The sequence below is a fragment of the Lutra lutra genome, chromosome 16 (genome assembly GCF_902655055.1).
Source record: "Lutra lutra chromosome 16, mLutLut1.2, whole genome shotgun sequence".
Taxonomy (NCBI): Eukaryota; Metazoa; Chordata; class Mammalia; order Carnivora; family Mustelidae; genus Lutra; species Lutra lutra.
In genome coordinates, this window is record NC_062293.1 from 2,622,720 (window position 1) to 3,152,185 (window position 529,466).

The 529,466-nt window shown below is 59.1% G+C and overlaps 5 protein-coding genes and 1 long non-coding RNA gene across 29 annotated transcripts; 3 read left to right on the plus strand and 3 right to left on the minus strand.

Annotated features, from left to right (window-relative positions):
- Positions 1-19,933: 19,933 nt before the first annotated feature.
- LOC125087533 (uncharacterized) lies at positions 19,934-379,938 on the plus strand (the record flags this gene model as incomplete). The annotated part of the gene is given in 11 exon segments (XM_053447808.1): positions 19,934-20,197; positions 20,199-20,282; positions 20,284-20,385; positions 20,388-20,527; positions 20,529-20,617; positions 20,620-20,738; positions 20,741-20,829; positions 118,740-118,879; positions 237,356-237,463; positions 298,379-298,418; positions 379,810-379,938. Coding segments are annotated over 8 exon segments (900 nt in total), but the record flags the coding sequence as incomplete, so codon positions are not given.
- Positions 341,853-420,902, plus strand: RBFOX3 (RNA binding fox-1 homolog 3). Of its 5 annotated transcripts, none has more exons than XM_047707850.1 (12): positions 341,853-342,427; positions 399,036-399,290; positions 405,580-405,714; positions 407,529-407,582; positions 408,439-408,531; positions 409,959-410,019; positions 413,203-413,256; positions 413,472-413,604; positions 414,066-414,243; positions 414,962-415,023; positions 416,413-416,491; positions 418,083-418,666. In XM_047707850.1, exons 1-12 carry the CDS (start codon positions 342,323-342,325, stop codon positions 418,125-418,127), a joined length of 1,254 nt encoding a protein of 417 aa, XP_047563806.1. In that variant the 5' UTR covers positions 341,853-342,322; the 3' UTR covers positions 418,128-418,666. The 5 variants fall into 5 exon arrangements, with proteins under 5 accessions (XP_047563806.1, XP_047563810.1, XP_047563805.1 ...); XM_047707854.1 differs by having other exon boundaries at positions 341,856-342,427; positions 414,204-414,243; XM_047707849.1 differs by having other exon boundaries at positions 341,858-342,427; positions 405,577-405,714.
- ENGASE (endo-beta-N-acetylglucosaminidase) lies at positions 419,434-433,145 on the minus strand. Of its 6 annotated transcripts, none has more exons than XM_047707848.1 (14): positions 432,905-433,145; positions 431,462-431,526; positions 431,096-431,297; positions 430,035-430,183; positions 429,395-429,552; positions 428,335-428,483; positions 427,827-427,992; positions 426,855-426,958; positions 426,414-426,522; positions 426,079-426,269; positions 425,581-425,729; positions 424,985-425,093; positions 424,534-424,648; positions 419,434-419,796 (listed from the first exon to the last, which is right to left on the minus strand). In XM_047707848.1, the coding sequence occupies exons 1-14, from the start codon at positions 433,006-433,008 to the stop codon at positions 419,713-419,715; spliced, it is 1,854 nt and encodes a 617-aa protein (XP_047563804.1). In that variant the 5' UTR covers positions 433,009-433,145; the 3' UTR covers positions 419,434-419,712. The 6 variants fall into 6 exon arrangements, with proteins under 6 accessions (XP_047563804.1, XP_047563802.1, XP_047563801.1 ...); XM_047707846.1 differs by lacking the exon at positions 419,434-419,796 and adding an exon at positions 421,860-424,382 and having other exon boundaries at positions 424,985-425,090; XM_047707845.1 differs by lacking the exon at positions 419,434-419,796 and adding an exon at positions 421,860-424,385 and having other exon boundaries at positions 424,985-425,090.
- Positions 433,146-446,100: 12,955 nt separating this feature from the next.
- C1QTNF1 (C1q and TNF related 1) lies at positions 446,101-464,554 on the minus strand. Of its 12 annotated transcripts, none has more exons than XR_007123264.1 (5): positions 464,196-464,554; positions 451,210-451,375; positions 448,756-448,895; positions 446,854-448,185; positions 446,101-446,820 (listed from the first exon to the last, which is right to left on the minus strand). XR_007123264.1 is itself a non-coding variant. In XM_047706224.1 (5 exons), the coding sequence occupies exons 1-5, from the start codon at positions 464,235-464,237 to the stop codon at positions 447,635-447,637; spliced, it is 996 nt and encodes a 331-aa protein (XP_047562180.1). In that variant the 5' UTR covers positions 464,238-464,552; the 3' UTR covers positions 446,101-447,634. The 12 variants fall into 12 exon arrangements, 11 of the variants coding, with proteins under 11 accessions (XP_047562180.1, XP_047562181.1, XP_047562183.1 ...); XM_047706224.1 differs by adding an exon at positions 458,744-458,840 and having other exon boundaries at positions 446,101-448,185; positions 464,196-464,552; XM_047706225.1 differs by adding an exon at positions 458,744-458,840 and having other exon boundaries at positions 446,101-448,185; positions 451,210-451,372; positions 464,196-464,549.
- Positions 464,555-471,020: 6,466 nt separating this feature from the next.
- On the plus strand, positions 471,021-502,204 carry CANT1 (calcium activated nucleotidase 1). Of its 4 annotated transcripts, XM_047706217.1 has the most exons (7): positions 471,021-471,144; positions 481,041-481,693; positions 495,605-495,685; positions 496,828-497,019; positions 497,481-497,612; positions 498,734-498,992; positions 500,766-502,204. In XM_047706217.1, the coding sequence occupies exons 2-7, from the start codon at positions 481,063-481,065 to the stop codon at positions 501,817-501,819; spliced, it is 2,349 nt and encodes a 782-aa protein (XP_047562173.1). In that variant the 5' UTR covers positions 471,021-471,144; positions 481,041-481,062; the 3' UTR covers positions 501,820-502,204. The 4 variants fall into 4 exon arrangements, with proteins under 4 accessions (XP_047562173.1, XP_047562176.1, XP_047562175.1 ...); XM_047706219.1 differs by lacking the exons at positions 471,021-471,144; positions 481,041-481,693 and adding an exon at positions 494,104-494,235; XM_047706218.1 differs by lacking the exons at positions 471,021-471,144; positions 481,041-481,693 and adding an exon at positions 494,230-494,257 and having other exon boundaries at positions 495,602-495,685.
- On the minus strand, positions 488,731-493,828 carry LOC125086786 (uncharacterized). Its single transcript, XR_007123265.1, has 3 exons — positions 491,668-493,828; positions 490,932-491,049; positions 488,731-490,833 (listed from the first exon to the last, which is right to left on the minus strand). It is a non-coding gene; the product is annotated as an uncharacterized LOC125086786 (long non-coding RNA).
- Positions 502,205-529,466: the final 27,262 nt, after the last annotated feature.

The window sequence follows — 529,466 nt, forward strand, 5'->3', positions numbered from 1 at the left end:
GCGGGGAATGAGGCTTCCCCCGGCCAGGCCCTGGGCCTCCAGGGCTCCTTCCCAGCTTCTGCATCCAGCCTCCAGGAGGACAGAACATCGGGATGCCACAAGGTGCTGTGGAGACATTCCCAGGCCTGTGGGAGGAGGCGAGCCTTCCTGGTGCCCTCCAGCCCTTGACCCTGACCCCCAACTCTGAGCCCAAGCTTGTCTCATCCATACCTCACCGTGTAGACCTGAATTACAGGAGCAGAGAGTTTGAGTCGAGAGAAACCCTCAGGATCCTCTAGGTAGAGTCCAGGAGGGTAGACTGCAGACAGCAGGTAGGCGGCCTGGACGCCAGGGCCCTTTGTGGCCAGCGCTGACCCCTCCTATGGCTCATGTCCTTCCTGAGTCAGTTGCCCTGGCAGCTCCTTGAGGTTGGACCGTGCGTCCTGCCTCTTGTTCCCTGTACTGGCTGGAACACGGTGGGTGCTTTGTGAACCCCTGGGGCTGGATGCTTGGCTTTGCAGGCCAGGCACTGTGTCCACAATTCAGTGAGCCCAGAAGGCCGGCATTGGATGCGGGTTTGAGCCTGACTTGGGGAACAACAGGGCAGAAGGCCATCGGGTCCCTTGGAATGGAACATGGGCATATGGCGTGGGAGTGGCGTTCGCTCTGCTCCTGGCCCTTGAGGTCCTGCAGGGAGGGAGGGGCAGGCACTCCCAGCCTTTCGTGCTTCCGGCGGCTCTGATGGTGCGGGAGCCGGGGCGGACCCACAGGCAAGTGCAGGGGGATCTGTAGTTCTTCACCAAAAGCGGAGCATGAAGGCCACATTACTGGGAGCGTGGGGGAAGCACGGTGCTTCTGGACTCGGGCTCCGGGTGGTTGCTCCTCCCAGCCTCCGACTGCTGCCCAGAGCCAGCCAGCCAGGTATGCCCAGTGCCAGAGGCTGAGCTCCCCGAGACCATCAGAGATAGGTGGGTGAAGACCCACAGAGAGAAGGGATTTGGTCCCACTTCACGGGGTTCTAGGTGCTTGAGTGCGGGCTGCAGACTGGCCTCATCTTTGGTTTGAATAGGGAACCGGGCGGGAGGGGCAGTTAAACTAAAGTCCTCGTTTCAGAGGTGGCCCATCAGGGGACACCAGCTCTGACAAACTCCGGTGTTGAGGTGGAGGGTCAGAAGATGGCAGAAGGAGGCTCAGGGGCGCTCCGAGAGCTGCTTCTGATGGTTCGTGATGGAAAACCTGACTGACCCCCCGGCATTTGGTTTATGGACTTTTAATTACAGTCCCAAAGTGTGCCCAGTCTCCAGCCCCTGGATGTGAAGCAGACAGAATTACTTACCAACAAAACAAAACAAAACAAGACAAAACCCCAAAAAACCCCAGAAATGACTGCTCTAATCTGAGCAACGCCAGGTCGGGCTTGGATCCGACCCAGTGCTGCTTCTGCGCTCCGGGCCTCTTGGCTAGGGGCCCTGCTGCGCCTCCAGGACCAGGAGCCCCTCGTGGGGGCCGCCGTGGCCTCTGGCTGCTCCTGGTCCCCGTGGTCGGCCTCCCTCACTGGCTTCTCCCAGGGGCTGGGGGAGGCTGTCCACTTGTTGATGGGCTGCTTGGCCGAGAGGCTGTGGTCACTCGCACTCAGTGGCCGTGGGCTCTGTCCTCTGCCGCCTGCCCCACGTACTAGGACACTCACGTGCACTAGGAGAGACGAAGTCAACTGGTAGGGAGGACCAAAGAGGGGTGTGTGTGTGTGTGTGTGTGTGTGTGTGAGAGAGAGAGAGAGAGAGAGAGAGAGAGGGAGGGGAGAGAGAGAAGAGGGAAGCGTTAAGTTTCCCAGGCCAGCTCTGTCCCATTCATGAGTTCCCAGGAATGGGTTTTCCAGTTAAGCTGGGTGAGGTGAGTTTCTGTCACTTGCTAGTCACACACTCCACCATATACCTAGGGCCAGGCTGGGCTTCTCATCGCCGTGGCCAGCCCCGCTCCCATCCGGAGCCTGCAGCCCCCACCTCACCGGCCCGTCAGGAAGCGATCTTCCCCTCCTCAATGAGAGGAGAGTTGAATTCGGCTCCCCCCACCCCTCCCCTTCTCCCCCATTCAGGGGCTCTACACTGCTGGCCTTGGCATTGCTGGCGGTGCACCCGGCGTGCCATGCTGCTCCCAGAATGCTGTGACCTCGAACTTGTCTGCTTGTGGTGCCTGAGGCTGACTCTGTGATTCAACCTGGGGTCCTAATGCCTCCAGCGGGCGGCCTGGTGGCCGGGCATCATATGCCACTCAGGGCTGTGGAGGACACGTCCTGGTGGCCTGTGAGTGTGCGGGACGGGGCTCCTGCAGGAACGGTTTCTAAGGGGACCTTGTGGTGGTCTCTGGGCGGTGTCCTAAAGGTTCGGATTCGGTATCTCAGGGACTGGGTGAGGTGCCCGTTCTCCACATCCCCCGTGTTTAGCTCCCGCATTCCAAAGGGACATTGCCTTCGGGACCCTCACCTGGTGTGTAGGTTGGCTGGCAAGGACCCTGTGTTACAGGAGGAGGGCCGCAAGCAGGTAGACGCCAGGGACCCACAGGACCATGGGTGGGACTTCCGTCTCTTCCAGGGTGGCTGTGGGGGTCTGCGGAGGGCCGGAGCGGAGCCGGCAAGTTTACAACGAGGCTGTTGCCCCCTCGGCCCACTCCCAGCTTCTCCCCGTCCCCTTTGGCTTCCAGGAGCACGTCCCCCGTGCAGCTCCATCTCCTCCCGCGGTCCTTTCCCCGGACCCCATGCCGCGCGGGCCCACATGGCCAAGAATCCACCCATGGTAGATCAAGGCGTTCATGCTTTCAAATATTAAATCTGTTCAGAATATTAAATAATTTCCTCTTCAATGAGCCCAGTAAATTTAATTAGTGCTCTTCTCCCGATAGAGTTGTCTCCTGCCTTCTGAAATGTCGCTTCACGAGGAAGGGGCTTGGACTGCTGTGGTGTGCGCAGCAGGACTGGCACCCTGGCTTCTCAGTGACACTCCCTGGATCGGGCCGGGTGACGCAGAGCTCCGTCCGTCCTTCAAGGCCTGTCCGTGAAGCGAGACGGCAAGCCCGTGTGGGGTTCCTGGGGTCCTCAGGGGCTGGGAGGTCCCGGGAAGCCTGTGGCTTCTGTCCGGGGACGCTCCTGCTCCCTCAGCTGGCTCGGTCCTGGAGAAACCACCTGCCCCGTCCCGCGCTGGCCCTGAGAGCGTGGGTTCTTTAGTGTTTCAGAGACTCGGTTTCCTGATCTGTAGGCTGGGGTTGGGCATGTTGACCTCATGGCTTTCTTTTTTGAAGATAAAATGAGAAAAACACACGTGAAGGGCCTAGCTCCTAGCAGGAGTTCAGTAATTGCTGTTTACTTTGTTCTTCTCACGAGTCATGAGCTTTAAAAATAACACGTTTTGTAATGGTGAAACTTCCAGAACTTCAGTTGAAAACGACCGGCCTGGGTGCAGGGCTCCTGAGCAGAGGCTGAGGGCGGGCTGGAGGGTGGCCGCGGCGAGGGGTGAGGAGCACTCCCAGGGCAGCCCCAGTAGAGCCGAGTGAAGCCTGATCCGGAGGGAGCGTCGGGAGGTCGGCCCGTGCGGCTCGTTGCTGGACGTTTCCTCCCAGAACAAGGAAAGCCGCGTCTTGGTCCCTCCTGTGTGGTAGGTTTTGAGTCTGGCTGTGGAGCAACTAGTAAAGCCAACGGCCACAGATGCAGCCCCCCGATTAGCCAGTGGCTGCTTTGCACGATCGGATCCATGCCCGGGCGGCTCACGGGGCGCCCCATCGGCTCCTCGGTCAAAGGCATGAGAACCTCCCACCGCCCACACGCATCGGGGTTGCCTTTGACCCTGCGTCCCTGCTGGCTGTGCCCGAGGGACAGCAAGCTGTCTCTGCAGCGTGTCTAACCAGAACGAAAAAAGCCACTCCGTGTAGTTTTCCAGATTACAGATACGGCTCAGGTCAGACATGGACAATTTAGGACAGATGATAAAATTAAAAAAAAAACAAAACAAATGAAAAACCACCACGTGTGCGTGGACAGAGGGAGTCACTGCCAGCCGTGGAGGGTGTGTCCTTCCAGCCCGCCTGGAGGCCGAGGACACAGAGCTGGCGCTCACCCACATTACGGTTTCCACAGACCCTTTCATGTGACGGCTCACGAACGCTTCGTGGTGGCATTCGCTATTCTTCTACAGTAGGGTTTTTAATGAGCACACAAATTATTTACCAGGGCCCTGCAGCCGGACATTAGCTCGTTCTCAGTCTTTTGATGCCATAAGCTACAAATATTCTAGTACATAAATCTTTGGAGATAAATCTTTGCATTTGTTCCGGAGTTTCTCCTTAGGGTAAATTCCTACAAGTGGAATTGCTGAGCTAAAGGTTAAACACAATTTGAAAGCTTTTGATCCAAGTGCCAGTCTGCCCTCCAGGAGGATTACCGAGCTTCGGATCCCACCAGCAAGCTCGCGAGAGGGTCATTTCCCAGCAGAAGCCCTGGATGCAGTCAGTGGTGGAGGGGAGCGGAAGCGTGTTTTTGTTTAGATTTGCATGGCTTTGGCGACTGGTGCGATTAGACGCTTTCCCACTTCGGGGTCCTTTTAAAGTCTTCTGTGAGTTGCCGACGGTGGTCTCATTTTGCACACATATCCCCGTCTTGGGCTTGTAAAGATGACACCCGAGCCGAAGGTGGCCTGCTGGCGTGGGAGCATGCGTGGAAATGTCCGCGGCGGGGGTGTGGCTGTTCTGTGGGCAGAACGTTTCTTCATGTTGTTCTCAGAGCGCTTACCACGTGGTGTTATTTCGCTGTGGACCCATCTGCGTCTCCAGCTCGGCACCCGGTGCCGGGACGGCAGGATTGGACCCTTTTCACACCTGCGGGTCACTGCCCAACCCAGAGCTGGGCACTGAGAAGGTGCTTGAGGAATCTTTGTTGAATGCATGGACGAAAGAAGACCCTGCATGAGGAATTACTTTCTTTGGGTAGAAGCAGCTTGGAAGGTCCCCGAGTGTTGATGGGGTGAGGGGTCAGGCTGAGGGGACGAGGACAGTGTGACAGGCGTATTCAAAGACTGGTTCTTTGGAGCAAGAATAATGGGAGCAAATTGCATTTTATTCACAACCTCACAAGGTACCCGGGGTGGGGGGACAGGGAGGGGCCACCTAGTCGTGGGTACAAGGTCTCCTCTGGGGACGACGGAAGTGTTTTGGAACTGGGTGGGGGGATGGTTGCACGGCCCCGTGAATGTTCTCGTGCACTTTAAAATGGTTAACTCCGCTTTTATGTGAAAAGAAAGAGCACAAGGCTGTCCTCGCTGCTCCTGCTCACGGCCACTCTGGCCTGATAGGTTGTGTCTGGAGCGCCTGGGGCTCTGCCAGCTTGTGATGGAGCAGGGAACACACGCGCTTCGGGCTTGCTGTGTTCGCCCGGAGGTCACGGATCGGCATGGGTCCTACTGTCCAGGGGGTTCGCAGAGGTGAACGAACTGGGTGTGCAGAAAACTGAGTAGGGGGCACACCTGGGCCAGGAGTCGAGGGGTCCAGAGCGCTCTGCCAGGGCTGACCATCCCTTGTCTTTATCTCTGCAGAGGAGGACCCTCCTAGTGGGTGGGATGGGGCCGGGGACTGTGGCCTGGCCAAGGAGCAGTCAGCGTGTTCTTTACAGAGCTGGGCAGAGGGAGGTAGGTCTGCAGGGACTTCTAAATGCTTAAGCAGCCCTGTTCTTGGGGACTGGGCACAGCAAGGACCCTGGAGCAGGGGCAGACATGAGTTTCTCTCTGTGGCTCCTCCAGCTTGGCGGGGAGAAGTGATCTGAGGGGTAGTGGTGAAACCTAGCCTGGAGGGCAGGGATCTGGGCACCCAGGGCTCCTGGTTTGCCTTTGAGAGCGATGTCCGCCCTCCCCTGTCACCCCCACCCTTGCCACGCAGGACTGGCAGTGGAGCTCCTGGAAGCAGGGAGGAGACATAAACCAGCCATCTGGGGAATGAGGCACAGGAGCTAGTTTGGAAAAGAGTGGACTTCCCATAGGAGGAGTGGAGAGAGGCACGTCACTGGAAACAGTGAGGTGCTCACCTTTCCTCCTGCTGCCCCGAGTGTCCTGCACAGCTGGTCCCTCTAGGGCTGGAATAGTGGCTGGTGTGTCCCTGGGTCTCGTACCTTCAGCAGTAACTGTGGGATCTCGCACTTGGAGGTGGGCTGGGGGGAGCCATGGCATCTGTCCCTAGCTCTTAGCAGAGGAGGAAGTGGAGTCCCAGAGATGTGCATGGCATGTCCCTGTCACACAGGTGTCTATGCTGGGTCAGGCAGCCAGGCCCTCTGTCCCCTAGCCTTGGAGTGTTCCCCCTCTGGGGAGGAGGTCACCTTCTGATTTCTTGGGAGCTGGCCACAAGGGTCAGGAGTTGTGTGGCCAGCTTGGTGAACAGTTGCTGTAAGTTAGCATCTCATTTTCAGTGGCATTTTATCATGGTGGACATCTGTTGTGGATGTCTCTGGGGGCCAGCTGTCTTAAAGATGCACATGGGGGACACTGGAAGGGGGCACTGGCCCAAAGAGCCTGGGAGCTTGGGGTCACTTGCTGCCGCCGCTGGGGACAGCATGAGAGACCCAGTGTGGCAAGGGGAGTGCGCCCCTGTACAGGCCTGGTGTGGGGATCTGCTGGGCCCCAGCTTTGCTGTGCCTCGCCATGCCTTGCCGTGCGGCTGGGCGATCGGATGGCCTGTCCTGGCCTTATATTTTCTGTCTTTGTTTTCTGCGTCGTATGTCAGCCGTGATCTCTGGCCCAGCCCGTTGTGCGGCTCTGTATAGAGGTTTGATGCTGGGATGAGACAGAAACATGGTTCTAGTTAGGATGTGCCCAGGAGTCCAAGCAGAGTCTTTAGGGGGCCAGAGGGACTGTCCAGAGGGAGGTGACTGAGTTCTGGGGGGAGGTCACCCAGAGACCTAGGCTCTTCTTTTGGGGGTCCCCGTCCTCAGGGTGCTGCCTCCACATGCTTGGTTTCCGAGGGTTTGCCTTCGTTCATGTTCCAAACCTCTGGTGGAGGAAATGGGAGGTGGGGGTGGGGTCAGGGGTCTCCCCTCCCCTTAAGGACGTGACCCACAGGCTGTAGGTGCCACTTCTTCTTACGTCCCATTGGCCAAATACAGTCACGTGATCGTACTTGGCTGTAGGGGAGGCTGGGAGTTGTTGGCCTTATCTGGGACGGTGGTCTTCTGGCTAAATATCAGGGTCCAGTTACTGTGCGACGGGAGGAGCTTCTGTCACAGATGGGGAGACGTTTTTTTCAGGTTTTGCTGGAGGAAGATTGCAAGGGACTGTTTTCCTAAGTAGGCCCTGGGGGGAGCCCACTGTGTGGGGGTGGCGGGGGCTGCTTCCCGCTTGCTTGGCTGGTCTGCATCTGGCTCAGTTGTAGAGGGAAGGGGTCCCCGCTTCCCGTGGTTAGTAAGCAACAACGGGATAGGCAGGGTCGCTGAGGTTGGTGGGGCTGCGTGGGGATGCAGCGGGGAGGGGCCGGGTGGAGAGGCTTATTCTAGAGGGTGAATCCAGGGAGGCTTCTGGTCCAGTGGAGCCTTCCACTGAGGCCCCTCCCCCTCTCCTTGTCCCCCACATCCTATCCCCTGTCACGCTCATCTGAACCGAAAGCTGTGGAATGCCACGTGTTCCCCCACGCCACGGTTTAGTGGCCTGGAGGAACCTTTCCTCCGGGAAAGCTCCGCACACCTTTCTTGGTGGCCTGGGTCAAGCCCTTCAGTCGTGCTTCGGCCCAGGGATGACATGACCTGAAGGACAGGCTGACATGTCAGGTGACAGAGGGGGCTGCCCCGTCCACTTCGGCCCACCGTCTCCCACGAACAGTTCGTTCGCTTGCTTTTCGCCTGGAGCAACCACGGAAGTGCAGAAGCCACTCGTAGCCGCCCCGGCACCCTGCACCGCAAAGCTGGGTTTCCTGCTGGTGTCAGGTAAAGGTCTCGGCCGTGCCTGGAGGCCGCGGCTGCCCCCTCTGTGCACTGTGGGTACGTGAGAGCAAGCCCAGCCTGGCTGCCCAGCGCGTGCGTAAAATGAAAGCCTGTGTCCACACGCGTGTGCGTGGCAGCTGTGTCAGCAGGAGGCCCAAACCGGACGTCACTCAGATGTACGTCCATGACGGCGAAGCCGGTGGCGGCGTGTCCACACCCAGGACCACCGCCCAGCAGTGACGAGGAGTGAGGTTTGGATGCACAGGGCCACGGGCTTGCCCCTCTGGGGAATTAGGCTAAGTGGAAGGAGCCAGACCAGGAAAGGAGTCCGGCTGAATAATGTTATTTGTGCAAAATCCCAGCAAACAGGTCAGTGAGTGGCTGGTGGTGGGGTCGGTGGGTGCAGGGAGGGGTGGGAGAGGGCGATCATGAGGTGCAGGGGACGCCTTCCGGGTGGTGGCTGCGTTCACCGCGGACCGTGGCACGTCCGCCGTCAGAACCCAGCAGCTCCGGCCTTGAGACGCGAGCGCGTTGTGGTCCGTCAGCGATAACTCTGTCAGGGTAAGGGAGTTCCTGGGGGCCTCTTTCTCGGGGGCGCTCATCCTGTTCCTGAGGCTCGTGACCGCATCTCCTCCCAAGGGCCCACCACCCGACATGGTCCCTGGGTGGTTAGGGCACCACCTGTACGTTCGGGGCACGCATACTTCCTCCAGCATACTGTGTCTCCACTCAGGGCCGGCGTCTGCGCCCTCCTCCCCGACAAGCCCAGGCGTCTCTTGTGGCCTTGGGCCCTCCCAGAGGGTACCCATGAAGCTGGGCACACATCCTAAGTATGGCCTTGCGCCGGGGACCCGGACGCAGTGAGCTCCCTGGAGACCCACAGCGGGAGGCTGTTTGGGGGACGTACATCCCCTGGCTGGAGGCTCCTGGATCTGGGGCGGCCTGTGGGCATCTGTGTGCTCCCGCCCTTCATCAGTGTGTCCCTCTCCCTGGGCCACATCGTGGTTCTGTGGGACTGAGCCACTGTGTGTTCTGCTCTGACGTCTGCTGTGGGTCATGGAAGTCCAGCGGGATCTGAGCCAGCATCCTGGGCTCCCAGTAGCGATGATGCAGCGGCCCCTCCGCTTGCTGGTGTGTGTAGCTGTGTCCTGGGGCTGCCGTCACGATGCTCCGCAGGCCAGGGCGCTTCCTCAGCAGGAGCTGATACTGGCGCAGGCATGGAGGCCGGAGCGTGAGGTGAGCAGGCCAGGCTCCCTCCTGGAGCTCGGCGAGTGACTTCCCTTCCCTCTGCGGTCTCCTGGGGGTTGCTGGCAGTCTTGGCGCTCCTCGGCGGGGGGCAGCCTCATTCCAGTACCCATCTCGTGTCACATGGCCTCCTCCTCTGTGTGGTGTCCTTGCACGGCCTTCTCCCCATGGTATCTGCCCCCTGCCCCCCCCTTCTTACAACAACACCTGTCATGTTGGCTTAGGGGGCCCCCACTGACCTCCCCTTAACTTGATCATGTCTGTAAAGACCCCTTTTCCAAACAGGGTCACATTCTGGGCTACAGGGGCGTTAGGACTTGGATGGTGTCTTTTGGGGGCCACAGTCAGCCCACAACTCCCATGGTCCTGGGAGTAAAGTTCTGCCCGCCCCCCCCCCCCCCCCCCCCCCCCCCCGAGTGAGAGCTTGGGGGTGATCCCGTCCTGCCAGGTCCCCAGTTCATTCGTCTGTGAGGGGCAGTCAGAGCAGCTGCTCAGAGGGTGTTTGTGGGGGAGCTCATCAGGTGAAATGCTGGGCGCAGGGAAGGGCTTGGAAAGCATTGGAAAATACATATGAGTGGATCGGGAAATGCCACTGAGATGAGGGCGGGACCTGGGAGCATAAGCAGTGTCCTGTTCAGTGAGGAGAGGCCTCGGGGGGTTCTGCCGGGAAGAGCAGGGTGTGAATGGTATTTTAGGGGCACCCCTAGTTTTTTTTCTTTATAGAGAGGGGGGATGGGTAGAGAGAGAGAGGGAGAGAGAGAATCCCAGAAAGACTCCTCGCCCAGTGCAGAGCCTGACACGAGGTTTGATCTCACGACCCCGAGATCATGACCTGAGCCAAAATCAGGAATTGGATGCTTAACCGACCTGGCCATCCAGGCGCCCCTAGGGGCACCCCTGCTCTAGGTGTGCAGGAATGAAGGGGAGCAAGCTGAGGGTTTAGGGTGTGGTGAGGGCACAGAGGTGGAGGAGGGAGGCACGAACCCCAGAGGGGATGGCTGCTGTGGAGGGCAGGGGTGCTGTGGAGGAGGAGAGGGGGCAGGGGTCCTGGGAAAGCTGGCTGTGTCGAGAGAAGCAGGGGGACCCACAAGTGGAGGGAGTTCACACATTGAAACCCTAACGCCGGCACCTCAGGATGTCCCTGAATCTGGAGATGGGCCACGAGAGAGGCCATCAAGTTCGAGGTGGTCACAGGGCTGGGCCCTAATCCAGTCTGCCGGCTTCCTTAGGAGGAGAGGAGTTCAGGGTGCAGACACGCATGGAGGGATGCCTGTGGGTTTGCGGGGGAAGATGGGAGGAAGGGCTCAGAAGAATGGGCCCTGCTGACACCTTCATCCCGGACCTCCAGCTTCCACACAGGAACAGGTGCCTGTTGCTCAGGCCGCCAGCCTGTGGCGCTTTGCTGTGGTGGCCCCAGGACACTAATACGCCAGGCGGGAGTCCCTGCGGACGGGTGCTCCCCAGATGGATGCCTTCTCCAGAGTCCACTGGGGCCTGAGGGAGGCAGACGGAGGCCCCCCACTCTGAGTCTGGCTAGCGAGGGTGACCAGGGGCTGACATGGGTGACACGATCAGGTCGTGTTTGCACAGGAGCCCGGGAACAGCAGGGTGCCTTGGCGGTCTCCAGGAGGAAGTTCCTCAGTGAAGTAACGATGTAAAAAGTGTCTTCTTTTGAAGATCTTAAACCAGGGAGAATGAAATTTGAAGTAAGGATGAATTCCAAGGCAAGAGCAGTTCCGTTTTCTCCTCTCTGTCCCCTTCGGTGGCTCCTGAGCTGTGTCCAGTCTTGTAGGATGAAGGTGCCATGAGTGGCTGCGGGAAGCCATGTGGCAGCAGCGAGCCCCATGGGAGCCCCACGGCGCACAGCCACGCGTCCGTCAGCCCTCCGTGCACACGGGAGCATTGAGCGGCTGGGAGGGCGCGGCTGCACTTGGCCTCGAAAGAGCCCCAGTGAAACTGACCCTGACCTGTCTCGGTCACCCGATGACACCGCCCCAGAGCTGCCGCTGAGAAGTTCTTGTAATCACAAGGAAGTCAAGAATGTGTCACTGTGGGAGGCTCCGGGTGCTGACCTGGCCTATTGTGGCGATCGCTGTATATACACATGCCAAGTCACTGCTCTGTCCGTCCGCAGCTAGTACAGTGTCCTCTGTTGGTTATAGCTCAGTAAAGCTGGAGGAAAAAAAATTTGTCAGAATAGCAAAGGTCTGAATTTTCCACTAAGGAGTTCGGTGTATTCCACACTTGGAGGATTGAAAGCCATCCAAAGTGATTTAGTGAAGCTCTTTCTATGTGAGTTACTATGATTTACTAGCTGTACCCTTAAGAAGGGCACAGCAAGGACTGCCTCCCCTGCTCCGGTGGGCTCCGCACACCTTTCTTGGTGGCCTGGGTCAAGCTCTTCCATTGTACCTTCAGCCCAGGGATGATATGACCTGAAGGACAGGCTGCCATGTCAGGTGACAGAGTCCAGTAGAAGGTGGGCAGTGGGATAAATTTAACAGGGGTCAGGGAAGAAGCCCCCCGACCGTGTATGTTTGGAGGTATATGCACAGAACAGCATGGAAGAAGTGAGCTTGGAACAGAGCAGCCTGTTACACCCGCTGTTACGAGTGTCTTAATGGAAACCCCATGTCTGAGGGAGGGAGTTCTGTCACCTCTTTGCCATTCGACCGCTGTGGGGCTGGAACTGGGTTCTGGATATGTTCTGGGGCCTCCAGGCGCTGTGCAAAATTCTGGGATGGCAGTTAGGGTGGGGAGAGGTTGTTTTAAAAGCAGCTGTGGGACTGCCTGTGTACCTGTGTGTGTACGTGCACCTGTGTGTGTGCCTGTGCACACCTGCGGGCATCTGGGTGCCGTGTGCACCTGTGTGTGTGCCTGTGCACACCTGTGGGCATCTGTGTGTGCGTGCACCTGTGTGTGTGCCTGTGTACACCTGTGGGCATCTGTGTGTGCGTGCGCCTGTGTGTGTGTCTGTGCACACCTGTGGGCATCTGTCTGCACACCTGTGGACATCTGTGTGTGTGCACACCTGTGTGTATGTCTGTGCACACCTGCAGGCATCTGTGTGTGCATGCACCTGTGTGTATGCCTGTGCACACCTGCGGGCATCTGTCTGCACACCTGTGTGTGCGCCTGTGGACATCTGTGTGTGTGTGCACCTGTGTGTGTGTCTGTGCATACCTGTGGGCATCTGTCTGCACACCTGTGTGTGTGCCTGTGCACACCTGTGGACATCTGTGTGTGTGCGCACCTGTGTGTGTGTCTGTGCACACCTGCGGGCATCTGTGGGCTGGACTCATAGGAAGGAGCCATGGTCACTCTTCCTTATCCCTCATGACTCCAGAAGGCAGATGTGAACCCCCAGCTGGATGATGAGCACAGCAGGTCTGGGCCATGTTGGAAGACTGTTTTCCGGCAGTGCAGGGCCTCCCATGGGGGGGGGACGTCTGTTGGGGGGGTGTGGGGAATGCCCTGCCATTGTGGGGCTCAGGCAGAGCTGGGTGGCACCGTGTGGGGTGTTGTAAGGTAAGAGAGGTTCCCGCAGAGGGACAGGCTGGATCAGACGCAGGCCATCAGGTGCTCCTTGGAAACTCGTCTGATTTCATTATTGATCTGCTCATAGCGCATTGAAGAGTACCCCTCAAAGTTCAGGTCCCCCCAGAATCCCAGGATGGAGTCTTACTTGGGAATAGGGTCTTTGAGGATGAGGTCCTGCTGGATTAGTGGGGACCTAAATTCAATGACATGCCCTTATGAGGAGGGAACGCACAGCGGTGGCTGCGTGGAGACAGGCAGAGGTTAAGCGATGCTGCTGTTACCCAAGGAACCAGGATCGCAGCTACCCCCCCCCCCCCCCGAAGCTGGCAGAACGTCCTGGGATGGTTTCTGCCCAGAGCCCTCAGAGGTGGTGTGGCCCTGCTGACACCTCTGTTTGGGACTTCTAGCTTCCAGGACTGTGAGAGAGGACATTTCTGTTGTTGTAAGGCCCCAATTTTGGGTCCCAGGAGCCCCAGGGAATGGAAGCATCTGCTCCCTCGACCCTGGGCGTACCCCATGTGTCACAGAAGGGAAGATGCTCCCTTAGTTGTGCCCTCTCCTGCTCGGAAGACTTCAGAGTCAAATGGAAAATCTTTGTCATTTTCACGACCACCACATTTCCCGCCTTTTTCTTTTAAAAGTATCATACAGGCCTCGTGAATGTTCGAACAGCCTGCGTGTCGTGACGTGGTTACTGTTTGTGCGGTACAGAGAAAGCCTGAGCTTCCGTCCCAGCCTGGGGAGCACGGAGCTGGGCGTGCCTGCGCCCTGGTGTTGCCCAGCTCCGTCTCCCCTTCTCCTCCACGCATCCGTCTTTCATCTCTCCTCTTCCGTCTCCAGCCTCCTGAACTTGCTTGCACTCCCCTCGCGCAGAAGGTGGTGAGGAACGTGGGGGGAAAATCAGTTAACATTCAGGTGTTTGCCTCCACCGTGCCACACACCTGGCTCTTGGGAAGCACGGAGAGATCAGACTGATTTCCAGCGAGCAACCAGGTGTCTCTCATCCCGTGGACACCCTGGCGTCTTCTCTGTCCTCTGGAGAATCTGTCTGTCCGGGCGGATGCGCCTTGCGCTCAGGCAGCCAGCTCCTCCCCTGTGCTCCTGTCTGCTCGGATGCGGCTGAGCACATCCACACAAAAGGGACAAGAGTGCTACTTCCACGGAGCAAGCTTAGCACAGACCTCCTTCCCACAGGATTGCCTGGGGTTGCCTAGCAATCTGACAGCACTCTGCCTCAGCAGACACACGACTTGGATGGATTTTTCCTATTTTTAATTTGTTTTCTGGGAGGGTATTATTGTGCAATCATAGGCTGAGCTCAAAGATATGGCGTGGGTCCCACTCGAAACAAGTAGGTCCAGGGAGATGGGGAAGGACCCACCGGTCCTTGGAGGGGCCTCGGCATCTGTTCCCAGAGGTTCTTGTCTCCAGCCGTCGCCCCAGTTGTAAAAGTTGGGCGGCAGCCGGGGACCCTCTGCCCGCACCCCTCACACGTTCCGCAGGCCGCTGTGGCTCTCCAGAAGCAGCTGCCCCATCTAGCAGAGTGGAGAGAGCAGGGTGCGTGGCACAGACGTGGGACCCTGAGCTGCCTGGATCTCCCCCTGACATTTCCTGGCCACGTGGGAGGGGACACGGCATGATTTGCAAGGGGTTCACCCTCCTCTCGAGAAGATAAATGTCAGGACTGAAAGCAAGTAGGTACTGATATAGAGCTGTACGCTCTTAAATAAAATATCAAGTCTGGAAGTGTGTGTGTGACACTGCAGGCGCACCTGCCTGCTCTCCTGCATGTGAAGTAGGGGGGCAGCAGGCGGGCCAGGGGCGGTCCTGCTCGCAGACTCAGAGGCTGGGGTCAGGGTGTGGGGCTGCCATTCAGGCGCTCCGAGAACCTGGCAGGGCCCCTGGAGACTCTGAGCCTCAGTTTCCTCAACCGAAAGAGGAGGGGACTGTTCCCAATGACCTCTGAGCTTCTTCCTGTCAGAAATGCCATGATGACGTCTGGATCTGGAAGCCAGGGGAGGGGCGAGGCCGTGGAAGGAAATACCGTGGACTGGAGACTGAGTCTTGGGGAAAGAAGGCATTTGGGTGGAAGTGAGGGAAGCAGACGGGAGGGAGGAGGAGAGCTTTCTGTCATGTAGGATCAGGAGGAAGTTTCCAGAAAGGGAGTGGATAGCAGGGCCACCTGCCTTAAGTGGTCCAGTGTACCAATGGTGGAGTGTGGGCTAGTTTGTCAACTCCCATCCCTGGAGACTCCAGGAGAGCCATTCTGTAGGGTGCTGGAAGCAGGTAGGCGCTGTCATGAAGGAAGGGGAGAGGAAGGCAGGGGCCTTGTGGGGAGGGCAGTGTCTAGGGAGGTGCTCACACCATGGGTGAGACCCCAGCTGCTTTCAGGCTGGTGGGCCAAGGGCCCCCAGGGCAGGAGGGATGGGACAGGGAGAGACACCAGAGGGCTGGGCAGAGAAAGCAGGGAGGGGATTTGGAAAGAAAGGGGGAAGCAGGGAGGAAGTCAGAGCTCTCCCTTCCTAGGAAAAAGAAAAGCATGGTGTGGTCGGCGGCCAGGAGTAAGGGGAGACGCGCGGTGGCTCAGGTGTGCAGCTGGATGGCCAGCCCAGCTGGTGTGGCCAGTGCTGAGGCTGTATGTGGGAGGAGGACCTCTGTCGCAGCTGTGAGCAGAGGTGAGGGCTGGTCCGGAGGTCCGTGATTTCACGGGGTAAGTCAGTGGAGTTGGAGCCTCTGATGGCCAGGTCTCATAGTGATCTAGGTTTCATGGGGTCTGAGAGACCCTGCGGAATACACGCTTTTGCTTGTCTGTTCTGCATGCACTGGTGTTAGTGGGTGGTTTCCCCAATATGCTCCCTCAGCCCCTGGGGGTCTCTCTCTACAGGGACATCCTGAACACAGGCAGGCACCTGTCCAGTGTCCTATAGTGTGCTCAGGCTTTGGCCTAATGGGGAACCTGAAGGAGCCAGCAGGGGCCAGCAGGCCTGGGCAGTGGTGGGTGAGGGACGTGCCTATGTATTTATATGGAACATAACCACTGGCAGGGAGAGGGGGAGGGTGGGGGGCCATTCTTAACTAGGAAGTTAGGATTGCATTAAGTAGCTTTCGAATTTACAGTTGGATTAAAAGACGAAACAAGGAAGCCCAATAATGGTGCAAAATGCACTGTCCACTAGCTCACCAGCTGGACGGAGCAAGAGTGTGGGAGACTGACAAGGAAAATGAAGCCCCTTCTATCTTGTTTGCCTTCCACATTTCACCGTGGTACCATCACCTGCTTACATGCGGGGTGATCACTGCAAAGACTGGGCCGCGGCGCCCCTTCTGCCATGGCCGCTGCACACTGCCAGTGTCATAGGAAGGGTCTGGGAGAAAGAAGACAAGCTGAGTCATTCTGGGGTCACAGTGTGGCTGGCCTCAGACCGAGCTTCTAAGAGCCTCTTTTAGGGGGTGAGTGAACCCACTGGCCCCGTATGGTCAATGGCAACTGTGCTAGGAGGCTCTTGGCACGAGGGCTTTCTGAGGGAATGGAGGGCCTGCCCCAGCTGGGATGTCTGGCAGGTTAATGGGGGAATAATAGGTGGATCTGCATTTTCTGTCTCTTCACTCACTGTGGCCACCCTCCCGATTCTAAGAGGACACATCTGAGGGGTGAAATGAGGTGGCCATGCATGGAGGGGAGAGCAGGAGCTCCACCAGGACCTGGCCCAAGCAGGCCAGGAAGTCACAGATTGGAACCTGGGCCAGGTTCATCTGGGGTTAAAGGGGCAGCACGATGACAGAGGCGCCAGCAGGTCTGTGTTTGGACGGTTGGAGGTGTGCCCACCCCGCTCTAATCTGACAGCTTCTTTTCCAAGATCTGCCTTCTCTCCTGTCCTATGGACTCCCAACCTCTGTCCCTCTCTTACTGGATACAGTGTGTCATGTGCTCTCATGATTTATTCCCTTGTTTTGTTGGAACACATCCTCCAGTAGCTTCCTGAGAAATGGCCCATGGGAAGTAAATGTTTTTGAAATCTTGCATATGCAAGTCTTTTAATGTTAATATCACTTTAAAAAAAAGATTTTACTTATTTATTTGACACAGAGAGACACCGAGAGAGGGAATATAAGCAGGGGGAGTGGGAGAGGGAGAAGCAGGCTTCCCTCCAAGCAGGGAGCCTGACACGGGGCTCGATCCCAGGACCCTGGGATCAATGACCTGAGCTGAAGACAGATGGTTAATGACTGAGCCCCCCAGGAGCCCCTGTTAATATCACTTTTGAGCTCACTTTGGCTCGGGCAGGGATTCTAGGGCGGGAAAGGTTTTCCTTCGGCACTTCGAGGGCGCTGCTCCCTTATCTCTTAGCTCCTGCTGTCGCTCTGGGCACCACGAACCCCATTCTCGTTTGGGGTCTTTTTTGATGGGACCTGGAAACCTGTGGGAAGTTTTCTTTGCCCCCCAGTGTTCTGTATATCAGTATGTCTTGCTGTGGGTCAGCTTCCATCCATCGTGCTGAGAACTAGGAAACTCATTTCTCGGGACGTTTGCCTGTTTTTGTTCTGTGTCTTCCTTCAAAGCCTCCTGCTTTTGGAGCATAAATGTGGCATCTTCTCTGCTGTCTCTGCGGATATGGAGGCTGTTGATATCCTCTCCTCTTTGTTTCCTGGAAGCTGCCCCCGCCCACCACCCTGGCCACCCCACCCTGGGTGTCTTGGTGGCTCTTCTCTGAAAGGCTCTTTTCAGATGTCTCTTCAGGGCGTCTACTCACATTTAGGGGCAGGGCAAGCAGAGCCGACGGGAAGCTCTGTGGACTGGGTGGGGTTGTCCACTAGGGTTTTTCCCTAGAGGGAGACTGGTCCGCTCTCTGCTGGGACACAGCAAGGTTATAGCTTACCTGAAGGAGGAGGGAGGGACTCTCCTAGGCCTCGCTTGTCCAATAGGGGTTCTCTGGGGGCTGAGTGGGGATTTCAGCCTTTGGGGGGCAGGATACCTCTCGGCTGCCCATGCGTGAAGTCACTCTGGCCACAGAGCCCCTGCTCCATTCTCCCCAGGGAGCACCCCTCCGGGGCGGCTGGCCATCGGTGGTCTGGAGTAGGCAGCCGACGAGGATCTGTGGGCTTCTTAGACTTCTGCTGCTCTGAGCTGCCTTCCCCATCTCCACAGGCCCCTGACCCCACTGGTTCGGAGCCTCAGAAGTTCTGTTTCTCAGCTTCCCTCTGCTGCGGGGTGAAGAGTCAGCATGGCCTGGCCAGGCGCTGCTGGCCCATTTGCTTTCCTCTGCCCACATCGTTCTTGTGGTCTTTCCCCTTGTTCTCCAGCTCCGTGGTCTTTGCAACTTCCCTGAATCTCTTCTGGTAGTGTTAGTGGGGTCCTTACAGGGAGGGACGTTAGCGTGTTCCCTTGTTGCTTTAGTCTCCGAGGTGACTCTCCTCTTACCTAATTTTTTTTAAATTTATTTTTATTTTTTTTTTAAGATTTTTTTTTATTTATTTGTCAGAGAGAGAGGGAGAGAGAGCAAGCACAGGCAGACAGAATGGCAAGTAGAGGCAGAGGGAGAAGCAGGCTCCCTGCTGAGCAAGGAGCCCGATGCGGGACTCGATCCCAGGACGCTGGGATCATGACCTGAGCCGAAGGCAGCTGCTTAACCAACTGAGCCACCCAGGCGTCCCTCCTCTTACCTAATTTTTATTACAAAGGACCATTCCCAGTCTCCTCCCTGTTCTCACTTAAAACAAAACAAAATAAAAAAAAAACAACAAAGTTTCCAAGACAGGGGTCTGTAAAATCCTTTTCGATGATACCCCAAGATGGACAGCCTCCTGGGCACTCCTGATACGGAGACATACACTTGGTCCTGATGCCCTTGGCTGGCCAGATCCCTTTGACAGCAGCTGCAGCTGGAAGGGCAAATTCCTGGGGCTTGTCATGAGGTCAGCCTTGCGGGGGCCTGTCCCCAAAGGGGGCGGTGCCAGTGTGAAGGTCCTGTGGCTCAACCTGTCTCAGCTGCCGACTTCAGCCACCCGCACAGGATCCTCGTGGGTCTGTGGTGCTGAGTGCTGGCTGGGCCCGGTGGAACTCAGGAACGAGATCTGGTGCTGTCTTCAGAGAGCTTTTCTGGAATGTTCCAGAAGAGCAACCCGTAAAAGAGCTGTTCTTTGTCTGTGAAGCAAGAGGCCTGCCTGTGGGGAGGCAGTTGGGTGATGGGGAATGGGTGGGCCCAGCCATGAGTTGGAGGCCACGGAGGAGAGCCAATTAGGTCTTTTGAGCAGGGATGTGCCATTTTAAATATGGGGGCTGGGGAAAGTTCAGTCAGCCAAGCAGCTGCCTGGCTGGTAGACAAGGCATTTATCTGGTGTTTAGCTGTAGGCCGAGCAGCTTACTCGAAATTGTAGAGCACGATTCCCCTTGGCCAAGACAGATCAATGATCCAGACAGGCTGGAGGGCCAGAAATTAAAAGCATTAAGCTCATAAGTGGACAGTAGCCACTTGTCTTGGACACTGTCTATCCTCCCTCTGCAGGGAAGGCAGCTGGCGGCACGGAGCCCTGGGCATGCAGGATCGCGGAGTCTGCATCCCTCCCTCGACTGCCTCTGAGTCTTCCAGGCCCCTAACAAACCCCAGATTCCATGACATGCTTTTTGCCTCACACAGAAAAGCAGGACAGTCAGGTACAAGGAGGAGTCCTGCGGTTCCAGAAGCATCATCCAGAAGTCAAAAGCAACCTGGGATGGGTTTTTCATTTGTTTTTAGATTGAGAACGTCTTTGAGGTTACAGCTCACCCCCCCACCCACCCACCGCCCTTCCCCCGTGGCATTCTGGGCATAGCATCTGTTTTTTGCTCAGAAAGAGAAGCAGGGCCCTGCCCAGTCCTGTGGTTCGCTGTGGGACAGCCCAGGTCCTCCTGCCTGCCTTTGATGCTGACCTTCCTTCCCTCCATGGGTCCCATCCTGCCAGCCCACAGGGTCCCCACTCCCCTGGCCTTTAGCTTTGGCTTTCCTCCTCCCCTCCCAGCCCCTAAACCAGAGCTGCTTCTGCCAGGTTGGGGGAGGCTGGAGTAGTAGGAGCAGGGACAACCTGCTCTCATAATTTTAGGCAGATCCTAAGCGGACCTCCCACAGTGACAGCCCACATGTCCAGCAGGGCAGGGGTGTTTGCATTGGTGTGGCTGGCCAGTCTGGACACAGGCCCCAGCAGTGATCCTGTGTGGTCCCTTCACTCCCCATCCAGAGGAAGGCAAGGCGCTGAATTCCAGGCCTTAGAAGGAGTGGGGGCCTGTGGGCAAAGTGGAAGAGGAGGCAAGGCAGTGCAGGCCAGTGGCAGAGGAATGTGGGGGTCATTCACTCTCGCTGCCAACTTCCATTTCTGGGGCACCCCAATGTTGTCCTTTCTGGGCCAAGGCCAGGGAGGTGGGAGGTCAGGGGTCCTCATAGGAGAAGCTGTCCCCCAAGATCTCGAGGAGGGAGAGAGGGAGAGGCGGGGCTAGGGCTGGAGGGCGGTGCTCGCGGGACCCGGGCAGCTCCAGGCTCTGGGGACCCCTGTGCCTCGTCCACTTCTCCCTTGCCCGGGCTCCGCGGGGCTGGCAGTGCGGGCCGCCAGGGTGCGTGGGGCCTGTCCGCCCCGCCGCTGTCCCCGGCCGCGCGGCCACGGGAGCCCCCTCCCCCCGGGCGCGCTGCGCGCTCCGCCCGAGCCGCCGCCGCCGCCGCGTGCTCCCGCTGTCTCCTCGCTCCAGCCGAGCGAGCCAGAGGAACCGGGGAGAGGGAGAAAGCGAAAGGGGGAGGAGAGAGAGGCGAGAGGGAGAGAGAGGAGGGAGGGAGGGAGGGGAAGAGAGCGAGCGAGGGAGAGAGAGGAGGCGGTGGCGAGGGAAGAGCGAGTGCGGAGCGCCGAGCGGGGCTGCTCCGGAGCCAGCGGAGCCTTCTCCGATAGCCGCCCCGGCCCCCTGCCCGGGCCCGGCCCCTGCCGCTTGCGTGGTCGGAGGAGACGCCGCCGCCGCCGCCCGAGCCGGGCCCCGCACCGCACGCCCCTCGCCGCTGGCCAGCTGGTGCCCGCGCGGCCCCGGGACGCCGCTGCCCGCTCGGGGGTCGGGATGCAACCGGGGCATGGCCGCCGGGCCCCCGTCACCTGCCGTGGGGAGCGCTGAGCCCGTGAGTAGCCCGACCCTCGCCGCCCGCGCATTGCCCTGCGGCGGTCATTACCTTCGCGTTGCATGAACTGGGGGCCGTGGGGCGGGGGTGGCGCGGCCCGGGGAGGGGCGCTCTAGACCCCGCAGAGGGAGGCGGGGCTGCACCGTGCGGCTGGGGACCATCCCGAGGGTGCTTGGGGTGGGGTGGCGCCCTCGGGGTCAGGGGTCTCTGTGCGGGGTCTTGGCTCCCCGGGTCCCTCCAGGGCTGGGGTCGCGACACGTGGCCCAGCCGGAGGCCGGAGGGACGGTTTTGTGAATGGGAAGGCCCCGGGTTCGGACTCCATGGAGACACAGGGGAGTCCCGCGCGCTGTGTGGCGGCAGTGGTGGCGGTGGCGGCGGCGGCGGCGGCACAATGCCCGGCGCGGGGAACTCCCGAGCGGGGTGGGGGGGGAGGCCGAGGCGCACGGAGATCCCGGCCCGGCGGGGCGCCTCTTGGGAGGCTGCAGGAGCCCGTGCGGATGGGAGCAGGGGTTAGCCACCCTGCGGGGTGCAGTGCTCCTCTCTCCCAACACCCAGGCCCGGAGAGCCCTGCCCGAGTCCTGGGGGAGGAGGCTTTGCCGGAGGAGTTGAGGACCCAAAGGAGTTGTGCGGAGGAAGGGGCTCTCACGGCTCTTAAGAGCAGCCGGGCCTCAGCGCCGCGCTACGCGCTAGGGTAGGCAGCGTGGGCGGGGGGTGGGGGTGGGGGGGTGGTAGTGACAAGCAGCGCGCAGGGCCCTCCAGGGGGCGGGTTGGGGGCGCTCCCGGCGGAGTCTCCAGCCCCAGCGGAGCGGCTTCTCTCCAGCCTGGGTCGTCCCCCGGCGCCAGTGCTGCCGGGCTGGGGAAGCTGGAGCGGGAGGACCGGGCACAACCCTGACCCAAACTTTCTGCCCCGGCGGCCCCGGGAGGCAGTGACGCTCATCCCTTCGGGAGGGCTGTCTCTCTGCGGGTGCGGCTTGAGGCCCGAGGTCACATCCTCTGCCCGGGGTGGAGTCTCCCCGGGGTGCCTCACCTCATGCCCTCGCTGCTGGGGGCCTCACCCTGTCCGGGGAGGGGGAGGGAGTGGCGCCTGGTCTCTGGGACCCTGTCCCACCCAGAGCCGCTCTAGGATCCAGAGTCTCATGTGGGGTGGGGGGTGTTGTTGGGAGTCCGGAACTCCTGCCCCCCGCCAGCAGGTTCGGGGTCCTGCGGGGTGGGGAGAAGCTCCTCCCTATTAGCTTTCCAGCTTTTCCGAGGGACTAGGTTATTTTTTTAATGGTCACTTTTGAAAAGGACTCCCGCCGCGCTGCTTTTCCTGTCATGCAAGAAACACCTGGCGGTGGAGGCAGAGGAGTGGGACTGAGGGCTGCATCCCCCAGGCGAGCCCCCTTCCCCCTGCTAGGGGTGAAGCGAAGTTGGAGCTCTCTACGTGCTGGGTCGCTGTGTTCCTGCTGAAATACCCTCGGCGCTCAGGGCTGCCCTGGGCACGCACCCGGGAGACCAGGACACTCAGCACCGAGTAGGTCCCAGGGTAGTGGAGTCAGGTTGCCCGTAATGAGGTCTTTCAGTTGGAAGGCATCTTTGGTTTTACTGGTCTGCAAAAAATAAATACATAAATAAATAAAAAATAAAAAAGTATAAACATCACAGCAGAACCTGCTCATTAAGTGTGCATAGTGGATTTGGGCGGATGTCTTAATTAGGCTGCGTTGTTAACGGGGATATTACACTAATTAAAACCAGACCCTCTAGGTGAGCAAAAATTGTGGAGGGAGAGGGAGAAAAGTTGCAGTGAAAGCCTCACCCAAAGAAAGCAAGATGCGTCTGGGTGGGGCATGCTCCCCCTGTGGGGGCTTCTTGGGACAGTGTCGGGGGAGAGGGCTTCAGTGCACCGCCTCCCTTCCCAGAGCTGAGGACAGAGGCTGCCACCCCTATCCCTCCCCAGGGACTGGAGGCCTCCGGGGGACTCACAGCCGCCTCACACTCCTGGAAGCAATGGTTAACTCCTTGTTCCCCTGCCGGGAATTTCAGGGAGGGGAATGGTGTGGGTGAGGTGGGAAACCCTGGGGGTTTTGGAGCAGAGGCTGAGTGACATGGGTGCACCAGGCCAGCCAGTCTGGGCCTGGTGAGGCAGCTGTGTGCAAGGGGGACGTTCTGCCAGTGGCGTATAGGCTGTTTGCCTCGGAGCCGCTGGGGTTTTCTGGCATGAGGTGCCCATTTCCAACAATGGTTCCCTCCCCCATAAAAAGAGGACCTAAATGATTTATCTTATCTACCCCCCGGGGCCTGGGGCTTAGAGAGACCTCCCTGTCCATTCCCCCCCCCCCCGGGGCCTTGGGTCTTCTCAGGATGCTGGGAGAAGCTGGGAATTCAGGGAGTCGTCTCCCCGCCCCCCACCCCCCCCCCCCGCCAAGGCCTGGCCTCTCTGGCTGCATCAGGCCTTCTTTGCGAATGCCCCTTGCCCAGTGCCCTTTGACAGGAGCAGAAGCAAAGCTGGATGTATTCACTGCCCTCTGCAGGGGCCAGAGGCCGGGCTGGAGGGAAGGCAGAGGTCTGGGCCACCCCCTGCCACCTAGGAAGCCCCAGGCCTGCAGCCCAGCGGCAGCACCAAGGACAGGGCCAGGGGCCGGCTACTCTCCCTCCCGCCTCTGACATTGTACTGGGCTGCTGGGGGCCACTGGGGGCGCTGCTGGCGCTGCCTGCTAGGGGGAGGGGGAGGGCTCCCGAGGTACATGCAGAGCTAGGGGAGCCGGGGACCAGTGAAGAGGCAGATTTAGGAAGGAGGCAGGTGGGAGGACTCCTGGGTGCCCTTCCAGAGCAGGTCTTCTGTGGTGTTCCTGCCAGTTACTCAACTTTATACGTTGCCAGTGGCTTGTGGGAGACGTGGAGAGAAATTATGGATCCGTCGTGGATCCTTGCCAGCCTGGTGTAGCTCAGGCCTGTCTCTACCTTGCAGACTTCTTCCCAACCACCCCTTCAGCCATTGCCTGAGGCTCCTTCATTCTGTGATGTGTACAAGTTGGAGGCGCCTGGCTCTTACAGGCAGGGAACGGGGCTGGTTTATCCCCGCCTCCTCCTGTCACGCACGCTATTTGGTGCATGCCTGTGGAATCAGCAGTGAGGGAATGTACAAGTGAAGGGAGCTCCTGTCCCACCCAGAAGTGTCCGGGCGGTGTGGGGAGGGGGGCCTTATACTGGGCGTGGAGTTGCCACTCAGGGGGCGATGGCGCCATGCGCCCACCTCCACAAGGGAATGGTGTTTCCAGGGTCACAGTGTGGGCTTCACCTCCTCCAGGCCTTCCTCCAGCCCGGCTGTCCGTGTGTCTGCAGTCTGTGGTCACTTGTCTCTCTCTGCTTATTTATGGCTGCACTCCTCCTCGCTACTCTGTTATAAAGACAAATGGAACCTGACCCGCAGCTGGCATTTGGTGAGGTATTTTTTATTTTTAAACCAGTGAAGGGGAAAAACCGTCATGAAACTTACCCCCTTGAACAGAGATGCTCCTTCTTGGGCACCTGCCTTTCCCTGAATCCCCGCCCGCAGCAGGCCTTCTCTTCCGCACAACGGACGGGCTTTATGAACGTATCCCATTTGCACCTACATCTTTTTGATGAGCTGCAGTGTCTCCCCACGTTCTTTTATAAAAGCAGCACGTTATTTTCACAGGTTCGTGAAACATTCAGGCAACCGAAACATCTTATTTTCTGCCGCCCCTCTGAAGTAGGTTTCTCTCTGAGCCAGCACTGTCTCTTTCATTTATAACATTCTGGTTCCATCTCCCCCACTTCTCACTGTCTGTCTGTCTGCCCCCCCACCCCCGTACTTTCTGGGTGGTGCAGGCACTTTGTATGTGACTTTCTCCTTGCATTGCCTGTGAGAGTTGAGGACAGCTTTCAATTAGCAGTTGGATGGTGGTAATAATTGAGTACACAGTGGGCTCTGTTCTTTGTGGGGGGGCCCTGCAGACAGAAGGATGAGCGTCCTCACTTGAACACCTTGAGATGAGGACTGGTCTGGTGTGTAGAATACGGGTTTTAAAGTCAGTGCTCTAAGTAAATTACTTTGCTGTAGCCATTTCTCCAGGGCCACCAGATCATGCCTTAGGAAGGTGACTTGAGATAACAAAGCACATAAATCTGTTACTTTATTTGAAAGTGTTTCCTTTAATGGGGAGTGGGGGAAGCTCACAGTATACAGACTGCATTTTGGAAAGTGTTGCCGGTCTGGGTAGAGCCAAACTGAATGTTCCAGGAGGGGCCTCAGGGCCTGGGAGAGACTGTCTGCTTTCTTTTAAATCAGGACCCTGAAGACATGCTCAGCTGTGTGATAGGGCTGTCTTCCCTTGGACCAGGCTTCCCTCTCCCGGTGCTGCTCAGGGCTGGTTCCTGCTGGCTCTGCGTGGGAGGCGGGTTCTGACTTACTGGTGTCAGTGTCACGTTGTGGGCTGGGGTCTTCAAAGTCTGTAGTGCTCTCCGAGGATCAGGAGCAAAGCACTTCTCTTGCCAAAAACCACAACGAAACACAACAACAACAACAACAAACCAACAAAAAACGTTTCACATCTAAAGCCAGAGAGTCTCAGCTAAGACAAGGAGGGACGATATGTGTTTTTAGCAGACCTTCACGGGCTTACTGCTATGGTTAGTGGCTGTACTGAGATCTTCCTCCCAAGGTTCTAGAAGAGCAGGGGCACGGGTGAAGCAGCGGCACCGGACCTGGCTGCACCAGGCTGCTCCTGAGAGCCACTCCTGGTCATCGGCGCCGTGTGCGCAGGTGTCTGCCGCACGCTGCGAGGAGCGAGCCAACCCTTCTGGTCTGGCGTAGCTCTGGACAGTGACTGGGAACCAGGAGGAGAGGCAGGTGCTCAGGTATGTCTCTATTAGCCCTTTTAGAAAACAGTCCCACTTGCAGGTGAGCAAACTGCCTGGGGACAGATACCTCCTACCAGCCAGACTCTGCAATTACATCAGGTTCCTTCTGGGGACTTGGACACAATCATAACTTGTATCTTTTGTGCATAAGAGAGGAGAGTCCGTGTGCCTTTATTTTTCTGGGACACCTTGGTTTCACCAAGGTGAAACCAAGAAGAATTCTCCTTCCACCAAAACGACTAAGCAAGAAGTAACACAACCCCCTCCAAAAGATCCTTCTCGTGGGGCCGCCAGTACAGTTGTGTGGGCAGTGTACTGCACAAGCCTGGGGCACATGTGGACCTCTGCCTATGAATAGTGGAACACCGCAGGCCAGCTCATCAGTCTCCTTGTCTGTGACACCAAATGAGACTGAGGGATGATGATGACAGGAAAGGTGTCCCTCTAGGGCCAGGGCCCTTCCCCCATCCCCCTGCGATTTGTGTCTTTGGGCCCTGGGTGATTCCTGGGCTGGGTGTCCTGTCTCAGGATCGTTTCCTTGTAGGCCAGGGCAACGAGAGTGCAGAGAAGCGCGTGTTCTCAGCACCGAAAATATATGGGGTGGGGGAGAAGTCATGTGAAGGTGGGAACCTCTGAAGGCCAAGGGACGTTGTGTTTACTTGTGTTGTTAAGAGTGATGGGTCACCGGAGGAGTGAATGCCCAGGTGCATTTGGAAGTAATTTCTTGCTAACGAATAGTTTGAAAATCCTTACTGAATATAAATCAGAGGTCTCTCTACCGGATTAAATAGAAAATAACTCTGACATCTTGTGGAACTTCTCTTGTAAGGATTGGGTGCAGGGTGATGCTCCCGGGTCTGTACAGAGGACTGCCGGGCACCTTAAAACCCAAGCTTGTGCTGCTGACTTCTCCCCCACCCCATATTTTTTTCTTTCCTGCTGGCAAGAGGGGTTCTGCAGCCTCCTGTTTTCAGCAGGAGGTGTGAAGATGGTTTTCCAGTAGTTCACATGGGCCGGCCGCACACACAGTGTGTCCCTGTGCCCTGTTACGGCGGGACCCAAGGAGAAAAAGGCAAATCAGGAAGGGTTGCTTTCTGGCTCCTGTCCGCCACCAGCTCTTGCTGGCTCAGCCTCACAGCCTTGCCTCTGCTTGGGGGTCCTTATTAGTCTCAGGGGAGTCCCTGAGACTGTGTGGCACTGGTGTCCCTCCCACAGGCTGATGGTGTAAGAGCCACCGTTCACCCCTGGGACACAATTTCGATGCACATTTAACTTCTATGCAACTTCTGAACAAAGCGGTAGGTTCTTTACCTTGCTGGAGACTTCAAGGCCATTGGGGCAGCAGCACTGCTGGTCAGTGCACAGAGGAGGCAAGCACCTGTCCATGTTGGGGTTGGGGCAGGGAGCTGACCACAGCGCGCTATGGGGAGGGAGTGTAGACGTGTCCACCTGTGATTGGGGCGAGCTCACAAATCTGTTTGCTCAGCTGGGCAGTGGGGAGGCAGCGGCCATCAACGGGCTGGCACTTAGTGCGCACATAGCGGCTGGTCGGGAGCGTGGGCCTTTTCTGGGGCCACCTGCCTGCCAGAGGAATGAGCATCTCGTCTGAGTTAAGGACACAGCCTTGCTCTGTCTCCTGTGGCCAGAAGGAGATGACATCGTTTTCAGATGGGTCCAGGTGGTGAGATGGAAGTGGGTCTGGTGTCTCTTTATAGCATTTCTAACTTACTTGGGTGGCCAGGAGGCACCCTCAGGAGCAGCCTGGCAGCTCACGCTCTCAGGGACAGGCCAGGCAGAGGGACGTGAATCAGGTCCTGTCCATGGGGCTGTGGACCCAGAGATCACTGGGAGAGCAGAAGACTCTTGCTTGCTCATGCTGTATTGCCTCAATGGGCCACCTCTCCCTTCTCATGCTTCCGTTTCCTGTGGGGGAGGGTGGTGTGGGACGATCTCAAGAACCAGAGTTGGGGGGTGCTGCAGCTGGTCTCTTTGCTTTTGCTGAAGTAGCCTTGGATTCTAAGGTTTGGGGGCCCTTGGTCACTGCCAGCTGGATTGCCATGAGTGGGGGAAAGGGAAGAAGCATCTTGACCCTGCCCCCATCACCATCCTTCCCAGATTCCCGTGAACCTGTGGATCACCCCCAAAACACACAGTCTCATGTGGAGAGATTCTGTGCCACCTCTGCCTTCAGTGCAGGGATAAGTGATAAACCATTGTTGTAAACATACAGTGTGTGTGTCTTTCTGGAACATTGACTCTTCCTCATTGAAGGGACCACAGTGGTGCCGTTCGGCACACCTGGGACCCCCACTGCAGGGACAGGTGAGGTGGAACCAGGGCCCAAGGGGCTGCTTACACAGGCTCCTTGTAGGCCGGGGATGGGGCTGTGGTTCACCAGCCTCCCCGCTGCGCTCCCCGAGCTGTTGGTAATGGGTTCATAGCGCCCCTGCCTGCCTCGTAGGGGTGCCATCTGCGGGTACATGAGTCAAGTGTTTTGGAATCTTAGCAGAAAAGAGGTGAGCTGGGGAAATCCAGCGTGAAAACTGTTATCTTCAAGGGTGTAGTGTTATAAGCAGTGCTCGTGGACAGCCCACGCCACGTTGAGAGTTAGGCCGCGAGGCTGCCTGCTGGCCGGAAGGGGTCGACCGAAGCTGGGTAATGGCCTTTGATTGCGGGGGACCCCATTCCCTTGTCCTCACCACGAAAGCCTTTTGGGGGTCTGGGACTGCCTTCCAGCATGATGGCCAGCGAGCACATTCCCCACGCCATGCCTGGGGTCTCTCTGCAAGCGTGCCCTGGAGCTGGAAGATGCGTGTGGGACCCCTCCTGTCGCTGGTGACACCGCAGCGGTGAGCATTTGCTTTCCTGACGTGTCTGTGCTAAATGCACAAGTGCCCCCCACCCCCCCGTAGGTTGAAATCTCATCTTAAGAGTAGATGTGTTTGCACAGAGCAGGTGCGTAAAACTGGAACCAGGTCATCGGTAGTGGTGTCTGCGTTTCCGCGTTGGAAATGTAGCCTGTGGTCTCTGACCCCAACCCGGCCGCTGGTCATCACGTTGTTCTTCCTCAGCTGTGTGTCGCCAGAGACCAAGTAAGGAAGAGCCTCTCCTGCCACCGTCATAGACACAATAATATGTTTTGTTCAGATCCAAAGAAGAAAACTCACAAGACCAGACTTGGAAAGTTTTGGCCCCCGAGGGTAATTTTTCAGAAAGTAATGAACGCTAGAAATGCGGGCTATAAAAGAAGTCTTTAGGTAATAATCATAACTGTGATGTGCAGTGTCTCAAAATGCATTAATATCACACCAGCATTACAGAAAAATTAAGTCTGCTGGAAGAGGAAGGAGATGTGCTTTGGGGCCTGAGGCCGGGCCTTCTGTAGCCGCCTCACACCTAGGGCTCTGCACCTGTGGCCTGTCCCCATCTCTTATCGGGAGGCCCCCGTCCCCCTGGCTGGCGATCAGTTGCACACAATGTGGATGGGACAGAGAAATAGGATTTCCTTCCCAGTGGGCTCCTTCTGGGGCTGTGCTGTTTTCCAGCTAGGCAGAGGAATGCTGAGCCTTCCCCAGGGTCTGGCCCCACGTGATTGGAGTCAGGCTGCTCCAGAGCTGGGGCCTGAGGGCGTGGCCCTGGGCACCCCCCCCCCCCACATTGTCCCTCCAGGCTGCAGTGGTGAGTCCTCTGCAGTGTCCCGCCCCCATTAGCAGCCAGAGCATGCAGGCCACACGTGCTCTCCTGCCCTCCCCACTCTCCCCTGCCCTGACCCCATAGCCTCTTTCTCTTTCTCCTGCTCCCCTTCCCCCCACTCCCCACCTTCAAAGCTGGCAGACCTCTCCAGCGGGATGCAGGTGAGGGGCTGGCAATGGCAGGTCAAGCAGCACTGAGCTCAGAGCAGCTGCGAGGAAAGATTTACGGTTCCTCCCTGCCCTGCTGGATGGACAATTAAAGCCCCGCACGGCTGGAGGAGAGCGGTGTCGTTCAGAGTCAGGACGGTCAGAATAAATCCGTTGCCTCCACTTAGATGGCTGAGCTGGACTGCTTCCCGGGGCCTTTCCGGTGGGAGCCCCCTCGCTTGTAGGTCTGAAGGCTCCAGGATGGACTGTTGGAGGAGCCGATGTATTCTGAGTGCCAGAGGAGTTGGGGCCTGAAGACACCAGGGGTCTCCTTGCAGGTGGGGGACATGCTGCCAGCCTTCTGGGCAAATTCTGGATGACGCATTTGCAGGGTGTTTGTCTCAGCACCTGGCACCCGTGAGAGCCGCAGACGAGAATGTTTGTGGGTCTGAAGAGTGGACCCCAATCTGACAGTGGAGTGTATGTGCACACGCATGTGTGCGCGGGTACAGTTGCACGCCGACACACACGTGTGTATGAGTGTGGGTGTGTGGATGCAGGTGTGTGCATGCCAGCACACACATGTGAATGGGTGTGGGGAACATGTGGATGCAGGTGCATGCACGCCGGCACATGCATGTGTATGGGTGTGGAGGTTTTGGGTGCAGGTGTGTGCACACTGGCACACGTGTGTGAATGGGTATGGGGTGTGTGGGTGCAGGTGTGTGCATGCTGGCACACGTGTGTATGTGTGTGTGGGTGCAGGTGTGTGCATGCACACACAAGCACACACACACATGTGTGCTCACCTTTTGGGCACCGGTGGGTCCCCCCTGTGTCTTTACACCCACGCGGGCCCTGGCCAGGCTGCCAGGACTGGGTGTCAGCGCACCGGCCAGCCCTGTGGCTGTCCTTCTTCATGTGTTCCGTGTCTCGTCTCAGTGCCTTCAAGACTCTGGCAGTTTCCTCAAGGAAACTTTGTCTTTGTGGAAGTGAGGTGCCGAGGGCTGCTCGGCCCTCCTACTGGCTAATTGGTGATCTGATCCTGCATGGGAGTCCTGTCATTCCTAGAAACGCTCGTTACTTCCTGCTTCTCCCCACCTCCCCGCCCGCCCCCTCCCACCTCCCCACTGGGGTCTGAGCTCCACGACGGTGCTGGAGCAATCCATGTGTGGCGTGGGCCGTGGCATTAGTGGGTGTCGAACCAGCCAGCATGCCAGGCCTTTCATGAACTTGGATACTACAATTATGTGTGCAGAAATGCTGAAAGGGCCATTTAGGATTTTTCTGCCTTTAAAAAATAATTCTTTTCTTCACAGCCGTGTGCCCAGCCCGTTGGCACCACAGCTGTGACAGGGAGCCTCGCAGTGGCCGTCAAGAGCTCTCCAGCACGCCCGTCTTTCGTGTGTAATAAACGATACGTAAACTGCCACCAGCTCTGCAGACAATCAAGGCAGCGTGCCTGGTGGGGTGCATTGCCTCCTGCCGTGACTTACCGTGCTGGCCCAGCCATGAGAGTGGGCCACTGAACCGTTCGGCCTGTGTGCTTGGGTGTGCGCATACCCCGTCCGCACATGACAGCATCCCTTGGCCTGGAGAATCTGCTTTGCTTCGTGGGGAAGGACCGGTGCCCAGGGCAGGGCTTCCAGCGAGGCATTTCTGAGCGTGGGCAGGGATGGGGTTTTGTGGGGGAATGGAGATCACCCGCAGGCATTCTGGCCGTCTGTGCATGTGTGTGTGCGTGTGTGGGTGATTGTGCGGGGACTGGGCTCTGGCAGGGGATCTCCCCACTGTGGGAGATGCGTGAGAGGTGTCCTGGAACCCGACTGGGACCCCAGGGAGCGGGGTTGCTAGTCTCCAGACATCTGGGGAAGGGGCAGGTACTGAGCGGGGCACCGGGACTCACATGGGAGGCACGCTGGCTCAAGGTCACCCCGTGGAGAGCACCCCGCCCCGAGGACAGAACCCAGACTTGTGACAGTGGTGCTCAGACGTGACACGTGCTTCCCCCTCAGAAGGTAATTAAACGTCTGGAGGCAGCTGCTGCCTTGGACGCTTACCCAAAACACTCAGAAAAGTGTTATTCAGGGACCTTGTTATCTTAAAAAAGAAGGAGAGAACCCAGCCCACCCAAGCACCAAATAACAACCAACAACTCACAAACTTATTTTTTTTAACTTCCCCAGAGTTGCCATGGTTACCGGCATGCGTGGCTCCCGGGTCTCTAAGTAGATCGGCTGGGAGGAGGCAGGAAACCTCTGGGCTGGGCCTCCGCGGTGTGTTCCCCCATCTGAAGAGCCTGTTGGTGCCCCAGTACGCAGGGAAGGGGTTGGGATACTCCGGAGATTTTCCAAGACCACAGAATGTGATATTCTGATGCGGTGCTTCTGAGCTGCTGGAGACAGAGTCTGTCTCCCACGCTGAAATAATTATAGCCGGGAGAGCAGAGAATACATCATTCCAGGCCCTTCACAGCGCAGAGCGTGTGTGCGCGTGTGCGTGCTTCAGCCCCGGCACGGGCTCTGGCTCCTTTGGGGAGCACACACGTGTGCCTGGCCGTGTGTGGAAGGGCAGCCACGGCCTCAGGCACCTGGCTTCTGTGGCCCGCCTAGCACGCGCCCAGACCGTGCCATCGGATGGTGAATTTCGGCAGGGGGTTTTCTTGGAGGACCAGTGGGGAAGGCGGGAGAAGGGTGGATCAGGGTGGGAGAAAGAAGCTGGGCCCAGATTCCGTCCGGCCGGACTCAGGTCTACCCCTGCGAGAACAGGGCTCTCACAAGGGGCAGAGGCACCGTTCTGCCTTCTGCCGGCTCAGCCCACTAACCAAAAAGGGAAGGGGCCGGGCTGGGGGTGAGCTGTGTGTCCTGCTGCTGTGCACTTTGGGGTCTGGATGCTTTTCTCCCATGGGATGGACAGAATGGCCAGCTGCTGCGTGTCGGGGGGCCCTGAGGCCCCGGCGACTTGCGGGGCATCTGCTTCCTGCTGGCGTGTCTCCCACAAGCACGGGAGGCAGCGGGGTGGGGGGGGCACTCAGCAGGCAGTAGTGGATGTAGGCAATGAATTCTGGGTGTTGGGGGACACGGTGACAGATAAGGGCCCTGCTGTCAGACTGCGTGGCTCAGGGTCAGCCCTGGGGACCTCAGGGTCTCTAGTTTCCTTCCTTTCCACCCAGCAGAGAGCAGATGACTCTGTAACTGCACGGCAGGGCCACGCCTCTCTCCCCTTGCACTGCGGTCCTTGCTCGTTGCAGCGGCAGCCTCAGCCCCTCGGGCATGGCTGGGCGGGTGTAGCCCCTCGCAGAAGCCGGTTCCCCAGTTTGTGCCAGGCTCGCTTTTCCACGGACGAGATGCAGTCTGACTCCCGCGACATTTTCTTGGCCAGTTCGTGAGCCCCGGTTTAAGGGGGCTGAGTGAGTCCAGGAGCCCTGGGGTCTCTTTGTGAAGTGCTTGCGTACCCATGGCTGGAAATGGGGCATTGAGGCCGGCAGTGATCCCCATTTCTCCTGGAGAATCCTAGGAGCTGCTTGGCTGGTCAGGTAAATGGTGAAGGCGAGTGGGGAGCTTCTGGATCCTTCCACGAGCCTGGGGCAGACCCGTGTCTGTGGCCATGTCCAGGGTGGGTGGGCATCTGGAATGCTCGCACACTTTCAGAGGACACAAAGAGCCATCCTCAGAGCCGCTGCCCATGGCTCCCTCCGTCCCCGTCTTCATGGCACTTCTCTGGGAGTCGTAATTAGCACTGATGAAGAAGAATGAGAAATGACAGACCCCAGTAGGTGTTGGCACATCTGTCTCCCACATCAGATCGTAAATGCTTCAAAGGCAGGGACCCTGTTTTCTGCAAAACGCATAGGACGGTTCTCTACTCACGGTAGGTTCTCAGTCAGTATTTGTGGGCTCTCTGACAGCTGGCTGGGGTGGCCCCCTGCCCTGTGAGCCCGCATCCTGGTTGGGCCGGCTGGCAAGTGACCCGTGTGCATTTCTGCCTCCCGTTCTTTCTGGCGCCAACGGCCCGGACGGTCTCACTGGTGTGGGAGGGTGTGCAGGAGGCCTGGGCCGCCTCCCTGCTGTGCTGTGGGCACACCCCGTGCCCTGGGACTGGTGCTGGGGGTGGGCACGGAGGCTGCTGCCCAAGGGCCCTGCTGATCTGTAGGAAAGCTACTGGGGTTCCCAGCCTGGAGAGGAAACGGGCCCTGTTCTGGCCCTGGGGTTGGCAGGGGTGAGGCAGTGCCCTAAGGGTTTGGTTGGGCTGTGCATCCAGCTTCCTTCCGCTTCAGCCGGCAGCGAGCCTTGGCCTGTGTTCTGCTGGCTCCCCAGAACCAGGGTCGGCTGCCAAAGAGAGCAGAATGCCTCTAGGAGTGGGGGTCTCAGATATGCCTTCGAGCTGCCCCTCTTTGCTGGGCTTGGAGTGAGGAGTAGGTGTAGGGGAGGGAAAATTCCTAGGAAGGTGCTGGACTGTTCTAGAAGATGGCAGGCTCTTCTGGAAGGCGGCCTGAGACTCCTCTAGGTGTGTGACCCTGGGGCTGGCCGTGTCCTTTGGAGGGCAGCGCCGTCATCCACAGGGGCATCGGCTCGTGATTACTGATGCTAATGGAAAACAGAAGCGACACGGATAGTTCAAGATGGCAGAGGAATCAATATCGTTTATATTTAGCTTGTGAATATGCTGCACACTTCTCTGCTGGCAGGCTGGTCTTCACAATCATATTTTGTGGAATCCAAGAATCTGCTGTCCGCGGGCCAAGGGCTGCCACCTTGCTCCCCCAGGAGGGTTGTTGGAACACAGGAGGACCCCGCGTGACTTGGAGGCCGGCACGGAGGGATGTGCCAGCTCAGCCAGCCCAGTGCCACCCTCCCCCTGCGGCATGGTGGCCGTGCCACCTCTCCGAGACCGCCCGCTGCTAAGATAGCCCTGTGGAAGGCGATGGTCTGAGTGGACGGCGGGTTTTGTGCCTCTGCTTTAGACACGTGGGGAGTGTGTCCATCGTCTGTCACAGCTGTGATGGAGAACAGTTCGTGTAACACCAGTGTGTGCACAAACCCTGTCCTCATCTTGTCCACTCTCTTGCTGGGTGAGGGGCTAGGCACTCCAGGGTGGGAGGCTCACTTAGGGTGGCAGCCCCCGTGTGGGTGGAGGGGCTGCCCTGGGAGCCCATGCGCCTGTGCCCTGGGCCGTGCTGAACAGCCTGCACCGTCCCGTGGGGCCCAGGAGGCCGCACCTCGGCCTAGGCACTGCTGCTCTTCGGCACCAAAGTTTACAAAAAGACCTTTGATTGCTAAGGTGCCTCACATTAGACGTGGCATTGATTTAAATTTTATATTTAAACCATTGGCTGTGCTCCCACTGCCCTCCCAGAAGAGCACTGTGGGGTCACACGGGCTCAGGGACGGGAACAGGGGCTGAGAGGCTTCCCACTGCTCAGGGGTCCCGTGGCCACAGGCCTGGATGGTCTTTGTTTGCTGTGCTCGCCTGGGGTCCTGGGGTGCCCCACAGGAGTGACTGGCTCCCAAAGTTGATGTGTTAGAGGACAGGACTTTGAGATGCACTGGTTGATGACAATGAAAAGAAGCTTCCAGAGAACCTCTTGGGATCTGGAGACAATGGTCTGTTTAGCTCCCTGTCCCTTAGCAGGATTCCACCCCCCCACCCCCCCACCCCCGACCCTGGCATGCAGAACCTTCTAGAAGTAAGGCCTTGTTCCTGGACATACACCATCAGTCTCAGTCTCAGAAAGTCCCTCTCGGGTTTTAGGAGCATTCTGGCACACCTCAGCCTTTCGCTCTTGGATTCCTTCCACTTCCAGCGTTGGGGGAAAAGGGCGCAGCCTCTCCCCTCTCTGGCACATAGTAGGTGCTTCATAAACGTTGCTGTCCTTTTGCCCTGAGAACGCGGCTGGAAATAAGCTTCGTGAGCCTCAGCTGCTTCCCCCTCTGTAGCCCCAACCTTGAAACCTGCTCATTCAGGAGGAAGGAGGGGGAGGCCAGGAGAAGGGACAGTTTGATGGAAGGGTTCCCGGGTGTCCAGACTCGCCCGTGTGCCTCTCCTCTGAGTGGGTTTGGTTTCTGTCCTGGAGCCTGCTGGTGCTAGTTTTCTGTTTCCTCTGCTGGCCCTCAGGACCGGAGCAGCCTGGCGAGAGAACGCGTGCTGGGCCAGAGCAGATGACCGTCTGTCCGGGGCGGAGCCTGGACGCGTGCCTGGCATGACTGGCAGGTCCCCTTGCCGCCCCTTCCTCCTCTTGTCATTTACAAATCGACGCAAAATGGGGACGCACGCTGGTAGGAGACACAGATGTATCATAGAGTTATCTAAAGCGGTCAGGCCACCCTGGTTCCCAGAAATGAGATTATTTTAGAATTCCATCAAATTAAGGGAGGATTCCTCTCCGGTTCTGTCTCCCTGCCCCTTCCTCCTTCTCCCCCCTACCCTGCCCCCACGGCCGATGAAAGATTTTCTGGCAGTGTCAAGGAAATGTGACCTGGTTCTGTAATAAAGAGGAGGCTTATTAGAATTAAGGCCTAACAGCGTTAAAAAGCAATCTTTGCAAGATTGAGGCCACGGGGGAATTGTAAATTCTCAGCAAAGACCTCATTGAAGGATCGGAATAAAAACTTGACATGCATGTGCGGGCGGGCACACATGAAGGGATCCTCAAAAAAAACAAAAGCTTAGTTAAAAAAAAAAAAGCAAAGCAGGAGGGGAAGGAAGTGGGGGCAGCTGGGGAAAGATTGGGGGGGGGACTCTGTCCCTAGTCTGACGTGGGGATCTCCCGGGTAGCCCAAGGGGCCGGCTTCCCTCCTCTCTCTGCCATACTCCGTAGTTAGCTTCCCAGCTGATGCGCCGCTCAGCAGGCTGGGGTTTGTGGGCTGTTTGGGCCGGGTTGGGGATGTGGGAGCAGGGGAGTAGGGCGGTGGGGTGTGCCTGGCTCCTGGGCAGGGAAGCAGGGAGGGTGGAGAACAGGGCCTTGGGATTAAGCCCAAAGTGATGTCATCATTGAGGGGACCCTCCTGGACCTCCACCTCCAGGGTGTGTCTTCCTAGTGCTGTCGTCCTTTAGGGCGGTGGTAACAGCGCACCATGCACGGGGGTTTATGAACAATGCACGTTGACTTCTCCCAGTCACTGGGAGTCCAGGATCACGGTGCCGGCAGACCCGGAGTCTGGTGAGGGCCTCCTAGTTCATAGACGGCTGTGTCCTCCCTGTGTCCTCACATGGCGGAAGGGGTCAGGGGTTCTCTTGGGGATCCCTTTTTTAAGGGCACTAACCCCATCACGGGCTCCTCCGTCGTGACCTACTCACCTCCCCAACGCCCCACCTCCTAACACTGTCACTATGAAGGTTGGGTTTCCACATAGGAATTTGGTGGTAGGGAGACATACACACTTACCTGTTGGCCCTGCAGTGGCCAGTCTCACCGTGGGGTACTTGGCAAGCTGGCCCTCTGGACAGGCTGGGGGCCAGGGTGGGTGGAGGGCACACGGTCTCCTGGAAATAGACAGCTGTCTTTTTTGGGCCTCCTGGGACCACCTCGGGAGAGTGTGTGCCTTGGAGACCTCTGGGCTCGGCTCTCACTGGCCACGGCTGCTCAGCTCCCCTGCGTGGGGTGTCTCCTGCCTCAACCCCTGGGGCTTCTCTGCCCCCCATCAGCTCTGTCTGGAGGGAGAGGGGCTGGCTCAGGCGCTAACGGAGCAGCTGACGTGGGGGGACTTAATGCGGGCAGGCAGCCCTCCACCGTGGGGGACTGGCTGGGGGGAAATGCCACCCCCACCCCAGCCTCTCCACCATCCCAGGGATGGGCTGATCCACATGTTTCCCTGGGGGTCCGATGGATCTGGGTTGAGCCCCCACAGCCCACAGGACGAATGGTCATCAACACTACAAAAATACATGTGCACGCAGCGTTCTTCCCTCCCCATCTCAGGCTCCTGCTCCGGCTGCCGGGATCACTCCCGAACCCTGTTTCAGCCTGTATTTCAGGGGCTCCAAGCTAATACAGCGACCCCACAGCACACCTGCTACTGCTGAGGCCCGAATTCAGGATCGGGACAGAGTACGACGTGGGCTTTCATCATTTGGGGCTGCCCCTGACACACAGTAGGCGCTCATTGAACGTCTGTGGACGGATGAGTTTGGACAGGTGTCCTTGCCTCTCGGATGGGTGGAGCCTGGCTGGGGGCTCTTCCTTTTGGTGCCGGGAGTGGTCATGGGATGATGGGGATGGCATCCCTCCCCCTGCCCTATCCCTAAGAATTCTAGAAGACAAAGTGTTGTGACCAGTACTCAGAGTTGGGAGAAAAACAGAGCCCCTGGAGCAGGTGGGCTCATTCCATCTGGGACTCCCAAAGCCATGGCGCCTGGCTTCCCTGGTCCCATGGTGGACATTCCTTCATGGCCACCGGCCACCGGAACCCTGGGCAGGTGTCTTTTGGGTGCACCCCTCATGGCTGAACTTCATCCCCAGCCCTGGATCCTTGTCCTGGGACAGTGAAGTGGGGAGATGGGGTCAGCCAGGCCTGCGTGATGCCACTGTGTACTGAAAATTCACCTGGCAGAAGGGACAGGGGACAGCTCCCTCCTTCCAGGAACCCAGCAGTACCTTTGGAAGTGGCTTGTCTTCAGAAGCTGGCCAAGGCTTACATTATGCCCCTGGGAGATGGGACCCCTGGGATTTCTGGCAAGTTGTCTCCAGTGTTGAGCGCCTCTGCTTGTAAGAGGGTCATTGGAGAGTTCCATGAGGTTTGGGGTGGGGTCTGTGCTAGTCCTCTTCTGTGACGTGGGTCACGGTGAGAACCTCTCAGGGCTGAGTGGATGTCCCCGTGTCCGCCGTTCCCTTCTGGGGAGCAAGGGGCCATCTGGACGCCAGGGAACGGAGATGGGACATCCAGGAGAGACAGGTGCCAGGGGCTGTTTTCTGCTTCAGTATGAGTGCTGCGTGCCCAAAGTGACCTTTATCAGTATCCTTGACCTTCACCTTTCTCTCCCGGAGGAGCCGGCTCCATCCTCCTGGCTGGGTCAGGTGGCCCACCTTCAGCCAATGTTCTAGCCCCAAGGGCCACCAGCAAAGGCAGTTGCATTTCAGGCCATTACAAAAAATATCCGAGGGGGCTGGGAAGGAAGTAGCAGTCCCAAACTTGGCAACAAATTGATGGCAATTTTTGGAAGCTTATCTGTGTGAAGAACGCTCGGCAGGAATATTCATTTGCCTCTTAAACAAAGGGCAATTATGTGCAATCCTGTGCTTTTGTGGGCTTCCCAAGAAGGACTTACTGGAGTCTCCTTTACAGTCTGCTTGTGTGGCTGTCCCCGCCTGGGCCTGTCCCCTGGGGTCCTTGTCCCGGTCAGGGATCAGAACAGTAAATGAGGGTGTGTGTGCTGGGGGCAGTGCAGGGGGAGAGGAACTAGATGGGGGGACAGGTTGGGGCAAATGGAGGGGAAGAGAAAGCAGCCCCAGATTCAGGGGTTTCTTTCTGGGGGTCCCACAGCGTGGGGGCTGCTGTGCCCCACCCAACTTTCAGGAAATGCACAGGGAAGGGGGCACAGCTAGGGGTCAAAGGCGCTTCCCCTGTAACCCTCCTTCTCCTTCCTTTCTGGTTTTGTTTTCAGTCTGAGGACTTCATTCTCCAAAAGCTGTCATTTTACATAAACCTCTCACCAAGGCGCATCCATTCTCACTGCCAAAATCTCCATGTCAGACACTGCTGCCCACCGTGGAACTGACAGCCTTCCCCACCCAGTGCTGGGGCCTTAGGTCTGGAGAGGTAGACGCCTGCGTGCCGGCGGGGTTATGCAGGGAGAGACTGAGCAGGGCGCCCTGTTGCCAGCAGCCCGTCATATCCCCACTGCCTTCCTTGGGCCCCTTGTGGGGGACCCGCGGCTCTTCCCGCCGGCTCTTAGACCTGGGAGCTGCCCGCATGCCCTCCCCAGGAGGAGCACTGGAGCGTGGGGGCGGCAAGGATCGTGTCCCCTGAAAGAGTGGCGTCCTAACCCCTAGGGCCTCAGAATGTGGCCTTCTTCGGAAATAGGGTCTTTAGAGGGATGACGTTAAAATGAGGTCATTAGGGTGAGCCCTGATCCGGTATGACTGGTGTCCTTATCAAAGGGAGACATCTGGACCAGACACGCACGCAGGGAAGCTGACGTGAGGGCACCGGACAGGAGGGCTGTGTCCGCTAGCCCAGGGACACGGGGGGCGCAGCACGCCAGGCTAGGAGAGGGGCCCAGGACAGCACCTCCCTCAGAGCCTCAGGGGGCACCAGCCCTGCCTGAGCTGCCAGCACGGACCTGCTGCTCCAGACGGCGAGGGATCAGACTCCTGGTGTGTTTAGCCCCATACTGCTGCTGCTTTGTTAGGGCTGCCCCAGGACCCTCACATAGCCAGCGCGCGAGCCACCAAGCTCAGCACGGGGTTTGGCAGGCCCTTCACTTCTGGGGAAATGAACAGCGATGGTGGGAGTGGGGGTGGGGCAGAACCTGCAGATTCCTTCCTAATTCAGGGGACAGTTGATAAACCCATTATTTTCCTGACTGGGAAGGCCTGGTGCTTTTCACCGGGAGCGGCCTGAGGGTTCTACAGCAAGCCTGCCCTCAGGACGTCTTCAGTCCTGGTGGCCGGATGAAGCCCGGGGTCTTTCTGCAGTGAGGGTTCCTGGGAGAGTAAAAGCCCAGGTGCCGAGGGGAAGAGGACAGGCATGAAGAAGCGCCCGGGGGGGCCCGGCCTGCGTTAGGCTCGGAGGGCTCCTGTATGCACGTTACTGTGGGCTCAGGAGCCAGATCGGGACGCCTTCTCCACAACCCTGCCACCTAGAAACTCCTACTGGGGCTTTGAGACTCCGCTCTGATATCCCCTTCTTCCCCGATGCAGTCCTGCCCTGATTGCTCCAGCGGCTCCCCCCTCTGTTCGCCCACAGCCTCTCCCCTGCCTCCGGGAGGGTCCTGTGATTTCCTGGCAGCACAGCCTGTCCTTCCTGTGGGGGCTCAGAACCCCTTCTCTACGGCCGCGTTTCTCAGGGTGTGGTCCCCGGACCCTGCCTCTGAATCACCGTGTGTCTTGAAACATGCATGCTCCCTGGCTGGACTCCGCCGTCGGCCGGCAGAGTCCGAGGTTGCCGGCTGCGCAGGAGGTCCTGAAGCAGAGCTGAGTCTGGAGGGCGGGCTGGGGGGCTCCCGGGAGGGCTTCTGAGCAGTCGCACCGGGCCGGTGCTGCTGGAAGAGGCTGACTTCTGCCGTCCTGGGCCGGGGTGGGGATCTGGCTGGGCGGCCCTGCAGGCTGGTGGATGATGCTGGTATTCTGGTCATGACAGTGCAGGGACGACCCCTCCCCGCTGCAAACAGAAGGACTGGCCCATTACTGTGGACGGTAGGTCAGATGGCTCCCGTTCAAACTAAAAAAGCAGAACCGCAGCCGGTGCCTCTTGAAAAGGCAGGGTAGAGGAGAGGTCTTGGGAGCAGGCTGCCTGGGCTGCGGGGCGCCACGCATTCTCTGGCTCCACCCAGACCCCCGCCCACCACACAGGCCCCGCCCACCACGAGCAAGCCCCGCCCCCTCGCGGAGATGACTGTGCGCGTGTGCCGCACAGAGGCTTGGGATGTTAGCCCTGTGCCTTTCTGCTCCTGCCGCCTCCACGTTCTCAGGCCGTGGGGTGTGAGGTCCTGGGGAACCCGTGCCCCGAAGGGTGGGTGGGTGTTCTGGGTCTCTGTTGTCCGTCTCCCTGCCTACAGGCACCTGCCGCACAGTGTTTGGGGCTGGCCAGGTGTTGAGTCGATTTCAAACGGCCGTGCCAGGACCAGCTTCTTCATCTGCAACAGCACAAGGAATTTTTTTTTTTTTTAAACCTCCAGCATGGAATTTTCCCAGTTATTTTAAATAAGTTTCATTTATCTGTGCTTGGCATTCAGATAGGAATTACCAGCCTCGCACAGATGCAAATTCAGAGTCATAAAAGGAATATTGACACCAATTGCAACCACATCACCATCTCTCATGCGATCAGATGCCCCGGCTGCCGTCAGAGCAAAATGGAGCATTTGAAAAGCTGTAGGAGAACACACTCTCCAACAAAACAAGCCCCTCTGGAGAAACCCAGGACACGGTGCTTCTGGGAGCTCTGCAGGGCCTTCAAGTGGCTCCTTCCGTTTCTGATGGAAAATGCATGCAAAGAAAAATTGAAACCAAAGATCTCACCAAGTAAATCAAACCCCACCAGAGTGGATGTAGCTACACGTCTCCACTGGGTTTCATCCAGACGGAGCAGGGGGATGAAGGCGTGGGGTGTCCTCATGTCTTTAGGGGGAAGCATGTATCAATTAGCTCTTGTTCAGTATGTCCCCAAACTTGGAAGCATGGAACAGAGGTCGTGTCTTCTTGCTCATGACTTTGTGGGTCGGCGGAGTGCTCGTGCTGATCTTGGGGCTCTCGCATGCATCAGTGGTCACATGGTGGGTGGGCTGCAGGATTGGGGACGGGTTTTTAACTTCTTGTGGGTTTTTACCCTCCAGAAGGCTAGGCAGAAAATGGAAGTGGGTTTTTACCCTCCAGAAGGCTAGGCAGAAAATGGAAGTGAGTGTAACCCGTGGAGGCCTAGACTCATAGCTGGCCACCACTGTTTCCCAGTCATCTTTTGGCCCAAGTGTCAGGAGGCCAGTCCTGATTCTGCAGGTGAGGAGATAGACCCCGCCTCCTTGTGGGAGGGGCTAAGAGGTCCCATTGCCAAGGGGGTGTTTACATGGAGGTATGAGGGGTCAGGGGGCACTTTTGCAATCAGTCCACACCTGATGGAACCCTGGCATTGGGAATTAGCCCGTCCTGAAGGCATGGCCTGGCTGATGGCAAGGCTGGTCTGCAGGCTTTTGGATTTGGCCGTGGGGGCTCAGCACCTCAGAGACACACGGACACTCAGGGTGGAGGGTCGTGTCCTGGCTCCTTGCTCAGTCCTCCACTGAACCTGCCCTAACATCTGCGCTCTCTTCTCAGGACCCACTGCCTTTAGTCGTCCACACTGTGTGCACTTCCTGGGCTTGTCCTCTCTACCAGCCCTGTACTGTTGGGGGTTCCTTGTGCCCCGACCCTCTGCCCTGCTGTCCCTGCACTGGGATCTTGACCCGGCCACTGTAGTCCTCTTCTGCATTACATCCAAACTCCTGGGCCTTTTCCTGCATCCTCCTCAGACTCGACAGGTCCAAACAGGCAGGCCTCCCCCAGATCCGGCCCTCTCTATTTCCGAGGATGCCAGCTTTGTCCGCCCTCCCTGTTGGTGTAGGCCAGCGGCCGCGACTTACCCATCCTCTCCGTGCCTCCTGTTCTGTTTGATTCTCCCCTTTCCTGCAGATGCAGCCTTCTCTAGCCGTGACTGTGTCCATCGCCTCCCACCTGCCTCCGACAGGCTTTGCATGTGGAGTGGGAAATGGATTGGGGGTGAGGCGGGCAGAGCATCTTTGAAAAATGCAGATCTGGTCGTACTGAAATGCGGCTGACATGCTTTAATGGCCTCCCACTGCTCTGCTCAGCGGCAGCTCCTGGAGCCGCCCTTCTTCCTGGTCTTGCGGGAGCTCCTCAGAAAGCCTGCACTCTTCAGTGCCTTGGGGCCTTTGCACAGACGGTTCCTTCTGCGGGCAGTGCTCACCTTCCTATCCCCCTTTACCTTGTTGTTAATCCCAACCCAGGCTGGCAAGGTCACTTCCTTAAAGAAGCATTCCTTGACTGCCCCCGCCCAGAGGTCCCCATTAGGTTTCCCCTGCAGCCCTCACAGACCCCCCTTGCCACTCTGGTCACAGCTGCAGTGCAGTCTCTGTGGTGCATTATTGACGTCCATTTGCTCTCTGTAAGGCCAGGTGCCTCACGGTGCCTCTAGAACCCAGTGTGGGGCCTGTTCCCGAAAGGTTCAGCAGTTGGTTGAGATCAGTGAAAGAATGTGTCAGGGACTTCCACACACGCCAGCTCGGGGGGGTCCTCAAAATAAGCCAGTGAGGTAGACATCATTGGTCCCACTTGACAGAGAGGAAATGGAGGCCCAGGAGGCCAGGGTCACAGGGCGGAGAGGGACTGTGGGATCCCTGGTTCCTCCGTCTCGAGCGCATCCCCTCTGCTGGTGGCTGGAGGCTGGGAGTCTGCAGGCACATAGCCCCTCTAGACCGCTGCCTCTTGGTGGGTGTTATAAAGCAGGGCATTGGCAGCCTGTGTGGCCACGGCTGTGCCAACAGCAGCATGGGGGTGATGGTGTGGGCCACAGGTGGAGGTCCGTGTGTTATTTTATCTTTATGGTTATTTTTTAAGCAGTCTCCTTGCCCAGCGTGGAGCCCAGTGTGGGGCTCGAACTCACGACTCTGAAATCCACACCTGGGCTGAGATTGATTGAGGGCTCAACCGACTAAGCCACCCAGGCGCCCCTCAGATTATTATTTGTAAAGCCACCCCAGGGACTTCCTTTCCCATAGATGTTAGCAATTCAGACAATCTCAGTGAACACACTGTTGAGGATGTGGAAAAGGCTGGTTGTTTGCAGGTTTTGTGGCCCAGAGAGGGCTCCTGGAAGGCTGGCAGGTCCTAGCCTTCACCTCGTGCATCTAGGGAAGGGGACAGCCCTGTGTGCACACGGCCCGAGTGAGCCGCCTCCCTGACTGTGGCCACACACAGGAGGAAAGGCAGGTACTTAAAGCCTAGGGGGCCTCAGGCTGGGGAAGCAGGTGCTGTGTTCACACAGTGTGCTGTGTACCTGGCCATCTGCCTGCTTGGCATTCCCGACCAACCAGGAGTTATCTGAGGATAGGACTGGTGCCTGGCACGCCCCAGAGCTGGGATGCTTACAGAGCTTCTGATTTCCCTGGACTTTGTGGTTGCTTTGGTATTGCCAAAACCCCCGGTGGGTGGGGGAGACGAGAGGGAAGCACCGCAAGTGGCCCTTTCTGTTGGCCAGGTTCCCAACCGCCCCCTCCCTACAAAGCCCTCTCCAACCATTCGCCTTCTGCCCGCTGACAAGCCAGCCAGTTCCCAGTCCCAGGAAGTAAGGGTACTCTGGGGCCAGGTGGAGGGGACAGCAGGATCCCGAGCCGAGCGGATGCTTATTTTTAGGAGCTTGTGGGCACTGCCGCCCATGCTGGGTCTACACAGCAGTCCCCACAGATCCGTCCCCTGCGGCAGCCGTCCAGAGCCACCCTTGTGCCAGGGAACCTCTGCTGGCCGCCGGTCAGAGCTTTGACGCAAAGGGTTCTTCAGCCCAGTGCTGCTTTGGTCCAGGGAGCACCGTACTCAGTCTCGGTGAGGCCGGTCTCCCCCTGCCTTTCTCCAGCCTCCGCCTCCCCTTCTCTGGGTTTCCAGGGAGGAGGCGGGTTGGCCAGCTGCTGCAGGAGCCGGAGCCAACTCTGAAGCAGAAAGGATAAGCCACAAGATGTGTGTGCCGGCAAGGGGGACCTTAATTGGCAAACCACGTGCCTGTCGTGTTGAACACTGTGCTTTTGGAAACTTCTGCCTCTTATCACGGGACATTGGCCCTAGAAATACAAGAGGTCTTCCCCCCACCCATGTGATAACATTAAATGGTTTTTAGTTGCGTTCATTTTTGTAAGTTTGATGGTCAGTTTTTAAGACATCAGTTTTTAAGACATCAAAGACCGTCTCAGATGGTGTTCCTTTTCCCTGTAGGGAGTTTTCGTGCCTGGCTGAGCCCACGCGGGGAGGCGATGAGTTCATCACCTTCTTCCGTCTTTGCGGCCCTGCTGCTCCCCGGCTAAGGGGACCCTGTTTGTAGACCTGGTCTCTTTGGCAACCCTCCATGCCACTAGGTTCTCAAATGTGTTTCTCACTCTCTGCGTTTCTGTTCTAGCCTGAATTGTTGGGGAATCTAACATTTGGGGAATTGGAATCCTGGGAGTGGGAAGATGGACGTTTTCTGCACCAGCTCCCTCTGACCTTGGTAAAGCAAGGTCATCTCTCAGGCGTTGGGGTCTCGGGTGGGATGCTCCCCGTCAGAGGGTTCTCACAGCCTGTGAGTTCAGCAGGCTTGGGCTCCCTTCCATCCTTTTTAGGCCTGTGGGGCCTGGATTGGGGATTCCACAAACCCTGTTTTAATGATGGAGAAGCGGATGCTTGGATGGATTACAATGTGGCCAGGCGAGAGGAGATTAGAAGCACCTGAGGCCAGAGCTGTGGGTATCTCTGCTTGTCAGGCTTTTCCAGAGAAACAGGACCAACGAGACAACTCTGTATATCCCCCCCCACCCCCATCCCATCCCCACCCACCCTGTCCCCGCCCCTCCTCCATCCCCACCTCCCTCCTCACCCCAACCCCATCCATATCCATATAATCCATAATTTGTATCATTATCATTATCCATATCAAGAGATATCTTTTAAGGAATTTGCTCACTTACTTTTGGGAGCTGGCAAGTCGGAAACTGCTCAGGCAGCCTTGAGCAGTGGGGCTGGGGCTCATCTCTCTCCCAGAAGATGGAAGTGTCTCTACCCCATGTTGGCGTGAAGAGGAGGCACCCCAGTTCTGTAGGTTTTAGTCTCATTTAGACTAGCCTTTTTTAGAGGGTGAGTGATGGAGACACAGATTGCTCTTTTCTTTTGTTTTCTGGTGCAACCCAACCTATTTCTCTAAGCTGAAGTGACTAATACTTCTCAAACGTAAATCTGATCTTGTTACTCCTGCGTTCGAAACCCCTCCATGGGCTCCCGCAGCTTTGGGAAGGTGGCTGGAGCTCCACAAGGCCCCCCGCCTGGCCCAGCTGCCTCCCCTGCACCTCAAGCTTCCTGCCTGCATCTCTGAGCCCCCATCCTCTCCCTGACCCCACACCTTGCCTTCACAGCCTCAGGATCTCTGCTGACCTGGTCCCCTCAGTCCCCGTTCCTGTCCCTGCATGCCGTCACCCCAACACCTACTCATTCAGAATATGGGCCTTGAAGACCCTTCCTGTTCTCCACGCCCTCCGTTCCTGGTCTCTGCACATCTTCTGCAGCCGCACCCCGATGACTGATGGTTTGGTGAGCTGTTTAAAGAACCCCGTTTCCCATTAGAACATTGGTTCTTGACCTGGGTGCTTTCAGAGTCCCCGTCAAGCAGGGGACCTCAGCCAATAGGTCAGAACCTGAGTGGGTGGGGCCTGGGTCTTCAGAAGCCCTCAGGAGCCAGTGTGCAAAGCCGGGGACAGGTCACGGCATCTGTCCATCTGAGAGCAGGCGGAGAGGCAGAACCCAGGCCCTGCCCCAGGCCGGCAGCCTGGGGATCTGTCCCTTAAGCTCCTGTGTGGTTTGGGGGGGGGCACATTACGGTTTGAGAAGGACTCAGCTGACCAGCCCTGCCATCTTGCTCACCGCTGTTTCCCTAGCTCCCACACAGTAGCTGCTCAGGAAATTCTTGTTCAATGAAAACATGAGTGATTTTAAAGACCTCCCCATTCCTTCTTTTGGACGGCTCTCTTGCTCTGTTCCTGGGAACCCTGTACATAATCTTGGGCAGCAGGTCCCCAGGGGCCCGCACCCTTTCCTCATGAGCTGGAGCAGGTCGCACTGGTATTTCTTTTCTCTGCCCGGTTTCCCACCCCCGCAGTCTTGTTTGTTCCTAGAGAATGTTGTCCTTGGCCCTGGGGGGAGGAGATGCTGCCTCTCTCCAGCTGGTGCACGTTCCCCTTCGTTCCCCTTCGTTCTGCTTTGGCTTCTCCTGCTGGCAGATTCATAAAGAAAACCAGAACCAGGGTGGGGATAGGAGTCAGGTGATGCATGGGGGAGGGGAGAGGGACGGAACATTCCAGAGGAAGATGGGAAGGTGGAAATAATCACTTAGACTCGAGGTGAGGTTTCTGAACACATCCAGGCTGAATCATTGCCTTGGAAAATCCCAGACGTGGTCCTCTCTCTAGTAGCCATTGACATGGGGTGACCACAGCTGTGGGACGGGTAGGAGCCTGGCCTGTTAAAGGGACAGGTGCCTGTTCTCGCCTGCTGGGGGAGGAGTCTTGTCCTCACTGCTCTGCTCCAGGATTAAATGCCTCTCTTCTCTGGCTGGGAGGCATGAGGCCCCTAGAGGCATCCCAGCCTCAGGTCACACCTCAGACCCCACTGGTCCCAGGCAGGTGTGTTGCCAGGATCAGGGTGCCACCAGCCATGCCTCCTCCACATTTATTTATGGCCTTTGTCTCTCTCTTTCTCCTTTTCGTCTGTCTTGGGCACTAGGAGGTACTTGTGGGATTTCTGCTTCCTTAGGACCCTCTGGGAGGGAGGGTGAACTCCAGGGTGGCCTGGCGCGGCTTGCCCTCCAAGATCCTTCAGTGGCCAGACGTCCAAGAGAAGGGGGAAGTGGCCCAGGAGCAGTAGAGGTAGAGGACACATGCCACGGGGTGACCGGTTCCATATAAAATCCAGGATGCCCAGGCAAACTTGAATTTCAGATAAACAATAACTGTTTAGAATAAGTGTATCCCAGGGGCATCTGGGTGGTGCGGTGGGTTAAGCATATGACTCTAGGTTTCGCGTTGGGTCCTGATCTAGCGGTGGTGCGATCACGTGCTCGGGGTGGAGTCTGCTTGAGATTCTCTCTCCCTGTCCCTCTGCCCCTCCCCTCCATGTGCTGTCTCTCTAAAATAAATAAGTAAATCTTCTTAATAGACCGTAAATGTAACCTAAATATTGCTGAATGTCGTATGGGATGTACTTCCTCTAAAGGGGTTTTCTCTCTTTCTTTCTTTTTTTTGGTCTGAAGTGCAAGTTTAGCTGGCATGTTGTATTTTCATGGGCTGTGTTGGCCCCTCTACACAGGGGTGGGCGTGGGGTGGGGTGGGGCATGGAGACAGCACCCTGGGTGACGGATGTGTGCTGTTGGTAAGCTTTCTGCTCTCCCGCATTCCCCTCCTTATCCCAGTTCTTGGAGTTGATGTAGGGAGGGGTGCCAGAAACTCCCATGTCTGAAAACCTTTGCAGGTGATAGAGAAGATAGGCTGATGTCCCTTATCCCTTGTTAATAATTAATGAGCAAACCCCAGAGAGGCGGGCACCCACTAGAGACCACCTCCTGAGGGAAGGGTCCCTGGCTGCCGGGTCTGTGAGCTTGACATAGCCCCACCCCTGGCAGACAGCATCCCAACCTCACTGACGTGGCTCAGTGCCTTTAGGGACCCCAAAAAGGGGTGGTGGGCATGCATGCCCCAGGTCGGAGGGGCCCGTGTGCGGGGCAGTGGGAGGGACACAGGCCTCCATGCTCTGGAGGATATGTGACCCGGTTGATTACATTAAGGACTGAGACAAGTAGCAGACGTGATCAAACTTGCTTTGTCTGAAGAGCCCTCTTGGGAGGGAAGAGCTGGCTGGAGGTGTGGAGGTGCATGTGAGTGTCCTTGTCAATGCCGGGTCTTTTGTTCCCGCTCCTAGTGGTTGTTGAGTAAACGGTATTAGAAGAGCAAGCTGGAGGCACTGGGATGCACTGGGATGCTTGCTGCTGCCCTGGGGGAGCGTGGCCATGCGGGTCTCTGGTCCCCTGGCTGGGGTGCCACTCTCCCGATGCAGGCCTGGGGGCTCATTCTGTCTCCTGGGGGACAAGGCTGTGGGCTTTCCCCACTCCCTGGGCTTCCGTGAGTTTCGGTTCCTCTTGGAGAAGATGGGGCCAGGCAGCCCGGGAAGCGAGGGGATTCTTGGGCCAGACCCCGAGAAGCTGCAGGATCTGTGGACACCTCCATCCTTGGCCATGTTTCCGGAACCCCAATTAACCAATAGCTCTCAGCCGACAACAGGCAGCAGGAGGAGAATGAAGTGCTGATGGACGACTCGGCACAGTAGATGACAGACTGAAGACTCCAGGTGTCACACAACCTGATAGGCTTCCTCTGATACATGTGAGGTTCAGTGGGAGTTTCTGAGATGGAAGACAGACCAGGGAACCCAAGATGAGATTAGAAACACCTGCTGTGTGACATGTGTGGAGGGGTCTGGCCGGGGAGGGAGACCACCTCAGGGACCAGTGGGTGGCCGGGGTGGTGAGGCCGAGCAGGGGGGTTTGGTGGAATCGATTCTTCAGTGAGGACCACAGTTCACCTTTGGTCCCGAGACACGTGCAGACGGTACTGTTTTTCCTGTTCGGGATGTACATTTAGAACCCACAATACCAGCCACTTTAGAGAACTTTGAGATGGCAGGAGACCATGGGATTCCTGAAGGATCTCAGATACCTGATGCCATCAGACCATCATTCCAGAAGGTGAGATTGGAGTAATGAGAAGCAGTGTGTCGTGGGTCTGCGACAGCTGGGCCAGGGCAGGGCTGTGGAGCTGTACTGTACTAACCGCCAGGAGATCAGCTGCATCACAGCCCTCTGGCTCTGCTCCCTCCCTGTGCCTCCACTTACAGAAGGTTCCTCTCCACCCCGCCCATACCCCCAGCGGGGCCCTTCCTGGTCTATCAGCCAGATCTCTTATCTGTGATTTATAGGTTTCTCCATCCTTCCTAAGACATAACAGTGTATTTTTTAAAAACAACCCATGCTCCTGCAAGCCACACAAAGCAGACAAGCCCACAGGCCCACTGGTGGGGAGCTGGGAGGCATATGCCAGGGGTGCCCAGCCCTGGCTGATCCCTCCTCCCACCCCCCACAAGCCATCGGAGAGCCCTGGGCAAGTAAAGACTGTAGGGTGCCATCCCCACCTGTGGGGGCAGGGTCCTGGCTGGGGCATGTAAAGTGTCACTTTGAAAATGCTGTCCTGGTGGTTTTGAGGGGCAGGAGGACTTGGGAGCCAGTAGCAGTCATTGCTGTTGGTGGAAACATCATTCACACAGAAAACTTGAGATGCAGGAAGCCCTGACTACTCAGAAATTCTTAAACTGCCTGTGCCAGTCAATTTGGGGGAAGAGGCATCGAGTGGGATAGTAGTGGTGTCTGTTCATCCATCCATCCATCCATCCATCCATCCATCTATTCATCCTTCCTTCCATCCCTCCACCCGTCTATCTATCCTTCTCTCCATCCATCCACTCTTCCTTCCATCCATCCATCCATCCATCCATTCACCAATCCATCCATCCACCCTTCCCTCCTTCCATCTAGCCTTCTATCCTTCCATCCATCCCTCTCTCCATCCATCCATCTATCCCTCCCTCCCTCCATCCATCCCTCTCTCCATTCATCTATCCATCCATCCACCCATCCACCCCTCTCTCCATCCATCCATCCATTCATCCCTCTGTCCCTCCATTCAGCAATCCATGCTTCTATCCATCCACCCATTGATCCCTCCATCAATTCCTCCATCCATCCATTTACTAATCCATCCATCCACCCTTCCATCCTTTCATCCAGCCTTTTATCCTTCCATCCAGCCCTCTCTCCATCCATCCCTCCAGCCCTCCACCCATCCTTCCATTCACCAATCCATCCTTCTATCCATCCACCTTTCTTCCATCCATCCACCCATTCATCCCTCCCTCCCTCCATCCATCTCTCCATTCATCAATCCATGTTTTTATCCATCTCCTCTCTTCCATCATCCATCCGTCTACCTTCTAGCCATCCTTCTACCCTTGCATCCTTCCATCCACCCTTCCTTCCATCTGTTCATCCCTCCATCCATCCACCCTTCCTTCCGTCCATTCACCCTCCCCCCCCCCCCCCCCCCCCCCCCCCCCCCCGTCTAAACACCCTTAGAAGTTCCCCTTGGCCACCAGAATTTCTGACACCTGGTACGGTGTTTACAGCGGCCACGCCCAGGCAACAGCACAGGGAATAAGTGCGGTAGGTGGATTACAGACAAACCCAGCGGCGCCCCCGGAAGACCAAAGGGGGGTCTCAGAGAGACGTCTGCACACCCACGGCCACGGCAGCACTATCCACAACACCTAAGGTGGAAACAACCCGCGTCTGCCAGCGAACGAATGGAGTGAAATTTTGGCGGCTGTGACAACGTGGATGAACCTTGAAAACGTGGTGCAAAGAGCCAGGTACAAACAAACAAATACTGGATTCTGTTTCTGTGACGTGCCCAGAATCGGAAGATCCACGGACACAAAAAGTAGGTCAGCGGGGGCTGGGGCTGGGCGACGGGCACGGGGAGCTGTTGTCTGATGGGGACGGAGTTTCTGTTTGTAGGAAGGACAGAGTTCTAGAAACAGGTGATAGTGGTGCTGGGACAACCAAGCGTATGAATCTAACTGCGACGGAATCACGTGCCGCAGATTCATGGAAATAGCAGATTGATGTTACATGTATTTTACACAATAAACAGTATTTCAAGAAAAAGAAATATACTGTGATGCAGTGAGCTTTTCTGGCTGTCCCCAGGAGCCAGTGTGTGGCCAGGATGCCAGAAGCCCCTGTCACCCCTAAATGGGCCCCGCCCTGAGGTTCTGGGAGGCAGGACTATGGGCTTCAGGGGCTCAGCCGCCTCTCAGGGAGCAGGATGGGGGGCCTGGCTGGCTTGCTCTTGGGGGTGTTTGAAGAGTGGGATGCAGGGTCCTGGGTTAGGGACCATCGCCTTCAGAAGGATGCTCTGATGGGGCAGAGCCGGGAAGTCAGGCTGCTGTCCCTGCACAGGGTGCACGGGGCTCCTGCCTCTTCCTAGCCTTGATGAGGAGGAGCGGTTTCATGGGACTGTAGTGCGCGTGGTGTGGCAGGCGGCCGTCCGTGTGAGGAGGGACTTAGAGGAAGTGAGGCCTTCACCCTGGCTTTCGCTGCAGTGGGAGGTGTGAAAGACTAGGAAAGGTCTGATTTGGGAGACTGTGGAAAGGAGTAGGTAGGGGTGTGTCATTAGAGTGCACTTGTTCATGTGAAGGGTTAGAATTGGGGTCCCAGTGCCGTTTGACAGGGGCTGTGGTTCCTTGTCTCCAGGATGAGGGGTGGCCTTCGTGCTCCTTGTGTGTGTTGTCTGGATGGGGGCCTAGCAGCTATGGAGGAGAGGTCTGCCGGGGCCTGGGCCTCCCTCCTCATCACGGCACAGCGTGAGAGGGCATGGTGGGACTGTCCTCGGAGGAGGGCTCATGCTATCCCAGGCGCGTTTGGGCTTTTGCGTCATCAATTGGTTCCAAACTGCAGAGGGAAGGATCAGGCAAATTCTTACCTAGGAATTTCCAATTGATTTTCAAATTTCAGATTTGTCAAATTAGAAGAAAAGCGGGATTTCTCTATAGACTCGACCCAGCCAGCCCCGCCTTGGAGTGAGCCCAGAGCCCTGAGCTGGGGTCCCTGGGGAACGCTGCCTGACAGCCCCTTCCTCTGCTGGGACTCAGTGAACCCGTACAGCAGACCATGAGAGGGGCACATGTGGCCTCGTTTTATAAAGAAGGAAACAGGTGCAGATAAGCCAGGAAATTTGACTAAGACGAAGCTAAGCTTTCATGACAGGGTGGGAGCTTAACCCTTTCCACCAGGCTCGAGACACAAGCCCTTAGCCGGTCTGCGAGCTGCCATGGGACCCATCCAGGGCAGCAGGTGCCTGGTGACCCACGGGTGGAGGAGCCACGGGTGCTGCTTCTGAGGCGTGGCACGCAGAACCCTCTGGGCCCGCTGGCGGCTCAGCTCCTTGACTGGGGCGGCCTGGGAGCCTGCAGGCCTTCACTTTTGCCGGCAGATTCTGTCCATCATAGAGACATGCCCCCTCAGCGTGGCAGTTTTCAAGTGGCATCGTGGCCGGAAGTGGGAAATGGAAAGTCTGGACTTCTTGGGCCTGACCCTGGGCTCTGCTGTAGACCTCAGCCTCCTCTCCCATCTGGGCATCTAGCATGCACAGCCCAGCAGTGGATGGGGGCTGGGCCAACTCTGGTCCTTCCCAGGTTTCCTGCACGTGCCCAGGAGTCCCGTTGGCGTGCAGGGTGGCATCCGTGAAGGGGGAGCTATGAGGGTGACTGGCTCCGGCCACCTCTTTTGGTGGACACCTGGGAGATGGGGCGTGGCAAGGCTTAAATACAGAGTATGGCACCTTTTCGCATGTCTTCGTTCAAAACATCCGTAATTGGCTGAGTGACAAATGGGAGCTGATTAACAAGTGGAGGAAACAGGGAGGGAGGTTTCTAGTGACGTGCCAAAGGGCCGTCATCGTCCTCTTCCCCCTCTTCCTGCTTGTCGAGGTGGTTGATGACCCGGATGGGGATGGGGCAGAGTTATCAAGCTAGGAGGTAACATGAAGCTGAGAGCAATGGTGGGTACATTCCACAGACTTGGGATGTACATACATCTCAGCAGTTAGGATGGTAGGTTGAATCTAGCAAGATACAGCTTAGTAGGAATAAATCGAAAGTACTTTATTTGGGTCTGAAGGGTCAAGTTCTCAAAGACTGCGGTGGGCGAGACAGGGTGAGTCAGCAGTGTGATAGGGCTGCTTCAAAAATCAGAGCACTCTTAGGTTGCATTAGTAGAAGTATTGCTTCCAGAAGAAAGGAGGAGATTCTGCTCTTTCCTTTCTGAGATGGAGCCCTGCTGGGGTCTTTTCTTCAGCTCCTTATGGCCCACTTTGAGGAGGACTTTGAAGAGTTGAGTGAGCTTCCAGAATGAATTCCATAGCCAAAAATATGATATGCTAACTCCATCCTTTGCAACTTGAAAGATATTCTTTTCTGTGATTATAGTAAATATTTTCTCTTTGTAAAAAGTAGAGAAAACACAAAAAAGTATACTAACGGGAACAAAAACTAACCATAATCTTTTTTTTTTTAAAATTTTATTTATTTATCTGACAGGCAGAGATCACCAGTAGGCAGAGAGGCAGGCAGAGAGAGAGAGAGGAGGAAGCAGGCTCCCTGTGGCACAGAGAGCCTGACGTGGGGCTCGATCCCAGGACCCTGAGATCATGACCTGAGCTGAAGGCAGAGGCTTTAACCCTCTGAGCCACCCAGGGGCCCCACTAACCATAATCTTCATCTTCCTACCCAGAGATAACCTTCTGAGCATTTTGGTATACTTCTATTAGTCTTTTTAAAAAATATGCATTTTAAAATAAAGTTTGGATGCCATTTATATATAGTCTGTGTCTTGTTTTCATTTGCTGTTACGCAGTGAGCACCGCTGTATGTTTTCAAGCATTTACCAGAGCCACGATCTGCAGTGACTACCGACTAGTCTGTTGCATGGATGGCTTGCAAATTCGTAATTTGTTTCCTCCTTCCCAGACTGTTGGCTGGTTGGGTTGTTTCCAGTTTTTTCCATGTTATAAATAATCCTGTGATTAACTTCCTTGTACATAAATCTTGGTCTGTGCCTCTGATTATTTCTGTGGGATCAATTCCTAGAAGTAGGATTCTGGGTTCAAGGAACACAAGCATTTGCAGGGCTCTTGGAATATTTTGGTAGAGGTCCTGCAGGAAGCTTGTCCCCTCATTAATGTGTGTCCCTGAGCCCGTGCAGGGAGCCCGCAGGCCAGCTTGGCTGTTATCTTTAGAAGCGATCTTCCCCAATTTGGTAGATGGAGATGTTACCCTGCCTGGTCTTCGCTTACATTTCCTTGATGGCTGGACAAGGCTGAGTTACCCTTTTGTGATCCTCGCCTCCCTTTTTTTGTTGAGGCCATGGAGACTGACAGCTCTTGATGTACCAGAGCTCACTCTCCAAATTTCAGCTTGGTGAATGTGACGTGGGGTTTTGTGATAGGGGCACTGTATCCCTTCGTTTGGCCCAGAGTGGGCCTTCCTTGAGAAGGAGAGGTCAGATTGGAGCTGCCCGGCTGGAAGCCAGAGAGCTCTGGGTTGTGGACAGGTCAGGGCAAGAGCCAGATCCAGCCTCCCTGTTTGCCACGCTGGCTGTCTTCTCTTACCTGGGTGACCTGGGCAAGTTATTGACCTCAAGGAAGCGGGCAGTGGGGGATGAGGGGCTCCATCTGCACGGGGGCTGGGGGTCATGGTGGCGCTGTGGAGATGAGGCACGTGGAGTCCCAGGCAGGGGTTGGGCACATGGTGCTCATTTGATCTCAGGTGTTTTCCTCCCGGGTATCATATCCTCTTCCTTTGTCCACACGAAGAATGCTTTTGTGCTCAGAGATCTCACTTCCTCCACCCCTTCTTCTGTTTGGCCCACCCGGTATTTATGAAGTGCCGCCTCTGACGGAGAGCGCGTGCCGGACAAGCAGGCAGAGGAAAGACACACTCTCTGACCTGAATTCCAGGCCAGCGGGGGATTCCGACACGGGATTGAAGAATGTATCGGTTTAAACTCCAAAGGAAAAGAAAGTGTTGAAAAAGAGCACACTTTGCAAAAGAAGACACATTCCATTCGTCTTCTGTGTGGAAAGAAAATTAATTGCAGGGAAGATCAAACCCTTACCCTCCTGGTCTCGTATTAGAAAAGACTAAAAAATGTGAACCTGTAATGCTGGCAGGGGTGTGGTGAGACAGACACTTCTCGTCAGTGACGCCGTGGGATCAGGTGTCCTCTGTGGGTCAGAGAGAGCTGTAGCCCGTCTTCCTTCTGAGATGAGCAGAGAGCTGCAGGCCGGGGACTGCAGGGAGGAGGGCGCCGGCAGGCCCGTGGCCTTGCGTTTCCTGCCTCACTGGCCATGCTTTCTGACGGGGACAGTCTCTGCTTGGCAGATGAGTCAGCCTTCGGCCTGTTCCTTTTCTTCCTTGTCACTGAACGTTTCTTGGAGATTTCGATTTTTTTTTTTTTTCCCAAAGACCCATTGACGACGTTTCCCACATTTTAAAGCATCTTTCTGTTGTGGTGGTGTTTGTGAGCTATTGATCCCTTCAGCTTGTTTTCTGAGATCTGTTTCATTCCCAGTGTCCTTAAAGGGAACTTCAGGACAAGCGAGGGCCTTCTCGCTCCCTCCATCCCCGCCCTGCGCTGCCACATTTGGGCCCCCGCGGAGGCAGTGGGCGTGCGGCGCTTGGCAGAGGGCCCTGTCTTCAGGTTCTAATCTGAGCTGTGATTTCCCCAGGCAGGTGGGGAGGCTGGCATCCAGCAGAGCCAGGCTCCGCAGAGGGGGAAAAAGTGCAGCTCTGTTGAGTCTTTGCTGCCAGAATACTGGGGTGGGGTGAGCCCCTTGCCTGGGCTCCTTCCACCTTGATCTCATCGCGGGGGACCATCTTCCTCTTGCCCAGTGGGTGGGAGGAGGGGAGCTCTGCATGGCTCTGTTGTAGGGTTGTGGCCCCTTCCCCAGCTCTCCTGTCCCGGCCGGCTTGTGGCCCACCGTCGTGGACTTCATCTGGCGCCCCCAGGCACCCAGGCGGCAGCAACGCCGCGTGGTGCTTGTGCTGGATGTGTATTTTCAGAAGCTGCGGGGGACGCCATGTGTATAAAATTAGCATTGCCTTGTTGGCCCCTTTCAGACTAATTCGGAGTGAAATGTTTTAGCAATGGTGGGCTGATTCTATCAGGAGAACAAGAACTAATTAAATTCCCCCTGACCATCAAGCAGTAAATTATTTATGTCCAGACAGATGCCATCTAATCTCCAGCATCCAGCCCAACCCGACACGCATCCTACTTGATTTTTCAAGGGGAGAAGGAGAAGAAAGAAAGGGCTCAAGTAGGCAGGACGGGAGCTAGGCGCTGGGGAGAGCCGCCGAGCTGTGGAGCCCTGGCCTGGAGGCGCCGACCTCCAGGGCTGAGGGGGAGACCCAGTCCTTGGGAGAGGGTCAGGGCGCCCCACCCTGGCTCCCCACAGCTGCGGCCCCACTCTGTTCCAGGCACGTGGGAATGGAAGAAAGGAGTCAACCACCCATTCGACACGTCTTTGTTTAACCTGATCTCAGCTGTTTACGGAGAGTTAATTTCGCTAATGAATCTGCTAATACGTGTCACAAAGACTTACTGATCTGCCCCTCAGTGGCCTTTGGTGGCCGCGAGTGGCTGCCAGCTTGCATTTTGGGATGGAGTGATCAGCTTGGCCCCACGTGGAGGCTGTGCTGCCCTCTGCCCACCTCCTCTGTTGTTTGTTCTCTGACTCTGGGAGGCACCTAGGGGACAACCTGGAATTCATGAACGAGGCACGGACCACCCACCCTCCCCCCACCCCCGACTCCCCAGACCAGAGAGGGCGCTTTGCTGGACACGGGCAGGGATGGGAGACTGGGCCTGCCCTAGCCTGCATGCCGGTGCCTGAGTGCACATCCCCTGATCCCCGGGGAGGAGGTGCGGGCAGCTGCGGGGGCACTGGTTGCTGGTGTGTGACGTGGGTCTGGACGGGGAGAGGATCTTCCTGCAGTGCTCGAGTTGCTGAGTGTGAGGACATCTGTTTCTTGTCCGAGTGGTCCGCACTCACCCAAGACCCTAAGCTGGTGGTGCTGGGCGTGGTCCCGCATGAGGGGCACTTCTCAGCTGTAGGGGTGATGCCAGGCGGGTGAAGAGGTGCTGAGTCAGCGGCCTCGTGTGCGGGGACTGAGCTCGGCCTGTGTCTCCGTGTGCCCTAGCCTCTGTCCTGCCCCACCCCTTCTCTGTCCTCCTTTGGGGGTGTCTCAGGCAGAGGAGGGTTAGGGGTTTGGGAGCCCAGGGAAGGGCTCTTCCTTGAGTTGGGGCGAGGGTGGGCCCCTCTCCCGCAGCCCTAACTCACCCTCTGCCCTGAGCACGGCAGTGGATGTGAGGCCCAGGAAGTACAGTGGTGGCTTTTGGCAGAAAGGCCCTTTGCAAAGCCATCACCGCAGGGGGCTTTCAACGAAGCCCCTGAGGCACATCTTTGGTGCGTTGAATTATGGAGATGGCACCCTTGAAGGACAGAGCTGGCTTGGGGAGCAGCCCAGCACTTCCTGGCTCTGTCTGGTGGGCACCTGGTCTCACCTCTGGTGAGACAGGCCTCGGGCAGGCTACCTCATCTCCGTGAGCTTCAGCTTGCCCATCTGTGAAATGGGGTCACACACCCTTCCCATCTCAGAGGGCAGCTGGGTGGAGAAGATGAGTGGTGTGTGTAGGCCTCGGTACAAGGCCGAACTCAGTAAAGACCCGGTCATGGCCAGTGAGTTGGCCAGGACATTGTGTGCAGGAAAGGGGTGTGTTCTGGCCCTGCAGGGTGACGTTGCCGTGGGCAGCAGTGGCTGGTAGTCCTGGATTTGATGATTGGTGCTACAGCATGAGCTGCTGTGTGTTACGGTCACTCGATGTCCCCAGACACAGTCAGGGGCCGGGTGGTCAGTAGTCTCTTGTTAGCTGCTCACTGTCCCTCGTACACAGCGACGTTCTCACAGTTCCTCAAGTACCTGTTCTGGCCAGGTCCTGGGGCTACAGTGGGAAGAAAGCAAGCGGCTGCCCTCTCAAAGCGCCCCACCGGGGGAGCAGGAGGGGCCGCGGCCTTCACAGGATGTAAAACAAAGCAGGGTACCCTGCGCGCTCCCTGCTGAGCAGTTTGCAAAGCACCTCTGTGTCCAGTGTTTCATTTAAGCCTGAAAAGAGCTGGGCGGGGCTTTCCAGCCTCTTGGGCCTCCTTTAGCACCTCCTGTGCTTTGTTTGGGCCCAGAAACCCTCTAGTGACCCTTTCTGTCCTAGTCCTTTCTTCACTGGGTCTCCTGGGACTGGGATGGGGCGTGATGGTTGGGGGATAGTCCTGGGACTGATTTGAAGATGCAGCAAGGGGGGGCACTGCATCCATCGATCTGTCTAGTTGCCATCCTTCATCCATCTTTAATTCATCCACCCATCCATCCTTCCATTCATCCCTTCCCCATCTATCATCCATCCCTCCCCCATCCATCATCCATCCATCCATCCTCTACCCATTCACCATCCATCATCTGTCCATCATCCAACCATCCATTCAACCATCCATCCATCCTCTCATTCATCATCCATCCATCCTCTATCCAGTCACCATCCATACATCTATAATTCATCCATTCATCCATCATCCTTCCTTCATCCATCCATCCTCTATCCATTCACCATCCATCCATCACCCATCCATCACCCATCCATCCGTCCATCATCCATCCATCATCCACCCATCCATCATCCATCCATCATCCACCCATCCATCTATCCATCCCCGATCCATCACCCATCCATCCTGTATCCATTCACCATCCACCCATCCCCCATCCATCATCCATCCATCCTCTATCCATTCTCCATTCATCCATCCATCACCCATCTGTCATCCATCCATCCATCCATCCATCCTCTCTCCATTCACCATCCATCCACTGTTCATCCATCCTCTCATTCATCATCCATCCATCCACCGTCCATCCATCCTCCATTCACCATCCATCCATCCATCCATCCATCCGTCCACCCTCTTTCCATTCACCATCTACTCATCCATCCATCCTCTATCCACTTACCACCCACCCACCCACCCATTCTTCCCCCATCCATCACCCATCCATCATCCACCCATCCATCCATCATCCATCCATCCATCCATCCATCCATCACCCATCCATCTATCCATCATCCATCCATCCATTCATCACACACATCCATCCATCCATCACCCATCCATCATTCATCCATCATCCATCCATCCTCTCTCCATTCACCATCCATCCACTTTTCATCCATCTGCTCATTAATCCACCCATCCACCCTCCCTCTCTCCATCCATCCTTTACCCATCCTACAAATAATTACTAAGTATCTAATTATATGTAGTATTCAGGCACCAAAGAGACAACAATGAAACAAAACAAAACTAACTCCCTGTCCTCAAGGAGGTCACTTCCAGTAAGAACAGGTGTCATTAGCTAGAGAGCAGAGGTCATCCGAGTGCTGCTACCCATTTGAGACTTGGGTCATCCTGTTGCTTCCCTGGTCTGAGAGCAGCCTCGCAGGCTTCCTGGGGGGTCTCACGGTGAGAGGCTTCCCCCAGCTGCTGTGCTCCCGCCCACCCACCGAGTGAGGCCGGTTACGTCAGGGTTAATGCTCGTGTTGAACCTCGCTCAGCCTCTTGGTCTCAGTGGTCCAGCTCCCAGGAAAGCTGCCCCTTGTGCCCTTCCTGCTGCTGTACACCCGCCCTGTGCCATGGGCTTCTGCTCTCAGTCCACCCTTTGCCCGTGGACTGGCATTCTGTGCAGGGCCTGGCCCCCTGCAGCCTGTGTGCTCTGCCTGTGCCCTGCAGGCCCCTGCGGCCCCCACACGCCCAGTGGCGGCGGGAACGTGTGCTTAACTGGCCGACTAACCCAGGCCCCACAACGCAGCGCCAAATGGTTGCTCCAGTAAACTTCCAAATGTGTTCGGGGCTGACGGCTTGGTTTCCTTCCCGAGCAGTGAGTAGGCCTAGCAGGGAAGCCTTAGCCCTGTTCTCGCGGCCCCAGTCGACCTGCTGCCGCGCTTCCCGCTGCCCAGCCTCACCTCCGCCCCGGCCGGCCCAGGGCCTGGGGGGCCTCGGCCTGATGACCCCTGGGAGGAAGAGTCTGCCCCTGGCTGCCTCAGCCGGGTATCTGCCCTGCTCCCTGTCCTTCCTGATCCTTCCGTCCCCAGTGGGTTGGCAGGGTGCTGGGCATTGGAGGAGTTCTTGGGGGTCCTGGACCTGCTGTCCTTCTGTGAATGCTGTGGCCCCCCGGATGAGGCCTCCAGGGGGGTGCCCAAGCCCACCAGCTCTCCATCTCCCCTGAGAGAACCTCCCCACCCAGCACCCCAGCTTGTCCACTGGGGACGCCCACTGTCACCTCCTGTGGCCGCTGCCCTGGCTCCTGGCTTTTGTCAGCTCAGGAAGGATCTGATTCAGGCTGTTTTTTTGTTTGGTTTTGTTTTTCTTTTCTCTCAGACTGGAGGCTTTGCAGTTATATTCAAGCCAAATCTCCCTTTCCTTGGGATTCCCTTATCCCTGCTCCAGGTCGTTTCTGCCACCTCCCCTATCCCAGCGGGTACCTGTGCCCACCCACTTGCTGCTCTCCCCAGAGACCTTCCTCACAGCCTGTTGTCTTCCAGCTCGGATATTAAACAAAATGGGGCCTGGCGGTGGCTGGAGCGGCTTCCCTTGGGATGCACCCCACCATCCCCGCCCAACGCCTGGTTTGCTGGTGTTTGCCATGAGCCTTTAGTTGTGGTTTTTAAACCTCCCTTCGGTCTGTGACAATGTTGACATCAGAGCCAGTGTGGTCCAGTTTCGCAAAGAGAATCTCTCTGGATCCGTGCTCCAGCAATGGCCTTGAACTTGGCCGTGGCAGTGACAGTGCACTGGTGGACAGCGGCCGCGACCCCTCCCTGTGCCCTCGCCGCCCGCCGGGGCTGCCGCAGTCCCCAAGTGCTGACCCCTAAGGAACGATGTGAGGAGGGGCAAGCCAAGGTCAGATTCTGCTCTCTTCTGCATCTGCAGGGCTGTGCGTCTCGGTTCCCCTGGTCCCTGGGTAGAGGCGCGCCCACTGAGCAGAGGTCTGGAGTCAGGGTGCTGGGGCCACGTGGTCCAGGTCAGAGCTGTGGCGCCAGGGCCCCCTCTCCCGTCTCCACGGAGGGTCCAGATGCGCTCACCGGGCTGGGCACGGAGGGAGCCCCAGGAGCAGAGGCCTGGCTCCTGCTGCCCCCACCGCACTGGCTAACGCCACAGCCATGGAAGGAGATGGATTCGCTGGGACGGCACCTCTGGCCGCTCATTTGTGTGCAGCATGCTTTTCAAATATTTTCTTATTTTGCTTTTTGCCAGTAAATACTTCGCCAGCCCTTTCTTGCTTGCTCTTATGTTTTCATGCTTGCAAAGATGTGTTAAATTAGCGCATGCCCTTTAAGCTGCCATTAATTCCGTATCTTCCCTGATTTGTGCACTGAATTCCCTCTCCCTGGCCCTCAGGACGCCTTTACAACTGCTGCTCCGGTGTCACTCACTGGTGCTAAACAGGCTGGTGCTGCCCCTGCACCCCTGCAGGCCTCCCCCGGGGAACGCACCCCCTCCAGCCCCCTGGCCCAGGGGTCTTGACTCCCCTTCTGCCTCCTCTGCACCCAGTGCAGTTCTGGTCTTCCGTGCCTCAGGTCTCGATGTCCCTCCTGTGTTCATCGCTGTAGGTTCCATATCGGGCCCCACATGGGATGGGAGGGGGACGGGCGAGGGCACCGCAGGGAAGAGTGGGCGGAAATGTGGGAAGAGCCTGCCTGGCCTCTGCAAGGTGCCGGCAGGGGCGAGACCTGGGGCAACCGATTTCCCCTCCGGTCCTCACCTTCCCCATCTGGAAAATACTGTGATTGTGGGATCCTTTCTTGCTCTGAAATTTTATGATTTTTCTAATTCTTCAACTCTGCGGGCATTTTTTTTTTTTTTTTTGTCTTCCTAATTGGGCCTGTTTGCACTGTTAGGATGTTGGGTTTTGGTGACATTGTGATAATTGGAGAGCCGGATGATACAATTATCGTGGCTGTGATCCCACCACCACCGTCCACACCAAGACCACCAGCTCCGAGTTCTTACCAGAGGCCAGGTGATGTGCTGAGTATTTTATGCCTGTCATCCAAGGTGATTTTTACAGCAGCCTGTGGGGGAGGGTATGGATATCCCCTCCCCGTTTTCGAGACCAAACAAATGAGACACAGAGAAAGTCCAAGATCTGCCTTGGGTCCCGCAGCCAGTAGTGGCAGATCTGGGCTCGTCTCCAGTCCTTCTAATACCGAAGCCTGTGCTCTAGGCACTGTGCCATGTGGGCTCTCTCTGTTCCACACAGGCTGGTCTCCTCTGCCCTTCGTGGTCAGTGGTTAGTGAGGGGGGGCGCAGGCTTTGTGTCTGTGAGGGTGAGTTCTGTCAGTCTGCAGTGATGTACCACGGGGACGTTCTTGACTTCTTTAAGCCCTGGTTTCTTGCCCTGAGAGTGATGAAAAGCAAAACCCACTTCCCAGAGTTGACAAAATGGTGCTCATCAGGAGTCTAGTACAGCGCCTGGCACAGATCAATGCTCAGATACAGGCTTTATAATTCTAACTGTTACATACCGCAGTGAAATTATCAGCCACTCTATGCTTTCTGTAAACATTTACTGTTGACCTTTGACACGTCCAACCCTGTGCCGGCTGCGAGGCATCGAGGGCCGAGGAAGGCAGACTCCCGGACTCTGGACAGCCCTCCCCTCAGACTGTCGACCAAGGCAACACGGAAAGGTCAGGCTCTTGCCCACAGGTGAAGGACCCTGGTTGGGGCTGAGGGCAAGTGTGCAGAGAAGATTTGTATCCTTAAGTACATATAGTCAGTAAAAGAGAATTAAAAATCAAAGAATGAAGTATATGACTCAAACAGTTAGGAAAAGGACAAAAAAATAATAAGGCGAAGGAGAGAAGAAAGAAGGCATTAATGAAATTAATAGATAATGAATGAGTCACAGAAGAGGAAATGGGGCTAATAAATAAAAAGCTTTTTTTTTTTTTTTAAGTGAAGACCTGAACCAGTGAGGTTAGAAAGGAAGAAAGCACAAGAAACACAAAATAAGAAATGGGAGAAATATAATTTACTAAAACTGACCAAGCTCCGTGACAGAAGATTTTGAGCTACTCCCACACAGGACGTGCGGGTGGCTTCCCAGGAGAATCCGACCCACACCTTTGAAGAGCAGGTACTTCCAGTGCTAATTAAACTGTTCCACAGAAAATAAAAGGAAGGGAAACATCCATGTAATTTTCACAAAGTGAGAATGACAATGTTTTTCAATCTGAAAAAGATTATACAAAAATAAAACTGCACACCAGTCTCACGAATACCAGTGCAGAATTTGAAGTAAAATATTAGCAAATAGAATCCAAGCATCGTGTGAAAATGATGATGCCTTATGTCCATTTGGAGTCTGTTCCAGAACTCTCAGAACGGCTCCGCATTAAGAAAGCTGCTTACGCAATCCATGTTAGTCAACATGCGGAGAATTATCCCATGACTATCTCTTGGGGGACTGAAAAGCCGTTGGACAAAAGTTAACATCCTTTCTTGGTAAACACTCAACAGGAATTGATAGATGCTTCCTTACCTTAACTATATGCAATCATGTTGCAGACCCATTCTTTTTCTTAAGGTGGAAACAGTAAAGCAAGAACACAGCAGGGACCCTACCGTCACCACGGCTGCAATGTTTCATATCACAGCAGGAGCATCAGCCAATGCAATCAGACAAGAGAGAGAAATCAGAAGACTAAATATTGAGAAGTAGGGAGTAAAAGTATCACTCCTTCCTAGATGGTGTAATTGTACTTGGAAAATCCAAGAGAATTAGTGAAAAAATATATATTATATAATAACAAATATAGAAGTGGTAGAAAAGGCCCCTATTTATAAAAACAAAAATTCACTAAAATACCCAGGAATCAACTTAATAAAAAAATGTTCAAAATACATATATGGAAAACATACAGTGCTCTTGAGGGACATCCAAATGGAGCAGAGATTTGAAGTCGTTCATCCAGCAAATAATTCTTGAAGCCTTTCCACATACCGGGTCCTCCTTGGGTTCTAGGGACACAGCCATGAGCAAAACAGAAATTCTGGCCTGCAGGGAACTTACATTCTAGGGTTGGAAAGAAGCAAAAAATGAAATAAATAGTAAGACTGTATCATATTTTAAAGATTTTATTTATTTATTTGAGAGGGAGAGAGCGAGAGAGAGAGCATGAGAGGGGAGAAGGTCAGAGGGCGAAGCAGACTTCCCGTGTTGCTGGGAGCCCCATGCGGGACTCGATCCCAGGACTCCAGGATCATGACCTGAGCCTAAGGCAGTCACTTGACCCACTGAGCCACCCAAGTGTCCCACGTATTTTAGATAGTAGGAGTTCTTACAGCACAACATGCATCCGGAGGTGCGCGGGGGGTGGGGGAGTTGCGCTGTTAAGTTGGGGGAGGCATGGATGGCTTTGCTTAGACCTGATGCTCGTAACGTGTAAGCTCCTTGCATCCCCCAGAATATACAGGCTTATAGTAAGAACTTGATAAGTTAATCTCTTTAAAATTTCAAATCTTGATGATTTGAATATTTGTTTTAATATTCCAGATTCTCTGTTTGGAATCTTGGCCTTCCAGAGTCTTTCCATTCTGCTGCCCGCAAACCGTTGTTTTCTAGAATGGAAAATCTCCTGAACTCTTTGTTGTTTAGGAACGCGGTCTCTGTACCAGCACCTTCAGCATCACCGAAGGGCTTGTGGAGAGTACAAGTGTTTGAGTCCCCCTAGCTCTTCTGAATTTTAGAGTCTGCATTTTCGCAAGATTTTTGCGTGCTTTGTGTGGACATTAAAGTTGAGAAGCATTTGCCTGCAGTCCCGGTTTTGCTAGTTTCTTTCTTACTCAGGGAAATCAGGAAATAGAACTGTCTCAGCTTCTCACAAAGTCAGGCTTCCTGATTGCGCTTGTGTGGCCCACATTCAGCCATCCGTGGAGGACCAACACATGCAAAGATGTATTGGAAAACTCTAGAACTCTTCTGTCCACTATGGTAGCCAGTAGCCACATGTGACTATATAAATAAAATTAAATATTCAGTTGCTCACGCTGGCCACACTTCAAGTGCTCAACAGCCACTTGTGCTTTGTGGGTATCATATTGGATGGCAGAATAGTCCCTCCATTCCAGAAAGTTCCATTGGGCAGCATGGATCTAGAATCTACGGGGTACTAGATTTTGAGAGCTTTCGAATTGTCAAGTCTTATCCTCAGTGCTCTGGATTCTGAGCGCCATTTGTTTCCTTTGATGTCATTATCCACCTGTCTGTCCACTGGTCCATTTATCCGCCCACTGAGTCATTCCGCCACAGATTGTGGCATGAAGTGCTATTTTAATCAATATTTATTGAATAAATCATGGCGCAAAAGGTCTACCTGTCCTCAGCCCTAAGCAGGGTACCCAACATATAAGTGTTGTGCTTCTTTGCCACGGGCATGTGGACTTGCATTTGGAACTTTCTGCCCTGACCTCTGGGCTCTGGGAGCCCAGTTTCCTGTTTGACTTTCCTGGGACCGAATCCGCTCATCCCACAGTTCCCTCCCCTGTCCAGCTAGTTAATAGACTCACACCCTAGGAAGACATCTGGCTCCAGGAAGCTGCCCCTCCTACGAGAGTTGGCCCTACTATTCAAGTTTTCCTGGGGATGCCCCTGGCCATGGGGTACCCCCTGAGCCTCTTGTCTCCTGGACCCAGCTGATGTGTTGGTTCAGACCTGCCTGGCCTGTTTTTCCGGCATGAAGTTTTCCTAGTGTAGACCCCAGGAGACAGAGGAGAAGGTCAAGTGGATAAGGTGCTGGGGAGGAGGGTACATGAGTGCTCTTGTGGGCACCCAGCGTGGACAGTCTCAGGGCCCACATTCTGCTGTGGGGTTCGTTTTCTACAGTGCGCGCGCGTGGTCTTCTTAGAACACTGGGGCTTTTTAGGCAAACTGCTTTATCCGTTATGTCACCGAGCCTGGAAAATTCTTACTTTTTCTGATGATTCAGCCCCTCTTATTTTAAAGTTAGCTCTGCTCCGGCAGAGGCTGTGCCCGCAGCTGTGCGGCCGCCTCAGCTCTGATATGTGCCGACGCTCAACTCCTCCCTCTCCTCCCAGTACCCCGGCCCCTCCCGAGGGGATGTCACCTTCCCCTTTCCTTTCTCTGTCTCACCCCTTGACTTCTGCCCCCCAGCACAAGGACAGCCTCTGGCCTACCCTGCCGAGGCCCCTGCATGTCCCTGGGGGGCTTCCCAAGCCTCCCTCTGGGTAGGAGGCCAGAGTTACTACCATGGCTCAACATGGACACAGTCACCGTGATCTCCTTCAAGAGTCTCCTGCTTGGGGCGCCTGGGTGGCTCAGTGGGTTAAGCCGCTGCCTTCGGCTCAGGTCATGATCCCAGGTCCTGGGTTCAAGCCCCACATCGGGCTTTCCGCTCAGCGGGGAGCCTGCTTCCTCCTCTCTCTCTGCCTGCCTCTCTGCCTACTTGTGATTTCTCTCTGTCAAATAAATAAATAAAATCTTTAAAAAAAAAAAAAAAGAGTCTCCTGCTTGATCTAATGCTGGTGTCAGATCACTCCCCAGTTTCCATGGAAACCTGAGTTCCACCTGCATCCCTCTCCTGGCTGGGGGATGCCTGGGGGTGCCTGGGGGCTCCCCCAGCCCTGGAGGAGTCTCTGTGTTCCAGCTTCCACCTGACGGCCGGGCCTGTCCACCCTCATGACCTTCTGGGATCTCCCTGAGGACTTCGGAAGTAAGACAAGCTGCGCCTGCTGGAACCCAGAGACGCTCGCGAGCCCCGGGGGCCTTTGGTTTCTGTCGCTCCTGGCCACCTCTTCTCAGCTCTCGTGGAAGGCAGGTGTAGGGTGGTCTGGATGTCACCGGTAGGGAGAAGGGACATCAGACAGTGTGTCACCCTGTCCTGAGCCTCAGTTTCTCCACCTGCATAACAGTGGTAACGGCACCACCTTACGGCCTGGAGGGCAGGAAGAGTCAGGAGAAGGCCAGTGCGCCCGCGGCCGGCCGTATCTGTTCCTGCAACAATGATTATTGCCCCCAGCAGGCTAATGATGGCTCTCGCTAGCTCACAGGGGTTTTATGAGGATAAAATGAAATGCCGTGAGGAAGCAGCCATGTATTCGTTTCGCAAATATTTGTTGAGCACCTACTGGTGCTGGGTCCTGACGTGGGCACTGGGACACCATCAGTCCTTGGGAGAGATGCCCAAAGACCCGTGTCGATGTGAACAGGCTCCTCTCAAGCTTACGGGGGTCCAGGGGGCATTGGGGTGCCGTGCTGGAAGGAGCTGGGTGTTCCCTATGTTACAGAGGAGGAGCTGGGGGCCAGCATCAGAGCCAAGCAGGCCTCTTCCCTGGCACCCCGGCATACCCGTGGCTCTCGCCAGAGTCTGGGGACAGGCTTTGGGGGTGGTGACCGAGCCGTGACACCGGGCCGTGCAGGCCCTTGCAAGAGGGAAGGAAAGCCATTGTCACCGCGGCAGGATGCCCATGTGGACTTGTGAGCTGTGGGAGTCGCAAACACACACCGGCCTTTCTTCTCCGGGAGAGTGTGGGAGAGGCTGGGGCACGGAACGGGAAGGCAGGCGTCAGTGTGTCCCTGGGGCGGGGGGGGGGGGGGGGGCGGCCTCTGGTCCTGGCACTCTGGCCACATTGGTGACCACCTCTGGAACAGCATCTGCTGCCCGTCAGGTGGGTCCTCCCAGGGCCACCGCCAGCCCCGAGCGAGGATCTGCCATGAGAAGCTGGTGTTCTGTAAGATTTGAGGATGCACAAAGGAATGTTCTGTGGGGCTGCAGGCGGTTCAGACCAAGGTGAACAAGGAGGGAAGCTGGTTTTCCTCCAGGGGCAGGAGAGGTGGCCGGCTCCAGTGGGGCTTCTGCCGAATGACCCACAGCCCACAGGCTGGGGCGTGAGCCTGTCTGGGAGCTTCCCTGGAGCTTCCCCAGAGTGTCAGGGGATGCGGGGATGCTCTTGGAGCGGGTTGTGGGGCGGAGGCACCCACTGCCCTGTGAGCCTCCCAAGCCTCCTGCCCCACCTCCCCTCTGCCTTCCTCTGTTGGCCTGGTGCGTCGGGCAGTTGGTTAAACAGAACTTCGTTCTCCCTTCTTCTCCCAGGCTATGTCCTCCGACAGCGAGGCGCCCACATTCCCTGCCTGGGCTTGGGGCACCTGTTTGTTCTGGCAGGTTGACTGAGCCCCAGTTCCTAGGAGAAAGGACCAGAGAACTTGACCTGGGACTTGGCTCATGGAGGTCCTGTCCTGGGTCCTCCCCTCATTCCCTCCCCCAAGCATCAGGTTTTGTTTTGTTTTTGTTTTTTTTTTTAAAGATTTTATTTATTTGAGAGAGATGGAAAGGAGAGAGATGGAGGGAGGAAGGGAGCAGCAGGCTCCCCACTGAGCAGGGAGCCTGACTCGGGCCTCCATCCCAGGACCCTGAGACTGTGACCCAAGCTGAAGGCAGACGCTTCCCCAAGCTAGCCACTCAGATGTCCCAAGCAGCAGACTTTTAATAGAGAGGAGAGTGGGAGGGATGTTGGCTCATGAGGTACTTTTACCTCTGAACTCCTGGGCAGCTGGGCCCTCCTTTCCGTGTTCTGTCGTGGTTGTAACTAGCTGTCCACCGTGGTGGCTGTTGGCCTCCTGGCGTCCCTCGCGGGGAGGGCGGTGCCCAGCATCCACCTTCCCTCTCAGCCTTGAGCAGGATGCCTGCCACACAGAGGGCCCCGGCCACGAGGGTGGGACAGCCAGGCGGCAGGTGGGAGATACGCCCTGCTTTCGGTGACCCTTAGAGGGCATGGCAGGGTTACGGACAAGCCATCAATCATCCCTCTTTAGAAAGTCTTGGAACTCGGCGTCTGGACAGGACCACATCTGGGCGCTTGTGGGATCTCAGGGACACCGTTTCATCTCATAGAGTCTGTCTGACCGCTTCCTCAACAGGGACGGCCATCATGAGGCCAGAAAGGGACTCTGAACGATTCAGTAGGTCCTCGTACGTGCGCCCTTTCTTTGCGGGGCCGCTGTCAAGCTCTCCCACACCTTCCTTGGAAATGTCCACTATGGGTTCATGTGGTGGGCTCCACAGTGGAACAGGTGGGAGCGTAGGTCCCGGAGATAAAAACCTCCCAAAGTCCAGACCACAGCTGAGACTTTCCCAGATCGACCTGCAGCCGCTCGGAGACGAGGCGCTTCGCGTTGGTTATCCTGCACATCTGCAAAGCGTGGATCTATCCTAGTTGTGGCCCCAGAGGTTTGTGTGCAGTACACAAGCATGTGTGCCCACATACACACGTGCAGTCTTTCCACTGAGCTACACGGATAGTCCAAGGGAACCTTCCGTGCCCCACTGGGAGCCTGAAGCGGACCCTTGGCGGTGGCCAGGTGTGGGAGCCAGGACCTGGTGGTGAGGACACAGGGCAGCTGGGAACACAGGAAAGGGACCCACAGTCTGAGCGGTGAGGCTGAACTGGATAATAGGTACAGACAGCTTCTCTTCAGGAACGAATTACAGATTTCCCTCGTTTCCATGATCTCGTCTGGGGGAAGGCGGGTGTCGACGGAGGGCCGGCTGGAGGGACGTGGGGAGCCTCTGGTTGGGAATGCTGGGCTGTCAGGAGTACGGAAAAGCTTAGGGGGCTGGTGCGGAGTCTTGGGGCAGTCCTGCTGGGCGGCTGTGCTCCCCTCACTTCACAAGGAGAGGCTCCTGTGAGCCTCCAAACGGGGCCCCTTCCTCTTCTCTGTTAGCAGGGCCACTCTGAAGGGAGGGGAGAGAGGATGGGGCAGCTCCCGCCCAGCCCTGGACCCCACTTCCTGGTGCTGAATCCCAACACCTGTCCACAGGCACATGTGGGAGCTCCGTGGCCAGGACTCACCACTGTGGGGATGTCTGTCCTTCTTTTCCAAAAATAAGAGATTGCAAAGATGATTTGTGCCATGAAGGTGAAGAACAGCCAGGGCAGCCCCCATCTGCTCCCTCCCTGATTTCCTGCCCTCAGGGTTCGCTACTGTTTTCTAGAACAAGAAGGAAAAGATTTTATTTGTAGGAGCCCCCCCCCCTTTTGCCCTTAATGATGTGGGTGGTAGTGGTAGCATGTTTTTATTTTATGTTATTTTTTATCCTGTGCTGTTCTGGGGGAGGGTGACAGTGTTTGAGTTTGGGGTGCGGCTGTGGGGGAAGGCGTTCTCTGGGAGAGGAACACTGAGCAGACGCTACACCCCCATGTCTAGAAGGTGGGGGGAGTCCGAGGCTGTGCTGCTCGGGGTGAGGGAGGACTGGAGTTATGTAAGAGCGGCGAGGGGGTGGCTGGGGGTGCGGACGGAGCCGGCTGACGCCCTCCTCTGGGCTCTCCAGGAAGCAGCCAGGTGTGTGGCCTGCTGGGAGCCAGGGGGCTGGGTGGTGCCGCGTGTAGGTGGGTGTGGGCACATGGGGTCGTGGGGCTGGCGGGAGGCGTGGAGGGTGGAGGGCTCTGCAGGAGGAACAGACGCCCGGGAAACCCTCGGGAGGACGCCCCCTTTCCCTCCACTCCTCTCCTCTGCATCGCAGCACATCACTGGCCTGCAGCGGCAGTGGAGGAGACAGACCTCCCGATTTCCCCGTCTCCTGCGTGGCTCCCTCCCCCGCCGGCCCTCATCACCCCGTGGCAGCACTCAGTGAGGCCCCAAGCTTCCAGCCCTGGAAGGGCAGACTCAGGCGCCGTCCCCTGGGACAGGAAGGTCTGACCCATGAGGTGGGATAGTAACGTAGGCAGGTGATGTAGAAACAGGGACCAGCTGGCCAGGGGACAGCCTTGTCAACTGCTGGAGCCACAGGGCAGGTGCAGCCAGAGCATCCGTGGGCCTGACCTCCACCTTAGCATGCAGGAAGAAGCCTGAAAATGCTGGGCAGGGGTCAGGGCGCTGCCACAGCCCCTCTGTCCCACGGGGCCGTCCGTCTGCGGGTTTCATCCTCCTGGTGCCCCAGCCGCGCCTTCCGGCCGCGTTCTCAGGCTGCGCCGGCGCCCCTGTCTCTGTGGCTTGCCCTGTGGCCCCTGCTTGCCCCTCCCCGGCCCCCCAGACTCTGCCGGATCTCTCCCCGGCCGACCAATCACTGGGAATTTTCACTGGGCCGTAGCCCAGCCCCATGCTGCGCCGCGGGATCCCAGCCCTGTGTGCACTATGGAGCTAACGGGCTTTGTCCCCGGTGAGGCCGCGGCACCGGCCAGCTCGGCACTGCGATTGCCGCAGCTGGCTTACCTTGCCCCGTCCACCCGTTCACTTCTTCCCTTGGAGGTCCCGGGTGGCAGGAGCTCTTGCTTCTGTTCCGCGTGGGGCGGTCAGAGGAGAAGCCGGGCGGCAGGCTCCTGCTTGGCTGCAGGCAGGCTCTCTCTGTCACAAGGGGAATTCTACCCCTGAGGCTGGTAAACGACGTCTTGGTTTCCCAGTCCTCGCTCACGGGTGACCATGGGGAGCCTGTCCACACCTCCCAGAGCCCTGGCGAGGACACGCAACATGTGAGCCGTGTGTGTAAGGTGCGTCACGCTTGAGACCTGTGGTGCTGGAGCAGCCGTGGCGGTGCCGATTTTCCGTGATGGCCTCATGCTGGCTTTGGAGAGTCCGTCACTGTGAAGGTGGCAAAGAGCTGGTCCTGTTTCCCTGCACCGGCGGGCTGCCACGGGAAGGGTTCCTCGTGGCCGCGTGGTCATCCTTCAGGCTTGCGGGGGGGTCTGTAAACGACACAGCCGTGACACGAAGGAGTTCTGCGCCCACCATGCTGGAGTCCGGAGCCCCTGAGTCGTCAGGCCCTGCGAGTGCACCCGCACATGTGTCCTGCCAAGTATCCTGCCAATGACTTTTGCTGTGGATTACGTATGGACAAGACAGCATTTTGGATATACTGGGTTACACAAAATATGTTATTAAAATCAATTTCACCGCTTTTTTTTTTTTTAACTTTTAAACTGTGGCGTCTAACATTTAAAATGACCCACGTATGGGGCGCCTGGGTGGCTCAGTGGGTTAAGCCGCTGCCTTCGGCTCAGGTCATGATCTCAGGGTCCTGGGATCGAGCCCCGCGTCGGGCTTTCTGCTCAGCAGGGAGCCTGCTTCCTCCTCTCTCTCTGCCTGCCTCTCTGCCTGCTTATGATCTCTCTGTCAAATAAATAAATAAAATCTTAAAATAAATAAATAAATAAATAAATAAAATGACCCACGTGGCTGGCATGGGATTTCTCTTGTGCAGGCTGGTGTGAGCCGGGGTCCCCCCGATCTCTCCCAGCCTTGATTTCCTTCCTCAGGTGCCCCAGACCAATGCTGTCGGAGTTGATGGCCTTCCTCCTGTTCAGCGTTCACAGCGCTAGGGAGCCCCTTTCCAGTGCAGACGGGGCAGCTTAGGAAGTCAGAGCAGCTGCCCTTGTGAGAGGTCCCAAGCTGTCTGTCTCCAAGTTTGTCCCAGCTAGACACTATTGGAGTTTTGGGGGAAACACCCTCCAGCTTTGTAAATATCCATTTAAAAAAAATAAACCCATGATTTTGCCAGCCTTCACAAGGGAGCTTATAAAAGCCTCTCACAGAGAGGTCTTGAGCATTGTATACTAGGAAAAAAAAAAGTGCAGGCACGGAGGGTTTGAAGGCAGCAGAGAACGTATTTTGTTCCTGGAGAAAGAAACGCTAAGGCATGTGGCGGCTCTGGAGGAAACCTGAGGCAGGGCCCACCAGGCAGCGATGGGCAGGACGTGCCACATGCGAGCATCAGGGGGCCCTGACTTGAGGGCAGAAGAGAGAACGCAGGGGAGCCTGGGGAGCAAGCCCGAGTTTCTCCTGCAGAGCTGCCACGGTGGGGGAGCTCTAGGAGCCGAGGATGGCAGGGCCCGGGGCCTTGGGGGCCGGGTTTTCTGCTGACAGGAGTGCAGGGCTGCTGTGGCTTTGCTGCGCACGGGCTCCAGGGTCCAGTGGGAGGACCTGAGTCCCCTGCACGCTTCCTGGTCTCCAGAGGACCTGCAGCGCGGAGAACAGAGCGGCTGCCTCTAGAGGCCGGGCCGACACCCTGCGCCCGGAGCCGAGGCCCAGGAGCCTGGGTGTCTGGCACATGGTGCAGGCTGGGCGCATTGTAAGACCCTCTTATTTTTATTTTGCCATTTTGACACTGTCCTTCACTTCCTCTTCCGCGCTCCCCGTTAAGCTGTTAAATCACTCCGTTTATTTAGTGCGAGTGTTTCTGAGAGCTCATTTTTATCTTGGTGAAAGCCAGGCTTGCTCATGGGCACATAATGAGATTGCATAAATACACCCTTAGCTTAGAATCTAATTTATTTTTCCTGTTCATTATGGGGTAGAAGGCCATTATGAAATGTATAACTTTTTTTTTTTTTTCTCCCAGCGCTGGAATTGAAAGGCTGGGCTTCGGCTCTTTTTATTCTGATGATTTCGTCCTGATTCAATTTGAAGCCGGTTAGAGCTCAAACACGGCAACGTAATTGACAAAGATCGGTGTGGGTTGTAATGCTAATGTCTCGTCTGTGGCTTCGGCAGGCCTCGCAGGCGCACTGGGTTCAACAGCCATTCCACCAGAGCCTACCTGGGCCTGCAGAGTCGCGGGGCCTCGCGCAGAGGGCCCGGAACTTTCCGTGGCCAGTGGTCACATTCTCTGGCAGCAGACAAGGGCTGACGCTCTAAAGTGGGGTCCACGTGGCACATGCTGAGTAGGAGGACAGGGGACACAACTGACCCCAAACCCAGAAAGGCTTAGGAATCCCTTCTAGAGCATTGCCCTGGCCGCTGCTTGTGCAGCAGGGGGCACCCAAGCTCTAGGAGCAGCCTCTGGCCTGGCCAGGGTGGCCCTGGCTCCAGCCTCCTGTCCTTGGCCCTGGTCGCCTCACTGTGACAGCCAAAGAATGATGGGGAATGAGGTCCAAGCGCAGGTAGGCTGCCTCTGGGAGCAGTGGCTTGGGGCGCTCTGTATGAGGTTTGGTGCACTGTGTTCTGTGCTGGGGAAGAGGAAGACAGAGGAGCTCCTGGCAGCTGGAGAAGGTCACAAGATGCTGACCTTGGCTAAGACGTGGGGCGTGACCCTGCATAGCAAACGGGCCAGAAGCTGGATGCCACCCACCTTGAAGAGGGGGTGCCAGCCTCCTTCCACGGTGCACCTGGCGCTCTGCTCGTTGATCTCCCTGAGTTTGCCGACGGCTTTCCATGTGCCCAGCAGCGCCAGGCTCGGGCAGAGTCTGAAAGGCCGGATCCCGCTGTAGGTGCTCACGTCTTCCCAACAGGGCGAGTTTGGAGACATCGTGACTCTCAGACAGGAACTGTACTGAACATCAGCATGTGCGAGTCAAAACGCGGTCCAAGTCAAAGACCGTCCTCTTAGAGGGTGGCCAGTGGTGATCAGAGCGGCACCAGGAGCGAAACACCATCATGGATGTGGCGGGCTCTCGCCGTGGCTAGAGGACAGGGCTTCCGGTTCGGCTTGAGAGGTCTGGGGTGTTGTTCTTCCTTCCCCTCCCTGTAATTATGGTTGCCAGATAAACCCGGGACACCCAGCTAGGTTTGGAATTTCAGATGAACAACAAAGAATTCTCCGTAGGAGTATGGGCCAAATACCGCCCAAGACATGCTCATATTGAAACAAACTGTTCTGAAATTCACACCGAACGGGGCATCCTGTGTTTTCGTTTGCTAAAACAGCCCTACCTGTAACAGCACGGGAGGCAGACGGGCTTTATTTCAGTGTCATTTTTGGAGTCATTTAAAAAATTCAGTCACATCAATTATAAAAGCCTTGACTTATTCATTGTATTAGTTCTTCCAAGACAGAAGCTTCTACAGTGAGATGAACAGTCGGCTTGGCTCGTCCCCAGATCCAGCTCCTGGGGTGACCTCCAGCCTCCGCCAACGGATGGAAGTGCCCCTCCCGACCCTTCCCCTTTGCTCACGCCGGCACGCTCATGCGTGTGCACACATGTTGTTCCCGGTACTTTCTGCCTTTTTGGAGAAATCGCAGGTAGAAGTATCCGGACAAAAGGTGCGTAGATCTTACATTTTAACGACTACAGCTGGGTCACTTTACGAGGTTGGCAGAATTACTGATCTCTCCGTCCTGTGAGGGAGTCCTTCATGCTGCACCCACGCCGATGTTGCTTATTATTATTTCTTAAAAGGTTTGATCATTTGGATTTCGACTCCTGTGGACTGTCTGCTCATCTCCTTTGTGTTGCGGTGGACTCTGTTCTCGCTCATCTCCGGGTGGTTTTGACATGTGGGCCATGCGATAGTTGTGCTCTGACTGTTGAGTACCGTCTTGGGTCTTCAAACATGGTGAAGCTTCTGGGTGGGAGCTGAAGCCTCTTGGCCCAAGCCTTATCCCATGAGTGTCCCCGTGGGGCCATCTCTGGGGACATCACACTTCATCTCTGTTATCGCCGGGACACTAGCAGAAAGCCTCTGCCTCCCAGCAGACCCGGCCCGGCTCCCATCTTGTCATGTTTGAGGGACACGCCTCGTCCTCGGCAGAGCAGACGGGAGTCCGGTGGGATGTTCTTGGCTTCTGGTTCCTCACTCTTCCCACCTCTGTATGCGCCACCTGGGGGTCTCTCCCCCGGAGAACAGTATGACAACGTCCAGATGACTACAGTATAATGTCAGAACTATCTCAGACATCTTCCCTGAGGCCTTAGTCTGCCAGGTGCCACGACAGAAAGTTCTGGAGGCTGGAAGTCTGAGGTCAAGGAGGGAAGCGCCTGTCTGGCTCGCGGACCAGTGTTGGCTGGCTGGGTCCTCGCATGGTGGAGAGAGCCAGCACTCTGGTGTCTCACCTTACAAGGGCATGAATCCCACCTGGGGCAGGGGCCCATCCTCATGACCTCATCTAACCTGATCACCTCCCTAAGTGCAGTCTCCAAGTACCCTCACACTGGGAGTCAGAGCTCTACTACGTGAACCTGGGGTGGGGGGGTAGCGGTCAGCCCTTCAGAGCTTTGACGCTGTTTCCTTCCAAAGACCTCATGAGCCCGGGGAGCTCTCTTTTGAGTGTCATGTCCTGAAATCAGAGGACATTCTCCGTTTTTTTGATATTGCAGAATTTGGATTAAAAAGGAAAAAAAGTTGTTTTTTTAACATCATATTTTTCTGTAATTGTATAGCTAATTTGTTTACAGAGGACGTTTTCCTATTTAGTGCTTAATTGCAGTGTTCCGTGTTGTAAAATTTCCCTCTCCTGTGCTCAGCTGGCTATTCTTTGGCTAATTCAGCTATTAAAAAATGATGCTGTAGAGAGATACTTAGTGATTTGGTAGGAGACACAGTTAAATGGAAAAAAGTTACAAAATGGAATGTACAGTATGATCCCACTTGGTACCAAAAATATATATTCTATGCATAGGAAAGTCTGGGAGGGTATATATGCTGAAAATGTTAACAGGAGTTATTTTGGGTTAGTGGGATTATGGGTTATTTTAAATTTTCTTCTTTTTGCATATGTGTAGTTTCTAAATTTTCTGCAGTAAATATGTATTACTTTTATAATAAGGACAAAATTATAACTACGGATCTTGCCAAGGGCTTCTCAGACTCCCTGACCAGAGGGGGAGTGGAGGGGGGGAAGCCCTCCCTGTGCTGTTTGGGTCCCATGCTCACCCTGGGGTCCCCTGGGGCCATACAGCCAGAGCTGCCGTTCCCCTGGGACCCCGAGCTGGGCAGAGCTGAAGCTGGTTTTCTCTAGTGTGGAAGTGACCCCAGACCCCTTCCTGGCAGGTAGGTTTATGATTCTGTGCCTCTAGTCCTTCCCCGTCCATGCCAATGGGAGAGCTGGGGGCGTGTCTGGAGGGGCATGGCCTCAGTGGTCCAGGGGTGCCTGGGGCGTGGCCTGAGCTGTCCAGGGGCGTGCCCAGGGGCATGGCCTCGGGAAGATGTGGGGAGCTTGGACAAGGTCTGTTTCCAGCTTCTGGGAGGAGGGCTTGGCTCCCACCAGTGGGTGGGGACGGTGGGGAAAATGGAGAGCTCAGCTCGGTCTGCCCCATCCTGAGGTTGTCCTACAAGGGAAACAAAGGGCAGAGGCTGCGCGGTAGAGTAGAAACAGCGTGGCCTGGTGGGACCCCAGCTCCCCCACCGACTGTTTCTTAGCTGCCCCTCTGAGCCTCAGCCTCCATCATCTGGAAAAGGCGGGTGATGCTGTGGAAATAATGATATGAGGAGGGTCAGGTGTCTCTCGTGGGGCATGAAACATGTCACGTGCTGAGCCAACATCCATTCTCTTTGAGGAACGTGTGATCTGGTTGGGGACCCCCAAAATGTACACCCGTGGGGCCCACGGGTAGAACTTCTGCGTGTCAGGTGACATTCAGCTCGAGTGTCCAGAGCTGTTTCAGTAGGAGTCACCCTTTCCCGAGACACGTTTTTGACAGTTACCTGATCGAAGAAAGCTGGAAGCAGGACAGGCTCCTGCAGCCTTGCCGTGTCCCAGGGTTCCAGGTTACCGTGCGGGTGATTTGACAGTAGCCGCCTCTGGAGGGGCAGCAAAGCTGTGACTGTGTACCCTGCTCCCCCTTTCCAGCATCATAAGATGGGGGACAGAGGCCAGGGCCCCAGGGTTATTCCCAGCTGGTCTGTCCTGTAGGGAAGGTCCAGGAGCAGGAGGAGGATCCCTACTGTCCTGAAAGTGTGGGCCTCCGTCCCTGACCTAGGCCACCTTCCTCCCTTCTGACCCCCCAGAGGTAGTCTGCTCCCCAGTCTGCTGGCTTTGGAGTTGGGTCTGCCCACTCCTCTCCACGTGCACAGCGCCAGCACCGTCACCAGCCTCCCTGCCTGAGCTTTGCTCCTGTTTCTGTCCTGCGTCGAAAGGCTGTCTTCCCACACCAAGGCCGCTCATGCTGAGAGAAATCGGGCGCGGTCTGTGGAAGTGCCGAAGCGGGCGCTGTAGCCTTCACCTTGGCTCTGCCCGGCTTCCTGGAGATTCAGGCCCTGATACAGCAAAGCCCGGCCGTGATTGCTCAGAGCACACGAGGACCCGCTTGAACGGGTGTTCGCTCTAGCCCGTCACCGGCGGGGGGAGCTGGGTGGCCGAGCAGCTGGCCAGCGTCTCTGAGAGGAAGGTGAATCGCTGAGAACATGATGGGATTTACAGAAACTGGTTTGACACAAATTTTCAGGAATCCATCTGGGCTCCATGAGAGGTAGAGCTAGTCCCTTTTCTGGATTCCCGGGAAGCTTATGTTCCAGGGAAACTGGGTGTATCAGCTGCCAAAAGGGGCTTTATTTTTAGCCAAATGTGAGAAAGGGAAGGGGGGCCACACGGGTAGGGGCCGAGGTCCTCTTGGTGGGGGTGCTGGTGGAGGGAGTGGTGAAGGGGGTGGCCCTCAGGGCCAGGGTCAGGACTGGCCTCGGGCCTGTTACCTTTTTACTTTTGGGAAAGATGTTCCCTTCTGCGAGCTCCTGTGTGGGCTGGGATGTGATGGTGCGGCCCCCAGTGGGTCTTCCCGACTCCGCCCCCAGCCCGCGCGAGGCTGAGCACCGAAGCAGCCAGCCATCACGCGTTCTAAATTTGCAGGGTGCTTGTCCTTCGCTGGTTGCTCAAAAGTGAAGCTGCCTGTGACGAGCGGAATGCCAAGGCTGGTGTGGGGCATGGTGGCCGCCAGCCCCGCGGCCCCACCTGCTCGCCGGTGCCTCCCTCCTCCGAGCCCGCTGCGGCCTCCTCACCCCCCCTTGCCCTCCCCCGACCCCTTAGCGGGGTGGCTAGTCAGCAGCGTGAAGCCCCTTCCCCTAGATGAAGGCACAGACTGCTGGGGACTGAGAGATAGGGTCTGGGGTCTTGCAAATGACAGTGGTGCTTCTCTGTGCGTCACCTGTGGGGAAGGAGCATGCTGGTTCCTTTTTCCTCTCCGCAAGAGCCTGCTAACCTGCTAAGTCCCGCTCCCCTCCCCACCTCCCTGCCCAGCTCACCACCAAATGCCCTTGCTGCTTGGAGTCTGCCCCAAGAATGGACCCTCTTTTGAAATGCAGATGTCCTTAGGGGAGCTGCTCCCCAAGCTCAGAAAGGCCCCAACCTCTGTGGCCCCCTGACCTTTGCACACACCTCACTAGGGTGTGCTGTGCTGTATCTACCTATCTGGGCATTATACCCTGAGGATTATGTCTGAAGCCCCGGGGCCCACACAGGCCAGCACGGAATGATTACGTGAATGAGTGAGCCCCTGGGACAGACTATCACCCACCCTCGTCTCTCCTGCCCTGGCTTGCAGGAACGACTTGCAGGGCTGGCTTGCCTCTTGGTGCTGAGTTTCATGGGTAGGGTTCCGTCACACCCTCAAAACAAAATATCGTTTTGTGAGTGAGTGAGTGAGTGCTGCGTGCCAGGCTGAGGCATGAAACGGGCTGAGGCAGGGTTGGTTCCTGCCCATAGACGTTTCATAGTCTGCTGTGGGGCTGGACCTGTCCACGGTGCTGGGAGGGTGAGTGTGGGGGGCTGTGTTCACAGCGAGCGGAGGGCTGGGGTGGCGACAGGGTGAGGGATATGGCATGGGGAGCTGCCACGTCCCCTCCTCTGAAGCAGGCACACCACGCGGTGGTTTGTCTCAGTCTCCCACCCCCACCCCACCCCGTGGCAGGAGGGGCCGCTGGCGTCTTGATGCACAAGACCCAAGGGCCGAGGGGCTGCAGCCCCGCACCCCTGCCCTTTGCAGACGGAGGGCCATGGTCAGGAGAACAACAGAGTGGGATTCGGCGAATGGGTGGAGGCCGGCTCTGTGGATGGGACCATGGGGTGCCCAGAGCAATAGCCCATGGGGCAGGGGTCCCCGGCTGGGTGTTGACCAGTCACCCTTGTTGGCTGCTTGGAGAATCGGTTGTACGTGTCGGTTTCCCTAACTTTGGTCTTCATTTAAGGGTGTTCTGGTCACTTGTGCTTTTTTTTTTTAAAGATTCTATTTATTTTAGAAAAAGAGAGAGTTGGGGGAGGGGCAGAGGGAGAAGCTGACTCCTTGCTGAGCAGGGAGCCTGACTCGGGACTCTATCCCAGGACCCTAAGAGCATGACCTGAGCTGAAGGCTGACCCTTAACTGACTGAGCCCCCCAGGCGCCCCGGCCATTTGGACTTTTATCTTTATTCTGGAATTCTCTTCGTTTGGCTTCCCGTCCTGAATCACATCAGGAGCGTCCCGCCGCTGCCTGGTGCGTTCCCTCCCCGGAAACACAGGTGAGTTGGGCGCTCAGTGCTGGCTCCTCCCCGTAGCTTGGCCTCCTGGGCTGGCCAAGTGCCCTGACTTCGTTGCTGAAGTTTCTCTCTGGGGTGGGTGGTAGATGCGGCTGGCCTGTTCCTGCTCTCTGTGGGGTGCGTGCAGTCTTGGGCTCCTGTTACAAAAATCCCCTCCCTGGGCTTTGTTCCAGTTCCGTCTCACTTCTGTACAGTCGGGATGTTCAGAGCAGGGCTTTGCAAACCTCTGTCAAGGGCCAGGTCGTCCGTCTTTGAGGGCTAGAAGGTCTGTGTCATGGCAACGGCCCTCGGACGTGGGCACGGAAGCTGTCACAGATCAGACATAAAGAACGGATACGGCTGAGCTCCAGCAAGACGGTTTGCAGAAACAGGTGGTGAGCTGGGTTTAGCGCCCATCTGTGGCTTGCTGCCCTGTTCCAGAGTTCCCAGGGACGCCGTCTCCCCTCTGTTGGGGCTGAACCGTGTCCTGGCTCTCTGTTTCTTTCTCCCTCTTCCCTGCACCAGGAATGCCCCTGGGTGTCCCCCAGCATCTCCTGCAGGGGTGTCTGGAGGTCTGGTTCACCATCTCTAATGCGAGGTCCCTCTTCTTGCACAGACTTGGGTCCTCCACTGAGTTGGTGGCCACTTGTCTCCCCTGACCTTACACCAAACCCCCACCTCCCTTTCGCGGGCCACCTCGGTACCCACTGCCCTGTGCATTTTTGTGTTCAGCCACCTCCGGCTCAGGGCACCTCGCTGGTGGCCGGCTGGGCCGCCCCTGCTCCCACTGGGCACCTGAGCCTCTCCTGCAAGCAGAGAGCTGGTGTCGTGACTGCTGGAAGGGTAGGTTCGAAGGGACCGCTCTCTGGCTTCTCTTCCCTCTTACGGGGGGTCGGACTTTGCTTCCCGATCTCAGGCTCAGGGCCGCCTGGGGGCCAGGTGATGGGGTAGGAAGGGGACAGGAAGGGGCAGGAAGGGACAGGAAGGGGCAGGAAGGGACAGGAAGGGGACAGGAAGGGGCAGGAAGGGATAGGAAGGGGACAGGAAGGGGCAGGAAGGGGCAGGAAGGGACAGGAAGGGGCAGGAAGGGGACAGGAAGGGACAGGAAGGAGCAGGAAGGGACAGGAAGGGGGCAGGAAGGGACAGGAAGGGACAGGAAGGGGGCAGGAAGGGACAGGAAGGGGGCAGGAAGGGATAGGAAGGGGACAGGAAGGGGCAGGAAGGGACAGGAAGGGGACAGGAAGGAGCAGGAAGGGACAGGAAGGGGGCAGGAAGGGACAGGAAGGGGCAGGAAGGGGCAGGAAGGGGACAGGAAGGGGCAGGAAGGGGACAGGAAGGGGACAGGAAGGGGGCAGGAAGGGGGCAGGAAGGGGGCAGGAAGGGGGCAGGAAGGGGGCAGGAAGGGACAGGAAGGGACAGGAAGGGGGCAGGAAGGGGGCAGGAAGGGGACAGGAAGGGGACAGGAAGGGACAGGAAGGGACAGGAAGGGGCAGGAAGGGGCAGGAAGGGGACAGGAAGGGGCAGGAAGGGGCAGGAAGGGGGCAGGAAGGGGGCAGGAAGGGGGCAGGAAGGGGGCAGGAAGGGGCAGGAAGGGGGCAGGAAGGGGGCAGGAAGGGACAGGAAGGGACAGGAAGGGACAGGAAGGGGACAGGAAGGGCAGACCCCTGTTGGGTTTTGCAGCATCTTGTCAAAATAAAAAGAAAATGGGCTTTTTTTTTTTCCTTTAAGGCTTTTTATTCTGAAATAACTGTAGACTCAGAGGAAACATCTGTGCCTGAAATCCTGGGTGCGCCCTTCACGGGAGTGAGAGTGAGCCTCGTGGGCAGGAGTGTCCGTGGGGTCCCGTGAGGTCTGGGAAGCAGGAGGACGGGGTTGGCCTGAGTGATGTGCTCATGCCCATGTGCACCCGCTCACAGTGCGACCTGAGTCAGCGCACCTGCCTTCATCCTGCCGGGTCCCCCATTGAGCACCTGCCTCGAGGCCCAGGGCACAGTGGGCTATGGAAATAGACCCCCTCCCTGTCCCTGTAAAGGCACAGGTGGGAAGGAGAGGTGCTGGGGACGTCACCCTGTGTGCAGCAGGGGACAGAGCCCACGGTGGGGAGGTGTCAGTAGGACCCCACTCCTTCTGAAATCTCTGGAGGAGAAGCCCTCCTCGCCCCTCTGGTTCCTTGGGGCTGCCCGCAGTCTGTGGGGCTCCGTGGCTCGTGGCCGCCTCACTCCAGTCTCCTCCCTGTGCGTCTGTGTGTCCTCTCCCCTGCTTGTAAGGACACTGTCCTAGTGGATCGGATGCCCACCCTACTCCAACATGACCTCCTTTTAAGTTATATCTAATTTGCAGGGACTCTGTGTTTTTTTTTTTTTTTTTTAAAGATTTTATTTATTTATCTGATAGAGATCACAAGTAGGCAGAGAGGCAGGCAGAGAGAGAGGAAGGGAAGCAGGCTCCCTTCGGAGCAGAGCGCCCGATGCGGGACTTGATCCCAGGATCCTGAGATCATGACCTGAGCCGAAGGCAGAGGCTTTAACCCACTGAGCCACCCACGTACCCCAAGACTCTGTTTTTAAATAAGGTTGGATTCGAAGGTACTGGGAGTTAGGACTTCATCATATGTGGTTTTTTTTTTTTTTTTTTTTTGGTAAGTTGGGGAGAGGACACAATTCAACCTGAAGCAGACACTGAGCAAGCAGAAGGGGGGACAGGATTCTGTGTGTCACTCGGCTGGGACCCCTGCCCCGCACCCCCCCCCAAGCCCCCTGGCCTGGTGGAGCGAGGTGCTGCCTGAGGCAGGCACACTCTCTGTTATCGTGGCTGCCAGCACTCCAGGACCAACTGGGTTTGCAAAAATAAAGTTGTATCATCTGCTGCATGTACCGCTTCCCCTAAAACAGGTTATTAAGGGGAAGTGGGGAACATGGAAGCAGATGGAGGAGTCCTAGATCGCCATAAGGTGCCATTCGCATGGCTCAGAGGCTCTGCGGTGGCAGCAATGTATAGAAATACACATACGTAAGCCCTGGGTTGGGAAACAGAGGCACACTGATCCACCACGAAAATAGATTGAGAGGGACTGGGCTGGAGGGAAGGGGCAGGGGGTGGGGAGAGGACAAAAATGCAGATCTGGTGGCCCGGCAGCCCCACAGGCTCAGGTGTGCGGCCGCCCTCCCCGTGGTGTCCTGCCTCGCCTTCGGACCTCAGGGCTGGCGGGTTCTGTAATACGCGATGGCGGGATGGGTGTTCCCAGAAGACCTGGCTTTTCATCCCTCTCCCAGAAGGGCAGTTGCGTGGAAAGCAGAGAGAAGAAAGAGAAGGTCACGGTTGCCAGCAAGCTGGCTTACTGGTGCCGGCGGGAAGGAGGTGGTGTGAGCCCTCCAGGGCCCCAGGTGCAGATGGGGGCCCGAGAAGAGGGGCTGACCCGGGCACAGAGCTAACCAGGAGTGGGGCTGAGAAGAGACATGGTCCTGCAGGGGGAGGAGAGGGCAGGCTCAGGACGCACAGGGCCGTGGCTGGGGAGGGGAATTCCTGATCTTGGGATGGGCACTGGCGGTGGGGTGGGCAGGCACCCTGTGAGTCTGCCAGTGGTGGGTCCCTTTGTGCCCGGTCCCCCTGCAGCCCGACCTTGCTGTGGCTGCAGTGCTCCAGCAGGAGGGGCTAGGCCGGCATCACAGGGCCCTCTGCGGAGAACAAGGTGTGCTCACTTCCCCAGGACCGTGACCGTTCACATCATACATGCTGGGCGGCAGAGCCCTGGAAGGAGGCGGTGTCTGTTTTGTGTGCAGCCGCCAGGCCCTGGGTTAGCCGGAGCAGAACCACCCCCGGCCTCCTGTCCCTCCTACCTCTGCTGCCTTGCCATTTGCCTCTCCCAGTGGCCCCTGCCACGACCAGCCTACACTCTCTGCAGGTCACACACTTATTTTGTGAGCCAGTTTGGTAGTGGTGCTGGGGGCCGCCTCTCGGCCGGGCATCTAGGCCACTCTCCTGTCATTGTGCGGTCCGTGCCTGGCGATGGTGCCCCTGTAACTCCTGGGGCTTAATCCCCAGGGAAGGTGACAAACTATGGCTGACAGTCCTGGCATCCCCTTCCTTGGGGAAGGCAGTCCCTTGGCTCCATGCCACAGTCCGGTGTCGTGGACAGGACTGGCCTCATCACCAGCCATGTGAGTGCTGCCCAGTCCCCACTGACTGAGGCGGCTGCTCACCACCATGGGGATGCGCTCCCCTTCGTGGCGCCGAGCTGTGGCTGAAGGCACTGCTGGGGGGCTTCACTCCCCTGCTTCCCTGCTCCAAGGGCCACGTGATTGGCTCTTTCTGAGGGACTGTGGGTGGCCGTGATACCTGTCACTTCCAGGGAAGGGGTTGGTTGCCGGGGGTGGGGCGGTGCAGCCCTGTGCCTGGCAGTGGCTGAAGGATGCTGGGAGCCACAAGACGCCAGAGCCCTGGCCTGGAGGCAGCCATGGCCTCAGTTCCTGTGTGGAGGCTGGCCTTCGAGCGTGGCCACCTTGATGGACATGAGGTGCGAAGGCCAGTGTTTCAGCAGCTGCGGTGACCTAATGAGTCCGCCATTCCTTGGGCTTCTCTTCCAGCTGCAGGTCAGCAAAGTCCGTCCTGAGTGGGGAACAGACCCAGTGTTTTACCAGTTATCTCAAGAGATTGTGTCAAAAATCTAAGTAAAAATGAGTCTTTACCTCTTGATTTGAAATCTATACACTCAGGGTGTATACTCAGACAAGAAAAGAGATTCGCATTATAAAAATCCAAGCTTGGAAAATCGATAATGATTGAGATGATAATGCGCTTCCCACAGAAGCGCAGCCAAGTGCCTCTAGACACGAAGCTGCCGGCAGACACGAGAGCTTTTCAGCTGACACACGTGTGACGCGAGGCACGGCAGAGGCATGGGTGGTCGTGTCCTGTCGGTGAGGGAGTGCGGCTGAGCTCCACGGGTCAGGGCCCTCCGGCAAGGTTGGGGTCGCAGTCCTAGAGATGAGGACAGCGGTCTCATTCCCTTTCTGGTCAGCTCATCTGGAACTTGGTGAATCTGAGTCAGCGTGACCTGGGGCCGTGGGGTGTGGTGGTCCCGGTTTCCCAGCTCCCTGGGTAGGCGGCTCCTGCCACGTGACGCCCTGGCCCTCAGCTCTGTGGCTGAGTCATCCACCGAAGGGTGATCTAGTCCCCCCCAGGGACATCTGGCAGTGCCTGGAGACATCTTCAGTGGTTGCGGCTTAGGGGGTGGTGGTGGCACTCTGGCATCTCGAGGGCAGAGGTCAGGGATACTCCCCCTTACGGTGCCCAGGACAGGCCCTGCCTTAGGCAGTGATGGATCCCCAAATGTCCATCATGCCGAGGTTGAGAAACCCTGACTTGCAGGGGCGCCCGGTGAGGTGGCCAAGGCCCTTTCCATGCTTAGCCACCAGGAGACCATTCCTGAGGCCCCGTGGCAAGCCCTTGTATGATGGTAAACAGTGGGCAGGAATCCTGGCCATCCCCGTCTGTGTAGACTCTGAGCACGTGGCGCCTGGGGGTATTATGTGGGGGGCTCTCTGCTCTGAGGCACCAGGCAAACTGGGGCCGCCCTCACACGGCTCCCCCCACAGAGGTGCTCACCTCCAGAAGCACTGCTGCCCCGTGCCCGCTCCGTACCACGCGCGGCCGCCGGCAGTGTTCGGACAGGTGTCCCGCACACTGCTGGGGCTGGGAAGCGCCTTTCTGCAGCAGAAGTGGATGTCTGGGGAGGGGGCTGTGGCTGCACATTTCTGGGATGTCACCCCACGGAAATCCAGGGTAGGCCCCTGTGCTGGCCCTGAGAACGGAGGTGTTTCATTGTCATGTCTGGGAGGCTGGGGCGCCGGGCTCGGGGGAGGGGAGGCTCTATCCGATTTAGGCCGGCCTCATGCCGAGACTGGCTGTAAATCCTGGTTCTAGGGAACTGGGCTCGGAACCCACAGTTTGTCTGCCATGTGTTGACAGACCTGCCCGAACGTCGCTGTACACAGTCCTTTCTGTCACAGTCCCTTTTATCCAGATGGAGAGCAGAACCGTTGTATCAGCCCAGAACTGGGATCCTGAGTCCCCCTCCCTGGAAAAGGGGTGGGAGGCCCCTAATCGCGGAAGGGGGGGTCTGGAGATCATTTAGTCCAGCTCCCCGCTTTAATGGTGGGGAAACTGAGGCCCAGAAGGGAAAAGCATCAAGGGAGTCAGAAGAGCAGGACTCAAGTCCCAGGCTTTTGTCTCCCAGGACAGCACCTCTGTGCCCAAGACGTGCAGCCCTTTGACCCCTCAGGTGTGCCTGGCTGTTTGTTTGGTGGCTGTGAAGCCTGGAGGGGAGTGGAAGGTGGGGCTGCGGAGACCGTGGGAGCCGAGTGGCGCAGATGCTGGCCTTGCGCTGTCCCTTCCCAGATGAAGGGCAGTCAGCAAGCGGCACGGGCTCGGACGGCCTGACTTGGATCACGTGCCTTTCCTCAGTCGTGTTGGATCCGCGTGCCGTCCGGGCCCCACTGGCAGGCCACTGTCTCCTCCCCTGTCATGCTCCCGGCATCTGGGCCTCAGCCCAGGGCTCAGTGTCTCCCGATCGAATGAGTGAGTGCTTTCCTTGGTCACCCCTCTCATCAGCTCTTGGGGACACCGGACTCTGGAGAGACCAAGTCAGTGATGAGAATATCGGCCTCTTGCCAAAATGTAATGGACTGAGTGTGACCAACCCCCAATTCTTACGGTGCGGTCATAACCCCAGGGTGATGGTATTGGGAGGTGAGAGGTCACCTCCCAATGGGGCTAGTGTCCTTATGAAAGGGACCCCAGAGAGCTCCCTCATCCCTCTACCCCCGTGAGGACTCAGCGAGAGCAGGGCTGGCGGTGCACTCTGGCGGAGCCGGTGAACACGCGGGACCCCAGCGGGGTCTGGTAGTGCTTGGTGACACTTCCTGTCATGCTTGAACACCTTTAAACTTACAGAAAATTGGGGCAAAATGCACCTAACATAAAACTGACTCTGTCTGCCGTTGCCAGTGCACAGTTCAGTGGCCTCAAGCACATTTGCGTTGCTGTGCGACCATCACACCCAAAACCTTGTCATCGTTCCAAACTGAGACTCTGTTCCCCATTAAACACCAGCTTCTCATCCCTCCCTCGGCCCCCAGCCCCCCATCCTACTTCCTGCCTCTCTGAATCTGACGACTCTAAGGGTCTCGTATAAGTGGCTTCCTAGAGTGTTTGTCCTTTTGTGCCCAGCTGACATCCCTCAGCATCACGTCCTCGAGGCCCGCCTGTGCTGGAGCGGGTGTCAGAACTCTGTTTAGGGCTGGCACTGTCCGTCGTTGGTGCCTCGTTTCCCCGTCAGTGGACACAGCACTCTTCCTCCTCTCGGCTACTGGGAATAATGCTGCTATGAACACGGTACGTAAACATCTCGAGATCCGACTTCAGTTATTTTGGGTCTGTACCCAGCAGTGGAAGTGCTGGATGAAACGCTTACACTTTCTGTTACGATCTGTTACTTCCATGTCTGGAAATCGGTTACTGCAGGATGTGGGGGACACAAAGATAGGATGCTGCTCTGCCCCCCATTCCCATAGCCCTGGAGGGGTGAAGCTGCTGCCCCTGGGTGTCTCTCCTCGGTCCCCTCCAACATCCGAGTCTGGGTTCCATCTCTGTCCGCAAGATGTGTGCAGCTGGAAGTCTCCGGCGCTGACGTCCCAGCTTCCCCGGGGGGAGGGGTTCGAGGAGCAGTCTCACCGGGAAGGAGGGAGAGGAGGTGGCCATCGGCGGCCTTGCTTCTCCCCGCTCTTCCCGCCCCCATCGCTGGCTCAGACGTTCCCTGAGCGCTTTCTATCAGTCACTTCTGGGGCGGGGCAGGGACGCGGAACTGTGTTAGAGACCGTTCTGGCCTCAAGCAGCTCAGCGTTTAATGAGAGAGAACACGCATGTCCAGGAAGTAATGCCGGGGGATGCTGGCAGCGGCAGGGGTGCACCGAGGGGAGCTGGGGAGCTGCTGTGTGCCGGGGCTTCTGGGAGCAGGTGGGTCCTGGCTGTGTCAGCAGGGCTCGTCCAAGATTCTTCTCAAGACCAAGGGGACGTCACTCAGGAAGCTCGTTACATAACGTGGCCCTCTCTTTGGATAAACTCCAACCGATGGTGCTCCCTTGCCGGTAGCTGGGCTCCAGCATCCCCGAGGCGAACGAACCCCAGAACCTCTTGGGAAGGTGGGGGGTGTGTGTGCGTGTGTCTGGGTGGGAAGACCTGACTTCAAAAGGACAGAAGAGCTCTTAAGGCGCCGAAATGCATCCTGAGAACAGATGGGGGGACAGACGGATAAAAGGTAACTTGCGGGGTGTCTCAGCCCGTGCTGGCCGCTGCAACAGGAGTGCCAGCGACGGGGCAGCTTAGACACCGAGCGCTGATTTCTTGCAGTGCTGGGAAGTCCAAGGTCATGGTGTTTGCAGATTTGGTGTCTGGTGCTGGCTCTCTGCCTGGTGCGCCGGCTTCTTGCTGTGTCCTCCCTAGCAGAGAGACGCCGTCTCTTCCTCTGTGGGTACTGACCCTGTCGTGTGGGTTCCCCCTCAGGACCCAGTCATCCCCCAAGGCCCAGTGGCAGGAACGTGTGAATCTGGGGGGACACACACATTCAGCTCGTAGCCGGTGGCCCCACAGGGCTTCTTGCTCTGATGTCGGCTCACGGAGTCAGGAACTCGTGGCCAGGAGGAGTGGCTGTCGAGGAGGGAGAGACCCTTTACGCTCTCAGTCGCAGGGCCGGGCTGCACGGCGCCTCTGAGGTCAGGACAGTTTCCAGATGGGTATTGGGAGTGTGGACAGGAGCACAGGGCCTCAGACACTTGCCAGCGTCAGGGGCACACACATGTGTTAGGAGTCTTTCACACGTCCACATTCCGTTTCTGGGGCCGGCCTCCCCTGTGTCCGGGGCCGACCCCTCCCTCACCCCTGTGGCTGAGGTCGGGGCTCCGGCAGTGGGGAGAGAAGTGGGAGGGCTTCCGGCCCTGCTCCTGGTGCGGTCACATCCCGCGAACGCTCGGACGTCGACTTCACTGTAAAGGGCATTTGGCTGTACAATTAAAGGTTAAACTATACTGGATTTTTAATGACCGGAAATCATTCACTTATTTATATTAGTGGAGAAGTAAATGGAGGAATCACAGACCTAGAGTCCCGGTAGGGCTGTGTAAAAACACTCACTGCTCTCCAAGGTGTTCTTTGTCTGGTGCGTTCTGTTGGTGTGTGATGAATTATAAAATGAGGGGTGCCCAGGCATCCTGTCATCGCGCTTCAGGAAATAACGGAGCACGGGAGTTGCTAAAAATGCCCCGTCTGAGGGCACTCGTGTCTGCAGGCGGGGTGCAAGTCCTGAGATGGCCTTGGGCCCCGCGCGGGACAGCGGTTAGGCAGCCGCGGGCACGGTGCTGTCGCCGAGAATGACACATACACTGATTATCTGCTTACATGGGGTTGTGTCTCAAAACAGTACCACGTTGCTGCCACATCACGGGACACGGGTTCCCAGCCATCGCAAACGCAGGTCGGCGGCGGGAGGACTGGGGCCCCTCTGCTCGGAGCGGCTGCTGCGGTCGGCATGCCCAGAGCCGAGGAGCCAAGGGTCGTGGGGCAGGTCTGCCCGTAGAGGAAGAGGTATGGAGCAGGACGCCGGCCGCCTGCCGGCCGCCCGCCAGGAGCCTCCGTGCTGCCTCTCCCTGGGGGAGATTGTGGGTGGCAATGCCTGGTCTACTTGGTGGTTTCCCAGCTGCGGGGCCCTGGCCCAGCCTCATGGCCTCTGGTGGCTTTCCCGTTTGCTAATGGAGGGGGCTTAGGGGGTCTCCAGGCATGGTCCGGCTTTGGGAATCTTGGGTTCTAGGCAGGAAGGCTGAGCTGACTTGCTTATCCCCCATTTGGGGAATTGTCCCTTTGACCTCCACCCTGGACAGCCAGCTGCTCTGGGGGGCTGTGCTGTTCCTTCGGCCGGCCCTGGCCCCGGGCTCCCTGCTGTCCACAGGGCACGGGAAGGCCCTGAACATGTGTGTGTATCTGTTTGTGCGCCTGTGCACACATGCCTGCACGTGTGTCTGGACGCGTGTGCACATGTGTGTGCGTACATGGCGTTGGTGTATTACGTGTGCACACGTACACGTGTGAGTGTGTGTGCCTGCACCAACGGGTGTAGAAGAGTCGGGGTGAGCAGTGGGCCCCTGGCTGGACCTGCTGTGAAGGGACAAGCAGAGTGTGAGTGTGATTTGAGCGCCACCCTCTCTGTGGGTCCAGAGACCTTGCCCGCATGAGCACGGAGGCGCTGGCCATCATCAGACGGCCTGGAAGAGGCTGGCTGCTGGCCGGCATCTGGGGCGGTGAGGTCTGCGCAGAGAGGGTTTGAGTTTGTGTTCTTGGTTCCTGCCAGGAGCACTTGGGGTGGGGGGGGTAGTTTCTTTGCTCTGGCCTGAGGCTGCTCCCTATCTCAGCCCAACGCGCTCCTTTTCGCCCGGCTGCTGTCCGGGAGACAGAAGCCCTTGGTGGCTGCTCTACCCCCCCACCCCCCGCCTCTGGCTGGTAGGAACCGGCCACAGTGTCTGCGCTCGCTTGGCCTGCGCAGGGCAGAGCCTACTTGTCCTGCTTTGGACCCATTGCCGGTGAGCCCCTCCCCTGGGGGCAGAAGTGAGAATGAAGCCTGGGGAGGGGCAGGCGCTGACCTGGCTAGGGACACCACCCAAGCCTGCGTCCCACGGCCTGCACGTTCTTGGATCGCTTCCTGACTGTTGGCCTCATTTTCCTCAATTGCGTGGGGGAGTCATTGTCTTTTTAAAAAAATAATTTTATATATTTACCTGAGAGAGAGCACGAGCGGGGGTCAGAGGGAGAGGGAGAAGCAGACTCCCCAGTGAACAGGGAGCCCGACATGGGGCTTATGCCCAGGACCTCGGGATCATGATCTGAGCTGAAGGAAGATGCTTCACCACCCGAGCCACCCAGGTGCCCCACGGGAGGGTCTTCCAATATGCCCTGGGTCCCCCTGCCATTCAGGGCCCCCGGAGACCACCCGCAGGCTCCCTCATTCTCTAGAAGGACTCAGAGCTCAGCAAAGCCCTACACTCCCAGGAGGACAGTCCATTACAGAGGAAGGACACAGGCGGAAATCAGCAGAGGGAGGAGGTGTGTGGGGCCGGGGCCAGGGCCAGAGAGACCAGGGCCAGGAGTCCTCTCCCCGTGGAGCTACATGGACGGGGCTCAGCTGTTCAGAACGACAGCAAAAACGTGCACAGTGTGTTGCTGATCGCGGCCGCGCACCTGAGCCTTGGTGCCCGTCTTTCCTGGGTCTCAGGCAGCATTGAGCACACATGTGGCTGACCTCAGCGTGCAGCCCCTCCAGAGTCGACCGGGGTACCACGCAGCCCACGGCCCCCAGGTCAATGAAGACGCTCTGTGTGGACAGGCCCGCCCTCGGACAGGACCTCCCAGGAGCCATGACCAGACCTTTATTTCTCGGACAAGGTTCGTGCTGTCCTGCACACGCTCCAGTGTGATTCTGACCACGCAGACAGGAGAGGTAAAGGGGAGGCCAATCCAGGGGAGAGACGGCCGCCCCTCTCTCCTGAGCACTGGGTGGAGAGGGTGTGTGCAGGGATGACAGCTGGTGCAGGAGAAGGGGCTGAGCCCCAGAGCACAGGCCCCTCTCTGTCCCTTCCGTTCTGTGAGGGCTGTGTTCCCTGGGCCTGACTCTGGGCTGGCTGGGCTGTGAAGTCAGGCCTACGAGGGAGTAATGTGTAGTTTCAGGAGACTGCTGGACGTGCCTTTTCTTGCCCGTCACCCAGCTCGCCTCTCCTGCTTTGCTTTCCCCTTCCACCGTCTGTCCCTTGGCACCTGCCTGCGAGCATGGCGGGAGGCCTCCGTGCAGTGAGCGAGCCCTGGGGCGGCAGTGGGGTGCCTGGGCTCCCAGGGACAGCCCCATCTGCCCAGGGGGCTCTCTGCCCTTCAGGAAAGGAGTGGAGTAGAAGTGGCCTTGCTCCTTCCTGTTTCATGCCGAGTTCAAAGCTCAGCCTTCCCCCCACTTCCAAGCTGCTTGGTTAGGAAAATCTGTTGTGGGGGTCTGGTGCCTTCAGGGGACCTGCCGTTACTGCGCTTCTCTGGCTCGTCCTGGCCCAGCACCCTGAAACGCCTCTCCCGAGGCCGGCTCCCTCCTCCCCGGCGCGTCTATCCTTTGCCCCGGCTGCCCCGGGCCTCCCTCCATTCCATTTGTGCCGTCTCTAGCCTGCGACGATGGGAAAATGATTTTCCAGATTGTTTCTCTTGAAAGCAGGGAACCAGGAGCGTGACACACCAGGCCTGGTGCCAGCCGTGTGGCTGCTCTGCTCTGTCCTTTCCTCACTGGATTCTCGCCGCGGGCTCGTGGGGGGTGGGGGGGCATGTCGCCATGTCGCCTGCAGCTTCTGCCGTGGGGAGACTGAGGCCTTCCTTGTTCTTCCTTCATTCAGGGAGGGAAGGTCATCCTTCCAGGGCTTGCCCTCTGAGCCCTGCCCTTCCACTGTCAGGGGAGAAAAGGTGAACACCGAGCCAGCTCACCCGCACACCACCAGTCCTGAGCCCTCCCGCACTCCAGGGACCCTTCCACTGCATTTCCCGGCCCCGGGTGTGAACCGCATGGACAGGCCTCTGTCCACAGGAAGGGGGACCTTGGCCCGGCCAGCCTGGGGGCTTCAGGCAGGTGCCCCCTCTTTCCCTGGCCTCCCCCGTCTCACCAACAGCCTCACCTCTAAATTCTCCAGGTGCTGTAAGAGGTTTTATATAGTCCGTTGGTGCCTTTAACGAGTGATAGATCACTTTCATTGCTTTGCCTTGTGATTAATTTCCCATAATAGTCCTCTCTAACGCCAAGGCGAGAAGAGGAGAGAGAGAAAAAACCTACATGATCCACTTTGTGCTCGGAGTATAAATGAATTAGATTTAATTTCTGTTTAATTGTTTCCATAGCTCAACCTCTGCTGACTTCACAGGGTAATTTATTTTGCAGTCTTGGGGAAAAGGAGGCGGGCGGGAGGGGGACACAGAGGCCGCAGCCGAGTGGGCTGCCCGTGGACACTGTTTAATTACACCTGATAGCCTTATCTCCTTGTAATTATTGGAGGCTCCTTGGGTTTCCCGGCGGCCTGCCGTCCGCACCAGGGATCAATTCGTGGCCAGACCTCGGGCCAGCTGCTCCCAGGACGGCCAGGCATCTGCAGGGAGCGTGGCGTCGAGTCCGGAACAGCACAAACAGCTCCTCAAGTGGCCGGTGGGCAGGAAGGCTGGAGCGTTGTACCGTTAGAAGTGGAAATTTCCCGATGTCACCGTTATGCTGAGGAACCCGCCAGGCCCCCCAGTGCACTAATGCAGGAGCTCTTGCTCGCGCTCCCTCCTCGGAGCCGCGGGGGTGTACCGGCAGTGGGGCGGCCTACCCTCTCTGGAAGGTGGTTCTGAGGCTTGTGTAGCCGCTGGCACTTGCTGGGAGTGGCTGCCACAGCCCGGCAGGGCGTCCTGCACCCACCGTTCCCGTCTCTAATGCCATTATTGTGGCAAATGCGTGGGACCTGAAATCGACCGCTTTAGGCGGTTCCAGCAGTCTGCGTCGGGGCACGACGCACATTCGCACTCCTGTGCGGCCGCCGCCACCGTCTGTTTCCAGAACTCCTTCGTCTTCCCAGATGGAGACTCTGTCCCCGTTAACCAGGCCCCCACTGGCCCTCCCCCGGCGCCTGGCGCCCCGACTCTACTTCCTGTCCGTGACGTCGACGACTCTGGGGAACGTCGTACACATGGTGGACCGTGTTTGTCCTTGCGTGGCTGGCTCATCCTGCCAGGCGTCCCGGCCTCCACGTGCACCCACACCGTCGCAGGAGCTGGCACTCTGCTCCCATTGAGGGCGGACTGGTACTCCGCTGGCAGTGCGGGTGCCCACGTTTGGTTTGTCCTGCCGTGGGTGCAGGTGGACCCTGGTGGATGCTGGTTGTTCCAGGGTGTTTCCTGAGAATGCATTTGGAGGGATCTGGGGTCTGTGGCTCTGTGCAGGGAGTCTAAGCCTCCCACCCATGTCTCCTGAGCCTCTCCGTGGATGGCCTCCAACTTCCGGGCTCGCCCAGAGCCGTGGCTGCCCCCGGAGCTCTGAGCCAGCGACCCCGCTTCCTGGGCGAGAGCACTCATGATGCCACTCTTCGGAGTGGGTTTCGTTCTCTAGTCCTCACGGTGGACCCACAGAGACAGGATAGTGTCTCCGTTTACAGGAAACTGAGGTCAGTGGAGATGGGGGATCTGGTCAGCATCCCTCTGGAAGGGTCTGTGCCCTGAGCCCACGTCTTCTGGATCCAAGAGCCTGTTGTGTTTCTCTCATCCAGCACCGCCTGGGTAGAATCAGGAAACCCACTGTGCCCGGAAACCTCTGTGTAGCCCCGGATGCTGTTCTGCGACACTCCACTCACCCAGATCCCGGGGCATCCGGCTGGAGCTGTGGTGCCGTTGGAGGCATGGTGGGTGTCCGTCCCTGCTCCGGGGCTCTCTGTGGGGTCTGGCGGCAATAGCGACCTGGAAAGGGACTGGTCACTCTGGTAATAGGTCACTGCCTCTGTATTTCAGCGTCTATCGTCCTAGACCAAGGTACAGGCTTATGAGGAGCAGAAATGTATCTCATTCGTGCCCCCAGGGATGGACCCAGAGGAGAAGCTTCAGAAGTGCTATGGACCAGAGGAGGGGAGGGCATGGGTCCTGCTGTCTGTGACTCGGTGGCATTACCACGGAATATGGAGGAAGCCGGGCAGGCTTTGGTGTTAGGTCTGGGTCCGCAGGCCCTACTTACAGGGGCATTAGGCAAAGGGGGGCAGAGAGGGGAGGCCATGGGTGGGAGGCAGGCTTAGCTACACTGAGAGGCCTCCCCTCAGTTCCTAACGAGGATGATCACATCCCCTCCCTCATGAACGATTCCTCTCAAAGGCCCCCCGCAGGGGGACTGTCCTCCGGCCATGGCCATATCTCTCTTCCCTGTCGCCCCACTGTGTGTGCCCAGGGAGACGGCTCAAGGAGAGACCTCACAGGCTGCACGTGGGGAGGCAGGACAGAGATACAGAGGGAGAGGGAGAGCTGTGTGCCTCTGTGCCCAGGAGGGGGGCTTCGGGCATACAAGGGAAGGCGGGGGCTGGGGAAGGGGTAGTGTGGCTAGCAGGCCTGCTTTTCCTCAATCCAGTGCCTCTCCCTCCTCGCTTTGTCTCTTAAACCCTGCGGGGATGGCAGTATTCCTGGCAATGGAAATAGTTCATTTTTCTTCATTTGTTGTGTTGAGTGTTGGCCGTGTCCAGGGAACGCTGGCTGGCCAGAGTTCGCTCACTCTGTTGTCCCAGGAAATGTTCTTGGCTGTGGGCACACGGGACTCTGGGCTCATGGCTTGTCCAGGGCAGGAGACCTCGGCTTTGGTCCTGGAATGGGTGCCTCTGTGAAACCTGGGTTTCTGGAAGGAGCCCCTGCAGTGTGTGTGTAGCTGGGTGACGGCTTCCCGGTCTCTGAAGCAGGGCAGTTCTAGAACCTACCTGGGGGGCCAGTGTGAGGTGGGAGGGCGAGTGGTCTCTGAGTGTGCTGTGTGCGGGCTGGTCTGGGGTCTCCTGGGTGCAAGTCTGGATGTCCCCACCTTGGTGGCTTGTGCCCCTGGGAAGGCTGGCCTGAGCTGGCTTCTAGGCTCCTGGATGTGGGGCCTCAGGGTGGTGAGCAGATCCCGACAGCCTCTGAGGGCCTCCTCGGCCTGGTTCAAGTTGGAGGTGGAGGAAGCATGTGCAGGGAGTGGAGGCCCCTCCCCACCACTCTCAGGGAGGACCCCGATTGGTCTGGCTGAGGTCCCAGGCCCACCTGTAGACCAGTCACAGCGGCGTAAGGATTGGAGGGCCGTTTGGGTAGGAAGGAAGAAGCAGGGGGGCGTTGGTACCAGAGGAAGATGGGCAGGCACGGTAGACCAGCCCCAGGGGACCATGGGAGCAGGCACCCTGAAAGACAGCAGAAAGCCCCCCGTAGGAAGGGCAGTGGACGCTGGCCCCGTGAAGGTCTGCTAGGTGGTGGGCTCGTGCGTCGTGTGCCTTCTGTGAGGTGGGAGAGCCTTTCCTTCCCGTGGACAGCGGAGGACACTGAAGTGGAGGAACACTGTGTGGCTCATGTGGCCTGCCTTCGGTCACATGGCTGGTGAGCTGGTGCGATGGTGGGCTGTGAACCAGAGGCCCCAGTCCGGGGACTCCCCTGCTGGTGCGGTCTCACTGTGATGGCAAGGGCATGGCCGTGACAGCTGTGTCCAGTGGTCACGTGTGTCCAGGTGCCGCTCCCTGGACGTGGCCGTGATGCCCGCAGCCATGGCACGTGCTCCCTAGCTGGGGTCACGTCTTCCCTCTCCCGCCCCCATCCCATGTGGGCAGACCTCGGGTCTCACGGGGGCCTCCTGGGGCGGGCCTCACCCCCAGAGCCCTGGCGCTGTTCCCATTCCATGTCTGTCGTCCTCTGCAGGGCCAGGAGCCTCTCCAGCAAGATGTCGCCCCCAAATTGTCCTTGCGTCCCAGCTCCCAACACCGGGTAGCTTGATACCTGAATGGTAGCACACGTCACACTGTGTGTCAGCCCTAGATGTGCGCACTTGCCATCCTGATGGTGGGCGGGGGAGCACCTGTGTGCCTATAGACTCGCGTGCGCCCCCTCCCCGTGTGTGCTCAGGGAAGGACGCACCCCAGCTCCAAGCTCCTCCGCTCCCTCTGCTGCCTGAGCAAGGTCTCTGTTGGACCTCGCACCCTTGTGTGGATGGTGACAGTCCTGGAGGGAGCCTTTGCCAATTAGCAGGGGTGCAAGTGTTTCCCGGGGTGGGGGAGGTGAGAGGCCGCCACCGATTCCACATGCTCTGGCGAAGGGGCTGAGCTGTGGCTCCTCACACACGTGCCCCATCTAGACTTGCCGGCCTCTGCTTCTCCCTGTCCTCAAGGAGCCGCTGCCCAGGGGCCCGCTCTGGCCTGGGGGAGGTAGAGGGAAGCCTGCCCTCCCCTGGGGCTCGCAGGTGCTCTGCCTGAGGTCCTGGCCCCCCTCCCCTCCCCTGCGCCTGGCCAGCCCGGTAACTGCCAAGAGGAAGAAGCTCGGTGACAGATGCCAGGGAAACGTACCCACTGTGGTCCCTTCCATTAATCACTGGCTATCAGGGCACCGGGCCCTGTTTAAGACACACCGGTGGTTCGAGGTGAGCGCCGGCACACCCAGCCTCCCTGTTAATCTGCTCCTCAGAGACAGGCTACCGGCCTGCTAATCACTTGCTGTAATTACAGCCCAACTTCGCACGGGGAATGCTAATTGATGCTTTGATGGAGGGGCTGTGCGCACACGGTGTCCTTCTCCTCTGGCCCCCAAATGCCAAGGTCGTGGGATTTGGCGGGGCTGATGGCGCATAGAAATGAGCATGGAGGGCGGGGTGGCGGGCTGCCAGCTGCGGCCATGTGCCTTACCCCTGCCACGTGTGCTGCATGCACACCAGACCAGGGTGGGCCACAGTCTGGAGTGAGGGCCAGGGCTCGGCAGGCTGGGGCTCCCAGGTTTGGAGCTGAGCCCTCCAGGAGCCGGTGGGGAGGACCTCCTGGCTGCCTATGGGACAGCCGTGGTCCTTCTGCCCATGGGACAGGCTTGGTGGCTTTCCTGTGTACCTCTGTCCACACCAGACAGTTCTGTTCTGTGTACCACTGGAGACTGGGCTGGCTGGTGGCAGGGCCGACTTCTGGCTGTCCCAAGCTGTGCAAGGCCACTGTGGCCACCACTTGGGGACTGCAGGTAATTTTATGGCTGCTCCTTCCATGGACGTCTGCCATCAGCTTTGTTTTTCTCCCACTATAGAAGGAGTATATGCCTGGTGGACATCTGGCCATGCCTCCTCTGCTCAGGCCTTCATGCCCCGTGGTAGGATGGGAAGGATTTTGCTGATTCTGTAGTGCAGTGCTCATCTTGACAGTGGGAACAACAGGCTCAGAGAGGGACGGAGAGGCTAGCTGGGGGTCCCTGGGCTGGTGGAAGTCCTTCTGGGACCAGGCGCCTGCTTCTGCCTGGGACCCTCTCCACACTGCCTGGAGCCGCCCACCCCCTTGAGTGGTCGTGCAGGGCCTAGAGGGATGAGCCAGGTGACAGGGCCGGCCCCCGGGCTCCTGCCAACACCATGGTGTGGATGAGCCCCACCAGGCCTGTTGGTGAGATGCCGCCCTGCCCAGGGCACCCCTTACTGTAAGGGAAGCTAGAAGCTTGTTGGGGCAGGGAGCCGGGTTGCAGTGACAGAAACATCCTCATCATCTGTTTGTGGCCCTTCAGGGTCACAGGGCCTGTGGACAGGCAGGGGAGTGGCAGGAGGGGCTAGAAAGGCCTGCCTCGTCCCTGTCCCCAGCTGACCTCCGCAGGTGCTGTGTGTCCTGTGTGGGCTGCCCATCCTCCCCACACCACCGTGTTGACGTTCTCCGTCCTTGTTCTGTGTCCGGCTTACCCTTTGCCCCCTCCCCAGAGGTGACCTCTGAGACCTGTGGCGCGCAGGTCGGGTGTCACTGGAGACCCAGCCAGGTGCTCTTAAAGTCACTGCCTGCTTCCTGGGGTTCCGGGTAGGTTGGCCTGGGAAAGCCCAGGCAAAGGTGGATTTCGGGGCACCCCGGTGTCTCAGGGACCCTGGGGCTGAGAAGGTGCCTAGAGGCTGCTGCTGAAGGTTGAAATCTGGGGTGCCCAGGGGAAGTTAAGGATTCCAGTGCGCCACTGTCAGGGAGGGAATTGCTAAAAGCCACTACCACTCTCACTGTGTGACCCCGCCCACTGCGGTGGCCCTGCTGCAGTAGGCCTTCTGGGGGACTGGCCAGGCCAGGGCAGGGGTGCCCACCTCCACCCCAGCACCGTCATTAAAACCCTGGTCAGCTTCGGCAGAGCCAGAGTGGTGCCGGGAGGCCTGCAGAGCACTGCTGCGGAGTTACTGCAGAGAGGAGCGGGGAACAGAGGGAAGGAGGGAGCTGAGGAGAATAACAAAAAGTGAGCCGCTGGAGGGCTGGACGGCCGGAGGGCCAGAGCCACCACCCCTCCTAAGCAGAGACAGAACCAGCCCCCTCCCAAGCAGAGACAGAACCAGCCCCCTCCCAACCAGACACGGAGCCAGCCCCCTTCCAACCAGAGACAGAGCCCCCCTCCCAACCAGACACAGAGCCCCCCGCAACCAGACACAGACCCAGACCCCTGCCAACCAGAAGTAGAGCCCCCCCACTGCCAACCAAGGGCAGTGTCAACCACTCCCATCCCAAAGGACCAAAGGGAAGGCAGAGTGGGTTTGGGGCAATGCTGGGCAGCTCAGGACACCCCTGGGCTCCCAGCTTTAGCCCCAAGGTGGGAACTTCATGGACAAATGTGACAGGCCAGTGTCACTGATACAGTGGGGGTGTCCCCATCTGTCCCATCCTGTTGATCAGCCCACCCAGGGCCCCTTTTCACCCTGAATCCATCTTGACGGGGTAGGCGGTGGTAGACTGTACAACCGAGGGCTGACTAGCAGGCCTCTCCCCCTCCACCCCTCTTGCAGGCTGAGGACAGGCTAATGGCAACTCTCCTACCATCTTGTGAGGCCTGATGCACCAGGTCTGCCAGAGCCCCATCGTGGGGGCCCCAAGGAATGGCCAAAAGTCAAGGTCCACCAGTATCAGGAGTATGGAACCCAGGCCACTCAGGCCTGTGTTGTGGGGAGGGGAACCCGAGGTGAGCCTGGGGCAGCTGCCACTTCCTACCTGAACCTCCAGGGCATGGCAGGCAGTGTGGGCGTGTGTCGGGCTCTGATGGGAGGTGGGGGGCGGCTGGGAAGGTGCGGGGCCGGTCCCCCTCCCTGCTTGTGTTCTTTGGGGCAACACCTCGAGAAAGGGGATCTGTGAGGGGTAGAGAGTAGTGGGTGGATCTGGTGGGGCTAGCTGGTCTGAAATAATGAGGTCGTGGAAGCTACAATGTCCGGCTCTAAACAAGAAGGGACAAGAAACAGGCAGATCAGAGAGGTCACCTCCAGAGGCCACTGGCTGCTCCCTGGTCACTCACCTCCCCCTGGCTCTGCGGGCTTGGATATCGGAGCCTGGGCTCTACTGTGGCCCCCTACCCCTGCCAGCTAGGAGCTCAGGGTCTGGTCCCCACCACCCCAGTACCCAGCAGACACCAGTTATCCAGGGAGGGTGAGGTGACTTCCCTAGTTTCTTGGGCAGCTGCTTGCCAGCCAGTGGGATAGCCCAGAATGCCAGTCGGGCTCAGCCTTCACTGCGGGCCTCCTGTGAGGATGTGGCTATGGAAAATCTGGAGACTTCACACCCTGTACCTCCCAGGCCCTCGGGAAGGGGTCAGCCCTAGCTGAGCAGCGTCAGGAATGGTCGTCTTGCGGAATGGCCATCGTGCTTCTCTACCCTCTCCTCCTGGTCCGTTTCTCCTCCCTGACCCCATGATCTCATTCTGCCAAGATTCACCAAGCTGGCAAATGGGACCCCCGTCCCTGCCCCCAGCTGCCTGACCTGTGACAGATAGGACGGGGTGAGGGCCAGGGTCCAGCTCAATGCCTCCGTCCCCAACATGGCCCTTTTCTTACCATCTGGGGCTCAGATCTTTGGTCGCTGGCTGCGACATTCTGTGGACACTGTTGGGACATGAGGCTGACTGGCCCGCAGTTCGGGAAGTTTGGCAACACTTGGAACCCAAGGATGGGTCAGGATGTGGAGGTCACCCAAGCCAGCTTCCTGCTCAGTGGGCACCTGCTTCCCAGCTGTCCACGACAGATGGCCACGCAGCGGCTCCTAGCACGTTGCCGTGATTCATGATGGAGTCGCCACGGGGTGCCAAGTGGCCACGGAGAGTCCTGCGCCTTCCCCACCTCTTCAGACACATCCTGCAGTCCAGCCGGGCAGTCCGCTCGCACCTTGGGTCCTCCCACTGCTCGTGCCACTCCTCCCTCTGCTCCCTCCAGTTCCCACTCGGACGCTTGGGGTCTGGCCTTTGGCCACGGAGGGTCTGCAGGGACTTAGCGTCTGCTCCCTCGATCCTTGCCTCCGTTTCTTTCTTCCTCAAACACATGCTTTCTCCCGGTTACCGTCACGCGTAGTCTGGGAGCGTTAGAACGTCTCCGCGTGTGTTTATGAGCGCGGTGGGGATGAGAGTGGGGGCGGGGAGCTCCGCCTCTCAGGAGGCCTGAGACACGGCAGCCAGGGTCAGGCCAGTGTGCACGGAGACAGGGCAGGGGGACATGTGGGGCGTGGACAGTGCCTTCTGCCTGCCCGCAGCTGCAGTGACGATGACCGTGCCCAAGTGCCCCCCCCACCCCCGCCCCCCGACTGCCCCTCCAGGACACCTTTGGGATGGCTCTTGCCGTGTAGAAAGGAACCTCTCTGTCTGGTCTTCGAAGCCTGGGTTGCAGCGGCTTCACCTTGCTGGGGCTTGGCCCATTCTGTTGGCATCTCCCCAAAAACTCTCTCTGGGGGCACATGGCCAGCCTTGTCACCAGGGAATGAATGTTTCTCATCCAGCACATGGAATCAGATCTCACCGGTCCTCACCCGTGTATGCGTGCCGACGTATATTGCGGGAGTCCATCTGTGGCTGGTTGAGTGGCAGGGCCCCCAGAGATGGCCAGGCCCTAATCCCTAGAGCCTGAGAGCGTGACTGCTGTGGCAGGAACACATGGTGCCCATGTGGCTAAGGGGAGGATCTGGAGGCGGGGAGAGCACCTCGCTATTCGGCGGGGCTGAGATGCAGTCACGAGTGTCCTTCCGAGAGGGGCAGTGGAAGACGAGATGCAGACAGACCAGGAGGCCAGGTGATGGCAGGGGCAGGGCTGGGAGAATGGTGGCCATGAGCCCGGGAGCACTGGAGGAGGCAGGCGGTGGACTCTTCCGGGACCCTCTGGTGGGCACGAGTGTGGCCCCATGAAGCTGTCCTCAGGCTCCTGGCCTCCCTCGTGCTGAGCCACTCGGTCTGTGTTCATGTGTGGTGGCCGCTCATGCCGTGTCCTAGCACAGCGCGCCTTGCACGTGCGGGAATCCTCCCCAACTATAATTGAGTCCATTATGGATGGCTTTCTCTGGTTTCCCTCTCTGCGTGTTGGGAATGTGGCCCTGTCGTACTGTAAAAGCTTAAGTGACCGGGCAGTCACACGTGCAGGTAGCTCCTGGTGGGGTGGCTGCAGGTGTGGTCCAGGGCTGGGGTTGCCTCCCGCAGGCCCCAGTCCTAGGAGCTCTGTCAGGGGAAGGTACTTGGGAGCTCTGGGTGAGGGGCCCGGCCAACCACACACCTCTCCTCCTTCCTCCACAGAAGCCAGGAAGGTGGGGGAGGCTGTGATGGGTCAGGAGAGCAAAGGGGCCTGCTGGATCCCACCTCTGGATGAAGGCTTTTGTGTCCCTGTCCTGCTCTAGGAGCCTCCCACTGAGCCCTGTACCCCTGCTGCATCCCACGAGGTGAGCACCTTCCTTCCAAGGTCCCCCATTCTGGTGGCCGGCCGTGAAGGAGTTTGTGGGAGCAGGCAGAGGACATCCTTCCTGCTGGTCGGCTCCCAGGGCCAGGCGTCCCTGCTCCCTTTCCCCTGGTTTTCCTGGTGGATCCCCGCAGACACAGCAGGTGCCGCATCTCCTTGGTCAGGGGCCTGCAGGACAAGGAGGAAACTCAGAGTGGCACCTTCTGAAGTGGCTGCCACAGCCACACCAGGCTGCTGGGGCTGGACACGTGGAGGGTTTGCGCTGAGAGGCTCTGTGTACACATGGGATCCCGAAGACAGAGTGTGCATGACAAAGAATGTGGACTCTCTCGTCGATCACATTTGTATGGGTTATGTATTGAAGTGATCATATTTGAATATATTGTGTCAAATTTAGGAATTGTAAAAATCACTCCCGCTTGCTCATTTTACATTTTTTAAAAAAAATACGGCGATAAGGAAATGTAAAATTTCATGTGAGGCTCACACGCTGTTTCCACTGGGCCACACAGCTCCGGGTTTGGCAGACGCTCCCACAGGCCGGGGCCAGATCGCAGGCAAAGGGGAACCGGTCTGTTTGCTCTTTCTTGGGAGGGACTTTCTTTTTTTTCTTTTTTTTTTTTTTAAAGATTATTTATTTATTTATTTGACAGACAGAGATCACAAGCAGGCAGAGAGGCAGGCAGAGAGAGAGGGGAAAGCAGGCTCCCCGCTGAGCAGAGAGCCCGATGTGGGGCTCGATCCCAGGACCCTGGGGTCATGACCTGAGCCGAAGGCAGAGGCTTTAACCCACTGAGCCACCCAGGTGCCCCTTGGGAGGGACTTTCAAAGGAGTCTCTCCGCAATGCCGGGCGAGGTGGGCCAGGGCGACAGCGGCAGGTCTCCTCTCTTGAAGGCCTGCCTGGACCCAAGTGGACGGGGAGTTGGGGAGACTGACCTCCTCTCTCAGCCTGCATTCTGCGTGTTGGAGCAGAAATCCATGCTTTTCAGGCATGAGCCCGTCTTGGGGGCAGGAACAGAATCCTATTTTTTCCCAGTTCAGGGGCAAGATTTGAGCTCCTTGGGTAGCAGCAGGCCCCCTCCCCCCACCGTCAGTGCCCAAAGAGGTGATGACTTCGGGCGGGGGAAGCAAGAGATAAAATGGGCATAAGAGAGGACTTTCTTATTGGGGTCACGGGTGAATCATTATAACAGCACCTTGCACTTCTGTGCGGTCAGACATGATCGGGGTAAGATCCACACAACCGAACATTTACTCCCTTAACTGTGTTTCTGTGCGCCGTTCAGTGGCGCCCAGTGTTTGACATGGTTGTGCAGCCGTCGCCCTCTACCTCCGGAACATCGTCTTCCCCGAGCCAAGCTCTGTCACCCAGAAACACCACCTGTCTGCCCTACCCCCCGCCAAGGCATCCACGGTCCTTTCCGTCTGTGAGTGTTTGAGTCCTCTGGGTGCCTCGCGTGAGAGGAATCCCACAGTGTCTGTCCTTCGAGTCTGCTGACCTCACTGCGTGTCTCGTCCTCCAGATCTAGCCGGTGTTGCCAGCAGGTGTCACTGCACAGTGTGACGTTTGCAGAGCCCCTTCGTGTGGCTGATCTCGCGCTCTTCTCCCACGTCCCGTGGACAGGCTTATTGGCCCCGTTTTGCTGATGGAGGACACTGGAGGCTCATCATTCGGGCTCCCTGGGACATCGTTAGAGGTCCCGTGTCCTGCACATGTGGCCAGATTTGGGTTCTCTGACCTTCCCCGGGCTCTGCCCACTTCACCCTGGCTGGGTGATGCTGGCACCATCCACCGCTTTGCCAAAACGATGCACCCACTGTTGTAATCATGCCAGGCAGTAGAAAGTAAAATTAGTTATAGGAGAAAACATTCTTGTTTTAAGTATCTTTCCCTCACCCCGTCTCCCTCACCCCCTCCCTTGAGACGAGGCAGAGGGGTTTGTAAGCATACCTGCAATGGAGGGGACAGGTCGGTTTATAAATACTGGATGACCTAGACGATGGGGCCGGTCTGAGGCCTGTTGACAGAGAGGCTTTGAAGGATGGGTTCCAGGTGGGGTGTGTGCGTGCCCACAGAATGCTAATCAATAATGTATAAGGAGAAGGGCATGTTATGCAAATTCAAGGTATAGGTATTGTGTCTGCCACAGTTAAATGCTGGGAAGCCACTGAGGGAGGGGCTGCACTGGGGGTGATCTGCAACCCCTCAGCTCCCACTGGTCTGGACTCCTGCCTCTCCTCGATCACCGGAAGCCCGCGGCGTGGCAGGGGACAGGAACAAGAGTAGCCTTTCCCGGGGGCTCTGGTCTGCGGGCGCTGACGGGCATCTCTCTTCTTTGGCAGCTGTGAGGGTTCCGCAGGCAGGAAGAACCACCCCGAGCCTTCAGATGCTGGTCTCTGTGGCCGGAGGCTTCTAGAATCAGCACGCTGAGAAGGCCGGCACCTTCCCCCGCAGGGGGAAGCCGTGGCAGCAGTGGCCGAGCCTGTAGCAGAACTGGTAAAGCTGTCTGTGGGCCAGTGGGTACTGCTTCACCAACCTCTTTACTCTGGTGTGTTTAGTAGCTCGGAGGAAGATCATACCTTTCAGGTTTGACCCAGTTTTAGTTTTTGTTGTCGTAACCGTGGCAGATCCACCTTTGAGCCCCTGGCAGCCCGCCCGCAGGGGGAGTGGTTTATGGCGGGCGCGTGCGTGGAGCTCCTGATCCGCAGGCAGCGGAGAACCGGGCCACCCTCTGCCAGTGCTGATCTCCACTCAGCGACAGTTTCCACGACAAACCCTCATCCTTCCCACCATCTGAGAGCCGGTGCCCTGGAGCCCTGAGAACCGCATGACCTTGATTTCAGAAGTGGATGGACAGACAGGGACGGACAGACAGGCGGCCCCGCGCGGCGGCCCCGCACAGCCTTGCTGCACTTCCCTCCGTGGATGACGGACATCTCCTCCCGCACCGCGAGCTGTGATGTCACTTCCTGTTCCCAGGGAGGAAGCAGGGGCTGTGGGTGGGGAATTGAGGCTTCCCCGGGTCCGCCTGCCGAAGCCTCCCCTTTCCTGACTTGTAGGGGACACATGGCAGAGGTCATGTGATGCGTCTTGGTACAGAGGCGGGAGAAGGGGGTGGGGAGACTGAGGGGAAGAGGCGCGTCAGGCAGCCGTGGTGGCGTGGCACGGCTGTGGCATGGCAAATGCTCCAGAATCAGACGCTTACAACACCAGTCACTTCTTATTTTTCCCAAGCCCGTGGGCCCGTTGGGGGCCACCCGATGGACTCAGTGGCTGCACTCGCGGCCGGGTGGAACGGGCAGCGCTGCTTCATGTGCCTTTCACCCCGTCCTGGGACCAGGAGCCCAACTGAGGCGATGGCAGAGGCCTAAGAGAATGAGTGGGAACATGGAAGCCTTCTTCTGGCCCAAGTGTGTAATGGCTCTTTCTTGAGCCTCATTCTTTGACCAAATAAGTCACATGACTGAGCCCACCTTGATATGGGGTGGAAAAGAGACTTCGGCTCTTTGATGGGAAACCTGCAGTCATACACGTGGCACAGGGACTCGCGTCTCATTACCGTGTGCCACCACGGTCGGTGGGGAGGACTGTGAATCTGATGACGACAATGGAGATGATAGCAGCCTTCATCTATTTAGTGCTAACCGTAGAGCAGTCACACAGCTAAGCGTCCTGTGTATGTGATCTTATGAGTTGCTTTTTATCGTAATCCCACAAGAAAGTTGTTGCCCACTTCATAGGTGGGCAAACTGAGGTTGGGAAAGCTTAAGTAACTTGCTCAGGTATAGTGACAGGGCAGCCAGGGTTTCCCTCCAGGTTTATCTGAGCTCTAAGCCTGGACTCGAAGACCTTTCAGTCTTTGTAATGCTGTCCTTCAGCCCCTGCTCCTGTACTGGGCCTTCTTTTGCCCTCGCTGAGTTTACCTTGTGGATGATGGGTGGATGGGTGGGTGGGTGGGTGGGTGGATGGCTGGATGGCTGAATGGTTGAGTTATGGTGGCTGGATGAGTGACCGGGTAGATGGCTGAATGGTTGAATGGGGTATGGGTAGGTGGATCGGTGGATGGATGGATGGACGGACGGATGTATCAGTGGACAGTGGAGGAACAGACAGATGGAGAGATGGCAGATGGACAAGTGGATGGGTAGATGAATAAAGTCTGTCTCCAGTGATCATTGCTGACGTGTACTCCTAGTTTCACCACACCATGCTGCTCCTGGGGAGGTCCTCCTTCATCATGGAGCTCTACATGAGCCACAACTCATCTGCTGGGTAGTAAGGGTGCCAGAGGACCTCTGAAGGAAAATCAGGTCCCGGGAAGGCAGATTTCATGGCCAGGGTCACTCCAGTGGTCACTGGAGGCCACAGCACAGTACGAGTCGGCCTTGGCTTGCGTGGAAAGGCCTCCTCTCTGCCGGCCCTTGGTCTGTGCTTCACTCTCAGAACACGAGGCAGGAGGTGGGCAGAAGAGCCTCTTACCGAGGAAGCGAATTAGGAGCGAGCAAGCTGGTGGTGATGGCCCTTGCTTCCCCATCCTCTTCTCTCCCTCTGCGCCCATCTCTTTCTCAGCATCAACAGCTGTCCCCTCTGCGGGTCTCCTGAGCCCTCCTGCACACGGTCTTCACCCTCTGCTCCTCCCGGGGAGGCCCGTCCGAGACCAGGACCTGGACACTGCTGGAGCGGGAGGACAGTTCTGAAGCAGCCTCCTTGGATCTGGGACAGTTTAAGGCAGACTCTGGGTGTTTGCTTGGTGACTGATATGGTAGCCGTGGTGCCCCAGAGGGGATGGGGAAGAGCTCTGGGCGTGCCCCACCTGTCCTGTTCAAGACCACCGACTCCGTGGCGCATGTTCCTTTTGACCTGATCCTAACTGGAAGAGGCCAGAAGTAGATTCTAGTCCCTGCTCCAGGATGCAGGGTGGCCAGCACAGGGTCCTGGATGAGGACAGGTTCCTGTATCATCACGTTTCCTCTCTTTCTCTTCTTATTGCAAGAGAGTTGACAAGCGAAGGTTGGGACTGAGGCTTTGGGTGGCACGCCGATGGCTCTTGCCTTCCTGCCACTGCTGGTGGCAGCCCCTGGGGCAGGTGTCTCAGTCTGAGCATTGGACACATGCCCTACCACTGCCCCGATTATTGCTTCTTCCCAGACGTATTGATGGGGCTTCTGCCGCTGACTATGGCCAACTGAAAGGCTCTGTAGCCTGTCAGAGCCTTAGGAACTGAGAGTGGCTTTGACTCAAGGTGTATTGTCAGTCCAAAACGTTATTTCTTTCTTCAGTTGAAAAATGGGGAGTCAGTTACAGATTGTGAAATGTATGGGTCTTAGTACAGTAGAAGGAGTTTTTGACAACTGTGTACCCCTGACTGACCATCACCTACATTGAGATAGGGAATATTCCCGCATCTCCAGAAGGTTCCTTGATGTGGCAGGGGTGCTGAAGTCCCCGAGCCAGATGATGGGGTGCAGGCAGCTGGACAGAGGCTGAAGCTCCAGCCTTACTGGGACTGTGGTGGTGGCCTGGACCAGTGCAGACCCATGGGAACCCAGCTCTGTTGAGCTAACAGCCAGGAGAGGGATCCAAGGCAGAGAAAGGGCTGGCAGCATCATCAGCTCACTCCCCTGCCTCCACATGGGACACTCAGGTCATCCAGAAAGATGTCCTGTCCTAGGTGGTAGGCATCATCCTCAAGAGTGCCCAGGCCCATGTGGGGCAGACTGGCCTCAAGTGTTCCCGTGACAGTGCTGTCCAACCTCCGAGACCACGTGTGGGGAGCTCAGAGGTGGGCATCCCTGGGCTCCAGATTGCCAAGAAAAGGGACATGTGACACCTTGCCCTGGGCAGGGGTTCAAGGCCACGTCCTGCCCAGAAAGTCCTTCTGGGCACTGTTTCTGTCGCACTGTCTTCTTGTTTGACTCCTGTGCTCAGGGCAGGTGGGGACAGCCGAGGATCGGTGCCCACACCAGCTCCAGGATGGACTTCTGCTGGCTAGGATTCTCCCAGAGCCGGGCTCCGGGGAGTTCTCTCGGGATGACTGTGCAGTGCAAATGCTGTTACAGCAGCTGGCAGAATGTATTTTTAAACACGTTACTGATGCAAGTTATTCTCCTGTGCTCGGGCTGGAGCCGTGTGTGCCGCGCCCGGGGAGGACGGGGCGGCCCATGGGAGGGAACATTTAAAAAACCTGCCCCAGGGTGGGTGTGCCCTGGGGGGCTCAGCCAGTTAAGCATCTGACTTTGGTTTTAACTCAGGTGGTGATCTCAGGGTTGTGGGATCCAGCCCCATGTCGGGCTCCCCGCTGGCCATGGAGTCTGCTCAGCACTCTCCCCCTCCGCCCCTGCTGCTCCTCCCTGCATGCGCTCTCTTTAAATACCTGCCCAACGGCACAGTCGGGCTGTGGGCAACCCCCTAGGCCTGAGCGTGCAGCTAGATGGGGGTCTGAGGGCCAGTTCTGAGACGTCGGGTCTGAAAGCGGCCTGTTCCTGCAGTGCGGAGCCCAGGAATGAGTCTCCACCAGGCCCCCTGGCTGTCAGGACCCGGGCCGACAAGCTCCCCCCATACCAGCCCCGTGGTCCCCCAGGCCCTGCGTTCTTGGGGAGGGCATCCTGGAGTCTCTATCCCGCCCTCCCCATTTCTGTCTGCTGCCTAAAAGTTAGAATCCTATTAAGGTCGCGGTTCCCTACGTTTGTGACACAAAGCCAGTCTCCGAGAAAACTTCGGCTGTTCAGCATCAAAATCCTATTACCAAATGCTGCATTTCTCATGCACGGACACCTGGCAGCAGGGAGATAAGTGGGAACGAGCTCCTGATTGTGGCCGCTGCGCTATCTGCCCAGCCCAGGCTGCCCCGGAGCCCAGCCCCTCCGCAGACCTGTGCCCCGCCCCCTCTTCCCCACCCCCAAGTCCCACTGTCTGGGCAGCTTCATGGGGCCTCCCTGTGCCAGCAGGGAAAGCCACCTAGGAAGTGCCTGTCCTCAACCCCCACCTTGTTCCTGGGGTGACTTCCTCTCCCTGGCCCTGCCCAGGAGGGTGTCTGTGAGCTGGGGTCCCTGGCCTGCAAGGGTACCGCCAAGGGCAGAAGAAAGGGGATGGGGTGTGTGGGGGAGACGGTTAGACCCTCTCCTGGGCTGGGGGCTGTGCTAAGGCCCAGAGAAGCAAGCGTGGGGATTAACTGTGGGGACCGTGCCCCCCCCCAAGCTCTGTAGACCGACAGCCAGGGCTGAGAGACAAGGCTCCCTCCCTGTGTTCTCCTGTCCTCCTGGTGAAGAACACCGGCCTCCAGCTCCGTGATCCCTTGTGGGTTCCAGGCCCTTCCCTAAGGCTATCTTTTATGAGCACCTACTGGCCTCCTGTCCTCCCCTGTAGGCAGGATGGGGCTGACCCTAAAGCTGGCCTTGTGGGGCCTTCGGGCCTCAGCCACCTTCTCTTCTGCCACCTGTCCTCAGCTGGCCACGCATCGGGGCTGAGCACCCTCCTGTCAGCCTACTGCTGCTTCCTTCTGAAAGCTGGCCATGCCCCAGCGCAGCCCACTCCCACCTTTGCTGTGCCCACGGCACTCTGGACAGCCCTTTGCCGCAGAGTGTATTGTCATTGTCTGTTTCTGTCATGGCAGTGGAGGCCCATGCTCCTGCCCAGGCCTGAGTACGTCGCAGGTGAGGAGCGAAAGGGGGCCTGTCACTGCCAGTACAGGGGAGCGGTCCCCCTCATGGGTGAGCCCAGGGCCTCTCAGGTAGGGGCACAAGGCGGGGAGACAGTCAGTGTCCAGGCCTCACCCCTTAGCCCCATCTGGCTGCCTGCCTCCCCACTGGACTGTGAACCACTGAGGACCACGAGGGAGGCAGCCTCAGTCCCCTCCACCTAGCACAGAGCACACCACAGCCTCCCTCGGGGTATGGAGAAGGGTGCGAAGAGCCTGTCTGGGTCACCCTCAGGGTTTCCTCTCCTCCCTCACCTCTCCCCTTTCCCAGCTGCGCTTTCCTTCATAGCCACAGGACCCTGCCCCCCATCCCCCCGCCCCAGAGAGGTGTGGGGCACGGAGAGGGACATGGAAAGGGGTAGTTTGTCTCCCAGGTAACCTGGGCCTGTAGGCGAGACTGAGGGTTTTGCTTTTTCCATTAGTTTATTCATCCACCCAACAAGTGTTTGAGAACCTTGTCTGTGTTGGCCACTGGGTTTACAGTGGTGAACAAGACAGATAGTCCCCAGCCCTCCAAGACCACGGATGAGTAAGGAAACAAGTTAAAATATAATTACGATTTGCAACAGGCGCCACAAAGGAGAACAGGGACCCAAGAGATGAGATGGGACCGGGTCTCACAAGGAGGCAGAAAGGGAGAGGGTCCCTGCTGGGGGGCAGGGGGCCGCTGGGCCCCTTAGGGATCTGGAGCATCTGACACCCTCTCGTGAGGCATAATAGAGACTGGGGTTCCTGCGGTGTCTGAAAGCCTTGGTTCCCTTCGCGGTGGGGCCCCTGTTCCTTTGCAAAGGATTCTCTCCCACCCCTGCCACCTCCCAGGGATCCTGCGTGTGCCCCTGCTCCCTTGTCCCTCGCGCTCCCCCCATCTTCTCACTGGGTGCTCCTCTCTCTGCCCTTGGCCGCAGCCACCACTTACATCTCTCCTTGCTGTAACCCTCGTATGACGCATCTGCGGGTCTAACGGTTATGCCACAGCTTCGTGGCATCAGACAAGTCATTTCTTAGCCCACACCCTCTGGGCTCAGGAGCCCGGGAGCCCAGGCAGCTGAGGTGTGCAGCTCAGCGGCCCTCACAGGGTTGCGGTCAGCATGCCGGCTGTCAGAGGGGGGCCCTGGTTCCTCCTCCATGGATCTCTCCCTGTGGCCACTTGAGTGTGTCTCCCTGACATGGTGGCCAGCTCCCACCAGCGTGAGAGCGGGTGGTATCGTTTTTGGCCTGATCACAGTACTGTGCATTCCGGGGGTGGCACAGCCCGGCCCTGGCATGAGGAGAGAGGGGACCGTGTCAGGGGACGTGGGTGAGGATCGTGGTGGCCATCCTGGAGGTGGGCGCCACAATCCGCAAAGCAGACCAGACTGTCTCCCAAGCCCTAGATCCTGGCAGCCGACCACCTGCCATACAGCCCCTCCCCCAGACATCCCAGTGCTCTTCCAGCACAACATGTCTGAGTCTGAACCCAACCCCACAAGCCTTGGGGAACCTTGTTCTGTAGCTGTTAACGCATACCAAGGTGTTGAGAATACCATCGGGGGTGCCCGTGACCCGACGACAAACCCCACATCCACCTGGCAGACGCCCCCAAGTCCTGTCCGTGGTCCTGACCAGTCTCTGACCGCCTGGTGTGTCTCAGTGCCTCACAAGAGAGCCCGCGGCTGCCTCCACATTGAGATTCCTGCCTGGGTTTTTAGCCCCTTCTGCCCTGGCCTCACACCAGGGCCAACCTCCTAAGATACGCGTCTGTGTCGTTTCCTGCTCAAATTCACATGGCTGTTGAGGGTCCTTGGCGCCGTGTTCGAGGTGCTCCTGGATCTGGTGCCTGACTTGCACGGCCGGCCTCACCTTCCAGCGCGTCCGGTCCCAGGCCCAGAAGACACCCCACTCCCTGCTAAGGGCCCCACGCACGCTTCCCCCATCCCCAGTACTGGCACTTTGTGCATTCTGCCACTCACACGTCACTACTGAGCCCCTGTCCTGTGCCGGGCACTGTTCTACGCCCCGAGCACAGCTGAGGTCTGCCCTGTGGCACTTGAGGTCCCGTGCAAGCCCTTACGCCCCTCCTCTGCGGGGGTTCTGGTTTGTGCATCCTCCTCCCTCTGCACCGCAGCCCCTCGGGGACAGACCTGTGCGGTGTTCTTATTTGTGTCCCCAGTCTCTAGTGTGGGAGGGGCTGGAGGGATGCTCAGCTCTGGAATGGTGCTTTTGGGAAGGGCCCGCCAGCAGGAAGGAACCAGCTGACCTAAGGTTCCCCGAGGGCCTGGAGCAGGGTCCTTGGTCTGGCTCACGGATTCCAGGACTCAGGGACCCAGGCTGATCCGGAGAGGGAAGCCCAGAAGACACGGAGGAGAGCCCGGGAGCACTTTGGATAGTGCCTCAGATAGCTCCTTTTCACCGAGAGGCTATACGCAAGCCCAGTTCTCTCGCATTTGGGGAATGCTTCTGGGGGCCTGAAGTCCCTGGGGCCCCCGCTTCAAGCCTGGCTGTCACTGGGGTCACACAGCCCCCAGCCTTTCTGCCAGAAACTGCTTTCCCCGACCTTGGGGAAAATTGCTTCCCAAATTACACCCCTCCATTTCCCAAGCTTTAAACACAGCGCAGGGGACACGTAAATTGCATAAGGGCCTTCTCATTCCTGTTGGATGCGTTGAATAATGTAACATTCCAACAATACCTAAAGGTACACTGTATTATTAAAACTCACTGGCATTAAAAAAGGAAGAAGCAGCCGCAGTTCAGCTACAGTAGAAGTGTCACCCACTCCCACTAGATGCCAGAATAATAAAACCCAAATTATTATTATTATTATTTTTTTTTTGTCAAGGACTGGATTCATAAGGCATGAGGGGAGTCAGGGACGGAGCTGGCTTCTGGTTTAAAAATGAAAGGAGGAGACTCATGTATTCAGAATATCACGCACTCCCCTATCATCTTTACTCCCGGAACGCAGCATCCCGTGTTCTCCTTCTCCGGGCTCAAGAGCCGGCAAGGTTTGCTTTCTTAGCGCGTCTCATGTCAAGCTCTGGGTTTGGTCATCGGCTTGTGTGTGGGGAAGCAGAGACCGAGAGCATCAGGGAGGGGAGGAACAGGACAGGCATGCTCCACCACCCTGAACAGTGCTGGAGAAGGGGTGGACAGAAGCCAGGAGAAGGGGCACGAGTGGTAGGGAGGGGAGCGCGTCAGAGGGAAATGCGGACAGGAAGCGAGGCTGAGTGCAGCGTCCCTGATGGGCGACAGCTCCGTGTCCCACCAGACGGTGTGGTTGGTAGGACAAGCAGCTCTGCTTGGTTTGGACTTGTCGGTGGTTTTTAGAAATTGGATACCAATCCTTGTCATTACATTGCATTTGCCAAGTTTTACTGTAGCACAAGGGACAGGCAGCTTTGCCTGAGTTTAAGGTGTGCAACATAATGACTCGTGGTAGGTACCCGCTGTGAAGTGGCCACCACAGCGAGGTGGGGTGACATCTGTCCCCTCACACGTTCACACGTGATTTCCCGGGATGGTGAGTTTTGAGATCTCCTCCCTTGGTGACTTTCATGTTCACAGCATAGCGATCATGCTGTCCCTCCTGACCTCCGCACCCAATTCCCAAGGCCCTATTCCGAGATGGGCGAGCTGAGCCCCTGGGATTTGCAGATGCCACTTCCTGAGGCCCTCAGGGACATCGACTGGGAATGTGGGCAGACGAGGATGGGCGCCAAGGTAAAGTCCTGAGTCTGTGGGGCCGTGCCCGCTCAGATGGGGCCCGAGTGCCCGCCCCAGGCCCAGGGAAGGGGCACAGCACGAGGGTGCTGGTGGGTGTCTCTGCTACTCTGTGTTGCCTCAGCTCTAATCCCTCCTTCCCCCTCCCAGCCCTGTAGTGGGCAGAGGTCAGGGGTCCTCAGAGAGGAATGAAGGGGCCGGCTGCCCAGTCCCTCTGAGGGCTGGAGTTTGAGGGTGACCAGAGGACCTTTCCCTCTGCGCAGGTCTGTTCTCGCAGCAGCCTCTGCTGGGCTAGTACCTGTGTGTGTGTCGGCTTATTTATTTATTTATTTATTTATTCATTCATTCATTCATTCATTCATTTATTTTGCAAAAGACACTTTTTAGAGGTCCCAGTGTTTATTTTCCATCTTCTCTCCCTAATGGCAATAATCCCAACAGGAGGCCTTTTGGGCCATTGCACCAAAGGCAGCCCCAGCTGTCTGCCCCCTTGGGAGCCAAGCTGGGAGCTGGGCTGGCTCTGTAGCCACCATGGGCCCTGGAGATACGGGGAGGAGGAGGAATGCCCTGGGGAGACCTTCCCTGAGACTGAAGCCTCCCCGCCTGCTCCCTGCCCTTGCCCTTGGTAGGACCACACCTGGTACTTTCCAGCAATAGGCTCTTCTCCAGGATCATGTCCGTCTGCTCCCCCCCCCACCTATGTCCAGCCTTCCTGGGGGCCTCTGTCCACCCCCAAATTATTTGGAGCGCTCCCCCATCCAAAGTGAGGGGGTTAGATCCCGAAGAAGTAGGTCGAGGATTTAGGGAAGAGTCCTGGCCATCAGTGAACCCTTGTGCCACTGGCCCTGGGGTTCTGCGGGGTGCGCGGGTGGGCAGCCCCGCAGGAGGCACAAGGACTTGGACATTGATGGTCAGCAGTTGGAGGCTCCTGACTACCTCTGGCCTTGGGCAATGCGCTGGTAGAGGCTGGAACCACGGGCACCTGCCACTGTGCTTGGTGCATGGCGGGACACAGTGAACATGGTTCCAGGTGGGGGGAAGAGGCAGCCCCCTCCTCTGCTGGATTTGGGACAGCAGGCGGTGGTCTTGACCCTGGACCTCAGCTAGGCAGGCCTCACTGTCTTGTGCTGCTGTGAGCCCCATGGGCCTTCTGCTCTCTTTCTTTCTTTCTCTTTTTAAGATTTTACTTATTTATTTTTCAGAGAGCGAGAGAGTGAGAGAGTGAGTACGCACATAAGCAGGGGGAGTGGGAGAGGGAGAAGCAGGCTCCCCTCCAAGAAAGGAGCCCAATGTGGGACTGGATCCCAGGACCTTGGGATCATGACATGGGCTGAAGGCAGATGACCGAGCCACCCAGGGATCCCTTTCCTTTTCCCTTTTCCCAGAGCCAGCCGTGGGGCCTAGAAAGACCTCATGGCTACGTACTTGGCCTTCTGCCTCTTTCTATTATCTGTTCTGAGAAGGCGGAGGTGGGACCTGCCCTTCCTGCTGGCAGCTGGGACTTATGTCCCTGAAAACCCCAGGGCAGAAGCCCCTGGTTCTGCACTGTGGGTGGTGGCTGGTGTTTCCTCCTGCAGAGTGGGGGAGACCGTGCTGTTGCAATCCGAGACAAGCCATGAGATGATCTCTCGTTTAAGGAGACAGAGGGCGGCCGGACACTGGTGAGGCTGGCTCTTGCCCTGGGTCCCCGGGGCCTGGCCAGGGCAGGGCTGCTCACCCTGGTGGGGGTGGGGGGTGGGGAAAGCACCCTGGTCCAGTCCCAGTGACCCCGTGGCCCACACTCTCCCATCTAAGTGAGCACCGCCGGTATTGCACCACCCAGCAGAGTGAATTAACGTCTCCTCTCTGGGCCTGCGTGGCTCCTGAGGGGGGTGCAGAGTCGGGGTACCGGGTGCACAGCTCAACACGCGAGTGGCAGGGGAGTGGCAGGGGGTCCTGGGGGACGTGAAGGCATCATGTTGGAGAAGGTGGCCCAGTTTCAAAAACTGTAGATAACCATCAGTGTGCTGGGGACAGAGGAGTTTAGGGGTCCCTAGATGCCTGTGCGGTCCTGCTTTCCTCCCTGTCTTTGCCCCCTGTCCCTTGTCATCTGTCCTTGGGTTTAGGTCCCCGGGGTGCTGTCTGCCTGCCGCCCTTACTCCTCTTCCGGTGGGTCTGGTGCAGAATGAGTTCCAGCCCTTGCCTTTTGTGCTGGCTGCTGAGGGTCCGGTGTTTGGTTCTAAGAGAAGCCTGCCTACCTGCCCTCTCTGCCCACCTACGTGGTCACACCTGGAGCCCCCTCTGCCCTGCTCCCCTTCCTCCTCCTGGGCCCTACCCCGGCCACCTCGCCCACTGCCTAATTTAGCATGGACCTAGGAGAACAGATCTCACACTTGCTTTTCCCATTGACAGGTGGCCTCCCGGAGCTCAGGGCCATTTTCCATTTTCCATTCTCTCCAATGCCCAGCTCCTGGCGCTGTGCGGGGATGGCATGGATGGCCACTGGGAAGGCACGTGGGGCCCGGGCACTTGTCTGCGGTGGGCAGTGCTCTGTGGGGTTGGCCCTGCCATTTGGGATGTGGGTGGTTCCCCTTTAAGTAACTGGATTTTAGGAAAAGAAACAAACTGGTAGTCTTTTCTTTCCTTTTTTAAAGCTCCGTTGTGGGGTTTCTGGGGATGTGCCAGCAGGAGCCTTTCCATGGAGGCAGGCTGGGGGGACCACTCCTGGGTCAGCCTGACTCAGGACCCTGTCCCAGAGACGGTCTCCGGGGGCTGACCAGAGAGAGGGTCCTGAATGGTGTTTGTGTCTTGTCTGCCTGGAGACACGCTCACTGGGTTGGACTGAATGAAGCGAAGAAAGGACTCCTAAGGCCAAACAGTAGCGAACCAGCCCCCTTGTGTTTCTCTGGCTCCCGGGTGTGATGAAGGACGCCGGTCTAAGAAGCCTAACGGGTGCAGAGGGGAGAATGAAGGGGAGTCTTCATGCCTTCTCTTGACGAGCACTGAGTAAGCTCTGACTGTGTGCCAGGCACGGCCTGCACACAGGGGATCAGAACTGAGTATAAGAGACTCAGGTACTTGCCCTCGGGGCACTTGTTCTGGCGTGAGGCATCTGTGTGGAAGCAGATGTGATCAGTCATGGGGGAGGTCGATGGGGCCAGGGAAGCAGGAATGGGGGATGGCCGCCATGTCTGATAAGGTGTTCTCCTTGGGATTGGCCACTTGGAAGATGCCATAGATCAGAGTCGCCAGGGAGGGAGGGGCAACCATGTGGTTACGTAGGGAAGAGGGTCCTGAGCAGTGCAGGTACGAAGGTGTGGTGCAGGGGGAGGCCTGCTTGTGTTGCGGGGGGACAGCCTGGAGGCCCAGGGCTGCAGCGGGCAGGGACACTGCCTCGGGTCCTGTGGGAAGAGGGAGAATTACCAGGAAGCTGTGAACCCACAGCCCAAGCAAGAGCGTGCGGCTTAGTTTCGCCTCCATCGTCTTAGTCCCGCCACATCATGGAAGCATCGGGCTCCTCAAACCTGGTGGCTCCTGGCTTGCAGGCCACTGTGGCAACTCCGGGTGTTTTCTCCCAGCGACACAGGACGGCATCGGGGGGATATGTCAGGAGGGTGACATCACCCAAAGAGCCTTTTAAAAAGAGAGGGACCAGGGAGTTTCGGCAGTGGTAGCAGTGGGGGCGTACTGGACTCTGTACCGGGAGAGGCAGGAAATGGGGGCATCGCGTGACCAGACCGGCGGGAGCCAGCAGGGCGGGGAGGGGTTAGAGAACATTGCAGGGCACTGCGGGGGGGGGCCGGCCTGCAGCACGGGCGCCCACCTGCCGTTTGGCGATAGGGTCCTAATGCTTTTACCCCTCAGGTTCCTCTTGGTCCCGTGGGGTGTGGTCACTGGGCCGCAGCCGTCTTCTCTAGGGCAATCACCCTGGGTTTGTTTTATATCAAAAAGAGGATGTTTGCTTCAAAAGCATTTACATTTTTTTCTTTTCTTTTCCTTCAGGTTGAGAATCTGAGAACCTGAAGCTTTTCCTGTTGATTCTCACTATTCTCCCAGCAAACTTCCACCCGAGAAAGTTCCAGAAAGAGCCCCACGGGAGGCCTCCCTGCTACAGCGAAGCAGACCTCACCCACCCCTACCAGGTAAGGCTGCCGCTGGCCAGAGCTGTCCTAGGAGTCTGGGTTTGCGACGGAAAAACGTTTCATTGGCATGAGGGGCGGGCAGGGTGGGGATGTTCTGCTGGCTCAGGTGTAAGGCTCGCTGTGGTTTTGAGGGGCTCAGGGGGCGGGATGGGGAGCGTCGGCAGATCCCTGGGAATGTGCTGGCTTGAATTTGTACGGAGTACCTGCCGTCTGTGACCTGAAATCCATCAGCCCGGCTGATGGATGGGGAAGGTGGACGGGGTGTGGTGTCCACCGTCTGGTGTCCATGCGAGAGGCGGAGGCTGAGGCCAGGTCTGACTCTCCCCTGCCCAGATCTCCCTGCAGCCAGTGAGTGGTGCTCAGGGCTCCATGGGGTTCCCGAGGGGACTGCCTGATCCACTCCATCCCACCTCAGCTGTGGCAGCAGCAACCCGGGGTTAGCGGGTGAGCGGCGTACCACTGCTGGCTCGGGGCCCATCCCCCTTCAGGTCACCCCGTGTCAGGCGCCAGCCACAAGTCTTGGGGGCCGCTTGCACTGAGGACGTACCGGCTACAAATTCCCATGACCTTCGGGTTTGATAATTGGCTAGCATGACTCTCAGAACCTAAGAGCCATACCTGTGGCTACATTTTTATAATAAAGGACACACGTGGGGTGAAGTCTGCCCTTCCCCTGCAGGGTTAGGACACGTCCCCATCCTAGCATATCCACATGTTCACCTGTCACCAACCTCCCTGAGCTTTGGGTGTCCAGAGTTCTACTGGAGCCCTATTACTTCATTGGTCACAAGACTGGACCCTGTCTCCTGCCCCTCTCTCCCCTGAGGGGGCCGGGAAGTCTCAACTTTCCAGTCAGTTCCTCTCTGTTGAAGAACCCTGAGCCCTGAGCCACCCAGTTAGCGGGAAGTCAGGTGTGGGAGTAACAGGCGACAGGAATTCCAGAGCCCAGGGACAAAACCAGACGTAGTCTCGACCCCCTCACCAGGAAGCTCCCTGCAGAGACACTGCCCCAAACGAGAGGGTCAGGCTCGTCGGAGGCAGGGCAGGAACAACTCAAGCCCGAGTCCCGCTGTCCCTCTTGTGTGCTGACCCTTTCCTGGGTGGAGCACACGATGCCGACGAGAGATCCGGGCAGGAAGCCAAGGACACAGGCTGGTCCCTCCAGCACCCCTTGAAAGAGCGAGTGCACAGAATCAGATTTTCCTCCAGGCACGGGCACTTCCGGGTGTGCGCTGCTCCTCTCCGCCTCCGGCTGTTTGGGTCTCTCCTTCAGCGGGCTGACGCTCACGGACCGGTCGCATGCTGTCATTCAGCCGTCCTCGAGCACCCCCGACGTGCAGAGCCAGCAGTGCAGGCCGGAGATGGGGGGGGGGAGACAAAGCCAAGCCCTCGCCGTTTGCTTTCTGGTGGGACGAACACATCTATAGAGTAAGGTCAGGTAGTGCTGAGGCTCTGAGGAAAGGTGGTCGGAGGCGATCACGGTGGTGGAGGCTGCTCTCCCCAGGACATTCCCGGGCAGGCCCCAGAGCCTGCTGCTTTGGGCAGAGGCTGTTGGGAGCAAGGGTGGGAACCAGCCGCCGAGGCCTGGGGAGAGCCGTTCAGGCAGAGGGTCTGGCGAGTGCAAAGGCCCCGAGGCATGTTGGAGAAGCAGCAGAAAGGGCTGGTTTGCCAGGGTCTTGTGGGGGAGCAGGGTAGAAGGTGTGGGGCCTAAATCAGAAGCTTTTAGGCCAGGAATAAGGATTTGGGAGTTTGTCTTAAAGACTGCATGAGCCAGGGAAGGGCTCTGAGCAAAGGAGGGGGTCACTGGATTTGAGTTGTATGTAGATAACATTGCCTTCTGTGTAGGGAACAGGCAGGGCAGGAAGTCAGAGCAGAAGCAGGGAGCCTCAAGGAAGCTGCTGCTTGTCGTGGGGTGGGGGCGGCTGTGCGGTGGACCTGGGATGAGAATGGTGGGCCCAGGGACGTGCTGGGTGTGAGAATTTTAAACAACCACCCTTCTACACTGAAATGGCTCTGTCACCCCATTGCTAAACCTTCGGGGGCCCCTGAGAGAGCCTGCAGGGGAAGATCACACTGCCCAGGCTGCCCTGGGACAGAGGAGCCACGGCATGCGCTGGCTGGGGAGATCGCAACCCCACGGGACCTTCAGACTCCTTCAGGGGATCCGTGATGATACCATAAAACCCCCTATAGGGGGCACATGGCTTGGGCCTGGCCTCAGCGGAGGCCAAGCCCCCCAGGATCATGTGCCAGCCCCTAAATCCCAGGATCCTGGGTCTAAGCACGTGCCCGCGATGCCCTGCCCCGGAGGAAGGGCCGAGAGCGCCCACCTCCTCTGGCAGGGACCCCTTGGAAGACGCTGTTCCCTAAAGGAGATCGCAGGGTCCGGCCTCAGGGGAAAAGGTCAATTCTTGGGGTTGTCAAAGCCGGAAGCACCAGACTGGGCGTCCCTGATGGCAGCTCTAGGGAATTCGGGGCCCGGGGGCTGTGCAAGCTGCTGTCCACCGGGAGCTACCCCCCTCTCCCAGCCCCTCGCTGATCCGAAGGCAGGCTCTGACCTGGTGACCGGGCAGTGGGCATGTGCGTCTCCTTCCTCCCCGCGGGTCCAGGCTCCGGGAGAGAAGGCCACAGAGGAGGGCTCTGGGGTCCCCGTCGCGCCGGCAGGTGGAAGCCCGCAGAGGAAGCCCGGCTGTATTTCGCCTTTTCATCCGCTTCAGGCAGGCTGTGGGTCTGGGGCGGCAGAGGCCAAGCACACCGAGCTGTGGTCGGGGGCCTGCCAGCTCCTGAGCCCTGCGGACACCCTCCCACTCTGTGGCGTGGCCCACCCCAGTTGCCGCTCTTCTGGAGGGGACACGCACAGGCTCCAGAGGGAGCCACGCCTGCCCCCAGGTGCCCCAGAGCATGGGGCTCTGATGTCTGGAAAGAAAGTCAGGGAGAGGACCCGACCTGCCATCCATGCCCCCTGTGCAGGCCCCTCCCCGGGGTTTCATTGCTGCTCCCCACCCATGGAGCAAGTCTTGGCCTCCACTGGTAGGTGGCAGGCAGGAGGAGTGCCGGCTGGGGACGGGGGTCTGGGGGATGTGGGGGAGAGAGGGACCGTGAGCTGCTCCTGCATGCCTTCCATGGTGGTAGCGAGTCACCAGGGAGGTGCCTCCCTGAGTGCTTTGGTGTCAGTCTCTGGCAAGGTCAGGGCCAGCGAGAAGATGCTGGAACCTCTGCTCCTCGAGGGGCTGCTCCGTCCCCTTGGGTATGTGGGACCCCTCAGTGTGGCTCCCCACCATGGCAGAATCCTTTCCTGGGGGCCTGGGGGCTCACCTCCTATGCCTTGGAAACGGTCCCATAAATTAGATCCCATTTTAAGGCTTATCCTTTAAATATGGATTCAGTTTGGATTTTACTATAAATTCTGAGTCCCTATTTAACACACAGATGGAAATTGATCTGCTACAAAATGAGATTTGTCTCTTACTTGCAGTGGTGAAGGCCTGGGGCAGACCATGCTCTGGGGCTCTGGGGAGGGAACCCGCTGGCCTGCAGCCTGGAAAGACTCACCGTGGGTGTCTCGGCTTTTCCATCCCAGTCCTCCCCTTACCCTCCCTCCCTCTTGCCATTCTCGCCTGTGCTGTGTGCGTCAGGGTCCCTCTGATGCAGTCAGCTGTTCCTTCTCCAGATGTTTTTGGGGAGGGAGCCACCCGTGTTCTGGAGCTGAGCGATAAGCAAGGTCTTCTGTCCTGACCTCCCGGCCCTCCGAGAATGCTCCTGCAGGGGAGGAGACGGTGGCCTTCTTGCTCAAGGAGACTGGCTTTGGGCCTCGAGCCTCTGTGAAACATGGCCGTGTGCGGGGACACGCGTGTGCCTGAGAGCAGGGGCTGTGGGCTCTGGATTGGGGCAGAGGGTGGACATGTCACAGCTCTGCAGCCGGCGCACATCGGGCTTTGCCCCCTTCAACAGGAGAATCTATCTGTCTACCCCAGCCCCCCACGCCTCCCCCCCCCCCGCAGCGGGGATGGACCCCTGAGCTGCCACACGCGACTTCCCATAAATTATCCCCGAATGAGAACGCTTCCTGCGCCATCCATCACGCCCGTCTCTTGTCTGCTTGTTGTGAAAAGCTGTTGAACTGGACTCCATCACATGACGGCTTCCTCGGGAGGCCGAGCCAAAGCAAAGGCCGCCCGCATCGGCAGTGTTCATGTACACGTAGCTTTGTAGAGTGTCGGGGTGAATGTGGCCTCTTGGCGGGGAGAGGGAGAGCACGGCTTTATCTGGTCACAGCAGCAGCTCACGGGGTATTTTCCAGGCACTTGCAGGTCGTACATCCCTGCCAGGCATGAGGGAGTCCTGGGTGCTGCTGGCGGCGGGGGGGAGGGGTGCTGCCTTCACACAGGGCCATCTCACTTCTTCCCGGACCTGATGGTTTCATTTGAGGACTCTGGCTCAAGCCCATTTTTGGAAATATGGATTCTTCTAGGAACATCCGTGGTTCCTCTTTTCTTGCTAAAAGTTGTTTGGAAGAGAGAACTCGGGAAGGGTGTCAAGATGGGCTTTAACCCGTGCTTCTGAGTGCTTGCTGCTGAAACAGGTTCTGGGGATGTGGCCATGAGGAAGGGAGAGGAGGAGGAGGACATGGAGCCCTCCTGCACTGCCTCCCTCTGTCCCCTGCCCTCCCCCCAGGGGTGCGAGGAAGGCCTGGAACCTCCCTGGCAAACCCTTAGCACCCACCAGGTTGACAGCATGGCTCTGCCTCCAGGAGCCCTTCTGTCTGTCCCAGGCAGGTGTCACCAACCCCGAAGTCAGTGGGGATGTGTGATCCCATCTGCTTTTGGCTTCCCCGCTGTCCTTTACTCTGCCCCATATTCGCTGGTCGAAGAATAAACCTGTCGGCGCTGGTGAGACATTTGTAAAATAGAGAACAGGCCACTGTTTTTTCCTGGTGAGTTTGGAGCTGTGCGAGAGAGCAGCCCTGGGGGCAGGCGGGTCGCGGAGGGCACAGTCACAGCAGCCCCTCCATGGAATGTCCAATTAGAGCCCATTAGTCACTCGCGTTGAAGCATTTAGAACAATTAAAAGTGAGAAGAGTTTCCAGATGCAGCTTTCGGTGCTGGTGCTGGAAGGTGAGCCCTGCCGGCTGCGCCCCAGATGGAAATCGGCTGAGCTGAGTGCGGGAGTCGGCCGCCATCTCGTGGGCGCAGGCCTGGTCCCCAGGCCTCAGCGCTTGGAATTCAGATGCTCCCTGTGTGCGTCCTGGGCCAGTGTCCACGAAGGGCCACGGTGGATTTTCTCAGTTCTGGAGGCCGGATGTCAGAAATGAAGGTGTCAGCGGGCCATGCCCGCTCTTCCAGATCCTGGGGGCTGCCAGCAGTCCTTGGCTGGTAAACCCAGCATCTGTCACCATGTGGCCTCTCCGCTCTGTGTCTCCGTCCCCGTGCCTTCCCTTGTGGGTGTGTGTTCCAAACTTCCCTTGTCCTGTGAGGACACCAGCCATAGGAGTAGAGCCGCCGGTCTCCAGGGTGACCTCGTCTTAATCCCTGATGACATCTGCAAAGACCCAAGTCCAAATAAGGTCACATTCCCGGGTTCTGGGGGTCAGGTCTTCAGCAGATGCCTTTAGGGGACATCATTCTACCCACTGTGTCTCCCGAGACTGCTGGGAGGAAGGTGAGCCCAGGCAGTGACCTCCACATGTCCAACCGCGGGCCCTGCCCCCACAGATTTCATGCGGACGCTCGTCGCTCATCAGTCATTTTTAAAATGATGACGAGAATGTGCCTATAGGCCCCACGGTCACAGGACCTCCATTAAGCGAGAGCAGGAGGCGGGGTGCCTGCAGTCGTTGGCCAAGATCCTTTCCCATATGCTGGATTTGCCCTCTACCCCCTTCTCACCATCCCACTGCTGAGATGGGCCTCGAGAGCAAACTAAGAATTAAAAAGCCAGACTCCAAATCCAGGCCCGAAAACGACAGTTTGTGGGGCAAGTGCAGAGCACACGGTTTTGTTCACGGTGAGGGTGTCCCTGGAGGAGGGAAGGGGTCGGAAGAAGTTGGAGCAGGGGCGGAGGAGGGGAGGGAGGAGAGCCCCGGGGAGGCCCTGGGACCGGCTGTGCAGTCGGGTGGCAGTTCAGGAACAAGCCGGCCCTGAAGGCGAAGGAGGCCAGCAGCGTCCGGGAGGACGACAGTCAAGCTGACGCTGGCAGAAGTGATACTCCGGAGCTGGGGGAGGGGCCCACGAGGACAGTGGAACGAGGAACAAATGGCACCAGGGACAAGGAGGAACACAGGCAGGAAACCGAGCCTGGGGACACGCTGCGCCCATGTTGACGGATGCAAAAGTCTAATGTGGGTGAGGTGGCTTTCTGGGACAACTTTGTTCCTGATCCTCGCTCCTTTGTGAGGCTGAGCATCAGGAGAAGGGCCGTGTCTGGGGAGGGGCGGAACATGGCTGTCGCCATCCTCAGGTGCACGGAGGGGGAGGGACAAGCTTCATACCTCAGGATGTTGGTTGACGTGGGTGTCCACACGGGATTTGAAGGGTTCCTGTCACACAGAGTCGCTGCCTGGACCGTGTGACGTAGAGACGTCCCCGCTGGAGACATGGGCGGGTTCCAGGGGACGTGCCCATTCATGGAGTGTACGCTCAAGCTGGGTTACTCTCTGGGGTGGTGAGGGTTTGAGGCTCAACCTCACCCAGGGTGACGCTGTTCCTGCTGATTCCAGTGCCCGGGGCACCCTGCGGTCCCTTGGGATCCGCCATCACCCTCTGCACCTACACGCGGGCTGGCAGTGGACTTCACTTAAAGGGCAAAAGGGCAAGCAGGGATTTTTATGGACTGGGAGAAAATTCTTTTTTTATCCTATTTGCAAGGACACATTAGGTATTCCCAGGCCGGGTGCTTTCAAAGACATCTGTGTTCTGTGGGGCAAAGAACAGAAAAGGAATGTCAGCAGATGTCAGAGGAGGGAAAATTGATTTGGAACCCGAGGTCGGGATGAGCCCGGCTTCAGTTCTGTGTGTGCGTGTGTGTCGGAGGGAGAACACGGAGGCAGGCCAGAGTCATTTTTCTCTGCTTCTTCGGGGTTGGAGAGGAGGTAGAGCTTAGACAGATGGTGTTTTTGAGTGACCTTGTGTCATCGAGTGGAGTGTTGCTGAGGAACGGCTGGGGCTACAGGAAGCTTGCGGGGTGTGGCCACCCACGGCTACCTGCGGGGTTAATTAGGATGTCAGCATTATGGAAGGACCTGGAAACCATCAGAAGATGAACCCAAGAACCCACTTCAACCACGATCAAATAGCAGCTCCTAGAACACCTTCATATGGGAGGCGTCTGTGGGCCTGGGGTCTCTAACATGGTATCGAAGGTGTGAAGGCAGGACAGGCAGACATCACAGGTGACCCGTACGTGTGGGTTGTCTGTCCAACGTCCCCACTGCTGGGCTGACATGCATCATCCCTGGGAATCTTCATGACAACCGTGTGGGCTGAGTGCCACGAGGAAACTGAGCCCCAGGTATAGGATTAGTGTGGGGCCGTCGAGAGTTGGAACCTGCAGCTGCTCTCGGGAATGGCCCTGGCTCAGGTCTCATGTCTCATACCATCCAAATCAGAGGTACTCAAAGTGAGGGGTGTGGACAGAGCCTGCCCGCAAGCTGGTGCCGCTGGTCCCTGAGAGATGAGTGCAGAGCTGAAGCAAGCCCCGAGGGTTTCCTGTAAGAGAGATTTTATATCTCGTGGACCGATTCATGAGTCTTTGGGCTTTGTATACTGTCCTTTTTATTCCATTTCTCCAGTAATCCCCTGTGGAGCATATATATTCCTTATGGGATGGCTTGTATCTCCAGTGCGTTGGAAATAAAACGCCCCTTCACCACATGTACTTTGGGTGGCCCTGACAGGACAGGGCACAGGTCCCAGCTCCAAACTGGGGAGGCTCCAGCGGGCTGTGCTGAGGGCTGGAGCGCCCAGAGCGGGGTGCAGCTCTGAGATCGTGTGGCGGTGGTGGCGGGCGTGTGTGCTCCGCCTGCCGTCCCTAGGACCCCAGGGTGGGAGGTGAACAGCGGTACCAGCTCGCAGTTCTGGAGGCTGGACATCCACGTTCAAGGTGGCGGTGGGGGTGGTCCCTTCCGAGGTGCCTGTCCTAGTCTTGCCGAGGACCGCCTTCTCCCTGTGTCCTCACGGGGTTATCCTCCAGGCACATCTGTCCACATCTCCTCTTCCACGAGAACACCAGCCATGGGGGGACATTTTAACTTAACGACTTCTGTAAGGACCCTATCTCCAGATACAGTCACATTCTGAGGTGGGGTTAGGGCTTTAACATCCGAATTCCGAGGACACACAATTCAGCCCATAATAGAAGGGATTTTTCTGTACTGTTTTTGCAATTCCTTGTGAGTTGTTAATGATTTAAAAATAAAGTGAAATTTTTTTAATGATGACACTCCTCTCCCCCAAAACAGCACGGCCACTGTGGTTCCTCTCGGCAGGGTCTAGGCAGGCATGCCGACTGTCCCAGGTTTGGGGGAACGGCTCTCTGGGATGGATGCCAAGTTGGCATGGCCCAGATCCCACCCTCTGTTGTCTGTCCTCTGGTGCTGTCCCTCTCAGTCTGCACAGGGACCAGGAAGGCTACCGATCTATGTTCTCCAACTGTGGAGGTTCTCTTGGGTCCCTGTCATCCTCCCTCCACTGGGTCCCCTTCGCTCTCAGGTTTCTTAAGGGCATTGGCTTCTGCTGCTGCCTTGTTCTTCCCATAGCTCTGTGCATAGTAGGTTTCCATGAAAGGCTTACATAGGATGTCTTAGGTACAACGTTCTAGACGGTGCTTTCATTGTCTCTTTCAAAATGCTCTCCCTTAGCTCTAACAACAGTTGAATCATGGGTCACATATGGCTCTAGGTGTGAAGGCAGGATCGTCAGATGGGGCTGTGATAGCCGACCTGTGTCCAGAAGCCCTTCCTCCATGGCAGATCCTGTCCAAGAGGATGGGTGCAGCATTCCTCACTGAACAATGTTTGCAGAGTAATTGTCCATCCTTCTGTCTGTTCATCCATCCATGTATGTGTATATGTATCTGTTCATCCATGTACCCACCCATCCACCCATCCATCTATCCATCCATCCATCATCCATCCATCCACCTATCCATCATTCATCCATTCATGTGCCTATCCCTCCTTCCTTCCCTCCCTCCCTCCATCCATCCATGTATGTGTGTATGTATCTGTCCATCCACCTACCCACCCATCTATCCATCCATCCATCCCTCCACCCACCCATCCACCCATCCATCATCCATCTGTTCATCTGCCTGTCTGTCCATCCATGTATCCATCCATCCATCCATCCATCCATCCATCCCTCCATGTGTGTATTATCCATCCATCTATGTATGTGTGTATGTATCTGTCCATCCACCCATCCATCATCCACCCCTCCCTCCCCCCTTCCTCCCTCCCTCCCTCCATCCATCAATCCATGTATGTGTATATGTATCTGTCCATCCATCCATCCATCTTCTCTTTCTGTCTGGAAGTCATTTTCATTGCTTGTTACTATTATTGTGCGGTTTGTTTTGAAGACTTTACCCTCCCTTGATCTTATTGGTACGGTGAGGACAAATGATCGTGGTTGTATTTCCTTGCTTAACTGAGGTGAGCTGTGAGGCAGGAATGCGATGAGAAGAGGAAGGAGGGAAGCCAGGTGGAAGGTGGAAGGGATGTGGAAATATGCTAGAGGAACTTTTTGGAGTAACAGGACTGATGTGTGTCCTGTGACATCTGACTCTCATTTCCAAGGTCTGGCCCCCTTGAACTGCTCCTGCCCCCCTTCCTGTCTCCTGGCTGTCCTGCCCATACTGTTGCCTCTCTGGTGTTTCCTGTTCCCCCTCCCCAACCCTCCCACAGCTGGTGAACATCCAGCTCCTCCTTCCAGGCCAAGTGCAACTGCCATGTCTCCATGAGGGCTTCCCAGGCCCTCCCCAACCTCCTAGGCAGGATGCATCACCTTCCACTGCGTCCCTGACACTTGGTCACTCCACGAGTGAGCACTGACCACCTGGGGTGTGGTTGTAACCTGTGAGGCTTTCTGGTCAGAGCCCTGGGTCTCAGCTGGTGACTGTGCCCTCCAGTGACATTGGCCGTGTCTGAAACCTCTTCCTATAGCCTCCCACCAGCAGAGAATGACTTGGCCCAAAGGTCCATGGTGTTATGTTGAGGTCAAGAATCCCAGGGCTTCATGAGGCTCCTGAGGGCAGGGCTGGCCCTTAGGTTTGGGGTGTGGTTAGGGTCCTTGGGTCTCCAGGCTCCTACAGGTGCCTGTTCAAGGGGATGTTCTGTGTCTTCAGTGGGAAGGGAAGCAGAACGCCTGGGGTGCTGTGGGGAAGCTTCAGGGCTCAGGAGGGAGGCCCCATGATGCCTGGTCCCTTGTGTTGGAGAAGGATCTATCTAGGTCCCTGAGCCCATGGCTCCTCTGAGGGGAGAAGTCCAAGCCTAGGCTGAAGGAGAAATTGGAGGCTCAGAGAGCACCATGGGAAGGGTCTGGCGAGGGAGGACTGCTTATACACCTGGGAGCACTCACAAGACCTTAGTGGAGTGAAATAGTGGATTCTGAGCAGACAATAATGAGCTTGGTTAAAGCAGAACACGGGGTACAGACGTACCAGGTCACGGAGCCTGGCATGGAGCGGGTCAGCGTGAAGTCCCACTGGGTCCCGACAATGGCTGGCCACAGAGCCTGGGGCAAGAGTGATGTAGGGTCCGTGGATGGCCACCCACTCTCATTATTGGGGAATGGTCAGGAACAGAAGCTGTAGGTTTTGAAGCCTTTCTTTACCAGGCAGGGCATGGAGCAGGGACAGTAGTGCTGGCCACAGTGTCCAGCCAGGACACGTTTCACAGACATCACGTGGCCATGTCCCCAGCACTACACCTGCCTTTTCCAGGCACCGAGCACAGGAGCCTTCTTAAGAACAAATTGGACCAGAATTTGGAGTTAAAACCGTATGAGTTTTTCCACCCTCCCTTTCCCTCTCCTCCCTCCCTGGGCCTGGCTCCTTCCCATCTGCTCATCACTTGACAAAGACACCTTGCTTTGGGGAACTAGAATAGATGGGGAGAGAGGTGATTTGTAGTCTCTCTTAATACATCCCAGACCCGCCATTCATCCTGTAGACACATCTCACGTGGAAGGTAGGCAGCCCTGGCGTGGGGCTCACAGACCATTTCTGCCCCATTAGGATGTGACACATCAGGGTTGTGACACCACCTGCCAGCTCGGAGCCCTTCCCACTTGGTAGTGTCAATCCCCAGGTGAGGGGAGCCTGGCCTCGCCCATCAGCTGTGAGACTCCTGTCTTCATTCAGACAAGTGGACCCCTCAGACCAGTCCTTGGGCCCCATAGCAGCAAGGGCTGGCAACAGTGCCTGCGCCCAGAAGAAAAGGAGCTTTCTTTGGGCAGTGTGTGTGGGGGTGTATGGAAGAACTTTCAGGAAAATCCTCGTTTCTCATTATAAAACAGGCTGATACTTCAGGCCCACCTTCTGGAAGCACCAAGGGCCCTCAGCTTGCTGGCAGAGGATCACCTGTGCTGTGTTGTCCGTGTCCCGAGTCGCTGCAGACCATCCTCTGCGTGTCCCCCAGTCTCCCAGTACTGTTCCAGATCACCGAGGGTTAAGGGGAGTGCGTGATGTGTCGGCCGGATGGTGGTCCAAGGCTCTAGTGGAGCCCGGGGACCTGGAGCTAGGGGCGAGAAGGGCCACCAGGCTGCCATCCCTCCTGACCCTGACATACTACTGTAGCAGTCCCTTCCCTGCACCAGGGGCTGGAACACACCCGGGCCACACAGCATCTTCACACAAGAGCTCAGGGCGGGGAAACTTCTGGACCAGCCTTCAGATGTGGAAATGCAGCAGACCTCTGGGCTGAAGGGTTTGGCCGGGATTGTTTCTGAGCGATAGGGAGACAACCAGAATCTTGGCTCAGAGAGAGGTCGCCGCCCCCTCCAAATGTAGGAGAGCAGAAAGCAGTGTTGGGTGTCTGCAGGCATTCTGCTCGGGTGACCTGACCCTCGCTGTGTAGAGCCAGCAGCTCTGTGTCCCCCTGGGGTGCGCAGATGAGAGGCCTTGGGGAGCTGGAGCCCAGGCCCCCACCGCGGGATCCCCCCACCTCTTCCCTTGCTGTGGGTCCAGGGCGGGTCCTGGGGAGGTCCAGGTTGGAACCTTCCAGATGAGGGCTGGCTCCCGGCTGCTCATCGCCTGGCGAAGGCACAGGCCCGCCTCGTTAAGATGCAGGGAGTGTTGTGCTTGGAGAAATTTAGATGTATTTTTTTTTTCCGTGTGTATGTGCTTTTGCATGTAAATGTGAGTAGGTGCTCTCCTGATTGATGGCAATTAGCATTTTCTAACGGGAACAGATGTTCGGATCGCCAGGAGGCTGGTACCTAACGCCCACGCCGCCATCTGCTCGAGGGGCAGGGCCGGAGGAAGGCCCCGGCCCGCGGCCCTGCAGCCCTCAGCGGTGTGTGCTGAGGATCGAGTGAGATTGTTTCTGGTGGTGGGGGGGAGAAAAATAATAATAAAGATGTTTTCAGGGTTATAAATAGTTCATGCTGTGTAGGACGGGATGGAGCTTTCTCTCCACTTCGCAGCTCAGCATTCTCTGTGAACAATGGGAGTGGGGAAGGGACACACAATGTCAGCCCAGCGACGCGTCAGTGAGGGACGGCCTGGGGAGGCTGTGGTGGACGGTCGCGGTGCCTTGAATCAGTTTGCGCCTCGGGAGACCAGAGGAAGGATGGAGGTAACCGAGGTGACAGGGAAGGGGACAAGGGAGAGGTGGGGGGGCTCCACTCAAGGCTCGCTGGGGAAGGCCAGACAGACAGCAGTGCAGGGGGGGGATGCACCCTGTTCTCCCACGCGCTGGCCGGTGGCCTCACGAGTGGGCTGAGGCTCCAGCCCTTCCCCTGGGAAACTGGGGAAGTGTCCCTGTGCTTCTGGAAGGAGTCGGGTGAGTCACACACTGTGTGGCCTTGGGCCTAGCTCATGGCCGGAGCCGGCTGGCACAGGCCAGCCTGGTGCCCAGCTGTCTGAGGGGCCCCGGAAGGCAGGCCCTGGCCTCAGCGTGCCTGGCTCCTGGCCTTCTCCCCTCGGCCAACCCAGATGGTTCCTGCCGCTCTTCCAGTAGCCAGCAGAGACATATTCTCTTTCTTTCTTTCTTTCTTTTTCCTTTTTGGCTTCTTAAAGCAAAACAGTTTGTTTGTTTGCTTGCTATAAAAAGAGCCGCCTCCCGCCCGCCCTCCCTCCCTCCCCTGGGCGGCAGTCAGCAGCTTGCAGTGGCCTCCCCCACCCCGAGTCTGCCGCCAGCACGCTCCTCCCGAGGCAGATGTCTGCGGGGGAATCTGTTGCCTGTCCCCAGGTCGCCCCGACAGATGTACCAGGCTTTAATTGGGGGCCCGAGCGGCCCAGCGGCCTCCTCTGTGGGCTGAGGTCCGCTGCTTGGCTGGGCTCATTTCCTGCTCTTGTACCCGTTCTCAGCCTTGGCGGGTGTCTTCCCCCAGCCGCGGACCAAGCAGGGTGCCCATCCGCCACCAACAGTCCCTTCTTCTCCAGGCCATCGCTAATGTTTCCCTGGCAAAGCGCCTGCCGCATTGGACGTGCTCCGGGAGGAGAGGAAATATACTCGTCCCCTTGGTGGGGACGTGGGAATGGGGGTTTGCTCTCCCCATCTGGATCTCCTGGTCCAGGTCCAGGAGAGCAGCCACACACTTCCCATAGCTGGAGGCTGCCGGGGCCTCCGCGCTGGAGAGGGGAGGAGTTTATGTCTAAAGGGGTGGCCCTGGGCGGCCGATGGTGCCCTTGGATGGTGGCTGGGTGGTGGCGTGAAGCGGGCGTGGGTAGGGTGCCTCCAGGGGATGTACAGGTCAGATCTCCCCTGCTCCCGGGCTGCAGGAGCTCTGGGGTTTGCAGACGGTGTCAGGTCCTGGGCTTGCCTTAGAGATGCGACCTCCCCATGTTGATTGCTCGGTGTCTGAGTACCTCCGCGTGTCAGTGTGCTGCTGGCTCTGCTCTGTGGACCTGATGCCTGGGCATCTCAGCCTGGCGCCATGGACACTGGGGGCAGGATATATTCTTTGTACTGCGGGCTGTGCTGGCCACCGCCGGAGGCTGAGGAACCTCCCTCACCGCCACGTCCCCCGACGTGACCCCCATGGAGGCATCTCCGCCTCTGTCGGGAACGCACTGTTCATTTATTTTAGAGTGACTCCATTTCTGACACCTAACATTTGAGGGCTTACTGTGTGCCAGGCACACTGTAAGCCTTTACCAGCATTTATGCCTGGTAACAGCACCACGAGGAGTGGCCATTCTTGCTTGTACCCTGCAGAAGAGGATCCTGCGGTTCAGAGAGGTCTGGGGACTTGCCTGAAGTCACAGGACTAGTAGAAGATAGAGCTGGGACTCAGGGCCCAGCGGATTGACCCAGAGCCTGCATGTTATCAGTGTTCATCCATTGTTGTTACTGATCTGTCGCTACGTGGTGGGCGCTGCTCTGGGAGTTTGGGACCTGTCGGTGGATAAAGAGGCAGAGCTGTCTGCCCTCATAAGAACATACAGTCTAGAGAAGGGAGGCGGGTGATGAACATGGTAAATTATCTGGAACGTTAGCACGTGTAGTGGTTTCCTAGGGTTGCCGTAACAAATACCACAGTCTGGCGGGCTGAACACAACCGAAATTTATGACCTCACGGTTTTGGAGCCTGGAAGTCTGAGGTCAAGGTGTTGGCAGGGTTGGCTCCTCCTGGAGGCCCCTTCTGGAGAGTCTGCTCCAGGCCTCTGTCCCAGCGCCTGTGGGCCGCCGGTGGTCCTGGGTGTCCAGCTCCGCCACTCCCATCTCTACCTCCATGTCTTTATGTGGCCTACTCCCCGTGTCTCTGCATCCACATCTCCCCTCCACGGTCTCATAGAGACATGGGCCACTGCATTCAGGGCCTGCCCAAAGCTGGGATGCTTGCATCTTAAGATCCATAGCCAGTTACGTCGGCATAGACCCTATTTCCAAATTGGGCCACATTCTGAGGTTCTGGATGCACATGAGTTTTGGTGGGGGGTTGCCATTCAAGCCCTGGGAGTAAGTGACACTTGTCGTGTGAGTGCACAGGCTGTGTGCTGACGCTGTGAGGCTCAGACGGGCACACATATTCTGTGATTCTTCAGCAGTGAAGCTCCACCTAGAAATGGTACAGGGGTTCAGAGAAGGAGGAACTGTTTGGAGAGGGGGCTCTTCTCTCTGGTGTCCCCTTGCCAGCACAGCTGGATCTCCCCGGGAGGTGGGGAGATGTGCACATTGTGAAGCCGGACAGCACCTGTCCTGCCTGTCCCGTCTCCTCTCTGCAGCCCCCAATTTGTTCTCTGCATCTGTGGGTCTGTTTCTGTTTTTTGTTTGTTTACTTTGTTTTTTAGATTTCATGTATGAGTGGGATCATATGGTGTCTTTCTCCATCTGACTTACCTCACTTAGTGTAATGCTCTCTAGATCCATCCACGCTGTCACAGACCACAAGATCTCATCCTTTGTGATGACTGCATAACAACACTCCATTATACGTAGAGACACCACATCATCTCTTTCCAGTCATTTGTCGGGGGACATGTGGCTGCTTCTACATCTGGGCTGTTGTAAATAATACCGCTATTAACATAAGGTGTATGTATCTTTTTGTATTAGTGCTTTAGGTTCTTGTGGGTAAATACCCAGTGGGGGAGTTACTGGATCCTCCAGTATTTCTATTTTTAAAATTCTGAGAAGCCTCTGCACTGATTTCCTCCTTTATTCATTCTTCACCAAATCCTGGGCAGTATTTGTGGAGTGAAAGGATGTACAAGTCATCATGCAAGGTCCTGGGGACACCAGACGAACAGGATGTTTCTGGCCCTGAGGAACTTGCTCACTCATGGAAGAGACAGTGCCCTCTGCACTGAAGGCAGAACTATGTTGCGGCGGAACAGATGCTTTGGGGGCCCAGGAGAAGGGCTTTTGAATTGGGTCTTGAAGGATGCATAGGAGTTTTCTGGGGAGAAAGAGGTGGACAGAGAACTGCATACAGCGAAAAGGATGGAGATAAGGAAGAACACAGCATTTTAAGAGGGTGAGGAAGGTGGGCTGGAGTGTGGGAGGTAAGGTTGGGGGACGGGGGCCCCAGGACAGTGGTCCTGGTGCCCTACAGGGGAAGGGGCAGCTAGACCTGATGTGGGTGCTTCCTCGGCAGCTGACCATGGTGGTCATGTGGCGGAGGACAGACCAGTGTCCTTTTGGGAACCTGCTGCCAGAGGTGGGACAGAGAAGGTGGAGCTCTGGACTTGGGTGGGAGCAGGAGAGACAGGGGCATCAACATTTCCAAACCGAGGTAAAATTGACATAACATTAGGCATCTGTCATTTCAGAGCTTACAGTTCAGTGGCATTTAGTGCAATGACAGTGTTCATGGAGCGGCTGTCACCTCCACCTGGTTCCAGAAGGCTTTTGTCATCCCATAGTGAGGACCCCCTCCCCACCGCTGCCATCAGCAGCCACTCCTCACCCTTGCCCCTGAGTGGGCAAACATGCGTGTACTCCCTGTCTCGTGGATTTACCTATCCTGGACATTTCACGTCAGCGGGCCACCTCTGCCTGTCGGAGAATGACGGAGTGCGGGTCAGCAACTGTTGTCTCGGTGTAACCGAGCAGTTCGGATGGTTTCCATGGGCGGACATAAGGAGTTTTCGACTTTACGATGGTGTGAAAGTGATACATGCTCAGTAGAAACCCTCCTTGCGATTCTGAACGTGATGTTTTACCGGGCTGGTGTGCATACGTGATCTGATTCTCTTCCGTGATGCTGGGCAACGAGCATAGTCCCCTCGAGCCCGTGATTAGTAGGGTCACCCAGCCCATACGGTGACAGCCATCCTGTCCCCACACGGCCACCGCTTGTCACTCTCTGTACAGCGTTCACTAAGTGACAGGTGGTCAGTGCTCTGTGGGAAGACAGGCTTCGTGCAGCCCGGCCGTAGGCTGCGGGAGTGTCCTGCGCACGTGTCCTGCGCACGTGGGGCTGGGCTCGGCTGGGCTCTGGCCGTGGGTTCGGTGCATTAAGTGCACTTTTGACTTAGGACAGCTTCAGTTCGGGATGGGTTTAGTGAGACGTAGCCCGTTGCAAGTTGAGGAAGAGCTGTATTCCGCCGCATGAACTGACACGTTCTGCGCATCCATTTGTGTGGTGAAAGGCTCTTGGCCGTTGTGAGGAACCACAGTTTTTAGGGCAAGTTCCAGTATTCAAAGCGCATTTGTTGAATGAGGAAATAAAACTCTACCCCTCGATCCCCTAGTCCTCACCCTTAAGCCCCCACCCCACCACCAGAATCTCGACGTCCCGCCTCTAAGGAACAGGCATCCCGGCACCTGCTGAGTGCTAGGGGGTCTTCCTGCCAGACTTCAGGAATGCGGCCATTGTCAGGATGGCCCAGAAATCTTGGCGTCTGTGCGATGCAGAACAGAACCCCCCCAGCATTTCCCTGCCCAGAGCCCCACCTGCTCCTGGCACCCTTCCTCTCAGGCGGGGCACCCCCCCACCATCACCCCCCTCCCAAGCTCTGACTGCACCGGGATCCCCAGGATTCCTGGTTCCTGGAGAGACACTGAGTCTGGCATTAGAAGTGGGTGGAGGGCAGCATCCTAATGCTCAGACGCTCCCTTTCAGCTGTCCCTGTGTCCTTCCTGCGCCAGACAAGATAGGGAAGAATACCAGCCCATCCCCACTTCCACAGCCAGATTCAGAGCTCTGGGACCCTGCACCACTGTCCTCGGGAGCCTCCTGAGTGAGTTGAGAGGGTGGGAGGTGGTGGGAGAGGTCCTGAGGCCCCGAACCCTGGGTGCAGGCCGTGGAGGCACCAAGGGGAGGGTCTGGGGCCTGCAGAGACCATGCGAGTAGGAGACGGGGGAGGGGCAGGGGCCCTCGCTGTGGGGTGGGGGGTAGTGCAGAGCAGGGCCCTGGCGAGGGTGATGTCCCAGGGACTCCATAACCTTCCCCTCCCAATGAGTTCTCTGTGCATTCAGGGATCGGTCCAAGTGGTCACACCTTCTCCTCACCTCCAGACCCTCCTGAGGCCGTCACATTGGGCATCAAGCCGCCCCCATCAGAAATCACGATTTGTTCACTAGTGTCTTGCTGGTCTCCACCCCGGGACTCGGCCACCCGAGGACAGGCCCAGCCACCCCTGTGTGCAGTGACTTGGTTTAGCCCACCTTGTTGGTGGGGATGGTGGGAGGGGAGGGAAGGGGGGCAGAGCCCCGCTGAGCTCCCTGCCGCCCTGTGCCTCTGCCATCCTGGGGTGACAGGATGCTCCAACTCTCCCCAGATACGGGGGCCTGGAGGGTGTCTGCCAAGGCGGGTGCCGGGGACCTGTGGGTACTGCCTCCCTAGGACGAACGGGTGGAAGTATTGGGACAACCAGAAAGGCACCTTGAAGCGGCTGGACGACTCCACGGGTCTCTGGAAGTCGGTGACATCTGTAGAGGTTAGACGGGCTGTCCCCTACTCGCGAGCTGCATGAAGACTCCCCGTCCCCCAGACACCCCCACAGGAGAGGGCATCCAAGGCTAAATCGACACGTATCACCACGCAGCCGAACTGTCCGGTCCCGCCTCAGCCGCTCATCCCCCATCCACTCCGGAGTCGTAATGGGTCCCAGGTGGGAGGGGTGGGTCAGGGGAACGATGAACCCAGGCTTGGGGTGAGTCAGTGTTACCTCCTGGGGCGGGCTGACGCTCCCAGAGCAAGGGTTGGAGGGTCAGAGGGTGCACTGGGACTTAGGGGTGTGAGGTTGGTGTGGGGCACACCTGACAGCTGAGAAATGCCTTCCCGGATGGCTGGCATCCACAGGGCCGGGCGTCCGCTCCCCAGGCGACATGGCCTGCTGTGCACCCCAGGCCTCCAGGATGGTGGACCCCAGCCCCTGGGAGCTGAGTCGGGTCCCTGGTCTCCATCAGCCACAGTCCGAGGCCCTCAGTGCACCCCTCCCCTTCTTACGAAGCTGTTCTGTGTTCTAAGAGCAGGGACAGGCAGAGTGGTGTAATAGGGACGGTAGATCTCGGCCCCTGGGGAGCCCTGGCCCTGGCACTGGGCAGCCCAGGGCTCCAGAGGGACAGTGCCTGTGGCTGTGACAGCTGTTCCCCAAGACCCAGTGTGGAAGGGCACAGCCTCGGGAGGTGGGGGGCTCTGGAGCTTTGCTGCTGCAGGGGTGTGCGTGTGTCCGCACACGTCTGCACACACCGGCCAACTGCACATTTCTGCTTGTGTCCACACACATCTACACGTGTTAGCACATGCCTACACACGTCCACATGCGTCCACATACTCCTGCCAAGTCTGCACACCATCTGTACACGTGCACACGTCTTCGCAACATTCACACACACCCCACACACGTCACGCTTCTGCACCCCTGCACACTCCCGCAGTGCTCCGGGGTCCCAGCCTGTGTCTGTGACCTCAGCACAGCTGCAGGCTCCCCAGCGTCACTGGGCGTAGTGGAAGTCTCTGGCTCTCTTGATCCTCACGCTCTTTTTAATCCCCCTGCCTCCCGCCAGCTGCCCTTAGGCTATCCCAAGAGAGGCAGGAGCCTAAGATGCCCTGGGGGGAGGGGATGAGGGACGAGGGGCGTGGTCCTGCTGAGATGCAAGCCCCACTTCTTCCTGCTGCTGGCCCCACAGCTCCCTGTCCCAGAGGGGCAGAGTGCGCCCGAGACCGCTCCAGTTGTGACTTGTTCTCTGTGTGTCACTCTGACCTGGGCTGTGGCCACCAGGGCCCAGGGCCACGCCACAGCCAGTCCGCCTTCCGGGGCTGGAACCCCCCACGGCCACGGCATTTCACGCTGTGCGGAGCTGTGGTAAGTGACGCCTGCTCCGACTGAGCACGGGGCACTGCAGAAACGCCCTCGGGTCCTCGGCAGCCCCGCGAGGCCGGCCCCGTCGTCACCCCTGCTGTGTAGACCCAGAAGGTAAAGCGACGTGCTCACTGCCGCACACCTCCCAGGGGGCTGGGATGCCCGGGCCCAGCAAGGGGCAGGGGACCATCTCCTCCAAACACACAGGACCTGGTCCAGCCCACGTCCGGTGCCCAGCAACCGTCTGTCATCCAGGCCCCTCGCCTGGTGTGCCGTCCTCCCCTGCAGAGGCCCCAGTGCACACTGTGCCCCCTTCCACCCTGACTGCGCGTGCCCCTCCCACGAAGTCCTCGGCAGAGCATGGGCCCGGCTGCACTGCCTGTGGCCCATCCGTGTGCCATCGGGGTGTTCGGTCCCCACCTCCTGGGATGCACGTCCTCAGGTGTCCCTCCACACCCTGGTGTCCTGTTTCCTCCTGAAAGCCCAGCTTTCAGTCCCGTCTCCCTGCTTCTCTCCCTTCTTCTACCTCATCCTCCTCTGGGGCTCCGACTACACAGCTTCCGCCCCCTCCCCCCAGGAGCCGACCCCATGTACACATTAGCACACGCCTCTACACGTCCACATGCGTCCACACACATCAGCACACGGGGACGTGACAGAAGGCCCTCTTAGCTCTGTGGGACTGAGAGCGGAGCCATAGGGGATCTATGCAGAGGACGAGGGCCCTACCGGATGGGGGTCCTCTGGGCGCAGAGGAAGGTGGCCCCTCCCATTAGCTGCATTTATGAGGCACTTACCTCGGGTCAGGCACTGTAGCCAGGCTTCACACGCCATCTCGTCGTCCCCGTGACACTCAGGTGGTGCAGGTCGTGCTCCACACCGTTTTTCAGATGGTGGAAGGGAAGGTCTGGGGAGTCAGACGGCTTGCCCAGGGTCTCACGGCCAGCAAGCGGCAGAGCAGACACGTGAACTCAGGTGCCCCATGGAGGCCTCCCGAGTCGCGTGTCCCAGAGGATGGTTTCCCTCTGGCCCTTTGTGATCCAAGGGCTTGGCTCACCCCGTGATTCGAGTTAGACGCATGAGTCGCGGTCAAGGTGAGAAGTTCGTCTTTCGGGAGGATTTGAACCCATGCTGCGCCAGCTTCCTCCCCGTTCCCCAGATGACACTGGTGCATTGTTGGCGTGCTTGTCTTCTGGCCTCTGAGCACAACGCAGGTGACAGCTTCTTCCCAGCCTGTCTCTGCCTGCGATTGTTACCCACACTGACAGTCCCCCAGCTTCAGGTTGACTCTAATGGCTGAGCAGAATAAATTAGCATAAAACACTTAAAACCCAATTTCCTAATACCTTTTTTTCTCATTTACTACCCAGGTGTTTAGATTCAATTTCTTGCAAATGACACCTGAACATCATTACGGCCTCTGATAATTGTGCATTTCCACAGCAAGTAGTCCTAGCGGTGCCGGGCAGGCAGCAGGAGGGCTATGGCCTGTCTGTGCGCAGAAACTTCTGTGGGGAAGACAACGGCTGTGGTTTCAGTCGGGGCCCCCCCGCGCTGGGGGCAGGTGGGTGTCCACCCCCAGAGGAGGGTGCTGTCCCAGCTTCTGGCTGACAGCCGCCAGCCCTCAGGCAGCAAAGCCTGGCTGGTGTTTTCCTAAAGGGAGGTTTCGCGGCTCAGATGTGTTTCTTTAGCAAGGGTTTTGCTTTTTCTCCCTTCTTAGGATCTGTCTTTTTGGACCCGGGCCTCGAGCCTGCTCTCGGTCGCACAGGGACGTAGCACCTGGCCAGCAGTGGTTTCCCTGGTGGGGCTCCCCGAGCTCCGTGGCCTTCTGCTCAGACACAGGTCGTGTTCTCTATCAGTGTCGCCCCTGGGTTGTGGCCATGGGTTCGGATGGACTGGCCACTCCTCTGGGAGTTTTGGGGTGGCCCGGGTTTCCTGGACCCGCCATCCCAGCATCCACGTCCCCGTTTGCTCCTGTGGGCGCATCTGCTCTGGCAGCCTGCACCGCCTCTCCCCGTGTGGAGGGAGCTGCTTCTGTGGTCCCCCTTCATCCTCCCGTTCTAGGCCCAGGCCTCCGGTCTCCGCCTGGGAAGCGACCTGGTCAGGATTGAAGTGGGACCAGCCTCTTTGCTAGCCCTGCCCTCAGGGGGACAGCGTGATGCACAGCGTCTGCACACCTCGGTGGGCTTTTGAGCGTCCCCGCACACGTGCCCTCTGCATTCGTGAGAGGGGCACACAGCTTGCACGAACATCCAGCGCGGGTTTCTCTCCTGCCTCCTGAAGACCTGTCACATGCATCTGGGGCCAGTGTCCACCGCGCTAATGTCTCCCCCACAGTGGGAAGCGAGATAGCTGTGATGAGCCTAATGAGTGACTAATTAACAGGTGGGCTGGCTGGGTCACAGGGAGGTGCTGACCCTGCGGAAGCCGCAGGGGTGGAGGGGCCCATCGGGGCTTCAGTGGGCTGAGCCCACCCCTGCCTGGCCACACTGGATTGCCGCTGTGCGCGCGTGCGGGGCACGGGCCATCAGGGGGCTGTGGCCGCTGTCCACCCAGCGTCCTCGGGGTGTCTGCCAAGGGAGATGCGCCATAGGGTCTGTGCTGGCCACATCCAGTGTGTGTGTCCGTGCGTGCGCGTTTCCAGTAAGTACATAGGAATATTCACCCGTAATTGAATGATGAAAATGATCTTAATTGGCAATTATGCAAAATTTTGAAATATCTCTGGGTGGAAAAGGTCGGAGGCTTCAGAATGGTTCTGTGTCATAAATCGGGCTGGAGTGACGGCGTGGGGGAGGTTGCTGAGGGCTCAGGAAGTTCTTGCTGACGTCCTTGAAGGAAGTGATGGGGTACCAGGGCACTGGGAGAGAGGCTGCGGCTGGCCAGGGAGGAGGGCCCAGGGCAGGCTGCTCAGGAGAGGAGCTTCGTGGGTGGGGGGGAGGGAGACAGTGGCGGGTGACACGTTCCCACCGCCTTCTCTGGGAGGTGTTCTTTTCTGCTCCTACTGTAATTAAATGTTAATTTTCTTCATGGAAGCCAAAGGAAGCATGGTGTCAGAACCAGATCCGGCCCCCCACCCCCCTGCCAGCATGGGACCAGAGTGGGGAAGTCTTATTTGCTCTCCCTGCTCTCTGGGAAGTCTGGGAGAGGGACCTGGGCTTCTGAGTGACACCCCCCACCCCGCCGTCCAGCAGAGCAGCCTCCCCCAGTGGCCGGCAGACACGAGAGTGGCCACAGTGGGAGCATGGCTGCCAGCACCATCATGCTGGGCTTCTGTCCGGTCTCAGAGCCTCCATGAGGGCATCTTGGTGGCTGCTCTCCCTTAGGCAAGGAGGTCTGCCAAGCAGCTGGGCGGGGGGTGGGCTTGGCAAGACCGGGTTCATGCACTGACCTTGCTCTGGAGACAGTTTAAGGGGAAGCACTTCACCCCAATCCTCAAATAGATCTATGCAAGTGTCCTGGGGCTGCATGGAGTCTCTCACAGCTCTGGAGGCCGGAAGTCTGAGATTCAAGGTGCCTGAAGGTCTGCGGGAGGATCCTTCCTGCCTCCTTGCTTCTGGAAGCCCAGGTCCCCCTTGGCTTGTGGCCCTGTCACTCCATTGTCACATGACCTTCTCTGTATGTCTTTCTCTTCTGTTTCTTCTAAAGATTCTGGTCATTGGATTTCAGGCCACTCTAGACCCTTATTCCAAAACGAGGCTACAGTCTAAGAGTCCAGGGGTAACACCTGGACTGGACGTAATTCAACCCACTGCAATGTCCGAAGGCTCTTGTCTAGGTCCCTCTGTCCCACTGTGACCCCATCTCCAGCACTCCTGCCCTTCTGCTACTGCAGCTGACCCATGGTAGGGCTCATCCCGCCTGTGCCAAGTGGTGCTCATGTGGGCAGCATAGCACAGAACAGAGGGAAGCCCTCCAGTCGCCTCCCCACTGCCTGTAGGAAAATCCTCGCGCTTCAGAGGCGGGGGAGCAAGGGGGGTGGCTAAGCCAGGCTTGGGGCACCCAGTCCAGGGCTGAATCCCTCTCCCCTCCCTCACGCGGGCAACTTCCCTGCACCTCAGTTGGTCCTTCCGTGCAGTGGAGGTAGGCATCAGCCCCTGCTCTGCCCAGTGGATGGGAGGACGAGCGGTGCCCGTGTGACCTCTGTGAACACAGCCACCGGCAGAGCGGGGGGTAGAGTCTGTGGGATGTTTGTACGACCACGTGGCGGGATGAGGCTGGAAGTTTGATTTCCCTGTGGCTTGGACCTCCAGCCCTGGAATTCACCCAAGGGCCTCTCTGATGTGACCCGAGGCTGGAGCCGCGCCCAATTGGAGAGGCCCTGGGAGACTACGGCACCCCGAAAACAGCTCCCAAAATCGAGCTGGGTTTTAAGTGTTGACTGCTAACAAGCTCACCCTCTTGCCTCACACTTGGGAGGCAGTGACCACACATCAAAGCTGGTTTGGGATAATGTCGAGGGGGAAGGGAGGTGCCTGAAGGGGAGGCTACCGTGTCCCAGTCCTCACAAGGGGAGCTTTGGCCTTGGGTCCTGGGGGTGGGGTGAGATGAGTGGGAGCCCGGGGTGGGACAGCACCTCCGCCTGGCCCCCATGGCTCCTGACCAGGTATCTGCCATTCTGTTGCCTGGAGAGGAAACAGGGAAGCCTGTCCTGGGCATGAAGCTGGGAGAGAAGCTTCTGGAACTTTCTGGGAAGTATGGAATTCTGTGTCCTGAAGGTACTAGGATAGATGAGGCAGTGTTGAGCTGGCCCTTCAGGCTTCTGATGAGTGAGAGTGCTCTCCGCTCGGTTGGCCAGCATTCAGGGACATGTAGGAGCAGTCACTGTGGGACTTCCCTCCAAGGTCAGGGTTTCTCAGTCTGAGCCCTGTTGATGGTCAGAGCAGAGAGGTCTTCGTGTGGGAGCTGTCCTGTTAACGGAGCATGTTCAGCAGCATCCCTGGCATCTACCCGCTGGACGCAGGTGCTGTCCCCCATCACGACCGCCTGAAGTGTCTCCAGGCATCCCCAAGCGTCCCCTGGGGGCAGAGCTGCTCTGGAATGCACTGTGCGTGGACAGCGTCCAGGCTGCCCTCCCAGGACTTTGCTGAGACCCAAGCTGTGCATCCGTGAAGGCAGGATGGGCTGTGCCGGGGGAGCATTCCTTGTGGGCCCCAAGCTGGAGCACATGGGGAGGGAGATTGTGGGGTGGGAGGGTGGGGAAGGGCTGGTCCAGACGGGTGGGCTGTTGGTGATGATGTCGAGCTCTAAGAACCAGTCTGCATGGGCCGTGCGCTGGGGAAGCAGAGGCAGCCCTCCCAGGTCTGGGGGGAGGGGCGGTCAGCAGAGAAGTGAGTCGGCGAGTCTGTACTGAGGCTGACGCAGCTTGGCAGACACATTTGGGATCCTTTGCTCCAGGGTCTGCTCAGCTTCTTCGACTTTCTCTCAGGACACTGGGACCTTTTTACAAGAATATATGCTCCCTCGTAGCCCGAGCTCCGTGGAAATGCAGCCACACAGAACACCCTGTGAACGAACGTTCACAGCGGCGTCACTCACAGTCACCAGAAGGTGACGACCGCCCAGTGTCCGTGCACGGATGAACATATAAACAAAGTGTGGCCTCTCTGTCCAGTGGACTAGTATGCAGCCTTCAAAAGGCTCTGATACCGGGTACAGCACAGCTGAACCTTGGGAGGCTACACGCCGTGAGGGCAGCCAGGCGAGGAAGGCCATGTGTTGTAGGGTTCCGCTGGCATGAAATGTCCAGAAAGGCACGTCTCGGGACAGCAAATGGTGGCTGTCGGCCACTGGTAGGGACAGGGAGTGGGGCAGGACTAGGAACGAGTGCAGGATTTCTTTCTGAGTGATGAAAACATTCTTTACATATTTTGGATATTCCGCAGTTATCTGTAGATACTATTGGTTTGAGAGCAGATACAAGCTACTCAAATACAAACCCAGACATGGGCCTTGTGCAGGGCAGTCTGGGCAGTGCTTGAAGGGAGGAAGGCAGGTCACATGAGGGCACAGTGGGGAGTCCCAGGTAGCCTTGGGCGCCTGTGGGGAGGTAGGACGGGAGCTGGGCACGTGGGCTTTGGTTGTGCTGCTCAGGGGGACAGCACACGTGGGGCCAGTGCTGAGCAGGACATCACGGCAAGGGGTGGGGAGGCAGGGTGTACTCAGCTGGTCAGCTCCGTGAGTGCAGATTCTTGTCACAAGGGAAGTGAATTCAGAGCTGGTGACACATGCCCAGCCACCCTCTGGCCTTGCTGAGCTCAGATCCTGTGAAGAGGTCTGAACTAGACAGAGATGGCTCAGTGGAGCGGGATGACTCACAGACCACTGGGGAGGTGACAGGGTGGGCGTGTCCTGGCTGGCCCCAACCCTGGTCCCTCTGCAAGGACCCAGGAATCCACGAGCCCCTGGCGTTCAGCCTGAACTCCGCTAGGCAAGCCTGAGACAGGGCTGGTGTGCAGCCTGCTGCTCCCCTTCCCCGTGTTCTGTTGTCTCTGTCCATGGTGATGTGCACCTTGGTCCGTGCATGTGACGGCACTGTAGGTGCCAGAATGGGGCCCACCCCCCAGCCCAGACCCCACCACCTTGCCCGGGGCTCCTCCTCTGGGCCGGGGGGGGAGTAAGAGCCCATTATGGGTCAGAGGGAGGCTGTGAAGGCTAGCAGTTAGGGCCTGTGTAGTGCTCACACTCGTCCTAGCCAGTAGTGGGCGAGGGATCTGTGCTTCTGTTCCTGCTGCTGTCATTCTAGGGCTCCTGTCGCCTGCGGTGGGTGGGTCTGCCCCGTGGCCACCGCCCCCGCGGGTCACCCCTGGGCCCGGCCTTGCAGGGCCCATGGGCCTCCTCGATGGTGCTCCGTTCCGTGGCCTTGAACTCAGGGCAGGTGGGGGCCACGGGAGCGCCGCAGACGCGCACCGAGCAGGGTGTCGGCGAGGGGGGCGGGGCTGGTGGTCAGGTATACGGAGCCAGCTTGTGCACCTGCCTGTGATGGCGACACTGAAAGATAAAACCTGTCATTTTACCAGCAGAAATGGGTTTATTCTGCAAGAGCAGAGAATTGTATCCGGACACACGAAAGCCACCGCAGAACCACAGGAGCGGGCTCTTTTATAGAGCAAAGGGGCTGCTGGGAAGGCTGTTGTAAACAGCAAGTCCATTGGAGTACACTGGGGAATGGAAGTATGGGGGCGTCTCATTGGCTGGGCTGTGACAGTCTCTCATTGGCTGGGCTGTGACAGTCTCTCATTGGCTGGGCTGTGACAGTCTCTCATTGGCTGGGCTGTGACTCTCTCATTGGCTGGGCTGCTGCTACGGCAGGAGGAAACCTTCCTCCCTCCTGTGGGTCTATCCACTTGCAAGGTTCTCCATCTCTCCCTCTTGGGTCAGCATTTAACTCCAAGTGATAGGCAGTGAGCTTCCCCTGCCACCTGACTTCATGCCAGCGGAAGTGCCTCTTTATTAACTCTCGCAATGCGCGCGTGAGTATGAGTGAGTGCGGAGAAGTGTGTTGGGCACGCGCACACGCACACCCAGCCTTGGCCTGGCTGCCGAGCCCCAAGGCGGGGGTCTGGCCCAGGGGCTTGTTGGGTCAGCACAGACCGGAGGGCAGCAGAGGCCACGGGAGGCTGGGACCCAGTGGGGTTAGGTGTTAACCCCTCCCCTAGTCAGTGGTTCTCTCCGGAGGGTGTGTGCCCAGGCCTGTGGTCTCTGAGGAGCAGGTCCAGACCCCCAATGCCAGGCTGCCTGTCCCTTCCCTGCTTTGGGGGATCCAGGGGCTGCTGAGATGAGAGATCTTTGGGAAGATCGGTGAGATCTTCCCTTGTGGCTTTCTGGCCCTTCGGCCGCAAGGCAGCACGTGGAGCCCTGCGAATCCTGCTTTTTACTTGGAAAGGAAACCCTTTGGGTCCTGGCCTCCCGGAACCAGGTTTGATGGGACTCAAATCTCCCTTCCCCCCTCTCCTGCATGGCTGCCCTCCCTCCACCCACTGTCCCGCATTAGTTCCCATCCCCCTTCTTGTCAGCCAGCTTGCTGTTCTGTGGCCCTGTCCCCACCTCCCTCTGAGGTCCGAAGGTCCTGCCTTTGGTTTTGTGCTTTAAATCTGCATTTTGCTATGAAATATTAAAAACAGTAGCCAGTGCCATTTGGAGTACGTACCAGATGCTTTTCACTGTTGAACTCTCTCCCTACATCTGCTCTCCTCCGCTCCTTCCTTGCCTGCTCCCCCTGCCCCTCCCCTCCCCCCTGCCAACCCGGGCTGCTGAGCTCTGTATCCACCCCTAAGGCCCATGCTGCTCCAGCCCTCCGTTCTCAGATAAGGACGCTGTGGGTTCTTGGGGCTGCTGTAGGTCAGAAATCACAAGCAATGGAAGCTTACACTCTCCCAGTTCTGCAGGCCCCACGTCTGCATTCAAGGTGTGCACGCTGGCTTGGCTCCTTCTGGAGGCTCCAAGGGAGTGTGCTTCTGTCCCTGTTTCTTGTGGCTGCTGGAGGACCTTGGTGGGTAGAAACATCACTCCCATCTCTGCGGCAGCCTTCACGCAGTCCTCTTCCTATGTTGCTTAGAAGGTAGGCACATGGGGTTTCGGTCCCTGCCCCCAACCCAGGAGAGTTCATCTCCATCCTTATTTTAATTACATATGCAAAGAATGTTTTTCCAGATAAGGTCACATTCTGAGTTTCCAGCGGATGTGAACTTAGGGGGATGCTCCTGACCCATGACGGACTGGAAGGCTCTGAGAGGGAGGCGACCCCCAAGACCACTGGGCTCGTGCCTGAGGCAGGCGCCCCGTCTGAAGCCCCGCTCAGCGCTCCCCACGCCCTGCTCCCATGGGTGCCGCTCTGCCTCCCACCCCTGGAGCTTCTGCCCAGACCATTTCTCTCCCCCCACAGTCCTTCCTCTGACATCCTTTCCTGGCATCCTGGCCCCATCTGCCCCTCTGTGTCCCTGGGGTGTGTGACCTGCCAAGCAGTTGTGCCCCGGGCTGTAGCCGGCTGTGGGGACATTCCCAGCCCGCGACCCAGCTGCGGCCCACCATGGACACTGTGAATCTGGTCTCAGCTCACCTGGCAGGGCCTGGGCCTGAGCAGAGGTTTGAAGGCCCTTCTTGTGGGTGGGGGGAGAGCAGGAGGCTTCGAGGGAGAAGACACTTGGCTGAAGGCAGGTGGTGAACAGAAGGAGGGAGCCGGATGCAGGGAGTGGAGGCCCTGCTGCCGTTGTCCACAGGGACAGGGATCAGGGTGAAGAGGCTCCAACAGTGGGGGTGCTGGGGAGAGCAGAGCATCTGGGCAGAGACCAGGCTCCTGGCCATGCTGTGTCAGTGGATGGGGGCAGGGGGGATGTGGTCCATGGATCACATGTGGGTTAGCTACGGATTCCACGGTCAGAAGTGACGGCCACTGGGGAAGGCCAGTGACCAGAGTATGAGGATAGAGCTGCCCTGATGGGAGTCAAAGGACGGTGACACCGAGCCCCCCCCCCCCCCCCCACTGCTGACCCTGGAGAGCCCAGGAGGAAAGATCTAGGTGTGGCTGACAGGGCCCCAGCTGGCGGGGAGGTCAGGCGGGAAGTAGGGTCTGCCCAGGCCCATGTGCCCTGAGTGAGTCCCCCACCTTGCAGATCCCTTGTTGATGAGATGGAGACCGTGTGGCTCCTCCCTTTCTGGAGCTACAGGGGACAGGACATGGGACACAAAAGGAGGCACCGCTTGTGGAAATGCTTGGGGATCGTCTGCAATGCCCGGCAGCGCGAGGCTTACTTACCCTAGGCTCGCTGGTGTTCCTGCGGACCCATGCTGTGAGCTCGAGGTCACTGGCAAACAGCGCGCCTTGCTCCCACCGTAAACTAGGCAGAGCCTCCGCTTCCTTCCACGATCCCGGGGAGCCCGACGGAGACGCCCTGGGAGGCCTGCTACGGCTGGCGGGTGGTATTGCCCGGTTCTGGGAGAACCTCCGTCTGGGGTGTGCGAGGCTTAGGCTCCTCACGGTGTAACGGGGACACACTCCCCGGTCCCCTCAGCCCTTCCCTTTGTCCTCCTTTGCTGCTGCTCCAGCTTTCCCGCCCCACGTCCATGCCTTTGCCCGCTCCCGGACGCTCCGCCTCATTCATGCCAGGCTCAAGGTCACTGCAGACGGAAGAGCTGGGTTGGAAGGAGAACGCAGGCTTGGTGTGTCCCTCCTTGCTGGCCAGGCAGGCACGCGCGTGCGTGTGTCTGCGTGTACATACCCAACCTGTGTGGGCTCACATACACGTGCACAAAAGCACACACATGTGCATGTGGTGTGCTGAGAGCAATGTGGGTGTGTAGGTGTGTGCTCACACCCGTGTGCTTGTTCACACGGGTACACTGTGTGTTTGAGCGTGCACATCTGTTTAAGAGGGAAGGGAGGGCAGACCTCCCGGACCGCTCACAGAACCGGGCTGGCCCCTGCCCATTGGATGGAGCCCTTGGGGGAAGTTACTGGACATCTGGGCAAAGCAGAGCAGAAATGAAATAACTGTCAGATTTGCAGCACGTTACCCGTTTTTATTAAAAATCAATGACACAATAGAGCGACTCCACTCTATCTTACTTAAACAATATCCACTGCATGGGAGCCAGGAGGGGGCAGGGGCCCAGGGGCGGGGGGGGGGGGCTTGCTGCAGGGGGGTGGGGTGGGGGAGGCTGCCGGCTCAGCCGCGCTCCCCGTCCATAAAATAAGCAGCTCATCTCGGCCCCATCAGAGCCGGGATTTACTGCCGGCCTGCGATTGCCTGCCGCACGCCTCTCTCGGTTTTATTCCTGCTGTTTGTCATGCCGGGCCCTGCCTCAGCGCCAGAGGGACAGTTAATCAAGGCAGACTTTCTACCTTGTCATCTGGGATTCTGCTGGCAGAAAATGTGAACCATAAAATTAAAATCACGGGAAGTCTGGAATTTGCAAGGAAGCCAGTGGTTTGGGGAGGAGGAGAAGAAAGAGATTTCCCCAGCTCCCTGCCCTGCATCTGGACACACCAGAACACTGAGCTGTGGGGACTCAGTCCTGCATTCATTTTCCCTGCAGGCGAGCTCCCAGGTGATGCCTCGCAGCCCTCCCCTGCCCCTGGCCTTCCGTCCCCAGGCCGCTGCTCTGCTCTTGCCCCGGGATAACCCTCCCCTCCAGAGGATGTACACGTGAGAGCCCTGGCTGTCCCAGAGTCAGGAGGAGAGCACCCTGGGGATGAGCGTCTGTTTCTGAGTTTGCAGGGAGATGGCGCTGGTCCCACCAGAAGAACATCCTCTTCGCACCCCAACCTGGATGGCCCTCCAGGCCAGCTAGCCTGCCCGCCCGTTACGGTCCTGGGCCAGGCAGGGGGACATGGGAGGCCCCAGAGAGCAGAGGAGCCCACCTCTGTGGAGCCTGGCTGTGCTGTGGTGTGGGGCAAATTTTCCAGCTGTTTCCAAAGATCCCAGAGAACCAGATTAGCATTACGAGCTGGAGAAAGCAGAGTGCCTCTGCTCTGGGAGGCTCGAGCCATACACAGTGGGGCGTTGGCTCATCGTTTAATCTTGGAGAGCTGGGGAAATGGATTGCTTCCAGATCCTTCCAGACCTTTCTGTGAAAAACGGGGCCGATTTTATTCCGTTTAATTTTATCATGTGGAGGAGCCACTTGGGGCTGGGGAAAGGGAAAGAGGGAAAAAGAACCCGTAAAACCCAGTGTACTTGGGCTGGCTGGGCCTGTGGGTGTAGATCAGTCAGGGGTCGGCAGAGTGGGAGCACCACGGACACGCACCCCGTGCGGGAACGCAGAGCTTCCTTTGAAACGTCAAGTCCCTTCGGCTCCCTGGGAGCCCGGTTGGTGTTGTGGGTGTGTGTGTGTGTGTCTCCCCTGGTCCGCCTATTGCAGAAGGATGGGTGTGGCTGGCGGGCGGGAGCAAATAAATGGTTTTCCAGATCCTCCAAGGGTGATGCAGTCAGGCCAGACGCCTTCTGAGGACGCCCCGTGCCGGGAGACGCGGCGTTTACAGGGCTCACCCCTCTGCCCCCGATTGTGTTTGGGAATGGGGTGTCCCGATTCCAGGCTGCTATCGTGCCCCCAGAGCCCGGTGGCGGGTGATGGAGGGCAACAGCGGGTTGTGGCTTCAGTTCAGAGGTGCCCGGGGCTCTCCTGCGCCGGTGCTCATTATTTATTTAATCTTCTCTTTGCGATTCTGGTGGAGCCAAGGGAGGAAAGGGAAGGGGTGGGGGTTGGGCAGAGCAACCCTGTGGTCCCCCCTCAGCCCCGACGGAGCCGTGAGTGAACGGTTTGCGTGGGCAGCTGTCAGTCAAGGCCATCTGTCTCTGAGGCCTTAGGAACCAGCCATGGTCACAGCAGGCCTCTCGGGAGGTGTGCCGGAGCTGGGTGGGGGTAGCAGTGCAGGGAATCCAGGAGTGGCTGGGGTGGGGGCTACAGGCGTGAAGCCACACACACCACAGGCCGTGACAGAAAACCCAACTTCAGTTCAGACTGGGCTGTTGGGACCCTCCAGTTCTAACCAAGGTGGGCTCCAGCGCAGAAGAGGCTGGGTCCAGCCAGGGTACTGTTGGGCTCCCTGCACCTGCCTCCCCCCAGGAGGCAGAAGCGCCACCGGGGCCCCGGGTGGCAGTAGGGGTGCCGCCAAAGGCTCTCTGAGCTTCAGTGTCACGGGTGGCCCAGAGTCCAGACCTCTGACTGGGACCTCCCCTCTGTGCCCCGTCTGAGCTGCGTTCTCTTCCTCTGCATCCCCTGCCCTGTGTGACCCGAACCTGTGTCTTGTGTCCCCGCTTCTGGCCACATGGAGATGAACTTTGAGGGTCCCCTCTGCCACCAGACCTCAGCCTCTGCCCGGCCCCTCCGTGACCCCATTCTTCTTCAGGCACGCACACAGCCGTCCCCCTCTGCGCAGCTGCACACACTTGTGCACGCACACACACACTCACGCACACGTGCACATTTCAGAACATTTCTCTCCCTCCCTAGCCTGTCAGGAGGACTGCCGCATAGCCTCCCGCAGCTGCTCAGGGATCTGCCTTATCAGGAGCGCTGGCCCCCATGGCACTGCCCTCGCCATGGCACTCCCTGCACCCAGCATGGCCCCCCTGGCACCATCCCCCTCCCCCCACCAAGGCAGTGCCTCCCCCTACATGGGCCCCCCCACAGCACGACCCCACGCGTCTCTGCAGTGTTGGCACGTGGCAGCTGCCCATCAGCTTCCTGCTGAGTGTGTGGTTGCCGGCTTTTCTAGAAGGACCCGTCTGCTGTGTGTACCCGCCCAGCACGGAGAGCTCCATGTGGACCCCGGGAAAGCCAGGAGCCCATTCTGCTCTTGTAGCAGGCTGCAGGGGAGGGTGCGGGGAGCAGGAGACAGCCAGGGGAGAGTACGGCTGTCACTTCTGTGCTACAGAGCTCCCGAGACCCTGACACATCCCCCAGTGACGTCGCCTTGGATCTGGAATGCATTATGTGATTTAGCTGTTGTTCTAGATTTACCTTCCTAATTATGTTTGGCTCAGAACAATATTACAGTTGTTTTGCACTTCCTGGGTACACAGAGCCCGGGTGTGGGAGGAGGTGGCTGGGGGATGCTCAAGGTGGCATGGAGCATCTCCTCGGGGTGCGAGGGCTGTCAGGGAGAAGCCACATGCCAGTGGGAAGGGTTGTCTGCGCGGAGGGAACCTGCAGGCAAGCAGGCATGAGCTCCTGGGGCTGCTGGCTCCCTGCAGAGTGGGTGGGCTCCCGGGAGCGGGTTTCTGGGGCCCAGGACCTGAGCCGGGATGGCCAGTGGACATGTGTGCTGACTCTGCACTGGGCACGGCTTGGAGGACTGCCTCTGAATGGACTCATTTAACCCCAGATGCCCCTGATGAGGTGGAGGGTGCAGTGAGCCCCAGAGAGGGGAACCCAGTGGCCTGAGGTCCCGAAGCTGCCATGTGGCCACGCCAGGCTTGAACCCCCGTTAGGCCTTGTCTCGTGAGATGGAGGCTCTGGACAGAGACTTCCCACAGGTGCCAGAGAAAGTCAGAGGCACAGGGCACATCTCACGTCTTCCTGCTTCCTTCCCTCCCGGGCCTGGGAAGTAGGGAATGTCACCTTTGCAGGAGTTGGTTGTTTTAGGGGTGCGCTGTGGCCCTTGCTGGTATGCGTGGAGCCAGGGGCACACGTTCAGGGTTGAAACCTGGGGAGCCTTTGGGACTGTGCAGCGCACGCCCTTTTGTTTTCCGAGAAGAGCCTTACGTACACAGAGGTGTTCCCTTCGTTCGTAGTTTGTCTGTAGATAGGCGTGTGCGCCGTTTGACTTGGGACTTGCATTCTCAAGTGCTCGGAGCAGCAGACACCCGTTGAGGGTTCCACCGCTTCCGCCAGGGCTCCAGGGTGCTCCGTCCTTCCTAACCCCTGGGGCTCCAGAGCCCATCTCGAAACGGTTCTCTCCCCGTCAGTGCTCCTGAGCAAGGGGAGAGCTCCCTAAAGTTCAGATTAATATGGATTTGAAGCAACACGACTTTAATCCTCTCTTTCCTAAGGAAGATATGGAACATATCTGGGCCCCTTTGCCCTCCTGGCTAATCCCCTGTCTAAAGTCCCACGGCCAGAACCCTGAGTGCCAAGGACAGCCGAGGGCCCCACGCTATTCCTGTAATTTTCATGTAATTCCTGGATGCTCCCGAGAGCATCATATGGGAGCAGAGCTCATAAAGATGGAGATGAGCTATTAATCTTTCGTGGGCTCGCCGGTGCAGCTGAGCCGTCAGTGCTCTTTGACTCCTGGCCCTGGCCACTTTGTGATTTCTGAGCGGAGGGGGCTGCTCACTGCCCACATCACCCAGAAGTTAGCAGTTTCCCTTTCAGTCTGGTCTCTGTGGCGAGAAGTCTTTTCTCCCCGCACTGAAGTCTGCGGTTCTGCAAAGGTCTGCACTCAGGAGCCCGGTCCAGCTCCCTTCAAGGGCACCTGCCAGGGATGCTGGGGTTGCTCCCACTTTGCAGTCCTCAAATCCCACGCCCGCTCACCGCACCCCTGCTGACGGGTAGGAAGGAGAGCAGCTGCGGAGACTCTCCCCTCTACCTGTGGAGGAAGCACCGAGAACTTTGAAGCCCGTGGAGGACAGGAGCAGCCTGTCTGCGCTCTCTGGCAGCGGTCACGCAGCCGGAGCCTGTAGTGGCTGGGAGGAGGAACACGGACTTTTTTGTCCCACTGGGATGGAAACGCGGGGATGTTTACCTGGCTGCGGAGTCCGGAGACTCTGACTGGCTTCGTGGGTTTAGCCTGCTCTAGTGTTTTCGACAGCTGTGGATTTTTCCATCTTCAGAGTTGAGGGGCACGGGTCCCCCAGGTCCTCATGAGCTCAATGTTCGTGAATCAGCAACATTAAGTTAAAGAAGCGTCTTTGAACAGAACCACACACGGCAGGCTGGTGTCTCGATAGGCTGACGAAGCGGTTGCCACCAGAGCCCCGTATTTCCGCTGGGGGCCACCGACCAGGAGTTGCTCATTCAGGGCTAGTGACTTTCAGAGCTGGATCTCCAGCTGCGTCGGCAGGTCAGCTGGGTGTCGGCTCATCTAGGCAGGGCTGGCTTCGAGCTGTGGGTTGGCCAAGCCTGGCCCCTTGCTCAGAGCGGGGCCAGCCCGGGTCCCAGGTGCCGGGCAGCAGCTCCCGGGGGCGTTCTGCTGCCCATGGTAGAGGCACAGACAGAATGGCACACAGATGCCTTGAATCACATCTGGCGACCTCCCGCTGGTCAAAGCCAGTCACATTGCCAAACCTGTGCCCCAGGGAGGGGTCCTATGCGCCATTTCTACAAAGTCCCATGACAGGGTGGAGACACTAATGTGTGAACAGTTGGGGCCATTCCCAGACACCTTGCCTAGGGAAGGTCCCCACATCAGTGGATGCAACCTCTGGGTAGCCAGGATGGGGTTGGGGCTGTGGCAGAGGTGTCCTGGCCCAGAGGTAGGGGAGAGGAAGTATGCTGGGGCACCTGCTCCTCATTTGCCTGGTCGCACCTGGGCATCCTGCCATCTGTCTGTGGGAGCACAGGCCCGACGGGCGGGCTTGCTGACTTTGCCACTGCTGACAGGTCGGAGGTGTCTGTCCCCATGTGGGTGACCCGGCACGTGCACTTGGAGGGACAGAGCATGAGGCAGGCTAATTAATGCAGGGGTGGAGGGCCTGCGAGAGAGGGATTCTGAAAGCGATGCTGGAGTTCGGAATGTTTTATTTAATGACATCCTTTATACGCTTACCAAGTTAAGCGTAAAGCACAGATCTGTAGGGAGCCAGCCTTGCCAGTGGTGGGGCCTGTCCTACAGACCTACTTGTCTCTCGTAGAAGAGGAGCCGGTGGAATTTCTAGGATCATTCCAATTAGGTCTCTTTTGGAAAGCTTGTACCACGCTTGCTTTTCTATTTTTTTCCTTCCCCTGCCTTAGGGCATCTCCCTGGTTCCTCATCAGTAAACGAATCTGTTCCCTTCACATCTGGGACACGGGGCCTTTGATACCAGCGCTTGTCGAAAGGAGGGAAGAATAATTAACAGATTAATTAATTATCCTTTATTTCCGCTTCAAACAAATAAGGTAGTGTTTTGGAGCCAAACAGGTTACATGTGAATAAAGGCCGATGAGTGACCACTTTAATGAATGTCCTGGCAGCAAACGCAGGCAGACTCCTCGCCGTCCTAGAAGCCCGGAGTGCTCGTGAACAGCCCCGCAGTGGTCCGAGTGGGCTCTGGTGGTCCAAGAAGTGGGGCTCCATGTGGGTGCTCCTGGGAAGAGAAAATAAAACACCCAGTGCTCCACATTCCACTTCTGCAGAAGAATTGAAAGTGGGGTCTTGAGGAGATGTGAGTCCCTCCACTTAGGGATGGATGAACTCAGGATGGTCCATCCGCACAGTGGAATGTTATTCGGCCTTGAGAAGAAAGGACATCCTGTCACCGGCCACATGGGTGGGCCTGGAGGACATGCTGAGTGGCCAGCCTGTCACCAAAGGACAAATCTGATAGGACTGCGATTCCGTGAGGTCCCTAGAGTCCCTGAGTTCACGGAGACTGCCAGTAGAGCGGTGGGCGCCTGGAGCCGGGGAAGATTGGGTGATGGCTGGACAAGAATGCGGATGACCCTTAGACTTGGTGAAAAGGTGGCCGCGTACTGACGAGGGGACAAAACTCTGACCAGAGGCCTGTAGGACCCTGAGTCCGTGTTTGCCCAGGATGGTGGTTCGTGTTTGCCATTTGCCAACTCTGTCTGGGGCGACTTTGTAGAGCGTAAGTTCCCCGAATAACGAGAATCTCCTGTGTGTTCGAACCGGTTCTGTTTCATGCTTCCTGTCATCGGGGCCCAGAATTCGTCCCTCGTGTTCGTGGGCTCACACTTGTGATCACGGGCTCAGGCCCGACTCAGTCTTTCTACATGGCCATAGAGCGCGATTCTTGGATTTGATGGAATTTCCAGCTGTCCTTCTGGCTACAGATCTCAAGTGATTTCTGATCTTTGACACGTGGCCTCCATGTTTCTGGCAAAAGTGAGTCCGCAGGCTGATGCCCGGGCAGCGGTCCGGGTGTAGTGCCTTGTGCGTGTGTCCGCACACCGGTGCTGACCTCGTGCCCTGTGTTCTTCCGAGGGAGTCTGTTGGCAGATGAAAAATAATACTTGTTGAGAATCGAATGGGGTAACTCATATTTATACTGTAGGAACAAACGTACTTTCGAAAGCGTATTAGATTTTGAAATCACCTTTCTGATTAAGAGCCCCTTCAGAAGGACAGTAAAATAAACCATGGGTTGGGAAGTCTCCTTCGTGTGGACGTGGCTTTTCATCTGCTGGTGCGGTGAATGGTTTCAGGCACCATACGCTTGAGCCGCTGTTGTCCACTTTTTTCTCGTTTTTTTTTTTTTTTCCTCTCAGAAGATGTTTCATACAGGCTCATGCTCCTGATTCCATCCTACCTTTGCAAACAAACAAACAAACAAACAAACAAAAAAACCTCTGGCTCTCCCAGCAGCTGGGCTGAAACCAAACACCACCTTCAAAGCCAGAAGCACCCCTGACATCTGGGTACAGGCTGGGGAGACCCAGTTGGTGCACACGGCTCCCGGGAGCAGACGAAACACCCAGCCCCTGGGCCAACGCTGGGAATCCATGCACTGGGCCGCGGTGGATCACAAGGATCAAAGGCAACGTTGAATTTTTAAATCGTCCCTTTCCTCCTGAAAGAAAAAAAAAAAAAAAAGAAAAGAAGGTATCATGAATTCTGGAGCCTAGACAGAGCTGGAGTCCAACCCTGGCTCCCATTCACAAAGCATGTGACCCAAGACTGGGACCCTCCCGGCCTCAGTCTGTCCTCTGTGAAATGGAGGTACTGGTCCCCATGTGGCAGGTGCCCAGGAGGAGGCTGATGTGGGGTGGGGCCCCGGGAGGCCATCTCTGTTCACTGGTCCAGGCTGGGCGCCTCAGGCCCTGCTTGTGAGAACCCAGCCCCACGGCCACTGGCCTCCTACTCCATACCACACGGTTTGGCAAAGTTGCTGGCCTTGGTGTGCTTGCAGAGCAGGCACTGGCCACCGTCCCTGGAGCATACGTGTGCGTGTGTGTGTGTGTGCAAGCACACGTGTGTGTGTGTGTGTGTGTGTGTGTGTCACAGGCGTGAGGGTTGGTGGCCTCCACAGTGGAAGGGGACTGTCGCTTGGGGGAGAGCCCCAGGGGAGAGCTGCTGGCAGGCAGAGGTGGAAGGTGGGAGAGAGCTGGTGGGAACTCGGGACATGGGAGCATTTCCTGGTTCCAGGAACCATCAACTACCCCCATGGGTCTGACACGTCATGGGTCACACTAAGGGTTCTGTGGATGATGGTGTCACCACGTTGGGAGGGAACCCGCTCCCTGATCGTGAAGCCCACCAGAGAGGCTTCTGTGAGTGGGTCTTGCTAAAACAAGGGGAGATTTGGGTGAACAGGAGCCCGGCCAGGCCTCTGGGTGTGGTATAGGGGGAATGGAGCCCTGTAGGGGGGACAAAGGGACAGTTGAGGCCAGCTGGGGATGGCCCCAGATGGTGGCCAAGGAGTGGGCCATGAGAGGTGGGCTGTGGGTGGCCACAGTCCTGGAGGGTGGCTCTCAGGGTACCAGGGGAGCTGTATGGGAGAACCACCACCAGTCCCCACAGCTTCCCCATGGTGCGTGCTCCTCCCATGCCTCACACAGTGATAGGTGTCCCCAGGTGTCCCAGGTGTCCCTCCAGCTCAGCTGGGGCTCCCAGCATGACTGTGGATACAGGGTAGTCCGTGCAGTGTCTCCATGGGGGAGCGGCTCCTACGGGGACGGGGTGGGGAGGAGGGCAGGGATATGTCCTGGGTGCAAGGCAGCCGCCTGTGTTCAGGCCAGGTGGGACACGTAACCTGGACTCCTGCCACAGGAGGAGAGGTGGCATTGCTGCCACTGGGGGCCCTGTAGGACACAGTGGTCCTTGAACAGCCACAGCAGCCACATCAGGGGACATGTATCTGCCACGGCTAGCAGGCTCAGCACTGGGTCCTGGGTCACGTGCCCCAGCCACCAGCCGCCTTTGTGGAACCATTGGACAAATAGCCTCAAAGAAATACGTGCCTGTGTGCATGGATGTGTAAGAGTGCGTGTGAGGGAATGTGTGCACAAGACAGCCATATGTCCCCACGTGGCCTTCCCTCTGTGCATTCCCTCTGCTTCCTGCAAGGACACTAATCCTCCTGGGTCAGGGCCCCACCCTTGTGACCTCAGTCAACCTTAATTACCTTCCCAAAGGCCCCTCTCCAAATACTGACCCTGCAGGCAACAGCACAAGAATTTTGGGGAGACAGTTCAGTCCACAGCAGGTGATGATGGAGGGAGAGGAGCTGGGGGAGCCCGGTTCCTGGCTCGGGCGCCCAGATAGGGGAGCAGCTGTACTCCCGTGTGCAGTTGTGACACTGGCAAAGGCTCCCATGTCCCACTGGCCTGAGTAGACCAGCCCGAGTGCTGGGCGCCGGGGACCTTTCCAGGGCTGTACTTCTGCCTGACGGCTGCATGGACAGGTGCGTGGGGAGGGGGCAAGGACCCTGGGCAGGTGGAGTCATCTGCAGCAGCTGGGGTTACCGTCCACCCCGGGATGCCCTCTGCACAGCCAGCAGGACTGCCACCCCGGGGCAGGGAGGCTGGACAAGGTCAAGGGGGCTGGAACACGTGCTGCAGGGGCAGGCGTCCTGACCAGGTCGGCGGCGAGGACGGCCAGTGGCTGTGGAAGGAAACCGGGCGTCTGCGTCTGCTGCTGCTGGGACGAGCCCTTGGTGGCACCCCAGCCTGCTCCCAGCTGCTCGCCCCGGCTTCCTTTGGCCTCCCTGTCTTCAGAGGGATTCCGAGACTGACCCCCGGCCTCCCTGGCCACCCCTTCCCCCTGGAATCCCCCGGCCTCCACACCAGCCTCGCCCAGAGCAAGGCCGGTGCTGATGGATGCCTGAGGCCCCCGCAGGCCTGCTGTCTCCCTGCCGGCTCCCTCCCGGGTGGCCTGTCTCCACAGAGCTGACAGCAGACACACTCCCTCCTCGGTCCTGCTGATGGGGCACAGCTGGCTCCATGCCCGACTTGGCCCCCGAGGGTGGCCGTGGCCTTTGATGGATCCGTGATGAGCGTAACCATTGGTGGAGTGGGGTCTGGACAGCTCACTGCCCACACCAAGCCCCCCATGGGGGCGGGAGGGGCCCGCGGGAGAGCCCCATGCCTGAGGTCCAGGCAACACACCCCAATAAAATGGGGGTACGTGGCTCCACTTGGATATATCACTTTGAAAAGTGGCGTGCTTTCTGCTTCCTTTAGTTTTTCATTATTCCAGCCCTGTGTGTGGGGGGGTGCACCTGTGATTCTGTGGGGAGCAGCCAAAATGGTGTCAGGGGAAGGGGCGCAGAGGGGGGTGTGGCCAAGGGTGGGTGGCGGCCACAGGGGTGAGGCTCTAGGGAGAAAGGGAGAGCTGAGCCCAGGTCTTTGCAGCCTGCCTGGCCTCGTGGGCCTCCCTCTCTAGGGTCCTGCAGACTTTCTCTCCTGGGTCGTCTTCTTACTTTCTTCTCTTTCCCCTCCTCGTGCCTCAGATGAGTACCCCTGCCCCACCCCAGGAAGGAGGAGGAGAGAGCATGCTGGTGGCTGCCTGGGGCCACATGCTGAAGCCACGCTGTCTCACTGGGTCTGTGTGGCCTGCATAGGGTTTGGAAGTCCTTGAATCCCCTTGTTGGGATGAGAACCAGCATTCTCCATGTCCTTGGCATTGGTGGCCTCCCTGCCCGGTGTCCTGGTGCCAACCGTGTGTGGGTGGCACCTGTGGCTTCACGTCTGAACGAGGCATTTTCTGTCACTTCCGGTCATGGGCTGTTTACACTGAGCTTTTTCTTCAGAGCCAAGGGTCTGGATGGTGATGTCACTGGATGGGGGTGGCACGCGGGCCTGGAGAGGTCCCTGGGGCTTGGCCAGCAGGGCGGGGGCCTCGATCTGCAGGGTTGAGCGGCAGCTGTCCACGGTAGGCGACCCTCACTTCTGACAGCAGCTTCGAGTTCGAGGAGTTCCAAAATCACTCTTAGGTTCAGTGATTTGCTGGAAGGACTCACAGAGCTCAGAGACGGTGTCCTCAAGGTTCAGGTTTGCTGAACCTGAAGCTGAAAAATACGGATTAGAGTCAGTCAGTAGAAGAGGCACGGGGGGCGCTGTCCAGGAAAGTCTGGCGGCAGAGAGGGGCCACGCTGTTCTCCTGGGCCAGCCTGAGAATTGCTCTGCCCTTGGAGACCCCCCTCCCCAGAGACCTCCCAAGAGGCAGGAGAGGGCCTGGAAGGGCTGGGGGCAAGACCTCCAAGGGGCTCTTCGTGCCTGCCAGGGGACCCTGCCAGGGCCGTCCTGGAGACGCTGGCCCCTCCCTTCCCACCGGCCGCCGGCTGGCCGGGGCGTTCTGACGTCAGTCCCTGACCCCGTGCTGTGTCTATGTTCTGAAAAACCTTGTAGATAAACAGGTTATTTTTTTAAATGGCAGGATATTTAGAATGCACCTGGGATCGTTCTCTTTCCACCTTAAGGGAAAGTTTGTGAAGTGAGTCATCAGCCCCTTCGCATTTTCTAAACATCAGATTTGCCTAAAAGGAGACACACCTGCTAATCCCTTGCGAGTCCACTACCGGAAGGGCTAGGGCGCCAGGGGCACCCAGACTCCCACAAGAACAGCCACACCTTCGTGTTCCTTAGCGTGCTTAGTCTTCTTTTCCAAAATGCTTTTGTGTTTGCCAACACATCTGACCCTCACAGTCGCTCCCTGAGGGGCTTGTGCGGGGCGGGGATGGGGTGAGTCGCCTGTCCCCACGGGAGATGAAGACACCAAGAGTCAGAGGTTAGGGGGCTGCCCCAAGACCATGAGGCTTGAAGTGGCAGAGCTGCACGCGCTGTGTGCAAGGAGCCACAGGCTGCCGCTGGATTCCGTGCACACACACACGTGTGTACACGCGCACGCCCCGCTCACAGACAGGCCTCTGTCATTAATAGCCGGCACACGTGTGTGTACACGCGCACGCACACGCTCACAGACAGGCCTCTGTCATTAATAGCCGGCACACACGTGTGTACACGCGCACGCACACGCTCACAGACAGGTCTCTGTCATTAATAGCCGGCACACACGTGTGTACACGCACACGCCCCGCTCACAGACAGGTCTCTGTCATTAATAGCCGGCACACACGTGTGTACACGTGCACGCACACGCTCACAGACAGGTCTCTGTCATTAATAGCGGGCACATGCGTGTATACATGTGCACGCTCACACACAGGCCTCTGTCATTAACAGCCGGCACACGCGTGTTGCTTGCTGGGCTCTTCCGAGGGTCCGGTGTGACGTTGTCCACGAAACCTGCACTCACACAGGTCCTGGCCGTGCTGGCGCTCTGGGGCAGCCATAGCTTTCTGGAAATGCTTCTGCTGCCGTTTGTAGGAGGAAGAAGGGCAGCGCAGAAGGGGGGTTGGTGACCGCATTCTGTGTTTGCAGGGTGCCTGCCGCGTTTGCTTTCCCTGTGGATGGTTTACAGTGTAGATGGGACTGCGTGCTGTCACCAGGGGAGGTCTCCCAGGGAGGGGACATCATCCCAGCGAGCATCTAAAGTGACAGCAGCATATGGCGAGACACAGGGCTGCGCGTGCACACACACACACATGTGGACACACGGGGACACACACATGGCAGTGCAGCCCATAGACACAGGGTGGTGGTGTGAGGAAGAGGGAGATGGTGGATTAATGGGTCTGTGAATTCAGGGCATCAGAGGATGGGGGATGTGTGGTCCATCCAGTCCCTCGGCCCCAGCAGCCAGATCACCCACCGTGGGCGGGGGTTCGTCCGATCTGTTTGTCCGGCGGACCGGGTGTGACTGCTGCACGTCAGAGCCGGAGTGTCGGGAACCAGGCTGTGACCTGAGCCGAGTCAGCACGGAGAAATGTGCATCACCCTTAACCCGCCGCCCCGACACATCCCTGCGTCCCCAGTGAGCCAGATCATGGCCCTCAGGCCTGCACCCTCTGTCAGACCCCGTGCTACATTGTGCAGGGGGACTTCTCACTCAGGTCTCCTTCTGAGCAGGGTGCAATGTCACCAGACTTCGGGGACGCTGTGGACACCTGGCATAGCCCTTCCCATCTCTCCCCGTCTTGGTTCAGGTCTGTCCCCTTGGAGGGCCTCTCTGGATCTTTGCCGACGCCTCCCGGAGCTGGGTTGCTGGTGGGGGCTTGAGCCACACGCCCGGCTGCCCGGCACGGGTGTGGGCGTCTGTGGGCAGCGCCTGGCTGGCCCACACCGTGTGCCCCTTGGTTGTACCAGGTGAGCAGCGCTGAGCGACTCTCGCTCCCAAAAGCCTCCTCTTGTCAGCTCGGCCAGGCACAGCAGGGGTCCTTCTCCCGAAGCGGCACTAGGTTTTCTGGTGGAGAAAAGCTCGGGGGCAGGTCCCCTTCTTTTGCTGTAGGAAGAGCTGGGCTGACTTTTAGCGTGGAAAACCGGACAGTGTGCGTGTGTGCGTGTGTGTGTGTGTGTGTGTGTGTGCGTGTATGTGCGTGTGTAGGGAGGGAGAATCAGCCGCTGACCCCTCGCTGGGTGCCATGTACGGGGCGTCCCAGAGACTTTCTTCCTTTTTAAGAAATTGTGGTGAAATATACATAACATAAATGAGCATTTTCACCGTTTCTAAGCGTGAGGCTCAGTGGCGTTGAATACACTCACGTTGTTGGGTCACCATCACCAGCGTCCGCCTCCAGAACTTTCTTCACCTTTCCAAACTGAAGCTCTGGCCCCAGTAAGCCTTCCCTCCCCGTGCCCCCAGCCCCTGGCCTCTCCGCACCGCCACAGCCCTCTGTCCTATCTCTGCGTCCCGGGAGGCGGGAGGGGCTGGCTCCCGGGGGTGGGGAGCTCCTTCTGGGGTCTTCGGTGTGGCTCCCTCCTGTCCTCAGCACCCGTAGACGGCCCCCCGAGGAGATTCCCTCCATCGCCCGCGCCTGACTGCGCCTCCTTCCCCTCCGCGGCTAGAATTCTGTGAGTTAGGGGTTTGTCTCTTTGGAACCCACCTGGGCTTTCCAGACAGTGTAAAAGTTCTGTCCTACTTTGTGGGGCATGAGGCCAGGCAGAGGCTTGGCGGGCCTCACAGGTGTGACCTGGGGTTCTGAGTGGTCTCCGAAGTCACCTGAGTGCCCAGACTCTGGTCACTGCTGGTGACATTGCAGCCCAGCGGATAGGATTTTATGTGGGTTGATTCACCCATAAGAGGTGGTGGGCTGCAGAGGCTGCTGGTGCATGCTGGTAGTGGGTGGGAATCGGGCTTGGGAAGCCCGCTGGGGGTGGAGGGTGGGATAACGCCGGCCTCTCCTGCAGCCCTGGCTCCCTCCCAGGCCCACGGCCAGGCCAGCCAGTCATCCTGCTGCTCCTCCTAGGAGGTGCCTGGCCAGGCGGACAGATGCCACTGCATCGCTGCCCGTGGGAGCGGAGACCAGAGCCGGCTGCTCTCCAGCAGAACTGGTGGTGTTTGGTTCTTCCCCGGACCGACCTCTTCTCTCGCGCCCTCTCCAGGGCACCACTTGCCCTCAGCCCCGCCAGGCCCAGCCTCCCTTGTCTGCATTCTCGGGATCCACGCGTGACCTCGGAGCACACAGGCAGACGGACGGACGGGGAGACTAGGAGGAACAGATGGGGTTGACCACGCCGGAAGCTTGTAGCCCACGCACGGCCCACCTTCAGCAGCTCGGGGGAGATGCATCCTAAAGCCGGGCTCCGTTCGGAAAGTTCTGTGCGCTGATCCGTCTTCCTATGGGAAGGAGATTATCCGTCATTAAAAAGTAATAATAATGTGGTGTGAAGGCTCTCAGCTGTACATTACCCGGGAAGAAGGGGGTAGGGTGGGCAAGCTATTTTTAATGGTCTCCATGGTGACAGACATTTTGTTTATGGTGATTTTTTTTGGTCTCTCATTCCTCAGCAAGGCCATTGCTGATTTGCGTTTTCTTAGAAAATGCTGCCAGCAAGGCCCTCTTGTGAACAGGAGTGGGACCCCCTAGGGGGCTTAGGCAAGGGGGCCTGGGCGTTTGTGGGGTGCAGTAGGCCCTGGGCAGAGCCACTAGGCAAGGTTGCCCAAACCCAGCCTGCATTACCTCTCTGCCCCATCCAGTGCATGCCCCAGCAAAGGGGGCACCATCCTGCCTGCCCCGTTGCATAGCTTCAGATCGCCCCTCTGTGCCCACCACACCTGCTCCCCAGAGCCCCTGGCCACCTGCTCAGGGCAGCTGGGCAGGTCCCAGCATCTCTGCCTGCAGCCCACGCAGGGCTGGCGGGGCCACTTGCCGAGGGCACGGGGCCCAGGGCCGCCGCTGTGCTGCAGATGGTACAGCAGCCGTGTGCCCTGTGGAAGCCAGAGCAAGCGGCTGCAGGCCGGGGCCTGGGAGGCTGGCGCAGGCTGGACGTGCAGGTGTGAGCGCTTCCTGGGTGGGGGTCCTGCTGGCTGCCCAGCGCCCTGCGCTCCCCACACCTAGGGGTGGGCCTGCAGAAGGAAGAGAAGCAGCCGGTCTTGGGTCTCCCGTGGCTGTGGCTCTGCCAGTGCTGAGAGCCTGCTTCCCTGCCCCTCCCCTCCCTGCCCCTGGCCTTGGATTTGCCCTACTCTAGGTGAACACCTGCTTCCGAGGTGCCATCGGCCACACGGGGGGAGAGGAGGAGGCCAGCTGTCCTTACTTCTGGGTGCGAGGGGGGAGCTGTTGGTGCCCTTCCTACAGGTTCCCGGGCTGTTCTGAGGACCGAGGGGGCGGGAGTCACTCTGTGCTGCGGTTTCTCCCCACGCCCCACCACGCACCCGACTTTTGGGCGATGGGGGTTCAGAGTGCCTCACAGCTGCGGCAGGTTTTAAAGGAGAACCAGACCCGACTGGCCTCTCACTCAGAGACCGAGCACCTTCCTTCAGGGTAACTCGGACTCCAGGCTGGGAATCTGAGAGCGCACAGCCTTCACAGCCACCGCCCCCCACCCCCTGCTTTAGTTGGAGGAGGACACGTCTCACACAACACCTGGACCAGGAGGGGGAACGCGCGGGCAGCCCTCCCCAACCAGGATGGTCTGGGCTGGTTTGGGTTTTTGTTTTGGTCTCTCTTACCTTTTAAAAAATTCCATCTGCAAGAGAGATTTTCAGGACGTTCTCCCTCCCTTATTCTCTTAAAAATCAGCAGAGCCTTTGGAAAAATGCCCAATTTCCTTTTCTCTTCGAGCAGCTGAACGACAGGGCAGAGGTGGCCTCCCTTCTCTGCCTGTGGCTCGGTGCCACGGTGGGAGGCTGGTGGGGATGGGAGGCCAGGGGGCTCCAGCTTGGCTCCTCCGTGGGCCTGGCACACAGTTGGTGCTCAGTAACTACTTGTTAGTGAATGAATGCTCTGTGTCAGAGCACCATAGGAGACGGAAGTATACACGAGAGTCTGACTCTGGTCCTGCCCTCGAGGATTTGCAGCCTCGTCGGGTGGGTAAGGGTGTGGGGGCCACACACACACTTGCAGGCAAGCAGGCAGGTGGCTGCAGGACAGAGGAAGAGGGGCCAGGAGAGGGGACTCTTGGGGAGGGACCCCTGATCTGGCCTGGAGGGAGGTCAGAGAGCCCCCTAGAGTCGGTGCCTGGAGGCTGGGTTGTCTCCACGACATGAATGTTCTGTGCTGAGGAGGCAGCGTGTGCAAAGGTCCTGGGCCCAAGAGGGCCTCGGGTTAACTGTAGGCGATTCAAGTACGGGGGTGGGGAGGTGGTTTGGGCATCTGTGTTTTAACCAGTGCCGTGTTGTAAGGTGCCCCGCTCCCCCGGCCCAGATGCCTTTGACGCTTCCATGGGTTCAGAAGCTAGAACACACGCGGGAAGCTATCAGGGAGCAGGACAGTGATACACAGATGCCGTGAGATGCTGCCAGGCGGTGCCAGGTGCCCAAGGCGTGGGAAGACGCACCCTGGTGGTGCCTATTACCCCTGCTCGTACTGGGAGGAGGAAATCTGCCTGCTACCAGGGACGCAGCAGCCAGTGGTGGTAGCCCCGCCCTGGGGGGCCCATGGCAGCCCACAGGCCAGCGGAGGCACGAGGCGTTGTGTGCGGAGTCGGGGACAGCCCTGGGCAGGAGGTGCCGGTTCACCTGGGCTTGTGTGTTAGTGATGTCTTGCCATGTGACAAGTCACCCCAAACCCACAAGCCCCAGGCCAACACCAGGAGATGGGGCTCCAAGGCCCAGCCCGCCCCGTCTGGGGAGGGGGCTTGAGCCCTGGCTGCCAGCTCTGGGTCGAGAGCCCACCTGCTCTGGGGTTTTAGACATGACACTTCCTGGCTCCCTGCCCTTTTGCTTTTCATTGCTTGCTTAGGATGTTCCATATGGGCAGGAGGCATTGTGCCAGTGGCCCCTGCACGCCACTGACGGTTTTCGGAAGGTCAAGTACCTGGAGAGTTTGTTGGCAGCCACTTTGTGAGCCACTAGGATAAAAATAAACAGGTAGTAACAAGTGCTGGGGAGGATGGGGGAAATCAGAACACTCCGCGTGCCGCTCCGTGCGCTCCTGGTGGGAACGTAACGTGGTGCGGCCGCTCTGGAAAATAGCGATGACTCCTCCAGAAGCCAGGAACAGAAATGCCGTATGACCCAGCTCTGCACTCCTAGATGTGCACCTTCTCAAAACTGAGAACAGGTACTGCCCTAGAGGCGGACACCCACAGCATCTCAGACGTGGGCCACCCACATGTCCATCAGCGGGCGAGGAAAAACCGTGGTGTCTCCTTATGGAGGAGGGGCGTTCGGACATCAAAAGGGGTAAAGATCCCCCTACACGTGGAAGAAACCTGAGAACGTCTGTGCAGGAAAGCCAGACTCAAAAGTGCACGCCGTGGACGACCCTTTTACATGAGGAAACCGGAACAGGCAAGGACGCGGAGACGGAGATGGTGCTGGCTGGGGCGGGGGCCAGGCAGAGGTGGGAGAGCCTTGGGGGGAACTGCCTGAAAGGTAAGGGGTCTTACTGTGGGGCAGTGGAAATGCCTCCAGACGGGGTAGCACGCCACATTGTAAAGGTACCGACTGCCACGGAATTGTCTGCTTTAAAATGGCTAATTTCACCTCAATAAATTAAAAGAAAAAAAGAATTACTTGACAGGAAAGACCATTAACGCAAGAAAAATGATGATGATTATTTTATCAGCTCAGGTTAACCTGTTATCATTCTGGTTGTTATCTGTGCGTTAGGCACTCACTTGGCCACGTTGTCCTGCATCCTGGTGTCTGGGGTCTGGGAGCCCGAGCCGGGGACGGACTCGCTCCTGGACACTCTGCAGCACCTCCCGGGTCAGGGTGAGGGTCTGTGCTGTGTGACTTCCTTCCGTGGTTGTGCTGGTGGACTAGCCTCATTGTCCTGAGCTGTCCTCTCTGGAGGCGCCTCTCTCCACAGCAACAGGGTCTGGAAATCACCAGTGCCCCGAGTGCTCCCTGGGGCCATTGCTGTGCCCACACATAGCTGTTGACCCCCACTGGCCTCCCATCACCCCACATCTCTGACGGGGCAGCAGAGACCTTGGGGACAAACGCGCCTCGCAAGGTCTTGGAGCTGTGGGTTGGAGGCCGGCGGGAACATGCCAGCTGCTGGCGCCTGTGCAGTGGCCAAGCTCGTGGGCGCGTCTCCCCCCAGCCCAGTGCCCGGCACACAGCCGGTGTTCCTACGATGTCAGCGAATAGAGGAATGATTCCCCGTTGCTTGTGTTCATACCAAATGAAGGCCTATGTGCGGGGATCCTTGGAGGGTCCCTGCGCCCCTGCCTTCCCTCGTGCCCACGTGGGGCTCTGCTGCTGCGCCTCCTTCTCCCCTGCAGCTCCGCAGAAGTGCCCCCTCCTCCATGTCCCCCATTCCCAAGAGGACCCGCTGTTCTCCAGATGACTCTTGCCTTCTGGTTCGAATCCAAGCCGTTGCGGGCCTGACAGACGTCCTGCATTGCGCGTGAGTGTGCGTTTCTGTCTGTCTCTCCGGCAGAGTCGCGTGCCTACTCGAGGGCAGGAAGGCTGAGCGGGCGGAGCATTTCCACACTAGGGGAGCAGGTCGGAGGAAACGTGGACGTGCCCGTCCCTCCCCCCCCCCGGGAGTGACCTCCTAACAGAGTAGATCCTCCAAGGCCTTTCTTTGACAGGTGGGTAATTTGTTCGTTCAAGAGGTCTGTGTTGTTGCTTTTATTAAACGCACATGGGTGCGCGTGGACGCAGGTAAGTGTCCGTGGGTCTGCGACCCCCTTCACCACTCAACAGGCTCCCGCAAGCCCTCCTGCAGAAGTTCACGCCCATCTGCCTTGTTAGCTTATAGGGTCTGTGTCCCCTGCTTCGTGGGTCCCCCACAGCGCCTGGAACGTTGCCCCCACATGAAGGTACTCAGTAAACGCTCAGGACTGCCGGGTGTCTCCGCTCCGACTGCCGACCGGGCCTAAACAGCAGACAGCTGTCCCAGCAGCCCTGGGGGCTGGGAGGTCCGAGACCGCAGTTCGATTTCTGGTGGGAGCCGGCTCGCTGGCTTGGAACAGCTGTCTTCTTGCCGCGTGCTCCCACGGCAGAGAGAGCACCGGGGCCCTACCAAAGAGGACACTGATGGCCTCAGGGACCCCACCCTCAGGACCTCATCGAACCATAATCACCTCCCAGACCCCACCCCCGGATACCATCGCGTATGAGTCTGGGGGGACACACGTTCAAACATCCGGCCCGTTGCACTGGCGTCAACCCGTCCGTGGAGTGAGCTGTCCGCTTAAGCAAATGTGTCATGTCCCCAGGAGACTCTGGATCGCCTTGTCTCCTGGCAGAGCTCGTTCTCTGCAGTTGGGTAATGACCTCTGGGAGGTAGGAGCAGGAAGATAGCTAGAACCATCCTGATAACATTTGTAGGCAGGATAGGAGGTGAGGGCGTTGGTGAATTGTCCCTATCCTTCTGTAGCTCCTGGGGCATGTGTCCCTTTCCACAAGGCCCCAAGGTTGGAGTAAAGTGATTTCCTGGAGGAAGGAACAAGGCAGTTGAGGGGCATGGTCCTCACCGATCCCGGGAAGTGGGTGGCTGTCCTCCCCCGACACAGAAAGCCAGGGTGTTGCAGGAGTGTAGTTGGAACGGGCCAGCCCTAACAAGTGGAGGGTGACATGGTGCAGAGTTAGGGCCCCCAGCAGAGCGGTGGTGTGGGGCTTGGGGCTGCTTCCATTTCTGGAGCAGCCACGAGAGGAAGTGGGGGGGAAGTTTGCCTTTCCCCACCTGTTTATAGCCACTCAGAAAGCAGTTTGCAAAGAAGCAATGAGAAAATAGTTTCTGGGAAAAATAAAGAAAGAAACCAAGAATGTTCCTAATAGTTCTATCCAGACATGGAACCAACCCAAGTGTCCATCAGCAGGGGCATCAGTAGATGAACTGTGGACACTCATTCAGGGAATATTACGCAGCAGTGGGAAAGGAGCACGTATGTATGAAGACCTAGAAGGACAGAGACGAGCCTCTAGCCCGGTTTATACGGTGGAAGAAGCCAGACGCAGAGGAGCACGGTTCCATTCACAAGAGGGTCTAGAAGAGGCAGAACGAATCACCCGTGGGGGAAAGTTAAAACAGGTTTTCCCCTGGGAAGGGGTGAGGACGCCTCTTGGTGGGGGAGGTCAAGGTCAGCATCTAGGTCGGGGCTGACTGGGGTGTGCGTTTGTAGACTCATCCAGTCTGGGATTTGTGCATTTCAGTGCGTGTACATTTTTCTCTCAAAGGAAGAGACAAGAACTATAAATGAAATCTGAGCCATAGTCGGGGAAGAATGGGCCGGAGCACCTGGGGGGGCGCGCGGGGGTCTGCGGCTGGCGCTCAAAGCGTGACCAGCACTGAAGGGGCGGGTGGAGGCCCGAGGGGCGGGGACGGGCAGGACCGCAAGAGCAAGTGTAGTGAAGTGTCAGGGTTAGAATCGAGGTGGCAGGCGGACAGTGTCCCTCCCAGACTCCTTCAGCCTTTCTGCGCATCTGAAAATGTTTACCATCCCAGGCTGGAGAGAAGCCGGTTGTGGGACAAGAGCACCGATGGCTGTTGTGGGGGAAATCGGGAGCCCTTCCCTGCCCCGTGGCAGCACCCGCCTGCACCCGTGCACTCGGGGTCCCAGCCTGACCCGGTGCCGTGGGCCGGGTGGTCCTCACAGAACCTCAGGTCTGAGGGCTAGAGCAGGTGTCGGGTCCCACCGGGGACCACGGTCTGAGAGCACCTGCTTTTTTGGGTACCCTCTGTCTTGTGTCCTGGGATTTTACACACAAGGTGGGAGATCAAATGCCCACATAAGAAAGAGGTCATTGCCGAAAAGATAGTGTTTGGTCGAAATGCTGCTGGGCTCTGGGGATGGAAAGGTGAATGAGGCTGCACTCACCTGGGTGAGTGGGACGGACATGGGGGGTCCCTGCACAGGGGCCCCAGGAACAGGGCTGGTGCAAAGGGTGTAGGGACACCAAGGGCCAGAGTAGATCGAATAGAGGTGAGAACACGGGTCCCCTCTTGGCCTCTCCCAGGCCAACCCTGGTGTCCGTTCATGTTCCTATGATCCTCAGGCCAGCTTGGTGGCCTGGGCACAGCGGAGAGGTAATGTCAGGCTCTTGGGAGACACCGTCAGCCCATGCATCCACATGAATGCCTCGAGGACCCAGGCTGAGGCACGCAGCTCCTTGACGTTCCTGTGGCCCCCAGCTCCGGGCATCCTCTCCCCAGGCAGAGCTGGCTCAGGCCGGCAAGGCTGTGGGGACTCTCCTCTCTGTCCCCACCCAGCCAGCTGCCCTAGGGGTCCTCAGCCTCCTTCTCTCCCTGATCCCTTCCTCAGTCTCCTGGGGGGCTTTCATCTGGAGGGAGGGGCCCTGCCTTTTGGTCAGAATGTTAGAAGGAGGAAAGGATTCTGGAAACATAAGCCTCCAGAACATGTGCCCAGGGGAAGGTGCTAGAGAGGAAGGGAAGTGGGCAGTGACAGGAGACAGGGAGGGGCGGGGACCACTGCAGGTGGCTGGGCAGGCCCTGCCCGGAAGACATAGAGAGAAGCCAGAAGCATTAAAGTCCTTGCCAAGATGTATCCGCCCAGCACAGGCAGGAGACTGGGGGGTGCTGAGTGACTTGGGGGTGTCAGTAATAGGAAGTCAGTGGGCATGTTGGGCTCTGGCAAGGGACCCTGGGGAGGCATCCGAAGCCCCCTGGAGGGGCCACCCTCCTCTAATCTGCACGAGGAGTGATGGAGGGTGGCTCTGCCTGGGGACCTGGCTGCACCTGGAGCCAACAAGTGCAGGGAGTGGTGCCAGCCGTGCCAGCCGTGGGCCTCGAGGACCGTGTGGTCCCACAGGAGTGGCCTCCAGGTCCTCGGGACCTGTGAGCCAAGAGGATGGGCAGGCAAGGGTCCTGTTTGTCCCCAGAGGTCTGATTGGGGCCCAAAGGGAGGCAGAAAGTCCAGCTTTTTCTTCCGTGCCCCATCTGCTCTCCTCTCTGGGCCAGGCTGCTGCCCCCCTCCTGGGACAAGCAGGGTGTGCCTCCTGGTAAGACGTCAGCCTCTAAACAATGGAGTGGATGGCTGGCCCTTACACCTCCGGGGTTGCTGATCATGGTGGCCACCCAGTCCCTCGGCTGAGCACGGCCAGGCCGGTACCTCTGCAGAGAGCTTTGAGGGTGCCGGCTCCCTCCAGCCCTGCTGTGTCCCGTGTTTGAGAAGAGGACATGGAGGCTCTCTCCTGGGGGCTGATAAATTGGACCCACGTCAGAGTGGGCAGGTTTGCCGGATCCAACCCACACCTGTCTGACCCCGAAGCAAGACGCTTCTCTGGTACCGCCCACCCCTCCGCCCTCAGTCTCTCTCTTTTATAGACGAGGAAACTGAGGGCCAAAGCTGACCACAGTCATAGCCAAAACAGCCCGTGAGCCCAGCGGCCAGGCCCCCAGACCCCCTTTCCCTGTGCTGCTCAGGTGGGGTCCCTGTCACCCCGTGTGGCTCCCCCCCCAGCCCCCATGCCCACTCTGGCAGGAGCCCTCAGCCTCTGGGGAACAGTTAACACCCGCTGGCGGCCAGCAAACAAACGCCCCACTCCATTTATCTCACAAGCTCCCGGTTTAATTAGGTTTTCCAGTTTTCTGCCTGTCCTGGGCCAATCACTCCTTAAAACAGTGGAGAATTCATTTGCACCTGCTGTCAGAAAATGACTCTCCCCAGTTAGAAAAATAATCAATCATCATCGCACATCAGGGCTAATGAGTCACTATCACTTGTCCAGTTTGCGGGTCGTCTGCTTTCCTCACGCGGGCCAAGGAGGTGCGAGCCCAATTTGAGCCGCTGCCAGTGGACCCTCTTCCCTTGCGCCCCTCCCCTCGCCTCCCCGGAGACCCCGTTTCTCCCCGAGCGCACTGCTGGTGGCAATGTCTGAGGGCTCCGGGCTCTCGTCGGGGCCCCTTCTGCCCTTTCTCAGGCATCAGATGCCTGGTGGCCTCTGCCTGGGGAACAGGGAAGGAGGGACGGGAACGAGACGGTAGGAGTCTCCTGCAGCTGCTATCACCAATGATCCCGCCGGGGGCCCGGAGTTCTGAAATCAAGGTGTCGAGGGGCTGCGTTCCCTCTGCCTCTAGCCGCTGCTGTGGCGGCCAGCCATCCTTGGCCATCCGTGGCCATCCCTGGCTTCTAGATGAATCTCTCCATCTCCGCCTCTGGGGTCCCACAGCTTTCTCGCTGCCTGTCGCATTTCCCTCTCCTGTCTGTCCCTCTTACTGGATTTAGGGTCCATCCTAATCCATGATGATTTCACTGGGGGTTCCTTACCTGAACTACATCTGTAAAGACGCCCCTTCCGCAGAAGATCACATCCACAGGTCCCGGGGGTTAGGACATGGACATACCTTTATGATATTGGGTGAGGGGACATAACTCAACCCACAGTGGGAGCTGAAACCCCTCTCCTTCCAGTCGTTGTGTTCCCACACCTGGATACCCCAGACTCTTCATCTGTAACACCAGCAGCCTGGACCCCGTCTCATGACTACCCCACTTTGGGATAGGCAGGCCAGCTGTTTGGGGACCTGGGACTGGCAAGTCAAGGCCCCGTGTCTGGGGCTGGCTCTCAGCCCCACCGCAGAGTGGACCCTGCCCAGTGCCTGCCGGGCCGGATGCCGTGGGGCTCACAGATGGAGCGTCCCGCGTGGAAGCTGACTGAACTGTCGCGGGGCAGGCTGGGCAGGCCCAGACGCAAGGCACTGAGCGGAAGGCGGGATTCAGGTGGGCTGGGGGTTGGGGCGGTCATACCGGGTGTCTGCCCCCTTAAAAGGGACAGGAAAGGAATCTAGGTGCTCTTCTCCCATCTTCTTTCCCTCCCTCTGCCCCCAACACAGGGTCTCTGAGGGGAGCACCCCTAGCTTGCTTCGTGGCACCTGGGGGTCCCTCTGGAGATGGGAGACCATATCCGGCCACCCTGAGCCTCGCTCCGCAAAGAGGGCAGCCCGGCAGGAGGCCCCGGGTCGCTTCTGCGAGGAAAGAGGGGTCTGCGAACACGCCGTGCGGGCACAGAGGCCCCGAATCTCTCCATTTTACACAACACGGAGAAAATGTTTTTGTCTCGTGGGCTCCCTCAAGGTGGTGTCCTGGAGTGAGCGAGGGGCTGAGCGGTCCGTCGCGAGACTGCGTGTGCCCATGGCTCACCCAGTCTCCCCTGGGACTGACCGCGCCTCCCGCTGTGGCTGAGCGGAGCCGCCGGCCGGGGCTGGCAGTACCCTCGTTCCGACACCTGGTGGCGCCGGCTAGCCACCTGCTCAGAGAGCCAGAGCCCTGGCCGTTCTAGAAGGGGCCCCGGGGACCCGCTCCCCTGGTCTCCTGTGAAAGCAGCATTTGGAGAGGCTTTGCGGCTGCAGACGGACCAGCGCACACCCGGCTTTCTGTTGCGGAGTGCGGCGTTGACACTGCGTCTTTCTGTTCTGTTTCCTCTGTGCCGGGGGGCCGTGCCCCTCCATGGACAGCATGCCCGCGGCTGCGGGACGGCCTGGCCCAACTCGGGAGAGGGCAGGTCTTTGGTTTTGGCATCACAGGCCAGCGGCGACCCTCTAGGGTCAGAGCGGTGGTCGTGGTTGGCCGGCAGGGGTTCTCGGAGGGGCCCCGCCCACAGGAGTGACCGCACTGCTTCGCCGGGGGCAGAGCCACCATGCAGGAAGGGGAAGCAGTAATTCCACTGAGGGGTGGACATCTCATTGGGGACACCGCTTGGCCCTTCGGCAGTATTTTCCCCACAACATTTAAAGTCGATTTGTTCCTTTCTCCTTTCTGTCTCCTGGGGGTGCCTGCCTGCTGAGCCCGGGCACGGCTACTGTGGGGGACTCTGCCCAATGTAGTGACCGTGGCGGGTCTGGGCCCCCCTGAACCATGGCATCAAAGAGACACGGCCCCCCACAGAACCCCAGGAAAGCCAAATGCTGACCCCCATGTTCTGGTCAGAAGCGCAAGTGTCCAGGAGGCTGAAGGGGGGTGTGTGCCCAACTGAGTGAGCCTGGGCACGTCCCTTGAGTGTCTCTGTGCCTCTGTTTCCCCCTTTGTGACGTGGGGGCAGTGTTACCCACGGTGTTTGTGTCCGGGGGCTGCCCTGCAAAGTGCCACACACGGAGGCACTAGAAACAACTCTCCCACAGTCTGGAGGCCAGAAGGCCGCGAGCAGGCTGTCCCAGGGCTGCCGTCCCTCTGAGACTCCAGGAAGAGCCGTCCTTGCCTCCCTGCTGCTGGCGATCCTTGGTGTTCCTGGGCTTGGGGACACATCACTCTAGTCTCCATGCGGCCTTCTCCCTGCGTTTCTATCTTCACGTGGCGTTCCCCTTTCTTACAAGGTCACCCATCACACTGGATTTAGGGCTACCCTGTTTCGATCTCAGCTTAACCAGCTCACGTCTGCAAAGACCATCTTTCCGAATAAGGGGCCATTTGCAGGTACCAGGGGCTGGGACTTCAGTCTGTCTTTGGGGGACACATTTGAGCCTGCAGCATCCACTCACAAGTTGTGGGCCGGGTGACCCGTTCGTACGTGGACAGTGGCTGGAACTGCCCTGCCCTTGGCCAGCACCGTGGAAGGGTGGGCTGTACGGCTGCTGTCATTTCTGTGCTGACTTCTCTCTGTGTCGCTCAGGCTTCCTGAGCTCCGCATGGAGGCGTCTGGGCTGGGTCACTCTCAGCAGTGGGCGTCCCGGGTGCAGCTCAGGTCTCACCCAGTATCCCAGGCCTCCACTAACCCAGTGTCCCAGTGTGACAAGCGAGACGTTCCGCAGACATTGCCGCAGGTCTCCTGGGCGGTGTCATGGCCTCGGGGTTGGGAGCCCCTGCCAGAGCCCGGGGGACATGTGAGCCATAAACTTTAATAAATAGTCACACTGCCTCTTATGGGCCTTCCCAAGTCAGTCCAAAGTAGGTCTCCACACCCTGACACCTCCACCTCCCTCATTGTCCCAGTGAGATGAGGACCTCAGTCCTCCAGGCCTTGCTGGGGGCTCAGGAAAGTTCTGGAAGCCCACCTTCCTGGTGTGGACTGAGACCCTCAGGGCCTGGGGCTGCTCTGCGGTGGCATTGAACCAGCTCCGGCCCGGCTCTGCCCACTGCACAGATCAGGGACTCCCCGCAAACACAGAGGCCCCGGGGGGTGACGCAGCTTCCCACAGGAGACGTCCGTTACGAAGCTGGCCTTTCCCAGCAGCCAGACCAGCTCTTAAGGAGAAGGCCCCAGGGGGTGACCCGCCACCGCCCTGCATCAGCGAGGAAGTGATGGGGGGATGGAGAGGCCCCACGCGGGGTCAGGAGAAGCTGCATGTGGGAACTTGTGGCCAGTCTTCCTGTCTCTGGACTAAATCCTTCGTTGGGCTGGGACTGCTGTGAGGGACAAGACAGAAGTGCACGGGGCCAGAGCCCCTTTTCCAGAGGACGGGGCGTTTCAGAGAACACCGCCAGGAGAGTCCTGGAGGCGGGAGCCACAGGGATTGCGTAGTAGTCTGAGGTGCAGAAGGACAGTGTTTCCAGAAAGAGTGTTTTGTGTCTCTCCCCTGGAGGCCAGTGGCTCTAACTAGATGGTGGGAGGTGGGTTTGGGAGGAAGGAGCCCCCGCCGCCTCTGATCCCACGGGGATGCTTCCCCTGAGGTGCTCGTGGTCCCGGGGAGAGCCCGGGTTCTGAGCTTGGCCCACGGTCCTCCTCTTGCTGATGCTGGGCCCGACACTGGAGCAGGAAGCTAGTGGCTGGCAAAGCTCTGGGTGCCTCTTCGGCGCACTGTACCCCGAGTCTGATGGTGCCCACGTTCCCTCCACTGAGCCCCAGCCCGGGGCAGGCAGGACCCACAGGTGGGGTCTGGATGGTCCCTGCTGTTCATGGAGCAGCCAGGCCCACAGCCCACCCAGACCCGGGCCTGGGGTGCCGTACAGGAGGCCTCATCCCAGCTCTGCGTGTGTGCATGGCCCTTCTGCAAAGCCCTTCCACCCTGGGCCTTAGGGGGCCCCCCGGGAAATGGGAGGACAGCCGTCCCACCCCTCGCACTGGGGAGTCGGCCCACAGCAGCACTTGGAGGCAGCTGCTGCTGTCGGTTGAAGGCCACTGCCACTGCGAACCATGACACGGAGGGTGGCTCCGGGGAGTGCCTCTCCGGGAGGAGGCCCGCCTGTAGCGCGGGGGTGCTGTGTGGCTCACGCACGGAACAGGGTGCCCGTGGAGCGTCCTAGGAAACGGGCGTCCTGAAGCAGCAGGTTGGCCCCGTCTCAGTCCTTCAGCCATGGAACAGCCTGCCTCTTAGACGTGAGTGGACTGTTAGGGCAGGGTACTCGGGTTTGCTCCAGACGGAGTCACCACACGCTCACCCCTTGGCCAGACATTATGGGGACTGCACGGGGCTCTGGGGGCCCAGCCAGCTCTGGGCCAGCTCTCCTGGCGTCTAGTGTCCATGCACAATGGTTGGAAACACAAAAAAACAAACAGAAACCCTGGTCTTTCCACCCCAGTGGTTCACATAGCCTGGGCTCCTGTGCGGGCTTGACAAGGTCAGATGGAGCTCTGCGATGAAAGCCTGGCCCCCAGGCCCCGTGAATGGAGTCCGCTGTGGCGCTGCTGGGATGGCTTGTCCATCCCCAAGGACACAAAGGGATGTCATACTGGGCTCGGGACTCACATCATTGCTTTACGGCATGCCCTGAAATCTCGCCTCCTCCTTGGGACGTTTGCACTGGGTCCTAACCCGTGCGCCTCCTGGCTCCTCTGGGACCTTATCTCCCCCTCCACTGGTCACTCACTCAGTGCCTGGGGCTGCTTGGGAGCAGGGCCTCAGGGAGGATGGCTGCTGCTACAGGGTGACCAGCTGGGGGGCGGTGAGAGGAGCTCCCAGATTGCAAGCAGCCCTCTGGGTGGACAGTCCCACTGTTTGGCATGACCGTGTGTGCAAAGGGACTTGGAGAACGAGGACCCCAGTGTGACCTGAGGCTTTCAGGTGAAGCCGTCTGTTGACATGGGACGTGTTTTAAGTTTGTCCTCTGGCCGGGAGGCCCCGGTCTGCGCCCTGCCCAACAGTCTCAGGGTGGACAGCAACGGATGGGTCCAGCACCGTGGTGAGAGCCTGGGCGGGCATCACAGCAGGCTGATTTGGATGACCAGACGCCCCCACTTGCACTCTGAGGGCCTGGAACTCCGTGGGCCCCCCCATGGAGATGGCTTCAGCTGGGCTTCCGTCTGGGGTCCCCTCTGCATTGCAGGGATGTCCGAGTGACTGGCCACTGGCAGGGCCAGCATGTGATCTTCTCCCCGGATCCAGGCCGTCCCTCCCCTTCTGCCTCCCCCAGACGCCCCAGGTTGAGCTCGTGGGCTGAGGAGTCAAGGGACCCTGCTCTGGCTTGAAGGGGGTGGAGGGCGGCCCGGGAGCCGGCTCCGAGCACTGCCGGACGGCGCCGCTAGGTGGCACCAGGGACCACGGCAAAGCAGAGCGCGTCCCTGGGCCGCGGGGTGCTGGTGGCCCGTCTGCTCCCCTGCGCCTCCCTCCTGGTTTGCGGTGAGCAGCCAGCACCCTGTCTTGCAGTAGACAAGCTGGGGGCGTCGCTGGTAGAAGAGCACCCCCCCACCCCAGGCCCTGCCGCTTTGCTGCTGGCAGGAGGTCTCAGAGGTGGGTCCTGGGACTGAGTCGGGGAACCCACATCAGCTCAGAAACTGTTGTTGGACTTTTGCGAAAACCCGCTGTGGGGCTGTTCAGCCTCGTCCCGGCTGGTCCCGGCTGGTCCGGCCCGTCCCGCTCACGCCACAGGCTCAGTGTCCTGTTCTGGTGCCGCTGCTGGGCGTTGTGGTCTGGGGCACGGACGTGTGTGTCGTTATTGCACGTTCAGTGACCATGGGCCGGGCTACATGAGGAGGAGTCCTGTGTCCTCAGAGGCTCTGGAGGAACGAGAACGTGTCGGTCCCCACAGCACGGGTCACGCTCAGCGGCACAACCAGATCCAAGTTCTGTAACAGGCGTGTGTCTGATTCAGGCTGCCTGGTGGGTCCGCATGTCTGTCCCGGGGACCCAGGCTCATGGCCCAGCCGCCCGCCAGTTGCCAGAGGGACAGGCGAGTGTGGCGCAGCGCACACGGGCTCCGGAAACTCCGGTCGGCGGTGACTGGCCTCCACTGCCCGAGTCCTGTGGCCGAGTGGGGCGGGCCATCCCACCCTGGGCCCGGCGGGAGCGGGGCTGCGAGACCCTGGGTGTGCTGTTAGCTAAAGGGCAGTGAGGCCCCGCGGAGGCCAGTGTGGACCCCTGACGCCGTCCAGCAAGAGGGCCCCTGCTGCCGGGAGCCTGACGGTCCAGGGGCGCTGGTGGGGAGCGGTGCCATGCAAGTGTCTTCCACAGGGTGGCAGCACGCGTCCTTGGCCAACTACGGGCCACCCGCCAAGTGAGCTCGGCACCCAGGAAGCAGGAGGGGGGCTCCAGGGGGCTTCTGTTCAGCCCCTTCACTTACAGACGGAGAAACCGAGGCCTAGGAAGGAGGTGTGCCGTCCCCAAACACGCACTCTGCTTGTCACGCCCAGCCCAGTGGCCCCCGTCGCCCCACGTCAGCCCCAGCCCGACAGACAGAAGCGCGACACACGCACACATGCTCACTGCACTGTCTGGGCCTCGTGTCCGTGCTCCTCCCGGCCCCCTCCGTCAGCGTGGGGCCTGAGAGGCGGCGAGCGCTAGCTGGACACACAAGCCACACACTTGACGTTGTAGGTGACGGTGCAACAGAGGCCGTGCGATACTGCGTGATTTTAGTGACACGTCACTACTCAGATCAGGGAACGAGGCTCAGAGGACTTGGCAAAGTGCCCAAGCTCTCCCCAGCCGTGGGAGGGGACATGCTGGATTGGGACCCTCCCCCACTCCCTCCCTTGGGTGCCACACGTGATCAGGGCTCTGTGAGCGGTCCTGGGTGCTGGTGTTGGTGGGATTCTGGGGAGCAGGACGGGGGATGGATGGACCCGGCATTGGCGGGACTTCCAGGCGGTCTCCGGCGTGGTCAGTCAGCACAGAATCCTGCGGGCTTCGGGAGCTCAGAACTCTCCAGATCCGCCCTTCTTCCCCCGGCCGGACCTCCCCTGCGGCAGCCGGCTTGTGCGGGTCCTCTCGGGAGACCGGGAGCGCGATGCTTTGCGGCAGCGGAGGGGCGGACGGCGGCGCCAACTGTTCCAAGTCTTCCTCCTCCTGAGCTGACAACTGCTCCTTACTAGAAACACAGAGAAATTGTTCCCAGCCCTTCCGTACTTGAAAATGGCCTCCCGCCCCCCGCGTCTCCTCTCCTTCAGAGCTGTCTCCTTCTGCACCTCGACAGAGTGAAGGAACCCACACCGATGAACGAGCAGCCGTTCCTGGAGGGTGGTCCCGGGCCGGTGGCACCAGCCCACCAGCCGCTCACTGTAACGCAGGTTGGCAGCCCTCATGCTGGGCCCACGGCACCGGACTCGCCGGGACTGGGGCCGGCTCTGCTCGTCCGCGTCAGAGCTCCAGAGACTCGCTTTGTGCCCACCTGCGTCCTGCTCGCCTGCGGTGATGCGATGCTGGGGACGTTCACACTGAGACCCACCGAGCTAGGGGCAGGCACATGATAATAGATGTTTAGCAATAGGCTTTTCCGAAGAGAAAAGAGGAGCGAGCGGTTTGTAGCATTTGCCAATTCCCGCGGTGTAAACACCCCCACCACGGCTGGCAGATCTGGGGCTGCCCACGTGCTGTCCGTTGGCACCAAAAAATCCATGAGAGTACAAACCAACCCCGGCCCAGGACAGAGGGAGCCCAAGAGTAACCTCAAAGACGAGCGGGAGGAGAGCTCGGGCCCCGGAGCAGGCTGGGACTTGGTTCGGAGGACTGTGTCCTGGAGGACCCCCAGCCATTGCTTGCTTGGGTTTCCCTCCAGGTTTCCCCGTTTGTCACCCACCCGCCGACCTCTTTGGACCCCCGGGTCGAGCAACACAGGGCCTGTTTCCTGATGTCCCTGCTGTCCTGGAGGAGGAGTGGGAAGGTGAGGCAGGGAGCCCCAGCCCCAACTGTGACTCCCCCGCCCCACCCTCAGCATCCCTCCCTCAGCACCCACCCTGCCTTTCCTGCCTGCTGCCGGGTTCCGGGAGCGCATGTGGTCAGGGTGAGCGGGGAGCACGGGCGTGCAGAGACAGGGAGCCGGAGGGCTGGAGCTACCCGCCCTGTGCTCTGCTCGGGTCGGGTCAGGGTCTGGGGGGCTCCCACTTCCCTCACCGGGGCTGCCTCCTCCCCACTGTGGAGGGGACTTTCGGGGGAATGGTGCTCATTCGATGCCTGTGAGGGTAGGAGGGCCTGGCCAGCGCAAGGACAGAGGCTGGGCGAGGGGCAGGCACAGAGGTCAGGAGCGGGGTGGGGGGGCAGCCTTGCATGGGTGCGTGTGACAGATCCAGGGACACCATGGTGGGTCTCCATGACGTCTGTCTATCCTCTCACCCCCTTGGAGGGCTCCAAGCCTTCTCTTTCCCTCATGGGGTCACATCACTGCCCTTGCTCCCCGCTGCCCTAGGACTCTTGTCACACAGAAGACCCAGAGAGGAAAAGGGGGAGAAGAGTCCTGTGGACCCTCCTCCACTCCTCCTGCGGAGGTGGGGGACAGTCTGAGGAAGGAGGGCGGGGGACAGTCTGAGGGAGGAGGGCAGGGGCCAGCCTAGAGTCCAGCTCCAGGAGGGACAGAGATGAGCCTCTCCAGGCTCACCAGCCCGGAGGTGTGAATGGTCAAGACCAGTATTTCCCAGGCAGGGAAGGGGGAGACTGTTCCTTCTCACCTGTGGGATGCTATTCCCCAGGCACGTGTGTGAACACTCACACAGGGCATCCTGACCTCGCCCTTGGAGAAAGTGCAGACACTGATGCCCATCAGGGTGGCCAGTCCACACTGCCACCTGCTTCCGCACAGCCGTGTGCCCCTCCGAAATGCTTACGGCCAAAGGCAGAGGCTCTGGCACTCAGAGAGTTAGAGGACCAGCAGCAGAAGAGCGGAAGGGGATGGAGGCTTGTACATCGGCCGGGGGAGGGGGATCCCATGGACACTGGGTGGGGAGAGGGCAGGGAAGATGGAACCAGCTTGAACCCTGGCCCAACTTCCAGACCTTCTCCTTAAAAAAACGCTTGGTTTGGGACTGAAGGAGGAACCTGCAGGTGTGGGGGGGAGGCTACTGAGCACAGCTGTGTGCAGGCAAGGGGGGCACCTGTACACACCTGTATGCAGATGGGGGGGATGCCTGAGCACAGCTGCGTGCAGGTGGTGGGGGGGTTCCTGAGCACGGCTGGAACCTTCTTTAATATGTTTTTGAAGAAACGAAGAAGAGGCCCTGTGAGTTAAGGGAGGGTCCTTGAAGTTCTAGTTCTGACATCCCCCTTCCTCCTTGGAGTGCTTTTGGGACCCCAGGAAGACCCCAATCCTGGGCCCTCAAGCCATTTTGGCCCCGGGGCACAGCTCTCCCTAAGCCCAGCCTGAGCAAGAACTGGGATGGGGCCTGGGGTCCAGGAACCCCCAGGCTGTGCACTCATGGTACTGGCCAGCACACACATGCGTGCGCGTAACTGTATGAAGTGTGTGCACACTCATGGACACGCCCACCCCAGGCACCCTCATAAACACAGTGCACGTGCGCCCACGCACTCGTGTATACACACCCCGTGTGTGGATACACCCATACACTGGTCATGCACACACGACCTGTGTGCGTGACTGTGTGGCTGTGCTCAGGGCATGCATGCGTGTGGCCCCACCCCCAGGAGTGGGTGTGGAAGGACCAGGCTCACTCTCTATACCCCGGTGCCTGGACCCGTGGAGGTGGATAGGTGTTGGCAGGAGCGTGGCTCAGACGGGCGCTCTGGGCTGAGTCTGTGCCGGCTCCGCTAGCTCGGCCGAGAAGCCCAGCCTCTGCGGTGGGCCCCGAGGGCTGCCCGGGGTTGTGGTCCAGGCAGGGCCTCCGGGGCCCTGGGCACACCCGCCCTCTGGAAGCAGACGTTGCATTCTGTTTGCTGGGCTCCCGCCAGGCTGTTCCTAGAACATGTTTGCCTCATGTGCTCACACATCTATGAATTACTAGTACAACGTGATTGATTTTTTTAAGGATGCTGGGTCTTCTGTGGTGAAAAGCACACTCAGATACACAAACCCTTATATAGGTAGCATAAAGCCCTAAAATAAGTTGTTCCTGTGTGGGAGTAAATGCTCCCTAACTGAACACTGCCCAGGGACCGGGGTGCTTGTCCGCCTGGGTGCGACAGATCTGGCTTGGACAGGTGGCCTCACTAAGGAAGCTTCTAGAACCCAGGACCCACTGCACCAGGGAGGCTGTGAGGCCTTGAGTCCTAGAGGCACTGGCCTGGGGTGGAGGAAATAGTTTAAAAAATCATGAAAAAGAAGTAAAAGCAGCATTTCTGCCTTCAGGGCTTGACGTTCCCCTCCTGATCCCTGATTTCCCTGTTCTTTTCCCGGCGTGCACACTTGCCTTCCAGAGTAGAGGGCTGCAACACACCATGGGGTCCCGGCGCATTCGTAGGTGGTGAGCAGGGGCCGTGGGACAGTCCTCTGTCACCCCCACTGCCACCACTGACAGGTTTGACAGAGACAGGGACGTGGCTCTGCGTTGGGGCTGTGGGGCCGGGGCTGGGGCCACGTGGGCTCTGCGTCTCCTGACGTCCCTCACCTGCATCTCGGGGACACAGTGAGGGTTTTGGTGTCAGACAGATCCCAGCGGGGATAACTTTCTGCCCCTTACGCTCCATCTCCCATCTGTCACTGGAGGGCGAGGGCCCCCCAGAGCATGTCAGGTGGGCGGAGGGGAGCGCACGCCAAGGAACATCCAGACGTCTGTGGTGGGGGCAGGCCCAGCCCACAGTGCTGACCCCCAGCCAGGAGGAGGCAGAGTCTCCCAACTGTCCTTGCTGGCTAGAGACCCTGCCTGTCTTCACTGGGGCTTGATGTCCACCTCTGTGTGTCCTGCCCCCGCCCCGAGACGGCTCCAGCCTCCTTCATGAACTTCTTGGCAGAGACAGCGATCCTCTCCCTCACTGGCCTTTACGAGCCACGCCTGGCTGCCAGCCGGCTGGCAGTGGACCCTGGAGCCCGCGCGGCCCGCTCACCCCTCCCCGGCCCTGTGCGGGGCGTTGGTGTTGGGTCTGCTGCCCCACATGCCTGTGGGGGTGCTCCCACCCTGGGCCGTGTTCTCGTTGAGCTGCTGTCCCGCACCTGTTTGGCTTTTTGGGACAAGCTGCTGACGTACAAGGCGAACGGGTTGGAAAGGCCTCAGAGTCCCAGGACTTTCGGAGTTGGTGAGGCCTGGCAGGGGTTGGGGCGGTGTGGTCCCTGCCCAGGGCTCTGTGGCCGCTGCACTGGGCCTGGGAGAGTGATCTGAGGGGCAAGGGGCTCCTCGGTTTGCCCTGCAGGCTTAGATAGCCCCCGTGGGGAATCTGGGGGGAATGGCCAGCACAGGGGTCCCCCCCATCTCGTTTTGAAATAGTCCCTAGGAAAAGCTTTTTGCCACTGGACTATGGCCAACAACAGCTGGCCGGTGTCCAGATGTGCTGTGGCCAGGAGCCTGGTGTGGGCAGGGTCTCAGCAGCCGGGGTTCGTGGCTCAGCAGGCCTACACAGGAGGGAGGCCTGGCTGGGTGCCTTGTCTGCTGAGCAGCTACTGGGTGCATAAGGCTGTGGCCTTCTGGCTCTGGGCCCCTGGCCATCTGTGACCCTCCTGTGGCACCTGGGCATGTGATGTTCTCGGTCCCCAGGTGGACAGGCCACACTGGGCCTGAGTCGAGGGCTGGCAGGGCTCAGGCCTCAGGTTCCTGCTCCAGCTTTCTTTTGTGGACTTCAAACCTGACCTTGCACATGCCACTGAGGGGGACATTCTGTGGGCAGAAGGGACCCACCAGTCATGCTGGAGTCCAGCCTGCTCACGTGCCAGGTAGTTCCCGTGTGTGAATGCTTTTGCTGTGCCAGGAAACGTACTCCTGGCGAGACCGAACATCTTTCAAGAAACAGGCTGTTTGGGTCAGACAGGGTGGTGTGGACAAATGTCCACTGAGTGGACTGGTCCTGTCGCCGAGAACTTCCTGCGAAGCCGACCCACAGTCGGCACCTGGCATTACCACCTCCTGCTCGAGTTAGCTTCCTTCCTCCTCGCCTTACCCGGGATCCCCGTGAGCTGCGGAGCCATGGAAGCTCAGGAACCCCCAGCCCAGCCCCCAGTGTTCCCAAAAGGGATGGCCCCCCATTTGGCTGGGTTTGGCCACTGCCCTCTGGCCATGGCTGCTCTGCCAAGGGCCCCCTCTTTCTCCTGAATCCCTGCCTTGCCACCATTCTGACCCTCAACTGGCTTCCAAACTTTTGGTCCAAGGCCTGAGTTTTGCTCCCCACTGAGGGCGGACGGTTCTCTTCTTGTGTTCCCATGATTATTCCTAATCTCCGGATGCTGTGCGCCTTACATGGGGGTCTCGGGCGGAAGGGGTCTCTGTACCCCTGACATGACAGGCCAGGAATGCCGAGATCCAGGGTTGGCTGGCGAGGCCTCAGGCCCTTCCAGCAGCTTCTCCAGGCTGGCATGCTCTGCTCAGAGGATGGAGGGGCGGGAGCTGCCAAGCCCCCGGGCCCTGCAGCCCAGCCACGGCTCGTGGCACCCGCTCACTAGGAGCCACATGTTCCTGTCCTGTCCGGGGGGCACCCGGAAAGCCCCCAGGAGCCCCCGGACCATCCTATGCTCTGATTCCACGAGGAGCACTTCGTACAGGTTGGGGCAGGAACCAGCCATCTGGGTGGGATTCCTCCCGGGAAGGTTGCTCCGTCAGCGGTGAAATTTCATCAGCGACAATTAATTCTCTGTCAAGAAAGCCCACGGTTTTGTGCTGGAAGGGGAGAAAAAGAGGCGGAATCTTTGATCAAACACGTCTGTGCTGAAGGCTGGATACAGTTAACTACTTTTTACTGGCGTATGGCTGTTGGCCAAGGCGGGAGGTGGAGGGCACCCTCTCTCCTTCCCCCGCCGCTTGGGGAGGGCAGCGGCGTGGCCAAGGACATGAGCCTCCAGGCCACTGCTGTCCTGGGAAGAAAGTGACCAGCCCCCGGCACAGGGCGTTAGGGAGGGCACGGGTGCAGGAGGGAAGCCGTGGGCCCGGGGCGGGGGGAGGGGCGTGAGTCTACACACTCGGCTCCTCCCTCCTGTTCTAGGTTGTGGTCTCAGGACAGATGGTGATCAGATCCCGGAGCCCAGCTCTGGTGAAGACGGCTATATTGATTCTGTACTCTAGGGGTGTGCGCGCGCGTGCGCGTGCGTGTGTGTGTGTTTGAGAGGGAGAGATGGCCTGATTTAAAGATGTGCCCACACAGCCCCAAAATGTGGTCCCAACCGTCAAAGCAAAAATCATTACAATAACTTAAAAACTAGCCACTCAGATTAGCCTTCCTGGCCTGTCCGCCTTCGGACCTCCATGTGAGCTCAGAAAGCTCTGAGAGCGCCCTGCCCCTGCTCCCCTGCCCAGGCTCCCCTGCTCCCTCCGACCTGGTGTCCACTAGCAAACTGGGCAGCTTGCGCCCCCCGTGTGCCCTGTGCAAGGAGCCTGGGAGGAGATGCCCACGGCAGGGCTGATAGGGACTGCCTCCCGCAAAGGGCTTTGGAAACTGTTTGCAAGGACGCCAGTTCTGAACCCTCAGGGATGCCAGTGGGACTGTGGCTATGGCCAACTTGGAAAGGTCTATGGGGAGAGAAAGGCCTGTTTGTGGTTCCTTCCCCAGCAAGCACGTCGGGGACAAGCAAACCCACACGAGTCTGTGTGCCCTTGGGAGAGTGCAGGGTTTTCCCCACTACCACGTTAAGATTCAGGCAGTTCTGTAAGTTGGTTGGGAAGACACAGGAACGTCTGAGCCCCCAGGCCTGTGCGGCCCAAAGCCCCCATCATCAGAGCGTATGGACGGGTCACAGAGAAGAGGCTGTCTGGGCAGCGGGATGCCATCAGCAGCTCATACCTGAATGCCTGTCACGCAGAGTTGGGCTCCATGGCTGAGACAGAGTGGCCATTCTCCTCGCCGGCAACACGGAATCTGGTGGCAAACTGTGTCTGGGCCAACCCCGGCAAGCCCTCGTGCTCTGTTGGGTCCCTGTGAGTGCGTGGGGATCTTTCTGGGTCCCTCCCGGTGGCCACTGCACAACTTCCCTACTGCTGAGGGTGGTGATGGGAAGTGGGCGGCCACGCGGGGAGCTGTGTCGGTGACAATTTGGCAGTGATGCTGAAGTTGGCTTCGGGGTCATTCTCTGGGTGCCCTGTGGGCCCGTCTTCGGGGTCTTGTTCCTTCCCATTGCGTTTCCAAGTAACCTGTTGGCGCTGTGGAGCCCGGGAGGGAGAAGCAGGTTTGGAGGCGGGAGGGGAAGGCGGGGAGCCCTGTGATGGGGACTTCCAGGGGCACAGGGCTTCCAGAGTTTGGCGTACGGGCAAGGAGGGGAGCAGTTCCCTCAGAAGGAGAGCCCAGTCCCTGCCGCCACCCCCGCTTCTGTAAGGAGCCGGAGCTGCGTAGGATGGTTCCTTGGCTCTTGCGTGAGCCTTCGGTGAGCGTGGCTGGGTGCCGAGCCTGCACCCCCTGCTGAGGGCGCTGAACCCCGAGAGCCTGCCCGGGCCCCCTGACAGGAGCTCACGGTCCAGCACGGCAGCCACGCGGCCAGGCTCCTGGGCACCCCGACCGCCGCTGGTGGGGCCGAGGGCTGTTGGGAGCACAGACCACAGCTGGCACCCCGACCGCCGCTGGTGGGGCCGAGGGCTGTTGGGAGCACAGACCACAGCTGGAATTGTAAGGACGCGGCACAAAGGAAAGAACATCGACTTCTCGTCAGTAGAGTTCCTGTTGGCTCCCTGTCGACATGACAGTGTTCAGGACACATTGAGACAAATGAAATTAATCATTAGCGTCAGTTCCACTGGTTTCGACCCCCTTTAACATCACCACCAGAAAGTGTAAAGTTACACGAAAGGCTCGAGTTGTGTCTCCACGGATGGCACCAGCCCAGGTGATCACTGTAGGTCCTAGAGGGATGACCCAGAAGACATAGGTGCTGCGGGCGATGGACAGAAAATGTGCTGGGCGCCCACGTGGAGCTGGGGGTCCCAGCCCTGCTGAGAGCTTGCTGGAGAGTCGTCGCCTGTCACTGGGTTAACGCGCCTAAAATGCCCAACCCTGCAAATTCCCGCCTCCCTCCCCGGGTACCTGCCGCAGCAGGTTCTCTCGTGTTTCCAAAGGACGGATCTCCGTCTGCACCCACCCTCGCTGCCCCTTCTCAGAGCAGCCTGGGGCCTCACCTCCCAGGCCAGCAGGGCGGCCGTGTGGGGCCTTGGTCAGCAGTCCAGGTGAGGGCCTCATTGTGAATGCGTGGCTTGTCAGTGCCATCGCGGGAGCCTTGGATAAAGTGTGCCCGTGAAGAAGATAATTGAAAATCAAAAAAGACTTTGTTAATTTGATTAGGCAGAGCCGTAGTTGAATTGTTCTTCATCAAAAGAGATTTAATTTTGACATGCAATTAAATCCTTGTGCTGTAAGATCGGCCCGGGTGCTGGAGATGGGCCTGGTGGCCGGGGGAGGGGCTGGCCGGGGGTGCTGCCGGCACAGAGGATCTGGGGCGGAGACAGCAGTGGAGGCGCTGGGGTCATGCAGAAGAGCGGGAGGGGTGCCGCAGGGGCGGGCAGTGAAGTGACAGGGCTGGGGTGCGTGAGGCACGGGGAAAGGCTTTGCCAAGAAGAAGGACAGTGTCCTTCGAGATGTTGTACAGACCTGCGTTTGCGGAAAACACTTCTCTGTTCTTCTCCGGTGGGAGAGTGAGGGGATTCGGTCACGGGCAGGAGCCCGGATGGCTCCTTGGAGGCCGGAAATCAAGAAAAGTCCGGGAGCTGGATGGGATCTGAAATTCTGAGAGCAGCAAAAACAGGTCCGTCCGGGATTTGAGGGGCTTAGCCGAGTGGCCCCCAGCCCCAGGCCTCCTCCGGGAGCCAACATCTGGCCTCTGCCCCCACCCCAGCCAGGCCCCTCCCACACCCCTGCTCCCATGTTTGTTCATCATGGGGTGCGGGTTACTCTCCCCGGGCACAGTGACAGGGGTGTCTGTCTGCTTAAATAAGTCACCTGCGCTCCTTGCAGAAAATCTGGAAAATGGAAACATAAAGGTGGGGAAGCATGAAGCCCCCTTAGGTGAGCAGTGACAAAGGAGTAGAATTAAAGCGCTGGCTCTCCCGACAGTTCTCTAAAGTCTTGCCTTGTCAGCTCTGGGGGTGCCCCAGGTCAGGCCACCCGCCCCTGCCACATGGCCAGTGGGTACCTCATCGAGTGGTAGGGCCATCCCCACCCGTCGGAACCCATGGCTACAGACCAGCTCCATGGATAAGCATCACAGTCCCCAGGAAGCTTGGGGGGTGGGGTCGAGGGGGTGCTGGTAGGGAGTGGCTAGGGTGGTAGGAAGGGTGGGTGTGGGGTACCTGCCAGACGCTTCCCGCATCCCTGGAGACGATGCTCCAGAAGAGGCCGGGTCTGCAGTGCTGGCAGAGGCAGGCCCATTGGCCTGGGGGCAGCGGGGAGCAGAGGCCGGGGCCTGCGGGGGTGACGGGGTGCCGGGGCTCTCCCTATGGGCACAGGTCCAGCCTGTGGGAGAAGGTCCTATGGGAGAAGGTCCAGCCTCCTCCCACACAGGGTTGCCTCCAGCAAGGATCAAGACATTGTAATTAGCAAATGGACCCTATTAGGCCCCGGTTCTGAGGAACTTGGGGTAATTGTGGAAAGGCTGTATTAGCACAACCACACAGCCTGGAGAGGGAGGTGTTGGTGGGGGCGCAGGAGGGAGGCTTCTCTCTCTGGGGTCCCCGTCTCCCCGCTGGCCAGCAGCACAGGTCCCGGGGAAGCCTGCTCTGGGATGTGAGCCCCAATGCAGGAAAACACTGGTCCAAGTCTGCACAGTCCCACAGGCGTGGCTGTGGGCTGTGTCCCTGTGCGTCTGAGGCCTTGGCAGATGTCTTGGAGTTCCTGTCGTGTTATTTTAGTGTCTTCTCTACCTGCTCTTTGGGTGCCGGGGCAGGCCTCTGTCTGACTCATGGATCTCCAAAGAGAAATCTCATGGTTCGGTCCTGGGCCTGCTTCTCTTGTTCCAGCCATGCTTGGGGAAAGGAGCTGGTCCCTCTGCCACCCCCTGTGGCCCTGGGCCACCCTTGTCATCCTGGGCCACCAGAATAGAGTTCAGTCAGCCATCTGGGGGGTGAGTTCCTGGGTGTGGGGGCACCTTGCGTTCCAAGGCTCTGGGCTCAGGGGAGGCCTGAGGAGGCCTCTGGCCAAGTTCCTCTCACTCCCTGTGCCCATGAGGCCCCACTAACCCTCATGGGCCCTGGGCGTTCCTGCCTTCAGAGGCTCCTTCCTCCATAAAAGTACTAAAAGTTATACTTTATGACTGCATTAGTATAAGACGAATACATTAATATTATATACTAGAACATTATTCTCAACCTAAAAGTTCATTTATTTCTTCTGGTTTTAAAAGAAATTAAAATACTTCCATGGGTCCTGGCAGCACACCCCCCAGGCCTGATGGCAAAGTGCCCCCTGGGGGGGGGGCTTGGAGGTTAGCCCAGCCCAGTGCCAGGGCATTTGTCCAGCAGGGTGGCGACCATGGGCTCTGCAAAGCAGAGCGGGCACTGTTCGGGCTGAAAGGGGCCGCCGCCGCCTCCAGTGCCTTCCTCAAGCAAGGCCCATATTACTGGCTTCTCCCGCACACTCCATGCGGGGATTGGGAGCATATGGACAAACGGGAGCCTCGTGGGGCTCTGAGCCCCCTCGCATGTCAGTGCCCCCGTGCCCCCAGCTGCTGTCCAAGGTGAAGCTTCCTGCTCGGCTGGTGCAGTGAGAAGCTGACTCTGAGAGGGACAGGCCCACCTTCCAAGTCCAGCTCTGCCTCCCACGTCCTCGCCGCGATCCGCAAGCCTCTGCTTCCTTACCTGTAAGATGGGTGCATGGGAGGCATCATGAACACGTCCCATGACTCGGAGATGCCGGGGCTGAGCACAGTGGGTGTGTGTGGGTGGTGTGGGACACCGTGCGTGGTAGCCTTGGTGATCACAGCTTGGGTCTTCTGGCTGCAGGAACAGGCATGCATCTCCCACTTCGGGATTTTCCAGCATATTCTCTCTGTTGGGCTGCACTGTCAGCGGTAGGAGCTTTCATTACAACTTAGCTCTAGATGAAGGCCATGACTTGGTGTGTGTGTGTGTGTGTGTGTGTGTGTGTGTCTGTGCACGTCCCGTGTGCCTTACCCCTGTCATCCCCGTACACGCACAAGCAGAGCGAGCCAGGTGGTGGAGGTCTGAGCAGTGGTGGAAATAGCCTCACTGGAAGGAGGGGAACATCTTGTGCTCAGTCAGGGTTATTCCCTACACTGTGGTTTCCCTAAAACTATTAGGAAAACAACACAGAATGCCCTGGACCTGATGCACAGCCTGCTGGAAGCCACAGTGGCCGCTGCCACGGAAGCCTGGGGCTCAGGTTTGGGGGTGGGGCTAGGCCAGAGAGCGGAGGGTGTGGGGGGTCAGGACTGAGGCCAGAGGAAGCCGCCTACTGTGGCAGGTGGGCAGAAGCGCAGGCAGCCTCATCTCCCTCGTGCTCTGGTCGGGTCCCCACCGTGCCCGCCTATGGCTGGGCAGATGCCCCTTGCCCAGCACTCCCCTTTCTCAAGAGCATGGGAAGGACTTGAACCGGCATGTCAGCATTTCCTCGTTCCTTCTCTGCGCCCGTGAGCAGAAACAAGTGCCCAAGAAAACGTAGGTGGGCCTGGTGTCCTGGGATCCTCCTGTAGGAGCTGGACCACTTCGTCCTGACCAAGGGTGTGGGGTGCTGGAGGAAGCATAGGAATGGTAGCCCGACCCAGGCCTGGCCCTTGGGATGCCCACTGCACAGAGACAAAGGCATCGGACTGGGGGGAGCTGTAGGATTTGGGGGGGGGGTGAGGAAGTAGCACTCTCTGGAAGGGCAGCTTGGGGTGAATTGGCCTTTTACGACACAGAGGGGCCCCGTCAGCGCTGTCACTGATGTCTTTGCCGGACACTGAGCAAAGCGTCTCCCTGAGCCCCGTCTGTGGGTTTCATCGATCTGAGCGTCTCCTTGGCCACCGAAGAGCTCCGCTTGCCTTATCATTGCTAATGTGTTAATTGAGGAAATGCTTTCCTTGGGGGCAGTGAAACCCCCAAATCTTGGAGTGTGAGGGCAACGGAAGTTTATTTCTCAGGTAAAATAAACCCAGAATGGTGCCCCGAACGAGGGTTGGGGGCTCTGTTCCACAGAGTGATGTCTAACACGGGGCTCCCATGTTTTCCAGAAGAGGAGGGAGCACAGGGTTCTGTCTACCCAGTCCTGGCTGTGTGGCTGGTGAGACCCCAGGAATGAGCGTCTCTTGCTGGATCAAGACCCCTCTCTTTGCTGGGAACCCAGATGCCACCCCGATGAAGGGGTGATTCTCTTAGTCTTGGCAGGCCCCGTCATTGTCCACGCCCAAGACCACAGACCACTTGCCCTGACTCAGCGGCTTCCTCTGGGAGCAGAAGGGCGGCTGGGAGGGAGGAGTCCAGGAAACGGTGGCTCGGATATGCATCAGATGCTGTGCTGTCACTGCGGGCACGTGGTGTGCAGCCAGGGCGTGGAGCCCCTCTGAACCCTTCCCCTCTGGGTCCTGGGCTGGTGAGTGAGCCAGACGGCTGCGAAGTTTCCCGGCCCCCTGGTCTCCATGCCAGGTGCTGCGGGGCGGCGGGGGGCCCTCGGGCTTCAGCGCGCCCTGTGCTTCAGGTGAGGCTGGACCCTTCCCGAGATGCGGGTGGGCACGGGCGTGGGGAGGAGAAGGGTCCTGGAACAGGCCCCGTGTCTGTGGGGCCCTTGGGGAGAGAGTCCGTACGTAACAGAGGAGCATCAGCAAGAACTTCCGGCCCAATAACCTCTTAATCTCGTTAGTAGGGACTGAATGCAAATCACATCGCCGCTAATCTTCCCGTGTGCATGCGGACAAGCTCCTGTAAGAATCTGGAGAGCCTGTGCGCCTTCAGCGTTGTTTGTCTCAGGCTGAATTTAATTCTCCTCCTCGGACGCACACAAAGCCGAGCTCAGGGTGTCACCGGCAGCGGGAGGTAGGAGAAACCCCTCCTCCGTGAACGCTCGTCTGGGATCATCTCTGTGCCCTCCCCCAGCACAGACGGTGGAAGGGTTTGCGTGCTTCTGGCATGTCCCGGGAGCCTTCCGGGGCAGCTCATGTGGCACAGTCCCCTCAGGGGAGCTCCTGCCCTGCCTGCCAGGGGTGGGCCTGCTGGCCGGGCCTTCCCCTTGCCTGTCTTCCCTGCGGGGTGCACCGTGGCCCTTCTGCCCTCCCCCAGGATCCCGTGGTAGGCCGTGGAGGGACGTGTTTGAATTGTTCCCTCTGAGTGAATCCAACCTGTGCAGCCTGACCTCTGAGGCCGGGAGAGGGCTTTCTCCTGCTTCCTGTCTTCTCTCTTTCTTGTTGCCCATCTGCCCCCTGCAGCCAGGGCTCCCATTCCCATTCGGTGATCAGCAAACGCTGGTTGACACACGCGTGAATCTGGCCACCACAGTGAGTGTTTTGAACAAGAATTGAGCAGTGAGCCAAGGTCGGGGCCCCTGAGCAGCGGGAGGAGGAGGGGAGAGCAGGGGGCAGAGGCCCCCACCAGGCTGGACGAGGGTGGACTGCCCAGGGCCGGCTGGTGCGCATGGACAGGGGCTTCCAGCTCCGCGTCCGTGTTCTGCACGTGCCTCCGTGTTCTGCGCGGCGCTGGCGCGTTCCCGCGTTTGTCCTTCTCTAATTGAGCAGACGCCGGCGTCGGCGCGTGTGACGGGAGCGTCAGTAAAGCCGTGTGTGGTGAGGCCGGAGGCTGGCTCGCACACGGGCCAACGGCCGCAGCTGGGAGGTGGCTCTCCAGTCGTGATGGTTTGATTTCTCGGGCTCTGGGGACACAGACTCTGATGCATCGGGATGTGGTGTGCCATATCCCATGAAACAGCAACTCACTTCCCACGCAGGTGCTCGTCGTCGGAGCCCACCCCTTCCTTTAAAATTAGGCGAATACCTTAAAAATAAGCAAATACTGTGTGGGGAGGATGGAACCGCAGCCACGGACATTAACCGTCGGGGAAGCTGGTGGTCGGTGGTGCCGTTGGTCACACAGGACGGGCCGTTTTACCGAGGACGGTTCTGGCCCGCCTTTTGGGGAGGTGAGCCTGGGGCCTGCCTGTGGCTTGCACGGCAGGATGGTTCCGGGGTGCCTCCTCCCACGAGCCTGGGGTGGGCCTACAGGCCGCTGTACTGAGTGCTGCCGCATCCTGCTGTCCCCGTCAAAGCCGTGCCGTGGGAGAACTTCTCTGTCTCCGCAGAGCAGGAGGGTGGTACCTGGGAAGGGCCCGTTCTCCACGGTTATGGGGCACCTGCAGGTGCGGCTTGCTCCTGGCCCAGCCAAGTCGCGCCCTCCCCACGGAGGGCTCTGCATCAGATCGCAGCTGTGCCAGGAGGAAAATGGGGCAGAATGGTCTCATCTCCTCTGCCCGTGTGGGGAAGACAGATCCCTTCAGTTTTATTTCTTCAGAAAGTGTTATCAAACACGCTGGTGATTCGTGTGTAGGAAATCTATTCTGTTACGTTTTTCACCTTCCAGGAGCCGGCTTCCGAGGGCGCTCACTGTCTCCCTGCGCATAATCCATTCATCGGGTGTGCGCGGGGTGCGTGCAGGGCCGCTGCTGGAGCACTGCTGGAATTAAGTATGAATTAAATGTACCATTAAAATAAAGAGTTGCCACAGACATCTAATGAGTTTTAGTTGGTTTCACGGCATGTGACGCGTCCAGGCGGCTCCCCACTTGCCTCCCTTCCTCCCTGGGTTTCACTTAGGAGCTGGTGGTCTTGCGTCCTGCCGGCAGGACTGTTGGCTTCCCCAGAGCGACAGCTGCCCCCCGGGTCTGCCGGGTGAGTGGCTCTTGCAGGATGAAACCGGGAAAAGCCACAGTGGTTTTTAAAGGGGGTTAAAAAGAGCAAGAGCTAAGGTTCGTTTTCCTCAGAGATACGGCGCACGTGTGCCTGTCTAGAGCAGAAACCAAGGCATCCGGGGTAGATGGGCTTCCTCTTGGCTCAGGAGAACCCATAGACAAGCCTTCCCAAACCTTAAATCTACTTAGTGTGGCCAGGACCCCGGAGCCGTCGCTGTCGCCCAGACCGGCAGAATCTCATTTCTCTTTTCAGTCTGTAGTGTCATTTTCCATCCCTGTCCCTCCACGCATCCCTGGCCCTTGTCCTAGGCCCCGAGAGGCCCTGTGTCTTTGGTCCAGCATGCCCACCCTCCACACTGGCCTTTCTGAGCCGAGGGCCATCAGCTGCCCGCACAGAGCCCAGAGCGTGGACTGACTCGTCCCACGTCCGGTGGCCACCATGGCTGATTTCATGCTAGGCCCCGCTCCAGGCAGGGAGGATGGACAGAGCCTTCCCTCATAGAGCCCACACTCCAGACATGGGGTTATTGAAATGAACAAGTGAATGATCCCAGGGTGGCGGGGCATGCTGTCCCCGGAGTCTGTGATGGAGGTGTCTGGAGGGTGGTGGGTGGCCGCTTCCTACAGGGACGGACTCTCTCTGAGGGTGTGGTGTGTGTGGCCTGGATGGGGGAGGCAGAAGAGCAGTGTGCGAGGGCGGAGGCTCTGAGCTGGCAGGTGGAGGAGACCCCACGGAGTGGGCTTGGGGGAGGTGTGCGGAGACGAGGGGCCACAGGAGTCACTGGGGAGTGTCAAGGAGTGACAGGAGCCCACTGATTGCTTGTGGGGACTCAGGTTGTGGGGTGGGCCTTGGCAGAAGGGGAAGAAGGCCCTGTGCAGGGGCTCCAAGGTGTCTCAGCAACAGCAGACAACCCCAGGAGGGTCCGGCCTCCCTAGGCTGAGAGGAGGAGCGCTTTGTGGGGAATCCCTGGGCAGGAACAGGGAGGGGAAAACCGAGAGTCTCACTTTGGAAATGGGTTGGGGATGTCTGTGGGGCCTTGGTAAGAGGACAGGAGGGGGGTGGACAGAAGAGTCTAGAGGTCCGTGCCGGGGCTGGTCAAGGCTGGGAATAGCCCTTCAGAGCCGTTGGCGCCACAAGAGCCTGGCTGAGGCCGCCCTCCACTTCCCCAGCAGGCGGACCATGTCTCGCGGGCCGTCACAAGAACCCCTTTCAGGTCCCAGGCATTCTGGAAGGAGTTTCCGGCGTCCATCAGCCCTTCTGCTCATGTGACCGGGAAGCCCCCAGCCTATCCCTGTGCCATGAGGACCAGAGGCCGCCCCGGCGGGGCTGGAGCTGCTGACGTGGGACTTTGTGTGGAGCTCCGAGCTCACCCCGCGGCCTGGATGAGTCCAGCCCTCTGCATTTTTGATTATACATGGTTCTCCATTTCCTGAGTGGGGGTCAGCGTCACTGGGGCTTGCCCAGCTGCCGTGGGTCCCCGCCCCACTGGGCGGCCCAGTGTCACCGCTGTCTGCATCTGCAGCGGGAGCAGAGGGTCCTGTGATGCTGCCTCTTAGCCAGAGACGCTCCTTGGAGCTCAACAGACAGGAAGGGGGGCTTATGGGCACTTCCCCAGACGCAGGGGCAGCAAACGCCAGCTCGAGGCAGGCGGCAGGATCCTCAGAGGGTCCTGTAGTCCCGCAGAGCGGGCGGTGGAGGCAGGGCACCTGGGCCCAGCTGGGTTGTGGGAGCATCAGGTATTTCAGGCCTCAGAAAGAGGCCTTCAGGCACCTCCGCCTGCAGGACATAAAAGACCCGGTCTCCACCCACCCCCAGCTCCCCGACCGCCGTCAGCATCCACGCGGCTCCAGCTGGTGACCTGGTGGCGGCTCTGCAGCCCAGCTCCAGGCCCAGCGCAGGTGGCTACCCACGCCCGCCCCTCCTGTCCCCTGGCGGCCATCCTCTCCCTGTGCCTCGAGCTTGGGCTGTTTGGCTCCCGGAGACGCTGCCTTCCCCACTGTCCTCATCAAACTCGGGGCTGGGGATCGCGGCCAAGGCCTGGAGCGCCTAGTTGAAATGGGTGATGAGCTGACAATTCTGGCTTCAGAGAAATGCAGAGGGAGAGATACCTTTTCCCGAGGGTGACAAACTGTCTGGGAGCCACACGAGGCTCTCCAGGGTGCCCCGTCGCGGCTGAAAGACCCCAGCCGGTGGCAGGATTCGAACCCTGTTGTCTCCGCGGTTAGCCTTTGCCGACCGTTGGTGGAGGGATGGCGCGGTGAGGCGGCGGGCCCTCTCGGAGGGAGTGAGAGGCTTCCAGCCGCACTTTGATGACTGAGGAAACACGCAGGAGGCCGGGAACATTCGTCCAAGGCAGCTGTATTATTTACAGAGAGGCTCGGGGAACCTCAGAGGAGAGCCAACGCTGCTTGCATATTAAAATGGAAACAGCAATTAACTACCAAAATAAGACATTTTTATAACATTTTTATTGAAGTTTTAATGAACAAATAAAGAAACAGAAATCTGCATATGCCTTGCGAGCCATATAAAAATGACTAAATCAAGATGAAATGGCGAGAACCGGCAACTCCTCAATGTCCCCGGCTCCTCCAAGTACATCAGTGCACGCACGCGGCCACGGCCAGGCCAGGAGCAGGAAGTGAGTGTGGAAGTGCAGGGACAGCACGGGGGAGGCACCGAGGGACGAGGTGCAGAGGAGTCCCCGCGGGACAGGTGCGTCCCTCCCAGGGGTCCCGCTGCGGTCTGCCCGAGGCGGGTGAACCACCCAGCGCCTCTGAGGCCACGCGGGCTCTGGGAGCAGGATGGGGCTCGGGGTTGCTGCATATCCTCCTGACTCTGTAGGCGAGGGTCCTTGTGAGGGGATGCTGGGGCAGGAAGGAGGTGGAAATGTCTGTCCACGGAAGGCAGAAGGGGAAGCTGCCCCTCAGGAGCCAGACAGAGCCGTTTGCCGGCCAAGCCCCAGATGGGTGTTGTAGGGTTATGGAGCCCTGCTTGGGGATGGTCGACATACAGACCCACAGGGAGCCGTTGGCAGAGGGACAAGGAAGGCTCTGGAAGGCAGAGGTGCCGGCCACGGCGGGGGGGGCATGTCTGGATGGCAGGTGAGGGGACAGCTCTCAGTCCACCTCTTCCAAACCTTTGGGGCCAAATGAGGGGGTCTTTTCTGACATGCAGGGACATTGGTCCGTTTACTCGTTTCCTCTCCTTTGCTGAGAAACGAACCTCTCTTGCCAAAAGCTGACGTTCTCCTGTGCGGGGTGGAACGACAGCAACGAGTCACAGCTCACAGTACACAACTCGGTTACAGTCACACCTCAGTTTTATCGCCGCTGGTTTAAAACTCATATTGCCACTTCTCTCCCGCCCCCCCCGCCACATAATTTAATCTGTCTCTTTACAAAAAAAATACATCAAGGAATTTGATCCAGAGCAGTTTTTCTCAATTAAAATTTGTGATTACGTTTCTGAGCTTGCACAACAGAGTTCTGAGGGGGCTGCGATATAATTTCACTTCTCCTAAATTGCTGACACCAGGAACCCTATAAATTAACAGATGGTGGAAAGAAATCTCCTGGCTGCATCCTTGCCATGTTGTAATGGTTTGATTGTGTAATAGGGGTTTTGAGTCCAGGCCAGGAATCCCTGCACTGGCAGCAGCAGTGAGAGCTTGTCCCATTTCGTCAGCTCTGAAGCCGGCTGCCTGCGCTTTCGTCCTATGAGGGGTGCAGAAGCAAGAGAACTCTCTTGGGCGGTGGCTGTCCCTGCCCGGCACGGGCGCACTTACAGGATCTGATGCACGGGAGCCCCCGGGCTCGGTTCGGGATGGGGCTGGACAGGAGGTTCCGGGAGTGTCCCATTCGATGGTCTGGTTACAGTCTGAGCAAAGCGCCCAGCTGGGCACCGGCCCCCGCGGGACAGGACTGGCGCCCAGCTCTTTCCTCAGCTTGCAAGCCCGCTGCCGTCCCCCAGGATTTGCCTTTGTTGGGTGGTTTGAACCTCTGCCTAGTGCTCGGGGTTTTGACGGTGTGTCTACATAAGCCCGCCCCCTTGAAAGGACCGCTCCCTTAAATACCGCGCATCCTTAGCTCGGCGCGTTGGGATGTTGTATTAGTTAAGGTGCACTGAGCTCAGAAAGGAGGGGAGAAGGTGAGGCGCCTTGTCACCAGGACACTGCCGGAGCCCAGCTTGCGGGGCCTGCCGTGGTGGGGGAGGAGAGGTCAGGAAGCGTGGTCATGCACCAGCCCCATCCTGAGAGGGCTATCGCCTCACCTCCAGCAAAACACGCTGCTTAGAATTTGGGGGAGGGGAGGCGGCAGGTAGGTCACCAGGTAAAACGTAGGACACCCATTTGAGTTAGAGTCTCTGACGAACGGTGAATAATTTTTAGTGTAAGTAGATCCCATGCAACACTTGGGATATACTTATGCTAAAAGTTACTCGTTGGATATCTGAAACTCACATTCAGCTGGACAGCCTGCATTTTTGTTGGCCAAATCTGGCAGCCCTAGAGGGGAGGTAGGGGCAGTCAGCCAAGTGACCCTTCCTCTCTCTCCCTAATACGCCTCTTGGGATCATCTTGAAGAGGGAAATTCAGGGTAAGCCTGAGTCCAGCTAACACACCCAAACCTCGATTTCCTCGCTCTGAAAGTCAAGTCGCGTAGAGGAAGGAGGCCACGATGTGTTGGGGCGCGCACCCAGCCTGGCCCGGCTGGAGAGAGGCAGACCCGTTTCCGGGAGTACCCTGTGTTCTGTGCCTCACCCTGCAGGGGTGTGGTATTCCCGGCAGGGGTGCAGGTGGAGGGCGGCAGGGGCAGCAGGGGTCTGCTCTGTGCCAGACGGCTTCAGGCTGTGGCCAACTACTTGCCATGTCTGCTCCGTGCAGGCCCTCTGGCGGGCACAGGTTGCAGGCTCGGCACTCGGGAAGGGGGGCCGGCCGTGTGGACTGGACGGATCAAGGAAGGTTCCGTGGAGGAAGCAGGACTGTGAGGATTTGGTTTAGAAGGGAGGGACTGCGGCTGACATGTGCGAGATGGTCACCCAAACAGTGGGCCTCTCAGTGGCGTCCTGGGAGGAGCTGGAGCTCAGAACTGCCTCTCCTTGTCTGTTCTCAAGTCCTGGATTGAGAAAAAAAAGAAAGAAAAAAAGAAAAACACACACACACAGTCACACACACACATACACACTCACACACACATGCGTGCACATGTGCACACTCATATACACACACACATACACAGCTTGTTTGGAATCTGGCAACTGGGAATTACTAAAACACAGAAGGAAGAGTCCTCAATTTAGGGACTTTTAAAATGAAATCAGTTGATAAACACTTCTATTGGATCGGAAAACAGTGAGTTAAAGCTATCAAGTTAAGGAAAGATTTCTCTTTTAAAAAATTCACTGAAGTGCTTCATTTTCCCCCTTCTCTGCCCTTCTCATTCTTTCCGAATTCAACACAGGGAAGAAAATAATCTCTTGTGGGCTTTTTATGTATTTTTTTAGATTTTACTTATTTATTTGTCAGAGAAAGAGAGGGGGGAGCACCCACGAGCAGGGGGAGCGGCAGAGGGAGAAGCAGGCGCCCCGCGGAGCAGGGAGCCCAGCGCGGGGCTCCATCCCAGGACCCTGGGGTCATGACCTGAGCTGAAGGCAGACCCCTCACCTACTGAGCCGCCCGGGTGTCCCTCTTCTGGGTTTTGAGCATTTGGGTGAAGCTTTCCTTTTGCGCCCTAGCTGGTGTTTTGTTTCATTTGGGGCAGTTCGCAGGTGACCCTCTTGTTGCCCAGAGGTGCCCGCCCGTGTGTGCCCATGCACACACACGCGTGCACATGTGTGCACACGCACACACACCATGCCCCTCTGCCTGTACTCTCAGCCTTCTTGCGCTCTTGTCTGAGGAGATGTGCACGCGTGTTTTCTAGAGCAGCAGTGGCAACCCCAGGGTTGGGTGGGGAAGTGTCTGGGGCCTGGGGCAGGTCCCCCCAGCCGTCGTGGGGGTGCACCTGCTCCCACCGTGCTATTGCCAGGTCCGCAAAATAACTTGTCAAGCCAGAGGCAGGTGGCCGAGGGCCCATCTCAGTGCAGTGGGGGAGCCCCTTGGGCCTGGGTGGCCCAGCTCAAATGGCCTGGGGCTGCCGTGTTTACCTGGGAGAGCTGACCTTTCACCATGATTCCCACCGAATCTTGCTTTTGGTCTGTTCTATAATCTTCTTCTCTTTGATCACCTGTCAGGAAATGTGTCGGTATTTTCCATACAGTGGTTCAAGCCCACCACTTCACTGTGTCTTTTTATGGTGGCATAAACGTTGTGAAAACATCCTTGTTTAGAGTAAAAAGCAGATGCTATTAGAGAGGTGCCTTGGGCCACGCTCATCCCTCTCCCCGACAGGTGTCCGTCTCCTGGCCCTGGGAGACGGACACCTGTGGGGAGAACATGCCCCCCCACTAATTTTATGCTCGGGAATGACAGACAGCAGGTGGGTGGGCGTCTTGCTGGCTGCTCGCAGAGAGACTAGGACCCAGGATGCTAGAGTTTAGCCCTCGGTTGGGGTGAGTGCCCCAGACCAGTGCCTCCAGGTCGCCACTGCAGTTGGAAGGGGGGCAGGAAGGAGCTCCTGAAAGACTTGGTAATGCTTGGAGCTGGGGACGCACCAGGATGTCAGCCTACGGGAAGTCACCTAAATCCCACATTACAGAGCTGTGTTCTGCTCCTAGCAAATGTTGAGCAGAATTGGAATTTTCCTTGCACTTATAAAAAGATATAATTTAAAAGAGAAAAAAATGATTTATCAGGGGACTTGGGGAATATTCAAGCTTTATCGTTTCCACTGCACGATGGGTGTGGAATGGCTCCAGGGCCCCGCGGCTTCCCAGCCAGCAGCACCTGCTGCTGCCCCTGCTGGGGCTGGGGCCTCCTGGCTTCCGTTCCTATGTAGGGAAGGGAGGGTGCACACCCCGGCAGAGGGGAAATGCTTGCTGGAGGAGTGGACAGGACTCATGCTCAGGGGCCCACAAACACCTCCACTTGCTTTGCAAAAAGCAGTCCTCCTGATACACGGGACCATCCACAAGGGCCACACATGCTTGTCCGAGTCAGACGTCTGTCCTTCCTTGGAAGTGCTGTGTTGGCTTTCCCCACCCCACCGTATCGAGTCCTCCCTGCACACGCCTGCCCGGGAGGTCCGCTCCGGGCCGTCCCAGGGTCCTGTTTCAGACCTCAGGGAAGAACGGGAGAAAGCGTGATGACTCCGCGCATGGACGTGAAGAGGGAGGCCAGCCTGGAAGAGCCCTTGTCGCCGGGGCGGGCCGTTAATAACTGCAGCGGAGGAGGGGGTTGAGCCGTTTGAGGGACAGCGAACCCAATGCAGTCCTCTGCTTTAAGAGCTAATTATATCCTTTGGTTTTACTTTCGAAGGATCAGGGATGCAAAAACACGGGGCGTGTTAAGCGATGTCCATGTGGAACTAAACATAATCGCAGTAATGATTGATGGCACCCTGTGGGAATTCGCCCCTGTGTAAGGGGTAGGGGCGCGGCTGCTCTGCCTGAGCGTCCACGCATTTGGGAGAAAACCCCCGGGGACAGACGAGTCCTCTCCTGATAGGCCGGAGCAGAAGCCACGGGCCGTCCCTCCTGCTGGTCTGGCCCCGTGCTCGCCCACAAGCCCCTTCACCCCGGCCTCTCTGTCCTGCCCAGCTGTGCAAGGCTGCCAAGAGCTCGTCCATGAGATCCTCTCCAAGGAGAACTTCCAGAACACCACGGATGAGAAAGCAGAACTACGGAGACGGGAGGAGGACAGGGGGATGAGGGAGGGACAGACGGGAAGCACGGAGGACATTTTGATCCATGAAAGCCTCTGGATGACACAGAATCCACGTCCTCGTCTGTCCAAACCCGCAGAATGTCCAGCTCCACTGTGACCGCGCCGTAAACTGTGGACTCTGGCTGGTGATGACGTGTTATTGGGGGCTCACAAGCTGTAACAGATGTGCCTTCCAGTGGGGACACTGAGAGCAGGGAAGGCTGTGCACGAGTTGGGGCACAACAGGGGGGTTGCAGGGAGGTGTGCAAGAGCTCTCTGCCTTCCGCTCAGTTTTGTGGCAAACTGAAAACAGCTCTCAACAGCAAAGTCTCTTTAAAGACACATACACGCTGAGATAGCACGTCGTACCCACTAGAAGGACTCCTATCCTTCGTCACTGGTGGGAATGTAGACCAGCGCAGCCGCCATGGAAGACAGTTTGGTGCTTCCTCAGAAAGTGAAATGTGGAGCTACCCTGTGACCTCGCTAGTCCGCTTGTAGGCAGACACCCAGAAAGCTTGGGAACAGGGACTCGGATGGGTAGCTGTACACCACGTTGCTGGCAACGGTTCCCACAGTAGCTGGAAGCTGGAAGCTACCCACGCGTCCATCAGCAGCGGGATGGATCAGTAAGATGAGGTCTATCCACATGACGACGTGTCATTTAGCTATAAAACAGAGGAAATTCTGATACAGCCATCCCACAACACAGATGAAGCTTGAAAACACGATATTAAGTGAAAGCAGCTAAACAGAAAAGGCCACGTATTCTGTAATTCCACTTACATGCAGTATTAGAAAAGCAAACCAGTAGACACAACACAGAAACCAGCTCGGAGGGTGCTGGGAGGGAGCAGGGAGGGGTGAGGAGTTAAGAGAAGGGGAAAACGGAGGGGTGCCATCCCTCCGGCCCCTGCCTTGGCAGCGGCTCCCTGGGACGGAGCTCCCGGCCCACAGAGTGCCCAGGTAGCGAGCACATGCCGGTCCCTTAGGGCCTGCGTGGTGGGATCCGCCCTGAAGGTGTGCCCAGGACGGAGGGGTTCCCAGAAGGAGGACTTTCAGTGCGAGAATCAGGGGAGTCCTGGGCAAACCAGGTCAAGATGGTCACCCTGTCTATAGCTCCTTGCTAAATGAAGGAGCCTTTCAGTCTGAGAAGCACTAGTCCTGTCACAGGAGGCACCAGTCAGGGTCCCTCTGGCCAAAGGGAGGCCCATCAAGGAATTTCAGAGACCGGGTTTCACAGCGAGAACCAGTTACACAGATGGAGGAAGAGTTAGAAGGCCAAGCAGGGCAAGCCAGAGATGAGCGTCCACGAGACCACAGACACCCAAGACTGGGGACGGGGCAGGGTACCAGAGCCGGGAACTTATCAGTACTGCCTACCACGAGGGGCTGCCTGGGGTGCTGGGCAGGGAGGATGCAGCTGTCTATGCCATGCCTCCTCCTCCTGTCGGCCCACCTGGGAGCTCGAGGCCAAGCCTCCTCTGTCCCAGCTGGAGCCGGCATGGAGCAGAAGCCGGACTCTCCAGGACAGGAAGTGACGGCCGCTAAGCCTGGAGCAGAGAGCCCCAGGCAGCAAACGTGGGCCCACGGGGCAGCCCTCCAGCCCGGGCGTCTCCGCTTCCCCAAGGCCCCGACGGAGAGGGGCGGTGGTGTCCCTCCAGTCCAAGTGCTCCCGTATGCGGTACACCTGCACCAGGGCTGTGCCAGGCACGGAGGACAGAGCAGGAGAGATGCTGGTCAGAGGCCGTTGTCAGGCGGTGCCTGGTCTGGTGGGATGGACAGCATCACACAAACTGTTGCACAAGTAAATAGAAATGCCAAAGAGAGGTAAATGCAGTCAAGGAGAGGCATGGCGCGCTCATGAGTGTCCTGGGACATGCCCGTGTTGGGGGGGGGGTGCCTCTCTGAGAATAGGAAGTCTCAGAAGAGACTTCTGAGGTGGGTGGGAGTTGGGGGAAGTCAGGGAGGAGGGTGACGGGGACAGGAAGTAGTAACTTTCGTGGCCCCCCAGGCACTTGGAGGCACTAAGACCCCAGAAGTCCAGGCAGCTGGCAGCCTGGGAAGAGAGAGATGCGTGGGACGGGCAGCACCACGTCTGGCCTTGCAGCCCTCAGGGCACTGGGGAGGGGTGGGGCGTGCATGGTCTGAGCGGGAACCGTAGGGCTGGGACTGCACACTGGAAGCCCATCCCGGCTGCTGTCACTCTCTGGGCACCTGCTGAAGGCATGAGGGGCAGCAGGGATGCAGCTCAGGAAATTTGCTGTCGTCCGGGCAGGAGAGGACCCAGTCTCCGGTGCTGGGGCGACAGTGAAACCAAATGGCAGGTACATCCTGGAGACAGAAAGTACTGGACTCGCTGGTGAGTTGGATATAGGGGGAGAGGTCACTTCCATTCTGACGTGACCAGCCAGGTGCCTGGGGAGACCTGTCACCTGGATGAAGGATGCCCAGGGAAAGTTCTCAAAGTAGGGGGGAGCATACATTCTGCTTTGGGTACATAACATTTGGGCTGTTAGGTTGGTTTTGATGTTAAACCAGCAACACCTCTGGCCCCTTGTACCAAAATCAGCCCCAGGGAACAACAGAAAGACACCAAGGGGATGAGGGGTGGCAGGAGAGATTGGCTCACGCTGGTGTGCATGGGGCTGTGCCTGGTGTGGGACAGGAGGTGGCCCATAGCACAGCTATAGGAGAACACAGCATGAAGGGGACTGTCCTAACTTATCTTAGCTCTTGCCACCATCGCCTTGGGACAAACTAGGCCTGCCCCTACCCTGACAAACTGGTCACACCCACACCTGTGGCCGTGCCCACACCTGTGACCCTGTAGAGGCGTTCTAACATCAGAGCAGCAGAGAGCCCTGTGCTCCTGGGGAGCCAAGCAGAGCAGGGGTGGACCGCCTAAACTCTGTGGATGCTTCCAGCCTCTCTTCCTGCAGAGAAGGCCACACCAGTGCAAGATAAGGAGGGGTTCGCCTCTTTTTTTTTTTTTTTTAAGATTTTATTTATTCATTTGACAGAGATCACAAGCAGGCAGAGAGGCAGGCAGAGAGAGAGGGGGGGAAGCAGGCTCCCTGCTGAGCAGAGACCCCCAATACGGGGCTCCATCCCAGGACTCTGGTACCATGACCTGAGCCAAAGGCAGAGGATTTAACCCACTGAGCCACCCAGGCGCCCCAAGGGGTTCCCATCCTAATGCTGCTTCTCTCTGGAGGGGGAGGGGGAGCAGTGACCTGGGGAGCGGGGAAGCGGAATTTGGTGGTGTAGGGTTGTAGACTATAAGGTTCTGGAGCCTTTCCACCGAGAGTGGGTCTGCCCATCACCCTGAATTCACATGGGCTCCGTGGGCTGGCCTTCCTCCAGGTGCAGTGCAGGACAGAGTGGCAGACTTCTACCAGAGGGAAATGAGCTCACAGGCAGACAGCAAGACATTTGAGATGCACAAGCATTAAAAAAATTTTTTAAAGGCAACAAACTGGATAACAGATTATTCCAGGTTCCATCAGAGGCGAGGATATTGGAACAGAGAGACCAATTTTGAAAATCAGCTTAATAAACACAACCGAACAAGAGACGTTGTGAGACAAGAACAAGAAAATACAGAAAAGAATCAAGCAGAAGGATCGGGTATTAGATTGCATTTGTTGAAATAAAGAACACAATGCAAGGGATAAATGCTAGAATAAATACAGCTGAGGAGTGGACTTGTGGGCTGGAGGACAGCTTGGGTGCATCCACCCACGAGAAAGAAGGAAAGCACAAGGGAAATAGAAGGGAAAGGCTGTGACGCAGCAGGAAAGGAGTTAAGGTACTAACATCTCAGTAAGAGAAGTCCTACAAAAAGAGAAAAATAAAAACACAGAAAAGGACACGTTTGAAGAAATGTTGGAGGTAAAATCTCTGGGATTTAAAAAAAGGATGAGTGGCCCCAGATTGAGACGGTCTTGGAGTGCCAAAGAGAAGAGATAAGGGGGTAAAAACTCAAATCTACACACTTACAGTGAAATATAAGAATAACAAAGAGAAAGTTTGAAAAGTTTCCAGAAAGGCAAAGAAGATCCCGTACAAAGAACAAGAGTCGTGTGGACTTTGGGATTTTCAACAGCAGTAGTAGACACAAGAAGATAATGGAGTGGCATTTTCAAAGTATACAAGGAAGAGAAGGTAGAACGTTGAGCTTTATATGCAGCCAAATTGCCATTCAAATGTGAGCCATAGTAAGATTTCCCATTTTACATGGTCCTAGACAGTGCAATAAAGGAAGGAAAGAAACTACTGTTAGGACTGGAAAGGAAAGAAAATGTGTTACTTTCAGATGATGTCTTCATTTATGCAGGAAACCCCGAAGAATCTGTAGAAAATCCTTTAGAAACTGGAGTTTAGGGGTGCCTGCGTGGCTCAGTCAGTTAAGTGTCTGCCTTTGGCTCCAGTCATGATCTCAAGGTCCTGGGATGGAGACCCGTGTCCTGCTCCCTGCTCAGGAGGGAGCCTGCTTCTCCCTTTGCCCCTCCCCTCTCACATGCTCTCTCTGTCTCAAATAAATCAATAAGATCTTTTTTTAAAAAAGAAACAAGTTGAGAAAGCTGGCTGATACAGTATAATATACAAAATAAGTTATATTCTATATAACAGCAGGAAGAAGCTAGAAAACACAATTAAGAAGATACCATTTATTGAATCAGAAAATGTCAAATACATAGGAATACTCTTCTAATGTGTAAGACTTACATAGGCAAAATTATGAACATTTATTAAGTGCAAGTAAAGGAGCTCTGATAAGGAAACAGAAAGGCTTTATGTCATTAACCTGCCATTCTCCTTGTATTGGTCTCTTGATTATAGGCAATGTAGTTCTGGTCAGTATCCAAACAGAGCTTGGCATGGACCTTGGCAAGATAATTATACAGAAGAGTAAGGGACCCAGAATAACCAGGACACGTCTAAAGAGAACAGCACAGAGAGTGTACTTTGCAGCCTCATTATGAAACTACCACAATTAAGACCATGTGGGGTCATCACAAGGATGGACCAACTGACCAATTTCCAGAATTCCCAGAAATAGATCCAAGCAGTTATAGAACTTTGGATTACAACAGAAGTAGCATTTCAAATCACCGGTGAAAGGAGGTATTGATTAATAAAGTGAGCTGGGGAAAAAATGGTGTTATTACCCATATAAAAAGTATGACATAGGATCCCTACCTCACACCATATTTTGGGAATCAGCACACTTTATTTTGGATGAAGGAGTTAAATGTCAGTAGCATCTTAGAGGAAAATATGGGTGGATTTTGGGTTAGGGAGAAAGTTCTTAAGATACAAAAAGTGAGTTTAAAAAGAGATTGACAGATTTGAGTATGTTAAAAATAAGGAGGGGCGCCTGGGTGGCTCAGTCGGTGAAGCATCTGCCTTCAGCTCAGGTCATGATCCCAGGGTCCTGGGATGGAGCCCCGTGTCAGGATCCTTGCTCCATGGGGAGCCTGCTTCTCCCTCTACCTGCCCCTCCCCTGCTTGTGCACACATGCTCGCTCTCTCTCTCTCTCTCTGTTAAATAAATAAAATCTTTTTTAAAAAATAAGGAAAAGTTAAGAGCTTTTTAAAAATCAATATATTGAACATTTTCTAAAAACCGTTTAAAAAACAAAAGGAAATATTAGCAATATATGGAACCGACAAAAGATGAGTATTAAGAACATTGGAAGAAAACCTACACATCAAGAAGAGAAGTACAAAACATCCCCAAAGAGAAAAAGGTTGAAGGCAGGCGAGAATTTCCTGCGAAAGGAAATGTATGACTGATAAGCCCCGAAAGAGACGCTCATCCCCACTGATGACCTGGAAAAGGCAGATCAAGGCCCCAGTGGGTAGCATTTAACCTCCATTCGAGTGGCAAACATGAAAACTCCTGAGAAGTGCCAAGTGTCAGATGGGACAAAGGCCGTCAGGCGTCCCTTTCATTGCAGAAGAGCATAGGCTGGGCCAAGTCCTTTGGAGGAAGGTTTGACATTGCCTCCTACACTTGAGCACGTGTACCCCGTCTGACCCAACAGGGGTGCTGCCCCCGTCCGTGGTCAGGGGAGACACTAGTATGTGTCTAACAGTAAGACAAACGCAAGAGTGTTCGCAGCGGTACCGTTCGTAACAGCGAAAACCTAGAAACCACCACAAAGCCCGTCAGTAAGAGAGTGAGTGATTATGTGGGGGTTTTTCCCCAATGAAATGTCGTTCAGAAATCAAGATGGGGGAAACTACAGCAGCGAGCAATGACAGGGATGCATCTGAGTTTTAAAAACAAAAACAGAAAGTCCCAAAACAGTAATTCTGGCATCATAATATTTTCATAAGGTTAAAAACAATGGAAGTATTTTTTTTTAAGATTTTGTTTATTAATTTGACAGAGACACAGTGAGAGAGGGAACACAAGCAGGGGGAGTGGGGGAGGGAGAAGCAGACTACTGAGGAGCAGGGAGCCCAAGGCAGGGCTGGATCCCAGGACCCTGAGATCATGACCTGAGCCGAAGGTAGAGGCTTTAACCCACTGAGCCACCCAGGTGCCCCTGGAAAAAAATTTTTTTAATTTAATTTAATTTTATTTAAGTTCAGTTGATGAACATAGAGGGTACTGTTAGTTTCCAAGGTGGAGGTCAGTGATTCATCAGGTGTATGTAACACAGTGCTCATTCCCTCACAGGCCCTCCTTAGTGCCCATTTGGAAAATTGTAAAAGGCACTTCTGAATTCATGGGTCAGAGAGTAAGTCTGAAAGGGAAGCAAGAGGATACTTAAAACTGAACAGAAGTGGAAATACAGGGGCGCCTGGGTGGCTTAGTGGGTTGAGTCTCTGCCTTCGGTTCAGGTCATGATCTCAGGGTCCTGGGATCGAGTCCCCCATCGGGCTCTCTGCTCAGTGGGGAGCCTGCTTCCCGCCCCCCGCCCCCGCCTCTCTGCCTACTTGTGATCTCTCTTTGTCAAATAAATAAATAAACTCTTTAAAAATAAAAAGTGGAAATACAAATATCAAAATTTGTGGGTTGTGGTTAAGCCAGCGCTGAGAGGGAAATGAGAAAACATTTCTCGAGTCAGTAATCTAAGCTCCTACCTCCAGAACCTAGAAAGAGAAGAGCGAACTAAACCCAGAGGAGGCAGAAGGAAATAACAAAGATACTAGTGGAAATCAATGAAATGAGAAACATTAAAAAAAAAGAGAGAGAGAGAAAAATCAACGAAACAAAAAGCCGATTCTTTGAACAGTGATAAAATTGATAGACCTCTAGCAAGACGGACCAAGAAAAGAAGGGAAAAGACAGACATGATCGGTGGTCGAGAGAGGAACAGGGACTGTCGCAGGAGACCCTACAGACATTGAGAGCGTCGTGCGGGATTGCTGCAAACACCTCTATGGTTGTGAGATGAAGTGATCAGCTCCGCAGAGAGCCTGAAATGGAGAGGGACAGGGGCAGGGCAGGGAAGGTGGCCCAGAGTCCAGCTCTGAGGCGCTACAGTGTCTAAAGTGGGGCAGAAGGCGCGAAGCAGGCAGCCTAGACGCAGGACGGTGGCCACCATGTCAGGCCATAAAACTCCAGAGAAGACGTTCTTTTCAGAAGGAGGGCGGAGGTGATGGAGTAGGGTCTGAGGACTGGCAAGTGACCGTGACTTCTGCATTTTGCCTTTGGGAGGTCGGGATGACCTTGGCGAGAGAGTGTTGATGGAGGGAGTGGCGAGGACAGAAGCCAGACTGGGGTGGGTTGCAGAGCAAATGGAGGTGACAGAGTGGATGTCTCCAGTGTAGACGTCTGTGGAGATGCTGGTCTGGGAAGGCTCACAGAGGCAGGGCAGCAGCTCCTGCAGGGGAGGGGAGGGGAGAGGGAGGGGTGACAGAGATGTTTGGTCATCCTTGCCTTTGCTAGTGCTTTGAGATGGGAAACCCCGGGAATGTGTTCCAAAGAATGGGTCCATGCCACCTGGGGATCCTTCCATTCATCCAGACTCGGGCTCGTCCACTGAAAATATCTAAGACTCAAGGGACATTCTGCCCACACCTCTGCAGTGGCCCGTGTGGCTCTCAAAACTGTATCTTTAAAACTTCTTGGAGATTCGACTTGCTTTTCCTATAAGTGTTTTCCTCTTCCGTAGAAACTAAACAGTCAGGGGCATCTCACATCTCCACCCGAATGGGCTGTCTCTGGGAGGAGGGGGTCTAATTCCACAGCCCCGCCTGGGACGAAAACACGGGGGGTGGGACGTCGACAGCAGCTGGGAGGGCAGGCTCTGTGTCCGAATCTCTCCCCTCTCTCTGCTGTGTGGTTTCAGGCTCTTCTCAACTTCCTAAGCCTCAGCTTCCTCATCTGTAAGATGGGCAGCTGGTACCTATCTCATGGGGTTGTGTGGGTGGTTAATGAGATCATCTGTTGTGTACTATCTGGCAAACAACACCCCCCCCGACGGCAGCCTCTGTTATTGGGGGGTCATTTTGGAGCAAACCCAAGTGACACTGGGGCCCATGGAGAACCCAGGGCGGGAGGGAGGTGTCGTTCATCTGGCAGCATCTTGCCCCAGAAGCTAAGTCACATTTTCTTCCCCCAGTTTTGAAAGAGACACTGAGAGTGTGTGATGACCACAGTCCGGGTCCCACTTAATTAAGAGATGGCCAGGCCAGGCCTCTGCTGAGGGACAGGCCATAGTAAATCACCAGCAGTTGCCTGGCTGGGTTTCTATTGACTAAGTGCTTCTGAGCCCCTTCTTGATTTCTGGAAAGGGAAAAAAACAAAAAAACAAACACCTCAGCATTCTTCAATGTGAAATATAGCATTGCCTGGCCTTTTTCTTACTTATTTTTTTCTTTTCTCTCCTCTGTGTCTTTCTCCCTCCCTCCCTCCCTCCCACCTTTCCTTCCTATTTTTTCTTTACTAAAACTTGAAACATCATATAAAGTAATTTATATTCTAAATGCACGGAGATGCATTCTAGAGAGTATGATGCCAATCCTGTCCTAAAGAGAATTATTTTTCCCTCAGTCTCCTTGATTATAAGTGTGGATTTTCTTAGCTGGAGTTTGCTTTAAGCCATATTTAGTTTTTATTTATTTTAAACGTATTGGGATTGTCCATGACTCTCATTGGGATTTTAGACGGCGCCCCACCCCCAGAGCCTTTACACATGGCCAGGTCAGCTTCCCCTGCTGGGGGGCGGGGTTCCTCCTGGTCAGCCTCTGACTGACCAGACCGAGGTCCCCTGTTCTGCACAGGCCGAGGCCCCTTGTTCATTGGCCAGCAGGTGCCAGGGTCAGCCTACTTGGACGAGGCGGGAGCACCGCTCACTACCAAGGGCAGGGAGCAGCTGCCAGGGTCGGGGGACTTGCGCATGCCCCTCCCCCTCCCTCTGGCCGCACCACCTTTCCGGGCAAGTAAAGGCTCCGACACTTAATCAGCAGAGAGGAGCGTCCGACTTGGACCAACATCCAGCAGCTAAACGGAGAAAAAAAACAACAGCAACAACAAATCCCCAACAAAATACAGATAAATTTCTCCACACGTGCGGTCGTCGGGAGAAGAAAAGGCAGTTTGTCAGGTCGACATCAGAGGAACTGCAGTCACCCCGACAAGCCGCAAAGGCTAATGTTTTATTCAGCAAGCCTGAAAAATAACTTCCCAACGAGGGCCCCATAAATAAACCAGTGTGATGAATATTACGGGAAGCAAACCCTGATAGAGCAAGAGCCCCGCACGCGGGCGGCACGCAGGGGTAGGGAAGCACGCGGCTCTCGGCCCCGGACACCCGGTGACAGGTTTGCAAAGCTGCCCCCTCACCAGGCAGCCGGCGCGGCGGCCGAGCACCGAGGACACCCTCTCCCCAGCGCTAGGGCCCGCGGGTGGAATCTTCCTGATGAATCCCAGTCCTTTCATCTCTTTGCCTGTCATGATGTCACCTGCGGGCCCCAGTACAGACATTCCATACATTAGGAGCCACAGGCTGCAAATCGGTTTTCCTGTAGCCCCGGCTGGGGGTTTCCAGGGGGCATCGCTTATGAGAGCAGACAGGCCCTCCACTCCTCTTCCTATTAAGACCATTATGCAAAGAGCCTGGAACCCAACGAGGGATCAGGGAAGAGGCTGCTTCCATCCCGGGCTCTGGCCCCCATGCCCCGAGGTGCAGTGGCGGCTTCTTATGCAGAGACAGGGATCCTTCGTGCTCCCGTGGCTCAGGCGGCCCACAGCACAGCTGGTGGGGGCCGGGGCAGAGAGTGGGGCACGGTCCCCACCCAGCCCCTCCTCCCCAGCCTGCCACTTGGCCCTAATCTCTGGGCCACAGGAACAGTTCCTCCAAAGGGGCATTAGCTCCACAAGAGGGGGCAGAACTTGCAGACAGACTTACTAATAATGAGAAAGTGGGGAGGGGGCTCGGTGCCGAATAGTAGGAAGAGGTTAAAAAAAAAAAAGCAGATTGCAAAGGAAAAGTAGGTTGCAAATAGGTGAATTGTTATTTGGACGTGTCTGTGTTTGCACACACACATTAGAGGAGCACACAGCTGAACCCCTGTGCATGTGTGTGGCCGTGGCAGCCCGAACGCACACCACAGGAACAGGGATACCTTTAACCCTTTCTTTCCGTCTTTCCGTGACTCTGGTGAGGCTGGCGTTGTGCTCATTGGAGTCCAGGGCCTGCCTGCCGGTGTGGCTGTTTCTCTGCAGTGTAGACACAGAACTGAACCCAGTGCTTTGCCACTTGGAAGTATTTCTGGACAGGAGGTTGCAGCGTTGGGGCACTTTTTTTTGCATGTAAATATTGCCACTCTTTATAAACACACCTTCCCAGCCCCCCGGCGCGCCAACTCGGAGGCGTCTGCCTGCAGGGCTGTCAGCAGAATCCACACGTTCATTAGATGTTTCTTCTTTTTCTTTCCCTTGTCTTTCCCCACCCCCCATTTATCAAATAGAATCAGGCCATCACGGAAAGCCTCGGGCCCCAGTGGCTCCTGGTTTCTGAGTGCCAGGCCTGCGTCCTGCACCGCTGGTCACATCCTCATCAAACACGTGTGTCCCTTCCCAGATGTGGTGGGGTGCATGGTGCAGTCCCAAGTCCCATCCGGCTGGAAGGGGGTGGGGAGGGGAGAGCATGTGGTATTCACGCCAATGCTGAATGTCGGGGTGTGGAGGGCAGATCAGTGTTCACCCCGTGAGACCCACCTCTTGCGGAAAGACACAAAGATAAGATTTCATTTCTGGGAGCCTCGGCTTGTGGCGTGCAGCTACTTGCTGCTTGTCTCCCAGCATAGATCCCAGTGGGTTCAAAAGCTTAGCATCTGCAGGGAGAAGGGGATATGAAGCCTGTGGAAGGACAGGGGATGGTAAAACGGATTCTACTTCACCTCTGTGGGGCCCGGCACTCATGACTGCTCCGTTTTAGCAGGGCCTGAAACTGTAGACCGTCAGGGGTGGAGAAGGACCCTCACGCTCACCCAATCCAGTCGGCTCATTTCTCAGGTGAAAAATTGCTGACAGGAGGGGAACATACTTGAGTGACTTTTCTGAGGTTGCACAGGGTATGGGACAAAACCAGGACCCTGGCCCCAGCTTTCAGGCCAACATTTATGTTCTGTTCACCTGGGACCATGCCTCTTACAGCATGGTGCCTGGCTGGCAGCCTCAGAAACATCTGGAAACTCTCAGACCCCACTTGTAGGCCTGTGGAATCAGAAACTCTGTGGCCGGGGCCCAGCAGTCTGTGGTTTAACCAGCCGCCCCAGGGGACACTGGTGCCACTCAAGTTTGAGCAGCCCCGGGGAGGACCTGTGAGCCTAGCAGATATCCAGGTGATGCTGGTCTGTTGGTCCAGGGATCTCGCTTTGAGAGTTGCTGCTCTAGACCTGTGGTTTTCCAAATATTCTAGAAGCCATATAACCAAAACCTTGTAATAACCTATGGGTTAAGCAGGGAGAAAGTAGGAGAGGCACAAAGTGATTTTTAGCTAGCTAGCCCTTTGTTTGCATCCAGGACTCACGGGAGAAGTTACAGTCCTGCAGAAAGGTGTCCTCCAAGATATAAAGCTAATAAACACATCTCAGTCTCCTTTGTGCTTGGTGGTATTGAAATGCTTAGGGACGTGTGTAGCAATTTTAATCCCAGAAAGTTCCGGGAGTAGTATACTCATGAGTTCCACTCGTCAGTGGTGCACTGACACCTCCTAGTGAGGACAGTCAGCTGAAAACCAGTGCAGATGGAGAGGAGCTCTTAAGTCAACAAGTTTGTGGGGGATGTCACAGTCGGGGTGGGGCTCTAGGGGATGACTCAGACCAGACTCCGGAAAAGCTATTTCACGGGTGCTTTTCTGCCTCTCACCACAATTTCCCTGAAATTCCATGAGAGGAGAGAAATTTCACAAACTACAGTAATGGACGTCCTAATACTTGCTAATAAATAGTCTCTCTGCTCGGTGCAGCACCATGGACAGCGGCCAGCCCTCCATCTTCCTCCGGTCCCAGCCGTCCTTCCACTCTGTCACTGACCGTCTGGAGGGGCAGACATGTGAAAATGTGAAAATTTAGCCAGGTGGCATACGTATCTGCCAGTTTCTTTTCTTTTAGAGGTGTACCTGTGCGTGTGTGAGAGAGAGGGAGAACATAAGTGCAGTGAAATCAAGTGTATGCTCTTAATCTAATTTACGAGTGGCTTTTCTTGAAAACGCGTGTGTGCACGGGAACCCCTGAAGGCACACACTGCAGTTCAGACCCACCATGGTGCAGATGCCCAGCGTGGCCAGGCTGTCCAGGATGCTGTGCTGCGAGCTTTGGGGTGGTGGAGGGGGTGGGTTCCAGAGATAAGCAGGGACGCTGAAGGGAAGCTCGTTAGGACCTGTGGCTGTGTCCTAGCTGTTACTCAATTTTTGCCAAGTAAGCAGTCTTCCCCATAAAAGTTCTAGCCCTGAGCCTGATCTTGAGAGATGCTGGGATGACACACTCCTTCCCTGTGGTGTGAGAGCCAGGACTGTCAAAATACGAGCTTCTCACTTGTTATCGCCTCTCTTTAATTGCTTCCTGAAGGCCACCAACCCCAATAAAAGCCCCAGAGCCCCAGAGAATTCTCCATTGTTATTCACTACGTATGTCTCCTCGTTCAGGGCCACATCCCTGTCGAGGTCCTGCTGGATGAGCTGCCTCTTGGGGGAGCCAGGTTGGGGCCCCGCTGGGCTGGGAAGATGAGGTGTGGGATCCAGACTGTTCTGTGTGCAAAGGCAAAGGGCCAACTTGGAGGAGAGAGGATGGGGTTGGGGGTCTCACTTTCTGAGGAGAGATTCTGCCTTGGGAGCCCGGAGACCTGAGTGGGAGGCCCCTGGCTGTGCTATTCTGTCTCCGTGTGCTGCTGGGCTGGTTTGGACCCTCGGTTGTCCCATCTGGGAAACTGAGATTTAAGAGAACAGGAGGAGATGTTACAGAACAAAATGAGGGAATGGATGTCTGAACTCACAGATGAGCGTGATGGGGAGGAAGGTGTCGCTGTGACACGGTGCAGGGGGAGCAGCAGGTGTGAGAAACTGAGAGTCTCGTCTGTTCCTTAAGAACCAGTTGAATAGTGTAACAGTGAGAACCGGGGCAGGATTTCCAGAAAACCCCAATACTGGACTGAGAGATCTAAGTTCCAGGTGTCCATCCCTGACGGGCCATAGTGCTGCGGGCCGGGTCGGGCTCAACGGTGAGCTTGCCGCGTCGGCAATAGTCTGGGGGGTTTTGGGGGATCTGAGACTTGGACAAGGAGGGGTCGGAGCACGTGCCGGAAAGAGGGGATTCCAGGTGAGGGCAGGGCCCTGTGAGCATGAGCACAGGTGAGCAGAGTCAGGGGAAAGCAGATGTGACGCCTGGCGTCACTGGAGTTAATGCAGGAGCCAGACCTGGAGGTGGGGGGTTCTGTGCGCTGGGTAGTGAGTGGGCGGGAGACTGTGCATGTGGACTTTGAGGGGGGCGGGGGCCGGGGGCCGGGTCCTGGAGACAAGGTGTCGCGTAGAGTCCTGAGTCCCATCTGAGTGTCTGTCTGCACTCCAGACGAGGGCGAGGATACCAGCTGCGGGTTGGTGTGGGGTTCATACAAGTTCAGCGCTGGGCCCAGGGCTGGGCATATATTAAGGTGAATAACAAGAGTAAACCATACATCTGAAAACACACCAAACGCACGTGTGCACGCACACACACACGCATACACACACACGCTAGCTTGCGTCTAGGCCCCCATTTTGTTGGGAGGGAAATCACATGCAGTGGCCCTGCCAGAGTCTATCCTCAGCACCTCCTCTTGGTCACAAATAAGAGTGTCATCCGTTGGGTTCATAAATGACCCACACGCATACTGCTCACCTGCTGTGTGCTAGATCCCGAGCCCAGCTTGCCCCACCCTCCAGGACCCCAGTCTACACAAGGAGGGGCTGCCCCATCCCTCTCTCTGTTCTGGCAGCTGGACACACAGCACGTACAGCATGGCACCAGGAACTCTGAGAGCCCGGAGGGGGCACCAACCAACAGCCTCCACTGGGGGCCAGGAAGCTCCCAGAGGGGAGGTAACATCTGAGCCAGTTTGCAGAGAACCAGTGAGAGCTCACCAGCAGAAAATTGTCTAGATGGATAGCAACGCCCAAGGCCCAGTGTCAAAGGAGCCCAGCTTATTGGAGGAACACTGGTGTGTCTGTGTGGGGTGGGCTGGGAGGGTAGGTAAGAGACGTGCAGGTGCTGTGTGTGGGGCCCTGCTCTGTGCATAGCTTACAGGAAGGCATCTTAAAGCTCACAGACACCTCCTGAGAGGAGTCCACTGTTGCTCTCCTTTTACACATGAGGAAATCAAGGCTGGAAATATATGTTGGGGCCAGACTGACAGTCTTGAAGCTTGTCTGGAGAACTCTTGGTCCTTAACAGATGGGCTCCCATTGGTTTCGTAAGCCTCCTGAAATGACAGCAGAACTCAGTGTCTGTGTACGGACATGCCTGTGTCTGGGGAGAGGTCTCTTCGGGGTACCCCAGTGGTGAAGAGGGCTGTCTGTACATAATGGGGAGGCACTAGAGAGTTTCAGGCAGTGGGGATGGGGTCTGACCCCTGAAGATGCTCCTTGAAGATGCCAGGCACCATGCCAGAGCGGCGAGGATGCCTAGACAGACAGAGAAAGGACAGGCGGTGGCACCAGCAGTCCCAGATACCCCCTGAGCATGAGGAGGGGGAAAAGGCAGAGGAGACACAAGCCTGTGGTCTAGATGCCGTGGAGGGTGGCCATGCCATTGCCTGGGACAGGGATGCGGGGAGGGGAGAATTGGTGTGGATGAGGTCACCTTGGGCATGTCTCCAGGTGGAAATGTCTCCTGGGAAACTGACAACATGAATTTCGGGGGAGAGGAGAAGGATCCGGGGCTGGAGGGGATTGTCATTTAGGATGTGGTTGAAGGTGTGGGGAAGGATGGGGCCCTGGGGGAAGGGGTGATGGGCAGAAACAGGATGATGGTGGCAGAGACAAATCAAGGGCCGCACGGCGGACTGGTGAATGTGCCCGAACAGAGAGGTGGGGCGGGACTGATGGCTGGCCGCGGGGCTTGCCGGTGAGGAGATCGCTGGTGACCAGAGTGCAGGCACGTTTCACAGGAGAGCGGGAAAGGGGAGTAGGGGTCCAGTTGACAGCGGGGAATGACATGGAGGTCAGAGGTGCAGGACAGAGAGAAGAATCTGGAGAGTCCCCAAGGGAGGGAAGGTCCCAGGAAGGAGGTCACCCAAGGATGTGGAAGCTGAGTGTGCTTGCGGGATGAGGGGACGGAGCCAGGGACCAGGGACGGTGAGGGGCCGGGAGAGCAGCCAGAGTCGGGGGAGGGGTAGAGGGAGGGTTGGTGTGGTCTTGGGACAGTGTTTTGCTGTCAGACTAAAGCTTTGGGGCTCATGGCACATGCTTGCCACAAGGCTCTTTCTTCTTTTTGTTCTGCTGCCCCCACCCAACGCCCCAGCCTCTTTTGTCCCAGAGCCAGGCAGGGGCAGAGCCGGCGGGCGACGCTCAGGGTGGATGGTCCTGAGCAGGGACTCCTGCCCACAGCCTCCTAAGCAATGATTCCCCCCTCACTCTGCTGGAGCCTGCACTGGGGCTCCGTGTGGCTTTTTCCTGGAGTAAACGTAGCAGCTGTGGATGACACGACACCTGGTATTGGTTTAAGGACAAGAATGAAACAGTTCTTTGTCTCTGGAGCAAAGAGAAAGTGAAGCTGTCGCAGGTCACACCCCCAGGGAAGCCCGTCTTCTCCTGGGAGGAGAAGAGCCGGGGTGACAACTTCATAAAAAAGGAAAATACATCAGGAAAAGAGAAAACGTGCTTTTCAACTCCTTGATGGACACTAGCCTGTTGAGGGGTTGGATGTTCGGCTACGTCTTCTGGGGGCTTCTGGGTCGTCTTCCTCCCTGGGACAGCTTGCTGTCTCTGTCTGTGTCTCTCCCCATCTCTGACTGTCTCTCTCGGCTTTGTCTCTCTTTGTCTCTATCTTTCTGTGTCCCTGTCTCTCTCCCTTTTCTCTTTCTGTTTTCTTCTGGTTCTGTCTCTTTTTTCTGTCTCTCTCTGTGACTGTCTCTCCATCTCTGTCCCTTTCCTCATTCCCTTCCCTGCCCCCACTGTTTGAGCTTATTGACTCGTGTGCTCAGATTAGACCCCATCACTGTCCTCTTTCCCCGAACCCTGGGGCTCCAGACTTATTCCCTCTTCTCTCCGCACCCGGTGGCGTATTGATTTATCAGAAAGCGCCTCCCAGACAGCTGTGCTCGGACTGCTCCTTGCTTTGCTCAGCAGCATAAAAAAACACAAGAGCCACAAACGGCTCCCTCCCCTCCTAAGGCTCAAATTCCAGTCCTGAACGGCTGGACTGGTTCCCAATCTGGAGACAGAACCCAAACCCAAACAGTAGCCGATGAGAACAAGGAGGTGGCGTCGTGGGGGGGCAGTGGGGACGCCAGGGCCAGGCCACCAGGCGAGGTGCCAGTTCTGCGCCGGGCCTCTGGTGACCATCGTCCCCTTGCCCACTGCAGGCTGAGGGCCAGAAGCTCCCGGAGCTGCTGGTGAGCGGCAGGCATCTCATCACACCTACAGCCCCGTCTGGGTGTGTGATCGCTCCGACTGGAGGCGGGACGGAGAACAGGAGTCTGAGACGGCGGGGAGAGACTGTCCGTCAGAGACAAGATGTTCTTACCAAGGGGACCAGGCCGGGCTGGGGGCGACTGGCCCGCAACCTCGCAAGAGCTGTTCACATCAATGTGCCGGGCCCTCCTGGCTTTCAGGGCCTCCAGGAAAAATGGTCGAAGTGGAACGGGATTCTGCGGTCTTCCCTGCGGAACCCACAGGGGACCTAGGCTGAGATGTGTGTGGGCCCACCTCCAGCATGTCACCCAAATCCTGTGAACAGTGGGGCAGGCAACAGCACAACGTCCATCCGGAAAGGAGGTGGCACCAGGCCTGTCTTCTGGGCGCCTCTGCTCTCCTTGGGGACCAGACTCCGCGGTTTGCGAAAAGGCCCTGTAATAACTCTCCGTGGGCTACATGCTGCAGGAGGGAGGTCCTCCAGGGTCCCAGGAAAGGGGTGGGCTTGGGAACTGGGAAGACACCGCACTGGGCCCCCAAGAGTGATAGCTCTGCCTGGACGCAGTGAAGCCCCCATGGGGCAGCGAGGACTGGAGCATGCTGGGTGATGCTGGCAGATGGTGCCGGTGGGCAGGAGTGACAGGAGAGCCAGAGGCTAGCCAGGCCTCTGTGGGGACCAGCATCCAGCTGAGAGAAAGGCAGTGGGATTGCGAGAATGGGAAGATGCTGAGAGAAGACAGGGAAGCTGAGCGCTGAGGAGGCCGTGTGACAGTGAGGCTCTGAGCCCTGAGGCCCCGAGGGGGTCACTAACGAGGTGGTTTTGCATGTGCTGAGTCACCTGGGACGTGGCAGAAGGCCATCGATGGACGTGCCCAGAAGATAGTTGGAAGTAGAGGCTTGGAGGGCAGGGGGCTACTGATGAAAACTTTAAAATCTTTTTGAATAATGCCTAAAAGTGTACACGTGTTTAAATGAGACAAGAGACGCACTCATGAAAAAAACCCCAAAACGTGGTTTGAAATAACACAGGAACCCAAGAGGTAGCTTGAGTCAGAACAGGACACAGTGACCAGGGACTGTCCCAGCAGTCGGGGGCCTCAGTGGGCAGGGCCACAGGAACCTCACGCCCAAGGAAAACACTCACAGGCGTGCACCTACCACATGGCCGTGACCGAAAGCCCACACGTCTGCGGTGGCCAGGGCTCCCCAGTCTGAGAACTAGAACTGGCTGGAGTCGGGGGTGGGAGACAGAAATGGGACAACTCCCAGGCGCCTTCTTTTGCCCTGAAATTCTGCCTCCGCGAGATGCAGAAGTACATCCAAACCCAAACATCCCTGTCAAATTAAAGCATCTGTGGAAAGGGTTTGCGGTCCACGTCCCATGGAGTCCCTGTGCTGGGACGGTTGGGATCTGGGCGGGGAAAACCAGGCACAGCCGAGGGGCCTTCTAGGTGGTCCTAGGACAATTCCAGAACCACCCAGGGCAGGGGGCAAAACCCCCGCCCAGCAGCAAAACCAGTGTGACACCCTGGACTCTCCTTTCACCTGCCGGCCCCTCTGTTGGGGACCAGGGGGTGGGAGAAAGAGAAGGTGCCCATCCCAGGGTGGGGTTGACCTCAGGTGGGGAACAGGGAACACGCGCAGGCGTGCACACACGCACATCCGTGAACACGTCCCCACACGCACACATGCGACCACACGTGCACACGTCGTTGTGGCATTCGTCTGACGGCCCATTGCCCTGTAGCTGCAGACGCAGAGGACAGTCATGCCCCCTCCCCTGGGGTGGGCACAGGTGTGTGGGGTGGCCCTCGGGCTCTGACTTGGAGGCGTGAATGGAGACACTGCTGGCCAGCATGGTTTCCTCCACTTGAGGTCAAGAGGAGAGGTCAGCACTGACAGGTCTGAAGGCCTGAGAAGGAACCAGACTCCCCCGTAACCGCACACCACCCTTGGCCATGTGGAGAGGATGGGGGGGTGGGCGGAGACCCAGTGGGGGGGGCCCAAGTGGAGAGGAACGGGTGGGAGACCAAGTGGAGAGGACTGGGGGCTGGGGAGGGGGGAGACCATAGCTGGAGCCTTGCAGCGATAGGGTGAATCTAGCCCAGCATTGGGAGGGCCCATGAGTGTTTGTTTGGATTCCCTGTTTCCTGGAGATGCACCGGGGGGACGGACATCATGCCATGGTGGCCTCAGGCTTCCCGGGCTTTGCGAGAGAGAGGCGTGGACCAGAGGGTGTTCTGTAAGCCCCCCCCCCCCATGGGACCTGCAAACCTTCTTGCAAGGGGACGGAGGAGAGGACACCAGGTTTAGAGTAACTGCTGGATTATAGAGTGAGGTGATAGTGAAGGAAGTTCTCGGAGGTGATTTGAGTTTATGGCACGACCATATAATACCGCCGGCAGTAATTTTTACAGTGTGAGAAGAGGCATGGAGGATGAGGCCGTCTCCTCCCCCACCTCTGCGCAGGAGGACAGGACTGCCTGCGGGAGTTTGGCCCGGGTGGAGGGCAGGTTTGGGGAAATGGCCCTTTATAGGAGCCCCTGGGATGGCCGTAATGGACACGACATTATATCAAGCATTAATGAAGATAATAGTAATAATGAAGCAGGAGGGGAATTGGTTTCCATGGAGAGGAGAGCTGGGCTGCAAATAATGGGGGTCCATAAATTCTCCTGTGTCTGCAGTGAGGAGAGCTCTGTGGGAAGGTCAGAGCTGGTGTGAATGGGCCCTGGAGAGATCCTTTCCATGCAGTGACGGTGCCTTGGGGGCCAGGGTCTGGGATATGATAGGTGGGCATGGGCCAGGTCTTTCTCCTGCCAAGCGCCCCGCTCCCTCTCTGCCGTGGGGCTCCTTTCCTGCTCCCTTCCAGCCATTGCCTAGGGCACCTGCTGATTCAGCTCTCTGCCCACCTTGCCCTCCCCTCCCCATCCCACCAGGGCCAGAACCTGAGCCTTCTTCTGCCGAGGCTCCCTCCGGTGCCCTGTCTCTTCTCCCTGGCCAGCTGCAGTTATCCCCACGCTGCTTGCTTCAAGCCGAGAATTTAATTTCTCAAAGTGCAGGCACCGGCCATTCATCAAGTCAATGCTGTTTTCACAGGGAAGCCAAATGTCTCAGGCTGCAGAGAGATAGACCCCTTCCGCGGCTCGGGTTTCTAAGCTTTGGGACCTGAGGGTCTTGTCAACACCTGCCCTCAGCCAGTGCCTGATGGGGTCAGGCAGCTTGAGACCCAGAGGCTGTTCGTTCTGGGCAGCTCACCGTCCAGAACTGGCCTATTGAAAACCATGGCCCTTTAAACTTAAGTGAATTAAAATGAAATACTATTAAAAATTCAGCTCCTTGGGCCCACTGGCCACCTTTCAAGTGCTCACAAACACCATGTGCTAGTGGCTGCACCACTGGCTGCCTTGGCCTCAGACTGTCTCCCTGGTCACACCGTCTGTGGGACACTCCGGTCCAGAGGCAGACCCTCTGTCAGACCCTCCGTGAGGGACGGCGGGGCCCGCATGGTGCCGACCCTGTGCCCGCCGTGCTCGGCAGAGTGGCTAACTCTGACTCCTGGCGAGAGAACTCGGGGAAGGCTATGTGAGAAAGGGCCGTGCATCAGCCTGACCCATTCCCTGCTGAGCCCCGCTTCCCTGCCCCATTCTGCACCCATGGACAGCATGCCACGCCCCCACGCCCCCGTGTTTGGGTCCCCAAGGCAGAGCCCTTCCACCCTCCTTCCTCACCTGACTACCTTCCATGCCCTTAAGAGCCAGCGCAGCTCAGGTCTGTCCTCCTGCAAAATGCCTCTCCCAGCTGCCCAGTGGGAGGGAGGTCCTGGCCTCAGTCTGCACGGATGGACCGGTGATAGAGGAAATGAGTGGCAGGAACAGAAGCTCTTCCAGGGGGAGAGCCACAGGTGAGCTCCCAGGGAGAGGCAAGTACAAGTGTTGTTTCAAAAAAAAATTAATCGAAATAAGTAAAAGCAACAAAAGAGCGATCTGCTGAACTTTTGCTGTTCTCAGCTGCAAGCTGATCTTTTCCTAGTCACGGCCCAACTCTAGAGCACGCGTCAGCTGTCGCTAATGCTGAGCTGGGTGTCTTGGAGGGTGGCAGGGTCCTGGCAGGAGGCGGTCCCTCACTCCCTGAGTCCCACCGTCTGTGGTTAGAGTCCTAGAGCTCGTCCACGCGGCTGAGTTCCCAAGGGCTCTGCCAGTGAGCTGGGTGACAACCTTTCCGGAGGGGGTGCAGACCCAGGAGAGGGTGCAGTCAGGGAGAGAGGATCAGGAATTACAGAGGCAGAGTCTGAAAGAGGCCAGGCCCCCACGGAAGGAAATTGTCCAGTGTGGCCACGCTCAGAGCAGCCTCCTGGGAAGGCGAACAAGCAGGTGCTGTGCAGAGAGCCAGGAGCCGTGCGCTTGATCCCAGACGGACCGCTGCTTAGCTGTGTGGCCTCAAGAAAGCCACTTAACCTCTCTGGGCCTTAGTTTCCTCATTTTTAAGATGGAAATTAAAATACCTGGTCTTGCCTATTACAGAGGGCTGCGGTCAGATAAGGTGATGCCAGGAGGAGCCTCCCGTGGGAGAGGCCCTGGGAAGCAGAGGACTCCCGGGCTCTGGCAGGGACAGGCATCAGCCTCGGGACCTGCGGGCAACAGGCTGCTAAGGGTTAATGGACCTGGGCTGAAAACCTGGCTATGTCACGTGCCTCCATGGACCCTCGTTCTCTCGCCTATGGAACAGGACTAAGATTATTGTGAATCATTGTACAGAAGGCCCCCAGCTCAGCGCCCACCCCGGGGCTGGTGTGGTTCACTCCTTTCCTCTCCTCTCCGCACATAAATACCAAACTGCACAGCCTACTGGGAAAATCCGGATATCTTCTGCTGCATCCCTCTGTGTGATTCCTGGTTGTCAGTAAATCTCAACTAGATCTGTGCGGGGCTGGGGTGGGAGGAACATACTGGGACTGCCTATCTTCTCAACACCAGTTGCAAGATATCAGGACCGGTGGTGTGACAGGGGCACTAGGAAATGCTGATGGGAACACACTTTACCATGTATAGGGTCCCTCCCCCAGCCGCCCCACCCCCTGTCCCCTGCTTCCCTTACCCCAACACCTTTGACGGCCATGCTCTTGGCAAAAACAAACAAACAAACAAAAAAACACCCCAGAAATATGTAATTGATTTCTCCCCTTGCCATTTCTTAACTTGGGCTTTTCGGTAGGAGCAAAGGATGCCTGATTAGAATGTCTCTGAAGAGGGCCGTGAGTTATAGTAATGGACACTCTTCTAGCTGTCTCTCCTGCTCATAAATTCATCCCCCTGTGAAAGTGCAGATGGTCCATAATCGTCCATCACGCCGGAGTTCAGCACCGGACAGCTCCCGGGTGGGTTTTTCCTACGAGGCTCCTTTTTCTGCAAGCTAAACAGAACGGGGACTCCGCGCAGCCTGTGCCCGTGATGGAGTGTGAGCAGTCCGGCCGTCGGGAATGATTTAGGAGGGAACCAACAATAAATATCCAAGAGGTTGGGGCTCAAAGCAGGGAGGCAAAGACATGGGGGGGGGCAGAGGCACCACTGCAGCTGTGCTTATGTTTCTGTTGTTTTATTTGTTTATTTTTACTTTATTTTAATTTTAAGGGACAGCAGGTGGTAGCATCCCATACGTGGGGATGAGTCCCGGTGGCCTTTGTCAACAGCCCCCTCTCCACCCCCATCCCAAGGACAAGGAGAGCATTGAAGTTGAGGGGACATTTGTTTAGCTGGGTTGTTGACATTTAGGGCTAAGTAGATTCCCCACAGTCTTACTGGGATCACTGGACAGGTCCCTCCGAGGCTAATTAAAGCTGCATATTTTGACGAGATGGCCCAAGTTGTCCCCTGAATTCCTACCACAGTTCGGCCTAGGAAGGCCCAACCCAGCAGGCTTCCCCAGACCTACCTGTGGAAGCCCCAGTGATGAGCCCATCACGCTGTCTTCCCAGGGTAGGCTCAGCGAGAATAGCTCGCCTATGGCCATTTCTCGTTCGACTCTGTCTTCCGACGGTTCCTCTCCCTCACTGGGTTCCCGCACAGCGGGAACAGGGCAGGGGAGCTGTTGCTCAAGGTGGGGGGGTGACTCAGGTACCAGCATTACTGGAGGGCTTTCGGCATCGTGTACAGAGAGCCGTTGTGATGGCTGTAATCCCCTCTGCATCCGCTGCAGACCTTGCTTTGACACACAGGGAGCCTTCCCCTCTCCGGGCTTCCTCTCTCTCTGCATAAAACACAGACAGAGGGCAGACCCTGGGAACCCTGACCCCACCTTGACCTGTGTGGGCAGCATGTCATGGCTGCCTGACTTCCCCCCTCTTCTCTCCCTGTCTGGAGGCAGGGGAGGCAAGGCTGGGCTTGGAGGCTGCTGAGTGAGAGGCTGCCTCCTACAGGTGAGGCCTGGCTCCACGGGGTGGTGTGTTAAAGCTGTGCCTTGCGGGAAGGCTGTCCCCCCTTCCACACCCCAACTCCCAGGGCTCCCTGCCCTCCTCCCAGGAATGGGCTTCTCTGAGCTCCAGAGCCAGGGTGGGGGTGGTGGGGGAGGGAGGTGGGCATTCAGAGCAGCAGAGCCTGGGGGCTCAGGCAAACACCTGCGGGTTCATCCACAGAAGTGCTCACTGGAGGGGCTGCCTTCAAGGAGACAGGAGGTGAACCGCATACTCTTCCCCTGAGAAAGGGGAGACGCCAATGGGAAAGCCTTGTGCAGGCGATGCCTCCGCACTAACCCTTGGAAATGGAGTTCACCTCGGAGGCATCCTTGGGCCCCCGGGGTCCCCTTGAAGCAAAGTGCACGTGCCCTGGAAGCTAAGGCCGTACCTTCCACTCAGTCACTAGATGTCAGCCAGCTCCAGGGCCGCCGCTGGCCCATGGCAGATCACTCTGGAGGCAGAAGAAGTCTCCTTCCTGCTCCCTCCTGGCTGTGACGGCCACAGGGGCCCCCAAGGCCAGCTTCTTCCAAGCCCCCTGCAGAGCAGTCCTAAGAGGGACCCAGGAATGCCACCCACCAACCGTCAGTCCTGGACCTGACCCAGGATTAGCAAGCCGTGTGACAAGCCAGCAGCATCCCCCCGGCACAACCTCACATAAACTCACTTGAGCGATTCAGCCCCTCCTCGGAATGGACACCTGAAGATTTGCATACACCCTGGAAATCCAGGATCCTGAGTTCTCATCCTGCCTCGCCAACTGGACAGCACACCCGCCATCTGAACCGTCCATCTCCCTTCTCAGCCTGCGTCTGTGCACGCACGGAGGCTTACCTGGGTGTTGTGTGGGTGAGTGCTCCATGCACTGCCGGCCACGGGCCGAACACGCCTTTCTCACCAGCTCTCCGCAAACAGGCACCTCTGGCAGGTGCAGGAGAGCACAAGCCGGGGGACCACCTCCTCTGAAATCTGGGGCCTCAGAGGACCGGAGGACAGGACGGTGAGGAGTGAACGGCCCTCGGCAGGGAGGCTGGGAGGGAGGGTCCAGGTGGGCGGGCAGATGCAGCCCCGGGCCCTCCTCCTGGCTGCAGAGTGTGCCGCCCTCACCGGTCCCCCCACCCCCCCCATGCTGGATTAGGGAAGTGGGGCTTAAGAACCCAATTCCCCTCTCGGTTGCCATGGGACCAGCAGCTCTCACGTCTCCATCCTAGAGGAAACCGCCCTAGGACGTGCAGTGCGCATGGGACAAGCATCTGTCTGCAGCAAGGGTGACTGAACGCAAACACCGAGACACGCTGATTCCTGGGAATGGAACTTCTGCCCCCACGGAGCTGCTTCAGGACGTCCTGGCCCAATGTCTCTCTCACCAAAACCTGCCTATCATGGGAAACAACAGCAGACCTTCTTATGTGCCTGCGCTGTGTGCCTTCTGGGCACGTCATTTCTAATCCCAGTGATGCGGGGATTGGGGCATCACGGACCTGAGCCCCCGTCTAGGGAAGGGGTTGTGGGAAACTGAATGCAGGCCTGCTTGGCTGCCAGCCCTCCCTCCCTCCCTCAGGGAGTGCTTACCTGCGGAAAGACACCTGTGACAGTAAGCATGGGGCTGACTGTCCACACCCAGTGCCTCTGTGAGGGCTTTGCAGTTGGACTGTGCATATAGTTGGTGCTAGAGCTGGGAAGGGGGCTTCCAGGAGGGGGACCCCCAGCCAACTCTGGATGTTCTGTCTGCAGAAGACGTGTCTGTGCGCACACAGGCGCAGTTGGGAGCTTTGTACACCTTGGCCCTTGCGTAGGAACCCCTGTCTCGGCGGCGGGGGACCTGCACGCATCTCCCCTCCACCCCAGCCCTGGGGCATCACGGTCAGTGGCCAGCGCCTTCTGATGCTGTATGACACGCTTCATCCTTCCCAGGAAAACAAGTTCCTCCTAGAAGCCCGGCCCTTATCTCTTCTGCCCGTGGCCCCCGGTCAGATCTGCTCCATGTGGGCAAGAGAGAGGAAGCAAACGGACTTATGGGGGGCTCTGTGCTGGGAGCCCTGCCGGGCACGCTGCCGGAGCCATCTCACTTAATGGCTTGGCACGCTCTTCCCAGCCCTTTGGCATTACAATCTCGGGGAGACCATAACCTCCTCGCCTCCTCTCCAGCGCCGGGCTGCTCTGCAGACTCGCTCTCCTCCCTTTTGTGGTGGGTGTGCGCCCCTTCTCCCGCCCCTGCACCCGTCGCTGTTTCTGGAGTGAGGCTCGGACCCCCCTCCCCGCCAGCCTGCCCCCTTGTCATCTCTCCCTCTGAACCCGCTCCTCTCCTTCCCCCAACATTTTTCTGTGTCACTTTTTACACTTTGTAAAACAACCAGAGCCATGCGTGTGGAGTTGAGAGCGAGTCGCAGGAGTTTTGGTTCCCGAGCTAGAGTACAGATCCCTTCAGGTCAGACTCACGATTCTGCTTTTCTGCCATATGCTCGTCTCCCCTCCTGTGCTTGGTAAGCACTCGGCAGCTCCGTTCTTCCTTCTCGCTCCTTCTCTCCCTCCCCTGCCTCTGACTTTCCTTCTCTGAGGACAAGGGCTGCGGTAGGGCCCAAACACGGCTCACAGCGCCTCGGAGCCCCTGTGTGTCCTGCTCAGCCGACGGGCGGTGTTGGGTCGGGGGCCAGGGGCCGGGAGAGGCAGGGTCTGTGGTGTGGTCCTCCCTGAAACCTGCCGCAGTAGCAGGGGCGCGTCCTGGCTTTCTGTTTGCTTTCTTTCCCTGACGCTGAGGAGTTGGCATTCACACCAGGAGGACCTGGAGTGCAGGGCCAAGGTCACAGGACCTTTGCAGAGGGGGATTCGGGGTCCCTCTGTGCCTGGGGCTCCAGCGCCTCCTTTGGTGCAGTGAAATTTTATTTTATTTTTTTAAAAGATTTTATTTATTTGACAGACAGAGATCACAAGCAGGCAGAGAGGCAGGCAGAGAGAGAGGAGGAAGCAGGCTCCCTGCTGAGCAGACAGCCCGATGCGGGGCTCGATCTCATGACCTGAGCTGAAGGCAGAGGCTTTAACCCACTGAGCCACCCAGGTGCCCCTGTGCAATGAAAACCCAGCTGGTTTGCAGCCCATTTGAACCTGGAAAACAAAGGCTATCCATCAAACAGTGAGCAGAGCCTCATGACATGTGACTGTTGGCCGTGGACGCTGCTGGCCAGTGGAGGTTCCCTCCCCCGGGACCCTAGTGCCTTTGGACACGGCCTCCCCCAGCTACGCCACTGGGTACATTTGGGAGCCGCTGTGCTGGAACGGGAGGGCGCACCCAATTCTCCCATGGTGTGGAGAGGGCGGCTTCCAGGGAGCCTGGAGCATCTGCTTTCTGCTTCCCTGTTTGCGACGGCTTGAACTGGACCGTGGTGCTGAGTACAGGGCAGCTCCTCAGAGCCTCTTCTGCTGAAGACAATAGGGATCCCGCCCCGGGGCTTTAGAGGGAGAGACTCGCACCCACAGCACGGCTGGGCAGAGCTCACAGCCGCGAGGCACAGTATGTACATGTCGAAGGCTCTGTGGGTAGCCGCACCCGGGGCAGCGAGCAGCTCTTCTCCGAGCCCACCGAGGGCAGGATGTGCGGAGTAAACTCGTGGCTCACTGGGAAGGTTTGGGACAGATCAGAGAAAGGACTTCTGGCAGCGAGGGTGGTTAAATATGGGAAAGGTTTGCCAAGAGAGGCATGGCATGGATGCTCCTTGCTGGGAAGCATTTAAAAATGGCACCAGTTCTCATCACTGAGGACAATGAGGGTCCTGCCTGAAAGCAGGGGAATGGACTGAACAAACATGGCAAGTGTGTTCTTCAAGCAAGAAGATCTGGGCGCTGCTGGACAACCGAGGCGCACAGGGCCCTGCCTGGCACTGGGGGCTGCTGGCCCCGATGGTGGGCTGGGCTGCCAGCAGTGCCCTCCTCCTCCAGCGACGCACTGGGCACCGGGAGGGAATCCCAGGCATGCCCTCCCACGGCCACACTTGCCATGGTCAGGAAGGAAGCCCACCACAGCCTTCCAGAAGCTGGCTGTGTCTCAGGAGCCACTGGCCACCCTGATGGCCCAGCACCACAGGACACCCCCTGCCAACCCAGGAGGGGGTCTCGGAGGGGACCCTCTCAGGTCCCTCAGCGAGCAGATCTCCAGTGTTGTGCCCAGAAACTGGGCAGACGGGTTCGGGGCAATCACAGCTTGGCCGGGCTGGCCTGGGTTTGTCAGGGGGAGGTGGATGGGTCCATCTCTGGTGCCAGGGGGAGCCCCTCCTGCTGTTCTTCCTCGTCCCATGGCTCTCCTCGTCCCTTCTGCTGAGGGCCACTGGGCTCCCTCCTTTTTTGGTGACACAGTGTGACTTCTCTTCCTTCTTGGCTCCAATATGTCAAAACTTTGTGGCAGAGGAGAAACGCAGGGAAAGCCATCTGGGAAGTAGGTCACCTGAAAACAGCCCGACTGTGATTGAGTCCACTCCTTGCGGTGGGCTGACTCCAGAGGAGCCGAAATCCGGCAGCAGCTCCCTCCCCCCACCCCATGCCTTCCCTCCTCACACGGAAAATTTCAAAACGCAACTCTTGGCACAAATTTCTCCAATAAAACGCCATCAGGCCGATAATGAAAACATCACGATGTTCGCACTCAGACTGTGTCTTGACTGCATCACCAGGAATGTGGGGAGGTGGAGGTGGCGGTTGTGGGGATAAGTGGGCAACCGCTGCTGTTTGCTTAGCAGACCTCCCCGTCTTATCTGTCATCTGGGCTTTTGCTCCTGGATTCTGACAGCTGACGGGTGCCGTCCTCTGTCGCAGTTCTGGGTGATTCCCGCAAGCCTCCTCCCCTCCCTTTGGCTTCCTCGATCCCAAGCAGTGTCTATGTGGCTCCTGGGTTAGCAGCTGACACCTGGGTCACCCTGATCCTCACTAGCGAGAGGAATTAGCCACCAGCCTTGCAGGGGCTCCGGGTGACTGATCTCAGGAGGTCCTGTCTACTCACAGACTTTGCCAGCAGCTGGTGAGGTGTCCACAGGATGAAGGCTGACCAATGACCAATGTGCTGGAGGCTTTCCCTTCCATGAGACTATTGTTTGGAAAAGGGGAGGGAGAAATTACATTTCTAGAAACGACACAGCAGTAAGCGTAACTTCTATCCCAGGAACAATCATGGAACCAACCACTAAAGACACGGAGGTTGGTGTCTGGCATGACAATGGCCCTGTTGACGTAAAGGGCAGATCTGGTCTCCTTTGCCAAGAGGGCGGCCCACCCAGATGAGACGTGTCACCCTGGGACTCGCCTTGGCCTCCTCGAAGATGGTGATTTTTTTTTTCCTTTAGATTGCATTTCTAACGTAGCAAGTGTCTATGCTGCTTGCTGATTATCTGAGAAGCAACTAGTTAGTTAAGAAGGAGTGGTCAGAGGTCAGGGACAGCTGGCCACTTTTCAGACAATCTCGGGTCTACCTTTTCAACCCAAAAAGACACAAACACTGTCTCCTTCTAGGTGTCCAGAGGGAAAAGTCCTCTTTTCAAGAACGCCCTACCACGTACATCAGCTCGCTTTCCGTGCTGGCTCAGGACCTGATCATCAGCAGAGCAGTGCAGGGTGGACCCGAGCCGCCAGCCCTCTGAACTGGAGCCTAGCACGCTCACCCACACTCCCGAGCGAGCCCCGACCACCGGGCCTTCTTCCCCTGACCCCACAGCATCTTTGTTCCAAAGCTGGCGTGAGCCTGGGCCCAGACCTCCAACATTGTCCACTGCCTTGACTACAGAATCAATAGGAACTTCCTCATGGCCATTTTGTCGGGAAATAAACATCCAAGGTGTGATCCATTGGGTCTGGTTTGGTGGGAAGAGAACAGACTTTGGAACAGGTAACCCATGTCTGCCTCGTGGCCAGGCTATGTGCTGACCACGTGGGCTTGGACAGGTGACAGCCAGGGGCCCGAGTCTCTCTGTGTGATGGCGGCCACAGTAGGAGTGACAGGGGGCTGGAGGGGCTTGAGGAGGGGGTGAGGGGAAGCACCAGGACCCCCATTGGCCTTCCCAAAGTGTCCGCTCCTTTCTTTTCTTTGCGGTGTGTGTGGGTGGGGGGTGTGTGGGGGTGTGTGTGTTTGTATGCTGAGCAGTTGGACAGTGAGGGGTGCCAAGTACAGACACAGGGCCCTGGTTAAATTCCGATTTCAGATAAACCATGAAAAAGCCGTAGTGTAGGTCCATGTCCGATATTATATGATACATACCTATACTAAAAAATATAAAACATCATTTGCCATTTACCTGAAATTTCAAATTCAGCCGCGCATCTGGTGGTTCTCTTTGCTAAACCGGCAAGCCTTGCCGGGAGGGGGTTTATTTCCGTTGTAAAGCTTGACTGATGGAAGCAGGTGCACGGGGACAGTGGCCACGGTGGCCTTGGGGGTGGAGGCTGCGTGAGGAAGAGCCCCAAGCTCTGAGGTCCAGCCCTCCAAGCCCTGCCGCGTTCGCTCTGGCCCCGAGCCTTCCTTCCATTTCTGTTGTGTCAGGCAGAACCGCGAGCCAGGGACTGTCCTGGCCGGGAGCAAAGGAAGCAGCCACAGCCTTGGCCCAGCGGAGCTGCCCACAGCTGGGGCTGAGTCTACACCAAGCTACACGGCACTGGCAAGTCTGCTCACGGGGCTTCACCTGTGCGCCGACCTGGGTCGTGTCCTCCCAAAACCTCATCGATTTGTTTCACGGGTGACATTCGATCTTCCCGAAACAGGACCCGGCAGAGCTCAGAGCAGCTGCCAGACAACTGTGAACCGGGCCCACAGCCATGTCCTCGGGAGGCCCTGTGCGCCTTCTCAGCCCCAGCACGCCCCATCCTGTCCTGGCCCCCCGAGCCTCCCACACCGCCCCCAACCCTCTCCAGCGTTTCCTGGGCAAACTCTACCCCGGGTCCCCAGCCTGCTCTGTGGGTGCCATGGGCTCCAGCAGGCACTGGTGCTGGTGGCAGGGGGCTCGCACGCTTGCAAAGGGAAATAGGAAAAGAGATCGGTTTCCTGCCCCAGCGACCTCCCGGCTCTGCCGGCAGACCTGTCCCTTGCAGACTGCATTGTTTTCAATCCAATCTCGTTTTTATTGAAGTTTCCTCCAGGGTTGGCTCAGGAGACGTCTCCCCTAGCCTCTTCCAAGTGGCCTTATTTACCGGAACCCCCTCGCCGTGGCATTTAGCGTCCCCATTAACATTTCGTGCGTCTTGCTCGTTGCGCGCGTGGGCCCTCAGAGACCTCCGGGGTGGGGGCACACGGCAGCCCGCAGAAACCCCACGCTTATTTTAATTAGTTTGAAACTGTTGCTGTCGACCACGGAGGGTCCCTTTCCTTGAGTAATGACCTGGAATTTGATCACGCGGCTTTTATTAGCTTGTAACACGGAACGTGTAGCTGTGGGAGATCAGAGCCAGAGCCAGGCACACATCTGCCTTCCGTGGCACACCGAGAAGGTGCGCCAGCCACGCAGGGCCAGTGTCCAGGAGAGCGTACCACCCCGTGGACGGCAGATGGTGGCTCTGGGGGGCAATCTCCTGGAATGAGTTCCTGGCCGGTCAGTGTTGTGTCTCGAGTACCGCCGGTGCTGGGAGCTACCTAGGGGTCAGCCGCCTGTGGCAGAACTGCAGTCCAGTCAGCGGGGGGAGGAGAGAGGTGGGCCGGTTCCTTGTCTGCTTGACGATGTCTGCTTGCCAGGGGCAGGGAAAGCCGTCTCCCTTCCCAGAACTTCCTGGTGTCTGACTTGGTGTGGGGAAACTTTGCTCAGAAGACCACTGCCTGGGGCCCCAGGGCGCTGTGCCTTTCCCTTGCATTTCGTTGTGCAGAGGAACGTGCGAGCTCTGAGTTCGGGGAGCACCGGTGGTCTAGTGTCCAGAATGTTTCAGTGCATGGTTCCCAGCGCACACCCTGACCCTCGTCTGGAACGCAGATGAGACCTCCCGTCTGCTCAGGCTGGTGGTTTGTAAGGACCTCTGTGGGCGTTGAAGAAACAATTCTAGATTAGTTTGTGGCCTTGTAAATGGAGGGAGCGTATCAAGGGTCGATCTGGTTCCTTCCAGAAGAACCTGTCCGGCCCTCTGGCAGGACAGAGTGTGTAAGGACTGGGCTGTGGGCTGCATGCCACTCCTGGGGCATCAGGGTCTCCCGCTCCCTCGAGGGGCTCGCCATCCAACCAGTCATCTCAAAGGAAATTTGGAGCGTTTTGATAATTAAGGCAAAATATGATAAGTATCTGTGTTCCTCCACCTGCAATTAAATGGTTAACATGTAGCTATTTTGTGTTGTCTTTTTCAAAAGGAAAGGAAGCAGGAAAGATAGGTCAGGGCCCCTCTGACTGCCCCCAGCCTCACCCCTGCCCCCAGCACACACGCACACAGGCATGGATGTGATGTCTGCTGCTTTGATCCCTTAAAAAAAGCATTTATATGCACGTGACCACAAATAGTGACTAAATGGTGACTAAACTGTCTCAAAGTGCACATGTGTGGTGACTTTCTGGAAGTTGCTCCCTTCACTCAGCATTGAGTCCGTGGCTCCTTCCTGCTGACGTGTTTGCCGTCCATCCCCCTCTCTGCTGCCTAGAAATCTGCCCCAGGAATCGGGCTCTTCGTCTGCACCCACCGTTTCCTTGACGGATCCCTGGTTGCTGGCGAAATGTCAATAATGCAGGGAACGCCACCGAGTGGGTCCTGGGGCCCGTCTCCTTGTAGCTGGGAGACGTGTGTGCACCTGGCCTGAGGGCTTGGGTTCAGAAGGTTCCAGATCCTGGCCCCAGCTCTCTGACATATCTGGGGCTTCCTATGCCACTGCCATCCCCACTGTCACTTTGCACTTGTGTCCACGTGGGCACGGTAAGATGGCACCCAGCCGCGTGTGAATCCCAGGCTCTCGTGCGTCTTTCTTTCTGCCTGATGAGGGGGGCAGACGGAGGAAGAGAGGAAGGAAACCGTTCACAACGCTCGGACGTCCTTGTTGGCCGCGCTGCGTGGACCCCACTTCATGAGCAGTTCTGACCCACAGGCTCCACTGTGAAAGGCTGAGCAGCTGTGTTTGGGGCATGACCCCTTGCTGCCCTCCGAGGCTCTCTGGCCATCTGAGCCCTGAGGCTGGCCTGGTAGGACTGGGGTCCCAGAAGCGACGTGGGGGCACCATCCTAGAAGAGGGGGCTCAGGGCCCAGAGGAGAAACCCTGTCTCACCTCCGAGGCTGGAGATGCTTACATTCCTGGAGGTGGGAGAATGGGTAGGGGTGTCCGCTGGTCTGAGGGCCTCTGCTGGGCTGGAGATCTGGGCTCCTGTCCCCTCTCTGACACTTTGCTGAACCAGTCCCGGGGACAAGAACACCCACCTTGGCCCCTTGATGAGCCTGTCGCAGAGGGCTATGGAGGGTCTCCTGGGGCTGTGCAAGGAGGCTGTAGCCATGAAGGAGCTTCCACTGCAGGTGGGGAAACCGAGTCACCCAGCGGCTCACCATCGCAAGGGCAAGGACTGGGTGGCAGTCACAAGCCTCCCTGTGCCAGAGTCCCTGGGCTCAGGTCTGGGGTGTACCCATGTGTATTTGTTTGCCTCCAGGGTCACTGGAAGAAAGTTCTGGGAGCCTTTATTGTCCTAAGCCCCTGGCCTGTCCCTCCCGCTGCCCTCCTCTCCAGGCGAGGCTGGAGCCCAGCAGAGCACACCCACCCTCACGTGTGCTCCTGCTCCGGCCGCAGACGACCGGACAGCAGCAACAACTCGGTTTATTAAGCCAATAAGATCTCAAGTTCATGAACTGGAGGGTTTCCTGGCCTGAGCCTGGTGAGCTACTTGGGACACACGGTGTGTCCCAGTCCCAGGAAGGGTCCTGTCCCCTAAGAGCCAGCTGCCATCTGCACCTGCTCTCCAGAGTGCGGTCTGCCCCACACCCGCCGCGCCCTGTCCCTGGCAGAGGAGCTCAGGCCGAGCCCTTTGGTGTCCTCGCCACCCAGCCTGGACTCAGGATGGGGCCACTAAGCGTCTCCAGTCCCCCTTCTGGAGATCCGCTCAGTTCCTGTCTCCCTGCCCCGCTCTCCCGCACTCCTTTGTCTCTGGGACTTTTCCGGGTGTGCCGGACTCCGGGAGGCTCTGCTTTAGCTCCGGGGACACAGCCCTACCTCGCCGCACGCACAGAACCCTGCAAATCGATTCTGAAAATGAGCAGTCACAGTGCAGTAGCGCCACGAACTGTGGCTTTTTGCTTTGTGGTTATTAGTACATCATCGGGACTTAGCAGCTGGTTGGGGGGTGGGTACAGGGAGGGGCATGGAGGACAGGGCGTGGGGAACGACTGTCCTACAAATGTCAGGGAGCCCGCTCTGGTAGTGGCGCTGGATCGTGAGGTGCGAGGGGATGCTGGTGCCGGGCTGGGACTCGAGGCCAGTGTGTCCCTGGGCTCCTGACCCATAGTCCTTGGTCCCCCAAGGCAGCTGGCCCCTCACTGCCTCCTTTGTCCCTTCTGTGCCATCCAGGGGCCCAGCTTCTCCAGAAGTGCAAGCCAGAGAGGCCCCAGAGGTGCTGAGTCAGCCATGGTTCTCCAGAGAAACAGAACCAGTGGGAGCTGGCTAGCTATGGACCGGTCTACCTGTCTGTACCTGTAGCTACCTGTTCGACAGAGAGAGACAGATAGGTGGGTGGTGGATGATGGATGGGTGGATGGCGGATGCATAGATAAAGAAGGAATTGGCTGGTTTAGGTTTTGATGCGTGAGGTTAAATGTCTAGATAGACTCTCCAAGGTCTGCACGGACTGCAGATCCTGGTCAGGGCCACAGCCCTGGACGCTGGCCCAGGGCTGGGGAACCCAGATGAGTAACGGGGTGATGCTGGCAACCTGTCCCCAACAAGGCGCTGTTGACTGCACAGGAGTGCTGGGGCCCGTGTGGGGAGCAGGCGACACAGGCCATCCTGCCGTCGCTGTGCTCACTGCCAGCCAGGCCCCGTGGGCACGGCCCCCCGCCTCGGGTCCTGGGCCCAGTTTGACACGGTGGCCTCCCCGCAGGACAGCAGCGAGTGGCTGGGAGCCTTGAGGTGTGAGCGGAGGTGCTTTGTTCTAACTTCTCCCAGCCTGACGTGTCCTTGGCTGCGGCGTTTCAAAGACGCCGTTCCCATGACACTGTCCTCTGGTATTTTTAATCAAGAGCGCGGGAGAGCATGTGTCTGATGCACTCCAGATATTTAGAGATTGAAAATGGTTTTGTTCTCGTGTTTTCTTTTCCAAATGCAGCGTTAAGTCAGAACAGCCAGAGGAAGATCCCGCCAGTCTTCCCCCTGAGCGGGTCCACGGGCCCCTCCGGCCGGGAATCCGTCCCCGGAGCTGTCTATTGGCAAACAGGTGCGTGCCCTTTCTCCTCACACTTCTGGCTCCCCCGGAGCTGGTTCACGAATCTGGGCTTCTCAGGGTGGGGGTGGGGGCCGCGGGGGCAGCTCCCAGCCATGGGCGGCAGTCTCGGTAGTGTGGCCACTCGGTGTCGGCTGGGGGACCCATGGATGGTGGAGAGGAGGGTCCCCGCCTCCCCCTGCTGCTTGGTCCCTAAGCCCTTCCGTGTTTTTCACCTGCCCTTACTTGGTCCCATCACTAAAATGCAAATCAGCGAGTGTGTAATAGATAATTAATAGACTGATCAGCCGGCAAGGGAGGTGAGTAGATAAATAATTTTAATCATCCTTGGGCTGCCCATAAATTCCCTTCCTGCCTTTTTATTAAACTCTGTTTATAGGAGTCGTTCATACTGCATGCTATTCTGCAAAGCCCCTCCTTGGCGTCTCCCACCAGGCCTGACCTGGAGTGGAGGCTCCGCGTGACAGCCAGGGCCATCCCCAGCAGGGCCCAGCTCTGGCACAGGTGTCCAGAAGCCCTGCCCAAGGAATAGAGGTGGGGGGCAGCGGGGCAGATGGCACTCAGCTCCCCGAGGCCCACCCTCTGCTCCCTGGCGTGGCCACAGCCTATGTGTAGACAGACCCAGAAGCCTTTATGATGCTTGGCACCTGTGCTGTAGGTACGAGCTCGTTCTCCTCCCGGGAAGGCCTCTGCCTATTAATAGCCTTGGCTGAGGCTTCCTCGGGGCTCCGAATGCCAAGAGAGAAAGTGGGTTAATAAATATAAAAGAAAACTCCCGCAAGAGGGCCTGGGGCCAAACTCTCTCCCAAGACTCTCCAAGAGTGGTGGCTGACGGGGCCCAGAAGGGTGCAGGGGTCCCTGCACGCCAGCCTGTCCTCCTCCACCCAGGGGTCCGATGCCTGGTGGGCAGGTCTGAGGACCACAGTCAGAGAAGTCTCTAGGCTGCCCAGCAGCGGGGACGGTGGAGGCGCTGGCGGGGAAGGCTGCCATCCAGGTGGGGCAGAGGAGGGGGTTCGAGTGTGGCCTGGAGATCCGGTGCTGAAGCAGACAGGGAGGCATCCTTGGCTCTCCTGGCTCCCCTTCGCACCTGTGCAATCGCTCCACTGGTTTTTGCTACTGGCCTTGGGTACCTGGAGGATAGAAAAGAAGGAGGGGACGTGGCCCTTGGGGTGGTTGCTGAACAAGATGCCTATCTTCTCACCTTCTCCCCCGCTCCCAGAGTCTGTAATTGTAGCAAGGACAGCTTCCCTGAGTTAGAATCCCCTGTACGAGGAGAGTAGCATCCCTGGGAACAGAGCAGGGAGGGGACAGGGAAGCTCCCTGAGGACAGGTGTGCCCAGGGTCAGCTCACAGCTGGATTGCAAAGTGTCCACTGCACGAGGCACCAGCAGGCACTCCCCATAGCCGTGCAGGCTGCCCCTCAGCTGGTGAGTTTGCAGCTAACCCTGCAGAGTGCCCTCGGCTCAGGGAATGGTTCTGCCCCGGTCTCGTTTATTCTCAGCCTGGTGCTGTGCCGGCTCGCTCCTAGAATTTGTGCTCCTTAGGGTGGGAGTGGCACAGGGAGGTCCCTGCCACCCCACTCCTTGGTGGCCAAGCTGATGCTCCCTCCCGGGAACATGGCTGCTACAGGAAGTTCTCTGCAGAGCTCTCATCCCATATTGGGTAAATTCTTTCCCAGTGAAATGAAGTCAGACCGTGGGTGTTGCTGGGTTTTCGCAATGCGACTGTCCTAGCTGCTCCAGCAGGACAGCCAACAAGGGCAGAGCCCGGGCGGCCTCCTGCTGCTTCCCGGGCTGGACATGGGGGTCCGCGGCAGGCCACCTGGTCAGTCCACTGGGCTCACACCGCCGGGTCATGTGTCCTCGGAGGGCGGCTGCTTGCCTGGGGCGTAGAGGGAATTCAGCCTGAACAGGAGGAAAGGCCTTTTTACAAGTTCCCCTCGGTGGAATTCGAGTCTGGACGACGGCCCGGCGGGGACCCCCTGCCCTGTCCGGAGTATATTTAGCTCCGAGCTGCTCGCCCGCCCCGCTGCGTCCCGGCCCCACTGGCTGAGCAGGAGGAAGCCCAGCCAGGGAAGAGGCAGAAAGAGCGGACGGGGCAGTGTTCCCAGATGCCGCATCCCTCCCCTCAGCTCAGGGCAGGCTGGAGGGGCGGCCAGCGAGCCTGCTTTCCTTACGGGCTGTCCTGCGCGGGCAGATAAGGGGGACAGGACGGGAGCACAGAGAACCCGAGAGCGAGGCCTGTCAGGACAGCTCCACGTCATGCTTTTCTGGTCGTTCAGTGGACAAGGTCAGGGCTTCTTGTTTCTGCTCTGGGGGGGTCGGGGTCGGCTGTAAAGAAAAAGTGGCTCATGAAAGGCAGAGTGAACGGACGGTCAGCGGGTGCTGGGCACACAGCAGGGCCCTGGTGCTCTGGCGCCGGCCTGTGACAGGAGCTGGGGAGGGGGTGCTCCCCTCTGTCAGGAGGCCTGTAGCTCCTGGGGGGCTCTCGCCCCTGCCCTGCTTGAACCTCACATGCCCTGTGAGAGTCAGCACCCCCCGGCCACGAGGCCCTGGGGGCCGGGAAAAGAGGGGCCCCCACCGGCGTCCACACCTTCCTGGGTCTTCTGACCCTTGCTCAGCTCAGCGGGGCAGAAGTGGTTTGTCCGTGAGCCGCCTTGAAGGGGCATCGGGCCTGGCTGTGGGGTGTGGGGCCTGACGGGCCTCCACAGCATGGGGCTTGGGCAGCACAGAGAGTGGAGCCTGCAGGCAGGGTCCCCGGGCCCGGGAAGCTGAGTAAGGGCGTCTGCCTGTGTGCTTGGGTCGGAGTCTACACCAGACACGTCTGTGTGCGAGCGTGCACGTGCGTGAGATGAGGGCGCTCTGGGCTGGCAAGGACTTTCCATCTTAAAAACCCCTTCCTAACCTGAAACACAAGGGAAACAGGAGGAAGGTGCCGTCACAGTAGGAACTCCTACTGTGTCACGGGATGTCATACCCATGGGATGCCATGGGACGTCCATGCTGGCGGGGACCTGGGGACCGACTTGGCCAGCTCCTTCCTCTTTGTGCCGAGGAGAGGGGGCTCTGCCGGCTCGTCCCAGGGCTCACAGCCGGTGGTGGTGGCTGCTGTGTGTCTTGACTCAGGACCTTTGAGGGCTGGCTCCCCTGCTTCAGCTGTCATCAGACTGAAAGGGACACTTGCAGGGATCAGGGCTCTCGTGTGCCTGGCGCATCTGCTGGGCCGGACAAGTTGTGGGGAGCTCCCGCTGTGCCTGCCTTGTCTTCCTGAGCTGAGCCCCAGGCGCCTGCAGGTGAGGGGGGGCTGTCTCCTGCTGGCCTCCCCCCCCCACTCTGGCCCTGACCCCCTCGGGAGGCCCTGCCGTATTGCATGGGCACTGGTGGAGAGCAAGGACCACATGGTCCTGGCTCCCTGAGCCCAGAATGTCCATGTCATCAGGGTGTGAGGAAGGAGCCAAGTGCGAGAACTTAGTTCTCTGGCATTCGTGGAGCCCAGTCCTGCCCAGAGCGGCACTCCGGGCCTCAGGGCAAGAGAGCCCCCGTGCCTCCAGAGAATGTCAGAGCTGGGAGCGAGGGGGTGGCCCTTCGGTTCGCCTCCTCCCCTGGGGCTAGAAGGGTCTACAGGCCTTCCCTAGCATCATTGCTTTTCTTTTTAAATTAAAGCGAACTTTTCATTAGTGCGTGAGCTATTGATCTGTGGAAAGTCTAGACAGGACAACGAAGGGACAGTCCCAGGGTCGGAAACCACCGCTGCGTGCATGGCGCAGAGATGGGGTCGCACCGCACGCTGGCCTCCGGCCTGGTGCTGTCCTCGCTACCGGCACCTTCGGGGGCGTGTTCAGCTGGATTCTCCCTCATGTTCACCGACCGCGCACTCCTTCCCCGCGTGGAGCAGTCATCACTCACCTACCCAGCCCCTCAGGTGTGCTGCCAGGGACCAGCACAGGCATTAGCCTCCAACCCTGTTTCCAGAACTCTCTGCCACACTTCAAGAAACCAGAAGATTAATTTCCCAAATAGGAATTAGGAGATGATTATTCACACCACAAAGGAGTCTGCAAACATACCCTCCTCAGAGCTTCTTTGATAAACGGGCTCCTCCGAGGCATTCAATGTGCTCAGATGCAGGAGATCCCAGCGTGCGGCCGAGTGCAAGGAGGACGGCACACTGGCCCCATGCCGCCTCCCTCCCTTCTTCCCCAGCGCCCGCGCCAGCATGCGCCCACCCACACCCGGGCACGCTCACACTCACAGGCGTGTGCACTGCACACAACGTTGGGAAGGTTTTTCTCGTGGTCGGCTGAAAGGCGATGATAATTTCCTTCATCATGAGTCACATCTGTTTATCGGGTGGCCTGGTCCCAGCAGCCATTACTGGGGAATAAACGATCCCTTCCCTCTGAAGGATAAGGCGAAGTCGCCGTTGGCAAGGCGAGGGAGGTCTGTGACTCTGGCCGCGTCACTCATTCTGCAGTGAGACGGATAAGTCTCAGGAGAGACTCGGGAGTTTTAATAAAACCAGATCTGGAAACCCCAAATCCCAGTCTGCAAGTTTGCGCCCACAGCTCAGCACCAGGGCCTTCGGGTGGTGTCACCGTCTGTGACACTGTGAGCTCCCCTCCAAGCATCTCCGCCCGACGAGTCGTCTCCACCCAAGGGAGAGCAGGGGCCTGGCCAGGGGAGCCGGTGCTCACGGGCAAGGGCTCTGCGTGCGTTCACACAGCCCCGGACGCGACAGTCCACCGAGTTTTCCAACGTATTTGCATTCGGTTTCAGGCCACGTGGGTGGGATTTGCAGTTTGATCATAATCATAAATATATATATATATATGACGTGTATATTTTTAGAATAATCTATTGAGTTCATAGAACGTGAAATTCATCACTTAGAGCCGACCATTCAGTGGCCGTTGGCACCTTTGCCATGAGGTGCGGCCACCTCTGCGGACCGGTTCCTAAGCGACCATTCCCATCACCGCTGAGTAACCCCTCACTCAGGCATGTTTACTAGTATTCAGTTACTTTGCTTTGAAAGGTGCCCCACTGGCCCCCAGCCCTGTTCCTCCCTCCCCTAAAACTAGCGCTTGAGGAAGCAGAGCAAGCTGGACAGTGCGTGGGGTCTGGAATCCGGCATCACTCACTCCTTCTCCCAGTGCACATGCCCGGGGTCCCGATGGAGCCGGGAGCACCCAGTGCAAGTCCTGGCTCTGTCTCCTACCAGCCAGTGATCCCAGGCAGTGACGTGACCTTCGTGCCTCCTGCTGTGACGTGGGATGAGAACGTTCCTGACGGGAGGGGGAAGCACCGTCATCCGTGAACGGGAGGGGCTGGTGCCCGGCACACCCAGAGAGCTTGGTGGGTGTTTGCGTCTTCTGTTTGATACTTTTTGGAAGCCAGCCCAGTTTAGCAGTGGGGGCTCGTATACCAACTTCAGTGACGCTAATGGTAGTGAGTTCTATTAACCCACTGCCATCGGACCAGCCACTAGAACTTCACTTTGGGTTGTGGTAAAATACACAGAACAAAATTCAGCGCCGTAACCATGTGTAAGTGCACCGTTCGTGGGCACCAGGCACATCACGAGGCCGCGTAGCCGCCGCCGCCCACCTCCAGAGTTCTCTCCATCCAGTAAAATCAAAGCTGTCCCCATCAGTCCCTAACCCTGCCTTCCACTCCCCGACCCCCAGCGCCCGCTGTCTGCTGTCTGTCCCGGGAGTGAGGCCCCAGAGACCTCACCAGCCTCTCTGGCTGACGTCCTCCGGGGTCGCGCACACTGCGGTGGCGTCAGGATTTCCTTCCCGTTCAAGGCCTAGCGATGCTCCGCAGAGCCTAAGGGCTGAGCCGCGTGGACCCGCCATCTGGACCCGCCATCACCAGAGCCTGGCCCGCCTCTTGGCTGCTACGAGCCCTGCTGCTCCACGAGCATGTGCGTCTGTTCCTCTGTCTTGACATGAAGGAAACAAAACGGGTTTGGAAACTTGCTTTCCTGTGGGGTTCTCCCGTGCTCCACTGTGCACACGCAGGCACACACACGCACACCCTCACACCCGCGGGCCACAGGCCCAGGGCGACAGCCTCAGCAGCAGGCCGCCCCCACCCAGGGTGGTCTCTCCAGGCGCATCTCCACGACTGTCCATCTGGAAGACAAGTCCATGGCGGGCAGTTTTCCTCCTGCCTTTGGGTGAGGCTCGTGGGGCCACGTCCTGGGAGATTCTGTGTCCTACTAGCTGCTCACCCAGCTAGGTTCCACGTCCTGATGGACGACACGGGGAAGCAGAGGTCCAGAATGACCCTGTGGGAACTGGGGAGGGGAGGCCAGAGACCCCCGAGCACGCTCTGGGACTCCCACGGGCTCCCCTCTGAAGGGAGGCAGCTTCTAGGCAGGACTGCCCGCTCGCTGGGGCTGAGTGTGCAGCCGGCGGGCGGATGGAGGAGGGGACAGTCCAGGGGCCACAGGGTGCCGAGAGTCCACGGCGGGAACAAAGCCTCGTTCTCCAGGAGTGGGTGCCGGAATCGGGGCCGCGTTTCATCCTGACGGCCCCGAACCCCCCGTGTGAGGTTCTGTGTGTAAATCTGTGTGACCACAAAGGCGGGATCTTCTGGGAAGGAATCACCGAAATGTCAGGCCGTTCTCCCCTGAGGCCCGTTTCTTTCTTCTGGAAACAGAGCAGGATCGGTCCGTGCTTCAGCCACTGAGCCTCCGGCACCGAGTCGGCCGCAGCGCGACGGGGCCTCCCCCAGAGCGCTCCCTCGTCGGCCCCCGAGTGCACGGCTCACCCGTGCTGCGGCCCAGCCTCCTGGGGGATCCCCAGCCTGAGTGTTTTAGAATCATTTTACCCACCCATGGATGCCAAGGGGTGAAAGTCTTTATTGGGCATGGAGGAAGCGGAGATACGTTTGCTAGAAATCAGGGCTGTGGTTTGACAACGTCGGGTCTCCTGATCTGGATGACGTCACCCGGCTTTCTTTTCCGCGCGCCCCAGCTCTCCTGGACTTCCGGCGCTCCCAGAGCAGCGCTGGGCTCAGGCTACCGTACCCAAACCTCAACCTGGGAAATACGTTTGCTCCCAGTCCCGGAGGCTGGATGACCAGGGTTGAGGCGGCAGCAGGGTGGTTCCTTCTGAGGCCCCTCTTCTGGGCGGGCAGACGGCCGTCTCCTCGTTGTGTCCTCACGCGGTCGTCCTTCTGTGCATGTCTGTGTCCTGATCTTTTCTTATAAGGACACCGGGCACGTTGGATTTGGGTCCCCCTGCACCGCAATCACCTCATTTTAACTTAAATCACCTCTCTAAAGACCCGCCCCCAAATCCAGGCACCCCACGGTGCTGGGGGTCAGGTCTTGCCTGTGTGTGTTTGGGGGACACGATTCAGCCCGCGACAGGGCCCGCTGCTGTCCAGCGTGGTACCTGCACACTGGGCCCTGTCCCCCTGGGTGTGCATCAGGAGTGGTGCCCCCATGTCCTCCTGTCTCCTTGGTCCCGGGTGTGGCCTTTCATGCACTCGCTCGTTTCCCACGCCCACCCTGTGTCCGCGCGTCCCGCTGCATCCGGCACGGGGAACTGTTTCAACGATGCTGAATCCAGACAAGCCTCTCCAGTTACAGACGTTTGCCCTCCTGCCTCTGAGCCACCAGTCAGCAGGCACTGGTGCTCAGATGAAGCCACCCCAGCCCTCATCGATCCACCAGGACAGTCTGTTTCCTCCTTCTCCCCCGCCACCAAGGTCAATACTGTGTGGCCTCAGGTCAGGGGGTGTCTCAGCCTCCATGGAAGACCTCACCCTCTTCCACATCCCCCGCCCCTTCCGGCCATCCCCCACAAGCCACACTCAGGGTGCATGAGTGCGGGGCAGAGACATGAAGAGGTGAGTCTCCGCTGCCCAAGCCACCTGGTGTGGGCCAGGTTCCATGAAGGACTCCCCTGGTGACAACAGGCCCTCTCCGGGCTGCTGTCAAGTGAGACATTGGCTTCTCCTCTGTGCCTTTGCCCTCACAGTTACCTTGTCTCCTTGAACAGCTCATTGTCCTCCAATACTCCACCAGGACGTCCCTTCCGTGAAGCCCTTCCGGCTCTCCCCTCCCACCTCCCTGCTTCTCAGGCGTCCCTTTGGCCCCGGACCCAGCGGCCACCGAGCAGTGCCGGGCTTCCTGGCCTGGCTTCCCCAGCGGCAGCAGAGAAGGGGGCAGGAGCGACCACTCGCCTTTGTCCCCCACCCAGACTCCCAGTGCCTGGTGCAGTCTGGGCACCCAGGAATGCTCTCGTGGAATGCAGACATGGCTCCTTTGCTGTGTGGCGCTACTCGTGGCCTACCACCAGAGTAGCTAATCCCGGGATCTTTTCCTTCTCCCAGAGGAGACTTTCCGTGTTCCCGGGCTACCTTAGAATAAGCCTCCCCGCCTCTTCCTCCCAGTGCCGGTTTGCCGTAACACTGCGGAGTCGGTGCCTCGCCCACATGCATTCTAGAGCTGCCTGGTGGTGAGCTCCCTGCCGGGCAGAGCTTCAGGGCTGGGACACGAACACCAGCACATTCCCAGACACGTCCTTTGTTTCGCAATCCTCATGCTTACTGTTTCGTTTCGTTTTTCTAAGGTGACCCTTCAGGTAATACCACAAACGGCTTCTCTACTCAACTCTCCAGAAAATGTCTTAGGGCATTTGGGGGGTGAGGAAGTGTGCTGGGCCACGGAGGTACCCTGTCAACTCCTGTGGTCCCCGACTCCCCGGCAGGCGGGAGTCTGTGCGCTGGTCGGCGTGGCTGGTCACATCTGTTGTGAATAAACCCCCACATTCCCGAAGAGGACATCCCACCGTGTTCCGCGGCTGGCATGGGGCCGGAGGACAGCCCTTCTGCTCCTCCGTGGGTTTGTTCTGCGTCTCTGCTTTTCTCACGGGGACCAGAGCCCAGCCTGCCCCCGAGGACCCCCAGAGCTGCCGGACGTGGTTGGGAAGTGTCTCCCTGACACAGTGGGGATAGCCCAGGAAGCAACAGGGCCCTGGAGGGGTGGGTCCCACCTGCTGGTGCAGGAGAGGACCCCACCCCCAGCACGAGGTTCTCCTTCCCCTCCAAGTGCCGGCTTCTAGGCAGGTAAAGGGCGCCCAGACCATGGACAAGCTGGCCATGAGAGGCTGGAGCCCAAAGAGGCCACGGAAAGTGCCACAGCCCAATCTCCCAGAGGTGGTCCAGGGTGTTCGAGGGCTGCCGCGAGCCGCTGTCATTCATCTCTCGTGTGATCTCAGCCCTCCTGCCCAGGAGGCCTTGGATCCAGGCATGGCTGCTCAGGAGAGGAGAGGGAACTGTAGAGCACAAGACACAAGACGGGGAGGGCAGCGTGCCTTGGAGGGCACTTGAAGAAAATGAACAAAGAGATAGAGAGACACTAACTAAAATCAGGAAAGAACCACAGCCAGTGGGAGAGGGAGAGAAGACGAAGAGGGAAAGGGGAAGGAGCAGAGAGAAGGAGGAGGAGGGAAAGAAGGAGGAGGGGGAGGGGAAGGGAACAGGAGAAGTAGGGAGAAGCAGAGGAGAGAGCAGGGAGGGGAAGAGGAGGGAGAAGGGAGGAACGGAGGGGAGGGGAGAAGGAGGAGGATGGAAAGGAGGAGCAGGGAGAGGAGGGAGGAGGAAGACAGAATGGGGAGTAGGGAGAAGAGGAGGGAGAGCAGCAGAGAAAGGAGGGGGAGGGGAGGAGAAGAGGAGGGGAGTAGAGAGAGGAGGAGGAGAGAGGGGGAAGGAGAGGAGGAGAGGGGAAGGAGACCCGTAGGAAGGTGGCTGTGAAGAGCCCCATCTAGTCCGGGCACGGAGTCTTCTGCCAGGAGCTGTCCTGGGAGCGTAGGTCCCTAGGGAGGGCACCGAGGGATGACCACTGTCCTTCAGGTCAGGGGCTATGCCCTTCCCTCAGTGTATTCCTTTCTGACATTCTCATTATACTAATCATTTTTGCGTGTGTATCTAATATAAAGTCTGCCCATAAAGTAATGAAACAGGGCTTGACTCTGGCAAATGATGTGATTATTACATAATGAGATTAAGTGACCTAAACCAATAAGAAAATCAAAATCAGATTGTGGGGTGTGTGTGTGTGTGTGTGTGTGTGTGTGTGTGTGTGTGACTTTGGTGGCTTTTGGGGGAAGGTTAAAATTTAAAAAATTTTTTTTTGCTGATGGCAGGTCATTTTTTAAAAGTTCTTTTGTATTTTCTGTTTGAGTCTGTGCGTCTGCGCACTGGGGAGCCCCATAAATTCTGGGCTATGGAATCTGGCTGTGTCAGCAGTCACAAAATGAATTGATATTAAGCGCAACAAAAGTCTCTCTAATTCGCCTCATGTCTGCTTCTGCCCTCCTCCAGCCCCTTCTCAACCCCCCACCCCTACCCCCCAACAAGCTATAATTGAGAAGTGGAGGAACAGAGCTGGCCGTCCACGCTGGGGATGACGCTCGTGCATCTAGTATGTAAAACCTCACTTATTTAGAGATAGCGGCCCCATCCCACTGCCCCGCCACAGGCAGACAGACAGACACTCCCAGAGGTGCCCCAGCACCCCACGCACCCCAGCACTCCTAGAAAGCACTGTCACCCGGCCACACACAGACATGCCGGCCATCTCACACACTCCCCATCCCTTCGGCAGGGCGCAGGGGAGCCATAGTACTCCCTGAGCTGGGCCCCCAGTGGCTGTTGCGCCCACGGGTCCCTAGTAGCTGCTACGAGGAGTCTGGGAGGAGGACGGGGGGCAGGAAACCCAGTGGGAACCGGCACGAATGAATGGCTGAGACCCGGGAAAACAGCACAAATCGTAAACCAACAACTTCTGCTCCTTCTGTCAGCACCTTACCTCGTTCACGCTCACGTTTGGAGTTCGGAGCCAGCTGCCCGTGGGAAGCCTCTCCCCCTTTCCTGAGCTGGAAGCCACTTGCTGGAAAGGAATTGGCTCCCACCCAAAATGCACAGAGAGGCCAAGGCGGCAGGCATCCCTCCCACCCTCCCTCCCTCACCTTGCCAGGCTGTGCATTAATTTTTTTCCTCTTGCCCTCCCCACAAAACGAATCTTGATTTAAGAAATCAGAGCTGGCAGCTGTATCTCGTCCCTAACATGCTCCAGTTGCCAGGATCTGGAAAATCTGCTGTGGGCAGGCAGGATTGCCTCCAAATGCATTTCTAGCATGGTGGATTTAGTGAGCACACACACGGCAGAATTTATCTGCATATGGCATGCCTCATGGGCCCTAGCCATGGGTGCCAGAGCAAACCCTAGCCTCTGAGAGGATCCCCGAATCTGAGCACACCCCGTCCTCTCTCACAGAGCCCCCAGCACGGACCCAGCGCCGTCGGAAAGATGAACGGGGTTCCTCGCAAGCCTTCTGCACGTCATTATCTTGGGGGAAGACCAGGCTGTTTGGACTGGGCACTGGGCTCTTCCTGCCCACCACCAGGGGAGAAGAAAACTTAGGACATTATTCAAATGGAGGGTTGGTGGGGGAAATGAATTAGAACCAGCGACAAGCAATCATGTTTTGAATTTGATGAAGGCGGATCGGCAGTGGCATGAGCGTACTTAAGCACCGGCTGCTGTCTCCAGGTGATAAATGAGTGCCCTGTGTTTGTAGGCACGGGACGGAGATAAGCTGGGGCCCTGTCACCAGCCGCCAGGGGTGGAGGCAGCCGCAGCGCCAGGCACCTGCCGGCCGCTGTCCATGGTGCTGAACCCCTGCCCTCCCACTGCCTGTCTTTCCCTGTTCTCCCTAAGCGAAGGCATTGGCTAGAGTAGGGCCCAGCTGCTTGACCCCGGGATTCAGTGGTTGGTGTGCCCAATGTAATCTGATAAACTGCCCTCCAGTCCGAGGTTCTGCCAAGGGGCTTCAGAGGTGGAGAAGCTGTTGAGAAAAAGTCGTCATGTATTGAAGGGGAGTAGAAAGATGGCTCGGTTAGCCCCTGCATTCCCAGCTGTAGGAGGCAAGCATGCGGCCGTGGCTGGGGAGCCCAGTAGCCTTCAGTGGGAATACTTACCTGTTCTGGTAGCCGGACGGGTGACCACACGTGAGACTATGTCACCGCTTCCCAAGGTCCAGACAAGCCTATGCCAGCTCCGCACTCTCTCCCCACCCTGCTTCCTTCCCTGACCGCAAACGTCCGCTGGTGCTGAACTCCTACTATCCGGGGAGAATCCCTGACGGCACCCCCTGTGTCTCATCTCCTTCCTCTGGCTCAACTGGGGACCATGCCATTGCTGCAGCACAATCCCGCACTTGTCTGTCACCCCACCCCTACTCCCAAAGCAGCAGATTAATGAGAGACAGCAGGCAAGGACCTGGGACAGTTCTGCGGCTCCCACGTGACCTTGGACAGGTCACTGCCTCCCCACGTTCTCAGTGTTCTCACCTATAAAATGGATGTGATGAGACCCGCCCCCCCAACCTTGTGACTGTGGGAAGGGACCAAATGAGACAGTAGCTTTAAGTGGGCTTGAAAAACTGTGAACTATAGTGTAAACATATGGCTTTAATAATAGCAGCCGTGTAAAAGAGAAGAGGCTTCTGAGACCTCTGTGTCTGATATTCTAGCCAAGCAAGTGCTCTAGGGGCCTCCTTTTGGCAGGGGTGGGGGGCGGAGGGAGTAGATCTAAACCCCCATAAAGCCATAGCAAGGCCTCAGAGAGGAATGGCCTCTTCTACCAACTCCCAAAAGAAAGGCCGGATTCCAAAATGAAGTCTGTTTTGCTTCTTACTTTGCTAATATAAAGAGAGCGGGTGATTTCTACCGCCACCCCGCCCCCAGATGCAGCTTCTTGTTGGTGGAATCAGAATACAATAGTCAGAGGTCTCTGGTGGCAGAATTCAGCAGAGGAAAGAAAGCAAACGGATCTGTTCTAAGCGTTTGGCATACCGCTGTTCTCTCATTATCCAGCAAGAGCAGCCCAGCGTCACCCTCTGCAGCATCGAACACTTCCAGGGGCAGAGTGTGGGGAGTGTGTGTGTGTCTGTGTGTGTGTGTGTCTACAGTGCCGAGCGTCAGTGTCAGCATAAATATGTCATCGTTATAGACTAACATTTTAATTCCTTCCTTCAACTGCTGTCTTTTAGCCCCTTCTCTGTGCTGGGGCCCTGCCAGGGGCTGGCGACAGCCTCTGTATCCTGCGGTTGCTTCCATCACAGCGGGGCACGGATGGTCGAGATAGAGCCCAGCAGGTACTCTCTGGCTCTCACAGGTGTGCACGCTGATCTCCCTCCCCTCGCTTCTCTCCTGGTCACACCTGTCCTCTGCTGTGTCCTGGTGTCACTTGAACTCTTGGCTCCCTCTGGCTTTTAGACAAACCCTCCCCCCTTCTTCTCTTAGCATGATTATTGGAAGATTTCCTAACAAAACAGAGCAATTCCAGACAACTGGTCACCAACACAAGCCTCTGAATGAGGAATTGGGAATCGGTGGTGGGGCTCCAGTGTCTGGCCTTGGGGTTCTAAGTTGTAGAATCTCACTAGGTTATGGGAGCTTGTGATGGTCCAGTCCATGTCTCCAGCCCGGGAGTGAGGCTGCCCATCGTGAAATCCAAAGTTTTGCTGCATGGTGACGTCTCTATGTGAGACTTCCTAAGTAACACATTGTCCCAGTTTCCCTCGGCCAGCCTGCAAAGGCAGTTCACTTTCTTCCTCCTGAACGTAGAGGAACCAGAACCACATGGGGCCATCCAGAAAGGCTCTGGGAGTGGCCAGGGGAAAGGGCCGGGTTCCCACTGTGATCTGTGCGTGCAGGGGCTCTCCCACACTCCCTCTGGCCCCTGAGAACCAGAGATCAGAGGAGCCTTCAGAGAAGGTTCGGTCCTGCCTGCCCAGGACATGAGCCGCTGTGGCTCTGCAGGTCTCATCACTGATGCCACATGGGGCTCTTAGTTTTGAGGGGCTGCCCTAACCACCCAGGGCTCTGGGCTGTGCCCTCGGCCCCATTCCTCCAGCCCAGTGAGGGAGGAGCCTCCCTGACCAAGAGTTTTCTGGAGGCGCTTCAGGGGACTCCCCCACCTCGTGCATAGTGCCACACCTACACTATTTAACTGCAGGCCGCGTGGGCCACTGAACGCAACCCCACAGCAGCTTCCTTACCGCCCATGCTCTGACTCAGCTGACGAAGCTGTCCTGGAATCCAAAATGCTTCGCGGCCGAGAGAGCCGTGGCTCTTGCTCTGTGCCCAGGACACACACAAAACAGAAAATAACCTCACAAAGGGACTCCGGTGACCGTATGCTTTACTGCCCTGGCCATCAGAGCTGACAGTTCTGCTATTAATTTTAAAACACATTATTTCTTCTCTATTAACTTAGACTCATTTGGGGCCCGCTGAAGAGCCCCTTTCCATAACCGCGAGCTGGCTCTGTGCCGCGGCCCGTCACTCCCCTGGTCCTCAACTCCTCCCCAACTCGTCGCTTCTCCTGCAGCCCAGGGAGGCCAAGCAGGGGCTTTAGGAGAGCTTAAGTGCAACATCCTTCCAGAAACACAGGAAGTCGCGTAGACCAAGCTGACCTGCCTCACCCCAGTGCCTGTCTAAACACACTGGCCGTTTCTGGGAGAAGGTGGCCTGCATTGTCAAGGGTAGAGTGTCCAGAGCTGAGGGCACGGGACCACCCGTCACCAGACCCAGAAAAGGAGCCTCTAGGGGTGAAGTGAGGTGCATGTGCTTGTCTATCCGCCGCGTCAAAAATTGGAGCTTCTCTGATTTGGGCAAACGTTCAGCCTCAACATCCTTTATTTTCCCTGGGCCTGAGCTCAGAAGGCGTCAGCGAGGGTCGTTCATGTCCAGCTTGGATTCCACTCGCTGGCTGCTTGTACTCGGGACCCCTCCCGTGACAGCGTCAAGGATAAGCATCGTGTGACAGGCGCATGCGGAATGGTGCGTCGGACCGAGGCAGAGACCCGCACGTGGGCCATGCCGCCGCTACCCTTCAGGAAGCCTGTGGTTCGGGTGCGACACGAGGAATCATGCACCTCTCCCCAGAGGAGGGCAAGACTCTCCCCACCTGACCCCCGGGCACCCCAGGGCCTTAGCAGGTCCTGGCCGCCGTCTGCACACACTGGGGTTGTGTGTCTCCTCCTGCTTCAGGCTGAGCTCCTCCGGGAATGCACCTGTTGGGGGAAGGGGGCCTGTACTTAGGGCAGGATCCTGCTTTGCTTGCATATCCCTTCTAGAGTGGGATTGGAGCAGTCCCCGGCCACCCCCAGTCCAGGGTTATTAGTTATTTTTAGCAATCAATGTTATTGATGCCATGTTCACTGGAGAAAGCCACCAGAGAGCTGTTCTTCCAACTCATTACATTTAGAGTTGAACTATCCCCTTTTTATATAAATCCTGACACATAAAGATAAAATACACCACTTTCTGGGGGAAGCTCTAAACCAGAGGCTAAGAGCTAGGAGGCAGTTGTAAAGATGACTCCAAAGGAGGAGACCCAGGAGGCCCGTCCCCTGAGCCAGGGAGCTGGGCCGGGGGTTACAGTCGCTTGTGGAGAAGAATGGCCCCTGGGAGGGAAGGAGACAGGGAACAGAAAAGACAGGGGTGCTCTTGGGGGCCTCAAGTCTGGGTGGCCGGGAGTGAAGGCGGGGGCTCATGGCCGGGGGCTGCAGCGGTCAGCTTCCCTGCTGGCCGCTGAGGGTCGGCAGGGCCGCTGCATCTCTGTGCCCAGTGGTCAGTGACACTGGTCTCTGCCTCCCTGTCCACCTCCAGGGGAGACACAGAGCCTAGTCCTCAAGAACTCTCCACGGGCCTCGCCATGCCGTGCCTTCAGCTTCTCAGCCTTGAAGGGACAGAGCCTTGGGCCAGCAAGGGCTCCAGAATGGCTTGAGCTGATGACTCGGGCCAGAGAGCACAGGTGGTAGAGACGCTGTGCCAGACCCACCAGAGAAGCCCCTCTCTCTGCTTCCGATGGGGTTTCTTTGGGCTCGTGATGGGCAGCAGAAGACTGGAGAGCACAGTTGTGGTGGAGTAATTTCCCAGATGTGAAAGCAATAGGAGATGCCCAGGGTGGATGTCACCTGTCTCCCTTGAAAGCCACACCCTCCCCGGCGCCCCCGTCCCTGTCCCGGGCACTCATCCAGCCTCATTCCGCTGCTGGCATTCTGTCTGCACCAAACAGCTCTGTTTCTAGCACAAGCTGCTCTCCCTCCGGATCCATGCTTTCTGTGAGGTGTTTCTTGTCCAGAACATGCTACTTCTCTCTCTCTGATGCACTCACATCAGGGAGGGTGTACAGTCGGACCCATTGGTCTGGAGTCATCATCAAATTAGGGGGAGCTGAAACACGAGGTGAATGAAATACCCTGGTGGAGTGTAGCCGTGGGCTGAGAAGGCCGGCGAAGCAAAGACGGAGGCCAGGGAAGCAGAAGGAGCAAGCAGACACGGGCTGGAGAGTGGGGCCCTCAGGGGCACCCAGAGCTTGAGGGGGAGGGAGTGACCGGTAATGGGAGGGCGCTGTAAATAAGGACATTCTGCAGCTGCGGAATCTCAGGACAGCAGTTGACCAGAATGGAGGGGCCGGAAGCCAGGCTGTAGGGGGCCGGGAGTAAGCGGGGGGCAGCATCTCTGCAGTCACCCTTCCGGGAAGACAGGTCGGGGGAACTCTCTTGGGCCGGCAGACCTATCTGCACCTGTCGCTTTTCTGTGTTTTGCAGGCTTTCGTTTCCCCGTCAGACCTCCTCGGGGGGGTGGCACCTTTTCCTTTCCCTTATGAGTGTTCTGTGGCTCCCAGCTCCTGTCAGGCCCCGTTCTAGGTGCTGGGGGGTCCAGGAACGCCGTGGCACAGACAGGGGACACGTAGTCGTATGCCAGGTGGGAGGAAGGCGGGGAGAGAGGAAAGCAGAGGAAGTAAAGAGGTGAGCAGGTCTCGCAGAGAAGGGGACATTCGAGCACAGACCTGACGGTGGAACAGTGAGACACTGGCACGTGGCAGCAGAGGGAGGGAGGAGGACGGGCCAGATCGGGTGGGGCCCTCGGAGAGCTTTGCCTTTGTGTTGAGTGACGTGGGGGTCGGGGGTTGCTCAGGTGTTCTGGCAAGGACGCGGTGCTAACCCGTGTGTTACGCTGGCTGCCTTGTGGGGACCTGACGGTGAGTCATGGGCCAGATCGGAAGCAGACTGACCAGGTGGGGAGCTTTCGCTGGGCCTGTGGGGGTCCCAGTGGAGGTAACAGAGGGTGGAATTCCATATCTGTTTCAAAAGTGGGCCCCGAGTATTTGCTGATGGGTCGGGAGTGGGGTGTGAGAGGAAGACACGGATCTCAGACGCCCCCAGTGGCTGTGGTCACACGAGGAGAGTAAGCAGCAGGTTGGCTGGTTGGCTCTCAGGGACATGGTTCTAGATGTGCTGAGCGTGGGATACTTGTAGGCGAGAGGGTGAGTAGACAGCTAGACAAACCAGTTTGGGGTACAGGCCAAGACGCTCACTGGTGCTTCGTCGGTGCTTGGCAGGGAGCACCTGGAGTATGCTTCGGCAAGGTTGTGTGAACGGCGATCAGATGGCAGCTGGTGCCTCTCCCCTTTCTCAACGGGAACACTGAGGCTCAGTGAGTGAGACCATGTCACTGGTCTCGTGTTCCCACTACTGGCGTAGCCCATCTCTTTTCCCCACCCCCCCCCCTGCAGCCTTCAGCAGCGTAGCCTGGTAGATGGCCCACAGCAGCACAGAGCATGGCAGAAACCAGTCTGAGTCTCAGAATTCCAGAACACACAACTGATCCCGCAACACAGGGTCCAAGGGCGCCATGTTAGGGCCAGGTTCTGGGCAGAGCTTCTGAACAAGTTTGATAGGACAACGACATGGCGCTCTTTCACAGCTCCTCCCTGTCCCTGCCTTCCTGCACCTGCACATTCCCGCCGCCCCTCCCCGTCCCTGGCACAGCCCACAGCCCAAAGTGTAGGCAGGGATCTGGTGTGAGCTGGGATGTGGGCCGCAAGCGCAGGCTTTTTACCTTCATCTCTGTCACACTTACCTTGAAATTGTCCTGCCATGGCCTCTCAGCGCGCTGCGGTGGAGAATGCTGCCCCCCACCCCCACTCCTGCCCTGAGAAAACGCAAGTGTTCGCAGCTGGGTCCGGAGCCTTACGATTGTTGAGGACCAAGGACGTCGCTGAGTGTTGTCAACAAGCCGGTACAGACCCCAGATGCTGAAGTCGTGTGAGCAAGGGAGGGTGAGGAGAGGCCACGCGAGGCCAAAGGAAGCACCCGTGATCCTATCCCCACCAGCCCCCCATGGCCAAGTACAAACATGAGATGTTCGGGAGCTGGGAATGTGCAGGCAGCTGACCCAGCTCCCCCCGCTCTGCACCCCAGTATAGTCTCCTAATTTCCATGGAGTAGTCCTCGTTTCAGTTTGATTTTTGAAGAGTTTATTGTGGTGAAATTCATGTAACATAAAATCCGTTGTTTCAAAGTGAATAGTTCAGTGGCACCTAGTGCTTCCACAATCTAGTTCCAATGTAGTTCGTGGCAGGAACCCCACTCCCAGTGTCAGGAAACCCCCATTTCCCCCTCCCCCAGCCCCTGCCAACCACCAGTCTGTGATTCATCGCCGTGGATTTAAGGATTCTGGAACATTCCATAAGGATGGGCTCACGCCATGGATGGTCTTTTGCACTCAGCTTCTTCTGTGCACAACGCTCCTGAGGTTTGTTTGCACTGTGCGTGTGCCTGGGCTTCGTTCCTGGGCTTTGTGCCCAGTAAGTGGTGAGGATGTCATTTTGTTCACCCGCTCGCCTGTGGAAGGGCACGTGGGCTCCTCCCGCCGTCCCGCCCTCGTGCGTCTGCTGCTGTGGGCATGTGTGCAGGAGCATCCCCTTCAAGATGCACTCGACACCAGTGTGCATCACGGGGGAGGGGGTGTGGAGCCTTCTCTCCGCCCCCCAAGCCCCGGTGGGCTGAGGGAGAATTCCGGGGCCCTGCTCACAGGGTGCGGTGGGATCAGCACCCCCAGAGCTGGTATTCTGTGGGTAACCATTGCTCTACGGGCACCACCACCACAGAGGAAAGGTAGGCGGTTTGGTGCTCCGTGCCGTAAGCTCGCAGCTGCAGGGAGGTAGCCGCGGTCAGTAGCACCTGTGCACCAGGAGCTTCCAAGAGGCAGTCGATCTTGCCCGGACGCTGTGGGGTCTGACCGTCCGCTGCCAGCACACAGTACAGAGCCTGATTCTCAGGGGACCCCGGCTGACCAGCCAGGCCCAGGTACCTGCTGTGGACCTGGTCTCCCGTCCGTGGCCTGGCCTGCTCGGGGCTTCGGGGAGGCTCCCACCTTGTGGGTTTTGCCACACATCACCAGTCCCCCGGGGAGCAGAGAGGGAGGACGCTGAGCTGAAGCACAGAGGGTGTCCCGGGCACCCCTGCTGATCCCACCCCTCCATCTCTCCCCCCTCCCCGACTCAATGCAAACCTAATCTAGAGGAAAAATGAATCAATTGAAACCCAATTTCCTTCTCTCTTTGCACAGACACTCCACACTCAGGGTCTCCTGTGGGTTGGGGAAATGCCGTTCAGCCGGAGGCAGAGGAAGCTCGGCGCTTTCCGGGGAGAAGTGTCTCCTGCTGGTTCTCCGTCCTGGGAGCCAAAAGGCAGGGATCTCTCAGCCTTAGTGTGGGGTCCCCAGGCACAGCAGTGCACCAGAGTACAGAAGCCCGTTATCTGTTTGATGGAAAGCTGCAGAGGGCATCCTAAGGGGTCTCCCAGTAGCCAGTGGTCCTCATTCATGGACATCTGTTGTCTCCGTGCGGGGCCTGCACCCGGAGCTGCGATGGGGAGGGAAGCTTCTTCCCAGGCCCTCATCTCGCACGCTCTGTGTCCAAGGACGAGCATAGCACGTACCTGCAGGTGCTGAATGCTGTCTCTGCCATGCGTCCCACTTGCCCAGGCTTCCGCGGGTGCCTGCGGGGGTGTGAGGACTAGGGGAGTGTGCTCCAGGGGCCCCTGTTTGCAGGACACATCCACCTCCAGGAGAGTGGCTGAGGTGGGTGGATGTCCCACTCCCCTTGCCTGTCCCCACATGGCCTGGATCCACTGTCTTCCCGTCCCCACACCAGGGGAGAGGACCAGAAAGCCTAGGCACCACCCCAGTAGGGGGCTAGCTTGGGGCCACGAGGACGTGGTGCCCTCGGGGCGGCTGGTGAGGCAGGAAGGGGCAGCATAGTAAGCTCTCACACATCAGGAGGAAACCAGCCCAGGGGGTGCAGACTCACTGCACAGCTAGGAAGGATCAGGAGCAGAGCACTAAGCGCCTCCCCCGCAGCTGCTTCTGCTCGGTGGGCTTCGCCGGCCTCCAGGAGCAACTGCAGGGGAGGCAAGCTGGGTATTGACATCGGGGCGGCAGGAGGGCGGTGGCTCCATTCTGAGCAGCATTGCAGGTGGCAGCTGGTGGGCAGGGATCGTGGCTACAAGAGGGGGTCAGGGCCCTGCTCACTGAGTCTAAGCCCTAGAGCGGAGGAGCCAAGGACTGGCAGACTCCCAAGAGGTGGGATGTTCTAGAAAGTTCTGGTGACCGCCATGAGACAGGAGCCAACCAACCTCTACCGTGACAATCAGTGCAGCCCCCCGTGACATCGGAGGGTCCCTGCCAGCAGAGGTGAGACGGGGCCATTGGTTGGTGCATCAGCGCCCGGCTCGCAGGAGGCCCGTCTGCGTTCTACACAGGACAGGTGTACCCCTGTCAGAGCCGCACACACGGAAACACAGACCGAGGGGCGGAACCGCACTGAGGAACATTGTGGATGTCTTCAGGAAACCACAAGGACGCAGCGCGGTGCCGGTAGAATCCAGCTTCTCTGGCGCAGTTAGAAGCTGACCTGCTCGTCGTTGCCCACGGTGGAGAGGCTCTGGGGCAGAGACCAGGTCACACTAGAGGGTGTGGAGCCGCTGCTAACTGGAGACAGTCTGAACGGTGATGAAGCATCTCTGGGATCTTCACGTGATCCCGTGTGAGCGCGTGACTATCAATTAGCACCGTGTCCGTCCCCGCAGACCGGGAAGGCGCCCTGGGTCCTGTGGGCAAGTTGACTGCGTCCTGGGTGTCCACTTGGCTAGGCCGGAAGGGGGCCCCAGCTTTCCGACACGGAGCTGGGAGGAAGTCGGGGACCCAGAGGACGGTGTGGTCTCTCTGCCCATGGCTGCCTGGTGGCTGGCGCTGTGCCAGCTCCACCTCCTTGACCCTCTGACACCCCCCCCCCGCGGGGCAGCTGGTGCCTCTCCCGTTTCTGGAGGGAACTCTGAGGCTCGGTGAATGAGACCGTGTCACTGGTGTCACACGGACAGAGCTCCCGGGCAGGGTTTCAAATCCAAGAGCGTCTACAGAGCGTGGGCTCCTCTCCTTCTGAGCGCCTGGGCCTCTCTCCTTCTGAGCGCCTGGGCCTGGAAGAGGATGAAGGGCCCCATGCCTGCCGACTCTCTGGTCCCTCCACGGCCCCATGACCTGCAGGACAGCACGGAGTGAGGAGGCCCGAGTCTACTCTCAGGCCTGTCCCCAGCAGTCTCGTCCACTCCCGCGGGGTCCCCAGTGGATCACCGTATGAACCCCCACTTTTGTGACTCCTCTTCTGATCGTTGCTTTTGTTTTCTGAGCAAGACGTTTGCACTGTGGTTCTAGGGATAAACACGAACATTCAAGGAAGTTCTAAACGTCGTCACCCAGACTTGACCCAAATATTTTCCAGCCACCAAACCGCTCACAGACGAACGTGCAGCCCTTCAGTGCAACGCTGTTTGGGAGCCCGACCGTCCACGTTAGGCACATGCCCATGGACAGGCATAAACCCGTGTCAGCCGGTTCTCAGGACGCACTGCGTCCTCGGAGCCCAGAAGCCGGTGAAGGGAAGGATAGGACTTCTGGAACAGAGCGAAAGACTTTTGTTTTGAAAACACTCATTCGGTTCGAGGAGTGGGTCCAACTGCGAGGCCACCCCATGATGCAGGGGTCCGTGCCCTGGGGACCTTGGCTGCGATGCCCCGAGGGACTCTGGAGACCGTGGGGCACAAGCGCACCCTGTACCGGGCTCTGCAGAGCCCTCAGCAGCTCCCGCACTAGCAGCCAGTCCCTGGGGTCCGGCGCCTTTCCCAGCCCAGAGCGCATTCTCGTGTGGAAAGTAGGAATGCTGTCTTAGCAAGGGGACGCGTCCATCTACTCCCTTTCTTCTAGAAGCTCTGACAACAGAGTGAGGACAGAAAGCAACGCTGCTGACAGCGCTGCTCCCTGTCCATATGGCAAAGCCTCGGTGACACTGGCAGAGTTGCCTTCCCACCCGCCTTGGTGGCTTTCCTGAGAATGGGAATTTCCCGAGCCCGCTCCGAAGGCAGAATCACTGGGATGGCGTGGGGTTGGGGCGAGTCCTCCTTCTGTTGTGGCTTCTGCTCCTGCAAGCCGAAATACAGGAGAGCTCTGGGCTTTGACCTCTGAGACGTGGGCGCTGGTGAGCACCAGCTGCTGCTGGGGGGCAGTCGGGCCACCCTCTCTCCAACCCCCTCAGGCCCAGGAACTGGGGCAAGCTGGCCCCCCGCACTGGGACCCGCTCTTGACCCCCCACACTTGGGCCCGCTCTTGCAACGTGTGCCGTGGGTGGGTGGTTCACCTGGCTTGGAGCAGGCAGGGCAGCAGGTCCGACCCAGGTCCCTAGGGCAGGTCCGGGGAGGCGGGGAAGCCTGCCGCGTGCAGCACATCTGGAGGGGTCCAGGCAGCCCCAGGGGAGCAGGCTGCATGCACCGAACTCCCCCAGCAGACAGGGCCTTTCCCCTCAGTGCCCCTCCCTTGCTCCTCAAGCTGTGACCCTCCCCGCCCTCCACACGCCCCGCCTTTCCTGGGATCTGGCTCGCAAATGCTCCCCAACCTGCTTTCAGCTAAGCAAACGGAAGTGCAGTGAGCCGGCAGCTCCGTCCGTCCAGCTCTGAGCCGCTGGTCCAATCCACTCTTGTCATTTTTCATTCCGAATGAAATTAAGCTCCGGAGAGCAGAAAAGAACCCTTTTCTAAAAAGGAAATGCATCAGCAAATCCCTTAGGGGGAAAACATTTTGACATGGAAGTTTTCCTGTACCTCATTCAGCCGGCACTGGCACTGCGAGGCTCCCTCTCCCAACACCGCCCCCACCCCCTTCTCCCCGGCTGTGTTTCCAGTCCACCTTCCCTTTGGTTTGTATTTGCAGGAGGGCCCCTCTCCCACCCCACGGCACCCCAGACCCCGTGCCCCTGTCTCCCTGGCCCTCTCGGAACTGCCTGGGCTGGTGGTGAGCTGTAGGGCACTTGGTCAGCACTATCTCAAGAAGCAAATAAAACTAGAGCCCAACACAGCAGCCTCTGAATTACTGTCCTCCTCCTGCCGTCCTCTCCCCGCCGCCAGCACTGCCTCTCCAGATCTGTGTGTCTCAGCAATGAGCACATTAATGGGTTGTGTCTGTGTTGACGCGTCTGTTCTCAGCCTGATGGCCGCTCCTGTCCCTGATAGCTACCCCCCATTAGGATCTCTGAACACCGGAAGCCGGGGCAGCATGGCCAAGGGAGACGGTGCACACACTCGCTCACTCACCTCAAGAAAAACAGTATCCGGGGCGCCTGGGTGGCTCAGTGGGTTAAGCCTCTGCCTTCGGCTCAGGTCATGATCTCAGGGTCCTGGGATCAAGCCCCGCATCAGGCTCTCTGCTCAGTGGGGAGCCTGCTTCCCTTCCTCTCTCTCTGCCTACTTGTGATCTCTCTCTCTGTCAAATAAATAAATAAAATCTTAAGAAAGAAAGAAAGAAAGAAAAGAAAGAAAAACAAACAGTATCCCCAAGGCCACTGAACGATTTTAGCCTCTCTTGATGTGTTAAAAGCTCTTGAGGACACCAGTTAAATCCATGCACCAGCGGGCGTGAACCCCACAATAACCCCCCAGCACGGGTAGGACATGCTGGCCATGTGGAGCCCTGAATGCCAGCACAACCCCCAGAGGGTGGTAGGGCCATCCCCACGTGACCACACACCAGCGCCCGCCCTTCCGTGCCCCAGACGTCAGGAGAATTCTCATCGTAGCACCACATCCCTCCTCAGGGCCACGAGGCCCTTCTCATTTCACGGGGAGGGAAACCGGAGCCTGAAGATGAGACGCGGTCCCAGGGCCATGAGGCTGGTCTGGGCCAGGGACAGGAGGCTCTTAGCTACCAGGGAGGGGGTGGCACATGGTCAGCAGGTGACCACGGGCATCTTTCTGGCAGTCCCCTCCCTCACTCACACACTTGGCTCACTGTCTCGTCTCTTCCCCTCCCAATTTATGGAAGGTTCTGCCTGGAATGTTCTAGGCAATGCATGATGGACGGCAGAGCCATGGCCACGTGCCCACAGCTTCTCTGAAATGGAAATGGGATACCGTGCATGGCTGGCCTGCCCTGGCTTCGCGCTCTGTCCCCAGCCTCAGAAGGACATATGGACCTGCGTACCCGAGGGGTGGCAAGTAAATGGGACGTTCGCCATGTCCCGCTCTGCTCCCACACAAGGGTATGCATACAACCTGGCCTCTGGTCCTGCCTTCCAGATACTCCCGGCCCACGGGTCCCTTACAGCCAGTCATGCACCTGTCAGTCAGTCGCAACTCCCTGTAGAACACAGTCCTGCCCGAATGAGTGCTCCCCTCCAGAAGCGTCCCTGGGGAGGCCGCGCACGTCCAGAAGTGCCCTCGGATGCTCAGGGCAGGTGTGACGCTCCCCTAGGCTGGGCTTGCAGTGCTGGTCTGGAAGGTCCCAGAGCGAAGCACAGCAGGCCCGGTACTCGCTGACACTGCCTCTGTGTGGGGGGGTGGGCATGGGCGCCCATGTCTTGTCCCCACCTAACCCACAGGTTCCAGAGCACTTCGTCTCTCTCCGCCGGGTCAGTGCCAGGCTTGTTCTCGCACTGCACTCAGAGGACTTACGTGTTTCCTTTCTGATGCATCAGTGGTTTTCATACAGAGTCATGTGTGTGCACTCACACTCATGTGTGAGCACACGGCCTCCAGGCCTCCACATCCGCCTGCAGCGGTTGCTGGGTCTTCCTGTACGAGCAGGTGACATTCGTCCTGGTGATGTGCGGCCTTTCCTCTGGACCACCCCACACTGCTCTAGGGAAGGCCATGCCACACACACACACACGCACACATGTGCACACACACACACATGCGCGCACAGGCCCCTTCATCCACCCTCCCGGCTTCATGGTCGAGGCGCATCCCGCAGCCCCTGGTGTGCATGCTGCACCCCACCCCGGGCCTCCCAGGCAGCCGGTGCCCCGCTATGCCCCGCTCACGGTCAGGCCTTTGAGTGTCGGGGCTGAGACCTGCCTCTTCTAGCACAGGCTGAGCACGAGTCACCGTCAGAAAATGAAAGCACGTGTTCCACTTTCAGCTGCACCAGTGAGTGGAGGCATTGTACTGCCAGCACCCCTATGGGCCGAGCCCACCCCATCCAGGGGGGCTGCTGCCACACGGCTGCACAGCCCGGTCCTGGCACAGCAGATGTTCCCCCTCTCGGCTCTGAAAGCCAGACCCCCAGGATCGAGGCGCTGGCAGGGCTGGCTTCTGGCGAGGCCTCTCTTCTGGCTTGTAGATGGCTGCTTCCTTGCTGTGTCCTCTCCTCCCTGTGCCCTTGGGGACAGGGAAAGGGGTCTTCTGTGTCTCTTTGTCTTCTTACAAGGACTCTAATCTTATCAGACCAGGGCCCCACTCTGCCAACCTCACTGTACCTCAGTCACATCTTTAAAGGCTCCATCTCCAAACACGGTCACCTTGGTGGTTGGGGCTTCAGCATCTGACCTGGGGGGCACGGTTCAGTCTGCAGCAGTCCCTTTTCTGAATCACTCCACCACCACCATCCTCACCAATTCCCACCACCAGCCCCCCAAACCAGGCTCTCCTAGATGGGTGTGTCCCCTCCCGAGCTGGGGCTGCTGAGGCCTCCGATCACTCTTCCCTGGACAATGCTGGACGCACACTAGTCCGGGTCACTCTCCTGCTGGGACAGGCAGGCAGAGCCCAGAGCTCCCCCCTGCGATGGAGCTGGACCAGCCCGGCTAGTTGTGGGGCTGGGTCTGTGTTCACTGAGCAAGTGAACTTGTCAGCTGGTGTCAGCTGGACAGGAAAGCGTGATGGGACACGGCCGGCCAGAAGAAATGCGAGTCCTTTGGAATGTGTGGTGTGGGTTCCCCAGGTGCCCACTGCACAGCTCTGTGGCCCTAGTACAGGGGGACCCTCGCTGTCCGCCCTGGAGCTGTGGCGTAATTGGAGGTCCCAGAGCACAGACTTAGAGGAGGATCCTCCGCGGCGTCGGGAAGCACAGACTGAGGGCTGTGCGGCTGTGACCATGAACGCGGGGCACCTGCTGTGTGCCAGGTCCCGTGCCCCCATGACGCCCAGCCTGAGGAGGTAGAGACACATGTCCTGCTGGTCTGATCCCAAGAACTGGGTCACCCCCCTGCCAGCCCCTCACTGCCCTCTCCCTGCCCCCGTCCTGATCACAGGCCGGACCACATCCCACAGACTGGGATTTCATTTCCGTTCTGCCGTTTGATGGCTGGTGACTGAAACCCCCAAGCCCGAGCTCCCTCACTGTCTGAGGGGCGTGCGAGCAGCGCAGGCCGCCAGCGGGGGAGAGGGGAGCGCGTGCAGACCTGGATGACAGGATATACAGCGGCTGCTGGCACTCAGTCACAGTCCGTGGCTGGTGTTACTCCCCAGGGAGGGGACAGTGTCCGGAGCAGGTCCAGCAGCTGGTGCTGTACTTACTGCCCTCCGCCTGCCATGACTTATCCGCTCACCGGAGGGGCAGGTTGTGACCACTGCACGTCTTCCCTGCAGCCTGCGTCCTGGTACCTCAGCCAGGCCAGCCCGGCTCACGTGCCCCGGGGAGTGCCCACACCATCATCCAGAGTGGGGACAGGAGGGTCCCGTGGGAGCGCTGTGGCTGCTGCCAGCTGGGCCAGTGCAGGGGGCCGTGTCAACAGCACACAGGCAGGAGGGCCCAGCTCCCTCCCCGGTCCCTACCCTGGGGGGTGGGGGGCAGCTTCCTAGTGGGATCCTGCTGGGCGGGGGGCTCCTGCCAGCCTGAAGCAGCCACACGGTGGGGTCAGGAAGGGCTTGAATTCAGATCCCGCCTCCTGGCAACGGGGGTTCTGTGGCTGGCACCTGGGCCACCACCCCAGACTGGGGGGATGCCGGCAGCAAGCTCTGGCAGCCTTGTCCCTCTACTGGGCACCGGGAGCTGCATCCTCAGCTCTTTCTTCCCGTACCATTTCTGCAGGCAGCCTGGCACCGTGGGCCCCGGGATGGCTCTCAGGGGCTTGGGGGCAGGGGCGTGGAGATCCCTCTTCCAGTGCCAGAAACGGAAGCCTGAGGATCTGCAGAATGGACGAGGCCCCCTGGCCTGCAGCCGGCCCTCGTCTTAGGTTGTCTGGGATGATCCCAGTTTCAGGCGTAGCTACATCGTAATACGCCCTGTGCACCTGCCGTCTGGGGATTTTGTGTCTGTTTACAGCCTAAGCTGTCCTGGGGTTTAGGAATCTGCTCCCCTGCCAGGGAGCTCGTGAGGGTCTGCTGAGGCAGAAGCCCTGGAGCCTGCACAGGCTGCCGTGCCCAGAGCCCCATGGAGACAAGGCTCTCCTCCTGGAGTCGGGCCCAGGGCGAGCAGGGTCCACGGGCCAAGCACACAGTGCCAAGGCGTTGATTCGCCCACAGCGTCCCGAGCCCACGGCTTCTCCGACAGGCCTGCCCACCCTCCTCGGCTCTCCTGTGCAAGCCAGCCCGTAGCGTCGGCCGCCCCCGCCCAGCCGGCTGCCTCCTGACTCGCCCCCCGCCCAGCCAGCTCCGGCCCCTGACTCGGGGGGTGCCGAGTCCCCACACTGGGCAGCCCGCCAGCCCCCCTGCCAGCCAGGCAGCAAGCTCGGGCGGCGCGGGCGAAGGCCCACAGCCACGTGCCCTCGGCACAGCCCGTCAGTTCCGACTGCAGCAGGGGGCTGCGGGCTAATTGATGGTGTTTCGGGGAGCTGAATGTGGGAACATCTTCTGGTCTGTACATTAGTCGCGAGGCCGGACCCCGCCAGCACAGTTAGAACCCTCTGCTGATGATTATTTATGGAGTTTGGAACGTGTATTAACCCGATCGCATTAAATATGAAACTCAACTGTGATACTTGCATCTGCGTTTACGGTACGAGGTGGGGGCAGCTACAGGCCCCCAGCCCCCCACCCCCACCGGGGAGTCCTCGGTGGCTCAGAGCGCTGAAGGGATCCCAGCAGAGCGCGGCCCTGCGGTGGGGCGGCAGGGGCACCCAGTCCTGAGCCCCAGGGCCCTTGCACAGGGGGGCAGCCCAGGGAGCTCCGGGCACCTGGAGCTGCAGGACGGCCTGGCCCCGCCCTCCCAGCCCCTGTGTGAGCAAGTCCGGGCTCCCGTCCGGGCCCCCTCGCCTGCTGCTCCCCGCGACTGCGGCCTAGAGGGGTCTGCACAGACAGGCTTCGGACAAGCCTGGCAGCTGAGAGAGTCAAGAAACACTCCTTTCCTCCGCCCGTAGTAGCTTTGGGGAGCTATAGTTCACAGCCGCGCAATCCACCGGCTTCGGGTGCACAGCACAGGGGCTTTCGGTGTGGGGCCGGAGTCGGACAGCCGTTACCTCCCTGAAGCGGGAGCATTTTCATCACCCTGGAGGAGACCCGGTGCCCCTCAGCGGTCAGCCCCCGTTTCCCCGCGCCCGCCAGCCTCTGGCAACCGCTAACTTTCCGGTCTCCGTGGGTTTGCGTGTTCTGGACATTCTCGCCGGTGGGTTCCTGTGCTGTGGGCCCTTCTGCGTCTGCCGCTTGCATGTAGGACAGGAGCCCAAGGTCTGTCAGTGATGCAGCAGGTGTCAGAAGCTCGCCCCTTCCGTGGCTGAGCAGCCAGCTTCCACGGTGTGGACGGGCCACATTTCATCCGCTCCGCAGTCGATCACCATGGCTTCCGCTGTTTGGCTCCCACAGATATCGCTGCTGTGAACACGCGCGTGCTTGTTTAAACATACGTTTTCTTTTCGCTTGGGTTGTGTAGAAACTGTATGTTTAAAGGAAACGTCAGCTCTCCGTGTCCTAGGGCTGAGCAAACCAGGGCCACCCCTTTCCTGGCCACCACCACCCCCGACCCAGCCCCGCTGTCTGGGCGTTTTCTGAATGTGCTTTTCACCTCTCACCCAAACTCAGGACATGGCCTCAGCTGCACATGTTAGTAGGTGTGCAGGGTGGGGTCCCAGCCTCCCACCAGGAGCAGAAAGCATCCAGCGATGGCGATGGCCAAGGGCACCTGCTCGTCCCACCCGCTCAGACAGCGGGCCTCCGTGGAGAGATCCTGCCTCCCGCCATCCCTGCCCCCGCTTCGGTGAGCTCCAGCTCTGCGGTCAGCACAGCGCAGGGGTGGGAGGCCGCAGAGAGCTGGGGAGACAGACAGGGTCCCCGAGCTCATGGAGCACATGGTCTTGGGCGGTGGGGAGGGCGCACAGTGAGTCCACAAATAAACGAACCTAACGGGTCACTCTGCTGTGCCCCGCGGCTGTGGAAGGCCTGGGCCACATATCAGGTCTGGTGGGCAGGGGCCCACGGAGACCTGGCTGTCCAGTGACGTTGGGGACGGAGCGTGGTGGGCACAAGGCAGGTGGCACAAGGACCAAGGGGAAGAAGGAGCCGAGCTGGTGACAGGCCTGACGAGTTAGGCGGGACCTCTGGGGGGACACTATAGAGACGGGGTGAGGGCGTGAGACCGAGTGAGGAGGGAGACAGACAGAGGGACACAGAGACGGAGACAGATGGATGCAGAGACAGGAAGTGTAGGAAGGGGGTGTAAGTGGGGCATAGGGCAGACATGTAGGGTGGGGTGTAGGGCAGGGGTGTAGAGCATGGATATGTGCTCTGGTGTCGGATAGGGTGTAGGAGGGCGGTGCAGGGCAGGGTGTAGGCGGGGCATAAGGCGGAGCAGTTGGTGCTCACCCTCAGGCTGGCGGGTCAAGGAGTGCACTAGCTAGAGCCCAGAGAGCCCAGAGAGAGACGTGTGACACACGGAGACCTGGATGCAGAGACCTGGGGGGCTAGGGTCGTGTGTTGGTGGAAGCCCTGAGACTTGCCTGTGGCGGGTTGGGGGCTGGTGGGAGGGGACCCAGAGGAGAATCAGGAGTGGCTCCTGGGCCCTGGGCTGAGCACTGGGGTGGATGGCAGAACCATTTGTCGGGATGGGGACCTGTGCGGCACTAGCGGAATGGGGCATGGCACCAGCCTTGAGAGCCACGCCGATGCCGTGGGCATGTTCCGGCGTCACTAGGCACCTCCCCGAGGCCAGCCCTGCCCCTCCCCACCTGGGCATGGGAGCCTAATCCGCCACACAGGGGGCTGGACTCCATCTCCCGAGGTAAGAGACGCACGGAGGGCCGACTGCCCGCCAGGCCCGTGCCGCGTTCACTCGCTTCACCCCCACAGCCAGCCCGGGAGCTGCGCCACTCGCCCCCTGTCTTGCAGACGAGGAACCCGAGGCCCAGATGCCCGTGGTTTCCGGTGCTCCAGCCCAAAGGCAGGGACGCATCACAGGAAGGGTTTGTGGGCGGGTAACCGCACAGACAGATGGGTGCTGATGGTGGGGACTGTCAGCTGTGTGTGCGGGGTCAGTGCCTGTCCCAGCCCTGGCCCAGTGGTCCCTCTGACACCTGACCTTCTCCTTGTGTGGCCAGGAAGGAGCAGGACGATGCTCAGGTCACCAGCCCTGGAAGGGGCATACCCATGGGAAGGTGGTGTGGCCATCGGGGAGGACCCAGGTATGGTGAGACCCTGCTCCCTGGGAGGGGGCTTTCCAAGGTGTCTATAGGAGGGTCAACCCAAACCACAGAAGGGGAGGCTCAGAGAACATTCTGGACTCTAGGCAGCCAGGGAGCCCCCTGTCTCCCAGCCCGCGGGTGGCCAGCTCCCAGCCCCAGTGAGTCGGGGGGGCCTTGGTGCAGCAGGAGCCAACGGTCACCAGCCTGTTGTTCAGCCCCAACCCCCCCCCAACGGAGATGCCCCCTTCCCTTCCCACTCCCTGGAGGCAGAGCTCCCAGACATGAGAAGACTCTATATTTCCAGTTGGGTTAGGACTTCCTTTTGCTCTCAGAGCCCCTGGTTCAGGGGTGGGTCTGGAGAAGGAGGACACAAGGGCCAGTGGGAAAAGGAAATCCAGCTCATCAGAAGAACAGAAGAAAAGGCAGAGCTGGGGAAGGGGTGTGAACCCTGGTTTCCTGCAGCCGGGCCTTCCCCATGGCCCGGGGAGGGACTCCACACAGAAACAAGTCAGGTGACAACACCAGCCACTGGAGCGCCAGCTGAGCAAAGTACCCACCTAAATGCATTCCCCCGGGTGGGACAGGCTGTGGGTAAGGCTCTTGGCTCCTGCTCAGAGGAGGGTCCCGGGTGGGGGGCGCAGGGGAGAGCCTAGCCCTGCGGGTGCAGCTCACAGAGGACTCAGCAGAGGGCTGCCTATCTAGGAGAAGATGCTAGTGGCCATTCCCAAAGTCATGCTGTTGAATAAGTGAGGACACGGCCCTCGTGCCACCCGTCAAATACAGGGCTCAGCTCAGCTCTGTAGTATGTCCCCAGGGATAGGACAGCAAGGCCCAGGACAACAAGGCAGAGGTGACCTGAGGGTCCCACCGGAGGCCACCCCCAGGCCAGCATGCTGGTCGGGTCCACTTCCCAAGTGGATGCTGATGCTGGGCTGGGTCTCTTCTCGGGAGCTCTGCCCACTCTACCCCCCGAGCTGGGGGACTCTCATGGGGTCCTTCTCTGCCTCGATGCCTGGACCTGGCCTCTCCTGGAGGCTGGTAGTAGGACAGGAGGAGGAAGACCTGCCTCGTTGGTGGCTGGGGTGGGCTCTGTGCCCTCGTGGGGCTGCGTACAGGGAGCTCCCGAGCCTCCAGGCCCCTGGGGTCGTGATGGGATTGTGATGGGATCGGCCCCTCCTCATTGCTCTGACGTCTACACTTTCTAGAGGGGCCCTGCCCCTTTAGGGACCTGTGTCCTTACTGTTTCTAATGAGAAAACAGGAGTTCAGAGAGCTTCGGCGATTTGCCCTGGGGCCCAGCAAAGCAGCCTGAGGGGCAGAGCTTTGGGGAGCAGTGGTATGGGAGGGGGGAGGGGAGATGAGGAGAAGCCCTTTGTTGAGGGAGACATGGCCCTGGCACCCCGGGGTCTGATGGCAGGAGGGGAGCCCCAGCCGTGGAGAGGGATGGGGGAGAGGGATACAGGCCGGGGGTCCTGGCAGAGCAGCCTCAGGGCCACAAGCGTGCTAGAGCTGTCACTGTCTGGAAAGTCACAGGAGTCTTTGAACACGGGCCGCTTTGTCTTCCTGCCCTCGGCCCCACAAATTAAGTCAGCACCGCGCTTCGGCATCTAGAAAAAAATGAGCCCAAATTCCAGCCCCGACGTTTTGTTGCATGACCTTGACAAATTACTTAATCTTCGAGCTGCACTTCCTCACCTGCGGAATAGGCTAAGGGTGGCGCCCGGCGGACACTGGGCACAAGGAGCTCCTGCTGTCACTGGATGGGTGCGGGCCATTGTCCCCATACCTCTGGCTTGGGGGTTTGCTTCACGCTGGGGGGTCCCACCACCCTCCCAGGGTCCCCACTCACAGTGCTCTCCAGTCCCCGCCTCCCTGGGTGCCCAGTGGGGTTGGGTGCTGTGTCCTGGCACAGAGCGCCTCTGGGAGACTCTTGGTGGGGAAAGGAGACACTCATGCCGGCCCGGGGCTGGGGGGTGAGGGGCAGGGGGCACATTAACTATCGGAGGCGAAGCAGCTCATGGGGGGCTGGACGTGGGGTAGGGAGCCTGGGGTTTGCCAGTGGAAGGTGGTATACGCTCCAGGGGAGGGGACACAGGTGTGGGTAAACTGGGGTTGGGGGGAGGGCAGTGAGATCAGGGACCCCAGATGGGCAGGTCCAATGCACGTGGTGAGCCCGGGAGCAGGGGGTCTGCAGACTTCCACGTGGAGGTGCTCGCCCATGACTAGCCCTCGGAAGCATGACTGGGTGGCCCTGGGAGGGCAGGAAGGAGAGTGGAGAGCTCCCAGGGCTCCCACAAGGACCTCCCATGTTTGGGGGAGAAGAAGCAGGTGGCGACAAGATAGAGGAACAGCAGGAGGGGGTCGCGCAGCAGCCCAGGTTCAGGGAGGGAGGAGGGACCCCTTGGGGACCAAGTGGCTATGCCAGCGACACGCAGAGACTTCAGGATCCCGCCCTGAGGCAACCACAGGGGCTCCACAAGAGCAGGGCCGTGGGAGGGACAGAGACGGCTCTCATTCCCAGAAGGACGCAGCCGGGCGGCGAGCAGGCTGTGAGGAGGACAGGAGCACCATGGCGAGGGGTCACCTTGCCCAGCGCTTTGTGGTTTTATTTTTTAAATGTCAGTGACAAGGAAAGAGTGTGACCGACAGCGGGGAAGGAGCCTGAGCGCCCCCAGAAGCAGGGAGGAGAGGCAGGGAGCAGCCAGCTCTTGTTTTCTCCGTGGAGTGGGAGGTGAGTGCGGGGAAGTCAGGCGTCAGAGGTGGGGGCAGATCAGAGACCTGTCACAAGGTCCGCATGGAGACTGGGAGCAGGAGCCCCGCCTCCGTCCTGGGGAGCAGGGGGTCTCCCACTGCCCTCCGCAGCTGGAGACCAGCACTTAGGGAGTACCTACTGCCCGCAGGGGTCAGGGACAGTGTGTTTGGGGCACTGAATCAGACGTCGGGGGGGGGGCATCCTGGGGCTCTTGTAACAGATTGCTACAAACTGGGGGCTTAAAACAATGGGCATTAATTCTCTCGTGGTTCCGGAGGCCAGAGAGCTGAAGTCAGGGTGTCAGCAGGGCCACACTTTCTCCAGGGCTCAGGGAAGAATCCCTCCAGGCCTCTAGCAGCCTCAGCGGCTTCTGGACTCGTAGCTGCAAATGTCCGGTCTCTGCCAGCGGCTTCTGGACTCGTAGCTGCAAATGTCCGGTCTCTGCCTCTGTGTTCGCTCCGCCGTCTCCCCGCCGAGAGCCCGCATGCCTGCGTCTCCGTGCGAATCTGCCATTATAAGGACCATAGTCGTGGGGTTTATAGACACCTGCATCCCCTAGGACCTCGTCTTACCAGTCACATCTGCAAAGACCCTCATTCCAACGAAGGTCTGATGTTCCAGGAGGACATGAATTTTGGGTAGATGCTCCTCACCCCAGAACAGCATCTAGGCTGGACGAGGAAGGGTATGAAGATAGAGAGGAGGCTTTCAGGGGACGAGGGGCAAGCGGACCTCATGAAGTTGGAGGTCACCATCCTCCAGGAGAGGAACAAGTAGGGACAGGGATCACAGGCCACCGGGGGAGGAGGCAAAGGGACAAGGGCGGGGGGGTTGCTGGGTGGGTGAGGCCATCAGATGGGTCATCACCTGGAGTTGGCCAGGCCGTGTGTGGGGCCCAGTGCCCAGGAGGGGAGCAGACCCAGGAGGAAGAGACGTGGAATGGCGTGCGGCCAGGTACTTGGGTCACAAAGGAGTGTTGGCTTCATTGTCCCTGAAGTTGGAAGAGGCTGGGCCTGGGAGCTGTGGTGCCGAGCTCGGGGGATGACCCGGACACACGTGTGGACCCCACAGGCTGAGATGTGGGATGTGATGAGCCAGCCCCAAGCAGGGTGGAAGGCTAGAGGTCTGTCTTGAAGGGATTGAACTTGACCTTTGTGGTCCAGAGGGCAGGGCTCGGACCACGGGGCAATCACGAGGCAGACCGCAGTCATTCCCAGGGAAGAACTTTGTCAGAAGGGGAGTCTCTGCCCTGGGATAGAAGGAGGGGCCTGGTGGCCTGGGGAGCCCTGGGGTCAGGGCAGAGTGACATGGGGTCTGCCAGGGCCTGGCTGGGGGACCCGCTGACCCTGAGCATCCCCATGCCAGCCTGGACGCTGCTGTGGAGAATCCGGGCCTTTCAGGAGTAGAGCAAAGGGACAGATGTGAGGCGAGAGGAGAGAAGAGGGACCTGGGTGAGATAGAGGGCACCGGCAGTGTGTGCAGGTGACACCTGTGGCTGGGGGGTGACGTGGAGGGGACACTGGGAAGCCCATCAGAAACAAGCTGGAGCCACGCCTTCTCGCCTGCACCCGGTACCCTGGGTCTCCGCACCCGGCCCTTCCTGGGCTTCCCCATGGCTGGGTGGTCGCTGTCCCGGAAGAAAGGGGACAGCTGTGTTCTGCACGGCCAGGCAGGGCTCCTGGTGGCTTCTGCAAGAGTGACAGGAGAACAGGTGGCCACAGTGCTTCAGAACCAGACACACCTTTGGGGTCCTGGATCCCAAACCCGTCAGCTTGAAGATGAGACAGGAGGGCCCCCGGGACTAAGTGACTTGCCCCAGACTCCGTCACCCTGGACTCAGAGCTGAGACTGGGGCCCAGACCAGAGGTACACGGTTCCGGCACAGTCCCAGCCCCAGCCACGGGCGTTAGCAGCAGACCCCACAGGCCGGGGCTCCCGCAGATGCCAGCCGGAAGTCGCAGAGACCACTGGTACTTCTGATGCCCCAGTTATAAATTCAGGGATTCCTGTGACCCTCAGTTCTGTAATTCACTAGAATGTCTCAGACGCAAGAGAGCCCTATACTTACGATTAGTTTTATCATAAAGGATGCGCAGAGGACAAGCTCCTGGAGGGAGCTGGGAGCTTCCAGGTCTACCCCCATGGAATCAGACGTGTCCCTGTCCCGGCACATCCGTGGGCTGGCCAACCAGGACACTGCCCCAGCCTCGGTGCCCAGAGTTTGTATGAGGATTTTGTCACGTAGCCACGACTGATCAGATCATCGGCCACTTGACTGAACTCAGTCTCCAGCCCCGTCCAGGAGCCTGGGCTGGTCCAAGCTTCCACCCACCCGATCACGAGGTCGGTGACCTGCCCCCATCCTGAAGCTACCTAGGGGACCATGCTGGATATTGCAGAGACCCTCCTGTCACTCGGGAAGTCCCAGGGTTGTGAGGCTCTTTGCCAGGACCCCAGCCCCGCAGCACCCCCTTCGGGTCAGGCTGACAGTCTACTCCTGATGATGGCGAAGACTCCCCTGGAGGAGAGCCCCGGGCTTGTCCTACTCCCTGAACACCGCCGCCCCGAGAGACACCGCCTGGATGAGACGGCCCAGCAGGCCAACGGGAAGCGAGGACCGCAGGACAAGGTGCTGCCAGGCCCAGACGGTGAGGACACTTCCTTCAAGGGAAGCGGGGCAGCCAGCTGTCCGGGTCCCTGTAGCAGCGGGGGACGTGGGCCGGGACGGCGGTGCCCAGGGACCTCCTTAGCGGTCGTCGGATGATGGGCCACTGTGCCCGAGGAGGGGAAAGGCAACACTTGCAGGAGGAGGGCGGGACACCCCGACAGAAGCTTGCACCGGCAGCGCTGCCCCCTCCACCGCCCCTGTCCCAGGCCAGCCGCCCTGTCAGAAAAGCCACACAGTGTGAGTCTGCTACCACGCCCGCGATACGGCGGTGTTGGCCCACGAGCGAAGCTCCGTTCCCGCTGTCCAAGCAAGCCTTGTGGACCTGAACCGTGCGGGGCCCCATGCCAGGCCAGTTCCCGGCCGCCTGTCTGCAGCTGCCCGGGGCGGGCCGGCTTTCCCGGCCTGGGGCTCTTGGGACGCAGTTTATAAGCTTACCTGGGAAATCCCAGCCCCGTAAATCTCCGGAGTGGGAGCCAATCCACCTAATGGAATTAAAAAGTATAAAATAGCGGTGATCTCAAGAGGGATTCGGAAACTAAACCCCTTCTGGAAATTGGAAAGGCGCTCACATCAGCTGGGGAGACCCTGAAATTACAGACCTGTGTGCCCGGAGGTAATGAGGTCAACCCGCTCCACGTATCTGAGGGGAAATCGGGCACTCCAACTCACCAGAGCCCTCTGAAAAGTTAATCAAATGGCAGGTGTCCTGACAATGCAGTGGACACAAAGTACCTGGGTTTTCAAAAAGCTTTGATCAGTCCTGAACAACAGCCCATCAGGCCAGGGGAACAGGGAGAGGACAGTCAGTCCACTGCAGGGGAGCCCCTCATTAGTGGGAGGGGTCCTGGGGCCAGCTGCTCCCAAAACTGCCTGAAGACAGTTCCTCGTGGACCCCCTGGGCCGGCTTTGGGGAGGAAGCGGCCATTAAATTTAAGAACTTAGGGGCGACCTCATGAGGTGTAGTTTCTTTGGGAGCATTTCCACAGGCAAAGAGGCTGTGAGTTTTGTTCTTCAGAACTGTTTGCCTCCACCTTTGAGCCTTTGAAATGCCGGTCGGGATGGCGTCTGCACACACTGTCCCCCAAACTGCCCTAGCACCGTCCCCGCGGAGCAGACGGACCAGTCGGCTCTGGACACGTGCGGCGTGGGCTGCTTCCTGGGTGGGTTTGCTGCTGTTTTTGAGTGTTTCCACAAATCCGCCTCCTTCTGGGCTGGTTCCTCCAAAGGGGCCACGGCCAGGAAGAAACCACGAGGTGGTAACGGCTCCCACCTGTCTTCCAAGATGCCCATAACCCGTGCCCATATTTACGGAGGGCCCAGGAGTAAGACAGGTGACCTCAGGAAAGTACACAGGAAAAGTGCCCAGCCAGGCTTAAGCTGCAGACCAGAGTGTGTGTGCAAGGGTCCTGTGGCTGTGGTAACAAATGACCACAAACCGGGGCCGGTGGGGATGGGGGGACTAAAACAACAGAAATGCATTTTCTCACCCTCTGGAGGCCCGAAGCCTAAAATGACAGTGGTGACAGGGCTGCAGTCCCTCCGAGGACTATGGGGAGGGGGGGTCCTTCCTGTCTATCCCGCTGCTGCTGGCTCGACGTGTCAGTGTCCCAGATCTCCCTCCCTTATAAGAACGCCAGTCGTGGATTTCAGGCCCAGCCTCAGTTCACACTGATCTCATCTCCAGATGCGCGGCTTGACCCTCCTGCACAGACGCTGCCTCCAAATACAGGTTCGGGGTCAGGACTTGGGCATGTCTTCATGGGGGGACACAAGTCACGGCTCCACAGGCGGGAGCCTGCGTTCATCTGACAGATACTTACCGGGCTCTACTGTGCGCCAGGCTCTGTTCTAGGCCTGGGGATCCGGGCAGCAGTCGGCAATGGCCTGGACCTCTCAGAGCCGCGTCTCCAGGCAGGGGGCGTGGGGGCCTTCAGCGCCCTCCATCCGCCATCCAGGGGGCTCTCACCCGGCCGGCCTAGGGAGAAGGGAAGGGTAGCTCACGTGGAGTCTGAGCGGCGTCCTGCCCTCAGCCTCTTCCCCGGGGAGCCCCTCACGGAGCCGCCACAGAGCGGGCAGGGGTCTGCAGCCCGGCCTCTGTGACCGATGAACACCTCCCCGGGAAAGGAAGGCGCCCCGTCAGCAGAAACTCCGTGTGCCTGTCCAGTGTTCCAAACAAATCCCATCAGCTCAGAGTGCTACAGAATTTACCAAGTGCCTATAAAGCTCCAGCCTTCGCTTGGAGTGTCAGAGCCCTGGCCCGCTTCCAAGATGCTGTGCTTGGGGAGAGGAATGGGGAAGAAATCACGAGAACGTTCGCCTCTGCTGCAGTTCTCACGCTGGCCCGAACGTGTCCGGAACCGCAGGCCTCCCACAGCTCTGGGACAGGCCCGCCCCCAACCTGGGTCCAAGAAGAAGGATCTCTCTGAGCGTTTCAGAGCCCTGGGGATTCTGGGGTGCCTCATTGGCCCTGGAGGTGCTCCGCTCCCTGAGCTGAAGGCCCTGAGCCCGCTCAGCCAAGTGGTGGCCATTCGGGACAGCCAAGGGCAGACTTGCAGGGCGGGAGGCGGCCGCTGCTTCCTGACGCCTGCCTCACCTGCAGAACCCATCCGCCCAGCCGAGGGCTCCGTTTGCAGCGAGACCCCCTGCACGAAGGGAGAAGCCCAGCAGAGCAGCTTCATCGTGGCTGAGGGTCTAGAAGGCACAGCTCCCTGTCTGGGCCGCCCCACGCTCCTGGCCAAAGGCAGATGGCTTAGCTGCCATCGAGTGGGAGGGAGGAGGGTGATTCTGTTAAAGCAGGAGGGGGCTGGCGTCCCTCGTGCTGCAGGCAAGGACACGTTCCCACGCTACGTGGCGAGAGTGGGCCTGGACAGACACCCGCGGCTCTGATGCCCCTCTGGGGGGCTGCTCTCCGCAGCCCTCCCAGTCAGCCCACAGAGACCGCTCACGGCTCTTTCCACGTCACCTGTGGTCCACCTCTCAAGAGTGAAACCATGATGAAGGGGTCCTACCCTCTGAGCAGACAGCAGCACTGACCTAATTTAGGACCCTAATCAATTTGCCTCCGTGTGATTAATTGAGATCTTCCCATTGATTTTCCTTCAGAGAGCAGCTGAGGCAGAATTCAGAGAGAAACGGACAAGGGCTCGTATGCCCCTGCAGTAGGGAACCGAGAGCAGGGGCTGTGTCCCCCTCGTCCGTGCGTGGGGTCGGCCACGGGTGCCCTTCCCCTCCAGGGTCTCACCCGCAGCCACCGCGGGAGCTCAGCAGACTCAGAGCGTGGGGAGCCTCCCGGCCGGGACTGAAGCTCAGAGTTACCACAGCCCGGGCCTGGCCTGGCTATGGCTTCACCATGGAACTTTTCTTACAAAGCCCTGACCCAGGAGGGCCCTTCCAAAGTGGTGATTTTGGTTAAGAGTGCAGCCAGGCAAACAAAAGAGTTTCAGAGTCACTCAAAGTGCGAGTACTAAGAACGGCCCGGAACCCCCAGTGATGCTGTGTAAACACGGCAGGGGTTCTCACGCCCTCCTGCCTCCCCCTTTCCAGATTCCCATCGGAAACCAAGACCCCGATCAATCGAGGAGGAGGGCTGCCTCAGGGAAGCTAGGAGGGGAAGCCACTCTGGGGACCCCCCCACCCCGAGCAAGGAAGCCTGGGGGCTGTGGGCTTTGAACCCAGCTTGATCCCTTGACCGCGGTTGCTGTGGGGAGCAGATGAAATAGAACAGTTTAGAACAGAACGAATTCTGCTCTCCCCCTGTGTGGTGCCTGAGCCGGACTCAAAGTGTGGCCCCATCTCCAGCCACGTCTGCGTCACCTGGGGCCGTGGGCCTCACTTGGGACCTTGTGAGAAATCTAGCCGCTCAGCTCCCCTGCCCCACCCAGACCTGCCGAGTCAGATCTCCGTTTTAGGAAATTGCTAGGAGACTCGTGCACACACAACAGCTTGACAAGCACCGTCCTGGAGGACTCTGGAATCGGGCAGGCGTCTCTCCACCGGGGACGTCTGGCTTCCAGGCCTCTCCCCACTTTGCCCTCTGCTACCACTCTGCGGTGGGGCGGGGCCTGGGGGAGAGAGGGGTTGTGTGCATATCATCATGGGTGCTCACACTTCCTCCTTCATTTACTCAAACATGTTTGTGGCAAGTTGGCTTTGAACCAGGCCCTGTCTTGGACTCTAGAGACACATAAGTGTCCACATCAGTGGATGAAACATAACAGTCTCTTGATGGAGTTTACGTTACAGGTCGGGTTGGGGGACTGGACAGTCAACAGAATATGCAAATAAGCTGCATTGCCCCTGTAGGAGCCAAGGGCCGTGGAGTGGGGATGGGAGGGGTGCATGTGTGTGTGTGATGGGGGGTGAATTGTGATTTTAATTCAGGTGAGAAAATGTATTGCAAAGACTTTGAAGAAGTGGGGTTTGGCTGCGACAGGGGCAAAGCGGAAGCAGGTGCAAAGGCCCTGGGGTAGAGTATGCCTGGAAAGCTCCACAGCCAGCAGGAAGGCCAGTGCAGGAGGGTGGTGAGGTCTGGGGATGAACAGACCAGAGCAAGTGGGGCTTCAGAGCTGGGGAGGGACTTTGAGGTTTATTCTGAGGGTGAATCTATGATGCAGACTGAAAATCTCTCACACATCCTGGCCATTTCTCCTCTTCCCAGTGGTTGGGGCATCGGACACCTCTCAGCCCCAGATGACAGCAAGCTGGCCCCAGCTTGGCTGATCTTCCACCATGGGCCTGACATGACAAAGCCTCTCTGGCCCTTGGGGTGCTAGCTTTGGCCTTGGCAGGCAGTGTTTGGAGTCAGGGTCTCGGGCCTGGCTGCCAGCTGACCTCCTGCTCTTAGAAGCAGCCTCTGGGCACCTCTGACTCTGTTTAGCACCCACTGTGGGCCCACATTCTTCCCTCCTGGGGTCCTAGTTCTGAGGGACGAGCAGGGCCCCTTGTGGGGGTTCTACAAGGGGCACAGGGCACGTGGGAGCTGAGATGTGCGTGAGATCTACTGGGGGTGTGTGGGACAGGCACTTCGGGCTCACTTCCTGGGGAGGGCCCCCAGCGTAAGAATCTGAGTTCCCGCAGAGGAACGGGGTCCTCCGGGCTAGTCAGTGGACGGGGAGGAGGGACACTCAGGCCAGACAAAGGGGGTTCATACCCTGACACTAACCTCTGTGCATCCTTCCTGGTGATGGAACACAGTGGCGAGTGGATGGGGCCCAGTCTTGGCTGGGGACATGGGACTCTGCCCGCATCGGTGAGACATGGCGGGGAGGCGTTCCCACGTGCTTCTGCCACTCAGAGGGCTCCATGGGCTCCGTGTCTCTCGGAGGGTGACGTCAGGAAGGGGCTCCAAGTCCAGGCACCCATCACCCACCTCGTACTCCATTTCCTCATCTGTAAAACGGGGATGATGCTCAGACCCGCCTGTTAGGGGCTCCCGGAGGGCGACTCGAGCCAACTCTGCAAAGCACTTGGATGGGCATTGAGTTCGGGGCCTGCTCTGGGCCCTGACGAGCAGGAGGGCAAACCGGGGCGGGGCGGGGAGTTTGGGTTATTTGATCGGGGCCTCGCCACCCGATGTAGCAGAGCCTTGCTTCAGGCCCCTCTTCTCCAGTTCTTGCTCTGGAGCTCCGTCCAGAGAGCGACCAGCAGGTGCCTTGTTCTCAGGCGCAGGGTTGGCTTCGGAAGACACCCCCACCCCCACCCCCAGGGCACCGGTGATGGGTCTACGGCACCGGCTCACTCATTTCCCAGCCTCTGACACTCACCGTTCAGCCGGCGGGTTGAGGTCGGGGCGATGCCACTGGCTCCCACACCACCTCAACAGCCACGTGTACAGCTGGCGGCCTTCCTCCCGCTAATGAGCTCCTTGGAGCTGGCAGCTCTCAGCCAAAGCCCTCGCGCGTCGGCCCCCGGGCTGCTCAGTTTGGAAGCTTTGCTCTCCCCTCCCAAGCCTGTAGCCACTCAGGCCACCTGCCCCATTGACCCTTGGCCCCAGCTTGGGGCTGCTGCACCTGCAGAGTTGGCAGGCTGCCAGGAGGGCCCTGGAAGGCCCAGCCCAAGGCTCCGTTGCCAGAGCGCACAGATTGTCCGGGCCTGGGACCACGTCCCCGGGGGGCACTCTGGACCTGTGTGGTCCGAGTGGCCCCAGGCTCCCTGCTGCACCTGGGCCCAGGCCTCTCCTTGGCTCCTGGGGAGCACAGGCTCGCCAGTCCAGCACAGTGCAGTGTCCAGCATGTCCTCGCTCCGCCCCCTCTGGCCCCTCCAGTGGCGTTGAGCTTTCCCTCCAGGTTGCAAAGCGGCCTCCCCCGCACCGGTCCTGAAGTTCTGCTCTTCCCCATCCTCCGTGAGTTGCCTCCCAGATGAGACTTACTTGCAACCTGTCTGCTTCTCCAAAAAACAGGAGAGGCTCTTCCCAGGCAGTAGCCCCCACCCAACTGAGACCTTTCCCATGCACCTCCGTGTGCAGGCGGGGACCGGGGACCCAGAGCACCTTCCCACCACATGGTAGCAGGTCCTGCCCAGCCAACCCCACTCGGGAAGGGTTCTGTGCGCACCCTGTCCTCCACCCGAGGAGAGCCCAACCCCTGGACAGAGTCTGAAGGTGTCAGGCCCCGTCTCCAGCTCACTCTGGGTATCAGGTCAGTGTCCCAGGGGAAAGGAGAGTGCAACCACAGAAGAATGATGTTTGGCACACACGGCCGCCCTGCTCTCTCCACTCCCGTACACACTTCGGTCTGATGTGCAGAATTTACAAGGGAAGGAGAATGTTGACGTTTCTGGTCCTGCAGTAGTCTTGGAGGTAGAATTGCAAAGCCAGCTGTGGCCACAGAAAGAGCGACCCTCCCTCGGGCGCAGAGCCGGGAACGTGGGTCTTTGGGGCCACATCTGCTGGGACGGTGTCTTTGCACATGGCGTGCAGCTGCTCCCCTACCTCCAAGGTGGGCTGAGATGGTCTGCTCGAGTTCAAGGAAGTCCAAGTGACCTTCTGTGCAACCGGCAGTGTGGGAGTCCACTGGGAAGCCGTGGTGTCGTCCCCCACAGCCTTGGGGTGCTGCCCTCGATGGATCCATCCCATCTGTCTCCTGCTCCGTATACTCGAGAAGCACCTGCTTCCCCACCCTCCCCTCGTGGCCCTGAGAGCCTGTGAGCCAGGGCTGGCCTCATGCTCTTGGTGCCCAAGAAACATGGCATCATAACGGCAGCAGCACTGATGGCGGTCCATGGCTGCCTGCCTGCCGGCTTTGCATGTGGCCCAGTCTCCCCTCTGCTCTAACCTCAGTACAGGAGGCATGAGTGGGCTGTGAGCCTCGGGGTCCAGTTTCAGGGTGTCCCTGACGGGTCACTCCCCGGGCTTCGCCTTTGCCTGCGGGTGCGGCACTCCCCGCACTGGGTCAGCTCAGCAGGACCAGCCCGGCGCAAGCCCCAGAGCGCACGGAGGTCCTTCTGCGTAATCTCCAAATGATACGGATTCTCCCTGAAAACATCGCAAAGCGTCTTGGACTAACGTTAAGGAACTGGAAACTATTTTCAGTAAGACGAGGAAACAGAAGAAGGAGGATTCAGAACTCTTCGAAACGAGAAGCTGAGACGTGGGCCCTCCTCACTTTTCTTTGCCCAAAACAATAGCCAGGGACAGGGAGGAGAACTGGGTCTCTTTCCATGACGCTGGGGGTTCTCTGGCTCCTCAGCGGGCTCTGCTGGGGGTGTGCAGGCCCCTCCTCGCTGGAGTGACTTTTCGGGCTCCAGACCGCAGTTTGCAGGCTGGGCGGCCACACCGGGGACCTTCAGGGTTTCACTTGCCAAGCGTGAGCTGAACATGACACCCTGCGTGGGTTTCTCTGGAACTGGGTGCTCCTCCTGAGGCTCAGGGCTCCGGGGAGAAGCTGCGTGCAGCCCCGAAGGGCTGAGGGCCTGCAGGGGACTATCAGCGTCTCCAGAGGCCCCAGGACAGTCCCTTCCCAGCGTCCTGGGGTGTTGCTGTGTTTTGGTTTCCTGGTGATCCCCTCTCCCAGTGGACGGAAGCAAATCATCCCTCAGGCTGGAGGTGTGGTGCTGGGCAGGTGGACGGAGGGAGCCCATTGGTTCCCGCATCTCTCCCCAATCCACCCCCCAGAACTTCTCCCTCTTCCTTAGCAGGAGGGGGGATGACACAGTGTCTTCCACCTAAAGACTTTCTCCTCCCCACAGCGATGGTTCTGCGATTTACATTAAGGGCTATAACGGGTCGGAGTAAATGGAGCAGGTTTGCAATTAGTTTTCAAAGTACTTATCTCATTAAAGTAAATGAATTATTGATTTGGTGACACTCATGCTTTTAGTGAGTGGCGGGCTGCCATCCTCGGGGCCTTGGCTCTCGGAGCCGGTGGCCGGCAAACTTGCTTTGTGTAAGGATTTTTTTTTAATTTTAATATTTCCTTCTCATTATTTAGCTTTGTAATTAAAGTGGATTCACATGAGAAATGAAGGGCAGGTTTATGGGAATAGAAGCCCCAGAGACAGGAGCGCCGGCCTCCCTGCAGGGAGGAGCAGAGCTGATGTGCCTCTGACCTCAACAGCCAGTGAAGGGGGAGAAGGGTGGGAGGCACCCCTCGGGGGTGGGGTGGGTTAAAACAGGACCCATTGCCGGTCCGTCAGCAGACCCCCTTCCTCTGCACTGTGGAGGTTCACATGGCAGAAGGCTAAGGCCACAAGTGTTTGAGGCGTCAGGGCCCTGGCCCCCCGGGTTGGAAGAGCCCTGGGACATATTGGGGGCAGCTGAGCTCATCCTCGGCTCCAGCAGCAGAGGAGGCGGGAGCCGTGGCCCAAGCAGAGGACAAATGTCTCGGGCTTGTGTGGACTTGAGTGCTACCCCATCACGACCACCGGGCACCACCGGGATATATATGAGGGTCTTTCCAGTCCTGGGCCCTCTGGGGAGGAGGAGGACGGGGGAGGGACAGGGGCAGGGACACTGTCCCTGAGCCATAGTGCCCCCAGGATGGAAACTCCCAGGCCCAGAGGCCAAGCCAAGTGCGGGCTACTGAGCTGCTGTGGCCCCCGCCCATCCCGGTGCTGACTCGGCATCTTCTGGAGTTGTCCTCAGGAGGTGTGACCGCCGGGGGAAGACAGAGCACCCCGTTAAAGCTGCTGGCTTCTGCTGGCCTTGGCTTCTGCCTGCCTGTTGTTTTCATCCTCAGTTCGAATTCACACGGCCTTGCCCCTGAGTACAGCTGCTGGGGACAGCCCTCTGGAGTACAGGATGGGGAGGAAGGGATTGTGCCCCTGTGAGGTCACTTCCTCAAACAGCTGTAGCAGGACAGATGCTGGCATGGCTGAGTGTCACTCGTAGTGTAATCAGTGTCCAACCTCTGGCTGCACAGGGCCTCCTTTGGGTGGGGGCTTCCTTGGCAGAGGGCCCCCAGGGTCGAGTGATGCTCCTGACCTGCCATCACCAATGGGCAGGTCTGGGGACCAGGAAGAATCAGTCCTGGGCAGTAGCTGGCCTCCTCCAGACCTTAGGGTCCTGCTCCCTGACGTCAGGACACCTGAGCTCCTTCTGAAATGTCACACCCTCATGAACTTCAGCCTCACCAAATGACTGCTAGGAGCCTCCTGGCCTGGATATTAGGGACCCACAATCTCCTGGCCTGGGTGTTAGGAACACAGAGCCCCCCAGCCTGGGTTTTAGGGACACAGAGCCCCCTGGGCTGGGTGTTAGGAACCCTCAGCCTTCTGGTCTGGGTGTTAGAGACCTGGAGCCTCCTGGACTGGGTATTAGGGACTTGCAGCCTCTTGGCCTGGGTATTAGGGACCCGCAGCCCCCTGGCCTGGGTATTAGGGACCCACAGCTTCCTGGCCTGGGTATTAGGGACACTGAGCTTCCTAACCTGGGTGATAGGGGCCCACAGACCCTGGCCTGGGTGTTAGGGACCCACAGCTTCCTGGCCTGGGTTTTGGGCCTCCTGGCCTGGGTGTTAGGGACCCGCAGCCTACCGGCCTGGGTGTTAGGGACACAGAGCCCCCTGGCCTGGGGTTCAGGAACCCACAGCCTCCTGGCCTGGGTGTTAGGGACCCAACAGTAAACTGGTCCTCCTTGCACAGCTGCATGCCCCAGCCCAGCTATCTGGGCCACTTCCTTTAGTCATTGATGACTCAGAAGTCCTGACACCTGCTTGGCAGAAGGCTCTTTCCTGAGCCTGTCCTAGCGGGCTGTGGGGAGAAAGGAAAGAGCTTGGGTTTGGGAATTCAAGTTGATCCACAAGTGGACTCCTCATCCATTTACTTCTGCTGTGTGACCTCATGCAGGGTTTTAACCTCTCTGAGCTTGGTTGACGATAAGCCATCCCTCCCCACCGCTGCCTCACCTGGGAGAGCTGGGAGAATTTGTAAGCCTTCCAGGACAGTGCCTGGCACACTAGGTGCTCAGCTAACAGCTGGGAGCCTCCTGTGCTAGGTCACACGGCTGGGCTCCGGTGGCTGCCTCACCAGCTGGACACAAACTGCCCAGCCTGTGATCTGGAATCCCAGAGCAGCAAACCAGGGCTGTTGATAACTGGCCCAAGTGTGGCTTTTCAAATTCGTATCTTTCTTGGTGATTAAAAAAAAAGGTTTTTTTTTCATTTAATTAAAAATGTTGACATTGTGCCTGGACACCCCGCCAGAGAAAGTGGCTATAAATTAAACATTAAATCTTAAATGGCCCATAAAGAAATATTCGTTTCTGGTTCTGTATATTCTGGATATAAATAGAGGGTTTTTTTCATTTGGGAGGCAGACTTCTTTTTTTAACCTCGCTGGATAATTTTGTTAAGTGAATGTAATTAAAAGTTGAATTAATCTGTGTCCTCCCCCTGGCTTTGTCTGGCATGGGGGAAGGGGAGGAGGGTTCTTAGAGGAGAAGGGGACCCTGCTGGCTGTACCCCCTCTTTGGGAGAGGCCGGAGGAGGTCAGGAGGAGACCGATGTCCTCACGTGCTAAGGTCATCCCAGGCTCCCGGTGTCAGTTTTCCTTGCGCCCCTCCCAGATGGTACCCCACAGTGGGGTCAGCCACCTGGGGCTCCTTCCAGAGAAGCGGGGGCCACCCTGAGAGTAACTCGGCAGAGCTCCATGCTCCAAGAGTGCCCACAGACGTGGAGAGGGCTCAGGGCGGGCTCGGCTAAGTGGGCGGGTGCCCCAGGAAGGGGATTTAGGAAATCCTCCTCCCGGCTGTGAGGGAGGAGCCCTGAGGAGGGCTGGGGGGCTGTGGGATTTTGAGACCTTCATCCCCATCCGTTCCTCTAGTGCCGGGTTGGTCAACCAGGAGGTGGGATGCGTGTCTCGTTCTCTGTGAGCGATAAATCTCGTAAAGGGCGGAAGGGAGAGGAGAGACAGACAGACCGACGGAGAGATTGGCAGGAAATGGTACACAGAGCCAGGACCGTGTGCTTCTGGGGCGTTTCCCCTAAGAAGAGCACATCAGTTTCCAGCTGCTGCCGTAACAAACATGGTGACTTAAAGCAACACAGATGGGTCCCCCTGTGGCTCTGGAGGTCTGAAGTCTGCACGGGTCTTGTGGGGCTCAAGTCAGGGTATCCTGGGGCTCCTTCTGGAGGCTCTAGAGAGAGTCTGCCTCCTGGCTGGCCCCAGCCCCAGAGCCGCTGCATCTCTCCTCCGGCAAAGCCAGCAGTGGCCAGGTCTTTCTTACACTGAACCTCCTCAGTCTAAACCTGCCTCCCTCTTCCATGTTTAAGGACCGTGATTACACTGGATAATCCAAGATAACCCTCCGATTCTAAGGTCAGCTGATTAGCAAACTCAACTGCATCTGCTACCATAATCCTCCTTCACTGCGTAACCTGACATAGTCATAGGTCCCAGGGGCTTGGCTGTGGATGTGGCGGTGGGGGAGAGCACTGTTCTCTGACCACAGGGGCTCTCCCTGCCCCTATTGCAAACACAGCCTCCCCCCAAAATGCATGTGAACCTGGGGCATCTCTTCAGTTCACGGGGCCTGAGGATCTGAATGATAGCTTCATGTCGCTGTGTTCTCATCTTACGTTGCTTAAGATCAGACAGTGCCCTGGGATTAAGGAGTGGAGTGGAGATGCTCTAACTAAGGAGAAGGGAGGCGAGCATCACAGAGGGCCAAAGGGCTGGGGTCCAGGATGCTTTGAAAGTAGAATCAATCCTGCGTGGTCCCATGGGAGGTTAGCCTGAGGTCAGAGGATGGGCCGCTGCCTGGAAGGGGACAGTGCTGCAGGCAGAAGGAAGGACAGAAAGTCCCTGTGGCTGGAACCAGCCTGGGAAGGAGGCCAGGAGCAGCTGCAGGACCACACGGGACCTTGTATGCCAGGCCGAGCCTCTCCAGGAAGCGGGGGAAGTGTGTTAATGGGAAGGAGGGAGCATGATCAGAATCGCATCATGAAAACGTCTCCCTGGCCGCTTAGTGGAGAACAGACTGGTGGGAGCCCAAGTGGGTGCAGGAGACCACTTGGGACTCAGTCCAGGTGGGAAGTGTGTGCCCAAGCTGGGGAGGTGGGAGGTGGCACAAGGTGGAGAGAAGTAGATGAACTCTAGACGCACTCTAGACATGCACTAGAGGTCAAACTGACAGAATCGGGCTCAGGCTGGCTGATGGGCACGAGGGCTTGCCCACTTGGATGGGTGAGGACTCCCATGTACCAAAATGGGCACCCCAACACAGGCCCAGCTTTCTGGATGGGTCCCTGAGCCTTGGACGTGTCGGGTTGGAGGAGTCGGAGACACTCCGCACAGGTACATTTTGAGCTGACCTGAGCCTTGGGGGCTGTGACTGGAGGTGCCCCAGCAGGCCTCCCTGCACATAGGTGGGGGCACGGCCAGAGTACGGACAGAGTGGCATGGGGCCAGGGCACAGAGTAAGAACAGAAGGGCCAGGACTGAGCCCGCAGGAGCAGGGATATTCTGTCTCCCACTGGAGGAGGCTGGAGTGCAAAAGGGATGGGTGAGGGAGGGTTGGAGTGGCAGGAGGGGGACCGGGTGGGTGTCCTGCGCAGGACAGGGGCTGCTCAGGGAGGAGAGAGGGTCCACTTAACAGGCCCACATCCTGCTGAGAAAGAGAGGGCTGAGCAGGGCCGCCTGATAATTTCATTGAATGAGTTTGTCGGTGGAGAGAAAGGGGTCGGCCTTCCCAGCAGGGAAAGGAAAGATCCAGAACATAAACGTTTATCAGGGAACCACAAGAAGCTCTACTTCTTAGCCAAGGGGGAAGCCGTGAGAGGGAAGCTGGAGCATGTGAGGCCACGAGGCAGGTGGGCCCCCGGTGTGAGCCACTGCTAGTTGAGTCTGGACCTGCTGAGCCTTCCCGAGGCTGTGGGAAGCTGCCGAGGCGTCCGACGGGGTCGGGTTTGTGATGCAGGACTGAGGCCCGACTCACAGAGGGCCGGTGCAGATGGGCTCGGAGGGAGGGTGGGGAGAAGCCAGGGGACAATTCAGGGAGGACTCCAGGGAGGAGTGGGGAGAGCGAGCTTGCCAGGGCTCCAAGCCTGGGGCGCCGGATCCACACTGGGAAGTGCTGGGGCTGGGGTTCTCAGCCAGTCCTCTGTCCCACTCGCCGAGCTGGCAGTGACCCTGGCACGGGAAGCCGGGTGGTGGCTGTGTCCAGAAGGGACCCGGGTCGACTGGGCTGGAAACTTCCCCCCAGGATTCCCTGGAGGGTGGAGCCGGGTCTCAGAGAAGCACCGCCAGGCATTTGTTGTTCGGAAAGGAAGGGGCAAAGGGAGGGCAGCCCAGAGGCGCCGCCCACTTGCTCGCTCGTGAGGCTGAGCCAGCAGCTGGGGGGCACGGAGAGCCAGGGAAGGGGGGCACTGTCCAGCGAGCCTCGCCAGGCCCCCTCCCTGTGAATCTCAGCTCCCCTCTAGTGTGTTTGTGAACCAGACGTCCATCGGGTCAGGCAAGGCTGTGACTCGCCGCAGCACGTCTGTCGGAGCAAATATTCGCCAGGCGCGGACCAGCCGCGGAAGCCCGTCTGCCCACACCTTGTCCTCATTAGGGGCCCCTCCCCTGACCAAAGTAATTTTGTAATTATTATTGGAAGTCCTGACCGTGAGCCCCAGGGCCTCGGGAATGTCAGCATAAACACGTTCACAATTTATCATGTTTCCCGTCTTCCGCAAAGACTCTGGGCGTGAGCAAAGGCCCGGCACCATCTATTATTAAATAAACAGAACTGTCGATACAGGCCACAATCTGCAGATTAGCCGCTTGTCAGTGTGGGTTTGTCACAGGCAGATGCTCACCAGGACACGGGTATGACAGGAGACCACGTCCGAGACCGCTTCCAACAGAAGGTTCCAGAACTGGTAAAGCGGCAGGAGACGTGTTGATTCCAAAAGGGAGTCACTGAGTGGGAATCGTCTGTTAGAGGCGGTTGTGGCAGTGGCCTTGGGGCCGAGTGTGGTCTCTAAGCCGGGTGGTGCACTCCCTCACTCCTCGCCCCCTGGGAAAGCCCCCAGCTTCACCCCTGCAAGAGCCCAGATCCTGAGAGGGACCAGCAGGTGCTTTAAAGGGACCCAGGATTTGTTTAATTGGGTGCAGTAAAACACACAGACACAGAATGATGGTCAGGACAGGAGTTTTATATGCTCACTGTTCCCTGGAAGCAGGAGGTGCCCCTCCTGGGGAAGCATCAGGGTCAGTGAGGAGGCAGAGCGAGAAGGAAAGTGTGGGCAGGAGCCTTTATCATGGTTTCCGTGGGAAGGACCGGGTGGGCAGGTAGACAGGCATGGGACGGGCTAGCTGGGTATTTGCAGCGGCTCTGGAGCAGGAGGCTGTCTCATCTGGTACCTGGCCCTGGGGAGAGGAGGGCAGGGGGAAGGTGGCCCCCAGTGTAGAGAGAGTCTGGGTTGGTTGGTTTGCGTATTCAAGGCGGACTCCTTGACTAGCTGTCTGCTCTCTTGAGGAGTTAGCCAGACCCCTCCAGGGTCAGGTGAGCCCCAAAGTCCAAGCATCAGGACACAGAAGACAAAAGGCCTGCTTGTGCAGCAGGGTTGGAGCAGAAGGGCCCAGGATGGAGCCGAGCAGGGAGTCGGTTAAGGGTGGGCTCTGCCTTCTTCCCAGCACCTTCCCCATACACACCCGCAGCCCCCGCACAGACGGGAACCTTGGCGGCTGACGCACAAGGCGGTGGCAGGAATGGTGCTGGTGTCCAGGCTTTGTGGCAGTTCCAGAAATGGGTCTCAGGAGTCCTTGGCCAGCTGCAGGCAGAGCGAGGAGGCAGGTGACATTGCTAATCCCTGCCCTGCAGGCCGGGAGCCCCTCCCCAGCCTTCAGGGGCAGGTCCTGGCTCCCAGTCACCAGCTCCCAGTGAACGCCCACAAGCCTTTTCCAGCCTCATTCCCCAGAGGAAGTGACAGTGACACCTCTACCACCTGAGGCCACTGGCCACGGCCAGTGTGGCTACCTGGAGAAGCCTCAGCTTCCCCATGAGCGCTCGGGGACAAACACGCCCATCTGGCAGCCCTGGGGAGGACTTGGGATGACGGGCGCTGGTGCTCCCTAAACCAGGGAAAACAACAGACTCGATAAATGAAAACCACCCGTCTTCGCACCACACCTGCTGCCTCCCGGGTAAACCCGCCAGCTTGGGGAGCACAGTTTAGCTCTCGCAGGTGGTGCTGCGCTCATTTGGGTTTGAGTCTCCTTCCCGACAGAGGGGCACCTCGGAGCGAATGAAGCCCACCCAAGTCCGCAGACCGCCCCCCCCTCAGTGGGGAGGGAGGTGCCGGCCTCTCCACTTTGGGGCCGGGAGGTGCAGGAGTGTCCTCAGAGACTGTCGCAAACTACCCTCTCTCCCCTGTGCCCTGGGGCTGGAGGCCTGGGACAGCCGTACCCTTTCCTTCCTGTTTGGGGGAAACCCAGCCCAAGGGGGGCTGCGAGCTCGGGGGTGGGTCCTGCCGTTCGTGTCTGTGGATGGCCGGCTGCCTCCTCCCAGGCAGTGGGCCAGGCACCTGATCTCCCTTCATCCTCACTGAGGGGCCAGTAGTGTCTTTACCCCCACCTCACAGGACAGTAAACTGAGGCACTTGGGGGTGAGTACTCTGAAGCTATAACAAGCATGCCAGGCCCTCTGCTGCGAGCGCCCAGCACAGACGGGGTCGTCCTTTCCCTGGGGGCTGCTGGGAAAAGCTGCAGGCCCCCATCTCACGATTTTTCCCAAAATGGAAAAATCTGCGTCGTTTTCCACTATTTCTGCAAGTGATTTTCTAGTTGTTGCGTTGAACTGGAACAGTGCAGCCCTGTTCTCTGGGTCTCGCCGCTGTACAGAGACGAGGAGGGGAGGCGGGAGGCGGCAGACGGAGCTTCCTGACGTGGTCCCGGTTGGATCCCGGGCCCTCGCCCGCGGACTCCACAGACAGCTTTCCTAACACCCAGCTCCCGGCGCTCTCGGCCCATTATCTACTTCTGTTTTGTAAGTAGGTTGATCGAGACAGACTTCTGAAACTCTTAGAGGAATGAACAGGTTGGTTTCTTAGGGGATTTGCTCAGGAAATGAGATTTTGCCCGTCTCCCAAAGGAGAAAGGGCATGTCTAAATTATTGATAGGAAACATGCCTCCTCTGAGAAGCCAGCGTAGGGTCGTCTGTGAGCTGCACGCTGCTGTCTGCCCCGTACACCGTCTCGGCTCTCTGGCCTGTCTCCGCCACCACCCCTTCCCCCAGTGGCACCACTCACAGACCCAACGGGGCAGGGCGAACCCCACGCGTCCCACCCAGTGCTTCAGCCGAGGGGCCCCGTTCTCAGGGCAGACTTGCCCCTCTCTGCGGAGGGGTCGTGCATCTTCAGGTCTCTAAAGGTCACCTGTTGGGGAATGTCGGATGGGTCTTGAGAACTCACAGATAGGAGACACCTCCCAGCTATGGCTTTGAACCTAGCCCAGGCTGACTCCATACTCAAGAGCCAGCTTTTAAAGAAACAGGAGGGACGGGAGCCAAGACAGAGCAGCCAAGTGGAGAGTGGCCTGCCGCGGAGACGTGGCCATCACTGAACTCCATTTCAGCTGAGTGTGGAAGAGAACACGGTGCACAGTGCCCAGCTCCGTGGGGAGCGGCACAGACCGGGCCTCTGTTGCCCCTTAGTTTTGCGTTAGAAGGAAGAATGGCCTCCTTGACGTCATCAGACACCAGCACGCCAGTGCGGCCGGGAAACCAAGCAGCCGAAGGTGCGCAAGACCCGGGGTCCACGCTCCCCGGGGCCGGGCACGGCATCCCTCTCGTGCATCGCCGTGCCCCTCCCACCCGGACATGATAGGTAGGGTTGGGCAGATAAACAGACTTGGAGACTGGGTGGCTCTCCGGGGGGCATGGCCCAGTGTGACATCAGGAAGGACCTCGAGACCATGAGCCCGTGATGGTTTACTGCTTCCATCCTCATTGTGCTCTGCAGCTTTGTATCCATTTTCGTAAGGACACCAGATAAAATGGAAATGTGTCAGGAGACAGAAGTCAAAATCGGAGAAGAGCGTTCAACGAGCGAGGTTGGGCCACAGTTTTTGCTGTGGTTTTCTGAACTTGCAGGGGCCAGATAGGAAGCGTGGACAAGTGCATGGTTCTGGCCTTCAGACGTGGCTTCCAACCCACATGTTCGCCGACCGACGAGCGGATGAGCAAACTGTGGTCCGGCCACACGCGGCGGACCTTTACCCAGCCATAAAAAGGAAGGACATTCTGACACCTGCCCCAACACGGACGGGCCTCCAACACCTTGCATGACGGGCAATCCTGCAGTCACAAACAGACGAAGACCATGTGACCTCCAAAGACCGGTGACAGAGGTCCCGGGGGTTGTCAGACTCACCGGGACAGACAGTAGCATGGAGGTTCCCGGGGCGGAGCACGGGGAGCCCGTTTCATGGGGACAGAGTTTGGGTTTGGGACGATGACCATGTCTGGAGATGATGGACGGCTGGATGGACCTTCAACAAATGAGAATGTTCCTAATGAACGGAACTGTGCACGTAAAAATGACGCATTTTGGTTCAAATTTTAAATTTTGTTATGTTATTTTACCACAGTAAATGAAGAAAAGTCAAACAAACAGAAACCAAAAAATCCGAAACAAATTGAAGAAGTGGATTCAGAACACCCCCCCAGGAGAGCGTCGGTTCTCCTGAGTCTTTACACTTAGTGGTATCTCTCGGGGTCTGGGGGTGCGACACCGGCGTGGGCACCCAGCTCGCGGAGAAGAGCCCTGGAAAGACCCCCCGGGGAGAGGTGAACGTCCCAGGGGTCAGCATGTCGGCATTCATGTCGCAGAGGGTCAAGCCGGGGGAGGGACGTGCTGCTAGACCGCCGGACAAATGTGTGGCCACTCTAATGCACGTGGAAAGGCCCCAAGACACCAGGGGGTGTCCTGGAGCTGCCGTGACAGATCACCACACACCAGGGCTAGTGATTCTCCCACCAGCCTGAGGGGTGGCAACCTCTCCCCGGAGGCCCCAGGGGAGAATCCTCCTGCCCTTTCTAGCTCCTGGAGGCCCATGCGTTGTCAGGCTCGCCGCCGCGTGCCTGCCTCCCGTGCCTGTCCTCTGCCTTGTGTCCTCTCCCTGCTTCCTGGAGGCAGACTCTGCACTTAGGGCCCCTCTTAATCCAGGGTGACCTCGTCATGACCTTGAGACAGCTACATCTGCAAAGACGCTGTTTGCCCATAAGGTCACGTTCTGGGGTCCAGGCGACCGCGCGTTCCTGCCAGGACAACTGGCATCTGGTCTGCGCGCTGTGGGCCTCGTGCGGTTCTGCAGACGTGTTGAAACAACCTGATGCTGGACGGGTCTGGGGAGCGGGGGTCTCTGCTGAAGGCCCACCCCCCTGCTTCCCTTCCGTGACTGGGGACCCTGGAAATGTCCACATCCACAGCAGGGTCTCTGGACAGTGTCGGTCTTGGGGACCTCTGGGCCTCAGTTTCCATACCAGGCTGACCCAGGGAACAGGAGGGTGATACACAGCAGTGCTCGTGGACACCCCGGATGCTGTCGGTGCCCCTCCGCTGCGGGAGGCCCCTGTCCTGGAGCCAGTGAGCTCCCTTCCCTTCCCAGGTCTGCACCGAGTTCAGCTAACGCAGGGCAACGTCTTCCCCATGGCCCTCACCCCGTCGAGGGCACGGTGCCCACGGCCCACACCACCCCCGACAGGGCCAGCGTGAGCCCAGGCCTGGGGCTGCACAGGGCACATTGGACTGGGCCTGTCGTTCTTCAGGACGTTACAAAGCCCAGCACAGCCAGGAGAGCCAACCGGCCACAGAAGGTCAGAGAAAAGCGGGGCCTGGGGAGCAAAGAGGCAGGAGGTTTGCGTAGATGCTGCGGCTGCGGCTCACAGTCTGCCAGGTGGGCTCTACGGGCCCTCACCCGCCTGCTCTGGGTGAGTGCAGCAGAGCTGCGATGCCAGGGCCGGGGTGTGTCCCTGCAGGCAGAGGGCGCGTAAAGCCTGGGTGCGCCCTGCCCCCACTAGAGGGGCCTGAGGGCCTAGCTGGGGGGACTCCAGCTGGTGGGCCCTGAACCCCGCCAGGCTTCCTGGGAGAGAGATCTAGGCCGCTCTAAGCACAGAGTAAATGCACTCCTGCCCCCTCCCCCTGCCAGAGGTCCCTAGTCAGGGCGGGGGTGGGGGGGGCTTCCTGTAGGCCTGCAGGGGCTGTGCACCCAGAGCCCAGGGCAATAGCCGGAACCTGCCAGAACTCCCAGTCTCTCCTACAGCAGCTTGAGGCCTCTGAGATGTGAGCCAGCGACCTCCCCTCCCCTTTCTCCCCTCCTTCCCCCGCCCTCCTCTCTCCTCTCCAAAGGTGAATTTCTTTTCAGAAGGAGAAAAAAAAAAAAAAGAAAAAAAAACTTTAAATTGAAGTGGCTGTGCCATCATGATCTCCATCATCAAAAGTCATGTTTAAGCCACCCACAGTTAATTTTTTATTTATAAAATTGCGCCCTTCACCTCCAGTTCCCCTCAGGGAGAGAGCACAGAACAGGCCATTTAACAAAATCCCAGGTGAGACAGCAGGAGCGCCAGCGGGCAGGCAGGCAGGCCTCATCAGCTACCCCAGTCCCCCCACGCAGCCCGCCCCACCCCAGGGGGCAGGGCCACCACCTGGGTGGGCAGGGGGCCCCCAAGGCCCTTCCTGGTCCAAAGAAAATCTACCTTGACTGTCCCCGAGAGCCAGCACTGCCACCGCACCCTCGGGGAGATGCAGAAGGAGCAAAGCCAGGTGTGGGTCTGGCCCTCTGGGTGCCCTGGACTAACCAAATGCGTCCCCCAAATGCCCAGGCTGACATCGTAGCCCCCAGTGTGTTGCTATTGTGGCATCTCAGCCGAGGTGGTGATGGCATTAAGGTCCTTAGAGGAGGACACCGAAGAGCTCGCTCTGGGCCCGCCCTGTGAGGACAGCAGGAAGACAGGAAGCAGGCTCTTCCCGCAGCCGGGATCCGCCAGCACCCTGACTTTGGACCTCCCTGCTGGGGAGGGCAGGGGCACATTGTGACGGCAGCCCAGCGGATGAAGACCCTGTGTCCTCGCGGGAGGACCCCCTCTCCCTGCTTCAGACCTGAGCCGCCTCCTTCAAAAACGGGTCTGTGGTCTCTGCCAGTGCGCCTACCCCTTCAGCATCGGCAAGCGTTGCCCTCCTGGACGCCACTGCAGGACGGGCCGTTTCCCCTTCACCCCAGAGCCGCGGCACCTGTGGCCGCCTGGTTTATCCTTGCCCTGGAGCTAAGAAGGGGCCCAGGATGCGTTCGTTGTCGGAATACCGTTCCCAGGAAGTGCTGGAGGCTCAGAGCAGAACGCACGTGTGACGGGCTCCTCTCTCGCCCGGACGCCGGGATGATGATGCCCACCGCGTGGGACGGACGTGGGGTTTGCCACGCACCCTCGGTGTCCCGCACATCAGTCGCTCGGTAGATCAGAGCCGAGACGGTGGTGGCAGAGGCAGCTTCAGCGAACAGGAGTCACTGCCCACCACAAACACGGGTTCTGCTTTGTGTGTCTCTCTCCGTTCCCGCCCGCAGTGGGGAGAGTCCGCTCCCGGCCAGGACCCCGGTGGCGACTGGCAGAGCCGTGACGAGAGGGAAGGGCCTGGGCTACAGCCGTCGGGGCAGGTGGTTTGGCGTGATCCACACTAAAACCTGGTTTTCCTCGTGGACTCGTATTCTTGGCGTGATGAAGGCCACACAGGGGACAGCAGTTCAGCGTCTGGAGGACAGAACATGTTACGGACAGAAGGAAGCAGGGTCACAGGGTTCCCTGGGTCGTCTGGATGGAGCCGAGTCAAGAGAGGAGGGAGGACTCCCTCGGAGGAGACTCGCTGAGGCGATTCCACGCGGGGCCGGCGCGGGGGGGCCTAGACTGAGGCCACATGTTCGGCCAGGCTCTGGGAGCTGGGGCGTGGGTGGGAAGCAGAAGCCAGCAGGCAGGGAGACGCGGAAGGGGTCCCCACGGGGGCTGAGTCTCATCCACCGTGGGATCCCCCAGAGCAAAGAGCACTCCAGAAGGACCCAGGCCCTTCTCTAGAACAGCAACGCGGTTCAGGTCCCTGGAGGCCAGTGCTCACTATTGGGTTCCTTCGCTCATTCAGCAAATGTGTGCTGCTCCATGGGGCAGCCCCGTGCCGGGCTCCGCAGGTGGGGCGTGCGGTCAAGGGTGAGGGTGGCCAAGCTGGGCTGTGGGAGCTCCCGCCCCCCAGCTGGAGAGCAGCCCCGCGCCGCATGAGTCCGCGCCCACCAGGGCCCCACAGGCCGAGTCTTGCTGTCTCGCTGCTGCACAGACTGTGTGTGGAGGCCGTTGTGAGGGGGGCGGGCAGGGTGAAGACCCTCCGAGCTCAGTCATCATGCCTTGCTGTGTTTGGACACCGCTGAAGGGTCCTTCTCCAAGCCCACTTGGGGACATCAGCACCCCCAGCCTAATGAGCTGTGTCCCTCTAGGAACCTGATCATCCCGGCAAAAATCACCGTAATTGGTTATCCTGCTGAGCGGGGAGAGCCGTGTTTGCTAACAGTGAGGCTGAGAATCAGCTCCGTTTCCCAACCCGCGAGCTTGACCTGGGGTGTCATCAGCAAGGCCCCAGGCATCTCCCTCCCTATCTCTCGCCCCCAGCGCAGGTGGTGGGGCAGAGTGGGCGACATAACGCAGCAGAAGAGGGTTCATCCCAGAAGTGCAGGGCAGGCCCCCTCCGGGTCGACCCATCCTTGTCTGGCTCACACCTGGAAGGTGGCCGGGCCACAGCAGGAGTGGGTCCCAATGGGGGACGCTTCCTTTGCAGCCCGTGGGCACGAGAGAGACCCCCACTACCCCGGAGGTTCTGTTCTCCAGCAGAGGACAAGGAGGGCCAGGGGAGCCCGTCACCTGAAGCGCTGGATAAACAGGCTGGACCCTTGCGTGCCACGGATGCTGGAGGCCTTGGGCTCAGCGGGCCCCCTGATAGCCCTCTGGTTCTGCATTTTTGGAAACACAGAGGCTCTTTGGAGATGGACACGGGTCCCAGCCTCTGAGTGGACAGTGACTGAACAGCTGTCCCACCCGTGTTCATACCAGATATTTTCGCTTTGACCAAATGAGAATACTCGTGACAATGGAAGACATTTCGGGGAACTAGAAGGCTGTTGGGGGTCCCTGGAGATCAGGGCAGGCGGCAGGGGCGGGGTGGGGGATGTGGATGCCTTACCCTGACCTGGTTGGGAATTCCAGAGTGTCTCTGGCACTTGCAGGAGATATGCGGGTTGGGCGCAGAGCCTGGAGAGCAGGGGCGGGGACGTGGGAGCCAGAGGTCGGGAGGGACACAGGACAGGAGCAGCGCTGTACCCCCAAACCCTCAGACCAGCCCAAGGAGCGGACTCCCGAGCCGTGCCCTCTGGGCAGTTCGCTCCCTGGGGCTGGATGGATTGAATTAAGTGGAACTAAATTGAATTGAATTGGGAGGAAAACTCACTTTCGGAGACCAAGAAGAAAGTCAACAGTAAGAAAACCCCCAAATCAACCGGAGGTGGCAGTTATCGAGTTGATTGATTCAATCCATCTCGTTTTGCGAAGACGCCTTCTCCATCCGGGGGCCTTCCACCACCGCCCGCCCCTCCCCACGGTGGCTCTGGGAGCCGTGCCTGGACGCGCGCCGGGAGCTGCGCTTGCCACTTGGCCGGAGAGGGAAAACGCCGACCAACCAACAGGCTGCGGCAGGCCCCTCGACGAGGGGGCGTGAAAGATCGCCCCACGCCGTGGCCTGCTCTGCTGCTGCCTGGGGGGCCCCATGGGGGGGCACGGGGGGGCGGAGAGGGGAGATTGTCCAGGAAATGCCACCACCTTGATTCACAGACTCCAGCAGCACGCAGGGCCGGCTCAGGGCCACTAAATGCTCCTTTCCCATGGAGAAGGGCACCGTCCACCAGTGGGTCACAGGGAGTGCGGGGGCCGCCTGGGGACCTGCCAGGGAACCAGCTGTCCCCGCCACTGGGGCGCCACTGCTTAGCCAAATCGTTTTCTCATCTGGGAAAGGGGGACAGAAGTTAGCTCACGCTCCTGAGGGTTCTCAGGCCCGAATGCGGCAACAGCGGTCAAGGGCCAGACGCCCAGAATGTGCAGAGCCCATGACAGCAGCGACCTGCTCTTAGTGATGACGTCGATGATGGTGACCACCATGACGTTTCTCCATCTCAAGGAAGAGGCCCAGTCTGATTGGCCTTGGATTCCAGAGGCTTTTCGCTCACTTTTATCGTGTTTATGATGAGTTTAAAACACACAGTGGGAGGGGGGAGGGGAGGCGCTCCTTAATGAGTGTGCAGTTTTCTCTTGGGGTGATGGAAAGTTCTAGAATCAGATAGTGGTTGCACAGCAGTGTGAATGGACTTAATGCCACTGAATTGTACACTTGACAGTGGTTAAAATGGTAAATTTTCTAAGTGTTCTGTCACAATTTGAAAAGATGTGCACAATACGAACACGTAAAACTACAAAACGTTGGGGCACTGGCGGGCTTAGTCGGGGGAGCACGCAACTGACTCTTGATCTCAAGGTTGTAAGTTCGAGCCCCACGCTGGGTGTAGGAATCACTTAAAAACAAAAATCTTAAAAATTCTGAAACATTATTAACGTAAATAAGGAAAACTGAAGTCCAGAAAGAGCGCATGATGCCCGCACACCCACGCGCACACACCCCTCGTTTCGTCTCTGAAGGGCCCTTGCGGGAAAGGCAGGAAATGTTGTGTCTGTGTGATGTAGAATTCTCTACTCTCCAAGCAACAGCAGCCCCTCCGCTTTTCTTCGTGTTAAGTGTTGACGAGTGTTAAATTCGGTCTACACGCCATGACTCCACAGCAGCGTGACGTGACCCCTGGGGAGCAGGACAGATCTGTGCGGAGTGATGGGGGGCTCAGTTTGGGATTAAATGCCACCATTCCTAGTGGGCAAAGTCTCCATGTGTGGGTAACCTCCAAACCAGGGGGGTTGGGGAAGAAGAAGAAGAAGGGGGTCACTCCGAGTCTGTGGCCCACGGAAGAGAGAAAACCAAATATCCCTAGTTACAGAGATGATGGCGTTAGGAGACTCTGGACCACGGGCCCTCGGTGTTCTGTGGTCCTTTGTCTTTGCTGAATGGAACGTGGGCTCCCAGCCGCGCTCCAGGTGCCGACGCGGCCCAGCTTCCCCGGCGGGTCTCCTCAGCTCCTGTGCTCCCTCCTCCTCCAGACCTGACCAGTCAGCGAGCAAACAGCAGTCAGCAGCCAGATGCGCGGTGGTAGCATTGATGGTAATTCTCTCTCCTCTCTCTTCTTCTTTTCTTAGAGAGCCCACAGTGCCTCGGGAAAAATTGGCTGAATAAAAGGTATAAAGACTTTCTCTTTTTTTTTCCTGAATAGTTTTTGACAGATGTGCGCATGTAGAACATGTTGGGAGCTGCTGACGCTGAATGCTGGGGCTTTCTGGGGCTTTCTGGGGCTTCCAGCTCACTTGGGGTAGGCGGGGGGGGGGGGGGTTGCGGGGGCCTGGGGGCAGAGGATGGAGGGTTTGTCTTGTTCAGCTCCTTGTCCATGACCTCTCTCGTCCCCCAAAGCACAGCCCCAGCTGTGCCAGGAAGGCAGGACTAGGGGCCAGAGGCACCAGAAGGGAAATGAGAGGATGGGAGTGTGTTGATGGGTGACATTGCTCAGGAACTCCCACCAGCCAGAGAGGCAGTCCCTCCTCCCCCTGCCCCCCACCCCCACTCAGTGCACAGGTGCCTGTCCCTGGACTGTGAGACCTTCAGAACCTGGGGTGGTGTGTGTCCCCTCCTGGCCCAGTCTCCTCGGGGAGGGAGCTGCAGAATGGGCCTCCGTCTCCCTGTGAAACCCTCCTGACCCCAGCCCTCAGTCTGCACGCTCCTCGCTCCTCATAGCCAAGCCTCCCATCACCCGCCTTCAGCCAATCCCCTCTGTAAATTCGCTTGCATAATTTTACTTTGCAGGAGAATTTTATCATAGCGTAATGTATGTTTGTTGTGAACAAATTAGAAAATGCAGGTTTGCTATGTATTTGTAACCCTGGGCCCCCAGCCAGATTCCCCTCCAGGGCTCCTGGGTCTCAGGGCTCTCGTGCCCAAGGACAGCCAAGTCTTGTCCACAGATCAGACATGCAACGTAAAGCTGTCAGGTGGCAGAGCCTGACTTCCTCCTGAGCCAAACACCAGAGATTTCTTTTGGTGACCTCATTTGTACGGTTTTTGCCCTGAATATACCCGTGCCTCCGAGGTGGGCATTGTCCAAGCGGCTAGGGAGTTCTGTCCAGGAGGTCGGTCACTATGGGGCCACACGGGGTGGTGGAGGGGGCAGCTCTGGCTCTGCTCGCTGGTGGACGGGGACAGCGAGGCAGAGCTCAGGGCTCCTCCCCCTGTGCATGACAGGGTCCCCTGGGAGTGGGCGTCCTTTCTCTGTCTGTGTTCAAAGCGGTTCTGAGTGGGGGGAGATGAAGAGAGGGTACTGCATTGGCCCCAGCGCTCACCGACAAGGTCTGTCCCTGCAATGCAGCCTTCCTGATGGGCCGTTTTGTAAACGGAGTCTTATTTTACGGGGACGCGACCAAAGGAGGCCTCGGGTGAATCTGTCTTAGGTTAAGGCATCACCCTCTAAGGACTGATGCGGTGCTTTTTCTGGCTTGCAAACTCACATTTTTGCACATTTGTTTTCTCAACGACTTTACCGAGGTGCTCACAATCCATTATGCATATCATAGAGTGTGCAGTTGTGTGTTTATGCCCGCGATGTCGTCGTTACAGTCCAGATACTGGACGTGTCCATCACCCCCAGAAGTTTCCTCGGGCACTTTCGTTCTTCGCCTGTGCTCTCCGGGCCCCTTGCAGGCAAACACTAACCTGCGTTTTGTCATTCTAGAACGGTGTGTATTCCCATCCCCATTAACATCACACCGGACGTGCTCTCCTTGGCTGCTGGGCTTCTTGCTCTCAGCATGAGGCCTCTGGGACTCTCCCGGGTCACAGGCTCACCCCGGTCACGGTGCGCGTGAACGGTCCATGCCTTTTCATTGCCGAGTAGTGTTCTGTGCTCCCGAGACACCACGGGGTACTCCTCCATTCCCCCTGGAAGGATGCTGGGGTCACTTCCCACTTAAGGTCGTTCCACGTAACACAGCCGAGCGCACTCCTGCACAAGTCTGCACAGACACCTGCCTCTTCTCTCTTGGCTAGAACGCCCACCCAGCGGAATGGCTGGATTTTTCTGGTCAGCGTAAAGCGAATGTCAAACTGTTTTCCAAAGTGGTTCTACCATTTCACACGCCTGCCAGCCACATGGGGGTTGCCATTCTACATCCTCTCTGGTCCTCAGTGTTGTTGGCTGCAGGGAGTTTCACCGTTAATGGGCATGGGGTGGTATCTCATTGTGGTCTAGTTTGTGTTTCCCCATGGGGTTGACATCCATCATCTTTGGTGAAGCGTCGGCTCAAACAGTTGCCTGTTTTTTTTTATTGGGTATTTGTCCTCTTACTGTCCTCTTACTGTTCTGGGGAGTGCTTTATGTATACTGAGTACAAGTCCCTCATAGGTACATGCTCTGCAGACGTTTCCTCCTAATTCATCTGTCTTTCTGCTCTTGTAACAGTGTCTTTTAAAGAGCTAACGTTTTAAATTTGGATAAATTCCAGTTTATCCCTTTGTTCTTTATCGATTGTATTTCTGATGAATCTAATAAACCTTAGTCTGATCCAAGATCACAAAGATTTTCTCCTCTGGTACTTTCTTTAGAGATTGCATAGGTGTTAGAGTTTACGTATCGGTCTCTGGTTTGTCTTGAGTTCCTTCTTATGTATGGTACAAGGTATGGATGGAAGTTCGTTTTTCTGAACTGGATCCGAGTGTTGATTTCAATTTTATTTGTTAAAAAGACTCCTTTCCTCCTTTGAACTGCCTTAGCAAAAATCAGCTGTCACATATGCGTGGGCCCACTTCTGGACTTGGTTCCACTGATCTGTATATAATCTGTTTTGACATCCTGCCCCACTCTCGTGATTGCCGTAACTTCATGACAAGTTTTGAAATCAGGTAATGTTAACCCTCCAATTTGGTTCTTGTTTTTCAAGAAAACAAGTAACAGCTATCCTAGGCCCCTTCAAGTTCCATTTTTTAAAGATTTTATTTATTTATTTATTTGAGAGAGCAGAGTGAGAGAGAGAGCATGAGCAGGGGGAGAGGGACAAAGGGAGAAGGAGAAGGGAGCCCAGCGTGGGGCTCAGTCCCAGGACCCTGGGATTGTGACCTGAGCGTGACCAGATGTTTAGCCACCTAAATGGCTAAGCTGCCTGGGTGCCCAGGCCCCTTAAATTTCCGTATGAATTTCGGGATCGGCATGTGAATTGTGGGAGGTGGGGAGCCTACGGGGATTTCAATCAGGATTGCACTGACTCTGTAGATCCGTTGGACGATCATTGATCTCTTAATAATATTGAGTCTTTTGCCTCGTAAACAAGTTACGAGTCTCCATTTATTTAAGGTTTGTATTTTCCAGCATATGTGTCTTGCACATCTTTTCTCAGACTTACCCTAAGTATTTTTTATTTTTATGCCACTTTAAATGGTGTTTTCCTTCAATTTCTTGTGTATTGAAAATTTTTTTAAATTTTTATATATTGATCTTGCGTCCTGCATCTTTACCAAACTTACCTACTAGTTCTAGTAGCTTTTTAAAGATTTCATCACATTTTCTACAGATGATCATGTTATTTGTGAACAGTTTTCCTTTTCCTCTCCAATCTAGATGTCTTACATTCCTTTTTGTTGCTTTGGTCCACTGGCTAGAACCTTCAGCACACTGTGGAATAGAAGTGTTATGAGAGCAGATGTCCTCGTTTTGCTCCTGGTAGTAAAGGGAAAGTAATTCCTTGACCATTAATTATGATGTTAGCTGTAGGTTTTCCGTAGATTCCTTTCCATCCCTCATCTGTTGCCAGTGGGCTGAGAGTTTTTACTGGTTTTTATTAGGAATGGATGTAGCATTTTGTTCAGTTCTTTTCTTGAGTCAATTGAAATGATCAGATGCCTTTTGTTTTTTACTTTGTTAATTTGATGAATTAGATTGGTTGATTTTTGAACTTGAAGCAAATCTGTAACTCACTATTTTTTTCCTATTTTTCTTTATATCCTTTTTCTTTTTTGGTGGGGGGCTTTCTTTTTAGTTGAGTATTTAAAATTGTTGTATTCTATTTTATTTCCATTCTTGATTTATTAGTTACAGCTCCTTTTTTTTTTTTTTTAAGTTGATGGTTGCTTTGGAGTTTATGTGGTTTTTAAGCTGGTTACAGTCTACCTTCAAATGATGTCAGTGCACTTCACATGCAATATAAACATTCTTCCGTTTCTCCCTCCTGGCCTTATGTACGTATGTTATAAACCTTACAACACAGTGTTATTTTTTTTTGTTATTTTTTTTCCAAAGATTTTATTTACTTATTTGACACAGAGAGAGAGAGATCACAAGTAGGCAGAGAGGCAGGCAGAGAGAGAGGGGGAAGCAGGCTCCCCGCTGAGCAGAGAGCCCGATGTGGGACTCAATCCCAGGACCCTGGGATCATGACCTGAGCCGAAGGCAGAGGCTTTAACCCACTGAGCCACCCAGGTGCCCCCGCAGTGTTACTTTTGTTTGTTTGTTTAGGTAGTCGGATTTTGAAGAGATTTAAGTACTAAGAAAAAAAAACTCCTTTGTTTATCCATACAGTTCCTGTTTCTGGTGGTCTCCATTCCTTTGTGTGGATCCATATTTCCATTGGGCATCATTTCCCTTCTGTCTAAAGGACTCCCTTCAGTATTTCTTATAGCACCAGTCTACTGGTGATAAATTCTTGCAGTTTTTGTACGTCTGAAAAAGTCATTATTTCAACTTTGTTTTAGAAGACAGTTTTGCAGGGTGTAGAGGCCTGGGCTGACAGGTGCTTTTTCTCTCAGTGCTACAAAGGTTCAGGGCCTTCCTGGCTCCCATGATCTCCAAGCCTGCTGTCATTGCCTTCTTTGTTCCTCTGTACAAAATGTGTTTTCTGGTTCCTTCTAATATTTTCTTCTGCAGTGTTTAATCTGCCATTAATTTCATCTAATGTATTTTTTTTCACCTCAGATGTTGTAGTTTATATCTCTACAAGTTCAATTTGCACTTTTTAAAAAATATCTCACATGTCTCTACTTAATTTCTGGAACACGTGGAATGTAGTTCTAATTATTTTCAACATCCTTTTCTGCTAATTTTAACATGTGTGTCAGTTCCAGGTCAATTTCAAGTGATTGATTTTTCTCCCCATGTCTTGCATGCCTGGTAATCTTTGATTGGATGCTAGACATTGTAAATTCTACCATGTTGGGGTGCTGGCTACTTTTTATTCCTTTAAATCTTCTTGTGTTTTGTTCTGAGACATAGTTAAATTACTTGGTACAGTTTGATCCCCTTCTCTCAGATCTTACTTCTAAGATTTGCTAGATTGGCCTGAGCCATGGTTAGTCTGGGTCGAACAATCCCACTACCAAGGCAAGGCCCTCTGAGCACTCTGTCCATTGCTCCATGAACTGTGAAAGGTTCTAGTCAGGCAGTTAGGGACACTCACTTTTCTGGTCCCATGGGCATGAGCACGTTTCCCATTATCCTTTCATTGGGTTCTTTCCTGAGCCTCAGGGCTTTTCCTCTAGTACATGATGGTCAGGACTCAGCTGAATACTCCTAGGGACCCTCCATGGTTCTCCAGAGTCTCCCTCCATCCAGCTCTCTCCTCTCCAGTGCTCTGTTGTACAAGTCCATCCATCTTGGTATCCCGAGACTCTAAGACCTGACTCCTCAGCTCAGGGAGCTCACCAGGCACAACTTGGGGTCCCTGCATCTTGGCCTGGAAGCTTTGTACACTGTGAGCCATGGGAGCTCCCCTCCATGGTTTCCCACTCTCAAGGATCCCTATGCTTCCTTGTCTTCTGTCCTGTGTCTTAAAAACCATTACCAGAGGTGCCTGGATGGCTCAGTGGGTTAAAGCCTCTGCCTTCGGCTCAGGTCATGATCTCAGGGTCCTGGGATTGAGCCCTGCGTCGGGCTCTCTGCTCAGCGGGGAGCCTGCTTCCCCCTCTCTCTCTGCCTGTCTCTCTGCCTACTTGTGATCTCTGTCTGTCAAGTAAATAAACAAAATCTTAAAAAAAAAAAAGAAAGAAAACCATTATTGAGTTGTTTGCTGTTACCTATTGTGCCAGGTGAGAGAGTAAGTCAGTCCCTATTTCCCCATCTTGACTGGAAATGGAACCTCCTTCCTACTTAAACACAAATCCTGTCATGTATGGTGACCATGAGGTTGTCTGGATCGCCCTCTCCCCTGTTCACATACACACAGGAAGCCCTGAGGACACACAGGTGTGTTCCTGGCCCTCGTCCCCATTCCCCTTTGCAGTCCTGATTCGTGGCCTGTAGGCCTGGGAGCACATGGTCTGAGTACAGAGACAAATGTGGTTATTTCATTTGTCATAAGATTGGCCTCCTCCTCCTCGACGAGGAGGAATCCGCAGTGGCAGCGGCTTAGCTCTTGAAAGATGGTTACAGGGTGCTCTTTGCAGACTCTCTTCCCAGGAACATTCTGATGGTAAAGAATATGGCGTGGAACAGTGGGAGGGGAGGTCAGAAAACCAGAGAGAAGGAAAGCCAGAGCCGCCAGCAGCCCCACTGCCTCTGTGTGCATGTGCGTCACAGCGTACCTCAGACAGTGTCCTCCTCATCCCAACAGGAGAAACCAAGCAGTGGGGAGGGCCCATTGAGGCCAAGGCCATTCGCTCTTCTGAAACCCTGTTCCCACACCTTCTCTGCCGATCTAGGCATGGGCAGAGCCACACTCTTACTTTTATCTGTCCCAGGACCTCAGACACAGTCAACACGTGTTATCCCATTTGAGCCTCACTGCAGCGTCCATCGTATAGGTGGGAAGACTGAGGCTTCAGAGGGGCAAATGATGGGCCCAGGCTCACACTGCAAGTGACTGAGGCAAGACCATAGCCTGGCTGCCCAGGCTTTCTCTTTTTGCCCAGGCTGAGAATGTCCCTTGAGCAAAGTTGATTTTCCTGGTAATAGAGCATGGATTTCTTGAGCTTGGGTGTCTGAGCCTTTCTCATATATGCCTCTGCCGGCCACACCAAAGAAGCCAACTGATCAGCATGGGGCACAGAGGACTCCACCCCTCCTGGCCCATGAGGGTTCTCCTCCCCTTCAAGAAAGCATTTCTGTTGTCGGGGTAATTGGCTGTCAAGTTTCATGGGACTCCAAGGCTCCTAACTCATTGTAGAGCCTTTTTAGAAATATCTGATATTTGGAGCTCTCAGATCTGTATGCACATGTATGTGTGTTTGGACTAGTGCATTAGTTAGGCTGCCATGACAGAAAGAAAAGGGTAGGGGGAGATGCCCCCAAATTTTGACCACAAAGAGGTTACCCAAACCCATGGCCCCTTCTGACTCTGCGGAGGCCGGAGCTATATTGTATCAGACAAACGAGCAACACGGCCCAGAAAGTCAGCTCCCAAATTCCCACGTTCTGTGTCCCAGGGACTGGAGAGGGTCCCCAGTGCCTCCCTTGGCTTTCAGGATATATCCAGCTGGGTGGTTTTGTGCTACCCACAAAGGAAGCAGGACATGAAATATTTGAGAGAGGATTGGAGGGTAACAGAAAGCAGAGTCTGTGTACTCGTGCGTGCTTGTGCAAAAGTATAAAAACCCCGAGTCTGTGTTTTCCCCAGGGTATTAATTATAGTTAGAAAGGAGGCTTGTCTGGGCGTGTTCCGCTTGGGCAGAGTAATTTATCATCCGGTTTCGGGGAGCGGGAGGCAGGTCACGGTGCAGAGAGCACGACACACATCTCTCTCTCTGACTTCACAGCCGCCCCACCTGCTGCAGGGTGGACAGTTCTGCCCAAGGCACGTGCCCGAGGGAGACAGGGAGCGCTCTCCAGGGGAGAGAGGGGAGACAGTGAGGCCCTGACATGATCCTCACAGGACAGAAGTCATCATGGGAGAGGCCTGTCCAGGTCTAGGCACTTGGCTTTCTACCCTTGATGGGGAGAAGGCCGGCCTGGCTGCCCACACCTGATGCCTCGAGCTCCTATTGGCCCTCACTGAGGCTGATGGAAGGGCAGGTGGTCTCGAGGTGGGGGGCGGTCCCAAAAGAGAGCGGATTTTGTTCCTGTTGATGGCCAAGATCAACGTCTGTGTCTGTTCACCATGCAGCGAAGTGAAGGTCCCTGGTAAGGTGGTGGTTCTAAGGAGGGCCTCACTGGCCTTAGCAAGATGGCTGGGGAGGAGAAATCAGCGTAGAGGACCTGGCCACTCCCCATCTGGCCTCTGGGTCCCTCCACCCTCCCCTGAGCACCAGGGCCTCCCCCTGCATCCCTCCAGCCGGTCAGGGTCTTGATGGCACTTTGCATCTCTCCTCTGAGCCATCACATCCCTGCTCCCGCCTCCCACTGCTGCGGGCAGACCCCTGACACTGGAGCCTGGAGTGACCGTACACTCACTTCCAGCAGTGGAAAAATTGTCTTTCTGAAAAGTTTTACATTATATCATAAGCATTTATCATTAAGTCAACTCCTTAAGGGGCGCCTGGGTGGCTTAGTGGGTTAAAGCCTCTGCCTTCGGCTCAGGTCATGATCCCAGGGTCCTGGGATCGAGCCCCTCATCGGGCTCTCTGCTCGGCGGGGAGCCTGCTTCCCCCGCTCTCTCTCTGCCTGCCTCTCTGCCTACTTGTGATCTCTCTCTCTCTCTCTCTCTGTTAAATAAATAAATAAAATTCTTTAAAAAAAAAATTCAACTCCTTAAGTCACCTTTTCCACACCACCCTCCCCCTCCACCCCAGGGGGCAGATCACAGGCAGGGACCCAGCCCCGTCCCCCATCGTCCTGTGAAGGGACGGGCCTGTCAGCGCAGGTGCCCTGAGCACCGACGGGCACCGTGATTGGTGCTTGGGATCCCCTGAACCAACCAGACTAACATTCTGGCAAAAAATCATTCCACCCAGCAGGTGGAGGGAGGGTCCTTGGTTCCTGCCCTCACAGGGCCACCTCCAGTGGGTCTGTGGGAACAAAGGGAAAACCACTCGAAGAAGTGGGGGCCGGCTGGACCTCTGCAGATACCCCCTTGCCCCGCAGCTCTGCCTCTCAGGACTTCCTCTGCTCTTCCTTGCTGGCACTGGGCATGCAGCACAGTGATCTCTGCCCAAACCAGCAGGATGTCTCCATGGCCCCTTTGCTGGGTGTCCAGCCTGCCAGCTCACTGACACTTGCTGATGAGCTGGAGGGAGAGGAAAGAAGGGGGACCCAGGAATGAGGACAGGAGCAGAATCTCTGCGGCTTCCACAGCTGCTCTGTGCAGGCCGGGCGGGGGGCCGCTGCCCAGAATGCTAAGGAGGATCCCCAAGGCCAGCCGGGTCCCAGCGCCTCCCCAGCAACCCGGCAGAGTCGGGGTTTTCCTTGTCCCATCTCACGGTGCATATGCTGCTTTGCCTCCCCTCCTCGATCCCCCCTGACTGGGCCTCTAATGCTGATGGTTTCTCGAACACCCCTCTGTACCAGGCCTGTCACCTTGATGACTCTTTAGTCCCCTCACTATCCAGAAAGGTAAATGTTGTTATCCTCACTTCACCAAAAAAGAAACGGAGGCTCAGAGAGGTTAAGTAACTTGCTGAAAGCCACACAGTGAGTCAGCAGAGCTGGCACTGGAGCCCAGGTCTGAGCATTGCCAGATCCAGGGTCCTCCCGCCCCAGCATCTTCAAAGCCACAAGGATAAGAGAGGACTGCTAATCAGGCCAAGAAGTCATCCCTCCCTTCTCCATGGGCACTGGCTTTGAAGAAATCTTCAGGGTGAGTGGAGGTGATCTTGAGGAGTTCCTCCTTAGACACCTGGCCCTCCCCATCTTTTTAAGGAGTGTGCTACTAGGGGTGATGGTGATGCTTTAAAAAATCCAGGTTGGGGGCGCCTGGGTGGCTCAGTGGGTTAAGCCGCTGCCTTCAGCTCAGGTCATGATCTCAGAGTCCTGGGATCGAGCCCCGCATCGGGCTCTCTGCTCGGCAGGGAGCCTGCTTCCTCCTCTCTCTCTGCCTGCCTCTCTGCCTACTTGTGATCTCTCTGTCAAATAAATAAATTAAAAAAAAATCTTTAAAAAAAAAAAATCCAGGTTGGACCATGCCCTCAAATCCTCCCATGGCTCCCAGTTCTCTTGGAGAAAGGCAAAGTCCTCACAATACCCTCCCATGTAAGACCTCATGTGATCTGGCCCCATCATTCCTCTGACCATCTCTCCTACTGCTACCCCTCATTCCTGTTATGCCAGCTCATGGCCCACCTTGCCCATTCTCTGAGTAGCCAGGCGCATCCTGTGAAAGGCCTCTGCCTGGGGTGCTCCCCCTCCCAGGAGAGCCTTAGGGCTCTTTTCCTTGACTCCTCCAGACTGACCTAAAGATCACCTCCTCAGTTAGGTCCAGCCTGACCATCCTCTCTTCTAATCAAGGACTGGATAACGTTATGGTTAGGTGCTTTCAGGATTGTGTGAATGACCACCTCCAAAGAATGCTGGGTCCCGAGATGTCCTCTGTGGTACGGCACCAGGCTCTGCTCTCAACCCTGTCCTAGTGACCATGTTTATTAGTGATTCACGTGAGCTTGTCATAGCATGATGATCAGATTCTAGTCGATCTGAGCTGAGAGGATTAAGCAATAGATTGCCTGGTCTGCTGGCCAGAAGCATCACTGAAATTTAACTACACTTAATCAGAATTAATGTAAAATCTCGCTCGTGGGTCCAAAAATACTAAATGGACGGGTGTAAGAGAAGGAAGACTTAAAGGTTTCAGCTGGTGGTGAGTTTGTGTGACAAGGAGGACTGTCTGAGTCCGTGGACTGGGGAGCCTGAGACACAGACACGTGGTCCTCACAGCTCCAGAGGCTGGAGTCCAAGCCGGGAGACCGGCAGAGTCGGGCTGCAGTGAGGGCTCTCTCCCGAACCGCAGGTGGTAGTTGTTTGGGGGTCTTTTGTTTTATTTTTAATTTTTTTTAAAGAGACTTGAGAGAGTGAGAGAGAGCATGAGAAGGGAGAGGGTCAGAGGGAGAAGCAGACTCCCCGCGGAGCTGGGAGCCTGATGGGCTCCATCCCTGGACTCCGGGATCATGACCTGAGCCGAGGGCAGTGGCGTAACCGACTGAGCCACTGAGGCGCCAGCAGATGGTAGTTTTCACGTCGCACCCTCACGTGGCGGGACGCTGAGGCAGGAAGCAAGCGCTCTTGTGACTCTGATTGGGGCGCTTAGCACATCACGGGGGCCCCACCCCCATGGCCTCATCCATCTGTAATCACCTCCCAACCCGCCCCCCAAAATACCAGCGCACGGAGGGGCGGGGCTTCAACGTATGACTTTGCTGGGGGGGACACAAGGAGTGCATCACGGTGACCAAGCAACTTGTCACCCAAGCTGGGGTCCCTCCTCCCAATCTCAGCGCAAACCGGGGGCGTCCCAGGCACGCTGAAGGGTGCGGTCACCCAAGGTGTATGTGGCCGCTCTCAAAAGCCAGTTTTATGTGGCTCGCATGAGTCAGGGCACATTCCCAGATGATGGGAGGTCGCAGTTGGTCGGACGGACCCTCCCTGGAGTGCTGGGTTCGCTTCGGAGGTGGCTGCTGTGAGCCAGGGGGGCATTTCAGGGGGCATCCCCAGAGAAATGGCCGAAGGGGCGAGGCCTGTTTGCCCAGAGGAGGAAGCTTTGGGCAGCCAGACGGTGTGTCTTGGAAGTCTGAGGGCTGGCCTGCAGAAGACAAGGGGGGGGCCCTCAGGTCCCCTGAGGCCAATGTGACGAGTCCTGGGGGCAGATCTCAGGGGCTGCCTGAAGAAGGGCTTTCTAGGGGAGACAGCTGGCCCGCGATGGGGGATGGGGGCTGCCTGAATTCCCTCCCTGTGCTCTGAGTCTGCAGAGGAGGGGAGGGCCCGGGACTTCTCTGGCTCTTCGCGGGAGGCAGGGCTCAGAGGCCACCATAAGTCACTGCTCAGAAAGAAGAATCTGTACGTGCGGCCTGGGATCAGGACAGAGAGGGCCCGGCAGGTGTGGAGGAGGCTGACGTCCGGCCACCCCCTCCCCACGGCCCTGCCTGGCTCTCCCTGCTTCCTTCCGCTCTCCCTGCCCCCTGGTTCTGGCTCCTCTCGCCCCCTCTCCCCATGCTGGGGTGCGTTTTTCCTTCCTAAATCCTCTCTCCTGCTGCTGAATTATTGAAAGTGTTGTTTGCTCTATTGCTGTGCTGGAGGGAAGCTGCCGCAGAGCAGCGGAGCTTGGCCTGGGTCCACGGTCCGGAGAGTCCCCTCCCCGGTCCCCTCGGTGGGGGAGCCGCTCCCAGCCCCCTTCCCCTTGTGCCCCTCATTGTTTGTACGTAACTGCTGCCCTTCTGACCAGCGGATGCTACATCCGTGCCGCCAGCCTGGGGGCCGTGGACAGAATTTGGGGCAGATGTCACCGCCGGGCACAGGTGCAGGGCCCCATCTCCATGCAGGGTGCTGGGACGTCCCCCAGCAGCTGACCAGCTGAACAGCTCCAGAGCATGTGTGGAAGTGGCCCACCATCGGTGGGGGGGGACTCCGATGTGTGTGCCACACTGGCACGTTGATGGGGGCAGGGTTGGCGTGTGGGTGTGTGTGCACATGTGTGTGCAGAGAGGGCCCTGTGCATCGGCGTGTGCGTGTGCACGTAGCTGTGTGTGTCTGTGGTGCCTGCACGCCCACGTGTGCACGCACGTGTGCATTTTTACAGCAGGCATCTGAGCGCGTAACTCGGCCCAGGCCCTGCTTGCGAGATGTTGCTGTCTGAGCCCGTCTTTCCAGGAAGGGGCATGGTGTGGCCGCCACGGAATTTAGAGATGCCAGGAGGCGGGCGGCTGCGTGGGGGAAGCCCCCAGAGGCATCAGGTTTCTGGGGACAGGGCAGCATGCAAGAAAGGGCCAATAGTGCAAAGCGGGGACAGAGGGGCACCGACTTCCCCACTCACTCCCCAGAGGTGTGGTGCAAGGTCCCCCAAGCCTCCAGGCCAGAGCCCGGTGGACACCGGGCTGGGAGACCAAGACTGCGGAGGGGACTGCCTTGTTCTCCCCACCGCGCTAAAGGCAGCCCAGCCAGGCTGAGTAGCCTTCAAGCGCTCTACTCCGCCCCTGTTCACAGGCCCCTGCCGGGGGCCCAGCACCAGCTTCCTGCCCCCAGTAGGCAAGGACCTGGTGGAGCCTTTATCTCCAGGAGCTGCCCTTCTGCTCAGGACAAAGACGGCGTGTCTGAGCGCAGGCGTGAGGCCACGTAAGCAGGCTGGGTGCCACAGAAAGTAAGGACAGGGGCTCAAGACCCCCTGTGGCCCCTGTGAGCTGCCTGAATCCGCAGCCCAGCTCCACAGGGCTCTCTGGACGAGCGCGGAGGAAAAGGGAGCAGGGAGCAGCCCGAGCTGTGTCCACAGGGTGCGGCTGCCCACCCTCCTCAGGCAGGACCCAGAGGAGGACGCCCAGGGACGTGGGGCAGCCTGGGGCACTGCTCCCTCGCCATTTCTGGAGTTCTAGCCTTCAAAACGCATGGGTCACCAGACTCTTCCTCAAGCCTCAGGGATGCAGGGGGCCCATTCAGCCCCGATGTCCTGTTCCGGGTGGCTCACCCTCTGGCAGTCTGAGGGTGATTTCTGCGTGTCATTCCGCCGTCAGTCCCTGGGTCAGCCTCATCTGGTCCTCGAAGCAACCTAGGCACACGGTCGGTGCTACTGTCCCCGTTCGGAAATAAGGGAACCGAGGCTCAGAGCGGGGCTGTGCAGGGCAGAGCCGCGTCCGGTAGCCCTCGGGCTTGCAGACCCTCTGGCCAGGCTCACGGCTTGGCGTGGGCGGGCTCCTAAGTGCTTGCGCCGTCAGGGAGCTGGGAGGATCGCTCGACTTGCTGAAGTCAGGCAGCGGGTCCCCGGGCACTGAAGCCTTCTCCGGGCTTCTCCTTTCTCTGTTTGTGGCTTGGGAAGGGTTTTGGGAAACAGCTCTAGAGAGTGCAGTGTGAGCACAGCCCATGGACCCCGAGCCCCTTCCCCATGCCCACCGGCACCCTGTCAACCCCAGAAGCTAGAAGCCCGGGGCCGTTCCCTCCATCGTGGTGCCAACCTTAAGCTCCCCGGGGAGGCACAGGCCGGGCCTTGGAGGGGAGTCCGGGTGCCGAGCCGGAGGCTCCCGCCACCAAAGCGCTCCTCTCCCTTCCCTGCCTGGCCTTTCTCTGGCTCACCCAGGGCTCCTTCGGGTGGGGGCGATGGGGCGTGGGTGGCGTGTCCCAATGAAGCCACTCGTGAACCTCCCCATGCCCCCCACCTTCTCACGGCCGGCCTTAGCGGGGTGGGAGTTGCTTCTTGCTCTGACCAGACACTGCCGCCCTGAGACCCAGAGAAGTGCTGAGCCGTCAGAGGCGGTGCTCTGAGGAGGTGCTAGTCCTTTCCCAGCCCACGCCCAGGAGACAGAGGGGGCCTGCCGCCTGCCATCACTCTCCAGTGTGTAGGACCCCCAGCCCCACACGCAGCCTCTGGGCCTGGGTTTCCCTCACTGGTAGAGACCATAAGAACCAGAGAGAATGGCTTCCTTTTTCCTACTCCTTTCTATCCCTTCCAAGAGGGGGGTGACAGCCTGGGTCCCTAGGTGGCCTGTAGCCCACACACAGCACTGGCTTGAAGGCATGAGCAGCTGAGCTGGAATCCCGGAAGCCTGGATTCCCGGGCCGCACCCCTGCAGCACAGGGTTGGGGGCAGCACGGAGGTCTGAGGACGGACAGATACAGGCAGCACACATGAGGACAGCCCCACCCCCAGCACCCCTACCCTATGCTCCCCACACCCCAACACAACTCTGCACTTCTGGGCCGGCCTCCTCTCTGCTCAGCCCCCCCAGGCACCCCGCTCTGCTCCTCCCTCCCTGCTGCCTTGCAGCCCTAGGGCTGGGGGCTGGGGCAGGTCCCACCTTCCCACCCTCTGAAGCCAGGATGGACCTTCCGATTTCCCAGACTTTCCCCTCTCCCCAGTGTGCGCCTTTTCTCCAGCCTCAGGGCCGCAGTCCCCCTTTGGAGCCCAGTGACCCAACTGGTCAGGCAGGGGAAGTCCACGCCCCACCCCAGAGGGAGCCCCCCCCTTGCCTGGGGCAGTTGACTCTGACCCCAGGGCAGGCACAGGGCTGAGCACCCTGAGAAATAAAGCCAGAGAGGAGGGAGGGCAGAGAAGGGCAGCACAAAAGAGAGCTGAACCCAGCGGCCAGTGCCCCCTGAACTGAGCTCCCCGAGTGACGCAGCCAAAGCCCCAGGTGAGCCTCCCCGCCTCTGCCACCTGCCAGCCCTGGAGCCAGGGGTCCGAGATGATGTATTTTGGGGTATGTACCAAGCGTGGACCACCCGAGTCCCTAGTCATGTTCTTGGCTCCCGCAGGCCTGGGGCTGAGATGTTGAGAAAGCGCAGGGTGCCCCCTGCCCCCTGCCATGCCGGCAAGCGCCCCTCCCTCCGAGCCTCTCCCCAGGACCCAGCCAGCAGGGTGTGGGGCTCAGGGGTGTCCCCAAGCACCAAAGGCTGCCTGTGGGGGGCGGCGGGGGGGGCTTGGCAGAGACCCTGAGTGCCCTGCGTGGAGTGCACTCTCTGTCCCGCCTCTCCCAGCTCCCCAGCCTGGCCCTTCTGGAAAGCCAGGGCAAACTTCAGATGCCTTCTTAGCTGCTCCCTTCCTCCCTCCCCTCTTCCCTGAGCCACAAAATCATGAATGTGAGCCCCCAGCCAACAGCCCCAGTGCTCTGAGCAAGGGGCTGGGGGACCTAGGAAGCTAAGGGCCCCCCTGGTGAGAGCAAGCCTCCCAAACGAGCACACCCTCTCCTTGCCCCCGCCCTTGCCAGAGGAAGTGAGAGTAGCACAGGCCAGAGTGGGGTCTCGGCCGGCCCTGGGAAAGGGCACAGGGAGGCAAGACAGGGAGGGCCCCCACTGCAGGGTGAGGGGAAGCACATCCTTCCAGTTAAGCTGGGCTGAACTGGGAGGAGAGGCTGGGTGTGTGTGCGTGTGTGTGTGTGTCTGCACGTGTGCACATTTTTCCCATGGTCACTTGCCTCCAGGCTCCCCTGGACTAGATTTGGAAGTCTTTGTGAATTTTGTGCTTTCCTTTGAGGGAGAGCATCTCCCCTGGGCCCAGCCCCGCGGCCCCAGCCCGAGCACTTCCTAGGCCATGGGCTTCCCCACATGTCGGTGCTTCTTCCCAGCGGACCTCAGCCTGTCCTGCAGCTTCCCTCCAGGACCACAGTCCGTCCCCAACTCCAGGGGAAGCACTCCCCGCCCGGGGGGCCCCACTGGGGGGGACTGGCCTGGGGACAGGTGCTGTGGGGCCCACTCTGGGGATCCAGACCAGGGGTCAGGCCGGGAGTCCGCAGGAGAGGCCAGGCCATCAGAGAAGGGAGCAGTGGCCCCTGGGAGCCAGGACGACTATGATCAGCCTCCCGGTAGCAATCACAGGCCAGGCTCTGCTGAGTCCGAAGATGCCACTCCCAGCCCAGGCAGAAGTGGGGCTGGGGTGTGCCCAGAGGCTCCAGGTCTCCATCTTTTGCCAAGGCAGTTGGCACTGCTGCAAATGCCCTGGCTGTCCCACGCCCCACAACTGGTAGCCAAGCGCCTGTCCGTTCTGCAGATTCCTCCTTTTTCAAGGCCGGCCTCAGGGGGCACGGCCTGGGGACACTGTCCCTGCGCCTGTGGGCAGAACAGAGTCCTCTCGTCATCTTGTCTCTTGGTGGCACCAGCCTGGCATTTGGAAGCTGGTCCCCTAGAGCCCCACCCCCCAGCCTGGGGGTCCCTTCAGAGCCTGGCAAGGGCAGGAGATGCTCCGGAGGGGCTGGTGGGGCAGAGCGGGCACTCCGCTTCTCACGGGGCTGCCGGTCTTGCCTCCAGGGACCCCTCCCTCTGCCAGTGCCGTCTGTCCTTGCCCACACTCCCTGGCAGGCCCTGGGGATGTGCAGAGCATTCCCTCACCGAATCTTTGAGGCTCTTATAGGACAGGGGTGGAGCCTGCCTGGAGGGAGAGCCTCCCCATCTCTTCTTCCCAAGCCAGGCTCCAGGTCTAGGCTGGAGGGGGCTCAGGGAGCGGGGGATGCTGTAGGAAGAACGGTGGGTACGGGTGGCATGCAGAGAGTCTCTCCTGGGTCCGCCTCCCCGGCCACGCCCCCCACCCCAGTCAGCACCCCCAGCCCCACACGTTCCCAGTGTCCGCGAGTTCCTCAGACTCAGCCAGCTGAAGCTGCTCAGCTCTCTTCTGACCAGCTTTTCCTTCATTGTCCCACGGATCACAGGAGGGCCCCCACCCTCTCCCTGCACCAGCCAGCCCCAAGGGCTCTGCTGTTGCCCTCTGCCCCATTCCTCCCTGCCCCAGCCCTGGCAGCCAGGGTCGTGCCCTCATGACCTCCTGTCCCAGCGGCCCAGTCTCTCAGCGCAGAGCACAGAGTTCTTTCCAGTGGGGCCTGCTGAGTCCCAGCCCCAGCGCCTGCAGCTCCTCCACCTTCCTATGACCCTGTGGTGCCACCCTGGTGCCACTGCCGGATGGAGCTGGGCCCCGCCCCAGGCATGCTCCTCCTAAAATACCCTAGCCATCAGGCTCCCCCATCAGTTCCCCGATCAGCTGGCCGCTCCCTTCCCTTCAGGATAAGCCTTCTGGGAGGGTGATAGGAGGGGCTGTGGCATGGCAAGTGCCAGGCAGCTTAGATGTCACCGCCTCCGGGAAGCCTTCCCTGACCACCCACCGTGAGCTGTTGTTCCTTCCACTGCACCCCCATGCACTGACCCGAGGGTGCCATCATTACCCATATACTCTGCCATCTCCCCTCCTCCAGCAGCTCCTCCAGGACCGTGACTGGGTCTTGCTCAGCCTTTTCTGATGCCCACATTGCGGCTGCCACTTGTCGGGGCTCCAGAAACCTCGTGTGCTAGAATGAATGAATGGATGCGTTCCAAGGGCTGGGGGTAGGCTTCTGAGGGCCTCTCCAGCCTCCCCTCCATGCACTTCAGCTGGCCTTGAGCTGACGGTCGCCCAGCTGGCCACACAGCCTCCCGTGCTCCGCACACAGTGTCTCAAGGGGGCATCGGAGGTGATGTTGGCCCCACGTTAGAGCTGACGGAGTTCTAGCCACAGTTCATAGTGAAGGGAGACGGGTGAGCTGGGGCCTGCCACCCGTGGCAAAGCAGGGGTTGGGTGCAGAAGGGACCAGCCGTCCCTGGCCTTTCCAGCCCAGCCGTGGGGGTGCCCCGTGGTGAGGTTTGCCACGGCTCTGTGAGAGCGGCCTGCTGCCTGCTCTGGGGGCGTCTCTGTCTCTGGACCGTCCGAGCTACAGACTCACCTGGGGGAGGGCTGCCACTGAGCGAGGGAGGCAGAGGGGCCTGGGGCGGAAGGGGCCTGGCCTGGGCTCCAGCTTTGCTACTCAGAGCTGTGAGACTTCGGGGGTCACCAGGTGCCTTATCTGTAGACTAGACCCCGAGGCCAGTGTGCAGGTTGGATGAGCGTGAGACACAGGTCACGATTCTGTGCCCAGCACAGCAGGAGAAGGGACAGCATGCCCCGGGCTGACATGACCTTCCATTGTTTCCACCTACTTGGGTTCTGCTCAAGGACACATCTCTCTCCCCAAAGCTTCCTGTGGCTTCACTGCTATGGGACAGAGTCCGTACCTGTTGTCAGGCCTGTGCTGTTGGTGGCCTGGGTCCACCTTCCCCCACACCCTGCAGAATGTCCAAGGAGGAAGCGCAGGCCGAGGGGGCGTCCAGTGTCCCTCAACAGCCCCAGGTGGAACCAGAACTGGAACCAGTTCTCCTCCCAAAGGCTTTCCTGCCCTCGCTGGCCTCGGGGCGTGCCCTCCTGCGAGGTCTCCCCTCCCACCTCTCCCTGGTCCACAGCCGATGTCCAACCCTCTCCAACCCTGTGGGGCTCCCGCAAGGTCTTCCCTAAGCCCTGACCTTCAGTCCTCTTGTACGCTTGGCAGCCCCAGACGGCACTGTGTGTGGGCAGGTGACATGTCTGCTCTGGCCGTGCCCGGACCAGGGAGGAGCTCGGCAAACACTTGTGGGACGGACGGATGGATGGATGGATGGATGGATGGATGGATGGAGAAAAGAAGGGAGGAGGGTTGGAAGGAGGGAGGAAGGGGCAAATTGGTGGTGGCATTTCCATGAGTAGCAGCGTACCCACCGTCGCTCAGCATGAACTTTCCAGAGCCGCTTCCTGCGTAAGTCACGGGCACGGGGCCAGAGGTGCAGTGTAACGTGATGGTTGATGGGGCTGCAGCCCGGAGCAGACAGGGGACCCACGGCCGGGTTCTCCTCCCACCATGGCTGGGCTAAGCCCAGAGGTGTGCAAGGGTGGCCATGTGCAGGGTCAGGGTCTGGGAGCCGCCAGACCTCAGCAAAGGGGGCTCCCTGGACAGAAAGATGGATGGTCAGACAGATGGCCTGTGGGCACCTGGAGGGGCGGCTGGCGTTTGCTCCGGAGCAGGAAGAGGACGAGTAGGGAACTGGGAGCTGGGCTCAGTCCTGCAGCCTCGGGTCGGCTGCGGAGAGGCTGGGGGTGGGGGACGCCGGTGGGTGGCTCTGTAATTGACTGGCAACGGGCAGAGATGCCAAAGCAAAACTCTCCAAATTAGCAGTAATTGCAGGAGAAATAAAGAGCAAACAGGGCGAGCTGAATGAGGTTTTCTATAAATATTATGTTTTTTAAAGTTTGCCCTGGAGTAATAGAAGCTGTTTAAACGCTAATATCCTGTCTGTGCATTTAAAAAGCCTTATAATGAGGATTTAGTGTTTTCCTTTCCTGAGGCCTGGGATCTGGGGGCCCCTGGGTCTCCGGCCTCCTCTCTCCACGGTGGCTCAGGATGGCACCCCAGGAGTCTGCACACCCACCCTGAGCCAGTCTGGACGCAGCCTCAGCAGCCCCAGGCAGGTGCAGGAGCCCCGAGGCACCCGACCTCCAGGAGCCAGCGATCCCTGCCCTGCCCAGCTGGCTTACTTTTGTTGCTCCCTTTTTCCTCCTTTCCTCCTCGTTCCTGCCAGCCACCCAGGCCGCAGCAGCATTCTCTGGGTCTGAGTCCCTTTGCTCAAGATGTGGCCACCTCTGAGTCATTTTGTCAAGGCCGAGAGCCCCAGGATCGCCTAGACCTGCCGATGGCCTTTGGGGGGAGGGGTGGCAGAGGCGCTTGTCTAACTAAGGAGGAGACGGGCGCTCCCGGATAAGGCACCTACAGGATGATGTCTGTTCTTATTAAAACCATGAAGCAAAGTGTCCATTCATGCCAGGAAAAACTGCGCCGGTGTTTTCAAGTGGTGAGGGAGAATAGGGGAGGAAATGGCCCCCTGCGTCACTGGAGAGGCCACTGGGGCAGGCCCAGACCCGGTTCAGAAAGCTCTGGCAAGGAGCCCCCAAGGGAGCTCCATCTTAGGCCCTCGGAGAGGAAATGCAGCCCCTCATTCCATTTCTCCGCGCGCCTTCACTTTGCTGGGCTGGGTGACCCTGGCCTTGTCACAGAGGGGGCTTCACGACCCTCGTCCATCCAGCAGCCCCTTGTGCCACTTTCAAGAACAGAAGCGTCTGGGTGCCATGGCATTGCGTGGGTGGGTGCGGGCGGCCCCCATGTGGAAGCTTCCCGGTCATCCACAATTCCCAGTTCCAGGCAGATGCAGATGGGCAAGAGGAGACACCTGGGCTGGGGTGCTGCAGTGGCCACACAGTCCGATAGTGACCCCCCAATAGCCCGTCTGCCCCCCATGCTGCGTGTTCAGGAGGCAGGAGGAGAAATCTTGGTGGCAGCCCATCGACACCTATTGGCTGCCCGGACTGATGGACGAGGACAGAGATGACTGAGTCCTGTGACCTTTGGACCATGAACTCGTTCCTTCCCCACATCCTTCACCCTTCCTGGGAGATACAGCCAGGGAGATGCGTCTCACCTACCTGCCCCCTGCCCTCGCTGGCCCTACTCCAGTCACAGGAGAAACAGGGACTCTATCCCATTTCCATTATTAAACTGTTCTGTCTGGAACGAGGCTTGAGGTGACATCCGCGTCCAGGTGTCAAGGAAATGACAGGGAGCTTGGGACCAGGGAACCCGCTCTTGTTTCCAGCCCTGTCCCATCATCACGCTTCCCAGCCCCTAAACTACTGAGAACCGGGGACTGCTGGAGACCTTTGTGGTTCCCAGAGAGGCGAGAACTAAGGACCAGGACGGCAGCCACGCTGGCAGGGCTGGGGAGGAGGGTGTCCGGATTTTCTGCTAAAAGAAGCAGGTTGCTCGGAGGTCTAATCCCTGCAGTGCATGAAGAACGAGACACGAGTGGGCAAGTGTGGGGCCGGGAGTGGGGGCCTGTGGGCAGGAGAAGACCTGGCTTCCAAGAACAGGGTGACAAAGGCAGGGGTTCTCCAGGAAGGAGAAGTTGGGAGCAGACGCCAGGCTGCAGGGAGAAGGGAGGAGCCGTTGGGGGGGCGCACGGTGGGGGAGACTGGGGAGTGGGCGTCATCGGGCGTGGACCCCTCCGCCGGGGCCGAATGGATACGAGGAGAGAGGGTGGGGACAGAACTCAGACGCAAGAGGACCCCCACTCTAGCCTTGAGGAGGCGGGGGTGGCCCGGGGAGTCCAGAGCCTTGGAAGTCTTCTCGGAAGATGGCGCACAGAGACCCTGGGCTCCCTCCTCTGGCCCTGGTGCGGTTGAGGATCTTCTGGTGAGGTCAGAGACATTGGTGTTTGTCAGTTCCCAAAATGCAGCAGAACCCAAGCAGGGAGGGCTGCCGGCTGGGTGTCTCTGAAGGTACAGGGGGCTAGAGCCGCAGGGTCCGGCGTGTCGTCCTGGGCCAGGCCAGGGAGCTCCCAATCCTGCATCCCCGTGCCCGGCTGTGAGCCTGGCACGTCGTGGGCATCCTTCACAGGTGCTGAGTGGCACGAGCGGACGTCAGGGTTTCTCAGAGCGCCGGGCCAGTGCCATCGGTGAGCCTGGCCGTCGCAGCAGCCCCTGGTTGTGAGGATGCCATGCGGGAGAGTCAGGAGTAAATGCTGGCAGGAGGGAGTCAGAATGGGGGAGCGACCAGGACGCGGCCCTGCCCGGAGGCTGAGAACCCTCACTTCAGGGCATCTGTGTCAGAAGCTCCCCAGGCTCAGACCCCAGGACCAGGGCATCTGCTGGCTCGGCAGGCGGGGCACAGGGGTCCCCCGGAGCTGCTGGGGGGGCCAGCACGCCCCCTCACCCCCATCCCCGGGGCCCCACACCAGCGTTCACCCCGAGCTGATCCATCGGCTCAGCCAAAACCACAGTCTGCAAGACTTAATTATGGAAAAAAGCAGGGTCAGGAGCCCTCCATTTCCCTTCCTCCGGCCGTCAGTTGTAGAGCTGGGAACAGAAACGTCCCACACATGTCCGGAGGGGAGCGGGGAAACGCGGCCCAGGCCGCCTTGGCAGGTCACAGTCTTGGTTCAGCCCTGACGGTCCCACGGGCCTGAAGTCGCAGCCCCCACAGGAGACGGACGATACGGCCTCACTGCACATCCTCTGCCATGCGGAAGCCGTCCTGGGCCCCACACCTGCTCCGCCGCACGAGGTACGCGGGCTGGTTTAAGACCACAGGACCTGGGTAATCTCTGAAAGTCGTGTCCAGAAGCTGGGGTTGTGGGCTGCCGCCTCCGCCCTGCACACGCCAGACCTCGGGATGCGCAGCGACGGTGCAGGGGGCCAGTTATGCATCAGCCGCCCTCGCCCCGTCTTCCTGAAAGGCAGCCAGGAAGAAGGAAGCAACAGCGCCCGACCCTTTGACTCCTTAATCCCACTGCGGGGACCCAATGCCCGGGAAAGAACTCGAAGGAAGGGAGAAAGCTCAAAGTCCCGAAATATTTGCAGCAGCAGAAGCAGCCCCCGGCGGGACCCCACCTGCCGATGCTGCATCCTGCAGCAGCCATCGATGGGATATTCCACAGCCGTTAAGCCTGACTGCAGGAGACTTGACACGGGGGTGTCTCTGAAACATCATTAAGTGAAAAGGCAGGACCCCTGACTACACTTGGGTAAAAATTAAAATTACATAGAGATGAAGCTTGGATGCGGCCACAGAGAAGTAGATGGTGGCGTTAAGATGAGGAGGTTGGGGGGGCGGTCTAACTCTTACAAGAAAATTAGAGGAAATCAGTAAAAGTTTACAGAACAGTCTCCTTCCAAGTCACCAGCCCAGTGTGCTGGGGGTTCTCTCGGCCCCGGAGGAGCCACGTCCGTCTGTCCCGTTCGCTGCCGGGTTCTCTAAAGCACTCTCCTTGCACCTGAAGACGCTGTGCTGTTACAGGCATGAGCCCCACACGCACCACCTCGGGCTCATGTGTCCCCAGGCCGTACCTTTACGGAGCAGAGGAAGCGCGGGCACTGGGGGGACGGGGAGCACAAATGGGGCCGGTCCCCACGCTCACGGTGCAAGGCACCAGCACAGAGGAAGGAGGCCCACAGCACAGCCGGGCAGAAGAAGGGACAGACTGTACGCCCAAGAGCAGCCCCGGGCCAGAGTGCAAGGTGTTGTCTCACCCAGGGGCAGGGTGGGAGCCGGGCCAGAGGCAGAACCAGCAACCCCAGGCCAGGGAACATGGCCGGGGTCGTGGCTGTAGCCGTTCTCGCTCAGGCACCAGGAGGGGGCATCCGTCATTCGAGGTGACTCGATTCTGTTCACCTAGGACTGACATCCGGCGAGAAGGCCAACAGGGACTGTTTTTTCAAAGACGTCGCAGAGGAACCAGCCAGAAGTTGGGAATTGTCCAGAGAGGGGAGGTCAGCCTGTGGTTGCAGACCCCAGTGGAAGGGAAGCCTGTGCCTCTGTTGGCAGGTGTCAGGACCTCTGGCTGTTGGCCAAGCTGCCCTTGACCAGTGAGGAGGTGGCGGAGACGTTCAGGCGGGCAGAAAGGACCAGAGCCGTGGTGCTGGGCCCGAGTCCCACCTCAAGAGCCACAGAGCAGCACGCGAAGATGGGGAACCATGCCTGCCAGGCAGCACCTCCGCCTGACTATGCCCACGGGCTTACGGCTGCGCGGGCAGAAGTTAGAGCAGCTTTTCTGCGGCGGCTGTAATGAGGCTGTCCCTGGGGCTGCAGGACGGAGGCCGGAGTGAGACAGTGGGATGAGAACAGAGGGGGAACACTGAGCCCTGCCAGAGCGGCCACACGACCTCCCGCGGACGGGGCTTCACCGCCTCTGGCTTGGAGCCCACATTGTTTACAGAGAGACGCAAGACGTTGATTAATCGCACGACTAAATAAATCATCATCTCCTCGATGCAGGGGCGAGACTGGCTGGATTCGAAGGAGCTGAAGTTGGAAAAGGAAAAAGAACGGGGAGAGAGAGCGAGCGCACACTCGGGTGCCTGGGGGCATCCGCGTGCGCTGGGAGGATGTTGCATGAAGGCGGACGCTCCCCCGGGGGCAGCACTGACACTGGACACATGTCCCCTTGCAAGGGCGGTGCCTGGCTCAGGACCCTGGGGCTGCAAGGGAGAGGCGCCGTGAGAAGAGTCCTTCCTCCACGGTGTCCTGCTCTCGGGGGCCGTCCCGAGAAAACCTGGGTCCCTTTGCCCCAGAGGCTGACCTCACAGCCCACTGGCCGAGGGTCCCAGCAATGGCCCCGTCTCTGGGAATAGCCTGGGAAGCTTCCCGGTTGAGTTGACAGGGCACGCTGACCTGCTCCACGTTGGGTTGGGAGCAGGCCAGCCTCGCCAGGGGTGAGTGTCCGGGAGGCCCGGCACCCAGGGATCTGGCCGTAGCCCACGGACCCAGGATGAACCAAGGGCCCTCTCACCTCCGGCGGTAATCTTAGATATACACGGAGAAAGGTTTTCACTCTGTGCCTGTCACTGTGGGGTGGGAAGGAGCTGTGTGATTACCAGCCCCGAAGTGCATGATCACTCGTCACCAGTGAAAATCCTGTCAAACTTGGCCCTTTCTTCTTTTTTTTTTTTTTAAAGATTTTATTTATTTATTTGACAGAGAGAAATCACAAGTAAGCAGAGAGGCAGGCAGAGAGAGAGGAGGAAGCAGGCTCCCTGCTGAGCAGAAAGCCCGATGTGGGGCTCGAACCCAGGACCTGGGATCATGACCTGAGCCGAAGGCAGCGGCTTAACCCACTGAGCCACCCAGGCGCCCCTGGCCCTTTCTTCTTAATCAAGAAAGAAACCTAAGTATCATTGTAAGAAGTACTTTTAACCCAGCAAATATTTTTAAATAATTAATACTATTAGGGAGACTGGAGAGGAGGAAAGTCTCATGGCTCTTTTTTCTTGAGGTGAGAAACTATGGATTTCAGATCTTGGCTGCCTTCGTCTAGATCTTTCCCCCAGAAGCAGAGCTTGAGAGAAGGTGTTGTGTGCGGGAGGCTTATTTTGGGAAGTGATCCGAAGGAAAGGGGCTGGAAAAGTGAACCGGGGTGAGGGGGGAGGTGGTGAGGCTGATCTAGGGTAGATGACCGAGCTGAGTGCAGGGGCAGCAGGGTGGGGGGGCTCAGCCCCTGTAGGACTTGGGGACACTCTGCCAAAGTGTCTACAGGAGGGGCAGAGGAAGGGAGTTGTCACCGCCGGCCCCGGAGCCCACAGGGAGGCCTGTGCCACAGGATGTGGACTTGCAAGTACCTCCACATTCACTCCTGCCTTGCTTCCAGCAGACCTCACACCTGGTGGGGGCCTCCGGGGGGCCCCTGAGATGCGTCCGGCAGGAGGCCATCAGCGTACACATGGGGACCCCTGATTGCTGTAGCAAAGGCTGGAGCAGGAAGGGGAGCTGAGGGGAGGGGGGCTGGGGCATGAGAAGTACGTGAGTCCGTCCACGTCTCGCACCCCCATCTCCTGTCCAGTCTGTCATGGACCTTTCGAGGTGCAGCCAGCCTCAGCCCCGCCACGAGTCAGTGCTCGTCTCCCCTTTGGAGATGAGCCAGAGACGCCTCACCACGTCCTGCTTTGCTGCGGTTTACCTCTAGCGCCCCTGGAGTGTGTGTGCCGTGTCTTGGACCCGCTGCTGAGCCTGTCTCGCTCCGGGACCTCCTCAAAACCGGTAGCCTTTGGAGACCCTAATATTCGCTGCCTCCGGGTCCAAAGAGGCCACTAAGTTCACGCCCCTTCTTGGTGGGTGGAGAATAGACAACTTGCCCTTGCGTTGAGTCGGGGCGATGTTCCAGAATGCCCCAGACTGTAAATACTCCACTGATGTGGAAGCCACGGGTCTCCCCAGAGTTCATCTCTCACCCCCCGACGCACGTGGGTCCCTGGGCATTCGGCGTCCTTCCCTCTTCCTGCCGTCTAATCCAAGCGGTGTAGTTTCCAACATGTGGTGCGTGAGCGTGATGTCCTCTGCAATGTCACAACGACCACAGACCCTGCAGACAGCGTGATAACGAGAAGCAGAGCCCCGGCAGCCCTGTGGCGAGACAGCACATGTGCGCTGCTCTGCTTTCCGTGTAAAACAGAGAGCTTTGAACCCTCCGTGACCGTGTACCCAGTAGTGGGGGGCGGTGTCGTGTGGGTTGGGCAGGAAGCACGCAGTCTGTGTTTGGAGGCCTGGGTACTCGCTCACCAGCAGCCACCGTCCACCATGCTTCTCCGGTCCCTCCGGGGGACCTGGACAGGGATGTGCGAGGCACCTCCAACCTTGCTTCCTTCGAGACTAATCTTGATTGTGGGTCTCATCTCCACCATTTGCCCGTGCTGGCTGGGGTCCCCAGCGGCTGTCACAAGCCTGTTTGGCATTAGCAGTGGGTTCCTGGACAGTGTATGATTTTGACCACCAGCTCTAGAATCCCCTCCTGAGAGACTTCCCTAGCTCGGTCCCCCCCAGAAGACCGGCCCTGGGAGAAGTGCCGACCAGCAGGGAGTGTACTGTGGGACAAGCACAGGAGTGAGGGCACTGGGGATGCTAGACAGGGAACGAGGGAGAACAAATGCAAGGGCGAGTCATGAGTGATCACCACCGCGGGCAACCTGAGCTGTCCCAGGGGAGCTTGGGGGGAACCAGGAATGAACTGACCGAGGGGTGCCAGAGGGAGCATTATTCTCTGGGCAAGGATTACTCCACGCAGCCTTAGCCCCTCCGCACTCCCAGGTTTGCCCACGCATCAGAACAGCTCCCAGAGGCATCCCCAATGGCGACAGCAGCAAAGCCCATGAGCAGAGTGGACGATGGGCTGTGTGCTGGGGGGAGGCGCTGTCAGCAGAGCCGTGCACAGCCGGCTGCCCTGCCAAAGGCCGGGGTGAAAAGATGGGTGGGAGGTGGGGCGTGGGAGCTGTCTGATGCGTGGGCTGAAGTTGGGAGACTTTGGGCAGGTCCCCTGCCTGGGCCTCACTCTTCCCGTCTGTGGCACTGGATTCTTAATAACCATTCTCCAGGAGGTGTGAGAATCAGTGGGGATGGTGGTGGGAGAGTTTTGTGGACTATACAGTTCTGCCCTAGTGAGAGGGATTTGCAGTTTGTGCAAGAAGGTGGCTCCCAGCATGCAGCCCCAGCGTTTTCCAGGGGGCTGCCTCGCCTTCCCATAGTGCTCGGATCCCCAGGCTTCCCACTTCCGCTGGGATGGGAGGTCCCTGAAGGTTAGACAGCAGGAGGCAGCACATCACACCCCAGTGCACCCCGGGGTTTGTGCTTCTCCCTCTGCAGTCCTCCCCCATCTGGCCCCTGCCCCACTCTACCCCCTGTGCCGGGAGGGAAGCCTTGTCAGTGCCTCCGCGAACACCCAGGGGACCGAGGGCATTCTCCCAGTAATGACTGCTGATGTTTCAGAGACGTGTGTCATCACCCCAGGATTGTGACAGCTCAGTGAAGCAGGCAGGGGAGGAGGACGAGACAGCCGCTGCTGAGAGGAGGTGGCGATGGTTGGAAGCAGCATTTGGGTCGTCTGCTACAGGGAAGGAGGTGCAGAGGAGATCTGAAAGTTGGAGAAAAGTTCTCAGGAAGTTTGCCAGAGTCTGCCTCGGGCTCTCCGTCAGTCTCCCCCAGCCTCCAGCGGAGTCAGAAGGTGTGGGTGGGGGGAAGGAAACCTGTGGGAAAGGGTGAGGAGGCAGGGATGCGAGCACAGCACTGAGAGAGGGTGGAGGGACAGTGGTTCCACCTCCGACATCTCCGGGGGCGGGAGGAGTTTATAATTGCAAAGATGTGATCGTCTTACAGAACCGTTGTACTTACATGCTCTAGGGAGTGACAGAAATCTCAGGAGAGGGTGGACAGGAATCACCAGTGCCCCCCGCAGCCCTGCCCCGCGTGGAAAAGCCTGTAGCCAACAGGCAGGTTCAGCACCAGGGACAGCCGCCTGGACCTTCTGAGGACCTGCGTTTGCCTCTCAATCTCCTGAACACCCCAGTTGTGCTCAGGGCGAGAAGCTTGGTTTCCTGTAGCCAGCAGAGCCAGCCGTGTGCTGTAGGAAGTGAGCTTTCCCCCGATGCCCCTCTCCCCACTTCTCCCACTCCGTACACCTGCTCACATTCCCCTTGAAAGTATCCACAATTCCCTCTCTCAGCCCCTTGACTCTGGAGCCAAAAAGGGCAGATCTGTTCCAACTTGGAAAACAGGAGAGAGTACCCCTGGGTGGAAGGAAGGGCTCCTCGGTTGGGTAACACTGCTTAGGGGGACCTCCGTCGCCCCACTTACAGCTGAATTGGGTCAAGACGGCTTTACGTGGTGCTTTTTGTTTTTGTGTTTTGTGGGAAGCAGGTGATGTTTACGAGAAACTAGGAGAGGATGGGGAGAGAGAAGCGGAGTCTTAAGAAGAATAGAGGTGTGTGGGATGGATGAAGAAGGAGCTAAAAGCAGTGGAGACCTAGAGGCTGGGATGGGCTCATCCTGAGGGACTTGGGACGTGGCTGGCCCAGCTGCCCACTTCCAGAGACGCCCAAGGATGCACGGGCTCCTTCTGCTTCGGCCTCCCCCGCATGGCCCCTGAACTTTGTCTCTGCCTAAGGCAGGGGCTTGGGGCTCAGACCCCTTCTCCACGTCAGTTTTTTTGCATTTTGTCCCCTTCCCCTAACAACAATGTGTTCTCTGTGCAAAACCCTTTTGGTTTTTTTACCGTTGAGATGCTACATGGGTTTTTGCTGGCCCAGCAAAGCTTTCTTGGCTTCAGCAACTCCCCGTGGACATGCCCTGTGCAGCCTCCCGGTCCAGTTCGCTGCCCCTTTCCCGGACTACGAGAGCCAGATGGTGTGGAGCCCCAGGGCTCGGCCCCTCACCACCAGCCTCCCAGGTGCACCTCTGCCCTCTTGGCTTCCTGCTGAAGCAACCCCTGCTGCTTATGCCCACGCCCTGTTGTGTCTCTGGCTGTGGCAGTGGCTCTTAGTTTTCTTATATTCACGCCTAGGCTGGGGGCAGCCTCAGCGACGCAGCTGACCACCACACCTGCTGATTGATAAGGGGGCTCTGGGTTTTCCCCAGAACCTCATCTTTTGACCCATTTGGGTAGGCCATGGTCAAGAGTGTGTGTCCTGCCTGTGGGCTTGCCACTCTCCGGGAGCCCTCCACTGCCTCTGTCCATTTCCCACAAACTGACCGCTTGAGCCCAAACCACGAGGCTGCTCCGTTTACTCACGCTATGCTTTGGCCATTGGCCATCTCACTGAGCCTTGGGCAATAGTTAGGGTACTTTTCTGCCCATTTTACAGATAAGGAGACAGACTTGGAAAGCTTTAGAGCAGGATTGTCCAGTAGACCTTTGTAGAATGGTGGAAATGTTTGCTATCTGCATTCAGTACAGCGGCCACAAGCCACATGTGACCTCTGACCCCCGAGATGTGCTAGCGATAGAAGACCCAGAGCTTCGTTCACTGCATTTTAGTCGAGGCTTTGGAGACTTGCGAGGAGCGTCTGCTTACTTTCAGAACTGGGACTCAACCAGGCTGTTCCGAGTCACCTGCTCCCACCCAAAGATCACTGGTCTCAGAGTCCGCTGCTGGGTTCAGACACTCCCGATGCCTGGCCTTCACCTCTCCCTTGACTCACACCCGGGCTAGTTTCCCTCTCCGGAGAGGACAAGTTGGTAGCTCAGCGAGGAGGGGCCCCCAGGCGCACTCTTGCCCTGATTCTGATGCCCGCCCTTGCTGGGGCAGGGGCCAGAATCAGAGAAAGCTACAGGAGGGACCTGTCCCAGTGACACAGCAGGTGTGACCCCCTCCGAGGGGCGTGGCCTGCTTCACACCAGTTTGCAGAGGAGAGAGCGTCCCCCCGACCCAGGGGCTGGTGCTTGACTGCAGCAGTGATCACGAGCTCCCTTCTCTGACAGCCACTGGCCACCCTGCCTCTTCCATCAGAGAAGAAGACAGTGAGCCGGTCAGACCCTACGGCGCGTCTTCCCGTCCCTTGGGCTGTTACCACCATCGCACCCTCTCCATGGGGTCTCACACCAGGGGACCCGGTGTCCTCCTCTCCCTGGGATGAGCTCTTGTTCCCGGTCCCCAGCCGAGCTGCAGGTGGTTTTCACTTCCTGTGCTCAGCGTCTTTGCGGGAGTGGGTTTGTATCCCAACCCTGGACAGTGGTAGAAAATGAGGCTGCACATAGCTCGGAGGCATGGAGGGGGCTGCTGGCCTCCCTAAAAATCATACCAGAGTGGTCGGAGGGCTGAACAACAGGCCGCAGGTTGGGGGGCGGGGCTTAGCCTCTCTGGGCCTCAGTCACCTCTGCTGTAACTGTCCATCTCACAGGGTTGCTTGGGGCGCGTTGAGGAGACATATATGAATGAGCTTCGTGGGCTGGAGTGCAGGACACAAATGTCACGGTGGCCGTGGCACTGGAGCCCCTGAGAGCCGGAAGGACATCCGAGTCAACCTCCCCCCAGTACAGCTGTGTGGATGGAGAGGAGGCGGGGCATGGACAGGGCAGAACTCCCAGGAAGCAGTGGCCACATAGGGAGCTTGCCTTCTGGTCTGGTCGACCGCAGAGAATGATCAGATGTGCCACCCGTGATGCTCACAGAGGACAACTCACCCCACACTCTCCTGACACAGAGCAAGGCCCCAGGTGGCGAATTCACTCATGCTGGGAAGTCAGAAGCACATGCCAGAGTCACGAGTACATGCTGTCTTGGTTGCCTCATGTAGGGTCAAGACGCGCTCTCCCCATACATAGAGATCTCTTTGTTGGGAGGCAAGGATGGGGAAGAGAAGGGACAGAAAGATAGGTTCATTGTGTCTTCTGCTTCCCTCCCTGCTTTGCAGAGGGACATAGAGTGGCCATAAAGAGGGGTGTTCAGTTGGATACAACTGCCTTGGCCACCAAAACTCACAGTTCTAGAGGGAAGACAGGTGTCCCTGCCCCGCTGCACGGAAGATATGTCTATTGAAAGAGTTATCTGTTTCCTGGTTTGCCCTGGGGAGAAGAGCTCAAAATAGCACCAGTGGAGGAAGGCGTGGGGGGGTGAAGGAGAGACACACACGAAGACAGAAAGACAGAGGGAGAGACACAGAGAGATAAGCCCAGGGAGAGACAGAGAACAAAGTGTGGACAGTCCTCCAAGGGAGGTCTGCAAGGGTGCACGCCTCATCTCTGCGTCCGCCTCTGCGAGAGAGAAAACACAGCTCGTGGGCTCCAGTGTGGCCCCCATGGCCTGCCTATGCCCAACCACCCACATAGGCAGAAGGCTTGAAGCAGAAATTAAGATGTCTCCCGTCCTCTGCCGGGGCTGAGCAGATACCAGGAGGGAGCCCTGGCGGCCACTGCCTCATTCCCAGCACACGTCTGTCCTCCCCAGGGGGTGGTCTGCGGCCCCGTGTTTCTAGAGCACACCCCTCACCACCAGCCAGGGTGGGTTCCAAGAATGCAAACAAGTCTGAGCATTAGCCAGAACAAACAGTAATTAGGAAGGTAAATCCAACACAAAAATAAGCTTAGTGCATTTCAAATTCAAATAAGAACATTCGCGGACTCTGCTCTGAAATATCAGGGGAAGCTCCGCTCCATTTGCATAGATAATTGCGAGATCACCCTTCTTTCAGTACCGAGGCCTGGGAGATGATCGGAGCAAATTCGGCCTGTCTAGGTAGAGAGAAGGGAAGCACGTCTGGCCACTGCAGTGAGAACAAAGCCCAACTTTGGAGGCACTCAGTAAATATCTGTTGAATTAGTGAGCATGATTTACTGAGCACCTACTGTGCGCCCGCTCCTTCGTGTACAGAATGCCGTTGAAGCCCCACAGCCTTTGAGGGAGATAGCGCTGTCCCATCTTCGTAGACGCAGGAAGTAAAACTCAAGATGTGGAGCCCCTTGCTCTGAGTCACATGGCTGGTCAGGGCAGAAGTGGGCTTGTCCCCAGGTGGGGGTGGCTCCCACGCCTGAGTGTGCACGCCCTCCTGCTGGTGGAGGGTTCCAGAAGGGCTGAGGCTGCGTGTCTGGTGGAAGGCAGGTGGTGGGGGACAGCTACTTTCCTACAAGCTCAGCTCTGCTTCTGCTCCTCAAGGGGAAGGGGGCAATGACCCAGACCCCACATCTCGGGTCCAGCTCTCCACCCTGGGACACACTCTACTCTCTGTCTCAAGAGAAGGGCTCTGTTTCTTCTCCATCCGATGAAATAGAGAGAATGAGATACACCCTCCTGCCACCTCCTTCCTGCCCTTTAGTGGGGCTGGGGTGTAGGATGAGGCTGAGGGTATTCTGGGTGCCTGGGAGCTGATCTGTCCCAAACTAGGATGATGACGATAATTATTGCCATGCCCTGTATCCCTGGAATGGAATTTCCAAGTCCTCTCATTCTACAGGAGAGAGGAAAATCAACATGCTCACCCCGAAGCTGAATGCAGACAAGGCGAGCAGTGTGGGAGCTGCTGGGACGCTGCCCCCCAGTGCAGGTCAGGAGGCATCAGTGGCAGCCATGAGCTAAGCCCCAAAGCTGAGCAGTGCATGGCATGCTCATTTCCTTGTCCCATCCTGGGTGGGAGGGAGACCAAGAAGGAAAGCCACCGTTGGCTTCTAGGCTCGTGGGGCTACTGTGCTGGGAGTAACAATGACCCTGGTCCCAGACGTCAGGACAGAGCAAACGGAGGGCTTAAATGGGGCAAACCCCATTGCTGGACATCTGTGTTTGGGGTGGAGGAATCGGTTCAGTTGTGTGCTTCCTGCCAACACGGACTTGGGTTTTCTGGGCCACACCCCAAGAGAAGACCCAACTCGCTGTTCCTTCTGCAAACCCCAGTGCCCCCATCCCTGCTCTCGAGACCAGTGCTGTGTGCTGCAAATACAGTGCAAACCACAGGGGGCCCTGTGTTCCCTGCCAATAGCCACATTCAAAAAGTGAAAAGAAACCGGTGAGATTCATGTTGACAATATACTTTATTTCACTTGGCATATCGAAGATACTGCTGTTTCAGTGAGTAATCAGATACACCAATTATTTTTCAGTCTTTTCTGTTGTACCAAGTCTTTGAAATCCTGCTTGTGTTTTGTACGCATGGGAGCTCAAGGCTCCTGTGTTGGACAAGGACCCGGAAGGCGATCCGCACCCAAATTCCTGGTAGAAGTCCCTTCCTCAGGACTAGAGTTTCATTATTAGAAGCCCCCTTGGGCCATCTGGTGCCTGGGATCCTAAAGAGAAACAAAGAGGAGAAAGTAGCTCACACACATTTCTGCCACAGCAGGTGTAGGAATGGGGCTGAGCCATGTGGAATATGGATAAAGTTGGTGTCTTGAGAAAGTGATTTCTCTGATTTTTCTCTTACCATTTTTTTTTTTACAAGGAGAATTGATCCACCAAATAGGAATCACACCAGATTTTTTTCCAGTGCTGCCTTCTGTATCCATCTCAGGGATCCCTTTTGCTCTGTTGGCAATGGCAATGGAGAGGACAGTTCTTCATAGTCTCTCCTGCCTTCTCCAGACCAGGCTGGGATGCATCAGGGCTGCCCACCCCCACCTAGAACACCTACTTATCCCATTGCTGTCTGGCCACCGTCCGTGTGCCTGCTTAAGTGATTCTCCTTCTAAACTACCTCCAGACAGGCAGTGAACCATCTACCCCGTCCTCTCGAGAAGAACCCGGCCAGCTCAAGCCTCCGCTGACCCTCTACACGGCATTTACTCTCAAAAATACAATTCCAATACAGTAAAGATTCTAGTCTCCCAGCGTGGATTTCCAATTACCCACACACGGCCAAGTGGCAGCCACGTCATTATAATTCTGTAATTGCCATATAGAATTCCTATAAATTTCCTGTTAATTTTTAACCACCGCATCCTTCTCTTAGGAAGTGTAACAATAATTTGAAAATCTATAGACGATATTTTTAAGTGGATAGAGACAGAGTGGGGAGAATAAATCCAGCGGGGGCTAGGTCTAGAGGAGACCCTAATGGAACAGTGGTGGTGATGAGCGTGAGAAGGCGAGTCTGGGGCTGTTTCAACTTCCATACACACGTTTCTTCCTGATATACGGCATGTTGGTGGCAGCAAGGATTGATCAGAGTCTGATCCGGGAAGATCCTGCTCTTAAATGAGAATGGCTTTGCACACGGGGCTCTCCGCTCCCAGGCGCATTCCCTGCCCCCACTGGGAGGTAATTTACAAGCCCGGCTTCCGAGTGTAATCTTCCCACATTGTACTGCTCCACGGTGCCTCCCCGAATTGCAACACGGACCAGGTCTATAAAAGATGCTTTGGAGGAATGGAGGAAACGGCAGTTACAGGCATCACCCCCTCCAACCTCCTCCGCCGCCCCCCCACCAAGCAAGTGAAGACCCAGGTGCTAAGCAGAGAAATTAGGCTGCCTTTCAGGAGATGCTAATGAGGCAAGTTGTAAGGGGATGAGGTTGAGCCAGAAAGGAAATTGTAGGGCCCTGCAGAAGCCACGGGCACTAGGGACCTGCAAGGAGACTGGCTAGCTAGTCCTCACTAGGAGCCGCAGGCTTCTCCTTGGCATGGGGGTCTCAGGTGGCCAGAGAATGAGAGAGCCTAAAGATAGACCATGCCCGTGAGAACACGCAGGGTCTCAGAGGGGTCTCTTCTGCCGGGGAGGATGTTTCCATGAAAGCTGCCATCAGCAGGGTGCCACCAGCCACCTCCAGCAAAACACTGAGGTCATTTGCACCCATTGGTGCCTTGGCTAGGGAAGGCAAGCAGGAGGAGGGCTGGACATCCTGGTCTGGCTGGAGCTGTCCCTGGTGCTGCAGTCCTTCCACTCTCCTTCCCACTTGCCAAGCCCGGTCCCCGTGCCCGTTCTTAGAAAAGGGGGATATTGGCTCCAGGCTGGGAGGGTTATCAGGCAGCAGCAGCGGTGAGAAATTGGGCCACAGAGCGATTTGAAGGTCCCAGTGTTTGATCTATTGCAGGGCTGGCTCCTTGCAGCTTTGCTGCCCCTGAGTTTGGTGACCTGAGAGAATTAAAGCTGCCTTAAATACAGTCTCTGTTGGCTGTATATTAATCAAGCAAGAATCAAAAGTCACAGCATCCTAGGGAAGTAAGAAAAGGCACAGACGGCTCCCCCTATCCTAATGCAGCAACTCTCAGCGGGAGGAAAGCCTGGGAGCTGCTAAGACAGCACAGGCCCTCCGCCCGCTGCCAGCTTTCCCCAAACCTCCTTGCCAGTGAATTCTCAGAAACCGTGTGTCTTGGAACTGGAGGGTTGTGTTGATGCCAAACAGTGCTGGACCCCAATGCCAGAGTAGATCAGGAACGAGGAGGGCTTTCCCCCCCGGTGTGACAGGGAGCAGAAGGATGGATGCCTGCAGGGGTGGGCGCCCCAGAATAGGCTCCCGCCTAAGACCCCCGTACCCCCACCAGAGATGCCCCGTTGCCCCTGCTCTTGGCACCCTCTAGAGAGTCTAATGAAAGAAGCGGCATCCACTGGCCCTTTCTCTGCTGCATTGTCCTCACAGTGGGCGGCAATCCATACAACTTCTCGGGCGCCTTTGGAGATGCTGGGCATGGCTGACACTAGCCAGGGTCCTGCCTATCCTTCCCTCTTCCCTGCCTTGGCTCCCTGCTCTCAACGCCTGAGAAAGGACCCCATATTGGGCCCCTCTCGTGCTGGGGGTGTGGGGAAGAGGGTCTGCGGGGAAATATCTCTTCCTTTGCTTCCTGGCAGAGCAGCCTGTCCTCGCCCCTGTGAGTCCTGGGACAAGCTCGGCTCCCATGAGGCTTCCCGGTGAGAAACCTCCCAGCCGCCACCCCCGCCCCACCTCCCACCACCCCATCACTCAGCTCCTGTCTGCAGCTTGGCACTGGCCGCCTGACACAGTGCACCCGCCTCCCCTGGGCCGTGCGCTTTGCCAGGACAGCACTGCCTCTCTGGGCCTTTGCTGCCTTGGGCTCCTAATGAGCTTTTAATGAGCTGATGCTTTGGCTCTAAGGGGCACAAAGGGGCAGAGGGAGAGTGGAATGCCAGCCCCCTTGCATTCTGCTTCCTGAAGCTTGAGGCTGTTTTTTCTTAACTAGCTGAGTGCTAGGGCTGGGGCTAGAGGCAGATGCTGGACTGAGTCTTTCAGACTCGCTCCGAGTGGAGGACCTGACTTTCACAGTCCTTGGGCCCCGGTGACTCCTTCTCTTCAGAGCTGCCCTGCAGCCTCTCACCCAGGCAGAAGGAAGGGGCAATGGCTCTCTGCTAAGTAAGATTGATTTTAACTGATGGCCAAGTGAAGAGGCCGACCTTTCAGTTGCTCGCTTTAGAAAGAGGCAGGAAACACAAGGCTGGGCTCTCGCTGCCTCTCCTCTGGGCAGCTCAGCCCCCTCCACAGTGGATATAAGAACAAACCTTGACCCCCTTCCTGTGGCTGTCTACTTAGGAGCCCTGCGTGCCACGATTCCTCAGTTCAGTCCTGACGGAACTCGACACAAACTCATGCTGGTCACAGCCACGGGAGATCCCCAAACGGCCGTCCATGTCACAGGCATGGTCCTCCCGTCCCCACACCTGAGGCACGCAGAGCTGCCGTTCGTCCCTCCCCTGGAGCACACGGCCTTCTTCTGCAGGCTCTGCTGGGTGACCCGCTGCCTCTCTCAGGAGTCAGAGGAGGGCACAGTGGCTTCGGCAGCTGGTCCGAGCTCCCCCTTGGCCCTCCTTCGAGGCTTTTCCCCTTTGAAAAAAATTAAAGTGGAAAGGTTTGTGTGAGAAACAAGGCAGAATCTCTTGACAGTCAGGGTGATAAAAATCTGAATGGGCTCCCCAGAGAGATGTCAGGGTCTCCCCCGGTGGAGTGCTTCAAGAAAAAAAAAAATAAAAAGACAGCGCCTGCCCCTGAAGGCTGCAGTGACTGCCAGCTAGAAGGCGGAGGACTGGACAGTGTGATCCCGAATTCTCTTCCAGCTCCACCGCCTGCACCAGGGTGCCCTCTTTTCCCTCCAGGGAAGGGGGGAGACCTGAGAGCAAGGGGCTGGCGCTGTCCCTGGTGCTGAAGGGCAGCAAGAGGGGGTGGGGATGCCGCGCCTGGGTGGGCTCGGTGGAGTGGTGGGTTCTGTTGGCTTACCTCAGCCCCGCAGCCTCTGCCGGTGATAAACGTAACAGGAGCCCTGCCCTGGGGACCCAGCCATCCAAGGGCATTCCAGGAGTGGGCGCTCGGAGCTAGGATCTTCATCCCCACGCAAATACCCAGCCTTCCCGCGCCTCTCTCTGGCTCCCGGTGGCGGGCCAGGCTCAGAGTGTGGGATGAGGATACGTAGGAAATGAAGCATCTCGTGGTAGATCAGCTAGGAACCCCCATGGAAGGTCTTCCTCTGTCCAACAGTAGCTTCTCTCTTTGGCTTGATCATAGGATTCAGCGACCCTACTGAGTTCTCATGACCTCCTGCCTAATGAGAAAGAGGAAATTTGAGATAATTGCCACACAGACGGAGCAGTGGTGTGATTAGTAAATGCCCAAGCTATTGCAAATGGCGATTATGTTAACAGATTTGGTTTGGGGTTGATCCTGTTAGGAGAGAGAGCCAAGGGCTAATGACGGGGATGCTCATGGAATGGCGCGAACCACGCAGTTGTAGGAGGGAGGCAAGAGCCTCGCGTGAATCCGCCAGCCAGAAAGCTTGATTTCCAGCCTAAACTCTGCCTCCCACTAGCTGTGTGACCTTGGGCCACCTCTGTGATCCTACAAGTGCCATCATGTACCACGTGGCCTCATCCTTCCCCCGCCACCTTGTGAGGATCCAGGAAAACAGACACGTTAGGTGTTCTGGGGAAGCCAGCAAAGCACTGAGCAAATAAAAGCTATTGTTCTGGTTGGTGGTCAGTGACGATAACCAATCCCCATCTTTTGCTTTCCTCGTGGACACGCTCATTCCCAGGATGTCTAAGCAAACATTTCAGGTCCTTGAGGCTTCACGTCAGAGATAGAAATAGGAACTCTAAATCCCCTTCCTCCTGCGGCTTCTGTGGCATTCTGGGGCCAGTACCCTGAACGGTGGCTTGGCCACAGTCGGCACCGTCGAGCACAGATCTGTTTCTCCGGAGCTCTCTCGGCCCGTTCCGCCTCCTTGCCAGGAGCTCATGGCCCAGATGCAGCAGGAGCCTGCAAAGAGCTTTCCAGGGCTGCAGCTGCCACTGCCTCTTACCCACCAAGCCCCGAGCAAGAGCCGCTCAGCACTGGCTGGTTTCAGATGTTCTTGTTGCTCTGCGATGAGCTCGCTTCCCCTCCCCAGAAGAGGAGAAGGGAGAAGTCCTGGGGGCTCATTTAAAGTAAATCAAGCTTGGCTGCAGTGCTGAGTGGAAAGAGCACAGTCGCGCGGCACCCACAGCCCCTTTTCTGAGAGCCGTCCTCCGGCTCACAGGCCCCAAGGGGAGGGGAACTTGCCAGAGAAAGATGTGCTTATAACTGCAACCCTGTGCAACTTCTGGCTTTGCCCATATATCTCGAGTGTGCCCTTTGCTTTCAGTCTTCCTATATTTATTATGTTTAATTTTGCTGGGACATGGTTGTAAGTGAGGCGATGGACCCGAATGTGGCTGGCAAGCGCCTCTTAATTAAACAGATAAATAAACTCCCTTTGCACGCGGATTTCTACTTTTGCTGCAGTCTGCTGGGACCAGGGGGACAGCACTGGTGGGCATGGAGGGGGCGCCGCGGGGCTGGAAGGTGGGTGCTGGCCCTGGCAGCCTGGACCGGGCCTGACTTCCCCTCAGCACCGCCGAGTGCCCTGTGGCTCAGGGATGCAGAGGGGCCCATGGGTGGGGTGGACCCCCAGTGCCCCCCTCCTCACAGGCCTGGCCGCAGAGGGGAGGCTCTGGCTAGTGTGAGTGGGCCCTCTGCTGGACATGTCCAGTGTGGCCTCAACAGCCAGGACAGCTCCCTCCCATCCTGGCCTCTACCAGTCCTCTTCCTCACAGGGGCTCCCGCGCTGACTTCTCTGCCCTTCTGGGTGAATCGGACACTAGAAGACAAAGCAGAAGGGGCCTCCCACTCCCAAAGTAGGGAAGCTGTCCCCTTCAGGAATCAGAGGGGCTCCCAGATTTCACATGAAGACAAGGAGCTGCCTGTCCTCAACCTGACATTTCCCCAAAGGGGTCTGTCGGATGCACCCCAGCAGCTCGGGGCTTTCCCCTGTCTTCACTCCTGTGTCCATAGCTGTGGAACTGGGGTGTGAATCCCCCGGAAGAGATTCAGTTGGTTGCGTGGGTGTCTGGTTGGTTCACATAGAAGAGCTTTCTCGGGTCACCGCAGCCTCCCACCACAGCTCCCACCCTGAGCTCTGCCCATCCTAGCCCACCCTGCCATGGAAAAGCCACGCACAGCTGTGCCACTGCTGCCTCCTTGGTGCTCATGCCCAAGCCTGTGCCAAACACCCTGAAGTTAGGACAGGGAGCTCCGGCTCTGCTGGAAGCACCAAGCACGCTGTCTCTGTAGATTACGGCCCAGCTGCAACCGGAGACGGTGAGCTCACCCCTTGTCCTGGCACGCCTTTGCCAAGCTCCAGGCTGTCCTCTGCACATAGGTGAAGGCTGAGGACACCAGTCTAGGTGCTCAGAATGTGAGAGAGGGGCAGGCCCATGAGTAACTCAGCCCCCCACCCAGCCTCCCCTAGAGAGACTTCAGGGCTTTTGTTTCCTGTGGGAATATACCCACGTGTGGCCTTGGGAATTTCCAGAGGATCGGGGGAATGTCATAGGCTGTTGCACACCAGATCGACTACAGAACTGCCTACCTTTTGTTAAAAACACAGGCCGACTTGGATACTTCCTGGCATACACTTTCCCAAGGAGACTCCGTGTCCCCATTTCGCAGAGGTACACACGAAGACTGAGGATGTTTGCAAGGCTGCTCAGGCCTAGGTCTCCCGGAGCAGGTGGGAAAGGCAGGCCTTGCCCTGCAAGGGGGAAAGGGGGGCACCCAGGAGGGCTCCCTCCAGGGAAGGTGACACGGGGCGGGGGGGCAGGCAGGAAGGAGCCAAGAGATCTCCAAAGCCCTGGAACCATCCAGACCTTTTGAGGTGCCTCTTTGCCTGGTATTTATAGTGGTGCCCAGGAGCGCAGGAATAATTACAGCTCCGTTTCTGCCTCCCTAACGAGGCCTTTCTCAGATTCAGGGCGAATGGGATATTTTTTTCCTTGGCTCTTTTTTTAAGTAGTGAATATTAGAGCTGGATTGACAGCCCTTCCCAGGGCGCAGCCTCCCTTCCCCCCAGAAGTGGGGGCAGTAGCGCCCTGGGCCCCAGGGGCTTCCCCCACCCGCCACTCAGGAGGCACCGGGGGCTCAGGAGGGCCGTTAGGAGTACGGACACCTGAAGAATGCTGTACCCTGCTGTGTAGGCACTGGAGGTCTGAGGTGAGGGGGGCAAGGACCGCACAGACTCAGGAACAGTCACCGTCGATGTGTTGTGTATCCTTGGGACACCCCCAGGAGCACAGTTGGGGGAGCACAGGCCCCTTCTCGCCTTTCTCCTCCCGTCCATGACGTAGAGATGGTCCTGATGCCCCAAGCAGTCGGGACCCAACCCCAGCGGCATGGCTTTCTGCGGCAGCTTTGCCCAGCTCGGGCTTCCAAGCCGCACGGGCTGCTGTGGCCGCCTCAGCATTGGGATCAGCTCTGGGGTGAGGGTGGGGGCAGGACACCCGCACTCATCTCTGCCAGGTCCCCTTTCAGGCGCTGGGGTGATGCTGTGCAGACCAGCCAGCAGCTTCCCTGCCCTCCTGACACTCAACTCTTGAGAGGAAGACCAGAGGGGCTACAGTGTTTGGCTAGTTGGCGGCCTAACCCCCCCAAAGACGCCACCCCCGCCCCCCGCCGTGGACAGAGCCTCTCTCAAGTTTGTCAGTTAGTAACTGGCTCGAAGTGGAAGTCACGAGCCCGTGGCCCAGCACAGGAGGCGGTGGGCACACAGCCCGTCCTGAGAAAGAGGCCGGACGCACACGATGTTCAGATCCTTCTTCTGGACGTGGTGGTGGTTGTTAATTCCGTGTTGCTGTTCTCAGTCTCTCTGGAGCCCAGGTGTGACCAGCTGACTGACGGAGGCAGGTGTCTAGACACGCTCCCAGGGCCTGACACTCTGTGGAGGTGAGGCTTGAAGCCAGGGCCGCCAGGCTGAAAGGCCCCACAGATGACCAGGAGGCAAGGATGCCGGAAGCCGAGCACTGAGCTCAGAGGTCCCTCCAGGAAAGCTTCCCCAACCCCAGCCCATGTCTGAGCTCACCCCAGATCTGCGCTCCCACTCTCCTGGCCCATCACAGGTCTTAGCACGGTAGGCTGCAGTGTGTCGGCTTGCTTTCCCCACCAGACGGTGCACTCACTCCAGGGCAGAGCACTTGGTCTTTACAGCCCCAGCACTTGGTGCGGTCTCTGTCAGCACGTAGTGGGTTCTCAGGGGAAAACAGGAGAGTCAACTCAAAGGGTGTCTCCTGTAGGTTGGACAATGTTTAAGACACTCTCAAATCCTCTTATAAGAGGAATAAAGCCTCAGTCTCTGTAGATGTTGGGTAACAATGACAAATTAACGAGTGAATGATTCACACGGACAGTGGACTTAGAGCGCAGGGCCGGGGGTTAATGCTACACAGCTGCCCCGGGTTCCTGACCATCCTCCAGGGAGCGAGCAGCCAGGGCGGCAACAGCAGAAGGGAGGGAAGGCTTCTGAAACAGGAGAGCAGAGCAGCAGGACCGGGGAGGCAGGGGCCCCCAGGGCGGCCCCTGCTCTTGTAGCTGGGGCCACCCTGGGCTCCACCTTCCGCAGGACAGCCCTCTCTCCGCGCAAATGCTACACCCAGCCCCGCAATCCTCCCCAGATGCCCCAGGCTTCAGCGCCGGGCCACCCCACCACTGTCTCAGGCCGTCGGAGTACCTCTTCTGGGAGACGAGTTAATAACCATCCCGCCCAGGGGCAGGGGACGGCCTCTGCAAGTCCATAGCCAAGCGTGCCACCCGAGAGAGGGGCTCCAGAAAAGGGTCAGCTAGTGCGGCTACGTGCGGCGGGGCGGGCTGTCCCCACTGCAGCCTCTCCCTCGACCCTTGTCCCTTCTGCCATCTGCCTCCCTTCCAGACGGTGCACGCCCTTTCCTTCTAAGGAAGGTGAACCGCAGCTACTTTGAGAGACACGAGGTGCCTGACAGAGCGGTGTCCGAGGGGCACACACCTGCCTGCCTTGCTCGAATGGAGCTTGTTCCCAAACAGGGCTTGGAGGTGGCCTGTTCTCAACCCATCCCTCTTCCCTCCCTGCCACTTCCTCCGGAATGGCTCTTACAGACACATACTGCAGGGAGCACAGTAAGACATCTCAGACACTGTTCCCCCAACCTCTCGGAACAGGTGCACAAATGGGAGCCCAGAAAGGACAAGCCACTTTCCTAAAATCACACAGCAAGTGAAAGGGCCTCCCTCTGATGGGTGGCTTTCCCATTATAAGGGGGTCCCAGCCCTCCCTCCCTCCAGAGTGGGGCTTGCTCTCAGAAGTGAAAGAAAGAAAATCTCAGGTGCCTTAGGAAGGATAGGTGAGTCCAGAATTGGTCCTGGGTATTTGTGGGTTTCTCCCCTTACCAGGAGAAGCGTGCATACATGGGACAAGAGGCTAGGTGTGTCCTCCTGCTGGCTCTACCTCTAGGGGTGGCAGGTAGCAGACTGTCCCTCACAGCCAGGCTCACCTGTGGCTTGTCCCGGTTAATGAGCCTGGTCAGGGGCATCTGTCCAGTGTGAGTGCACGCAGGCCGGTGGGGGAGGGTGTGTGTGCCTGGTGAAGCTGCAGACACACACACACATAAACACACACATCTGTGACAGTGGTGGTATAGGGACAGTGAACACCTGAGCCAAGCAGTGGCTGGGTTCTGGGGTCCATATGTGTGCACTCCTGCGGCATCGTGTGTGTCCACCAAGTCCAGCGCGATGGAGTCTGGGGAGGGGAGAGGAGGGTGCATTGTGGCCAGTGCCCCTTGTCCCCGCCCCCTCCCCGTATTAAATATCCACAGGACCATGTGCCTAGGCAGGCCTAAGGTGTAAATGAGGTCTGGGGGCCGTGGGGGTGGGCAGGAGAAGCCCCCGGGTGCTCCAGCTGGCTTTCCGAGCTCTGGGCGGCGGAGAAGCGCTCCCCGGCTAGGAAGCCTCTGCGTAGATGCCCTCATTACATCACCGACATCCCCGCCACTGAGCCGGCCTCCCTTATGAGAGGCGCCGCTCGGAACGCCGAGCAGGACGAAGCGCCTTCCGGTCGGCCGCAAAGCCGGCAGAGCCGGTCCTCTCCGCAGCGGCCGGCGGGCCGAAGGGAGATGCCGGAGCCCATGCCCGGGGCAGCCGCTGGACGCGGGGCGGAGGAGGGCCGCCGAGGGGCCCCGGAGAGGGCGCCGGCGGGCGAGGGGTTAAGTGTGTGATCAGCTGTCGCGCCGTCGTTCCGGATTCTCTTCCCTCGGCGCGGGGCTCTGTTTGAGGTTGGAGTACGCCAGGGACTCCCCCTCCCACCGCTACACACGCGCGCACACGCGCGCACTCACACGCACACGCACCACTCTTTGCAGACAGGGCTCCGGTGGCTCCAAAGTGACGGGCGCCCGCTCCCCCGCTGCCCTCGTCCCTCCTCTCGCGCACACAGCCTGCCGGGCCGTGTTCTCGCGCGCGCTCTCCCCAGCATCCCCGCCCGGGCAGGGGAGCACCGGGCAGAGGCGCGCCGCTCGCCGTCCATGCCTCCCTCCTGAGGAGCGCCGCGAGGGGGAGGGGAGGGCCGAGGAGGAAGAGGAGGAGGAGGAGACCGAGAGGGCGCCGGGGAGGCAGGGCGCGCGCACACACCGAGGGACGCGCGGAGGGTGCGAGCCGCGCAGCGAGCGCAGAGCTGCCGCCGGGCGCCCCCCTGCCGCCCCATGCTGTGCTCCATGGCGAACTCGGGCTGCCTCCTGCTGTCCAACTCCGGCAGCATGCTCCCGCACTCCGTGCCATGCCCGCCCGCCTTCCTCTACCTCCAACAGGTAAGCTGCCCCCGGCCCGGCGCGGCCCCCCGCCCGGCGCACGTGCGCCCCGCGCCGCCGCCCACCCCGCGCTCGGCCGCCTCCGCGCCGCCGCCGGGGCCCCGCTGCGCTCCCCGCGTCATGGCGCCGGGGCCCGGCGGGGGGAGCGGCGGCCGAGCGCGGGGTCGCCCCGGGCGCGCGCGGCGCGGGGCGGGGGGCCGGAGTTTGGGGCGTCGCTCGCAACTTTTCCGAAGGCGCCGGAGGGGGCGGCGGGCGGAGTCTCGGGGGAAGCCGGAGGGGAGGGGGCGGGGGTTCTCGGCGCCGCGGTCACTTTGGGGAACTTCGCGCCGGGCCGCGGGGGGCGCGGGGGCGGGGAGCTGGGCCCCTCCCCGGCCGCGTCGGGAAAGCCGGGGGGCCGCGCGGAGGCGGCGGCGGCGGGGGCGCCGAGCTCTGCTGCAGCGGGGACCGCGCGCGGGCCTCGGGGGAGACGGGCCACCCGCCTGGTGGGGCTGGCGAGGGAGGCCCCGGAGCTCCGGCCGGGGGAGGGGGCTGGGGCCAGACTTTTGCTATCTGCCGGGCTGCGCAGGAAGCTCGGGCTGGTGAGGGGGGCAGAAAGACGAGCGACTCTGAGCCCCCAAAACCCCAGGACGCTCCACGGGAGGTGCGCACAGAGCAGCAGCTGCCGCCTGCCCGCCCGCCTGCCGTGGCGTGTGGGGCTGTGGGGCGGGGGTCCTGCGATCCCACCCAATGCGGAATCAGTGCGGTCCCAGGCCTGCATTGGGGATGGAGGGGGCACTTCCTCGCCTCCCCGAGGTCCCTTGGTCTCTCGGGGCTGTGGATCCCAGTGCCGGCCCAGCCAGAGCCGGCTGGGGGCTGCGGTACCCTGCCTCACCCACCCAGGCCGCCCACACCTCCGGGCTCGGCCTCCCTCCCTGCACTCTGGGGCTGCTTGCTTTATCTTTAGCACCCCGAACCTCTGCCTGGGTCTGCAGGGGTGGGGGCAGCTGCTTGCTTGGAGAGGCCCGGGGCTTGAAGGGGGAAGACGGTGAGGCCTGGAGATCTCAGGCTGACGGTCCTGGGGCCTGCACACCCCAGCGGGGAGTGTTCCTGTGGGACTGGGTCTGCACCTGGGCCTGGGTGTGGAGGTGGGAGGCAGAAGGTAGAGGGGATCACGCGCAGCTGCCAGTCAGGGTCAGGCCAGGCCTGAGAGTCTTAAGTGAACATGTACTTCCACCACCTCTCCTGTGTATGCATTTGAAGGTGTGTTTCTTGGAGACAGTGACAGGCTCCAGGTGGGGCCGGGCGTTTGGTTGGTGGGTTCTTGTCATTTTGTGTCCCTTGGGCTCCCCAGGGAGCCAAGAAAGAAGAGGCCATTGCAGGTGGCTCAGGAGGAGCTGTGGACGCGCAGGCAAAGATGGGGCCCTCAGAGCTGAGCCAGGTCAGTCCCTAGGCTGCTGGGCTCTCAGGTCAGCCTCTTACAAGGATCCACGCAGCGGGATTGCTGAGCGTGTCAGCAGCTGCAGAGGAAGGGACAGGGCGGGGGGGGGGCGGTTACTGACCGCTGGTGAGACACAAAGGGCCATCGCAGTGGCCTGTGATCCACAGACCTTGGCCCTTGCTCCCACCCTCCCTAGGACCACCTGTGACATCTGGGCAGTCCTGGGCACAGCTCAGTGGTGACAGGAGCTGCTGAGGGACCTCCCATTCCCCCAGGCAGGCAGGTATCCAAGCCCAGGCCGTGACCGACTCCCCAAATTCCACATCTTCATTTGAGTTGCAGACGGTCAGGGTGGACCTGGGAGGTCAGCCTTCCAGGGCATACCAATTTTTCGTGAGTGCAGCAGTCACTTGGGGACCGCTGGGGTGGGCCCCAGGAATCTGCATTTCTAACAAGCCCACAGGTAAAGTCAGGAGCAGACCTACCAGACCCGCTCAGGTAGGAAGCATCTGCCCCACCCCCATGGCTACACATGGGAACTCCCCGGGGCTGTCAGACCCCAGGAGACCCCAGCTCCCTACGCAGACAGTGGGTTGGAGGTTAATCTGCAGTGCACTGGCTGTATTAGGCAAGTCAGTTCACCTCTCTGAACCTCAGGATCTTCCTCTGCGAAGGAGAACAAGAGTATCCCATCCTCTCAGGCCGAACGGGAGGGTTGAGTTTCAATGAAGTCGCCGCAAGCCTCTGGGAACTGGCAAATGTTGGCACTGCCTTGATGGCATCAGACCCGTGCTGGTAGTTGGGGTGAGCGTACCCAGCCACACGACCCGGAGGAAGGCACGCCAGTCCCTCCAGGGCCAGGTCAGTGCATTCCCAGCTGGTGGCATTTGGAGCTTTCTGGAGGGGCAGCGGTAAGGCGAGAAGATGCCAGTGGGCCACAGCCATCCCAAGTGGGTGTCTGCCATGAGCACAGTCGTCTCTGGGAAAACCAGAACGTGCCCACTGGGCCAGGCTCTGAAGTACCCTGTTTCCTCCGAAGCAGTCTGCAGCGCGTGGCCGTGTGTCTCCAAGGGCTGGGAGAGATCTCGAATGCAGCCATTTCCTGGCTCTCTGTAGGAACACAGGCTTCTGGGAGCACATGCAGCTCCGGTGGTCCTGGGTCGGCGAGAAACAAATAACGACGGACCACCTCTGGAGGGAGACAGAGCCTCCATGTCCCCTGGAAGTGGAGGCCACGGGAGGAGGGGGTCCCAGGCAGCCCCCTGGGCAGGTATCTGGGATCAGAGCTCGCCTTCCCCGCAGCCCTGCCTTGCAGGTCTGCGTGAGCGAGCCCTGGTGCTGTCGGCAGGCTCTGGGTTGAGTCTCGGCTGCACCCCTGAGAGGAGGAGCAGGGGCGAACACGGGAAATCAAGCAGGACACGAGACGCGGTTTGTGGCACAGTGAGATGCAGCATTTAAACAGACAGGCGCTGGCAGCATACAGGCTTCCCGACTTGCAGTTAGAAGGCGAAAGTCAACCAACAGAATTCCATTCTCTGTTAATGCAGCGCCGGAGCGGAGCCTTTTCCTGCTGCATGGGCTCAACCCCACGTGTGCAGAGACCGGGCCGTGTCCCCTCCGAGACACAGCGACTCTGTAATTCCTTAGAGACACTCGTCGTCAGGCGTCTCTCCTCCCAACCTCTCAGCGGAGCTGGTGATTGTCAGAGTCCTAACTGGCCGCTGCACACGTCGGGTCACTGGCCCCAGGAGACGTCCAGCTGCTGTCCGGGCTCTGGTATTTGCTAAGAGCTTACCTGAGGGGCCCCGGGCAACATCGGTTTCCCCACCTGCCCAGCCTGGTGTGGAGCCCACTGAGGGCTCCCTGTGAGTCCCTCAGTTCCCCACAGGGCAGCCCAGAGCCCTGCTCCCCCCACACCTGGCCCCTCCTAGGGATCCTGGGGTGGGACACAGGAAGACTGTTGACCGTGGTGCATTGTGACCAGCCCAGCAAGACATGAGGTCGATACTGGTCACCTTTCAGAGCAGGGAGGAGTTCGTCTGCAAATTGAGAAGCTCGGTAAGACTCCCTGTGAGGCCCTCGTCTGGGCCCCAGGAGAAGACAGTTGTAGGGAGCAGGAGGGAAAACCCCAGGGCCACAAAGTGAGATTTTGTCACAGTTGTGACTTACTGTTAAGCGGCAGTGTGCTGTAGGGAATCTTATCACCATATCCCATTGCAAAGCCGGGAAATCACTCTGGGGGAGAGATACAAGGGCCTTAAGTTTCATAAGAAGGAGCACAGGAGCGCCGGTGACGAGGGGTGGGGCTGCACCGGTGGGTCACGCTGGTCGGAGGGAGAGCGGGCCCTGGAGACGGTGAGCGGCACCTTCCTGAGGGCTGTGTTCCGAGCTCTGTTGATCTCATCTTCCTTCTGCCCTCAATCGGATGAAATCATGGATAGCCTCGCTTGCCCTCGAAGATACTGGCAGCCTCCGGAAGTTTCCATGGAGGGTGTGGCCTTTGCACCCAGCTGCCAGCATGAGGCTCGTTGCCTGTTGGAGTCGCTGACGGCGAGAAGCACTCCCTCGGGCTCTGGGACCCAAGGGCTTCTGGGGGTGGTCGGGGAATTCTAGGGTCTATTTGAGATTCATTAGGAAGTTCGTCTCTTATTAATAATTGCTTTTGGGGGGTAGCAACACCACTCGATAGAACTTTTCGTTGGATTAGTTACCGTAGCAAAGGTCCTGCAGCTTCTCATGCTGCCTGAGTGTGCCCGGGGCTGCTGTCTGTCCCCTGGGCTGTTGGCCTGTCTCCTTGGTGTGACTTCAGGAACCCCGTCTGGGACATGCTTCCTGCCGCAGACATCAGGGCCTGTGAGTACACCCTGGCCTGCGGGAGGGCCGGGCCCAGGACAGAAGCTTGTCCGAGTCTTCAGAAGGTACTCCTGTCGCAGTCTGGGCCGTGGGGGTCCTCTGGTCGCCGAAGCCACTCAGTGATTTCTGTGGGTCCCTACCCAGTTAGCGCTCTGGTGGTCCACGTTTGTTGCAGAATTGGCCAAGTATGAGTGCACATTTCACAGTTAAGGAAACCGAGGCACATGGAGGTTGGGGGACGCCACCGACAAGCAGAGCCTGGCTTCCACCCCAGAATCAAGGCTCGGGTGTGTCTCGGCTGGAGGGTGCCGTGGACCCGGGAGCATCTGCCCTCTGACCGCCTCCCAGCCATGGGCAGAGCCCAAGTGTCGGGATGGGAGCCTCCGTGCGGTGCGAGCTCTCATCGTGCCTGCGGAGTTTTAGCCAACGGCGTTTCGGAGATTGCTTTTGGGTTGGGGAGAGTGGAAGTGGCCTGCTTTGTTGACTCTCGTCCTGTGGGGTGCGTGGGTTTCCCTGGAGAGCGTGAGCAGGGAGCCTGGCGCGCCGCCGGAGGAGCACAGGAGACGGGCAGGACAAGAAGCTTGGGGTGCGGCCTGGAGGGAGACCCAGCTTGGGGTGCGGCCTGGAGGGAGACCCAGCTTGGGCCGCTCCGTGTTCAGACCCCACTGAGCTTGAAGTCTGTGCAGAGTAGACTGACCTGGGAGCCCCGGCGGCCTGTGGGGTGTCTCTGCCCAGAGGTGGAGACACGTGGGGCGTCTTCCGAGCCAGTGTGTTGTAATGTGGACAGATGTGCATGTCTTGGACCTGAGGGGCTGGGAGTGGCTGCGTCAGTCACCAGCCCTCAAAGCAGGTGGGGCATGGCAGACTCTTCTCAGGACAGCGTTTGGAGGGTTTTCCAGTTCGCTAGGGAGGCCTGCGTCTGTTTCCCATAGTTACGGTTGGTGGCCAAGGTGCGAGTGACGTGCGCCGTTTCCCAGAATCACAAGTGAAAGGTTGGCCTAGCCCACGTCTTCCCCGCCTACAATGACCCCGGGGAGTCTGAGAGGGGGTTCACCTGTACTGAGGCTCCGGGTGCTTACTGAGTACAGAGAAGCCGCATCCCGAAGGCCCCACGTGAGGACCCATGTGTGGCCCGCAGGACCTGGGGAGCAGGCACAGTGGTCCGTGGGCTCAGTAGACGGCGGCTGGCGCGCTGGGAGGTCCCCAGGGGGCAGGGAAGGACACTGCAGCAGGGCTGACTTTGCCCACGGCCTGTCCCTGTCCCCGCACGGCCCGCAGCCTGTGCCCACCGCACTGAGCTGGGGGATCACACATGGTGGCCATCCTTGGCGGAGGCAAGGCTGAGGTGCCAGCACAAGTGTCCTCTGCCTCCTGTCTTTGGTCTTGGGGACAGCCTCCTGGGGTGGCTCGGAGCAGAACGTGGGGCTCCAGGGAGAGAGCAGGAGCCAACAGCGCGTCGGGGACATCAGCAGCTCTGGGATGGCGCCTGCGACTCCTGGCGCCCAACTCGGGCCCTGAACCAAAGGCAGTGGTCCTGTGGGCTGGGCCCAAAGCCCCTGGTGGTGTGGGACCAGGGCACCCTCGGGGTCTCTGTGGCCAGGGATGGATTCTAGCCCAGGCCTGCAGATGTAGTCGCTGCAGAAGGGGTTCCCTTACTGCCCGATGCAGGGCTTAACCAGTCCCCCCAGACCTCAGGGGTCCTGGTGAGGCTGCCCAGGGCCGTCCCCACCCGCCTTTGGCCTCTTTCGTCCTAGTGTCTCTCTCTGTGCTTCCTGACTGGCCTCCAGCCTTTGTCTTCCGCCTTCGTGTCCATTCTCGCATCCAGAATTTTCCGTGCTTCTAAGCCTCTCCCCCTTCTTCCCTCCCGGCCTACTTTCTCTCCTTTTCTGTATTCATGTTCCCTCTGCTCCTCCCCGACACCCCCTCTTCCTCCCAGGGGATTCCAGCCCCTCCTCTTGTCCTGACCTCCAGCCGGCTGTGCAGCCCCCTGCGGCCCCCTCCTGGCCTGCCAACCCAGCCGCCAGGTGGTGACGTGGTTCCACCAGGGGCTGCGTGGCCTGGAGCAGGACTGTGTTCCCAGACCTGAGTGCCACGGGCTCAGAGGGTCCGTGGTGTCTGGGCTCCCCGGGGAGAGCGAGTCCAGTTCTGGAGGGAGACCCACTGCAGCTGGGGCGGGAGCTGGAGGCCTTGGGCTGGTCTGCTCTGGATGCCACGGGCCCCACTCACAGGAGGGAGCCAGCCCACGTCTTCCCATTCAGGCCCAGGCTTCTGTGTCTCTAAGATGGGACATGATGTCTTCTTTGTTTCCCCTCCAGAGGGCTCTGGGGACTGTAGAGGCTCCTGCATGCTCCCCCCAGCCCGTGCCTGTCCTGTCACCACCAACGCAGATGTGCCGTCCATGTCTCGGGCACCCCGAGTGGGCAGCTTCGGCGTGTCGGGCAGGGGAGCAGCAGTGGGGCCGCAGGGCCGTGTAGGGTCCTGTGTGGTGTGTGTGTGTGTGTGTGTGTGTGTACATCCGTGTGTGTGCACGTGATTGTGTACCATGTGTGCTCGTGTGTACTTGTGCACGCGTACATGCGTGAGTGCACGCACCTGTGTTGAGAAGGCAGCAGAAAGCCTCCGTGAAGACACGGCCCCAGCCCTGGGGGAGCCGAGCACCCAGCGTTCGGGGACACTCTGGAGGGAGGGTCCCCTCGTGCCTCCTCATTCGCTTGGGGCCTCCCGGCTTGGAGAGGGGCCCTGTTCGCCCATGCCAGCACGACTGTCCTTGTTCTCCCGTTTCTCCTGCTGGAGACGAGCAGGTTGGGAATCCAGAAGGAATCTGAGCAGTTGCGGTGAACCAGGGAAACCAGCAAGAGATGTGAAGATCTTGAGCCCGTGAGCTGATAGGGTGCCCTGGCGGTGATTCTGGGGTCGGGGGTCACTAGGACGTCACTGATAACAACGGCCCTCCCTGTGGCTCAGCAGCCACACGCCGTGTGTGCAGAACTCAGTACAAGTATTGGGGGGGGTCCCAGGAACAGGGGAGCAAAGTGGGAACTCACCGCCGTCTCCAGCCGCATGCAAGAGGCACAGGGATGGAGCCTCCTGGTCACGTTCCGATCGCAGCTTTGCCCATCCTGCCGCCCTCCACCTGGGCCTCAGTTCCTCACAGTAAACTAGCACAGGGACCGGTCGGGGCCACCTGCCCCTGGGAAGTGGGGTTGGAAATGGAGAACCTGTGCACAGGGATTTGTTCCATTATCCGTAGGGAAGCTGTTTTTATGGGCAGCTGGTTAGGAGGACTGACTCACGGCAACCTGGGCTCAACCAGGATCTGGAAAGTCTGACCATTTCCAAGGCCAGCAGGTGGTCACATCAGGGAGAGCAGACCCTCTGTGCCTGGACAGGACCAGAGAGTAGGAAGGGACGGTGGCTTTAAAGGAAAATGTCGAAGGACAATTCTAACTATAATCTCCCAACTTCAGCATTGGTTGTTAGGGGAGGTGGTGAGTTCCCCGTCACCAGAGGAATTCAACAGAGGCTAGCCATCTCACTGTCTAAGAGGCTGCAGAGTGATGCTCCCAGTACAGATGCAGTGCCAGCCGGTGGGAAGGTGGTAGCAGCCACTTAAAAGAAGCCAAGAGCAGCAGAAGAGATGAATTACATGTTACTTAACCCAATATATCCCAAATATCCCCCCAGCATGGGGTCAGTATAAGTTCTTGGTGAGACGGTTTGCATTTTTGTTTTTGTACTAAGCTCTGAAGTCCCGTACGCATACGGCACGCACCTGTTCAGACCAGCCACGTGTCTGAGGCTCTGCACCCGTGCAGGGTCATGGCTACCCTGCTGGGCAGAGCTAGAACATTTCTATCATTGCAGAAAGTTCCGCTGGATAACGCAGAACTCAGGTCTCACTGTGCCCGTCTGGTCTTCGGACCAGCAGCCCAGGGAGCCCGCTACAAATGCAGACCCTTCTCCTTCAGAATCGGCACGGAAGGAGGGTCAGGGGAGTCACCCTGCTCTGGGACTTGGTGTCCTTCAGGGGCTGTGGATGGCATGGCCCTATGATCCCTCCTGTGACCGCAGGTCTGAGCCCCATCACGTCCTCCGCACTGGGCCAGCACCAGCCTGCGCACGGCCTGCGTCCCTGACGGTCTCTGCCTGCCCAGGGGCCGGGTCAGAAAGCTGAGATTCTGAACGGAGGGGTGATTTCTCACACCTGAATCTGTCTTTGTGCTTGAAATGCCCATTTGAGTTAAGTTACAGTGATACCTGCTGGGTTTTTTATCTTTGTTTTTGGATGTCCTTAATTTGACGAAATAAAGCAATTGGAATCAAACTCCCCCCTTCCCCCTTTTTACAAAAACACATTTTACTGAGTATCCTTTTCAAAAGTCTGGAAACCGGCAATCTACAGCAGAGACCACTGGGCCCGATCCATCCCACCGTCTGTTTTTATAAAAAAGTTATGTTGGAACACGGCCACGCGCCTGGGTCCACGCACTGTCTGCGGCAGCGTCCTCCAGTGTGGCACAGACCATATGGCCCGCAAAGCACAAAATATTTGCTGGGAAAGTGTGCAACTTTACAGGAAAATTTTGCCAACCTCTGACCCAGAGCAGCACCGTCCATGGAAGTGCAATGGTGGCTACACGGGGGTGCTGAGTTTTCTAGAAGCTCCCTCTACCAGAGGCCTGGAAACAGATGAAATTCATTTTAATGCTATCTGGTATCTCACCCAGCCCAGAATATGTTCACTGCAACTTCTCCTCCGTCTAAGCGCGACCAAGATATCCGGAATTCTTGGTTCATGCGAAATCTTTGGAATCCACTCCATGTTTTTCACCCATGGCCCATGGCACACAGACCAGCCACGTCTCGGATGCGCCGTGGCCGGTGGCTGCTGCCGTGGGCGGCGCAGGTCTGGAAGGTTCCAGTGGGACGCCTGCAGGGATGGCTCAGAGCAGCTGGGCTCTGCCTTGCCGGGGGCGTGGGGGTCCGTGGTGAATCTGGACCATCCCACAAGGCAGGCAACAGCTTACATGGAGAGACACAGGCGAGCGGGTTCACCTTCACGGAGGGCCTGGCCCCTGGGCCAGAAAGGAGAGTACAACAGTTAGAGTTTTGGGGTCTTGGCTGAGAATTTTGAACTTTTCTCCATAGGCAGTAGGAGAGTACGGAAAGCCTTGAGCAGGGCTGTGACGTGATCAGGCCTGCAGGTAAGGAAGATGAGTCTGGGATGGGGGAGGAGACTGCAGGCCAGAGCAGGAGACAGCGGGTCCTGACCTGGGGCCGGGCAGTGAGGAGAGGGAATGGATGGGCAGAATAAGGAAGATTTGGGATGTTCCCCATCCCCCCGGCCGTGGAGAAGAGGGCCCCTGTGGAATCGGTGGTTTCTGGCTTGAGGTCGGAGCTGATGCGTGGTGGGTGGGCTGTTCTGGTGGCCGTAGCCCCGACCCTGGCCTTGTGCACTCAGCCCTCAGAAGCCCCAGGCCCTCGGTCCATGGGGGAGAAAGACCTCCCCCCGCTGGCCCAGGACCCTCCTGCCAGCGCTAGGCTGGGCCACATGTCCCCGTGAAGTACCCCCAGGTCCTGCTCCCTCTCCTGGCCTCCTTTCCAGCCTGTTCAGCTGGACCAGAGAGTGCCCTGGACAGATGTGGAAGTCTGCTATACCCTTTTGGAAGCTTAACACCTTTACCTCTTGTTCTCCCTCAACATCTGGCCTGAGCCCGACTGCAGCCCTGGCCGGCCCTCCTGGATCCTGGCCGCAGACGTGCTCAGAGCATCTCTGCCAGGTCGCTCGTTCCGCCAACGACCTCGTTCCAGAGAAGCGGTAGCCCCACGCCCGCCTCCCTGTGTCACCAGCCACCGCCAGACACCTGGCCAGGGAAGCACACAGCCGGGGCTCGGGGCTGGGTGACAGGTGGCCCCTGCGAGAGCCTCCGGGGTGGAAGGTGACGGGAGCTGGCGCACCTGAGGGAGGGGCGAGAAGGTCACAGGTAGAGGGAGCTCACCTGTGCGCCACCTGGGAAGGCCTCCCAGGCAAGGGGGTGGGGCGATTCTGGGCCTGGGGGGGGGGCAGCTGACACGCAGGGTCCCCTGGAGCTGGGCTGGGGTGTGCCCACCGACCTGGCAGGAGGACTTGTGGTCCTTGCCGGGCAGCTCCAGCCTTCTGACCTTTGTCCTTGCTGTGCCCTCCCCCAGAGGGTGCCAGTCCCCAGACACCTGACCAATGCGCTTTCTCATTTCCTTCAAGACTCTGCGGCTCTCATGAACCCTCTCCCGACTCGAGTCTCTGCCTCGCCTACCTTCCCCCTGCTGTAGTTTCCTTCGTAGCCTCTATGGGTATCTGGCACATCGTGTGTCTTACTGGTTTATTGGCTGGCCTCTACGTGGGGAAGGGCTTCTTGTCTCTGGTTCCCTGCTGGTTCCCCAGCGTCCAGAACAGTGCCTGGCACGTAGCAGGTGCTCAGTAAACCTGCTGCTGGGGACCCCGCCCTCCTTCCACTAGCTGCCTGGGGAGCAAGTGGTCTCCCCTGTCCAACTGGCCAGGCGCCCGCTCCGTGCCCGGCCAGCAGGGAAGTGGCTGAGTGGCCCAGGTGATGGAGATGGGAAGGGGTCTTCCCTCACAGACCCTGGGGGAGTTCTGAGGCCCGAGGGGCAGGAGTGTTCTCGACGTGAGCAAGCTCAGTTCGTCTCCTGCACCGTCTACTGTATCTTGCCGCGCATGGTTCCTGTTTGCGGTCCCTTTTTACTGAGATGAAACGCATGCCATGAAGTACGCCCTTAAGAAGCCTAGAGCCCGATGGGTTTAGTACACTTGCCGAGTGTTGCGACCGTCATGAGCGTCCAGTTCTAGAACACTCCCTAACTGTTTCCTCACCCCAGCACCCCAGCCCCCGGCCAAGCACCAGTCTGCTCCCTGTCTCTGTGGATTTCCCTATTCTGAACCTTCCACGGTGACTGAGTCATGCGATGCGGGGCCCTCCACGTCTGGGCTCTGCCCTCGAGGGCTCACCGACCGGGCAGGCGGCGGGGTTCCGGGTGCCGGGCTGGCCTCCGGGGGGCCTCGTGGGACAGGTTCACCCTGCGTCGGGTAGGTGGGTGCGTGGTCTTGGGATGGAAGAGGAGGAGCCCCTGCACCGCCGGTGGGGGAACCCTGAGCTTTCCCAGTTTGGTCTGCTTACTGCTAATCTAGCGTCTCTGTCCAAGCTCCGCCCTGCCTGGCGTGCATGGGAAGAAATCGTCCGGTTTCTTCTGATGAAGCCCAGACGACGGTCGCCCTTGGAGCGGGTGCCTGGGCCCCAAGCAGACGCACGTGCACAGGCCCTAAGCTGGAAGGGTCTGCCGGCCCCTGCGGCCCTCACGCAGAGCCTGGCTCCTCCGGCCCCTGCCCCCCACGGTCTCCCGGCCCAGCACCCTGCAGCGGCCCCTCTGGAGGCAGCCTGGCATGTGTGTTTGCGTGGTGGTTTGGGGGGCGTGGCCTGTGCCTACAGATAGCTGCAGGCCCAAGTTGGCCGCTGCGTGGCTCAGCATTGGGGACTGCGGAAAGTGCGGAGTGAGTGGCCCCCATGGGGGCACTGTGGCCCCGGCTGGGTGCCAGGACCAGGCAAGCAGGGAGGGTGAGCCAGCAAGTGGCCCTCATTCCTGCACAGGCTGGCAGAGGAGGCCATGCGCTATCCCTTGCCAGCCACCCTCTCTGCCCCAGTCCCCAGAGCCTCCTGCAGGACCCTCCGTTGTCCCGAAGCAGGGCCTCCCCGAGCACACCTGGCCTCCGCCCTCCCAGGCCAGTGCACGCTCGTGGTGGGCAAGTGAAGTCGGGTGCAGAGGGGCAAGTATGCAGGGCCTGCTGGTCACTGGCTCCATTTGCCATCCTGGTCTGTTCCCTCCTGGGTCCGTGGGACATATCTCTGCTGCTTCCATGGCATCCCGTGGGGCACCATGGCTCAGTGCAGCCAAAGTGGTCAGTCCCAGGCTAGGGATGGGGTCAGCCCTGACAGGTGCCGGCCTCTTTCACGCTGCAGATATATTAAATCCAGAAACAGGCTTTGCAAAAATAAGGTCACAAAATGTGTAGTTTATCTTAAATATTTCCATTTAGCAAATTAACAATTTAGACTCATGCTTGAGCAAATGCAGTGTAATTGTGCTATTCACAAGTTGATGACGGGATTTATTTTAATTCAGAATTGAAAGTGTCCATGGGAGGCTTGGCCACATGTCCCTCATCCTCTGTGCCAGGGTGCTCCAGGAGTCGGGGGGCAGAGTGGTGAGGGCCTCTCGGGGAGGACGTCCCAGTGAGCTCGTGTGTCCAGAGTCCTGGGGCACCTGAGGCTCTCAGGGCGGCTCTCCTGTTTTCCTGTTCCCGTAAATACGGTGCTGACCACCTCCGCACCCAGCCCTGTGGCGTTCCTCCAGCCAGGGACCCCCACCCTCTTCAGCTGGACGGCTGCTCTCTGGGCATCTCCCCTCCCTCCTCCTTGGAAATTACGAGAACTTTGCAGGCTCATGCTGCCAGTGGGCAGGGGACGACAGCAGACCCTGAGAGGATCCAAGGCCAGGACAGGCTGCTTCCCGAGGCCCGTCCGGCGCCTCCGGCTACGCTCCGGCTGCAGGTTGGCCAGGCTCCGGCCAGGGCCATCTGCAAGAGTTCAGAGCCAGAAATCTGGGCCGGGGATGGCACAAATGCACCAGGGAGACTGGGGCGGCCACCAAGGGACTCTCCCTCTGGGGCTGCGGGCAGACCTGCCCCAGGCCATTTGCAGGCTGGGGTTAAGGATTGGGAATGCCAGCACAGGATGGGGTGGGAGGTTGGAAGACTTCGGCTTAGGGGCCTGGTGCCTTGTCTGTGAAGTGGGGTTCAGGGGCCGTGCGTCCCTGCCAGACCCGTGTGCACGGTGCAGTGCTGGGCCACACATACCCCTCCAGATCAGCACCGCCTTGGGTCAGGGAGGCCTGATGGGGACACCAGAGAGGCCATGGCAGGATTTCCCCAGCCTCGTACCTGGCTTCGACCCCCCCCCCACCCAGGGCAAAAGTGATCAGCCCATTTTACAGAAAAGAAAAACTGAGAGGCTAAGAAGATGGGGGTGGCTCTGGCCCTGGGGCACTGCCCGCAGAGTGCCCTGCTCCTCCAGGCTCGGGTCGAGGCAGTGCTGGCAGGCAGGGCGGGTGGGCCACCCTCCACTCCACCGCCCCTGATCGGGCGCACACTCCCGGGGCCTGGACCTCGTGCTGCGTGTCTGGTGTCCCTGTCCCCGAAGCCGTGCCCTCACACGGGATCCTCCTGAAGCCCCTCCATGCCCCCCACAGATCAGCTCCCCCTGGGCGGCTCAGGGACCCCCCCCTTCGTCTGTGGCTCAGAGCTAAGCTGACTTAATGCTTTTGATCCTGGTTCAGAAATCAGTCCCTCCAGCCATGCAGCGACTGCTTGGCTGGGTCTGTAGCCCCGGGCTGTCAGCCTCTCAGCGGGCTCCCCTGATACCTGCCCTCACCTCCGTCTTGTGCGCTGCCCCTCCGTGAGCCTGCCGGGCACCCTCCTCTCTGGGGCTGTGCTGGGGTGGGAGCGCTCGGCAGCGCAGGAAGGAGGGCCCATCCCCGGAGGCTGTGGAGCTGGGTCTCCTGTGTCTTTTCTGGGCTCAGGGCTTGGCTGGCCCCAGCCCCGTGAGGAGCGAGAGAGGGGAGGGGGCCGGGAGCAGGAGAGGCAAAGCCAGATTTGTAACCCTTCCCGCTTCGGTCCCCGTTGCAGCTCTGGGGGTCCTGGGGACAGAGCTCTGCAGCGTTCATCCGCCTCCCTGGGACTCCACACACCCGGGGTCTGGGGTCTCTGTTCCTTCCCAGCCAGGGAGTCAGACAGCAGGACCCCAAACCAGAACTCGGCCCCTAATGACTGTCTGACCTCCCCTGAGGTGTGGGGGCCTGCAGAACCGGGGAGTGGACATACCGCCTGGTGTCAAGTCAAACCCGAGGGCAGGTCCAACTGTCCCAGCCGATGCCCCCAGGAGCAGGCAGATGGGACAGGAGTGGGGACGGGGGTGCGTCCCTCCCATCACACTGGGTCAGGCCCTCCGTGGAGGAATCCGGGCCTGCAGGCTCTGCCTCCGTGCAGCCCCCGCCATCTGCCTCTCCCCAGAGAGGGAGGGGACCCCACGATGGCCTCCCCCTTGCAGGCTTCCCCGACTCAGTCTGAAATGAGAACCAAAGGAAATGAGGAGCTGGTAGCTCATTTGTGAGCTGCATTGTGTTGGGGGCTCTTAATTAGACCTAATTAGACTAATTAACTTTCAAATGAGAAACTTGGATTTTTTCTCCTCTCTCCATCGCTTTCTCTTTGTTCCCCTTTTGGAAAATGAAACAAGGATAAATATTTGAATGGCTCACTCCAGCCTGGGAGGGGGCGCCGGCCCGGAGGGCTAGGGTGGAGGGGGGGTGTGCCGCCCCTGCGGCCCCCTCCCGCGCTTGCTGCCTCCGCTCAGAGCCCGAGCGGCTCCTCCTGGGAGGACCAGGGTGTGGCCGGGTCCCTCCTTAGCATGTGATGCTCGCCTTGTTCCTGAGCCAGAGTGGGGGATGGACAAGAACGCTGGGTCCCAGGGGGACACTGGTGCGGGGAGAAGAGGGACAGGACAACTCAGGGCACGCCCGGCCCCTGTCCCAGCCAAGCTGCTCCAAACCGACACCCAGGTGAGGCTCAGAGAAGGGCTGCCTAGGCGCACCCTTGTCTGCAGCCCGGAGAGCCTGCTGTCTTTGCCCTGTCCCCTGCCCTGCAGGCCACTGGTGGTGCCAATGTCATTGGCAAAGGTGGCCATTCCCAGAGGCACCCAACATTTCCTGTGCAGCACCTCCCACTGCTAGGAGCGGGGACCCTTGCCCCCTCACAGAAGGGGAGGGGATCAGACCAAGCAGAGGATGCCCTCGTCCTCCTTCCCCTGACAGCGGCCACACAGCCTCCTGCTTCTCTCTGTAGACAGGCAGCTGTGTCTGGGGGAATTCAAGTATTAGATGGAGTGACCCGGAATGTGTTCCACCCGGGCCACACCTGGGGAGTCTTGATGTCCCGAGCTGTCCCGTCTCCCCAAAGCCCCCTAGATGTGCTTCAGTGTCCTGTCCAGGGTTTCCCCACCTGCAGCCCCTCCCGAGGGGGCCCTGCCAGGCTCAGGGGTAACCTGAGCATCACAGTGAAGCTCACCCCTCCGGAGGGCCTGGGACTTGCCATCTTCCCGACCTTTCCCTCCCCAGAGCCAGACAGGGAAAAATTCCGAAACCAGCACCTCCGGGCTTCCTTACTGATTCCCCTCTGCCTCGGCCCCAGCCGCCGGGGTCGTGGCCCCGATGTGGGCCCTGCCAGCAGAGGGAGGAGGAAGCTGCTTCTGCTGACACTCCAGAACCCGCTCCGGGCAGGGGGCAGCTTCCACCCGCCCTCCAAGCCTGCCCCCTCCCTGGGGCCCAGCCTGTTTGCAGGGCTCAGCGTCAGGGCAAACTTGGGTGAAGGCTCCGCGCAGGCCCAGGCAGGGTGGGCTGCAGCAGGCTTGTCTGGATGCCATCTGGCCAGGAGCTGCCCCGAGCACCTGGGCACAGAGAAGCTGAATGTGGGGAGGCTGGCGCTGCACCTGCTGGGCCCTGGTGGGGGCCCCACAAAGGGGGGCACCCCGTCTACACGGCTTTTGCATCGGCCACCACCAGCTGCCCCTCAGGGGCCTTCCTCTGAGGCTTCTCGCCCCAGCAGCTCAGAACCCATGGTATGTGGGTGCGGGCAGGACCTGGGCACTGCGGCAGGGCTGGGCAGCCGCCTTCATCTCTGTCGAGTCTTGTCCTCTGGCTCTCAGGCTCTGGGGACTTGTTATCTTGCCTGGGTCTTCCCAGAAGGATGTTCTCCTGGATGACAACTCCCTGAAAACAGAGGGTCTGCTGGGAGTCAGAAAGACGGTGTGCGGGATGCCTCCGGCCTCTCCTCCCCCTCCCCGAGGTGCGCCCCAGCCGGGAGGGTGGACTTAAGCCCTTGTTCCTGACCCGCGGCCTCCCCAGCATTGCTGCTGGCACCCTGTCTTGACACCCCAGACACTCAGGGTCCCAGAGGACTGAGCCAGGAGACCCCAGCCTGCTGCATCAGATAAGAGCTCGGTGCCGGGCTGTGCAGCTCCAAGTTTTGCAAAGCCAGCTCCCAGATGTCTTGTCCCTGCGGTGCAAGGGCTCAGAGCAGGGCTGGGGCGGGGTGGGGCAGAGGCCGCCAGAAGGGGCAGCTTACTGTCTCCCCCGCAGCTGGAGTCTCTCTGTTTGGGGGTGGAAGGTGGCACAGGGACACCGAAACATCCGTCCCCAGCTGTCACTGTCTCCCCCCACCCCGGACAGCCCCCGCCTGCCTGCACTTGCTCCGGACATCCCTGTAAGCTCTCTCGCACAGAACCTGGGTCCCTTTGGCAACTTCCTCCCTCTCCAGGTGGCCCTGGGGTGGGGGTGTGGGAACACTGGAGTCCGAACCACCAGATGCAGAAAGTGTGCTGTGGGGTTTTCCATTCCCGCCACCTGCATTCTCCCCGTTCTCTGCTCCCCTCCTTCCTCCAGTGCCGCTCTCATGCCTTCTCCCGGGCTAGCAGCTCTCCGGCTGCCCGCCTGTCTGTCTGTCCCCTGCACCCCCTGCAGACCCCCGGCTTTGTTAGCACAACCGAGTTCAAATCTCTGATTAGTCCTTAGGAGACCGAGGGGTCAGGTTTCCCCAGCTTCTTCTCCTCTCATTTAACTAATTTAACTGCACGATTGTTACAAATTTCATTTTATTATAGCCCTGCTTCTCAGTCCAATTGAATTACTAAAATCTCATTTTCTCAGAAGTGCTGAATATGTAATCAGAGAAAAAATTATGCTCCCGTCTGCCTATTAGGACAGTTCATGCATGTGTGAGCCGTGTGACATGTGACGGCCACACGGACGGCCCGCATGCGGTGGATCTGGCTGGCCGCAGAGCCGGGCCTCACGGGGCGGGCGGAGGACGAGCGTGTCTGGTGGCAGCGCCCCGAGGGGCGGAGCCTGCCCCCCCCCCCCCCGTGCATGTGGCCGGGACCATGTGTGTGCAGGGAGCCCCGTGCTCGCAAGAGGGGAAACCACATTAAGTACCCGATTACAAATGAAGCAGTATCTGTAGGCGATTGTAATTAAAGGGAAATTCAATTCTCTTCTAATGCCCCATTATGCCAGGCTCCAAGAGGTGAGGCTGGGATCGCACCGCTCGTCTAATGGGACCCGAGGTTACAGGGAGCGTGAGTGGCAGCCAAGGTCTGTTCTTCTCCCTCCCACTTCTCAGCAGGGACAGCCAAGGAGGGGGCTGGGAACTATTTTCTGATCTGCCTGGCCCCCAGACGGCCTGCTGTGGCAGCGGTGGCCCTCAGCCCTCGGGAGTTGCGGGTTTTGATGCTGTGGCCGCCACCCACCCTGCAGGAGTGTGGAGGGGGGTAGGGAGCATGCCGAAGGAGCAAGGGGGAGATTATGACGGAAGCCAGACCTGCAGGAGCAAACCTCCGGCTTTGGGGAGAAAGCCCTTTGACCCCCATGTGTCCCAGAAGTGTGTTGTGGTGCAGAAGGACTCACGTCCCATGAGGTGAGGTCACGCCTGGCTCTGGAGTAGGCTGGGCTGCAAAGAGGAGACAGGATTGGGATCTGGGCCAGAGCCACACCGTGTTCTCCGGCCTCTTTCCAGGTCTTTCACAGGAGATTTTGGGGGCCCCTCAGTGCCCCTCCCACAACCTGACCCTGTGCCCTGGGCACAGGAGTACCAACATCTGTCCGTCTTGTCTCTGTGACTTGACGTCTCCTTGCCCCCCTGTCTTGGCCCTTCCTCTGCTGACACCTACACATCCTTCAAGGCCCCAGCAGAGAGCCCTCCTCCAGGAAGTCCCCCGGGGTGCCTCAGGCCCGGTGACCCTGTGATAGCTGGGCTGTGTCCTCTGTCCTGCTGCAGCCTCGGACTGTCATCTAAGGGCTTGTCTAACTCAGCCCTAAATCACCAGACGGCAAGGCCAGATTGGGTCAGGGCCTGGTCCAAGAGATGTTTTTTAGAAAAAGATGAATAGGATGGTGTGAGTCCCGAGTCCTGCCCTCCTGACTGGTCTGTGGGACTCCCATTGTTCTCCAACAGTTCTCTGGGAGAGTGGCAGGTGGGACATGGGGCCTGGCTGCGGGGTGAGGGGCGAGTCGGAAGGAAAGTCTAGGGATCCTTCCCCCCGGGGGCTGCCCAGACATCACAGCGGGGGCTTTGGCCTTCCAGGATAGCAGGGCCCTCCCCCCAAAATCCTGAGGGCCTGTCCTGCTCCGACCCCTGCAGCCTGAGGCCTGGGTGCCTACTCCGTGCCGATTCGGGGTCCCTGCGGCCCTGGGCCTTCCCCTCCAGTGTGTTGGGGAAGCTGGGGTCTCCCACCCTGTGGCTGCGAGCGCATCCTGGGTGGAGCTGAGCCTCGTTCCCTCATGCTCCGCTTTGTCTGCTCCCCGTGGATCAGGGCAGAACTCCTCCGGGCCAGAGCTCCACACTCACTTGTCACTCACACGCAGCACCTGTCCTCCCCAGGCCGGGGGAGCCCCAGGACCAGGCAGGTTCTCTAGTTCCTCGGCAGCCCCGGGAGGTCCTGGGGGCCCTGGCTGCAGTGGGGACACTCACGTGGTCAGGGAACGGTTCCGGCCAGTTCTTCTCCTAAGGGGAGGTGGCAGTGGCGACGCCCCGTGTGTCCTCTTCACCAGTGTGGGGGTGTGTGCAAGCGTGCCCACGGGCGTGCTGAGGTGTACCTGGCTGGGTGTGGGGGCCCATTGCCCATCATTGTCCAGTGTAAGCAAGCTGCCTGCCGTCCATGCAGTAAGGCTCTGGGTCCTGGAGGGCAGGACTCGTCCTGGCAGCTGGCCGGTCCCCTGTTTTCTGGTTCCGCTGAGGACCCCAGGTGCCGGGGGCCACGTGGAGGTGTGTAGCCCACCCACGGGCACAGTGAGCAGAGCCTTGGCACGGCTTGGGAGGCTCACCCAGCCCCCCACACTTTGTTGTGATCAGCAGACTCTGACACTGTCCATACCTCCCTCATTCCCTGGGTCCCCACCTCAGCCCTCCTGCCCCGGCTTCCGGTGGCTCCCTGGTGCTTGGGGGGCCAGGGGTCACATGGGAACCCAACCCAGCTGTCCCGTCCCTGCACAGCAGCTCAGGCTGCTCTCTCGAGGGCCATGCCTGGGCTCTGGGCCTCCTCCTCAGAGGGGCTCGTCCTGTCCTGGGGAGGGGGAGGGAGGGGTCCAGGGCCAGGGTCCAGAGCCACCACCTCCCCAGCCCGTCCTGGCAGGCTTCCTAATAGGGGTGGGGTCAGGAGGAAGAAAAGGGAGGGAGGCAGGGCATCTGGCAGCGGGGGTAGGGGGCTCTGCCCTGGAGCTCTGCCCTTTACCCCCAGCATGTCCCATGCCCAGTATCTAAGCTCATAGGACAACAGGTGGGAGGGGTGCGGGGGGATCTCAGCCCCCCAAGATGAAGGCACATGGAGGCCCGGGGAAGCCCTCAGTGCCCAACCCTGCTGTCAGCTAGGGCCATGGTCTGGCAGTTCTGGGCTGCTGACCCTGCACGTGGCAGGTGCCCAGTGCCTCTGCCCCAGCCCCATGGAGGCGGGTCCCCGGGATCCCCGTCCTTCCCATCCCCCACCCCAGCCCCTGCCAGCATGTTTTCAGACTCAAATGACATCAGACACGGTGAGGGATAGAGAAGCAGCCATAGTCCTGGGCGCAGCTGCCCAGGGCCCTGCCCTTTGCCTTGCTGCCGTGGTGGGGCGGTCAGGCCCGGTCGCTCTCAGTCCACTCCAAGGGCCCACTTGTCTCGGCCACAGCTGGCTGAAGCTCTGACCCCAGGGTAACACCCAGTGCCCTGCAGTGAATGGAAGGGGCAGCTGGTCACCCTGCCTCACTGTCCTGCGCTGCCCCTGCTCCTCCCCTCCCGTGGCTCACTGCCTGCTCTCCCTATCCTCTCCACCCTCCTTGAAGCCAGCTAGCACCTGGCACTGCCCCCAGCCCCGTCCTCCCTCCCATCGTGCCCAAACCATGTCCCGTACACACATTCTTGGAGTCTTGGGCTCCCTTCTGGCCCCATTATGAGCATGTGCTGAGGGTCATGGGATGTCCAGGATGTCAGAGAGCATGCACACGGGGGACATGTCCATGGTCAAGTTAGAAGACGTGTTGCTGTTGGTCTGGCAGGGCCCAAGGGCCTGGGGCTAGCAGGGAGAGTCCCGGGGGCCGTGTCCCCTTGCTTCCTTCCTGGGACCCACTCCGACTAGGATAAACAGCTTCTGCCTGCACAGCAGGGTCTGGCACACGCTGACTGCCCAGCTTCTCTGACCTAGATGTGGCCGATTCCCTGGGTTCCCCTGAAACAAGGTTAATGTTGTCCCAAAGGAATTTTGCTTCAAGACTAAAGGGAAAGCCAGGGAAAGGGCTCTGGGAGCGGCTGCTGGCCTGTTTCCCAGGCCCAGCCTTTCTGGTGGCAGATGGTCCAAGGATGACGTGGGCTGGCCTGGGAGGGGTGTCAGGTCCCAGGAGCTAGGGCTGGGACGGGTCATAGCCATCACACCAGCAGAGCAGGTGAAGAGGAACGCTTCGGCTCGCCCCGGTGAGTCGGCGAGGTCCCTGCAGCGCTGGGCTTTGATCCAAGTGCCGCGGGGCCCGCCCAGCGGAGCTGTCCAAGTCCTCCACCCGCTCCCACCGCCCACCTGCTGCAGGGACGCCCCCTCACTCCCATGTGGCTCGGCAGAGAGGTTCCTTGTCATTCTGGCACCGGCCGTGAGAACATTTAGTACACAGCTGGTTCTCAAGCAGTGTCTCCCAGTGTACCCTACACTCCCCTCGCTGTCCCTTCTTCCTGCCCACGGGCTCAGAGTGCCGTTCAGTTCAGTGTGTCCTTAGCCGCAGGAGCTCGGGGCCAGGCTGACACCCCAGCAGTGACGAGGAGAGACCCCACCTGTCCCACAGGCCTGCCCAGAGGGACGCAAAGGGCTGGGGGCTCTGTGGTTCCTTCTCCCTGAGGTAGCCCTCTGCTCCCTGGGTGTCTTCTCTCCTTCGACAATGGAGCAGAGTTTAAGTGGGGAACAGCTGTCAGCCAAACACGGGACAAAGCAGGAAACCAGGGCGTGACGCGCAACTGTATTCACAGTCTGCCCTCTGGGCAAGGTTGGCTCCTTCCCGGTCATCGTGCCACGCCATCATGTGCCGGGCCGTCATTTGGGAAAAGGCCCTGCCAGCCCCTCGCCGGGATCCCAGCCTCATGTACATTCTCAGCAGCCACAGCCGCTGCCCTCTCCGTGTGCCTGCCTCTTGCGCGGGTCTGCCCTCGGTCCCCCACTTCCCAGGTGTTCCCTAGGGACATGCAACCTCACCAGCCCACAGCCACTGTCCCCGGCTGGAGAGGCCTTCCACCATCACGTGGCCCATTGCCGATAGACCACGTGGGTAAGATCCCCAGGAACCAGCATAGGACCCAGGGGCCCTGGGTCAGGAATGTTCCAGGAGAACATGTATGGCGGGCCCAGGCCCTGCCTGCCTAACTAACTAATCCCGTGGTCCAGGGCCTGCGATCTGGCCTTTACTGGAGGCATGGCTCCCCCCGCAACACAGCCCCCAGGAGCTTTTGCTCATTTACGTTTTACTCTCCAGTGAGAAAACAGTGGCCCCAAGCCTCGGCCTGGGGCTACAGAACGGGTGCCCTGCCCCACCCCTTTCGGACGGAGAGTGTGGGGCTGTTTGGGCCAGCCTGCGTGAGAGTTCCCAGAGAGGTGCTGGGCTCTGCTGGCCACGAAGCGGGGCACAGTGCAGTAATCGTAACGGGAGACGCAGACACAGAGCCCTGAGCTCTGCATCGCACAGGCCGCCCCCCATCACTGACAGGCACGCTGTCACCCCCACCTACCGGAGGGACCTGGGTGCCCCGGGTGAGGCACATGGCGGGGCTGGTCTGGTGGTGGCCACAGCCTGGGCCACTTGAACAGCCCACGTTTCTCGTCTCACAGCCCTGGAGGCTGGAAGGCCGAGAGCCACACGTGGAAGGTGCTGGTTCTTCCGAGGCCTCTCTCCTGGGCTGGGAGGCAGCTGTCTTCTCCCGTCCTCCCCTGCTCACCCTCCGTGCCTGTCTCCTCTTCCTGTAAGGACGCCAGCCGTGTGGGATCAGGCCCCTCGTACCTCTTCAGTTCACCTAATTACCTCTTTAAAGAACCTCTGTCCAATACAGTCTCTAGCTGAGGCAGTGGGGTTGGGACTTGGAGGCAAGGATTTATGGTGGGGGTCGTTATTCAGCCCAACCCCCTCGGAGCGCAGTCATCCCCTGGGGCCCCCGCTCCGTCGTGGGATTATTGTCAGCATCAGTAATCGGGACAGCCGGCTGGGGCTGGGTGGTAGAAAGTGGCGTGCCCTTGGTCATCAAGGCCACAGTGGGCCAATTGGACAGAACACAGCTGCCCTCGGCTTTCAGGGGTGGTGGGGTGGATAGTATAGACCGGTAACAAGTGCTGGGGAGGGACTCCCAGCCCACCCCCAAGAGATGGCTTTCCCAGGGCTGGGGAGCATGTGCGCTGGGGGCCCCATGTGTTGAGCCCTTCAGAACTCAGGGATATCTGTCCTGGGCATGGCTGGGCCCTCAGACGTCACTGCACCGAGCCCCTCAGGGACCAGCTGTTCGTTGGCTCCATCGGCCCGTGTGGGCCCAGGCACCCGCATTCTTAGTGGGTCTTAGTGGGACACAGGTGCTCCTCTAGCTTCACGGGAGAAACGCGGTGGCCCGTGTTTGTGGAACCAGCAAGTGGACAGCGAGCAGGCATTTGGTGGCCTCTCAGAGCCTAGAAAGGAGAAGTGGCAGGCTTGGTGGCCGAGGGCAGGGATGGCTGTTGGTCAAGGGCCAGCGGAGAGGCTCTGGGCCAGGAGAGGGTGACTTTCAAGCCCCAAAGGCCAGCCCAGCCCAGAACTGGAGAGAGTGTGAGGACAGACTGGGCTGTGGGGTGGGGGGCTGAGTGCATGAGAGCACGTCAAGGCTAGAGATCAGCTAGAGAGAAGGGAGGATATCAACGGGCCGAGCGGGGTGACCCTCCAGGACCTCCCCCACTTCCCTTGCTGGGCAGGCTGCAGACCAGACAGTGTGGCTCTGTGGTTTGCCAGGGATGAAATTCATTCTCACCCAGTGACCAGAGTGGAGGCAGACACCGCCAGCCAAGGGCACAGAGTCCCCGCTCCCGCCGCGTGCCCTGTGCTCTCAGACTCCCGCTGACGGGCCGTTCCCCATCCAGGGCAGCCAGAGGACTTCCGCAGACCCAGAGCTCCCGGTTCTCCTGTCCAGCTCCGGGGCCACAAAACCCAGGCACTGCATAGCTCAGGCTTTGCAACCCACACGTGTGCGAGTGACTGGATGGGGCTGTGTTCCAATAAAGCTTTACTGACACAAACAGGCAGTGGGCCGGACCTGCCCTGCGGGCCATAGCTTGTCTACCCCTGGCCCAGCTGACTGTGCTTCCCTAGGCCTGCCCAACCATAGAAGCAGGGAAGTGTCAGGAGCTCTGAGGAGGGCCTCCCTCCCCTGTGGAGGCAGGACGTGGGGCTGCCAGATCTCTGGGTCCCTATCCTTTGGAGTGGGGGACGTCCCAGGTAGGGGCTCTTCCTCGGTGTGGGGCCCAGAGAGACCGGGGTCAGTGGTCTGCCTGGAGTGACGATGGAGGCCCGGGGCGGCCACAGTGGGCCCCCACACCTGCACCCTGGCTCGGGAGGCAGACACGGGGCCTCAGAGGCCGAGAGCACGTTCTCCTCTCGCTGCATGATCTCGCAGCCCGGAGCTCGTCTCAGAGTCGGAAGGCCAGCGGGCACCCTCCTCCTGAGACACAAGCGGCTCCAAGCAGGCCCATCCTCAGAGCAGCTGCTGAACAGCCCGGTGGCCAGAGGGGAGCAGGGCCTGGCTCTGGTCTCCCACCCCGCTGTGGGGCAAACCCAGAGGGGCTGGGAGGGGCTGCACAGAGGGCCTCTTTGGCAGAAGCAGATCCAAATCCCCCAGAGGCACCGGCTGCTCCGTGCCGGGGAGGCAGCCAGTGCTGAATCGGCACCAGGGCCTTGGCCTGAAACCCGAACTCTCAGCGGGGAGGGGAGCCACTGGGACAGGAGGGAGCCTGGGGAACGTCTGCCCGAGGGGCGGGGTGCGGGGAGGCGTCTCCTTTCAGGTTCTGGAGCCCTCGGGGGCTCGCCAGAGTGCACCAGCCAGCCCTCACTGCCCCGCACCTTGGATACTGTTCCCTCGTCCCCGTGCGCCCCAGTGCCGGGTTCTGGGGGTGTCCTTCCCCCCACCCCCCACACTCCGTCCTTGCCCCCAGAATCTCCCTGCCCCCACGCTCTGGCCCTCCTGGTCTCGCTGCCTCTGTTGTACAACATTATCATTTCATAATACTCTGAAATATACATGAAGTTGGCTGAATGCAGACAAAATTGCACCATTTACTGCATGAATATTTCATGCTGGCTCCGCTCCGAGGTGTCCGTCTGATGGAGCTGGGAGCCTGCTGCCCGGACCTCCCTGCCCGTTCGCCTCCTGCCCGGGAGCGGGCCGCGCCGGCCCCTCTGCCAGGTTGGGGTTGCCGACGACGGAGAGAGGAGACCGTGCTGAGGGGTCCGGCGGTTGCGGGGGGACCGCCGGGCTTTGGGGCCGTGCGGCGGGTCCTGAGCTACTCTGTGGCAGCCAGACCCCCGCGTTGTGGGCTGGGTATTCAGAATAAAATCTTAGCAAGGCAGAGCGCTCTGGGGAGCGGGCAGGAGCCACAGGGCACCCGTGTGCTGCTCTTCCATGAGGCTCCGGCCCTCTGCCGTCCCTGCAGGGCCCTGGCAGAGAGACCACCGTGCGCATCTGCCCACTGTGCCCCACCGCCCACAGCATCCACCCCTCCTGCTAACTCCCGAGTCTAGGCTGCCGCACCAGGGGCCACGGAGGCCTGAGGAACAGCACCCTGTGTCCTGGGAGGATTCGAGAGGGGCCCGGTGCTTGAGTGGGGGTGTGCCCCGTACACGGGTAACGAGCGTGTGGGCCATTCGCCCTGCCTCTTGCCCGCTGAGTAATGTGAAGCCCCCACTCCTCTCTGGCCACAGCCTCCGCTCCGCATCAGAGCGAGGACGGGTTGGCACAGGTGCCCACAACTTTGACCCAGCCTCACCCCTGTCTCTTGCCATGTGGCGACTCTGAGAGGCCGCAAGCCCCTGCTCTGGACATTGGGATGCCCTTTCCCATCACCTCTGCCCCAGACCCGGGCTGCACTCCTTTCGTACAGGCACTGGACTTGCTATGCCCACCGCCCCCCCACCCGTCCGATCACGGATGTCGTCACTGCGCACCTCCTGTGCGTCCAGCCACGTGACAGCACCGGGGACACGGTGGAGATTCACGTGGTCCCGGCCCTCACGGGCTCTCAGTCTCCTGGCGCACAGAGACACTAGGCACAGAAACTAGGGAAACGTTTGCAGAGCGGGCTCCGTGCTACGAAAACAGGGTCCTGAGGTAGAGTCTGACAGTGGCACCGACTTTAGGCAGGGTGGACATGGGGGACGTCTCAGGCGTGGTATTTAAGCTGAAGGACTGGCAGGAGCTGGGCATGGAGAGACTAAGGGGAACAGCATTATAGGCACAGGGAATGGCATATACAGAGGCCCTGAGGCAGAGGGAGTTTGGTGTGTCCAAACAATGGCGGCAGCCAAGTATGGCGGTGGGGGATGTGGAGAGGGAGGCAGGGGTGCGACCAGCAGGGCCTTGTGGGCCTGTGTGTGCGCTGTATGCCTCATTTTCACCCCATCCCCTGGTGGCCAGGGGAGCAGGAGGCAGACGAGGGGGTAGCCAGTCCCTGCAGCTGTCATCAGAGCGCGAAGCCTGTCGTTCTGCCTGGGGCGGGCAGCCCAAGGTCAGGCCAGCCTGTGGGTCCTCGCCGAGGGGAGAGGGCAGGGGACAGGACCGCAACAGCCGCCACCGTCCCAAGTGGGCAGAAGCACGTAGGCGTGCGGCCCAAGGCGGGAGGAGGCGGGGACCAGATGCTGGAAGTTAGGGTTGGGGACCGCAGTCCTTCTCTCCTGTCGCAAGGGAGCAAAAAGGGCCCTGGGTGGGAAACGTGTTGTGGGCCGAGCCCTCTGCCCCTCTGGGCTCCATTAAACGTGAAGCGTGGGCCCGCAGTGATTCCTGAGGCGCCGTCCGCGGGAGCCCCTTCCGTCACCCGAAGCCCCAGCCCCGCTCAGCAACCAGTCCCGGCGCGGCCCCAGCGGAGCTAAGCCCCACCAGCGCTGAAACGGGCTTCTCGTGGAGAAAGTCTCCCCGCCGAGGGAATTTGGATACTCTCTCAATCAGGCATGAGGGTCCTTCTGCACATTCTAGAAGACCTTGTGTCTTTGGCCTCCCTGACCATGCAGTGGGCCCGTCTGGGCTGGAATTAAGTGCTGGGAAACGAGGCGATGGTTGGTGGATCCCGCTTCGGTCCCTAGCCCGCCGCGCCTGATGCAGCACTCCCCAGGCTGCACCCGGACCTGGAGGGGCATGTTTTGTGTGTGGGAGGAGCTGCAGGGCAGAGGGCCGTGCGCGGCTGGCACCAGGGTGAGGTGGGGGCAGGACTGGGGGCAGGGAGGAAGAGAGACCCTCTCGGCGGGCAGATACCCCTCCCTGCACCGCGGGGAGTGAGTGGGGGTGTGGTGTGCTCACAGCGGCCCCCCAGCTGACCCGGGACACCCACAGTCCTCCCCCCCCGGCCTCACCAGAGAAGGGCCTGGAACGTCCCTAAGCACGCCCTGGGCTGCAGAATGAGGAATGGGCAAAGGCGGCCAAGCCCGGGAGACAGGATCTGTCCTTCTGCCCAGAATCGGGGGGGATGAGCCCCCCAGGGTCACCTGGCACCCTGCTCTGCCCACGGGCTCTGCCCCCTTCCCTTCATTCTCATACGCTGTTTCCGCACTCCTTCTGCAGCCCTCCCTGCCTCACCTCTCCCTGGCACTCTCGCTGGGCCTTGCCCTGCCTGCCTGGCTCCATGTCCTTCCTGGGCGTCCCCCTGCCTCGACCTCCCCAGGGCTTGTCTGGGGGTAGCCCCACTTCACGGCATCCCCCACCCCCATGGCTCGTGTGCAGGTGTGACACTCAGAAGGCACGCCCTCGTCCCCAGCTGGGGGTGGTCCCGGGCCTGGCTGGAACGCACCCTGCCTGGGCCTCTCCGCCATGGTGGGGGCCGGTCTGTTGGCCCTGCAGCTGTCACCCTGGCTCTTTTGAGCAGACAGCGGCTGGGGCCCGGCCTCACTTTACCTGGAGGCAGGGTCTCTGCTGAACCATATTCACACCTCCTGGCTCCAGGGTGGTGGAGCTGGGGTGGGGGCGGTCTCTGCAGCCCACAGGGGCCTGGACATGGCTGGGACCCTGCAGGGACAGAGCCCTCTGGGTCTGGGGTCCCTGTGGACACCCCCAGACTCCCAGCCGTGACCAGCTGTAGCTCACCAGCTGTTTGGGGCTGGTGGGTAGGAAGGGAGTCCTCTGGCTTCCCTGGCACTCCTGCTTTCCCCTTTCTGTGTATTGGCCCCTCTGGAGGTGGGAGCAGCCAGTGGGCGGGGCTCTCTGAAAGCTCCTCCCCTCCTCCTTCCCCTCCCCTTCCCAGGGCCTGTGCTGTTGCCCAGGAAGACCCTGCCCCAGCTCCCAGGACTCCACGTCCCACCCCGTCCCCCCCCTCAGCCTTTCCTGATGGCCTGCCCCACGGGAGTGTGCTTCTTGTCCGTCTCTCTGTCCCCACGAGCCTGCCGGGGCAGAGGAGCGGGCAGCCTGGGGGCAGGTGCCGTCTCTGTTGTTCCCAGACTGCGCCCCTGGACCCCAGCTCCCCCGTCTGTGTTGGGGGAGTAACGCTGGATACGTGCATGCGTCATGACGGATGCCCAGCTCCCATCAAGACTTTATTGTTCTGAGAAGCCAGGTACCTAGCTGAGCAGAGGAACAAGCGTGGCTTGAGGTGGCCCTGCGTGGGCGAGCAGGGGAGCAGCCAGGGTGGGGGGGGTCCCCGAGCTGGCGCTCTGTGTGGCAGGCAGAGACCAGGCACTTTGCAGGGACAGGCCTCCCCAGACGGGGGAGTAGGGGGAAGCGGGCATGAGGAGTGAGCAAGCCTTCATTCTCCCCACTGTGCAGACAGGAACACTGAGGCCCAGAGAGGGCAGATATGTGCCCAAGGCCCCACAGCTATGTCCACACAGACAGGAGCATCCGCTCAGAGGGCTGTGAGTCCGTTTGTCCCAGGAGCCCCAGTGCTCCTCTCCGGCTTCACTCGCGCTCTAGACGGGGGTGGCTGAGGATGCCACCAGGCGGGGGACTGGTGGGGACATGAGGACAGAAGAGGTCAGCCTCTGCTGCCTCAGCCTGGCTCTGCCCCACGAGGTGGCTGTCTGTCCCAAATTCAGGGGTGGCCCTGGGCCTCAGAGGAGGGTGAGCCATCACAGCCGTGGGGTGGGGTGGGGCTTGTCAGGAGGGTCCCCTGCCTCCCGTTCTGAGCAGCAGGGACACAGCAGGAGTGTCACTGAGTCAACCTAGGGGCTGCCGTTTGGGCTGGGGAACCGGTCTTGGGAATATGGGAATGAAGGGAACGAGGGGGTTGGCACCAGGTAGCCCCACTGCTCCTGCCTATCCCCCCGCCCTCTCTCTGGGAACCCTCCTCCTGGGCTCCCCCCCCCCCCCGCATGCCCCCACCCCTGCCCCTGCCTGCTTGTGTCCTTGATGCCCCGATGTCCAAGACTGCAGCAGCTCCGCTCTGTCCCTTGACCCAGAGTCAGGGCCCTACCCTCGCAGAGCCCCACCTGGACACAACAGCCAGGAGCCTCCGCAGACCCCATGCCTCAGTATCCCCAGGGGCTGGCTGTCGCTCCAAATTATGGCCAGCCACGCAGCTGCCACCCCCTGCTTCCCCCACATACATCAGACTTTCTTATCCTGACCTAAGGGGCTGGTCCTGGTCATCCCTCTCCCAGGGGACATCAGGTTCCTGAGCACCCTTCTCTGTCCCCAAGTCAGTGCCTCCTGAACCCCTCCTTACCCCTGGCACTTAGCATGAGTCCTTCACAGGGGCAGGAACAATCTGCTCGTAGCGCCTGCTGGGCCAGAGAGGAAGGAGCCAGCTGCCTGTCTCTGTCCTCGTGGCCCTGGCCCGCAGAGCCACCCAGTGCCGAACGGCAGGACGTTCGCCCTGCAGGACTGGCCTCTCTTGGGGGGCTGCAGGTCCCTTGTCAGCAGCCCCCCACACTGGGTGTCCCACAGGGTGGGCAAAGCCTCGAGGAAGCACACGACCACCCCAGAGTGCGCAGGTGCTGTCCTGGCTGGCAGAGAGGAGGCCTGTGTGTGGTGCTGCAGGAGGAATTTTCCATGGTTGCCCCCAAGTCACACTCCCCAGTGCGCCGCACGCCTCGCTGCCTTCAGCTGCTCCTTGCGGCCAGCCTGAGTTCCTGCTCCCGCAGCCTGGGCCCGGTCCCAGCCGGCCCCCGTCCGCCCCCAGACCAGCACCTCCGTCTACACCCCGAGCCAGTGAGGCGAGGCGCAGGGAGAGCCCTCCTTGTCGCTGAGTCCAGCCCCCTGCCCCCACCCCCTTCCCTCCCAGCACCCCCAGCAGGCCGGCTCCCTGCAGCTGGGCCGTGCCAGGGAGGGACCGAGGAGCTGCCTCCCATGCCCTACTAATCCCCGGATGGATGTCTCCACCTCCTTCCCTGCCTTTGCTAATTTGGAAACACCACCCCCAGAGTAACGCTGGCAATCATAACGGAGCCGTCACATTCCCTGGCAGCCGGCCGGGTCTCTCTCGGGGAGCCACAGGACCCTGGAAGGTGATAAGTGCGCTGGCATCGGGGGTGGCCGTCAGCTCAGTGTTTGGGCCTCACGCCCCCTCAGAGCCCAGCCCAACACAGGGATTTTATTGCTAGTGTTTTCTCCTTGAATTGTTTTCCAGGCCCTTAAATTCCTAGAGAAAACCCCAGACCATTCCCTCCACCCGCCGGGGTCTTACACACAGACGGGAGCCCATTCAATGCCCAGGGGTGGTCTCAGCCTTTCCTGCCCTCCAGAGAGTTCGGCTGGAGCTGTGCCCTGGCCCGGCCCGTGTGGGCCTGCGGAGGGGGCTGGAGGCACCCGCGGGGACGGTCTGAGATCCTGAGCCTGAGGTCCTGGGACAGAGGCTTCCATTAATAACCGCTCCCATCAGCTGACCCGCGGCTCACGTCGGTGCTGTGACTGCTTCCCTCTCAGCCCCCCGTGTGGTGGTGAGCCGCGTTGACCTATCTAAAGCCCCGGCAGCGACGGCCCAGGGAGGCTGGGGAGCCTGCGCCGGGTGCCCAGCAGCCAGCGGAGGGGTGGAGGCAGGACTGAAGCCACAGCCCGACCGTGGGGCACGTGCTTCTTCCCCCTCCCGGGGCCCCACCCTCAGCATCGGGGTGAGCAGGTTGGGCTGTGGGGTCTGCCCGTCTGCAGCGTTAGCGCTGCTCCCCTCCCCCAGGCCACAGCCACTGAGCACAAGGCGGCATCAGCTTCTAGAAACATCTAGACCCAGACCAGCCCGAGACCTGGGAAGGACTTTTGAGTGAGGCAGTTGGGAGAAACCTACTCCAGATCTGAGAAGTTTGGGAGATGCCCGCCGGGAGCTCCAGGCCCACGGGTCGAGGAGTGTGGGCAGCCACCAGGCTGAGAACAAGGACATTGTCAGCCCTCGGCCCCCATCCCTTCCCATGCCCCTCCATGTGCCCTGGCGTCCCGGGTGGGCGAGGGAGAGGATGTAGGTCACAGCCTGGAGGCTCGAGCCCGGGACTCTCCCTGCCACCTCCAGGCTGCAGGCTCATGCCAGCCCGGCACCTGGCTGCCGTGTCCGCCCCAGGCCCGGCCGAGCTCCCAGGCCCTGCCGCAGCGGTGGCTGCTTTGTATGGACGGCGCGGCATTTTGGGTAATGAAATATTCACAGGTCAGTGATTCCTTGAGAAATGATGGGGATCAGTCGATTCCTTTTTCAGGAAGTAATTTTCTTCCCCTTCGCAGCCTCTGCCTTGGTGCTGACGATCATTAGCACTAGAAGAGGGCTAGATCGAACACACTTGTCAGAGCTCAGGACGAGCCCTGCCTTGTCCCCGGGGCCTGGCCTAGGGGCCCCAGCCTGCGTGCACCCACGTGGGGTAGGGCTGCAGGGGGCTGGCTGCTGGCCCTTCGGGGGTCTCGCCAGCCTCCCCCCTCCCTAGGCATGGTGCGTAAGCGGCCCCTGGGCCACCCAGGTTGGGGGCCGGCCTCCCGTAGCCACTTCCCATGCCCAGAGTTCAAATCGCAGCTAAGGGTAACCGGTGACTCAGTGTCTGTACCTCAGCCTCCCCTTCTGTAAAATGGGCTACACAGGCCAGCGTGGGTCTGCATGGGGTCTCGAATGCACAGAAGGCATCTGTAGGAGTCCGCCCGGAACCGATCTCCTCCTTTCTCTGGCAGGCCACGCACCACCCAGCCCTGTGTGGCCCCAGATGCCAGTGTGCCCCCTTGTTTCCACCAAACCATGGCCACCACCCCTGCCACCCCGTGTGTGACCACAGCTCCTGCGATGTGGGCCTCCACGTCTCTGCAGGTGGAGATGAGTCCAGGTTCTCGGTTCGGGTTGGATGGGCGCTGGCCGCGGTGTCCGCAGCAGACCATGGGTGGGAGCCCGCTGCAGGAGTGGGGACTGGAGTGAGGACGAGGCCTCCCGCGCTGCTTTTCTGTTTTGTCTCATTGCCTCCACCAGATCTGAAGCCGGGGACCTGGCCACAGGCTGTGTCCCAACGTCTGGGCAGGCCGGGGCTGACGGAGCTTCTACTGCGACTGGAGAGCAGGGCGGGGCCGGGGGCACCTGGGCACACAGTGAGGCGTCCGACTCTGGGTCTCTGCTCAGGTCATGTTCTCAGCATCACGAGATCGACCCCGCGCCCTGCCCCACGCTCAGTGCTGAGTCTGCTTGTGGTTCTCTCTCCTGCTCTGCCTCCCCCCTGCGCACACACACTCATGCTCCCTTCCACCCCGCCGGTAAAGAAATAAATCTCTGGAAAAAACAAAACAACTGGAGGGGACAGCAGTGTTGCTGCCACACTGCGTGCCCGATGGCGGGGAGCAGGGGCTGCCCACTCTGCTGGGGCCCCTGCCCACCTGTCCCCTTGCCAGAAGCGTAGGAGCCCACCCTGCTTCCCAACACGGCCACGACGAGGGCGCTTTCAACAGGATGTCCCCGCAGACTCTGGCAGGGACCAGGACTTGCCCCAGGACCCAAGGGGCCTGCAGACCTTCACCAGGAGGGACCAGGACCTGGGGACGGCGGCTGTAGTCACACAGCCCCACCCACACACAGAGGGGCCCCCAGCACGGTACAAGATGCCGTCACCCGTGAGCCAGCCCCAGCCAGGGCGGGGAGAGGTCACCCCACCCCATGTGCAGCCCGGCCTGCACTGTGGGCCGCCGCTGGGACGGCCACTCCTCCCGGCCAGAGAGTGGGCTTGAGGATGGTGGTTACATGCCGGGGGGCTCAGGGCCAGGAGACCCCTCTGCTGTCCCCCAGGTGGGCCCAAGGCATGCCAGTCTGTTCTGCAAATGCCTGGGGATCGAAGGGCCATCCATGGAGGCAGGTAGCCGCTGACAGTATCTTCTAGGGCTCAAGTTTGGGCCAGAACAGCTTGGGGAAGGGAAGAGAGGGGCGGAGCCTGGACCAAGAGCTGACTGGGGACCAGGCTATGGATCCGGGGTTCAAGTCCACACAGAGCACCAAGGGCTGAGTCACTGAAGGTCCCCAGACTGGGTTTAATGCTCTGTGTTAGCACGGGGCCCCCATGCAGTGGGAAACTGAGGGAAAATCGTTCACAGGCCTGCCGACTGGGCCCGTGCAGCACCCATGTCGATGCCCTGAGAGCTGAGATTGCCACAAGTTCAAGGGTCCTGGTGGCATCTTGTGCGTGCCGTGAACTTGCCACCGTGCACAGGACACCCTCCCTCACAGGTCAGCAGTGGCCTGAGCTAACGTGGTGGGAGGTGGGCAGGCCTCAGCTTGGGGGCCTAGACAGGCTTCCCCCAACCAGGCCTGACCCAACAGAAACCCGAAGGTGCGGGCACAGCGTCCCCGCCCCCCACCCCGTGAAGGGTCGGTGCCGACAGGCCCCTGCAGGCCCGGAGGAGGCCCGGCTCTGCCCCACAGGGGTGGCTGGGCCCCGCCGGCAGGCGGCAGGGAGGCCGCGGGCTGGCTCGGAGAGCCCCGAGGAGTCCGTGCCCACGAGGCCCCCTCTAGCCGCGGCTGCAGCTGGTCCTCACAGCCTCTGGGGGTGGGATGCGGGCAGCGGTATTTTTTAAAACTTCCCGGGTGTTTGCAGTGTACAGCCGCGTTTGAGAATCTCCAGTCCAAGGGGGCACGGCTGGGAGCTGGTTTGAAACGGTGAGTTCGGGCCAGCCCCCCTGCTGGCCAGTCAGTCCGGTCAGGACCCCCAGGAGGCGGGTGAAGCTTCCGGGGTGAGACCCCACCCACGCTGGGAAACTGGCCAACGGGATCCGTGTCCCCAGCTCGTGCTCTGGGTTTCCGAGCTGTTTTCCTCCGCTCTCTGTGTTTCCCCCACTTTACTGGGAAAGGCAGCACCTGAGGGCTCGGGGCCGTGTCCGGCGATGTTCTGTGAGAACCCCACGGGGCTCGTCCAAGCTCGCCTGACCCCGTGCAGGAGCCAACTGAGAACACACGCGGTCTCACTGGCTTCTGCCTCGGGGCCTGGTGACAGGGCAGAGGTGGGGGGACAGCAGCGCCCCTGCCCATTTGATGGACCTGGCCCCGGGGCCTAGACTGGCAGAGACACAGAGGAAGGGCGGGCCTGCCTCCTCCCGCGTGCTTAGCCCACGTCCTCCCCCATGGGGCCGTTCCTGTGCAGGGAGCGGGCCCGGCTCCTCCCGGCCAACGCCAGGCCCGGTCACTCAGTCCTCCTTCTCTGCAGGGGGTGTCGTGGCAGAAGGAGCCACAGGGAGCCTGCTGTCCTTCCCCTGCCATGAGCCAGCCAGCCCTCTAATCTTGGGGTGCTTGGGCTCCAGACTCCCCTCATGGGCTGTCCTTGAGTGGAAGGACGGGGCAACGAGGGGGCCCACATGCAGGACCCGTCCCGGCTGGGGGACTGTTGAGCAGGAACAGGCCCTGAGGAACACCTCCTTGCTGGTCTGCCCCTCGGTGGGCACAGGAGCCCTGGGTCAGGGTCCTTGTAGACTAAGAAAGGGGGAAGGGGTCTGCATAGCTTCACACTTCCTGCTAGAGGGGCTCAGAGGGCCACTGCCCTTCAGAGTTGCCTGTGGATTCCAGGCTAGAGGGTGGCCGCCCCCATTGCCATCCCTGGGGGGCCCCGGGGTCAATTTTGAGTCGGCTGATCGGCATAGCGGGTCCCCTGGGGGCTGGAACGGAGGGTCCCTGGTGTGAGGGAACTCTGGCTCCGGCAGCTGAGACCCCCCATCCGTGTCTGGGAACCACTCTGTGAGGTCCAGAAGGTAACATGTCTGGGAACCACGCAGGAGTGGAGGAAAAGAGGCAAAGGAGGTCAGAGATGCGAGTCACTGGGGGAGGGCAAAAGAGACAGCAGAGACCTGATTTGTAGGAACTCCCAGGACAGCACGGTTCAAGGCCAGAGTCCTGGGTGACCCCGAGGCTGTGCCCGCAGGCCAGGGTGACCCCTGGGCATCTCTGCAAGTGGAGGCCCGGGGTACAGAGAAAGGATGAGCTCCCGGTGAGCAGACCCAGTGCGGGTCCCTCCTCACAGATGTGGGTCTGTCCACAATGCAGGCAGTGACCCATCAGGGGCCCAAGTCCCCCACAGACCCAGCCAGCGCCCCTGAAAGAGAAAGACGTCCTCCTCCGCTGGCCAGCGCTAGGCGGCGCCCTGGCGGAAGAGTGGGCAGAAGTATGGGTTCGTAGACCCCTTGGCTCCGCGTCTCACCCCGTACCTCACTGCCCTGTCCCACCCGGGGTCTGTCACCTTCATGTACTTATCCCCTAGATTGTACTCCTTGGGATGCCAGGAGGGGCCTGATGCAGGGGTTCAGGGAGGGGCCAGCACTCTTGTGGCCCATTCTCAGACTGGCCCCTTGGTAAGGCTCTGGGAGGCCCCGGGGGAGCCCTGACCCTCCCCAACTTAGAGCCCCAGGCGTCCCACACCTGCCACGGGCCAGTCTGCACGGAGCGGGCAGCCTCTCCACCAGCCCCCCGCCCCACCCACACATGGCCCTGTTGCTCTCAGAAGCCCAGTGCACTAAGGGCACTGCCCCAGTCAGGGGGTGATCCCCCGGCCTGGTCAGTCCTTCTGTGGTCAGCAGGGTGGGGGGGCATCCACAGAGAAGGGGCAGCTCGGAATGGAAATTCCATTAGTGTTCAGCCATGGGCAACAGGGCCTGTTCAAAGAATACATTCAATTAAAAATTGATTTCTCAGTGTCATCTCCACCATAATGAGCCCCATCCAGACCCCTCCCGACCGTCCCAGATAGTGCGGCCCTCACCCGCCCAGCCCTGCCGGCCCCCTGGCCTCCGTGCCTTCATGGGGACAATGATGGGCTGCGGGGGCCTGCGTCACCAAATCGGGGAATAGTTGCAAATGAGGTGCACGGGGCGTTTTGTTCAGGGAAAGCATCACAGCAGCAAATCTGTCTTTATTTACCGTGAGGTTGTGTTTTCTGTGTGGCTCGGGTTAAAAGCTGCAATATTTAATTTCCCTCGATCCAGACAGTATCTGAAAAGCATCATGAAGTGAAAAGACCACTAGCATTTTGCCTCCCCCTCTTCCCACAAACTCAGGCCCCGGCAAGCGCCCGCACCCCACACGTTCTGCTCCCAGGCGCCCCCGTTTCTGGGCTGTCCTTCTCTTCTGGCTTTTCCCCACAGTTCTCTGCCTTCCTCTGAGGTCAGGCAAGGGAGGCTGCGCTGGTTCTCCAAAGCCCCTGGGGCATCTGGGCAGTGGGATTCCGGCGGCACAGCTCGAGGTATGGGGCCAGGAGGGGACACGGCACGTGCTTTCCACTCACCCGCGTTAACCCCGGCCCAGCCGGGCCCGCTTGTGATTCCTGTCTTCCCACAAGGAAGCAGAAGCCCGGAACAGTAAGGGACTCCCACTACTCCGGATCGGGGCTCAGGCCTGCTGGACCCCAGTGCCTGGCTATGGTTCCGCTATATTTGGAATTCAGAATGCCCACCCCACTCTGCTTCCCTCCTGACCCTGACCTGCTGATTTGCCGTGTGACCTCGGGCCCCAGGTTCACCCTCTTTGAGTCTCTATAAAAAGAAAAAAAGAAAGAGAAGAAACCCAGCCCTGGCTACCTGTGATGTAATTGCAAGTTGAGAATCAGGCGCCCAGGAGACACCCTTCCAGCCCCCCCGCCCCCAGACGGGTCCTCTGCCTTCTGCCCCCGGCCTGCGGCCTGCTCGGCTGTGGTCCCCAGATGACTCCTGGCGGCAGACAGAGCTCCCAGCGGGCCACAGCCTTCCGCACTCAACCATCCATTGGCCCGACTCTAGCTTCCTGTTTGTTCAGGTTTTTCAGGTTTTGGTTTTGGGTTTCTTTTTTCCTGATTCGAGCTACACTAGGAGAAGATACATCCATTTTTTTTGCTCGTTAGTAAAGGACAGTGTCTTTCTCCCATTCCAAGCCCACCCCAGCCTGCCGTGGTCACTGCTCTGGGGATGCACGACCTCATCTTTCTTGTTTTCATCTGCATTCACGGCTGATCTGAGCCACACTGCTGAGTCCTGGAGTCCCCCACAGCCCGAGAACAGAGCTGCATCCCAGACACTACCCAGGACCTGACTTCCTCCAAAGCCTTTCCTTCACTGCCTTGGTCTCTCCCTCTGTCCTCCTGGCCCTCAGCAAGGTGCAGCCCCAGCCTCCCCTATGGGCACCCTGGGGTCCTTTCGTCACTCAGCAAGAGGCCCTCAGCATTGCCTAGGGGGACCCATTGCCAGCCACGGCCAACAGTTCCTTTGAGGGGATAAGCCGCCCCCCCATGGTATCTGTTTGTGGTTCCTAAAGACACCTGCTTCTGGTAGGCCTTGGGCAGAAAAAGAGTTCTGGGTCCGAGGAGTGAGGGAAACAGCAGGCTCTACACAGTTAAACACGTCTGTTTCCTATAGAACGTCTTGGGGACTTCTCCCAGGAGCCTGGAGTTCTGGAGCACGTGACCTGGGCAGTACGGGTCCACAGAAAGTGACTGGAGTGTGGGTGAGAGATGCCGTGCCTCTGTGAGCTGTGGGACCTGAGCCCTGCCTCTGAGGGCCTCAGTTTACCCATCTGCACAAATGAGGCTGGTGACGTGGCCTCCTGGGGCCCCTGAGAGCTTTCCAGCGGATATAGACGAACATGCCGGCACCCGCTGTCCGCGCGGGCATCTGGAAATGCACGTGTGTGTCCGGCAGCGGGCTGGTGGTCTGGGCCTTCCTGGAGATGCCTGTGGAAGGGCTTTGCGGCCAGCGCCTGGGGCTCAGGGCAGTGGGCCGGAAACAGCCCCGGGTACAGACGCCGGAAACTGTGGTGTGTGAGCGGCGTGACGCCGAGCCTTTCCCCTCGTCTGGGAGTTGGAGACGTGGCTCTCAGGTGTGGGGAGGAGCCTGCTGAGGTAATGGCAGGAAGGTTCTGGTACAGGGCTGCATGTGGCCATCAGAGCGGGGTGGGCAGAGCCACCCTTGGGGCTGCCAGGACCCTCCCAGGAGGCCCCCAGCTGGAGAAGCCCGGCAGGGACACGGGACAGGGGACTTGGAGGGCATGCTGGGGATTGTGGAAGGGCTGTGCTCGGAGCTGGCCCTGTCACTTGCCAGCAGGGGGACCGCAGGACCCTTACTCGCCTTCCTTATCAGGAGCGTGGGGTTAGTGACACCCACCTTGTCCAACTGGGATGACGAGTCAGTGAGACATCCTCGCCAGTCCCGAGCAGTGTGATCCTTCCTCTGTGTCATCCCTGCCGAGTACCCTGGCCTGCCCTGGCCACAGCCTCTCCGGGCTGGCACCTGGTCCCAGCTGGTGCCATTTCTGCCTGTGGGAAGGTCTGCTTCTGTCCGAGTCCTGGCCCTCAAGGGTTGTTCTGTGCCATCCCACCCATAGAGGAGTCAGAAGGGCAGCTCGTCCCCCTCCCTGGCTGTGGAGCAGTGGCCTCTGACTGCCCAGCTTGTGGGTGTGGAGTCCAGCGTCCTCGTCAGCAGGAGAAGATAAATGTGTTTAATTCAGGGAGCTTTTCATGAGCCAATGAAAGGGAGTAAATCATCCTAGGCCCTGGAGCCCAGAGCTGGCGCCTGGTGGCAGTGAGGTAGACAGCCACCGGGGCCAAGTGGCAGCCAGCCAGGGTCACTTGGACCACAGGTGGACCTGGGGACCTGGCCATCCAGGGTGCCGGGCACCCCCAGCCAGCTCTTCTTCCAGGGGAGGGCAGGAGATGTCGGCCTGACGTCTGCTGCCTGTGGTTTGGGTTCGGGTGCCTGTGCCCTGTGTGTGGGAGACGGGAGCGTGGGCATGGGTGTGAGCGCGTCCCGGAGCGGGACCGCGAGAGCTGTGCTGTGTGTGCGTGTGTGTCAGTGAGGTGTGCATGAGGGGCACAGAGAACCTGGACACGGTGCGACGCGGTGTGTGGGTGTGCGTGAGCCCGGGAGTGAGCGTGCCCACTCTGAGAGCCAGTGCTACGTGCGTGCCCCTTGAGTGTGTGTCGTGTGTGCACGGGTATGCTCACGTACAGGCATGTGCCGCGCCTTGGACTGTGCCCTGGGCGCCCCTGCGAGCGTGCCCTGCGTGCATGTAGGAGCGAGAGTGCCGGCTGTGCGTGCGTCTGTGTGTGCAAGCACGCATGTGCACACGGCTTCTGGGGAAGAAATGCTCAGAGATGGAGTTGTCAGCCCCGAGTTGACAGGCACCATCAGCAAAGTGCAGCGTCGGCAGGAACAGCCCGGCTGCCTCCATCACCCGGGAGGAAACGGCCCCACTTTGTGCTGAGGAGGCAGACTGTGGCTGGAACAAAGCAAGTGGAGCAGACCCAAAAACTTCATTAATTAAAGAAACTCGTTAATGAGGGACATTTAATCAGCTGCAGATTAGATCCGTGCCCGCTTCTTCCATGAGCCAGGCGCCAAGCAGGAAAGGAAGCCCGCCGGCCTCCTCCACCCGCCCGCGCCCTCCCTCACGCACCCCAGGCCGGGCGCAGGCAGCAGGGGTGCCCCAGGCCGGCGGGGGGCTGCCTCTTAGGATAGCCTGCGCCAGGGCAGGGGGACCGGGGGACAGGCGTGTGGGTGGGTGGGTGGGTGGGTGCTCACAGGTATGTGGAGGCGTGTTCCCGCAAGGGGTGGTGGAGGGGGCGTCGGGGTCAGAGACGCTTGACCGAGTCTGGGTCTGCCTACCCCCGTGCCCCTGTGGCAGGATCAAGAGATGCGTTTGGGTCTCACTGGGTGGCAGCTGATGGGCAGAGCGCAGGGACACTGTTAGATGCCCTCCAGTGCACAGGACGGCCCGCCCCAGAGGATGAGGTGGAGAAGCCCTGCCTGGGCCGCTGGAAAACGCACCTAGGGAGGCAGGTGTGCGTCCGCATGGCTATGGGTGGTCTGTGCACGAGGGAGCGTGTACCTCGGGGGACACCAGGGGAGGCTGGGTCCCTGTTAGACCAGGAGAAGGCTGGAGTGGGGGCCTTCAGAGGCCCATGGGTGGGTGTGTAGGGCCCAGGCCCTCAAGGCCAGTCCAGATCCCCCAGGAAAGTCCCCACTTTGAAGTGCGTTTAGAGACTTGTGTGCTGGGGGTCCAGGGCTCTGAGGACAAGGACCCCTGACCTGGGGCAGCTATCTCCTGGGAAGCACCTGTTGCACACGGGCTGCCTTGGGCCCCCCATTCAGGCCCAGGTGACAGCTGGCACAGGTCAGACCCCCGCTCCCAGGGATCCCTTCCCGGCCCCTGGCCCTGGGACACAGCTGTCAGGCAGGCCGCACACCCGCTTACACCCTGTACCTTAGTCCTGACTGCATGTGCAGGGGCCTGGCTGCGGGCGCCATCCGCGGGGCGTGGCACTGCGGGCACCGCCTTCCAGGGGCTCCCTGGCATGGGTCCCGTGTCCCGCTACCCGGGCAGTGTGAGCCCAATTGCCCTGGTGGACAGAGCCTGAGTAGGGGAGGCAGAGCCGGACCCCTGGTGGGGGCAGTAGCCACCAGCACGGAAGGTCCCAGTCCCCGGTGCAGGTTGACCCCCCCGCCCACCGAGAAGTTGGGAAGCCTGGGGACTTCTTGGACAGGACTATGGGCCTTAGGGCAGGGACTGTCCGGTGTGAGCAGTCACCACCCCCCTGCCTCCTTCCCCAGGGCTGCCACCACCACCCAGCTGGCCTCCTGGGGAGCCCCAGCCCCTCACCTGTCCTTCCTCGTGCGTCCCATACTGTTGATGGACGGCAGGTGAGCTGTGCCAGGCAGGCCTGTCCTGGAGCCATGGGTGGAGCAGGTGCTCAGAGGACCAGACAGGTGAAGGAATGAGGTGCTGTCCCCTGGGGGGACCCACCCGATTCTCAGACTGGGACCCTCAGAGTCTCTCCTGAGTCAAGCAGAATACCCCCCATCCTCACCTCGGCCCCCGGGGGTTGGGGGGGGCCATCTGGGACTCAGAAGCAAGCCCCTGCCCTGTGGCACCTATTCCAGACTCACTCTGTTCTGGCGCCCCGGGTGCCCACACACAGCCAAGACCCATCCACGGCCACTCTCCCCTGATGCTGCTAAGCAGGTGGGTGTCTGCCCAGGGGACAGGAGCACCCCCCCCCCATCTCCCGGTCACCAGGACCAGGCCTCCCGTCTCTAGAGAACACAGGGCCTCCAGCAGGGCGTGGAACATGTCCAGGATCCAAGCAAGGGCACCCCTCCTCGCTGCTTGACCCTGGCCTGGAAGCTCTGCAAGCATCAGCTCAGGCCTGCAGACCCCAGCCTGGGTCCCCGGAGCAGGAGCTTGGGCTCGAGCTCGGTCAGGGCACCAGCAGAGACGGCAGGTCCCTTCCATGGGACACCTGGGGTTTGTGATCTGTAGTAACAATTCTTCTGAGTCACAGATTCTGCGTCGGGAGAGCCGAAGGGCCGAGAATCTGCGTTTCTAACTGCCCCTGGGCCAGGCGATGCTGCTGGCCTACTGGCCCGCGCTCTGGGACCTCACCATGTCCAGGCACATAACCTGCATTCTGTGTCATTCTGTCCACACCTTGTCTCCCTTCCTAGGGACACTGCACTGACCCCCAGCTCCCAGCTGTCCCCAGGGAAGAAAGGCCACCAGGGGAGTTATCCCAGCTGACAGATAAACCCACGGTTCCCGAACCAGATCCCCGCAGGTGTCTGGCTGTGAGGCGTGTTATGTAATTTTTGTTGCCGGGAAATTTACCTTCCTAATTACATTTTGTGAATTTTCATTGAGTGTGCCTTCGCAGAGTTCTCAGTAACGAGGGGAGGGCACATGGGAGGGAGAGGGGGATGTCTAGGACCCAAGGCCACTGGGCACAGACTCTGGGCTACACCCAAGGTTGTGTCCTGCGCACCCCCCCATCCGCCATCTGCACCCCTGTCTGCCCACCTCATGTCCGGGGTGCTGTGCTTAATATCCTGTTCCACTTGCTACATGAGGACCACGGGCCATTAATAATGCTAATATTCCTTAATGAATATGCAGGAACCAGACCCATGGGCATAGGGGGCTCTTCTAGAGACGCAGAGCCAGCTGCCCCGGACCTCTGAGGGGAGTGGCTGGGGGGTTGCTCGCTAACACTTGGGGTCAGCATGGGTGCGCTCTTGGTGGTCCTCCTGCTGGGGGTCGCCTTGACAGCTACCCAGTAGCTCTGTCCTCACGAGGCCCTGGGAGGGAGCTATGGCCCAGTGTTCTCTCCACCCCACTGAGGGGAACCTTGTGCCCACATGCGCCCACCACAGCAGCATCTCAGAGGGCCTCAGGGCAGGATGATGGAGGAGCTGAGCTTGGAAGGCTTCCTGGAGGAGGTGTTTGATCGCTTCCAGGACAGGGTAGGATGCTCCTCCACTCAGCTCCCCTGTGCAGTGGGGAGAAGCCAGTGAATGGATCATCCCAGGGACACAGCACTTCCTTGGGGCCTGCACCCCGCCCCCGGCAATTGAAGAGGGTCCCTGTGCCCAGAAGGGTTTGCTTTCCTAGTGCCAGTCAGAGCTGGGGGGCCCTTCTCCCAATCTCAGAGTCGCTCATCTCCCACACCACTTCCTCCTGCTCTCAGAGGGGGGCCCATGAGCAGCCGTTGAGAGCCACAAAGGGGCCATGCCCATTGCTTGGGGGAAGCTGGACTACACCTGCTCCCCCAGGTGCTCCTGCAGGGGCAGAAGGGGGGGCTCTGCAGAGGGACCCCCCAGCTGACCAACGGCATCCCCCAGTTCTGCCTCCAGATGCTCAGGCAATCCTGGCACTCCGGCTTCATGCGCTGTCTCCTGTCGACTGTGGTCCTAGCCGTCCGCGCAGGGGAGCGCCTGGCGCCTGCTGCCGTCTCTTCACTACGTGTGCGCACACACCCCAGCCAGGTTCAGAGCACGGCAGAGCCCAGGACATTTGTAAATAGGGTGAGGACCACTGCTCACTGGAGGCAGTCTCTCCGCCCTCTCGCTACGCCCCAGGGCAGTGCTCGTTGCCCCCACTGCCCGGCCTCCTACAGAGACCCCACCTGGGCTTGGTGCCTGAGGCAGACCCCAGCTGGTGATGGAGGGCGGCAGGGGCGGGGCAGAGTCCCTGGCCAGCCCAGCAGCCTGGAGCTCTACATGGACCCCGGAGCCAGGACTGGTTGGTGGTGTTCTGTTCTGGCTTGATAGACAGTCCAGGGTGAACCCACCTCCCAGCATGTACCCTCCACCGCCGCGCGGCCCTGCTTCCCAAGCCCCATCAGCCAGACGGCCCCTCGCTGATTCCCCAGGCGGTGGGGAGCCCGGTGGAGGTGCCGCTGATGGGAGAAGGCGATTTATGGCGCCACATTATTTATGATTTGTATGCAGTGGGTTTGGAGGGAATTACGGCTTAATCGTGTGAAAATCCATCCCTCCCCTGGGGCTTTTCAGCGGGGTGCGTTGGGGCTGAGTCTGGACTGAGGGTCTGTGGGGCCCGGCTGCGTGGCCGGCTCCATTCTAGGGGGTGGGTGTGCGGCATCTCTTGGCCCCTGGGGCCCATCATGGCCAGAGGTTCTTCCTGGTTCTTATTCCTGAACCCCCTTAGCATCTGGACCCCTTCTCAGAAAATGGTCTCAAATGCCTACAGTGCATCGCCTTAAAAGGAAATGATTTTTATGAAAACACACTCATTGAAAGTGAGAAAACTGTAAAATCTTCTCTGTGGCTTCTTTCCTACTGGGCGGCATAACCAGGCCCGGGGCTGGTGTGCTCACCACCTAGTTTCGGAGTTGGGGTGAGCATGTCGGCCACACACGCGGAAGGACCCGGGGTTCCAGTGGGGGCGGCCAAGTTCTCAGGGACGCCCAGGCCCTGGGCTTGCAGCCGCCTTTGTGGACGGGGCAGTGCCAACCGCTCTGCTGCAAGATGGCAAGATGGTAGGGTATTGTTCCGTCCAGAGTTCTTGCCCCCAGACAGCCCGCTCCCAGAGCACGGGGAGCGGGCAGGGAGCACACGACAAGCACACACACGATAGGGAGCACAGAGCGCACGGAGCGGGCAGCACGCTGCTTTGCAGGCACGAGGCTGGCCCCGCAGCAGCTCTGGGCCGGCACCACCAGCTTTCACAGCGTGGATGCAGAAGCCTGACCACAGCAGGGAGACCAGAACAAGGGCCTCCAGACTCCCCAGCCCCGTGCCACGTCCATGGAGAGGCAGGGTGCCCAGGACATCCCAGGGGGATGGACCCTCGTGCTGTGGGCTCACTGAGAACCCAGGCTGGGCCCCCACAGAAGCCTCGTGTGTTCTCTGCAGGGGTTGGGGAGGGGCGCTGATGGTGGGGCACGCTCCAGGCTCAGACCTTGCAGGTTGCCCTGGTGACCTGACCCCAGCATCCTCGCCACCATCGCTTGCCCACAGCCTCCAAAGTGCTGATGAGGAAGAGGCTTGAGAGTCTGCGGGGAAGCGAGTGGCTGGGAGCAGTGGGAGAGGAGACACAAACCAGGGTGTGGGGCCAAGATTCGGGCAGAGGGCGGGTGGTGGGGCCAGCAGGAGCCCCGGCGGGCCGGCTCCTCGTGGCCCAGGGGAGTGGCAGAACTTGGATTCGAAAGTTGCCAGGGACTCAGGGACTTGGGGGCTGCCCCTCGGTGGGGTTCTGCCTGAATGTCTCCTAACGTCTCTCTCGGCCTGGGGGGAGCAGACACGGGTGTCAGGGCAGCCTTGGCGCTAGACCCCTCCCAGAGAAGGAAGGAGAAAATGAGGAGGGACCTCTGAGGACCAGCGGCCGCAGAGCCCTCTGCCAGGCGGCCCCTGGATGCAGGAACACGGAGTGTGACGCGCTGTCGGACAGGCCTAATTAATAACGGATATTGACGTGGCTCCCGGGGGACAGAACGGAGTGGATGCGGGGGCGGCCACTCAGGTGGATCCCCCCTCCCTCCCTCCCAGCAGCAAGCAGTGCCACCCTGCTCCCTCTTCCTTCCAGCCCCCCACCCCGACCTCTGCTCTCCCACCACCCCGCCCCCTGCAGCCCCTGCCCCAGCCCTGGGCAGAGCCCCCATCACGCCTAGCGCCACGCCTCTGGCCTTCCCCAGACCTCTTGTGTGGACAAGGAAGGTGAATCAGAGCCCCGGCCCTGCCCAGGGTCTCCAGAGGCCTTCCTGCAAGTTGTCCAGACTGAGGGAGGGAGTCTTTTCCAAGACTGAGGGAGGCTTCCGACGCCTCCAGGCAGGCTTCCCGCATCACCGCACACACCCCCACAGCCACTTGTTAGCCACTCACCTGCACGCCGCTGTCTCCCTGCAGGGTGGGGAGGGGAGGGCCCACCCCGATGGAAGCGGCAAGCTTGGAAGCTGGGGGCACCCCAGCTGGTGGCTCAGTGAGGCTGATTTCTGTGACACGGGACAGAGCTTTGGGGTCCCGGGGCAGGGAGTGAGCACGAGGGGCTGTGGACCCCCTTCCAGGCTGTGGGTGGCAGGCGCACTCCCGTCTGCTCCCATTTGGAGGGCGGTCCCTACGGGGTGGGCAATGTCCCCTGGTTCCAGAGTCCGCAGGGCCTGGTCTCAGATCCCGGCTCCGTGTGCACGGGGGCGAGTAACCTCCACCGAGTTCCTCCCTTGGTGGAGAACACCCGTTCACAGATGGCTTGACCACCCCGTGAGAGGACATGTTTTTACTGCTTAGCACAATGCCGGGCTCCTGAACCCTCTGCGGATGGCTGTCGCTCCCCAGATCGTCAGTGTTACTCAGCATTTCCCAAACACCTGCCGTCTGCCTGAACTGTGTCAGAGCTACGAGTCCTGAAGAGCCCTTGCCCTCGGGGTCCCGTGGTCTGGACCTCCACACACCCCCACCTCTGAGGTTCTGGAATATTCCGTGGGCTCTGGTGCTGAAGCATCACCCCCACCCCATTTGCCCACAATGTGATAGCAGCCCAGCTCTGCCCTGAGCCATACCGGCACCGCCTGGACCAGCCCATCACACCTCTGGGATAACGTCTTGAAGGACTACAGGAGGGAGGCTTGAGAGTGCCCAGGAGCGCAGTCTCTGCATCTGAAGGACGGGGTGCAAGGGGGCTGGGAGGGGTGTCAGATGGAGATGGGGGCTGGCCCTGCCCCCCAGGGCTCCCAGGCTCCCTTTCCCACTGCTAGGACCTGGCCCTCCCCCCAGAGTGCCTGGGCTAGTTGGGGGCACTTGTGTTCCTGTCTGGCAAGGACACTCTCCTGCTGCTGCCTGAGCCCCCAAAACTTGGGGTCAGGAGCCCACGAGCTGTGACAACGGCCTGTTTGAGGGCTGAGGGAGCAACTGAGTCAGAAGGCAGGATCCTGAGTCAGGGACCAGGCCCTGGGCTGTGGCTGTCCACCCCCTGCCTCCTGCGTCCGTCACCCCAGCTGAATCCTAGAGCCGCCTGTTCTTCCTCTCTGGGGTGGTGGCAGGACCTCGGAAACTACTGGGACAGTTTATCTCTGTATCAGTGCCCCCTCCCACGTGTGGGGAGCCCCTCTGTGCGTGCTGAGCTGCCTCCCAGAGCCCAGCTCCTGCTCTCAGGTGGCCTCCCAGGAAATTTGAACGTTAACGTGAGCCAGACGCCGCAGAGAGGCTCATTGGCTGTCCCTGCAAATCACGCCATGAATTTCCTATGCAGTTAATATAGGGGGGCCTCCTTGGGGGCATCTGCTTCTGCCGGTCTCCACGCTTCCTGGCGCGCCCCAGGCAGCTAGCACCTGGCACCAAGTGGGCCCTCTGTGCCTATTCGACCGTCATCCGAGTTCACCGCGCTGCTGCTCCCGTCCCCGCTGGTGGAGGTGCAAGGCAGCCCTGCCTGCACTTCCCCCCAGGGTCCCTTTCTGGAATCCTGCTTGTCATGGGTCCTGGGCCCATCTCCACCGTCCTTGGAGACCTCCAGAAACCCTGTGATGCTCCCGCCTGGTGCGTCTGGAATCACGGCGGGACGTCTTCCCCGGAACCGAGCGCCGTGTAGTGGGAGCGGAGCAGAGCTCTGGCGCGTGGGCTCGCCGGGGATGGGAGTCAGCGGGCATCTGGCCTGTTCCCTTGACATCATCGCGGGCCTGGCTTCGTCTCCGTGCCTCTCTGAAATTTCATCTTTCTCCCCAAAACTTCACTTTCTAGCAGTTAGCACATTAAAAAGAGAAAGTAAGACCGTCCCCTCCAGTAAAATTCTCTGACGTCTCTCCCACTCTTGCCCCCTTCCCCCCGGTCACCCTGAGCGTCCAGATGCTCTCCCATGGCCCTGTCCCTGCATTCTCTCCAGTGGTCCCCTCGCTCCATGAGACTCCCTCCTGTGGCCCCCGAGCCAGCCTCCTTGGGCAGACCCAGCCCGTGAGGGCTTCCTTCTCAGCAGGCGGGTGTCTGCCAGGCCCCCCAACCCCCGAGAAAGGAAAGGTGCTGTAGCCAGGGTGACGGTTCAGAACACCGGCCTGGATTCAGATCCAAACAGAGCCGTTTGCCTGCGTCCCCTGAACCGTAAGAGGGGAGCAGCCACGATGCATGCCCAGACCCGCGCTGGGGAGGAACAGGTGCGGCCGTGCCAGTTCTCCGTGCCTCGGAGGGTCGGCCGTGGGAGAGCAAGTCCATGGACAGCAGTTGGTGCAGGCCCCAAGGCTGAGCTGGGCGCTGGGTGGAAGTTTCCAGAAGGCGGATTTCAGTTCAGTGCGTGGAAGAGCTTTCTGGCAGAGCTTTTCCAAGACTGAGGGAGGCTTTGCATTAGTCGTGAGCAGAACCCGGTGGGGGCACCTGTCGGGGAGGCAGAGAGAGGAGAGTCCCAGTTTGCCTAGCGGGCCAGGTCGCGTGTCGCCCACAGTCAGAGACGTGAGCCACTGGCTTGTGTGTGCCTGGGACGGCGGGCCCGGGCGGGGGGTGGGGAACCTCCTTCCAGGCTGGGAGGTCAGAGCCACGAAGTCCGTTGGCTCAGCTGTCATTGGAGGCTTTGGAACTACAACCTGCTGCCTGCCAGGGGTCAGCCCCAGCTCAGACCACCTCCCCTTCCAACACTGATTCTGCACGGACCCCGGGAGCGCTAGGGGCCGGCTCAGGAATGCTCACAGAGGCTCTCTGGACTGGAGTCTCCTGGAAACCAGCCCTCCTGTCCTCGTGGCCTGTGAATTGTCACATGCTGCGTGCCTGTGGACACTGTGGCCCGGGCTTGGGAGCTCGGTATCTGTCCGTCCCACCATGGTTCCAGCTTCCGGAGGCGTGAGCCGTGGCATCTCCAGGACCCAGCCCTGGGCCCCTCTCCCCACTGCCCTCTGCCATGTCCACGTAACAGCCACTCCATGCTGCAAGTCCCTCACGCCTCCTGCTCCCTCGCCACGTGGCCTGTGGCCCGGGTCCCCTCCGTGGGATGCAGCTTGTGACCCCCAACTCTTGGATCACCAAGAGTCCCTGAGTTTGTAGGACTCCTGGGGCAGCAGGCCCCACTGGCTGCCAGTGTGGGGCTGGCCCCAGCCTGTTCACCTCAGTGTCCTGGTGCCAGGGACATATCAGTGTGTGGCGCGTGGCTGTGACAGGGAGGGTCCAGCGCCTCAAGGCAGGGACCCTTGTACGAAGTGCGGCGGGCGGGTTACACCCGCACAGTTTGGTGGTCTGTGCCCAGGTCATCCCGCCCCGCCTGCTTCCGCCCTGTCTGGAAGCCGGCTTTGCCCAGAGCGGGAGAAATGGCTCGTTGCCCAGCCTCTGCCGCCAGCCTCCCCACTGCAGCCTGGCATGTGGGCCCTGGGCATGTGGCGCCCTCCTTCCTGGGGGTGAGGAGTCCAAGAGCCAATTAGGCTGATTGTTCTGGAGGGACTGTGAGCAGGAGGAGCCAGAGGGACTGTGTGGACAGAGGAGTGGGGGGGGGGCGGGCTCCGTCAGCTGCCACTCTCCCCTCCCCTCCCCCCTGCTCGCCTGGCATTCTGCCAGCCCATCACAGCACCTCACCCTGGGACCCTCACCCTGGAGGACGGGAACACACTGGCCGAGGGACCTGGGAACAGGCTGGGGTAGGGCACACTTTCGGCCGGGGGTGTGGGCAGACATTTGTTGGGGGGCGGTTCTTAGCTCTAGATCTTAGAGATGAAGATGAAGGGTCCTCCTGCCCAGCCTCTCCTCTGGGCAGACAGGTCACTGTCCCCTTTCCACAGACCAAGAGGTAAGGCTGAGCCCACCGCCACTCAGAAGTTGAGGGTCCTGGTACCAAGGGCAGGGCTGCAGAGTGCGGGGCCAAGACAAGGTAGTTGGCCAGGGCAGGGGTGGGGGGGTGAGCATCCCTGAGAGGCCGGCCGCCCTCGCGCCCCCCCCCCCCGCCCCTTGCACAGCTGCCTGCCTGGTCCGTTCTTCCACATCATCAGGATCCAAAAGGCGATCAGTGGCTCCCTCGCTCCTGGGACGGTTCCAGGCGACTTTACTTACAGGGAGAGTTTTCAGCCGTGTCTGGACGGTGGGTGGAGGGGCCCTGCCGGGGACCAGGCAGGACCCCAGAGCTGGTGGCGACGGAGCTGCCACCACCTCCACAAGGGGTGACGAGGAAGCAGTGAGTGGGACCGAGAAGTAGGCAGGGTCCTGGAGCAGGACCCCTGCAGAGGAGGCCCAGTCCCCGTCGGTCCAGGGCAGAGAAGCCTGAGACGGCCTCCCAGGGAGTAAATACCCCAGACCCACTGTCCGCCCTCTGGACACCGGAGACCAAGGAGTGCGGTACACACCAGTCACCCTCCGACGAGGGGAGAGCCGGGCTGGCTGGACGGATGGCGGACACTAGGTGAACACTAGGACACTCAGAGAGCCCCAGCCACGTGCGACACCTGCCTCCTCGGTGACCCTTTGCCAGACGTGTGAACATGGATCTTTCTGGAACTTACCACCTTCCAGCATCCCTTGCTGACTTCGGGGAGGGCCTGGCTCCTGCCGGGTGGACGCGGGCAGCACCTGACCCAACTGTAAACGCAGGCGGGGCGGGGGGCTCTGTAAATGCCGCCTGGGCTGCCTGGGCTGCGTTCGATCTTGCTTTGCTGGGCGTCACGTTCAGCATCACCTCCGCGCCCCGCCATCGGCCCCAGCGCAGCTCCCGCGGCCACACCGCCGAGTGACGAGCGGGTCGGGGCAGTATGCTGGCGTCGGACAGGTGCCTCTCCAAGGACAGACCCAGCCCTGAAGGGTAGATCGCGCCGGTTCCCGGGGCGTAAATGCTCCCACTCTGGCCGATTTCATGCTGCCAACATGAGGCCACCAAACCTGGAGCTGGAAGAGACGCTCCCTGCCGGCCTCATGAGCCAGAAGGAGCTGGAAGGGGCCAGTGCCCACAGGCCACCGTCCTCCTCTTCCAGACTCGCCTCCCGCCGTCCCGCCCCTGCTTCTGAAGTTGGCAGGCATGCCTTAGAGGGTGGGGGTGGGACGGGTCTCTGTGCTCCCCTGCCCCGGGACCCCGGGCAGGCATACAGCTCTCTGTGCCTCCGTCCTCCCTCCGTAAAAATCGCCGTCACAATACCTGCCTGCGGAACTGTGCCCGCGTGGGAGACGAGGGGGCACGACTCCACGGGCACGGGGCGGGTGGGCTCAGTCTCCCGTGGAGGCCTGTCTCCAGGCTTGCTGTAGGGACTCCGTGCTGTGGCCCTCGGGGCACACGTGGCACTGTCAGTGACCGCTGTCGCGGCACGGCCACTCATCCACTAGGTGCCCGTCCGTCGCAGTCCGGCTGCACGTCCATGGCGCTCGGGGTGTTAGAGATTCAGCAACAGGAGGGACAGGAGGCAGACAACACATGCTGGCCGCGTCGGGACTCTGAGATGGAGAAGGGCAGAACCGGGTCGGGGTGGGGAGCGCAGAGTGCGGCAACCCCATTTTAAGGGGGCCTCCCTGATAAGGTGTCACGGAAGGAAGGGAGACTGCCATGAGGTGTGTGGGAAACAGCGTTCCTGCCGTTGGAGCAGCCAGGGCAAAGTTCTTGAGGCCAGAACTGGACGTGCAAGGGGCAGCGGGGACGTGTCCCGCATAGAGCACTCACGTGGGATGAAGTGGGATGGGAGGGCCCAGGAGGAGGGCGTCAAGGTCATGCAGGGCCTAGAGACCCTGTTGGCACCCTGAGTTTACTTAGAGAGGACTGGTTGTAGGGGCTGAGGCAGAAGCAAGAAGACTGGGGGAAGTCATGGGGGCCAACCCTAGCTGGGAGCCGCGAGTTGACCAGGTGGTTGGATTCTAGGTATGGTTGAAGGCAGAGCTGATGGGACTTCCTGCTTGATTGTTTGAATGGACGAAAAGAGAGGTATCACCCCAGATGTGGGCTGAGCACTGGCCTGTGGGCAGGGGATGACCTCAAGAGAGGCAGATTTGATAGGGACAACGAGGAGGGAAGCAGAAGTCCCCTCAGGGGTAAGTCAAGCTCAAATTATGTATTAGGGGCACAGACAGCGGACAACAGTTTGAATTCTTGGGGGAACCCCAAGATGGAGACACCACTTGGGGGTGGACAACACACAGATGGTATTTTTAAATTGAGACTAAGAACCTTAGCTCTGGCCGTAGAAGAGAGGGTCCAAAGCCTGGGTTTGGGGGGCCTCCAACATCTGCGGGTTGGGGAGATACAAGGAAGCGGAAACACAGACGTAGAAGGAACTTCCGGTGAAGGAGAAGAACCAGCACAGTGTGTTCTGACCAAACTGAGAGAGGAAAGTGTTTGCAGAAAGAGGAGTCAGTGCCGCTGAGGGACCAGGTCCGGTGAGGTTTTCCATGTGGCAGACGTGGAAACCTTGACAAAGGTGGTTTCAGGGAACAATGGTGCCAGGAAATCCAGTTTGGAGTGGGCCTAAGAAAGAGCGGGAGTCAAGGAATCGGAGGCTGCAGATTAAGGCAGCTCGTCCCAGAGACTTGGTTCTGTAGGGAAGCAGCGAATGGGGCGTGGAGGCTGACGGGGCTGTTGGGTCCAGGAGGTTCTCCCGCACCTGTCACCGGAGAGACTGCGGCGAATCGCCTGGGCTGTGAGCGTGCACTGGTGAGAAGGGCGGGGCTGTAGGACACGAGGTGCGCAGGCCATCCAGTGAATGGGGACATTCTCCTCTGTTTTCTGCAGAAAGCAGGAAACAAGGACTCAGCCATACCGCCCTGAACACGCCCTGTCTCCTCTGATCTCCAAAGCTAAGCAGGGTCGGGCCTGGTTAGTCCTTGGATGGGAGGAAATACGGAAACTGCTTCGGTCAGTGGTCAGTGATCTCAAGTGAGTCATTCAGGGTAACTTTGTTTTTTTCTCCGGGAGTGTGGACCACGGAGTGCAGTGGCAAGAGCTGGATCTTATTGGTTCTATCCAGAAAATGTTGCGATAGGAGAGAGGAGTAAGTTTGTAGAGGCGGTGGGATAATGACTGTTTGTGTACTCCTCTATTCACCTGTCTACCCATCCATGCCCCCATCCACCCACCCCTTCACCCATCTACCCATCCATCCATCCATCCACCCATCTACCCATCCATCCATCCACCTATCCATTATCCATCCATCCACACATCTATCCACCCATCCACCCATCCACCCATCCATCCACCCATCCACCCATCCACCCACCCATCCACCCATCCACCCATCCATCCACCCATCCACCCATCCACCTATCCATCATCCATCCATCCATCCACCCCTCTACCCATCCGTCATCCATCCATCCACCCACCCATCATCCATCCACCCATCCATCCATCCACCTATCCATTATCCATCCATCCACCCATCCATCCACCCATCTACCCATCCGTCATCCACCCATCCACCCACCCATCTACCCATCCACTCATCCACCCATCCATCCATCCATCCACCCATCCACCTATCCATCATCCATCCATCCATCCACCCCTCTACCCATCCGTCATCCATCCATCCACCCACCCATCCATCCATCCACCCATCCATCCATCCACCTATCCATTATCCATCCATCCACCCATCCATCCACCCATCTACCCATCCGTCATCCACCCATCCACCCACCCATCTACCCATCCACTCATCCACCCATCCATCCATCCATCCATCCATCCACCCATCCACCTATCCATCATCCATCCATCCATCCACCCCTCTACCCATCCATCATCCATCCATCCACCCACCCATCCATCCATCCACCCATCCATCCATCCACCTATCCATTATCCATCCATCCACCCATCCATCCACCCATCACCCACCCTTCACCCATCTACCCATTCATCCATCCATCCATCATCATCCACCCATCTGTCATCCACATATCCATCATCCATCCATCCATCTACCCATCCATCCATCCACCCACCCAGCCACCCGTTCATCTGCCTATTTGTCCATTGGTCTGTTCATCCCTCCCTCCACCATCCTTCCACCCACCACCCATCTCTGCACACATCCACTCATCTGATGTGCGTTGAGACTCTTCTGAGTGTCGCAAAGTGTTGTGCTGAGTGCAGGGATATGGGAGCAGAGTCAGCGAGTGACCCTCGTGCTCTGGGAATTTCCAGTCCCCTGGGGAGCCAGACATGTTCACAGGCTGCTCTGAAACAAGGCCAGCTGAGACGAGCCCCAGCCTCTCAGGAGGAGTTTGCTCGGCTCATGCCGCAGAGCTCAAGACTCTCTTCCATTCTGGCCTCAGCAGACCAAGGAGAAGGAAGAACAGGAATGTGACAGCGCTGGCTGCACTGCCCTCTCTGTGTCAGGCACTTCATGCCCTCAGGTACCCCTGATACCCTCTGCTCTTCCATCCACGTCTGGTCTAGGGGCCCTCGGTCCGAGCTGCACAGCGGAACCTCATGGGAAAATTTGGTTGTAAATCCACTCAGTCGCCCCGGGGAGGGGTCCAGGGATGGGATCGGCAGCCAGGGTGCAGGCCACTCAGCTGACCAACCACTCCCAGCATGGCGTGAAGGAGACGCAGGGGCAATGGCCTTCTCCCCCAGGACCCACCAGATCACACTGGCTAGCTTTCAGTCTGCATTTCCTCTGCCTGGGCACCGTGATGACCTCTTGCAATGAGGGAATTTGTTCAAAGAGGATGAATGGTCACCCAGGACCACCCAGTGGCCAAGAGGAAGGCCTCCCCATGTATCCCAGGCTCTGACTCTATCCCCGGGCTGTGAAACCTCATGCCCCTCCCCGGCCCCCTGTGAAGGGCCACAGTCGTGCGTGCAGGAGCAGAGGGGACTACCTGAGAGCTAGGCGATCTGTGCTGCTGTCCTGCTTCTTCTGTATCAGCCTGACGCGTCGCTCAGTCCCTGTGCCTCAGTTTGACCAGCTGTGAAATGGGGATATCGATCGCCGGGTGGGTTGGAGGGCGATTCCGTGAGTTAGTGTGCAGAAAGCACGGTGTGCACAGATGTGCTGATTTATTATCCTGTCCCAATGGCCCTGGATGTCCCATCTCACAGTTGCCTCCTGCCCACCCAGACCCCTTCAGACTGGGGCATCGAGCCCCAAACACACCGCCCTCGTGTCCCGCCTTTGTGTTACAGGCTCCCTGAGTGTCTGGGCTCTGGGGTCCAGCCCTGGGAGCCACTGCGGTGGGAGTGGCTGCTGTCACTAGTCCTGAGGGGACCCAGGGGAGAGGGTGCGGGGATGGGGGTGAGAAGAAGCAGATAGAGAAGAGCCCCTCCTTCCTGGACATCGGAGCGGGGAGGGACGCGGGGGCACCAGAGAGATGTGAGTTAGTGAAGGTTCTAATCAAATATTTATCAGTTAATTGATCTCTCGAGGCTGCTGACAGCGCCGTCTCCCTTACCCGGGCCTCCTCCTCTTCCTCCTCCTCCCTCCCACTTCCCTCACCCCTTGTCCTGGCCTCCGTCCATACCAGCTTGGGTTCCCCTCCACCCTCACCAGCTCCCACCTCCCCCGAACTCACCTCTTCTCCCACGCACGTTTGCTAACGGTCGGTAATGGGACTTTGTGGGCGACTTTGGAGCAGTGGGGGGGAGTGAGGTCCAGCAAAGGGTGTGCACTCCCAAGCCTGTGTGATGCACACACGTGTTTCCCTCTCACTGTCTGGAGCTCAGATGCTGCCCCGTCTCTTCAGGCAGAGGGTGGGACAGAATTTTTCTGCTCGTGAGGCCACTGCTGATTGGGGTCAGGGGTCACCCAGGAGCTAGGGGCAGTGAGAGCAGAGGCTGGAACTGGGGTTTTAAAGGGGCTGGTCTCCTGGCAGAGAGTTGGCCTCGGGCCTCCTGCCAGCAGGGAGCTGGGCAGGCAGACGGTCGGTTGGTGGGGGCAGGACCCTGGGCCGTAGGCAGGAGGCCCCGCCTGGCTCCCGTGCACATTCACCAGCACCGTAGGGAGGCCGGGCCCCTCAGGTCACCTCGCGCTCTGGGCAATTGTCTGCATTCGCTCCCGCCCAGCGGAGCCCGCAGAGGCCGGGGCTGCCCGTCCTGCTCCACTCCCCCGCCAGAGCCACGGGCCTGGTCCCTGCCCCCGTCCAGACACCCGGAAAACAGCTGTGGGCCGGCTGAGGAGTAAGGATGAAGACCAGAGCGAGGCCGGGCGTGTTCTCTGGAACGAGCCCCCGTCTCACCGGGGCTCGGGCAAGGAAACAAACCTCGAAACGGGCCCAGGCCGGGATGACGGGGCCAGCGCGGGAGGATGCGGGGCTCCTCGGGGAGATGTCAGGAAGGCGGCCGTAAGGGCAAGCTGTCTGTCTGCGCATGGGTCCGTCCACACTGGGGAGATACTCAAGTGAGGGATGGCACTTGTCCTTCCAGATGCTGGGGACACTCTCTGCCCTAAGGACACCCTCGGAAGACCAGAGGGTACCTCACCTGCTCAGAGGGGCTGCAGCAGACCCGCCTCCCCCCTGCAACCGTCTGTGTCCTCAGTGGGGAGCAATGAGTGGGAGAAGCCAGAACCCACCCACCCACATGCCGGCAGCATGAGGACCCTCGCCCGTTCTCTGGGGCTGAGGGGCTTTCTCCCGGGGCTACGTCGGGCTTCCCATGGGTGCCCAGGTGCAGGAGGTCTGGGGTGCAGGCGAGAACCTGCATTGCCGACAAGCTCCCAGGCGAGGCTCCTGGGTCCAAGCAGCCCATGGGAAGAGCCTCTGCCCTGCATTGTGGCGGGGACCCTGCCCCAGGGCCCTGGCTTCTAAAAGTCCCTGGGGCAGCAGGCCTTCAGGGACGGGGTGGGGGCTTCCAGAGATCCGCTCGGGGTGTCTGGAGACAGCCGGAATCTTCCATACCCCACAGACAGCATCTCTGCATCAGGGCCGTGATGGGGGCCCTGTGGTGCCAGGCTCCCAGTTCTGTGGGATCAATTCTTATCCTCTTTCCCTCAGGCTGGGAAGGGGTTCTCCTTCCCCCACTTTACTGATGGGAAAACCGAGGCTTAAAACCTTCATAAGGCAGGAGGGAGGAGGCATGGCTCTGAAGGAGACGAGAGGGACCCCGTGCTGCTGAGTGCCGACCGTGTCTCGGCGGGATCCGCGTCTCCCGGCAGGACGGCTTCCCCAGGGCTCACCGTGGGCAGATACCGGGCAGAGGGGTGCACAGGGTCACACGGTGTTATTTCTTACAATTGCATAAGCTTAATGTGGGTTTGACAAGTATGCATCAGGGGTCTCAAGCCCTGGGCCCCCCAGAGACCCCCATCCCGGCAGGGCCCTCCAACAGCTCAGATCTGGTGCCTCATGTCGGGGAGGCCCCCCATGCAGAAGGCTTGGGCTGTGCTTCTGGAAACCACTGCTGGGCCCCTGAGCTCTCGGAAGGGGGCAGAGGGTCCAGGCCTGCCAGCCGTCTAACCAGCCCACTCTCTTTCCCTCCGCAGGGCAATCAGGACGCCACGGCTCCGCCTGAAGCGATGGCCCAGCCCTACCCCCCTGCCCAGTACCCCCCTCCGCCCCAGAATGGCATCCCCGCCGAGTATGCGCCCCCGCCTCCGCATCCCACTCAAGACTACTCCGGCCAGACCCCGGTCCCCCCGGAGCACGGCCTGACCCTGTACACACCAGCACAGACCCGCCCCGAGCAGCCGGGTACCGAGGCCAGCACACAGCCCATCGCCGGGGCCCAGACAGTGCCGGTGAGGGGCCCCGGGAGCCCACAGCAGGGAGTGGGCCCGCCCAGAGGGGAGGCGCAGCCGGGGCAGGGAGGGGCTGCCGAGGGAGGGGCTGGAGGGGCTCTGGGGTGGACGGGCAGGTCTTTGTGGCCTTGGAGCTGTTCATCGGACACCGGCCCCACTGAGCAGCGGACCCCCCCTCACATGGGAGATGGAGCCTCCCGGCTGGGCAGCCAGCACCCGTCCCTGCGAGGTGAGGGGAACGGCGAGCCCAGGGCCCAGGTGTCTGCCCAGGCAGGGACAGGGCGACGGGAGAGGAGGCTCCGGGCCCCTCGGGCGTCTCGGGTGGCGGGCACGGCGATCGTTTCTAATCACTCGTAATCTACCTGCTTGGCTGCTGTCCAGTCACAGAGCCTCACTTGTGCGGTTGTAATGCGGTTCCAAGGAGAAAGTGCTGAGCCGCTCGCTTCTCAGAGGAGCGTGGCCAGCGGCAGCCGGGGGGGGCTGGGGGCGTCCCACGAAGGCAGCCCCCCCTGGGGTCCCGCAAAAGCGCAGCCGGCCCCACCCTGGCCCTCCTCCCTGTGGCCGTCTGCACGTGCCCACCCCTGCCGCGGCTCCCCGGCTTTGGGAGCTGGCCCCGCGGGCTCCTCCTGGTGCGGGCTGGCCAGGGCCGGGCAGAAGGCCAGCTCATCCCGTGCTGCCCAGGAGCGGTCCGGCCCCGGCAGCCTCCCGATGGGCGCCCCTCCCCGTGCTCCCTCAGCCTCCACCCCCCACCCCCCATCCCCCCGTCCAGCCTGGCTCCAGGGTTGCCATGTGGACCCAGATACCACCCACCCTCCCGGTGCGGACCGCAGCGCCTGCGCTGCCCGCTGGGGTGGAGACGCTCGTGTGGGGCCCAGCCCGTGCCCTTCCGCCCTGAGTGGAGTGCCACAGCTGCATCAGACCTCTCCACTCCCCACGTCCCCATGCGGGGTGTCTAGACCTGTGGACGCCCCTGCCCCGGGGTTCCGGGCCATCGACCTGGGAGCCAAACCATCCATTCCTTTGGGGCCGCTCTGCTTCTGCTTCCTCAAACCCGCAACATGGGTGTGCTCAGAGCAGAGCCAGAGGGGCTCGGCGTGACCGCGTCATGGCTGGTGGACGGTCTCCTTCCAGTGGGCCCTGGTGGACAGTCTGTATCCGCCCAACCTCCCATGACATGGCCTCCTCACGAGCAAAGGGCGAGGCCAGAATTCACCTGGATGGAGCGCAGGAGACCAGGGGGTCAGACTGGCAGGGGCACGGATGGGGACCGAGAGCGAATGCCTGCACCCCAGGAACGGGCCGGGAGGCCTCCCTGACACCGGAGCGCCACGTGCGGCCAGGCCACCAGGAGCACCGTCACTCGGCCGACAGTCGTGGGGACCCTGCTGCGTGCCACACTGAGCCGGCACGGGGGAGCACAGGGAAGAGAGCGCCGGCCCTGCCCTGCGGTGGTCACCACAGCCCACCCGTCAGGGACGTGACAGTCAACAAGGGGCCAGTCGCGGCCTCCCTGCCCGTGACAGAATACGGGCCCTAGAGGGGCTCAGGAGTCCCGGAAAGGATTCAGCCCCGCTGAAAGGGGGGGTCTCACTTCCGGGGCCAGGCGCCTCCCGAGGAAAGCGCGGGCCCAAGAGCACCCCAAGCCTGGCCAGCGGGGCCGCCTTGACCTTCCTTTTTCCAGCCCAGGTCTCTTCGAGTCCTGGAAGGGGTCAGGGTCTGGGGGTCTTCCATCTGGGGACACAGAGGAGAGACCGTTCCTGGACATGTCCCGAGGCCAGATGGTCCCCCGCTGGTGTGGCTGCTGGGGACGCAGAGTTCGTCAAGACACCCGGGCAGAGACGGCCCCACTGGACGGCGTGCGCGCGCGGAGCCTGGATGTTTACACAAGCAGAGGCGTCCCGCCTCGGGAGGAGCTGGAGGGGGCAAGGGCACCCCAGCCTGCTCAAAGATGCCAGTAGCCACCTTCTTCCCAAAGGCACTTCCCAGTGCTCCCAGCTAAAAGCTCAGCACCTCCGCGCTGTGTCAGCTGCCCCACGTCCGTCCCATCCTTGCATGAAGACGCCTCCGCTCACTGAAGCCTCCCCTTGGTCCTCCTCACCCATCCCGGGGTCCAGAGGGGGGTACAGGGCACCCTGGGGTCTGGACAAGGGAGTACAGGGCAGCAGGCAGTGCGGGCTACGGCCTCTGTCCAGATCTGCTCTCTCCCAAATGTGGATTCTGCTGGTCATCGCAGTGTCTCTGCAGGAGCGGCATGGGCTGCTGAGGGATCGGGCCCTTCCCGCTACTCTGTGGGGCCTGGGATACCGGCTGGGGCCGCCTTCCCAGAGTGCTCATCACTCAAGGTCACACAGGCCCCCTGCAGGTGCTCTCCCCACCCCTGTCCTCCCCGAATTCTGGGACAGCCGGTGGGGCTTCCGCACTCAGAAACTACTCCCATTGTCCGCCTTGCCCTCTGTGCGGTGAGCCTCCCAGGACCTGTCCCCTGGGCTGTCCCCTCTCCGGCTAGCAGGCACTTCAGCCTTCGGTCCCCTTTGCACGTGGCTCCTGGAGCTGTCAGCAGGGGGAAAAGGGTGGGCTGGGGTGGAGTGCAAGGTGGAGAGGCTGATGTGTCCCCCCCCAGCCCTCCCCTACCCACCCCCTGCCTCCACGGGTGAGACCAGCCCTGTGTCACCACCACCACCCTGGCCAGGGGCAAGCAGACGACACCCTCAGTCAGTGCGAGGCCGTAGGGGGCTCTTAGTCTGTCGTCCAGAGCAAAGTGGGAGCACACAGCTCTGCCCAGGAGGGGGCTGCCCGTTATGACGAAGGCTTCGTCATAAAGCAGCAGATCGAGGCCACAAGTGTAGATGGCCTCTCCCAGACCCACCGGCCACCCAGCAGGGCTGAGCCATGTCTGGGGAGCAGTGGACAGTCCTCACATGAGTCCCCAGGAGCCTCTGGGGGAGCAGGGGTGAGGGGCTGCAGAGAAACGTTTCCAAGAGTCGTTTCCTCTTATGTCCCATCACCAAGATGAGGCGTCCTGCTGCCAGTCCCCCCGCCGGACCCTCCGGAACCTGCCCAGGGCTCTTCTGGCCTCTCCCTGTGCTGAGTGAGCTCAGGGAGGCCCCGGTGTGGGGGCTGTAGGCTCCTCCGACAGTGGGGGTGCCCTGGGCACATCTGGACCCTGGTCCATGAGGGGTCAGCTCCTGGCCTTGAATGGGGAGTGTGGGGGGATGTGATGGCTAGGGTGACAGGGACAAGGAGAAGGACACAGAAGCAAAGCTCCTGGGGGAGGGGAGGGGTGACTGAGGCCAGTGGGGGTGGGGGTGGGTGACTGAGGCCAGTGGGGGTGGGGGTGGGTCACTATTGTTCTCTTTTTCCCTGCCTTGAGCACTGGGGGCAGAGGTTGCTTTAAAAGAGAGAGAGGAAGGACAAGGGTAGTCCCAGGGAAAGGCCGCGTGGGGGTGGGGGGATGGACCCCTGCCCCTCTCTCCCGGCCAGGCTGCTAACACCGGGGTTCCTCCAAACATCGTGTGATTTAACACCAAACCTGTTCGTCTGCATTGGGGGCGCGAGGGAGCTCCTTCCTTGCTTGTGCTCTGGCCCCACTCATGTTTCATCCCACAGGACCCCCCAATACCCCATTCCCCACCCCTCTTGCCCTCAGGTGGTTCCCCTCCAAGTAAGTCTTCAACGGAGGGTCTGGAGCTGAGGGAGGTGGGTCTGGGCATGGAGACTCACAGTGGGCCCAGGGCAGAAGGGAGGCCCGGGGGGCCCCAGATGTCTGGGCATCGCCTCCCCCCCCCCCCCCCCCCCCCCCCCCGCACCTGCCAAGGGCTCCCCTGCTGCTCTGGATGCCGCTGGCCGTGCTGACTTCTGCCCTCTGCTGGCTGCGGCCAGCATTACATGCCCCTCTCTGGCCGAATTCCCAAAATCAGGGTGCCTCCTTTAGTCACCTGTACCCAGGAGCCACAGAGGGCCCGGCTGTGTGAAATGCACCGGGCGGGGGGCCTGGTGACAGAGGGTGCTGCCCACCCTGACCACGACACAGGAAGAGCCACACATGGTGGGTTCTGCTTGGACTCGGGCGTGGACCAGCCTCTGGGAGGAGGTCTCACACCAGTCTGCTCTCTGCAGGGACGAACGGGGCCAAGGGAGGAGGACAACGGGGAAGCAGAGGGGGCGGTCGGGAATCCGCAGGTCCCTGGCTTGGCAAGAGTAGCTCTTGGGGGGTCCCTGAGGCACCCCAAGGCCGCTGACTGCGGTTCCTCCGTGGAAGGTCTGATAGCCTCCTAGGGCTGGTTGGTGACCCCCGGGCCCGGGCGCTGCCTCCCCTCCAGCCCCGCCGTGGATGCACATCACTCGGCAGCCCGGGAGGAGGGCACCGAGCACACACACGCGTCAGGACCTGGCCCGCCCCTCAGAGGGCGGCCACCCCGCTGGGACAGGTCACGCACACCCCAGGTGAACAAGAGGACGGTGGCTTCCAGCCGCGCTGGGGATCACGCGCCGTGTGCTGCTTTCAACGTAGGAGCGCAGAGCTGAGTGTGAGGGACCTGTGAGCAGGTGCTCGGCCTCTCCCAGCAGCCCGGGAACTGATGGCGTCTGCGCCTCTCACCTCTGGCCCCTGCTGCCCCAGAGCCTGACTGGAGGCCTCCTGGCTGGGCACCGGAGTAGGAGGTGGCCCCCTCCTTCCAGAAAGGATGAACAGGTCGACCAATGAGGGCAGCCCCTCGGGAGTGCACAGACAGACCTCCTACCACTGGCAGGCCCTTGGGCTCCGTTTTCTCGGCTTGGAGGAGGCCTTGGGCCCAGTGGCCTGGCCCTGCTCCCCTCTCCTGACTCTGGGAGGCCTGTTGTATCCGTCAGCGCTCCTTTGCTGGACCACAAGGAAACCCACCAAAAAGTGACTTATGCGAAGCAGCAGTGCTCGGAGATGTGTGGGAAGCGGTGTCTGAGCGTCTCTCGGCTGCCTGTCAGCTGCCGGTGCTTCTCCGGCCCCGCGGGAGGCCATGGCCACCAGCACTTCCCCTCGTACCAACTCCAGCGTGGGTCTCGGGGACGCTCCAGCCCCTGCTCTCTCCAGGCATGTCAGAGATGCTCAAGGTAGCCGTGCTGGAGCCAGGACGCCCCTTGTGTCCCAGCCAAGGTCCTGCCGTCCCAGAAGCAGACAAGGCTCCAAGGGCAAGCAGAGGGCCAGGAACGAGAGCCCAAGAAAACCCTGACAGAGAAGTGGGGACTGGGGCAGGCGAGCAAGGAGGAGGGAAAGGCATGTTCTCAGGCTGCTAGCCCCCCAGGGACACGGGGACAGAGTGGAGGAGCCCCAGGTAAGGGTGCTGGGCCACCTGTGCACCTGCCTTGCCCGTCCCTGGCTGAGGGCCGCTCGCCGACCCTTGTGCCCTGATGTGCCATGAGCCAGAATGAGCCTCGGGGCTGGCAGTGGGCAGTGCTGCTGTGTCCCCGGGAAGGTCTAGCACCAGGTCACGGTGAGCTGAGCGGGCCATCTCAGGGTGCCATTGACAGAGCACCCGCTGCATGCCTGTGCTGTGGCGGCTCAGCAGGGACTGAACCAGGCTGACGGCCAGCTGGGCAGTGAGCGGGTGGCCCGTCCCTACAGAAGGCCACCGAGGAGGCCATCCGGCCTCGTCGTCCTCGTCGAGGTCCTAGCGACGCTCGTCGCTACAGGGTGAGAGGTCCTTGCCCTGTGGCAGCTTTGTTACCTGAGCTCCCAGTCTTTCCGACCCTAACGCTCGGGTCCCCGATGGGGAAGGGCACCAATGGGCTGAACTTGGGCTGCCCCGTGCCCTGGAAGAGCAGCCACGCCGGCGGGTGCCGAGCAGCAGTGGGGAGGGGTGAGAGGCAGCCCAGGGTGGCCGCAGACAGACACACAGACGTGCGTGCCTGGGCCCTGAAGCCTCTGCACCTTCTCATCAGGTCTTGGAAACCGGGAGGGTCCCCATGCTCCCTGCATGCGGGCTGTGTCTGGCAAAGGGCAAACCCTGACTTTGACGGTAGAGCTGAGGGACCGTTCAGGTCACAGCCCTGCAGACAGGGCAGAGCCGGGAGAGGGGAGTGGAGACATCCCCAGCCCCGGAGGCCTTGCCCCGTGTTGGCGGCCGGCGCAGCCCACGCAGAGGCCTGGCGGTGGGAGCTCTGAGGCTGAGAGGCGGTGTGCAGGGAAAGCCGTCCGCCCCCGTGCCAGGATGGGGACACCCAGGGGGCTGGGGGATCCGGCCTCTAGACCCTCCGCTCCCTGCGGGGTGGGTGCTGAGAGGGTCAGCTCACAGCCCGGGTCCTCTGCCCACAGCAGACAGACGAGGCGGCCCAGACGGACAGCCAGCCACTCCACTCCTCCGACCCCACAGAGAAGCAGCAGCCCAAGCGGCTGCACGTCTCCAACATCCCCTTCCGGTTCAGGGACCCCGACCTGCGGCAAATGTTCGGGGTGAGTGTGTGCGGCCCCTTCATCCCCATGGCCCCGGGACCCCGCTGCCTCCCGGGGCCAGCCCTGTCCTGACCCGAGCCGGTGGGATGGACGGGAGGAGGGGGTCCTAAGCTCAGGGAGCAGCAGCGGCCAGAACACACCCCCCACGCGCTCTGCCTGTGCTCCGGGCCTCGTAGGGATCCCTCGGGGCTGAGGCCAGTGCCGGGTCGGTGATGACTCTGCAGTCCCAGGGGCTTGCCCAGGGCTCCAGGGATCCCTGTGCCTTCGGAAGGCACCTGGATGGGCAGCTCAGCCTCCTGGCCTCAGCCCAGCCCCTGCCTCTCCTGCGTGCTGAGGGCCGAGCACTGTGTCGCTCCGGGCCGTGCCCGCGGGGCTCTGGGCAGGTGCTCCGACCGCGGGAAGCCAGCGTGGCTGTGCGGAGCCGCAGGGCCATGTGTCTGAGAACCACACGGCCGTGGAAGTCTCGTGCGCCTGGCCTGCCCACGTTGTGTCCCTCACCCCAAACCCTCTTCCCCGTGGCTGGCACAGTGCCTGCCCTCACCCCTGCCACACGCTAGGCGGGCTCTGGTCCCTGAGCCCCAGCCCTGCCTTCACGCCACCCACCTCCCAGATGGGATTCATCAAAGGGGAGCTGCCCTGAGGGTGGCCCCGGGATGGGCCCAGCACCCACACCTTGCCCCAAATAGCCACCGCCCTTCTTGGAGGCCGGGCCCCACGGCACATGGGGCTTCAAGACAGTGAGGGGCCGATGAAATTGGGAATCATCAGGATTTGGCTCGTCTTGGCCTGGACCAGGCTGCTGCCAGCCTTACGGAGCTCACCTGGACTGGGACCCTCAGTCTGCATCCCATCACCTGTCCCCATATAATGGGCACCGAATGGCGTCTGCTCACCCGACCCCACACCAGAGCTCACCCCATTCCTGTACCAGGCCGTCTACTCACTTGTCCCCACACCCGGGGCGTCTGCTCACCCTGTCCCCACACCGGGGCTCACCCTGTCCCCACACCGGGGCGACCACTCAGCCCGTCCCCACACCGAGACAGGCGCCATCCTCCCTGTTCCGGCCTTCATCAGAGTTGGGATTCATTGCTGTGTTGCTCTGGGTCATGTCACTGTTCCTTTAGACACCCGGCTCCCAGCGTTGTGGAATGTTGGGGACACCCATCAGTTACACACACTGGAGGCCGCAGGACAGGGCCCTGGGGACCCGGTTTTGGGGATTTAGTTTCACGTGACTGTGAGGGAGCCGGAGCTTCTCCTGGGGGTCCTGGGCCAGCGATGGGGCAAGAAGGGGCCCACCACAGCATCTGCGCCTGCCTGGCTGGCACGTCCTAGTTCAGTAGAGAGGTTTGGGGTCGGTGTGGTTCTGTACCCCACACAGCCCAGCCCCAAATAGCACAAGCTCTAGCAGTATGGGGTCTCCACAGCACTTTGTCTCTCCCAGGGGTACCTGCTCCCCTCCCAGCACCCAGCCGTTTGGGAAGGACCTGTCCTTAGCCCTTTACCCTTTAGTGTGAATTAGAGGTGTCCATCAGGAATGGGGCAGAGTCCTGGCCAGGAGAGGGGAGGTACTTGGGGAAGGCTGCCCCCTCCCCGCCTGTGCTCAGCCCCCACCTGGCCCTTAGGCAGGGGAACTTCTCTCCAGGATCTTCACCAGGAGCCAGGCCCCTTCCCTGCAGGGGGCTGGCGGAGCAGGGCAGGGGCCAGACCCGGGCAGCAGGTGAGGGTCTCCCGGGAAGCAGGCGCACGGCGGGGGCGGCGCTCTTAACCCACCCTCCCCTGTCTCCCCATCCCCCTCTCTGTCTCTGCAGCAATTCGGAAAAATTTTAGACGTGGAGATCATTTTTAACGAGCGGGGCTCCAAGGTGGGTGCCGCCCAGAGGCCGCCACCATTACCGCGCCGGCTGTAGGTCCCGCCAGGCTAACGTGTGAAATGTGCGTTTCCTTCCTGGAGAGCTTCGCGCCCGAGGACCCCTGAGCTACACGGGTGCTTGTACTCCCCGCTCCTCCGCCCCTCCCCGCCCCGCCCCCGCTGTCTGTGTTGTCGCCGCAGAGGCGACATCTCTTTCTCTCCCAGCTGCCAGGACCTCTCTGTTTGCGCCCGGAGCCCTGGGCCCCTTGGTCCGGGGCCTCACCTGCCCAGCCGCTCCTCCTGGGGGGGCCGCTGGCCTGCCCAGAGCTGGAGGCTTGGGGGTGCGGCTGCAGGGTGGGCAGCGGGAGGGGGCCTGGCACGGACAAATCCTGCTCCTTGCACAGGCAAGGGAAGACCCCCCATGCAGGCTCCTGGGGGGAAGGGGGGTGGGGCTGCCCCCGGAGGTCCTGACCACCCCGCCCCCTGCCCCACCTTGCCCCCCAGGGGGCCTCAGGGTGAACGTCCTGGTCTCTGGCCCAGGTTAGCATCTCTCTTGGAGCTTTGGCCTGTCCTCCGGGAGGTGCCAGGCCATCAGCGCAGGCCAGGCTCGGGTCAGGCCCACAGCTGCCCCCGCCTGGGGCCCTACCCTTCCTGGGCATCCTGCCGGTAGCACCAGGGCAGGTCTCTGGGCTGCCGACCTCTCCTTCAACTCACCTGACTCAGTCCCTCTCTCTCTCTCTCTCTCTCTCTCTCTCCCTCTCCCTCCCCGCCTTCTTTCCACCCCCCACTGCCCTGCCCCCCACCCCACTCCTCCTATGTCTTCCTTCCTCTCATCCTTTCTCTCCGTGCCTGTCCTTCTCCGCTCACAGGGTTTTGGGTTTGTAACTTTTGAAACTAGCTCAGACGCTGACCGAGCCCGGGAGAAGCTGAATGGGACGATCGTAGAGGGACGGAAAATTGAGGTGCTCAGATAAGTGCGCTGCGCAGGGCGTGCCCTTGAGAACCGCCGCTGTCGCCCAGGTGCCCCTCCCCCGCCCCGCAGCCGCCCTGCGGAGAGACAGACCAGGGTCCCCGGAGCAGGGAGGCAGGGCCCGGCCCCTGTCCTGGCACCCCTCATGGGCCCACCGAAGGGCTCCCATCTCTGCTTTCTGGAGGAGGCCCCCCAACTATGGGCACCAGCCAGACCCCGGGAGAAGCCCCGGAAATCATGTTTGAGGCTTGGCCGCTCCAAGGACTGAGCCCGCTCTGTCTGTCCCCCGGTTGGGGGGTGCTGTTAATGCCCCGACCCTTCCCAGCAGGGAGCCACAGGGTCCCCCACCCCCAACCTCACCTTCCCCAACTGCCAGGAAGGGACTGAGCCCGGAGAAGCAGCAGAAAGAGGAGGCCAGGGACCCCCGCTCAACCCCCCTTGCCCCTTTTCTGGTGGGCTGCCTGTGCCCCCCCCCCAGTGCTATGGCTCTGGGTGTCTGGCAGCTGGGCTCCTAGGCAGGCAGGGCAGCAGGAGGTGGTCAGAGAGGAGAGGGTCCACAGCAAGTGCAGAGTCCACGGGAAGAGAAGTGGAAAGGCCTGAGGGGAGGGTTTCTGGAAGCAGAGGGGGTACTACAGGCACTGACCTCAGCCAGTGGCCATGGCCGGCGGGCACCTGGGGACGCAGCCTGAGGTCCAGGGCCTCACACTGGACGTGGGGGACACAGAATGGCCCAGACTCCTTTCTCGGTTTCCACCACCTGCCCCGTTTTCTACTTTCTCCCACAGAGGGCTTCCCCCTCGCCTTTCTACACCCCAGTCTGCGTCTCTAGGGGGAGGGTCTTAGCCTGGGGATAGGACACACCCCCTTGGCACCCACCCCCTCCTCTCCCATTGGCCTTGCTCCTGAGGGGTCCCATCAGCGCTCTCTGCTGGCCTCAGGAATGTCGCGCTACCCCCACAAGAGGGGTGCCCAGGACTTGGAAGGCCTCAGCAGCCAACAAGGGCACAGAATGTCTTGGGGCCGGTGGGTCAGGCTGAGAGCACTTTGTGGAGAGTCCACCAGGCAGCTTCTCCAGTGGCCTTGGGTAGTCAGAGAGAGACTGGGCCTGGTTTGTGGGAGCAGGACGTGAAGGACAAGAACCAGTGGCCAGACACGGTGCCTGAGCTGAGGGCTAGGAACAGTGGTGGCCAAGGCTCCCCGGAGTGGGGACAGCACAGTGGAGAGGGGAGGTCCGGGAGGAGGGCAGGCCAGGGCTGGGGGCCAGGCGGACAGCAGCGACTGTCCTGGGCCTTCCTCCCAGCTCCCAGCTCCCTCCGTGAGGCTGTGTGGAAGCAGTGCAGGACAGGACCAGGGTGGCCAGAGGCCTACGGGAAGGCTAACTCTCCCCTCATCCTCACCTTCTCCCTTCTCTCTGGGCAGGTCAACAATGCCACAGCCCGCGTCATGACCAACAAGAAGACTGCGAACCCCTACACTAACGGTAAGGGGCCCGGGACCTCGGGGAGGCCGCAGGGGCCGTGGGTCCAGACACAGGCCCTGCAGGGGCCTCGGCCACTAGAGGCCCCCCTCCCTCGGATGCTGAGTGTCCCCTTGTGTCCCAGCTCTGCCGCATCAGCAGGGGGTGGATTGGAGGAGGGCTGGGGCCGCCCACCCCACTCACAGAGTTGGCAGGACGCCTGGGCCTTCCCAAGCCCGCAGCGCACCCATGTGGACAGGCTTCGGGCACCCCACGGTGGTGTGGTGGCCGCTTCCTGGATCGTTACTTAGTGTCTAAGCAGTGAGGGGTGCCTGGGCTGGAGGTCCTGGATACTCAGTGAAAGTGAAGATTAGGGCAGTTCCCCACCCCTGCCCTGCAGACCCTGGAAGGTTGAGGCCACATGTTCGGTGATGCACTTCAGCTGAGTGGTGTGCCTTGCATGCCCAGGGCCTGAGCCAAGGCACCCCATCCTCCTCAAAGACAGAAACGCGGAGGCTGAGTGGAGGGGTGGCCCTCGGTCCCTGCGCGCCTCAGCTCCGACCAGCAATGCAGACGGGCTTACAGGTTGGAGCGCAGCCGGCAATGCTCGCCTGTTTGAGTTTGTCCCCATGCGGGGGACCGGTGGCCCTGCTCAGTCAGGATGAGCCTCCCTGCAGGCCTACGCCTCGGCTTCTCAGCCCCCAGCCCTCCTGTCCCTGTGTGACTCAGGTGACAGGCCAGCAACGGCAGGACACTAGCGGGGGGATCCGCCACATGACCCACCAGCAGGGCCTCCCCAGGGACCCTCCTGGAACACAACAGGGTCCACATTTAGACTAGATTATTTTGGCTCCCATCCTGCTTTCCCGAGGACTATGAAAGCTCACATTTTCCTAAAACTCTGGCGGTGCCTGGCTTAGCCAGTGTCCCGAGCTCCTGTTGTGTGCTGGCTCAGGAAGGCAGAGCGGTAGGCAGACGTGTTTAGAGGGTCAGGACGATCACTGGGAGCCAGACGCCTGCTTCGTCCAAGAGCCATCCTCCACCCCCCTGGCTCTCTGGGAGAGCCTGAGGATGTCAGGAAGCACAGAATTCCGAACGGAGTCCGGCCCTGAGCGACCGCGTTCCTGGCGCGGGATGGGCACGGAAGCAGCGCCGCTCGCACAGCAAGAATGGCCAAGTGCTCCCGGTGACAGTCTCACGGAAGCGTCCTCACCGGCCTGAGCAAGAAGGACGAAGGCTGCAGTGGGCCGGCCCGGGTTCTCTGTGGCGGACAGTGGAGCACAACGTGTGGACTCTGGTGACCCCATGCGGGGGAGCGGCGGCCCTGCTCAAACACTCCAGAACACTCAGAAGTTCGTCAGTTGGGGGGAGGGGAGCAGAAGTGTCTGCCTCGAGCTCACCAGGTTTGACCAGATGTTAAGACGGTTTACAGAAGAAACAAAGGAGCCGCCCAGGAAGGCCTCTGGCCGCCTCTTCATCTGGAGTCCCTCACAGTGAAATGGAACTGGCAGCAGTGACAGAGGCACCAGGGAGCAGTGACAGAGGCCCCGGATTCGAGAATCAGCGGGTGCACATGCCGGGACCATCTCAAGAGAAGTTCCACCTTCAAGAATGGACCCAGAACAACCCCTGGGTTGCAGCCCGGAGGAGGTGGGCTCGGGCCATTGCTCCGGGACTCTGCTCCGTCATGGGTTTTTACCAAGAAGACTCAGTTCGTGGGACTGGAGATGAAACCTTTTTTCCCTCCTGATCGGGGATTTAGAGAAGGCTCCAGATCCTCAGCAGTAACGTTCAGACACAGACATGCACGCTGGTCAGATGATGGTGACCACGGAGGGAAGGTGGCCTACAGTGTCATGGAAAGTGGAGAACGGGCCCCCAGGAGGAACATGGTCGCAGACACTCTGTCCTAAATGCCTTCCAGCCAGACGCCCAACAGGGATGTTAGAATCTGGGTATGAGGCTCACAGGTAGAGTCTGACACCAATGGCCTGGTCTCTCTCTTTGCCACACTCTCCAGAGGTATCTCACTAGCTGGCCAGTGGGCTCAGTCCCTTTTGTCCGTCCTCACAAAGTCAAGAGGGAAATGGAGCTGAGCCTTCAGGGCCTCCTGCAAACGTAAGACCAGATACACTGGTAGGGCCAGGGGGCTGGGCTCGGTCAAGTATACATCCCCAGCCCGTGCTGTCTGAGCTAGCGCTTGGGGCCAGAGCACCCTCAAAGCCAGCCGGCGTCCACCCCTGGGGGCCTCAGATGGAAGCAGGCTGCACTTCTGCACCTGGTCCCTGGTGGGAGAGGAAGACTGGCCCAGAAGCCCAGGGCCCCAAGCCAGTGGCCTGAGCCCACCCACCTGCAGACGGGAGAAGTGGCAGGCGAAGACGACAGCTGAGGGCTGGGAAGTGGCCAGGAGTGTGGGTATGGTTTGGGTCTGGCTCTGCCACTTGCCAGCTCTGGGCTGTGAGGCTGCTGCACCTCCCTGAGCTTCCACTTGCTCATCCGTAAAATGGGAGGGCGTGACCCCCACCTCCTTGGCTGGGTTTAGACCAGCGTGGTCCAGGGTGAGGTGCTCAGGAAATGTGTTGTCTTTATCATTACCTCGAATCCTAAGGCCCTTTCCTCCCAGGAAGCCTTTCCACTGCTGCTCTGGGGACGGCCAGGGCAGGACAGCAGTGGGGAAGGAGCTCCACCCCAGGACAGAAGCTGTGGGGCAGGAGGTGGGAGGAGGCTGTGGCAGAAGCCCCGCCCCTCGCGGCTGCGAGGACCCTGCCCCGAGAGCAGCCAGGCCTCCTGAGGGACAGCAGCGCTGGGCTCTATCTTGTGCTGAAGCAGGGGCGCCGCCAGAGCCCTCATCCCGGCTGTGGGCCTGCAGATGTCCCTTCCGAATGCCGGCAGAGACTGCAGACTCCGAGCTGCAGGGCTGGGGCCCCGGGCAGGCTTGGCCGGGGGCGGGGCGGGGGTGTGTGGAATCACAAAGACAGATGGGTCAGGAGTGACTTGGTCCCTGGCATTTAGGGAGCAGAAGGTCAGACCCGGTCAGGCTGCAGCATCCCGAGAGGGGCCGGGTGCCCGCTGCTCGCCCTGCCTGCAGAAGGAGGGGTCCAGCCAGCCGTCTGCAGAGGCCCCGCCCTACGTGGGAGGCCCCGGGATGGTGTGAGATGGGGAGAGAATGGGGAGACGGTGACTGGGGCTGTTTTGCTTCTCTTCCAGGCTGGAAGCTGAACCCCGTGGTAGGCGCCGTCTACGGGCCTGAATTCTATGCAGGTACAGGCTGGAGCCGTCGTTCCGGGCCTGTGGGGGGAGCGGCCAGAGGGCGTGGCCAGGCGGGAGGCGTGGCCCGCGCGTAGACTGGGGCGTGGTCGTGCAGGTGTGGTTGGGCGGGGCCAGGTGTGGCTGCGCCCGGCCCGACCCTTTGGCCTGCCCGCACGGTCTCTGGGCCTTTCCTCTCACCGCCTCTTCTCTGGCCCCCTTTCCTGCAGTGACGGGGTTTCCCTACCCCACCACGGGCACAGCCGTTGCCTACAGGGGCGCGCACCTACGGGGTCGGGGCCGGGCCGTGTATAATACGTTTCGGGCTGCGCCGCCCCCGCCCCCCATCCCAACTTACGGAGCGTGAGTACCTGGGGAGGCACGGGGAGGGAGGCATAGAGAACTGGCCCAGGGGGTGCGGGGAGGGAGGCCTTGGGCAGCCAGAGGGGCGAGGCAGCCTTTCCAGAACTGCAGGGCGCTATGGGAACCCCCAGACCTTCACACTACAGTCACCCCCATATCGTACCCCAACCCCATCCTGCCATGGGAACCAAGGGTCACTGGCATTTGGGGGACATTTAGAGCCCCAGCACCTTGCTGGATGATTGGATGGGATCGTGGTTGGCCCTTGAGCTCAACGAGGGCCTGCTCTAAGCCCTCTCTGGTCCATTCCCCTGGGCCCAGTGCCTTCTGCCTGGATGGGGGGAGCAGCTGCCTGGGCTAGGGTGGGGGGAGGGTAAGCAACATGGGCCGAGGGGCCCATGGCTTTGTGGGAGAACGGAGCTGACCAGCAAGGGTGTTACTCTATTGTTATACCAAAACAGGGCACTGGAGCAAACGCTTGTTAAAATGCCAGTCCCATGGGCAGGGCTGGCAACCTGCCCCCTCCCTCCGCAGACACCGGAGCCGGCCTACCCCACCTCTCCAGCGTTCCCACCACTCTCTTGTCCGTTTGCTTCCAGGGTCGTGTATCAGGATGGCTTTTACGGTGCTGAGATTTATGTGAGTGTGGCCCCGGGGGGATGGGGGCTGTGTGGGGGGACAGCGGTCCAGGCCTTCAGCTGATTTCCAGGGTCTTCCCCTCCCCCACCCATCCCTCCCTATCCTTGGAACCCGGGAGGGTGAGAGTGCCCAGGACACGAGGTCCCTGGGGACCTCGGCATAGCTGAGCCTGGGCTATGCCCACATCTTCTCCAGTCCACAGGACACTGGGTGATGGAGACAGGGGTGGCTCTCCTGTTTCCCTAACCACACTGGGGTCACTGAGTGAGCCCCCTTGGGCACCCATGTCATCCTGAGCAGTTGCCCATAATTCAACAGTCCCTTTGTGCCAGGGTCAAGACATGATCTGAGTCTGCCCTTGACCCTTCCCAGTATCCAGGATGGCACCCAGAGTCCCCCATGGGTTCTCGGTGTCCCCGGCATCAAATTCAGGGGCTCACTGGGCTGGTGGCAGGTCTGTGGGCACTGGTCATGAGTCAAAGCCACAAACACAGCCAGACATATCATTGGGGCCCACCGGTGTGTGTTGAACCTGTGCCCGCTCCCTTCCCTCGAACCCGGCCACTGTCTGCAGGCTTGAGACCTCTGGTAGACCAGAAGCTAGGTGCGCGCAGCAGGCCTGCACCAGCCGGGGCTCTCAGGGCCACGGCAAAGGTTGGAAGACCGTGTCCGCACCACTAAGTCCCTGTGCTGTCTCTCCCTCCCCGTTCCCCTGCAGGGGGGCTACGCAGCCTACAGATACGCTCAGCCTGCGGCAGCCACAGCAGCCTACAGTGACAGGTACGGCTGGGACAGCGATCGGGGTGAAGAGGGACAGTAGGACCATGGGGCCCTGGACGGGTGGGCTCAGACTTCCCCACGGCCCAGGCCTGGGGGTCTGGTGGCACAGGGTCTGGACCTGGACTGAGGGGAGCATGTCTGAGTCCCCTGAGACTTCAGTCTCAGTCACTTCCTACTGGCATGGCTGGGGGAGGCCGTGAACCCCACCCCCCAGTTCAGTTCTCCTCTGACTCCCAGCCCTGGAGGCCTGACCCCCTCCCCAAGTGATGGAGGCACCCCCCCACCTCCTGTAAGCAGGGGAGTTAGGAAGCCCCACTTCTGCCCCCAGATGCTCCTCTGACCCCGCTCAGGGCTTCCAGGTCGGAGGCCCCTTCATGCTGAGGAGAGGCTGTGCGCATGCCCTCCTTGCGGGGGGGGGGGTACAGTGTAGTGACACCAGGGGGACAGTGTGGCCATTTGAGACCCACCAGCCTCCTGGCCAGCTTCGAGCACACGAAGAGGCCGGGGGGGGGGGGTAGCTCTGGGTCAGGAGGGCAGGACGCAGGGGCTGTCCCAGGGGTGGCCTGGCCTGGCACATGGGCACAGAATCCTCCCACCAGGCACGTGCTGGGCTCTGGCCTGACGGCCACCTGTCCCTGCCGCCCAGGGGCACCCGTGGACCCACACCATCTCACATGGGGGTTTATGGGGTGCACAGCGGGCCCAGCCTGCTCCACAAGAAGCTGGCATTTCACACACGCACTGAACAGAGAGGAAGGTCATCAAGGGGCCACAGGACACTTCGTGGTGACCTCCCTGCCTGCCCCCGTGTCCTCTGGTCCTGCCCTGAGCCTTTCCGCAGCACCCTTATTCTGGGGGTCAAGCTTTCCTCGACCGCCGCTCTGGGAGGGCCCCTTTTTTTTTTTTTTTAAAGATTTTATTTATTTATTTGTCAGAGAGAGCGAGGGAGAGCGAGCGAGCACAGGCAGACAGAATGGCAGGCAGAGGCAGAGGGAGAAGCAGGCTCCCTGACGAGCAAGGAGCCCGATTCGGGACTCGATCCCAGGACACTGGGATCATGACCTGAGCCGAAGGCAGCCGCTTAACCAACTGAGCCACCCAGGCGTCCCTGGGAGGGCCCCTTTACCTTCTGTGCGGCCCCTTGTCAGGGCCAGTGGACACTGGGAGACCTGAGAGGGTGGCCAGCCGTGTTCTGGACACTTCGTTCTAAACGGGCAGGAAGGCTGGGGAGGAGGTCATGCAGGGGTGGGGGGCAGGGCTGGCTGGCAGGTGGGATGCACTGGAGGACACTCCTGAGATGTCTGGGAGGCAGGGGGAGACCTCGCCCGCCCGTCTCTGTCCCTCACCCGCCTCCCTCCCTTGCCTCCCCCCATGTGCTCCTCTCCCTAGTTACGGCAGGGTCTATGCAGCCGCTGACCCTTACCACCACACCATCGGCCCTGCGGCGACTTACAGCATCGGAACCATGGTAAGGAGGCAGGGACGGCCCGGTCCTGGGCACCGGCTGTGGCGAGGAGGGCCAGGCGCCACGGCCAGGATGGGGTGGGCAGGCCCTGAGAATGACCCAGCCTTCTGACCAGTGCCCGGAAGGACCGAGGACTAGATGGAAGTTTGGGGGAGAATGTGCCCCTTGGTGCCCTCAGGGACTTTGGGGGAGGCAGTTCCGTCCGGACGGGCAGCTGCCCAGTAAGGACATCTGACCCTCTGGGGAGCACCTGGGATGCCTGCTTTTCCCCCGTTTTCCAAGGCTCCAGAGGCCAGGAGGGCCTCCACGCCTCTCGTGGGGGTGTTTTCGCCACGGCCCTGTGTGTCCTGTCGTCCCCTCCTCCCCGCCCTGGCACACCTTTTCCTCACTTCAAGGAGAGGGACTAGGGCTGCCCCCACAGGCCACCTCCGTGGCACTGTGGCCGGCTGAGCCGGCGCGCACTCCTGGTGGGCCAGTGTGTGTGTGTGTCTGTCTGTCTGTGTGTGTGTGACCAGCTGTGGACACATACAGCCCAGCTCACTCTGTACCCTGAGACCTGCTTCCAGGGGACACTGTCTCCTGTGCCCACCCCCAGCCCCAGGGGCTGTTAATGTCGCTTTTTAGCTAGTGTGGCGTCCAGCATCAAAGATGAACACGTTTCTCCGGGGTGGGGGAGAGGGAGGTCCAGAGCCAACAGGGACTCCCTGTTCCTTCTCCCTTGGTTTTGATGACCCCCTCCCAATTTTTGTTTTCTCTTTTTTGGTTTTTAACAAGTTCCTGGCATCCCCAGCAGCCCGCGGCGACTGTGGCCGCCCCCTCCCAGATGGGGGCCCCAGAAGTGCAGCGTGCGGGCCCCTTGGCTCCGGGGTCGGCGCGGCCTCTGCGCAGCTGCTGGCTAGAAGCTTTCATTCATTCACAGAGGGGCCCCCTTAAGTTTTCGTTTTTATTTTAAGAGTTTCCGGTTTTTCCCCCCAAGTTTTTTCTGCGGCATTTGCCATCTTCTTCCTTTTTCTGCTGAAACTGGGGAGGAGGTTCCTCTGGAGATGTCTCCAATCCAGGGCAGCCAAGGGACACAGGAGCAAGAGCGCCAGAGACCTGTCCTCCTCAGCAGGACGGAGGGCCCAGGCAAGGACCTGGGGGAAGAGCAGGGACCCCAGGAACCCCCTGAAGCTCCAAGGGGCCAGGCGAGCAGGCAGAGCCCCTCCTGGCAGAACCAAGGCCTGGGAGCCCTGGCAGGAGGTTCCCTCCCCTGTCCTGAGTCCTGCCTGAAGCCCAGGCAGGCAGCCCCGGGGGGTGCTGAGACCTCCCCCGCCCCCATTAAGGCGAAGGGGGCCAGGAAAGGGCCAGGCCTAAGAGGCATCTCCAACCTCATTGTCCAGGAGCGCTGTGGCCCATGACCCTGGCAGCCCCCTGGCCCCCGTCACCCCCAGCATGGAAGGACTAGGCCCAGGGCCCCCCGATGCCATGAGAACCAGCGCTCGCTCCCCGCCAAGGCGAACCTTCACAAGGGGTCAACAGTGGGATTTAGTGATTTTTTTTGCCCCCCACCCCCGAGGCGGTGCTGACTGGCTGTTTGTCGTCTTTGATGTTGCAGGCCAGCCTGTGCCGAGGAGGGTACAGCCGCTTCACCCCCTACTAGCAAGGGGGCCCAGCCCCTAGCAGCACTCACGCTGACTGCTCAGCACACACCAAACCCAGCAGTCCAAAACCAGGCACAGCCACCGGGAGGACAGTGCGCCCCCCCCAGTCAGCGGCCCGCGACGCCAAAGCCCGTAGGGTCCACCTCCAGCCAGCAGGTCTCCCTGCCCCTCACGATGGCGTGTGTGTCTTTGACCCTGGTTGCCCCTGTATGTCTGAAACCTTGCTTCCTATTTTGACTTTGTTGATGATGTTCCCCCCAAGCCATTTCAGGTACAGTATGTGCGCAGCGGGAGGGGCTGGTCTGGGCACAAAACCCCTCCCGGAGAACTAGCAATAGAGCCCGCCAGGGCGACCCCCACTTCCCATCCCCTGGGGCTATGGAGCCACAGAAGACACCCACAGCCACTGCCCCACCCCTGGGGTCCAGGGAGTGAGGAGGAGCTCCTGTCCGCGGAGCGGGGTTTCGGGCCCAGACCACGTCCCCTCCCACCTTCCCCGGCTGGTGGCGGGAGGAGCCACGTCTGCCCTCCTCACCCACAGCTGAAACCCACCATTTCCGGTTCGCATTTCTTGAGGACGACAGTGCGGGCGGAAACCGCCACGGCCACACTGGCCTCAGGGCTCCTTGCTTAGCCTTTGTTGTAATAAACAAAAGCGTAGGAAGAAACACCGGGAAGGAGCCGAGGGCCCCTCGCCCGCAGTGCTCCCTCCAGCAGCGGCTCTCCCCTCCAGCCATGCTCTGAAGATGGCACCCTTCACTGCCAGAGATGGGGTCCCGGCCAGCCCGGCGCCCTTCCCCTTCCCCAGGCTTGGAAACGTCCTTTCATCAGGGTACACTTGAGAAGGGGCGAGCAGGGGAGGCGTGGTGGGGAGGCCCATTGCCGGCCTGCTCGGCGACACGGCACTCGAAGCCAGCCTCCCGTCCAGAGAGGCGTGGTGCTTAGCTCTGTGGCCGAGTGGCCCCGCGGTGCCCAGGGTTGTAAAGGGCCCTGTGGGAACATGCTGGCCGGGGCCCGCGGGCAAAGCCAACACAGCCCAGCTACCTCATGGGGTAGGCTGCCCAGTCGGGACGGCACCCTGCCTCCGTTCCAGGAGGAGGTGTCTCAGGCCAGGGAAGCCCAGGTCCCCTAGCGTGCCAGAGCTGGGCTTCCGGTGCCAGCTAGAGAGTGTGGAACCCCCCACCCCCACCAGCCAGGACACACCGGCTCTTAGCTGCTGGACCCGGCCAAGGTGCGGGGCTGCCTCACTTGCCACCGCCAGGAGCACCGCCTCCTTCCCAGCCCCTCACGGCCTGTGCCGTCCACCCACCGCCCTGTCTTCGCCCCCGCAGAGCCAGCCAGGCCCCCGCTCCGCTCGGGCCAAGCCCAGAGGCGGCACCAGCCAGCCGCTCCGGCCGGCCCTTCTCCCCCGCACCGGTCCCCACACTCCGCCCCCGAGAGGGTCGGCTTTCAGTTCAGCTCACGGCAAGACCATGGGTTCCCAGAAGCTGGGCCCCGGGGGACAGGCTGGGGGGGGGGTGCGCGCTAGGACTGCAGGGCCCCGGCCCCCTTCCTCCCTGCACGGACGCCAGGCCTTGTCCGTCCTCAGACACGCCTGGCGTTGCTTCCGTGAAACTGCAAGTCCTGCCTTTCTGTTTCTGTTGTAGTGAAAGCTTCCACCGTTTCCTTCTTGGACCATGAAGGGCAAAAACAAAAAACAAAAAACAAAAAAAAATCACAAAACAAAAAAAAAAACAAAAAAAGATGTTAAGATCCAAGCAACAAAAAAACAACCAAACCGAGAAGCATCCACCACGTCCACGTCGCGCCAGGCGCCGCACAGCGCAGCGAGGGAGCACGTCGGCGGCGCCGCCCCTCCCTGGCCACCGAGGGCCGCCAGCACCCCTCCCCGGCCGGCAGGGAGCGCAGGAGGGGGACGGGCCTCTTCTCTACCAAGTCTTCCTTTCCGGCCCCCCACTCCCAGGGCACGCGGGCCCCACGGAGGAACAGGCCGCAGGCCTGAGCCGGGAGAGCAGCCAGCAGGACTTGACCTTTGTTGCCAACTGTGCCAGCGGAGGGAACGGCTGGGCTGGGGTGGGTGGGGGGTAGCTCTTCGTTCCCGGGGTCTCTGGCTTCAGCCCGTGCCCGTCACCCTCACGTCCAGCCGTCTGGGCCCCAGCTCCCCCTTGCGCCACGCCGCCAGCACCGTGTTCTGCAAACCTGGTGAGGGGCTTGCAGGCCACCAGAGTCCCGACGGGCAGCCCTGGGGTCCGACCCCCAACACCGAAGGCTAACGTGGTTCCAGAACTGTGGGGCGCCCAGGCCCCCCTTGCTCCACGTGAGGGGGCTCCCGGGCCGCCCAGCCAGGATCACACCTCAAACCTAAGAGTGAGCGTCAGGGCAGAGGCCTCGGGGCGAGGGCAAGCTCAGACGGGCCCCAGCCAGCCCGTTTCCTGTCCCCTTGCTGACTCCCTGCCGCCTGCAGGGCCAAGCCCTCCCCGCACTGTCCTGCAGGGGAGCAGAGGGCCAGGGTGGGGGGGGCCAGTGCCTGGCTGCACGGCGAGGCCGGGAGTCACGGCGCCACGGGGCTGGATGGCCAGGCCCGAGCAGGGGGAGAGACGGGGAAAGGCCTGGAGCATCGCCAGGGACCCAGGTGCGGGTCCCGGGGTGGCGGGAGAGCAGAGGTGGAAAGCAGGGAGGGGCCCCCCGCCAGGCAGGGAGAGCTGGAGTAGGGGACGCAGCAAAAAATACGACCTAGGCTCCCAACATGGCTCCACTGTCTCATGAAACTTAAACAAAAAACCACACCTCACTTTATATATTCAGCATCAGCTCCTGAAGCTCCTGAAATGAGCCCCTTTTCTAGTCCTGTTGTACAGAGCCCGCCCGCCGGCCCCGCCCGTCCAGAGCCCCTTGCTGTCCCGCCCCGCCCCGCCCCGCCCCGCCCCCAGGACTGCAGCCAGGCCCCAGGCTTCCTTTCTTACCATTCTGTATGCTTCCAAGGTGTGACCATTCAAATCAACAGTATTATTAAGATTATTAATAAAGATTTCTTTCTTCAAACCAGGACAACTCTTTTTTATTTGGCTGCCCCCAGGGCCGGGGGTGGAGCACGAGGGCACCTGCCAGGGCAGGCCCCGGATCCGCAGCCTGTCCCAGGGTCTGGCCCACCTTCTGCCCGGCAGACCCTTCTGGGCAAGACTCCAGAGCCCCAATCCTGCGGCTCCTTCCCCCACCCTGACCCAGAACAGGCTGGAGGCAGGGCCCACGCGCGTCCTCCCAGCTGCCTCATCCTGCCGTGCACCGTAGGAGCCACCCAGGGTCCCTCCCAGCTGAGCAACAGCTACTGCACACAGACACCCGGCCGGGCCTCCAGTCATCGCGCTGCTCAGCAGCTGTGGCCCGCCCAGTGCAGACAGGAGAGGGGACGGGGCTGGGGACGTCCCAAAGCAGAGGGCCCCAGATCCCAGCCACACCACAGCCACTGCCCCTGTGATGTGGGTCGGGTGGTGGTTCCTTGAGGGAGTCGGGGGGCTGCTTCAAGGGAGGCCCACAGGCACGGGTCCCCATCCCTGGGAGGCTCGGTGGAGGGCAGCTGCCACCCTCGCCAGCCCCCCAAAAGACGAAATGGAACTGGGAAGGAAAGCACGGGGTCCAAGCCCCGGGCTGGGAGCGGCTGGGCCAAGCCCACGTCCCAAAACTAAGGCGGCCAGTCCACAACGCAGCTCACCCACGAATTTTTCACGTTTCACTTCGGATCATTTATTTCAGAGTGACGACACCCTCCAGACGTGCGCAGGCTTGAATGCCAACACACTCATTTTCCTGCCCACGAGCCCCTACTCTCCGTGGGAAAGGGACAGCGCTCTCGGGAGCTCTCTGGCCCCACCGCGCACCGCGCTCTAACCCCTCACCTCTCATCCCCTGCTCACCAGACTGTGAGAAAATAATTGCACCATCAATTTTCCCTCCTCCTCTGCGTAAACTGGCGGGGGGCACAGACACTTCAAGCCAACAGGCTGCGACAATGGAAAGCTGCTGCCTACCTCCGGGCACCCTGCCTCGCCCGACTCCCACCTCTGGAGACACAGGGGGCAGAGCCAGACCCCCCGGTACAAAACGGGAGGCTCAAAGCAAACCAGTGGTCCACACCAAGAACACGGTCGCGGGAGCAGCTCCAAGCGGCCGCGACTCTGGTCCCCCTGCCACTGCCCTGTCCAGGTTCACGGGGACAGGCAGGTGCTGGGTGACCTGCACTCTGAGCTGGTCAGCGGAGGCATCCTCCTGTCCTGCTTGAGCTGTCCTCCCCGTCTGCTGGGCAAACCACTTCCCCACAGGGGACCAAGCTGGTTGGGCCACATGTGGGACATGGAGAGTAAAATGTCCCTCTGTCCCCCTGGGAAAGAGGCACCTGGGCCGGGGGTGGGGGTGGGATGGAGGCAGCCCTGGAGGGACACACCCTCTGCCGTCCTAAGGGCCAGGTTCACCAGGGCCACCGGACCAGGCTCAGATTCCTGAATTCTGGACAACCAGGAGCGGTGCGGCTGCACTGCCACCTAGTGGCCGCTGCCCTCCCTACAACGTAGGAGCGAGGCTGAGGACTGGGGCTTGCACCCAAGGACAGCCAAGAGGCGGGACCCCAAGCTGGGAGGGTCATGGCCCTTGGCACCGCCTCATGTCACATAGCACAGGTGGAGGGCAGAGAAATGGGCATAATACCCCCCATCAAAGGCCCTGTGAGACGCGGGGGTAAGACCCCCCAGAACAAGGGACGCTGCTCAGGCCGAGGACAGAAGCTGGGCGGCGCAGCAGAGAGTCCCAGGCTACGGGGTGGAGGGCGCCCACCCCCTGGAGGCCAGCATGCTGGCCCCGGGGTCACCAGGGGAGCCGTGTGGTCGGGGGGGCGTCTCTGGCCCACTCACCCCATCCTCTCCTCCCTACACAGAGCCTCTGGCTGGCCTCAGCCCAGGCAGAGGGAAGGAAGGTGCTAGAGGACAGAGGAGGTGGCAAGACAGGAAGGGGGCCCAGTGGAGAGGGTTCTCAAGAAACCTGTGCTCACAGGGGCCTCGGCGCCCCCCCACCCCTTCCCCTGGGAGAGGCTGAGGCGGGAGGACAGGAAGGAGCAGACGGCCAGAGCTCCCACTGCAAGGCTGGGCTAGGCTGCAGCCGAGGGCCTTCCTGGGCCCTGGCCGGCCTCCCACTCCCCGAGCCTGGACAGCCTCGCTCACCGCAGACACAGAGCCAAGGCCCACAGTTCGGCTCTGTGCAAGCTTCGCCAGTACCCACGGCCCAGAAGAGACACAGCAGCACGCGGGGCCGATGGGAAGGCTCTGCAAACAGCTCCGGCTCACGGGACGGCACACGGAGCCAGCCACAACCGGAAGGTCGGCCCAGGGTGGGGTGTGCAGCCTGGTGCCGGCCAGGCCCTGGGCTCCCTGGTCCTAAGGGGAAGCAGGTCAGCCCCCAGGGCACCACGTCCCAGCTCCCTGCCATGCTCAGCCCCCAGCCCTCACCCTGGGAATCACTTCCAGGGCCTGCTGGGAGGCCTCCTGTCCCAGGTAAGCCTGTCGAGTTAGGAAACACCCTTTGGGGAGCTGGTGGGGCTAGCTTTCCCAAACCCTGTCCCTTGTACCTGGGAGTCTGTACTCCAGAAAGGGATTAGACATAACGGAGTTCATTAACCTCGGAAAATCATCAGCCCAGCAAACGGACTTCTTGGTTTTCCTGTCACCGGCGTCCACCACCAAACAGCCCCAGCCACAGCCATCTGGCACCCGTGGGCTCCCACACACCGCGTGGGGCCCTGAGCCCGGAGGCGGGGAGACGCCAGCTTCGGCGCTGGCTCACAGCTGGGGCAGGGAGTAGAGCAGGGCTGCCCTGCCCCACTCGGCCTGTGGCACCAGGAACCCCTCCTTAGGGACGGGCTCCACCAAGAACTGCACACGGCTGTCCCTGCCGGGCCCCACGGCCGCCACTGGCAGCTCCACTACCCGGTACTGGTTGACGAAGGCCAGGCCCAGGAGCGCGGGTTTGTCGGGCCCCGGCAGCCCCCCTTGCGGAGAGCCCCCGAAGCTCCCTGGGAGGCAGTGGATCCGGAAGCATCGAATGGGAGAGAGGAGGTAGGACCAGTGCAGGGTGCAGCTGAGTCGCAGTCGGGCAGGGACGACCCCCTCCTCCTCCTCCTCCTCGGACGTGGCCGGCTGCCAGCAAACGCGGGACACAGTGACGGCCTGCACCCGGGGCAGCGGGCGGAGCAGGCTGTCGGCATCCACCACCTGGTGGGAGAGAGAGGGCTCGCCCTGACGCCCACCGGCAGCGCAGGGTGCCCGCCCCACACTCCCGCTCCTCGGTGACTCCGCCCCACTGGCCCTCAGCCTCCTGTGCGACCAGAGGCCCCTCCGCCCACACCCGCGCCCCACAGCCCACCTGGATCTCCCCGAGCCTGCAGACGAAGCTCGCTTCCTCCCGGCTGCCCGCAGGCCGCGCAAAGCTAACGAGCAGGTCTCCCAGGAGGCAGCCCCGCAGGTTCACCTCGTAGCAGCTGGGGGAGGTGACAGGCCAGTCACAAGGCGCCCGCCTCCCCCAGCGCCTCGAGGCCAGCTGCTCAGAGGCCCGCAGCCATGGCGGGAACAGAGGGCCATCCTGACGTGGGCCCTGCGGCTGGTGGGAACCCCAGATGGAAGGCATGGCCATGACCGCTCCCAGCAGCCTCCCGGGCTCATGTCCCCGCGCTGCCCAGAAACGTGGGGGGTCGGCCAGGGCCCCTCCAATCCCTCCAGTTCTGGGGCTTCTCAACCCAGGGCCCCTCCCTCAAGCCCCCCACCCCCAGCAGGCAGCCCTCCCCGCTGGAGACCCAACAGGAAGAGAAAAGACTCACCGCTGGACCCAGCCCCCATGGAGCTGTTGGCCGCAGCGGCCCACCCATCTGGCCAGCTTGGTGGGGGGCACCCGGAGGGGCCGGGGGCTGTGCCTTGAGCTGGTTTCTGCTGGGGGAGGAGACCCAGGACTTGAAAATGAGAAGAATCCAAAGGAAACCGCAGAGAGGTGTCCACTGAACGGAGTGGGGGCGGGGGGAGGCCCGGAGGCCAACAGACCCACTGCTGGTGCCAGGGGCCCACGGCCCACCCAAACAGGCTGAGGCCTTGGGGGGAAGGAGAACAGGGCAGAGAGCCTCCCCAACCCCCTCCGCAGGGTCTCAATGCCACGGCGGGCAGGAGACCCGTTCCCCAAGTCTCTGTGGAACAGGGACCCAGGCCTGCACAGCACAGCGTGTTACCCAGTGGGGGCTGCGGGCCGGAGGCTGCAGCGGACCCGTGTCTCCCTATCCAGGCCTGGCCCACAGCAGCACGGAGGACATCACCTGTCCTCTGCCCAGCCCCGGCTCCCCCACACCCTGGTGAGCTCTCTAGATGCTTCCCCAAGGTGTCCCCGAAACAGAGGGGCCACAGGAAGCCAAAGCCCTACACCTCTCACCATCCAGCGTCCAGAGGCCACCAACGTGGCAGCTGCCTGCGTCCCCCGTGGTGAGCTCCAATGCCACCTCGACAGCCGAGGGCCCTTCTAGTTTATACACCAAAGACAGGAAAATTTTGGGAGGCACGGGCACGTGCAGAGAGAACAGCCTGCCGGAGGAGGGCCAGGGTGAGCTCATGCAGGGTCTCAAGGCGTCGGACCCACAGAAACAGCAGAATGTGGTAGCTGGGGGGACGGGAGCTGTTCTGCAGGGACGGGCGAGAACATTCTGGAGACTGAAGGCACAATGACGTGCAAACAGCTCGCGCTACCGTACCACACATTCAGAAATGCCTCAGACGGTAAATGGTACATTACGTGCTTTCTACCACGAAAACCCCCTGTTCTGTCTTCTGGCCTCCTTCCGGCCGCTGCAGCCCACCCGCCCAGGACAGTGAGGGACAGGGGTGAGGGGGATGCAGACAATGTCACAGATGTCTCCCCCACTCACTCACCTACCTCACGGCCACGGGTCCGACCTCGGGTGGAATCACCCCACGGATGAGCAGGGAGCTGCCCCCATGCCAGGCATCCGCCAGACAGCAGCTCGTCCTCACCCAGCCCCGGCCGGCCCCTTCCGGCCTGTGCTCCGCAAACAGGGGCTGGATCTCCTGGGCGCTGGGGTGGTACCAGGGCCCCACCGCCTCCTCCTGGAGGGCAAGGCCGGGTGAGGGAGGCCCGAGGGGTGCGGGGGGAGCAGCGTGGCCACCATGTCTCCCACACCCGGAGCCCCCTACGTGTCCCAGGGGAAACCAAAGCTGAACACCAGGAAGCCCACCAGGAAGCCCACGCACCTGTCCGTAGCGCACTCGCCGTGTCCCCATGCCCAGGCAGAAAGAGGTGACGAAGGGCAAAGAACAGATGCTGTGTGTGGGCAGGTAGCGTTCCAGCAAAGCCCAGAACCTGTGCGGAAGGCGCAGGGGAACCCCGAACTCACTCCCGACATCCCTCCCAGAGTGAGCGCCCCCACCCCCGCTGAAAGTGTGGGGGATGCAGATCTGCAGGGGGGTGGTTCCCCCACCCCCTCATCCTTCCCGCTTGGGTTGCCAGGACCCTCCAGCCTGGACACGGCCAAGACGGCTGGCTTCTCTCAAACTGGGCCCCTCAGCCCTGCCCGCTGTGTGTGGGAAAGGTCCGTGGAGAGCAAGGCCTGAGCTATCTTGGGAAACCAGAGAAAATGCCAGAGCCCCCATCTGGCCAACACCAACCCCCTGCCTGGGACGGGAAGGACTCACTTGTCCTGGTTCTGGAAGAAATCCTTCTTCTCCAAACACTCGTACACCCAGCCAGGGGCGAAGAGAGCCGCGGAGAAGCCGTGCTTCCGGATCAGCTCCAGCGACTGGGGAGACAGCGGTCAGGGCAGAGCGCGGCCTGGCCGGCCAGGCCTCCCGCCCAGCCCGGAGCGGGCTCCAACCCCAGCAGCTCATCAGCCCACAGCGAGGGGAAGAAAGGCGGTGAGTGGGCCGGGGTCTGCGCTGGGGAAGGCCGGCCCACGGCCTGCACGTGCCTCTCCCTCGCTCCACCTCTCATCGCGTTACCAGACTCAGAGCAGGTGGAGAGAATCTTTGGTTATTGGAATAATTTATTCACTTAGAGCTTAATTAATGAGCAGGAGCATCCCCATGGCACTGGAAGGGGCAGGACGGCCCGCCGGTCCGGAAGATGAGCCGACTTTCTGTCCATCCCGCACCGAGGCCCCAGCCCCGGCAACCCCCTCTTGTCTCTCCTCATTGCCAACGGGACTCGCCTTGCCAGAAAAAAATCTCACTAGTTATTAAACCACCAAATTCCCCAAACTGGCTTTTTTACCGGGTCCTGGTCCCTGAGCTGCCTGTGGACGGGTGCGCTGCCAGTGCCCCCCAAGCCCACCCGATGCTCTAAGCGCCCACAGTCCAGGAAGAAGGAACGGCTCGCTAGAGCGCGGGGGTCGCCCAGCTGCTTCTGTCCCTCTACACCCACGTAAAAAGCAGCGCCTGATGGCAGGAAGGGGCTGGAAGTTAGGGTTCCAGGGCACAGCCTGGCCTTGCGGCATCAGCCGGGTGTCCTGGGCCCCAGCGTCCCTGCTCTGGGAAGCACGCGGCCTGTCTGTCCCTGGAGCACAGATGGGAGCGGAAGGTCCCGGGAAAACCAGGCCGCAGAAGGCACACAGGCCACGGAGGGCAGGCAGGCCATCGCGCCCACCTCCCGCCCCCAGGGCCACCACCCACCTTGTGCGTGTCGAACTGGCCTCCCACGACGTTGCTCCGCGCGAACACGTCCACGCCCACGTACACGTCGGCGCGGCGCCCCCCCGCCGGGCCGCGCATGCGCTCCAGGTGTTCCTCCCGCCAGTTGTAGTTGGTGAAGAAGCCGTCGCACGCGTCGAAGAAGACCCTGGACGCGGCGGCCAGGCGGGGCTGTGAGGCCGGGACCCAGAGAGGCCCGGGGGCTGCCCACCCTGGGGCTGCCCACCCTGGGGGTCCCCCTCCTTGCCCTTCCGAGGCTCGCCTCCATCCGAACCCCCAGACTGGGCTGCCTCCAGGCCCAGAACACGGCCTGCTCCGGACAGCGGGGGCCCCGCCGGGAGCGCATGGCCCGCGGCCCGCGCGGCACAGGCCCTCCCCGCTAGTGGCCGGTGTCTCCGACTCTGCTCCCGGCCTCTCCGACCCAGGCAGCCGTGCGCCCCAGGCCCTGGGAGGCGGTCGGCATTCCCGCCCCAGCCTGCTCGGCCCTCACCGGTTGTGCTGGTTGAGTTCATCCTGCCACTTGAGCTGCCCGCTGCTCACCACGCTGTCGTACCACAGCACCAAGCCCCCAGGCACCCGCTGATGGAGCTGGGCGCTCAGGTAGCGCAGGAAGTGGGGCACGTTGCCCACCGCTGTCGGCTGCAGAGGGAGGCAGAGAAGACCCGCGGTGAGGCCCGGCTCCGGCCGTGGTCAGAAGTGCCCCTCGCAGCACAGACAGGAGGCTGCTTAACCCCAGGAGCAAACACAGACTCCAAAGAAGCCCCGGGTCCCTGGAGCCCCCTGACCCCACAGCCATGGAGAGGAGGGTCCAGCCCAATGTTTCCCACTGTCCTTTCTTTTTTTCTCATTTTAAAAGATTTTATTGATTCTAGGGGCGCCTGGGTGGCTCAGTGCGTTAAGCCTCTGCCTTCGGCTCAGGTCATGATCCCAGGGTCCTGGGATGGAGCCCTGCGTTGGGCTCTCTGCTCAGCAAGGAGCCTGCTTCCCCCTCTCTCTCTGCCTGCCTCTCTGCCTGCTTGTGATCTCTGTCTGTCAAATAAATCAATAAAATCTAAAAAAAAAAAAAAAAAAAAAAAGATTTTATTGATTCTAGAGAATCCCAAGCAGTGTCCCTGCTGAGCACAGAGCCCAACATGTGGCTGGATCCCATGACCCTGAGACGGTGACCTGAGCTGAAATCAAGAGTCAGACATGCAGCCGACTGAGCCCCCGCAGGAGCCCCAGCTGTCCTTCCTTTCTGAAGCAGGAAGGACATGGGCACAGCAACAAAGAAAAAATAAAACCCCAGGAAAGGGGAGGGCGGCACCAAGGACAGCCGCACACGCGGCCCCAGCAGAGCAGTTGGAGGAGGAGGAAAGGGACGCCTTGAAAAGGCAGCAGGGCAAAGCTTAGCCAACCAGGGATTCTGGACATGGTGCCGGAGAAGGTTCTGTCCCTCAGCGAAGGGACAGAGGTATCACTTAACCGGCCACAGTGACGCTGAGGAAAGCGACGGAGGGACAGCGCGCGGGGCCTGGGCTGGGCAAGTGCCAGGAGAAGGCTGTGCTCACACTCAGAGAGTTCTCGATGTTGACCAGCCAGCCATCGAAGCGGAAGAACTGGGCAATGAGGACCAGCTGGTCTGCCACGGCTCGGTACGAGCGCTCGTCCCCGGCCAGAAAGGCTTCGCAGAGCTGCGCACCGTCCTTCCACTCAGTGATGAAGGTCCCTGCCAGGGCCGAGAGAAACGAGGGCAGGCGAACCCAGCAGTTAGGAAAGCGTGGCTCTTGCAAGAGCACAGCAGCCCGGCCTGCAAGCTCATTACACAATCCCACGCCAGCCGCCCCAGATACCTGCAGAGTCCCACGCCCCTCGGGCCGACCCTGCGGCAGTGAAGAGGCCAACCACTGACGCGGTGCGGGGGAAGAGAGCCGCACCCACGGACCGGCCACCAGTGGCCTGCGGGCCACGTCCGCGCCCCGCCCCCTTCATAAATACAGCCCATCTGTTTGCCTGTTGTCTACAGCTGCACTGTCTTGGTTAGGACAGTGACCCAGTGGCCTGGTCCCTTCCGGAAGTTGGCCCTTGCCTGTCATAACCGATCAAGGCAGCCCCAGGCGAGGATCGCTTCGCCCCCAGAAGCCTTCTCGTTGCTGGTCACCTGGCAGGTGCACTGACGAGTGAGTGGGAGGCGAGCCCCGGGGCTCTTACCCAGCACGCAGACCCCATGCCGATGGGCAGCGTTGGTCCAACCCACGGGGGGGATGGTCACGGTGTGGTGGCTGAAGTACACGAAGATGTCGATGCACTGCCAGTGGTAGAAGCAGTAGGGGCTACGCACCGCCGAGCCCTGAATGAACCTGCGCGACACACGGAGCAGTCAGGACCCAGGACACGGGCACCCCGGGAAAGCTCCTCTTTGGTCCCGGCCAGCAACCGGGATGCTGGCTACGCACCAGGCGCAGCGTAGACCCCAGGTAGAGCGAGAAGTGGGAAAGCACCTCGACCCTGAGATTAAGAGGTCTTAAGGGAAACATCTTCCCCAGGCTGGGCTGGTGGTCACTGCTGGACCCGATGGCTGAGCGTTGTCAGTCTCGACAAAGACGGGGCAGGACGAAAGCGAAGCGGCGGGGCTCAGGCTAAAGCCCCAGGCTCGGCCCCTGCACCATTTCTGCAGAACGGTCTCCCTACACCCAATGCTGGGCTGGCCACCATGAGCTGCACCCAAGATGTCGCCTCCTGCCTCCACCCATCCCTTGGTGGCCAGTTCGGACTAGGCCTTCCCATCTATCGTCCCCTCCAGGACTGTTTTACAGACGTCTAAGACCTCTAAGTGGACCATGCAGCAACTCTGGAGGAAGTGTCCCCTGGCTGGGAGGGACATAGGAGGGTCACAGCTGGGCATCCGGAACTGATGGGCTGAGGACAGTCAGAGCTGAAGGGGTCCGGGGAGAACCATGGCTCTGGCCCAGGAGTGTGGAAAGGGTGCCAGCTGCTGGACCCGCCCCACACACCAGATTTTAAGGGCACACACTCCCCGGAAGCAAATGGTGTCAGGCCTGCCAGAGGCCCCAGCTTTCACCTGACCCAGGTCCTTTAGAGATGACACCAGAGACCAGGGCGCCTCGACCAGTCAGAGCAGTCTGGTCCAGAGACTCCCCCCTCCCCCAGTGCTCTTTGTCACACAGCTGTCCCTCTCCCTGCCTCCTTCCCCTCCAGCCCTGTCTCAGGCAACAGAATTAATGTCGGGCGATGCCCTCGCAAAGCCTCACTTGTCATCGAGATACCCGCCCATCATGTCATGGCACAGCAGGGTCCGGGGCCTCTGGCTGCTCAAGGGGGGCTGCCGGCACTCGGAGGGCTCCAAGGCCACGTTGAAGCTGTCCTCCACGTCAGGCGTCCACGCCAGGAGTTCTTCCAGTGAAGAGAAGTAAAAACTGACAGGTTTGGTGGTGTCCTTGTCATAATACCTAGCTGGTCAGAGGAGGGGGAAATGAGGAATTGATTAGAAAGTATGGGGTCCCTAGATGCTCTGACAACGACCCAGAGAGAAAACACTAGACCGGGGGGGGGGGGGCCTGCCCCAAAGCCCCAAGAGTGAACACAGAGACAGCGTTCCGAGCCTCCGTCCGTCTCACCTGGCAAAGGCTCCGGGGTAAAACTGACCACTTCACGAAAGACGGCTTCTTCTTGCTCCTCAATTCTAAGCAATGAGGAAGTAAAAAAAAAAAAGGTTTTTTTAAGTAAAAGCATGAAGAAAAAGAATGCTGACAAGCACACGCACCAGGCGCAGGCAGACTGGCCGAGGGGAGGGAGTACTGTTCTCGGACCTATATTCTGAAGCCAATTATGGAAATACGCATTGAACCAAAGGGGCGAGTGGGCGCCGTCTTCCTGCAGCCGCCCGTGTTGGCGCCGCGGCCTGCCCTCCGGCCCTCCGGCCGACACCGGACACTGGCGGCTCCTCCTACAAATAAACTGGGTTTCTTTTCGAAGTAACCGTCGCCATGCGGACGTGGGCAGACGCTCCGGCCGCCGTCTGTTGGCCGCGGGCTTCCGCGTGGAAATTCCCTCAATTTCCCCAAACCCGCGCCACTTCTTGTGACTTTCGTGGGGGACCTTGCAACTAGCTGGGCGGGTGGAGGGTCAGGGACATTCAGGCCTCACCAGAGCACAAGGGCGGTGGAAAACACTTCCTTTATTTATTTATTTATTTTTTTTAAAGATTTTATTTATTTATTTGACAGAGAGAGATCACAAGCAGGCAGAGAGGCAGGCAGAGAGAGAGGAAGGGAAGCAGGCTCCCTGCAGGGAGCCCAATGCGGGGCTCGATCCCAGGACCCTGAGACCATGACCTGAGCCGAAGGCAGAGGCTTAACCCACTGAGCCACCCAGGAGCCCCAAAACACTTCCTTTAGAACTCCGTCCCACACCCTGCTGTCCTTCGGCCCCCCTGGCCCAGCGCGCATCGGGGCGCCTGCGAGCCCGCCCAGCATTCTCACCCCTGCGGCCGCAGCCACTCCGCGGCCGTCCCTGGCCAGTCGGAAACAGCCCTGGTCTCCCTCTCGGGGGGGGGGGGGGGGGGGGAGGGGGGGGGTTAAACAACACTGGGGACGCTGTTTCCAAGCAGGCCCTCCGGTGCGCCCTTGCCCCCCCCCAGGGAGCCAAGCAGGCCGTCCGGTGCGGGAGACCCCCCGGTGCGCCAGTGCCCCCCCCCAGGGAGCCAAGCAGGCCGTCCGGTGCGGGAGACCCCCCGGTGCGCCAGTGCCCCCCCCCAGGGAGCCAAGCGCGGACTGCGACGGACTCGCCGCCCCTTCCGTGCCTCTGAGCCTGCGCCCGCTCGGTTCCTTCCACTCGCACACCCTTCCCCCGTCCGCCACGTGCTCCTACAGACCAGCTCGGCGGCCCCGCTCCGGGCGCGACCCCCTTCCGGGCCAGCGAGGGCGCCAGTGCCACCCGCCCGCCCCGGCGCGCCGAGCCGGGCCCCGCGGCCAGCGACCGAGGGCAGCCCCACCGGCCTCACGCGCGAGGACCCCGAGGCTCCCCGCCCACGACTGCGGCCGCCGCCGGTCCCCGCCCACCTCCTCCGCGGTCGCCGCTGCCCCGGCCGCCGCTCCGGCTCCTCCGGGATCGTGGGCGCCCTCTTGCGCGCCGCCGCGCGGGTCACCGGCCCAGCCGCCTCCATCACGGTGCCGCTCCCTCCGCCGCCCCCGGCCAATCGCAGGCCGGAGCCCGTCCCCGCCTCCGGCCTCTGGCCAATCGCAGGCCGGAGCCCGCCCGGCCCAATGGAGGGACCGCGCGGTACGGCTGCCCCGCCCCGGCCGGCCCGCGGACTCCCTGCGCGCACTCTGGGAGCCGCCGCGGGTGGCGGGGACTTTGTATCCGGAGGGAGGCCTGGGGGCGGGGCCGAGACGGGGCGGGGCGGGGCTCGGGGCGGGGCTGCGGGGCTCCGGGCGGGGTCGCGGCTGCGCCGGCGCCCTGACTGCGCAGCGCGGGCCCCACCGGCCCTCTGTGCGGAAGCGCCGTGTCCCGAAAGTCGCGAAGTCGGTGAGCCGCGGCAGTTAGATTCGGTTCGTCTGACCCCGTTCAAAGCCGATCTTCGGAGGTGAAATCCGGAGTCTCGTTCGGGTGTGAACACGGACAAGAGCTGTAGTTAGCGGAGCGCTCGGACGGACGTTGCGACCAGGTCGAGGAAGGCCGAAGAGGCCCGTGTCCAGAGGAGGAGCGCTGAGTGCGCGCCCACGCGGAGGCACAACTGGCTTCTCAGCGGGGGGGTTGGGAGATCCCTGAACCCCTGCAGAGACCACCTGCCCCCCCTGAAAGACGGAGGCCCGAGCCGCTCGCAGCAGCACGGACGGCCGGTAGACGCGGCGTCGTGTTCCCGGGGCACGGGTTTTTCCCACACCCCACGTCTGCGCTCCGAGGCTGTCTCCCGGATGCCCGTACCCAGCATCCCGGGTAAATGCGGAGGAAGGAGGCCTGCGCGGGGAGGAGCGGCGCAGCGGGCCCGGTGGAGCAGGAGCCCCTGGCCCCGGGGGTCCCAAACGGACCAGGCTCAGCCGCCGCCCGCTGACAGAATCCAAAGGCAGAGACGAGCGATGGGGAACCGAGAAGGGAGTCTACTTCCGAGAGGCCCGCTGAAGACAGCGTCTCAAAGACTGTCTCCGAAGTGCTGAAGACACTGCTAGGGTTAAATGAGGACAGTGTGCAACGAGGGGGTGGTGCGCGCAGGTGGGCAGGGAAGGCCAGGCTGACCGTCGTCTGGGGGTTGATCACGCGGGGTCTTGCTGGCTCAGGACAGTCCTTATAGCTTAAGGGGGTAGTTTCGGTTCCTACCACAGGATGCTATGCCCGCAGGGTCTTTTGCCTGAGTTAGGAGATAAGCCGCAAGGAAGAATTTAATCAAAAGTACAGACCGAGGGGCGCCTAGGTGGCTCAGTGGGTTAGGCCGCTGCCTTCAGCTCAGGTCATGATCTCAGGGTCCTGGGATCGAGTCCCGCATCGGGCTCTCTGCTCAGCAGGGAGCCTGCTTCTCTCTCTCTCTCTCTCTCTCTCTCTGCCTGCCTCTCTGTCTACTTGTGATCTCTCTGTGTCAAATAAACAAATAAAATCTTTAAAAAAAAAAGTACAGACCGAGGTCAGAATGGAGGTGGTTGACCTTCCCTTTCAGAAGCAGGAAGTCCAAAGAGGCCAGATATGGGACTGGGGCCCACGCACCAATCTTGGGCTAGCCTGAGGCTCTCCTCACTCTGCCACCAAAACCCCTTAGTGCAGCTGGGAGTGTCCAGCACTGGGCTGCAGGTGCCGCCCAACCCAAGTTGAGTGGGCCTCTTTACAATGCTTGCAGACTTTGAACTGTAGAAGGCCCCAAGCTTCCATAAACCCCAAGCTTCCATAAACCCCAAGCTTCAATAAGCCCCAAGCTTCCATCAACCCCAAGCTTCCATAAACCCCAAGTGTGGGAAGGTGACGAAGGCTGCCACGCTGCAGGGACGGCAGGCCCCTGTGGAGCAGGAGACAGCAGTCCGAGGGGAGAACAGAGATTGCAAAGCCCTGGAAAGTTGGCCAGGAGAAGGGGGAGCAGGGCCACACAGCTCACTCCGGCTGTGATCAGGTGAGCACAGGGAATGGGGAGTCTTGATCTGGGCTGTACTTAACCAGCTCTTCACAAGCACTTATCTGCAGCTTCGTGATTACTAAATAAATCAACTTTTCCTCCTAAACCATCAAAACATAGTTCTTAGAGATACACTAAACAGCCCTTAAGTGATGCTCCGTTTCTGGAGGGAAATATATTCTTGGGTCTCTCTTTTCTGTTCGTCTGCACAGCACTGGCCTCTGGTCTGGGGGAACAGGGAAGAGCAGGTCTTATGGCCTCCATGTTGGCTCCAGCTTGCAGCCTTCCTGGCAGACCCTTGTGGCTCCTGGTCTCCCTGGGGATCAGGACAAGCCTGGAGGTCCGCATGTCTGCCTTGAGGTCACATTGGTCCCTGCTGGAGCTCCAGCTGTCTCTGAGATCTGGTTGGGCCCCCTAAAACCTTAACCTGGTAGGATTTCCAGATAAAATCCAGGAAATGCCCCTCTCCCCCGCCCCCCCGCTCCTCCGTACACGGCTTGCCTGTGTGGCTCCGGCCGTGGACTTGAGCTCACTGTCCGACAGTGCAGTGGCATACGTGGGGTGCCTGCCCTCGCTGGGTCCCTACACGCACATGACATCCATTTCCTCCTCCTAGAAATGTAGAGTGCTCTGGGTAAAGCTAATGTTCCTTTTAACCCACCGCCCTGCGGGTCCCCGGCCTCCTGTACCTCAGAGATGCCCCTGCGTTTCACTGATTTCCTGGGTCAGGCCTGTGTCCTTCCAGATGTTGTAAATCCTTTCACACACAGGTAGGCACTTGGAGCGTGGTGTGTGGCTCATAAAAATAGCATCGTGTTATACCAATTACTCCGTATCTTCTCCGTCCCGCTGCAGACATATTTTTGAAGTCGTGCAGTGCTGATTTATGCTGCTCTAAAACGTGCATTTGCACATTGCTAAACACATCGCCTCCTGAAGGCGCCAGCGGCTGCTTACCCCGACCGGTCGCGGGGCGTGTCCACGGCAAGCTTGCATTTGCTTTCATGTTTTTTAATGTTAAAATGAATGTCGTCGTATGAATCTTCTTGGGCTCCTGGTTGGTTGGTGTTTCTTTTCCAGACACAGACACAGTAATCCCCACGCATTCCCGGACTCGACAGCCACTCAGGAGCCGGTCAAAAGGGGCTCCGGCCTCAATACTCTTCCCTGCACTGGTCAGGCTGCGTCACCGTCACTGCGCGCCTCTCGGCGCTGTTAGCTTACGGATTTGTGGCTCACCTGATGGGTGCGTCGTCGTTGGCTCTGTTTCTCTGCCGGCCATTTGGAAATGAATTCTTCCGCCCCTGTTGAAGCCCTTGCCCGCTTCCACTGGGGTGTTTTCCTTGCCGATGTGGGGGGTGCGCCGCGTGTCCCAGATACTTTCATTTTGCTTCATATACATGTAGACAGCGCAAATACATGGGCTGCGTACCTTTTTAATTTTAAAGATTTGGTTTTTTTAAGATTTATTTATTTATTTATTTATTTGACAGAGATCACAAGCAGGCAGAGAGGCAGGCGGAGAGAGGGGGAAGCAGGCTCCCCGCTGAGCAGAGAGCCCCATGCAGGGCTTGATCCCAGGACCCTGAGATCATGACCTGAGCCGAAGGCAGAGGCTTTAACCCACTGAGCCACCAAGGCGCCCCAATTTTAAAGATTTTTTAAAAAAATTTTTTAATTAATTTATTTGAGAGAGCACAAGCAGAGGGGATGAGCAGAGGGAGAGGGAGAAGCAGGCTCCCCGTGAGCGGGGAGCCTGGTGCAGGGCTCTATTCCAGGACGCTGCCATCGTGACCTGAGCCCAAGGCAGATGCTTCACCGACTGAGCCACTCAGGCGCCCCAGTGTGCTCTGTTTCTTTTGAACTCTTTGAAGGTATCCGGTAGGATCGGCATTTCAGATCCGAGATGGTCAAATTACTAACGTTGTTTTATGAGTTGCCTATTTTCTCCTGTTGAGGGCTGTCCCAGCGTTCAGGTCAGGAGGAGGTTCTCCTACATTTTTAGATAATAATTGTCACATTTAGGGGTGGGGTGTGTGTATTTTGCAGACTTATAACTTCCAGACGCCCCTGGGGGTAGGTCTTTAACATGTCATCTCCCTTTTTTGGTCTCTGGCCTGTTCAGATTTTCCTCTCTTCCTGGGCCAGTTTTGCTAATAAATGTTTTCCTAGAAAAGTGTCCATTTCATAGAGGTTTTCAAATGGGGGGTATTAAGTCCTTCCTGATCATAGTTTTTCTTCTCTTGGTGGTGCCCTCTCTTTAATTCCAATGTTGTTTATTTGTGTTTTCTTCTCTTTTTTTTCTTGCCACTTTTTGCCGGGGGACGGTCTATTTTATTAGTTTTTTCAAAACACCAGCACTTGGGTCTGTTCTCTTTTTTGGTTTGTTTTCTCTTTCCCTAACTCTGCTTGTGTTTTCTTTCCTCTCATTTTCTTTGGATTTATTCTGTTCTTTTTCTGGTTTCAGAAGTGGACAGTTGGGTTCACTTATTTGTAAATCCTTCTTGTTTTTGTGCAAATGCAGCCGGGGCGGGGGGTGGGGGGGGGGAATGCACGTCTCTCTGAAAATGGTTCCACCGCGTCCCGCAGGTGTCCTTAGGCAGCACTAACATTTCCATCGAGTTCTGAAGACTACGCGAATTCCGTTAGCCTCTCCCTGTGCCATCCAGACGGCCCTGGATTTTTCTGCAGGAGGATTCATCAGTCTCATCTGTTGTAATTATTACTTTCATGTGTTTTTCAAAATGTATTTCCCTACCCCAAATGCACGACCACGCGGAACGCTCCGTCCGATTGTTTTCTAGAAGCGCTACTGTTGTGCCTTTCACCTTCAGACCTGCAGCCCAGCTGGAGTCGCTGTTTATGACGGGGGGAGAAGGGCCTGTCTTATTTTTTTACCACACGGATCCCCAGTCATTCTGTGGTTTTTGGAAAGACTCGCCCTCGTCCAGTGTTCTGCAGGGCTCCTTTCTGGAAACTCAGTGTCCATACGTGCTTGAGTCTGCTTGGGGCTCTGTGATGTTGTGATTTGATAGTAATAAATGCCTACTTGGAGCGGGGTGGGGGGGGAGGGCACCTGGAGTCGCCCCCCAGGCGGTGGAGTGTGTGTCAGCCTTCAGTTCAGGTCATGATCTCAGGGTCCTGCGATTGAGTCCTGTGTTGAGCTCCCTGCTCGGCGGGGAGTCTGCTTCTCCCGCTCTCTCTGCCCCTCTCCCTCCCCCACTTCTTGCTCTTTTTCTCTTTTCTCAAATAAATAAATAAAACCTTAAAAAAAAAAAAAAAAGGAGTGTATATTTGGCCTTCATTTCTGGCACAGACCTCCTTAGCCCTTGGAAATTTCCTAAGTGTAAGAGCCCTAAAGTTGTCTTTTGTTGTTCGTAAAAAGCCCCTTTCAACCACCCCAGAGACTGTGTCAGGGGGACTGACTTCCCAGACTTTTGGAAAGCCCCTAAGCACAGGGGCTGGCTTGACCTGGAGCCCACCTCCACGAGAAGGCTGGAACATCTGAGACACCCCACCCCACCCCCGACACTCCCTGGGAGGGGAAAGGGACTGACCTGAGCTCATCAGCCCCGGCCCAGGATGGAACCAACCGTGCCTGTAGAATGACGTGTGCCCACAAACCCCCGAGCTCCAGGCTTGGAGAGCTTTGGGGTTGGTGATCCCAGGGAGGTGCTGGGAGGGCGGCACGCCTCCCAGCTCCCAGCGAGCGCATGGAACCCCCGCACCCCTTCCCACATCCTCTGCCCTTTGTACGTCTTCCATCGAGCTGTTCCTGACTGTAGACTGATAATTATGAATCTCGTCCACTCCCAGCCCTGCCTCGGTGTTTCCTTCTCAGGGGCCGAATACCAGCACACCGTTCGCTGGTTTGGGCGTTATATTGTCTGGATGATGTTCTGTAGTTCGTGCGGACATCCTCCACGCCTCCTGTTAGATCTACCCCAACAGTCGACGACGTGTAAGCGGCGTCTCTGCTGGGTTCGATGTGTGCAAATTCTCTTCCCCTCCTCCCAGCGGAGGATGGAGTCTGCACCCGCTTCTCCGGGCTGACTGGTGGAATATGGCCAAAAGCTCTCCGCTGGGGCTTGTGAGTCTGGGTCTCGAAAGGCCACGCGGCTTCTGGCCCTGCCCTCTTGGCCCCCTGTGCTAAGACCACCGTGCTGTGGAGGCGGGATGGAGGACAGCGAGGAGAGAGAGCGCTAGTCCCACGGCCTCGGCCGTGCACGTGAGCCCGACGTGGGCCACCTGCCCCAGCCCCACTGCGGACCCCGCCAGGGAGCCCAGCGAGGCCAGCAGAACGGAGCACCCAGCCACCCTCCAGACTCATGAGAAACACGGAGTTGTGGATCCGTTTAAGATACTGAGTGTTTTAAGTGGTTTGTTACAAGACAAATGACAACGGATCCAGCGTTTGCTTTCAGACTTCATTTTCGGCTTGGGGCTGGGGCAGCGGCCGTGCGTATGGCCCCCACAGCCTTCCACCACGATGACCTGCACGTTCTTCTAGATCTTCTGCGTAACTCGTCAACTGCGAGTAACGACAATTTTATTTCCTCCTGTTCTATCCTTACCTCCTGCACCGACTTCCCCTTCCCTACCGCACTGGGCGAGACCTCCAGAGCAACGGTGGGTGCGTGTCCTCGGAGGGCCCCTGCCTTGCCCTCAGTCTCTGAGAGAGAGCTTTCCACACTTCCCCTGGGGTTAGGTGTGGTTTTTCCGAAGGGCTGCTTTATTAAGCAAGGGAACCCCTTGGGGCACCTGGGTGGCTCCATCATTAGGCATCTGCCTTCGCTCAGGTCATGATCCCAGGGTCCTGGGATCGAGCCCCACATCAGGCTCCCCACAGGAAAATAAATAAATAAATAAAAGCAAGGGAACCCTGTTGCGCAGCAGGTTTACGGAGACCCTTGCATCCTGAATGGATGTTGAGTCTCATCAAACATGTTCCCTGTAAGTCCCAGGTAATGTGCTAAAACGCGCTGACTTCACCATGTTCTCCAAGCCTGCCTTCCCACAATAAACCCTGTTTGCGTCTGACCCGCCTCTCCTCGGTGCTCCCCACCCCCGGGTGCTGGCACCAGCACTATGATCACCTCCTGAAACTGTGGGGGATATGCCCTTTGCTCTCCTCTGGGAGAGCCCAGAGGAGGATTAATTATGGTTGCTGGTGCGCAAACCTTTGGTAAAAATTCACACATAAAACAATCTGAGCCACGAGCTGATTCCGTTAAAAGCTTTTCCGATACCGATTCTATTTGATTCTTTCCAGAGTCTTCAGATCTTCCCTTTCCTCCCGCGTCACCGTTGGGAGTTGGGGTTTTTGGAAACAGGGAAGTGCTCATTTCATGTCATTTTCCAGATGCGTTACCGTGACATTGTCCCTAACACGCGCGTCATGTCTGTAGCATCTGGAGTGTTTCCTTTCTCTTCCTTTTGCATTGTTTTTTTTTCCTTTTATCTTTGTTGTTTCCTTCCTCTTCCTTTCTTTGGGCCCATTCGATGATCTTTCCCTAAGTTCTTGAAGCGAATGCTCATTTCACTGATTTCCATTCTTTCTTCATCTCTGAAACGTGAGTGAAGGCTGCGCCTTGAACGTGGCTTTACTCTGTCCCACAGGTTTTGATCCATCATGGGATTTGTTTTTTTTTTCCATTTTAATTAATTTCAAAATATTTTCTAATTCCCTTGTGATTTGTTTTTTTAATCCATGGGTTATTTCAAAGTATGTTTCCTAACTCCCACACATACGGGGGTGCCCTAATTTGCTCTTTGTCATGGATTTTTAGCATCACTGAGTTATATACTTGAGTGTACAACTGGGTAGATGCAGAGAAAATGCTCCGTATCATTCAGTCCTTTGAAAGTAAAACCTGCTTTGTGGCTAAAACCAGGTCAGTTATTTTTTTTAAAGATTTTATTTATTTACTTGACAGACAGAGATCACAAGTAAGCAGAGAGGCAGGCAGAGGGAGAGGGAAGCAGACTCCCCGCTGAGCAGAGACCCCGATGCGGGGCTCGATCCCAGGACCCTGAGATCATGACCTGAGCCGAAGGCAGAGGCTTTAACCCACTGAGCCACCCAGGCGCACCCCTCCCTGGTCAGTTTTTTAAAATAGGCCATGTGTGCCTGAGAAGATGGTGTATTTTGCAGTTGGTGTTCTATAAATGACCATTAAGTTAGATTTTCTTACCATATTTCTCAAATCCTTTATTTATTGATTTTTTTTTTTTAAGAATGGGATTATTTTAGGGGCTTCCGGGTGGCTCAGTCATTTGAGCGTCCTGACTCCTGATTGAGGCTCAGGTGATGATCTCAGGGTCATGGGATCGAGCCCCAGTCCAGCTCTGTGCTCAGCACGGAGACTGCTAGAGATCTTCTCTCTCTCCCGCTCCCTTCGCCCCTTCCCATGCTTGCACATGCACTCTCTCTTTCTCTCTCTAAAATAAATAACTAAATCTTAAAAAAAAAAAAAAAAAGAATGTGATCATTCTACCAGCTACTGAGAAGGGTGTGATACAATTTCCCACTATGATTCTGCATCTGTTTCGGCCTCTTCATTTGCCTTTACGTATTCGGAGCGTGTGTTATTAGGTGCATGTAGATTTTAAATTTACCTTCTCTCTTCCTGGTGAATTGACTGAACAGTCGTTGTGAAATGACCACCTTTGTTTCTAGTAACACTTCATGCATTAATGTCTGCTTTGTCTGATGTGCTAGTTTTGTGGAGGTTTGGGGTTTTCTTGGGTTTTTGGAGAGAGAGCAAGACCGAAGGCACACATGTGAGCAGGGGGGTGGGGGGAGCACAGAGGGAGCGGGAGAATCATTTTTTTTTAAAGATTTTATTTATTTATTTAACAGAGAGAGAGGCATACAAGCAGGGCGAGTGGGAGAGGGAGAAGCAGGTTTCCCACCAAGCAGGGAGCTCAACGCAGGGCTCGATCCTAGGACCCCAGAATCATGACCTGAGCCCAAGACAGCTGCTTAACCGACTGAGCCACCCGGGCACCCCCAAGTCATGTTTTCTTTATACACACAGGATCTCTTTGTTTAGAATTACCACCCCATTTACCATTTTATTATTCATGTCTGCTTTTCCGACCTTCCCCCTGGGATCCCATTCACTTTGTGCAGGTTTGCCATCAACAACAGCTCCCAGGTTTCATTGGCTTGAAACTGTCTTTATTTTTTATACTGTCACAGGGAACTTTAGATCAACAACTATCACTTTTTAGTTCTTCAAATGTGCTGTTCCACTCTCACTCGGCTTCCACTCCTTCTGCCCAGAGGTCAGCTGTCAGGCTTATTAGCGCTCCTGGGAAAGAAAACATTCCCCCTTCCCGTGGTTAAGCTTTCCTCTCTGTCTTCGGTTTGTAGTGGCTCCCGCCCCCCCGCCCCCGTGTCTGTGCTGGGTGCGCCCTTGCCTTCATTCATGCTGCTGGGAGTCACTGAGTTTCTCAAGTCTGTGCCTTTGTGACTTTCATCCATCAGGTGAAATTCTCAGCCACTTTCTTCTCAAATATCGTTTCTGTAACATTTTTCCATTTCCCCTTCCGGGACCGCCCCCCCCTTTGTGAATACGCTCTCCACTCTGTATCTCCCCTCCCTTCATCTCTCCATGCTTCTTTCTGAATATCTTCTGATTTATCTTCTAAGCCGCTGGCTTTTCCCTTCAACTCTGTACAACATGCGGCACGCTGAGTCACAGAGCCCTTCGCGTCTCTTCTTCTGTTTCTCACTTCTGGACGTTTTCTTTGATTTATTTTATTAGTTAGTATTAGTTTCAAGTTCTCTGCCACAATTCTGTCTTACATTTATCTCCTCCAATATAGCAAGCACTGCTGTTCCAGTGGTTGACTGTGACAATGCTACTGTGAGTTCCCCCACACACACAAGGCACACTTGCTGGATATTTTTAGTGAGGAGGATCACAGACCCAACGGACAGCTCATTTGGTGGCTATCTCAACCGTTGGAGAGTGTTGGAGGAAGGTTTCGGAGTTATCTAGAGTATACATACTTCTACTCTTATTTGTGAAAACCTCTAAAGTGGAAATTTCTTGTCCTCGCCTGACCATCTGCATAAAGGGAAATGGGCTCTGCTCCATTCAGCCCTAGGAGGGGCTGGTGACCAGGGCCAGCTGATGGAGGGCATCTGAGGTCACTACTCCAGCTGTGTGGGGACATCAGAGAGAAAGGCATGGTCCTCAATTAGCTGTTCCTTGTGGAATGCTTCCCTTGGCACCTGAGTCAGCCTCCCGAGTTAGTGTGATCTCATCCAACAGTTGGTTCCAGAACCCTTGTCAAATAAAGCTCTTGGAAGAACTAAGCCTGACAATCCCATCCCAACTCACTGAACCCTGGACCCTGACCTCCTCCTGAGCCACACCCAGAATAATGAGACTGGCCTGAAAGTCACCCGTCTGGAGCTCCAGGGCTCCCCAGGCCTCAACAGAGAAGGGCAAGGCTTTCTAGTTTGCGTGTGAGCGTGTGTTTGTAACGGCCGAGATATAATCTACACGACATACACTTTGCCCAGTTCAAGCGCACAGTTCTTGGTTTTAGTACATTCACGCAGTGGCATGACCACCCCTATCACCAATTTTAGAACATTTTCATCCCTCTGAAAAGAACACCCTGTCCCTGTTAGCGCTCACTCCCTCCCCCCACAGCTCAGACCCTGGACACCTCTCATCTACTTTCTGTCTTTACGGATTGGCCAGGCCAGGACGTTTCACATCAGTGGAATCATACAGTATGTGGTCTTTTGTGACTGGCTGCTTCCACTTGGCATCCTGTGTTTGAGGGTCGTCCGTGCTGTATGCAGCAGGTGTCCGTATTTTCTTTATAGCTGAGTACTGTCCCGTCACACGGACAGACCCCATTTTGTTCGTTTATTCATCACCTGAAGGACATTTGGATTGTCTCCACTTTTTTTAATTGTGAATCCTGCTTCCAAGGACATTACCCTACAATGTTTTTGTTCCTTTCGGGGATCCATCTAGAAGCAGACTCGCTGGGTCACCTGTAGCTCTACGCTTACTATTCTGAGGAAGCACAAGGCTGTTTTCCGAAGCAGCAGCACCATTTTACGTTCCAGCCGGCCGTGGCCAAGGCTGACGGGCTCTCTCCATCCTTGCCCACATGCGTCGTTTTGATGACAACCATCCTGTTGGTGGTGAAGTTGTGTCTTACTGTGGTTTGGACTTGTGATTCCCTGGTGGCTGACAGCACGAACGTCTTTTTCATGTGCTCCTGGGTCATTTGTCAGTCTTGTTTGAGAAAAGTTGATTGAGAACATTTGCCTCTTTTTAATTTTTTTTAATCATTGAGTTGCAAGGGTTCTTAATGTAGTCTAGATATAAGTCCCCTATCAGATGTACGATTTACAAATATTTTCTCCCATTCCATGTTGTCCCTTGACTTTCTTAGTCATGTCCTTTGAAGTCCAGAATTTTAAATTCTGGTGGTGTCCGAGTTATTTACATCCCCTGCATTACTTGGGTTTTGGTGTCACATCTAGGAAACTACCGCCTGATACAAGGTGATGATGATTTACAGCCATACTTTCTCCTCAGCATTTTGTATGTTTAGCCCTTATCTGGAGAACTCTGATCCACTTCGAGATAATTTTTATATGTGATATAAGGTAGGGATGCCATCTGGAGGCATTTGATTTTTTTATTATTTTCTGTTAACTTTTTGTTGTTGTTTTTCCGTGATCTGGGAGAGGGTCTCATTTTATTCCCGTTAGTAAGGCCCCAAAAAACCAGTTTGCCATCCCGCCGTTGCCTTTTCATGCACACACACACACACACGCACACAGATCCCATAGGATGGGGAGTGCACTCCTCACGGCTCCCACCCCAGCTAGTGTCCTGAAAGTTGTAGCATAAACAGTAATCTCCTTTGGCTGAATCACCGGCTGTTTTTAAGCCCTTTTGCTATAACACTAGCATTGGTTTTGCGGGTGAGTTTATCAGGTCTTTTCCAGGAACGGTTTGTCAGGGCCTTACTAGCCGAGGTCAGGGCTTCGTGGAAGGGGCCTGTACAAAGTGAGCAGTTTGGGGCACCTGGATGAAGCTGACCCATTCCTTCCGTGCTTCTTTGGGGAACACCCTCAGCCCCTCCTCCCAGCCGCGTAGAGGCCCTTCCTTCTTGCACGGCTATGGCTCTGTGGGGTCTGCTTTCCATCTTACTGGGAGCAGAATTGCAGTGTCTGCCCGTTCCTGCCTGGCCCCAGCCAGGGCTGAGCACGGGCTGATCCTAGAACCAGGCAAGAGAAGGACGCCTGTTGCTGCCAGCCTGTTGGCACCAGAGGAGCAGAGCAGCCTCCGCACTCCCAGCGAGGCCGGGGCCCAGGCCGCTAACCCAGCTGGCAAGCCGTGAGGAGAAGAGAAAGGAACTCTTCGCTGCTTGAGCGTGAAGGAAGCTCTTGGCAGGGGTGTTCAAGCCTGCAGGTCACTGTAGGAGGTTGAATTGCAGCCCCTCCAAAAGGTACATGCGAGTCCTCGCCCCTGAGACCCATGACTGTGACCTTACTTGGAAATAAAGTCTTGTACCCGTGTCATTAAGGACCTTGCGAGGAGATGCTGGGTTTAGAAGGGGCCCTAAATCCAATGGCAGGTGTCTTAATAAGGGAAAGGCGAGGGAAGTGTGACGGGCAGGAGAAAGAAAGCCACGTGAAGACAGAGACTGTTGTGACTCAGCCACCAACCACGGAATCCCAGGGCCACCGGAGGCCATAAGGAGCAGGGAGGGGTCCTTCCCTACAGACAGGGAGGAAACCTGGCTACGTCAACACCTCCATGTAGAGGTTCTGGACTCTAAAGCTGCAAGAGAATAAATGTGTGTTGTTTCAAGATATCGAGCTTCTGGCCGTTTGTCACGGCAGCCCCGGGACCCTGGCACCCCAGCCCGCCCTCCAGCTGCTCGCTGGCTCTGGGAAGCACCGGGCGCCCAAGGAGACCACATCCAGCTCAGCCTGTACAGCGCGTTCCCGGGAACCACAAGGCAGTTCAGGGCCCATCCTGTGCCCAGCTTTGTCCCCCGGTGCCCCGCGGCAGGCCCCCCGGCTTCCAGCGGACAGTAGGTGGGGTGCGGGGCCGGGGTGAGGAAGGAAGAGGATTTGGTTCAAGGAGCAGACTGAGGAGGCTGTGATGCTGAGACACGTGGCTCAAGTTTAATGTTTTCTGAAAAAGCATTGGGACAGCACGAAGCAGCGGGCAGCACTGGCGGGCCCAGAGAAACACCGTTGTCAAGTCTGACCAGCAGAAGCCCTTCAGAGGGAAGGATGTGCAGACCCCAGACCCGGTGGCCAGGCCCTGGGTGAGCAGAGGGATGGGGTCAAGACCAAGGGTCACTGGGTGGTGGGGAGGAAGGTTCCTGTAGGGGCTTCAGGGCCCGAGCAGGTAGGATGGGGACTCTCGCCCTGGGCGTTGATGGAGAGAAGCAGGGAAGGGCCGCCCGGCAAAAGCCAGCCACAGGCCAGAGCACCAACTCCAGACGGCAGACGTCTACACCCCGCCTCAGAGAGAGGGTTCGGGCTCCCGTGGTTGAGACATGCCTTCTGTCCTGGGCAGAGGGATGGCGCCCCACAGGGCCTCTGAGACAGTAGCTGGGAGCCTTCTAGCTCCTTCCGGCTCTGCCCGGCTCAGGGGCCTAGTGCAAGCCCCTTCCATGTTGTCTCAGGCTGCCGGTCAAAGGGGCCTGGGGAAGAGGCCTGGGACTGCCGAGTGTTGAACCCTCCGGGAAACAGGACTGGGAGATGGTGTGCAAGGAGGTTTGGTAGAAAATAGTATATAACCATGACCCTGCTACAAAACGAAGGTCCCAGTGCCTTCCGTGACAGACCGTCTGGGAGGAGGGACGGCGACCCCTCTGGGAGGCCGACCTGTCTGGGAGGAGGGACACCCTGACAGCAGGGTCACCGGCATGAGGGCCCTGCACAGGGCTCCCGGGCAGCGTGGGGGAGTGGAGCAGAGCCGTGCCAGGATGGACGGCCGGGCCGTGGATATACGGAGCCTTGCTCCCCAGAGAAACATCTGCGGATCCAGAGGCTCCTGAGGTCCCCGGCTGCTGTCAGGAGTCTGTGCGCCCCAGCGAGCCAGCTGCTTCTCTCAACCCAGAGACCCGCGGGCAAGGCCACGGTGCCCCCAGGACGTGGGCGTCAGTCCAGCTGCTGACCAGGAAGGCTCCTCCGCGGCCTAAGAGGGTCCCGCGCCCTCCACCCCATTCTCTGTGGCCCACAGCGTCTACTTCAGGTCTTCTGGAACATGAGAAAACAGCCTCCCCCAGGAGCCGGTGCAGCTGGAGGAGACCCAAAATGCGCACCTCCCTTCCCCACAGGGATTACTTTGCTCCTTTCACAGACTTCAGCATTTCCCTCCGTCTTTCCAGCCACGGGCAACAAGGATGACTCTGGGACACCCTGCCACGTGGCGGCCGGCCCACGGGGTCACCTACGGACTTGTGCACGGAGGACAGCTGGATGCCCCGCCCCGGCAGGTGCCTGCCCGCCGCCGAGCCCACCCGGGAGCCCGCGAGGCCCGCAAGCGCAGCTGCTCCTGCTGCCCCCTTCTGTGGAGGGCGTCGTGTAGGAGGCGGAAGCTGGGGCTGCGGGGCAGGGAAGCCAGGCCTGGGGGGCGGGGTGGGGGGCAGGGAGGCTGCGGCGGGCGCGGCGCGGGCCGGCGGGCTAGGGCTCCGCCGCGGGCTTGACCAGGTAGCCGCTGAAGGTGATGTAGGTGTCGAACTCGTCGCTGAAGATGGCGTTCTCCCGCTCGCCCTTGAAGAGGCGCACCCACACCTCGTCCTGGTCCCGCAGCTCCAGCATCAGGCTCTGGCTCTGCATGATGCTACGGTCGCTCACCTGGGCGTACAGGATCACCACCTCCTCCGCGTTCTTCATGACGTGCAGGTAGGTCTCCTTCTGGTTCCAGGTGTGCACGTTGAGGCTGAAGAAGTAGATGCCCGGCACGTAGCAGTAGAACTTGCCCGTGAACATGTTGAAGTGGCCGTAGAGGTTTACGAACTCCGTGTCGAAGACCAGCGTCTGGTAGTAGTCATTGCTGTGCAGCGGTTTCTTACGGCCCACCGAGAAGGCGGCGTAGTGGTTCTTGCAGCGGTCCCCGGGGGCCCCTATCGACCCCTTCTGCCCTTTGGGGCCCACGTGGCCCCGGGCACCGGCCGAGCCAGTCTTGCCGTACTTGCCTTGCAAGCCGCGGTCTCCCCGGTCACCTTTCTCACCTAAAGGGACAGGAAGACACACGGCGTCAGGCCGGCTGACCCAACCGTGAGGACGGTTCTGTTTTCATCCAGAGGCAATCATTTGTTTTTCCCCCTCTGGAAAGCCCCGGCAGAGAAAAGGGAACACGGGGGTTTGTCCAAAAGCAGCAGGCACTGCGGCCAGCCCACGGCGGACTCGGAGCAAATGAGCAGCTGGTGGCGGGCTCACCCCAGTGCTCTGGGGTGGGACCCGCAGGGCTGGGCCCGGTTATCTGGACCACGGGACTGGGGGCATTTCAGAAGGCCGGGCTGGGGCGGAGGGGGCGGGGCACCGAGCCTCTAAACAAAGGTTAAGGAGGCTCGGGTGCAGCCCCAGGGCTGAGACCCTCTTCCGGCCCTGGTCCCGCGGGCCTCTTTCCAGCCTCTCCTCTTGGCAAGGGGGCAGAGCCTGCACCCCTAGAGGAGGATAGCCTGCCTCTGCGCTGGCAATGTGGGAGCCGCCTACACCCGCTGCCTCTTCTCCCCGCTCAGCACAGAGCAACCCCACCTCCCGTCCATGGGAAGGTCCCCTTGGCTTCACGGCCATCTGACCTTTCAAGATGGTGATGTTGATCTGTGGCACGGGGATAGCCTGGTACACGGGGGTACCAGGGTCACAGCAGCGGAAGCACGGGGAAGCTGCGGCCTCCTCCCCCCGCCTGGGGCTGTGCTTTTCATGGTTTTCTTCATCCCTAAGGGAATAAAGGCGGTACAGGGAAAGCCATGAGCTCTCCGAGCTGGGACTTCCCCTCACGCCTGCAGCCAGAGGGTCTGGTCTACCTGCATGCCTTCCCTCTGTCCTGGAAGTGCCAGACAGCGTTCACTTTCCCAGGACAGGGACAGTCTTGGCTCTGGGCAAGCTCTGGGACCCTCCAGGAAGTTTCAGCAAAAGCTCTGCCTTCTGGTCATGCCAGTACTCGTAATGGAAACAATGAGTACAAAAACACCAATAATTTGAGGCCCCCCCCGAAACGCAGTCTGCTTGGAGAGGCGTGCTCTTCCGGGAGGGGTTTCAGATGATGTGTGACCAAGCCACGGGTCCCCTTCATGCGATGTCCAGAAGCTAGGACGTTAAGATGACTCATTTGTAAATGCAAGGGCTCAGCTCCGTCTTCAGGATTCCCTTGAGCTGCCGTGTTGGCGGCTGGACACTCCCCTCTGCTGTTTACTACCCACCCCTGAAGGACCGCAGGGCGGGCGGGGTGGCCGCTGGCGGCGGCTCCATGCTGCCACCTTGTGGCACCGCACTGTGCTGCACGGGCTCTTTCTGGCTCCCGCCCTAGAGCCTGGACATCTCAGAGACAGTCCCTCCTTCTCTGTGGCCGCTTCCTTCTCTACCTCTGCTCCTGCTCTTAAACCCCAGACAATCCAGGAAATGGATCTGTACCCCCTAAACACAGGCCTCCGAGGTGGTCCCCCACCTCTCGCCGGAAGTCTCCATCGATGGTCTGCAAGTTGATGTGTCCAAAAGTGTCGGCCCGTCACTCTGCCCCTGGAACCTTCTCTTTCCAAACCCTTCACGGCGCCATCACCAGTCGCCCAGAATGGACCCTCGGGTTCATTCAAGAGGCTTCTCTGGGCTCACGACCACGTTCTGAGGATCCCGGGGTCAGCCCCACCCCCCCACGAAGGCACTTGCAGAAGCTGGGCCCTCGGGCCTACCCATCTCTGGGGGACCATTGCCATTCTGACTGCTCTCCTGGAATCCACCCCTTTCCACACCTCCCATCCCTCTTGTTCTCTGCCTCCTCCAACGCTCTTTCTGGAACGTCATGATATCGAACCCTCCCCGTGACATCCCCACCCCCTCATGATAATCCCTCGTGACTCCCTGTAGGATTAAGTGCACGAGAGACCCTTTCCCATCAGGCTCATCTCCCCTCCCCTTCCTACCCTCTAGCACCAGCTCCACTACCCCAGGCCCACCTGGCATGGTCACACCCTCCTTCGGCACTTGGGATGCTCCCCAGGCCCAGGTATCCTTCAAGATGGGGATACTCCTGTGCTCAGTCTCTCCCACCTCCCCCACCGCCCCCAGCACTGCGGGCACACCTGTACTGCAGAGCCTTCCTCCGTGCTCTGGCTCATGTGTGTCTGCATCCCCACAGCCTCAGAGTCCCTGGAGGCCAGAACTGTCATTCGTGCGTTCCTCCGGTGCCCCCCAGATGGCCAGATCGAGAGTGGGCACTCGGTGTTCATTGAATGAAAAGTGAGGAGAGGAGGAAGAGGAGGGGGAAGGGGAGGAGGGTGAGGAGATGATGGATGTCAGCGTGTCTCATATCACACTGAAGATAGCCTGAAGCCTTGGGTATCAAGTCAGCCCAAAACTCAAAATAATGAAGAAATTCAAAGCGTCAGCCTAGCTCCCAGGTGTCTAGGACCTCACATTCGATGAGTGACAGTTTCCCGAGCAATCCTAAGCATTCTGTGCCTCCTTACAAAATACTCCAGATAGCCTGAAGTCTCTGTTCTCGAAGGTCATATCCATGAAGACGATGCCACTCAGGAGACATCATGACTTTCTGAGAAAAGCACCCCCTTCTCTGCCGGCCCTCGGCAGTCCTCTCCCGCCCGCAGCCTGATCAGATGGTAAGGGTCCCTGGGCCAGCTCACGGCTGCGTCCCTGCCTATACCTGTAGGTAGCACTCAGAGCCCTGAAGATATTCTCGAAGGACAAAACTAGGATAGAAGGACAAATGGAGGGCGGGGGAGGGTGCAGTTTGGGGGAACTTTACCAAGGATGTAGCTGCAAAACCTTACAGAAACCCAATCCCTTTGGGTTAGAACAAGATGGGTCACCACCCTCAGTTTCAGATAAGGCCCTGGGGTCACCAAGAGGAGAAACGGCAGGTCTGTCCTCTGGGACCAGTGTGTGCAAGGACCCTTCCTCAGCCTCGGCTATGGCCCCTTCGCATCCAGCCCTGAACGAACCCTCTGGGGTGCCCTGGACCCCAGGCTCCACCCACCGAGCCCGAGCTCCTGCCTGCGCACCTCCCCGTCTCTCACCTCACAGCGTGGTCCAGCGGCAGCTCCTTGATCCCCTCCTGCTCCGGCGGCTCCTGGAGACCACGTGGCACACGGCCCAGCACCGGGCCACAGGCGAAGGCCAGCAACAGGCCACCTGCCAGCACGAGTCTCAGTCCCCGGGAGCCCATCGTCCCGCCGGTGCCTGCTGGGAAACACACCCAGGGAAGGACTCGGGCTGGGGCGGGCCCTGCAGAGCAGCAAGCCCGAGCTGGGTCCTGACCCACGAACCCCAGAAGGCTTCAGCCACTGCAGCTTCAGGGAGGCCGACCACGTGCACCTGCACTCACGCTCACACACATCCGCACGTTCTCCCCACGCTCGTCCGTGCACACTCACACGTTCATACTCTCAACACACATGTGCCGCGTGCACACTCGCACACCTACATAGTCTCACACCGCCGCACGTGTGTGCACACGCACGTGCACAGCCACGTGCTGCCCCTGGGCTGGCGCCAGAGCTCTCGAGGGAAGCCCTGGACAGGCCCTCAGCCGGTACTGAGAACAGTCCTTCCAGAAAGACGTGTCCACTGTGGGTCCCCGGGGAGCCCCTTCAGGGGCAGTGCCTGGACTTCAAATAGGCACAGCATCCCACCCCTTTCCACGGCTAGAGGCGTCTCCCCCAGCCAACCCGGGGAGCCTCTTCTGCCGTCTGGCATCGGCAGCCCCGCGTGCCTGGCTGTTTCGGGCGGGCAGGGAAACGTCCCCGCTGCGGGGGTCGGTAACTGGTCAATCCCAACCCATCTTGGGATGGTTCAACACCTCGCAGGCCTAGCGGGGACACCAGTCCAACCCTCTCAGCAGCCCAGGGAGGGACGGAGGTCTAGGGGAGGAAGAACCACCGCGCTTGAATGCAGGTTACCAGCGGGGTCCAGGTTGCTACTGAGAGGCGTATCTCGAAAGGAATTAAAGGAAAATATCTGATTGTCCCTTAACTCCTCTTTTATGTTTAAGGACAGTTAAATCCCGAGACGATTTCTTCCTCTGGTCAGTAATAGTCTACGCAAATGATAGTCTATGCAATCCTTCCATTGGCTGGGGGAGGCCACGGGCTGCCCTCAAACACCCGTCACTCAGAGAACTTCTAGCTGGTGCGGCATGGCCTTAGAGCTCCGTAGGTCAAATTTTGGGCTTTGTTTTTCACTCTGCACGTCGGTGGGCTCGCTGCTGTAGCACTGGAGAGAGGCTGTCCTGGGAGCCCTCCCTGCCGGAGCCCCCGTGCCAAGTCAGAAGAGCGTGGGGGAGGCAGAGAGCTGGGAACCCGAGGCCTGGGACAGAAACAGCGGGAGCCAGAGGCTCTCTGGATGGATCCTCAGACACGTGCTGAGCCTCTGAGCTGGGGAGGCCGCCTCCCCAGAAACCCCCTCCTCCCTTGTCACCCACACCTCCACTGGGTCTTCAGTTCTCTGCATGGAGTGGATCAGCGGGGCCTCCCTAAGTCTAGGCTCTGTACCAACCAACCATCCCTCCTAAGCATCAGGACCCAGAGACCTGCCCAGTGGCCAAGAGACTACTTGGACCAGCAACCCCCCAACTCAATCTCTACTATTCGTGTTTATGTGAATTTATAAAATATGTATTAAAGTTATCTACCTATCCATCCATCCATCCATCCATCCATCATTTCTCCTTGGCAGAGCATGGGTAGGTGACACCCTAGTCTGTCCCCACTCTTTAGCAACCTTGTACAGCACGCCTCAACCTGTGCTCAAGCTCCCTGCTTTGCAAACTTTCACGTACACACATACCACCTGGGAAATCTGGTTAAAATGCAGATTCTGATTCAGTGGGTCTGGGACAGGGCCTCGAGGGTCTGCATTCACAGAAAGTCCCAGGCACTGCCAGTTCTCCGCCTCGGACCATACTTTCGAGCCCCGCTTCCAGCCCCTCCCCTAAACTCCTGGCATCTGTCCACCCGCACACACCCTGCCCCCTGCCCAGGAGTTCCCATCCTCTTCCTCTCTTCTATTAAAAACCAGCCTCGTAGGACCCACAGCCCCCCCTCCACCCCCCACCAAGTACAATGCTGAGTCTCCCGGAATCATCTCAATTGACCCTTCTGATCTCGTAAGTCAGGGTTAGGTCTGAGAACATTTCCTCAGTCGTCATTCTTACCCCCCGCCCCCCACAGCAGCCTCAGCAGGGCCTGCGGTGAATCCTTCAAGGAGACAACATTCATTCATTATTATACCGAACTCACAAACAAGGAAACAGAGATGTGGAGAAGTTAGTTCATCAGCCTCAGACCACCCCACCGGTAAGCCGGGGCTGGAGGAGGGCGGTGGACTTGACCTCAGCTGGCTTCCATCGATCCCATCAGTATCCTACCCAGTCCTCAAGACCCAGTTCAGGCGCCTCCTCTTCCTCCCGAGGCCTTCCCAGTCCCTCAGCTGCCAAAACCTCTCCATCCTCCTTTCAGATTTTGTTTTTCCGGTTGCCTCGTCCTGCCGTGTTTTGCTTGGCTGGTAAGACTGCACAGCAGACCCTGACCTCCTGGTCTTGCTCCTCTTGGACCCGCCGAGCGTCCCGCAGCACCCTGAATTTGGTCGCTCCTCGACAAATGTTTGTGATGTGGGATTTTCTAAAGTTGTTTATTTCCCCTTTTCTGTATTTCCTCTGTTTTTCCTTGGCACCTCAATAATGACTCTTTTCTCCCCCCGCCTTGAGATGCCAGGCTTGCATCACTTGAAAGAAAAAGAAGTTTTCCTTTCTTCAAACATTTTTCTTTCCTGAATCCAAAGTAATATATATTCATTTTGGAAAAGTCGGGAAGGAGCCACAAACACACATGAATCGGATTCTGTCGTCCCCAGGGTTTCTCGACCTCCACACGCCTGGCGTTTGGGGCTGACTCACTGTTGTGGGAGCTTGTCTTGTGCATTGCAAGAAATTTATCAGCCACCCCGACTCCATGCCCTGTATCCTACTGACAACCCCGCCCCAGTTGGGACAGCCAAAAACACCTCTGGGCTTTGCTGCACGTACGCTGGGAAGGCAGAATTCCCCCTGGCTGAGGCTCAGGGTTCGACCCCCGACAGGAGCACCACTTGGCATGTTGGTCTGTCTCCTCCTACATAAGAAGGGATTTTCCTGACCTCGATCAGAAGCATTGGGAACCGGGGCCTTCGGGGTGATGGGATGAGTGGGGTGGACCCAGCAAGGAGTCAGAGGCACCAGGCTGGCAAAGTGAACGGCGACAGAGGGTGCTGGGTTCTTCTCAAGAACCTCCTTTTCGGGGCCAAAGCAAACCCTGAGTGAAGTCTTTCCTTCTCCAAAAATATCTGAAGAGTCATTTTACCAAGACCCACAGAAACGCCAGCATCATGACATTATGATCTTTGTAGTCACTTTCGGGCAAAAACAGCATTGCCCAACATCCAACCAAATTTGGCTCCAAATCACTTTTAGCGATTTCCAGTGAAATGAAGTCACCTACAGAGGCCAAGGCTTTGCCCCCCCAGGAAGGTCGCTCAGAAGACCACGCTGCTCCCAGCAAAGGTGGGGCAGGGAAGACTCCCCCCGCCAGGACTTCTCCGCCGGTGCTGTGTAACCCTCACCATCTGGCCCACACGGTCCAGCCTCCAGGCTGCCTTGCGGTCAAGGCATCTGAGGCCAATTACAACGTGACTCAAGTTCCTGACTTGTCTTTCTCAAACGTAGTGAAGAAATTCATTTGCCGAATCCCATGGCCACTCCACGGACACCTTTTTCCTCCTACTCCCTGCCCCACAAGGCCCGCCGCCCTCGGCCGCTCTCCCCTTGGCGCTCCCCTCTGCTTCAGCTTAACCTCCCCCCAACAAGGAAGAACCCCCTTTGCAGGACTGGAGGGGTGCCAGAGGGGGAGCTGGGCCACTTACAGGGTCAGAGAACGCGTCCTCGTTAATAACCGGCATCCCTCCTCTGACCTTTTCTGGACGCGGGGTGAAACCTTCAAGGTGACAGTCTTCAGACCCATACTGCAGTTCCCCGGCGTCCGTCTGAGATCCGTCCCACCCCCGTCCATGCTGCCCTGCCTGGGATCAGCCAGGAAACTTCTAGAGCCCGGTTGCCACATGTCTGCCTTTGTCCGTGATGCCACACCCAGACCAGGGCCATCTGGCAAAAGCATTTACAAACATGGTTTTCCCTCTTCCTTAATCCTCAGCGGATGACCAGCTGTTCTGGGAGGCAAGAAGCCTAGAATCTCCCTGGATTAGAAGCAGCTTAGAAGACAAGCCGTTCCCTCCCTCTCACCAGAACATCTTGCACGGGCCTGGCTCCCCGAAGACCCATGATGTGCCCGGCCTTGTGTCGGAGCTCGGGAGGGAGAGATCCTGACAGAAACTAAACTCCCTCCCTGACCTCGAGAAGATGACCGTCCAGTGACGAGACGACGGGTGCTGGATCGCGGCTCAAGACAGTAGAGCGAACACGAGAGCAAGGTGGTGAGCGGGTAACGAAGCTTCGAGGCCTTCTCGGTCCAGGAGACGGCCTCTGGGCCACGTGCCTTTCAATTTAAACCAATTAAATAAAACGAAATTCGAAGCTGAGGGCCTCGACCACACCAGCTGGATCCTGAGCCATGGGGGCGGTCATCAGCGGCCGCCCTGGTGGACAGCACGGGACAGAGCGTTCCGATCACGGCTGGGAGGGCTGTGGGACCAGATGGCATCAGCGGGGGAGGAAGCCGGGCTAAGCACAAGCAGCCAGCCAGGAATCTGGGAGTCATTTGGGCTCCTTCCTCTCCTGCGTCCAGGCCACATCGGAGCAGTCACCCACCCCCTTTAATACCTCCTGAAGGTCTCTCCTCATTTCCGCCCTTTGCCTCTACGTGATGCTTTCCAGGAGCTCTGGCTGGGGCCCAGACCTCAATACACCCAAGACAAATATCTTTGTCTGGCTTTTCTAGGGTCTGGACGTTACCCGAAAATCTTACGCGTGGCTCCCGCGGAAGTTTGGCATAAGACAGGACTTTTCTCCTACACCTAATGGCTTCGAGGCCAAGAATGCAACTCAGCGTGGCATGGGATCCCTCCTTGTTTCCACGTGGCATCAACTGCGCTCCCACAGCCGGGGCCCCCTCTGCACACCCGCTCCCACCACCTCCCGCTCCCCGGTGTCCTCCGAGCCAGAAAGGAAACTCCAAGGCTGCCCCTCTCTCTGCTCTGACATCTGGGGGAACTCTCCCACGGGGGAGCTCAGAACTCTCCAGCTGTCCCAGGAAGCCTGCTCGGGTTAGGTCCCGGGGTGCCCAGGAAGGAGAGAGCGCCGTGTTGGGGTGTCCCTCTGGCCCTAATGAGCATCACGTGACCCCTGCTTTCCTTCCCCAGAAGCCATTCATCACACTAACTTTCCTCTTACCAGACTCCTCTGGTGACAGGAAGGAGGGAGGCCAAGGGACTTCTAGGTGATGAACAACGTTTGCTCACCGATTCCAGAAGCCCACCGAAGATCTAATTTCCCCTTCTATAGTCGGACAGCACAGCTGGCCCCAGACCCTCCCTGCTTCCCCCCATCCCACCCACCCCACCCTGTAAAGGAGGCAGCAGTGGGAGCGCGAGGACCCCTTATTAAAGGGACTACGGTCGGTTCGTGCCTGGAGCCCATGCCACTTGCTGAATCTCTCTTTTCCCTTCTCCAGGGAGCTTCTGTCTGGCTTAGAGAAGAAGGATATTTTTCTTAAGGTTTTGGTGCTTATTTGGTGACCTCCAAAGCACACGGCCAGGGATGGAGATGGAGTCTTTTGGGGGCTACTTCCTAGTTAATAAGCAAGGGCTCCCTCTTCCCTGCCTAGCAGAGACACCTGGTTCGGGACAGAACAGTACAGAAAAGAGAAGGCAAGAAGTAACCCCCCCATCCTAAAACATCTCCATCTCTCCTGGGACAACGGGGCCTTGGCAAGGAAAGGCTCACCTGGCTTCTGCCCCTGCCCGGCAAACAGCGGGACCACGTGGGCTGCAGGCGTCGGGCCTCCGGGGGCACCTGGCCAGCCCAGCCTCTCCAGCTCCGAGTCGGTCCCGGTGCAAACAAAGACCTCCTTGACTAGAGCACTGTCCTTAGATCACCTCCCAGCTGCCAGGCCTTGGGCTGCAGGCTCGCCCCTGCTTTGAGAACTGCCGGGGAGAGAAGAGCCCCCGACAGCTCGTGCCTTGCCGTGAGCCTGCTCTGCAGGTGGCCTGGCCCAGGGCCCACTTCCCCACAGTGGGGACGCCCTCGGGCCTGACTGCTCCGGAGACAGAGGGAGGGGAGAAGCCGGGGAATGCCACCGCCCGCGCCCGTCCCTTTACAAGCTGTACTAGTGTCTTCCATTCTGGGGCCTAGACATCACCCCAACATCTCACAGACACCCCCGAGGAAGCATGGCAGAAGATAGAACGTTGTCCCACACCAAGTGGCTTCTCAGTCATGAATATAATTTAGCTCAGCGTGCAAACAGTACCAGGCTGGCCTCCTTCTCTTTGGTCCCCGCTCCGGCTCAGCCTATCCCCCAGCATCTGTCCTTTACCGTCTCCGCCTCAGACACCGGTTTCTCCCAGGCTGTGGCCTTGGCCATCAGCTCCTCCCTTTTCGAAACACACTTTTCTGTCACTTTCTACAGTGACAGCTCCCCAGTCCTTGTCCCCACGCCGGCCTGGCTGAGGAGTGATTGGCCCATGCCCCCCAGAACAATGTGGCCACTAGCCCCTGGGGCCAGTTAAATTTGTTAAAATTAAGCAAAATGAAGAATTTGGTTCTCAGCCACACCAGGACGAGGTAGGGGGCTGCCCTCTCGGACAGCACCGCTGGAAAACATTTCCATGATGGCAGAAATTTCCATGAGACAGCTCGGGTTATCTGTCTTCTGAACACTGCTCTCCGCTCGGACCCCTGCTCTCCCACCTCGAACCCCATTTAACTCTGCTCCTGTCCCCACCATACCTGCTTCTGAGGCTACAGCCACTGCCCGCTCACACGGGGGCCCCAGGCCAGAAATCTAGGGGCCACGCAGACCCTGCCTCTCATGCACCTGTCACCTCTCATCCGTCACCCAGCCTCCCGAAGGCCTCCGGTCCTCTCCTCCCCGGCCCGTCACCTCTTCTCAGCCCCCCGATGCTCTGTCTCTCCTCTGTCCTCCCATCTGCTCACCAGAGGCACCTGGCGGAACTGCCAATGCGAATTCCACCCGGGGCTTAAGAGGCTTCCCGTGACAACAGGAAAAATGTCTAAACCTGCAGCTTCACCACCAGGCTTCTGCCTTGCCTCTGGCCACGTCGCCGCCCCACTCCAGCCATCTGGAGCTGCTCACCGCTCTGCTCCCAGCCCCAGCACCCGCCGCAGGCTCTCCTCCGTCTGTCCCTTCCCCCAACACCTTCTCCAGCCAGCATGTGCTCTTCAGAGCCCAGCCCGAGGGCACCCCTCCAGGAAGGCACTGCCCCAGCATCCGGTGGCTTTAGCCCCTCACACCAGGAGCCCCTCCCAGGGAGCTGTGTCTGCTGTCCCGTGTGTCCCCAGCGTCGGATGTCTGATGTCCCACCCTGATGGAACTCCGCACTCACCTTTCTGCAAAGCCAACGTGCAAACAGGACTCCAGGATCCCACACTTCTTGCTAGGGCCTCAGGGCGTTCAAATCTCCCTCTAGCTCCTGGGGGGGGCTATTTGGGGAGAGAGGAGGGAAGGGGGGAGAGTGACCCAGGGTGGGCTCTGGAGTGCCGTGGTCGCAAGGCTGAATCCTGGCGTGGCCATCCAGTCATCTTGCCCTCTTATCTGCGCTCAGAAAGTCTACTTCCTAAGGGCTATGACCCCTTGCCTCCATTACCAAGGTCACAAGTCACCTAACCAGGAGAAGCGCGCTTTGTGGAAAGGCAAGTAAATAAGTAAATAAGCACCTGGGGGGAGGGGAAGCTCCAGACTGTAGTGCCAATTAGCGACCTCGGTTCAGAGATGCCTCTCCGCTAATCAGAGAGATCTCCCCGACGAGTGAAGGCTGAGTCGAAAACACACACACACCAGCGCACGTCCGTGCACCCGGCCGCCGAGATCTGATCGGCCACCCACCTGGCCACCAACAGCAATTATCCCCGGGGTGATGAAAATAGGCATGTTTGCCATTTTCTTATTTTGGCTTCTCTGATGTTTTTCCTCTCTAGCAGGCACATACTTTTTTGCATTAAGTACACACTATTTTCCACTTAGAACAATGACGAGTGAACCCCACCCTGGGGACTCAGAGAGCATTTTGTGTATCGCAGGGGATCAGACTCCAAGTGAAGAGAAGGAGGGACTTGGGGACAAGCAGGGCCGCCTGGAGTGTAAACTCCAAGTACTGAGCTGGGGGCTGGGGGCACAGTGCAGTAAGAAGGAGATACAGCCTCCCCACCTCGGCCCCCCTAGGGGAGCAGAACCCCTGGAGTTACCACGGGTATGGGTTAGGCCAGGGAGGGCCACCTAACTTGGACCAGAGCCAGGCCTGGTGGAGAAATCACTGTTTCCTAGGAGGGGGGATTTTTTCTGTCCTTGACACGCCTTTCGCTGGTGGTACTTGCCGCGGAGTCCGTGGGACCAAGGAAGCCAAGTCCTTGAGCCCATCCTTGGGAACCTTATGCAACGGCCTGGGAGTTAATGAGCCCAGGAGCAGCCCCGTCATTGGCAGAAGTTCCCTACGACCGTTGACTTAGGCTCCTGCCTTTCTGGGCATCCACCTGCGTTGCTCCCTGGGCAGGAGCTGAACAGTGGCCGTGGCGTTTGGCCCCGAGGAATTTATCCGCCAGCCAAGCCCTTCCATTAATGCACATTCAGCCGACGACTGAGCACCTATGTCGGGCACGGCATGGGGCATGGGCGTCCATGACAACCATGGTCCCTGAAGCCACGTGCTAAGATCTCCCTGTCCCAGGCTGCCACCTTAAACCCCACCCCCCTCCCAGTTGAATTCCTTTGGATTTAGGCACAAAATCACCAGGAAACACCCCCACCCCACCCCTTCTCTCAAAATGTCAGCCCATTGAATGCGCATTTTGAGAGCCTTGCTGTCACAGGGTAGAGACACACAGCCCACTGGGGAGCTCCGAAAAGGAGAAGGAGGGGGAAGCCCACACCCGGCCCCCAGTGCACTCCGAGAACGCTGGGTTGCGGAGAGACCCATGGCCAAGCACCGCTAGCAGGAACCAAAGGTGTACAGAATTGGCATGGGGCAGCATAGGTGCTCTGTGTCTGCCCATCCCCGGGGGTCTGCCTGGGGGTCAGGCTTAGGAGGAGCCTCCAGCGGGGGCTCCTGCAGAGAAGGAGCTGAAACTGGAGAATGTGGGAGCAAAGAAGGGAACGCAGAGGGGAAGGTGGTCTAGGGCCCCGCTCCCCTCCCCAGCGGCCCGGGACTAGCTCTGCGTGCCCTTCAGGCCTCCTTCTCAGGGGCTCGTCTAGCCAAGCCCATGGCCACTTCACAGAGCCATGTGTCTTGCTCTCATGGCTGTGTCCTCGTGGGGAAGGAGGGAATCCGGAATGCCAAAAGACCTGAGAGCCCCCAGGCCATCCCCAAACCCACCCAGACCCACCCATCTCTCACCGGAACCCACTTCTAGACTCCTCGCAAGGAGAAAGGGCCTGAGTGTTTCTGCGCACACCCCATTCCCCGAGTCCCCAGACCAGCCCCAGAAACCTGCAGGGCAAAGTCGCAGGGCCCAGCCCGACTTCTGGCACGCCCTCGTCTGCAAATCCGCCAGGGCTGGCAGCTCTCCCAGGCAAGGTCTTCTTACTTCCCTGGTGCCCAGGGTAGAGGGCGGCTGCTAACCAGATGGTCCCACTTGGGGTGGGTGTGCAACCCCAGGCAAAGGTTTTGGGGGATTCCGCAAGTATGGCTTTAACAGGGGCCAGCAACAGCCTTTGACCGAGCCCCAGGCACCAAGGACTTGACTTCCCCACTCCCCCAACTCTCCCACTGCCTTCCCCGCCCGTCCGCCTCTTTTCCCATCCTCCCGTCCCATCCAGCCTCCCCGCCTGCGGTCTCCAGCTCTGCTCCATCTTGTTTCAAGGAAAATTCCTACAGGAGCCAGGGAGATGGTCAGACCCTAGGCCCAGCCTGGCCCACGGCCATCCCGACAGCCATCCTGGACAGGGCGGGACGCCCCCGGAGGACTGGCTGGACGCCCCCGGAGGAGCTGGAGAAGAGGCTGACTCCAGGGGCCTGCAGGGCAAGCCAGAGACACCCCGGTGGGCAGTAGGGGGCCTCCGTGCCTCTGCCCACACCCGTCCCACTTTAAGCCCGGTCCTGGAAAGAAGCATGGGTGAGGATAAGAGGCTAAAAAGATGCTGGGAGCTCTTGTCTCCTGCTCACGGGACCACTCCATTGTCACAGCAGAAGCCCACAGCCGAGCTTGCGGAGCGGGAAGGGAGCCGGCAAGCCCGCTTCTCCACATCTGTGTCAGAACACAGGGCCGACCTGCCGGGCCGAGAACCCAGGCACAGATCCCCTGGCAGGGCCCCGAGAGTCCCAAGTCCCAGGCTTGCTGGGTTGCCCCGAGAGAGTGGGCCAAAGCACCTTGTGCAGGCTTTGATGATTCTTTTCCAGATTGTTCTCCAAGTGGGCAGACCGAGTGTGGAGTCAGGGGGACACCCACGGTCCTGTCCAGGGACTGCCTTGTCTCACTTGACTTTAAGAAAGAGAAGACAGATTTCAGCAGGTAAAAACAGGAAGAAAAAAAAATTAATAACCCTAGGCCCACGCAGTAGTTACACCACCAAGACGAAGCGCGGGGGCGGGGGCATCACCTCCACGTAAATATCCAAGGGCTCTCAGGGCCGGAGGCGAGGCTGCTTCTGAAATGCCCATTTTCCTCGCCCATTTTCCTCTCCGGTGGCTCGGTAACATGGCCTCAGGCACGAGCACCCTTCCACTCTTCTTCCCTTTGTGAGCCATTGCCGCCCCCCGGGGGCCCTGGAGTCTCAGCCGCCCCCAGTTCTAGGACAGGGTCCCCCGCACGGGGCCAGTCTCAGCAGACAGAGCCCCAAGGGCAAGCTCGTGTCCGGTGAGGACGCCCAGCAGCACGACTGTATCTACAAAATTCTTTTCATCTTTGTTTTGATGGGTGAAGTTCAGTGCCAGAATATTTGGTTTATGAATCATGCTAATTACAGCTTGGGGGGAGGAGGGCTGGAGGCACCAGGAAGAACAACAGAAAGAACCATGTTCTGAAAAAAATTATGCTGTGCTGGTTGCCCTGAATAGGGAGGTTTACATCCCAGGAATGAAGAGGGAGCTGGCTGTGCGCCTCTCTGGGACCATGTCAGCTTCTCACCACCCACCTGCGCGGGCGCCCCTCGCTGGCTGGCTGCACCTGTCTCTCTGGCCGGGGGGCAGCCCCCCAACACCTCCTGCACCCGCATCTCTCTGTCTCCCTGACCTCTTGCTCACGGGAAGCACTGCCCTTGGCATCATAAGAGGCTCAAGATGGGAGAGGGAGGAGGCCAAGAATAGGAGGAGAGGGTGGGGTCCCTGGGAAACAGTACCCAGCTGTCCTTCCTGCCCCCGGGCGCTTTCTCCCCGGATAACTGGGAGGCAGATCAGCCTTCGCTCGGAGAGCTGTTGACCCTTGAGCAAGTTTCACTCCTTCTCCGGGCACTGAGATGCCGGCCTTCCAAGGGGATCCTCCGCGAGTGTGCGTGGGCCAGTCAGGAGCCTCTCTGAGCTCTTCAGCACTGAGAGTGCCACTGATAGGATCTATGGGAATTGAATCCGCATCTGCCCAGCGCCTGCCGTGCGGGACACACACGCACACGCGCGTGCACACACAGCACTCACCTCAAGCTCCTCTCAGCTCTCAGGTCGAGAGGGAGAGTGGGGAAGGGAGACGGGACAGGATAACTCAAGCCTCAGCCCCCATCGCCCCTTCCTCTTCTCGCCGGTGGGGACACGGAGCAGGCCTCTCCCTGCAGCACACAACCGTCAAGTGCATCTGTTTGCAACCTCACATGTGGGACTGACTGCGTGCTTTCCTGCCCTATAAAAAGCAAAGGCCTGGCAGCCCTGGAGGACCTCACATCCTCCCCTGGGGACCCAGGATGTAGCTAGTGGTTGAGAAAACTCAGTTTCTCAGGACACGCCTCATCTCCAAAGCTCGGAAAGCAGCAGCTCCAGTGTGTGGCACTAACCTCCATTCCTGGAAACTCTGTGAGATGGAAGAGCCCGACCAGTCACAGAGGGAGGCCGCTCCCTCCCTCCCTTCCAAGTGGACGGAGAGGGCCCATACATGCCCCCAGAGGACACGGGGCTGCCCAGGAGTCAGCACGTTAGGAACCAGCCTAACACAATGTGGGTGCCCGGGGCAAGTGGGAATCACACCCGTCCCTGTGGAATGCCTAGAACAACAGAGCAGTACGTGGGGTCTCGACACAGAGGTCCAGAGGCTCACGGGCCCAGATGACTCGGTCCCAGGCCAGGGATGGTTCTCGAGTGGTTCGGGAAGCTCAGGAGGGTCCCCAGGGAAAGGGACATGATATTCCCCTGTCCACGCTGAATCCCCTCCAGGAACACCAAGGCCATTAGATGCGGAAGCCAAAGTCAGCATTTCCTGTTTTGTATGAGGTCCAAATGGGCCCCCAGCAGGGCTGGGCAAACCTGTCTCTGAGGTGATCCAGGCAGTATCGGGGTTGGGGACCCCACCTGGGACGGAGGGCCCTGGGTACCATTCCTTTTCCTCTCATGCCCAGAGAAGGGTGCAGCGGGATACACAGTCCACAAAGAAGAGGCAGGCACAATCATTCCTGACAGCATCCAGCCGCCACAGAGCCCCGGCTCCCCGGTCCCAGCGGGAGACAGAGCCCCCGCCCCCCGCCCGCATGGTACATCCCGGCGCCCGCAGGACCAGCCCCGCAGCTCCCAGGCTTTCTGCCCCTTGCCACCACTGCCACCCCGGCCCCTCCCACTCTGCTCTGGCAACCACCGCGCCAAAGCGCCGGCCCGGAGCAGGAGCAGAGCAGCCCTGCGTCCCATCCCACCCGCTGGAGCCCCCACCTACCTCCAGCCCGCGTCCTGCAACGGCCTCTCGGGCTTGGAGCATCTCCCGGCGGCGGGGCCTCCTCCCAGCCAGGTCGCGGGAAGAGCAGACTTGTCAGAGGAGAGAGCCAGGAGGACGGAAAAAGTCCTCTGGGAAGAAGGTGCAGAGGGGGGTGGGTGCAGGCAGCAGCGGGTCCCCTGCCTTCCCGGCACGGCACCGTGACCTCCTCCGGTCCAACGTCTCTCTGGCCAGAAGCGGAAGCGCGGTTTCTCGAAAGTAAGGGAAGAGACAAGAAAGCGGGACAGACTCGTAAAGAGCAAACCCCAGCCAGATGTGAGCAGGGCGCCGAGCCTCCAACGCTCCCAGCGCACATTATCCAAACAGCAGCCGCTGAGGATTAACTGTGTGGTGCCCGCGGGCAGGGGAGAGCCGCACTGCCCTCCTCCTGGCCACCCTGGGGAGCCGGCCCAGCCTGGGGGGCACGGGGGACCCATCCCAGCCTCTGGAGGTCCTTCCAGGTGTGGGGGCGGCTGGGGGTCCAGGACAAAGAGGGTAGGGGCCCCCGAGTTGCTGGGTCGTAGGGGATGGGTTTCTAGGAGCCCAGGGGGCACTTGTTGCCAAGGCTGTGGGATCGAGTCCCCAAACGGTGGCAGACCTGGGACACACTTTCAGTCAGAGGCTCCCTGCTGGGGTCCAGGGACCACAGACAGGTTTTGGAGAATCTGTGACCCCCGCCCCCAACCAATGCAAAGTTGTGTGTGCGTGCAAATGTTCACTGGGGGACGGGGAGGATCTACTGCTTTGACTGGATTCTCAGAGAGCTCTGTGATCCAAAGGTTAGGAATCCCTGGCTGGAGGCGCAGATTTTCCAGAGGACAGTGTGGCCGCCTGGATAGGGCCAGGAGGGACATCAGCATTGCTCGGCCTCTATCAGACTCTGGTTCCTTGATATGAAAAACAGGCCTTTTCCTCGTCTTAGACGCAAGCTCTAAACGGGTTCCCCCAGCCCCGCCTCGCACCCTGATAGCCGCTCCCAGCTTCTACGGAGCTGCCCGCGTCAGGCTGATCTCCGTCCCCAGACTGAGTCAGAACGGTTGGTTCTCCCCGAGTGGCCTGGATGTCACACCTGCAACTCGGGGACTGTCATCATCGCTGCTCCCAGGGGCCTCTCTGCCTGGCTACGTGCGCACAGGAGATGTAGAAACGGGGGTGCTCATTTGAGATGTTCCGGGGGAAACACAGACGACGGCACGCTAATCTCTCTTGCCTTGGAAACTCCTTCCGGCTGCTGCTCCCCATGTCTGCCCGAAGGGCTGAGAAATCAGGAGGAAAGGGGGGGCCTGCAGACCTCCCACCCAGCAGGCGCAAGGAGCGCTGGCTCGTGGTAGCAAAGCCAGGAGGGCCCAGCGGCTGCGCCAGAGACACAGGCCGCCCGCGGGCTCCCGTGGAAAAGGGAGAGATGCCTTGATCCCTGAGGGGCCCTGGAGAACTTCAAGGACACTGGCAGGATCACGTAAATGTGTCTCCGTTGGAGATGGGAGACGCTCGGGAATCATTCACATCTTTGGCATGTGCCTGAGGCTTGGCAAAACTCACTTCCCTGCTTGCTTATCGACACAGGAAACCCAGAGATAAGCTCGTCTTGGTTCCTGCGCACTTTCCTGGCCAACAGGACCCAGGCCTAGCACACTGGCTGACCTTCCCCTAGCGACTCTGTCCTTAGGTGGCCTCCGCAGCAGGGATGCCCGGGGGGAGACACACAAGAAAAGCAAGAGGGACAAGTAAGCCACGTCTCTGTGCAGCCCCTGCCAGGCCTTCGTCTGGGGTCTTAGACAAGCGGTGTCTTTCTCAGAACTCCTGTGAACCAAGAAACATCATGGATGTGATGGGAAAGCCTCCCCCTCACTCTTCCCCGGAGGCCCAGAGCTTGGGAGTCCTGGAGCCGCACCAGGACACAAGGCTGGGCACGTGGCTTGGAAGAAAAACAGATAAAGAGATTTGCCCCTTTCTTTATCCCATCCGAGATGGCTTTAGTGTTGAGGAACTGGAAGACAGTTATCTTTTTTTTAAGATTTTTTTTTTTATTCGTTTAAGAGAGAGGCAGAGAGAGAGCACAAGCAGGGGGAAAGACAGCCAGAGGGAGACGGAGAAGCAGGCTCCCCGCTGAGCAGGGAGCCCAACATGGGGCTCGATCCCAGGACCCTGAGATCATGACCTGAGCTGAAGGCAGACGCTTAACCCTCTGAGGCACCCAGGTGCCCCTGAAAGATAGTTATCTTAGAGATAATTAAAAGACAGGAATCCAGAGGCCCGATGGAGAGAAGAGTTCTAGAAACACAGCCATTCAATGACCCTGACTTCCAGCGGCAACTGCTCGTTCTAGCCAGAGGCTTTACGTCCTGAGCCTGAGACGGCAGGGGGCCTTAGTCTCCTTGTCTATAAAGCAGAGATGGGTCCAGGGTCTCTAATCCAGAACCCATGCAGTCAGACGCCGCCAAAGTAAAATGCAGACATCTTTCAGCACATCTCACCCCACGGGGCTCTGCGCAGGGCCCCCTGCACCGGACCCGTGTTTACCCTCACAAGGCTGCAGGTCACGCTCTTCTGCCAAAGTCCTTCATGCCAAACTCGGGGGGGAAGACCACGGTTTCAGAGCTTTTCATATTTTGGGGACTCGGGGTAAAGGACTGTGACTCTGTAATTGTCACGCGGCCGATGAAAGGGCCTGACAGCAGATACAAAGCATGAGTATGCTCGTGATAACTGTCATTATGGTAAGTATAATCTTCCTCCTTCCCTCCTCTTGGGTCGAGCCCCCACATCTCCCAGAAGGTTAGGAAAGGGATTACTCAGATCTCTTGAGGCAGAGACCAGGAGGCAGAGGGGCGCTGGTATGAAATGTGGCAACAAGGACCTGGAGTTTTCCAAGACATCCGCATGAGACAGAAGGCTCAGAGGTGTGGAAAGTTCCGGAAGAAAGGGAACCACAGTCTGAGCACACCTCAGGCATCACAGCCCACAGCTCAAGTAACAGGCAAAGGGGCAAAGAGTCACAAGGCCAGCTCAGCCCTGGATGAAAGAAACAAATTCTGTCACCCGAACACCGAGCTGGCCAGGTCCCTAATGCTCTTTGTACTTCCTCACCGCTTTAAGACGAAGTAGGAAAGCGACGCTGGGCAGGCTGGGGTTGGTCCTGCAGACTACCTGATTGTCCGTCCTCCATCGAGGCCGTAGTGCCCTCAGGCAACGAGGGAAGAATGCTCCCAATTCAGCAAATATTTTCCGTGTTGGAAAGTCCTGGCCAGAATTAAGGACAGGAGTCATGGTCCCCCCCCCCCCCCCAAAAAAAAAAAATTCCCAACTCAGAACCCAAAGCCAGCAGCTGGGCCTGAGGGAGACTTCATCAGCCCCTTGATGGGTCAGAGGCCACGCCCAACCAGAACGATGAGCCCCTCCCCCCCGCAAGGTCTCTCTCTTCAGTTTTCCCAAGTGGTTCTAGGTCACGCCCATCCTGGAATTCCCTAGGAGCTCACACCTCCTACACAAGGATGTCTGGGCCAAACACTGAACAGTTTCCAGAACCTTCCCAAGTGGCCCCACATCTTCAGACAAGGGCAGCTCATGGGACGTGAAGGCCAGAGACTCACGGGGGAGAGAACATTCCCAGGAGGCAGCACGTTCTGCGTCCTTCCCTGTTTGGCAATCCCTTCTCTCTCCCTGGGCATATCACTGCTGGTCACTGGTCTGTTTTCTCATTCCTGGAAAAGACTATGTGACCTCGGTTAACGTCTGTAAGACGCTGGGTTCCAGATAAGCACAGCCTGTCATTAGCAGCACTGTGATTTTTTTTTTTCCCCACTGTGGCCCCAGCATTCTGCCTGTTCTAGCTATTTTGGGCCAGGCTGCCCAGCCGTCCCACAAGGGCAGAGACCAGCATTGCAAACTTCTGCATTCTGTTCGGAAGAGGGGGGCCACAGGCAGGCTGATGGCAGTGTCCCACTGCCAAGGGCGGGGGTGAGGGAGTCTCCATGGAGATTTGGAAGAGATGGAAACTTGGCGGCCAGACCCAGCCTCCCTGGCCGCTGGCCCACGCTCCTTGCTCCTGGATGGCAGTGCCTGTCTTCTGGAAGGCTGGGGGCAGGTGGGGATCAGGACTGGCCACTGCAAGTACAGAACAGGCCTACCTGTTGCTACACCGGCCCTCACACCCGGAGGAGCCTTCTGTCTAAGGAGGACAAGCCTTTCTCTGGAAGGTCCCCCCCTGCCGCCCTTGACTGGACGCAAAGACGAACCGCGAGGGACAAGAAAGCACACTGGCAGTTCTGCCTTTTGCCATCTATGTGCTTCCTGACTCTAATCAGGCATTTACTGTCCCATGCCTCAGTTTCTCCATCTCTCGGAGTCGACATCCCTACCGCGGGAGTTCCTCTCCCGCCCTTCCAGAGATAACCCGGAGCCATCACCAACAGGCAGCCCTGGACTCGATAAATAAAATGGGAGGGCCCCCTGGTGGACTGCTCCCTTCTAAGCCTTCACTGCCAACACGAGTGAGCTAGAACGTAAGTAAACAGACAACGGGTGATTAAAGTGAAGTTTTTTAGTCTTTTATGTAGAGTCACGGAAACAAAGGGGGGAGAGAAAAGTTCTGGACGAAGGCCAAGGTGATGTCTCCAAGGATGCACAGGAAGTAATGAGAATTTAAACCAGCTAGGGGCACTCGAAGAGCATTTTCCGGGCCTGGTCTCTCCAGAAGGCAGGAAAGCAGGTGTCTGTCCACTAAAGGACGTGAACACCCTTTTACCTAGTAATTGTCCTTCCAGCAATTTATCCTACAGATGTAGGACAGATGTAGTACAGATCCTGCTCGTGGGTTCAAGGACTTGCCCTGAAACATTGTTGTGATGTAAGAAGATCACAGCTATCCTAAAAGGATCGCGTTAGGGGCCTGGTACAAGAAATAATGGGACAGCCGCACAGCGGGGTACGACGAAGCTCTATAGAGAAGGAAACACGTCTTGACATAACCACACAGACCAAGCTGTGGTGCGAAGTGAAAAATGACAAAACTTTCGGAAAAACATTAACGGAGACCTGAGTAAATGGAAAGGCAAACCATGCTCTTCGGCAAAAGGCTCAACATCATAAGAGAGCAGTTCTCTCTGAATTAATCTGTAGATTCCATTCAAAACCCCAAAGTTAGGGGTGGATGGGATGTAGGAGGGCCTGAGGGGGAATTGTCCTACCACATGTGAAGGTTTATTATAAAGTGGTAAGAGTGAGGACAGTGGTACTGAAGAAGACAACTGTCCCCATATGACACACTAGAAAGCCCCTAAACAGACCCATGTATTTATGGAAACTTGATCTATGACAAAAAAGGTATTGCACCCATACCGATGGAAAGGACGGATTATTTCCTAAAAATGACACTGAGAGGCTGGGGCATCTGCAGAAGAAGAAATATACACGGCCAAAAAACATGGGAAAGATACACAACTTCCCAGCAATCAGGCAGTGAGAAGACATGTAATCCCAACGCGCCAGATAGCATCTGCAAAGCGGCAGGATCTCCCAGCCATTGCGTACAGTTTTATTTCCTTTTTTGTACAAGTTATAGTAGGCATAGATATTGTTGAGGGATACATACCTATTTGCTAAAATTACAACATAAAGCGTGAGAGTGATTCAAGATTGCATTCACTTCCTGGGGTGGGAGGGGGTTTGGAAGGGGGAGGAGTATGGAGGCCTTTCCAGAGAGCAGGGCGAGACTTTTCTTCCTCAGATCTTAGACAATAAAAGATTTGAATAATTTAAAATAGTGGTAATATATGGTACATAGTTAGAACCCAGTTTCGCATAAGGAGAAAACAAATGAATTCCACAGGGGTTTGTCTCCTTTCCTCCCCCTCCCCCGCCAAAATGCAGAACCGAGTGGAAATAGCAAATTAAAAAAAAAATTTTTTTTTTTAAGTAATTTAATATACGCATTTGTGATTTGTTTGCGTGTCACAAAATCTCTCTAACCATAACGGCGAGAAACTAGGAACAGTGACTGCCTCTGGGCAGGGAATGCAGAACAGGGACCGGGAGGTTGTTTTTCACCGGACACCATTTACATAATTTGAATTTTTCTCTTGTGCATCTGTTACCTAAGGGAAGGCTCCTGGAGGCCCTGGGGTGACTGCGCGCAGGCCAAGGCTGGAGTTGCAGGCCCGCAGAGCACTAGCCCTCGCCTAGCTCACTGCTCCCGGGCTTTTCTCGTTATTTCTAAAATGGGCATTTTTGCAGGACTTGGGGGTGGAGAGCAATATATCCCATTAAAATAGCGCAGGGGCCGGGGAGGGGGCTGGAAAAGCAGGGCGAACTGGATACCCTTATTTGGGAGGAGGTTCCCTGACTGTAAATCAGCGGCGGGGAACCCACCCCCACCCCACCCCCGGCACCCTCCCCCGCCAGGACACTCCAAGCTTGGAGACCTGCGCCCTGATCTCTGCTCTGGAAGCTGACCAGCTTTCCGAAGTGGCAGATCCGAAGGGCTGAGGAGAGGGGCTCGCTGATAACTAGGTTGGCAGAAAGGGGTCCGCGCTTCCCTGCCTCCCAGGAGACCACAGGGGTCGACGGGGCGAGGCGAGAGGTCCTAAAATCTCAACTCGAGAAATGATCCCGCCTCCCTCTTTTGCTGGGGCGGCGTTCCGGGACAAAGCGGTGGAAGGGGCCTGCGGGGTGGTCCCCGCGCAAGTCTGCGCCCCTCCCTCTAGTTCCGGCCCCCCGGAGGCGCCCTCCGAGCAGTAAAAACTACAACTCCCAGCAGTCCCTCTCGCGCTGGTGCGCAGCCGCAGAGCAGAGGCTGCCGGGAGCGCGCCCCGGAGACCCGGCGAGCGCGCCGGGCGGAAGTCGGCCGCCCGCAGGGTCCGGGCCTTGCCGCAGGGAAGCCCCGCCGCCCGCGGGCCCCGGAGCCAGCCTGCACCGGGTGAGTGACGGCTGCACCCGCGGCCGCCGCGCCCTCCCTCGCGACGGGCCTACCCCGTAGCCCTCCCACCCCGCCCGCCACGTCCCGCCGCCGACCCTCAGACTCCCGAGAAACGGTTTCCTTCGTCCGACCGGCGGCGGAAACCTACGCTGACTGACTCGCGGGGCTCTCACTGGCTCTCACTACTGCGGGACACCTCCCCCCTCTGACTGGGGAGGGACACCTCCCCCTCTGACTAGTGTGGGACACCCTGCTCCCTGACTGGTGCAGGATGCCTCTCCCCTCCGACTGGTGCGAGATGCCTACCCCGTCTGACTAGCATGGGACACCTCTCCCCTCCAACTTGAGAGATACCTACCCTGACTGACTTGTGGGACTCTCAGTGGCTCTGACTAGTGCAGAACACCTCTCGCCTCTGACTAGTGTGGGAGTCCTGCTCCCTCTGAGTTAAAGGGACTTCCATCCTCTGACTAGTGAGGGATACCTACCCTCTCTGACTAGTGCAGGACACCTGTCCCTTCTGACTAGTGGGGGACTCCCATGCCCTCTGACTAGCATGGGACATCTCCCGCATCCGATTCAGGGGACTTCTACTCTGCTCTGACTCTTCCCTCTGACTTGAGGGATTCTTCCCCCCTCTGACTATCATGGGACAACTTTGAGCCCTGGAGTACTGCTCCTTTCACTGGGAGCTGTCCCGGAGTCCAGTCCCTTCCTGCCCCCCACCCCCACCCCCACCGTGATTTTAGTGATTTAGCAGTCACCCCTTCCGTGATTGCTGGGCCTCTCCTCTCCCACTTGGGAGCCCTCCCCTCTCAGACTGGCACTTTGTCACACCGGCAGCAGGCCACCCTCCCCCGACCCGGGCCTCACCTTCCTTCCTTCTGTGCCCAGACCACCGCCGTCCTCCCGCGCGTCCATCTGGCCGGACGCTCTCACCCTCGGTGTGGCGCCCTCCTTCGTCCCTACTCCTTGCTGCCTTCCCTTTGCCCTGTGTGTCCCCAGGCCTGGCGGACCCCGGGACCCGCCGTCACTCTCCTGCCTGCCCGATCCAGCTCTCTCGCAGACGCCTTGGTGTGCCCAGGGAGCCGGGGTCTCTTAGCGCACCAGCCCTGCTTGTCACCGTTGTCCCAGAGGACGTGCTCGCCGCCGTTCCCCTGCGTGGTTCCAGGGCGTAGGTTTGGGGCCACGCGTCTGCTGTTGTCAGCGGGCTCCTGCCGGCTCCTCAGCGTAGGGAACAAGCCCGGCAAGAGCACAGGGTCACGGGGGTCCCCGAAGAGGAAGCAGGTGCCGCAGCTTCCCCTTCCTCTCCCTTTTCGGAGCGGTACTGGGACGGAGGCCCCCCAGCACCCGGCCCCAGCCCGCAGGCCTCTGGGCAGGACAGTCCAGCCTGGGCCTGTGGGCACCGCGGGCAGCGGCCTCCCAGGCCCCTCCCCGCAGCCTCAGTGAACCTTCTGTTCCGGCCTCCGGGCGCCGCCGAAAGGCCCGTCGCTGGGCCAGGCTGCGCGCTGTGGGCCTGGGCGGTGGGGGCTCCGGTGAGGCGCGCGACTGTTCAGGGCGGCCTGGAGGCTGAGCGGTCTCCGTGTTCCCGCCGGACCGTCTGGGAAGGCGTGGGTGCCCCGGGGACGTGGAGGAAGCCCTGGACTTGCACGTGTGTCTGAGCCACGTCGCGTCCCTCCCCTCGCTCGGTCCGCGCGTCCGTGCTCTCGTGCTCCCTGCGGCAGCCTTCTCCCCCCAGAGCCTCCTCGGCCGCGGCCCCCGCCCCACCTCTCGGCCACGGCCCTGCCCTGAGTATGTGGGTTTCGGCTGTCGATCCGCCACGCTTCCTTGAGCCTCAGAGGGGTGCGGGCAGACCCGGACAGGGACGGGACCGCGCCTCGCTCTGCCGCTGTGTCCCCCAACCCCCCCGGCGTGGGGCCCCTGAGGTGGGCTCGTGCGGCCTCACAAGGACGCGGCCCCTTTCTTCCGAGTCTTAAGACCCTCCGGCGGCCGTGTGGGGCGCCGCGTACACACCTGAGTGTTCCCCTTTCGGAAGCAGCATCTCAGATCTGAGGGCGCAGCCGGGCGCGCTGAAGTGCATCAGCACCGTGACCGGGATGTCATTTCTGTCGTGTGGACATCTGTGGAATGGTACCTGGGACGCGGGAGGGGACATCTAACCAGTGCTCTCGTCCTTCCAGAATGCTCTGGACTGCGGCTTTCGGGCTTTTGTGTGGACTTTCCTCCTGGTGCGAGCAAGACAGTTCCTTAGACAGCGGAGGTCTGGGAAGGTGTCCAGTTTGTCCGTCTGTTTCTCATTTACCTGTAACGAGGACAGGTTCCGGGACCTCGCAGCTCAGAGTTCCCAAGCAGAGTGCCGCCACGTCCGTGTTCATCGGGGACGTGCCGTGGGAAACAAGGCCTCGCGCAGACACTGAGGGACAGCGTGGAAGGGTCCGATCCCAGTGCTGCCGGAATGGCCGCAGGGGGTCCGGCCGGGCCACGTGCGTCCTGCGGTGCTGACCGCTGTGTCCGGGGAGCCCGGCCCTGGAGAGACGGGACGGAAGACGGGCTCAGGCAGGTGCAAGCCGGCTGATCTGGGTGCGTGGTGGGACTTTTAGTGCGTCCCTTACTCGCAGGCTCTCTGGGAAACGGCCCTGACGATGCAGTGTTGTTTGGGATGTGGCTTGGACTGGAAGGGCAGCTTTTCGCCCAAAGTCCTCCTGACGCCCAACCTTGGCGATCCAGCACCGGCACACGGCCCTCCCGTGATGTAACAGGTGCAGGCGGCGCGGGGCTCTGGAGCTGTGCCGCCCGCACTGTGGACAGAGCCGCGTGCGCAGGGTCCTGGCCCCTGCGAAAGCTGGACATCCTCTCCCTGTCTCCCTTCTCGTGGTCGGCAGAGTAGCGGCTCCCCGAGATAGCCACGTCCTAACCCCCAGAACCTGCACGTGCGTGCTGCGGCAAGAGGGGACGAAGGTAGCAGACGGAAGGAAGGTGCTGATCAGCTGACCTTGAACCAGGAAACGCATCCTGGAGCGTCCAGGGGGCCCAGGGTAACCCCGGCCGGAGGAAGCGGGAGACAGAGGCAGAGGAGCGGGCGGCAGGGGTAGCAGCGAGGTGCGAGGCGCAGTGCGGCCGCGTGGAAGGCGAGCAGTGCCCGCTCCTCCAGGGGCAGGAGGCGTCCGAGGGGAGGGTTCTCCGCGGGGGCCTCTGAGGGAGCACAGCCCTTGATTTCGGCAGTGGGGGTCCTGCAGGGCCGTGAATGAGGGTGCGGCGTCAGGCCGGGGTCGAAACCCCAGTCCCCTCAGGGGCAGGCTGACAGACGGAAACACGGCCGAGGAAGTTACCCCGAGCTGTGTTGAACCTGCTTCAGGAAGCAGGCGCGAGCGCCGGCTGTGTGCAGAGTGAGGGCGTGCGAGGGCCGGCCCTGCAGCCTTTGAGGAGGCTGCTGTCAGCAGGAGGCCCTCGTAGTCCCTGGAGGACATACTTGCCTCTGTGCCTTGCCCTCTGCCTCACACCTGCCCAAATTCGAAAGGAAACTTTCCAGCAATAGAGCCTCGGTGAGTCCCAAGCAGCCTTGATGGGGCAACGCGTGCGCAGAGCCTGGTGTTCGACGGTCACTCCCCTGAGACGCACCCAGCCGTCTTGGAGGCTCGGAAGCCCTGGGCCTCTGTGTCACCCTGTGTCACTCTGACGAGCGCAGGAGGAGCTCGCTCCTCTCCCGCCAGGAAGGGCACGTAGGCAGCGAGCAGAGCGGGGACTCTGACCTGCCTGCTGTCCGGACACTAGCTCTGCGGGACCGTTCAGCTCACAGACCGCGGTGGGGAAGGGGAGGCAGCCGCTGCCCAGGACAAAGGGCCTGAGGGGCACAGGCACAGTCTGAGGGGGGAGGCAGAGCCTGAGAGGGGAGGCAGAGGAGGCTGCGCGCTTGCTTCCTGCCCCTCCTAGATCCTGAAAGGGAGGAGTTTTGCTCTGGCAGCTGCTGTTAAACCTGTTCAGCCACCGGCCACACACCTGAAGGAAGAGGAGATAGAGACCCTCCAGGTTGGGGGCTGCATCGGGAATGGCTGCCGCCTTTCTTCCGAGCCTCCTGTAGAATCCCAAAGATGGCCCAAGAAGGTAGGGGTGGCCCCTTCCTCCGGGGCCAGGGCAGGAGCGTCTCCCTGGCAGTGGCGCTCCCTCGGAGTCCAGGGACCCACTTGGGAGTGGAAAGACCCAGAGTCACACCTTGCTGTCTCAGGCCTGCGTGAAAGGAAGTGCTGGCCAAAGAAACCGCAGGCGTAGGGTGTCATAGCCATTCCTCACACTGTTTGAAAAAGAGGGGAGGGGGAAGGAAGTTGGGCCTGGAGCAGCCTGGGTGGTGGTGGTTCCTCTGGGGGGCTCTTTGCAGGGACCTCGCCCTGCAGCGTGGTGGGCGCGGGAGAAGGGAAGCCAGCAGGGGTGCGGTCCCTGGGGGTTTCCGAGCGGGAGAGAACGGGCACCGGCCCACCCGGACAGGTGAGCTTGGCCAGTCAAAGAGCCTGCGACGTTTCCGTAGGAGCTTGGTTCTGATTTTCCCGGAGATGCCAAATCAGCCCATTAGCTGCAGGTGGTGGGGCTGACAGCCTTGTCTCGGAACAGCCCCTGTTTGAACTGCTCAGAACCTCCAGGGGCGTGGGCAAGGAGACCACTTCCCACGGGCCCCTGTCCTGGGAGCGGCTTCGTCCACTTCGCACTCAGCCTTCACCGGCACACTGCAGCCGCGTGCGTGGCCGGAAGTTTTGGCGAGGGGGGTGTTTTGTTTTGAAATAAAAACACAAGCTCTCATTCCGCACAAGACGGGCCGCTCACCGCCAGCTCTGGGTGGGACCAGCCGGAGTTGTGGAGAGCAAGGAGAAAGGCATCTGAGTTTCTGCTAAAAAGGAAAGTGACTCCTGGGATCTTAGCGGAGGGATGGCGATCCAGGTTGGGTTTTGATGCAAAGAGAAATGATTCCGGTGGCAAAAAGGGATTTCTGGGAGGCGGACAGAGTTCCGCGCTGCCTGGAAGCGGTCATTCCCTGACTAACAGAAGGTGACGGGGCCCGGGGGCTCCCTGCCCTCCAGGAGCTCCCAGCCAGGCCAGACAGATGGCGGCGGGAAGGCGTGGTCCGCGCTGTTACAGAGCCATGTTCCGGAAGGAGGAGGCACAGAGGGCCGTGTGAGAATGTGCCCTTGTGTCCGGGGCTCCCGTGGCAAGTTCCTGCTAACATGGTGGCTGGAAACCACACACACGTGCTCTCACGGTGCCGAGGCCGGAAGTCCACTGTTCGTGTCACCGGGCTGAAATCAAGGGTTGTGCTCCCTTCGAAGGCTCTAGGGGACAATCTGTCCTTGTCTCTTCTGGCTTCTGGGAGTTCTAGGTGCTTCTGGGCTGTGGCCACATCACTCCCCTCTCTGCCTTCGTGGTCAGTGGCCTCTTCCATCACTGTCTAATGTCCCTCTGCCTTCCTTTCATAAGGACACTCAGGGTCGCCTCTGGGCTTCCCCTGGATTAACTTCCCATCTCGAGACCCTAAACTGAGCCACATCTGCAGAGTCTTTATTGACAGATGAGGGGATGCTCAGGTTCAGGGTTGAGGCCGGGACACCTTTGGGTGTCCACAGAAGGGAAGCTCACTGGTCGGAGAGGGAGTCCTTCACCAAAGACTCAGGACAGGGTGGGAAAGGGACAGCAGAAGCATCACTATCATGGCACACCCAGGGACTTGCAGATGGTTCTGTGTGGTCAGAGAGAACATCATCCCAGGTGGCAGCAGCGTCACGCACAGGGGCTTGGCTGTGGGCTGTGGGATTATAAAATGCCCAGCACTAACTAGGGGAGTGGCGGGGTGGGGGGCAGCTGAGGAGTTCGTCCTCTAGTGGGCCAGCTTTGGGATCTAGCAGAGAACTTTGATCCGGATTCACTTTTTAGAAAAATCACGCTGTCAGCTGTGTGGAGGCTGGAGTGGAGAGCGTCTGTCCAGGGACCCGCGCAGTCCCCTGGACAGACGGGCGGTCCATGTGCTCAGCTTTGCAGGCCACAGCGTCCCTCACCAGGCTGCCTTGCTCTCTGCGGAGAGGAGGGGCCAGCTGCTCGCGCCCATTTACCTGACGGGTTTCCCTCCCCTCCAAGCAGCGGGGCAGAAGTGCCAGCAAAGGGACGAGGGGAGCGGGCAGCCAGGAGCAGGCGACCTGGCCCGAGTCCTGCAGCACGTGACTCAGCCAGCAGCTCTGGGGAGTCGGCTTCGTTCTGCCACGGTTGACATGCGGGGAGCCGAGGCCCCGAGATGCCAGCTCGGGCAGCTGGCGAGTGGCACAGCGCAGGTTGGACCTGGAGGACCTAAATCAGCAGGAGGCCACGGCGAGACAGGACCCAAGTCTGGAGCTGGGGTACAGACCAGACCGGTGAGGGGGCCCGGCGCCTGCTGGGATGTGAGGAGGAAGTGACCCAGCTGTGCCCCAGGCTGCCTCCTGAGGTCTGGGAGCGGCCTCGCTGGCCAGTAAATTCCTGAGGGAGCCCTTTCCGCAGGGGGACGAGGAGGCTCGGCTGCTGGGCCTGCTGGGGCTGGAATTCAGGGCACAGGTGCAGGCTAGGAAGGCGCGGGGCGCCCTCACTCTAGTGGCTGTGCCCCTGGAGACTGAGGTCATCTCAGGGAAGATGCAGAGGAAGGGGTGGGTGGCAGGGGAGGAGCTACAGCCTCGGGGGCTGAGGAGGGACGGGAGGGAGAGGACCTGGGAGAGTGTCGCCGTGTAGTCTCACTGTCCCTGCAGCAGGAGGCTCGGCCGTGGGTCGTGGAGCCTCCTGGAGGGACCGAGGGTGGTTGCTCTCCCAGGTGGTAAGGACGGGGAGGGACCAAGGTGTCTCAGGGTGGGAAGCCGTTCTTTCTCCATCCAGAATCAGGGACCCCCACTGCTGTTCAGGATGCTGAGGGCCAGGGACGGCCAAGGTGTCGGGGGTTGGGGGTGGTTCTCTGCTGGCTCACGGATAAACACGCGTCCACGGTATTCACTGGGTGCTTTCCGCACACCTGCGAGTAGAACCTGGAGACCACATGGCTCCTCGGGTGGCAGATTTGGACGTGAATGTAGGAGGCGAAGAACCCAGTAGAGCAGGCGCAGTGGAACCGTCCCCAGGCAGCAGGATGGGGGCTCTTGTTTCCCTGAGCCCCTGGAGCAGGGCCAGGAAGCCCGGTGCATGAGGTGCGCATATGGGGGCTCTACCCTGGGCCCCCACATCCTCTGCGGGAAGCCAGCAGACAGGAGATGTGCCGAGATGACCAGTGGCAGGATGGTGACTCAGGAATGGAGAGGGTGCAGACCAGGGCCAGTAGGACCACACATCACAATGGGGACACCAGGCTACCGCTCGGTGTGACAGCTGGGGGCGGGAGGCAGGGCTGGAGCTGAGGCTGTGGCAGGTGTGGGCACCGTCGTCATTCCTTCGGCAAATGTGTGCGGAGTTTCCACGGTGGGCCCCGCTGTGGACCTGGGCTGTGAGCTCACGGTGGGCTAGTCCCTGCCCCGCGGCGCCAAGGTAGAGCGGCAGTAATGACGTAAGCGGCCATGCCGGCGAGTGGGCAGGCGTGCAGGGCCGCCTCGGGGCAGCGGGCAGCCACGTCTTCCTGAGGGGCATCCAGAAAGGAAAGTGAGGCAGCCGTGCAGGGGAAGGAGCGGCCTGCGCAGGGGTGCAGGAGGGCCACGGCGGCCAGTTGGCGGCAGAGGAGCCTGCTCGGAGGGGTTTGGTCCCGGCAGGGGCCGGGTAGTAGGAGCGTTTACTCCTACAACGCGCGCTGACAGGGTCTGAGCTGCTTGCGTGGGTAGCAGGGGTCTCTGGCTCTGGGGCACGTAGGTCCGCGGGGAGGGGCGTGGCAGCAGGTGAGTGCAGGGGGCGAGCGGGTGGAGGGCGACCGAACGGACAGGCCTCCCGTCGAGCGGCTGCTGTGGAAGGGGACTGGGGGCCGTGCCTGGGGTGCTCCAGGGGCTCGTGGTTCAGAACTTCTGGTCGCAGAACAGCCTCGCACAGAAAAGAGCGTCTCCCCTTTTCTGTCACAGGTGACGGTCACAAAAGGGAAGTCGGCTTCCGGGTGAAAGTCTGGCCCCGGGCAGCTGGGAATGGGGCCGCTCCCATCCGCAGCTATTCCGGAGGGAGGAGTGGGGGCGAGGGAGGAAGACTTACTTGGAGATAAAGTTCTGAATGCGTCAGGAGCCCCCGCAGAGTCTGGAACAGGAGGGGAGAGGTGGGAGGCGAGAGCCCAGCAGCCATGTCACGCAGGGGCTCCAGGCTGGGTGGCTTGGGCCCAGCCGCGGTTTGTGAAGATCCGGGGCTGGGTGCAGCGAGGAGGGGCAGCGGCCGGGACCCCCGTTTCCCCGCCGAGGAGGCTCAGCCCCCAGCTCCGTGGCCCCTTTCTGGGGAGGAGGGAGCCCCGGCCCAGGAGGGAAGCCCGGGACAGCACCTGAGGGAGGAGCGGGGGAGTTTCCCGAGCCTGCCCCCTGTCCCCCAGTCCGCATGGCACCCTCCTGGTGCCTTGCTCGCTCCTTACAGGTCCCTTTTGGGCACTTGAGCCTATGGGCAAAACCTAACGTCTGCCCAAACGCCAGAGAAGGAAGGGCTTCCACACACAGCTGTTGCCTTGTTTCCCACCCTCGGTGCCAGCGGCCTGGGGTGTGGACGGGAGCTCCTCAGCAGCCCCTGCGCGTGGGCCACGTGGACTGGGGTGCGGGGAGAGGCCTGGGTGTTGTGGAGCTGCCCAGTCCCCACCCTGCCCCACTGCCCCCCAGCAGTGAGAGGAGCATCTGTCCCTGAAGTCCCGTTGTTGGTTGTTTTGGGACGGGGGCAGAGGTGCCCCCGTGGTTCAGCCGGGGGCCTGTCTTGGGCGGGGACAGACTGAGTCACAACTGGAGACAGGGCGAGAGCCGCAGACCAGGGCTCTGCCGAGTCTGCCCCCCCAGCTTGGCAGCCGCCCTGAGACAGACACGGGCCTGGCGCCGCAGTGGCCTCGCCGACCAGGCCACATGCTCTGCTGGGTACGGAAGCCTGGGCAGGTGGGGAACAACAGCCCTTGCCAGCTGCCGCCCCCCAGCTGTGCCGCTGCCCTTCAGAGCGGGCCGGGGTCCCAGGCCAAGCCAGGCCCCCGGTGAGGCCAGCTGTCCTTTGAGGCAGGTGCGCTGATGCTAGGCTCCAGGCCAGAAGGCCGGTCAGATGCTGGTCCCTCTGTCATTTGCATTAACAGAAGGGTGCCAGAGGACAGACTTGGCCAAAAACAGAAGTATTTCATTTAGCCTAAATCTGCTTTATGCTTATATTAATATTACAGAATCCTAGCCCAGGCGGAAGTCGGGACTCCATGGGTGAACAGACATCTCCCCTGTGCGCTGTCCTGGGAGCGCAGGACACAGCAGAGCCCACCGACTGCCGTGTAACATGATGTCGTGGCAGGCGGCAGACCCCAGGAAGGGGATGTGGAGGCTGCTGTTGGGAGCAGAGCCCTCTGGGGAGAGCTGCCCGAATGAGATCACGTTTGACGAGCGTACACAGTGGGCCCTCTCTGCGTCCTGCGCCCCCCAGACCCCTCAGCACCCCCGCTGCCTCCCTCGCCCCTGCGGCTCCCTCTTTCCAAGCTGGCAAAGCGCCAGCCTACACAGAACTTGCCCTCACTGAGCTTTCTGTCTTGCCAGTCAAGACAGAGGACAGGAAAGAATTTTGCTTTGGAAAGACTTCTCCTCCTGCCAACTAGGAGTAAATAAAGATATTGCCAGACTCAGGGTTTAATTAAGCCAAGGAAGTGACAATGGCCGCAAAGTAGCGGCCGTGCCGTTCTGGGTACAGCAGCCTTCGGGCCGTGCACCTTCTAGTCATTGGAAAGCCATTGTGCTTTGCAGGTCGCTGACCCCTGTCCTCTCTGTCTGGGTTCCCAGGTCCCGCCTGCCCTTCGGTCTGATGCCCGTCCAGCCCTCCAACCACCTGGAATGGAATGAGCCTATGCACTCCCTCCGGATAAGTGTGGGGGGCCTTCCGGTGCTGGCGTCCATGACCAAGGCGGCGGACCCCCGCTTCCGCCCCCGCTGGAAAGTGATCCTGCCGTCCTTTGTGGGCGCTGCTGTCCTCTGGCTGCTCTACTCCCACCGCCCACCCCCAGGCAGGCCCCCTGCACCCAACGCTCACAACTGGAGGCTCAGCCAGGTACCTGCTGACCGGTACAATGACACCTACCCCCTGTCTGCCCCCCAGAGGACACCGGGCGGGACTCGGTACCGAATCGCAGTTATTGCCGACTTGGACACAGAGTCTAGAGCCCAAGAGGAAAATACCTGGTTCAGTTACCTGAAGAAGGGCTATCTGACCCTGTCAGACAGCGGGGACAAGGTGGCCGTGGAGTGGGACAAAGGCCACGGGATCCTCGAGTCCCACCTAGCTGAAAAGGGGCGGGGCATGGAGCTGTCCGAGCTCATCGTCTTCAATGGGAGACTCTACTCTGTGGACGACCGGACCGGGGTCATCTACCAGATCGAGGGTACCAGAGCCGTGCCGTGGGTGATTCTGTCCGATGGCGATGGAACCGTGGGGAAAGGTAAGTGGGGCCCTCGCAGTCTCCCGGCTTCGGCTGGGAAGGTGGGGGCCGGGTTTGCGTTGGCTCGCGCACGCGCGGTACAGCAGTCAGGCGACCGGGGAGAGACCGCCAGGTAGAGCCATCTCCCTCCTTCCGACCCACAGCCGCGCCCCTACCCCCGGCCTCCGCCTCACACCGAAGCTTGTTTCTAGAAGACTGGCCGGGAAGCGGGTCCTTCCCAGGACAGGTGTGAGGGCGCTGTCCGCCGGGCTCTCGGCGCTCCTGGGAAGGAGTCCCTTCTTACGTCCTCAAGGGGTCTTCAGAGCACGCGGGAATGACAGCCCCACGCGTCGTACCTTTCAGCCGTGGGGTCGGATCGCTCCCGTCTTGAACTGAGACTTTCCTGAGAAGGTAAACGTACGCTGTCCCGCTCTCCTTCCCGCAGACGCGGCAGCAGGAGGGTCTGCGCGTGGGTGGCAGCGAGTGCGCTCGAGTGGGGTCCGAGCGTGGAACTCCTGCGACCCGCTGCTCTGCTGCGTGCTGGAAAGGACTTACCGCGGTCAGGCGCGGGGAGCACAGGGCTCCGAGAGGGAGCCGGAGTGGCCCAGAGCCGGGGACAGGAAGGGGCAGGGAGGCGCGGGCGGGGGGGGCGCGTGGACGGAGGCCTCCGTGCTCGTCCCCGCGGCCCGGGTGGGCGCGCACGCTCCAGGAACCTGCGTGCTGCCGGCCCCTCCGGTCAGGGAAGGATGGCAGCGCCCCGCTGGGCCCGTGGGACGCAGGCAGTCTGCCAGCCCTCCGCGCGGCTCTAAAACCCCTCCGTGCTTGCCCAGGCCTGGGGCAGCGGGCCGGGGACTATCTGGAGCAACTTGCAGAGAAGATACTGGTCGCCCGAGTCCTGCTGTAGTCGGTCCGCGTTCAGGGGCAGCCGTCGTAGCTCAGGTCTTCCCCGTTGGGTCAGGAAGAAGGCAGAGCCTTGGGTTGCCGTGGTCGGGTCATCAGAAAGAATGGAAGGCCTGATAAATGGAGAGGGTCTCTTCTCGAACGTGACCCAGGGGAGCTCAGCAGGTCCCTCCAGAGCCGCCCGCAGAGAAGCATTCTGCTGGCTGCTGCCGCTGCCCGGGGTCCTCGGTGCAGCAAGAAGCTTGCAGAGCGTCTGGGAAAGTGAGCGCAGTTTAGAACACAGGGCGCCGCGGGGAGAGCAGCCCACACGGCCGAGGGCGCTGCGGCCTGCAGGTCAGGCTCACGGCACAGGAGCGAGCACAGTGCTCGCTCGGACTCCGGGCCCCCCGACCAGCCCCTCTTAGCTCTGGCTGCTGGCACTTCCCCTGCTCTCCGTGGGCACCAGGCATGGTGGCGAGGAACCGCTCTCTGCCATGGTAATCACCCCAGACGCTTCCTCTGCCCCGGGTTGGAGGGGTCCTGAGGCTGGGCTGTATGGCTTGAGACACAGCATGCGGATCGGAGGAGACCGACGAGCGGCTGGCGGGGCCTTCGGGAGTGGGTGGGCAGGCAGCTGAGGTGCCCGCGGCAGGACGCATTGGAATCCGTGTAGGAGAGGCCGTCCCAGCGGAGGGTTCCTGGACCCAGTGGCCAGAGAAAACGTGACACATCCTAGAGGGTGGGGAGGGGAGAGCGTAGAAGGCGGAGGGAGGTGCCCGACTGCCAGCCCTCTGGGAATGGAGCCCTGAGCCAGGCTGTCCTGCCCCCTGCCCTCGCATCACTGCCTCATGGGACATCCAGCACAGGTGATCTCCGACACTCCACGTCGCCGGACGCCGCGGGAACCTGGGGAGCAGAGGGTGGCTGTCCTCTCAGGCATGCCCCCTCGTCTCCTTGTCCCCAGGCTTCAAAGCCGAGTGGCTGGCTGTGAAGGACGAGCATCTGTATGTGGGCGGCCTGGGCAAGGAGTGGACCACCAGCACGGGGGAGGTGATGAACGAAAACCCGGAGTGGGTGAAGGTGGTGGGCTGCAGAGGCAGCGTGGACCACGAGAACTGGGTGTCCAGCTACAATGCTCTGCGGGCCGCTGCAGGGATCCAGCCTCCAGGTAAGGGCCTGGCCCCACCTGGGGGGCGACGGCTGGCAGGTGCTGGCGTGCTGCGCATGCGCGTTCTCCGGCCCTTTGCTTCCAAACCACCGCAGTGTCGTTCAGGGCTCAGGTTTGTTGATTTCTGTCCGTGATGGCTCGCACAGGCCAGTGGCTTCTGGGGACAGAGGAGCCATTTGCCCTTCCTTCACTCGCCCCGACGCATTGCCTCCCACTGTGTCAGACTGCAGCCCCCTCCCGCTGAGCTCTCTGTCGCGCCCCCGACAGAGCACCGGCTCTTCCCCACGCCTTCCAGGAGTTGTCGCCGTGTGTGGTGGGGGGTCGTCCTGCTCAGAGCGGGCAGGCAGCTCTAGGCTTGGGAGCGTGACGCTGAGGACACGGCTTCGCCCCCAGATGGAAGGCATGCTGCTTCCTTTTCAACTCGGAGCAACCCCTCCCCTGGCCCCGACCTCTGCCTGACAAATCAAACCTGCTCGTTCACCCTGCTCCCTTCCCCTGGCCCCGCTTTGTGGTCCTCAGCACCAAGGACACAGAGATGCCAGCAGAACTCATGACCACAGGTGACCAGAGATGGGGCACCGACGACAGAAGGGCCTGTGTGGTCTTTGTTACTCTGGATAATCTAGAACAAGGACAGGTGGAGAGGCCTGTAGGACAGAGGGAGGTCTGAGGAGGACTGAGTGGGGACGCTGCCCCAACGGACGGGACAGGCCACCGCCTCGCAGTGTCAGCGGCATAAAGCCCATGCGGGGAGGGAGGCGCCGCAGGCATGCCCCCGTATGGCGGACCGTCCTGCCCACATCTAGTCATGGGTGGGGTGGGGCCGGGCCCACTGGGTAGTCTGGTGACCTGTGGGTCTGTCGTGTGTCCCCAGGCTACCTCATTCACGAATCTGCCTGCTGGAGTGACACGCTGCAGCGGTGGTTCTTCCTGCCGCGCCGGGCCAGCCACGAGCGGTACAGCGAGAAGGACGACGAGCACAAGGGCACCAACCTGCTCCTGAGCGCCGCCCAGGACTTCAGCGACATCTCCGTCAGCCGCGTGGGGGACGTGGTCCCCACGCACGGCTTCTCCTCCTTCAAGTTCATCCCCAACACCGACGACCAGATCATTGTGGCCCTCAAGTCTGAGGAGGACGGAGGCAAGATCGCCACCTACATCATGGCTTTCACGCTGGACGGCCGTTTCCTACTGCCTGAGACCAAGATCGGCAACGTGAAATATGAAGGAATAGAGTTTATTTAAATGGACAAAACTCAAACTAGCGAGGCCCAGAGGTGGACAGTTTTCAGCTCCATCAGGACTCGAATTCCATAAAAACCAGAGACTGCACTTTTCTGTGGTGTTTTGTTTTGCTTTCTTTTCCTTTTCGGAACTTGCCTGGTTCAGGGAGTTCAGCCCCAGGGTGCGTGGCGTGGCGGAGCCCCGAGTGCCGGGAGCTGGGGACCCCTGTGTGCGCTGCCATCTGGTGGCGGGAGCCGTCCCTGCAGGCACCCTGAGCTGCACACACACCCCCCCCCCCCCCACCTGGCCTCGCCCTTCCTCCCTCCGACCTCTCTTTCTCCTCTTTCTGTTTGTTCCTCCCCCAATAAATGTATCTTGAGCTCCTGCTGTGCGTCCAGCACTGTGCCCCTCTGGGAACGAGACAGCGAGTCCGAAGTGGACCGGCCCGTCAGACACTCCCAGGCCACCTTCTTTTCTTCCGTCTTCGTGAACCTCGTGCATTAAATCCAGTTCTCCAGGTTCCTCGGAAAGCGTCTGTCTACACTGCAGAGGATCGCAGGGCTGGTGGGTGAGGGCGCTTCAGGGACGCCTCTGCCCGGATTCTGCCGGCAAGGACGCCCTCAGCCTCACATCAGACAGTCTCCTCGTCGCGCGGCCGACTCCAGTGCTCCGTTCGGGAAACTTCTGTGGCCGTGCGGCACTTTGAAGTTGTAATTATTAACTTATTTTAATCAAACCAATTTCCTTTCTCGGAGTCACCAAATCGGATCGCACAGAGCAAAGTCCCACAGTCAACAACTTCGTTTCCAGTGGCGGGGAGATTGGAATTAAGTTCTGACCGTTGGTAAGATAAGATTTTAACGTTTCCAAGTCCTTGGTCGAAGGATACGAAGCTGAAGCGTTGCTTCGTATGACCAGCTCCCAGAGCTTGTCATGCCCTGAAAGGCTTCCACAAATGTTCTCTTGTACTTCCTGACCCAAGTGGGACCCTACGTCCTGCCACACCCACCCTGGGTCCCGGGCGCTGGGCTCTGTCCTCAGAGGGTAGTGGTGATGCCTGCCTGGCCCCACGGCTTCTGTCCTCTGACCTTTTGCTCCCCCTTCCCTGGGGAGCTTTGCAGTCTTTTTTTCTGGAAACTTCGCACAAACCCTGCCTGTCTGCATCCTTTGGCCTATTCTCCATGCTCCAGGGCAAAGGCAGAGGGTTGGGACTGGAGCCTAGAAGGGCCCCACCGTCAGCCATAGCGCCCCTCCCCTAAAGCTTCCTCTCCCCTCAGGAGGATGTGGGGGACGAGGGGGATGGCCTGGGAACGGCCGTCAGACTTTTCTCACAGACTCTAGGAAGGAGCCCAGTGAGGGTCCGTCTTGTGCCGCCGTGTGTTTCTTCCACGGCGGGACAGGCAGCGGAAGAATGTGACACGTTTCGATGGAACTCGGCTCCCGCAGGACACAGCCTGGAAGACCCGAGTCTTTTCTGACTTTGCCTGGCCGGGCTCCCTGACCCACGTCCTTCATGAATGTCACTGATGCTGGGGCTGTGTGAGTTTTTAGGACAGAGGCGGAATCAGGAAAGTCGGAGGGCTCGGAACAGTCACTAAGGTGAGACCTTTCAGCCACGGCCTAGGTGCCCTGAAGAGCATTCCTGCTGTCTGTGATTTTCAACTCTTTAAAGTGAGAGGGTTTTTGGTTTCTTGTATCTGCTACTGTCGGTGTAAGGATTGTGTTCCTTCCAACTGGAACCGTTGTTTTGTAAACAATAAAGTGCCAGAGGGGACTGGGAGTTCTCTTTGTCTCCTGGTCTGTGTTGGGTGGTGGCTGAGGGCCTGCGGGGAAAGCCAGAGCCGCGGTGGTTTCACAGGACAGCTGTCTGAGGGGTGCACTCTGTCCTTCTGTTTTGGGGCTGGGGTCTGACATGCCATGGGAGTTCACGGGACAGGCACCATCGGCAGATGGGGAAAGACTTTTCTGGAAAATGAATCATCCAGTCCCGGCTTTTCCTGAATCTGAAGAAGGCTCTTTTGGTCATGGTGGTTAAGATTATAGGCTGGGAAGCCACTGCAGGCTCCAGTCCTGGCCCCGACACTTGCACATGACCTGGGACAGCTTCTCTAACTTCTCTGTCCGTCGGGTTCCTCGTCTGTAAAGGGAGGATGCTGTCGGGAGTAGCCCGATGCTCGCTTGGTTAGTGTGCGCTGCCCCCCTCCCCCGCGGCTGCCCGGGCACTGGGGCGCCCCCGATCACTGGGCGGGAGGAGGATCCCAGGAAGGAGGTCTAGACCCGTTAGGACTTCATTAGTGTGGCTGTGAAACTGCAGGGATGGGACAGTTTCCGAGGGCGGCAGGATCCTAGGAAGCTCTACATCGAAGCCTCCGGAGCCCTGGAAAGGGAGGCCGGGACCGGAAGAGGAGCGTGAGGTCTTAAAGCCAAGTGCGCCCACAGTTCCTTTGGTCTCCTCATGATGAGGGAGCAGGAGGCTGGCTGAGGACAAAGCAGAAGCTGGCACCCTGCACCCCTCTCCGCCCGCTCCCCTCGGTAATGTGTGTGACATTCCTCAGGCACCCCTGACTGCGTAACCTATAAATAAATAGTTAACTTGCAGAGATCACAATCCTGCAAGACAGGAGTCTCCCTTGGTTTACAAATGTCCTAGAGATCTACAAACAAAGAAGTTACCTTATCAATAGCATAAATTTCCAGAGGCACATAACTCAGTTCCTCAAGCCCTAAGGTCACCCTCCCCTCCGTAAACAAAACCGAAGGAGGCTGAGGTAGAAGGAAACGTAAATATAGTTAAATCTCTTCTGAACCTAAATCTCACTAACAAAAACGATTGATAGCAGGATTGTGACATCCCACCAGGAATCTCCCAACTATCTTGATGTTAATGGCTGGCCGAAAGACAACAGGGATCCAGCCGCAAGGGCAAGGCCTCCGCTAGGCCTCGCTAGGCCCCCCATATCCCGGCACCTTGCAGGCGCTCTTTAGCATATGAAAGCTCCGTTGAAACCCCCCTTCCCCTCACCTCCCCCGACCGCAGGGTACTTAACCTGCCGCCCTCACAGCCCGGGGCAGTGGCTCTTCCTGCCCGCGGGTCCCGTCCCCGGGCTTCAGTAAACCGCCACTTTGCACCAAAGACGTCTCAAGAATTCTTTCTTGGTCATCGGCTCCGGACCTCGGCCCACCGAACCTCACCGATGTTCTAGAACTTCAGTCCCTCCCAGCCTGAGAGCAGCCAAGCTCCAGATTCCACTCGACCCCTTGTGGTGTCCCTCCCCTGCTCACTCACACCTTGTAACTAGCCCCTTTCTTCAAGCCTCCTCGGTGACCCCGGTTTGGAGCCATCTGTTTCCTGCTGGGAGCCCGACCCATCAAACACCGCAGGGAGGTCACTTAAGAAGGTCTAGAAGTATCCGTGGACTGAGCGACAAGGAGGGCCCAGTGTTCTTGGCGATCCTGGCGAGAACAGTCCCAGGAGAGCCGTGAGGGAGATGCAGGAGCGCGTCAGCCTGGGCCAGGAGGAGACCGGGCATCGCAAAGTGAGGAGGAAGGATCCGAAAACCCACCCTCAGCCCTCGGAGAAGCCGTGAGCCTGTGGGCGCCACACGCGGTGACTTTGGCCCCCGCGGTTCTCCGTATGTTCGGGCGCAGCTGATCAGCAAAAAGAAAACTCCCGATAGCCACTTTGGAATGGAGTGAAACACAAGTGACTGAGATTAATTTCTTCCCCAATGTTTACCCTGTCATGTACACTTCCAATTGGTAAGTTCCAAAGTAAACTGTACCTTAATAAAGTTGTTAAAAAGGTCTAAATAAAACAAAAATAAAATGCCTCCACGCAAAGAAAATGGTTTTACTGGTGAATCGTATCAAAGATTTGAAGAAGAAAGGATGCCAAGCCCCCACAAAATCTTCTATGATTTTGGACACTTCCCAACTCATTTTATGGGGGCTTCACTATCCTGATACCACAACCAGACAAATATATTACCAAAAAAAAAAAGAAAAATCTAGACCAGTATCCCCGCCCCCATGAACATAGATGAAAAATCTTCAGTAAACCATTAGCTGGTTGAATCCGGCTGCGTATGAAAGTGAAAATAGTTCATGAGAAAGTGTGGCTTCCTCTGGGAATGCAAGATTGGTTTAATATTCGAAAATCGCCAAAATCCACCACATGGACAGACTAAGAAGGAAAAACTATATGATCATCTCCAAAGATACAGGAAAAGGACTTGACCAGACGCATTACCCATTCATGATTTAAAAACAAGCAAACAAAACTCTTAGCGAACTGAGCAGAAAAGGATCATCTCTAACCTGGTAAAGGGCACACGCAAAACCCTACAGCTCGCGTCCCACGTGGTGCTGGAAGACGAGGGTTTCCTCTGGAAACAAGGCAAGAATGCCACTGTCACCACCCCCGCCCCACGGCTTAGCTTCTTACGGTGAAATCATTTTTAAATAACAGACGTTGCCACACTCAGTGAAGCTCTGTCCCCCGCACGCAGCCTTCTCCGGTGCTGACCCTTCCAGTTATCACGCCTGTAAGCACCGTCACTGCACTCACCACGCTTCGTCGCAGTCGTCCGATGGGGTGTCCCGGGCAGCGCAGCGAGGCAAGGACGAGAAAGTCACTCAGGCTGGAAGAGAAAGAGCCTCACTGTCTCTACTTGCCGATGACAAGATGGAGTGGATGGAGAAGCCCAAGACGTCTCCAAAGAAGAGCCACCGGAACTAGCAGTTGAGTTTAGCAAAGCCAAGGGACGCATGGTGCCCGCACAGAAACTAACATTCCTGTGTAGCTACAGCGAGCGACTGGAGACCACGCAATAGATGGAAATCGTTAGATACAAACACGGGGAAGGCGTGTAGACCGAAACTGCTAACATGGATGAGCTCAAAGCCCGAGTACACGGAACGATGTGCCGTCCCGACGGACGGGACTGCTAAATCTGAGATGGGAAGAGTCACAGGCCTTCCGCTCTCTGGCTTCCGGACTTCATATGTATTAAGCCATAAGCAATCAAAGCTGTTGTATTGGCAGGAGAACAATGACCCATACATCGAAGGAACAGAAAGGAGCCCGTAAATAGGCCCCTATGTGTGTGGTCCATGGCTTCGGGGCCAAGGGGCCAGGGAAGTTTAGTGGGGGAGAAGGTTGTCTTTGCGTAAGTGGCGTGGGGACAAATCTGATCTCTGTGGAGACCAACGGCTGGAATCCTTAGCTCCCACCATTCGCAAAATTACCTCGGGATAGACCATAGAACTAAAGGCAGGAACGAACGCTATGAAACTCCAGAAGACCACGGACTTTGGGTCAGGCAGAGACGTCTTCCGCGTGTCACCAAAACAATGAGACTTTGAGCTTCATCTAGATTTGAAACCTTCGTCCTTCAGAGGACGCTGTGAAGATGAAAAGGCATGGAAAGATGAAAACAAGATTTGCAGATCCCATCTGCTAAAGGACTTGCATTCAGAGTGTGTAGAGGACATGGACAACTCAGTAAGAAGACAGGCAGCTCGATTTAAAACGCGCCTGAGCTCCCAATAGGCCCTTCCCCAAAGAGGACGTAGGCGCGACAAGCGTAGGAGAGCGCAGCCGCGTTGGCGCTATGAGGCCCCGCTGCGCTCCCGCCAGAATGGGTACAGTCAAGGAGACTGGAGACGCCAAGGGTCGGTGAAGATTTAGAGTGGCCGGGACACTCCGACGCTTGCCAGCAGGGATGCAGAGCCGTCGGCCACTGCGCAAAACAGCCGGATACTTTCTTAAAACATTAAATATGTAGGAGCGCCAGGATGGCTCAGTCAGTTGCGCTTCTGACTCTTGATCTCAGCTCAGGTCTTGATCGCAGAGTTGTGAGTTCAAGCCCCACACTCGGCATGGAACCTACTTAAAAAAAAAAAAAAAAAAAAAAAAGGTTCAACATCTACCATATGACCGGGTAATCCTATCCCTAGGTGTTTTACACAAAAGAGAACAAAACTTACGTTCACACCAAGTCTGCTCCCCGAATGGTCCGAAGAGCCTTATTGTAACAGTCACAACCCAGGAATGTCCCAAATGGCCTGGACACAGAAAAGCAGAAGCAAACGGCAGTCTGTCCGTCTGGGGGGCGAGAACAGAGGACAGAAATGAGCTTGTTACTGGGATTTGCATGAACGAACCAGTGAAGCGTCATGCTCAGTAGGAGGACCCAGATACGAAACATTACGGACCGAATGTTTCTACTTCTATGGAATTCTAGAACCCACAGATCGGTGGTGGCCAGGGACGGGGGCTGCTGGAGGGGACTGACTGCAGAGGCGCATAAGGGCACTGTCGGGGTGACGAAGATGTTCTGTGTACTGTGGCTGTGGTCCCGGTTGCCGACTGTGTACCTGGGTCAGAGCTCATTCACTCCGCGCGTGTTGTTGTTTGTAATTGTTCTCAAGCCAATTTTTTTTTAAGATTTTATTTATTTATTTGACAGACAGAGACCACAAGGAGGCAGAGGCAGGCAGAGAGAGAGGAAGGGAAGCAGGCTCCCCGCTGAGCAGAGAGCCCAACGCAGGGCTCCATCCCAGGACCCCGGGACCATGACCCGAGCCGAAGGCAGAGGCTTTAACCCACTGAGCCACCCAGGAGCCCCTCAAGCCAATTTTTTAAAAAGAAAAGGTGTGGGTTTGAATCCCAGCGTCTTCCCTCCCAGCCGGATGCTGCCTGTCTGCACCTCTGTTTTCTCACCTACAGAGGGGGTTAAGAAGAGCAGCTGCTCCCAGCACGGCGTGAACATCACACGTGTGGACGGTCCATGACAGTAGCTAGTGGCATGGACACTGGGCAGGTGGGGTAGCCCCCAGGCTGGCGAGCGATCTCTCCTGCCTCGGTGGCGGTGGCTTCCTGGGGACAGCAGCAGCGTGCACACCATCACAGCCGGGCCCAGGCATCCGCGGTGTCCGGGGCTTTCAGTCTCCTCTGAACTGAGCCACTCCGCGCCAGATCGGGCATCTCAAGTGCCAGGTCCGTGGTGCCCTTGCAGAACGCCCCGGGGAAGCAGATACCCATACGCTGATCCCGCAAAGAGGCCTCGGTCCTGTATTTTACTCCTTTCCACTTGAAGGACTTCCCAGGACTGTGGGGCTAAGGCTTGGGCAGCTTGAGTTTTAAACTTGCGGCTGGGAACATTAATGACAGGGAAGCTCAGTTAGAGTGGAGCGGGGTGGCCGGCAGGGGGCGCTCTCCAGGCCGGCGCCCGTGGCTGCTGCTGACCTAGCGGGAGGGAGCTGCTTGCCCCCAGACACCACTTACCTACCCCACCCTTCCCCCGCGACAGCCCAGCCTGGGAGACGTCCCCATGGTGCCAACTCCCGGTTTACCCCAGCGACCTTTCTGTTTCTAACGACCCTCCCTTCCCGCCACGTCAAAGAGCCTCCTCTCTGTTCCGTGGACCCGCCCGTGGCTCTGCGTTGGTTCCTGGTTCCAGATTGCAATTCGCGGCTCTTCCTGAATAAACGGGTTTTTGCTGGTGGGATAACTGGCTGTTTTATGTGTAAGGTTAACACCACCAACACCTCCCGCAAGGCCTCCTTTGTCTCCTTTTCCTGATGGACAACGTGTCTGGGGAGAGCCCCATGGGACCATGTGAGGAAGGTTCTAGAGGTTCTGTGCCCGCAAACCTGAAGCTTCTTAATCCGGACAGGGTCTTAAGACTCACCGTCTCTTCCACCAGTGCTCTTTCCAGATGTCTGCAGTTTCCTTGGAGGGAGTCAGATGAACCCTGGCACCCTCCAAAACCTCATGTCTTGGGCAAAGAGCCATTAAATGCGTGACATTAAATGCGTGACCTCATCCCCGGGACCACAGGCCGCCAGGGAGACAGTGTGTCTCTGCCAGTGGCTGTCAGCCCTGGCTGCACACGGCAGCCACCTGGAAGGCTTTAAAATACCTGTGCCTGTCCCCACCCAGAGACGGTGACTGAGTGGACACAGGCATCAGGAGTTGGTAAAATTCCCACCTGATTCTCAAGTGCGGACCAGGGGACGTTCCGAAGGACAGCTCTCATCCAGAACCTCGGGATGCAGGTGACCAAAACAGAGAGGGCACTGACTGCCTCATTTAACCGCAAATCCCGGGACTTGACCTTGACTTGAGGCCAGCTGGAGCCAGTGGCTCAGACCAGCGCATCAGGACCTGCTACCGCCTCCGTGTCCCGGCTCTGCCCCATGCCCCCTAGAGGGTCCCTCCAAGAGGTGAAGCTGACTCTCACTGCGCTGGGTGCCCTCACGGGCCCTCCCTGACACCATCCCTGTAGCAAGGGGCCCGCAGGGCTCTGAGCTGCCAGCTCTGGGTTCGACTCCGGGGGAGGCTGGGGTCCTCAGAGCACAGCCTGGGAGCGAGAGAGGGTGCTTCCCCGAGGGGAAACCGCGGTGCCACTTTCTCCCAGAGGCCAGGGATGGCTGGAAGGTGGGCTCCACTCTCTACAGCCACTCCAGAGCTGTGTCCCCTGCCCACCCCACCCCACCCCCGCCTCTGGGAGAGAGACACTGGGAGAACAGCGGCCTCGGGGGTGGGTGGCATCCTCTGCCGGTGACCAGCACAGGCTCTGGGGGTCGCCGCTGCGTGTGGGGCCAGCTCTTCCCGGTGCCGGCTGCATACCAGGGCGTGTTGTCTCATGTCTCGGAGCCTCCCTCCCTCTCTTGGGGGATGGGTCCGTGTGGCCTCGCAGAGGGGGGCCTCTCTGGGGGGGTCAGGCCTGCCAAGCGCTCAGAGCCAGGCAGACTCAGAGTGAGCAGCCATCCCGGCGGCGTCCACCCTGCTGGCCACGTGCCAGACCTGGGACACGGCTCAGAGCGTTCAGGGGGAGCCCCCGGTCACACTGGCACAACCCTGCCTGTCTGTGCCTGCCCCCACTCTGCCTCCCCCTGCACCCCTCCTGCCCTCCCCCAACGCCAGCCCTGGGGGCCCTTCCGGCTCGGAAGACTGTTGATGTTCACGCATGGCTCTTGGCCATCTTGCTCTGGTGATGGACAGCTATGCCTCCCCGCTCGGGCCCCCGCCACCCCGACACCCACGGTCGGAGCTGAGGGGGAGGAGGGGCCCAGGGAGTCTTGTTGGCAGCCAACCCCAGAAGAAACTCAAGTCAGGTGGTTTCTAGGAATCGAAACTAGACTGTTTTCTCTAGTATTTCCTGGGACCAGCCTGACCACAATTCACACTGGGAGGGTCTTCTGCGCTGAAGGACAGCCTGCAGAGGAAGCCTGCGGCAGGAAGGGGAGAGGCTCCAGGGCAGCCGACAGAACTTGCCTCAGGCAGGTAAGCTCGTGCCTCTTGCTCTCGGATGGGTGTCCCTCTCTCTACCCAACGTCACCTAGTAGGCATAATCTCCCCCTTTGTACCCAACTGGGGATCTGGTGCTTCTCCTCAGCCCAGGGACCATCACGGCTACTCCCAGATCCAGAAGGTCTCTGTATGGACAGCTGCTCAGGTTGCTCACTGCACAAGGACAAAGGGGCAAGCAGGCTTGGAATTCAGCCCAGGGCGCTTTCTCCAGTTTGTGCATTTCGGCCCAGGCCTACACATGTCCAAAGGAAAAGTATCTTTTTCTAATTTGCAAAAGGCACCAAATGAGCCAGGGGCAAGCAGTCCCTATCGCAACCGCGTAAGTGGGAAAGGGAATCAGGCTACAGTAGGTGGCTGTGAGCACCCTAAGGGCAGCCACGTTTGCGTACAATACACCAGGCACGACCGGCCATTGTTCATGCAGAAGCGGGGTGCTGCCTTGGGGTCAGCAGGCCCTGACCTGTAGGGGTGCCTGCAACAGCAGCCTCTTGCTGGGCCCAGGAGTGCCGCGGGGGCCGCGAGATTCTCTGGAGCCCGAGAGACAAGGACTGGCTCCTCCATGTTCAGGACCTGGCGGGGACACAGCAGGTAGAGAGCAGGTTGGAGCAAGCCCCAAGATTCTAGAGAAGCTAGAACTCCAGGCGAAAGCTGGAAGAGCTGGGCCTCCCCACACCCTGTGCCCCGTCCAGGCTGACTGTGCGGTCTCGGTGGCCCCAGCTTCTCATAGCCTTTGGTTCTTGAGGACACAGACCTCAGGCAGGTCTTCACCCAGGTGCCTGCTCCCCCAGCCCCTACCCAGCTGCAGAGTCAGTCCCAGACCTCAGCCTTGATCCCCCTCCATCGCCCTCCCAGCCACCTCCTCTGGCCCTCTCTGTTACTCCTGCCTGGCTTTCCGTGGCCTCCTGAAGCGTCCCCTCCCTTCGGGGCTCATAGACAGCTCTCCAGGCACACCCCCAGGGGTCCAGCGGCCTGAAGATAAAGCCGAACCGTTAGCAAGGCCCACCAGGCCCCTGACTCCTCCCTCCATCCTCCCCTCCCAGCCCTACTGGCGGCCACACCCAGGGCCTGGTTCTCTGAGAAGGGCTTTTGTTGTTACTGTCCTCCTGCTCAGAGACCTCCCCTGGGCCCCCTTCCCTTGTCTGGGCAAGTCTTACTCCTCCTTGGAGGACCACCTCCCCCAGCAGGTGAGGGACCCCCGTCACACTCACAGCTCAGAGGAGCAGGGACTGTGCCCGGCTGTCATCCTCCACACACAGGGTCTAAACGGTCCTGGACAGACAGGGCCTGGTCCCAAGGGCTGTCCAGCTCTGCCTTCTGACTCTGCTGCTTCCTTCCGCCCCAGGACAAGCGCCTCCCCTCCCAGGAGAGGCTATGGCCGTCCCATTGCTCCTCTGGATGTGGCTGCTGGTGGCAGGGACTCAAGGTGAGTTGTGCCGTGTTTGAGAAGCTGCCACTCCCCCTTGAGAATAGAGGCAGTGTTCTGCTCGGTGCCTAGGTCGCTGGGGTCAGCCCGGGTCTTCTCTCCTGCTTGAAGCCCGGGTTATCCTAAGTGATGGGGGCTTGTAGGTTCTGTGGGGTAACAAGGGATTTTTTTTTTTTTTTTAAGATTTTATTTATTCATTTGACACAGAGAGAGATCACAAGGAGACAGAGAGGCAGGCAGAGAGAGGCGGGGGAGCAGGCTCCCCGCTGAGCAGAGAGCCCGATGCGGGGCTCGATCCCAGGACCCTGAGATCATGACCTGAGCCGAAGGCAGAGGCTTAACCCACTGAGCCACCCAGGCGCCCCATAACAAGGGATTCTTGATTTCATCCCGTGGGAACCAGAGGGACTGAGCAGGAGGAGCCCATCGGACAGACCAAATGCGGGGGGCGGGGCTGGATGCATGAGTCAGGACCCTTCCACACAGTCAGACTTCCAGTGTTCTGGATGCCGGTCCTCGTGCTCTCTGCACCCCGGGCTCAGGAGACCCCGTGGAGCCTGGCTACTCCCCCAGCTGAGAACTGCCCTCTGACCTGGCACCCGGCCCCTCCCTGATCCCGTCCCAGAACAGTCCCACTTGTCTCTGCACCCGACTCATTCTGCCAGTGTTTCTGGGCTGGGGGTCCCCGGGCCTGCTGCCCTAGGACTCCCCCCACAGCCGTCCCACCGTCATGTGCATGGTGCACCCCAAGCCCCATACACCCTCAGGTGGGGGCAGCGTGGGCCCCTCCTCTTCCCCTGTTCTTCCCGGGGGGCCCCACCTCCCCCACCCTCAGGTGCTAGGGCCCTGGTTCCCCCTTCCACCCCTTGTCTATGTATGGAGGAAAGACTCAGACCTCGAAGACAAGATAAAGTGCTTTACCCTCGAGGGGGTGCACGTCTCCCACTCCTCCCCAGTGGGGGAGCCCTCAAAGATGGACGGGGGGCTATAAGGCTCCAGGGGCAGTGGGCACCCCCTGGGGAGGAACTTGACTAGTGACGCTTCTAGGTGGGGGAGGTGACGGGCAGGTTCCCTGCTGGGACGGGGCCCCAGCTGCCTGGCCTCCATCCCTGCTGATGCCTGTGCCCTCTGGAGCCCCATAGGTGCAGAAGATGGGGACATGCGGCTGGTGGACGGGAACACCCCCAGCGAGGGCCGCGTGGAGATCTTCTACAGAGGCCAGTGGGGGACCGTGTGTGACAACCTGTGGGACCTGACGGACGCCAGCGTCGTCTGCCGGGCCCTGGGGTTTACGAATGCCACTGAGGCTCTGGGCGGAGCGGCCTTTGGGCCAGGTAGGCCTGCCTGCCCCAGGAAGGGACCGTCACCTAAGACCCCGCGTGGCCCTCCTCGCGGAGCCCTGGCAGACACTGGGGATCCTCCCGCCCTATTCCCTCGGGGTGCGTCCCTTCCTGAAACGCGCCCCCCCCCCCCCCGAGTCTGGTGCAGGGCGGGTGGTTCTGATGACACAGAACTAGGCCAACTCCTCAGCGGAGGCTGCTTTGTGGCACAGAGTTCCAAGCTTAAACCTGGAGGCGCGCTCGGGCAGTCCCGGGTTCTACTGGGTGGCGGAGGACGGCACAGGGGACCGGGAGGGATGGAGAGCCGCGGTCCCAGTCGCAGGTCGGGAGGCCAGCAGAGCGCTTCTCCTGTGGCCGCTCTCCTGCCTGTGCACGGCTTCTGGGGGAGCAGCCCGTGCAGCAGCCCTTCCCCCCAAGCCCCGCCCAGCCCCCCATCCTCCTTGCTGTGCCACCAGGCACCGGCCCGGTCATGCTGGACGAGGTGGAGTGCACAGGGACAGAGCCCTCGCTGGCCAACTGCACGTCGCTGGGTTGGCTGAAGAGCCGGTGCAGGCACAGTCAGGACGCGAGCGCCGTCTGCACCAACGGTGAGCCCCGGCGCACACGCGCCCTCCGCCCCAAGTTCCCCTGAGACGCCCCCTGGCCCAGAGGGGACAGGACAACCTCCAGAGCCTACCCCGCCCAGCAGCAATTCCAAACTCCGCACCGTCCTCCAATGGAGCGGCTCGCAGAGGCCGTGTTCACCCGGGCCCGACAGGCCAGAGCCGCGGGCCACCTGCACCGGCCACCTGCACGGGCCACCTGCACCGGCCACCTGCCTGTTGCTGCTCTAAACCCCAGCCTCTCCCCGTCGTCAGTCCTCATTCTGGAACATGGGAGGCGGCGCCCACATGCCTGCACAGCAAGCAGAATGTGCCTTCAACGTGCCCCGTGGTGGAAGCCCGCCCCTCCCGCCTCTCCCCTGTCCCCTCTCCCCTGCGCCACGACCTCAGCAGGCGCTCTGTGTTCTGCCGTCCCCGAGCCCAGCGTCACTGTTGTCCACTTGTCCTTCTTCCTGGCTTCGCACGGGGCCAGAGGGCACATCAGGGCATTGATACAAGGATAGGGCAGCGGCGTGGAGGGCTCGCGGTGGGGTGTGGGAGAGGGCAGGGCCGGGAGCAGTCTGGTGGGGAGCCCACGGTAGGAGTGGGGGCCGGAGGAACGGTGGGCTGAACCCACCTGGTTGATGTGTCTGGACCAACTCACACCTGCGGGAGGCACAGACAGACCAGGTGGGTTTAGTTCTCAGCTCGGCGCTGGGACTGTCGTGGGGAGGGGGGCGGCGAGGAGTTGCTTCTCTAGGTCTCGGTCCCTGAGGGAGGCTGCCTGGGACCCCAAAGCTCGAAACTGAGTTTCCAGAAGACCCTCACTCTTCGGACTGTCAAACCAGGGGCAAGGTTTGGGTTCTTAGAAGGGGCTGCCTGGGTCACTGCTTGATGGGTCCGGATTGTAAACGGTGGGGCTTCGAGCTCTGGAAGTCAGCAGGGGCCACCTGAGTGTGGGGGAGCAGGGGAGCTGACCTGGGGTGCTCGGCGGGGGTGAGGGCTCTGGGCCGCAGCCAGGAGCGGCACCCTGGTCTTTGGGGCTGGGAGAGGCTGAGTCCAGGGAGGAGAAGTGCTCTCGGTGACAGCGCCTGACCTGACCATATGCTCCCCTCCGCCCCTCCCAGAAACCCGGAGCACCCACACCCTTGACCTGTCGGATGAGCTCCCCAAGGCCCTCGAGCAGATCTTCGACAGCCAGATGGGCTGTGACCTGTCCATCAGGGTGAAGGTGCGGGACCAGCAGCAGGAGGGCCTGGACCTGTGCGCCCACAGGCTGATCCTGTCTTCCAACCCTGAGGCCCAGGCCCTGTGGAAGGAGCCGGGCCACACGGTCACCATGGAGGTGGACGCAGAGTGCCTGCCTGTCGTCAGAGACTTCATCAGGTGACCGCCCCCGGGTGGGGGTACCAGGGCCCAGGCTCGTCCCCTCCGACAGTGAACCATAGGGTTACGGCGCTGAGCACACTGGTGTACTCACGAACACACGCACGTGCATGGCACACGCGCACTCTCACCCACACACACCTGCGTGCAACCACACTCATCCATGTGCACACGTGCACACTCATGGGTGCACAGGCTGGGCTCACAGTGGTGTGTTCCACACTCACTGGTGTGCACACGCACTCTCCCTGCCACACTTGTGTGCACACACCCATTCACACACTCCTGGATATACGTGCATACTCTGCACGGACACCCGTGCGCGCGTGCACACACACACACACACACACACACCGACTTTCACCAAACACTGCATAAAAAACCTCCCAGAGTAACTGCCACTATTCTAAGAGGTTTCCAGTGCTCTGTGGGTTCCAAACTCACCAGGAACAAGATGCCTGGCCCGGCTTGGTGAGAGGTGGCTACAGGGGCCTAGGGCAGAGCTGGGAAGGGGCCCCGGGAGGTCGCCCAGAGCAGGAGGCTCCTTGCACACTCAAGGCCACGGGTCTGGGCCACTTGCCTCCCAATACCACATCACACAGCCTCTGGGGAGGCCCAGACATGCATGTAGTTGGGGAGAAATTAGAGGCCCAGAAACACACACACACACACACCCCTACCTCTTAGGTAATGTAAGGATGTGGTATAAGATTTCCAAGAACCTACAACCCAGTTAGGAGTTCATCCTCCTGCTCCTCACGTAATGCCCTTGCTTGTGTGAAAGGCAGCACCCCTGTGACCCCAAATCATCACAAAGTCTTACCCAGGCCTTTGCACACAGCTGTGCTGTGCATGTGGTGGGCTCCACAGCACGCGGGAGCCAATGCCCCGGATGAGGAAACTGACACACGGGGGCCCAGCCTGTCCTGCGCCTGGGCCGTCGCCCTCCTGCCAGGCCGCCCTGCTGGGGCCTCCCAGGGGCCAGTGTTCAGAAAGCATCCGTTTAAAAAGAACTGTTCCTTTTTGTTCTTGAGACCTAAAGCTTTATATAGTGGGAAGTGACATTTAAGAGAAAACAACAAATGGCCATGGAAAGAGATGAAAATGGTTTCTTTCCACCACGTGAGAAGTCGGTAGCTAGCCCGCGCCCTTCCCAGTGGGGTCAGGGATTTCTGTGATATGTTTGAGGACGAGGGCATGTGCCCATCCCACTCCCCCCCTTCCCGGGCCAAGCTGGAGTCATGCCCTGGGTCACCAGGAGCGGGGGCTCCCAGTTGGCAGGGGAAGCAGATGGGGGACAAACTGGGGTGATGCTCATGTCACGGGAGCACGAGACAGGTGCCGGGGACTGAAGGGGTCCGGCTGGGCTTGTGCCGGCGGGAAGAGAGGGCAGTGCCACACCGCCGCTCCAGGCACCTGCCCCCAGCCAAGGGGTCGGCAGTGACAGGGAAGGAGGAGAGCAGGAGGTGGTGGGGCGGCCTTGGTCATGGGGGAGGGACGGAGCTTCGTGCTCCGGGACCCTGGGATCTACCTGCTTGTCTGTGCCATGGCTCTGAGCCAGTCTGAGACGGGAAGGTGGGTTGACCCAAAGGATAAATCCATGGGGCACAGAATGCCCCTCGCGATGGGTGGCACCCCAGGGGGTGTCCGTGGGTCAGTGGGCAACACCTGCTTGGCGGTGGTATTGGAGAGGCAGGCTCGGCACACGCCCGGGCACCCCGCTTCCTGCAGGGGCGGGGGACTCCGGGTGCTCAGCTCTCGCTCCCCTCCCAGGTACTTCTACTCCCGGAGGCTGGCCGTCTCCCTGGCGTCCATGAAGTGCTTCCACAAGCTCGCCTCCGCCTACGGCGCCCAGCAGCTGCAGAGCTTCTGCGCCGGCCTCTTTGCCATCCTCCTCCCCGAGGACCCCTCTTTCCAGACGCCCCTGGACCTCTATGCCTATGCCCTGGCCATGCGGGACCCCGTGCTGGAGGAGCTGTGTGTGCAGTTCCTGGCCTGGAACTTCGAGGCCCTGACGCAGGCCGAGGCCTGGCCGGCCGTGCCCACGACCCTGCTGCGGGTCCTGCTGTCCAGGAGCGAGCTGGCTGTGTCCAGCGAGCTGGCGCTGCTGACGGCCTTGGACGTGTGGAGCCAGGAGAAGCAGCCTCCCCGCAGGGATGTGGAAGACCTGGTGGAGCAGATCCGGTTCCCCATGATGCCGCCCGAGGTGCTGTTCGAGCTGCAGTTTAACCTGTCCCTGTACGGGGGCCACGAGGCGCTGTTCCAAAAGAAGATCCTGCAGGCCCTGGAATTCCACACCGTGCCGCTGCGGCTGCTGGCGCAGTACAGGGGCCTGAACCTCAGCGAGGACGCCTACCGGCCTCGGCTGTACACCTCGCCCACCTGGAGCGCCTCCATCTCCGGCAATTCCCAGGTCTCGTCCGGCTATTGGAACAACAACTACCGGTCCTTCCAGACCCCACAGCACCCCAGCTTCCTGTTCCAGAACAAGCGCATCTCCTGGTCTCTGGTCTACCTGCCCACCGTCCAGAGGTGTTGGAACTACGGGTTCTCGTGCTCCTCGGACGAGGTCCCCCTCCTGGGCCTCTCCAAGTCTGACTACTCAGATCCCACCATCGGCTATGAAAACAAAGCCCTGATGGTCTGTGGGGGACGCTTCGTGGCCCAGGTCACCGACTTTGAGGGACAGAAGGCCAGGATCCCCAGTGCCCTGGGCACCAACAGTTCCCGGAGCGCCTCCCTCTTCCCCTGCCCGGCAGGCTCCTTCAGCAGCTACCAAGCGGTCATCCGCCCCTTCTACCTGACCAACTCCTCGGGCGTGGACTAGACAGGAGCGCAGAGAACCCCGGGGCCTCCCAGAGCCGCGCATTCCCCCCCAGCGCCGCGCATTCCCCCCAAGCTGCTTCTTGTCTGCAGCCATCCCCAACAGTGGCCACCAGAGGGCGCTCCTGCTTTCATTGATCTGAGCTTAGAGAAAGTACTGGAAGGTTTCAACAAATGCTTCCCACTGTGCCCAGAAGTCCCAGGACCACTCCCCACCCCTACCCTGTATAGCGCTGCCGCTGCTGCCGCCGCCGCCGCCAGGCTGGTTTCCAGGTGGAGAAGCAGAGGGACCTGGCGGGGCAGCTGCTGGATTTTCCACGCCGATTTTTACTCCCCTGCCCTCTGCTGTCCCCCATCTGAGATCACTAAGATGGCCTTGGGATTCCCAAGTTCCCGCGTTCGTGTGCAGTCATGAGTCCATTCCGCACGCGGGTGTTGGGCGTGCTGGGCCCTGGGGCACAGAATGAGCAGACACAGTCCCTGTCCTCATGAAGCTACAATCTGGGGGTCAGGACACAAGTAGACAGACATGCGGGGTCGTTAAAATTGGAGCGACAGGTGAAGGAAACCAAAGGAGGTGCGGGGGGCGGCGGGGGCTGAACCCACTCGGGGTTAGAGCTCTGTGGGGACATGAGGAGTGAGCAGCGGCGCAGGAAACAGGGATGGGGGGTGTGCGCCCCAGGGAGGAGCGGCCACTGCTCAGCTCCGCGCCTCTGTCAATCCTCACGCGTGTGCAGGGACGGGGACCCCGTGCCTGTGAGAATGGGACCTGGAAGTAACCTCCATGGCCCTGAGTAAGGTGGCCGGCCACAACACCCACGACAGGGCGGACCGGCCGGAAGGACGTGCTGTACGGTACCGGGCGACCCACAGACTCTAGGCGGCGGGGGACCAAGTCTGGGGCCCAGAGAAAATGCCACCCCTGGGTTCTGAGTGCCCAAGGCCTCCCCCACTGCAAGGGAGATGGGAACTCAGAACTGTCCCTGCTTCTCCGTGACACACGCTCCAGGCCCAGGGCCCCTCGTGAAAGCTTCCGGTTGGCTGAGCCCAGGCCACGACGCCCGCCACTCTCGGCCTGGGTCTGAGCACGAGCCTCTGGCCGGTCATGGCCTCAGGAAGGGGAGGCAGCACCCGGCTCCCCTGGTGGAAAGAGCGGGGGTCAAAGGGTGGGAAGCCACGGTGGCAGCAGGCCCCGCCCCACACTTCTTCCCCTCCCACTGCTGCCAACGCAGGGACACGATCCTCCCGCCTGACCCCCGCCACTGCCCCCAGCTCCGATGGCGCACCGGCCCCAGCTCTGCCGTCGTGGCCACTCCTGTGGCCGTCCCATGCCATTGGTCATTTTGCTTCCATCGCCAGTTGATGAGCCCGGTCACTGCCGTCGGGCCCAGCAGCAGGTCAAGGCCGACAGAAAGCAAACATTCGTGTCCGTACGCCCTGGATGCAGCAGGACACGCCGTGGGTGCAGTCAGCCCCGTGGCACCAACGGCCGCTCCCCTCTCCTATGCTCCCCGACCCCGTGGCCCCTGCCTGTGCGGAAGAAGCCCGCAGCCCAGCCATGGGAGGAGGACTCCCTCCAGGTCTGCCCGAGTCCTTCCCCGCTCCATATACTTTTGAGGGTCAGTGCTGCTCCCCCAGCTCCCCTCAAGCCGCCCTTCTCCACCCCCCTTGGACTGGCCCGAGGCCATGGTGAAACTGTCACGTGCGACGTGAAGGGGTCTCGTGGTAGAAACACTGGTCTCTTGGCGGGGGCTGGGGGGACCTTTCCATGAGCAGTCACGAGACATAAACGTCCTCACCCTCTGTGACTTCCAAGACATCTGTCTTCTTCCTCGTCCCCGGGCCTGCCGTCACTCCCCCACACTACTCCTTCCATCCCAGGCTCTCTGACCAAACCCCTAGCCTTCTCCACAGGCAAGTGGCCCCAGACCATCTTCCCTGTACCCAAATGGAGAGTGAGATGTCTGCTCAACCTTCAGTCCCTAAGGGAGGGCGACGGCGCACAGGGAGCCCCCCCACGTGGGGCTGGCCTGCCCTGCGCGCCTGAAGCCAGGCCTGTGTTTTTCCCCCCCTCGAGGCTATAGGGGGCCGGTGGGGGGGCGGGCTGAGATGCAAGAGAGCCCCAGTTCGTAGGTGCAAGTCACCCATGCCTCCTGGGATCGATTGGGCCACCCACCTGTGGCTAGTAGCTCAGATCCCGTCTAGTTCACGGAGGGCAGCCTGGGACCCGTGTTCAGGTGCTGGGGCCCAAAGCTGGTTGTGGGTGGAAGGAGAGAGGTTCCCTGCTGAAGAGGGTGGGGCATGACTTGACTCCAGACCCCCAGACACCTCCTGGGGGGTGTTCCTGCCAGGCCCCCTGAGCTCCCCAGTGCACCTTCGTGAAGCTCAAGCCCCCTGGGTTAGCAGCTTGTGAAGCCATCTGCCCTGGTCCTGCACCTCGTGGACAGCTGGCCACATCCTCCCCTTGCCATCGGGAAGCCCTTCCACCTGGCGCCCCCCTCCTGGGTCTGTGTCCTCCGGCATTCAGGGAAGAGAGCTGACCAGGTCTGTCCAGCTACGGGCTACGGATTAACCACCGAGGTGCACACATCGGGGTCCTGGGTCCCGGGTTCCTCTCTCGGTATCACATTGAGGAGCTCATGGGTCTCAGGGGAGTCCCGTTGTCCATCGGCCAGCTGCGGCAGTTAGCACGACTCTCAGACGCACACACAGCACCAGACCTCTGAGGGATGCACCTGTACTGGGTATTTCTAGCATCGGCTGCTCATAATGAAAACCCAAAACAGCGGTGACTTACCCGAGATACTTTCTTTTGCTCTCACACAGGAGAGATGAGGCCGTCTTTCTGGGGGTAGGCACCTCCTCCCCACCACTGTCTCAGTTGTCCTCGAGGTTACCTCATGGTCCATAATGGCTGCTGTGATTCCAGCCATCATGTCCACTTTTCAGGAAGCAGGAAGGAGGTAGCAGAAAGGGGCAAAAGGTGCTTTCCCCCAGCTGTCCATCCCCTGACACTGCATCTTTATGGTTTGCATATAAGGTGGCTCACTTTCCTCACCCTTGCTTCGGTCCCATCGGAAACAACTGCCCTGAGACTGCAACCCTCGAATACTCTTTGTTCTTCATACTATGTTACGGACAGCAGTAGGGTCCCCAACATCTTGCCTCCAGTGGGTCCTCCCTACCAGGTGCTGCAGGCAATAACCGAATCGACTGGTCCACACTGCATTGCGATCCTGTGTGCCAGTGGCATTTCAAGAGACAGGGTTGATGGTTTACAACACATACATGTATTTGTGTATATAATACATACGTGTGCGTATATATCCCCTATACGTATAAAATCTAGAGCTCAGTTAATCAATCTAGATGCGTTACATCTGTGCGCCGAGCACCCGCCCCTCAGATCTCAACACTGATGCTTCCCTCAGCCCTAGAGGGCTCCCCCCTCCTCCTCCCAGGTGCTACCACACCCCCATAACCACTGCTCTGACTTCTATCAACACCGACTAGTCTCTCCCATTCTCGAACCTCACGTAAATCGAATCCCACAGTACGTACCCTGCGGCGTCAGCCTTCCTGGGCTCAGTGTTCTGTCCAGGAGGCCCGTGCCTGTCGCTCCATGCGGCAAGGCAGAATTCCGTTATATGAATCTGCCACAATTTTCCAACCCAGTCCGCAGCCAGTGGGCCTCAGGGTGCGCCCGGCATCGTGGTATTTTGAGTAAAGTCTCTCCGAGCGCGCTTGTGCAGCCCCTTTGAGGACGCGTGGACTCACTTATCTCAGGGGTACCCCTAGCAGCAGAGTTGGAGGAGTCTATGTTTCGCTCTAGCGGACGCTGCCAAACCCTCTTCCTTGGTGCAGGTGCCATGCCCTCCTCCCTCCCCCCACGCGCGCGGGAGCTCCCCGTCCCATGCGACACCGGGCCCCGCACGCTATGGTCCTAACTGCAGCCGTCCCGGGGGGGGGCGGGGGCGTAGTGGGTGCCCCCACTGCTTTCAGCCCAACATTCTCCGAGGGCCCCTCACCTGGAACCCATTCCCAGCACCCACGTCTACACCAGCCACCGCTCCTAGCTGCCAGTGACAGAACCCAATCTGCTGAATCCAGGCAGAAGAAGGTTCAGGGAAGGAACTAGAAAGCTGGCGGAATGGAGGGAAAGACTCAAGAACCAGCCTCGGGGACTGAGCAACAATTCAGAAACTCAGTGTTTCAGGTGACTGGCCCACTAACAAGGCGTCCGGCCCTGGGAATCGTCGCCTGGGCTGGCTTCTGCGGGAATGCTCCTCTTCGCTCCCACAGGGCTGGCTGGGCTCCTCGCATCGGGGGCCTCACCTGGGTGGGACAGCTGGGAGCGTCGGGCCCCTTCTCCATGGGGCCTCTCCTCCTGGTGGACGCTAACCCAGGCTTGGGCACGCGGTGGCAGAGCTCCCAGTGAGAGGCCCCGTAGAGCCAAGGGAGGGAAAATGGCCACCACCGCCTGTCCTGAGGACCTGCTATTTGGTTCTTTTTTTTTTTTTTTTAGATTTTATTTATTGATTTGAGAGAGGAGAGCAGAGGCAGAGGCAGAGGAAAGGGAGAAGCAGACTCCCTGCTGAGCAAGAAGCCCAATGCGGGACTCGATCCCAGGACCCCTGGGCCATAACCTGAGCAGAAGGCAGATGCTTAACTGATTGACACCCCGGGGGCCCCAGGAGCTGCCATTTGAAATCGGCCCCGGCCAAGGGGCTGAGGATGGCTGGACCCCGGTAGTGAAGTTAGAACTGAAACCGCCAGCACCTCGCCATGGACATGCCCACGCCGCCAGGGACCCTGGGTTCCGGATGCCGCTGCCATTGTTCTCCCTCTGAAAGCATCCCGAGCCGTCCCCGACACACCGAGCCACGTGCTGCCCCACGGAGAGGCCACCGGGGAGCGGCAGCCTGGTCTCAGCCACGTGCTGCCCCACAGAGAGGCCACCGGGGAGCGGCAGCCTGGTCTCAGCCACACAGCAGCAGGTGTCCCAAGCGCAGGAGGGAGATTCGGAGGACTGGCTGAACAATGGAAACAGCACGGCCTCTGTCCAGGGCAGACGAGGCCTCCAAAGGGACGCTGTGGTGCCACGTGTGCCCCACGAAAGTGACTCCAGACAGAATATCAAGTTAGACAGACAGACAGACAGACAAGCTGCAGAACATTCCTGCCTGTCTGCCGAGTCTCCGTGTCCCCCACCCCCCAGACCCTGCCCCAAATGACCCAGGTGTTCCTTCTGGGACCACCCCTCCCACACTAAGCTGCCGTGGGGTGACCCCAGGGAGGGGCCGAGGGGAGCCCCCCACGGTCTCTGCCATAGTTTTTGGTTTGGGGTGAGGAGCAGGGGACCCGTATTCCTGTTTTTGTGGGTGGAGGGGATGCGTGGGCCACCCTTTGACCCCGAGAATACTTGTGTATCCCTTGTACAATGAAAGGTTTTTATTGTCTGGTTTTTACGTCTTTCTTTTCTTTTCTTTTTTTTTCAATTGAGGAGCTCTGACACAAGGAAAGTCTTTTTAAAAGCCGTCCGCTTGCTGCTCAGGCCCACACACCTCAGGTTCCGGCCAGGGCCATGCACGGACATGCTCAGGACGTGCCGAAATGCGCGCTGGCTTCCTTGTGCCCCAGCCGTGTGGCTCCGGGCGAAGGTGGCGGGCCCTGGCCCCAGCGAGCGCTGGACAGAAAAGGTTTGATGTGGCAGCAGCTGATCCTCCGAAAGAATGTCGCTGGGGGGCCGCCAGAGCTCAGCGCCAAGCATGTGGTCCTTGCAAAAGGCAGGCAAGGAACGCAGAGCCCAGTGCCTGGCCCCGCCTCCCGCACCGCTGCCGGCCACCACCGGGTGGCTCTGTGCGCACAGACGCCGGCGCCCCGTGCCCCCCTCCGCCGCCTGCCCTCGAGCCAGCGGGCCGGGTCTCTGCCGACCAGAGACAAACACAACACAACCGGCTAGTGCCCGGAGGGAGCCGAGACGTAGGGGCTTGGGGGCACCACGGGCTGTGACCTATAGGGAGAGAGGAAGGGGCTCTTGGAGACGGTCGGGGCAGAGCCCAGTATGCTGAACCATGGGATGGTCGGTCTGGAGGGGGCAGCGTGGCCAGGGGAGCAGCCAGAGGGGCTGTGGGGCCCCAGGGTGAGGCAGGGACAACACCCCACATGAGTCACCGGGGGTGCGTGCTCCTTGGTGGAACCTGGCCCTCGGGGACAGCCAGCACCAGCACCTGTGACCCCCACGTGCCCCCTAGAGCCAGCCTCCAGCCCTGCTGGAAGAGGGGGCCCACCCCAGACCTGTCTGCCCAGGTCAGATCAGGGGGCTGTGCACCCTGCCGGCCAGACTCCAGAGGGGCGGGGATCCAGGCCCGTGTCATTTTTCCGGGGCCCCCACACGCACGGCTAGAAATGACACCTCTCCCAGTTCTAGAGGCCACAGGGTGCAGACGCATCGCTCCCATCTCTGCGGCCATCAGCACGACCCCCTGTGTCTCCCGTCCCCCTGCCCGTTCTCTCATAAGGGCACCAGTGACTGGATTCAGGCCCCCTATATCCAGGGCAGTTCATCTCCAGGTCCTTAATTTAGTTTCATTTCCGAAGACCCTTTTTCCAAACACAGTCACATCCAGAGGTCCTGGGGGTCAGGATGTAGAGCCATCTTTTGGGGGAACACCATCAGCCCACCGTGGGGCTGTTCCGAGTCCGGGCGCGGGGGTGGCTCTGCTCTTGCCCGCCTTCCCTAATCTGAACCCTGCTGGTCCCAACGGGGATCTCCTGGCTTCCTGCTACACCACCCTTGGGTGCCTGGAGCCAGATGGGGGCCTCGGGAATTTCTTCCCTCACTTGAAAATGCAGAGCTCTCTCCCCTCTGCTGGCTGGGGATGGACATTCAGACCGGGAACAACTCGCCCTTCCTGGTCCGAGTTTGTTTGAGACACGGATTCTCCCATCCAACTTCACGAGACCCCGATGCCTAGTGAGTCTCCTGGCCTTGGCCACCTCGGCACCCAGGAGTTGGTGCCCGCCTCTGCCCGTGCCCAACCCTGGGAAGTGACCGAGAAGCTGACCCTTGGACACCGCTGGAGAGTCTGATCAGTCAGCGAGCTCTGGGAGACAGGTGAGGGGTGGTGGCTCGGGGACTGTGACATCTTCCAAACATCCAAGGGCCGAGGCTGAGAGACTGGTTTTGGTTTAATGTGACCAGGCACATTCTAACCATCAGCGTGGGCAGGGGATCGATGCCTGGCGCTTGGGGACAACCTCGGGGACCACAGGCTGAGACTGGGCTGGGGGGCCGGGGACCTGAGCAGACAGGGGCACTCACCCCTGCCCTCCAGGCTCCTCTTGTGCAGAAGGGACCCTGCCAGCTTCTGAAGACCTTCGGCCTCCTGTCCATGTCTTAGGTCCCCGCCCTGAACCCGGGGTGACCTGCCTCTCCTTTCCGGAGCTTCACGGTGACATGGCTCGGCCAGCATCCATTTCCAGGGCTTCCTGAGCGCCTCAAGGAGGCAGGAGCGGACTTCTTGGAACTGTAGCAAAACGACACCACATTCGCACCAGGGAGAGGGGACCCCCGTCCTGCCGGAGCAGTTAAGGGCAGGCTGACCCACCGCACATGCACGGCCTGAAGCACCAGAGCTCCGGTGGCCCCGGCAGGTGGGGGAGGACGGCCAGGAGTATCCCTGACAGAGGTCCCTTCACGAGCAAAGAACCTTCTCCAACTGCCAACACCCCCCCCCGCTCTGGTCAATGGAACCTCTTTCCTTCTTCGGGCGCCCGCCGAGGATTTCTTCTTCTGGAACGTCCTTTCCCTTCCTCTCCACCAGGTCATTCCCATGCACCCTTCAGGGCTGGGGCCTGAGCTTCTCATCTTGAACCAGCTCCCTGCGACCCACGACCTCTGGGCACACACGTCTCTGTGTCTAGCGCCGAGTCAGCCGTTCCGCCCTGTGGTCGGGACACACACGCCCTGCGGCGATCCCTCAGCGGGGCCTGGCCGTCCCCCCGTGTGTCGCCGCGCCCACGAGCCAGATTTCATCTTCCACGGTCGGACCATGGGAATGCCCAGCAGAAGCAGGAACACGGTCAGCCCCTAACTCTTGTGCTGAGTGAAGGAATCAGCCCGTGTGTTCAAATACACAGTCAGTCGGACGTGCCCCCCGCCTTCTCCACGACCGCATCTGCACCCAAGGGGGAAAACCCAAACCCGTACAGCGCAAATATCACGCACGGTCCTCAGGAGAAGCAGCAAAGCGGGCTGTGGAACGCTGGGCCATTTTAGGTCAGCTCTGCACGGGCTCACCTAGACCAGCAGTTTTCGGGGTGGAGACCCTGATCGGCAGCGTCCGCGTGGCCTGGGACACGTGTCAGCCGTGCAGATTCTCATGACTACCCAGTCCTACCGAGTCAGAAGCCCCGGGGAAGGCCCCACCCTGTGCTCCCAGAGCCCCCCAGAGCCCCCACGCACTAAGCGAGTGCAAAGTCCCAGGTGCGAGCCAGTGACGGGTCCCATGGCTGCGGGTGTAACCCCCCCCCCGGGCCCCGAGGGCTGCTGACACCCCCACCCACTGAACCAGAGAGTTAGCCGGCCCTCCCTCCCACCCCTCCCATGTGGCTTCGTTTCCCGAAACTGCTCCAGCTCTCAGACACCAGCTCCCTGGAGTCCTCGCAGACCCCGCAGGGGAAGGGCTCCGTCCCAGGAGACCACGCCCCACTTCAGATGCCAATCATAATCCCCAGGGGGGTTCCCACGACCCCCTCCTCGGGTTCGGTCGTTTGCTAGAACAGCCCACAGAGCTCAGAGAAACATTTTACTCACTGTTACCAGTTTAGGATAAAGGCTACAAGGCGGGAGCCACCGCAGGGAGGAGTGGACAGGCCAAGGTGTGGGGGAGGGGCGTGGAGCTTCCACACCCGCCCAGCACCGGGGAGCTCCCCGAACCCCGTCATTTTGGGGTTTTCATGGAGGTTTCACTCCATGGGCATCTTCGGTGAAATCATGGCCGCTGGCGACAGGCTGGACCTCTGGCCCCTCTCCCCTACCCGGAGGTCTTGGGGTGGTGCTGAAGGTTCCGACTCTGATCACGTGGTGGGTTCCTCTGGCGACCAGCCCCCATCCTCGGACCTCACAGACCTGCCTTACATCAGGATCTCAAGGCCCCACCACCCCATTCTGGTTGGGTCACTAGGTTCTGGCTCCTTGGTTCCATCTTCTTTGCCCTGAAAAGGGAGGGAAGGAGGGAGGGGGCTGGACGGGAGAGGCAGGGGCGGGCCAGGCCAGGTGTGTGGGTAGCATGGCTCCGCAGAGGCTGGGAGTGCTCCCAGGTGGGGAGAGGAGGGCCAGAATCTCGCCTGCGAGCTGGGAGGCTGGGAGGGGACAGTGGCCAAGGGCAGCTCCTTACGATCCGATCCCGTGTGGTGCTCTGAGCAGCTGTTCCCCATTAGCCCAGCCCTTTCTGGGGAGCCGCATGCCAGAGGCTTCTGCTTCAGTTGCAGCAGACCCCGTGCGGGGATGGGTAGCACGGAGGAGCGTTGCCTTGGCAACACAAAGGCTTTGGGGGGTGGCGCTGGTAACCAGGGCTGCTTCTGACCTTCGCCATTCCGTGGGGCTGGTTGGTCTCTTGTCTCCCTGCTCTGCCACTGGGGCCCTTCCCAAGTCCATGGTGCCCCCTGCCCACCCTCCTGCCTCCGAGGGCCATGACACCAGTTTCACCAGGAGAAACAGAGGAGTTCCAGGCCCACCAGAAAGCACCTGCCCCAAAGCTGAGCCTCAGCTCGTACCAGCCACGCCATGTGGCCCCTGAGCCTCACCGTCTGTCCCTCCGCCCCTGCAACCAGACAGGCAAGGTGACCTCTGAGTTCCAGGCGGTCCAGACACCGAAGCAGGTGAGACACAGCCTCCAGGCTTGACTCCTGGCTCAGCTCTGTGGCCTGAGGCAGGAGGCTTCCCCTCTCTGAGCCTTGGGTCGGAGTCTAGAGCGGGGATGCAGATCCACCATCTCTCTCCAGGGATGGTTGTTAGTACCACATGGAAGGGCATCTGAAGGCTGCCATTGTCACGGTACCCCTTATCACGACGGCGAGGGCCTGTCTCCGTGGGCTCGGGCGGCTCCTGCTGGTGGCCACAGATGTGTGGTTTACAAACAACCAGGCCGGACGTCTGAGGTCAAGGTGCCCGGAGACCTGGTGTCTGGTGGGAGCCCTGTCCATACATAGCCATCTTTTTCACTGCGTCCTCGCAGGGAGGAAGGGTTGAGAGAGGCCCCGGGGCCTCTTTTATAAGGTCACTGATTCTACTCGTGAGGCTGTACCATCACGACCTGGTCACCTCCCAGAGTGAGGCTGTCACATCGGGGGTTAGTTTCCACCGTGTGAAGTTTGGGGAGACACTCGAGCTCTGGCAGGGTGTTTACTCATCTCCTGTCGTCACTACCAGATGCTCCCGGAGGCCCGGCTCTGTGCTAGGCCGTCCGGGAGTCTTCACTCCTTTAGCGACCCAGTTTAGAGACCCCACGGCCCTCCCACCCCAGGCCCAGACATAAACCCCCACCTGGCACCAAGCTATGCACGCTGCAGCCAGGCAGGCCCCAGCAGCTGGGGTGGGTCTGATCTGCCCTCCACGGTGGCCCTGGCCTGGGGAAGTGTGGAGGACTCACCCCTGACTGCATGTGGGCTAGGCCGCCTCTCCCTACCCCGATGGGCCGGGCAGCTCCCTTGGACCTCAGTGGGGTCTGCTGGATGTATGGCCGGGCGGCCAGCCTGATCTCATGCAAGGTCCAAGCCTTTCTGAAAAGGGTTAAAAGAGTCAGCGCCTTTAAGAAGGAGTTTCTTCATTTGGCACAGTGCGGTGTTTCTGGGCTTTGGGCTGCCCAAACCCTGGGGCGCCTGTGTTTATTCACTCAGTCAGGGAGGAGGCCAGCCAGGAGGACCTGGCCATGGTCTCCTCAGAGAAGTGGGTCTCGGGGGCTTGTCCTGGGTTTCCTGGGGGGTGGGGATGCGCGTCCCCCAGCCGAAGAGGAAAGGAGGCTAGTTAGGTGGGTCCCTTCCGACCGCCAGGGTGGCCCGGCCGTCACGGCCCTCGGTGCTGACCGCCAAGGGGGCCATGAGCTGCAGGCTCCAGCTGTTCCGACCCCGGCACCTGTTCCCCACCGGAGGTCAAGAGGGTGCCCCCAGGGAGGATCCAGAGGGAGAGGGGTCCATGAGGCCCAAGAGGAGGAAAACTAACTGGGGCCCTTTAAGAATCCGCGTTGCCAGAGGAGAGAAAATGCCGAGCAAGGCCTTTGGTAAACATCTGAGGGCTTGCAGTAACAGCTACCAGCTGTGCGAGGGGGCGCTGGGGGGGCGGGGAGGCTGCCCCAGCCCAGCGGGAGGGTGGGATGGGCTGAGGTCAGTCTGGGTGGGGACCAGTGAGGAGCAAATGCAGGGAGGACGACAGGGCTGGAACAGGGAGAGTCGTTTCTTCGAGGGCCGTGAGCAGTGGCAAGCTGCGAAGCTGCTGAGCCACTTGGGCCTCGAAGTTTCCACTGGAGCCTTCTCCCAGATCCTGCCGGGAGGTCTCTGATCCCAGCCCCCCCTGCCCCTGCCCCTTCCCCCCCGCCCCTGCAGCCAGACATCGAGGACAGGGGGGAAAGCGGTTTCAATCCCATGGGGGCAGAGGGGACCAGGGAGGGAAAGTTGGTGCCACTTTCTTCAGGCCCCTCCCACGTCTGACGGGCGCCGTGTTTGCGATCTCATTCTATGCCGAGGAGTACCGAGCATGTCCCCCGTGAACTGTCCCTCGACAATGCCCTTCTCCAGAACCATCACCTTGACCCTCACCTTCTCTTGCCTGGAAGCTTGGCTGCCGTGCCCTGAGTGGCCAGCCAGCCTTCCAGCTGTCTCCAGCCCAGCACCATGGAGCCACCAAGTTATTGTTCTAAGTACCTGGTGGAGACATTGCTCTCTGCTTATACTCAGATGATGGCTTCCTGTTAGTGAGAGGAGCTCCTTCAGTCAGGATGCTTTGGGTTACGAGAACAAATCCAATTCGGAAAGGCTTAACCTCTGGAAAGGGTGTTCTGTTGGCATTAACTGGGACGTGCACAAGCCCGGTGGGTTCATGACCAGCCAAGCCAGCGGTTCAGCCATGTCCAGAGATCCTGGTGCAAGCCTACGGCTCCTGTCTGCCTCCTGTAGCAGCAACTTTATCCTCACAAGGCTTTCCTCATGGTGCCAAAATGGCTGCAGCGGCTCCAGCTCTATGCCACATTTACAAGGCAGAAGGAACCTCTTTTTCAGAAATCCTGTTCTGGTTATCTATTTCTGTATAACAAATCTCCCCAAAACCTAGCGACTGAATCTTGTATTTTGGTCGTAAATCTGTGATCTGGGCTCAGCAAGAACAAGTTCATCCTTGTGCCATGCGGCATCAGCCAGAGCAGATCCGCTGGCGTCTGGAGGATCTTTTTCAAGATGGCTCACTCATGTGGTTGACAAATGGCTGCTGCTGCTGGCCGGGAACTTAGCCTGGGCTTCAGACTGGGGGTCTCAGCTCCTCATGGAGATCTGCTCAGGTTCCCTAACGGCACGGTGGCTGGGTTCCAAGAAGATGAGGCTGAGTGCATGGCATTTTTATGACCTGGCCTTGGAAGTCAGGCAACATGACCCCCATTGCACTCAGTGGGCTGAAGTATCCCAAAGTCCCACCCAGAATCCAGGGGAGGGGCTACAGACACCACCACTTATTAGTGGGATGTTGAGGTTGCATTGATGAGGATCTCGTGGAGCCGGAGGTATTGCTGTGGCCATCTTGGAAAACATGATCTGCCACAACTCCCAGGAACATCTCCTCCATCCTCACTGAGCCAGTTCGGAGCACATGCCCAGCACAAAACTGGCAACTGAGGCACAAGACTGGACGACAGCAGGGACAGAGTCAAAGGTCAAGTCTGCATGGTGCTGAGTCTACACTACTGCCCAGTCCATAACGAAGTTCAAGACTTTGGGTCTGTGGCTGAAAGAGAACAACTTGAATGTGGAAGCACATAGTCTGGTTGCACTGGCAGCCATTTTGTGACCATGAGGCAATCCAGTCCGAGAAAGGAGCCGATGCGTGGAGGAGGGGAGAACCGTGATCAAACATGATGATGCCCGCCGTGCCTGGGGGCTCTTCAGATAAGCGAGCCAGGAAACCTGCTTGAGGATTTAAGACCATGTGTGTTTGGTTCCATGGTTATATATGACTGACAGTATCTTAACCAGTACAGGAAACTACTTTAATATTTTTCCTGTTTCATGGTGGGTTAGTCTCTGTGTCGGTCTATGCAAATGGACAAGCAGCTTGGGAGCAGGGAACAGGCTCAAGCGTTCCTCTATCCCCAGTGCCCAGCACAGCACCGACAGTCCGTGCTCGGAACCATAATTGAAGAGATAAGAGAGCAGCTGGAGCTATTCCTCCAGAATTTGGGGTATTTCTATCGTAGCCCCCCCTCCTCTCTGCTTCCGTACCTAGTGAGGTTCACTCACTGCCTCCAGTCTTCAAAGCCCAAACACAGAACCTACATTGTGACCGAGTCCCTCAAGATGTGGCTTTGGCCCAAGAAGGGCAGGGGAGCCCGTCTTCCCCAAGGCAGCGGGGCCATGGAGAGAGAGTGAGGGAGCAGGGGTGCGGCAGGAGGAGGCCAGCCTTGGTGATTTTCTGTTCTCCGCACGATGCACGGTGATAGACGTGGCCTTGCCCTTGGAAGAGCCTTCAGTCCAGGACATGGAGCCGAGCTTCAAGGCTAACTTCTCCCGAGGAAGATTTCCTTCCCCTCGCCTGGCCTATTGGGGAGCTTTGGCACACAAATGCCACTGAGCATGATAAAAGGAAAAAAAGATCGTGTGTTCTGAGAAAATTTCTGAGAAAAGCAAGCCTGTCCAGCTCCTTGTGCAGCCCGATCTCCGCCAGGGCGCAGGCGTCCAAGGCCGGGCCCTGGGCCCACGTGCCACCCCCCCGGCACCAGCCAGCCAGTTGGGACCGTCCTCAGGCCGGTCTCGGAGTGGGGGCCACCCACCCTCCCCACCTGCGAGAAATTGGTGCCTGTTAGGACACTGGGTCTCTGTGGTCCGCCCATAAAAGAGAACTCCAACTCAGCAGGTGTAGACAAGAATAGTTTTTTTTTTTTTTTAAGATTTTATTTATTTATTTGACAGAGAGATCACAAGCAGGCAGAGAGGCAGGCAGAGAGAGAGGAGGAAGCAGGCTCCCTGCTGAGCAGAGAGCCCGATGCGGGACCCGATCCCAGGACCCTGAGATCATGACCTGAGCCGAAGGCAGCGGCTTAACCCACTGAGCCACCCAGGCGCCCCTAGATAAGAATAGTTTGAAAAGCTCACCTGACAGGCAGCCCAGAGCCAGAGTCCCCGGGCGTGTCCTGTCACGCCCGTCGCTGACCGACCTCAGGGTCCTCACTCAGCGACACAATGTTGGACATTTCCTCGCTGTCCTGAGGGCAGTGGGGCCCTGCTTAAAGGTCACCTATGCTTCCTAAGGAAGGGGAGGGGACTGACAGCCCAACTCTGGATCTCCCTCCGGAGGCCGAGTGGGTTAGGCAGACAGAATTCCTCTGCGAGGTTCGCCCGATACAGATGACAACAGTTAAACTGAACGGTATAGGGGCCGCATACTTTCTAAGCAAGTGAAATCGTTTTTGCAAAAATGACCGGACAGGTTTTTGGCAAATTGTGTGTTTGAGCCAGTTTGGCCTAAAATAGAAGCTGGTGGAGTGAGTCCCAGGGCTAGTGGTCAGGACTGAGGTCTGCTCGGGGGGAGGCCCCGAGGGGCCCCGCGGGAGGTGGTGCTCTGGGGGCCGGTGACGCTCCGCTGGTTGCTCCGGACGGCCATCCAGCGGGCGCTCACTTTGCAGGGGGCACCGAGCTGCACCCTCCAGACCGGCACACGTCTCTGTGTGTATATTGTGTTTCAGTAAGAAGTGGCTTTGGAGCTCTCTGTCCAGGGGACACATGAGGTTCCCTTTAAGGGGTGGTCAGAGGCAGCCGAAGCTTGTGGGGTGACCCATCTGAGAGAGGGACCACGCCTGTCACGCCACCCCCGCAAGAGGAAATCAGCAGAGCTTTAGATCTGAGCCCCAGGTGCAAGTGGGCACACTGTTCCTCTCGCGTGTGGCTCCGTGTGTGTGGTGGTGCCGGGCCTGGACGTGACCAGCGATGCTCCCGAGCAGTGCTGGGAGGCCAGTCGTGGGGTCTCAGGTCTGAGATGGCTATGCTGGGCTGGCCCTGGGACTCTCAGCCTTTCCAGGTTCGTCACACCCTGCTTGGGACCAGCATGCCTGCCTTCGGTACATGCCTGTCTGTGGTATGTCACCCAAGATGTCAGGGCTGCCCGGCCCTTGACCCGCAGGTCTCCCCAGCAAACCCCCACTGTCGCGGAAAACACGGCAACCACATTATTTCACAACACATGTGCCGACTAGACACCAAGGGAGACTTCCTGGCCACAGGGCTCGCAAGTCTACTGACACCAGTCCTTCCTGCAGACAGGCACCCTCCGTGGTTCCTGGCTGGTTCTGTCTCCTGCCAAGCATTGGATGGATGGAGGATGTCAGCAGCGTTGGTAGAATGGCCCAGAATAGGCTCCGGTGTTCCTCCATAAGCCCCCAAACAAAGATGCTCTGATCCTCTCATGTATGGGAGGCGGACAGCTAGCCTGTCCGGACCCTGGAGAGAGGCACGGTTCCATCACTAGAGGGGGAACCTGGGGGCTGGAGGCACTAGGCCATGCCAAGACCCTGGTGCCCCACGGGGACAAGAGGACATCTAGTGGGTGATGCTCAAGCCGGGCTGCCCGTCATTTCTCAGCGAATGTCACTTTCAGGGAAACACCAAGTCGGTGAGGGTGGGATGAACAGGTGGCGGGACTCGAGGGCAATGAGACTCTCCTGTACAATGCTGTGCTGGTGACAAACCCATACCCCGTACAACACCAAGGTGACCCTTACGTCAACCATGGACTCTAGTTAATAATAATAAGGTATCCGTCTCTGTTCAGTTGAGCAATGGAGCACGTGTGTGTGCTCAGAATTCCTGTTGGAATCCTGCTCCCAGGGGGCACCTGGGGGGCTCAGTCATTAACGCATCTGCCTTCGGCTCAGGTCATGCATGATCCCAGAATCCTGGGACTGAGCCCTGCATAGGGCTCCCTGGTCAGCAGGAAGCTGCTTCTCCCTCTCCCGCTCCCCCTGCTTGTGTTCTCTCTCTCTCTCTGTGGGTCTCTCTCTGTCAAATAAATAAATAAAATCTTAAAAAAAAAAAACAAAAGAAATCCTGCTCCCCCCACCCCCACATGATGGTGTTAGGGGTGGATCCTTTGGGAGGCGGTCAGGCCATGAGAGGGGAGCACCCACAATGGGGTTAGTGCCCTCATCAGTGAGACCCCCAGGAGCTTGCTTGCCCCTTCCGCCATGTGAGGACACAGCGGGAAGACCCTTAATGAGGCAGGAGGCAGGTTCTCACCCTGACCTCTGGCCTCCAGCCTCCAGACCTGGGAGGAATAGATGTTCGCTGCCCCCCCCCGTGTCTATGACATGTTTGTCACAGCCCTAGCAGACTACGACATTGTGACTGATCCGCCACACTGTATAAGGTGACAATGACAGGGACCACCATGGGGTGGGGGTACGGGAAGTCTGTGCTATCTGCTCCGTTTCCTGTAAAATTAACCCACCCTAAACATTAAGCTCTATTCAACAAAAACACTGAGTAATAAAGATTTAACGAGTCCTCAGCAGGAACCCCCAACCCTCGTCCCAGCCGCCCCCCTCCTCATCGCGTCCCCATGTTGTCACCCGACGCAGCTCGTGTGTTTGACTCTCTCATCTTTTCCTGCCACCCTCGCCTTCCTGATGGCTTTGTTCAATTTTGTGTGCTCTTCCGCCAGCGAAACTCTGCCTTTGCCAGCCCCAGAGCAAGAAACCAACCTCACTTTCTGTTCTCTCCCCCCACCCTCCTCCAGTGACTCCCAGCCTGGGGCCACACCGGCAGACCCTCTGGGTTCCAGAGCCAGAGTGGGGGCACGGTGGCATAGGCACTCGTCCGCCGGGGGTTGTCCTGCCCAGAGGGAGATGATGGGCACGAAGGAGGTGGTGGGGCCGGCACTGGCTTCTGCCCCTTGTCTTGCCGCTCAGATTATGTGCCCAAGTGTGGTTCTCCAGGTGATCGAGAGTAGCCGGGTACCACCAAAGCTCTTCTCCTGGGAGTGCGTGGCTGGAACCTTTGCCTCCTCTTCCCATCTTGTCCCCAGTGTCCCCCTGACAAGCCTGAGCAGCTGTCCCTGTCCAGGGAAAACCTGTGCCTTAGCCGTCACTCCCCATCTCCATCTCCCCTCTACTCAGAGCTGGGCAACGCTCTCGCACTTCCTGTCTCTACGGACGTACCTGCTCAGGACATTTCGGAGGAAGGGACTTCTGCAGTGGGTGGTCTTTCCTGACCAGCTTCATTAACCCCGCACGCTTCTGAGGCGCAGCCGCGTTGCAGCCGGTGGCAGGGATCCCTTCCTTTTACGACCAGTGATATCCCGTCCTAACGGAGGCACCGTATTTTTACCTGGTCATCGTTTGATGGACGCCTGGGCGGTCTCCAGTTCTTGTTAGGGCGAACCCACCACGCACATTTAAGTCTTTCCTGAGCGCTGTGTGTCGCTTCCGATCTGTGCCTCATGTGCTCCCCCTGCGCCGCCCGTAGTGGCACCACCGCGGCTGCGGACCCCCATCCACCCAGCGCTCACACGTCCAGCCTCCCAACCGCGCTCGCGCTCGTGCCAACGATGGGAGCCCCGCCACGCCCCCCTCCCCGCCCCCGCCCTGCGTGGTACGCACCGATGCTCGGTGTTATGGACCAAGAGCCTCGCATCCAGGGCAGTGGGGATTGGCCGAGGGCGTGGTGGACAGAGGGGGCTCATACAGGTCTGTTCGGCAACAAAGTCCTCCTGGAACTTGGCATTTGCTTTCACTGGGGTTCGTGTATCGATGGGCCTCCCCAGGCTATAAGCCTCCTCAGGTTAAGGACCACGTCTCGTGGCCCTTTGGTCTTAGCCCCCTACGGTGCTGGACACGCCTTGCACCTGTGCTCCTAGGGGTCTTGTTGGTTTGCATTCCGGGGGGCTCTAGGCCCTCCGTCCACTCAGCATCCCACCCCTCCAGGATCCAAGCCTGGCCAATCAGAGCCTCCCTTGGGTATTTTGCCATAGCAACGGCGGAGGCCACCTGCTTACCCTTTGGGACTGGGAGCTGAGAGCTGCCAGTAGAGACTTCCTCCTGCCCCCTGGGGAGGGCCCGCAGCAGGGTGCCAGGCAGACATCGGGACTGGTGCAGCGGGGAACCATTTCGTGACATGGGAAGATGTGCGCCATAACTTCCTGGGTTTGAGATAAGCGGTAGGACAGAACATACTGTATGACTTGCTCTACGTGTGTTCACGCATGGATGGAACTACGCATGGGTCCCCAGACGTGGTTTGTAACAATGGATGCTGGATGCCCAAGCTCTAGCAGTGCTTCCTTCGGATTACGTGGGTGCTGGGTTTCTGCTTTCTGTTCTTCTGAACTTTGAAAACTCAGCCTGGATTCTGCACTTTTTAGAAATTGTTATTGTTCTTCTGCGTGTTTTAAACCAGAGCTCCTGCAGATCCCCCTCAAGGAGTCTTTTCTAGTGCATTCCTCCCGGGAAGCACTCGGTTCAGCCTGAGCCATGCACCGGCCTTTTAAGAGTGCACAACTTCTCCAACAATCCCGTTTCCTGCCCCTTTCTGGGCCCCCCTCACCCCACTCTCGGCCACTCTGCTCACCTGGCACCCCCTGGACCTCCAGGACTGGCAGCCCAGCTGTGCCCGGGTGACGCCATCCCCCAGCGTCTGCTGGACTCTCCCGGAAAGCCAGGCCTTTCACCAACCCCCCCACTCGTCCTGGTGGGTGTTGTGTTTTCATTCTCAGCTCACAAGGAACCTGCAAAAAATATTTTCTTTGGCAGTCGAAGAGGGAGTAGCAGCCCCGGACATGCCTTTCAGGCGACGTCCGAGCCTGGGGCAGCTGTCCTGTGCGGCTGCCAGGAGCTGTGGCCATGGGCAAGGCCAGGATTTGGGCCTCATCCATCTTGAGTAATGGTCTTTTCCCCCATCAGGTTTTGAGAGATCCCAAGGCCAGGGAGACAGGCCCCACAGTGACCTTCTTATGGACCAAAATTCCCCTGGGCCAATGGCCAGTATGCCCGTGCTGGGGTGAGGGTGGGGTAGTTGCGGGGGAGAATGGGTGGGACCTGGTCCTCCAGAGGTCCAGACCCTGACTGCCTTCTCCCGTTGCCAAAGGGAGGGGCTTAGTATAAGGGTCTCACAGGCAGGCAGTCAAAGGCCCAAGTCTCCCCCACCTGCCCTTGTGTCTCCTTGTGGGGGCACGGCCCTCCCTCCAAGAGGGGAGGGAGGGCACCTGCTCAGAAGGGACTGTCCTCACTCTCCTTCAGATCCAAGCCCTGTCCACCCGGTTGGTGCTGGTGGCTACAGTCCCGAGCTGTGTGTGGGAAGTCACCTGTCCCTGGCTGGCCCGTCAGACCCACACTCACAAGAACAGGACCCTAGAGGAGAATGAGTTGCAGGACTGTATGTGAACCAAAGGGCCAGGAGGGTGTGGTGGAGAAGCAGGCCGGGCTGCAGACACACAGAGAAGCCAGAGGGAGAAAGGAGCCAGGGAGAGGCAAGTGGCTGAACCCAGCCATCCAGGGGAGCCAGAGGAGGAAGAGCGGGAGGGGACAGGGTCCCTGAGGTACAGCTGCACCCATCAGTCTCCCAATGTTCTCCACATCCTTCGAACAAAGCCTGTGTTAGTCCAACTATCTCACCTGGGGGCTCATCCCTTAGAGCCCAAAGATCCAGACGGGTTTCACTCAGCGCAGGTGAGTCCCCCAGGTGAGAAGAGCTTCCCCCACCTACCTCCAAGCGGAGGGAGCCCTCTTCTTGTCCCTCCTGTTGCCTGGGAGGCCCCTTTTGCTACTCCCAAGGGCCTTGAGTTCTTGAAGAAAGTGCTTGCCTGGGTTGGGACATCTCCCCCAACCCTGGTGTCCAGGGGACAGGTTCAGGGCAGAGAGACCTTCCAGATTATGAGCAAAAGTCACTGAGCAGCCTAGTTCAGTGAACCCCCAAAGGTATGCTGATCAGGCGTGGGGCTGGCGGACAAAGGTAGCAAGTTTCAGAGTGTGGCTGATTTGGGTTTGAATCCTGGCTCCAGCAGTTTCCAATTTATGCAACTTGCTTTTTTGTTTCTTGGCCCCTTCATACCGGTAGCCTCCAGGACCTGCCACATGCTGGACCCCTTCCTACAAGCTCCTCTAGACAGCACTGCTGGTAGGATCCTGTCTTGCCAACACGGAGCAGAGATGGGTGAGGGTGAGCGGTCACCGGCCAGTGTTGCGGTGGGCGATGGGAGATACACCCTGGTGCGTCTGACTCTGGGGAGCTGGTTTTGCCCCAAGGGAAGAAAGAAAAGTCTTGTGGTATGATAAGCTATCGTGAAATAAAGAAGTTGAAGTGCTTCTCTCCACAGCAGAAGGACAGATCACCCTTCAAAAAAAACCAAACACCAAAAAACCAAACTGCTCTTCCCCAGTTGACGCAGGAACGACAACGTCCGGGATCTGCTTCCGAATAACCCGCTGGGGCCGGGGCGGGTGGCTTGATGGTTTCCAAAGCTGGGCATCCGTGGCTGGACGAGCATGACCCCGTTCTCTCTCCGTGTCAATATGCTTGCGAGTTCTCGTAACAAAATATTTTTAAAAAGTAACAAGGAGGGACAGGGCCAGGGTGAACAGTGTCACAGTGCAGACAGTGAGCCCCTCCCCACGACTGCCGCCCGCCGCGCCCCCTCCCCACGCCTCTCCCTGTTGACTCCCTTGTGGTCCAAGAACCCTCGGCTCTGAGTAATAAATGCGCGCTCTCTCGGCCGGACATGTGTTTCCAATCATTCTGCTCGGCAGTGAGTCACCCCTGACAGCTGCTGCCTGTCTGTCTCCCACCTCTTACCTTCAGATCTGCCATGACGACACCCCAGGCCCTGCTCCCACCCTGGGTCAGCACTCAGCCCCCACCTCCCTCCACCTGTGGACCTTCACGCAGGTCCCCCCTTCTGACTGGAACAGTGTCCTCCCCGCCGCCCCCCACCCCAATGGGATAACTCTTATCACTATCCAGATCTCATTTATCCCAGGCAGCAACTGCCCCCCGCCCTACCCCCTAGACCCTCTGATGCCGTGGTTGCCCCTCCAGCACCCACGCCCTCTGGTCATTCTTTCTGTAGGTGTTTCTGCTAATGGGTGGTTTGTGCTGTAGGAGGAAAGGAGGCACGTCTGTTCCTCCCAGGCCCCTGACACCTGCACAGGCCTGGAAGATGGCAGGTGCCTAACACACACTCATTGAATAGACGAATGAATGAACAAGTGAGCTATAACCTTAAGAAGCAGGGAGTCGTGGGAAAGCCAGACATGAAGGCAAGTAACCTGTTAGAGAAAATGCAAGCAGCCCAATGGGTCCAGGCAATGGGGTCTGAAGTGGCCGTGACCATCGTTTCCTCTACCTGGGGCATCCCGCTGACCACACATCCCCAGCTGGGCACCTCCCTAGGATGGAAATCACTCACGGGACTCACGGGCTGGGCTGGCTGCCCAGGGCACCAACAGGAGGGATCTCAGGCCACATCCAGGCTCGAGGGGGAAGGAGTGCTTGGGGTCTGATGGGGCCCGGGGTGGCAGAGAGCACAGGTACCCCCACTTCCCCAAGGAGTCGGACCACAGTCTGATGTGAAGGGGAGCACTGATGGGAACCCACAGCACCCTTGCTGTGGGAGCATCCCCCACCCAGACCCCAGTGGTCCCCCCCACCATGGGCATCCAGGTCACACCTGTGAGGGTGTGGCTGAGTCCTAGTGGGAGAAAGCAGAGGACCCGGAGAGGTGGCTGGCTACTGGTCTTGTTCCTGGGGCCAGGAAGAGCAGGACAGAACCAGGGCTCCCCCAGGAAGAGCAGAGAAGCAGCAGGGCGTGGGCTGGCACGGCCCACATGGGCCCACCTACACCCAGGGGCAGGACAGGCCATAGAGATGCAGGCACCAGACTGAGCTACTACCTTTGGGCCCCACTTGTGTGGGGAGCTGGGCAGGCTCTCTTAGCCGAGAAGGCGAGGGTGCCAATGTGCTAGACCCAAACTCCAGAAACCAGCTGGAAATAGTGGTAAGGACCAACGACTCACTTTCCAAGGGGCCGGGTCCCTCCTTGCCTTTGTCCTGGCTCTGCTGCCTTCTGACCTTCTGGCTGGTGACCCGAGCCACCCCCCAACCCGCTCTTCCTCTCGCCTGGCATTTCAGCTAAGGTCGAAGGAGCTCCTTCAGGAATTCTGCTCCTCGCCCTCACCCTGTCCTCCCCTGGATGGCATCCAGGAGCTGGGCCCCATTCCATATATGCCCAGGCTGGTCACGAAGGGAGGGAAGGAGGGCTGGAATCTGAAGGTGACAAGAGCCTGGGCCGGGTGCACAGTGCTGCTGGGCACCCTGAGAACTCGAAGCGTCCCTGAGAAGAGAGAGCCAGGGGAGAGGAGCGGAAAGAAGGCAATGCAGGAACATAGGAAGAAAAATAGGATGGGGAGAGGGAAGGAGAGAGAGAGAGAGGAAATTCCTGGGCACAGTCCTAATCATAGCCTTGAAATGAAATTTACTGCTGCACTCAGCATGGGACGCCAGCCAGCGCTGCCAAACCAGCCCCCCTTCTGTTTGGATTAGGCGATGACATCATGGCCACGGGCCCGTCACTGCCGGCACCAAAGAGCAGGAGGATGGCGGCGGGAAACCTGAGCCTCCAGCCCCTGGGCTTCCAGGGAGGGGAACCTGAAACCAGCAGAAGTCAGCCTCGACACACCCCTGCAGAGCTGGCCCGCCAGTTCCCGCTGGCCCCGCTTCTGGCTGGCACCTGGTCCCTGGGTCGCCAGTGGAGGCGTCCTCTGGAGCAGGCCAGGGATGGACGGAGTAGCGCTGGGTTCCCGTTCTGCCCTCTGGCCCTGCCCCCTGACCCGCCCATGAAAGGAAGCACATGACACATGCCCGGGGCCAACGGCGAGGGCTCCAGCAAGGGAGAACGCGGAGCAGCAGGCGCGGGAGCCTGCGCTGGCTGGGCTCGGCCCGCTCCTTGGGGTGTTGCAGGAACTGAGTCAAGGGTAGGGGTCCCAGGAGAGCCGTGCGTCGGGGGCTGCAGGACAGGACACCCTCTGTGTCAGGGGGAGGCAGAATGCATGCACGAGGCCATGGTGGGGAGAGGCAGCGCCGACGCAGAGCCCAGGGGAACGAGGTCTGCGAACCTGGGCCCAGGGGATGCGCTGGTGGCGCCGGCCCAGACTCCCCAGAGGCAGCGTGTGTGCCGTCTGCTCCCAGACAGCTCGGATGGGGCGGCCACTTCAAGCTGGTGACTTCATGGGGCTGCCTGCTCACCAAGGGACAGCCTCCTGCCTGCCCGCCCTCTTTCTGAAGTTACTCTAGACTGGATCGGAGCAGCACGGGTGGGCAGGCAGTGCCGGGAAGGCTGCCCGGCCTGTGTAGGCTGCACACTGGGGAGCGGGCTGGCGGGGCCCGCAGGCAGGTGGGCACGCCAGGTGGGTACCCAGGATCCGAGGCCCTTCCCTATGGGGCACCTGCATGCAAGGAGAGGATGGGGGTGCCTGGAGGGGAGGCAGACAGGGACGGAGAGAGACGCCAAGACCCCAAGGGGAGACAGCATAAAATAGCCATGGATGCGGCCAAGGAAAGCCACGCGGGGAGCAGGAGATAAGGGCAGTGAGGGTGACGGGATCACCGATGTAATTGCCTCGAGGAGCTGTGCCCAGGGCAGGCCTCGACAGTGCCATGCAGAGAGCCCAGAAAAACCCCTATGTCCGCCCCTGCCCCCCCACCCTCCGCCGCCAGATCTAGCCACCTCAGGGCTGAAGCTTCACCTAAAAATTGCTTTCCCAGGACAGGACGCCCATCCCGGTCACCCAGGTCCCCACCACCTGGAGACACTCCACAAATTTCCTGGTCGGCACCGTCTTCCTCTGTGGTCTCTCCCCACGCATCCGTGTCATTTCATGTAAGTGAAATATGACGCGTGCCGTTTGCTCACGGACATTTGCACAAAACATCCCTTTAACTATCCCTTGCCCTCCCCATCTCCCCAGAGTGCCCGCGTGGACAGTCTGGTCCGCCGTCCTGTGTGCCCTTGTCCAGGTCACGCACCAGCACCGTGACCTCCCCTGTGCACCGGTGTTTGCTCTAAAAAATTGAACCTTGTTTATCTGTCTCTGCGTTCATTTTCTCAAGTCCATAGACTCTTATCAAGCTTCCCTTCGCGGGTGGTGATCAACCCGGTGGTTTTGCTCCCCTACGGGGACATTAGGCAATGTCTGAAGATGTGTTTGGTTGTCACAACTTGGGGGGGTGGCATTTAGAGGGTGGAGGCCAGCCATGTTGCTCAACACCCACAGGGCACAGGGCACACCCCCCCCCCCCCCCCAGGAAAACAATCCGACCCAGAGGTCAGAGGCAGACACGTCAGGCCTGGCCAAAGGGGGTTAATAAGGGCAATTCATGCAATGAATGAATGTGGAAGGCCCTTCAGGTGTCCCCCGCCGGTCATGAAGGTACTAACTGTCCAGACACCTGCAGCCCCTCTCCAGGCCACAGTCGGCCCTCCTTCTCCTGACTCACCTTCTTGTCATCGGGGATGTTCCTGGCCAGGGGATATGGGGAACAAATATCTGGGCTGGCGCTGGTGGTGGTGGGGGAATCACCTGCCTATGTGGCCGTGAGTCAGACGCCCAGACTGGACAGGGGCCCACTGTGATCCTGATCCCTGAGAGCCACGCATCCCACAACCCCAGAAACCTCCCAGATAGCCGGGCACACGGCTGTCCCCCAGCTCCCTGCACAGCCGGCAGCTCTCCACCGCCCCAGGAGCTGCCCAAGACATTCCCACTCGTCCGCATCCAGCTTCCTGGGCCTGCGGGGCCCGTGTGAATGCCTGTATGCTGGGGAGCGTCTGGCTCTCTGCAACCTGCCGGATGGGGCGGGGGGCTTTGGCTCCCGTCCTGCTATCTCCAGGGAGAGAACACGCTCCACACACCCAGGAAGCAGCAGACCTTCCCCAAACAGAGAGAGTGAGTCTACGCAGAACCCGCACTTCCAGGGCTCGCCCCATGCCGGGTGGACAGGGCCTCGTGCCCGAGGCCTGAGAGGTCACTCCGACTCTGTTTACCCGACAAGAGCAGGAGGGAGGAGGTGCTGGCATTTCCTCCTGGGCCCAGTCGGTGTTTACTCGGCCAAGCCAAGCCCGGGATGTGTTTGCAGGGTGTGCCCCGACATGAGTGGGACGGGTGACAGCTCTGCTGGGCTCTGTGCTGGAAACCTCTCTCGGTGGGGGAGGCAGGGGCAAGGTGAATGTTTCTGGTGGGCAGTCGTGGGCCCGGGAGTGATGTCCCCCTCCCTGGCTGGCCTGGCAGGTACTGCTCCCTCACGTCTCTCTTAGGAGAGAGTCAGCCTTAGGAGAGACTCTTAGGAGAGAGTCGGCCTGAGTCAGGCTCTGGGACAGATACAAGCTGAGGTCCAGCAGGCTGTCGTCCGGAAGGATGTGGCCCGCTCCCTGTTATCAGGGTAGAGGAGGCTGGTTAGCAGTGAAGGCAAAAGAGGGAGCTACCAGCCCCGGGGCCTCTTCCCTTGCACTCCTCCTGGGCCTGGGTGGGGGCAGGCTATGGGCCATGCTGACCCCGTCCTCCTCCTCTGGGTGGGGATCCAGAGTGCAGGCCTTGCCCCGAGGTCATCCTGTGTCACTCCAGCCCTCTTGGCGCGGAGTGCGTGAAGGAACATCTCGTTGCTGGCCGTGGCCGATTCTGATCTCCTCCTCCCTTCAGTACTTTCCTGGTCAGAGGCCTCAGTTTCCTTGGTCCTGAGACGGAAGAAAGCACCTGGAAGGGCAGGTCAAGGATGGGAAGAGGTCCACGGGAGCCGCAGCTGCAGGAGGCAGTCCGATGGCCGGGGTGGGGGACACGGAACTGGAGGAGGGGACCCAGGTTCCAGACACCGCTCCGTCCCTTCACCTGCTACGTCCTCATGAGAGTCACTTGACATGGGCGGCTCGTGGTAACAGGGGACACATGCACCACGTTCTAGAGACCACGTTGGCCCCTCAGAACAACCTGTTAGGGGGGTCTAATGACCCTGGTGTGGACGGGGCGGCGGAAGCTGGGTGGGGCTAGCGAGCTGGCTGGGCTGCCTTGTCTGGGTCGTACTGGCGTCCTCAGCCCCCGCCCCGTCCTTACAGAGGGACCTGCAATGCTTCTCTGCTGAAAACCTTCCAACTCACTCAGAATCAAAGGTACATTCTCCCCCCTCCCAGCCCTTCTGACTGGGGTCCTAGCTGGCTCTTTTCCCTCACTTTCCTCCTCCTTCTCTGGCTCAGGGGTCTTTCCACCTGCTGCCCCTGGGACTTTTGTCTGTTCGGTGGATTTCTGAATGGCCTGCTCTTGGGACAGTGACCACTGTAGATTCTCCTCTGATGAGCACTGTTGGTGGACGGATGGACGGGAGGGAGGGAGGGCAGGCGGGCGGGTGGCAGGCCAGGTTCCTTATTTCCAACCCCATGCAATGGCCTGGCCCGCACCCCCCACCTTGCCCCACCATCAAACCTGCTCCGGGATAGTCATCACCCTCATGTGCGCCATTGCTAATGTGTGTATCTTGCCTAAAGGACACGGTGTCCTTAGGTTATCTGTTTCCCTCATAAACTGAAAAATCGACTTTGGATTCTCTAAAGTTCCACAGCAATTCTTCCCATTCGCCATAAAGAAAGGACAGGGGAGGCAAAGGCCCTAAGCAGCCTTCATGTTAAGATTTTTGAATGAACAACTAAAAAGCTAGCATCCTACATCGTTTCAAGACGACACAGTTCTATTTTACGGGAACAAAAGTGGGAAAAGTGACTTTGGATTCGTCAGGGTGCTAAAAATAACCACACGGCCTCTTTAACTCTGCTCCCAGTTGTTTGCTGCGAAGGCACATAAACAGAAAGGAACCGTTTTTTCCAGCTTTCCAGTACTTTCCAGTCTCCTATGGCAAGGCCAGTCGGCAAGTCGGCACCACACAGTTTAGTGGGCAATTACTCCTCCGTTTACAGCCCTCTGGCTAGACTACAGACGTCCTGTGGGCAAGAGTGAGGGCCTGCGTGTGACAGCACCGACCACGGAGGGGCTCAGGGCAGACTCGGTGACAGGCACACAGGGACCCCGGTGGCCACACTTCACAGGCTTCTCCGCACCTCCAGGATCCCAGCCTTTCCTGGAACACAGAACTGTTTTGGGGAAAGTCCTTCAGTCCCACATTTGTGGGCGAAGGGAGGGAACTGTGAGCAGAGCCCAGCAAAAGCTTTCCTCCAATCCTAGCTCCTCGACTCCTAGGCCCACCCTTCTGGCTCATGTTGGCTGGTCAAAAATATGGCCAGTTTATATAAAAATCCTGTTTTGTTCATAGTAACCACTCCCCTCCCCCTCCGTCTGAACTGGCCAAGCGCACTTAAAATTCTAAGACCTCCATTTGTAAAAGGAATCTTCAGTAAGCTTCCCCAGGCCA

Coding starts and splice junctions, on each gene's coding strand:
- RBFOX3 (XM_047707849.1), top strand. CDS start 342,323: ATGCTGTGCTCCATGGCGAACTCGGGCTGCCTCCTGCTGTCCAACTCC. Junction 410,020..413,202: donor TGCGAACCCCTACACTAACG/GTAAGGGGCCCG, acceptor CTTCTCTTCCAG/GCTGGAAGCTGAACCCCGTG. Junction 413,605..414,065: donor CCCATCCCAACTTACGGAGC/GTGAGTACCTGG, acceptor ATACCAAAACAG/GGCACTGGAGCAAACGCTTG.
- ENGASE (XM_047707843.1), bottom strand. CDS start 433,008: ATGGAGGCGGCTGGGCCGGTGACCCGCGCGGCGGCGCGCAAGAGGGCG. Junction 427,993..428,334: donor GAACTCAACCAGCACAACCG/GTGAGGGCCGAG, acceptor CGCCGCGTCCAG/GGTCTTCTTCGACGCGTGCG. Junction 424,386..424,533: donor GCAGGCTCGGGGAGATCCAG/GTGGGCTGTGGG, acceptor TCTCTCTCCCAC/CAGGTGGTGGATGCCGACAG.
- C1QTNF1 (XM_047706221.1), bottom strand. CDS start 464,547: ATGTGCGCTGGGAGCGTTGGAGGCTCGGCGCCCTGCTCACATCTGGCT. Junction 451,376..464,195: donor TTGCAGGACGCGGGCTGGAG/GTAGGTGGGGGC, acceptor TGTGTTTCCCAG/CAGGCACCGGCGGGACGATG. Junction 448,896..451,209: donor CCGCTGGACCACGCTGTGAG/GTGAGAGACGGG, acceptor TTATTCCCTTAG/GGATGAAGAAAACCATGAAA.
- CANT1 (XM_047706217.1), top strand. CDS start 481,063: ATGCCCGTCCAGCCCTCCAACCACCTGGAATGGAATGAGCCTATGCAC. Junction 495,686..496,827: donor GCTGGTGGCAGGGACTCAAG/GTGAGTTGTGCC, acceptor GGAGCCCCATAG/GTGCAGAAGATGGGGACATG. Junction 498,993..500,765: donor GTCGTCAGAGACTTCATCAG/GTGACCGCCCCC, acceptor CTCCCCTCCCAG/GTACTTCTACTCCCGGAGGC.